We start from the raw sequence: 494,464 nt of genomic DNA on the forward strand, positions 1-494,464 counted from the left end.
GGAACCGCCACAAGCAAATGAATTGCCAGACATGTACGATCTAAAGACCTAGGCTACCCATTTGGACAAAGGAAATGTCTATTCCTGGAGAACGAGTATGGGCATGTGAAACAACTGTGTCAAAGATAAAAGTCGATGGGTCATGGTAGAAGAAACTTTCCTGGGCATAGCGGCAAGGGGCAGCCTAACGTGAAAACTGCAGTCAGGTCACAATGTCTTATGGAATTTGTTCGGGAGACACCCTGTCAGCTGATGAGCATACAACAGCTGAACCAAAGAGAGTAAGTCATGGCAGAAAAGAGCAAGGACAGAACACTTTAGGGAGAGTCCTTTGTGCTTGGAACCTGTGAGAACACTTGTGCACATTCTGCTCCAATGGTGTCTTGGAGGATTCGAGATGCCTCACTAACCACTCATTTTAAGATTGTAGCGAATCTGATGTCCAAAACTGCACCTTGGTGTACACACTGCAGCTCATGATGTCATGCAGGTCTTTCCATCCTGATAATCCGAGATTATCACAGCCACCAATGCAAGGAATGTAAATGACATCAGCTACCTAACTCTCACCTCTCCCTCCTGGAACTTGACAATCCCCTGCTGTTTGTAACCATTATCCGACTGCAGACCAGAGCTTTTAATTCCAAACATATGTGTAGTTCGCAAGCAAAGAGATCTGGAAGCTGTAGCTCTACAACAACCAATAAATATTTCTCCGAATGAATTTTTCACTCTGCTGCGGGGTTTACATTGATTTGAAACTTCTGGCAGATTCAAATTGTATGTTGTACTGGAAACCAAATTAAGAACATTTATGGCTACCAGGAAAATGCTCTACTGAATTTTTTACCCAGAAAACTTACGACCCACCCTCACAGCCCTACTTTGGTTTAGAAAGTAGGAGAGAGGTACTGGCAGAAGTTAAGCTGTAACCACAGATTGCAAGCTGTGTCTGAATAGCTCGCTCAGAGCAGTCCAAGAAAGGTAAAGGTGGAAGTTTTGGTAAGTCATTCAATGTAAAAATTTTGTCTTCTTGTTAATACTCATTTGCAACATTTTAATACAGGTACTTACCAATGTTAATGTTTCATTGCCTAAGACCCCACTTTTTGGGATTGCATGCGCATGGGCCATCATGCAGGATGGAGAATCGCTGCATAAATGTGGGGAGGAAAAAACTTCTAGTTCTCTCATGAAGTGCCACCTTTGTCTGGATTTGTCCACAGGGCTGGAACTGGCCCTGGCTAAAAGGAATGCCATCAATGTAGCCAAATATAGGTCACAACTTGTATAAATATTGTATATAGTGGGAATATTTATGTCCATCTATGTAGTATTTTGTATCCTCTTATTTTAAGAGCCCAGCCAATTCCACACAGTCTCTAAATCACGGTGTAATTTGGCATTTTTCACACCAATAAATCATTGAAATATGTGACAAAAGCAATACATGAAGGGAAAAAAATCATAGAATCAACTGGGGATTGAATATGAGATCTTTTGACTCATTCTGGCGCTTACCCAATGAGTCACAGAGCTACAGCAAGCAACATGAAAGGACAGAACATCAAAATTAAATAAACATGTAAGTTCTCTCTCTATCTCATAATGGAAGAGACAACAGACAACAAAAGACCACCTACTTAAAACACTGATTATTAGGTTTATTTTATTTCAGTTTCATTAGAAGATTATGAGGAAAGATTCTTGCTGTCCACAACTCCTCACTGTATCCACAAATTTATTTTCACAGCTGCCAAACATATATAATTTGTCTAGCTTTTTTTTTTTAAAGAAACTTTCAACATTATCTTATAAACAAATTTTCTCTTATTTTCACACATAATAAACAAATCATCTGCATCATACACACAAAAATCTTTAATAACAAACTGTTACACATTTTCTATCAGTGTCACTGAGTATAAGAACTGACCTAATAATCTGGAGTACACATTGAAAAATAACCTTCAAGGCATTAAGGATTATAGCAGAGAGCTACAAGATAGTATGATTTATACAGTTGTAATGTTTCTTACAAAGACTGTAACTGGCTCTCCAGCTGCCGCCAAATGTGTGGAATGTTGCAACTATCACAACAAATCTTAACACTTTAGTTTTTAATACCATGCCACAGCTATCATAAAAATTTTAATGGGAAATCAGAAACCAGCAACACAAAAATAGGGCGTACAGGTAGCAGTACAGTCTCCAAGGGGCATTCTGGTTCACCTCAGATGCACTACATATACATCACGCCTATGCCACATAAAAATCAGTCACGTACATACATTTGTTACTTCTCTCAAAACTTTCATCACTCACACACTGAAATCACTCAACATACATTTCTGTGCGTGCAAATATTGTTTTGTAAGAGCCCTTCATAAAAAGTAAGAGGCCTACACTTATAAGTTACATCACCATTTGTCACATTCACTTTTTCAGTACACGCAACAATTTGTTGCTTTTTAAGCTGTTCTCAGCAATCATCGCAGTTCATTAAAAAATTGAAAGTATTTGTTCATCAGTCTACACTTTCCCAGTCACTTCAAGACAGGTGACAATTTATGTCGATTAGCCGTCTTCTTTTGGAGGAGTGAACCACCCTGTGAAAAGTAAAACCAACAATTAGAACAGCAAATTAAGATGTAATCTGAATTAATGTGTATGCAAGATAAATACAATGAAAGGACAGATAGATGATTCTGTATGCTTCTGCCTGGTAAGAATACTTTGAAAGAATTGATGATGATATGAGAACCCTCACATATTGCAACTCCAGATTAAGCAAAGATAAGAACTGATTGGGTTCTAAAACTTTCAATTTTTATGGCTGAAAATGTTTGGATAAGAACATCAAAAAATTTCACAATTAAAACACCTTGGCCTTGTATTTAAGATTTCTAATGCAAGTGTGACAAGGACACACTCCAGAATTTTACTAGCCCACTACAACGTGCTGCAGGGGATGCACAGAACACGAACTAAATCTGTTTTATGGCAGCAGTAACATTTTTGTACAAGAGAAAGTACATAGATAATTAAGACATTTTAGGGAAGGTGACAATGTGGAAAGAAACTGGCACCAGTTACAATCAAACCAATATTAATTTATTTAATACATTTATAAATAATATGTTCTTACATATAGTGTATCATCGTAATAGTGCTGTTGTATAAAAATTAGTGCAAACAATACAAATACTGTATGCTAGCAGAAACATCAAGTCTAATATACAACACAAAGTGTCACTGTTACCGACGCTACAATTCTAACAGTCTTTGCAAATAAGTGTCGACAGTCAACTACTTGTTATAAAAAATTTGGCAAAGTGCCCTCTTGGTATATTAGACTGTGGTGATCTTTCCTTTAGGGGGCTTTGGAAAGGTTCAAAGTCATGAAATGTTCAACTTTCAATTTTTTTGCATTTTAAAAATGTAAGACTTTCCCCTTTCAGTTGATATATAATTTATTCACTTCAGAGAACTACAACTATTTTTAAAATATTTATAAAATATGTTCTGTGTGGGCGTGACTTACTGTGGCACTGTTAAACTGTTGACAAATGTCGTACTCATGAATCTACATGCTCATCATGTACCTTTTAGTGATGTGAGAGAAAATAAGTGTTACAGAATAAGTGTTGTGGCTAACCCGGGTTAGTTCGATATACATCACTCACTCGATTGTCGCATGTTTCATGTTTATTTACTCTTTTGTAATCCTGAAAATATTTGTAGTGAATTCTGTTCATTGAAGGATAATCGTGGGCAAATAAAAGTGACTAGAAATCCTCTGAAGGCTTTTAAGGAAGGAGAAATGCTGGAAAGCCAAAGGTAGGTGTTATTACCGTAAACAGTAAAGACAATAACCAAGTGTGTGAACCTAACCTTGCTAGTATACCTGCCCCTGATATGAAACTGAGGAAGGAAGTACTTTGCAGAGGAAGCTTGGTTAAGTTAGTGAAAGTACGAATGTTTTACAGGCAAATCGGATGTGAATGAAACATTTGCTGTGTCAGTTCTCAATGGAATTTTTGCAAACTGTGTAAGATATATTTAATGTAGTGCAGTCAATCCGAACACACTGTAAAAGAATCACGTAGGACTCGTCAGTGAAATGGAACTGAACTGTGGTAAGTGTTCATGCATAACCACCTTTTGAAACAGTGTTGCTGTTACTCCAAATGAAGAAACTGGAAGCAAAATCTATGAACACAACATTAGATTTGTTTATACCTTGTACACAATTGGTAAGGGTGCTACTTCAGGTGCAGTTTTCCATGACATCATGAATCTTCCAAATCCCCCAACCAAATCCACAAAGTATAATAGATTTATAGGGTCTAAAGTAGAACATAACTGTATAGAATCTATGAAAAAAGCTGTGGAAGAGGCAGTAATAAAACACAGTGGTTAACAGAGACTTGAGTAAAGCTTTAACTGTACCTAAACTGTTGAAAAAATGTGTTCATGGAAAACTCAAAATCCCAATGAAAGTGTAAATAGTGTTGTATGGTCAAGAATCCCCAAGACACTGTTTGTTGGAATAGAAACACTTCACTTTGGTGTGTATGATGCTGTTACTACTTTCAATGATGGCAATGTTGTAAGATGCAAAGTATTTCGAAATATGGGAATGAAGATAGGTTTCAACATTGCACAAATGATTCTTGCTTTAGACAAGGAATATCTTTGGGCTGTTGACAGGGCTCTAAATAGTCTAGAAATATGAGACGTGTTCAAAATGAAACCAAACTTTTGAAACAGTGTGACAACCAGCAGAGAGAGCATGCTGCGGCTACTGAGCACGCCTAGTGGCAGATCTAGAAAACAAACTGCCATTTGCTTCATGTCGCTCGAACAATCAGCAAGTGAACCACAGCCACTGAAGTAAGCACGTGTACAACCTGCTCCTTGGATTAGTGCAATGAAGGAGCTTTAAGAACAATGTGTGTGTGTGTGTGTGTGTGTGTGTGTGAGAGAGAGAGATTCTGCTACAAACTTGGAAAAACTTTCATAGAGACATTTCACATGCTTAGCCAAGCATATGGGGAGGACTGTGAGTCACATGCAGTGCTCCAGAGTGTTTTAAACATTTTCAACAGGGCAGAATGCCAGTCTGTAATGATTACAAGTATAGTTGTCCTTCCACATCAACAGATGATGGCCACGAGGACAGCGTTCATGCTGCGATTTACAGAAATCATCGTTTAACTGTTTGGGAAGTTGCTGAGGAGGTGGGCATCAGCGTAGGATCATGCCATCAAATTTTGAGCAAAAAACTTCAGATGCATCGCATCAGTGCAATATTTGTACCATGTTTGGCGACCGAAGATCAGAAAAAGGCCCATGTTGAAATGTGCGAGGAATTGTTTGCCGCCGTGAATGACAATGAAAACTTTCTTAAGAAGAACGTAACAGGCAAAGAGACATGGGTGTACAGCTATGATGCTGAAAGGAAGATGTAGTCATCACAGTGGGTAGACAAAGGGTCACCTCGTCCAAAAACACCATGCATGAGTCAGTCAAAGATCAAGGTGGCTAAACAAGGACATCTATCAGGGAATTCTAGTGCACATGAGGGCTGCTGAGCACAACAAGAGGCCTGAATTGTGGGAAAACCATGTTGGATGTTGCATCATGACAATGTACCAGCTCACACGTAACTCCCTGTCTGCACCTATCTAGCAAAATACCATTTTCCCATTGTGCCCCATCCACTGTATCCTCCGGACCTAGCCCCAGCAGACTTTTTCCTTAACTGAAAATTTTGCTTCCAAACCATAGAGGAGATAAAGGACAATGCGATGAGAAAACTGCGCACCATCCCACAAAATGTGTTCCAAGAGGCGTTCAAAAACTGGAAAAAATGATGGCAACAGTGTATTGCCAGTAGAGGGGACTAGTCTGAAGGGGAGAGCTCTTAAAATGTTGTACGATAAGCAATAAAGCTGAAGTTCGGTTTCTTTTTGAACACACCTTCAAGAAGCCAGAGTAAACAGGAGTTGGAGGAGTACTTTACCGAAGATGAAGATAATCCATCTTATGGACCTGGAAGGCACTAAAAAGGCAATCCAAACTTTTTTGCTTGACTCCCATAAGTTTTATTTTTCATACAAATTACATGTTTTCTCAGGATCTACCAACCCAATTTGCTTCAAATTTTCATGAAATGTTACGCAGTCCCTTCTGCGTATCTTGACACAGCTGTTTTTCAAAAAAAACCTGCATATTATTGAATTCATAAACAAAAAATGGTGCAAAAAGTAGTGAATTTTTGTTACAATATAAACAATTACTCTCTAACAATTTAATTCACATATTTAAGAATACCTGTCTTAAGTTATAGCCAATACTCCAATAGCTCAAATACTTTCCGAGAAAACATGTAATTTATAAGCGTGATTTTAACATTGGATAGACAGAGCTTTCTGGAGCCCCTTACTCTTATTGTATTACAGAAGACATGGGATGGTCAACTGCCGAACACTTTCTACTGTGCTGTAGATATGTACTAGCGTGTATCACTATGTATGCTACGTAAAGAACAAATTGTATGGCAGAGCATATAATTTGAATTCTACAGTCCCTAAAATCAACTGGCATTTTGGAATGAGAATCTCTTAAGTATTTTCCAAATCACACAAAGTCCTACACTGGCATTTATTTAAAAATGATCTTTCAAGAATCTTTCTAAGCTGCTCATTTCCATGTAAGGTCCCCTAATGAACAATTTAAATACTTCAACAACCTTGCATGAGTTACATTAGAAAATATGTGAAGAAACTGTCTTCACATATTTGAGTTGCTTGCATATGTGGTAGATTTCACATGTACCCTCTTATTTGGTATTGATGCCATACAGTATATTTCTTGATCTCGTGTAAGCAAATACGAGAGTAACCAAGTTTATAAACAAAAATGCTGTTCATACCTGTTTTGCAGCAAACTCTTGTTCATTAATAAGCATCACTCAACAGGGGTAATGCTGCCAACTGTCCAATTCCTAATTCGCTGTACCTTATGACATAACATGTCTCTCATTTGCACACAATTTCGCATGCTGCACTCCTATTGTAGTCTTCTGCTTTGACTTTCATTTTCACGTGATTTATTCAAACATGCCTTATGGGACAACAAGGCTTATTTTGTCATACATCTCTACAATGTAAATTTGTGGCAAGATCTGATGGGATCAAACTGCTTAGGTCATCGGTCCCTAACCTTACATACTATTTAATCTAACTTACACTGTGAACAACACACACGCACGAGGGAGGATTCGAACCTCCGACAGGGAGAGCTGTGCAGACCGTGACACGAGGCCTCTGACCGCGCGGTCTCTCTACAATGCCTCAGAGTTCTACATAGCTAAGATCTGTCACACTCAGAAATTACACAGTAGCAGAAGCTCGATGAAGATTTCAAATGAATGATTTCATTATACAAAATTAATGTGTGTTGCAATTAGCTTAGTGATATATCAAAACTTAACATTTCAGATGTATGATCCTACACAGGTTTCATAATATTCATAAATGACACCTTTTTTTGTAAAGAAAAATTTCTCGGCTTAGTTTAAATAATTGTTTAGGCTAAGCCCATCACACAGGAATGAAATATGTTATTTATATCTGGTTTAAATTATTACATCATAGCAAGGCAATTAAATAATCCAAACATAATCCCAAATAATACAATATGGCATTCATGATGGTATAACCTAAATTGTACATTATTCTAACTACTACTATCATTTTTACACCATTGTCATATTTTCTGCTATGTTAGTGAGTGCTTTGGGTCTCCATCTCCTGTGAGCCATTGCTTACTTCTTAATTTCAGTGTTTCAGAAGACAACTGCGCAAAAACTACGAGACATATCTCAATGGATACAGCACCTGTCCAAGTTTTTAACTCACAAAATAAGTGGTTAATATGGGCACCAATTGTGATAGGGCACACCTCAATCTATTTATTGAGTTGCCCATTTGCAGGTAGTAATTACAACAACTCCCCCCCCCCCTCTTACATTTTTCAGTGGGCTGGCCCAAGAAAGGGTACAATGCATGAAAGTGTAAAATACAAAAAAGCATACGAAGTACAATAAGCAAAAATGAATAAATTAATCTTACAGTCATTCTCTTTATGTTGTTCAAATCACGCAATTTAAAAAAATTGGAATAATTAATTGTTTTTGTTTCTTTCTAACGGCACTTAGCTTTACTCTTTTGTGAAACCACATTAAAAAGATAGACATGTTCCAATGTGAAACTTATTACATAGTTTGACGCGACAATATGAAGATTAGGATTTCCCTACAATTTCTGCCCCCTAGTGCAACAATTCCAAAGAATGTATTACAAATCTAAACTTGGAGAGATGCTGTATCCACTGATATCTCATTTTCCACATGTCTTGACATTTGACAATATTATGTAAAGGATAGATTGCTTCACACCATATAGAGAGTGAGTGTGTGTGTGTGTGTGTGTGTGTGTGTGTGTGTGTGTGTGTGTGTGTGTGTGTGTGTGTGGCCTAATTTTGAAGAAGAGCTTTTTGGCAAACAGCTATCTATCTTGAGTCTTTTATATTGTGCCTACCTGTGACTCAACATCTCCGCTATATTCTTTCCATAGCATTATCTTATAGTCCTTGCTCAGTCTTCTTCTGACACCCTGGAGATACTCATGAATAGCCTTGTATTTCCAATCCAGTTTCTTTTTATTACATTCAGTTATTGTCTTCCTCTTCCACTCTCCTTGACACCACCTCATTTTTCACTCTATCCATCAACTTATTTTTCCTTCTTCCATCTTGTCCACAACACTAATGCCTCCAGCCTTGCTCTACTTTTCTTTCTTATTGTCCATTTTTCTCAAACCTTTGTCCATATTGCTACAGAAAGGACACCTTTTCTGACTAATGCCCTCTTTCACCGCTGCTATCCCGGTATTATCTGTGGTTTCTTTGCTGCTCTTCCAGTTACTTTAATCTTGCTTCTTAATTTTTCAAGCTTCTGTACATGTTCTCATATTTCCTTGTTCTGCATATTACTTCAGTTTTCTCTGCATTGATTTTAATTCTGTAAGTATTTCCTTTAGCTTAAACTAGCTGCAGTGCCCGGCGTCGCCCGAGATGTTTAATATGTGCCACACAACGTGATTGGGACTGTGGCTTGTTGATGCTCATGGTGATTGCAGACCACATGGGAAACTGCAACCACTGTAAATCAAAGGGCATATTTGAATCACTGGGTGTCAACAGAATGCGACGAATGAATCTGTCTTCACCTGCGACATTCACAAAAATCACGTTTTAGGCTTCCTGCTTACTTCTGCAAATACCACACCAACTTTAAACCAAAACTTTAGTAATAACAATTACATCATAAATTATGCAACCAATTAGTAAGTAATTGTTTGCAATCATGTTTCTGTCAAATTCTTGAACTATCGCTTGTCCTGCAATCTAGTGACATCTGATGGTACTACCTCAATACAAACAGTCACTGTAATTTTTGCTAACAGCAATTACAGTCAGTTTACCGCAATATATCTTTTTTGTTAGGCATTTAATTTTTCATTAATTTTCTTTGTTGTTTCATCTGAATGTAGAAATTTGAAGTAAATCAGCCAAGAGCTTTGAAGTAAATCGCTCAAGTACTTTTAGAGTTTTTTTGGTAACAACCTTTCCCCTTTATATATGTTTCAAGTCAGATTACAAAAACTTATGTAAATAGTGATCTTCCTCTTGTCTGAAGGGAACATGTGCCGAATTTCATCAAGTCAAGACTGGGTTAAACTGTAGATGTGTATGAATTACAAACATACAGATACTCTTCCTTACATAGAAAGATGGTATCCACTATATTCTGCAATTCTTTTTCATCTGTTACTATGAGAACCATGTTGTCTGCAACCCTCAAATACCATATTATTCTTCTTATTTTTATCTTCTTGTCATTTAGTGGGCAGTTACGTAGCAGCCAATTAAACAATGTCTCAATGCAAAGGGCATCATTTGTTAGTCCAGAATGTAGAGTGATCACTAAAATGGCTTAGAGTGCGTATTTCTGTTAAGGCTTGTAGTGATGTGTTCCCCAATGGAAATCACCCCAACATAAAGAGTGAAGAACAGAATGCTCCCAATATCTTTGTTATTCTAGTCATGCCAACTGAGCAGTATAACACTAAGAAGTGCATGCCACTAAGTATCATTTACCACAAACTTGTTAAACATGTTGCATTCACAATTCAACTATATGAAGTAAAAGTTATCACGATAGTGCTCTTATAACTGCACAGTGTATCCATACGCCTCTCCCCCTCACCCATCCTTCCTTCTCTCTCCCTACCCATTACCAATTACTTTCCCTGGAGGCATGTTATGATACTGAAAACAGCAATAAAATAATCTACAAGAATGCAAAGCATTATACTGTCCTTTGATATTCAGAGGATAATCACGCCAAGTACTGAAAAGGAATAACTGTTAGTGCCTGAAACTGAGAACAGTCAAACACATTGCCAGTAATATCAGTTCTGAAAACATATAATGGATCGTTAATGTACCTAAGCACAACAGTTGAGTCCTATATTCATAACACAACAAAGTGACTGATATAACAAACTTACCTGGGAATCCTAAGACTGAATCAAAATGGTGGCTTGTAGCAAGAAGGAAGATTAAGGGTTTAACATCCCATCGATGACTAGGTCATTTAAAGAGACCACGAGCTTTGATTGAAGGATGGTAAAAGAATAGGTCATGTTCTTTTGAAGGGAATCCTCCCACTATTTGCCTTAAATGATTTTCGGGAAAGAAGGGAAATACTGTACAAAAGAATGAACGAGTTTAGCACTGCACTGGGATTCAGCACAATCTCTGACTAGACAAGGATGGATGTAAGAATCATTCTGGTATTCACGTGAAGTGATACACACAACAACAGATAATGTAAATACATATGTCTGGATCCTTCCGATACAAATCTCATTAACGAATGCCAGATAGATTCGTGGAAGAATCCTTAGAAAATGAAGTCCATTCACAAAGGAGGTAGCATACAAAAACACCCATTCAACCAAAACTTTACTGCTTGTCTTGTGGCGGCAATAAGAGACTGGACTAAGTATTAATTGCTAAGCCCTGAGTAATCTTCTATTTGCTTCGGGGATTGATTACTACCTAAGACTTTACGGAAAAGGCTATAAGACAGAAGGCCATACATGATACCCACAAGGGTAAGTATGGGAGTTACCAATCATTAGTATACAGTTCTTTGTTTCAGCAGATACGTACCGTATTTAACTAATTATAAGACGTGAATTTTTCCCCACATTCGTCATTCGAAAAATACGGGGTTATCTTATATTTACAGACTAAGCAATTGCTGCCGAGGTCAACGTTCTTACATTGTTTAATAGATTAATATAGGGGGTTGTCTTACATTCACAGATGGGTGAGTGGTGAGGTTTCATACTACTTTATTTTGAACAATCCTGAAGGTAGAGCTTAGCAAACAATGCTTGCATTCAAATAGGCTCCAGCCTTCCAGATATGCCGAAGCCCCTTGCTCAAGCAATCGTATATTTGACTCGTAGTGCTAGTGCAAGGGATAACTAAGGAACTATGGACTAGTCACAACAACAATCTACTGCTCTGCCTAAAAATTGACAACTTCGAGGTTTTCAATAAAAGTTTCATATATATGGATAACACACACACACACACACACACACACACACACACACACACACACACACACACTTATTTTGCTTTTTAAATAAAGGTACCATTCAAAGGTGAAAATCTTGTCCTTCAAAAAAGCCTTCTGAAAATGCAAGTAGATCCAGATGTTCGCAACAGATGAGAGTACCATTCAGTCACAGGAGGGAGGAATCATACTGATACGCAGCAGATACATGACTCATTTCTTAGCTACACATGACGTAAAAAAGGTCTTGTATGTGTGAAACCCTGGCATGATGGCCCTAACCATATCAGCTTAAATAAATAAATAAAGCATTTGTACAATCCTCTCTAACTGTATCCATCAATGCTCAACATTGTCAGTGCTAGTGAAAAAGTTGTCAGGTGGACTGCTCAGATAATCTGAAATCTGTTATTGCTGTTGCTAAGCAAAAGTATCTACTACATCATCATCATCATCATCATCATCATCATCATGAACAGTTTCCAGCCCCAGGATGGGTACACTTGAAACATATGCCTCACCTTCTGGTCCTGTTATCCTCACTGCCTTTCTTAATATTCCTATTTACAATCATATTCAGTGATGCTGCAACAGCCTCGTGATTAGTGACTCCCCATGCTAAATGGAGTTGAAAAGTTCAGGCTTGTTGGTGACCAGGGACAGCCAACATGTTATTTTCACCAAACAGTTCTCTGATTAGTTGTTAAAGGTAATTTAAATATCCATCCTATACTATAACAGGTCTATTCAAGTTTCCACTTCTCTGAGCAGATGTTTATAAAAACTTCTGAAGACCATGTTTGATCCACTTTTAATACTCATCTTCACCCAAATTATTTCGTGTTCACAATCTGTACTAACATCACAACAGATTAACATACCTTTTTTTACAGCTATATACATACCTCCACCACCAGCATTCAAACTAGCTTTGCAATGAAATTTCCAATTCTGATTTGATGTGCACTCATATTTAACAGAGGTGAAAAAAGGCTTTGATTTGTATTTAATTTACAAAAAAATTATTCTACCATAATGATTCCATTCATCATCATTTTTATCATCACTAGCAGGAAACCTATTAATGTTGTCACCATCTTCCAACACAGCATTGTCCTCAGTTCCATCCAGTGAATTTGTGATATCCTTCCCTCCCCATCCCCACCCGTCTTAGGAGGATAGAGTCCCATGCACATATTACCCACTCACAAATCTGGGACAAATCCGGCCACTTGATTTTTCCACTCGGTACGAACTTGCAGTTTTCAGTGGCCATCCATTTCGTGTATCACTGTTTACGTGCAGCTTTGAATGACTAATGTATATGTTGCAGGAAAGATGTTAGCCCTCTAGGGATAATGACTAAGTCAGTTTCCTCTTTTTGTAACTTGTCTCATGCTTTCTCAGTTTTATGTCCGTGGAAGCTGTCAAGGACCAACATGTTACATAAATTCAGCAATTCATGAATGTTTCCAAACATGCATCACCCTATCAACCACATGGTCATTGCCCATCCACCCTTTCAGATTCGTTCTCACAAGCATGTCTTCCAGTGATATTTTCGGAATAGATTTCCTTTTAATTATCACATAAGATGGTAGCTTTCGTCCATCGCCAGTTACACACAATATCACTGTACACCTCTGCTTCTCACTGTAGCCAGTTCATATCATGATGCTGGATTCCCCTTTCCTGTTTACAATGTTGTCAAGTGGCATCTGAGACTGGCATTTGACCATGTTACCAATTTGCGATAATATATAATAATCCAGAATGAGATTTTCACTCTGCAGCGGAGTGTGCGCTGATATGAAACTTCCTGGCAGATTAAAACTGTGTGCCCGACCGAGACTCGAACTCGGGACCTTTGCCTTTCGCGGGCAAGTGCTCTACCAGGTTCGCAGGAGAACTTCTGTAAAGTTTGGAAGGTAGGAGACGAGATACTGGCAGAAGTAAAGCTGTGAGGACCGGGCGTGAGTCGTGCTTCGGTAGCTCAGTTGGTAGAGCACTTGCCCGCGAAAGGCAAAGGTCCCGAGTTCGAGTCTCGGTCAGGCACACAGTTTCAATCTGCCAGGAAGTTTAATATATAATAATGTTCAAAGAGAAAATTTATCACATAATTATGAAAATTCAATACTTTTCCCTGTAATCACCTGGAAGCCGTTGAGTGATGATAGTTTGCCTTCTGAAGCCTAACATATTTTGATTGAAAATATCTTGTGCGCCTCGATAACTGAGTGGTCAGCCCGACAGAACACCATGCAAAGGGCCTGGGTTCGATTCCCGGGTGGGTCGGAGATTTTCTCCACTTAGGGACTGAGTGTTGTGTTGTGTTCATCATCATTTAATCCTCATCGACACGCAAGTCGCCGAAGTGGCATCAACTAAAAAGACTTGCACCAGGCAACTGGTCTACCCGACGGGAGGCCCTAGCCACAAGACATTTCAATGAAAAAATTTGATAGCCAGCCCAGCTAGCTTTGAAACCAGTGATGCCTAGTTCTTTGGGTAAAGCTAATGCTCCGAGTTGCGTACTTCAATGATCACCGCACATCCATATTGTCGCTTCTTATCTACATAGTCTCTCAGCCATTTCCGGAGGTCCAGGTGCTTCACTTTTTGGCCACGAAATGCTCTGCGATTACCATTCCTTTCTTGAATGCAGTTTTTTTTGCCAGTCACAAATATAACCCTCGCTCATATCATATACTTTCTTGCTGCTGCACTGTTTCCAATGTTCTCTGCTTCTTCAATAACTTTAAGTGTTTCTTTAGCTGTGCACAAGCAATAATGAGAACACGTAGCCACAATTAACAAGTTCACATATGGTTAATAAGTCACTTCTATCATGCTACTCAAGCTGCAACAGCACTAGAGTATAACAGGATCTACTGTGTGAAGCAGAACAGTACTAACCTTATTACAATCATTCCGCACACACCAGTGTTTTGTCCTTAAATTCGGGAAAAAACACGTGCAGATTATTTGTGTATATATAACAACATTATATTAACATTTTCTTTCTCCAGCGTTCCACAAAGAATGTGACTGTCTCTACTTAATGGGAAGTGTGTTCTTCCAATCTGAAGTCAGAACGTATCTTATTGGTCCAGTGGAGTGATTTCTCTATCCCTAAGAAGCTCCATCACCACCTGTTTGAGCTCCCAATTCTCAAAACCCGTTTCTAAGGGGTAGTGGGACAACCTTGCAGTCAGTAGCTTCTTTCACCTTCCATCTGGAGAGTGATGACCCTGTCACCGTTCAGCATTCTCCATCAGGTCAGTGTCAACCGGCTGGGATTTGCAAACTGAAAGGTACTGTGACACATGGGATACTCAGCAGGCTCCAGAGATGCTAAAGCATTTGTCTCAGGTGTCCCACTGTCACCACATCCCAGGCCAGCAGCCTAGAGCCTGATGACCATGCCTAATGCACCTTCCAGCTGTTTATGACAGTGGTCAATTACTTCTCCACCTGTAAACAACGGATGCAGTTCCCATTCATCCATACCACAAGAAATACAACACTAACCCAAGGAATTTCTGGGTGCAACTTATGTTCCGCTGCTACATTACTTCTGGTGTTTACTACGCTCCCTAGTCAGCTCACACAACCCAAAATTATGTAAAAACTCAGAATAAGTTAGTACACACTAGCCAACACAAAAATACACAATCACTTCTTCACTATAAGATGTGGGACAAAAACTAAATTAAATCCTGCGTATGCATTTGGGGATTACTAACAACAATATAATGCTTATTTTTAAACTCTTGTTTCCTGCAGATTGTTTGTTTCAAATTAGGTGATGAAACTAATGCATCATCAAATGCAAAATGCTTCTTATGTACATCTTAAATGCAAAAAGCAAACAAGGATAACTGATCATCTTAAATGGGGCAGTATACTGTAGTATGTGCTGCTGTATTGCACCCTAAAGCAAAAGCAACTGTTTAAAAACTAAACAACACTGTCTTTGCTGTGATTATAGAAAACTAGAAAATTAAATTCATGTATGTTATTTTTCAAAGAACAGTACTGGAAGAATAATAAATCCATTACTGAAGTTTTGTTGTTATTTGTGTTGGATATTTTCAATGCGTTAGGTACAGTACGTTACATTTGTAAAATATTTCAAAGAGAAACATACAAGAAAGTGCAAGCTTTTGTGTAATTTATGTATAGAATATTGTTTTTCATTTTGCTACTGCTGATTAATTTTTGTAATACAGTAACTGGAGCAAAGTTGGATCCTTCATGAATATTATCCTATACAGCACTTAACATTAAGTTTTAACATGCTCAACATTTTACATCATTCATTATCCACAACAGTGTTGACATTATTGAACAATTTACATTGTTACTAATTTTCTCTTCACTTATTAAAAGGTTTTACATTCTGCTGTTATTTTATAGCTGTACATCCCGTATAAACTTAAGAAAAATTCCTCTTCAGTCCCTCAACAAGTACTGTATTTCTGCTACTTTTCGAAGTGTTAACTCCATGGCAGCGATACAAAATTTTTATCAAAAAAACCCAGTTTGTACCACTATTGCCCATAGCAACCGTTAACAGCCAGTTCCTTCACTGTTATAACTGGTTTCAACTATACACACACTGTGGTAACCATCTCTTTCCACCATGAGCCTACACACACAGTTCATTACAACCAGCAGTAATGGGGAGTCTTTCCACTGAGTATCATCAATTACTGCAAATTGAGCCATTCTAAGAACAGCTGCTGTTCCCTGAACATGGAAGATAAACAAGTCAAGTGCTTCCTTCAGCATGCTGTCAGTCCTGCAGTCCAACAGAATAATACCAAATAGCATTGAATGTCCAAGTATTTCCCACAATATAGCACAGTACTACTTTTACCACAACCAGCATGTTTAGCAGCTGTCACAAACTGAAAATATATATATAAATGACAACCACGTAACAGTCTAGTAACAGTTTCTGGGAGTACAAAACACTGAATAGTGTACCCAAGATCCAAATGAACTAGTGGCCAATAGATTACAGAGCTCCAGAGACTATAACCGACCAGTCTTTTAATCATATATGTGCCACATGTTTTACTACCAATTTCTCCACAATAAATATTATTTACATGCATTCTGATGTTATTCGATTTTATTTCAAATAATGGAAACTCCAGACAGGAATATCAACAATGTAGGAAAAAACAGATTACAGAAGACATGTCAAGTTGCAGATGGGCACAACTATAAGACACTTACATAAAGATTTCGGTCCAGCCTTTATCAGTAAAACACACACACACACACACACACACACACACACACACACACACACACACACACACGACGATGCATTCCGGCTTGAGATGCTGGAGTTGTACGTCAGGTGTGCCTGCTTTTGTGTGAATGGTGGAGTACCTAATTAGTAACTACTCTCAAAACAAGAAGAGGATAAAGTACCTCTAATTACTGGCTTAAAATATCACATGCAAAATAACAGATGAGAGAGGTTATGTAAATACAATAAAGTGAATTACAACAGCAGGGAATATAATAAATCTGATTTTATATGACATATGCAAATTCTAAGACAAATACTTGTCTCCCACAAGGCATTTTGCTACAAATTGCACTATCCAAATGTAACTCACTGACTGAACCAAATTCTCTACTCTCACTTATTTTTGGCATAAATGCTTACACTTTGTTTATTATACAGGGTTATTTTAATGATGGACCAATTTTCAAAAATTCAAATGTATTCAAGTACCAAATCCAAAATGAACAAGCTTCATACCAATGAAAAGAGGAAGTTTTGAAGCTTTTGCAGGCAGGTGGGGATGGTTTCAGGAGTGGCTAGTAGAGATCGTGCGGCAATAAGGCCATCATTCCATTTCATTGTCAGTTGTGAATGAGATTGCGACTGTAGAGCACAAGGTTTTCTGCATTCTTGAGTTCATGAAAAGTGAGTCACAAACTGCAGTGCGGCGGGTATTTTGTACCAAATCTGATATTCAACCACCAACTCGCAAAAGCATTAGCCATTGGTTTAAGCAATTCAAACAAACTGGGAGGCCGTGCAAAGGAAAAAGGACAACTGTGTGTGTCAGAGGATGATGTCCAACAGATTCAAGAAAGTTTTGTGCGCAGTCCCAGTATGTCGACCAGCAAAGCCAGTCGATAACTTGGAATACTCCAACCAACTGTATGGAATGTTCCGAGACGGCATTTGCTGTACAACACCTACCGATTACAACTCCTACAGACTCTCAACCCCAATGACAAAGTGAAGTGTCAGGCATTTTGTAGTTACGTGCTAGCAAAGGGAGGATGACACATTTCTACAGTGTGCAATTTCTTGCAATGAAGAGACGTTTTGTCTTAGTGGAAATGTCAACAGACGCAATCTTCGCATATGAGGTTTGGAAAAATCCACATTCACCACTGCAACACGAATGAGACTCACTGGAGATCAACGTGTTCTGTGCCGTATCCGGAACAAAGATTTACTCTGCGAAAAAAAGTGTAATGGGAATCACATACCTGGACATGTTGGAACAATGGCTGTTCCCTCATGTTATGGAAGAGTCCTGGGACTTCATTTTCTAACAGAATGGAGCTCCACCCCATTGGCACCATGATGTACGAGGTTTTCTGAATGACTCCCTCCCTCAGTGCTGGGTCGGTCGCAGGGGACTTGAGGACTTAGCTCTGCACTTCTAGGCACCGAGATCTCCTGATCTAACACTCTGTGACTATTTCTTATGGGGTTATGTGAAGGAAGCTGTTTATGTCCCACCTCTATCAACCACTATGAAAGATATGCAGAACCAGTTTACTGCTGCTGTCCACTCAGTAACAGCAGATACACTTCCGCATGCGTGGGGTGAGTCTGGCTACCGCAATGATGTTTGCTGTGCGGCCAACAGTGGCCACACTGAACATTTATAACATTTAACACATTTCCAATTATTAAATAATTATTAAATTGATATCAAACATTATGAAAAAACCTTGTAACTTTCTCTTTTCATTGGTATAAAGTTTGTTCATTTTGGATTTGTACTTGAACAAATATGAAGTTCTGAAAATAGGTCCATCATTTAGATTAACCCTGTATATGATATGTGATACTTCTATGGACCTGTGATGTTAAGATTTTGAAGTTGGTGTGCATGAGCACGAGACTCTAGCTCAAAAGCAAACTTGGGAAGTTTCCAGTTTGGTTATGTGACTGTCGATGACTCAATGCCTCTACTATTCGGTGAGTTGTTATCTGTAAACCTAAATAATTTAGTTTTGTGAATGGTACAATTTTCATTATCTAACGCAAAGCATAAGTACATCACTTACGAGGTCATTCTCAAAAACAAAACAGATACTTACCATTTTTTTCATGGATCTGAACTAAGGATTTGAAGGACTGCTGTGCTCTTGCGAGACTATATTGGCTCTGGAAGAAAAAAAAAAAAAAAACAAGCTGAAGAAATAATTACAGTATAGTAAATGCTTGCAGATCATAACATGTTCCAAAACAAAACACAGCACAGTTTCTTCTTATTGCAGGTAACACATCAGATATGAACACAGAACATGATGGACGGGTCATATTCCAGCACAACTGACTAATCAAACAGTTTTTCTCTAACACTGCTGGCTATTAACTTATAATACTTAAGTACATATCATGCACAAACGACTCACAGGTGTTAGAAGCCTGACACAGAACACAAGGTCTAAAGCATGTTGTACGATATAAATAAAAACCAAGATACTATCCTGGTTCTAAGAGGAAAAGTAGACATTAAGTTATCTGTAGCTGTTGATAATGTTACACTAGTATTCCATTTGAAAACATTAACAAAATTATAATGATTTGATTCCTGATTCAAGTTCACAAAACATGCTGTCCGACACCAATACACATATATGATCTCGCATTTTAATGGCACTGACAATATGTTATACTGTCCACCTGTTATATCAAAACTAGGCTTGTGTAAAACTGGTGATTCTGACTATGTGCATTGTTGTGTTTCATTTCTCAAGTGCTTTTTTATTGTAAACGACTAATGTGTTACTGCGTTGTTGTAGGAGCAAATATTACTAAATATCAAAAGAAGCATACTTTCAAATGCCTCAATAAATGTGCCATGATTTTGGCACAGTGTGACTTACAATGTAGCACCAGAACAGTACATGTACCACATACACACTTTTGGTGCTACATTGAGTGGCCTCCAATCATGCACATGTATCTATTTACTACATGCACTGCTGTGTGTCCTCATAAGTGCTTTCATGCAATTAGTCACATATTTTGTCATTATTTGTGTCACTCCTTGCAAAACACCAAGCAATGTAGTGCAGTGGTAATGCATTGGACTAATCTTCGATAGGGAAGCATATCTTGAGTTATCCCTTTGTCAAGATGCACTACTGTACAGAAGTAATCAAGAACACGTATCAATCTTATCCTGGATGTTACGGTAACACACAATGACTATAAAGACAAATGTGATGGAAAATTCAAAGCCAGTGTTTTCTTCTGAAATACAAGGAAATATTCAGCAAGTACAATTTAGAATATTTTAATGTGAAGAAAGATTAAGAGTTTTAAATGTTCTACATTTAGCTTACTGACAAGAGCAAATGAAGCTGCCGTAACAACCATTTACAAACAGACGAGATCTAGTCCAAAGAAAGTGAAATGAAGGCTAAAAGCCAGCACAGAGCAATCCATGTAGCTGAAAATTTTTTATTTACAAACTGTACTCAACACTCCAAAAGGACTTTTTTGATAATATTCTACCTCAGAAATTAGGGCTGCTCTTATTACTTGTCGAACTGGATCACTAGTAAAGGACAATCATCTGAAATCTCCACATGCATCTTCAACTTTGTAGTGGTGTTACAAGGACTCGCACAACTGAGGATGATACAATATGGATGTGTGGTCAGCATGCTCTGTGTGTTTCAATGTTTCTGCCCAAGACCTGTCCAAACTTAAATCTATCGACCCTGTACTGTTAATGGAACAAATGGTCACAGCATCTACACCAGCAACAACTGTGGGAGTTTGTCATGAAATGTGTCATACTAACCAAGTCAGCAACTTTATTGTCAGTTGTGGCATAGTCTTGTTCAAAAGCGTCCCATCAGCATTTAATGGTGTGACATTTGACTATGGTAGTGAATCTGTTTAGGTGTGTGATGGTGAACTACTTTCAGTATAGGGGCAGTATTTTGAACAACGTGAGGGGTAGACAGGGACGACAAGCTTTACTCAGGGGTGGCGATCCTCTCTCAAAGAGGAGACCTTGCAGCAACCCATATTTAAATGTAATGTATTTACCGAAAGATGACCATGATTATAAGATGAGCCCCTTTTTTTCCTTCAAGAGGCTTCCTGAGAAAAATTTATTTTTAACATACTCTAAATAATCAAAATTACAAAATTACTTCTGACATGAAGTAACTACCCAAAAAGTTAACATTATACCTACTCTAAATTTATACTATTTATTGATTGTCTACATACTGATAATACAAGAAATAAAATAAATGAAATAGTTTATATTAATTTGCAGAGTTTCTTTGTACATTTTTTGCTTACTAACCCTGTCATCTGTGGTATCACTATTTTTAATAATCATCATCCTAAAAGCACAGCTGTGAAATTTATATCTTTGTTGTCATAAATACTTATCTGTTTCTTCTGAATATGTTGCGATTTCTGAGGCTGTGGTTACCAGGGGACCTGAGAACACAGCTGTTTTTATCTGAATGCATATCTGATTTTGCTCTCGCATTGACAGCACAGAACAAGCAGCTGACACACCCCCTTTTGTTCCCATCACGTCCTGGTGAGCATCGACAACACTGCAGCACGAAACACAGATGCGCGCTACTGGCCCCTATCTAGATATTTACCATTTCCTGCAGAAATGGATACTGTTGTTGAGTATTTGTCCAATTTTAAAGTCAAGTCAATTCCAACTACAAATGAATTCAGGCAAAATTCAGTTTAAACGAGGCAGGTATTCCTAAAAATAGGAAGTGTGCAGTACAGGTTGCCATTGTTGGCAATATGACAATTTGCTGCCCGCTTCCTATACCCCTCCCCACACTCTGCTAGTTCTCTGCCAAGCTGGTATCACAGCTCCGACACTTACATAATACTGTGATTGAGAAACTATGAAACACAGACTGAAATATCTTCTAGTGCGAAAGTCATATACAACAACGGCAATTAATACATAAATAAAAGGTCGCCATCACAATTCAGTCCAATTCTCGAACCTCACTCATCCTGCCACCTACTGATGTCTGATGGTACTATTTCTGTGACGGGTCTTGCCGCTGTAATTTATTCTTGTGACACAATTACAGCTTAATATGATTTACTTCTGGATTAATTTTTTTTCTTCTTGTTCCATCTGAATGTCACCATCATGTTTGAAAGCTGATAAGCTAACAATGTTTTTACCCAGTATTCTAATACACGAACAATGACTGAATTTCTCATTTGCAACCCTCTTAGTAAATCATTACGGTCTCTCATAATCAAATAAAATATTGATATGGGTTCAGAATAATGTAATGTTTTCTGAAGGACAACATTTCCAGTTTTGAATGTTACCTTTACTTAAAAAGTAGTATTAATGTTTGTAATTTTATCTCGTCTTATAATTGGGGAAATACAGTACTTATTTTTTCCACCAAGTTGACAACTTTTGCCATATGGTCCCTTTGTTTCCAATCACCTCAAATCCATGCTACATATCAGTTGTAGAATGTAGTAGAGAAGGATAGTTGGTTGGTTGGTTGATTGGATGATTTGTGGAAGGAGACCAAACAGCGAGGTCATCGGTCCCATAGGATTGGGGAAGGAAATCGGCCATGCCCTTTCAAAGGAACCATACCAGCCAGCCTTTGCCTGAAAAGATTTAGGGAAATCGCAAAAAACCAAAATCAGGCTGGCTGGACGCGGATTTGAACGGTTGTCGTCCTGAACGTGAGTCCAATGTGCTAACCACTGCGCCACCTCGCTTGATAGAGAAGGATGAACAAACACCATGTCTTTGAGATGAATGGTTCAGATGGTCCACTAAAGTCATGGAATAGTTAGTAATCAAGGCATGTGACATCACATCATCCACGAATGTGGACGCCTTTTGCTCTGCATAGAAGGCAATCATTATGTGTCACCTGTATGAAACTGACACCAGAGTACAATGTGGGGTAGGGGTTCTGGAGCACTGCTCACAGTACTTTTTTTTTTTTAATTTACCTCTATAATTTAAGTCACTGCACCATTACTAATCCAACCAATACATTCTATGACCACAGAAAGCAAAATACTCCATCTTTACCAAGAATATCAGTTCGACACATGCACTGTGATATGCAAACGAGTTGGCAGTGAAATATTATGGCTGGAAGTAAATTTTGTTTCCATGTAATCTGTGGACCACTTTCATCTATTCATAACTGATGTAATGTAACAAGATGTGACTTTCTCCTGCTGGCAGATAGTGATGCCTGTTGGCCACATTTAGTTGAGGACAGTAAGGATTTCCTTTTATGCTCTGGCCTCCACCTTTAGCCACATATCTATATCATCTAACACACAAGGGATGGGAATGCCAGGTCAAGACACTAGTAGTTAAGTCTTCATATTTAACCCTAGAGCAGGTGCATCTGTTTCCATAACACGAGCACGCACATGGCACACTTTCTATACATGTAAAGAACAGGCGTCTTTATGCTGCCTAGGTAAACATGTATGAGCAAAATCACAGTTTAATCTTAGTTTAATTACACAGTGATAATTTAAACTTACGTACCATGAAATAAAGAATTGTTTTATTAAACAATAATGGAATTAACTTTCATTACAGTGTTCTGTTGCCACTGACAGGTGTTACCATGACAGTAACGACTCACTCGAAGCATTAAAAAGCACGGTATCTCAGCCAACCGCTTATTCGATTACCAATTATCTCCCACAAATGCCTCTCATCATGGGATTGTGCAGCTAGCTCTGCTGCCCACTTGGACGTATGATAACTCAATTTATCACCATGTTAGCTGAAGCAATGATGAAGGAATAGGTATAAGCTCGCAACAACAATGGAACCACACAAAACCACTTTATTTGCAGTTGGTGCACTTTATACACAGGCGCGCCCGCTCAAAGGTTAATAAAACAGAATAGCATACGTAGCGATACCTTGGTGCTATCTCCCTATGGGACGAACCAAACAATTCATGTGACCACAAACTGCCACTGTTTTGTATATAGGATCTGGACCAGCTCACAATTATTTGGCGAGTCGCATTCTGCTAGCTAATCAACATACATAAATGCTTATTCAGAATAGTGAAACATGTAACATACCTACAAAATATGTCTGAAAGATATTTCACATTAATTTGTAGCACAGTCTTATATGACCTAAACTAATATACTTTTCACAAAATTGCTATGTATCATAGTTCAGAATTTTACTGTTTTGGTTTGTTTCATGGTACAGCAGGTTTAAAAACGCACAGTATTATCCTTGCCATTCACTTTTTGCTTGTTTATGCCGTCTGAAATGTGCATAACAAATTTATTCGTTTTTTGACAATAGTCATAGGCTGTTTACAAAGGTTGGATTTAACTTTGCTGCAAACAAGAAATAAATGTATTATAAAGTGTGTTGGACAGTTGGACACAAAATATGATTGTTTTGGTGTGGCACTAATAGCTTTATCAAATCCTAATGTTTCACTACTAAATAAGAATGCATAAAATGTTTTCAATTTGTTCTTAAATCATAGCTAATTGCTGCAACAGCAAAAATTATGCTACAGTTTATGTCTTATCTGCATTATTCTGAACCAAAAGAGAACCCTGATACTACCTCTACATACACTCCAGTCATATCACATCATAATAAACCTGTTTTTACATTATCTTGTGTATCAGCTTCTGTTAATACTATTCTGAATTTACTGAAGTAATTATTGAAGATTCAACCTTTAAGTTGGCAGCAGACAAAAAGGCTGAAGTTTTGGAAAATCACATGGAAAACAATGCATCCTTTTATGTTCATGAAACTTTATATTATCTTTATAAAAACAAAGATGCTGTGACTTACCAAACAAGAAAGCGCTGGTACATAGACACAATAAAAGACGCACAAACACACACACAAATTTCAAGCTTTCACAACTCAATGTTGCTTCAATAACCTGAATTAGTGCAACAAAATGCTATTAGCTGAAAAACTGACCAGGCTCTAATTTGTCTTACTACTAAAAATTATCACTTTCCTAGATAATGACACACTCAAAAGATATAACTTGGTGCAGCTTTTTTCAGTTGACATGATTTTCTTTGGCAGAATTGTGATGCCAGCACTGTTTGTTCTTTGCTATTTGTTTGTGTTACAAAGGAAGTTTAAAGGTCCAATGACTGTTTGCAGAAACAGGGACAGTCTTGAGGTTTACCGTCAAAAGCTTTTAAAAACTAATGGATCTTACAGAAGCTAATGATGAGAATTCTCAACACAACAATGGAAACTCCAGGACGTGATGTAACAATATTTGAAAAGGATGGTTGCTACTCACCATGTAGCAGAAACCCTGAGTAGCAGATATGCTCAATAAAAAGACTGTCAGAAAGTGAGCTTTGTGCCAACAAGGCCTATCTCCAATGAAGACCTTGTTGGCCAAAAGCTCACTTTCTGACAGTCTCTTCACTGTGCCAATCTGCAACTCAGCACCTCTGATAGATGGTGAGTAGCAGGAATTCTTCATACTTTTATACAGTAACATAATCAACAGGTACTGCAAATTCCCTATAGAATGGTACTACATCACTACACAAAAAGAAATCAAAGATTTAGTTGATGATGAAAGAGCAAAAAATTACAATGCTCAACAGGAGATCAGTATGGGATTCATTGTTTTGTACACCAAGAAGCACTTTGTGCCAAATTTGCAGGCATGGAGCACAAGATGAAATTAGTAGTACAAATAGTAAATTTTTGTAAGTCACTTGCATTTGATGGAATTGAATGAATAGTATGGAGACAATATACGAGGGCCGTTCAGAAAGTAACCTCCGGTTGATTTAAAAAAATACACCAAATTAAATAAAAATATTTTAATATATACATCTTACAACTACATCTTTGCACTATTTTTCTACATAGTCTCCATAGCGATTGAGGCACTTATCGTATCTCTTCACAAGCTTTGAAATTCCTTCTGCATAAAAATCACCCGCTTGTGCCTGGAGCCAGCCTGTGACCGCATCTTTGAGCTCTTCGTCGTCATCAAACCGCTGTGACCCGAGCCATTTCTTCAAATGCATGAAGAGGTGATAATCACTTGGCGCCAGGTCTGGGCTGTAAGGTGGATGGTTGATAACGTCCCACTTGAAGGACTCAAGAAGGGCCGTTGTTCTGCGAGCAGAGTGAGGACGGGCGTTATCGTGCAAAAAAACGATACCGGAAGTCAGCATACCACGGCGTTTGTTCTGTATAGCCCGTCGTAACTGTTTTATTGTTTCACAGTACACGTCTTGATTAATGGTCGTACCACGTTCCATGAATTCAACCAACAACACCCCTTTGGCATCCCAAAACACCGTTGCCATCAGTTTTCTGGCAGAAAAATCTTGCGAGGCTTTTCTTGGTTTGGTAGGCGAATTTGAATGTGCCCACATCTTTGATTGTTCTTTTGTCTCAGGGTTCACGTACTTAATCCAGGTTTCGTCACCGGTCACGATTCTGTTTAACAATGGTTTTCCTTCGTCCTCATAACGTGACAGAAAGTCTAATGCAGAGGCCATTCTTTGAGTTTTGTGGTGGTCGGTAAGAATTTTGGGCACCCATCGTGCACAGAACTTACGGTAACCCAATCTTGCTGTCACTATCTCGTACAAGAGAGTCTTAGAAATCTGTGGAAAACCAGTAGACAACTCCGACATTGAGAAACGTCGATTTTCACGAACTTTTGCATCAACTGTCTGAACGAGTTCGTCAGTCACCAATGATGGTCTACCACTCCTCTCTTCATCATGAACGTTTTCTCGTCCACTTTTAAATAAACGTACCCATTCACGGACAACTCCTTCACTCATAACTCTTGGTCTGTACACGGCACAAAGCTCACGATGAATAGCTGCTGCAGAATATCCTTTGGCTGTAAAAAACCTTATGACAGCACGCAATTCACATTTGGCGGGGTTTTCTATTGCAGCACACATTTCAAACTGCCACAAAAACTAAACTAGCGCAGGTACGACGTTCACTCGACCACGGCTTGATGCCGACTGACCTGTTGAGTGCGTGAACGCACAGATGGCGTCGCTACTCCCCTCACAACCCGCACTGTGACCAATCGGAGGTTACTTTCTGAACCGCCCTCGTATATTACTGTGAAGCACGCTGGTTAAGTAAAAGGACATGACTGGAATGATTTTTCAAATTAACGCCCACTACTGATGAAATTTCTGAAGGAAATAGGAAAGCAGGAATGAAAATTATATCGATGGAACAGACTGTAGCCCCCACATTTTAAGTGGACTTCACTGTACACTGCCAACAGTAAGACACTGCAAAATGAGGAACATTTATGATTTAGCCATGGTGCATTTGAAAAGAATGTTGCATTGTGGAAGAGAGACCTTGGGGTGGGGGATCCACTTGTCTAAGCTCATTGGCGTTAAAGGAAACACGAGTTTTGAAGAATTCACTGTGGTGCTGAAAGAATTACAAAAATAGTTTTCTAAACTTATGAGGACACTGATTCTTACAGCTGTTTTTGAGCTGTTTTTGAGGCCATTTGCCATTCCAGTTGAGGTGCCCAATGCACATTTATATGAATCTGATCAATCTGCAATGTAATTCCAATTTGAAAGACAAATTCTTTTCTGTTAAAACTGTCAGGAGTTCCACATTGTCTTCCTAGGGAAGTGAGACCAAATCAACATAAAGGGACTGCAAACGTGGTACATTTCGAGAAATGTGTGTGTGCTAAAGGCTTTTTTCGACTGTGAAACTAAATACGTCACAATTAAGTGGCAACCTGTGTGACAGAAATCTGCAAATTGTCCAATGCCAACAATTTGTATCATATATAAATTTTTATATGTCTTCAGCACAACAAAAATAAGTGAATAATAACGAAAATCAAGGTGTGTTCAAAAAGAAACTGAATTTTTGCTGTATCACCTTTATTGCTTATTACTGAACATTTTAAGCGTTGTCTCTCTCAACACAATCCTCTACTGGCAATACACCATTCTCACAGTTTCTTTCCACTTTCAGAAAGCCTCTTGGAATGTATTTTTGGGGATGGCACACAGGTCTCTTGGCACATTGTACTGAATCTCTTCTATAGTTTGGGAACAATGTCCTTTCAACATGGTTTTAAGTTTAGGTAACAGGAAAAAGTCTGCTCGGGCCACGTCTGCGGAATATGGTGGATAGGGCACAATGGGAATGTGATGTTTTGATAGACAGCTGCAGACACAGAGTGGTAAATGAGATGGCACACTGTCTTTATGCAACATCCAAGTCCAGTTTTCTCACAATTCATGACTATGTTGATATCCACTTTATCAGCAACTTCTCAAACAGTTCAACGAAAATTTCCATGAACCGCAGTACGAACTCTCTCAACATGGTCATTGCCTGTTGATCTGGAAGGAAGTTCAGGCTTGGAATCATCACTGACAGACACTCTGCCCTAATGAAAATGCTTAAATAACTATCACTGTGTGCTAGTCATATAGTTCTCTTGGTATGCTTGGCTACGCAATTGTAATGTCTGTGAAAGTTTTGCCATGTTTGCAGCAAAACTTCACGCACAGTATACTGAAAGCTATATCAAATTGTCACTTTGGCACTGATTCGACATGCAGCTTGTGCACATGCTCACTTCATTCATTTGGATGAAGCTCGCTTAATAATGGTCAGAGCAAAATGCAGTAAGTTGCAGTTTGTCTAACTGTCCACTACGTGCACTCACTCAGTAGCTGCAGTGCACTCCCTTTGATGGTTGGCACGCCATTTTCTAAGTTTGGTTTCTTTTTGAACACAATACTTTTCTTTTGTTTGTGATCTGTTGAGAAACATGAAACCAAGTCACCTGGTATCCAATGTTCCTTGCATGACTACATTGCCATGTGGAGCATTGCGTTCCCCCCCCCCCCCCCCCCCTCTCTCATCCCACCCCCCCCTTCCAGCTCAGAGAGCACGGAGTGTTAATGGGGCCATGTGCATTCTTGGCCATAAAAAGTGTACGGCCTGCAGAGAAAAGAAGGCAGCAAAATAATTGAAGGTACACGAGGAGGAAACAGGTGGCTCTCCTTCGGACAAATGAATGTTAATATATTTAATAATCATGAAAATTAGGGCATGGTGTCAGAGGGAGGGCAAGAAAGAATGGAGGGAATGGAAATGTAACTTTGGGACAGATGAATGGGTTCCAAAATGATAGAAGAGGAAAGGGTAAAGTGAAGGTAAGAAAGTGAATGGGACAAAGAAAGGTGTAGGCCAGATGGATCAGGAGAATAGTGGTGTGCTGGAAAATGTTTAAACCAGAAAATTACAGAGCAGATGAAAGTGGGGAATCAAAATAATACACTTACTGCAACAGACATCTGAGGCATTGATGTTATGATGTGCAGCACATCCAGCAACCACAGATCAAGTTCGTAGGAAAGTAGGTACTCATACCTAGTCCTGTTTGGGTGTACGACTATCGTCCATCCCTATCACCCACCCCTCTTCCATTTAAGCCATCAAGGCTCTTGGACCACTCCATCACAATCTATCTGACCTCCACAGAATTTCTTCGGTCAACAATAAAACACACTACACAACACCAAGACCTCCAACATTGGTCTCAGCCTATATTCTGGGCACCTGAGCTCTGAAGTAATGTTTCTGTTCTCTCCAAAAGCCTCACATAGAGCTGTAAGCCCAGGTTTAATCACACTGGACTTGGGGAGCAAGATTTCACTGGACCGGCAATTGCATTAACCATAGCACAAAACTGTTAGACATAGGTTGAGATGGTGACTGGCTCATAGCGAGAAAATTATCCATGATTGGCAGCGTCTCCAATGGGGCACTCTTCCAACTGGTGCCCCCTTCCCAGAGGGGGACTCACATGCCTTAGGTAATTGTTTGCACCTCATGTCACACCTTCCAGACTCCTGACAGAGGGACCAATTGGCTGATTGGGAAGGTAACAGCTCAGGTTATCACCCCTTCCTGGGCCTGGCCTGTACCAGGGGACACGTGCGAACCCCACCTTTCGACTTGGGGCTGGGAATTACATGCTACTCTTTGTTAATCCATTAGGGACTGTGGGACAATGGCTGACATGTATTTCTTGATGCAATAATTTACCAACAGCCATATGTATTGTAGAAATTTATTTTATGAACTTCTTATATGCTACCAGTTTCGGTGTTACATTGATGCCATCTTCATGCCCCACACATCATAGTCATAAAATCGCTATACACGGAAGGAGCCGTATAACTGGATCCGTGAATCAACTCGCTATGCAACTGCTCTTGGTGGCCAGACGACACAAACTGTGTCGTCTGCGTTATATGACTCCTTCCATGTACAGCGATTTTATGACTATGACGTGTGGGGCTTGAAGATGGCACCAATGCTATGCTGAAACTGGTAGCATATAAGAGGTTCATAAAATAAATTTCTACAATACATACGACTGTTGGTAAATGATTGCATCAAGAAATATGTGTTACTTAGTCACCCGCTTGACACGTGGGCCAGCCTTTGGGAGTGCGCAGGGAGGAAGAAGAAAGAAAGAGGAACCTCAAAATGCAGAACTGGAGGAAGTATAGGAGATGGGGGGAGTGGGGGGGGCGGGGGGGGGGGGGGGGGGGAGGAGCAGTGGAGGGACTGTTCTTATGTCACGCTATTAAGACTTCAGAATACGTTTCAAAAAATATCCCAGGCATATTCCTCAGGGAATGGGAAAAGGTGCTGCAAAGGCTGGGGCTATGTGGTAGCCAAGCAAGAACTCACCAAAGAGTGGCGAGCCCTTGGGGGACCCTCAAAGTTGTAAATCTTATCAATCCTTTGAATGGTAAAAGTTTTACACACTAGCGTATAACTTCCCAGCACTTTAGAAAGAGAAAGCCAGCAAAAAGCAACATGTTTTGGAACGATCTTTGATGCATAGCAACAAGCACACTGCATATTTTCATACTATGAAAGTATAAATATGAATTCCACCAAGTGCTGCATGGCAGCTTCCAAAACAATGAAATCGAGATTGCTCTGTGTGATGCACTTATGTCAGTCAGTCAATCATGTCTCACGTCACATGATATTGACAACCAGTGACAGCATATACTAAGAGCAGAGGACACATGATATAGTCAGCCAATAGCAACACCACTGTTAAGTAGCGCAAACAAATAGGAAAAGTTAGTGGTTTAAATTAGTACGCATTCAGTATAGCTACAATAAAAGCTAAGTTTCCACACACAATGCTGGTTGTCAAAAATTTTTTGATGTGGTTACGCAAGATCCAAAGAGCACAGCTTAAATTGCAGCAGATGAATTACAAGCAAGACTATAAATTTCACTTCTGTGCACCAATCATTGTGTGTGTTACCTGGCCGAACACGTTTTGTCGAGCACTTTGACTTTTCTACAGAAAAGCCAATTACATGTGAAATTGTCCAAGAACTTGCCTCACACTTTTTTTAGGATAATTATACTTTTTGCCATTGTTATTGCATAATTTGTAATCTATGAAAGAACTAAAGTAAATATGAGAAAGTAATCTTGAAGCGTGATCTTTTTTTAGTGTGTGTTACCCTTTAAAGCGTTATCAAACAAAAATGTGACCATAAAATTTTTAATAATGGCATAAATGGTTGGTCTTCTGGGCCCAAAATTTTTCTAAGTGGTTGGTTCTCAAAGTATTAAGTATTGAATGAGAGTAAAATGTTCTGAGATTTAAGAAATTCAACGCACATTCTCAAACTTAATGTAATTCATCTTGCTTTGAAAGTAATGCTTCTCAAAGCACCATTCACAATATTTTCCTGTGACCTATCAGAAATGTAAACAGTTGTGATGCCGTGATGACAGCTTATTTTTATGAAGTATTGCCTAGTCTTTGTCCTCGAACCTTTGAGACATTTGCCATTGGCAGACATTTGTGTGGGCGATGTGATTTGTTGCTGGAAATGGCACATTTTCTTTGCAACTAAAGTTTCATTCTGGCGTTACGGTCTCATTTATGTTTTACTGATGCAGTATTATTAAAGCTAAAGTAAAATTCTTTGTTAGAGTATCAGTTCTTACCAGACAATACAAAATTTAACTGAAAACTAAAACAATGAAAAATTTCCGTAATTCTAAAAAATTTCTGGGTTTTTCCTGGATTTCACTTTGTCGTGGAGTGTACATCCTGACTATGCCATAGCGAGAGTTAAAATGGAAATTCGGAAGCAATGATCACTTGTTTTTCAGCACATAAAACAAACACTTGTTCACAAAGGAAGTGTGTTCCTATTTCTATTACCACACTACAGGATGACTACTCAAACAGAAGGTATGCAGGCAACACAACGCACACTGTCATAACCGTAAAACTACTACGGATATTTCAAGAACACATCCGATATTCTATATTATCAAGAAACCGTTCCTTATCGACTAAAAATGCTAACAGATGTTAAATCTAATAAAATTAACACTGATAAGAAACGTTCCCATAAACAATTTACTGTCTTTATCCAGACAAATACAGCAAAACACAGGAACATCTCATTATGCTAGAAATTTAGTGATATTTAATTTGTTCTACAATATAAACTCTGATTCTGAAAAACTGAAAAATGTCACACCACAAACCCATTTTTGCCTAATATCATCTGCAGAAAATCCTTAATACCAGCAGAATTATTAGTAGGAATTCCATATACAGTACCTGGTTACAGACCTTGGCGGCTCCAAATTGGATGCGGGCTTTTCCTTTGACTAGCGTTGCAGCGATCTGCATGATTACAGCCTCCACAGTATATGCAGAACTCCAACCTTGTTTTGTCAGTAACTCCATGCAAATGGCACCTCCCACCAAGACATACCCTCCAGAAATAACTGGGTGCACCACACGAACAAATGGTGGTTCAAAAGGATACGCCTCCTAAAAAATGGCAAATTATGAATTGGGTAATATATCAAAATGAACACTCATTCTAGAAAAAATATTATGAGAAAATTATTGGTTTTTACTTACCTTCTGGAGGTAAAATATCAGTACTGCAAACAGGCACATATACATGACAATGTCCAAACTTTTGGAACTGATAGTTCCTTCCTCAAAGAGGAGAGTGGGAGAGGGAGGGCGGAGGTTAAAAATGAAGGATAGGTCATTCAAACACCAGGATGAGAGGGACCCACTTGTTGTGAGGATGAGTGGATACAAAGAGCTGCGTGACCAGCCATTTCTTTTTAACTTTCTCCAACCTATTCCACTTTCTGACAGACCTATTAGTTCTGAAAGCTAAGATAATGTCACAGTTTTGTGTCTCACTACAGACAGTACAGTACGGATATTTTGCCTCACGAAGGAAAGCACAGGCCAGCGGTTTTGGCTCAATTCTATAGCGAACTGAGTAATTAGTTTGTTTGCAAAGAAGCATGCCTGTGTTTATGAATAGCATCAGGAACATACACAGTTCCAAAATACACACTGGTATTTAGGCATGTGTTCAACTTTAAGAACCCGTCATTGAAATTACCTATTGAAGTTCTCAAAAGATTTATCACAAAGACTATAAGAAAATACTGTGGAAATACTAAGGAATAGATATAGTAACACTTGATATATCAAACACAAGAAACAGTATTTACAAACCTTGAAAGTCATATTGAGTAGAATGCTGTCTTTCCCTTCTTTTTCTTTCAAGAGAACCAGATCATTATGCAGTGGTGAATCAGGATCAACACTCATCAGTCTAATATTCCACTCATAAAGGCTATCATTGACGAGTTCAATGCTGTACATCCCTGTGTAACAAATAAAAATTATGTATGTAGACAATATCATGTCATCTAGCCAATGGAGAAACAGTAAAGTAAAGTTACATCTCGATCATTTTTATTCACCAAATCTTACCTACAATAAATATGAATTATCAAAGCATCACAGATACACACAATTTTAACAAAGAATAGTTGGCCGTGATGAAATGATAGGAATGTGAAAGAGTTAATGCAAAAGTTTCAGGAGCCCACTTTCGCTTTTTGAGGAGAAAGTGAGAAAGATGAATGAGGAGTACACGGACACAATTTAACTTATCCAAAAGCTAAAAATACTACTGAATGTCTTAAAAATTATAGAATTGTCATTCGCAGAAGAAAACTAGCTAGTCACAACTGTGGTGAAAGAAGACAGAATGAAATGATTCCTTACAGTGGTAACTTCATGTAAACCGGTGAAGATTATTTTCTTATCGAGGGCTTTGTACCTGCTGTAGCACACTGAAAGCAATTTATACAAAAATGTTGAAGGAAAATTCTTGCAGAATGTAAGTATTTTTGGATTAAAGGAGGCCACTCACCAAAAAGCGGAACTGTTGAGTTGTTGATAGGCACACAGAAAATAAAGAAAACTTGCTAGCTTTCAGAGGTATCCTTTGATGAGCTAGAACAATATAACCCCCCCCCCCTCTCCACCAAATACACACATGCAAACATCTGCAACCTTACATGGTGTTTGTACCAACAGTGTCAACACTTTTGTTTTACATCAGGTGGACTGGTTGTGGTGGGGGTTGTGTTGGGTGAGATGGATAGAGGCAGAGGGTGGCATGAGGCAGGGAGATCAGTCCCTTATTCCTCATACGGGTCTACATAATAGTACATCAGAGATGGCCTACCGCACAAAACCCATGGGAAGGAAACCCCAAGGTCCAACAAAGGCTAGATAAGGAACAAAAACGAACAAAGGGACACATAGGAAGAGAGGCAGGAGAGTGCCCCATCTACAGAGGAAGCAGAAGTGCCTGAAGGCAGAGTGCATTGAGGGAACATACATCCCCCAGACCCCACAATTTACCAGAGGTACACCACACAGGAATTGCTTAGAAGGACTACCAACACGGACAGGGCAAGAGAAGCACAGACACACAAAAGATGAACAAGTCTAACAGACCATGCAAAAGGGGAGAGGATAAGTAAAAGAGCAGGTAGACTTAAGGCTGGGGTGGACCACCAAGCCCTGACAGCCGCAGCACAGTCTGGGCAAAGGAGGCAACAGAGTTTCTTTCAACTCCTCAATGGACCAATAAGGTTAAGTGGCCCTCCCTTAAAGAGAATGGTAAAAGCCCACTTCATGAATAAAACGCAAAACTAAGTAAGCCACTGAGGTATCATCTACTAACACCAGGGGTAGCGAGTCATGGAGATTTAAATAGTCCCGTCGCAGGGGAGCTAGGTAGGGACAGTTCAGCAATATGTGGAAAATCATCAAACGGGAACCACAATGGCAGTGGCATGGGTCCTCACGACAGAGGAAATCAGCATGAGTCAGCCAAGTATGGCCAACGCAGAGCCAGCAAAGAACAGTAGAGTCCTTGCGAGATACCTGTACAGATTCATAGCCTGCAGTGGAAAAACTACAGGTATCTGGCAGGAGAGCAATTCAGTATGTCCGACATAAGTATAAGCAAAGCCTTCGTGACCAGCAACACTGAACCTTCAGTACAGACAATGTCTGGACCCTGTATGTGCCAAGGATGGAGAAAAATTGGTGGCGAAATGCCTTGGGATGAACACAGTCTTTCAGACCTTGTGATAGGTCAAGACAAAGCTGCGCCAAGAGTCACATCGTGGAGGGATACATGAGTGGGCTCAGAGGAGAGGTGGTAGAGGAAAAACTGGAGGAGGGACCGGATGCAGATTGCGATCTTAATCCCTGACCTGGCTAGCTGTTGCAGGAGATGGATTTTCATATTTGGAAAGAGGAGACTTTAGTTAAGATGCTTAGGGGAGCTGCTAATCTTTGTAGTATGATAGACAAGCTGCAATGGATGAACTCCAGCCTCCATGAGTCCTATTCACAGAGGTAGTTCGAAAGGCTCCTGTTGCAAATTGAACCCTGCAGTGGTGTATCGGATTCAGTATCCGCAGTGCTGAGGGCGATGCCATACCATACACGAGACTCCCATAATCAAGACGACATTGTATCGGGGCTTTGTAAAGCTGCACAAGAGTAGTGCGACCTGCACCCCATCTATTGTTACTCAGTGAGGTGCATTAAGGTGCAGCCAGCACCTCTGCTGAAGATGGGGACTCCATGTCAACTGAGCACCAAATACCAGTCCTAAAAAGCGGTAAGTCTTCACCACATTAAGTAGTTGGTTGTCTAGGTCGTGAACAGTACGACATTGATTTGGCACTGAAAACCGAAGGCCACGGCTGAGGACCCATGACTGCACCTTTCATAAGGTGCCTTGCAGTTGACGTTCAGTGACACCCACACAAGAGGAGTAATAGTAGAGGCAGGAGTCGTCAGCATACAAGGAGGGTGATACAAGGACCCCACCGCTTCTGTTAAACCACTGATGGCTGCTGGAAAGAGAGGGACACTCAATACAGAGCCCCGCGGGACCGCCATTATCTTGTATGTGGGGAGAACTGAGGGAGGCACCAACTTTAAGGGGAGTTGGAATGCCCTATCTCGCCAATGTTAAATTTGCTAACTTTGTGTACCTTTTTCTTTGGAACTATTATCTTCAGAACTTTGAAATTCTGGCAGAGGTTTTCAGCATATATTGTGAGCCCACTGAACTAGAACCAATGTTTTCTTTTTGTTGGTATAGTATTTATGAATTTTTTACCATTAAGCCATTTTTTATTGGAAAAAGTATAACATAAACTTCCCTAGTTCAGAGAATAAGCCAGTTCTTGTCATGATTCTAGTTCAGTGGCCTCTTTGAACTGTTTTGCAGCATTTCTGAAAATTTGAATGTTGTTGGTTGAGTGGTTTATGAGATAAAGGTACATGTAACACTAAAAATGTCAAATGCCAGAAAATGCGATTAAAGTAATTTATTATGAAAATTCACAAATACCTTTTATTCTATTATCAAAAGTGTCCAGCAGAGTAATCAGGGTCATCTTCTAGTTCTTCTTCTTCACCTAGAAGCTTTCTTCTCCTTGCTGCCCTTGCTTTTTTTGTATTAAATTCAGCTGCATACTGAGCCTTCCTTACTCGCACGCTGTCCAGAAGCTGAAGACCTCTGATGGTGTTGATACCAGGAGCAATGCCGAGCCTTGCCATGACCTTTAGCCTACCCATATGACCATCATTGAATGAAATAACAGCATCACTGACTCCCCATTTCAATGTTTTTATCCCAACAAATACATTCTTAGGTACACGAGTCCAAATGAGGTTGTTGAACGACTCGTTTTGATTCTGGGTACAACCATGAAGACATTTTCGCAGAAGATCAGGATGCCCCAAGTCTCTATATATTGGTTTAATTACTTCCATAACAGCCAATGGAATATAATTTTTATGGTGATAAGGATCCCCAGTAGCTTGAGATTTTCTATAATTGCACCATGACTGAGGACCATCTGGACAAGCAAAATGTTGAGGATTATCATCAGTTGATGATCGATGTAAATATGTGGCCCATACAGCTTGTCTCATTTCCTGCAAATTATTTGCATTATTTCTTATTGCCATACCATAGTATTGTTGTAATTCATTTATAATTTTATCTGACAGGCGACCTCTAATGGTTTTACCATCTGACAAAATTTTGTCCTTCAGATTCTGTTTCAGTTTCCTTAGACGAGTGCCCATTCGTTTCTGAACATGACCGACACATTCTAGTTTAGTTATTGTCTTATTGACATATGGCATGGATTCTGTAACACTTTTGTATGCCTTGGAGTCCCCATCTCCAAGGAATTTTGTGTAAAATACTCCCCGTTCTTTTTCTGATCTGCTAAACATTTTCACAGCAGCGGCAGCCTCCATGCCTCCACTCGTACCTTCATAATTCTTGCTACATATGTGAGCTGCTTCTATCTTACCAGATGCACAATGGTAACAATGTTTAGTGAGCACTTCATAGTCCAAAACTTTACCGCTGTCCACACTAGTAACAGTAGCAACAGCATTTTTGGATGTGTGACCCCTTTTCTGCCAGGTTCCATCAAAAGCAACAGGGATATCTGGGTTTCCTTCATTTATATATTTTGCTTCACTGGCAGCAGCTTTCATTGATAAATCTGCTACAGACTGAACAGCATCTCCTATCACTTCAGTGTAATTGTCAATTTTAGCAGGTGGAGGTGGAAGATTCATTATGGCACAAAATGTTTGAGCAGCAGTATGTCCTTTACCAATTGCTCTCATTGCATACATTAGCCTGATATTACTCTCAAACAAATTGCTACTGCATGTTTTAGAGCTCCAAAAACAGGTCTCATTTTCACAACTGGCACAAACTATAGCAATTTTGCAGGAAAGTCCTATAGATTTTGTTATGTTCATATCAAAAGAACCTCCACAAAGATTACAACACAAACATTTCTTCATAAACTCAGTAAAAACAGGAAAGTCGACTAAAACATATTGTTCATTAGAAGCTTCATCTGTAATTTCACTTGCACAGTTTGATAACTTCTTTTTTGATGCACTGGTGGGCGTGTCTCCTTCACACATCTCAGCTGTACAAACGTCAGAACTTTCACCAGCATCAACAGGTGCTGAAGCAGAATCACTTGAACAAACGTTATTTGTAAATCTATTACCGCGAAACTTTCGCTTTTTAAATAATGATGCACTCCTAGGCATCGTAGAAACTACGCACTCACCACTGAAAGTCAAAACAAGACAGATAACAAACTCCAAATGAGCGACAAACTAAACTCGAGGCTCAAAACAAACACTCACAGATCAAAAACTGAACAATAAACACAGCTAGTCGTAAAAACAATGGTACCTATGGAAGGATCAAAGATTCTACAACTGAAGAGTGAAATCCACAGCCTTCTATATGTAATGTTTTCGGAAATGCGAAGATTTAAATGTGTACAAATCACAAGATGGGTAACTTTGCTGGGCGCACATGTAATTTTGAAAAATTAAATAAAAATACTTCCAATTGGAATTTCTTAACAAATTTTGCACCATTTTAAGCAGAAAATTTCAAATTAAGTTATAAGGTTAAAAACTGAAAATGTGAATTTTTTCCATTTTCCGGCATTCCAACTCCCCTTAATCTGAAAAATACGATGAGAGAATAAGTTCTGGATAAAAATCAGGAACAGACTCTGGAGACCTTACTCGTGTACGATAGGGAGGATGTGGTATCGCCATGTGATGTCACACTATGCCTTAGGCAAGTCGAAGAAGACTGCTACACAGTGTTGATGTCAGGCAAAAGCTGTTAAAATGACAGACTTCACATAAAACAGTTTATCAGTAGTGGAACAGCCTGTTCAAGCAACTTACAGAGAACATTGGTGAGACTAATTGGATGGTAACTGTCCATCTCTAGAGGGTGCTTACCTGGTATCTGTACTGGGATGATGGTGCTTTCTCACCACAGAGATTGCTTGACTATTAGGTTGTGGATGTCGTCTGGCCCTAGGGCTGAATCACGGTAGTGGGTGAGGACACGGATTAATTCCCACCCTCTGAATGCAGAATTATAACGCTCCAGGTGGTGTGTAGTGAAAGATAATTGCTTTCGCTACACCAGCTGATTTAGGACACGAAAAACAGGTTGATAATTCTAAGACAGAGGCTCGAGCATAATGCAGAGCAAAATGTTTGGCGGTGGTGCCATTCAAGGTAATACTAGATACACCTGCAGGTGTCTGGTATTCATAGACACATCCAATCTTCACCCAAACCTACGAAGGAGAGGTACGTGGTCCAATGGTAGAAACTTAATGTTTCCAGCATTCTTGCTCCCTTCATTTTATGAGGTGGTGGACCTGGGCACGGAGCCGCTTAGAGGCAATGAGGTGCTCCATCGATGGTTGCCGTTTATGGCACTGGAGAGCTTATCTACGATTTCTAATGGCCTCTGCAATTTCTGAAGACCACCAAGGTACTATCTTCTGCTGTGGCAGTCCGAGGAACAGGGGATCACTAAATCAGCTGCCTAAATAATGGCTGTAGTTGTATTCTGGAATGCCTCATCACTAAGTGTGGCAGGATGCCAAGGGCAACAGCAGAGGCTAAGGCACTCCCGTCAACACTCTTGGGAGCCCATCTGGACATGCATCCAGGGGATTGACGCTGAGGGAGAGAATGAAGATCAAAAAGTGGTGACTACCAGACAGTTCATCATGGATGGATGGGGCAGCATAAGGGCTGCAATTGGAAAGATCAATAGTCAAGGAAGTTCTGTGTGCCACACTGAAGTATGTGTGACACCAGTACTCAAGAAGCAAAGGTCAAGTTGTGTGATTAAGTTTTCGAGGTATTACGGCATCCAGTGATCACTGTTCTACCCCACAAAGGATTACGGGCATTGGGATCATCCAAGATTAAGAAAGGTGGATAGAGCTGAGAAATCAATACAAACAACACGTTCTGAGACTCTTCAGTATTGGGAGAGAAGTAAGCAATGCAGATGGTAATATCCTGAAATGCCCTTACCCGTACAGACACAACATCCACAGGTGTATTAAAGAGGCATCGAGTTCACAATGTAGTATGTCCAGAATGTGCAAATTCTGCCCAACACCCTGTTGTAGTTAGCAAGATTCTTTTAATATTCCCATTATCCACAAAGCGGCAGGGTGCGTGTTGCTGGAAACCAAGTCTCCTGAAGAGCAATGCAGAAGGCTGGGGAGTGCTTAAGAAATGCCACAGTTCAGCCAGGAGGCGGCAGAAAGCCACTACAATTCCACTGGAGAACAATGTTGTCAGTGTACTGTGAGGCCATAAAGGGACCAAAGAGGCAGGTTGTGCCCTATGGGCACCTGCTGCCACTGGTTGATGGGTCATGGCATCAAAGCACACAGGTTCTGGGTTTCATTGTGTGATGTGACCTGATGCCTCAGGGACCACCAGAATCTCCATCTTGGCCACAAGAGTGGAACAGATGGTTTCTGGTGGTGAGGGGTGGGACAGGGCTCTCCTTCTAGGAGAACTACTACTTATCATTCTTTTCCTTCAAGGATTCGGATGAGTGCAAGAGCTTACCTGAATCACTTTCAGGTAATAATGATGACCGTGAAGCTCTGCTACCAGCAGCCTGTGGCTCTTTCGGCCACTGGCTGGTTTCCGGTTGTAGATCAACAGAAACCTTGGAAGGAAGTTTTCTGGGGGGACACCTTAATGGCAAAAGAAGCAGGAGGAAGGTGATTTGTCTCTGGCTGGGAGGTGGATAACAATGTCCCGGTGGGTGGGAAGCCGACGACCCCAAAGTAGGTGTGGGGGGAAGCAGCAACAGGACAGCCCATCACTATCAGGGGGGTAAGCATGGTCGAGTGATCCTGAGGGGCCCAGTATAGAAGTTGTACTGGGTCATAGCCATACCACATGACACTGTGATACATGCTGCATGCAACTGCTCGTGCTTCTTCTTGGCCTCATGATAAGTTAGTTTGTCCTCAACCTTATATTCTCGTATTTTATTCTCTATCTGGAAAAGAGTGCAATCTGGCGAGCTGCAAGAATGGTACTTTCCACAGGTGACAATCTCAATTTTGAAAGCTTAAAGCACGACATGGGCCAGGGAGGACAAACAGTTTCATATCACATCAGTATATCGTCACCTAGACTTTTTCAGGCAATGACTAGCCCTTTAAGGCCAATAAGTAAGCACCGGGAGCAACCCTATTGTCCTCTGGCCCCCTTATGTGCACGAAGGACAAAGTGTACACCCGATTGCTCCAAGTTGGTGTGCAGCTCATCATCAGATTGAGCAGGTCTGTGGAAACCAATGCCCTGAACCACATTTCGACTACTTCGAGGAATGACAGTCACTGGAATGGCACCCAATTGTTACAAGTGAGCAGTGCCTGAGACTGGGCAGGGGATACTGTTTTGATCAAAATTGACCCACTATTCATTTTAGAGGTGATGCCACGACCCCAAACTTGTCTTCTATGTTCTCCACAAAGAATAAGGTCTTTGTGGCCAAGAAGGAATCACCATCAGTCCTTATGCAAATCAAGTATTGGTGGAGGAGGGGGGGGGGGGGATTATTTCTCTGGTTGCCACTTAACCTTGCAGTCCTCCTGTGGCGTAGCAAGGGCACAGTCATTTTAGGGTCATATCTCTTTGCATTAAGTGAGGACCTACCTTCCTTAGAGACAGCTGGGGCCGTATGGCCACCAGTGGCAGATAACTTCATCCTCTTCATTTGCAGCTAATCTGCCATGGTGCCATCCACCCCAAATGGGGGTTCTCCCCAAAGACGCCACCTAGCAACAGCCACCTGGACAGTAATCCGTAGGTGCCCTGGCATATATTGCTTGGTATACAGCGAGAGTTCTCAGCTCTGGAAACAACAGTGTGGTCCCATGTGGTCAGGGGATTACCATTGTGCAGGTACTTTATGACCCCTGCACCCGCAGGCACACATAATGGAATGGCTACCTTGCTGGGTTTTGGGTGTACTACATTACTAAAGGGAAGGGTACAAAAATGGAAAGACAGAAAGGTGGAGCATACACCACATTGGGTAAGCTTCCCTGCACAATCCACACTTCTGGAGGACTTGGAAAATTGGTGGCAAGTCATACCTAACAATGAGGACAATGTATTTATGTAATGAAAGGTTGAAGAAAGTGCCAGAAATGGAAACATGCATCCCAAATCATGGACCAGGTCCAAGCAGAGTTTGCACCATAAAAACCATCCGATGGAGAGGCAGTGGGGAAAGAGATAGTGGAAGTATAAGCTTGCAGCAAGGGAAGGTAGTAATGTTGCAAAGGCTAGTGGCTCTTGGTAGCCAAGCAGTTACAAGACAGTTGTGAGCCACCTGGGTGGACACCTTGGAAAGAGGCAGTCAATTTGCCAGCTAGGAATGTGGAAGTGAGAGGTGGCAGGTATATAGGTTAGGCTTGTAATGCACAACTTTTGGGACTGGCGGAGAGCAGCACACGCTGAAGTTGATGTGAATTGGGAGGGGCATGACAAGACGAAGGAAGGAAGGAGAAACCATTGAGTGGAAGGTGTGGGGACAGAGGGTTACTTGAGATTGCAGCCAAAACAATTATAGGAGTGGAGGATGAGTTGTAGGGAGATCTCCTATCTGCGTAGTTCAGAGAAGCTAACGGTGCAGGGAAGAAGGACCCAGATGGCCCGGCTGTGAAGCAGCCACTGTTTTTGAACATGCTGTGCTCTGCTGCACATAGTGCCACCAGCTGATCAACTTTGTTTTTGGCACCAGTTCGGCAGTGGCCATTCATACTTGTGGACAGCTGATTGGTTGTCATACCGACAAAAAAAGCTGTGCAGTGTTTGCAGCAGAGTTGGTATATGACATAGCTGCTTTCAGAGGTGGGCTGGCCTCTAATGATGTAGAATAAGCCTATGACAGGACTGGAATTGGTGGTGTTGGGTGGGCGGATCTGGTAAGATCTTGCACCTCGGTCGGCGAAATGGCTATGGCTGGTTGGTTTAAAAGAGGGGGAAAGGGACCAAACTACGAGGTCATCAGTCTCTTGTTCCTAATAAAACAACGCCCCAAGTGTGAGAATAAAATAGACGAGACATATAACACAAAACAGAAAGAAAGGAAAGACCACAAGAACGAAGGAGAGGCAACGAACACTAAAAGGAACAAAAGAGGACAAGAGAACAACAGAGATGCAAGAAACAGTTAGAAGAGAGTAAAACAAGAAAGCAGATTACAGTGGCTGGCCGACCATGAATATAAAAATGAAAAGCCAGCCATCATGCAACACATTAAAACCTTCACCCTAAAAGCACTAGGGTGGAGCACACAGAAGGACAAAGGACAGGTGCTAAAACTCAGATTGAATGATAAAACCCACCCTCACGGATGAAACATAGAACCAAATCAGCCTATGAGGTGTTGTCTGCTAAAATCAATGATAAGTCCGGCAACCGATGATGAAGTCATAGGGCAGCAAAGGAGGACATAGCAGAAGAATATGGACCACTGTCAACTGGGCACCGCACCGACACTGAGGTGGGTCTTCACGGCGCAGGAGGTAGCCTCGGGTCGCCCATGCATGGCCAATGCGGAGCCTGCAGAGAACCACAGAGTCCCTGCGAGACACCCTAATCGAGGACTCCCACACATTTGTGGCCCCCTTAATGGCTCGCAGTTTGTTGTGCATACTGAGATTTTGCCACTCTGTCTTCCAAAGCTGAAAAACCTTGTGGCGTAATAACAAATGCAGGTCAGTTGCAGGGATGCCCATCTCCAGAAGTGGTTTCCGTGTAGCCTGTTTGGTCAGCCTGTCAGCAAGTTCATTTCCTGGGATTCCGATGTGACCATGGGTCCAGACAAACACCACTGAATGACTGGACGGTTCCAGGACATGGACGGACTCCTGGGTGGACGCTACCAAAGGAAGATGAGGGTAGCACTGATCGACAGTTTTCAGGCTGCTCAAGGAGTCAGTACATAAAAGAAAAGACTCCCCAGGGCATGAACGGAGATACTGAAGTGCACGAGAAATGGCCATCAGCTCTGCAGTGAATACACTGCAGCCATCGGGTAAAGAATGCTGTTCGATATGGCCACCATGAATGTAGGCAAAGCCAACTCGACCATCAGCCATAGAGCCGTCGGTGTAAACCACTTCAGAGCCTCGGAACACGTCAATAATCGAGAGGAAGTGACAGCTGAGAGCCGCAGGGTTAATTGAGACCTTAGGGCTACATGTAAGGCCCAGACGAAGCTACAGCCGAGGCGTACACCATGGAGGCTACATGAACGTACTGCAAGTAGAGGTGATAAGGGGAAGGACTCCAGTTCAGAGAGAAGGGACTGCATGTGAACCGCAATAGTTAGCCCCGACCTGGGCGGCCGATGAGGGAGATGGGCTGCCGCAGGCGGGAAAAGGAGACGGTAATTCGGATGCTCAGGAGAACTACAAATGTGTGCTGCGTAACTGGCGAGCAATTGCGCACGTCTGATCTGCAATGGAGGGGCACCAGCCTCCACCAGTACGCTGGTCACCGGACTCGTCCTAAAAGCTCCTGCTGCTAGTTGAATCCCACAGTGGTGCACAGGGTTGAGTAAATGCAACTCTGAAGGCACTGCCAAACCATGAACCACACTCACATAGTCAATTTGGGACTGGACAAGGGCTCTGTAGAGTCACAGCAGCATAGAGCGATCTGCACACCAATTGGTGTTGCTGAGGCAATGGAGGGCATTGAGATACTGCCAACACTTCTGCTTAAGCTGACCAAGATGGGGAGCCAAGTCAATCGAGCATTGAAAACCAGTCCTAGGAATCGATGTGTCTCCACTCAGTGAGTGGATCATCATTAAGGTAAAGAGCTGGATCCGGATGAACAGTACGACACTGACAGAAGTGCACAACACACGACTTCGCGGCTGAAAACTGGAAGCCGTGGGCTACAGCCCATGACAGCACCTTGTGGATGGCTCCCTGTAGGTGCCTCTCAGCAACACCAGTACTGAAGCAGCAGTACGAAATACAGAAATCATCTGCATACAGGGAAGGTGAGATGGATGGCCCGACAGCTGCTGCTAGACCGTTAATGACTACTAAAAATAGAGAAACACTTATTACAAAGCCATGCAGGACTCCATTCTCCTGGATATCGATGGAACTATGGGAGGCACCAACTTGGACACAGAAAGTACAGAGCAACAGGAAGTTTTGGATAAAAATCAGGAGTGGGCCCCGGAGACCCCACTCACACAATGTGGCAAAGATATGATGTCGCCAAGTCGTGTCTTATGCTTTATGTAAGTCATAAAAGATGGCAACCAGGAGTTGCTGTCTGGAAAAGGTTGTTCGGATGGCAGACTCAATGGACACAAGATTATCAGCGCTAGAGGGACCCTGGCGGAAGCCGCCCTGACGAGCGAGCCAGCAGGCCACGTGACTCCAGGACCCAACCCAACCGCCGACATATCATATGTTCCAGCAGCTTACGAAGAACATTGGTGAGGCTCATGTGCCCATAGCTTTCCACATCAAGTGGGTTTTTACCGAGTTTGCGCACCAGAATGATAGTGCTGTCCCGCCATTGCGATGGAAGGATGCCATTGCACCAGGTCCGGTTGAAGATGACGAGGAGACGTCGCTTGTGGTCAGATGAGATATGTTTAATCATCTGCCTGTGGATCCGATGAGGCCCAGGAGCTGTGTCAGGGCAATATTCAAGGGCACTGAGGAGCTCCCACTCTGAAAATGGGGCGTTATAGGATTCACTGCAGCGTTTAGTGGATGAGAAGACGTTCCCTTCCAGCCGCAGTTTTTAGAGTGTGCGAAAGGCTGGGGGTTAATTCTTCGACACAGAGGCTCAAGAAAAGTGCTCGGCAATCGCGTTTCCATCGGTAGATAACATGCCATTTATGGTAACACCGGGGACTTCACTGGCTCAGTCTCCATGACAGAGGATGAGCGTGAAGCCCTACAACCAGCTGCTTTTGGGCTCTTCAGCCACTGGCGGGTGCCATCTTTCCCACTAGCAGAAACCTGGGATGGGAGTGACCTAAGGGACCCCTTCCTAGTGAGCGAAGCCGAAGAAGACTTACACTTCTCCAGCTTAGAAGTGGGGACGGGCGTCACCAATGGTTGGGGGAGAGGGGGGGGGGTTGCTCCCGAAGTAGGTGTTGCAGGAGCAACAGGGAGGGAAACGCCCCTTGCCATCAAGGGAACAGGTGTAGTTTTCCCATCTCTGAGAGATGGCTTGGATTGGCGGAGCTGATGGTGTCAGAACTGTTGTAGCAGCGGCGTAAGATGATGTCATACGCACAGGATGCAGGCGTTCAAATTTTCTCTTAGCCTCAGTGTAGGTCAGTCAGTCCAGGGCCTTGTACTCCATGATTTTTCCTTTCTTTCTGGAGAATCCTGCATTCTGACGAGCAATGCCATTGGTGCTCTCTGCAGTTGACACAGATGGGAGGCGGGGCACATTGAGTATTGGGATGTGATGGGCATCCGCGATCTCAACATGTGATGCTGGAAGTACAGCAGGAAGACATATGGCTGAACTTCCAGCACTTAAAGCACCACATCGGGGGAGGGATATAGGGCTTTACATCACAGCGGTAGACAATCCCCTTGACCTTCTCGGGCAATGTATCACCCTCGAAGGCCAAGATAAAGGCACCGGTGGCAACATAATTATCCTCGGACCCCGGTGGACACGCCAGACAAAATGTACACCTCACTGCTCTAAATTGGCGCGCAGCTCATCGTCGGACTGCAAAACAAGGTCCCTGTGAAATATGATACCCTGGACCATATTTAAGCTCTTATGGGGTGTGATGGTTAAAGAAACATCCCCCAGCTTGTCACAAGCGAGTAATTCCTGTGACTGGGCAGAGGATGCTGTTTTGACCAAAACTGACCCTGATCTCATTTTGGACAAGCCCTCCACCTCCTCAAACTTGTCCTCTACATGCTCAACAAAAAACTAAGGCTTCATCGTCATGAAAGATTCCCCATTAGCTCACGAACATACAAGGTACTGGGGCGAATAAGATCCCCTGCCATGACTGACATTCCTCCCATGGTGTGGCAAGGGAAGGGCACGATTTGGGGTCATACTTCTGTGCCTTGAATTGAGCTCATGAACGCTTACAGACTGCTGGTGTTTCACCACCAGCAAGAGATGATGGACTATGCTTAATGGCGTGTCATCCACCCTAATGCCACCCACTTCGGCCAGGGGGCCTCCCCACATGCGCCACCCAGCCGCAGCAAAGGGCAACTGGCAGGATGGCCATTACTGGGAGTCCTGATGCCCCAGGCAGATGGGCATCTACCCCTTGGCATACGTTGGGAGTTAACAGCGCAGGCATCAGCAGAGCGATCCCTGTGTGGTCAGGTGGCTACAACCAACAGGGTACATGGCGGCCCCAACACAGCGGACTGGCTATTGTGGTGGATGTCAGATGCAAAGAAGTCCATGGTCATCACCACACAGAAATCAACACTTCATAGTGCACAGTGGAAAACAAACCCAGAAAGGTGTCCTCGCACACGAGAAGGAGAATGGGCGGGACTGCATGCGACGATGAGAAGGTGGGCTAAAGATGTCAATGCACAATGGACACAATACACCATGTACGGCACCCTTCCCCAATTGGCTCGTTCTTCAGGAAAATTTTGAAAAATGGAAGTCAAACATTACAGGGAACCATCACATAAAGGCCGAAATGTGTGAAACTCGTTTTAGTTGCCTCTTACGACAGGCAGAAATACCTTGGGCCTATTCTAACCCCCGAACCCGCAGGGGGCGAAATGGTTATGATCCGTGTGGCAAAGGGGTGGGAGTGGGATCATCATAGAGATGGACTAGGATGTTGTATACGTTGGGTGAGTAATGGAACACCACTTTAGGAGGTGTGGGAAGGATCTTAGGTAGGACATGGGGGTGGGGGGGGGGGGGGTGCGCTCCTTTGTAGCTGATTCTTGTGGTTTGTGGAAGTGTTAAGGGTGTGTCAGGATATGGCACAGGAAATCCATTTGTTGGCTATGTTTGTGGAAGGGAGTATCACCTGTCTGTGAAGACCTTCATGAGACAAGTAAGTTCTGTGTGTGTGTGTGTGTGTGTGTGTGTGTGTGTGTGTGTGTGTGTGTGTGTGACTGTAGCTTGTAGAAGGATAATTCCAAAAGCCAGCAAATTTTCTTCCTTACGTGAGTGCCTATTGGCAACTCTATGTTTCTGCTTTTCGGTGGGTGGTTAGATAAAAATGTGTGACATTGGGATCAAATGGTACTGCTCAAAATAAGTTTGCCGCCATCTCCATGTCTGTAAACATGTGTGTGCTTATTAGATTCCATCCATCATAGCACCCCAAAACACGACTGATCCACACTTCCCCAATGAACTCGTGGAACTATGTGTCTGATATATGCATTGAAACCTAGCCCCATGCACTCTGCAAATATGATTATTACGTGTCAGACAATGCAGTCGTCAGTGATTGATCCACATTCCACTTCAGTTGCTTCCTTGTCCACCTTATTGGAACACTGCAGAGCTTGGGTATTTGTACTGTTGCTCATGGTGGAAGCCTAAATGAAACACCAATTATGTGAAGATAAGTGTACAGTCCGGCTTGACACAGCCCTCCTAGTTAACCTAAAAATGCCTCTCCTAAACTGCACTGAGATTGGCAGATTAATCTCCGTTATGTAGCTATCTGCACAATGCTATTTCCTGTGGTAAATTTTTTTTTATAAATATATTTCTGATGACAGAACAACCAGGTTATGTTATCTCATTGCACCTAGTGTGTACAAATTGTATAAATGGGGCAATGGACAGACAATAAGAATGGGAGAATAGACTTCTTCCCCCTCTGGATACTAACAGTGGTTCTCCCCTTCTCCCAAAGATACTACTGCCATCCACTGGTGTCAAAAGTGGTGCTCTAACCATTTCAAAGTGCAATGCTCAACACAGGAAAAACATTAACGACATGAAAGAATTCATATTCCCAACACTCCATTTTTAATCAAATACTGCTAAACTTGAAACGCTGAAGGTTCATTTCCAAGCATTAGGTACTGTGTCAACTGATGCATATACAGGTCGCAGTGCACACTGTTGTGGCAGCCAGAATGGCAGAAAAGATGTATGCTGTTTCAAATTTTATCAAGTACTTAAGTGAAACAAAAAAACTAGTTGGAAACTGTAATCTTTCACATCCATAAATTTCACGCTTATTAAAATATTCCCACTTATTGTGCTGTGGTCATTTGAATTTCCAATAAGACATTCATCCAACCATAGTGTAATAGCCTGGAGTATTTTAATAAGTGTGAAAAGAAATAAAATCTACTACTGCTTACTCACTTATTTCTCCTAGCTTTGCCTGGCTATCTTAAATACCAATTGCCACCTCATTATTTTGTTCACTTCCAAACTGCTCTGGTGAAATCAACATGACACCCCTGACCCCCTCTCCCCCCAAATCACAAATACCATTAAAGACATAGTTTACTTTTATAACAACAAAAAATCAATTATTGGCAAAGTAATTTAATAGTATGGGAAAAAAATTACTCACCAAGCAGTGGCAGAACATACACATAAAAGACAGTCGTAACTGGCAAGCTCTCTGAGCCAGTGGCTTCTCCTTCAGGCAGAAAGGTTGAAGGAAAAAGACTGGAGAGGTATAGGAAAAGGGGTAGATTCTGGGAAGTCACACAGAATCACAGGTTAGGGGAGACTTATCGCACTGGATGAGAAGGAAAGACTCATTGTTGGGGACTGTATCACACGAGATTTGAAAACCTGAGAGCTTCAAAGGTGGAGGACATGGTAATATGCAGACAGAGATTACTCTTTTCCCTTTAACCCTCCTGCCTGAAGGAGGGGCCACGAATTTGAGATCTTGCCAATTACAACCGTCTTTTAAACGTGTGTTCTGCCACTGCCTAGTGAGTAGATTTATTATCTATCCAATTAGTTTACTTTTAGAGTTTTCATTACCATCCTTGCTTCAATAGTACCAAAACTGTCTTCTAATGTGACATTTTAGACCATAGTTCCTACACTGTTCTTTATCTCTATCTCTGATTAAAATTGGCAAATCCATTTGAATTCAAATCCCTTGGAATCTTTATTAGCAGATGACTACAGTTAAAATACGCAACATAATTCATTAAACTTCAGGAAAAACATTTGAACTTGCTCTATGTACGAGCAGTCAAAGCCCACAGCATATGAAACAAAATTATTTTGCAATAACATCTTAACATAGAAGTCCACAAGTAAAAACTTACAAACATTCATTTGCTAAAACACTCCCCAGTGAAGATTGAAACCTGTGGCATAAAACAAAAATTGACTACCTTTCTTAAAGCTGTCTGAGCGATACACATCTCTGAGTTCCTTCATTAGCCTGTCTGTTGCCTGAACAGATCCTGAAACAGAACCCCGAAGGTAATCTTGCCGCTGGTTCTGTCTAAGTCTCTCAAGTGTTGCCAGATGTTCTGTGTCCATCTCTTCCACCTTTACAAAAATAAGAAAATTATTGCCCATACAGAAGGAAAGTGGCATATAGCTTACAATTAAGAACAATATAAACGAAACTTTATATTATTCTGTCCAAATACAGTAGAATACAAGTACAAGCTGTTCATACAATAAAAACTCTTTCTTTCATTGTAGCTGCAACTCTCTTAAATTTTACACTGTCGCGCTGTTCCTGTAACACCTCTTTTCTCATTGCACATAACAGTTTGTTTGATCTATTTTTCAATACTGCAACTGCAATATTTATCCATTTCTGCCTAAGAGGAAAAGCACTTCACACTACTGTAGTAGCAAGAAATCAAAATTTCAGTTCTCCAAAACTAACATAACTATTATGGCTAACATTACTTAATGTTCTGTATTTCACAAACTATGCACAAGACACTAAGACTGTACATTTTTCTAAGCATGGCTTAGAAATGATGAGCAGCAGCAGGCTGACCATATATTTAATTTAAAAAATGGACATTAAACTGACCTTAAGTAGTCATAACAAAATTAGGTGAAAATACTGTTTCCATTAACTCTTCTCTTACATTACTGCAAATAGTCTTTCTCAAACGAAAACCTATCTGCCAATGTGCTTCTCACCTCACTGCTAATCAAGAAAGACACTCCTCCTACAGGTACAAATTGAAGAGTTGTACATATAATATCCATTTCTTTCATACCCGCTTTTCAAGACAGATGGCCTCTCTTTGGACACAACGTTAAAATGTGTTCAATTTTCTTTTATCATTTGCATCATTAGAAAATATTACACAAATTGGAGTCAGTTGCAGGAAAGCCAATTAACATATCTATGCATTTCCACCATCACTAAAGACACCCATTGTAACTACAAAAGTCAGAAGAATATGTTATGATTTGGCAACAGATAAATACTAAAATTTTTCATTTTATTGTTTAGAAACAAATGTAGCAAATTAGTCACTACTATTCTTGAACCATTTAAAGGTGAATGTACAAAAAATTTTGCTTCATACCATGTTAAAAAAGCTGTGGAAAGTGGAGATGTCATGTCAGCAGCAGATACTGAACCACCCACATCATGGAAAATATTTGCACCACAGTTAAAACTGACGAATGTTTCTAGGTCTCTGTGACTTCAACTGAAATTCAGCTGAAACTTAAATCGCGCAACGCAGGACTTGGTTTATACAGACACACAAAATTAAAAACGTGATGTACCAACTTCTATTGTGCTGTGTTAATGTTTTACTGCCAATTCCACATTACTTGAAGAAGCAGCCAGAAGGCAAAGGAAGTGTGCAGAGTTGTTGCATGATCCATCGATTCCCAGGCTTGAAATGTACACACACTACTGAGGTAAAACAAACTTTAATGACCCACTGTATGGTTCACTTCCAAAACATGAGCCATTTTACTTAGTTCCCACCCCCACACCTCAATGCTACTGCAGAAATACTGAGCATGTCACCAAAATCTGAACAAATTCAAAAGCTTCTTTAACATAATTTTATTGAAAAAAATACGACATATTACAAAAGAATCAGTTTACAGGATATACAGTACAATCATTCATGTAGCACGCTTTGTCTTGATTAATGGCCTCCAATACTAGTCTGAATCACATACACGCATGACATAATGTATCAGAGCATCAGCAAATGCTGCTTTAATGGCAGGGTTTGTTAGAGCCACACTGGAATGTCAAGATTCATTGGAGGTTCTTTCGACTATGCTCCACACACACACAGCAATCAAGAAGATTTAAATCTAGGCAGTTGGAAAGGCAAAAATATCTTAGACAAAAAACATAAACTGTCTGGGATCCAGTTTTTTTTTTTTTTTTTTTGTCAAATGGCTTGTATGAACTGGGGTACCATCTTTCTAGAAAACAGAGTTCCAGATGCCACTGTTTCCATTAACAGCTTCACAACACTGAAAACAACGTTTGCATATACTGTGTTATGACCGTTTACTGGTTTTAAAATAAATGTGGGGTATGGCATGACCCTCGGACCCAACACTTGGCACATGTAAGATCTTGGGAATTTAGTTCTGCCAACATAGACATACTCTGTATTGCGTGCAAGCGAACTGTCATTTCTACCATAAAAATACTATTCAGAAGATATTCTTATTAACTCTGCAAAACCATTTTTCAATGACGATAAAGAAAGTGGCAGTCAGTAGCAGGCACACACTGCTCTAGTAGTCTCAGACTACCTCTAATGTGTTTGATTTATATTGAAGATACAACTTGTCAATTCCACACATTGTTGATTTGCTTACACCTACAATCTTTGCTCATAAATGGCTTGGATTCTATGAAATCAGCATTTCAGCTCTTTCAATGACTTCAGAGGCCCTCATGATGCATTCTTTCAAGTGAGGAACCCCTGCCAGTACACACTAATTGTTCACGCCATCATAAACTGTGGATTATGGGTATTTAAAAAAGTGAATTACATCTCCTGCTGAGCGTCCACTGCAAAATCCTCCTACAATCACATCTATGCACTTCATTTCAACATCTTGGCCATTCTGAGATTATGACTCTTTACTAAAAACAATTGGCAATGTAGAGCACCACATCGTGGCAGCAGAATAATGGGTCAGAAATTTAAATTTGCTAAATTTTGATCACAAACTCTGTACATAAATCTGCTAGAGAAAGAAGCAGCCAAACCTGTAGCCATTACATCCTGGAGACTTTGCACTATCTTCTGATGAACTATTCTGCTAATAAAATAACTGAAATAATAAGATACAGATTACACTATCACTGTCCCTTATAAAACGTACTTTCTCCTACTTTTTTGCTTACAATATTATAATGCTAAATTATTACTTCTGTATTTCCAATCAATATTTCTTAACCAGATTTTTATGAGTTTACCTTAACTTGATGATATGTCAATAAGGGCATGGTAAAAATAACATCTCAGCAGCCAGTTTATCATTTACAGTACGTAAGTATTTGCATTTAATTTCAATGTACACTTAATCATATTCTCCAGCCCTTTGCTTAAAATGTTTCAGCCCTCACCTTACCAACTTTTTCATCTAAACTGGAGAGGCACCTTTTCCATGTTCTTAGCAGCTCTATAGAAGTAAATATATGTTGATTAGAAGTCAAAAATAAAGTGTTCAAAATAAAACTGAAAAGTTAAATTTTGTAAATGGGGCATAACCATTTTCTACTGTTTTTATTTTTAAATAAGCAATGATGTGAGCTGCAAAAAATTAAATTCAAAACACACACACACACACACACACACACACACACACACACACACACACACACACACACACACACAAATCATTGCTGATAACAGTTACTGTTTGAAACATGGTACGGTGGGACACTCCACTTGCTGTAATCCCAATCCTACAGTAAATACTTTATTTCTTTTCTTCTTTTTTTTCTTTACATACGTAATACATATACCATGCATCTGTGAAATCTAGAACATTTATCCAAACTGTTGATTCCAGAACTTTATTATTAAATGCACAGTTTACCAGCTGCTGGTAATAATATAAATTGTTTAACGAGACAAATTTTAATAAAATATTCAAAGTTTACTGATCAGTAAAACCACACGCACTTCAAAATTCAACCCAGCCAATAATTTTGTGTTTCAGGACTGACATACCATTTTTTAATTCCCATCTTTCTAAAGAACATCTCACCTTTTCTGAAGAAAGTGTATTTTGAAAGTTATCTTTAATCAAGACTGTCATTACAATTTCAGATTTTTTTAATCTCAAAATATGATTATTTCAAAACTCCTTTGTCACAGTCATGCAATCCTAACTTTAGTGTTTCCAAAATGTACCATTTTCCTAGAACAGTGTGTTGTTTTATGAAATATTTCAACTGAAAAATGTGAGTTGCTACAAAATTCACCAGGTGTCAGCCAATACTTAGGTGATACAAAATGACCAGCATTTGTATAAACTGAAGAACATTCAGCCAACTGTTAATCAAAATAACATCTACGACTAATGTGTAACTATATTCTATACTTTTCCTGTCTGTTGCATACCTATCTAAAATATAATAGCTTTCTTTGTAATTCGACATCTGATAACTGTTCTATGCATGTCTTTAAGTAGGCATTGAGCACAAAGTCAATTGGTACTTAGCAGTCATTAAGTTCTGATACTATGGCAGTATCAATTATATCAATATCGGTCAGCACCAAGCATTCACAATGTCAAGTTGCACGGCAAAGTCTTGTGTGTAAATGACGCATTACTGCCACACGTATGAGAGCTTACTGCTCTGATGTACAAAACTTATGAAGAGTAATAGGATGTGGATTACCACTGTGACTGTCAATGTTAATAAATATAATCCACCCCCACTATGCTGTATGTGACTACGGATTATGAAGTGATTTTTAAAACAATCGACAAATGAAAACATTGAAAAGAAGGATTACTGAGGAACACAATTGGCACGTAAGCAAGCTTACAAGCTGTTAAATCAACTTCAAACCCTTCCCACTGCACACTGCATTTGTCGAATACAGCATACACTTCAAACACTAACAGTAAATTTGCAAGATTTGATTTACCTTGCTTTTAGCAACACTTTCTCCTTCATCCATGTCAAGATGCAGATCATCACCATCATCATCGTCTTCATCTTCATCTTCATCATCCATTTCCCTGTCATCATCATGTCGATCAGGAAGACGATAGGAGCCCTGGGGACCAGGCAATTTCAGCAGTGCAATATCTGGTGGTTCAGGTACACAGTGCAACCTGCATAGTTCTCTCAATAAAATGCTGACTTGATTCAGAACCTGCAATGATTAAACATTTAGTAGTACATGTTGTATTCAAATACTTTAATATGCAAAATTAGTCATGAAACTAGAAGTTAGTTTTACATACAACTTAAGAAACATCTGATCTTGTGAGCAGATATTTTCAAAACAAAAATATAAAGAATAATGTAACACTGAATTTTTAACAATGTTAATCCTACCTGTTTGGTACAATGTTTGTAATACATGCATTTCTTGACATACAAAAATGATGCTATGACTGTGAATAACATTTCAGTTATAATCTCATAGTAAATGACCTTAATAATGCCAAGGATAAGACACAGAGAAGGAGACACCTTTTAATTGAATTCACTAGAGACAGGAAATAATGACGAATAATTTAAAACTAATTATGGTCAGATGTTGCATTAACAGATTAACAGTTAACTAAAATCTGACAAACAGGTAATCTTGTATGTATAGAGAAGAAAAAAAAAATTGTCTCCACGTGATGATAAAAGAACATTAAACGTAATTATGCAGACACACAACTACGGTTTTTGTTGCATTTGAAGAGAGTAACTGATCAGTGCCAACACTGAACAACCAACACATTTTTCATTTGACCACAACTTCTTACAAAAAAACAAACAAGACAAATTATTTCTAGTTCAATGGACTGGCAAATCAAAAAACTCACTTCACCAGGAAAAAATTGCACGATGGGTCCCATATCATAGTTCACTCAGCACATTATAAAGAAACTAATAAGCAAGCCTACATCAGCGATCTGGAAATGAGTGTAAAAAGTTGGTCCTTTTATAAAAAAAAATCCTATAGCAAAATGAAAGCTAGAATAGCAGCATGAACAGATCTTAGGCAGACTGGCCAATGGCACTACTATTTGATGATGATGACAATAGCTAGAGTACTAACACAGGTCCAATGGCTGTTTGCACAAAAACAGACAGTCTCGCAATCCAGTGTCTCAAAATGAAAATGACCGAAAAGAGGGATGAGAATTCTCAATTCGCATAAGTGACATGTACTGCTACAAAATTGACATTATAGTACCTTGGAGAAAAAATTTAAACTTTTAGATGACAATGAAACAACAAAAAATTAAATCTGTTGACAAACAGGATTCTTTGTTCCATATGTCAAGAAGCACTTCGTGCTAATTTTGCAGGCATGGAGCACTTGAACAAATTGATGGCATGAATAGTAAAATTGAATAGTAAAATTTCTGAAGTCACACCTATTGTTCAATTTTCAGTTGCAACAGTTCACAATAGAACTAATTGAAGATTATGGGGACTTCATCTATTACCACGAAGTACATTTCTTAAGTCAAGGGACATGCCTGGAACAATTTTTTGCTTTAAATGTCACTACTGTTGAATTTATGAAGGAAAAATGAGTGCGCAAATGTAAATCAGAACATCTGGAATGGATTGTAGCTTTCACATTTTTAGTGGACTTGACTGCTCATCAGTGTGGGATCCGTACCAGGTCGGGTTGACGGAGGAGATAGAGAAGATCCAAAGAAGAGCGGCGCGTTTCGTCACTGGGTTATTTGGTAACCGTGATAGCGTTACGGAGATGTTTAGCGAACTCAAGTGGCAGACTCTGCAAGAGAGGCGCTCTGCATCGCGGTGTAGCTTGCTCGCCAGGTTTCGAGAGGGTGCGTTTCTGGATGAGGTATCGAATATATTGCTTCCCCCTACTTATACTTCCCGAGGAGATCACGAATGTAAAATTAGAGAGATTAGAGCGCGCACGGAGGCTTTCAGACAGTCGTTCTTCCCGCGAACCATACGCGACTGGAACAGGAAAGGGAGGTAATGACAGTGGCACGTAAAGTGCCCTCCGCCACACACCGTTGGGTGGCTTGCGGAGTATCAATGTAGATGTAGATGTAGATGTAGACTGCACACTGCCCACAGTAGACACTGCAAGGTAACTTCCTTCTGATTTAAAGGGAATGCATTTAAAAAGAAAATTGTAGAAGGGACAAATTATGACAAAAGTTCCCTAAGCTCACTGCTGTTAAAGCAAGCACAAGGTTTGAAGAATTCACTGTGGCCCTGCAAGAGTTACAACAATACTTTTATAAAGGTTTTGAGGACAATGTCAATCTTACATGTGTTTTCGAGCTATTTTCGAGACCATTTGCTGTTTCAGTTGAAAGTGTCCCTGTCCATGTGCAGATTGACTGGCCTGCAAGGTAATTCCAGTTTTAATCACAAATCTTTTTGCATTAAAACTGTCCAGGATGTCTACATTACTTTTCTCCGGTAGATTTTCCAAGTCTCCATAATGAGGTTGCAAAATATTTCAACAGACATTTGTGTGAAAGACCTCCTTTTTGATAATGAAAGTAATTAAGCCACAATTACGTGGCAACTTGATTTCAAAACTCTGTGAAACAGTCTGTATCTGCCCACAGTTTGTAGCAGACAAAAATTATGACATGTCTTCAGTGCACCAAAAATAATAAATACTGAAAACTTGTTATGTTTGTGATCTATGTTGTTGACAAACATGAAATATAAAACCAAGTCATATGCAGTGTACTCTTATTGCCGTTTAAATGCATTTGTTTTCCCCTCTTCCCCCTCCTCACACTCAGAGCTTGGTGTGACAGTGATGGTGAGACCGAGTGCTTTGGGACTCATACCCGGACATGCCCAATGAGCCGAAATCTTTGCCACCTCTGGTCCAGAGCATCGCACATGACTATCATGGATTTTTTTGAACTTTTTTATGAACATTTCTAAAGTTTCACAATCACTAATTCAATACTTCTGAAGCTATAACCTTTTGTTTGACCACATAGTGCAACTATCAACAGTGCATCCATGAGCTTTTGGCGTCTTTGAGACATAATATCTCCAACAATATGTTCTTGAAAGAAACAAAACTATGCCATCTTGTACAATTGTTTGTTCTCTCTTAGGCAAAACAATGATAAAAAAGATTTCCTGAGCAATTTTCATACAGATAATCTGAAACAAAGCAGGCCAAAAAACCGGAGGCTTGAAATAAATGAAGTTCTGCTTTTTATGTCTATGGAGGTAATTGCAAAAAAAGAACCTTCTGCAAACACTTTGAAACTGTTTTCATTACAAAGTCCATGTTCTAAACCCCCTAAAAACATCATTTAGTTTTGTAATGTGGGCATACACGTTCCTAAGCAATGATGACAAGGTGTAGTTGCATTGAAAACGTGCTCATGTTCTGCTGGAACTCAAATTAATCTGACATTTTTTGTTATTTTCTACAGCTGTATGTTGTTCACTGAGGGAGGAAATATCAGGTCTTGATGACTAGTAAAAAAAAAAAGGGGGGGGGGGGGGGGCGGGGGACGTCTTTGATCACAGGTCATCCTGACGTATTTCGGTCTGTGTTTCTGCTAAAACTACAAAACCAAAATGGTTACAAATTTCACAATTTAATTGTGAACTACCAAGGTATCAGAGGTCATGGCAGTAAAATTGTTGCATAACAACTGCAGCACACAACGTACAGACTTCAGATTTTACACCATTGTAACATTGTGCACATTTTGTTGAAGTTCATAGAAGTCTGCCTGACATGTTTTGGATTCATGTTATACAGAATTATTGTTAGTCTTTGTATTGTGTAATGATCCTGATGTGATAGTGTGATCCCCTTCAAAATACAACATACTGTAGTTTAACACGTGTTATTCGTGAGAATGATCTATGTTCAAATGAGGAGGCTCACACTTGGGAAAGATGGTTGTCCATCTTATAAACATTTTAAACACTGCACGCCTCAATCTGTAATCTTTCCCGATGGTGCATATGCAGTGACAACACGAAAGGGGCAAGGCACGATGTGATGAGCGCGGTAGCACATGCTGGATGTGGAGACTTATGCCTCAGAGACACCCCTTGAAAGTGTCATGGGCACCTGAGAGAAAATAGCCATTCTACAATGTAAATGCTCAAGGCAAATGACAATTAGAAATCTTAGATCTAAAGTTGAATTTGATGTGGGCAGACCAATGTATCTGAATTTCAGAGTTACTGATATTTGGATCTGTCTTCACAATTTATGCCCATAGTAGAAACAACACAGAAGACTAACACTGAAGATGCGTTCAGTAATTAGTAGCTGAAAGCAGTGAGACACACACTTACAGCATCACCCTGCTTGGAGACGAAGTCAAGAAGAATAAGTTTGCGAATAGCAGTGGTATTCAGTAGCCAAACCACATGAACACACACACACACACACACACACACACACACACAAAATAACAACATGGAAAAATTTGCGGCCGGTTTGGTGAGGAAGAGTAACTACAGGATAGCAGCAGGCAGACCAGATGACTTGCAGTTCAACTTGACACACCGACTACAGTGGCGCGCGTTTTCACAGCATATCGCACCAGTGGCTCACCGCCAGTGTAGCATTCACCTATCAGTTTCTCAACATGACACACCAGCTTCATCTATGCAGTCAATGGTAGTGTCCCCAGTTCGTTGCTCTACACATCAAGTGAGCTGTGATTCTGTCAGTTTTGCACTTTTCTTAAAAAAATTCTATTGTTTTGAGTCCGAGAACTTACAGGATTAGTCAATGATGTCTGCAATGAAGAAACTCAGTGAACATGTAGTTTAACTAATTAGATGGGGTTTTAATTAGTAGTGTATGCCTGTGATGACTCTAAACCTGGCAGCCGAGGCACCAGAATGGTTTAATCCATTTGTGGTACAGAACAGTGAAAGCTATGCAGGAAAACAACAAGGAATTAGAAGACATGTTATAGAACTCACAGGAAGCCCTTAAAGCCAAACTCAAAGTTACCATTCAAACTCAAGCAGATGTTACTCTTTAGAAGCTAGAAGAAAGTAGCAATCAAAAGTACAAGGCTACCACTACCAAGTTAATGGCAATTAAATCACAGAAAGGAGAGTTTAAAGAGTTAATATCCATAGTTAACATACAAGGACATAAAATTAGTGCCAGGGAGGAAGAATTGAATAATTTGCTTTGCAAGGAAGAATTGAATAATTTGCTTTGCAAAGTACAAAGGACATTCACAGAGTGAGGAATGAAGTACAAAATAAGTTCATAATAATGTACAAACCTTAGTCGACCAAATCTCAGGTACACAGGAGCTGGTCAAAATGTTACAGAATAGGGAAATTTATCGAATGAAATTTTGGGGCTCCTAACAATCTTGACTAGTTCGAAAGAGAGATTACAGGAGTCTGTACAAAAGAAACAACAGGATACACTTGAATCTACTAGTACTAAAACCAATTCTGTCGGCGATACTATAGATCACAGGAAATAAATACAGAAAATTGTGAGACGCCTCAGAAAATGCAAAAATTGAATTTAGAACTAATGAGACTAATAATAATGTTGGTGTGAGTGATGAGTTTTTGATGATATTCAAATAGGAAATGGAATAAAGTTTAGTTTCCAAAGTTGAAACCTGATCAAAAGGTGCATCAATACTTTTTAAGGGTAATGTAGAGTAAGATAAGAAGTAAGTTAATTAAGTCAGCACACACCAGACTATGTAAGTTTAACAATATGGCAGATGTATCCATATTTAACGCAGATGACTTAGTTTCAGTGAAGAAGGTCTGTCCCAGTTCTAACTTAAAGGCCAAGATGAATTAGTTCTTCCACCATATTGTGGACCATTTAAGGTGGTAGAAATACCACACCCTAAGGCACTGTTCCTGGTTGATCCAGATAGATACCAGGAAAAGGGACTATACAATGCTGACACGGTTAAGAAATATACCCCAGTGAGAATTTGCATACTTTGCAAATTCAGCAGAATAATGTCTGTCTGAAGTTCAAGTAAATAGCTTTGGTATTTCTTCTTTAGTTTCTCCAAAGACATTCCTCTTACACTATTTTATAATCTGTACCTCTCACTTTTCTAGCTCATTTAATACCTAAATCGTATCCTAGTTTACGAAAGCAGAAATATAGCACTCAAAAGTTGTGATGTGGATAACTGGAATTTTTTTAAAAGTATTGATAACACACAGTTTTTTCTTATAGAAAAAAGATACATATTTATCCTTTTATGCATACCTGGGATTTTACATTTTCTGTGAGGAACAATACAAAATGGTTGGGTTTCTATTGGTTTTTTATGGGCAGTTGATAGAGCGGACAATGGATAGACTGACTTCTGACGATGAGGAGTTACTAATTATTATTATTTCTTCTTCTTCTTCTTCTTCTTCTTCTTCTTCTTCCGCGTGCTGTTGTTCTCTCTCTCCACACTTACGAGCGATTTGCCACGATCAATTTTTGGGATCTGCAACTGTGAAGCTGCGAGTCAGTTCAGCAGGAAATGCCGAACACCTCCCTCCGGCATCACAGCAAAGAACTTTAGCAGAAGTGGGAATTCCAAGGGGATCAGCAAGATTTTTTAAAACATCAATCATGTGAAACCCAACTCACACTTTTCTCATGACATACTGAAAGCTTTGGATCAAGGCAAGTGTTTCTTGATTTCTGAAAAGCATCCGACTCATTACCACACCTACGCTTATTGTCAAAAGTACACTTATATGGGGTATCACCTGAACTTTGTGACTGTGATATGAAATGGAAAGAGCCGTGAGGATTGTGTTAGGGAAGGCATATGGTCGACTTTGGTTTGTAGGGAGAATTCTAGGAAAATGTGTTTAATCTGTAAAGGGAACTGCATATAGGGCACTGGTGCTACTGCTAGGGTGTTTGGGATCCCTACCAGTTTGGATTAAAGGAAGACATTGAAGCAGTTCAGAGGTAGCCTGCAAGATCTGTTACTGGTAGGTTCAATCAACATGCAAGTATAACAGTGATTCTTTGGGAACTCAAATGGGAATCCCTGTAGGGAAGGTGATACTCTTTCCCAGGAGTAGTATTGAAAAAATTTAGAGATCCAGCATTTGAAGTTGACTGCAGAACGATTTTGCTGCCACATGCCTCTATTTGCTAATGGAAAAGGAAATGACCAGTAGTGGTACAGGATACCCTCCACCACATGCCATATGCTGGGCCTTGCGGAATATGTATTCTGATGTATATGAAATGTTGACTGCCACAAAATATTTTGCAGAGTTGCTTATGCAGTTTGAAATGGAAAAAATACCATAGCTTTTGTATCCACTGCTATTTTCATGTGTAGTGCATTAGCAATCTGGGACGCAGTTGCCTGGTATCTAACTTATATAAGAGATTGTAATCAAAATGCCCATATATAGATTAATTATTCTCACAGTCTTTATGTATGTGATGTAGCCTTATCTCTCTGTGAGAGGCATTGTTATATGTATAATGCTAATTTTAGACATCTCAACTCGTTACTTTCTTCCCTTTGTTGTGCTACTTCACTACTGTTTTGTCCTAAACTGAACATTTGGTCAGTAAACAAACATGTATGTGTAAAAATAGTGGTACAGTGTTTATTTTTGTGTTACATCAAGCATTTATAGTGCTGCAAATGAAAGTGAACATATACCAAAAAGGTCAGTCCCAAAGACAAACTTGGATGCAGACATTTCTGGGTGTAAGCAGGAAGAAAATGTGACCACTGAAATTTTAATCCTGCATAGGTGGATCGAAAATACCTACAGTAATTATATAGCAACTATAGACACCATTCCCAGACGAGTTAAGAAGACATTGTACGAAGTTTTTAACCCAGTGCATGTTTTACAGACACTTGAGCACTTCATGTTGTTGGATGGACTTAGGATGCTTGTTGATCTCTGTATTGAGGAGCTTATCATGGATTCAGAAGGAAATTGGGAAAAAAAACTAAAGAACTACTTCTACCACATATCCACTTTCTCTGTTACATTCAGGCAATGACGGCTTCTGCTACTGCAATGTGATACTTTGTAATACAGCATCCTAAGATTTTACTTAAAGTTTGCTGATGACATTGTAGTTGTTAGAGATAGCAAAAGACCTGGAAAAGCAACTGAATGGAATGGATAACATCTTGAGAAGAAGTTACAAGATATAAAATCAACAAAAATGAAATATGAGTAATTGAAAGTTGTCAAATTAAATCAGGCAATGCTGAGGAAATTAGATTAGGATATAAAACCCTAATAACTGTAAGAGTTTTGGTATGTAGGCAGCAAAATATGCAATTAGGACAGAATTTGAGTGGATATGACATGTAAGACTGACAATAGCAAGCGAAGGATTTCTGAGTAAGAGAAATTTGCGTACATTGAACGTAAATTTAAGTGTTAAGAAACACTTTCTGATGGTACTGGTGAACCCCAATTCTGTTAAGAATCGAATTCCCAGCTATAAAACAGCTTCATACTTCTGATTACTTAACAAATGAGTTAATATGTTAAGTGTTTAATGTTAAGCAAGCAATTGAGACAAAGCTTAGGAAAGGCTGGAAATTACATGTAAAGCTTTGGCAAGTCACTAACTGCCACCCTCATTTATAAATGAATGTAATGCGGGTATTTGTGTGCTGCGAGTTCCATTGCTTAAACATATACACATTTTCTAGCTGTAATAATTGTCTACTGTCTTAAACATTTGACATAAGGTTGTATCTCTTAATGAGTAGTTTATGACAACATTTTAAATTTTTTTATTTGATTGGATTTGATTTTTTATTGGTCCAGTTTTATCATACAGCACAAATTGTACAACTGATATTGGACAGGTCAAAGATAAGTTACAATAATACATAGTATTAGCAAAATAGTAGGCAAATTAAGAATAGATACCTATTACAATTAATTTTATTATGTATTCAGAAATTCTCTGACAGAATAGAAACAGTGCATTATTAGAAATGCACTTAGTTAAGCTTTAAATATTGGATGAGTAGCATTTTTTATTTCCTCTGGTATCTTATTGATTAGTATTACACAAATGTTAATTATGCTCGTCTGATAGGTGGTGGTTCTGTGATATTTTTTATGTGTATTTGATTTCCTTCTGGTACTGTAGTTGTGTACATTTTTATTCTGTAGCAGTTTGTTTTCAGGAGGTAGTCCCTAGTGAACAAGATAGTTTCATAAATGAATAAACTTGGAACATTTAGAACACCAAGCTCAGAAAAATTTGATTTACAGTACTCCATCTTTTTAAGACCACAAATTACTCTTAGAGCTCTTTTTTGCTTTCTAAAAACTTTTACAATGTGAGTTGAGTATCCCCAGAAAATGATCCCATATCGGACTAGTGAATGGAGCTGTGCATAGTACGCCTGCAGTACTATTGTTTTGCTTGTTTTAGCCTTTAAAATTCTTAGGCCACAGCAAACAGATGATAGTTTTCTAGACAAGTTATTTATGTGTGTGTCCCACATATATGCCCAGATATTTAATCGACAAGCAGGACATTACTAATGCTGTATCCGAACATTATGGGTCCATTTTTCATAGTAATCCACATTAACTTGCATTTTTCTACACTTGTAGAAAGCTGATATTCATCACACCACATAGAAATGTTGTCTGAGTCATCTTGTATCCTTCTGAAGTCATTCAACTTCAACACCTTTCTGTACACTACACATCATCAGCAAACAACCACACACTACATCTCACCTTGTCCATCAGATTATTTATGTATATAGAAAATAATATTGGCCCTAACACACTTCCCTGGGGCACTCCTGATGACATTCCTGTCTCTGATGAACACTCACCATGGAAGAGAACGGTGGATTCTATTATTTAAGATGTCTTCGAGCCACTCATATCTGGGAACCTATTCCATAGGCTTGTACCTTCATTAACACGCTGCAGCGGGCCAGGAATCTAGAAATACGGAATCTGCCCGTTTCCCTTCATCCATAGCTCGCGGTATATCATGAGAGAAAGGGCAAGCTGAATTTCACACGAGTGATGCTTTCTAAACCCATGCTGATTCGTAGTTATAAGCCGTAGGAAATTACACTCAGAATATATTCAAGAATTCTGCAGCAAGCCAATGTTTAAGGATATTGGTCTGTAATTTTGCAAGTCCATTCTTTTACCCTTCTTAGATACAGGAATTACCTTCATTTTTTTCCAGTCACTTGGGACTTTGCGTTGGGCGAGAGATTCCCAATACATGCAAGCTAAGTAACAGGCCAACGGCATAGCGTACTCTTTGTAAAATAGAATGTAATTCCACCTGGATACGGAAACCTTTTTCCAACCATCTCATTTTTTCATCAACTCTGGGGATGTTTGTTACTATGTCATCCGCACGGGACACTGTGCTTTTTTTTCTAATATATATATATAATTCTTCTGTGTGAATGATTTCTAAAATGCATAATTAAAAACTTTGACTTTTGTTTTGCTATCTTTTTATGCTGCACCAGACTGGGCAACTTGTGATGGGATGGAAGACTTAGCCCAACTTAGCGATATTACACAGGACCAACATTTTCTCAGATTCTCAGCTAGGCCTTTTGCTAAGATCTACCTGCAAAGCATATAACTACCACAGTTATATGCTTTGCAGGTAGATCTTTTCAGAGATACACATTCTCTTTTGAACAGAGTTTAACAGCCTCTGCTTCCTCAACATTTTCCACATTTCGTTTTTAAACCACTGTGGGTCTTTTCTGTCCTCAAATCACTTACTAGGCACACACTTCTCCATCTACAATCTACAATATTTCCTCGTTCTTCTATCTGGACTGTTTATCGTACACATTTTGTTTCTGTACACAGTTACATGGCACTCAAATACCTTCAGGAAGGACTTCCAACATTTAAATTTATATTAAATGTTAAAGCCATTGTCACTCACTTTGCTGCCTAAAAAGCAAAACTTATCTACTACTTTTAGTGTTGCATTTCCCAATATAATATCCAAAGCATCACTTGATTTAATTGGACTACATACCGCTATTCTTGTTTTACTTTAGTAGATTCTTCCAAATTCTTTGCCGTCTGCCAGAATTACCCTCATTCTCAACATGTGTGGGTCCCGCTGATCCTGGGGGCATGAGTGAGCTGTTGCTTTTTAACTATTCCTCCCAACCTATATACCTCTGCTCTCCCTAAGGAAGGAACTAATACTTCTAAAAGGTAGGACACAGCCATAAATTTTGTGTGCGGGTATAGTGAAAGTGCAAACATTTTGTTTCCTTAGGTAAGTAATGGCCAATAATTCTGCCCCATAAGTTATTACTACTGAAAAGGGTATGCAAATGTTAAGTATAAAAGTCTCATTGAAAGGGATTTTACATTCCAACTTTCAATCATTAGATTTTGACTCAACAGTATTGTATACGATCGTTTTCAGAGATGAGTGTGTGTCATGTGGCACTTTTTGGAAAAAGATCTCTTCTATTCAACTGGCAGGCAAGAGGAAGTAAGGAAATAATGAGCTGTAAAAACACAGGGCTGTCTACATCAATACCAAAGTTAAAAAGAGGAAGATTGAAACAGCCAATATGTCTCGTATCTATTCTGTTTGAGATACTTTAAGAGAACAGCAGTGTAGAGTAGATTTTACTGAAGGTTCAGAATTAACTGTGATCTATCTTATTGAAGCTTCACTTTGCTGAGCTGGGCATCTTTCCAGGTTCAAGAATACATCCACGTGCAAGGTGAGCAGTGGACGTTATTTATTGCTTGAAAATATTTAAGTCTGTGATGAATTTGAATTATGATTACAAGAAGAGAATGGAATGTTATATTTGTAATTTCCTTTTCACAGTGTATATCAAAGCACCATCTGAAGCTAAATCACCATATTTGGATATGAATAATCTTTCAAAATTTTAGAAATGTCAGGTTGTCGGTCATAATATCTTTAAAATTAATACAAAAATAATATCAAGTTTAAGGTAATAAAGTCATTGCTTTATCAGTTACTTTTGAGTGGCACACCTTCGCTTTTTTTCTACTGAGCTCAAGTTACAACTATTTCTGCAGTTGAATGAAATTGGGGTGGGGGTGGGGTGGGGTATAACAAAGGAAAAAGCAAATTTGAAACATAGAAGATACCCTAGTGCACATGTTCATATTCTACTGCTCCCCATAGGACACTAAAATGCTATAATTGAATTAAAGAATACCCTGAGACAAGTTTAAACTCCACGAAACAGTATTTTCACAGAGGTTATCCAAGACAATGTCTTATAATTTGCATTAGCACAGCAAGATTACAATATTTACTCAACATATCAGTATTTTAAAATGCAATGCTTTGTACTGTCTTCAGGTAATAGCAACTCAACTTCAGGTTCTAAGCTATGTTACAAATTTCATTTAACGTAATTCATTTTAATCTGACACACAATACTTTGGTCGTTTCCAACACATTGCAAAGACAAGCTAGAAAATTAATTTCATCAAAGATTTGAAGCAAATAATAAGTACAATTCTGCAAAACAGCAGCAAATTACTAGAATTTGTGTGTATGACAAACAGCTCTATTTACGTAGTCCACAGAAGCAGTTTATGATAGGCCTGGTTATCTCTTTCTACTGGTGTATGTTTGGAGTTTTTCTACATGCCTGTGTGTTTTATTTAATTATGGGATCTAAAACATATTGTGTGTGAATGAAAGGCTCAATAGGAATCTTCCTTTCACTTCCTCTTGTTTGCCACAAGAAAGAACCTCTGGCAGCAGGAAATGAATTTTTTGCATGAAGAGTCTGATGTTACCTGTTAGTTAAAAAATTTCTTTCCATACTTCACAGTTTTATTATGGAAAAAGATTCCCTTACAGAAAATTTATATATGGATTATTTTTAAAATTGTCAGGGTGTGTTACCGTGTGAGCAATGACATTAATAAATCCACTAGTCCACTGCCAGAAACGGACATGAATATAGCAGAATTAAAAGCTTCCTTTTGACTTGGGCATGTTCCATAGTGAATAAATATCGCATGTCCAGTGTCAAAAGTTGGAATTGCATGCCTTGCTCCCATAAACTTCAGTTATAAAATATCAGGAAAGTAAATCAAAGAAAACCACAAATTCTTTAGTCCAACAGAAGACAGGAATGGCTAAGTGAAAAAAGAATAATCAAGGAACATGCCAGATTAAAAAATGTTGAAGGAATATTGGCAAAATTAAATAAAATAGGCAGAGACTGCAAAATATGAGGACAGAGTCAGATTAGATTCTGTTTTCATTCCATAGATCCAAAAATGAGACAACTCTTCTGGGTGTGGAATATGTCAGAAATTATAACATAAAACATCTGAATATAATACTCACTACTCTGATAATTTGTCAGGAGATAGTCAAAATAGGTGAATAGATTTCGGTAAACTGGAACTGCTAATATATACAAAATTAATACTCTCTCAGAATGAGTCATAGTTTAATAAATTTATCATACACAAAATACCTAATCTTGATTGTTATGAAGAAGTGCTGTCCAAACTAAAATGTAACAGACATTTTTACTTAAGCTGGTCTAATTGTCCCTGTTTAGATATTCATCTACACAGTAGGAGGAGTTGCCTATCAAAAAGTCTTTCAAACTCTGAACTAGGTTTTATCTGAAATGAAGTTTTTAATGGTTGCTGGCAAGGTCTTTATGTAGATTGTTCTTATTCCTAGTACTGACACCATGTACTGAGTTATTGGATGGAAATAAAGATATATTACTTGCAACAAATTTCATTAAGGAATAAATATACTGCAAAGCAGTGGTTAGAAACGAGGTTCCTTGGGCAGGTTTCTACATTCTTTCTTGAACTGTGAAAGATTGGAATTATGGTAGTCAGGACAGGTGGAGTAGGCAGGTAAACTAAATACAAATCTGTGATTGTTACTCCTACTTTCGTCATAATATTTCGTTTCACTCATTAATTTCCATCACCCCAGCTACTCAAGTGGCAATGCAGCTTACATACTGGTTAAAATAATTTAGCTCCACTCTGCACTTTGACATCATACATTTTCAGCTGTAGTGTCGGAGTACACTTTCTCACAGCAAAAGCTTCTCTTATTAATAGGAAGATGTCTTAGTATTTGTGGAATGATAATGTCAATTAATTACTGTGTCACTGTTCTAACTGACCAGTTTTCAGCTTACAAAATCATAATGAAATGAAAGAATGATAAGTCTTAGTTTGATATGTTTTAAATAAAAAGACAAATATAATAAAACATTCAAACTCAGTTATAAAACTTTCACTTAAAAGCATATTTACTTTTTATTTTGCATGCAGAGGTAAAAAGACTTTGGCATAACTATATACGTTAGTAACTTAACTTACCGTCAACCAATACCTTGTTATAGTAACAAATGATATTGCTGAACTGCTTTATATTCGTTTGAAAAGTGATGTACTACAGCATTATTCATGAACTCAACTGACCTTAATGATTAAACAATTTCAACTTCCAATGGTGCAAAATGCATACATTTTTGTCTCCTTGTTATATCAATCCTCACCTTCACTACATACACTGCAAAGTGAGAGGTGAATCTCACATCACTCCTACACAGAACTTGTCCACAGAACACTTTACACAGTGAGAAGCTAACTTATATCAGCTTCACAGAAGCTATGTTGACGTATTCTCCTTTTCTTCTCCCCTTGCACTGTAGTTTCATTAAAAAAACATCCATGTTGTCCTGCATGTTTTCTGATGTCATCTGGCAAGTCGCCATCTTTGGCCTTTCTTATATCTTGAGATCCCGCACAGATGTTTCTTGGTCCATATACCACTCATTTGTACAGCCTCGTATCCTCTACACCTCCATTTTCATTTCTGCAACAATTTTATCATCTACTTCTATCTCACCTCTGAAGCACGAGTGTGTCTCCCTCTCACTTCTAGCAATTCCAAATAGGCATCTCTCCATCCTTCGCCTATGTCTCTTTACCCAACACTATAAACTGATTTTCAACTTTCCTTTCCTGACACTTAGGGATCTTAGTTAAGAAACTTCTACTGAGTTAATCAAAAGCACTCCACAAAATTTATATGCTGCTGTTTACTTCTTTTGCTGTCCAGTCATTGTCTTACAGCCATAAATAGGAAAATTCAACTACTGGTTCCACGATTTCATTTCTGATCAGTACTTTTTTTTAACACTAGTTTAGCCTATTAACTTTCAGACCAACTTAAAAATTTATTCCATTTAGTTCCCCATTCGCTCTTTAATTTGATCTGCACAAGAGATAAAATGACTTCAACAAGACAAAGATGGTTATGTTATCCTTTCCATTTTTTAAAAAAGTTTATAATCTGATAACTTCCTTTAGTACTGCTCAGAATAATTTTGATGGCTTTACAATCTCTTGCCCAACAACCCAATTTTGATGTTTGTAATCCTTCATCAGTGACATTCTAGTGTTTCCATTAGACTTCATTAGGGTATCTTTGGTACATTCTAAATCTGCAATAATCTGACATCCTAGCCGATTCTGTTTCTTTTTAGTTCTGCATCCATTTTTAATCTTACATTTCACGATTCCACAATCCCTTGCTACTCAAAAGAACCATTATACCCTATTCAATTTCTTTATTATCTGACAAAATCTATTCTCATATTTAGTTCCTTCTTTTGTTTCCTCTGGACGACTGTGTTGCAGATGTATGACCTAATCATTTCTGGTACCATACACAAAGCTACCTACTGAAAAAAAAAAATTTTTAGCACATGTAGCTCTTTGAAGATATGATCTACCACATTCTCAAAATGTGAGGCTCTTGACACGTAAATATTAATGATTTCTTGGGGTATCAGTAGCTGTCGACTTTTATTCCATTTGTTGTGAGTCGTCATGGTAGATGGCGGCCATAAGCGACAAATTCTGCACGCACTATGGAGAGATAATTTGCAGAATACAAGCTTTCATCCAGGACAAAGTACTAGCGTGTGCATATCGCCACTGTCAGTTGGAACCACCAACAATTCAACTGCCATCCTTGTCTCAACCTTAGTGAACTGCCATCCTTCATGGATCGGACTATATGGATTTGTAATTATGCCATATGAACATACCTCACAAACCAACCAAGAGCTGCTTTTAACAATATGGAACTCTGAGTTGGTCCTTAAGGCACACTCAGATGATATAATTTGTAGCACACAGGCTTTGTAGGGCAGCAATCTTGGTTTGAATTCAGTTTAAGCACACAATTTCAATATTTCACATACCACAATCACTCAGAAGATTTGCCACTGCACAAGAGAACTGTGGTAGATGATATGACCAACAAAGTTCATAACAGCTCTGAACATCTGTTTTAAGGTCTGTTTCATATAATATCACTGTCCTATGTCATGAATTGATTACCACAAGCAATTGTAGAAACCACTTACCACCAGTAAACTAGTTTTAAATCTGTGCTCTTGTTCTTTATGTGGTCTGCCTATTTTACATAACAAAACTGTCAGAAACTAGCATCAAAAGAGCACAAAGACTGATAAAGATACTAAAAATACCTTATGTAAAGTGAAACAGTGCTGTGCTTTAACAAATTACACAACTACATCCAGATACTCCAGCACCCATTTTGTGTGTGTGAGTAAAATGACAAACCAATAATGTCACTTTGTTCAATGTTCAACCGCACAACTGAGAATCATTTTGTTATTCTGGTACATGTACAGCGTGTTAACTGTTAAGTCGACCAATAAGCTCCCTAATCCTGACTCTGAAGAAGTATGTAGGCTCTAGTGGGTAATCATTTGTTTTTTGCTGCGACCACCTGTCTGGCAATACTGTGAGAGGTTGCCTTAGTCTTCTACTGTGTTACTTGTACTTCAATTACTACATGCTGTTTCCTTTCCTTGTGGTAAGAGTATGTAATAACTGCATTTAAGATCTTTGTTAAACATGTCAACACATACGACAATTTCACTTCCTACACACAGAATATTTTTGCAAATTTGAGTGTGTAACCTCTGCTTTCATGAAACAAGGCAGAAGCTGAGAGAGAGACAGGCAGCCTGTGATTCTCTTCCTGTTCCTCACTCTATTGTGGTCTATGTGAGGACCAGACCTATATCTTCCAGTACCCGCAATTCCCAGTGGCAGTTGGCCAACTTACAATTAACACACTGTATAGCTATGTACATCCACACTTGTTACCTGCATGTTTATATCACCTTTGACCCTGTAAGGAGCATACACTTCTTACCACTTTGTACATAACCAAGCTATTGCTACATTATTTAGTTATGAGACTATGTAGGAAGTCATATGTAACTGATAAATGTTGTATTTCGTACAGTAAGTATGATGAAATTCCTAATACTTCTTAAGTGCACCTGCAATACGTTCCCTCCATAAAACATATCAAAAACTGATTCAATAAAATCTGGTTACAGTATTTCCCTACAATTCATTTACTAGCATTTTTTTTAAAAAAATGCTGTCATAGAAATGATCAACTAATTTATCAGAACCATGTATCCTGAGAAATTATTTACAAATAAACCTAAAAAGGACCTAGCAAGTACAGGGTGGCCAATTCTAAATTAGCAAAAAATGTTTCTGTACAGAAGATATGTGTTATCCTAATTAATGTTTACAGTATTTTTGCTAATCACATTGTTCTGTCAGAAAATGATGAAAAATTTGAGTTTTTTTAAGGGACAAATTGCAGAAAATTGTACCCAACATATGTGATATTTTCGATAAATTACAGACGTTGCTTTCGAAAAAAAGCCACGCGTTTCAATCACTTAGTTGTTGAATTACAAACCTTTTTTCCTGCAACTATCAGCAGTAAACTTCAAATACGTTTTTCTTAATCTTGTACACAATGTGAAGTGGCAATATAGTCACTCTTATAATATGCGCAGACACGAAAGCAACACGCTGTAGAAGTCAAGAATTAAAACTGATTTTCCAAATATTAAAACTAGTAGATACAAGACACTTGAAAACAAACATCTGCTTATCAAAAACTACGTTTATCTACAGATTAGTTAGGTTATCTTTAACATACGAGCACTACGGTTGTATCCGATCATGCTGGTTAATATTTTGTTGTAAAAATATTTACGATTTTCTTAGTCTAATAATTTGTGCCCGAAATGGAAGGACATCTTTGTATCCACGTACGTGATTATCCATTCCCGAGGTGTTGCTCAGTATTTGAACTGCATTAGTCACACTCGTTTCTTCGGACTCGGCAAACCACACTGGTGGGGTAGAAGGATAAGTTTCCTGTAAAGACAATGTTTCGTTACATGCGCGTATAACCTTAATATTGAAAACACCGTCTTCAGCTATCGGGGCACTTGACATAATGGACCGTCTTCGTTAATGTCAAAAAGTTTCAAACAACACAATTTTCCGCATTATAGAGCAAATGCCTTCAAAACAACGGTGAATACACAACGCACGATATCACTTACGGTTATGTTTGCGTGTATGTCGTACTTCTTTCCATTCTTTCCGACGAATCGACAATTCAGTTCGTCCACACTAGCTGACACTATCTGAAACCTCTCATGATTCTTTGGGAAAACGGCTTCTAAAGTCTTTATTTCTTGTTTCAGAGTTATCAGACAAGCCATTTGTACACAGCCTGCATAAATAAATCAGCAACACTATTGATTTCGACTTTGAAAACACAAAATTACTACCCTTCCATTCACCACTAGCCCAGAAAATGGCGACCTTTATCGAGTTCGGAGTTCCTCGGCTGTTTCCGCTTTCGTGATTCCCACATTCGGGCAGCTGTAAAGAACAACAGCTGTGATACGGGCTGCCACTGAGAGAAGGAAATGCAGCTGCCAAAAGTATACAGATCGAAACGTCACGGAGTTTGCATTAAATTAATAGATATTCACGGGCTTAAATATGGATTTTACATAATAATGTCATTAACAGGAAAAAATAATATAGAATTTACGAATATGATTTTATTTGGTAGCATGGCAACGGATACTGTGTATCTTGTCCAGTACTGATGACACACCAGTAAACTGAATTGGTGTGTGCGAAAAGTATTGGTTTCCTTGGTGTATGACGTGAAATAAGTAACTGTAAGTTTCATGGCAACATGTGTTGAAAACTTTATGGGGATTGTAGTTGATATATACTAGTATTTACAATTTGCTTAAGCACATCTGCAAATATAATACCTTGCGTACCTACAATGCTCCCAGATATTGGTACGAAAAATACCCAATGTTCTCCTCTGATTTTACGCCGAAATTCATATTACTGTTTTCTCGAAAATCAGTTCTAAAATTGTTTTCATTATCGTATTATCTCGTAATTTGACATATCACTGGTAACTGGACAACATCGTAATTTCTTGTACACTATTCCGTTGAGTAGTTCTTAACAATAGTACGACACACAGCGCTTAATCTACAGTGCATTCGAATCGTCCAGTTCGCAGATGTCACACTATTCGCAGATTAAAGAGCGAGATGAATATTTCTTTTGGTGTTCTGTTGTACGTACATGATTTTTTTTTATTGCGCTTTATAATTTTTTTTAAATTTACTTTGTAGCTTTACTAATCCCCTCTATGGTTCGTATATGACGAATATCCCATTAGTTGCATGAATCGTCTAAAATTATTTACTTTGTTCGTAATACCTGACAGATATTTTTTGAGACTTGCTCGAAGGATACAGTATCTCTCTAACATTTGTGACTTCAAGAGTAAGTTTCAGGTTTGCTGTCCAGTTTTAGTTAATAACTATTTTGTTCCAAGTCATTCCGTTTTGGAATGGCAACAGTCGCAAAACAATACACTGAAAGAAAAGAAATGAACTGCTATCGAGGAACTTTGAAATATATGGTGAAAGATATTTAAACACTGAACTGAGGGGGACCGAAGAACTTTTTCGTGATAGATGATAGGCGGGATAAAAACTTTGTTTTCCGATCTCGTCAAATTAATTACAGTGCACTGATTCGATTTCCCGCCAAAATTTACTCTTGTAGTCACAAACGGTGTACTGAAAATCTGTTTATTGTTTTAAGCGAAAATCGTGTTACCATTTTGTTTTGGATATAACGTCAAATTTTCGACAAATGGTTCAATATCGTCCATATAGTTTTATTTATTTTGCCATTTGAAATCGAGATAGCTGCATATATTCTTCATTATTTAGTGTATAGGAACTGAAATGCTGGATTGTTTGTTAAATTCGTCGTCGACGATCTCGATGCGATAATTCTGAATCCGATCTCCATATTTTCGTCAGCTACCATCGATGTCACACACACACACACACACACACACACACACACACACACACACACACACACACACACACCATCACCTTCATCATTGGTTCAGCTCTTATTTTAACAACAGACAGAAAACGTCATTTCACAGTGTTGAGAATGTTTATGATGTGGGGTCTGAGAGGGGCACGGTGAAATGGGGGTGCCCCAGGGGTGGATGTTGGGGCCACTCCTGCTCCTTATTTTTATAAATGATATGCCCTCTAGTATTAAAGGTAACTCTAAAATATTTCTTTCTGCTGATGGCATTAGCTTGTTAGTAAAGGGTATTGTGTGCAAATTGGCTCTGTTTCAAATAGTGAAGTTCATGACATAAGTTCATGGCTTGTAGGAAATAAACGAATGCTAAATCACAGTAAGACTCAGTTTTTACAGTTTATAACACACAATTCATAAGAACCCAACATTTTAATTTCACAGAATGGGTATATGATTAGTGAAACCTAAAAGTGCAAATTTATAGGTGTTCAGATAGATAGTGAACTGTCGTGGAAAGCCCATGTTCAAGATCTTGTTGAAAGACTTAATGCTGACTTTTTACTATTCGAGCGGTATCTGAAGTAAGTGATAGTTCGACCCAAAAAGTAGTCTATTTTGCTTATTTTCATTCGCTTATGATGTGTGGTATTACATTTTGGGGCAACTCTTTCCATTCTCAAAGGATATTTTTGGCTCAAAAATGGGCAGTTTAGACAATGAGTGGTGTAGATTCGTGAACCTCTTGTCCATACCTGTTCCTGAGGCTGGGTAGTCTGACATTGACCTCTCAATGTACATACTCTTTACTATCGTTTCTTTTTAACAATATCAGCTTATTCCCAAGAATTAGCAGCTTTCACTGAGTTAGTAGTAAGCAGAAATCCAATCTGCATTTGGATTGCACTTCCTTGACTCTTGTGCAGAAAGGTGTGCAGTACATTGCTGCATCCATTTTCAATAAGCTACCACAAGAATTAAAATTTTTTGCAGTAATCCACATGCTTTCAAATCGAAACTGAAGAGTTTCCTCATGGATCACTTCTCCTATTCAGTTGAGGGTTTTCTTGAAAAATTAAACTGATTCTTGTGTTTTATTGTTGATTTCGTTTACATAAACTTATGGCTTGTCTTTTTTGGGTTCATAAACATTTTATTTTATTTGTTATTACTTTTATGTTGTAATTTCATATACTGACACGTTGCATGACCTTGTAGATCTGCTCCTCAATTTGGTCCTACAGAACTAGACTTGTAAAAAAATAAATAAATCAATAAAATCATCATAGTCGTCGTCGTCATCGACGTTAATAAATTCATCCAGTGAAAGCCGATTCACATCTCGTCACATCACTTCAAAACATGCTAGAACGAGTTTTAAATGGCAGCCCTCAAACAGGCCGTCCATGGTATGGAACATTGTGTCATGTCATCGTCAAGATTTCTTGTGGAATAAGTGTTGATGGTGACATTCGTGGATCAACTGTGTCGTCATCTGCTAACTTTGAAAGTTAATCTATTTTCACCACTGTCAATCACGTGATAGTAGTGTATTATGTCTTTTGTTTCTTCTTAACTCTTATTTTATTGCTTTAATTTGTTTTTATGAAAAACTGCAAATGTTCCATAACGACTTGAATAATTTTTTTCTATTTAATGTTCTTCCAGGAGTGAGACCACATATCTGAAAGTGAAAAACGATTGGGAGCTTATGATAACAGTACAAAGATGACTCCTATATTGTGTGTAAATAAGAACATAAATCGATAAAGTACTTTTCATTAAACAACTTTACATTATATGAAAAACTTAGCTCTATTGAAGGAGAAAAATACAGTTCTTCATGACATTACCTGCTATATAGAGGGAAAAAGATCATACTGCGTAAGGTAAACAGTCTATGCATTCTCTTACAAATACTATTTGATGTGTTTGTATGTATGCATTTTCGCTAGCAAGTGAATGTCGATGATTTAAAATGTCGTTTCACTTTTCAGCAATTTACTATACAAATTCATCAACACATTCATTATGGATTTTGCTTTGACGATTAACGAACTTAAGCATTGTTACTTCCTCAATACCTATACTATATTCCGATTTTTAATATCACGGATTATCACGATTTTGTGCTGGGCTAATAACGTGGTGTGACGCCCAGTACGAATTCACCCTGACATTGACATGACGTGATGTGATGTCCCTTTGCATTTATGAGTAGTGTGAATCGCGCTTGATACTGCAGCATGACGTATTCAACAGCATCAAGTGCAGACTAAATGAAGAAATGTTCCCAAAACATTTCATTAAATTTCGGCTCATGTCCAGTGTCCAAGCTATTCTTCAGACGCTACACAATCAAGTAATATGGAGAATCCAGCATGGTGGAAACAAATTTTGATGCTCTTTAGCGTCACCTAATTCAATGCATATTGTAACATACATAATATGGCTTATACAATAATGAAGACATCTTCTTTTGCTTAGATTCCAAATAAATGATTTTAGATTCACTTCTTTCAATACTGAAATTTCGAGTTTTGTATAATACATGAATCATGTGATTGTACAGCACTTATAGAATTCAGAATCAAAATGTAAGTCTTAAAGATTTTAAGGTAATAGCGCTCTCAGTATATACCATATGATCATCAACATAACGCTTTTCCTGTAAACACCGCCCATTCAGCTTGAGAATCCAATAGGCGAACAAGCAGCCACCAGCCTCGCTTTACTGCTTGCCATATATTTTTGATTGGTGATGTTCTTAGATTTTTAAAACATTTTTCCAATGTTAAATGAAGACCAATTCGTACTTGATGGAATGTAAAAAATTACCACATTGTATTTCAAATAGCAGCATCCACACAGGCTGTTAACAGAATGGGACATCGATGTTCAGGTTTCTCAAAAAGAAACTGTTAAATCTGGATGAGAGATCGTGTCGTAATTTGCTAATATCAGAAGTAAACCTATTTTTGCTGTGCTCAATCACGTTGTGGTAGTGGATTTTGTATTTTGTTCTTTTAGTCTTTATCTTGTTAACTCCTTTGTCTCTCTGAAAAACTTCAAAGATTCTATGAGGATTTGTGTATTTTCTTTCTATTAATATTCTTCTTCAAAAGAGGTCAAATATCTGAAAACAAAAAATGATTTAGGTTCTACAATACATGGATGAAGAAAACGCCTTCACTGTGCATAAGAAGCATAAACTGATGAAACAATTCTACACAAATACCTTTTTCACCAGTGAAAAAAAAGCTCTAATTGAGAAAACTCGTTTGTTTGTGATGGTTTTTATACATTAGATTAGCAAAAACCACAATGGACCAGTAAAAATATACTATGTATTCCCTTCTGAACACTGGTTCAGGTGTTTGTATTTATTGTTTCTAGCAAATAAATGTAGATTTTTGTGCAACAGTTTTCGTACTGTTACACTTCTGTGCAGCTTGCCATACAAAATTAGTCAAAACCGTCCATTATCAGGGTTACTATGACCCTTAATTAACTTTAATGTTACTAATTCCCTAGTTTTGATACTATAGTCTTACTTCATGAGTCACAAATAGTATCTCGTCACCTGATTTTCACAAATTGCTTCAGATCTAAATCAAGTGATGTTGTGTCTTCGTTCTGTCTACTGTGGACACATCACCATTTGACAGTGATGTCACTATCAATTCCATTCTGTTCTGTTGATGTCCAGTGAATCCATCAAATGGTGCAGCCTACCAATACCGCAATTCATTTTTTAGAGACGTTTCCATTGAACACAATTTCCCTTAAATAATAAGTTTCATTAGGAAAGCAGTGGTAAAATAGTGAGATATAGTTTGGCTCTTACAGAGAAGACGTCAGTAACTAGCCACTTTTCACAATCGCTATTGATTTATATAAATAAAGTGGTTACCGGTTTCAAACCGAAAAGTTCATCTTTATATGACTAGTTCACATTAATATATATTTTACATTAATTTTCACTTTTTGTTTTCCTAAATGATGAAGTTTCCTTGGGGTGCTGGTGCCGTCGAGAAAATCGCACCAATACGCTCCAGTGTGGGGTTTTTTCAACGATACCACCACCCCAAGGAAATTTCATCATTTGGGAAAACAAAACGTGAAAGCTAATACAAATTGTATCTTAACATGAACTAGCCAACTGGAAATGCACCTTTTAGTTCGAAAGAGGTGACGGCGCTATTTAAATAAATAAATAACGTTGTAAAAAGTGTCTAGTTACTGATGTCTTCTCTGTAGAAGTCAACCTATATTTTGAACATAGCTACGGGCTCAAAATGTCAATTTTCGACAAAATAAAAATATGTGATTGTTGTACAGCATTTCTAGACAGATGTTTATGGAATCTATGGTGTTTGGTTTAGATGAAGGCATTCTATCAGAGATAATTATTAACATGGAGCCACACACATACATTAACCGTTTGACTGCTGGAGACACACCATCTGCTTGGTGTGTTGCAGCAATATGGCTTCCTGCGCTAAGTGCTCCTTCAACCACCACCCGGGGGGGGGGGGGGGGAGGGGGGCGTAGTGGCCCACGCTGCCTCACTGCCAGTGTACTGGATATTTCTGGAGTAACTACGACTGCAGGCGAAGTACTGTGTCCTCTCATGGCTGACACAGAATAAATGCTCTAACTACATAGTTTCTCTGCAGATGTAATACTGAAGAATCAAGCTGAATCGTTAAAACAATTTTAGTCACTAAGAATTATATCTTGCTTGTAGCTTTTTTACACGATTTTTGTAGATTATGTCGAAAATGACGTGATTTGTTAGATTTACCTCAATAGTTTACTGTTCTTTCTTGCATACCTGTTTATAACATCAGCATTTCTCTATGGGTTCCTCACTGTACTAACTCAAGAACGAATAAAATGAGCCATAGATTACAGATAACTATATGTTGTTTTTGTAGTTCAAAACGCCATTACGTAGTTTACAGAAGTAAGCAACAAACAGATCATCATTCATATCGCACTACAACACTGGAATTTACTGTGAGCAATGTCAGATTCCTTACCTGCAATGGGTACACTGTGTAAAGTGTTCCATTCAGGCACACATGCAGCTGTCCTTTGCAGATCATGATCAGTGCTGTTATAATCTGGAAGCGTTGGAAATGACTGACTGTCCACCACAGATATTTTTTCGTGTGCTGTGCTTTCAATTTTTGCACATAAGCACTCAACAGATTTTCCAAAAATTGAAAGCTGTGAAATTTCTGTCTTTTTGTTAGCGCATTAAACTCAGTTATACAGTCCTGAACCGTAAATTCAGGAGTTCCTTCTACACTTTGTGAATATATCTTCCATCCTTCTTATTGATCCGGTCTTTAGATCGGCACTGGCAAAGTTAAAAAATATTTTTATTTTGTTTTTTCCTTTTTTATATCTTTTTCTTTTTCGAAATTTCTTTCTGATAGCATTATTGTAATCATTGTGTGCTGTGATTAGTAATTCTTTCTTGTGTGGTAATTTTCAAAAAGGGTATGACAAACGCACCTATGCTTTAATGTACTTTTCTTGGAATGCTCACTTTTTATAATGTTTGGAAAATGCCTTCCCACAAACCTTAGAGGATTATCATCAGAGCACCTTCCTCTACCAGCTTTTCTGCACTCTGATACATACGTTTCCATAAGTTTTCTTACCAGCAACAGATGAAACTCTGCTATCGACATTTTATGACCTGCTAATGATATGTGTAGGACATGAGCGTTTAAAACACACAGATGGAGAATGTGAAAAAAGAACTTTGTATACCACTATATTATTTTTTGTATACATCTGACAGAGCAAAGAAGCATATCAGAACAGTCAACTGCTCCCATATTCAAGTTATAATCTACAATGCTTTGTGGTTCCTTAGTTTTTTTTCTCTCAGTATTCCTGTCAGTCTTTCCCATGTCGACAATTTATGTGGTGTTACATCCACGCTTCCCTTTTGTATTAGTGCACATAAATAGACTATTTACTCCTTAGAATTTTTTCTGAAGTGTCAGCTTGTTGCATCTGTTCTTACAGACAGTACCATATGTGTTTGTCCCATGACTGTGAAGCCAGAAAAATAAGTCTGGGCTTGAGTACCAATTATTGAGGTAGGAGGTACGTCCATGTTATAAATAGAGCTACATTATTACAGCCACTACGTCACCACTTTTCCCCAAATTGTGGAACTCAGTTTCTATTGATGTCCCTGTATAGATAATAAAATCTAAGACATAGCCAATTTTGCAATTACATAACACAAATGTTTTTATTCCAAATCTACTGCATTCGTGTCAGTTAGACTGTCAGCGAGAGGGCACCGCTAGTTCCTGCTACTAATAAGGCGAGTACACCGTTCGCTTGTTATATACACTCCTGGAAATGGAAAAAAGAACACATTGACACCGGTGTGTCAGACCCACCATACTTGCTCCGGACACTGCGAGAGGGCTGTACAAGCTATGATCACACGCACGGCACAGCGGACACACCAGGAACTGCGGTGTTGGCCGTCGAATGGCGCTAGCTGCGCAGCATTTGTGCACCGCCGCCGTCAGTGTCAGCCAGTTTGCCGTGGCATACGGAGCTCCATCGCAGTCTTTAACACTGGTAGCATGCCGCGACAGTGTGGACGTGAATCGTATGTGCAGTTGACGGACTTTGAGCGAGGGCGTATAGTGGGCATGCGGGAGGCCGGATGGATGTACCGCTGAATTGCTCAACACGTGGGGCGTGAGGTCTCCACAGTACATCGATGTTGTCGCCAGTAGTCGGCGGAAGGTGCACGTGCCCGTCGACCTGGGACCGGACCGCAGCGACGCACGGATGCACGCCAAGACCGTAGGATCCTACGCAGTGCCGTAGGGGACCGCACCGCCACTTCCCAGCAAATTAGGGACACTGTTGCTCCTGGGGTATCGGCGAGGACCATTCGCAACCATCTCCATGAAGCTGGGCTACGGTCCCACACACCGTTAGGCCGTCTTCCGCTCACGCCCCAACATCGTGCAGCCCGCCTCCAGTGGTGTCGCGACAGGCGTGAATGAAGGGACGAATGGAGATGTGTCGTCTTCAGCGATGAGAGTCGCTTCTGCCTTGGTGCCAATGATGGTCGTATGCGTGTTTGGCGCCGTGCAGGTGAGCTCCACAATCAGGACTGCATACGACTGAGGCACACAGGGCCAACACCCGGCATCATGGTGTGGGGAGCGATCTCCTACACTGGCCGTACACCACTGGTGATCGTCGAGGGGACACTGAATAGTGCACGGTACATCCAAACCGTCATCGAACCCATCGTTCTACCATTCCTAGACCGGCAAGGGAACTTGCTGTTCCAACAGGACAATGCACGTCCGCATGTATCCCGTGCCACCCAACGTGCTCTAGAAGGTGTAAGTCAACTACCCTGGCCAGCAAGAGCTCCGGATCTGTCCCCCATTGAGCATGTTTGGGACTGGATGAAGCGTCGTCTCACGCGGTCTGCACGTCCAGCACGAACGCTGGTCCAACTGAGGCGCCAGGTGGAAATGGCATGGCAAGCCGTTCCACAGGACTACATCCAGCATCTCTACGATCGTCTCCAAGGGAGAATAGCAGCCTGCATTGCTGCGAAAGGTGGATATACACTGTACTAGTGCCGACATTGTGCATGCTCTGTTGCCTGTGTCTATGTGCCTGTGGTTCTGTCAGTGTGATCATGTGATGTATCTGACCCCAGGAATGTGTCAATAAAGTTTCCCCTTCCTGGGACAATGAATTCACGGTGTTCTTATTTCAATTTCCAGGAGTGTATTTTTACGAACTTCATACACGAGCGACTTATTTTCAGGTATCTGTGTAGTTGCTAATTTTATTTAGTTTCTTGCATGTTAAAGGGCTTACTAGGCACAACCTTTTATTTCAATTACAGTGTAGTGTACAGTACCGTTGTATCGACCCTTGTATCGTACAGGCTTTTGTTTGTTTGGTTAGAACAGTTCAGTGTTGGTTAGACCATCAGTGAGAGAGCACTTCGATTTACCGCTGCTAATAAGGCGAGTACACTGTTCGTTTGTTGCACATTTTTACGAGCTTCAAACAGGAGCGACTGCAGTAATGGATAGGAACTGAGATTCTTGTGTACAGAAGAGAGCTGAGTTGGCTACCCTTCCTCACAGCTCCAGGCTGCATTGGCTTCCGTCACACAGCTTGAGGCTGCTGCCAAGGGGTGTCACTGTGGGGGATCAAACGTGGTGTGCGAGGGATGTTCAGCACATCCCACATGTCCTCCAATTGGTCCACTACTGCGACCGCCCCATTTACTGCCTGCACTGAGGTTGACCCTTCACCTGTGATCAAGTGGGAGATCATTCCAAAGACTGGCAGGCAGCGAAAAACTTTCTGAGGGGCCGATCGTAGAGCCTCCCCAGTTCGTTTTATGAACAGGTTTCTTGCGTTGTCTGTGGCTGACGATGTCTCTGAGCCAGACGCAGTCATCCACCCTGTTCGAGAGGTAGCTTCTCGGCCCACAAGGTCTGGGCATTCACAGAGGTGGGTTTGCTGGTAGTTGGGGGCTCCAACATTAGGTGTGTATGGGGCCCCTTAGGAACATGACTGCCAAGGAGGGGAAGCAAGCCAGTGTGCACTCTGTGTACATTCCTGGGGGAGTCATTACGGATATGGAAAGGGTGCTTCCGGATGCCATGAAGAGTACAGGGTGCAGCTAATTGCAGGTGGTGGCTCATGTCAGTACCAATGATGTGTGTTGCTTTGGATCAGAGCAGATTCTGTCTGGTTTCGGGCACCTACCAGAAATGATAAAGACTGCCAATCTTGCTTCTGCGATTAAGGCGGAGCTCAACATCTGCAGCATCGTCGATAGAACTGACTGTGGTCCTTTGGTGCAGAGCTGAGTAGAGAGTCTGAATCACAGGCTCAGGCGATTCTGTGAACATGTAGGCTGCAGATTCCTTGACTTGCGCCATTGGATGGTGGGTTTCCGGGTTCCGCTTAATAGGTCAGGAGTCCACTACACACGGGAGGTGGCTACATGGGTAGGGCTGTGTGGAAGGGACTGGGCGGTTTTTTAGGTTAGAGGGTCACAAGGAACCAAAGAAGGGGCGTCTGTCAGAAAATGGGCAGGTAAAACACAATAAGGTAGTTGTAGAAACGATTGGTATTGTAGTTGTAAATTGTTGTAGCTGTGTTGGGAAAGAACCAGAGCTCCAAGCCCTAATAGGAAGCACTGAAGCTCAAATAGTTGTAGGTACAGAGAGCTGGCTGAAGCTGGAAATAAGTTCAGCCGAAATAACAGGGTTCAGAAAGGATGGATTAAATACAGTTGGTAGTGGAGTATTTATTGCTGCCAGAGGTAACTGCCTTCTAGCGAAGTTGAAGTAGATAGTTCGTGTGAAATAGTATGGGTAGAGCTTATACCTGACAATCGGACTTAACTATTAATTGAATCGTTTTACCTGACCCCACTCAGAATGTATAGTTGCTGAACAGTTCAAAGAAAACTTGAGTCTCATTTCAAATAAGTAGCCCGCTCATACAATTATGATTGGTGGTGACTTCAATCTATCCTCGATATGCTGGATAAATTATACGTTTATAGCCGGAGGCAGGCATAAAACGTCGTCCGAAATTGTACTGAATGCTTTCTCAGAAAATTATTTTGAACAATTAGTTCATGAGCCCACTCAAAGCGTAAATGGTTGCGAAAGCATACTTGACCTTTTAGCAACAAATAATCCTGGACAAATAGTGAGTATTGTGATGAATACAGGGATTAGCGACCACAAGGCAGTTGCTGATAGGCTGAATACCGCAACACCTACAACCATCAAAAAGAAATGCAAAGTATATCTATTTAAAAAAAGCTGATAAAAATGTTCTTAATGCCTTTCTAAGAGACAGTCTTCACTTCTTCCGATCTGATCATTTAAATGTAGAAAAGTTGTGGAATGTTTACAAAGAGACAGTATAGACAGCAATTGAGAGATATATACCACATAAATTAATAAGTGATGGTACTTATCCTCCATGGTACACAAAACGGGTCAGATCGTTGTTGCAGAAACAACGAAAAAAGCATGCCAAATTTAAAAGAACGTAAAATCCCCAAGGTTGGCAAAGTTTTACAGAAGTTCGAAATATAGCGTGTACTTCAATGCGAGATGCTTTTAATAATTTCCACAACAAAATTCTGTCTCGAAATCTGGCAGAAACCCCAAAGAGATTCTGGTCATACATAAAGCACACCAGTGTGAAGACGCAGTCAATACCTTCACTGCACGATAACAACGATGAAGTCACTGATGATGGTGCCACTAAAGCAGAGTTATTAAACACGGTTTTTCGAAACTCCTTCACCAAAGAAGACGAAGTAAATATTCCTGAATTCCAATCAAGAACAACTGCCAAGATGGGAAACATAGAAGTAGATATCCTTGGTGTAACAAAGCAGCTTAAATCACTTGATAAAGGCAAGGCCTCCAGTCCAGATTGTATACCAGTCAGGTTCCTCTCAGAGTGTGCTGATACAATAGCTCCATATTTAGCTATTATATACAACTACTCGCTCACAGAAAGATCCATACCTAATTGCTCAAGTCACACCAATACCCAAAAAGGGAAGTAGGAGTAATCTTCTGAATTACAGGCCTATATCACTAACGTCGATTTGCAGTAGGGATCTGGAGCATATACTGTATTCGGACATTATGAAGTACCACAAAGAAAACGATTTATTGACACATAGCACTGATTCAGAAAATATTGTTCTAGTGAAACACAACTAGTTCTTTATATTCGTAAAGTAATAAGTGCTATCGACAAGGGATGTCAAATTGATTCCATATTTTTATATTTCCAGAAGGCTTTGGACACCTTTCCTCACAAGCGTCTTCTAACCAAACTGCATGCCTACAGAGTATCGCCTCAGTTGTGCGACTGGATTCGTGATTTCCTGTCAGAAAGGTCACAGTTCATAGTAATAGACGGAAAGTCATCGAGTAAAACAGAAGTAATATCCGGCGTTCCCCAAGGAAGTGTTACAGGCCCTCTATTGTTCCTGATCTATATTAACGACATAGGAGACAATCTAAGTAGCCATCTTAGATTGTTTGCAGATGATGCTCTCGTTTATCGTCTTGTAAAGTCATCAGATGATCAAAACGACTTGCAAAATGATTTAAATAAGATAACTGTATGGTGCGAAAAGTGACAATTGACCCTGAATAAAGAAAAATGTGAAGTTATTCACATGAATACCAAAAGAAATCAGCTAAATTTCGATTACGCGATAAATCACACAAATCTGAAGGCTGTAAATTCAGCTAAAATACTTAGGGATTACAATTACAAATAACCTTAATTTGAACGATCACATAGATAATATTGTGGGGAGAGCAAACCATAGACTCCGATTCATTGGTGGAACACTTAGAAGGTGCAACAGGTCTATTAAAGAGACTGCATACACCACACTTGTCCACCCTGTTCTGAAGTATTGCTGTGTGGTGTGGGATCCGCATCAGGTGGGACTGACGGATGACATCAAAAAAGTACAAAGAAGGGCAACTCGCTTTGTATTATCGCGAAATAGGGAAGATAGTGTCACAGACATGATATGTGAATTGGAGTGGCAATCATTAAAACAAATGCGTTTTTCTTTGATGGGATCTTCTCATGAAATTTCAGTCACCAGTTTTCTCCTCTGATTGCGAAAACATTCGGTTGGCACCCACGTACATAGGGAGTAATGATCATCACGATAAAATAAGGGAAATCAGGGCTCACAGAAAAAAAGAGCTCGTTTCTCCCGTGTGCCGTTCGAGAGTGGAACAGTAGAGAGACAGCTTGAAGGTGGTTCATTGAACTCTCTGCCAGGCACTTCATTGCGAATAGCAGAAAAATCGCGTAGATGTAGATGTATATGGATGGAATGAATTGGCTAAAAGATATGTGTCCTTTGAATAATAACAAACTTTCATCAGTGCAGATTTTCTGATGTGGATTAAATTCACAATGGAAAGGTGTAAGAACCTTATCAGCAATGCTGCTAATTTTCAATAATCTGTCTCCTCCAGTATTGACAGAAGTTTCACTGAAATCTAACATTCTCATAAGTAACAAAAAGTGGTCTCTTAACATCAGTTCACTAAAAACTGGAGTATTTAGAAGAATATCTTTGGTCCAGTATTCGCTAATTTTCGTTTTTTCACGCAAGGAATCAGAAGACAAACAGCTATAAAATAATGTTATTCTTCAAATCCAGTATCTTTCCACTTTGATATTCAAGAACGCGCTGATTCGGGATTATTTCCCTTGGTGAATAAATAAAACAGATGCGTTTGGTCAACTATATATTTCATCAGTTCTTCTGTAAAGAATAACATGAAAACTGACAGAATACTTGGCTCATTCCCTATTTGACACACATGTCCCAATAGAATGTCATGAAATGCGTGACTAAGTGGCTGAAAATCATTTTCTTTCCAGTCAAATTTATTGCTAAAACGTGATTTCTTCGTAGGCACTTCACTATCACTTTCTGACCCTTCAGATTCAGAGCAACTAACATCTCTTGTTGAAACACCAGACTTCACTGACAACGCTGCTGATGTGGACGACTTTTGACTACAGCTTCCCGACTCTCTGTAAGAGCTATAACTTTTGTCAAAATCAAATAGTTCATCCTCACTGTTGATCCTCGTAAGTCTCCATGATTTGTTCCTCAGTGCACCCACAACATCTTGCCATTTTATTTGTAAAATATAGGACGCGAAGAACGCTGGAGTAAATTCCAATGAACAGTGAAATCTGGTGCAAACCCTAGGCTCACAACAGACATAGAATCGGATGACAAGCTAGCGGCCAGAACTACGATAGGCTACTGAGACTTGGGGCGGGAAGTACGCTGTACGAGTTATCTCGTCATCAGCACTCAGGTAGTGGTGTGTCTATCCTCGTCATCAGTGCCCAGGGGTCAGCAAACAGGTGCAAATTAACTTTCAACAGCATTCAGGGGAAAACCGGCTGCCACGACTATACTCGTCATTAGCACCTGGGAACAGCAGGCAGCATGAGGAGTAAACTTGTCAACAGCAGTCAAAGGTTTAATAGACTGGCAGTACTGCACACGCCCCCAGGGGCTCAGCATTCATTTGCTGAGCACAGGCTTGGCGACCCCGGGGTGCTGAGCTGGGGAATGGTCAGCGCCGCCAGTCTCCTGTCACCGTAACCCCCGGACATGCTTCAGCGACCACCTTATGGCGCGGCGGTGGAATGTTGTGTGCTGCGGGGAATGGTAATCTTGGCTTGACCGCCTGGATTGCGAGGAAGGTAAACCTCTATAAAAACCCCTCAATCTTATGGTGTGCTGCGCGCCTATAAGATGCATGGCTGGCTGTTGGGGTGGAACAGTCGCAAGCGGGCAACCTCTGGGGCACCTGCCGCACCCCAGTTGTATAAGGCTTACTCAGGCACGTGGGGCTTTGTCTGAGTGGACCTTTAGTTCCCTAGCTGCTCGTGGGACCTCAATGGACCCTTCGACCTCTACATTTCCCCCTACCAGTGGATTGGGTGGGCCACTGGTAGGAAAACACACCCCATCGAAAAAGCGACTTCGTGCTGCGAGTCCTCCAGCGCCTGGTGTTACTAGAGATTTATCAGACTGTCATAACAGAGCACATGCTGATAACCAGAATGTGTTTTTGATTGTCAAACGGAAGGAGGGTAGCTTTGAGAGGGTTTCTCCCTTTTACATCCACAAGGGTCTTGAGGGAATTGCAGGAACACTGAAATCTGTGAAGCGACTGCGCAATGGGACTCTGTTAGTTGAAACTTCTAGTTCCCATCAAGTCACTTCTCTTCGGAAAGCAACCTGTCTTGGAGAGTACACTATCGAGACCGAGCTCCACTCCACTCTGAACTATAGTAAGGGTGTTGTGACATGTAGGGACTTGGTGGATATCCCCAAGGACGAGTTGAAATCTGAGTGGGCTGACGAAGGTATTGTTGACGTGCAACATATTATGAACCGAGTTGATGGGGACCTAGTCAAATCCGACTCGTTTATTCTCACGTTCAATTGCCCGAGACTCCCAGAGCATGTTAAAGTGGGTTTCTTATGTTTGCCAGTACGGCCATATTTCCCCAACCCAGTGCGCTGTTTTAAATGTCAGCGCTTTGGGCATACTACATTGGGATGCAATGGGATAGCCACTTGTGGTAAATGTGGGCAGCCTGCCCATGAAGGAGCCGATTGTTCACCGCCTGTGAAGTGCGTGAATTGCTCTGGGAGTCACCCTGTCTGGAGTCGGGTCTGCCCCATCAATCTTGAGGAACGGAAGATACAGGAGATCAAAACATCTAAGCGCATCACCTATGGTCAGGTCAAGAAGCTCTTTAAGGCCATGCAGCCTCCTGTGTTTAAAACATCTTTCACTTCCGCTCTGCAGAAACCAGTACAGTTGGCCACTGTTGCTACACAAATGGAGGTTGCTAGTGTCAGCACTAATACCTGTGTTTTCCAGTGCACTTGTGCTGCTGCGGTTGTTTTGCAACCTGCAGCTCTCCCCACAACATCGGACAAGGCTGTGGTTGCTGACATTGGGGTACTTCCTGCCCCTCCCCATAAGGCGCCTTCTGCCCAGGCGAGTAAAGCTCCAACTGTTGACAAGGTTCTGCATTCTAAGCCCCCCAAGACAAAGACGCCGAAGGTGAAGGTTTTGCCACCTGAGGAGACTAGTCAGGGTCAGTCCGATGACGATGCCATCGTACTGTCTGACATCTCCCTTGGGTCGCCATCGGAGCTGATGGACATTGATGTCGACCGGGGGCGATATTCTCGCCCCAGGAATTAATCTCCGGCCAGTACAGGCTCTCCTCCAAATGACAGCGGCAGGGTGAAAGTTCAGCCACCCTGGTCACTGGCTCCCATATTACAGTGGAACCTGAATGGGTTCAGGACGCATGTGACCGAATTACAACTCCTTGTACAATAGCGCCCCTTGTGCTTATGTCTTCAAGAGACACACTTTCAGGCCACTGATGCTCCTTCTTTACGGGGCTATACCGTGTATCGAAAAGATGATCTGATGGGGGAAAGGGCAAAGGGTGGTGTTGTGGTTTTTGTCCGTGACATGCACCACTCATCTGAGCTCCCTCTCGTTACGGACTTGCAAGCAGTTGCAGTTGACCTTCTTGTGGGGCAGAGGTTCACAATGTGTTCCGTTTACTTACCGCCTCAGGATGAAATAGACTCTCACAGACCTTATTAGCCAACTCCCCCTCCCATTTCTCCTTCTGGGAGACTTCAATGCTCATAATGTCTTATGGGGCTCTACGACTACTTGCCCCAGGGGTCGCGTTCTGGAAAGCCTCATGATGTCCGAAGAACTGTGCATCCTCAACTCAGGTGCTCCCACTCATTTCTGTACTGCTTCTGGGTCGTCATCAGCTATTGACCTTTCCTTTTGCTCTCCAGCACTCGCAGATTCTGCTCTGTGGGAGGTTGCCGCTGACCTCCATTCTAGTGACCACTTCCCCCTTTGGATTCGCCTCCTGGATGAGGTTGTGGCATTACCAGTGCCGCCCAGGTGACACCTCTGCAGAGCTAACTGGACACTTTTCAGCCAGCTGGCTGTTTTGGAACATCGTGCCATCGTCCACGAATGGGTCGACCATGCTACAGCCGTGATCTCCCATGCTGCTGAATTGTCGATCCCACGGTCCTCAGGTCATCCCAAGAGGCGTCCTGTCCCTTGGTGGACCACTGAGTGCCGCTCAGCCATCCGAGCCCACCGTGCAGCTCTGCGCCGCTTCAAGTGCCGTCCCTCAGCTGACAATCTTGCGGCCTTTCAGGTGGCAAGGGCCAAGGCGCGGCGAGTGATTAAAGAGAGCAAATGACGGTCATGACGACGGTTCTTGAACTCCATCTCCCGCTCCACTAGTTCTACGAAAGTATGGGAAACCATCAGGAGGATTTCCGGGAAACGCAGCCAACTACCTGTCACGGCATTGCTGCATCAGGGATGTCTCCTCATGGCACCAAGAGACGTTGCCCAGACACTGGCCATGCATTTTGCGGAATCTACTCCCACTATTAACTGTGATCCAGATTTCTGCCACTACAGCACTGCCATCGAGAGGGGTCACTTGGACTTCCAGTCTCCAAATTCTAAACCCTGCAACTGCCCCTTCACAATGTGGGAACTGGATTCAGCCCTGTCTGTGGCTCATGATACTGCGCCCGGTCATGATCAAATCCTATACAGCATGCTGCAGCACTTGTTGCTGCCATCCAAGGAAGTTCTCCTGAGTTGTTTTAATATGATAGGGTCATCCGGCACGTTCCCTGACTCATGGAGGGAGGCGATTTTGATTCCCCTCCTCAAACCAGGGAAGGACCGAATCCATCCCAGTAGTTATTGGAGTATTGCTTTGATGAGCTATGTCGGCAAGACATTGGAACACATGGTCAACCGTCGCCTGGTTTGGCTGCTCGAGACCAGGCAGCTCCTTAGCCACTCTCAGTGTGGCTTTCTGAGACGTCGTTCAACTATAGACAACTTGACCCTGCTTGAGGTGGCCATCCAGCAGGCCTTCCTACGTAACCAGCATTGTCTAGGTGTATTCTTTGACATTAATAAGGCGTATGACACTACTTGGCGCCGCCTTATCCTCAATCAACTCCATGAGTGGGGCTTTCGTGGCCATCTCCCCATCTTCATTCGGTCCTTTCTTCCCCGCCGCCTCTTTCGATATAGGGTTGCTATCTGATTTGTACGTGCAGGAGAATGGTGTTCCTCAGGGAAGCGTTTTAAGTGTCACCCTCTTTGCCGTCGCCATTAACAGTATCACGTCCACTATCCGGAGTCCTGCCCAGTGCTCCTTGTTTGTGGACGATTTTGCTGTTTTCTGTTCTTCCTCCAGCCTTGTCACTGCTAGTCGGCTGCTGCAGCTTACGATAAAGCGATTAGAGGCATGGACTGTGAAGACGGGTTTTACCTTTTCTGCAGATAAATGTGTGTGTGTTCATTTTAATCGTTCTCGACGTTCTTTTACCTCCCCTGAATTGCGTCTGAGGGACACCATTCTTCCTTTTAGAGACACTGTGAGGTTCCTGGGCCTCACTTTTGATTCCAAGTTGTCGTGGTTGCTGCACCTTAAAGACCTCAAGGTGCGGGCCCTGAAGGCACTGAATATTTTGAAGTGTCTGAGCCATCGGTCCTGGGGAGCAGATCGGGCGTGTCTGCTGCAGTTTTATAGGGCTTTCGTCTGGTCGCGTCTTGACTATGGATGCACCGTGTATGGGTCAGCGAGGCCTTCGTATCTGAAGATTCTTGACGCAGTACACCATGAGGGTATCAGGCTGGCCACTGGTGCCTTCCGTACCAGTCCCATCCCTAGCCTGTGTGCTGAGGCAGGAGAACCGCCACTCGCCATCCGGCGGAAACTCCTCATGGTGCGATGGGTGTGTCAATTCCTTGCCTGTCCTACCTCCCCTGCGTACCCTACCGTTGCCCGACTGCCTATGGAACGTCTCTTTTCCAGTCGTCCCAGGACAACGAGACCATTTGGGATTCATGCCAAGCATTTGCTTGAATCCCTTGGTGTGGAGCGTGTGGCTCCCCAACTCCAGGTTTTTACCCACTCGCCTCCCTGGTTGCTCCAGAGGCCCAGCGTCCTTTTAGACTTGTCAGAGTACCGGAGGAGCTGCACTCCTGCGTTTGTTTTTACCTCCTTATTTTACGATATTTTAAACCAGCATCCCGACCATGTACCAGTATTTACAGATGGCTCTAAACAGGGGGACTCTGTTGGTTGTGCTGTTGTTTTCCCTGATCGAGTCGTCAAGTTACGGCTTCCTGCGGCGTTTACCATCTTTGATGCTGAATTGTTTGCGATCTTGCGGGCATTGGAGCAGATGAGATGTGTTCCCAGTCTTAAGTTCCTCATCTGTTCTGACTCCCTGAGTGCCCTTCAGACCATGCAACACTTGTACCCAGCGGATACGGTCGTCCAGAACATCCACGATGCCCTACTCCACCTGCAATGGCAGGGGAAGGAGGTTTCTTTCTGCTGGGTGCCGGGGCACGTGGGTATTAGGAGAAACGAACTGGCGGATGTGGCTGCCAAAGATGCATGTTCCCTCCCTCACGTTGTTGAATGTGCCGTCCCCCTCCATGCTGTTACCTCCCTTTTGCGTTTTCGTGTTATGCGTCAATGGGAAGAGGAGTGCCTGGCAGTCAGTGAACATAAGCTGCGTCTGGTCAAGGCCACCACATGGGCATGGCGTACGTCCTACCAACATGTAGGTGGGATGAGGTTCTCCTCACTCACCTCCTCATCGGGCACAGTCACTTAACACATGGTTTTTTACTCCGGCGGGAGGACCCCCCCAATCTGCAGTGCTTGTGGCGTCCAGATTAATGTCCGCCACATTTTACTTGACTGTCCTTTATTCTCTGACCAGAGGGCGGTGGTTTCCTTGCCACCGGATTTGTCCTCTATTTTGCAAGACGACGCAACGAGTGTGGTTAAGGTCTTACGGTTTTGTGTCCTGTCCAATTTGTTGTCTCGGATTTTAGGGAGAGGATTTTAATGTGCTGCTGGGTGACTGGCTCTTCCAGGTTTTAGTTAAGAGGCCCGCCAGTCACGATTACCTACTTGTTTCACTTCTATTTCTCTTCTCTTTTCCTTGTGTTTCCATTCCTTTTTTAGAGAGTTTCTTCTCCTCTTGTTTTGCCTCTGTATGTGAGGATTTGGAACTACGTCAGGTCAGTGTCCTTTACCCGTTCTCCTTGTTTGCTGTCCGTCTTCGTCCCTTCACTGCATGTGTTCTTATTTATATGCGTTTGGGCGCTGATGACCACGCTGTTAAGCGCCCGAAAACCTCAAACCACACACACGCACACAATACTGCACACAGAATCATTGGCGTTATTGAAGCCAGCACTTTAGTATAGCAATATGGCGGCGAGAGTAAAGGACGTGTAAAAATCTGTTTATTTACTGATGAAACAATTGTAGGAAATGGGGATAAACTGATATTACTAAATTACCTTTAGAGTATTAACAAAATGGCTATTACATGCGTTGTGTTTGGTTGTAATTTCGCATAGAGGAGATGGAAGATACAGGGAAAGGAACATGTCACAATGCAAGAATAACTAGAAACATCTTACGTATTTTTGCTATATGTAATCCTAAATAATTACATGAGAGTTTGTCTTATCTGAAATACTGGCAATGATTAAACAGTTTATGTACATTTTTGGGGGTTACATAAATCTAGTATTAAGAACCATAGCTTAATGACATGCTTTTAATCAGTTTTGATCAACTTTGGATTGTCTTTGGATAGTATGCTCCTTATGATAGTGCTCCTATAAGTAGAACATGCTATTTGTCATTGAGAAAAAGTGTCTTTATTCACTGGGTGTGCTTATGGAACCTACCATCTGCTTTAAACACATGCAACTTGAAGTTCTCAAACACGATTCTACAATTTATGATTCAGCTAATACACAAATATTTGCTCAAATCTAGAACTTTGTTAGACCACCTCATAAAGGCTACAATGCCATTAGGTTTCAGAAAATCTTGATAGTACAATATACAACCTTGCTGACACAGCCTTCTAACCTCACCAAATATCAGGCTTCAGTGTAAGATGCTTCTTTGCCAGTCTAGTATGTATGTCTGTGGATGGAGCCAGTAGATGGAGCCCTCAGCCATAGATACTAGATATGGAGCTCAGAACATGTTCTAAAATTCTATACTACATGGCTGTTAATGATACTGGACGTGGGTTTGTAGACAGGGGCGCCTGCAAGCTTTCATCTCAGTAGGAGCAAAATATTTTCCCCATACATGAGATTTAGATATTTTGAGGACATTATCATGTGCTCCTCGTTTTCTCCTATATGTCTGTACAGTGCCATTTTAGTATCTGGTCAGTGTTATACATATAAACAAACTAACAGTATAATTATAGTAAAACCTGTTTTTACATTAAGAGATCTGTTATTTTCGTGCCATTTAAGTTACTTTCTGATTGTACCCTCATACACCCTGTTTTCTCACTTAAATGTTTTTCTGAAATTAAAAATTTCGTATGTATAACATTTCCACATTTTACACTTTTGAATCACTACCAGAAGTTTCACAATAGGTTTTCAAATCAATTTATGTGGAAACCACCTAATGCTGCCAGTCACACACAACCTTTAGTATAATTCGATATTTTGGATCCTAACATTCCACTGTTCATCTTGTATCTGCACAAACTTTCATTGTCTGTGTCAGTACTCATGTATCATGATATTTGTTTTTATTTCAAACATTCTGATTGCTGCAAAGAACTCGTACTATGTTGTCAACTTTAAACTTAATTTGTGCTTTATAGAACCTTTCGGCCACAGTATCATCGTTCAAAAATCAATCATTCCCTAATCCCTTTATATATGTAGAGGAGAAAAATACATTCTTGAGAATTTTTGGATGTTTCAAACGTATATTTTCGAGAAGTTTCAGAAGATGTAAGTGTTATGTGTAAACTGTTTGGAAGGTAAATCGGCGTTTGTGATTTACAGCTACTGTATTTAACTAACATATTGTGTGTCATTAGTTTTCCTTTTCCTTATATTGTCTCCATTTAACTTAAATTAGCTGACAAACCTGGGATTCCCAGAGTATATATTTTGCCAATTTTCTATTAGAAATTAAAACAAAATGTGACCTGTTTTTGCTGTTATGTATGGAAATAATATCATTTCCATGTATTCTTGGAAACAACTATGAAATAATGAAAGAGTTACACCAAGAAATATGCATAATGTACAAATGTATGAGCACAGTATCAAAATTAAAAAACATGATCCCGGACAGTTCTGTACATTGGGAGCATGTGCTTTCTACAACACGATGTTGTAAATGTCTGTGTAGCAATGCTGATCCATATCTCTACAGACGGCTATCATTTCTGCCTATAGCAATTTGAGCTTCACAGATGAATGGCCTGCTGCACAAAGGTTGATTAAAAAGCTAGATAACCAAGGGTTTTGTTACCACAGTTGAAGCTTAATCACAATTAACTTTCCTCTGTGCTGCAACGACGTTAATCGCTGTTAGAAAAACACTATCAGCTAACTGGGAATTTGATCCCGCTCAAGTCTTTGTATTTCACAGGAAAGCGCCCATTATACATGCAGAGTTAATGATGAGCGCTGCCTGTGGTACATGCGCTTTTCAGTCTGCTTTTCAGTTTTAAATGGGTATTGTTACCGCGATTTGGTGACCAAGAAAAGGAGGCCTAATTTCTCAATATTTGAAACTGATATGTTTTTAGAGCTGTTGGGCTATTATGTGAAAATTTTAGAGTGCAAAGAAGTGGATGGGTGTTGTGTTAAGACGATTCTGGAATTATCAATGGCTTGAACAGTGAATAATGCTGTACACCGTCTAACATATATACTTGTAGAACTTACTCGTTAACTCATCTCATTTTGGGTTTTAAGCTGACTATAGTTAAAATAAAGTGTTTAACGTCAGTTTGCATATGCATAGTAGCCATATTCACTTGTTGCATTGACTACCATCACAGTGAAGAAACTTACTTCATCGCATAGATTTCAAGATTCGTCTTGTAATGGCTTTTGAATTGAAGAGGAGATATTTTTCAAAGCTGCTCATCAACACTGAAAAAAATATTTACCAACAAGATACAGACATGAGGCAATCCATAAAAATAAGAGATAGGGATACATATTCTTCCCCAAGTTTCACAATAATGAAAACTTCCAGTGTGTAACTTGTGTTTACTTTCTGGCATAGATTGACTTTTATGTTAAGATTACTTGCCGCTAGGGTAGTATTCCAGACATTGGCCTTTGCAATAAAAATTACAGCAGATACATTATTTATATTAACAACATCGACCACTGCATATAATACTTGTATTAACTCAAGAAAAAAGACCAAGAATCTTTTATGAAACAAAAGGTGGAGAAAGTTTTTGGAAAGAGATCGTCACAAACCTGCTACCTTTCTCATCCAACCTCACAACACCATCAATTACTCTTCGACTTTGGCAGCCAGTTACATCTACATGTTAGTTCACACTGTGTACAGACCGAATCTACAAATGTCATTATTCGCCATTTAACTATGACAAATGGTATCATAACTACACTGAGCTGACAAAAGTCATGGGATAGTGATAAGTGCATGTACACATGGCGGTAGTATCGTGTACACTAGGTACAATAGGGCAGTTCATTGGCAGAGCTGTCATTTGTACTCAGATGATTCATATGAAAATGTTTTCGACTGTATTATGGGTGCATGGTGACGGTTAACAACTTTGAATGCGGAATGGTAGTTGGAGCTAGATGCATGGGATATTCCATTTCGTAAATAGTTAGGGAATTCAATATTCTGCGATCCACAGTGTCAAGAGTGTGCCATGAATACTAAATTTCAGGCTTTACCTCTTACTATTGACAATACATTGGTTGATGGCCTTCTCTTAAGAACGAGAGCAGTGTCGTTTATGTAGAGTTGTGAGTGCTAAAGACAACCCACACAGCATGAAATAACTGCAGAAATGAACGTTGGCTGATGGTAGGTTTCGAGTGCGGTGCAGATCCCAGTATGCCAACAAGGTACTGTGCAACCTGGTGGAGGCTCAAGAATGGCACGGGCTGTAGTTTACATGGAACGTATTGGGTCGGCTGGTCCAGCTGAACCAATCATTTACCATCTGCAGCCATTCATCAACATCCTGTTCCCAAACAATGATGGAATTTTTATAGATGATAATGTCCCATGCCACTGAGCCACAGTTGTTTGCGATTGATTTGAAGGATATCCTGGACAATTCGAAAGAATGATTTGGTTATTGTCACTAATCGAGAAGCCAGTTCGAGCGCAAAATCCAGAGTCGGCAACACTTTCGCGATTATGGATGGTTACAAAGGCAGCATGTCTCAATATTTCTGCAGGGAAATTCCAACGACTTGTTGAGTCCATGTGACGATGAGCTGCAGCACTACGCTGGGCAAAAGAGGGTCAGAACAATATTATGAGGTATCCCTTGACTTTTCTCATTATAACTGGAACGTTGGTATATGCTCTAAATGTCATTTGAAATCTGCCTGTGAGCGAGACAAGGTTATTTCGATAAGTAGGAAATTCCAACCTCTCGTTGATTTGACCTAATAACCACCATAGTGTTTCTTTTGAACGATGAAATCTGTCTTCAAGTGTTCTGTCAACATACACTTCAGAACGATTTCTACTTTTCATAAGTACACCAACACGGTTGTGGCGACGATTACATGCTCAAGATATAACATTTCTCATGTTCTGTGCCATCTAAAGCATCCAAACTTGCTGATATCTTAATACATGTGTTACTTTATTCTAACCATGATAAGTGGAAGATAAAGGAGCCTGAGACCTCTGTTAACTTTATCTATGATCATCTCCCTTGTTCAACTTCAACTGCTGTTAGTACAGTCGAATTTCGCATTGATCAATGTGAAATGCCGACTTAACGACGTTTAACTTTTAATCGAAGTTGGTGCAATCAGCCCAAAACCTGTAAAAAGCGCTGCCAGATATCATGGATTACCTTAAACTGACTCGACTGTAAGAGTGTCTTAGTAGTAAAGAATAAATTTATTAAAACTTCATGCACAATTGGCCAGTTTTCCACGCATCTTAGTGTTTATGACGTCATATCTCCTGGTCTGTGTCATAAAACGGTATCTTTGTGTAGTGGTGAATTCAGCGGCATCTGCGGATATTGTCAGCGAAATATATTGCATGGAGTTAGTAGAAAAAAGTGACAAATTTAAACATCGTGTACAATGTGGCAACGTTTCATGCCTCACAGTTTCTATGACGTTATACCTCTCGAACTTGATAGGTGAGTGGTTCTCAAGCCACAGCGATTATAGACTGACAGTAAGGGATGTGTGTATGAAGTTTGGTTGGAATTGGTCCAGTGGTTTGGAAAGAGTGTGGGACACGCATGCACACAAGCGCGCGCGCACACACACACACACACACACACACACATACACACACACACAATCACACACACTCATTTTTAATAGGTATGGATTAACGCCATTGTCGAATTTTTTACTGAACATAAACTGAAAAAGGTTTCAAGGAAACTATATTTTACACCAAGTTTTTCAGTTGCATTAGATATCTCGTTTTGGCTTCAAGGAAGGAAGGTTTGGGTTTAACATTCCATTGATAACAAGGTCATTAGAAACTTCCTGGCAGTCAAAATTGTGTGCCCGACCGAGACTCGAACTCGGGACCTTTGCCTTCCGCGGGCATGAGCTCTACCAACTGAGCTTCCAAAGCACGACTCATGCCTGCTCCTTATAGCTTTACTTCTGCCAGTATCTCGTCTGCTACCTTCCAAACTTTACAAAAGCAAAGGTCCCGAGTTCGAGTCTCAGTCGGGCACACAGTTTTAATCTGCCAGGAAGTTTAATATCAGCACACACTCTGCTGCAGAGTGAAAATCTCATTCTGGAAACATCCCACAGGCTGTGGCTAAGCCATGTCTCCGCAGTACCTTTCTTTTAGGAGTGCTAGTTCTGCAAGGTTCGCAGGAGAGCTTCTGTAAAGTTTGGAAGATAGGAGACGAGATACTGGCAGAAGTAAAGCTGTGAGGACCGGGCGTGAGTCTTGCTTCGGTAGCTCAGATGGTAGAGCACTTGCTCGCGAAAGGCAAAGGTCCCGAGTTCTAGTCTCGGTCGGGCACACAGTTTTAATCTGCCAGGAAGTTTCATGTAAGTGCACACTCCGCTGCAGAGTGAAAATCTCATTCAAGGTCATTAGAGATGGAGCACAAGCTCAGGATTTGGAAGGAAATTGGCTGTTTCTGAATCCAGGCATTTGGCTTATGTGAATTAGGGAAATCACAGAAAAATTAAATCTGGATGGAGTTTTCCACTGTCATCCTTCCAAATATAAGTGCAGTGTGCTAACCACTGTGCAAACTTGGTTGAAGTTAAGATAGCAGCGATAGCGAAGGCACCTCTGTTGTTGTCTTCTCTTGTGGATACTGTTTCTTCTGCAGGGACTACACAGTCTACTGCTACTTGTCCACCTGACTGTGAGCTGCATGTCAATGACAGATCTACGTATCCTCTGCAGTGGATACAGGGACAAGGGAGAACTCAGAACATTACTAACCAACAAATTCGAGGTGCTGTCTTCCAATGAAACTGAAACTGAGTCAGTGAGAATCACTTCACATGATGGGGAACATGCTGAGTCTCTTCTCAAGGGGAAGAAAACACAAAAGAGCAGGGTCTATTAATCGTTGGCAGTTCAATATTATGTTGAACAACGCTACCCCTAGGCAGCTACGGACGGCTAGGGACAGGAAGGAACACCATGTGCACTCAGTTTGCAAACCAGGAGGTCTCGTTAAATATGGTGAAGTGGCTATCCTGGCAGCCGCTGAAAGAACATGGTGTAGCCACTTGTGGAGTGTGGTGCCTTTTGGGACAAATGATGCCTGTTGTCTGGATCTGAGGTAATACTCGGATGAGGGGAGAAAGTTGGGAATACTAGACTTGCTCTCAGGGTTTCAGTGCAGTCCTCTATCAACAGTATTGTCCCTGGAACAAATTGTGGTCCCCTGGTTCAGAGATAAGTGGATGGCTTTGAAGTGGGGCTGGATGCTGACTTTATGTAAAAGAAACTATAAGTGCAGGATATATTAGATTATTCACTAGTAGCTGCAGTACCTGGTTTTGTGAGGTCAGAGTGTATTGCATGGTTGATTGCATGAGGACCATTCTCTCTGTCAGATACATACAGACATAAATTCCATTAAATGTGTGATGAATACAGCATATACTAAATTAATTAATCAATTATGTGATAAAATGTCATTATTAAAGTAAAACAGGCTATCAAAAGTTACTTAATTTCATAAGAAATTTAACTTTTATAGTGCATAAATATTTATATTTTCATTTTTTCGCAACACTTGCTTATACATCGTGTATGAAAAGCTGTAGGTTTGTTAGTTTGTGGTGTGGTGTGAGGGTTGTTGCAGTTTCTTTCACGTGGATGAGTGTTCGACTTGGGAATTTTGGAAATAAACAAGGCTCATTGGTTGTGTAGGATTTGCTGTAGAGATAGAAGATAGTGGAACAGGGGGAGAAGATTGCTGCCTTTCAGACAGAACTAGGTAAGGCAAAACGAGGTCTCGAAAGATTAACAACAGGTTATAGAAGGAGTGACAACAGGTTATAGAAGGAGTAAGACTTCTCCCAGGCAGTTTTGTTGTCAATGTGGAGAACAGGTTTGATCTGTTATCACAGTAAGAAACTGATGAGCTCAAGTAGATTTAAGAGCAGACAAACTTTGAAAAAGTGTTTGAGAAATCAAAAAAAGTTGTGAAGAAGAAGAAAGTTTCATTGTTATGTAGCTCACATGGTAGAGATGTTGGCCAGCTGTTACAGGATGAACTAGGGTCAGGTTAACAGTTCACAAGCTTTTTTAAACCGAGTGCTACACTGGGTCAGGTGACAGAGGATGTAGGTTCTCTTTGCAAAGACTTCAAACGGGAAGACATCATGGTAATAGTGGATGGGGCAAGCAACAGCTAATTATTTAATTGACATATTGGTGTTGGGCTTGTATCTGATCTGAGTGCCATGATCGGCCTCATTTAAACTCTTCTGTTAGGAGATTTAATTTAGAGGTGGAACGACTGGTTGGATTAGATATGGGGTCTCATATTGGTGTAATTCCTGTTGACTAAACCAGTACGTGGGACTATACTAGGCATGACGTTCATCTCAACAGAAAAGGAAAGGGAAAACTATCTGGGCTAATAACAAATAACTTAAGGGGACACTGTCACAAATTGTACATTACAAGTTGTCACAAGTGACAGAACAGCGTCTTTTAGGGTTGAGAGGGAAGAAACGAAGCATGTCTATAAACAGGCTAAAAATGATATTCACATTGATAAAACAGGCAGCCAGAAAGCAAATTTTAATGCGCACAATTCATGCAAACAGCCCCTGATTGAAACTGGAGATATTCAAAGACTTACAGAAAAATTAGGCTCATCCAGTTGTAATTCAGCAAGTGCACAAAATCAGTTATCCTTATTGCACCAGAATATCCAGGGATTAAGGGGTAAGCTTAATATGTTGCATATCTGTGTTAAAGAACTAGAGTTCAGCAGATCAGTCGATATTATCTGCCTCTCTGAACATCATGTGACCACTGACATACATATGTTAAATGTTGCAGGATTCAAGGTAGCTTTTTGCTTCTGTAGAAGAAATATGTAGAAAGGAGGAGATGCCACATTTGTGAGTAACTGTTTTAGTTTCAGGAATACTGAAATTAATAAATTTTGCTCAAAGCAGTACTTACAAGGGAACCTCCCCATCGCACCCCCCTCAGATTTAGTTATAAGTTGGCACAGTGGATAGGCCTCGAAAAACTGAACACAGATCAATTGAGAAAACAGGAATAAGTTTTGTGGAACTCTGAAAAAATAAGCAAATTATACAAACTGAGTAGTTCATGGGAAGATATGCAATATCAAAGACATTAGGAACGCAGGAGCGCTATGGTCTCGTGGTAACGTGAGCAGCTGCAGAACGAAAGGTCCTTGGCTCAAATTTTCCATCGAGTGAAAATTTTAATTTTTTATATTCAGTTTATGTGACAAACTCTTATGTTTTCATCACTTTTTTGGAAGTGATTATCACATCCACAAGAAAACCTAAATCGGGCAAGGTAAAAGAATCTTTTTACCCATTCGCCAAGTGTACAAGTTAGGCGGGTCGACAACATATTCCTGTCGTGTGACGCACATGCCGTCACCAGTGTCGTATAGACTATATCAGACATGTTTTCCTGTGGAGGAATCGGTTGACCTATGACCTTGCGATCAAATGTTTTCGGTTCCCATTGGAGAGGCACGTCCTTTCGTCTACTAATCGCACGGTTTTGCGATGCGGTCGCAAAACACAGACACTAAACTTATTACAGTGAACAGAGACGTCAATGAACGAACGGACAAATAATAACTAAGCAAAAATAAAGAAAGTAAAATTTTCACTCGAGGGAAGACTTAAACCAAGGACCTCTCGTTCTGCAGCTGCTCACGCTACCACTGGACCACGCCGCTCCTGAGCTCACACTGTCATGATGTTGCCTATGTGGTCCATGGACTACTCAGTTTGTATATTTTGCTTATTTTTTCACAGTTCCACACAACTTCTTCCTGTTTCCTCAGTTGATCTGTGTTCAGTTTATCAAGGCCTATCCACTGTGCCAACTTATAACTAAATCTGGGGGGGGGGGGGGGGTGCGATGGGGAGGTTCCCTTGTTAGAAGCTTGTACAACAGAAGTAGTATTTCACAATAAGTCGTTTATAATAGTAAGCATATACATAGCACCTGTAGGAAACTTTAACCTCTTCATAACAAATGTGGAAGCTTCATTGTTCTGTCTCTCAGAAACAAAAACAAAGAAATAGTGGTTGCTGGTGATTTCAATATGATTATATTGGAAGGCTTTCTGAGTGAGCAATTATTGCTGTCAGTTACACTGTCATTCAATATGATTCCTGCTGTGTACTTTGCAACTAGGGCATGTAAATGCTCTAGACTGCTATGATAACATCTTTGTAGACAAATCTAGGGAAGAAAGTCAAGTCACAAAACCAATAACAAATGGCCTGTCATGACATGCAGCATCTTGAGTTAAGGGATAAAAAAATCTATTAAATAAGAGTACAGAAGGGCAATAAATCAGTCAAACATTGCGAATTTTACGATATTGCTCAACGACCTGCACTGGATAGAAGTTAACAATACTTCTGACTCAAATGGAAAATACAAAGCATTCATTAATAAAGTTACTTCCTCTTTTGGAAATTGTTTTCCTCTAAAGGTAACTCAAATTAAAGAGAAGTCTGAAAATAAACCAAGGATTACACAAGGAATAAAGATATCACATGTGAAAAAAAAGGAGACAGTATCTACTATCCATGAAAAGCTCTGGTGTTAGCACTGTAATGCATTGCAAAGAATACTGTAAAATACTGAAGCAAGCAATCCAGAAATCTAAGCAGCTTTTTTATCATGCTACAAAACAAAAACTATACGAGATATTTGGGCCAAGAAGGAAGAGCAACAGATAGCTCTAAAAATAGATGAGACATTAATAAGTGCTTGTAGTGTTGCAAACCTCTTAAACAAGTGCTTTGTTTCTGTTACTGATAGCTTAGGTTTATCAGGGTCAGTAAACAGTGCAATGGAATATCTGACATCAGTTTTTACAAATAACTTCAGTAAAATGGAAATGACACTCATGTCTGCCAATGAAGTAGCAGTCACCATAAAATCCTTAAAATCAAAATAATTCTAGTTGTTATGATTACATATCAATGAAGTTAATCAAAGAGTGCTCATGCAAGTTGAGTTCTATCTTAAGTTATTTGTGCAATCTTAACAGGGGAACATTTCCCAACTGGCTAAAATATGCTGAAGTGAAGCCTCTTTATAAGAATGAGGATAAAGAGATACTATCAAACTATCGACTAACTTCACTTTTCCTGTTTTTTTTAACTATTTTAAAAAATTGTGTTCAAGCATCTTGTTGGGCATCTGACTGCAAATAATATATTGCCCAAGTCGTGGTTTGGGTTCCTTAAGGGTACTGATGTAGAAAAAGCAGTTTACATGTACAGTGAGAATTGACATAATTTATTATATAACAAATTAGTGGTTACTGACATTTTCTCTGACCTGTCAAAAGTCTTTTACTGTATGAATCACAGCATTCTCTTAAGTATTTAGAATATAGTGATGCTACTGGCAGCGCTCTGAAGTGGTTCAGGTCTTACCTAACTAACAGGAAACAAAGGGTGTTATTGTGAAATATCTGTGGAGTAAGCAATCAGTCTTCATCTAACTGGGAATAAATAATGTGTGGTGTTCCTCAAGCTTCCATCCTGGGGCCATTGCTTTTTCTTGTGTACATTAATGACCTCTCTCCTGTTACATTGCCAGATGCTAAGTCTGTTTTGCTTGCAGACGACACAAACATTGCAATTAATAACAAGTCAAGCACAGATTTAAAAATGGATGCTAATCAGATTTTCGCCAATATTAATAAATGGTTTAAAGCTAAGTAACTGTCATTAAACTTTGAAAAGACTCACTATATGCAGTGCAGAATCTGTAAGAGTTTTCCTTCCAGCATGTGTATAACATATGAAGACATGCAGATAGAAGAAGCTGACAGTGTTGTATTTCTGAAATTACAACTTGATAATAAATTCAGTAGGGAAAGGCATACCACAGAATTGCTGAAGCGCCTAAACAAATCTGTATATGCAGTGAGAATGATGTCAGATGTAGGAAATATAAGTATATAAAATTTGCTTACTTTGCTTACTTTCCTTCTATTATGTCATATGGGATCATATTCTGGGGTAAGTTATCAAACCGAGTAAAAGGTTTTCAGGTGCAAAAGCATGTTATGACTCATCTGTGGTGTAAATTCAAGAACATCATGCAGAACACTGTTCAGGGAGCTTGGTATCATAAACACTGCTTCTCAGTATATTTATTCCTTAATAAAATTTGTTACAAGTAGTATGTCTCTATTTCCAACCAATAACTCAATACATAGTATCAATACCATCAATAAGAACCATCTACATAAAGACCTGAAACCACTTGCATTGGTCCAAAAATGGGTCCGATATTCAGGAACACACATTTTCAATAAATTGCCAGCAACCATTAAAAACTTGGTTCCAGATAAAGCACAATTTAAACAGAGTTTGATAGGCAACTCCTTCTACTCTATAAATGAATGTCTTAACTGGGACTATTAGACAGCTTAAGTAAAAATGTTCGTTAGATTTCAGTTTTTACAGGACTTGGTCACAAAAGTCAAGATTAAGTATTTTGTGTATGCTAAATTTGTTAATAGTGAGTAACTATATTCTTTCAGTTTTTACAGCACTTGGTCACAACAATCAAGATGAGATATTTTGTGGATGATAAATTTATTAATAGTGAATCACTATGTTTCATTCTGAAAATGTATTAATTCTACAAATATTAGCACTTCCAGTTTACTGTAATGTATTCACATATCTTGACAACCTGCTGACAAATGATCAGGGTAGTGAGTATTATATTCAAATGTTCTATATTTTTTATGTTATACTTTCGGACTTGTTCCATACCCACAATGATCATCTCATTTTTGGGTCTATGGTATGAAAACTGAATCTAATCTAATCTTTATAACAACAAAAATAATCAATTATTGATAATATAATATAAACGGATAGATAAAAAGTCACTTACCAAGTGGCAGCATGGGAACACACCCACACAAAAGGATTTAACTTTCACAAGTTTTCAAAGTCAGTGGCTCCTTCTTCTGGCAGAAGAGTTGAAGGGGCAGGAAGGGGCGTGACAGAAAATGACTGGAGAGATTTAGGTAAAAGGGTACAGTTCAGAAAAGTCAACAAGACCCCTGGGTCATTGGACAGTTACCAGACGGGATGAGAAGGGAAGGAAACTGGTCTTTGTAGTTTTATTGTTGGGAAATGAAAGAACGACTTGTGAGGTGATCCAACTCATGAGCACAAGACGTACAATTGGCCAAGTGAAAAACATGATTCTTTCAAATTTGGCCCTGTGCTTTCTTGATGGTCATGCTGTAAGCCAAATTAACTGGAAACTGCGTTCACCGTAACGTGAAGAGCAATCTTGATGATATTAGAGGTATTCATTCACGGCACAAATACCATCTGACCTTTTTCTTTGTCAGTCTTTATACTGATTTTTGATGATGGTATTCTGCTGTTGTTTGATGCAGTGTCTTGTATGATTTCACAGTTTTGGCGAATTCAGATTCCTTAGTAAAAGACTGGTGAACCAACTTTCAGTTTGAGGCAGCGTAGCGGCTTTTCTGGAATATTCAATGAGTTTAAAAAATCAGTAGCAAAATTTAAAGTTTCAATCTCATCAGTTATGGTATTGATCAACATTTGAATTTTCTCTGCCCCATAATCATCTTTTGGACAGTTTCGTTTTTCATCACTGCAGTAACTCGCTCATGTAACCATTCTGAACTTTTGATGATCTCTGGATATATTTCACTTATGAGTTGTTCAGGTATTCCAATGATATTATACAATTCATTTCTCAGTATGATCTGGTTAGAATTCTTGTCTATTGGATAGCCTTCTCCTACTTGTAAAAGGTTTTTGGCAAATTCTTACACTCTTTCATCTCCTGAGATTCACATTCTCGTATTTGTCTTTAACTTGACCATTTTTATGTGCTACCATATGAACGACTTTTTAAAGCAGGCATTTATTTCATCCACTGGCAGCGATTTCGGAATGACAGGTAGCATTTGACGTAAATCATCCGACGATAGTAGTAAGGTACTTCCCCTTAAACTCTTCATGTACCTTAAGTCCTGTACTATTGTATTCATTGATTCCAAAGACTTGCTGTGGGCCATTGTGCTTTTGTGCCAAATGATGATCTTGCACTGTTTGCATATTTGTCTGTGTGCAAATGACTTTGTTATGTCACATACTGGAAGTTCATGTTCAGCTATGTTTGAAGGTAATTTAAATGCATAATGTGCTACTCGTCCGCCAGCCATAGGTGTAGCTGCTGTTCATAAACACAGCGTGTGGGAAAACGATTTTCGCTACCTACACTCACCCACGTCAGTCCACCACTACCAGACTCCCTTACTAATAGCAAGGGGCCAAGAGTTATATACCACCACAACTGTGAGTGGGTGGCAGCACGTGGTCATTGAGAGTAGTCTGTCTTTATGTCGACACACTGGCCTTCTGTATACTTCCTAAGGGGAAAAAACACCATGAAGGCATTATCCAAATAGGACGGAAATCGGTAGATGTGCTGTACATGTACAGACAGACAAATGATTACAGTTCAGGAAAATTGGATGATTCGTTCAAGGGAAAGAGCTTCCCAAATTGAACAAGTCAGTGACGCTTTGGTCCACCCCTGTCTCCTACACAAGCAGTTATTCAGCTTGGCATTGATTCATAGAGCTTTTGAATGTCCTCCTGAGGGATGTTGTGACAAATTGTGTCCATCTGGTGCATTAAATAGTCAGAGTCCCAAGCTGGTTGGAAGACCCTGCCCATAATGCTTCAAACGTTCTCAGTTGAGGAAAGATCCGGTGACTGTGCCGACCAAGGTAGGGTTTGGCAAGCATGAAGACAAGCAGTAGAATCTCCGTCATGTGTGGGTGGGCATTACCTTGCTGAAATGTGAGCCCAGGATGTCTTGCCATGAAGGACAACAAAACGGGGTGTAGAATATCGTCGATGTACCACCGTGCTGTAAAGGTACTGCGGAAGACAATCAAAGGGGTCCTGTTATGAAAAGAAATGGCAGGGCCATATGGAGAGCGACAGTCACGTTGGTAACCTACTGCTGTCTGGAGTCTCCAGACACATCTTCAGTTTGGAATCTCATTGATTGGAGTAGAATTGTCTTCAGTGATTAACCTCGCTTCGAACTGATTTAGAATGGCCAGAGAAGATGTGTCTGGAAGTCCCCTGGACAGCAGTGGGATACCAGCCTGACTATCGCCAACCTAATGGCCTGACAAACACGAGTGCATTTCACTTGGTAGCAGGATCCCTTTGGTTGTCATCTACGGCTTCCTTACAGCATAGCAGTACATCGACGATATTGTACGCCCCATTTTGCTGCCCTTCATAGTAAGGCATCCTAGGCTTACAATTCAGCAAGATAATGCCTGTCTTGTCTGCCAATACATGGTGAGGGAAAAAAATACCATGAAGGCATTATCCAAATACGAGTAGGAAGGAAATCTGCAGATGTGGTGTACATGTACAGACAAACAAATGATTACAGTTCAGAAAAATTGAACGACTTAGTAACGCATTGGTCCACCTCTATCCATTATACAAGCAGTTATTCGGCTTGGCATTGATTGACACAGCTGTTGGATGTTCTCCTGAGGGATATCATGCCAAATTCTGCCCATTTGGTGCATTAAATCGTCAGAATCCCGAGCTGGTTGGAAGACCCTGCCCATAATGCTCCAAATGTCCTCAATTGGTGACAGATCCGGCGACCATGCTGGCCAAGGTAGGATTTGACAAGCATGAAGACAAGCAGTAGAAACTCTCACCATGTGCGTGAAGGCTTTAAATTGCTGAAATGTGAGCCCAGGTGGTTTGCCATGAAGGACAACAAAATGGGGTGTGAATATTGTCAACATACCACTGTGCTGTAGGGGTGGTGTGGATGACAATCAGAGAGGTCCTGCTATGAAATGAAATGCAATGCACGCCTGATTGTCATGTGATATGACAGGCGATAGTCAGGTTAATATCCCACTGTTGTCCAGGGCATCTCCAGACACGTTTCTCTGGACATTGGAGCTCAGTTTGACGCGAGGTTCATCACTGAAGACAGTTCTACTCCAACCAATAAGATTACAGACTGAAGATGTGTCTGGAGACACCAGACGGCAGCAGGATACCACCTTGACTGTCACTCGCCATACAGCCTGACAGCGAGGAATGACGGCGTGGGGTGCCATTTCTTTTCATAGCAGGGCCCCTTTAATTGTCATCCACACCACCCTTACAGCACAGTGGTTCGTTGATGATATCCTATCCTCCGTTTTGTTGTCCTTCAAGGCAAGCCATCCTGGGCTCACATTTCGGCGAGGTACTGCCCACCCGTACATGGTGCAAGTTTTTACTGCTTTTCTTCTTTCTTACCAAACCCTACACTGCCCAACATGGTCTTTGGGTCTGACCCCAATTGAGAACATTTGGAGCATTATGGGCTCGGTCTTCCAACCAGCTTGGGATTCTGACGAACTGATGCGCCATTTGGACAGAATTTGACACGATATCTCTCAGGAGGATATCCAACAGCTCTGTGAATCAATGACAAGCTGAATAACTGCTTGCGTAAGGGACAGCAGTGGACCATTGTGTTATGGGCTTGTTCAATTTGTGAAGCTCTTTCACTTCAATAAATCATCCAATTTTTCTGAACTATAATTATTTGTCTGTCTGTATAAAATGTATATCGTACCTACCGATTTCGGTTCCATTCAGATGATTCCTTCGAGGTGCATCTTTTTTTTTTTTTTTTTTTTTTTTTGTCTTAGGGTTCTGATTCATGATAAGACTTCAAGAAAAACTAGTGGGATGGAATGAAAGATATTGCTTGAAAAAAGTTCTGCCAGGAACTAAACGGTATGGTGGACAAAAGTAATTGCTTTGATCATATTCTACTATTGAAAGGTTACTTAAGTGTGGGCGAAATAAGTTACACCTGCTTGGTAATGAGTAAGCAATCGTGAATCTGTTGTCCACTCAGCAGTTACAGAAAAATGCCTAGTTGAGGGAATGAAGATAAGAGAACCCCGCACTTCCATAAGTTCTGTGAATGTTGACAGATTTAGCTTTGGTCTAGTGTCCTATTTAGCTACATGATGCTTGTCAAATCGAATGACTAAAATCGTGAAGAGAAGACAGCATCAGCACCCAGCTCCTTTCCAAGACTTAAAGTATGCTCTCACTTTGGATCGGCCACCAGAATTGAAGTCTGCCATCATCAGAGTCTTGAAGCCTGCTCCTTTCAGAGCCACGAGAATATACTCCTGCTCCACTTTGAGCCTGAATCTCTCTGCTTCACTTCCGAGCTCTCCCTGACGTCTTTGTATGGAAATGTGCCCAGTCAGACCTGTGCAACAATCATTCCACCAACCAGACGAGACGATCTCAGCTTTATGTTTGCCTTCCACAGGCATTTTTAGGACTGGCCAGTCGGATTTTACCACATATAGGGGAAAAGTTTGTTGTTTACCTAACTAAATAGCATCAGTGTTTCATGGCAATAACTTATTTAGCAAACTTCAGAATCTGCTCACACTGAAGCTCCATTCCATACCGTTTTCATGGCTGAGCATGTCGCAGACTGGATGGCGCCAGAAGGACTTATGGAAATATAGTTCAGGAAGAATAGTAACGACCAGAACAACACCTTAGTCCCCCTTCACTCGTGAGTGCCTAACAAATGATAAAATCCCTCCCAAGTTATTATTGCTTTGGCATTGGCCTGTCACGCTGCTAAACTGTGCCAACATCCCTTCGATTTGTAAGTGATTGCACCACAGAGAGACTAACGAATAGGACTGTTTCATTGGGACATCTATCTTGCATCTCTGTTACGTAGATGGGACCCTCAGGCTGCAGCAAGGCAGTCGTTTTCTAGAAGGTGGTGGTCCTCCACCCAGTTGTGAACAAACGATGAAGAAACTCCTGACTGTCTTGTCTAGTGTGAAACCCATTGCACATTGTCGAATGTGTCAATATTATTTGCATTACAGTTCATTAAACTGCTTAAGCATTGGCTCACAAACTCAGTGAGATGGTGTGAGGTACTGCTAATCCATATCTTACAACTGTTTGTGTTATCTATGATGACCGTTCTCATTCCTTCTCTCTCCAGCCGGTGGCATGAAGCAGAATATGAAAGCAGTCGATCATTTTAACTGACAGAGTCCAACTGACAGACTACTTTCAGCATGAAACAGAGACTGCTAAGGTTCTGTGACAAGCTAAGCTGTAGCCGGCGTGGCCGAGCGGTTCTAGGCGCTTCAGTCCGGAACCGCGCGACCGCAACGGTCGCAGGTTCGAATCCTGCCTCGGGCATGGATGTGTGTGATGTCCTTAGGTTAGTTAGCTTTAAGTCGTTCTAAGTTCTAGGGGACTGATGACCTCTCATAGTGCTCAGAGCCATTTGAACCAAGCTAAGCTGTGACTTCCTAGACTCGCACCATGGGATTGAGAATTGTAGGTTCCCCGTAAATCGGTGATGTGTGACTACACATCAGACACTGCTGTCCAGGTACCTGATTGTGTGTGGAATGCTCACAAGGGTTTGTTGGACTACACGACTCTCCATCCAGCTCAGGTAATGACAGCTGTGCGAAATCCAAAGAAGTGTTCCCCTCAGGGGAGAATATTAAACTCCTAGTGGTTAACTGCTGAAGCATTTGTGACAAAGTACCAGAGTTTGAAGCGCCTCTGAAAAGCAGTCAAGCTCGCGTAGTGCTAGATACAAAAAGCTGGTTGAAATGTGAAGTTCAAAGCAGGAAAATTTTGGGGAAAGTTTAAGTGTATATCAAAATGATAGGCTAAGAGGAAATGAAGGTGGAATATATGTCACAGCATACAAGAAACTCAAGGAAAGTGAAGCCATAAGCAGAATGTTTGAGCGAGACTCATGATCAGGAATGGACATTAAACTGTACTTGCCTTCTATCGACCATCAGACTCGCCTTTTGATGTACGTAAAAACTTTACAGGGATGTACCATGGAATGATCACATAGGTTCATTCGTAGGTAAGGCTATACTACTAGAATGGAATCGGTTTGCAAAGGAGACTGCGTGCAAAACAGTCGTGCAACCCATCCTCGAATGTAGCTCATGTGTGTGAGACCCACACCTAATATGACTAACAGGGAATATTGAACAGATATAAAGAAGGGCAGCATGAACGATCACAGGTTTGTTTGACACATGGGACAGTGTCACGAAGATGCTGACAGAAATAAACTGTCAGGTGTTTGAAGATAGACGCTAACTATCATGTGGTACCTATTGAGAACGTCTCAAGAACTAACGTTTAAGCAATGATGCTAGGAATACGTTACTACTCCCTAAATGTCGCATTCACAGAGATTACAAAGACAAGATTAGTCTAATTACAGCATTCACAGAGGCATTTAAATAGGAATCCTTCCCATACTCCATAGGTGAATGGAACAGGAAACAGTCCTAAAAACTGGTGCTATGGGAAGTACCCTCTGCCTTTCATTTCACAGTGGTTGGCAGAGTGAAGATATAAATGTAGTTGTAGAATGCATGACGTGGAACTACACATTTTTTAGAGTTTACTATTTTTTTAATTGTGTTTTTAAAGCCCATTTTAATTTTGTCTGTCATAACACTTATTGAAGAACTGGACTTCTATGGCATAAAAGGAAAAATTTCTGGCACTATAAAAAAAAAAAAAACATGTAACAACACGTTGAAATAAAACATAAATCCGGAAGTACACAGAAAAATGTCTACTCTGATTTTCTGGGGGTAAAATATGGAGTAAAATCTTCCTGGCAGATTAAAAGTGTGTGCTGGACCGAGATTCAAACTCAGGACCTTTGCCTTTCGCGGGCAAGTGCTCTACCATTTTTTTAAAATTTTTTTGTTCGTGACTGTTCGTTGTATTTAGTCGTAGCGGACGTCACGTGATATCCGTTGAAGTTCGTTGCTGATCGCTTCACTAGTTTTTTTATTATTATTATTATTTTTTTTAATTACAGAGATTATCTCAGCTGCCCAAGCACAACTCACGACCCATCCTCATAGTTCCACTTCCGCCAGTACCTCGTCTCCTACCTTCCAAACTTCACAGAAGCTCTCCTGCAAACATTGCAATACTAGCACATCTGGAAGAATATATATTGTGGAGACATGGCTTAGCCACAGCCTGGGGAATGTTTCCAGAATGAAATTTTCACTCTGCAGCAGATTCACTTCCTGGCAGATTAGCTCAGATAGCAGAACAGTTGCCCACGAAAGGCAAAGGTGCCGAGCTCGAGTCTCGATCCAGCACACAGTTTTAATCTGCCGAGGAGTTTTATATCAGCTCACACTCCGTTACGGAGTGAAAATTTCAGTCTGGAAACATCCCCCAGGCTGTGTCTAAGCTATGACTCTGCAGTACCCTTTCTTCCAGTAGTGCTAGTCTTGCAAGATTCGCAGGAGAGCTTCTGTGAAGTCTGAGAGGTAAGAGATGAGGTACTGGCGGAAGTGGAGCTGTGAAGATGGGTTGTGAATCGTGCTTGAGTAGCTCGGATGGTAGAACACTTGCCCATGAAAGGCAAAGGTCCCGATTTAGAGTCTTGGTCTAGCACACAGTTTCAATCTGCCAGGAAGTTTCATATCAGGACATACTCCACTGCAGAGTGAAATGTTCCTTCTGGAAATTATGGAGTAGCTCAGGGTTTGGTATTGGGACCTCTGCTCTTTATCTTGTATATAAGTGATATGCTCACTGTATTAAATGAAAAAGTGATTATGTATGTCAGTGACACAACTTTATTAGTATGTAGTGGCTCAGTGGAGGATTTGGGAAGTAGAACCAGTGAGAATCTAAAAAAGGCAGAATGGTATTTTATAGAAAATAATCTATTTATTAACAGGAAGAAAACTATGTGTACAAAATTTGAAACAAACAGAAGTAACAGCTAAGAGGAATTTATTCTGAGCATTGAGGAAGCAGATGTAGAGGAAGTGGGTAGCAACTGGTTTATGGGAATAGAGGTTCTTAATGAGAAGAATGTGCTATACAGTAGATAGAGAAACCCTGCTAAAAGTGTACTATAGACTTATCTTCCCCACACATACTGTACTGTATACCAAGAGCAGCAGATGTACAAATTCAGAGAATCTTACAACTTCAAAAGGAAGCCACCAAATGCATAGCTAAACTAACACCATGGGGATCCTGCATACACAAATTCAAGGAATTTAAAATATTGACAGTGTCAAGTTTGTACACGTGTGAGACAATACTTCTCTTAATGGCAAATTGCGAAGAACCTCAAAACAGAGATTTATATGACCACAACACAAGAACCAGAAATAACTACCATATCTGCAGCAAAAGACTGTAAATGACACGCAGGGACCCTACAAATGCAGAGCTTCAGCAGTTGGTACTGCTAAGGACAACATAGCTGGTGAGGTAGTTAGCTGATTCCCACTTGATGACTTCAGGAATCTCCTCACGAAGTTAGCTCAGTGGTTAGCACATAGGGCTCGTATCCAGAAGGACATGAATTAAAATTCATGTCCAGGCATCTAGATTTAGGTTTTCTGTGATTTCTGTAAATCACTCCAGGCGAATTCTGGGATGATTCTTCTAAAGGCAGCACATTTCCTTCCCTATCCTCTAAACATTCTGAGCTTGTTCATCATCTCTAATTACCTTCATGTAGAGTGAACATAAAGCCCTAATCTTACCACCTTCCGCAAGAGGTCGAATCGAATTTAATGGAAAGAAACTGCTGCATGCAGGATTGGTGCCAGATGCTCCAGAGGTGATTGCAGCAAATGCTTCAAACGTTGGCGTTTATTATAGTGGTTCACATAGTAGCCAACTGATCAGTAGAGATGTGGCCAGTGATACCTGCATCTGAATCGTTTAGAGTCTTCACAAATTCCAGATGACCAGATGTTGGAATGTCATGGAAATAGTCAATAAAATTCTTCTGGTTTTTTTCCCCTTTATTGTAATTTTAACACCTTTACAAAAAAGGTAGGCCGACAGTGGCCTATCTATGCCACTCTTCAGCCACAGAAAAACATACATAATACAAGAAGACACATAAACAAACATCCATAGAGGATAAAAACAGGAGAAGACATATTAAAATACATGAAGGCATTCACAGATGCGCTGTTTGTATAAAAACGTTCAGCGCGGTACACAACGGAGACACAGAGTTTCACATGTGAACGGGAGAGCACTGAAGTGAGAGACACTGAGTAACAGATGGGAAGACAAACACTTTATCACAGTGGCGACGATCTCCGACCTACCAAAAACTTACTGTGCACACAAAAAATCCGGGGGCCTGCCAGAGGGAAGAGGTGAGGGGAAGAGGGAAGGGGGATGATGCCAGTGGGAGAGAAGAAGGGAGGGGGAGGGGAGAGGGTAGGCAGGTGTGTGGAAGCTTGGGGAGGGGGAGGGGAGGGAGGGAGGATGTGGGAGGAAGGGAGGAGGGATAGAAGGGAAAGAGGGTGCCCTGGAGGAAAATCACAGGAGGAGGAAGGGGAGAATCAAAGCTGGTAGGAGGGGTAGATGTAGGGGATGGGGGCATCATCTGGGAGGGGCAGTTGACGGAAGCCACCTTGCGCAAGGATATGGAGTGTGGTAAGATGGAGAGCGGGTGGGATACAGGTATACAGGTGCAGCAGCGGACAGGGGTGGGAAGGGATGGGAGAGACAAGCGGGTGTGGGGGGTCAATTTCATGGCAGGTGTAAAGAATCCGTATCCATTCAAGGAAGAGGAGGAGGTGTGGGAAAGGAATTAAGTCATAGAGGACCCATGTGGGGGAAGGGAGGTGAATGTGATAGGCAAGGTGGAGTGCATGGTGTTCCAGGATTTGAAGAGACTTGTAGAAGGTTCGAGAGGTGGAGACCCAGGTGGGATGGGCATAACAGAGGATAGGGCCGATGAGGGATTTATAGGTGTGGAGGATTGTAGATGGGTCCAGACCCCATGTGCGGCCAGAAAGGAATTGGGAGCGTGCCTTGGCTTGGATTGTCCGGAGATGGGGAGTCCAGGAGAGGTGGCGGTCAAAGGTGATGCCAAGGTACTTGAGGGTGGGGATAAGGGTAAGAGGACGGCCATAGATGGTGAGATAAAAATTAAGCAGGCGGAAGGAAGGGGTAGTTTTGCCTACAATGATCGCCTGAGTTTTGGAAGGATTGGCCTTGAGCGGCCACTGGTTACACAAAGTGGTGAACTTGTCAAGATGGGATTGAAGAAGGTGCTGGGAGCGTTGCAGGGTGGGGGCGAGGGCAAGGAAGGTGGTGTCATCGGAAAATTGGAGAAGGTTTATGGGGGGTGGGGGGTGAAGGCATTTTTCTGGGTTTGAGGCCGCATTATTATCTGTAAAATTCCGACGTTTTGGCGACTGTTGCAAGGCGCCTTTCTCAGGGTGTATTGCTTACTGTTGAATGAGCACTAGTTTGGATACTTGTATACTATGGAGGAATGCTGTCATTGGATGTGAGGGTGAGGAGGAAGGGTATTAGGAGTTCATTTTATTGGTCTTTGCATTGCATGTTGTCATTGGCGGAAAAGGGCATTTTCCATTGGAGTTTCCTTTACTATTTACGATTGGTGGAAATCGGCGAATAGGAGACTGAGCGGCGACTACAGCGTAGAATTGTTTACTAACTGCGTAGTTTCGACTAGGCCACATCAGCGCTCTGTGTACCCTTCACCGCTGTGGCCTAGCGCGCGCCTGTTGCTCTGCGAGAGCTGTCCTTCCTCAAAGCTGTCACAGCTGGCAACCAGGACGCTGGAAGTTGGTACCCGTTTTCTCTATTCATATTGTCGGGTCGCTTGGCTATTTCTATAGCCTCTCTAATCTTCCTCCTCAAACTAAACGGCTGTTTCGCCAGTATGCGGACCTCTCGAAATTCGATCTTCATCCTGCACTGTTCCTGATGTTCTGCCATTTCTGATTTGTTGTTTTTGTGGCGGCGTTCGTAGCGACAAACAATTCGCTGTAGAAACGGCTTACGAAGTCACCGCCACACTTTTAATAACGGGCCGACCGGTCCGCTGGAACAGTGAACAGAAAGATGAAAACCCAAACACTGATTAAATAAAAGTCAGTACTTATCTTTATTAACGAAGATACAGAAACAGTCGTGAACTCCGTGTCTACAGAAATCTGTCTAGTTCGAGTCGGAGCGGCTAGGTCAGCGTCGGCTGACGACAAACAACAACTCTGCTGCGATGAACACACAACTGACTAGCAAGTACACAATTCGGTGGCGCGTATACAACTGAGCGGCGAATACAGAACTGTCTTAGCGCTCGCGACTCCAGCGCTTAAGAACCCAGAAGCCAGCGGTGGCGCGCGCAGACTTGCGGCGATTTCCTGTCTCGCTGGCGCTGCTTATGCGGACGGCGTCCGGACTTTGATGCTGCCAACCTTTTGGCAGCGGGCTCGGGTGGCATTACTGGCTAGGATATAACACTCCTCCCCCCCGAATCGCCGCACCGTCGTTGAATAATGACGTGGCGAGCGTCGACGGCGGGGGAGGGGTCTGGCCGCAGGCGTAGCGGACGAGACCGGGGCGGAGACTGTTGTCGGTGGCAGTCCCCGGTCCGCACCCCAGCATTGGCTGCGCGGGGCCTCGGGAAACACCGACTGAAAACCGAGGTCAGGGTGCACGCCTGTGACCACGGGCGCAGCTTCTGGTACTGGACGCGATGGGGCGTCGGGACCCACGAAGAGAGGCAGCGTCTCCTGACGCTGCGTCGACGGCTGCTGAGTGGGCGCCGGACAAGGCGCTGCGGTGTCAGACTCCTTGGGGGTGCCCAAGGAAAGCGGCTGCAGGACAGGCTGCACAGCCACCGCCTGGGAAGGCGGCCCGGCTGAGGGGTCGATGTCCATCAGCTCCGAAGGCGGTGGCGACTGAAGAGGGACCGCAGGCGCTGGAGCGACCACCTGGGGCGCTCCCGGATGAAGCTGCGCGGGAGGTATCAACGGGACGGGCTGTCGGCGTGGTAGCGGCGACGGCTGCTGCTGCTGCCCTGAGGGCGGCAGCGAAGTCGGAAGGCGCAGCTGGAACCCGCCGCGGACCAAATCTGTAGACAAAGAACGAGCGGCAGAATCCGGGCGGCCAGCGCGGCGCAACTGGTTCTGATGCCTCCTGTGCACCCCAGTAGCACCTTGAACAGTATAAAAACCGCGACCCTGGACACTTATCACGGTACCACGTTCCCAACGACGGCGACCGTGATAAACTCTGAAAAAAACGGCGTCGTTGCGCTGAAAACGCGTGCGATGCTCAGAAGCGGCGGGTCGATCCGGGGGGGTGCAACAACCGTAGTAGGGTGCGATGACGACGGCCGTGGAGAAGCTCCGCAGGCGAAGGGCCGTCGCGTGGCGTGGTCCGGTACGACGACAGGAACGTGATGAGGGCCTGCTGACGAGAGTGCGTAGCACGAAGGCGGTCCATATGATCCTTGAATGTGCGTACAAAACGTTCCGCTGCACTATTCGATTGAGGGTGGAACGGCGGAGTAAGAACATGGCGAATGCCATCGGCAGAACAAAAACTTTCAAATTCAGCAGAGGTAAATTGTGGACCATTGTCAGACACTAAAACTTCTGGAAGACCCTCAATACAAAAAATTGAAGTCAACGCCTGTATAGTTTGTGCAGACGTTGTAGACTGCATGGGCACAACAAACGGAAAATTACTAAATGCATCTATCACGATGAGCCAACGAGAATTCCAATATGGACCAGCGAAATCAATATGTACTCGCTGCCAGGGACCGGCAGGGCGTGCCCACTCAAAATAGCGTTGAGGCGGAGCAGCTTGGTGTTCGGCACACGTCGAACAATCTGTAGACATCTGCGTAATCTGCTTATCGATGCCGATCCATGTACAATGACGGCGGGCAAGCTGCTTGATGGGGACCACTCCCCAATGACCTTGATGCAACAAGTCGAGGACCTTGGATTGAAGCACTTGGGGAACCACTACACGAAGCTGGTCATTCTCGGTGCGTAACAGCAAAACTCCGTGCGAAACAGACAACAGATGACGTTGCGGATAATAGCGACGAACCACAGGATCCGATATGTCCTTTGCCTTGGACAGCCAACCACATTGAACAAAACGTAATAGTAAACTCAAATGAGGATCCGTAGCTGTCTCACGTGCCACCTGACGATAATCAATCGGAAAATCCCGGAGGGATTGATGCTCATCGGCGTCAATCTGATGGCAAGAGTCGTCAGAGGAATTGAAGACATCATCCGCAGCAATCGGCAATCTAGAAAGCGCGTCAGCGTTTGCATGCTGAGCTGTAGGTCGATACAGTATCTCATACTGGTATTGTGATAACAAAAGAGCCCAACGTTGTAGTCTCTGAGCTGTCCACTGAGGAACTGGTTTAGACGGATGAAACAGTGACGTCAGGGGCTTGTGATCTGTTACTAAATAGAATGGTCTACCATAGAGGTAGTGATGGAATTTTGTGACACCGAACACAATAGCCAACGCTTCCTTGTCCAATTGGCTATAATTACACTGAGCTTTGTTTAGCAATTTAGATGCAAACGCAATAGGACGTTCGGTGTTACCAACTCGGTGAGACAACACAGCACCCAAGCCGAAAGAAGAGGCATCACAAGCTAACACCAGAGGCTTGTTAGGGTCGTAAGGGACCAGACAACGATCATTCAATAAAGCCTCTTTAAGCTGCTGAAAGGCTGATTGGCAATCAGCTGACCACACAAACGGAACATTCTTACGACAGAGACGATGCAACGGTGCAGCAATCTGTGATGCATTAGGTATAAACCTAATATAATATGTCAATTTGCCAAGAACTGCTTGCAATTCCTGCAGATTGCGAGGGGCGGGCAAATCACGAATAGCTGCTAAATGTGACTGGGAGGGATGAATGCCTTGAGCATTAATAACATGTCCCAGATACTCCAACTCCTTAAGGAAAAATGAACATTTATCGATGTTGCAACGTAGGCCTGCCTGAGACAACACTGTAAACAAACACTCCAAATTACGGAAATGTTCAGCAGGCGTCCGATCGGACACAACAATATCGTCTAAATAGTTGCAACACGATGGCACATTAGCCAGAAGTTGTGACAAAAAACGCTGAAAAACAGCTGGAGCTGACGCACAACCAAAAGGCAAACGCAGAAAACGGAACAACCCCAACGACGTGTTTATGACAAAATACTGTTGTGATTGCTCGTCGAGGGGCAATTGCAAATATGCTTCACGGAGATCAATTTTGGAAAAGAAACGAGCTTCCCCTAACTTATCCATCAGCTCGTCCGGTCTAGGCAAAGGAAAAGAATCAATGACAGTCTGAGGATTAACTGTCGACTTAAAATCAGCACACAAACGTAACTTGCCAGACGGTTTCTTTATAATAACTAAGGGAGAAGCCCACTGGCTCGCTGAAACGGATTGAATAACACCGTTGTTTTGCCAACGACGAAGTTCATCTGCTACAGGTGCCCGGAGGGCGTGAGGCACTGGACGAGCACGAAAAAATCGAGGCTGAGCATTATCTTTTAACGTAATATGAGCGGCAAAGTTCGCAGCACAACCTAGTTCGTCTTTAAATATGTCACTGTATCGTTTACACAAATCGGTTATGCTGTCTTGCGGAACAACAACAGAATTAATTTGCAACACATTGTCTTGGATAGACAGGCCAAACAAGTCAAAACAGTCTAATCCGAAAATGTTTACACTGTCTGTAGCGCGGAGCACTGTGAATGAAACTGTTTTTGTATTGCCACGGAATGTGGCTGGCACGCTACATACACCTAACACAGGAATTTGTTCTCCACTATAAGTAGCCAAAGAATGTTTTGCCGCTGAAAGTTTAGGGCGGCCGATAGCCGCATACGTAGCACTATTTATGAGAGTCACAGACGCACCAGTGTCTAATTGAAAATTGAAGGTCTTATTCTGGATGCGTAGCTTCACAAATAGTTTATTACACTGTCTCTGGATCGGTGCAGTGGAGGCGGAAGACACAAAATCAGCGCGTTTAGCGCGTGTTCGCTGCTTACGACAACTCGTGGGTTGGGCGGGTGGAACAACAACTCCCGCGTCACTTGCAGTCTGTACATTACTTTTTACAGCGTTTGAATTACGCCTGGGTCGCATAGCAGAGGGCTGGGTGGGTGGCTTATTGCGAACAAGTTTATTACCCACACGAACCGTGGAAGAGTCTTTAAACGCGACCTTCTGGGCGGGCTGGCTTTGAAGAACATGAATATCCATGGGCTGGGTAGCACTAGAATTGTTCTTGCGTTTACGCAAACAAACAGTCTGGATGTGTCCTTTCCTTTGACAAAAGTGACAAACCGCGTTTCTTAACGGGCAACGTTCACGAGGATGAGCAAGAACACACTTAGGGCAAGACTTAACTCTATCATTTTGCACACGCGGCTGACGAATGTGTTTAACATGACGCGGCCGGCTAGTGTTTACAGTCTGACTCTGCCGGTGGGGCCGCGGGCGTGACATGACTTGCTTAGCACAGGCAATTTGAGAAATACATGGCTGATCTAACTCACACTCAGCATAGTCAAAAAGTATCTTGGGCTTCAATGATGTTCATCACAGTCTCTAATGACGGGTCAGGCAACTTTAAGATAGCAGCACGAATACGAGAATCTGCAATGTTTTGAGTAATAGCGTCTCGTAACATGACATCACTGTAGGAAGCTCCACACACACAATTAAATCGGCACTGACGGGTGAGGCCCCGTAAATCTGTTAACCACTGTTTATTAGATTGATGTGGCAGTTTCTTTAATCTGAAGAACTTGAATCTGGCTGCTGCCACATGAACTCGCGACTCGTAATACTCAGCAAGCTTGTTAACAACAACGTCATAGTCTAAAGCTTCTGGCTTGGATTCCGGGAACAACTTACAAAGTAGTCGATAGACTTCCACGCCTGCTGTGGAAATTAAATAAAGCTGCCGCCCAGTACCTGTGATTTTGTAGACTGTCATGTGCGCCTGCAACTGCGCGAAATATTCTCGCCATTCTTCTCGTGATGCATCAAAAGCACGGAAAGGTGGTGCTGCCTGTGCTTGTTCCTTTTGTGTTGGAGGATTAGCCGCTTGTTTGGCGATTGCTTCCACCAGACTTTGTATTTGCTGACTCCGTAACAAGATCAACTGTTGTAATTCGGCAGACATAGTGAACACAAATTAAACCAGCCCCCAAAATTTTATCGCTATAATTAGTATAACCAGAAACAAGTTGAACCAGCGCTGCACACGAGTTCGGAAGTCCTCGTCGCCAGTTTTGTGGCGGCGTTCGTAGCGACAAACAGTTCGCTGTAGAAATGGCTTACGAAGTCACCGCCACACTTTTAATAGCGGGCCGACCGGTCCGCTGGAACAGTGAACAGAAAGATGAAAACCCAAACACTGATTAAATAAAAGTCAGTACTTATCTTTATTAACGAAGATACAGAAACAGTCGTGAACTCCGTGTCTACAGAAATCTGTCTAGTTCGAGTCGGAGCGGCTAGGTCAGCGTCGGCTGACGACAAACAACAACTCTGCTGCGATGAACACACAACTGACTAGCAAGTACACAATTCGGTGGCGCGTATACAACTGAGCGGCGAATACAGAACTGTCTTAGCGCTCGCGACTCCAGCGCTTAAGAACCCAGAAGCCAGCGGTGGCGCGCGCAGACTTGCGGCGATTTCCTGTCTCGCTGGCGCTGCTTATGCGGACGGCGTCCGGACTTTGATGCTGCCAACCTTTTGGCAGCGGGCTCGGGTGGCATTACTGGCTAGGATATAACGGTTGTATTGTTTGAGGCGGATATATCTCTCGTGTTCAGTTAACCTTGTACTTATTGGATGCCCAGTCTCACCTACATACATCTGTTCACATTCGCACCCGATTTCATAAACTCCGGTGCCATGAAACTTGTCAATTGTATCTTTCGTCGAGCCCAGAATGTCTTTTATTTTGTTGTTGCTATGGAAAATCGGCTTAATGCCTGCCCAACGGAGAATTTTGCCTAGACATTCAGTAACCCCTTGTACACATGGTAGCTCGACCGTGCTCTGTGCTTCGTTCTGCATTTCCCTGTTGCTCTCCTCCTTCGGCGCCATCGTTTTGTGTGTCATCCTCATGTCATAGCCATCAGCTCGAAAATTGGACCTAAGGCTCTGACGTTTAGCTTGCAGGTTGTGCTCATCACTGATTCTGTAGGCTCTCTTAGCTAAAGTTTGCAGGGCCGAATTCTTTTGCGTAGGATGGTGGTGGGAGGATGCATGCAGGTAACTGTCCATGTTGGTGGGCTTCATAAACTCTGTGCCCAAGCTTCCCCTCTAGGTTATGGTAAACTTCCGCATCAAGAAAAGGTAATACCCTGTTCTTTTCTATCTCCATGGTGAAGTGAATTTTGCTGTGCTGCTGGTTGAGATGTTCGTGAAAGTTCTGAAGCTCTTCTTCTCCGTGTGGCCAGATAACAAAGGTGTCATCAACATATCGTAGCCAGCATTCTGGGCGTAATGGTGCGGACTGGAGTGCTGTTTCTTCTGATGCTTGCATAAAAATGTCTGCTACGGCCGGCGAATGAGGGGAACCGATAGCTACACCGTCCGTCTGCTCATAAAAATCCCCTTTCCACCTGAAATATGTGGTCATCAAACAGTGACGCACTAGCTCGCAGATATGAGGTGCCATGTGTTCCTGTAAGATGATCATGGTGTCCGTCACGGGTACATTTGTGAACAAAGACTGGTGTATGTAAATGAGACTGGAAGTCCAACAAGCACAAGGTTAACTGAACACGAGAGATATATCCGCCTCAAGCATTACAACAAATCAGCGGTGGCAGAACATCAGGAACTGTGCAGGATGAAGATCAAATTTCGGGAGGCCCGCATACTGGCAAAACAGCCGTTTAGTTTGAGGAGGAAGATTAGAGAGAATATAGAAATAGGCAAGCGACCCGACAATATGGACAGAGAAGACGGGTACCGACTTCCAGTGTCTTGGGTGCCAGCTGTGACAACTTTCAGGAAGGACAGCTCTCGCAGAGCAACAGGTGCACGGTAGGCCACAGCGGTGGAGGGTGCACAGAGTGTGACGCGGTCTAGTCAATACTATGCAGTTAGTAAACAACGCTACGCTGTAGTCGTCGCTCAGTCTCCAATTCGCCGATTTCCACCAATGGCAAGCAGTAAAGGAAACTCCAATGGAAAACGCCCATTTCCCCCAATGACAACACGCAATGCAAAGACCAATAAAATGAACTCCTAATACCCTTCCTCCTCACCCTCACATCCAATGACAGCACTCCTCCATAGTTTACAAGTATGCAAACTAGTGCTCATTCAGCAGTTAGCAATACACCTTGAGGAAGGCGCCTTGCAACAATCGCCGAAACGTCAGAATTTTACAGATGATAATGTGGCCTCAGACCCAGAAGAATGTTATTGATGGTGACAACGGGCCGCGGAAGCCTACGTTTGCAGTCATGGAAATACTCGGACCATAGTTTCTCTAGTATAATGTTCCATTTAGTTGCTGGAATTCTCCTTTGAACGGTTCCTCGTCCTTCAAGCTTTCTACTGTTTTCAGCAGTGGTGGATTTCCCTCTCTATTCAGCAGCAGTGTCATTTAATGCAACCGTGACTGAAATTTCGACCCTGCTACTGCGTTTCGCCAAAAGATTTGTTGAAAGGCAGTCAGCATCGTTATTGTTGTATCTGTTTTTGTATACCATTGTGACATTGCATTCTTGAAGTCTCAGTGCTCATCTCAACAGTCAACCTGATTGATCCTTCAGGCAAGACAGCCAGCATAGGGAATGGTGGTCCATCACGGTGGTGAACTGTTTACTGATTAAATATGGCCAGAGCACGTTGATGGCCAAAGCAAATGCAAGGCACTCTTTTTAATTGTAGGAAGCATAAGCTATCACCTTTTCTGGATCTTCCTGAATTTGTACTAGAACAGTCCCTATTCGAACACTGCCTATGTCAGTGTGAAGCTCCTAATTAGCTGGTGGATGATCCCCAGGGTTGATATGATATTTTATCATGGGCTGCTTGGCCCGTGTGTTCTCCACTCTGAATGTGAAAATTTCTAAAAATTGATGCACAATGGCTATGACTCATGGATGTTGTTCCTCAGTGGGGCTAGATGCTATTGGCAGTTCGTTCATAGCTTCCTTCACTGCATTGTCTGTAGTGGTAACGGAGGATGATTCTTGTTGATAACACTAAGCTGGCATTCTTGGATTGGTTGGTTGTCCCTATGCACGTACCTTTAATCTACATCTATATACATACTCCACAAGCCATCGTACGGTGTATGGTGGAGGCTAACTTGTACCACTACTAGTTATCTCCATTCCTGTTCCACTCACAAATAGAGCTAGGAGAAAAGGACTGTCTATATGTCATCTTATGAGCTCTAATTTCTCTTATCTTCATGGTCTTTACACGAAATATATGTTGGCTGGCAGCAGAGTCATTCAGCACTCAGTTTCAAATGCTGGTTCTCTATATTTTCTCAGTAGTGTTCAAGAGTTCGTATTCCCTGCAGGAATTCAAAATTGAGTTTCGTGATACCTATGTGTTGATCAAAACTACCAGTTACAAACCTAGCTAAGTGTCTCTGAATTGCTTCGATATCATCCTTTAATCTGACCTTGTTGGGAGCACAAACACTCGAGCAGTACTCGAGAATGAGTTGGGTTGGGTTGTTTGGGGGAGGAGACCAGACAGCGAGATCATCAGTCTCATCGGATTAGGGAAGGATGGGGAAGGAAGTCAGCCATGCCCTTTCAAAGGAACTGTCCCGGCATTTGCCTGGAGCGATTTAGGGAAATCACGGAAAACCTAAATCAGGATGGCCAGATGCAGGATTGAACCGTCATCCTCCCAAATGCGAATCCAGTGTCCTAGCCACTGCGCCACCTCGCTCGGTACTCGAGAATGGGTGGCACAAGTGGTCTATACACAATCTCCTTTACAAATGACTCAAACTTTCGTAAAATTCTCCTAATAAGCCGAAGTCGACCATTCACCTTTGCTACTACTGTCCTTATGTGTTCATTCCATTTCGTATCACTCTGCAACGTTACACCTAATTATTTAATCAATGTGACTGTCAAACAGTACACCACTAATGCTTTATTCGAACATTGTGGGAGTAGATATGCGGTGTGATCAAAAAGTAATGGAAATTTTTGTTTTTCTTCAAGAATCTTTATTTATTCACCAACGCCAACTTTGTTCCATCAGAATAATCACCCTCAGATATAATACATTTGTGCCAGCGCTTCATCCACTCTTGGTAGCTTTTCCACTTTTCGCTATAGCATTCAGCTCCTTCAGCGATTCTGTTTTATCTCATTGATGCTGGTAAAGCGACGTCCTTTCTTGGTTCTCTTCAGCCTCAGGAGAGACAGAAGTTGCAGAGACTGTGTCTGGCAAATACGGTGGCTGAGGCAACATAACGGCTCTGGTTTTTTTTCCAAAAACTTACGAACAAGCACTGAGATGTGAGCGGGAGCACGATCGTGATAAAGTTTCCATGAGTAGTTTTGCCACAATTCTGGTCGTTTTCTGTGGATTTTTTCATGCAAACGGCGTATAACCTGCAGGTGCACATTCCTTATTGATCGTACGATTGTAAGGTTCAAATGGCTCTGAGCACTATGCGACTTAACTTCTGAGGTCATCAGTCGCCTAGAACTTAGAACTAATTAAACCTAACTAACCTAAGGACATCACACACATCCATGCCCAAGGCAGGATTCGAACCTGCGACCATAGCGGTTGCTCGGTTGCAGACTGCAGCGCCCAGAACCGCACGGCCACTTCGGCCGGCGAACGATCGTAAGGCAGCATGAAGCACCATCCCATTGCAATCGAAGAAAACAGAGTGAAGAACACATGTATGACCTTTTCGAATTTTCTTGGCTCTTTACGAGGTTCCCATTGAAACGACAGAGCCTTGGTTTCGATGTCATATCCATATATCCAGTGTGCATATATATATATATATATATATATATATATATATATATATATATATATATATATATAATATTATTATTATTACTAATCGAATCAACCACAATACTATCAAATTCGATTTTTATAAATTATGAAGTGAATTAATTGTCTTTCAGTCTTAATTTACAAATCTTGTAAATTGTAAGTCATTAGTAGTGTGAACTTATGCCGAGTACTTACGAGTACTCGACGTATTTTTATTTTGGGAAAAGATGAATCAAAGAATCTCCTTTAAGTTTTGCTTGAACAATGGAATAAAGTGCAGCACGCATTCGAAGTGTTGACTGTGGCTTTTGGAAAATCCACTACAAGTAAGAAAGTCGTTTACGAGTGGTATACAAGTTTCAAAGAGGACCAAGAAGACGTCGAAGACGATGAACGCACTGGACGTACTAGCACACCAGTTACGGAAGACAATGTGGAAGAAGTAAAGACGATGGTCCTGAAAAATTGTCGAATCGCTATCAGAGAGATTACTTATGACGGTGGTGTATTCTTTGGCATATGCCAAGCATTTTTTCTAATGTTTCGGGCACGAAATGTGTAACAGCACAATTCGTTACGAAAATGTTGAATTTCTCTAATCTTTGCGACAGTAAACAATAAACTAAATAAGCAAAACAGCTGAAAATATATCAGGAACATGTGTACCAACAAGATAAAAAAAATTGAAAACTGGATGTATAAAGACTGCAAAATTTTAAAAAATCCCGTTACTTTTCGATCACACCTCGTATATAACGAGAGAATGAGCACAAAATGTATCACTGATGACATCATCGATGGCGTCCTTAATGATTCATGGGATTTCCCCAATCCTCCCCCCCATTTCACCGCCTGACAAATGTCAATTACCCTGTCTAAAATGACAGGAAAGTCAAAATTTGGCAGAAAATTCAAATTTTTGATGAGGGTTTCCCCTTCTCCTTTGTAAGTAGGGCTATTATCCTAAGTATAAATTGGCAGGAAATTCGAAAATCCAAGCTGGCGATCGAATACGGCGACCGGGGCATACGAGCGCAGCTCAATGACGGTAGAATCCGAGACGAAGGATCTGAGATGGCGATCCAACATGGTGACCAGGGCACACATTACTAGGTCTATGATGTCATAGGTGACATACTTTAGGTCAGAAGGGGAGTAACTTGCCTATAGAAACCTATAGGGCTTTCTAAGTGTGTAATTCCATACTGTGTATCCCAAGTTAAGCAACCTTCTGACACCACCATTTACATGGGCAAGACATATGTGCGTTATTTCGATTCAATATTGCAGGCCCACATTTCCCTCCAAATTCACTTGTGCTATGCTCAGACTGAATGATTGTCACTATCTCGTTTAGTATGAATAGGATAGGAGTAATTGAGTCTTTATTTAACCAAGCTCCAGTGGTATGGAAAAGGCCACCCCCACACCACTCCTGGCAACCCAATCGTCCATGGTCCTTGCCAGATGTCTACACACCACTCCAGGGCTAACCTCCTTTCTATAGTGGCCAAGTTCTTTATTGCCAGACCATTTGAGAAGTCCACAGTAGCACACTAAAGTAATCTATTACCAACACATACATTCTGTTTGGAAATTGAAAAATCAAGAAATGCACATTTGTCGTCCTGCTGGCAGACACTTGTGCAGTGGCTCAAAGGCCGAAAAAATAGGTTCAGATACAATGATTATAAATTTACGACAAAAAGTTGTCTGTAATGGATAGCAGCTACTTTACCAGCAGTCAAACACACCGAGCTGTAAAAAATAAACGAACTTATACATACCAGGCTTGCAGCAACAACATTTGAGAATGCCACACACTAATGCTCATTTACAATTCAAATCATAGCCTTCAAAAACGTGGTAAATATACTGACAGAAAAAAAGTAGCCCATCACCAAAAAATAATTAATGTAGAGTAATGAAATTTCAGGAATACATTTGTCTAAGTACAGTATTTAAGTGATTAACAATCCTACATAATAGGTTAATGTAACATTGAGATAATCTATTGGAAATGCGATATGCTGGTACATTAATAACTAGTGTAACCACCAGAATGTTGAATGCAAACATGCTTGCATAGTGTTGTACAGGTGCCAGATGTCAGTTTATGGGATAGAGTTCCATGGCTGTTACACTTGTTTGATCAATACAGAGACACCGTTTGTGGATGATGCTGGAGTTGTCATCTGATGGTGTCCCATATGTGCTCACTTGGAGACATGTCTGGCGATCAAACAAGCCAAGGCAATATGTCAATAATCTGCGGAGTATGTTGGGCTACAAAGTGGTATGTGGGCGAGTATTATCCTGTTGGAAAACACTCCCTGGAATGCTGTTGGTGTATAGCAGCACAACAGTTCAAATCCTGAGAATGGCTTACAGATTTGCCATCAATGTGTGTGTAACAACAATGAGAGTGCTCCTGTTGTCATACGAAATCATGCCCCTGACCATAACTGCACGTGTAGGTCCATTGTGTCCTGCATGCAGACAGGTTAGCTGTAGGCCCTCAACTGACCTTCTCCTAACCAACACATGGATATCACTGGCATCAAGACAGAACAAGCGCTCTTCAGAGAACATAACAGACCTCCGCTGTGCCCTCCAATGTGCTCTCACTTGATACCACTGAAGCTTGGTTTGGGCTCAGTGGAATGCATGCTACAGGGTGTCTGACCTGGTGCTGTATTTGAAGTAACTGATTTGCCTTAAAGATATGGCTAACATCAACTCGCCACTAGCGTCACTCTTATGTGACTGGCGTGAAATTGGAACAGACATCAGTTTTCAGATGTGGAAACACGCCTACCGACTTTGCTTATATTGCAGAACTTCTTCTTGGTGTTTCCATTTTTTTCCGTCAATGTACTTATGGCGGGAAAGTACGATATTTTCTACGAGAGTGGTGGTCAATATCATACTTGACCACATTTCAAGACGAAAAACTGAACTACAATCACCAGGGAAATCCCTAGCCATCTAGTGGGCGCAGGAGCCTCAAAAAACAGCCATTTAACGGGAATTATTTGTGATCGGCGCTAGCCGGCAGCATATCGTTGCGTATATTTCTTGCGCTGACACCAGGCAGTGAGTAGTTGCTGCAAGCCTCTGCCAGCCGCAGCCGGCTGCCGTTAGGAGTCGCCGTTAAGCTGCCGTTAGCTGGTTCCATTTTTGGAATATTTCCGTGACCGTATCCGATCAACCGCGGGTGATAATTCAGCCTATCGAACCTTCACATCAACTTTGCGTTGAGACAGCGAAGATTGTGCCGAAATAAATGAGATTTGTACCTAAAGATGTGTGCAGTTCCTCTCGTCTAGTGTTATACTTGCTGCAAAGAATATTGTGTTGGCAACACTGAATCTTGCGTTGTAGTCAGCGAATGTATTACAAAATAATCAAATTCCACGTCAAATCCGCCCCCCTCCCCTTTTAGTTGGACACACACGCTGAAGAATCAGATGTAATTACCGACTCAGCAAATGACACGTGATAGTAACCATGTAACTGCATTTCACGTTTAAGGGTTCCCACCTCACCAAGTTTTCCACGGTGTGGAGATATCATAAGTCTCCACAGGATTTGTAAATGGAGACAGCTGACATACATACAGAAAATCATTGACATGTTAAGGTGATACATTTCTGCTACAGACCCAAAACCTCAAAAACTAAGAAAATGAGAGTTCCACATACATTTTTGTTTTGAAAAATACTGGTGCTGATGATATAACAGCTTGTTAATGCATCCAAGAAATCTAAGTCTTCCATCTGTTTCTCCTTTATGTAGCCAAAAAACTACACAACTCTAAATTTGATGATAGTAATCGTAACAATTTAACATGTTTCACGCAGTTTTCACAAGTGTAGCAGTACTACATCTCTCAAGTGCATGATTTTTATATATTTAGCTGTTGATACACCTTTCAGTTCCCTGGAAGTCTCGGCATTTTACATCTGACTTTAAACAGCATGCCGCATTAATTCATTAACAGAACACGAGATCACCACACACAGTCTGTCTCACATACATGCGCACACACAATAGCTGTCAAGCAAATGACTGGATATAAATTGAATGTGGAAATGGGAAGAAAGGAAAGGAAAGGGAAGGGTTCACTGCTGTCAGCTGCATTGGGACATGATGTGTAATTGGCGGTGATGAGTGAAAATGTGTGCCAGACTGGGATTCAAACTAGGACTTCCTGCTTACTAGGCTGGTGCGGTAACATTACGCGGAATGAAAATGTGTGTCAGACCGGGATTTGAACCAGGACTTCCTACTTACTAGGCAGGTGTGGTAACCACTGTGCCATCCAGGACACAGTGTTATCGCAACTGCACGGACTATCTCAGATAGCCTCATGGCCGATCCACACTCCTATCGAGCGCCACCTATCTGCAGCCCCTGTCCATTTCTTCCATATTCGCTCTTCCGAGATTTCCACAGGAGGTTGGATGTATTTGTGCATTTGCACTGAAAAAGGTGGATTCATCGCCCAGATAGGCCTATCAAATTATATGAATGTGTGGTGTCTGTTCTTTCGGACGTCCAAAAGAACAGACATCACACATTCATTCAAATGGTCAGAGCAATAGAGCTGAGAGAAACTCACCAGACCTGTAAATGTTCTACATTGTATGTAGGACATCCCGTACATGTAGCAGTTTTCTTTTGGTGCTGTCTTCTGGGTGCAAACATGCTGATGATGATTTAAGACCATTGAACAGTTCTTAGATACATATGTTAAAGTAAAATCAATAGAGCAATACTGCACTGACATATCTACCACCTTCTGGATCTTGTGGACGAAGAGAGTGAGTCGAGTTCCACACAATCAGTTGAAAAAGAACAGAAGAGAATAGAACAGAACACCAGATCACCACAATCTCTCTCTAACACACACACAATCAATAGAGTAGTACTGCATTGGTCTGTAAATTTCAGTCATCCCGCCTGTGTAGGAAAACATGCTATAATAGCTCATACTGATGTGTGAGTCATTGTAGCTCATTTTGTATAGTACTAGCAATTGTAGTGGTAGTATATAAAATAGATTCAACCAGTAGGTCACATGATGAATTCAGATTGCAATACGTTCCCAGCTAGCTGTAGGATTCTCAGCCAACTTCACTATAACAATGCACACGCTGTTGATAGATTTATTATTTTTAACTAACACTAATTTTTACTGTAAGTATGCCTTTGTGTGATGGAAATTAGAGATGAATATAGAGACATTAAACTCCAATCATACTTCCTATAAATGGAATGTGATGTAACATATGGGCTAGCACCGCATTTTTAAATGATTACTCAGACAAATTGTGTTTACAATGTACACCAGATATCTATCCACCAATCACTTGTAGCATCCAGGCTTATTAGCCATCAAGAACATATTGGAGAGACACACAAAACTGTTTCCAGACAAGTTCCATAATTCACACACAATTGTTTCCAGACTTTGAGTTTCCACTATATCCATCACTGTCACCACTAACATTGCATAGTGCAGCAATAAACGTGGTGTTACTCTCTGCATGTTAAACGTGTTTTTATAGGATTGTCTTTGGACTGAGAGTTCAGTGTAGTGTTAATTTATGAAAAATCATGATTTCCTGACATGAACATACTGCTGTCAGGTTATGATTGATATCAATCATATCCGAATTCACCATAAATAACTGCAATGTTCACCTTTCAGTTTTGATAGTGTCACTGCATTACAGTGTGTAGATATCAAACCAGCATGCAGATTCACTTCCTGATGCATCTCCCAAGATGTTGGAGTGGATATCAGGTACATTTGAGCAGTAGCACAAATTAAGTCAGCATGCAGACAAGCACTCTGATGCAGATCCTGACACTTTGGAGTGGTAATCAGCTCAGCATGGAGAACTGCTTCCAGACTTTGAAATTACACTATATCCATTGCCTCCATCAGAAAGTCAGCAAGCACACAATGTCTTTGATGCAGCACGTGATAATTGGAGCAGGTCATGGAATTGTTTCCAGACTTTGAGTTCCCACTATGTCCAACACTTGCACCACTTGTAAAGCCTCATCTAAGTCATTACAGAGTACTGTTGTGCAACACTACATATCAATTGAGTGTCAAAGGGTCAAAGCATGTTAATGTTATTTTTAGCACCTGACACAGACACCAAAGTTGTAGTGGAAATCGAGAATGTGTGGTTGAGCACAAAGATGCAGTTCGGTGACATGAAATGTGATCAACTGTGCATTAAGCTGAAATACATTGTGGACTGCATGACAACCGATTACAAACCTTTCCCGTGAGACATTGACATATTTGTCACCAACAATACATACATTGTCAACATGGCTGGGAATTGTACAATAAAGTCAACATCTCTAACCCCCACACAATGAGTATATTTAAAGCATCAAAGTGTCAGAACCTGTGTGGCCTGTGAGATACATTACGCATCACCATAGAGAGACTCAGTTGATGGCAAAGGTATGTTAAACCGCTCTTCAATGATATTGTCAAGTATCTATTGAAATATGAATTCGAGGTGAGGATGATGAGTTAAATGTGTGCATAGGTGTGTGTTCATGTACTGTACCTACGTCTGGTTGTACTGCCCCTATAAACAAGTACCTTTCAAGTGGAGTTTACAGATGGCATTCCCTAAGACTATCAGTGCTCCAATTGGATTGTGTGAAATATATGATGAATCTAGAGCATCCAAAAACAGTTATTTGGAAAGTATTGCAAAGTGATTAATAGGGCTGATGTAGAAAAAAGAGAATAATGATGTTTTTTTAATGATTATGATTTATCTCCCACAGTTCACAAAGTACAAAATACATTGAATGTATTTGTAGTGGCAAATGTGGGCTACGATAAGCAGTAAATTTGACTGCAATGAAAATTTGTGCCAGTTTGGAACTTGAAACAGGATTTCCCGCTTATTGCATGTGGTTGTCTTACTATTAGGCTATGCGAGCACACTTCACGACCCAACCTGAACTTCCATACATTGCCAACCATGTGTCTACAGCCTGTACTTGTACATCTATTTTGTATATTTCCTTACAGGGGAAACATATTACATGAAAGTCGCTTGCTTGGCATTGGCAGATAAATACAATATTGCAATGCCTGAATTGTTCAGGAGTACGATACAATGTCCGAAGGAAGAGGCACTGCAGTGACTACAGCCATTATAAAATACAGGAAACATATTCTTGGCTGTGAATATGGACAACCATCAGCTGTATAGGCGAATGATGACAGTGAAAATTTGTGGCGGAGAGCATCTCAATCCAGGATTTCCTACTCATTGTGAGCAGTTGCCTTACCATTAAGCAATCCAAGCACAGTTCATGGCCCAACGCAAACTTCCATATGTCATCAAATGTTGTGTTTACAGCCTGCTCTCATACATCCACGATGTATATCCTCAGATGGGGAGACATTTTGATTGAAAGTCTCTTGCCTAGTTTTGGAAGATAAATACGATATTCAGAAGTATGATGCAGTGACTACAGCCATTATGAAATACATGAAATGTATGGACAATTATTGTTTGTGTAATAGAATGACAACAGTGAAAATTTATGCTGGACCAGGAGTCGAACCCAGATTTCCCAATTACCATTAGGCTATCGAGCGTGCTTCATGGCCTGACCCAAATGCGCATATGTTGTTAACCATGTGTCTACTACCTGCACTCATACATCCATTATGCCTGAAGGATGACTGCGTCATACTTCTGAACAACACAGGCAATGCAATATTGTATTTACCCACTGACATTGAGCAGGCAACTTTCAATTAAAATGTCTCCCCTGTTCAGGAATATACATAATGGATGCATGAATGCAGGCTGTAAACACATGGTTGATGATATATGGAACTTTAAGGCCATGGAGCATGCTCGGATAGCCTGCATGTTTGAAGGAACATTGCATCGTACTTCTGAACAATACAGGCACTGCAATGTTGTAAGTACAACATGAATATTAGCAATGTATAAAAGACATATAAAAATATTATACAATAATAAATAATATTTTTACAAGTGGTTATGTGTTTTATTCCATCATACATAGACTTACCAATTTGAGTGTTGGAGAGAGAACCTTAGTAGTTCATACATTTACATTGTCATAGAGACTTTACATTTCAATTGGTGCTGTATCAAATAAAGTTAGCACATTTATGGCCTCCACAGTCACATACTGTTTATATGACAATAGACTTGATGCTTTAGGGCTAGCAACCATTACAGATTCGTGATTGTTTATGACATATAGTATCTATAAAACAGCTTTTTAAAGAAATTTACTCCTTTCGTCCAGTACGCATGACAAAATTTTGGATAGGTCTTCAGTGTGTCTATGGAAGCAACCATGATCACAGGACTTCTTTTGCCATGGCTCAAAACATGCAGCACAGTAGGCAAAATTTCAAGCAGTTAATTTGTAAACTGCCTCACATTCTCCTTCCACAAACTGCACTTTCTTCTTCTTCTTATTATTATTAGATAAAGCAAAATGTGTATTTACAGTTAATATACTCTAATATTCAAGATGACAACACTTTCTATGATAGAAACCATCCAGCTTAATTTCTGTACCACAACACCTGAAACCATGATCAGGTACAGCGCTGTACTCTACTGTGCAGATATTGTGCTGTATTAGCATGGCTGAAATTGTATCCAAGTACAGTGTTATACTATACTATTGGGGTAATGTGCTGTACTACCATGTCCAAAATTGCATCTGGGTACAGTGCTACACTCAATGGTGTAATCACTTAGTCAAACCATTCCCTTGATTTATATTTTTGTTATTAATTATTTATATTCAGCTACATCATCATGGTCATCACTTCATCTTATCAGAGCATCAGTATGTTCCTAACCCAACCTTAACCTAACATCACCATAAATCTAATACATTGCAGTATACATCATAGGTATCATCTCAGTATCCTCTGTATATATCATCATCATCATCATCATAGTATCACATAAAGTTCAACTTACATCATCACAACATCAGAGATCTTCACTTTAGTGCCGTAACCATCATCTTCATAGCACCCAAATTGAATAATGCTTTACAGATAATTTACATACCTCACTCATGACAACACCATATATTTGCAAAAAAAGGCAATACGCAGAATATGTAATCTAAGACGTAACGAATCATGCAGACAACATTTCAAAACAAATGGCATTATGACACTGTCCTCTGCTTACATTTATAATATTGTCTCATTTGTCAAGTCATACCTGTTAAACAATGACTGCACACTAAAATTCAATGGACATATTCATAACTATGCAACAAGGCAGCAATCTGACCTACATATGATTCAGTCCAGAACTACCTGCTACCAAAAAAGTGTTTTAAATGTTGGGATACAAGTGTATGATAATTTGCCCAATGAACTCAAAGCAACAAAGAACCCAAGAGCCTTCACACATAAGTTAAAAAAATATCTCTTGGGCCATTGCTTTTATGCAGTTGATCATTTTTTTGAAAGGGATTAAAAATGTAAACAATATGATAAATGTCAATTAGGTCTGAAAATTATATACTGTGCATGCCTATGAAATATACTGGATTATTATATACTGTGCATGTTTATGAAATACACTGGACTACTTTACTATCACATTTGTATTGGCTGTTTGTATTTTACCATACAACATTTGTATTTACTGTTTTGTTAAAGATAGCAAACTTCCTCATTGCAAAATAATGTAAAATCAATTTATTAAAAATTACTTGCAAATATGTTCTCTTGACCTGTCCAATATCGTATGTACAACCTTACAGTTCTATGATTTGTATTAACTGTTTTGTTTAAGATAGATAACTTCCTTGCTACAAAATAATGTAAAAGTCAGTTTGTAAAAATTACTTGTAAATAGCTCTCTTGACCTGTCCCATATCATATGTACAACTGTACAATATTATGATTGCCTGGATCAATAAAAATGCAATACAATACAATACAATACAATATTTTTACTCAAGATGTACATTACCTTGCAATACTCGAACATCACACAATATTCCCTTGGATCCGATATTTCTGATAAACTTTTTCCCCACAGCATGGCTAAACTGATAGAAATGTACTGCAAAAGTTAACCTTATATTTTTGTTTCACATCATCATTTTTTCCACACACAGTAGAATTAGTTACTGGCTATATTGACATTGATAGTTAAGTTTATCTTCAGTCTGACTCAATATATCAATAATTTATAGATATTTTCCTTCTGTAGAGTTTTGGCTAGCAATTATACACCATAATAGAAACTTGGTGATAATTAGATAAGTTTATGAGTCTATGATGCTTGGACAATGCATAAAGATTTTTCTAGTAACTTTGTACGTTAATTCTGTTGCAGTGAACCTGATTACATTTTCCGGCAGAAAGGTGAACAGTAACTTCATATCATATTATATACCTCAGCCTTCATGGCATTTCTCAATTTCTGATATTTGTACCACAAGGCTATTTACAATTTGTACAGAAACCAGATGGCAGTTATAAGATTCGAGGGGCATGAAAGGGAAGCAGTGGTTGGAAAGGGAGTGAGACAGGTTTGTAGCCTCTCCCTGATGTTATTCAATCTGTATATTGAGCAAGCAGTAAAGGAAACAAAAGAAAAATTCAGAGTAGGTATTAAAATCCAGGGAGAAGAAATAAAAACTTTGAGGTTTGCCGATGACATTGTAATTCTGTCAGAGACGTCCTTTGCAGTTGAACGGAATGGACAGTGTCTTGAAAGGAGGATATAATATGAACATCAACAAAAGTAAAACGAGGATAATGGAATGTAGTCGAATTAAGTCGGGTGATGCTGAGGGTATTAGATTAGGAAACGAGACACTTAAAGTAGTAAAGGGGTTTTGCTATTTGGGGAGCAAAATAACTGATGATGGTCGAAGTAGAGAGGATAGCCAGCCGGAATGGCTGAGCGGTTCAGGGCGCTTCAGTCTGGAACCGCGCGACCGCTACGGTCGCAGGTTCGAATCCTGCCTCGGGCATGGATGTGTGTGATGTCCTTAGGTTAGTTGGTTTAAGTAGTTCTAAGTTCTAGGGGACTGATGACCTCCGCTGTTAAGTCCCATAGTGCTCAGAGCCATAAGAGAGGATATAAAATGTAGACTGGCAATGGCAAGGAAAGCGTTTCTGAAGAAGAGAAATTTGTTAACATCGAGTATAGATTTAAGTGTCCGGGAGTCGTTTCTGAAAGTATTTGTATGGAGCGTAGCCATGTATGGAAGTGAAACATGGACAATAAATAGTTTGGACAAGAAGAGAATAGAAGCTTTCGAAATGTGGTGCTACAGAAGAATGTTGAAGATTAGGTGGGTAGATCATGTAACTAATGAGAAGGTATTGAATAGGATTGGGGAGAAGAGAAGTTTGTGGCACAACTTGACTAGAAGAAGGGATCGGTTGGTAGGACATGTCCTGAGGCATCAAGGGATCACAAATTTAGCATTGGAGGGCAGTGTGGAGGGTAAAATTCGTAGAGGGAGACCAAGAGATGCATACACTAAGTAGATTCAGAAGGATGTAGGCTGCAGTAGGTACTGGGAGATGAAGGAGCTTGCACAGAATAGATCAGCATGGAGAACTGCATCAAACCAGTCTCAGGACTGAAGACCACAACAATAACCACAATATAATTTGTAGTACCACTGCAAGATCAACGTATTAACCTGTGACATTCATTAACTTACTACATAACTATTTACACAACATTTGATAATAGTATGACAGAAGAAGATATTATGTAAAAGATAAATAAATGAGTCAGGGAAAACATGCAGTATAGAAATCAAAAACATTGAAATAGTGCTACAGGAGTGGTGGGAACCTGTGTTTGTTAATCTCATTTCACATCAACTTCATGTGAACCCCTGTAGGTACTACAATGGTTCTATTTCAGAGTCCTGATTTTCATTTGTTTTAAATTTTATCACTGATTCATTAGTTATTTTTTACACATTTCCTGTAAAAGAAAGATTGCTAATGTAAGAGTGGAAGTAATTGCATACTAGTTTTCAAAGAGTAATAATGGTAATTAATTGTTGAGTTTATATTTTCTAATTTGGAATTAACCTGATCACTATTGATTTTCATTTCACTTCATAAAATGTCACTGTTTGTTTTCACTTCTTCTAATCTAGAATTAGCCTTGGTCACTGTTTGTTTTCAGTTCCCCATTTTAGCCAAAAGTATTCTGAGTGTGTCCTCCTACTCTGGTATTTTGTCCATTTGTGAATCGTCTTAAGTTTTCACTATCCTCAGGTTGACTTGTGTCTAACACCCTGCCCCCACCCCCACTTGTCTCATTTTGTCAATTATTGTCATGATGAATGATGTAATTTTATAGTATTTGAAGCCAAGAGACATAAACTTAATCTTGTACTTATTGTTAATCTTGCTGGGCCACTCTTTTTAAAAGTCATATGTCCTTTTAATTATCATTTGTTGGCTTATTATTCTTAAAGATAATTCACATATTTCACATCTGAATTTAGTAATTTAATCATCCTTTTTGCTACAGTACTTAGTACACATGCAATGGTTTTATCCTGAAAATCATAAACAAAATTAATAGGTTGTTCAAAACAAAGGACCCCAGATGAGCCCCAAGATCTAAAGTCACCCTGACCTGTAGTATAATTAAAATATTGTTGAATATCATAATAATAAAAGAACAATCACAATTTTGGCTGTGCACACAAAATACAGAATTGATGTCGAGTGTGCCTCTGATGTTCTCGGCAACAATCTATGATGGTGCGCACTGTCTTCCCACACTCACAGGGAATCTGGTATATGCCGGCCTTCTGCAAACTGAGATTGTCTTTGACACTTCCCAATAATGCTCGTGTTTTATTGGGTGTGCAAAAGACAGTTCCTACTTGGTGTTTCCTCAATATTAATCCTATTTTCCCCAATAGTGCGTCAGTATACGGTATATAGGTGGTGGCTATCTCTTCCTCCATGACGTCGTCCATCTCCACAGGCTGTACTGTAGAGGTGGGGTGGAGAGCGCATCTGATCTGCCATTCCGAGTACCCGTTATCCGAAATACAGTTTTGATGGGGCAGACTCTCTGCATCCGAGATGGTGCATGCCCTCTGCACCAGTGTCTTTAGTACCCCATTCCTCTGCGAAGGGTGGTGGCAGCTATTTGCATGCAAATACAGGTCGGTGTGCATTTTCTTCCTGTATACCCCATGGCCCAGGGTGCCATCTGCTCTTCTTTTGACCATGACATCCAGGAATGGTAAACTTCCTTCTGCTTCAGTCTCCATAGCGAATTTGATGTTCGGATGTATGGAGCTTAGGTGTGTATGGAAGTCTAGGAGCTTGTCCCTTCCATGGAGCCATATCATGAATGTGTCATCAACATAACATAGAAAACAAGTAGGTTTCCATTTGGATGACACCAAAGCTTCCTCCTCAAAATACTCCATATAGAAATTCGCGACCACAGGCAAAAGTGGGCTCCCCATTGTGACTCCTTCTGTTTGCTCGTAGTATTCTCATTTTAAACAGAAAACACGTGGAGGTCAGAACATGCCTGAAAAGGTTGGTCATCTTCTCATCAAATTTCTGTGCAATGAACTCAACTGACTCTCAAAGCGGCACCCTGGTGAATAACGAGACAACGTCAACACTCACCAGGATATCTGAGTCTTTCAGCTTGAAGTTCTCGAGACGTTTTACGAAATCCATAGAATTCCGAACATGATGAGGGCATTTACCCACGTAAGGGCTTAGTAGTTCTGCCAGGTATTTGGCCAGCAGATATATAGGTTCACCCACATATGTGTACATGATGGCACGCAATGCACACATCACCAAACCAATCACTTCTCAACATACAGAAATAGATAAAAGACAAACAAACTCTGTATACATTATTATTAAAGAAATACAGACCAATTGCTTCTAAATAAAACATAAATGAACTTAGATAACATTATCATTATAACCAAAATTACAGAGAATAGGGAAATACATCCTTAATAGACGACAGCCACAAGACAAAATGGTAACAAGAAGAAAACTTCACTTTTTACATTATTTTAAAACAGAAGGTGAAAAAAAGTCAAACATAGATACGTTTAGTATGACAGTATAAGTTTGGTTAGAAACTCAAAATGATCAGATCACTGACATCATGAACACAGTAATTTGCTATAGACACATGTTAAGAGATCAAGAAATAACTTCCATGGTACTTGAGGATGCTGCAGAGAGTAAAAAGTGTGGGAAAAATTGATATCAGTTACATCCAACAAATTATCAAGAATGTTGGGTGCAAGAGCCATCCTGAGGTGAAGAGTTTGGCTCAGGAGAGAAATTAGTGGTTGACTGCATCAAATTAGTCTGAAGATGAGAAAAATGGTATGATATATGACTGGATTTTTTTTTTTGTTTTTTTGAAAGGTCTTTTAATAAGGTTCTATGATGGTATGATTAACAGACTGAAGTTTGCTATCAGCAGTAAATGTGTGAAGACTTTAACAACTGCTGGAGCAAAATGTTATTATTGAAAGAACTACCACAAAATTCAAAAGGAATTCTAGTTGCGCATAATGACCGCGTAAGCTACACCTCCTGCAAATCATTTGTTGATTGTCCCTGTCTTTATGGTTAACTCTTTTAATAAGTTCCAAGAATAGTAAGATTTACAGTATACTTTTAACATATCTTCTTTTCTTGAACTTGGCTCCAGTTCTTCATGTTTAGAGGATGATTCTTGAAGCTGAAATTTTTGACATTATTGGTTCTCATGGTTCCAATTGACATAATAAGTCTTAAGTAAACCTGCACTGTATTTTTTTGTTTTCACAAATATTTTATTCTTTCTCATTTTTCTGTATCACACTGTCCTTTGAATTTTCACATGAACAAAGCTGAAAAATACATTGTTCTTTCCAAAAATAAAAACATGTGGTACTAACAACATTCCAATGGGTTTACAAATTCTCCTGACAAATGAATTTCTATTAATTTATATTATTATTTTATAAATGAACCCAGAAATAAACATAATAAATGGTACTAAATTGCATAATTAAAAATAGAAATTTTAAGTGTCCCAGATATTTCGTAATGTCAAATGTTTCTAAAAGAAAATAATTTAAACTGTATATTCAGAGCTGGTACACATCAATTGTAACAAAGAAAATAAAGTAAGTTCTTTTTACGGATTTTAGCCTGAAATATAATACACCGTGTACAAAATCATATGCAATTCTTTTAGAAAAACAGTTGATATAATTTTAACTTATTCAAAACTCAAAGATATTTCTGGTATCGGCTACTTCTGTTGAGGAAAAATAATGCTAGAGGAGAGTGTCCCTTTACAATATCCCCCTCACAAAATTTGGAAACAATGTGTTTACAATATTTTCTGATAGACTATAAGGTTTGCCAAATGGCGCACAAAATGTTGCCGAAAGACAGAAAACACATAAATAGAAATATCTGATACATTACATATCACAGATAACAAGAAAAAATATCTGCTATACATGTCACATAAACCAGAGTATTTAAATAAGTTGACTCATGAAAGGAGAAAATAATGGAAAAATATTAGGGGCAAAGCTTACGATATGGGGACTGACCCATGAATCCAAACCGCACCAGGTACCCACCAGCAAAATGAATAAAGTTCATAATCATATATCAATAAGTTCAATCATATGTAAAGAATACTTAAAGGAATCACCTAGCCTCAATCAATAGTTGCACACTCCCCTTGAGTACACGAGTACACACACACACACACACACACACACACACACACACACACACACACGTGATGACCAACGGTACCCAAAACAGTTAAGCATGAGTTTGCCCACAACTCAAGTTTCAATCGAATACAGTATTGCAGTATTCAGGGTAAATACAGGTTACCAGAGTCATAAATAGCTTTGAGCGGATGACATAATCAAGTAGTTTGAGAGCCAAAATCAGTGTATGAAATCAGACATGTGTACATCTTGTTATACTGTTTACACTCGTAAATGTCTTCCATGATATTTGCTAATTGTTCCTACAAACTAACCTATGTACATAGCAGCCCAAAATATTCATTTACAATTGATAAAAAAAAATGTACTGATTTAAATTTGCACACTGTATTGGGAAGTTAATCCCCCTACTTGAAAATACATACTTCTAAGTGGATTAACACTGTTTTTTCTAAGCAAATAGTTCCATGAATTCTTTATACAGGATAATTCATTGGCTAAAAATTTACAGATCTCAGTCCCAGCACTGACGTAGTTGACAGATGCTTCAGTACATTACCCAGTGCCTATGATCTCTTGCTAGTCAACTGGACCAGCAGGGTACAGCCATACAGCAGTGTGGGGAGTGAATCCACTCACATCTCTCAGTTTCCTCCCTAGATTTCTCATCACATGGTCCAACGGATAGATAACTTCCTGTCTAGCATTCACATCAAATTCTGAAACATTGTTTAGTGTACTAAATATGCTGTTCCATACCTTCCTCACATCACATGGCATATGCTCTCCCCATTTATATTGCAAAATCAAGTATATAGGACTTATGTCAGATAGGATTAAAAAGTGTTCACATATGAAATTTTAAAAAACAGAGCTAAATACAATGAAAAAATGAAATAGTAAGGTGATAAAGCACAAATCTATTACAAAACATACTTATATAGTTGTATGAATCTCCAAACATAGTGTGTCATAGATTTAAACTCAATCAATGTATAAGACAGAACTTTAGAAATCACATCATCTTACATACTACATTCCTGAGAAACCAAACACAATTATATAGTCATATGAACTTGCAAACATACTATAGCATAGATTTAAACTCAGTCAATGGATAAGACAGAACTTTAGGAATCGCGCGATCTTACACACTACATTCCTGACAAACAAAACATATTTATATAGTCATATGAATCTGCCAACATAGTGTACAATTTTTTTCCAGACTAGGGATCATTATACATCCATGTTCAAAGGGCTTGTCCTCTATACTAAAAGTTAAAAGTACCTGAGATTTTACCAATTTGATTTGCCTACCTGTAGCTCCTCTTATCTTTACACCTACAATGGGTCTTTCCACAAAATTCTTACTGTTCTTAATCTATCAATCAAACAGTTACTTCTGACTGATCAATCTTAATTTTAATGTAAGGACACACAAAATCTGAATGATCTTCTCTGTTGTTAGACACTTCATGTGAAAGATCACTTTCAATTTCATCAAATGCTACAGGCACACTGTCTTCACAGAGTTTTATCAACTTTGCTGGTATCATAGCACTACTTTTGTTACTCATGTTTTCAGATAAAGATTGGACACAATGAATGGATTCCATGGCACAACTAACATCACTTGTTACAGGAGGAACACAAAACACATTATTGTCAAAATTGCACTTCCTGCTTAGATATTCTTTCACTTCATTCCATCAATATGGATACAAATTTTGACTAACCACAGTTAACTTATTCCAGAATGCACATTCATCTGTGTTATTATGAATCTGCTCCCAAACAAAATTCCAAAACTTTTCACCTTTATGCTCTAAGCTCACAGATAACTCACCTTTACTGTTTGGATCATTATTCTGCATGACATCAATGGAAAACTGTTTTGACTGGACTGGTATTCCATGACTCTCACTTACACCATTGCATACATCACTTACCTTACCTGTATTGTCAACATGATTCACAAATAACTCTGAAACTTCATTATTCTTAAACTCCACAAAAATCTGATACTCATCTTCCTCCTCCTCCTCCTCCTCCTCCTCTTCATCATCATCATCATCATATTCCTCCAAAATTACCTCACCAACAACATTACTAACAACATAAGTCTCATCTCCATCAAAGTCACTTATCTCAACAGCATTCGTTTGCAGTAAGCTATCAGCCTCAAACTTACAAACCTCAGTTACTTCACAGCTCTCATTCATATCTACCTCAAAAAATCTAGTTCAGATACAATACAGTCATCACCTCATTTACATACACCAATAACACTGTTTTCTGACCAAGAGAAGAAATCATTAGTGCATGTTGTTGTTGTTGTTGTTGTTGTTGTTGTTGTGGTCTTCAGCCCTGAGACTGGTTTGATGCAGCTCTCCATGCTACCCTATCCTGTGCAAGTTTCTTCATCTCCCAGTACCTACTGCAACCTACATCCTTCTGAATCTGCATAGTGTATTCATCTCTTGGTCTCCCTCTACGATTTGTACCCTCCACACTACCCTCCAATGCTAAATTTGTGATCCCTTGATGCCTCAGAACATGTCCTACCAACCGGTCCCTTCTTCTAGTCAAGTTGTGCCACAAACTCCTCTTCTCCCCAATTCTATTCAATACCTCCTCATTAGTTATGGGGCCCATCTAATCCTCAGCATTCTTCTGTAGCACCACAGTTCAAAAGCTTCTATTCTCTTCTTGTCCAAACTATTTATCGTCCATGTTTCACTTCCATACATGGCTACACTCCATACGAATACTTTCAGAAACGACTTCCTGAGACTTATATCTATACTCGATGTTAACAAATTTCTCTTATTCAGAAACACTTTCCTTGCCATTGCCAGTCTACATTTTACATCCTCTCTACTTCGACCATCATCAGTTATTTTGCTCCCCAGATAGCAAAACTACTTTACTACTTTAAGTGTCTCATCCCCCTCAGCATTACCCGAGTTAATTCAACTACATTCCATTATCCTCGTTTTCCTTTTGTTGATGTTCATCTTATATCCTCCTTTCAAGACACTTTACATTCCGTTCAACTGCTCTTCCAAGTCCTTTGCTGCCTCTGACAGAATTACAATGTCATCGGCGAACCTTAAAGTTTTATTTCTTCTCCATGGATTTTAATACCTACTCCAAATTTTTCTTTTGTTTCCTTTACTGCTTGCTCAATATACAGATTGAATAACATTGGGGAGAGACTACAACCCTATCTCACTCCCTTCCCAACCACTGCTTCCCTTTCATGTCCCTCGACTCTTATATCTGCCATCTGCTTTCTGTACAAATTGTAAATAGCCTTTCGCTCCCTGTATTTTACCCTTGCCACCTTTAGAATTTGGAAGAGAGTATTCCAGTCAACATTGTCAAAAGCTTTCTCTAAGTCTACAAATGCTTAATCTTTCTTCTAAGATAAGTCGTAAGATCAGTATTGCCTCACGTGTTCCAACACTTCTACGGAATCCAAACTGATCTTCCCCGAGGTTGGCTTCTGCCAGTTTCTCCATTCGTCTGTAAAGAATTTGTGTTAGTATTTTGCTGCTGTGACTTATTAAACTGATAGTTCAGTAATTTTCACATCTGTCAACACCTGCTTTCTTTGGGATTGGAATTATTAAATTCTTCTTGAAGTCTGAGGGTATTTTGCCTGTCTCATACATCTTGCTCACCAGATGGTAGAGTTTTGTCAGGACTGGCTCTCCCAAGGCTGTCAGTAGTTCTAATGGAATGTTGTCTACTCCCGGGGCCTTGTTTCGACTTAGGTCTTTCAGTGTTCTGTCAAACTCTTCACAAAGTATCATATCTCCCATTTCATCTTCATCTACCTCCTCTTCCATTTCCATAATATTGTCCTCAAGTACATTGCCCTTGTATAGACCCTCTATATACTCCTTCCATCTTTCTGCTTTCCCTTCTTTGGTTAGAACTGGGTTTCCATCTGAGCTCTTGATATTCATACAAGTGGTTCTCTTTTCTCGAAAGGTCTCTTTAATTTGCCTGTAGGCAGTATCTATCTTACCCCTAGTGGTATAAGCCTCTACATCCTTACATTTGTCCTCTAGCCATCCCTGCTTAGCCATTTTGCACTTCCTGTCGATCTCATTTTTGAGACGTTTGTATTCCTTTTTCCCTGCTTCATTTACTGCATTTTTATATTTTCTCCTTTCATCAATTAAATTCAATATTTCTTCTGTTACCCAAGGAGCTCTATTAACCCTTGTCTTTTTACCTACTTGATCTTCTGCTTCCTTCACTACTTCATCTCTCAGAGCTACCCATTCTTCTTCTACTGTATTTCATTTCCCCATTCCTGTCAATTGTTCCCTTATGCTCTCCCTGAAATTCTGTACTACCTCTGGTTTAGTCAGTTTATCCAGGTCCCATCTCCTTAAATTCTCACCTTTTTGCACAATTATCCCACAATTAACACTATGGAAAAAAGAAAAGTGTAGCACACTTAAGAATGTCCTATGATGCTACATTTGTATCTGCACAGGGTGTGATAATGTCACGGTACTATCACTATCAGCACAGACGTAACTGTGCTAGACAATGATGGCTCAACTCTAAAGCTTGGGATCTGAACCCTGGAAGAGGGAACAAAAGTGCACACCATCTGTGGGGGAGCAGAGAGTCCGAACAGTGGGTAACAGATGAACAGAGAGATAAACACTACACATGATCAGTATTAGTGACTGAACAATTACACATGCAGAACAGAGCCTGGCCTGAGACAAAGGCCAGGTGCAGGCACCTGAAATCAGCATAAGAACTGACAGGCATGGTCTATAGTCATTGATAGACAAATACCTGGGCAGTAGTTATACCCATACAATCCTTCATGCATGTTGTCCATGACAGCATGTGGCACTACTCTGCTAAGAGACCCATGCCAGCTCATCTGTCTCCATATCAATGCCTGTTGGTGGGGATACTACGCAGTTAATACAATATCTGTGAGTCACGAATGTAATCAGTCAACTTATGCAAATTCCTGCACCTAACAATTAGTGGAATGAAAGCATAGGGTCAGATGTAATTCTGCATGCTTTCGTGGCTGTTGTCACTGTAGTTAAAATCTTCTGGGTTATTAGGCCACATCATATTTCTATTAAAAAGATTTACATTTCGACCCCTATGCTGGGATCTTCCTTAGGATCTTCTGGTGTCCACTACTGCTGTGACGCAGCCTAACAACCCAGAAGATTTTAACTACAGTTAACTACATAGGGCCAGATGGTAAAACAATGGCAGACTTTAGTTCATTGGTAGAAATAGCAAAATGCGAGCCATCTACAAAGGCTATTGCTTACAAAACACCTACCTATTGTAGAGTATTGCTCAAGTGTGTAGGACCTGTATGAGATAGGACTAGCTGGCAATATTGAACATATACAAAGAAAGGCAGCACAGATTCACCATGCCTTCAGGTGGAAGATACAGACTCAGCAAGTAGAATACAATGAGGAGGATAAGACAATGGTGTACCTGCCATACTCTGACAAAGTATCGAATAAATTTGGCAGAATCCTGACTTGATGTAACATAAAATACATTATCCTTCTACTCCCAAAAATGCACGCCCTGTTAGGGACAGTGAAAGATGACTTGGGCCTTCACAAACTGGGTGATTATCCCATCCCATGTAATTGTGGTAAGGCACACATTGGGCAGACTGTGAGAACAATTTAAGAAAGATGTTAGGTAGACAGAAGACACAATGAACTTAATCATCAACAAAATCTGCAGTTGCAGAACATTACATAATTCATTGAATTATGAAGAAACAGAAGTGTTGACAGACCTTGTCACTTTGGGACTGTGTTCTGAAGGAGGCTATTGAAATTCGAGTGGCTGGCAGGCTGGTCAACAGAGACAGTGGCTACACGTTAAGCAAAACTTGGGACCCGGGTCTCAGCCAACTAAAACCACACTGTTGACTAAGAGCCAGTTCCATGCCAAACAGCAGTTACAGAAGCACTGAGAGACCAGAGTTCACACCCAGCCTTCGGACATCCCATCCCCCCACCACTCCATCTGATGTGTTGTGAGACGGGGTAGTGAGGGAAGTGTTGGGGAGATAACACAGTATCATGGAGGCAGAGCTCGACAACAGTACACCATAGAATGAAATAATAGAAGTTCTTGTTGCACTAAAAAGTGGTTTTTTACCTGTCTTCCTTCATTGCGTGGTATAACAGTCAGCTCAAAAACAAGATAAGGAGAATCACTCACAAAGGAATGAAACCTGCACTCTAAAATTGAGTGTCTTGTTTTACACTTTACCATTACTTTATGACAGAGAAGATGGTATTCTTCACATGAGAATTTGAATCTTATTTAAATTGAGTTTGTGTCTCTTACATTCACACTTAAAAAAACACAATGTCTAATAAATGCATGATGACTGGGTTTGGGAACTGTTGGAACCTCAGGGCAGCAACATAAAGAAACAGCATGACTCCCATATACTGCACACACTATCAGAGCTATAGTTTGCAGATCTGTGTTCACTGTCATAGAAATTTTGTTAATGGTGATTGCACACTATAATTTTATGTTGTGTAAATTACAACCTTCGTTGTAATAGTTTGTTGCTATTTTTGCTTTTAAATCAGTTGCATGATGCATGGACTTCTCAAATTTGTAGGATAATGATTTTAAAATATATTTCTTTGAATTCAGTGTTTTGGTTTTGGAAGTTGTACTAAGGTGGTACACAAAGTACAAATGTATGCAAATTATTATTATTATATCTAGTTGGATGTCCACATCAAAACTGGTATCAGTAACCATGACATTGTTGTGGCAACAATGATTACCAAAGGACAAAGGATGACTGAAATTTTGGTCATATGTAAAGGGTGTTAGTGGCCCCAAAAAATTAGTGTCCGGTCTCTAGTGAATGAGGCAGGTACTGAAACTGAGGGTAGGAAAGCAGAAGCTGAAATGCTTAACTCCATTTTCAAATGTTCTCTTACAAAGGAAAACCTAGGAGAATCATTGTACCACTGAAAGGATGAATGGAATATGTATTAGTCTCAGTGGCATTGAGAAACAACTGAAGTCATTAAAATTGTACAAAACTCCAGGCTCTGATGGGATCCCTGTCAGATTCTATACTGAATTTCTGGCTGAGTTAGCTCTTCTTGTAACTACAATCTATCACAGATCCCTCCTTCTCCTTGGAGAAAGGCACAGATGACACCCATCTACAAGAAGGGTAGTAGAAATCATCCACACAACTAGCATATTAAATCCTTGACAATGAGTCTTGGAACATATCATGAGCTCAGACATAATGAAGTATCTTGAACAGAATGACCTCCTCAGTTCAAACCAGCATGGATTTCAAAAACATCAGTCATATGAAACCCAACTCACACTTTTCTTACATGATATACTGAAAGCTTTGGATCAAGGCAATCAGGTAGACATAGTGTTTCTTGATTTCCAAAAAGCACTTGACTCTGTACCACACCTATGCTTATTGTCAAAAGCGAAATTTGTGACTGGATTGAGAACTTTTAGGTAGGAAGGAGACAGCATGTTATCTTGGATTGAGAGTCATCATCAGATGTAGAAATAACTTCAGATGTGCGACAGGCAGTGGCGGATACATATGTGGGGCACACGGGGCACACGCCCCTCCCCCTTGCGGGGCCGTCTCCATTGCCACCCACACTGCCCCTGCCAGTCAGCCCGCACACTATTCATTCATTTCTTTTAACAGTTAACTTGATTGAATTGAGTTATTGAGTAGTTATACTTTCCTATGTATCATGCACATCCATGTCAGCGTATTTTATGCTTCTGTGTGGCACATAGATAGCTAACACATACCTACGAGAAAGTTGTGGCCATTCTAGTGATCTCAATATGTTATTCTGTCTGCCATTTGTTTGAGAAAAGTTGGGAATATTCTACTATTTTCTTGTACAGGGAACCTTCAATATGTAGCATTATAAATATGGACTATTCACTGAATAGGAAGCTAGTTTACATTCAAAAGCAGAAATATTAAGACTGAAGAATGAATAAGGAGAAAGTTGTCTGTTTGTCCTAGATCTGACTATCCTACTTTGCACACACTGTACAAAATATTTGCTTGTCTACCTGTGTCTATTGCTACAGTAGAAAGAAGTTTTTCAACATTGCAGCATACAAAGACATGGCTGAGGTTGACAATGAAGGAGGATCAACTTAATGGCTTAGCTCTGTTGAACACTCACCCTGACATTGATTGTCCTATTGATGTTGTAATTAACCAACTTGCCAGGAATAATAGGTGCATAGAATTCATCATTTAAGATAGAGAACCACAATTGTAACTTTTTTTATATCTTAAGATGGGATTGTTTTGTATATGTGTATAATCAGTTTAAATAAAACTTCCTTAAACTTGATTATTTTTTATCACAGTAAAAGTAAAGGTAGCGCAAGATATCTTTAGTGCCCCCTCCTTGAGGTTTTTCTGTATCTGCCACTGGCCATGGGGAAGTGTGTTGGGACCCTTGCTGTTCATTTTGTACATTAATGATCTTGCAGATAATATTAATAGTAAAATCAGGCTTTTTGCAGTGGTGCAGTAATCTGTAAGAGAAGATGCATAAATGTTCAGTCAGATCATGATAAGATTTCAACATGGTGCAGAGATTGCAACTTGCTCTAAATGTTAAGGAATGTAAAATTTTGCACTTCACAAAATAAAACATTGTAGTATCCTATGATGATAATATCAATGAGTCACTGTTGGAATTGGCCAGCTCATACAAATACCTGGGCATAACACTTTATAGGGATATGATCGCAAAGGTTCAGTCATGGGTAAAGCAGATGGTAGACTTAAGTTTATTGGTAGATTGCTGGGTAAATTCAATCAGTCTACAAAAGAGATTGCTTACAAATCACTTATGTGACTGGCTCTAGAATATTGCTCAAGTGTGTGGGAGTCATACCAGAAAGGACTAACAGGGGATATTGAACATATACAGAGAAGGGCAGCACAAATGGTCACAGATTTGTTTAATCCATGAGAGAGTGTCAGTGTCACAGTGATAATGAAGCAACCAAACTGGCAGACTCTTGAAGCCAGATGTAAACTATCCCAAGAAAATCTATTAACAATGTTTCAAGAACTGGCATTAAATGGTTACTCTATGGATATACTACATTCCCCTATGTATTGCTCACATAGGGATCATTAGGATAAGATTGGAATAATTGTTGCTCACACAGAAGCATTCAAACAACCACTCTTCCTGCACTCCATATGTGAATGTACAATGGGACGTACCCACTGTCATGCATGTCACGGTGATTTGCAGAGTATAGAATAGATGTAGATTAAAACATTTCATACATTTTATTGGTATATTGCTATTATTATTAAAATCATGGGCATATGTGATGTTTTAAAAGAGTGGGTGTGGAGAGAGGGAAGTGTGTGTGTGTGTGTGTGTGTGTTCGTAAACATTCCTGCTGGTGCCCAGTTTCTCTTTATTTTGGTCACAGTCTAATGGTCTATGTGAACCTGTGAAGCACCATGTTTGCACTTGTTTTCTTACAGAGTCGTATGTTGGTGGAAGTCAAGCACCTGTTGCACACCTACCAGCTGTATGTGAGTTATCACTACAGTAGGTTATCATCTTGTACAGTTTCCAGCTCCTGGCCAGGTCTGTTTGGGACATAGGCTTCTCCGATGTGTTCTATCTTCCCTTCATCTCTCCATCTTCAACTAGTTCTTGTCTTCTCCGCCCTTTTTCATGCAGTTCCTTACTCCTTTCAGCCACCTGTCTCTTTGCCTTTTCTTGGTCTTTCTTCTTTCCTTTAGCTCATATATCTCTCTAGATATCACTCCTCTTCTCCTCTGCTCACTTAACATATCATCTAAGCTTTGACTTCTCTGTCCTGTCCTGTAATGGTTCTCCCTCCACTAATTTCCTGATCCTCTCATTCCTTATCCTGTCCATCTTTATCACTTCAACACTATTTCTCAAGAATTCCATACCATTAGCTTGTATTTTGCTTCTCTGTCTTACTTTCATTACTCAAGCCCTCAAGGCATATGCCAGAACTGAAACGTAGTATGCCTGATATATAATGTTTTTGTAGTTTTAGTGACATTCTTATTCCATATCAGTCTGATAATATACTCCTGGGATGCATCTGGTTGTTTCCCCAGCAAATCAGTAGTAGATAATCCCTCTGCTTTCAAGAATGAAAGAAGCCTCAGAAAGATTTAGTAAATACTAAGCATTATTGAAAAATATCACTTAACTGTATTGATAAAAATATTGCACACAACAAATTAAATGTATCATTCTAATAAGTAAATAACAAATTGTATAAACTTTATAAAAAATTCAAATAAAACAAAATCTTTGTCTGATTGTTTATGGCAGCTACCTTAAATTAGTTATAGTATGACGTACAAAAAAGAAAAGATTTTATTTGCTCATCATAATTTATTAGTAGTGCACAAATAACTAATCAGGAATGAAAGATGAAGGCCTGTAACTACAAGTTGAAAAAATATTGCTTTCCAGCAATTGTGCTTTTAGTACAATTTCTATTGATTATGACATTACAATCAAGAGAATTACCTTGGGCAATGCAGCTGATGACCACTGACGGAGCACGTTTTTCTTTACCTGAGATGAAGACAGTAAAGCTTACTTTGGGCAAAACAATAAAAAAACTCCTGTAATATTATTAATTAGCTGCAGGAGGCTTGGTCTTGTACTCTCTTTTATTTATGAACCAGTTTGTACCAACTGAAAATTGTGAGCAGCAGAAATATTGGCAAGTAAAATACATATCACAAAAAGTGCAGACAACAGTTTCTATTACAAGGGGATCAAATTTTATAAAAACTTCTAACAAATTTAAAAAGTTTGAGTGGAAGCTGCTTTGAAATTGCATTCAAGCAGTTCTTATTGACAAATGATGTTTTTATAGTATTAAAGAATTCCTTTCAGAGGAATATGATACTTTCATTTGTACATATAGTACTTGCATCTATCAGTAATCAAGCTATATAATTTTTATCTTTATTGTTTGTAAGTTATGAGAGGAAGTGTAAAATACATACACAGTCAAAAACAAATTCTTGTATTTGTCTACAGAGAGTCAATAAATAAATGTTCCAAGTACCTTTATTGCTTGCGTCCTCCAGCACTGTGTCTTGCACCAGTCAGTCAGCAGATATTAGAAGCCTTTGATCACATAACATATTTGCTCCAGCACCCGCTCAGTGACCTGTAAGAGCCTACAATACCAAGCAAGATATTCACTGTTGGACATGGGCAAGCTGTATAGGCACCTGTTGTGTGAAGCAAGTGTACTGTTGCCACATAAACCATCTTATTGTTAGACATCTGTTCAGTATCATCTTTTCTTTATGAAGCTACTTGGACAAAATGACGCAGTGAAAGTGTGCATTTACTGCCATGGGCAGAAGGAAAGGCTTTTTCTCACAAACAGAAGATGAGAACACAAGGGGTAACATAACTCTTGTATCTTGCCTGGTTCATTCTTAAACTATTTTTCTTACCCCTTTACTTTTTCCCCCCATCTCTATGCCTATGGTCTTGGCATGGGTCTACCTCACACCTACAAGGTACACCTGTGGTGCAGACACAATTATATCTAATACTGATGATATGTTGGTAATGGTATCTGTGTATTACACATGGAAACTTGAAGTAAGTGCAAACTATATCCTCCTACTCACACTGTAATGGTACAGGAGTGACTATTTAACAATAGATGGAAATAAAAATACATTTGTGTTGTCTAAAGACATATTTTCCCTAAACCAGAATCTAGTACATAAGCTATAAAACAATCTAAATACTCAGAGTCCTGTTTGCAGGTATTTAGGAGTTTTTGTTGACAATAGAAGATATTTTTGACACACATAGATACAGTTTGCCCAAAACACTTAAAATCAAGCATAAAATTGCTTTCATCAGCACTGAAGTCTACAACTTACACCTGGAGGTTGTGAGATTCTACTGCTACACAGTGCTGATTTCTGTTATGGAATCTGCAGCAATAGCTTGGATGTACCACTCTGTATAGTACAGTGTAGAACCATCTTAAGCTGCATGTGGTGAGAAATTCTTCCCAGGTCAATAAGAGATCAAATGTAATGAGATATCTCAAACAAAATGATGATCTACCAACTGGCATGAATTCCAAAACTATCAGTCATGTGAAACCCAACTTTGGTCGCATGACATCCTGAAAGCCATGGATCAAGGTGATTAAGTAGATGCAGTATTTCTGAAATGCATTTGACTCAGTAGTGTAGCTACACTTATTATTGAAAGTACAGGTGTGAGGTAACAAGCAAAATTTGTGACTTTATTGAGGATTTCTTGGTTGGGATGATGCAGTGTGTTATCTTTAATGGAGAGACACTGACAGATGTAGAATTACTTTCAGGTGTGCCCCAGGGAATTGTGTTGCTGCCCTTGTTGTATATTAGTGAATTGCAGACATTGTTAATAGATAAAAAATCTACCTATCAAGTGGCAGCAGTAGAACACATATACAAGGTTTTAAGGTTGCTAGCTTTCAGAGCCATGGCTCCTTCATTTCACGGAAACATTGAAGGGGAAGGAAGAGAGGTGAAGGAAAAGGACTGGTGAGGTGTATGAAACTGGGTAGAGTTTGGAAAAGTTGCCCAGAACTGCTGGTCAGGAGAGACTTACTGGACAGGATGAGAAGATTTCTCATCCCATCCAGTAAGTCTCCCCTGACCTGGGGTTCTGGGAAACTTTACCCCTTTTCTCAAAATTCGCCAGTCCATTTCCTTTACCCCTCTTCCTTCTGCTTCAGCCCTTCAGCCAGAAGAAGCAGCCACTAGCTCTGAAAGCTTGCAAATCTTAATACTTCTTATATTGAGTTCTGTTGGTGCCACTTGGTGAGTAGACTTTTTATCTGTCCAATTACGTTCTATTTTCAAAAACTGATCATTTTTGTTAATTGTAACTTTAGATATTTTGCATGTGATGCAGTTATATACAACAAAGTACTTTAATAAGATTTCAGAGTGGTGCAAAGCTTGATAACTTGCTTTAAATGTTCAGAAATGTAAAAGTGTGCACTTCACAAAATGAAAAAATATAGTATCCTATGACTACAGTGTTAACAAATCATAATTTGAATTGTTCCTGGCTGTAACAATTTGTAGGGATGTGAAATGAGACAATCAAAGATGCTTAGTTGTATGTAAAGCAGGTGGCAAATTTCTGTTCACTAATAGAATACTAGGGAAATGCAGTCAGTCTATGAAGGAGATTCGTTACAAATCACTTGTGTGACTTGTGCTAGAATGTTGCTCAAGTGTGTGGGACTTACACCAAAAAGGATTAACTGTTGTGTCTGACTTCTTGAACACGGACATGGCTATTAATAAGACATTTAATTAAAATACCAAGTAAGTAATATTTTATTAATCACTACAAACTTATCTTTGTTGCCAGACTCAGCTGTAGCTATGAAACTGCACTTGTGGACTTCTGGTTCAGAACACACTAAATGAGCCATGATTACTGAGTGGTATTTCTTCTAACACTGTGTATGTGAATTGCACAGCAATGAGCCTGAATAACTGGTTCAATGAGAAATATCACAGGCCATGGACCTCAAAATGCTTCACAGAGTATGGATGTAGATCTAGGTGTACTACACCAGTACAGACTCTCCACACCATTCTTACAATATATGTCACTGACGTCACAGAAGGATATCAAATTGTAAGATATTGGTCATAGCAAGGTAAGATAAAGTATGAGAGATAATTATTAGCAAGTTATGGCCTCAAAACTGGGGTCTTTATGAGATGTAGTAGGATTTGGAAAGTGGAAATACCAGGGGCTATATTCACAGTCTCCTTCCAAACATGAGAAAGAGACTAAAAATGAATCACATCTACCATAGCAGAGATATGGTTCATTTTATAACAATACATAGGCTGTATCTCATTTGCAAGGAGCAGAAAGTAGATCATTAGCCTTGTCTGAATATCAGGCTCTCTTGAGCATCTGGTTTCCAGATACACGCTCCAAGAGGAATCTAGAACACATGACTCTCTTCAGGGTGAGACACAGTTTTTAGAAAGCTATTTCAAATTTAAAAAAAGAAAAAAACGAACTATGGAACTGATGAGGGTGGTGAAAAATGTGTTTTGGGTAGTTTATGTAATTCAAAATATTTATTGAACATTCAGTATTTTCTATACAATTGGCCTCATCAAAAAATACAGTGGAGTCAAGAATCAGTTTAATAGTATAGTAACCAACATGCATAGACACAGAAAATAAAATACTTACACAACAATTCAAGGAACTTTTGTATCAGTTATGAAAAATACATCTTACAATGATTAATTTCTAAGAATACTTTCTGTGGCTTGAATTCATTGCACCTTATTTGTACTCTCTTGTGTTTATTTGATGGTACTGAATGAACTGTGAGTGGCAACTTGTTAAAAATTTTTATTACTTGCTTGTGGTTATAATGGATGAGGAATTCTTGAAGCAGAAAAATGAACCAGATAGCTGTTCCTAGTAGCATGTACAGTTACATCATATTTCATGGCAAATTTTTCCATATTTTCTGTTTTGGTGCCTCTGCCTTTTAACTTGGCATCTGCGACATGTGGCCAAGGAAATGGAAAGTGGTCATTGCAGTCTGATGCAAGAAGCTATAGGAAGCCAAGCTTATGTAATGGAAAGTTCAGTTCTGGCACAAGAGCAGGGCTAATTACCACACATCAAGCATCAAAGCAGCTGCTAGGGCTGGAATATTGGTGACACAGCAAAGTGCAGGGGTCACACTGTTACAGTGATGATCTGGGTTACCTCGTGTCCAGATGTGGCTCTGTATTGTTCCTTTGGCGTGTGTGAGAAAGAATGGTGTACTATAACAATAGGGATGAAACGAGCAACCATAAGTATTGTGTATTCTAGCTATGCAGCACCTGTCACTATCTGCAATCAGCTCTGAGATGTACTCCACACCAGTGATCAACCTCAGGGTCACCCAACTTACTGCTATTAGATGCCATCTGCAGTAACTGCAGTACCACAGGCTACACCTAGCCCTGATTGTGCTGGGAACTGAGTTGGTGCCTTCCAGTGCTGGCTGACTTCTACCAACTTCAGGGTACTTATCTGGGGGTCCGAGGTTTACATCTACGTCTTACTCCCTGCTGAGCCACCACCTGCCCTGTGCACACACACTTTGCTGCTACAGGCTTGCATTGGCAGGTCACTGTTGCTGTGTCTTATGCTGGGATCCTTGGATCACCTTAACATAGATGAGTGCTTCTTGCACTGAAATATGCATCTGCATCAACAGTGGTACCAACTTACTATGAAGTGAGCTGTCACCACTTGCTGGCCTCCTGCCTGGGACTGATAAGTCATTACATTCACCATGGTGCTGACATCATAGCTTCATCACCATTACCATCTGCCTGGTATGGCAACTCTGTGCACTGGCCACATGCCTACATGCACATCACTGACAACGGTCAGCCTGCATCCCCACACACTGCCTGTAGCAAGAAAGCATTTTGACTGATATACTGAAAGCAGTGAATAAATATTTTTTTCATAATGTGGGGCCACAGTCATAATATATTTCTTTAAAGTCAGTACCGCCATTAGACTGTTGTTTATTTACAGTGTTACATTTACACTTAAACAATCATGATTTCGCCTTCAAGGTGCCATTATCAAAAGTTTTAAGTGCTATAAATTGCCTAAGGTGGCATACTGTCATATTAGAATACACTATTAGACACATTGTCTAAGAGTCGATATTTCTGGCAGAGCCTACTGCTTTGTTTCATTACTGAGTACACCATCTTGAATTACTGTTTTTCACTGCTTCTATGACTTTTAGACGGTTGTCTACCTGGATCTAGAACCTGCTGCCCTGCCAACCTTCCTGCCTTGTCATCATGACCTGCAACAAGATAAACATACATTGTAGCCATCCTGACCCCATTGCACTGTATACATTAAAGAATCAAATATACATATGAACTAGGTGCTACCACTCCAGTGAGACGTTTGAAGAGTTTCTCGCAGGATTGTCTGGTTGCTAATTCTAATATACTTTTAATTGGATTCTGCTGCCATCTGGAAATAAACTTCAGTGCTGGGTAATTTACCCTTATTATTGCTGTGCACTGTAGATAAGAATGATAAAAGCAACTGAGTGGTGCAGCAGTTCCTTGATAGACATTCATGATGATTTTTCTTTGTGTTAGTGAAGATCTCTTCAGTTCCCTTTCTGTCTGTCCATGTAACCTTTATGGCCCTTTTCCAGTTCCATTCTTCCAAGACCTGGAGTCATTTTCTCTCTTGCTACCATATTATGAAAGTTTCAACATTCTGTTTCCTGATGCTTAAACTAATATTACTTTGAATCACTTACTGGTGTGGAGGGCATTAAAATCACAAAATAATTTCTTTACCTGAAACTATGTTTTTCTTTTTTCCAGGGAGAAGAACTTCAATCCATAATGTCTTTTGAGATAGCCTACAGTAGCTCAAAAGTAAACCATTGTGCAAGAATTGCAGTAAGTATTGATAAACCTGATCCAAAGTCCAATTGAAGATTTTTTTAACATCTGTAACCATGTACATTCCATTTTAAACATTAATTATTGCAGCTGTGTCTCATTAGTCTACGAGGGCTATCCACGAAGTACATTACGTTTTGGAATTAAAAATAAATAAAGTATTGGAATTTTTTTTATTATATACAGATGAAAGCCACACTTAAATACTACTTTTATACATAGTTGCCATTTAAATTAAGGCACTTATCGTAGCGATGGATGAGCTTGGAAATTCCTTCATCATAAAATTCGGCCGCCTACGCCTTCAACCATGTAATGACTGTCTTTTGGGACAGAAAAGGTGTGATTTTTGTGGATTTCCTGGAAAGAGGCACTACAATAAACTCTCAAAGGTATTGCCAAACTCTGCACAACCTCAGAAGAGCAATACAAAACAAGCACAGGGGAAAGTTGGGCTCAAAGATCTTGCTGATTCACGACAACGCCTGGGCCCACATGGCAAATGCCACTCGTGAAGTTCTTGAATCTTTTATGTGGGTGTTGTTTCCTCATCCGCCGTACAGTCCTGACCTGGCACTGAGTGACTTCCACTTACTCCCAGCAATGAAGAAGTGGTTGGCTATGCAGCATTTTGATGATGACGCACAGCTTCAAGAAGAGGTAACAATGTGGTTGAAGGTGCGGGCGGCCGAATTTTACGATGAAGGAATTTCCAAGCTCGTCCATCGCTACGATAAGTGCCTTAATTTAAATGGCAACTATGTAGAAAAGTAGTATTTAAGTGTGGCTTTCATCTGTATATAATAAAAAAATTCCAATACTTTATTTATTTATAATTCCAAAACGAAATGTACTTTGTGGATAGCCCTCGTATTCTGCTACAAGTGCCTTCAGCTTTTGGATTATATAACTACCAGTACAAGTTGGAAGCTCTGCTAAGGCAGTCAGTGTTTTGTGCATTTCATTAATTACACATCATACAGACTGTTTGAAAATTATATCAAAAAGTTTAAAGTGTTGTGCTAGGTACAAGAAACAATATATTTAAAACAGAAACTTATAGAAGCCTCAGCCAGTGACACCACAAAGTGATGAAAATGTAGGAACCAGCATCCGCCAACACACCATCCAAGCTGCACTTACTGTGGTCTTCACCACTGGACACTTCAGCTTTGAGGAATATGACAGTTTTCTTTTATGTAAAGAAAATTAGACAAAAAATAGAAGGAAAGATTGATTATCTACTATGATGAAAAAAAGACGTGTAACAAGTGGAAATTTAGGAAGTGTTTTATTTACATATCTTGGGCATTGCCCAAAATGCCAGACACCTTTGTACCATAGACTGATATATATGGCTAAAAATACCTTATATGGGGGAAATGCTTTACAAGATATGTGAATAATCAGTGTATATTAAGTCCAGTTTCATAAATCACAATCTTAAAATATCCCCAGAGAAAGTTGGGCAGCAGATTTCATTCAAGTGGTTGACGTGATAGTAGACTTTGAGTTCCTATATTTTCTTGGTTATTCTCTGTCTCTTTTCCACCAGAAATATTTGTAAGAATTTATCCCAAGAAAGGAGTAATACAACTACCTTATTTCCAGCTATGTAGGAAGCCACATTTCTTCACTTATCGTTTCTGGGATCTCTCTGTTTTTCTCTCTCTCTCTCTAATTTTGTGAACAACACTAATATACGTATTTTCTTGTCAATATGATGAGCTACCTTTCTTCACTATTGGTCCAGCTTTCACTTCAACACAAGTAGTACATATATGTGAACGACAGTTACGCATGCCTTTATGTTAACTGGCTTGCTTATCACAAGACTTTTAGCATCCTGGAAGGAATTTTCACAGGTACATTTAAGTATGATGTCTCAAAAAATGATGTTTCTTAATTAGCAAAATTGATTCAGGCATTCATTTTGGAGTTTACTATTTTTAAATTTTTGTTAGTTTGGTACAATCTCTTGCCTGCTATGAGGGCTATCCACAAAGTACATTATGTTTTGGAATTAAAAATAAATAAAGTATTGGCAATTTTTTTATTATATACAGATGAAAGCCACACTTAAATACTACTTTTCTACATAGTTGCCATTTAAATTAAGGCACTTATCGTAGCGATGGATGAGCTTGGAAATTCCTTCATCGTAAAATTCGGCCGCCTGCACCTTCAACCACATGGTTACCTCTTCTTGAAGCTGTGCGTCATCATCAAAACGCTGCATAGCCAACCACTTCTTCATTGCTGGGAGTAAGTGGAAGTCGCTCAGTGCCAGGTCAGGACTGTACGGCAGATGAGGAAACAACAATACCTTTGAGAGTTTATTGTAGTGCCTCTTTCCAGGAAATCCAAAAAAAATCACACCTTTTCTGTCCCAAAAGACAGTCGCCATCACCTTCCTTGCCGACATTGTCTGCATGCATTTCTTGGGTTTTTGGGGGGAATTTGTGTGCCCCCACTGCATTGACTGCAATTTTGTCTCACAGTTCATGCTAAACCCATGTTTTGTCACCAGTAACGATGTGATCGAGTAATGAGTCGCCATCTCTCTCGTAAGCATCCAAAAACGTTAATGCTGCAGCCATTCGCTGATTTTTGTGAATCTCTGTCAAGATTTTTGTTATCCATCTTGCACAAAACTTGTGGTAACCAAGGTTTTTGGTAATGATTTCGTGCAACAAACTTCGTGAAATTTGTGGAAAACTCATAGAGAGTTCCATTACTGTGAAATTACGGTTTTCACGAACCACGGCATCAACTTTTTCGACAAGTTCGGCAGTCACTATGCTGGGTCTTCCACTTCGCTCTTTGTCGTGAACGTTAGTTTGGCCATTTTTAAATTTTATGACCCATTGACGCACTCCACCTTCAGAGATTATGTTGTCCCCATACACTTCACAAAGCTGCCGATAGATTTCTATCAGTGTACAGTTTTTTGCAGTCAGAAACCTTATTACAGCACGCACTTCACACTTCATGGCATTTTCAATTAATGCTGACATTTCAAGCTGTCACAGTAACTCAACAGAGTACAGCACGAACCTCTCACTAGCACGGCAGGATGCCGACTGAGCGGCGGAATGCCATAACACCAAGATGGCCGTGCTAGCCCCGCCCCTAACGGACACAAACGAAAACATAATGTACTTTGTGGATAGCCCTTGTATTAATAGTTGCAATTTATAGACATGTATTTATCATTTAAAATATAGTACATTTCATTTGGTTGCATTGTTACACCCATATTCTGTTCTGAATGAATGTATGATAGTTTATTAATTACATCAGTTTTTAACTTAATTTGGAAGGAGCTACTTGAGTCATTAAGCTTCTAGGACATTTTTTATTCATTAATTTGTTCACACTTTGTGTTCAGCACATTTCATCGTGGTGGAGAATACTCAAGGATGTAAAATGGACACAGAATTCCTCCTTTAGGTTAGACAGCAATTTTAAGATCAATTAACAGAGAAATTCAACTCTAATAACTAGATTAAGAATTCATATATCTAAAAACAAAGATGATGTGACTTACCAAACAAAAGTGCTGGCATGTTGATAGACACACAAACAAACACAAACATACACACGAAATTCAAGCTTTCGCAACCAACGGTTGCTTCATCAGAAAAGAGGGAAGGAGAGGGAAAGACGAAAGGATGTGGGTTTTAAGGGAGAGCGTAAGGAGTCATTCCAGTCCCGGGAGTGGAAAGACTTACCTTAGGGGGAAAAAAGGACAGGTATACACTCGCACACACACACGCATATCCATCCGCACATACACAGACACAAGCAGACGTACTTTCTTGTCAATATGATGAGCTACCTTTCTTCACTATTAGTCCAGCTCTCATATCAACACAAGTAGTACATATATGTGAACGACAGTTACGCATGCCTTTATGTTAACTGGCTTGATTATCACAATATTTTTAGTATCCTGGAAGGAATTTTCACAAGTATATTTATGTATGATGTCTCAAAAAATGGTGTTTCTTAATTAGCAAAATTGACTCAGGCATTCATTTTGGAGTTTACTATTTTTAAATTTTCGTTAGTTTGCTACAATCTCTTGCCTGCTATGAACAGTTGCAATATATAGACATGTATTCTTCATTTAAAATATAGTACATTTCATTTGGTTGCATTGTTACACCCCTATTCTGCTTGTGCTCTGTGTATGTGTGGATGGATATGTGTGTGAGTGCGAGTGTATACCTGTCCTTTTTTCCCTCTAAGGTAAGTCTTTCCGCTCCCGGGATTGGAATGACTCCTTACCCTCTCCCTTAAAACCCACATCCTTTCGTCTTTCCCTCTCCTTCCATCTTTCCTGATGAAGCAACCGTTGGTTGCGAAAGCTTGAATTTTGTGTGTATGTTTGTGTGTCTATCAACATGCCAGCACTTTCGTTTGGTAAGTCACATCATCTTTGTTTTTAGATATATTTTTCCCACATGGAATGTTTCCCTCTATTATATTCATAGATTAAGAATTCTTTTGATAGGAAGTATGCAGCAAGTTATCTTGGATGGAAAGTCATTAACAGTTGTTGTAGTTACATGGGGTTTGCCCCATAAATGTGTGTTGGGATTCTTGCTGTTCATGTTGAATGTTGGCTACTTTTCCCAGATGATAGAGTTATCTACAGTAAAGTGCTTTCTGAAAGAAGCCACACAGATATTCAGTCAGATCTTGATAGTGTTTCAAAGTGGTGCAAAGGCTGTGAAGTTACTTTAAAAGTTCACAAATGTGAAACTCTAAACTTCACAAAATGAAGAATTGTAGTAATCTATGATTATAATATCAATGAGGCACAGCTGAAGTCACTCAAGTCATACAAATACCCAAGTGTAACACTTTGCTGGGATATGAGATGGAATGACCACATAGACTGAGTCAGAGGTAAAGCAAGTAGTAGGTATCAGTTTATTGGGGGTATACTAGCAAAATGCAATCAGTCTACAAACAAGACTGCATACAAATCACTTGTATGACCCATACAAGATATTGATAAAATGTGTCAGACTTGTGTCACATAGGACTGACAGGGGATATTGAATGTATACAGAGAAGGGCAGTATGAATGACATACATTTGTTTGACTTGTGGCAAAGTGTCGCAGGAATGCTAAATAAACTGAACTGGCAGACTCATGAAGGTAATGTAAATTATCCTGAGAAAGCTGACTTACAAAGTGTCAAGAATGGCTTTAAATAATGACTCTAGGAAAGTACTACAACCTTACATATAGAGATTGTACAGACAAGATTAGATTAACTACAGTATGCATGGAGGAATTTAAACAATTCATTCTTCCCATGCTGTATGTGAGTGGAATGGGAAAAAGCCCTATAACTGATAAAATACAAAGTAGCCTCTGCCATGCATTTCACAGTGGTTTGCAGAGTATAGCTCTAGATGAAGATTTTATGAACTATATCTGTAGGTTACGTCAATAATGAAGCACCATAAAGGGTATGTGGCTTATTTTATTTATCGAAGACACTTTCCTCCTCTGTTAACACACTGACTATAATATCACTGAAGCATATTTTGAATTAGTCAACTCATACAAATACCTAGGTGTAATAATTTGTGTACATACAAAATGCAATGATCATGTGGCAGCCACACCACACAAATGCGTGAAGGACAAAACAGTGGCACAACTGACACAAGCAAATGGAGCTCAACATTTGTGCAGCTCATGTATGTAGCTTTCCCATGCATTGCACATCAGCCTGCATGGGACAAAGTGGGCGGACAGTGAGAGTTGGTCACGAGATGTGACACACGCCTCTGATCTTTCTCACTATGGACCACATGGGTTGAGTTAATGTGACTCCTCACAAACATGTACACGAAGTCTTGCACATTTGCTCATATCATGACATCCATACATTTGTTTTGCAGTGCTTTCCCTCCATGCCACAAAAGTGATGACTTTCCATGAGTCATGCCCAAAACGGAACTTTCAGAGACGTTGCCTTTATCTCGCGTGGTCCATGCACTCACATCACAGCTCATCACCAGTGTGTGTACACTCCAGGATCAGTGATCAAGCCATACTGCCAGTCCAACATGCCTATATGGAGGGACATTAAGGATAAACAGTGTTTGTACCATCTTACAATGCATGGAAAAATAAATATGTATCACCAACAAAAGTGATTCTCATCATTTCTTGTCACCAAACCTCTTGCTTGAGCATAATGCATGGGTGCAGCAGTAAAGCCAGTTCACAGCAAGTTTATGACTGTAAGTGATGATAATGCATGGAAGCCATGCAGCTGCAAACAGCCCAGGAAAATTTTGGTGCGCAAAGCCCTGCCACACCAAAATCTCTTACAATTGTTGGAGTGCCTGCAAGCACTGGACAGGTGCTGGTCAGACTACCTTCCTTACAGCTCTGTGACCCTGTATTGTTGTTCAGTCTATTGGAGGTGGTCTTTGTGAGCAACCATAGAATCTGTGACCTTGTAAAATTTGGGCACATAGTGAGCCAGCTCGACCAAAACTACATGGCTGAAGTCCAGGATAAAATCACTGCCCTGCTGACACAGTTATTATACAAATGCCCCAAGGAAAGCTGATCCATGGAGCTCATCATCTGATGAACAATGTGTGCACCAACTGCTGTGGCAAGAGGAATGCTGTGACTGGAGGCCTTCACATTTCCCGCACCATTTGTGGAGCCTCATGCAGTCTGACACAGTGCCAGACTTGCTGTTATGCACTGTCTGGGTGGGCAGCCTCCCAGTTCAGGTGCAGGCAGTGAAAGCAACACAGACAGAAATGCTGCTGGACATTGTTATAAACTTGGCCAGCTGGGTGCATGATGCATTGATGACGGCACCTAGCACCATGGCCATGGCAGCTTATGAAACCATTCCCCCACCTCTGTAGTGGCATGTGCTTCCTATGTAGCCACCACCTCAGATGCTGACCTGCACCAGTTAGTGCACAACTTGGCCGCATAGGTGTGGCAACTCTCACCACACAAGTTGACCAGTTGGTGCATTCACAGGCAGAGGGCAGCAGGCACCACAGTGGCAGCTGATCCACCCACTGCCAAACTGGCTCATGCAGCCTGCAACCCAGCGCCAGACATTTTAATGGTACTCCATGGACAGCAGAACAGATGGTGAATAACTTCTGCTGGTACCATATGTGCTTTGGCAATGATACGATGAAGTGTCATTCTCCCTGCACACACCCAAATGCCAACTGCAACTGGTCCTAGGCACACCTGGCTGTAATTCAGTATCACAAAGTTTCTTCATAGCAGAACAGGTGGGTGCCATGAAGTATCTTGTTGACATGGGTTTGGACCTTTTAATATTCCCCTGTTCTGTGTTAGAAGACTGCAGGCAGGCTCTCACAGTGGTAAACAATTCAGCCACTGAAACTTAGGGCACACACAACCCCAATTTAGACTTAGGACCATGCAGCACATTCTCATGGACATTTACTGTGGCCAATGTTAGTGAGCTGATCCTGCGTGCGGACTTTCTCGGGGACTACAGGCTGCTAGCCAACATCACAAATGGCCAGTGTACTGAGGTGACAACAAATTTAAAGATAGCAGGACAGTACCAGCAGGCAGCATTATACAGATATGGCTGCCAAGAAAGGGGAGGAAGCCATTGTGCACTCCATGTACATATCCGGTGGAGTAATTCCAGATGTGGAAGAGGTCCTCCTGGATGCACGAAGAGCACTGGGTGCAGTCAACTGCAGGTGGTGGCTCACGTCAGTACCTATGATGTGTGTCACTTTGGATCAGAAGAGATTCTCTCTGGTTTTGAGTGGCTAACAGAAATGGTAAAGGCTGCCTGTCTTGCTTGTGAGATGAAAGCAGAGCTGACCATTTGCAGCATAGTTGACAGGACTGATTGCGGACCTCTGGTACAGAACCAAGTGGAGGGTCTGAATCAGAGGCTCAGATGGTTCTGTGACCATGCAGGCTGCAGATTCCTTGACTTGTGCTAAAGGGTGGTTAGGTTTCGGGTTCCGCTGAATAGGTCAGGAGTCTGCTGTATGCAGGAGGTGGCTACATGGGTAGCAGGGGCTATGCGATATGGACTGGTCGGCTTTTTAAGTTAGAGGGTCTCGGGAAAGCATGAAAAGTACTTCAGTCACAAAGGGTGCAGGCCAAACATGGGAGGAATGTAGATACAGGAACCATTGGTATAACAGTTGTAAATTGTCGTAGCTGTCTTGGAAAAATACCAGAGCTCCAATCACTAATAGAAAGCACTGATGCTCAAATCGTTACAGGCACTGAAAGCTGGCTGAAACTGGAGATGAATTCAGCCAAAATTCTTGCGAAGAACCTAACGGTGTTCCGAAAAGACAGGCTAAACATGGTTGGCATGTTTGTTTCAGTTAGATGTAGTTTATCTTGTCGCAAAATTGAAGTAGATAGTTCCTGTGAGTTAGTATAGGCAGAAGGCATTCTTGGCAACTGGAATAAATTAATAATATTATGAGAAGGAAAGTTGCTGCTCACCATATAGCAGAGATGCTGAGTCACAGATAGGCAAAACAATAAAACTTTCACTCTTAAAGCTTTCAGCCAAAGGCCTTTGTCATCAATAAACACACATATGCAAACACACACACACACTCATTCAAATGCAACTCACACACATTTCCACTGGCAGTGTGGTTTCAATTGCCTGAGACTGTATCGTGTGTGTGAGTTCATGAGCCCACACGTATAGTACACAGTTGCAAAAACACGCTTGACCTCTTAGCAACAAACAATCCTGAGTTAATAATGAGCATCAAAATGGATACAGGGATTAGTGAACACAGAGTTATAGCCAGACTGAATATTGTAACCCCCAAATCCTCCAAAAATAAGCAAAAAATATACCTATTCAAAAATGCAGATAAAAATTCACTTGACACCTTCCTGAGAGACAATCTTCACTCCTTCCAAATTAATAATATAAGTGTAGACCAGATGTGGCTTGAATTCAAAGAAATAGTATCAGCAGCAATTGAGAGATTTATACCAAATAAATTAACAAACAACAGAGCTGATCCTCCTTGGTACACAGAATGGGTGAGAACACTGTTGCAGAAACAACGAAACAAACATGCCAAATTTAAACAGCACAAAATCCCCAAGATTGGCTGTCTCTTACAGAAACTTGAAATTTAGCATGGACTTCAATGTGAGATACTTATAATAGTTTCCATGGTGAAACTTTGTCTCGAAACCTGGCAGAAAATCCAAAGAGATTCTGGTTGTATGTGAAGTATGCTAGTGGCAAGACACAATCAGTGCCTTCTCTGTGTGATAGCAATGGAGATACTATCGAAGACTGTGCTGCCAAAACAGAGTTACTGAACATAGCCTTCTAAAATGCTTCCACAAAAGAAGCTGAAGTAAATATTCCAGAATTTGAATCAAGAACAGCTGTCAACATGAGTAACATAGAAGTAAATAACCTCAGAGTAGTGTAGTGACTAAAATCACTTAATAAAAGTGAGTCTTCTGGTCCAGCCTGTATACCAGTTAGATTCCTTTCAGAGTATGCTGATGCACAAGCTACATACTTAACAATCATTCGCTCAACGAAAGATCCATATCCAAAGACGGGAAAGTTGCACAGGTCTCACCAATATTCAAGAAAGGTAGTAGGAGTAATCCATTAAATTACATGCCCATATAATTAATGTTGATATGCAGCAAGATTTTAGAACATATATTGTGTTTGAACATTATGAGTTACCTCAAAGAAAGCGGTTGAATTGTGAACTGTGTTTTATTCATCTCATGATGTACTTTTGTAATCCATTTGGTTTGCATACAGGAGACATGTAAAAAATTTATAATACAGCTACAATGATTTTTACATTAACAAGTAATAGCACTACAATAAATAATAACACTATAAGGATATTTCTTGTATCCAGCTCAAATTTCCAGCTTGTCCTGCATGAATTCACCCACTCAGTAATAACACTTCAGTGTCAGAACCTCATGTAGCTTTCTTTAAGAGAACCTAAATTCATCTGCATCAACTTGTTGCCTTTTAATTTGTTACAATTTTTCATTCCCATGTATTGAGGTCCCTGGGCATACAGTCTGAGGTAGTGGGTGGAGAGCATAAAATTTTCTGTGTGGTATCATGTGAATGGACAAAATGGTTTCCCTCAAATAATTCATGTCTGATGTACAAAAACGTGATAATCTCATGTCTGTATAAGGATGGCAGAGTTAATATTTTAAGTTTTCTAAATAATGGTTGACATGTTTCTTTGTGTTTTGCAGTGCACATATTTCGAATGATTTTTTTTTCTGTATTTTTAGTATCCACACTATGTTTGTTGAGTTACCCCAAGAAACAATACCACACCTTATAATGTATTCAAAGTAGCTTGTATATGCTACTTTTCATGTGTCCATGTCAGTTGCAGTTGATAATATTTGCACTGCAAATGCAAAGCTGCTCAGATTGTTTGCTAGGTATTCAATGTGTGCCTGCCAGCTCAAATTTTTATCTACATTTAAACCTAAGAATTTGACTGAATCAACTTCTTCTATATCTTGATTGTGTACAATCTTAATCTGCTCACATTTTGACTGTTTGGTTTAGAACTGCATCATGTGAGTCTTAGATATGTTTAGATTCAACCCATTTAGCTGACGTCAAGTTTCTAAGGTACTGAGAGTTCCGATCACAGATTTATTTAATGGTAAGTCATAAATATAGAAGAGAAATAGGACTGGGCCTAATATGGAGCCTTGTGGAACACCCTGAGCTTTTTTTTCCAGTCAGAAAAATAATATGCACCATTTGAAGAGATGCTAACTATTTGCTTTCTGTTTGATAAGTAGGATTGAAGCCAGTCTAGTGCACTGCTGCTAATACCATACTTTTCAAGTTTGTAAGCAAGCAATGCATGGTTTACAGAATCAAACCCCTTTGTGAGGTTGCAGAAAATTCCTGCCACCCTATTTCTCTTGTCTAATGATGTGCTTATTTTCTCAATGAAACTGTTTACTGCATCTATGGTGTTTTTCCCCTGCTGAAAACCAAATTGGTTGTTTAGAATAACAAATATTTTGCAATGAAGTTTCAGATTTGTACAACAGAAAGTTATTGACACATAGTCAACGCAGATTTAGAAAACATCATTCTTGTGAAACACACTAGCTCTTTACTCGCATGAAGTGTTGAGAGCTATTGACAAGAGATTTCAGATTTATTCCATATTTCTGGGTTTCTGGAAGGCTTTTGACAGTGTACCACAAAAGTGGCTTGTAGTGAAATTGCATGCTTATGGAATATCATGTCAGTTATGTGATTGGATTAGTGATTTCTTGTCAGAGAGGTCACAGTTTGGAGTAATTGATGAAAAGTCATCAAGTAAAACAGAAGTGATTTTTGTGTTTCTCCAAGGTAGTGTTATAGGCCCTTTGCTGTTCCTTCTCTGTATAAACGATTTGAGAGACAATCTGAGCAGCCATCTCAGGTTGTTTGCAGATGATGCTGAGGTTTATCAACTAATAAAGTCATCAGAAGATAAAAACAAATTGCAGAACAATTTAGAAAAGATATCTGTGTAGTGCAAAAATTGGCAATTGACCCTAAATAAGGAAAAGTGTGAAGTCATTCACAGGAGTGCTAAAAGGAATCCTTAAACTTCAGTTACACAATAAATCAGTCAAATCTAAAGGCCATAAATTCAACTAAATACCTAGGAATTACAATTACGAACAACTGAATTTGGAAGGAGCACATGGAAATTGTTGTGGGGAAGGCCAACCAAAGACTGTGTTTTATTGGCAAGGCACTTAGAAAATGTAACATATCAACTAAAGAGACTGCCTACACTATGCTTGTCCATCCTCTTTTAGAATACTGCTACACAGTGTGGGATCCTTACCAGATAGGATTGATGGAGTACATCGAAAAAGTTCAAAGAAGGGCAGCACGTTTTATACTATTGTGAAATAGGGGAGAGAGTGTCACTGAGATGATACAGGATTTGGGGTGAACATCACTAAAGATATTTTGTTGACACTGACCTATATAGGGAGAAATGATTACCATGATAAACTAAGGGAAATCAGAGCTTGAACAGAAAGATATAGGTGTTCATTCCTTTCTCACACTATACGAGATTGGGACAATAGAGAATTGTGAAGGTCATTTGATGAACCATCTGACAGGCACCTGCTTGGCTGACGCACTGTAGAACTTTAAATATTCAATGATGTATCACATAACAACCATGCCCACATTGACATGCACCCAATACACTTGTGGCAGCAAAGGCAGAGTTTGAGGCCATTCTGTGGTAAGGCATCATTTGACCACAAAGCAGCCCATGGACATCAGTGTTACATTTAGTCCCAAAAAAAAAAGACAATTTGTAACAGCCATGTTGGGACTATTCCACCTTCATTTCATGAATGATGCAGGACTGATAACCTGTCCCACACCTTCAAGACTTTAGTCACACCTTAGTGGGCTGTATAGTATTTAGCAAGATTGATTGAGCAATGGTACACACCCAAATTACCATTGTGCCTAAAGACATTGAGAAATCAGATATCGTAATGCCCTTTGTGGTTTTTGAAACACTATCTGTGACGTTCGGCCTTCAGAATGCTGCCCATACCTGGGAGCAGTTCCTGGATGGCATCTTGTTATGATTGCTGATGATCTAGTCCACTGCAGGTCACTTGAGCTCTACCACCGCCACCCAACGTCTGTCTTTCAGTGCCTTAGTGAATCGTTATCAGTCCAGTGATGCGTGCATTTGCTGTGATGGAATTCGAGTTCCTTGGCCTTTTAATTATTCCCACAGGATCAATGCCACTACTTTAGAATGTAAAAGCAATTCTGAAGATGCCGAATCCACAGAAGCACAAAGAATTATGCCGTTACATGGGCATGTTAAGGCTCTGTTGCTGCTATCTGCCCAATGCTGCCGCCATGCAAGAACCCATGACTAAGGCACTACATAGTTCCCACTCAAAAGAAAACACTCCTGTGAACTGTTTGGATGTACTGAAGCAGAGCTTCATTGACTCAAAATGGAAACTCGTGGAAGCAATGCTGCTGGCGCACCCAGTACATGACGCGTACTTAGCTGTAGTGTTGGATGCCAGCCAGACTTCCATCGGCTCGGCCTTGCAACAGTACATCGGCAGGAGCTGGCAGCTTCTTGATTTTCTTTCTGAGAAGCTATCTGAGTCCCAACATGCTTGGAGCACCTATGACTGAGAGTTGCTTGTGGTATATACAGTAGTGACATATTTCCGCCCATTGGTAGAAGCCTGACAATTTGTCATTTTCACTGACCACAAACCGATTACTCACATGCTTCAGAACAATCACTCTAAATGATCAACGTGCAAACTCTAGCCATTAGAGTACATATTGCAGTTTACTGCTGAGATCCACCATATTTTGGGGATGGACAATATACACTGAAGAGCCAAAGAAACTGGTACAGCAGGGCTGTCCATAAATCGGTAAGTGTACAAGGAGGTGAAGATCTCTCATTCCAGATGTGCTCAATAATGTTCATGTCTGGGGAGTTTGGAGGACAGCGGAAGTATTGAAACTCAGAAGAGTGCTCCTGGAGCCACTGTGTAGCAATTCTGGACATTTGGGGTGTCACATTGTCCTGCTGGAATTGCCCAAGTCTGTCGTAATGCACAATGGAGATGAGTGGGCGCAGGTGATCAGACAGGGTGCTTACATACATGTCACCTGTCTGAGGTGTATCTAGATGTATCAGGGGTCCCGTATCACTCCAACTGCACGTGCCCAACACCATTACAGAGCCTCCACCAGCTTGAACAGTCCACTGCTGATGTGCAGGGTCCATGGATTCATGAGGTTGTCTCCATACCCACGTCCATCTGCTCAATAGAATTTGAAGCATGACTCATCTACCCATAATATGTTTCCTGTCATCAACAGTCCAATGTCAGTGTTGATACACCCAGGAAAGGCATAAAGCTTTGTGTCATGCAGTCATCAAGGCCACATGAGTGGGCCTTCAGCTCTGAAAGTCCATATTGATGATTTTCCATTGAACGGTTTGCATGCTGACACTTGTTGATGGCTCAGCATTGAAATCTGCAGCAATCTGCCCATAACATGTTTCCAGTCATCAACAGTCCAATGTCAGTGTTGATACACCCAGGAAAGGCATAAAGCTTTGTGTCATGCAGTCATCAAGGCCACATGAGTGGGCCTTCAGCTCTGAAAGTCCATATTGATGATTTTCCATTGAACGGTTTGCATGCTGACACTTGTTGATGGCTCAGCATTGAAATCTGCAGCAATTTGCAGAAAGATTGCACTTCTGTCACATTGAATGATTGTCTTCAGTGGTTGTTGGCCATATTCTTGCAGGATCCTTCTCCAGCTGCAGCGAAGTCAAAGAGCTGATGTTTTACCAGATTCCTGATATTCACAGTACACTCATGAAATGATTGTAGGGGAAAATCCCCACTTGATTGCTACCTCGGAAGTGCTGTTTCCCATTGCTTATATACTGGCTGTAACATCACATTCAGACTCACTCAATTCTTGATAATCTGCCATTGAAGCAGCAGTAATCATTCTAGCAACTGCACCAGGTACTTGTCTTATATACCATAGGTGTTGCCAACTGCAGCACTGTATTCCACCTGTCTGTGTATTTATTTATTTATTCTCCATAGACAAATACAAGGATTTGTTTTGGACAGTTTACATATTGATCATTTCCCCTCACAATATTGTGAGAAACAATTATATACAATATGCCTGCATATAAAAATTATGTTGCCTTTTTTTTCATACATGTAAATACTATTTATACAAATGAATGTATTCTGCTCCTCTGAGAGGAATTCCTCAATACTATAAAAACACTTATTGCTGAGGAACTTCTTCAAGGCAATTTCAAAGCAGCTTCCACTTAAGCTTTATAATTTTTTGTGAAGTTTGTTATAAAATTTGATCCCCATGTAATAGGGGCTCTTGTCTGCACTTTTTGTATTATTTCTTTCCAGGTGATAATCATTGTCCCCACTAGTATTGTACATGTGCATTTCTCTATTTAGATGATTGTAGTGCTAGTATTTTAGCACCAGCTGAACAATTTTATAAATATATAGTGATGGGAGTGTTAGTAGTTTCACAATTTTGAAAATTGCTTCTATCTAAGCTTACACATGATCCTAACTGCCTTTTTTTTTAAGAATGAATACCCTATTTACACGCTTGGCAATAGAACATCCCCATACTTCAGTTCCATATGTGAGGTATGGATACACTAAAGCATTGTAGGTTATACTCATTTGCTCATATTTAAGAAATTGTGACAGTGTCCGCATTGCATAAATTGATTTGCTTAGTTTTTGGCATAAGAAATCGACATGATGCTCCCAAGAGGGATGCTGGTCTAACATTACACCAAGGAAGGAAGTTTTATCTTTCAATTTTATTTCTGAACCATTATTGACACAGCACTTCATTGCATTTCATCTTGTTTGTGGTGTACTTGAAATTCCATTATATTTGTTTTATTGACGTTTAAACTTAAGTGATTGTTTTAGAAGTAATTCTTCAATCCAAATAAGACACCAGAACAATTTTGAGCCAAATCATTCTCAGTGGTTCACCAGTTAACAATGGTTGTGTCATCTGCATAGTAAAGTTGCTTGCTGTTGTATTCTGTGGGCAGATCATTAACATATAGCATTAACAATGAAGGACCCAGAACTGACCTTTGGGGTGCACCATGCTTTACTATAGCTGTACTGGAGCTGTACTTCTTAATAACATTGCCCACTTTGTGTGTGACTTGTGTGACCTGATATCTGTCTTATAGGTATGCCTGTATGAGACTTTTGGATATTCCTCTGATACCATAAGTTTCCAGTTTCTCAAGTAGCAGTTCATGAGATACTGTGCCAAATGCACGTGATAAATCTAGGAACAAACATGCCACCCTTTCTTTTTCATCTAATTTCATAAGTACTGTATGTACTACATCACATATGGGGGATAACATTGAATAGCCTTTCCTAAAACCATGTTGGGTTTCTCGTAGCACTTTTTCTTTGACAAGAATGTTTTCTGACTGTAGTGAAATTATCTTTTCTAATACTTTGCTTAGGATTGGAATTAAGCTAATTGGTCAGTAGGTTTTGACTTTGTCGATACTACCTTTTTTGTGAAATGCCTTGACTATTGTATATTTTAATTCAGATGGAAACATGCCTTTATTCAAACTTTCATTGAAGAGGTGGACCAGAACATATCTCTGTATTTGAATACACATGTCTTTACCAGTTACTTTGGTGCTTCACTGTAGTTGCCAATTGTTTGTTCCTAGTGTGTATTATTATCTCACCCTCTGTGAACTTTGAGGACGTTGCCCAAGTACAGGGGACTGATGAAGAACTGCACAGCTTCTGTGATGACACCTGCAGCAACTTGCAACTGGAGCTGGTGCCTGCCCCTGGCTCTACATGGAAGATTGGGTGTGACATTTCAGCCAGAATGTAACAACCATTTCAGTGCAGCACCTTTGACCATGTCCACATGCTGTCACAACCCAGTACAAACACCATATCAATGGTCGTGGCTGCGTATTTCGTCTGGCTCGGGCTTTGAAAGGATTGTCGTGAGTGGGCACACACTTGCATGGCATGTCAGCATGCCAAAGTCAGGAGGCATACCCGTGGGCACCTACCGAGCGAGGTGGCGCAGTGGTTAGCACACTGGACTCGCATTTGGGAGGACGACGGTTCAATCCAGTCTCCAGCCTGTAGTGTAACGACGTAAGTTTTTGTTTATAACCAATTTTTGTTTGAAATATGACCATGTGCAGACTTCGTCACCTACGTCAGTTACAACCCACTTCAAAATGATTTATATTCTTTTTAAATTGTCATAGAATGGTTCTTGAACGAAACTGTAAAACATCAGTTGAGTCGTATGCAAAGAATTACATCACTTGGACCAATTGGTTTTCATAAACTTTTTCGATTTAAATTTCGTTTGTTTCTCCTCAGAAATTATATTGACACACGTTATCTTGATCTAATCGATATCAGAATCACACATTAAATAAACTTTTGAGATTCAAAGTTTCGATGAATGCTGTCAGAATCAATAATCTTGTCGAATATATTATTAATCCGTTCACATAATTCTTCATAAATAAATCCTCAGAACACGTGTTTCAACTTTAGTAGCATACACTATTTTATTAGCTTCCTACACATACAGATGTGAACTTGACCGTTGAGAGACAGTGACTGACTTTTCAATAAGATTAAGCTCTATATGACGTCATTGTTGTACAAAAAGAGTTCAAAAATTCATTTTTAATTTTTTAGAAGCACGACGCAACAACTCGGTTCCAGGATCTTCTGTTGCTCCTTGGCTGTCGACCCGTGACGTATAGCGGCCAGCAATTTCCTCTGGCTGACATTGGTGGATCGGTGACGCTTAATTTCGTCCCACTACAGGCCATCCTGTTTTAGGTTTCCCGTGATTTCCCTAAATCGCTTCAGGCAAATGCCGGGATGGTTCCTTTGAAAGGGCACGGCCGATTTCCTTCCCTATCCTTCCCTCACCCGAGCTTGCGCTCCGTCTCTAATGACCTCGTTGTCGACGGGACGTTAAACACTAATCTCCTCCTCCTCCTCCGTGGGCACCTTCCCTGACATGACACACCAATTTGGGCATGTCCATGTGGTCCTTATCAGCCGGCTCCCTCTCTCTCAAGGCAAGCGATATATCCTAACTATGGAGGGCTGCTTCACTCACTCACCAGAGGCAATGCCCGTTGTGGACCCCACTGCCACTGATTTGTGGATGGACTACGTGGAATAGTGATGCAGTCCCAAGGTAATGGCTGCCATAGAGAACAGAAGGAATGCCCCTTGTTCAGGAATTCATGCTCATAATGGTTGTGATATTTGAAATCTCCCAATGAGACAGTGCAGTGTTCATTGGCCACTGCATCTCTCCACCTTAGGGGAAACCAAAAGGCCAAGGTTTTGCTGGCTGAGAAGTGACAATGTAGTTGCCATTGCTCTGAAGTGGTGCCACTGTCAGAAAAAAATGGAACCAGCCATTGTGAACATTTTCTTCTGGCTATAGCACACAGACAGCTCACGATTCATGGAGCACTGCTTGGCAACAAGACATTCTATGAATTTCAACCAAGCAAAGATACTGACACAGACTTCTAACTTGGGGGTTTCCATAATTAGTGGAACTATCTTAATTGAAAGTATACTAAACCTTATAATCATCTTAGTAAAGTCTAAGATCCTGCCACGACCTACTAAAAAAAATATATATATATATATAACTGAGAATTGATGATTGTGTTGTTGTCATTGTTGTTGTCTTCTGTCTGAAGACTGCTTTGATGCAGATCTCCACACTAGTCTATATATGCAAGCCTCTTCATCTCCATATATCTACACAGTCTAAATCCATTTGAACAAGCTTAATATATTTAAGGCTTGATCTTCCTCTACAATTTTTATTGTCCACACTTTCTTTCATATCCAAATTGATGCTTCCTTAGTGTCTCAGGATGTGTCCTTTTGAATGATCATTTTTTAAGGTTCCATACCTCAAACAGTAAAAAATGGAATCCTTATAAGATCACTTGGTTGTCAGTCTGTCTGTCTCACTGTTAAGGCCCATTTCTTCTCATGAATTGGTAGAGATGTCAAATTGAGATTTATGTCACATACTAACATGTGCTGTCCCTTAGCAAAGTGGAAAATTTAAGCTTCTAAGTCAATCAATGTGGCCATTAATACCAGATATTTTCATATTTGCAAACTGACTCCTGAAAACTTATATGGTACTTCGCACTGACCAAAAATCATAAAATTTGGCAAGAAGTGAGGTATCACAGCACAAGTGAAGGAAAAATCCAAAAACTGTTAATTTATAATTATATCACATAATTATTTTCCACAGTGACATCCATCTGTTCAGATTCCACCAATCCTCACCAACATAATCATGCAAAACCAGATCAGACAGGTATAACCTCCTTGCAATACCTTCTGACTATCCATAAAATTCTTCTGCTATGCAATCCCAAATTCCTGAATCCCACAACATACATTGAGACTCTGGCCCTCCAGGAAAAGAGCAACATGCACAATTCCACATCAAAAAACTCTCCAACCTACTCACTTCCTATTCTATTGGACTACCATTGTTCACCACCTCTGCAGGAATCTCTAAACCTCCCCCACATCCCCTCATAGCTGACAAACCCTGTCTCAGAGATCTACTGCACTTTCCCCACCCTCCAAAACTCCCTCTCACCACTACACAGAACCTAAACAGTCCTGAAACACAGTCATGAACCTTTCCTCAAAAAGCCTTAGCCCGCAGAATTATCAGTCCTTTCCAAAGGCCTCACCTTTTGCCAAATCCCCAAATTCTATCATGCAGTACTTGTTAATGACCTTCTCTCCACCTTATGGACTCTGCAGTGAAAACACTTTTCTGCCACCAACCCTACCAATCAGACTCCACCAAAGACCAATGTTGAACCCTGCTTGACTCAGTTCACTTCTTCACCCAACTGTGATCCACCCAGTGGCGGATACAGATAAACCTCAAGGAGGGGGCACTAAAGATATCTTGAGCTACCTTTACTTTTACCATGATAAAAAATAATCAAGTCATATGCAAAGTTTGAGGAAGTTTTATTTAGACTGGTTATACACATATAGAAGACAATGCCATCTTATGATATAAAAAAATTACAATTGTGGTTTGTTTCCTTAAGTCATGAATTCTGTGCACCTATTCTTCCTGGCAAATTGGTCAATTACATCATCAATAGGACAATCAACGTCAGGGTGAGTATTCAACAGAGCTAAGCCATTAAGTTGATCCTCCTTCATTGTCAACCACAGCCATGTCTTTGTTTGCCGCAATGTTGATAAAACTTCTTTCTACTGTAGCAATAGATGCAGGTAGACAAGCAAATATTTTGTACAGTGTGTGCAAAGTAGGATAGTCAGATCTAGGACAAACAGACAATGCATGCACAACAGAATCACTATCATTAAGGGCATTTCTGCTTGTTTGCTTGTATTGGAGAATCTCTCCAATTAAAATACGATGATGCAGATGCGCGTGCTACATATGCAAGTACAACTACTCGATAACTGGATTCAGTCAAGTCGACTGATGAAAGAAACGAATGAATAGCATGTGGGCTGACCGGTGGTGGTGACTTGGATGAAATGCATTTGGCACTGCAAGGGGGGGGGGGGGGGGGGGAGGGCTGGATCCACCCCCACTGCCCCCAAATCACCAAATCACCCCCTGTTAACTTTTGAGAATTTCTTAACCTTGAATCTTGCCTCATCATCATTCCCAAAATCCCTCAACATGCAAACTAACCGTACATCTGCAGAAATATCTGCAATCCACCATCTAAAAACTGATCCTAACATTATAATCATACCTGCTGACAAAGGCTCCACCACTGTTGTTTTGAACATAATGGTTACTTCACAGAAGGACTCTACCAGTTGTTAGATTCATCAGGCACAAACCTTGCCATAATGATCCCGTTCTAGAAATCCAGCAAGATCTCCAGTCTCTCCTCAGATCCTAGGCCCATCCCAGAACCTCTCCCCAGAGTCCGTCTCTCTCCTCACCCCTGCCATTCCCCACACTCCTACTTTCTACACGCTTCATAAAGTCCATAAACCCAACCACACAATACACCCCATTGTGGTTGGTTACTGTGCCTTCAGTGAGAGAATCTCTGCTCTCGTAGATCAGCACCTTCAGCCCATTACCCACAACCTACCCACCTGCATAAAGATATCAACCATTTTCTCCACCAACTCTCCACAGTTCCTGTCCCTTTAGCACATGGTGCCCTGCTCATGACTATTGATACCACTTGCCTTTACTCTTAACATCCCTAACACCCATAGCCTTACCACTATTGAACATTACCTTTTCCAATGCCCAATATATTCCAAACCAATCATCTCCTTCCTAATTGCCATGACCAACTGTATTATCACCCACAATTACTTATCCTTTGAAGGCAAACCTGGGTACAGCCTTGGGCATCCATATGGCACCACCATATGACATCCTATTCATGGGCCATCTAGAGAAATCCTTCCTAAACGCCCAGAATCCCAAACCCATCACTTAGTTCGGATTCACTGATGTCATCTTTGTGATCTGGATTGAGGATGAGGACACCCTATCCAAATTTCTCCAGAACCACAACACCTTCTCCCCCACTCACTTCACCTGGTCCTATTCAACCCATTAAGGCACCTTCATCAATGTTAACCTCCACCTCACAGATGGGCATATCAGTACCTCTGTCCATATCAAATGTACCAGCCACCAGAATTACCTCCATTTTGACAGCTGCCACCCATTCCATACCAAGAAGTGCTTCCATACAGCCTAGCCACCTATGGCCACCACCCTCAAAATACACCTAGATTCTCACTGAGGCCATTACAGATCATAATTACCCTCCCATTAGAGTTGCCATAATCCAAGGACGAAAATCAAGGACAAAATTTGGTGTTTATAAAGATGTGGTTGAAACATGGACCAATATGTTGTGCACGTGACCATTGGTTTGCATTTCAGTTGAATCTTCATTATTACTTTACAGTGGTAATTATGAAGATGTGGTTGAAACCTGGAATCACACAATGTCCTTTTACGTTTCTGCAGGTCAACCAAATCTTCATAATTAGCATGATTCAAACAGTAATTCTGTCAGCAAAGAAGTTGTAATTAATGAGGAAAATTAATCCAAGCATTAATGGTGTCTATAAAGGAGTGGTCAATTATGAAGAGAATTAATTGCAATTGACATTAAATAACTTTTTAATTAAAGCACTGAACACAACTTATTAACATGTACACAATCATGCTGCTATAATTGATATATATCTTTCACTTTATGCTTTAAACCAGTCATATTTCTCTGAGTCCTGGACAGAAGAAAGAAACTCGCTCCGATTCTGAATCAGTCTATGAAAATCTGTGCAATTTGTGTTCTTCATGTTATATTGGATTTGGATCATTGCATTGACTGATGTTAAATCTTTCTTCTGTCCATTGTGCATTCACTAGGGAAAACACTCTCTCAACATTGGCATTATGCCCTGGAATGGAGAAATAGTACTGCACAATAGCAAACAGTTCTGAATACTGCTCTTTAGAAATGCATCAATATATTCTTCTCGAAAATGTACTTTTCATTTCGACATTTTAAATTTCAAATTCTGTGCAATATCAACACCAGAAATACACTTCACACAGCTGAATGTTAACTTTACATGACCAAAGAATATCAGATACCAACAGCAGAGACATTGTAAACCAACAGCGGAAAACTGAAACAATCTAAAAGAATCGATTGTAGCACTGCTTCCACAGTCTGTTCTGAAAATAGCCGAGCGATTCTGAAGTGACATGGAATATCAGCACAAGCTTCAACTGCTATCGTCAAGTTTGCAGGAATTATGAAACACATGATCAGTGACCAGTGGCAAAACTTGCGTAAATTTTTTTTTTTACTTACTAGCCACTTTTTTTGCAGACATTTTCCTCTTTGTCTAAGACACCCATCTTCGAGCATAATATTGCGGACTGTCCGCAAAATCCGCGATGTATGGCAACCCTACCTCCCATCCTTGTACAAAAACAGATATCCTGTGCCTTATCTTTCCAGTACCCAACACCTCCCAAAGCTCCACTGTCCAACAACAGAGGGGCATTCCTCTCATGACTCAGTACCATCCAGGGCTGGAGCAACTGAATTATATTTGCTGCCAGGTTTTTGACTACCTCTCATTGTGCCCTGAAATGAGAAATGTCTACTGTCCTTCCCACTCCTCCCGCAGTGGTATTCTTCCACCCACCAAACTTACACAATATCCTTGTCCACCCCTACACAACCCCTGCTCCCAGCCCCTTGCCTCATGGCTAATATTCTTTTAATAGACATAGATGAAAGACCTGTCCCATAGATCCTCCTACCACCACCTACTCCAGTCCTGTCACAAACATCACCTATCCCATCAAAGGCAGGGCTACCTACAAAACCAGTCATGTGATCTACAAGCTAAGCTGCAACCACTGTGCTGCATTCTACATGGGCATGACAACCAACAGGCTGTCTGTCCACATGAATAGCCACCGACAAACTGTGGCCAAGAAACAACAGGTTCCTTGTTACTGGGCATGCCACCCAACACGATGTCCTTCATTTCAGTGACTACTTCACAGCCTGTGCTGTCTGGATCCTTCCCATCAACACCAACTTTTCTCAATTTCACAGGTGGGAACTCTCCCTGTAATATGTGTCCTACATTCCTGTAACCCTCCTGGCGGCAAGCTTTCATTATTCATTGACCTTACTCATCTAGCCCCTTCCCTGTTCCCATTCCAGCACTACAACACTTTCATCCCACCAATGCACTAATTCTTTTTTACTACTCTCCTTTTCTGCAACTCCCAGCCCCCCTCTCTCCCCTGCACCCCATCTAATCTCCCAACTGCACCTAGCTGCCCCACTCTCCATCTCGTCCCTGCATGCTCCCAGCAGCACTTTACCATTCCCGACCGCCACCCTGCTATTCCTCCCCCTCCCCATCCCAGCTTCCTCCTTATCCCCACCCAGTTACCTCTCCAATAATGTGCTGCTGCTCACAGTCAGACTCAAGCTGCTGGAGTCTGTGGTCATGTATGTGTGTGTGTGTGTGTGTGTGTGTGTGTGTGTGTGTGTTTTTGTCTACCTTTGACAAAGGCCTTGTTGGCTGAAAGATAACTTTGTGACAGTATTTTTGTTGTACCTCTCTGCAACTCAGCATCTCCACTGTATGGTGACTAGCAACTACCTTTTTCATTATATTTTTAAATTCTTTTTTTGTCTTTGTTGTCTGTTAGTCTGTCTGTCGATCTGTTAAGACCCTTTCGCCTCAGAAATGAATAGAGTTATCAAATTGAAATTCATGTCATATACTAGAGTTTTGGACATGTCCAATAGAACAGATACCATCTTCATATAAATAAGGCTTACTGGCCAATGACGTTCTTCGGTGCAGATGCACTCACAGTGCCTGAACTCTTATGGGAATCGGTAGATTGACTGCTGCGAGTAATGAGTATAGTAGGCAGGGGCACTACAAATGTAGTGTGTGGGTAGTAAGTTGGGAATGTGGTCTCACGGGGAGTGTGTCAAAGATGTCCCTGCAGTCGCACTATCCTCTGTGTCCTCGATGGCTCATTCGGATAGAGCATCTGCCATCTAAGCAGGAGATCCTGGGTCTGAGTCCTGTTCGGGGCACATATTTTCAACTGTCCTCGTTGAGATCTATCAATGCCTGTAAGCAGCTAGTGGTCTTGATTTCATTGTAATTACATTCTTTGAGAGCTTCAAGATCACCAATGGTATCTGTTCTTTCGGACATCAATGGTATCTGTTCTTTTGGACATGTCCGAAAGAACAGATACCATCTTCATATGGATTAGATCTTGGTCCAAGGGATCACAGGATCAGATTTTGGTAAAAAAGGATTTTTCAGCCTTCATTTTAACCCAGTCTTCACATTTCAACAATGCTAGGAGTTGCTAGAAGCAACACATCATTTGGAATCCACGCTAAACTGTAAGGCACTTTTCCCCAGTTGAATAGCTGTGGTAGGTTAGGGATACACAAGTTGCTAAGTGGCATCAAATAAAAAGACTTGCACCAGGCCATGGAACCACACAAAATTATTATCCTTATCTACATACACAATTAAGTTGGTATGGAAACCTCAGGGCATTCAGTTTTGATAAATCATGTTGCACCAGAAATTTCTTTTTCACCCAATTCATTTCAATGCTTCCCCATTAGTTATTTGATATACTCCTTTCAGAATCACCTAGTCTCCTCCTGACTCAGTTGTTTATTATCCATATTTTATTTCTGTACAAAACTACAATCCAGACAAATACCTTCGAATAGTTCTTCCTGATATATATATATATATATATATATATATATGCTTGTGTCTGTATATGTGTGGATGGATATGTGTGTGTGTGTGTGTGAGTGTATACCCCTCCTTTTTTCCCCCTAAGGTAAGTCTTTCCACTCCCGGGATTGGAATGACTCCTTACCCTCTCCCTTAAAACCCACATCCTTTCGTCTTTCCCTCTCCTTCCCTCTTTCCTGATGAGGCAACAGTTTGTTGCGAAAGCTTGAATTTCGTGTGTATGTTTGTGTTTGTTTGTGTGTCTATCGACCTGCCAGCACTTTCGTTCGGTAAGTCACATCATCTGTGTTTTTAGATATATTTTTCCCACGTGGAATGTTTCCCTCTACCAATGTTTATTTTTGAGAATGTTTTCCTGTTATTGTCAGTCTGCTGTTTGTACCCCCTCTACTTGTGCCATTATCAATTACTTTGCTGCTCAAATAGGAAAACTCATATACTACTTCTGGTGTCTTGTTTCATAACATAATTCCCTCAACACCACCTGTTTACAACCCATTGCCATTGTTTTCTTTTTGTTGACATTAATCTTAAAATTTATTTGCTATCCATTCCATTCACATGATCTACTTTTTTTTATCACATCTGACATAATACCAATGTTGTCCTCAAACTTCAAAAGCTTTAGTTTTTTCTCCCTGAACTTCAGTTCCAAATTTCTCCTTGGTTTCCATTACTGCTTGCATGATATACAGACTGAATACAATTTCTGATAAGCTATAGCCTTGTGTTGCTCCTTTCTCAATCACTGCTTCCATTTCATGTCCTTCGGCTTTTATAACTGTAATGTGGTTTTTGTTCAAGTCATAGTTAATCTTTTGCTCTCAGTATTTTATTCCTGATATCTCCAGAATTTTAAAGAGTGTAGTCCAACTGATACTGTCAAAAGGCTTCTCAATCTAAAAATGCTATAAATGTAGGTTTGCATTTATTCAGCCTATCCCTAAGATAAGTCGTAGGGTCAATATTTCCTCCTGTGTTCCTGTGTTTTTCTGAAACCCAAAATGATCTTCTACAATGTCAGTTTCTACCATTGCTTCCATTCTTCTGTTAATAATTTGTTCTAGTATTTTGCAGCTATGACTTATTAAACTGATAGTTTGGTAATATTCACACATAGCAGCACCTGCATTCGTTGCAATCATTCCAAATCCAAAGAACATCAGTACTGAGGTACGAGGATATTTCACCAGTCTCATATTATCTTGCACACCAAGGGGAATAGTTTTGTCATTACTGGCTCCCCCAAGGATCCCAATAATTCAGAGGGAATTTTGTCTGTTGCAGGAGTCTTATTTTGACTTACGTCTTTCAGTGCTATTCCCTCTCACCTTTCTATAATATTGCCTATAAGTTCCTTCTGCTTGTATAATCCTTCTATATATTCCTTCCATCTTTTAGCCTACCCAGTTTTGCTTAGTACTAAATTGTCAACTGAGCTCTTAATATTCATGCAACTGCTATTCTTTTCATCAAAAGATTCTTATAGATGATGATTACACTTCCTATGTTCATTCATGCTTTTACAATCTTGCAGTCCTCCCCCAACCATGCTTATGTAGACTATTGGGCTCTCTGTCAATCCCATTTCTTAAATGTCTGAATTCCAGTTCACATGCTTCATGTGTTGCATTTTTACATTTTCTACTTATGTCAGGTAAATTCAATATCTCCTGTGTTGCCCAAGGATTTCTACTAGGTCTTCTCTCTTTGTCTATTTAATCTTCTATTGGCTTCAGTATTTTATATCTCAAATCTATCCATTTATATCTTATTGTATCATCTTTCCCTGTTTCAGTCATACATTGCTCCAAAAGCCATTGCACTGTGCATGGTGGAGAGTACTTCATACCAATATTATCTATTATCTTTCTTACTCTGTTCACATATTGAATGAGGGGGAAAAAGGAGTCCCTATATGTCTCTGTACCTGCCATAATCTCTCTTACCTTATTCTCATGACCTCTAAGTGAGATATACATTTGTGGCAGTGTAATGGTCACACAGTCAGTTTTGAATACACATTAGTTAAGCCTATCCACAGGCTTCTGTGAGAATTACATCATCTTTTTTTCAAGGATTCCCATTTATGCTCTTGGAGCATTTGTGTGTTACATTTTTGTATGATCTATTTCAGCCATCGGCAACCTTTGGTGACCCACAGGCCTGATTTACATACTTACTTAAGCTTGTGGGTTTGTGATGTAAACACTTATGATGTAACATACCTATATAAATGGTGCCCCTTTTCCAACATGCCACATCAGCAGATTATGCCTCAAAACACCCATTTTTAGAGCACATTTATTTTATGCCCACCCCATCTTCAGATATTTACATTTAATTACATGTCATGAACATTATTTCTTTACTTAGGATGTTTTACGAAAGCTGTCTTATATACTCCTGCTGCAAAGTTCTGCAATGCCATTAGTAAAGATACAATGCTCATGACACATAAATAAATGTAAACACCTGGAATGTGATGCCAGGCATCTGAAAATGTTAGAATGGAATAGAAAGTGCCTATACAGGCAACTGGTTACAACTAATTTGCTATAAATTACCTCCAGTTTGAACAGCTGCAGTGTTCTATTGTCTACAATGGATATGAAATATTTATTAATGTTAACATGAAAATATCTGAAAATATGTCTTGGGCGGGGCACAATGCAGCACTTTGCTCTCTCTTTCTCTCTCTCTCAGATTTCTTCCATGGGCTGGACTAAAACCGATCACGGGCTGGATATGGCCCGCAGGCTGCCGCTTGGCCACCTGCAACCTATATCAACCTATTATGATCCCAGCAGCAAATTTCTGAATTTGTCCAGTGTCTGTCTTCAGGCTTACATTATAAGGACTACAAAGACTGTATCAGTGTTTCAGAATTGGTCATACTAGAGATTTGTATGTGATCTCCTTTACAGGTGAATCCACCACACTTTCACAGAACCCTTTCAATGAATCAAAGTCTTCCATTCATCTTCCATAATTCTGATTTTTTGTAATCATTCCATTTAATATTCCTTGTTAATGTCATCCTTAAATACTTCTGTAATGTCAGACAATGGAAACTGCAGGTTGGAATATCAACTGTACAAAGAAAAGGGTGGACTACTACTCATTGTACAGATGACCATTGAGTTCCAGACAGGCACAACAAAAAGACTATTACACATTATAGCTTTCAGCCAAAGTCTTCTTCAGCAAAGAACACACACACATTTACACAAGCAAGCATACCTCATACACCCATGGCCACTGCAACCAGCAGTTCTGACTGGAATGTGGCAGTCACTTGAACTGCGTGGAGGAGAGGGGAGGAGGGAGAGGAGGCGAGAATTTTTTTACATAGGGATTCCAGTATATCATTTGTGACAGAAAATATAGATTCAGATGTGGTCATACCTTTTTAGATATCAAACTATCACTGACAGTGTTGACATTTTTGAGGTATCTCATGCCCGGTCTCACAGCTTTACTTCTGCCAGTATCTCGTCTCCTACCTTCCAAAGGCTAAGGTCCCGAGTTTGAGTCTCCGTCGGGTACACAGTTTTAATCTGACAGGAAGTTTCATATCAGCGCACAGTCCGCTGCAGAGTGGAAATCTCATTCTGGAAACATCCCCCAGGCTGTGGCTAAGCCATATCTCCGCAGTATCCTTTCTTTCAGGAGTGCTAGTTCTGCAAGGTTCGCAGGAGAGCTTCTGTAAAGTTTGGAAGGTAGGAGACGAGATACTGGCAGAAGTAAAGCTGTGAGACCGGGCATGAGTCATGCTTTGGTAGCTCAGATGGTAGAGCACTTGCCCGCGAAAGGCAAAGGTCCCGAGTTCGAGTCTCGGTCGGGCACACAGTTTTAATCTGCCAGGAAGTTTCATTTAAGAATTTGTCTTTGTGTTTTCTAAACAGGGGTTGAGAGTGAACTCTTGGTCCAGCCCCACATATTTCTCTTATGACCTATTTTTCCTTCAATATGTTGGGTACATGTGTCGAGTGCACACATTGCAGCAGTGTGAGACTGGAACATTCCAAACTATGTCAGTCTTAAATATTCTGAAGTAACTGAAATTCTCAGTTTCCACATTATGTATGTTACCCTTCATAATATTTTGAAGATATGAATAATGTTTTTCTCCCCTGGCCATCTTGGAATCAATATGGAATCCTAAAAGTTTACTTTCTATGTTATTAAGTAGTCTGAAAAGAAGATGATGAATCTTTCAGGGTTACACAGAAGTCTGTTAGAGGAGAAACCTTTCAATGGAGCATATAGTGATTTGTTGCAATATTGATGCGTTTTGGCTAGTTCAATTACTGTTGTGTCATGTGCACAGCAGACCATAGATTGGGGAATGTGATGTTGCAAATCATTGATAGCAATAATGAAAAGAAAAGGTCAAGGAACTGATCTCTGTGGTGTCCCTGTCTCAACAATTTTCATCAGTGAAAGTCTGTTTCTCATTGAGACATATTGCTTGCTGTTATTTAAGTATGAAGCAACTACTTTGATTGCTGTATTATGTACCCCATATAATTTAAGTTTCTGAAGCAATATTTCATAAAGAATACAATCAAAGGCTTTACTTAAGTCACATAAAATAAGTGAGACCATATTCTTAATTTAAAAACAGTGATTATCTGGTATACAATGTTAAGAGCTGCTGATGTGGCATTTTCCCCCAAATTGGCTGTCTGTAAGGAGGTTATTTTCTTCAAAATAATCAAGTGGTTGATTATATATAAGAATTTCAAATATATTAGAAATTATAGAAGCTTCTGAGATAGATCAGTAATTCTGAGGGAGGTTTTTGTTTCCTTTTCTAAAAACTGGAATAACTTTTGATATTTTTAATGATTCAGGGAAAATTCCAAACTGAAGTCATTTGTTAAAAATATATGCTAAATGTTCACAGATCAAATGAACAGCTTTCTTGGAAATGTAACTGAGCAGCCAGTAATTACTCATAGTTTTAAAGCTGGAGAACTTTTTTACTGCTATTATGATCAGTTAATGTGATTACTGATGTGACATTTTCCCCCAAATTGGCTGTCTGTAAGGAGGTTATTGTCTTCAAAATAATTAAGTAGTTGATTATATATAAGAATTTTAAATATCTTGGATATTATAGAAACTACTGAGATAGATCAGTAATTCTGAGGGAGTTTTTTGTCTCCTTTTCTAAAAATCGGAATAACTTTTGAAATTTTTAATGATTCAGGGATTATTCCAAACTGAAGTCATTTCTTAAAAATATATGATAAATGTTCACAGATCAAATGAATAGCTTTCTTGAAAATGTAGCTGAGCAGCCAGTAATTATTCATAGTTTTAAAGCTGGAGAACTTTTTTACTGCTATTACGATCAGTTAATGAGATAATTTTCTATTGAAAAGACTGGTTACTGGCAGTGGTATGTCAAATAGTTCACTTGCAGACATGTCAGCAAAGTTGATTCTGTTTCCAGTTTCTTTCACTAAAGACACAAAGAACTTATTTGATTGGTCTGGTTCAAGTGACACTTCTAGTATGTGGGTAAGAGAGTTTCTTGTCTGACAATCTGTCATGCCACTTTTCACTTGTTTGGAGCAGTTTCTGTAACCATTTAAAGCTTACCTTTTTTGCTTGAGGGAGCTTAGTTTTATATAAAAAAAAATATATTTCAGATATTTTCTGTAATCCACATCTGCTTGTAAAGTGTGTATCTTACAGTTATTTTTCTGTGCACTTCACAATGGCAACATTTGTTCCCTAATGCTTTCAAGTTACCCAGTATACCAGTTTGACAACTTTGCTTTATGCTTACCTTTGAAATTACTCTTTCTTAGAGATGAACAAATGTATCACACATCAATATATTTGCAAAAGAATCTATCAGACATAGTTTCAACATTACTTTGTCTAATGTGTGGTTCATACAAACAAAATCCCATTTTATATAATGTAGTGTATCAGCAGACAAATTTACAAACTCATCTTTCTGACCTCTCAACCGAGTCACTACATTTTCTTCTTGTGTGGTTTTATTAGTGAGACATGACCTTTGTTATAGAGTGTGAGGAGTAATGGTTCATGGTCATAGAAACATCCCTCCCAATGCCTAATGGTAAAAATCTCATCAGAGAAGTTAACAATAACATTATTTCACCAGACTTCTTTATCAGTAGGACTCTTGTTTGTACAGAATAAATTTAATGACTTTAAGATATTGAGAAAAGATGTTGATTCTGCTTGTCAGAATTCGATATTTCAATATCGAAGTTAGTGCAGTTGGTACAGTTTTCTTTTTTCTTTAGTACTTTTTTCACAACACATTCAAAATTTTTGAAGAATAATAGCATATGGAATGGATCTCGACTTACTCTGCTACAAGAAGATAAAAATTTATTGTGACCATTCATGTTGTCAGTTGCATTTTCTGACTGCTTGCTGCTGCTGTTGCAGATGATAATTTTTCTTTGTCTCTTCTGGGTCTGATGTTCATTCTCTGAATACTTTCTGGTGTTGCTATTGCTGATTTTTATGTGGAGCTTTTGGATCTTATGTTGCGTACTGCTGTTATTGATGATGATGATTTTGTAAGACTCACTTGTTCATTGGTTGGCAAATCTTATATACTGTACTTCCTTGATTGTTGGCTCTCTGTCAGGAGGTATCCTCTTGATGGTGTTGACATTAATTGATTGTTGCCATTTGTAATACTTGGTTCAATATACATTGCCTTTGTTTTCATCAGTGTTTTATCTCACTTCTTTTTCTTGTTATTCAGTAAATAATCAGCAACTGGTTACACACTGTTCTGCATGTGCCTGTAGTTTTTAGTTTCCCTACAGCAGTGATAATTTTCTTTGCCATTAACTGTTTCCTAGGTAGTTAAGACATAGTCCATGTCTCATGTGATACCTTTATCCCAAGCAGATTATACCTACAATTTGTACATTCTTAAAATTCCTGCACTCATTTATGATTTGCAAGTTTGTTCTGCAGATACCAGTGTTAACACATGACCAGCCACTAAATCCAAGTGTTGCAGGATGTTTACAATTATTACATTTGTGTGTGCTATGTTTTCAATACAGTAGCAGTAACTGCTGTCTGTGATTGGTTTCTGCATAATTAACTGGAACCCACTATTAACAAAATAAAATCATTCAAAACTAAACTGTTGACTTCTGAAGATTTTTGTCATCTTCAGTATTTCAGCTGACATGTTGCCTGGCTTAATAAAGCTAAATACCTTTACATTAAAGTTGATTTTGGTGATACCATGTCTGTGATTGTCACTCAGAATTGTTGCTGTCCCTTCTTCTCACATTTTGTCTGTATTTTTTGCTGCACATTTCATTGCCACTTTACTGTTTTGTTCTTTCCATACAGATCTTTTTGTTATGTTAGTGTAGTTTTTGGCCCTTTTTTCTCCTTATACATGTCCAAATGTCAAACTTATTTCTCACTGGCACCACATAATGCACTTAAGTCCTTATGTTCTTGGATTTAAGTGAAACATCGCTTTGGTTTAAAATCTTGCTCTGTCGACATCAACAATTGTTTGAGTTCAATGATGTATCTGTTATCTTCATTTGAATCCATTTGTAGTGATTCTAGGTTGTCACTCTTAAAATTCACACTATTATTTTTCAGTTCAATGTGTTTGTCAGTCAGCATTGTGATGCTCTCAGCTATGCAGTCTTTCTTCACAAGTCTTTGGCCTATATGAGCATCACATTTTGTACATACCCATATTTTCTGTTTCCTCTTAGCATTCACACAACTATAACGATGTCTCACTTTGCATCTAAAATGCACAAAATCCTTCACAAAATGTGTTTCTTGCTTTCTTTTTAAAAAAATCATGTCTAGGTCAGGTTGGTGTACACTCAAACTCACTGATGCAGTTTTCTTCTTTTGCTGTACTTATTTCAGTCACTTTTGATATTATATAAGACAAGATACACATATTATCATAGTAATTTGCAGCTGAGACCCCCTTCCATTATGCTAACTGTTAAATTTGCAGAGTTCTTGACTTGCTATGTATTCTTGTGTTGTCATTCTTCACTGTTCATGTTATCTGTGAAGACAAAGTCAGACTAATGGCAATGCACACAGTGGAATCTAAGCAATCATTCTTACCTCACTCCATACGCAAATGGAACATGAAGAAACACAAATATGTCATGCAATGGGAAGCACTCTTGTTATGCCGAGTGCAGATATGGGTGTTTATGAAGATAATGCTTCAGCTGGTTAAGGCCAGTAATTTTGATTCTAGCATCAGCATGTTGTTCTTGTATATGTAATTGTTTTGTATGAGTCTTCAAAATATTAAGACAATTGTTTGCCATACAGACATGTTCAGATATCATTTACACTGTGTCTGATAAAGTGGGTTTTGGTTTCTCATTAGTATTCTTCAGCCATTTTGTAGATTTTGTTTAACCCTTCAGAGTCGTTTTGAGAAAAAACAAAAATTGCTGATCCTTGAGGAACTCCTTTCTGAGTTTGGCTTAATTCTTGTGGTGAACTTCGTTTTCTGACACTTTGGTTTCTGTTATGAATATAATATGTGCAGAAGGAGCCAGAGGGATGCAGAGAAGAAAGGTCATGGAATTTTAAGTCCTTCATGGAATCTGCAGAGTAGGCCTATGTTGTGTGCATAAAAAAATCAGTGTTCATATGATTTATAAATGCAAATGCATGAAATTTTAAAAATACATTTGTTTTATAGGAAGAGAAAAAGACCTTACAAAGAAAAAGAAACATATTGCATCTGATTCATCAACATCTTAAGGATGAAGGGTAAGAATTTATTTATGTCTGTTTTGTTTCTAGCTCTCTTTCTATCTTTCTTCTGCATGTACCGACAGACATTCTGCTCTTCATAATGTCTCATATTCTGAATTCTCTGTGTATCTCAGTCACTTACTTGAACTCATTTCTGACCAGCTTATACATTGTAGGTACAATATCTACTATACAGCTTCCTAATTTAATATGATTTTCATTTGTAATTTATATGTTCACACATTTGTCTCTTAATGATATACTAATAAATAATATACAGAAAGTTCTGATCTAGAATTATGAATTATTTAGGAATAAAGGAGACAATTCACTGAAAGGCAAAAGTGATGTGTTGTCGATAGGTACACAAACAAAAGATACAGGGCTTTGCTAGCTTTTGGAATGTCTTCCTTTTTCAAGCTTATAGGAAAAACATGCACATAAACACACATACACACACACACACACACACACACACACACACACACACACATGCACACACACAAACACACACACACACACACACACACACACACACACACACACACACACACACACACTCACATGCATGATCCTGTCTCCCTACATTGTGCTCAGCCAGCTGCCAGCTCTTTCCTGGCCCACGGTGAGCATACTGGGGTGAGGTGGGGATGCGGGGTGGAAAGGCGTGAAGGATGGAGAGAATTGGGAGGCAGGGAGGGGGTTGGGGTGAGTGTCTAGTGGCTCATGGGAGAGTGGGGAGCCATCTGTTGGCCAGCTAGAGATGCAGGTAGAGCGAGCAGATGGCAGACAGTTGAGTGCACAGTTTTACAGACGAGGGCATGAGATAGCAGCACACAATTAGCTGACATGGAGGCAGGGAGATACGGAATCAGGGGATGGTGCACACACAAACAAACAAACTCACACACACACACTCTCTCTCTCTCTCTCTCTCTCTCTCTCTCTCTCTCTCTCCCTCTCTCTCTCTCTCTATTGTGGGGGGTACCTGCACTTTGACAGTTTACGCGCCTTCCACATCAAAAATTCCCTCCCACACAGCCTGGCCACTCATGGTAAACACATCTGCAGTGATGAGACATTCCTTGCCCAGAATTATGAAGGCCTCACAAAGGTCTTCTCAGACAGGCAATACTCTTCAGACCTAATTCGCAAACAGATCTCCCATGCCATATCCCCACACACACCTGATCCTCACATACAACCCAAGAACCATCGACAAAGAAGCGCCCCCCCCCCCCCCTTTTTCACACAGTACCACCCAGGACTGGAATGACTGAACCACATCCTTCATCAGCACTTTGATTATCTATCGTCATGCCCTGACATGAGGGATATCCTTCCCTAAATACTTCCATCCACTCGCAAAGTTGTGTTCCACCATCTACCCAACCTCCACAACATCCTAGTCCAGCCCTCTACCACTCCCATCCCCAATTGCCTGCCACAGGGATCATACCTTTTTGGAAGACCCAGATGTAAGACCTACCCAATCTACCCACCCAGCACCTCCAATTCTGGTCCTGTCACAGGTTTATCCTATCCCATCAGGAGCCACCTGTGAAAGCAGCCATTTTATGTAACCGTCTTCTGCAAGCACTGCTCAGCATTTTACATTGATATGACAACCAACCATCTGTCAACTAGAATGAGTGGCCACTACCAAACTGTTGCCAGTAACAAAGTGGACCTCCCAGTGGCACAACATGTAGCGAAGCACAACATGCGCTCTTCTACCTGCACCCCTAGCTAAGCCACAGATGGCTCCCCACTCATGCCCAAGCCACTAGACATTTCCCCCCAACCCCCTCCCTGCTCCTGTCTGCCTCCATCCCTCACCTCATCCCACACCCTCACCTCACCCTAGTACACTCACCATGGGCCAGGAAATAGCTGGCCATCGACTGAGCACAATGTAGGGAGTCAGGTGTGTGTGTGTGTGTGTTTTTCTGTGCACATTTTTCTACAACCTTGAAAAATGAGGTTCATTCTGCAAACTAGAAAAGCTCTGTACCTTTTGTCTGTGTACCTACTGACAATGCAGCGCTTCTGCCTTTGGATGAGTCCTGTCTTTTATTCCTAAATAATTTGATACACTAATAAATCTTGATATGTTGACTGTTGGGGCACATCAGTCAGTGTGGCTGTTTAAAATAGATTTTAGAAAAACTTCACTCTCTGCAGATCTCAATGTTTTCCTTTTTCTCTTTGTTTGTGTTGCTTTTTCTTCATATTTTGTGAAAGGCAGATTTCTTAAAACCATGTTTGTGTGAAAATATGGAAAAATGACAAGAGTTCAAGTCTCAGAAAGATGAGTGTCAGTGTTGTCTTAACCATTTTCCTATTCCCATTATGACAGTCTGACATGTCCAGTAGACAAAGACATTACATTATCCACTGATAGACAGTATGGGTCATGCCCCACCCTTCTTCCTCCTTATGTGGCTCTGAGATGACTGGAACAGCACCAAGCTGGAAAAATTGAAAATTGTGATATAGACTAGACAGATGGACAGCACACATAAAGTGGGAAATCAGTTTTAAAGAGAAAGACCAGAAAGAAGACAGAGATTATGACAAAGTGGAGGAAGAGTAAAGAAGAAGTAGAAAAAGAAGAAAAGAAAGATTGGTTGTCACGTTAATTCTTTATGACAGTATTCCATTTTGAAATTCACATTGAAGCAATGTGGTATTATACAATACTGTTTCATGAGACAATATTTTTATGCTCATTTTCTAATGCCTATAAACTTTGAAAATGTAAACCAGGAAACAATCAATACTTACATGTTTACAGTACAGTACCTACCATAATAATAATTTGGTCATTTTCTGTCGTTCATTCATTTATTCATCAGGTTCCATTAATCCCATCAAGAAGCAGAAAAACTTAACAGATGTGGAAGTCAACGTATACTTTAACAAAAGAGAAGCAAGAATTTAATCTGTACTCTATATTAACAATAAATGCTTACCATATTGCTTAATATTAGTAGTGGTTCCAACAGCAAAATGTAACCTAGTACATTCAGAGGAAAACTCAACACAGTCAAAGGCTTTGTAAATGTTGCAGAGTATACCAACAGAATAATTTTTCGTGTTTCAACACGTCAGGAACACAACTATTTACATTACCTAACTGCAACTGACTGACCAGCTGTGCTTAGTAGTGACTGATTTCTTAACAGAGACTAACCAAGAATGATTGATCAACAATGACGGAATGTCTAACTACTATTCACTAGCTGAGACTTACTGGGGAAGAATCTTCTATGTAGTAAAAGTGGAGAATGCAGGCAACAATTAGGACCGTAATCTTAATTATACAGTTCAGGACGACATCAGACACATTGTGATGCACTGTCTCTCACTCAGTCAAAGCATACGTGGCATAGTTTGCATCTGCGTGCTTCTGGTAAGAACGACTTTCTCTATATTCCCTTCTCTATATTCCCTTTCCTTTTTTTTTTTTCAATAAACTCATCTGAAAGACATTAATGCAGAATAAATGTAGTTACAGTTAAAACCATTATTAGCACAACAAAATACTTTGTCAACCTCATGGATATCAAAGAAAATGCATTTAGCATTTTTGATTAAAACATCAGAAATCTCTTTTATAAAAAGGATGAACCTCTCATACCCACACAGGAGAAGCAAAAGATAGGCAAAATGTTACCAGACCTGTGTATGTAAAAACATGACACAGAAATCATTGGAATTGAACATATTCATGCTTATGGATGCAAACTAATATTGTATTAATCTCAAACCAGTAAGAAGAAAAATGGAGTTCTGTCCCATGACCTTCAACTTGGTCAATATTGTCTTCAACAGTCCTCTGAATTCTGTGCTACAATAGTGGGCCAGGAAACACACAAGTTTGTTGTACTGACTGTTTTCAATCCACCAGCAGGAAGTACTTTTAACATTCACAAAGCAGTTGGAGATGGTTTTAATAATGCATATGTAGTAACCGGAGCTTTCAATGTTTATTTTTTGCAAGTTCAGGAAATCCCAGAGTTGTAGGTACTCAGCTTTTGATTATTTTGCCCAATAAATTTCCATATCAGGATATAAGGACATAGTGCAACAGCCATTTACGATTAAATTTTAGACCAAATACCTTGCAGAACTTTAGTTTTAAAGCCAATAGTCAATGGTTTATTTGACCACGATGGTCAAATGTTAACAATAAAATTTACTGATGAGCTGTATCAGAGAATTATAAGCAATGACTCAGTCACAGTGGTCAGAGAAAAATTAGGGTAGAGCTCTGAGGAGAAATTTATAAAGCAGGTAGTGGAGGAAAAAAATAAAACTCTACCTTAAACAATTTTTTGCAGAGGTGATCTACACTCAGCTCAAAACTAAGAGAGACTTGTCCCTGTTCATTCAACAAATTGGGATATGTTACGGAATGCTCCTCAGAACAGTGCAAGCTATCTTTAAGTAAGCAGTCCAATTAAAGTCCAGTTTGTGAAATGTCAGAGTCCAGCCAGCTACTAACAGAGTCCAAAAGGTAAACACTTCTAATCAAAGTCCACAGTGAGCAACAAACCAATACACTGACCATCATGCATGTCCGCTGTGTCACTGCTGATGAGAATGGCAGAGATGAAGTTGATTTTGATGCTGCTGCAGAAGGCTGTGGGTGGATGACATAGTATTAATTATGGACACATAATGGGCTCCAATTTTGTTCCACTTTAGTTAATATAAAACTGGCCATGAGTAGCTCTGGAACAGCTTAGATGCAGGATTCTGATAGGTGTAGTTTCATCAGAGGGTGCTCCAGGTGACAACAGCTGTCTAGATAGTCATGCCACAGTGACTGAGAGTAATGTTTGTGCCAGGTACTTGGTTTCCATAGTGATGTTGGGCAGTGCCATTACATTTCCTCTGCCTCCCTGCAGTGGCCACCTGGGTAGAAGAAGCAGGCAGTGCACAGTCCAACAGATAAGTTACTGGGATGGCCATCAATTGGTGTCCATAGATATTGTTGCAGACGATCAGGGCAGGATGAGGTTTCAATGGAAGGTGGACAATTCGTCTTGAGACCAGTTGCTCTAATAGGGGTGGAGAAGTATGCAGCTGCTTGCTAGGATGGCAGACATGAAGTTGAGTTTGATGGTGCCACTAAAGGCCATGGCTGGCAGCCATGGTATACATTATGGGTCTGTGGAGGGTTCCATTTTTGTACCATTTTAGTTAGTACAAAAGAGGAGATAAGGGAACCATTTATAATTACCGACCATTTTAATTTCTTCCAATCTCTTAAAAAATGTTTTAGGAAGTGGCCTATGACACAATATTGACTCATTTAACTGAGCAGAACTTGTGAGCTGCCTTTGAGAATAATAATAGTAATAATAATAATAATAATAATAATAACATCCCAGAGCAAACAAACGAAGAACACCACGCATCAATTAAACAATCAGAGGAAAATGAAATCTTAAGACAGCCACGAGAACAAGCACAAATAGAACATGAAGTGACACACATGTTAGATATAGAAGAAAAATTTTAGCTGACATATATAGAATACAAAGACACAAATACAGACATTAGACCATTCTTGCATAGACCACCAAATAACCCACAAGTCGAAACAACAATAACAACTATCAACACAATCATACACAAAAAAATAAATGAAAATACAACTATGGAAGAGTTACAACTACTGGTTTATATAGGAGCACTCACTGCACTAAATATACACTCTAGGCAGAGATCAGAAAAAACCAACACACAGAAGAAACCCATAAAACCAGTATGGCAACACAGGCTGCAGATCAGAATAGAAAAACTGAGGAAAGACATCGGACAGCTAACACAATTTATAAGAAATGAAATATCAGCCAAAAAACGAAAAAGGTTAGGTAAAATCTCACGACAAGAAGCGATAGAGCAGTTAGATGAAAAGAAGCAGAAATTACAACCATTGGCCAAACGACTTAGAAGATACAAAAAAAGTGAAAATAGAAGGAAACAAAACCAAACATTCAACACAAACCAAAAGAAATTTTATCAGACAATAGATAACACACACATTAAAATAGACAATCCACCAAACATAACAGGCATGGAACACTTCTGGAGCAACATATGGTCAAACCCAGTACAACATAACAGGCATTCATGGTGGATACAAGCAGAAACAGACACATACAAGATGATATCACAATTGCCTGAAGTGATAATTTTGCAACATGAAGTCACCTAATTCTACGCACAATTGGAAAGCCCCTGGAAAAGATAAAATAGCAAATTTCTGGCTAAAGAAGTTCACCTCAACACATTCACATCTAACTAAATTATTTAACAGTTACATTGCAGACCCATACACATTCCCTGATACTCTTACACATGGAATAACTTATCTGAAACCTAAAGATCAAGCAGACACAGCAAACCCGGCAAAATATCGCCCCATAACATGCCTACCAACAATATACAAAATATTAACTTCAGTCATTACACAGAAATTAATGATACATACAACACAGAACAAAATTATAAATGAAGAACAAAAAGGCTGTTGCAAAGTAGCACGAGGATGTAAAGAGCAACTGATAATAGATGCAGAGGTGACATATCAAGCTAAAACTAAACAAAGATCGCTACACTACGCATGCATTGATTACCAAAAAGCATTTGATAGTGTACCCCACTCATGGTTACTACAAATATTGGAAATATACAAAGTAGATCCTAAATTGATACAGTTCCTAAACATAGTAATGAAAAATTGGAGAACCACACTTAATATCCAAACAAACTCAAATAATATCACATCACAGCCAATACAGATTAAGTGTGGAATATACCAAGGGGACTCATTAAGTCCTTTCTGGTTCTGCCTTGCTCTGAACCCACTATCCAGCATGCTAAATAATACAAATTATGGATATAATATTACTGGAACATACCAACACAAAATCACACATTTGCTATACATGGATGATCTAAAACTTCTGGCAGCAACAAATCAACAACTCAACCAATTACTAAAGATAACAGAAGTATTCAGCAATGATATAAATATGGCTTTTGGAACAGACAAATGTAAGAAAAATAGCATAGTCAAGGGAAAACACGCTAAACAAGAAGATTACACATTAGATAACCACAGCGACCGCATAGAAGCGATGGAAAAAACAGATGCCTATAAATATCTAGGATACAGACAAAAAATAGGAATAGATAATACAAATATTAAAGAAGAACTAAAAGAAAAATACAAAGACTAACAAAAATACTGAAAACAGAATTGACAGCAAGAAACAAGACAAAAGCTATAAATACCTGTGCTATACCAGTATTGACCTACTCATTTGGAGTAGTGAAACGGAGTAACACAGACCTAGAAGCACTCAATACACTTACACGATCACAATGCCACAAATATAGAATACATCACATACATTCAGCAACAGAAAGATTCACATTAAGCAGAAAGGAAGGAGGAAGGGGATTTATCGACATAAAAAACCTACATTATGGACAGGTAGACAATTTAAGAAAATTCTTCCTAGAACGAGCAGAAACTAACAAAACACACAAAGCAATCACTCATATAAATACATCGGCTACACCATTGCAATTTCATAACCACTTCTACAACCATTTAGATCACATAACATCAACAGATATGAAGAAAGTAAATTGGAAAAAGAAAACATTACAAGGCAAGCACCCGTATCATCTAACACAGCCACACATCGATCAAGACGCATCCAACACATGGCTAAGAAAAGGCAATATATTAAGTGAGACAGAAGGATTCATGATTGCAATACAGGATCAAACAATAAACACCAGATATTACAGCAAGCATATTATTAAAGATCCCAATACCACAACAGATAAATGCAGACTTTGCAAACAGCAAATAGAAACAGTAGATCACATCACAAGCGGATGTACAATACTAGCAAATACAGAATATCCCAGAAGACATGACAATGCAGCAAAAATAATACATCAACAACTTGTCATACAACATAAACTAATAAAACAACACATTCCCACATATAAGTATGCACCACAAAATGTACTGGAGAATGATGAATACAAATTATACTGGAACAGAACCATTATAACAGATAAAACAACACCACATAACAAACCTGACATCATACTTACCAATAAAAAGAAGAAATTAACACAACTAATCGAAATATCCATACCCAATACAACAAATATACAGAAGAAAACAGGAGAAAAAATTGAAAAATACATCCAACTGGCTGAGGAAGTCAAAGACATGTGGCATCAGGATAAAGTTGACATCATACCAATTATACTATCAACTACAGGAGTCATACCACACAATATCCACCAGTACATCAAAGCAATACAACTACATCCAAACGTATATATACAACTACAGAAATCTGTAATTATTGATACATGTTCAATTACCCGAAAGTTCCTAAATGCAATGTAACATATACCATACAGTTAAAAGGAAGTCACGCTTGATCAATGTCCGCGTCACTTTCCATTTTTAACCAGACCTAATGTCTGAGACAGGAAAGAGAAATAATAATAATAATAGTAAACACATCAGTACTTAGTAAAGTGCTTTAGCATAGCACCCATAAAATTACAGTCCAGAGGAGTATAGTACTTGAAAAGCATTTGTCTGAAAATTTGAAAAACTGTACCATGAAAGTAATTTAAGAAATATAATAGTAACAAACTTCCACAACTTTGACAACAGCATGATTTACACAGTATGAAATTATCAGTATTTCATATGCTGATGTGATTGTGAACACAGGTGTGAAGACTACGGATATTTGAGGGTGTGATTGTGGGGGAATGCTGTTTGTTTCAGTCCTCTCTTCCTATGTTTAAAAAGCCAGTCTATCTGTTATTTCTGTCTTCGTGGAGGTCTAGAGGAAACGACACTGAATGGTAAACAAAATGCTATGGGATCCAGGTTTGATCCCAGCCATTGCTTAAATTATGAATAAATGTCATCAGTGGTGGTGATTGAAATCTTCTCGTACAAAGTCACCCTCATTCTGCCAAGAGTCATGTCAAAGAGGGCAGATGGGTGTACAGTTGTTTGGGATATCATCTTGACCTTGAGGTGGGGAACTGCCCCTAAAAGGTGTAAGAATCAGCAGTGATCAATGGCAACAAAAGCCACTGCATTAGAAATGCATAATGTAGATGCACATGTTATGTAGCATGTGTGTGTCATGATGATCTTTTCATTGACAAAAGATGACAGACTATGTTTTTGCTTCAGTCACAGAGAGGGGACTGCCAAGGAGGAGGTGACAATGAGAAAAATATTGAATAATGATCAAAATGGCAGTATCCTAAAAATCAAAATGCGTGATGTCAAAAGTCTCTATGTGAAGTTAGAAAACAGAAAAGGGAGCTGCAAAGCCTCAGTCTACATATACCAGACTGGCCAGATAAATACAGGATAACATCAACAGCAGCAGAAAATGGTGTAATAGGAATAAGATTCATCATATCTGGGAAGAAAGGATAGAGAGCAAGTTACTGTGATAACATTATTCTCATCAGAATTGACAGCAAGAACAATAGTTCTGGTAAACATAGCAACTTCACATGCAGAAAGCGAAGAGGAAGAGAAAAGATAAGAGGATATTAACATGAAATTCAGTACATAAAGGGAGATGAAAATCTAATAATCATGGGTGAAAGGAATGCTGTATTAGGGGAAGGAATGGAAGATATAGGTATGGGTGAGTATTGGCTCAGTAGCAGGAATGAGAGAGGAGAAAGACTAATTGAGTTCACCATTATGTTACCTTGAAATAAAATTCATGATCAACAAAGTAAGTGTGGGGACACAAGCCCTATGGACTTCCATCCTCAAGAATATCGCTGTAAAAACAGTATCTCTGGACCTTGGGCAGTGTGTTCTGAGATGCCAAGTGTTTAAGTTGTATCTGTTTGTATAATGTGTACAAATAAATATTTTGTACGAGAATTGGTAATGTCGATAGTCATTACACATCCTGGACATCATTTTCATTACTCAAATTCTACATTGGTGACCCCGAGTTTTTTGACTACTGTGCAGTGACAGTTTCATGTGACACTTTGCTCCACCTCCTCCTGACATGAGACTCCATCACCTTGCTGACATGGATCCTGCACACACTGATGGTCAGCCAGCTACAGTCAATGATAGCATGTGTTTATCTAACAACTTTTCATTACAAGATAGAAATTGCAATACTTTTGTGTTTAATCCCCCACAACAATGCAACCATTGTCACATGAGTGCACACATAAGAACTAAGCTACTGAACTTCCATCAACTACAGTGCCTTTAACAAACACTGAAAATAGTTCTACAAGTGCTTATGTGGACACTAAACCTGTCAGACTACATAACGAAGGGACAACAACAATCGTCGGTAATGAACAATGGCGCTACGACCACAAGATGGATATCAGAATTACAACCTGACTGCTACACCAACTGGATTGACAACAAAGGGCATCAAGTTCAAGCCAGACATCACCGCCATGCCTACAGTGAACCACATACCATCTCCCACAAATTACCGAGAACTATGTAAATTTCTCAGCGTTGTCAATTTCTGCCAATAACACCTACCCCATGCAGCTGAAACTCTGCTTCTCATCACAGTAGCTCTATGGGGGAAAAATACATTGGGGAAGAGGACGCTAACATGGACAGCTGAGATGCAAACTGCATTCAACAACATTAAAGCTCAGCTAGCCCACACCATCATACTGGTAATACTTTCACTGGATGCTCATCTTATCATTACATCAGAGGTGAGCAACTGAGCGATAGGCACTGTATTACAGCAGAAAGTGCCAGGGATGACACAGTCTCTCTGGTTTTTCTCAAGGAAACTGACAGACTCTCAAAGGAAGTGGTTGACTTTTGACCATGAACTACTGGCCATGTATGAAGTGGTGCGCTACTTCCACAATGATATTGAAGGGAGACCACATACTATCTATACAGACCATCAACCATTAGCTGACGCAGTAAAGAATCCATCTGCCAATGCCACACCATTCGGGTCTAAGCACTTGGACCCCATCTCACAGTTCACAACAGACATTCGCCACATGCATGGAGCACACAATATGGTTGCAGACTACCTGAGCTGCCTAGTGGTTGTGACCATGCAACTGGATTTTGATAACATAATGGATGCTCAGGCAACAGGCATGGACCTGGAACAATTTGTGTCAGGTGGTGACATGAGATTACAACTGTGACAATGCCCAGCACCTGGAACCAACAAACTAGTCAAGGGGAACCAATGACCTTTTGTCCCTGCCAAATATCGCCAAGCAATATTTGACTTGCTCCATAATGTAGCTCACCCCAGAGTGCACCCACAATGAAACTATTTTTGGAGCATTATATGTTCCCGAATATGAAGAGGGATTGTGCACCTGGACACAAGTATGCACGCCTTGCCAGAGGATGAAGACAGGATGACACAACCAGCCAATGTTAGAAAGCTTCCCTGTCCCAAAGTACTATTTTTGCTTTGCACATGTAGATTTAGTGGAGCTACTACGTGAATGTAACGATTTTGTTATATCCTATCGGTCATTAACTGACAAATCCGTGGGTGGGGGCCGCCCCACACAGGGGAGTATCAGCTGAGACAGTGGCAAGATCATTCATCGACCTATGGATAGCAAGATTTGGCTGCCCTGAGTCACTAACAACTGATCAGGGCAGACAGTTCAAATCGAACCTGTTTATGGAACTGTGCCATCCCTGCAGCCACCGATTCCGTACCACAGCCTACCATCCATAGTCAAATGGCCTCTGAAAACAGCACTGGTGCACCATGATAATGAATGGTCAGAGGCCCTACTGTGTGTGCTGCTGGGTATCAGAACGGCCCACAAAGAGGACATCAATGCCTCACTAGCGGAGATCCTCTACGGCAAAGCAATTAGCCTCCCAGAGGAATTTGTCACACAGACAGTGGACGAAGACAACAATGAGCTCCCAGACCTTACACTATGGGTAGAGTAGAGTAGAGTTTTATTGGTCCTGGTAATCATATAGTACACAAGTAGTACATTCTGATGTAGGACAAGTCAATGTATAACAAAATATAATATTAAATTTGCATTAATGTCATTATTTATACATTGAATGATCGCTGAGCTACAATATGCAGAGCAAATATTGTACAAAAATAAAGAGTAGATATTTTAAAGCAGAAAGAGCATGTACTGTACTGGCAGATTAATATTTGTATTACAGTAACATTTACTTGGTAAATCATTAAAGTTCTAGAACATTTATATGATACATCACTAAGGCAAAGACACAAATCATTAGTGAACTTTCTGAAGGAACTTGTGGAGGCTATAGAAGCAATGACGAGTCAAATATGCTTTAGCAGTTGACCTGAAATTTGCCAGGTCATTTACTGATTTAATTTGTGGGGGAAGTTTATTATAAATAACTTTGCCATAATACAGGGTTCCTTTTTTATTCAGGATGATGTTGGTGGGCTCTAGATAAGTCTCCTTTTTGCCTGGTGTTATAGGAGTGGCTATTTTCATTTTTCTGGAAGAGAGTGGGATTTAACATTGAATATTTTTTCACATACATGGTTATCTCATAAACATATATACATGGAAGTGGGAGGATTTCTAGCTTTTTAAAGAGTGGTCTACCAGTTTTGTTCCATTTTACACCTTCCATTATTCTTATAATTCTTTTTTGTAGCCTAAAGAACTTTTGGCTAAGAGAAGAGTTACCCCAGAAAATAATTCCATATTTCAGTTGTGAGTATATATAGGCATAATACACAGTTTTCAGAGAATCTTTGTTGCAGCATCCCTCTAATATTCTCATTAAGTAGCACGTAGTGCTTAGTTCCTTACAGACTTTTTCAATATGTCTCTCCCATTTAAGATTACCTTGGAGCCATACTCTTAAGAACTTAATTTGTCTACATTCTGAAGATCTTTGTCAGATATCTGAATCTGAACAGTTTGCTCACCTGTTTTCACATTATAGAAATTTAGTGCCACTGTCTTACTTGCATTTATTACTGATTTGTTGTGACTGAACCAGTTTTCAATATTGTTCAGTGTCTCTGTTGTAGATTTCTGCAGCATTTCCATTTCTTTCCCACTCACTAGCACACTTGCATTATCAGCAAACTAGATGACTTTCCCGCAGAAGTTGTTTATGTCATTTGCATATAACAGAAATAGAAGAGGTCTCAGAACTGAACCTTGTGACACTCCATATTTAATGGTTCCATAGTTTGAATAGTGTTGAATGAGTTTGATGAAATTTTAATGTTGCACTTCAACCACTTGTTTTCGACCGCTTAGATATGACTTTATCCAGTTCCTCTAATCCCCATGTTGTCAAGCTTAGACAATAGTTTTGTGTGATCTATGATATCAAAAGCCTTAGAGAGATCTAGACATATTCCTATGACATTTTTGCCACTATCCAGTTTCTGAAGTACTTCACTTGATAGTTCAAAAATTGCTGTATTAGTTGATTGGCCTTTCCTGAAACCATATTGTGCTGTGGATAGTATTTTGTGCTCTTCCAGAAAATTTATTACTCTTCTTTGAAAAAATTTTTCTATGATTTTTGAGAATACAGATAGCAGAGCAATGGGCCTGTAGTTAGCCAATTCATCATTTTTACCTTTTTTGAATAGTGGTTTGAGCTTATCTGTTTTTAGGCATGATGGGAAAATTCCAGTTTGAAAGGAACTATTATAAAGGTGAGCTAATGGTTCACTAATGAGATCACATTTTTTATAAGGCTGTCTGGGATGCCATCTATTCCAGTGGAATGATTCACTTTGAAAGTTCTGATAACTGACAGGACTTCTTTCTGGGATTATATTGCAAGGTTTGATTTCAGCAATTAATTGCTCACTTACATTGCTAAAATAAGTATTGAACACATTTGCTGTCTCTTTAGGATCATTAATTTCTTTGCCATTACAATTCAATTTAATATTGGAATTTTGAGGAGAAACATTGTCAGTTTGCTGTTTCACTATACTCCACACAGCTTTCATTTTGTTATTGGCATTATTTATATAGCAGTCACTTGCCATTACTTTAGCTTCTTTGATCAATTTTTTAAGTATCATTTTATAATTTTTGAAATATGCAAGGAATTCATTGAATACTATGGAAGACTTGGAGATCTCGTATAATCTTCATTTTTCAGCACATGACTTTTTATACCTGTTGTCAACCAGCAATTTTTTCTGTTAAGCCTACTACACATGATTTTCTGATTTTTAGCTGGAAATGACATGTTAAAATAATGTGTAAATACATCCATAAATATGTTGAACTTCTCGTCTGTGTTTTTGTATCTGTACATTTGAGTCCATATTTCCTTCTTTAGTGAATTCCTAAAGTATTCAATGTTTTGATGGCTGAAGGTTCTTCCTGTTTTTATTGTTTCTGTTTGTTTAATTAAGTATGGCATTGAAGATATTTCAAGAAGCTGTGCTTAGTGGTCACTGAAGCCCGTGTTGAAGTTTCTAGCTGCATATTCATGGCTATCCCTGTTTATCAGTATCATATCAATAGTGGTGCTGGATACACTTGTACCTCTGGTAGGGGACTTTGATCATCTCTATCTTTTGAAATGTTGTTAAAGTCAATGTTAAAGTCTCCACATATTGTAACTGTTTTGTTTAGGTACCTGATACTGTCAAGACTACCTTCAAGTTGCTTAAAGAATATTTTTATGTTTGAGTTTGGACTTCTGTACAGGCAAATGATGATCATTTTTATTGAGGTTAGTTCTACAGCAGAGATTTCAAAATTTCCTTCTTTTCCTAGATTTTCGAGAGATTTTAAGCAGCAACAGCTGATACTGTCTTTCACAAATATACATGTGTAGATATTTTTCTACAAAAACAAGATGTCGTAACATAACCCTGTATACTTGTGATTGCTAACATCTCATCAGTTAGTCAATGTTCACTAAAACACATTACAGATACTTCTTTTAATTGATCTGACAGTAAACCTCTAGCTCATTAATTTTGTTTTGCAAAGATTGCACATTTTGATGGACAATTATAAACTCGGGGTTTCTGCTTGGCATATCTGATTCATCACTTACCTTTATTTGTCGTTGCCTTCCTTTTGTTTTAATCTGAAGAACACTTCTGGGATGAACTATGGATGTGCTGTCTCCATCTGTGGCCAGTAAAAATCCTCACTTTTTGATGGTGGTTGTCTTGCTCTAGCAGGTTGTGTCGCCTCGCTGTTGTTGGAAGGATGTACAGGAAGCTGATAGATTGTTCTATTCCTCAGAAGTCTTTCTTTAATTATTTCACTAACATGATCACAAATAAACCTTTTCACTCCATGGTTCAAATGCATTCCATGCTTCGTGTGCAGATTTCGATGCAGCTTGCTTATATCCAGTACATCGCACTTAGCATATTGAGAACACAGCTTCCTTATTTTAATGTTTGTTTTCTGAATTTCTTTGTTTACATACAAACTATAAATTAGATTGTGCCTATGATGCAGTGTGGCAGCTATTATGTTTCTGCATTTGTTAACTTGTAGAAAATTCTGCAGCATTTTCAAGCAAACCTCTGCTTCATTTTTGCCACATCGTTTGAACCCATTATACAGATGATGAAGGCATTTTCCTGCATTAATTTTGTCTGAGAGTAGTGTTTTTAACATTTTTACATCCTGCTACTGGTTTTGCTACGCTAGTCACTGCTATGTCCCGATTTTTCTCATGGAGCATGCTGGATAGATTTCTGCCACGACTGTCTGTTAGTAACAGTACATTACACTTTTTCTGTGATGATCTATGTTTGTTATTTACATTTCTTGCAAAAACTCTATTCATTTTCGGTTCACTGATTTTTACAAGTTCACGATCATTTGGAGAGTCACTTGTTTGCAAAACATGATATTTGTTTTTATTGGAAAATGTGACAGTTTCAGCAGAGTTTGTTGTTCTTTTTGCAGTTGGAAAACTATCTTTATATGACACTTTTATCCACATGGATGATTTATTACTTTTGACTTGCATCACTTCACTTGGTGTTGGCTTCGATCGTAGATTCCGATTTTCTTTCTTGAGTGAATCAATATCGCATCTTAAAGCACTGACTATGAATTGTAGGCTTGCAATTTGTTCTTTTATCACTGTTATTTCAGTGTTACAGTTCTTACAAACTCCTTTTTTAACTGCATAACTATAACCAGTTCTCAAGTTAGAATCACACACTTCTACTCTCGTGGCCATCAGAGAAAGGATTCGCTTCATCACGAGTCCGACCCCTATCACACCACACAACACCCACTGTAATTGTGCACAAAAACCTTCAGACTTGCACTCACATAATGCTACACACAGATGCCATCACTGCACCCAGTGTACTGTGGACCATATAAAGTACTAAGACAGAGACCCAACACATTCGAAATCAGGCTAGCTGTTAAACCGACTACTATGTCCAGCAATAGACTGAAGCCAGCATGGACTTTGGCGGGGACACCGGGGTATAATACCGCCCCTTTGACCTCATGCCATGACACAACCCCCTTTCCTGTCACAGTCGATGTCAAGCACTACCTTCCAGAAGATATCACAGTGTCTCTACATGACATGACAATTGTGGTATCTGCCACATAGACAGCCAACAGGTAGCAACATCACAGTCTTATGATCATTGGACCACTCCACAATGATACCACAGTCACTCGATACAGCTGCACTGTTATCTATGCTATCCAGGGATGGCATCCTACATGTGTCAGCCCCAGACCACAACATGGAAAACTGGACACAGGATCAGCTTATACCCCCACCATAGGATCACGTACAAACACTGGTGGATGACCTAAAGATGGCACCTCCAGTACCACCTACTCAGTCAGTACCGACATCACAAACAGGCAGACTGCTGCACCGACCAAGATGTCTAGAGGATAGAGGAGTACGAGCTAGACAGCATCTTCAGAGATGACCTGTACCACACCACAACACATCTTCAGCACACCATGTCTTTGGGCAGGGTGGGGGGGGCCCTATGGGGACACAAGCCCTATGGACTTCCCTCCTCAACAATATCACTGCGAAAACAGTATCTCTGGACCTTGGGCAGTGTGTTCTGAGACATCAAGTGTTTAAGTTGTATCTGTCTGTGTAATGTGTACAAATAAATATTGTGTATGAGAATCAGTAACATTGACAATCATTACACATCTTGAACATCATGTTCGTTACACAAATCCTATATAAGAATGACGTAAAAAGCAGACTAGCAACATTGACCTCAATTATACTTTGATTGGTATAATAAAGTTGATACATGGTACTCATTGGAATTAAGGAAAACATGGAAGGAGGGACTCATCAATATAACTTTCTTCTCACACAACCTGTTTGTTTAACAATATATAAACTGTGTTTCACAGATAATTGATGCATTTAGCCTTAAAATTTTCTTTAACATAATAAGCAAATTTGAAAAATACTTGTGACCTTAAACCTTAAGTTGAATAAGCTTTCAATCTTTGCAAAAGAAATTAAGTGCTGTATTGCAAAACAGCAGACAATATGACAATGATTACAAGATAGCCAGACCTGCAGCCCACTCATTATCAGGTGAAACAGCGGTGTTTACTACCACACTGGACACAGTCTATCTTATTAAATGCCCTTCTGCAACAATGGAAACTATATAAGCACCATTGATGACAAGTGTGATTCAACTACTCAAAGCAGATGACTTAACTTTTAATTTGAAAGCTGTATGTTGAATGTTTCGGGGTTAAGATGTGCACCTGTGCTTAAAGCTTAAATGGATTAGCAAAAAATATTACTTCAAAGTAACCAATCTCATAATTTCAATCAGCAACCCAGGTGTGACTGGATCCCAACCCATCCCTTCTGACAATTTGATTTTGACTAAAGCCCTGGTCACAGTTGGCTATTAACATTTTCAAAGTTAAACTGATTGTCAGACTGCTCTGAAGGAACATCTTAAAACATTACTTGTGAACACTTATTACAAGAGAATTCACTAGGTGGAGCCAGAAGATCCAGCTAAAATACACCAACAATGATCTGGTCCTTCAAACACAGAAACAAACAGCTTAGTACAACAGGTTGTTCAGATTATAACTAATAACTGAGAAATGTAATTACAATCAAAGAATTGATCTGGTTAACAGCTAAATCTAACCACGAGGTTCCACTTTTGTTTAACGGGAACCTGTGCCTTAGTACAACTGTTCCGTCTGTATTTATGACCAAGAGCTGATTAATTAGAATATTAATGATTGGGTGCAAACCAGAAAGGAAAGGCAACATAATAGTGGGACAAATTTTCAAATGACAACTAGTGTCTTAGTACAATACTACTGCCTATATTTACAACCAAAGAGCCAACCGAGTAAAATTCTGAGGCTCGGGTACAAACCAGGAAATAATAAGGAGGGTAGGTTGACAAATAAACAAATTACCACAAGGATTACAGAATGTTACTTCCCTCTATCAGCAAGCAGTTATGTGGATCCATGGTACGTTGCAGTGATTACTGAGTGGTGCTGATGAAAGCCAGGTAGAACAGGGCAGCCAGGCCATGAGCAGTCATCTGACACGAATGTTGCTAACCAACTGATGGGATGTTGGCCCACTGCTTGTAGTGAACGCTGACCCTGGTGAAGTACTCCAGTATCCTCACTCTATGCAGGCTCTTCTTGAGCAGCTCGTGGCTTCAGCTGCTCAGACCTCATGACCACCTATTGTCGCGTCGCTGCCGCCAATCCCCTAAGTATGTGCCCCCGTCTCGGGCCAGCAAACCCTGTATATATATCGGCAAGCAAAGACCTTCTAAGGGCACAACTCAGAGATACCAACTCTTCCTCATAGATATTGGCATGGGGCCGCAAGAGGGATAGTCAATACTAGACCTGAGCCAGTGGTGCCAGACAGACCAGACTAATAACTCAATGGAGCCACAGCTCAAAAGTGAATAAGAGTTGAGCAGTGGTAGAAGCAATGTTGTTTTTCATGTATGCCTGTGCACACAAAGTGGATGCTGCAGCAATAGCTGAGCATTTCTGTTATGGGCATACTTACACACTGCCTGTTAATGTGCAGTATTGGGTTTGATTAGCAGGGTGGTAATAATCTTATCGCTTTCTTGCACACTTTTGCATCTAGTTTAGGACACTCTATCACATAAAAAATAGAAAAACAATGAAAATAGCAAAAAGAAATCAACAGTTACTTTACTGGCTACTTTACTGGCCACAAGCTGCTTCTTCAACTGACCTAGGGAGCAGACAATATGACAATGGTGAGCATTAGAGAAGACACAACCAAGTTCATTCTCTGTGTAGTTTTTGCAGTGGTAGCTACCCTGTCAATTACTTTGTTATTCTGATCCACGAATAGATGAGGAATTTTCTTAGAATGTATGTTTGCAAACAGCAATGTCTGCAAATGAATTGTGGCTATGAGATATGTGGAAAGGAAGAGAACTGAAGTGTTTGAGATGTGATGCTTCAGAAGGACTCTAAAAATTAGGTTAACTGATAAAATGAGAGAAGAGGAGGCTATCCAAGGAATTAGTGTGGAGAAGAACATGTGGGAAACATTGACAAGAAGGAAAAGAGAGAGGACGATGGAGCATCAGTTAAGACATCAAGAAATAACTTCCATGGGTGTTAAGGGAGCTGTAGAGGGTGAAAACTATAGTGGAGAGATTGGAATACATTCATCAAATAACTGAGATGTTGGGTTCAAGTGCTACTCTGAGATTAAGACGAATTCACGGTGATCCACATTAAGCTAGTCAGGAGGCTGGTGATAAAAATGTTTAGGTTGCTTCCCTTCCTGTCTTCCTTCACTTCCTGTGGTTTGTTGGCTCTGTCTATGGACTTACAAATCATGCTAAATTTTTTGTTGATATCTGGCACAATCACACTGGGAATGTGTGCCTTTATTTGGTTAAAATATTGCTGGTCATGTTGTAATCCCACACAAATAGGCAAGCCCTCTCACAAGCAACTGAAAACTATGCTGTGTTTAATGTGCCTTGTGGTTTATATAATTCCTTGTCATTTTAAAGACACTTACTTTTCATGCTACTTTACTGTCTGATAGCTGTGTACGTGGGAAACTCATATATGTAAAAATATAAACACTTCTATTGCACTTAGTCTTACCTTTATATTAGAATACAGAGGTGCAACAGTCACTAAACCAACTTCAGAATGGTTGTGGTTGTGGATGGAGGAGGGGGGGGGGGGGGGCAGAAGGGAGGACATCATATATACCTGGTTCCAGAATTAGTACTGAGCCACATTTGTTCTTAGCCTGTAGAAATGATATTCTGATGATTTTGTAGAGTAGTTCAGAACATGTAATGTTTATTAACAACACAAGCATAGTGCTCAAGGTTCTGAACACAATCTTATCAGAGACATATCAGATGTAGCTAAACATTATACTGAAGACAAAACACTGACTGTTCTAAGTCTGTACACCTTTCACACCATTATGCACACTAGGATCATTCAGGATGAACAAGATACCAAATCAAATGTCTACTGTTCAGAAACAGGAACGAGAACTCTTTGAATATCTGCTGGACTAGACTAAAAAAATACAAAAAACTTTGTGTGTGGCAAATCTTTTATTAAAAATTACTATGTGGGATGAGCCAGTTGAAAATTAATAACTTCGGAAAGTCAGTAAAATCCTGGCTGAAAGAAGAAGCTTTCTATATTGCTGATGAATTTGCAAATAGTACTGTAACTGTGCAGTTATGTATTGACCTATACATACTGTATTTACATAGGTACAACATATTGTGTGTGTGTGTGTGTGTGTGTGTGTGTGTGTGTGTGTGACTGAACGATGTCTTATTCAGGTTGAAAGGTGTCTATGGGCTAGCAATTAAATTTAAACAAATTACAAATGTTCCACAGCTGACAAGTTAAGTCTTAATCTCATAAAGGCTCAGATTATGTGATTTCATGCAAGCACAAGTGACCTGCTAGTACCAGAAGCAGATATTAATAATTGTACACTAAGTGAAACACTGTGTTCAAAATTCCTTGGGGTTCTGTTGAATAACAAGTTAAAATGGATTCATCACATAGATAAATGAATTAAGAAGCTCAATGTGGTATGTTTTGCCCTTAGAAGCACCTGTCATTGTGTTAACATAGAGGAAAGTGTTGGCTTGTTTTGCTCATTTTCATTCCTTATTGTCCTATGGAATTAAATACTGAAGCAGAACAACTAAAGTAAATAAATTATTTCCTCAACAGGAGAGAGCAGTCATAATATAGTGTAATGTAGATAACCATACATCTCACAGGAACCTTTTTAAATGTCATGAAAATCTTGCACTCAGTTTCTCTTCTATTTATTCCTCAATACTTTTTGTTACTTGAATGGAACCAATTTCAGCTGAATTTTGATCTACACAATTGTAATACAAGACACAAAAATAAATTTCATGCAGACTTCGTCTCCTTCTCTTGGGTTAAGAAGTGGAGTTATGAACCTGGGTACAAAGATATTCAAAAGTTCCAGTACAACATAAACCATGTAAACGGAAATCCCTAACAGTTCAATAGAACACAGAAAATGCACATCATTAGCTAATCTTTCTACAAATTATCTGATCAGTTCTGGATTCAAGAACAGGAAAGCTTGTTGGTATTTTATCAACACTAATGAGCTTCCTGATAGAAATAACCAACTCTTTATTTGTGCACAACAACCAAAAAATAACACATGTCGAACAAATACAACCTTAGACCCAAAACAAGATTCAAAGCTCACTAAATCTGAAGATAGAGCACTCCTCATTCTATCGTCATTGGCAGTCTATGGTTGCCACAGAGCCCACTCTCCCCACTCCACTCTTGTGAGTGCAGAGCCCTAGGGAGAGGAAGTGGATGTTGTCAAATACAGCGGTGTTGAGGTCTGCTCAACAGGTGTTGGCTGATCATGCAAGGTAGCATGACCATCTATGCCATGACTAGTCCTAATGGAAGGCATGGGTGGACTGTTTTTTGTGGAGTCAGGTAGGTCCATGCATGTTGGACTACAGAAGGTATAGTCAGCCATCCAGTAAGGTGGATGGACTGGTTGCCCTGCATGTGTGAACTGTACTGGCATGGGAGGTGTCGGAGGAGTGGCGAAGAGGAAGACATGTATCTTGAGTATCCCATTGCTGTCGAGTGTTGCATCCATATCATCTGAAACGGGGATTGTCCAATGGGTGGTTATATGTGAAGTGAGTGTAGCCTCAGGCGGAGTGCCCTCACACAAAGGATGGAGAATGATCGATCTTGGAGCAGTAAGGAAATCTCATCATGTAGGCACCCAGAAATGTTGATGGAAAAGTGAATCTCATTGATGGTAGTCATAGGTGGTGCTGTAGGAGAAGGGGGGGGGGGAATATTGTTCTTAGGGAGAAGCACTACGGCGCACTGGAGGAACAGCAGGGGACAGTACTTACGATGATGTAATGTCACACACAATGTGTTTTTGAACCTGAGGCAGCAGATTGTCACATACAGAGTCTGAATGAGTGTCCACCACTGTTGTTATGAATCGCACTGACTATCTGCCAGGAGACCTCCACCATTTATCTGATTCCTCAACCTGTAGACTCTGCCAAAGTAATCCCATCCCAGAAGTCCAACAGAACTTCCAGTCCTTGCTTAAAGCATGAGGTCCTTTTCAGAACCTCTCCTCTGAATCCTTCACTCCTCACGTCTATGACACCCCACACACCCACCCTCTATATGCTCCCCAAAATCCACAAACCTAACAATCCTGGATGCTCCATTGTGGCTGGTTATTGTGCCCCCACTGAAAGAATTTCAGCTTTCATTGACCAATACCTTCAACCAGTTGCCCATAATATAGCCTCCCACATCAAGGATACCAACCACTTCCTTTGTCAACTCTCCACCATCCCCACCACTTTACCTCCTGAATCCCTCCTAGTCACTCCTGAATCCCTCCTAGTCACTGTTGATGCCACCTCCCTATGTACCAACATCCCTCATGCCCAAGGGCTTACTACTGTGAAGACGACCTTTCCTGTCATGCTCTAGACTCCAAAACCACTACCTCATTCCTCATACACCTTACTATACTTATCCTAACCCACAACTACATCTCCTTTGAAGGGAAGGTACACAAACAAATCCATTGCACAGCCATGAGAATCTGCATGCCAACCTGTGTATGGGTCATCTAAATGAGACCTTCCTTGCCTCGTAAAATGCCAAACCCCTAGTCTGGTTCAGGTTCATTAATGATATCTTCATGATCTGACCACCTGGGGATGGCATATCTACGGTGACAAGAACTCGCTTGCTCAGTATACTGCAGGTCTTACCAAGGCCTTCACAGACAGGCACCATGACCAGGATCTAGTCCAAAAACAGATCTCCCATGCTATTTCCCCTCTAACCCCCAGTCCTCCCACCACTACCAAGAACCAGCCACAAAGGAGTGCTCCCTTCATCACCCAGTACCACCCTGAACTGGAAAAACTAAACCACATCCTTCACCAGGGCTTTGATTATCTATCATCATGCCCTGAAATAAGGGACATCCTACCCAAGATCCTTCCTGTCCCCCTAAAGTGGTGTTTTGTCACCCACCCAACCTCCATAGCATCCTAGTCCATCCCTATGCCGCTCCTAATCCATCTCTTGCCACAACCATCATACCCCTGTAAAAGACCAAGGTGCAAGACCCACCCAGTCCAACAACCCAGCACTTCCTATTCCAGTCCTGTCACCAGTTTATCCTACCCCATCAGGGGTTGGGCCAGCTATGAATGCAGCCATATCATTTACCAGCTCTGCTGAATCACTGCACAGCTTTTCATATTGGTATAACAACCTACCAACACATTCTCCACTCCCATAATTATCATGTCCTCAACCTATAGTAATATACTGCACCCTCCATCCAACAGTTTCCCATCCCCCCCCCCCCCCCGCTCACCCCATCCTATCATCTCCTCCCTATTCTTACCTCTCACCCTCTTTGTTTGCCACTCTCTGCCAATATTTCCCTGCTCCTCTCCTTTTCACTCGTTTTTTTTTCTCCAGTTCCCTGCCCCATGACCTCCTAATGCTGCACCTGACAGTGCACACTCTGGCAGACAGCTTTCCTGTCTCCCCCCCTCCCCCCCCACCCACCCACCTACTGCCCCACCTACTCCCCCCCCCCCCCCCCCCCACTCACCCACTCACCCAGCACTACTATTCCTTCTCCACCCCCTGCAGATTGTTGCTTCCATCCCACGTGATGGTTGCATTCTGGCCCGAGCTTCCAGTTGTGTGCATGAGGTGTGCTTGCTTGTGAGTATGAATGGTGTGTGTTTCTCTGTTTCTCTTTTGCTGATGAAGACTGTGGCTGAAACCTTTGTGAAAGTGTCTTTTACTTGTGCCTGTCTGCTACTTAATGTGTCTTCTTTACAATAAGTAGCAATCTATCCTTCCCACATTGTTGTTGTTAGGAAATAAGTAAGAAAGATTAGGGATTAATGCCCAACTGATGGCACAAGCTGAGCACAGTCATCTCAGATTGGAAAAGGATGAGAAAAGAAATCAACAATGCCCTTTTCAAAGGAGCCATACCAGAATTTGGCTTAAGTAATGTAGTAAAAACTAAATTTAGGTGGTAAGAAACGGATGTGAACTTCCTCCTTCTGAATGTGACTCCTGGATGGAAAGAATTCCTCCAGCAGACCCATAAAGAGGCTGGAGTAGAAAGGTACTCCATGAATTAATGTGGTAGTTCTGTGGATATGTTTGTAGCTATTGTTCTTCAAATTATGAACATTTGTGAGTGGCCCAAAGGGTTAGGAAGGAAGTATCAGTGTCAAGAAGACATGGGGAAAGGTAGAGCCAATGACAGAAAGTTCATGGGCATTGGGGATGTTAGCATACAGCAGTGTAACAAACACAGTGGCATGCTTATGGGACAGGAATTGTGGTAAGGAGATGGAGGAAGTGATTAACTTCTTAGGTGTAGATAAGATTGATTAAAGATGTTGGTAAATTAAGGCCATGGGAATGCTGTAAGGAGCCATGAAGGGGCAACAAGCAGCAAGATCACTAGAGTTGGTTTGTGGAGTTTTCAGAGTAGGTAAAAGGTAGGGGTATGAGGTGAACTTATCTGTTCATTCCATGTTCGTGATACTTGACACACTAAGAAGGGCTTTAGGGAAGGAAGTGCAGCTAGGTTGGAGGAGTGAAATTCTTGGAAAATTACAGGTCTGACTAGATGAAAAGGGTGATTGAAATGTGCATGATATGCAGGTATGATGGGGGCGGGGGAGGGGGGAGATGAGGGTCGTAATTTCTAAGAAGAAATGAAGAATGGACAAATGAGATCCAGGTGTTAAAAGATAGACAGCAACATAGATCATTAACAATGGGTATAGGGATGAATTATTTAAATCTAAAGTTTGGAAAACCTTTTTTGTAACTTAGAAAATTCATAGTAAATGCTATCAACCAAACAATATATTCATTAAATATGTAATTATAAATAAACAGCAGCCAAATAGAATAACTGGGGATAAAGCTGTTTTCTTTCCAAGTGGTAACCACTAATTATGTAAGGTGTTGATTTGCAATCATTTAATGTACAAATTAATTGTGGCAAGTCTTCAGTAATAGTGTAACTCTAATATCTGTTGTAATGTCGCAGTATTGCCCAGTTGCCTCTTCAGACATGTACTTCATCTTCTTTTATTCTCAGGTAAATGTTTGATGTCATATTCACTGTAATTTTTTGTTTCATTCTTCAGTCCATTATTACCCAATTTAAAATACCATTTAATTTTATATACTGCATTAATATTTTATGACCTTTTCCTTTAGTTCTGTTTTTGTCATTGATTATGTGTTTTTAAGACTTCAGTGTTCTGCTCAAAGTCTGTCCAAAGAAGCATGTTTGACTGGTGAATATGAAGTCTGTGACAACATAGACCTTCCAACTATAGTTATGGAGTATGAAACATACTACTATCTAAGATTCCAAAAGTATCCTAAAATATGCAAGAAGGCAGTAGAAAATATAGAATCAACAAATTTCTCAGTTCCAAAATCAAAAAATAACTTTCAAAAGAAGAAAACAGTACAAGCCAACAGTTCATCGTCAACTCTGAATAATGAAAGTAATTCCTTTGAGCAAAAAGAGGGTGGAAAAAATGACTGTAAGCCAGATAAGTCAGTTGATGCTGAACAGTTATCTAAGGATTTGCAGTCAGAGATAAAGGTAATACCACTGCTAGTGGCAGACAACAGTAAGACAGAAGAGAATAACTCCATCAGGAGTACATTATTGCAACCTCCACCACATTTCAGTGGTGAATACAAAGATCTGGCAGAAATTATTATACAGGTATGTATGAAATAATCAAGGCTTCAGAGCTGTCTAAATCTCAGTGCACTATAATAACAAATTCTTAATTATTTAGGCTATATGGATGATGAACTTGAATGTTCACTGGGATGATGTAAAGGGATTAAATAAAGCCAAAAGTCTGCTTAAAGAAGCTGTTGTCTACCCAGTCAAATACCCAGAGCTGTTCTCAGGAATTCTGTCACCATGGAAGGGTTTATTACTGTATGGACCACCAGGAACAGGTACACAATGTAAAACTAAAGTTTTCTGTAATATTTATTATATTTATTGTAATTTTTAGTCTGAGAAAGTACCCTGGTGATGCATTCAAGAACCTAATATTTCAGGGAAAACTTTGCTTGCCAAAGCTGTTGCAGCACAATGCAAAACAACATTCTTCAATATATCAGCCTGCTCACTTGTTAGTAAGTGGAGAGGAGACTCAGAAAAACTTGTGAGGGTAAGTATATCCACTCAATAAGTGTTTCTCTGAATTTCTTAAGTTCTTTTACTCACAGATAAGGTAAGCCAGGGCCTCAGTTGCCAAGAGGAAAGAGGCCTGTAAGAGACCTTGACAAGTGCTTGTATTTTCAGTACAACTGGTCCAAAAAAATGAATGTAATTTGAAAATATGGAGAACAATGTATCAGCACTGTCACTAGTGTAGAATTCAGTCCATTATTTAGTTCAGCTGGGGGGCAAATTTAATCTCGTTGTACCCGCACTCCTCCTTGCAAAAAGGTGGTAATTTAAGAAGATGGGACCTGGATAAACAGACTAAACCAGAGGTTGTACAGAGTTTCAGGGAGAGCATAAGGGAACAGTTGACAAGAATGGAGGAAAGAAATACAGTAGAAGAAGAATGGGTGGATTTGAGGGATGAAGTAGTGAAGGCAGCAGAGGATCAAGTAGGTAAAAAGACTAGGTCTAGTAGAAATACTTGGGTGACAGAAGAAATATTGAATTTAATTGATGAAAGGAGAAAACATAAAAATGCAGTAAATGAAGCAAGCAAAAAGGAATACAAACATCTCAAAAATGAGATCGACAGGAAGTGCAAAATGGCTAAGCAAGCATGGCTAGAGGACAAATGTAAGGATGTATCTCACTAGGGGTAAGATAGATACTACCTACAGGAAAATTAAAGAGACCTTTGGAGAAAAGAGAACTACTTGTATGAATATCAAGAGCTCAGATGAAAACCCAGTTCTAAGCAAAGAAGGGAAAGCAGAAAGGTGGAAGGAGTATATAGAGGGTCTATACAAGGGCAAGGTACTTGAGGGCAATATTATGGAAATGGAAGGGGATGTAGATGAAGATGAAATGGGAGATATGATACTGCGTGAAGAATTTAACAGAGTACTGAAAGACCTAAGTCGAAACAAGGCCCCGGGAGTAGACAACATTCCATTAGAGCTACTGACAGCCTTGGGAGAGCCAGTCCTGACAAAACTCTACCATCTGGTGAGCATAATGTATGAGACAGGCGAAATACCCTCAGACTTCAAGAAGAATATAATAATTCCAATCCCAAAGAAAGCAGGTGTTGACAGATGTGAATATTACCAAACTATCAGTTTAATAAGTCACGGCTGCAAAATACTAATGCAAATTCTTTACAGACGAATGGAAAAACTGGTAGAAGCCAACCTCGGGGAAGATCAGTTTGGTGTCTGTAGAAATATTGGAACACATGAGGCAATACTGACCCTACGACTTATCTTAGCAGCTAGATTAAGAAAAGGCAAACCTACATTTCTAGCATTTGTAGACTTAGAGAAAGCTTTTGACAATGTTGACTGGAATACTCTCTTTCAAATTCTGAAGGTGGCAGGGGTAAAATACAGGGAGCAAAAGGCTATTTACAATTTGTACACAAACCAGATGTCAGCTATAAGGGTCAAGGGAAGTGGTTGGGAAGGGAGTGAGACAGGGTTGTAGCCTCTCCCCAGTGCTATTCAATTTGTATATGGAGCAAGCAATAAAGGAAACAAAAGAAGCCATCCTGATTTCTGGTCACAGGTCCTACCATGTATCATTCAGTCATCTAACAGAGATGACCTGACCTCTTCCCTTGCTGATATCCTCTATGATGAATCTTTAGTTATACTTGCTGAGTTCATCAAGGATACAGAGCCCCTACCACAGGACAAGCTCCCTCCACTAGTTGGTTGGTTGGTTGGTTTTGGGGAAGGAGACCAGACAGCGTGGTCATCGGTCTCATCGGATTAGGGAAGGATGGGGAAGGAAGTCGGCCGTGCCCTTTCAGAGGAACCATCCCGGCATTTGCCTGGAGTGATTTAGGGAAATCACGGAAAACCTAAATCAGGATGGCCGGACGCGGGATTGAACCGTCGTCCTCCCGAATGCGAGTCCAGTGTCTAACCACTGCGCCATCTCGCTCGGTATCCTCCACTAGTTGAGCTTGTTTGCTCACATATCACAAATATAATTATACCTGCACTGCATCCTCACACCATATAGTGAGAGTTCATATACAGTGATCAGGCACACTGTAAGTTTCTTATGCTTCACAGTGACACCATTCATGTGTCTCCCAACCACCGTACTCTGGGCTGCATGGGGTACTTAGCCTTGCAGATAACACAGTGGACACTCTTCTCAAGTGGAAATGTCAGAAAGTTTCCTTAAACAGAGTCAAACCTTCTCGGACACTAGACGAGGAGCCTCTATGACCACAGATGCAGATGCAGTATTGACGGATGATACCATCTATTCCCCCCCCCCCCTCCCCGCCCCCAAAAAAAATTGTAACCCCTGACACTAGTGCCTTGTTGATGCAGCCTACCAGAAGAAGTAGTTAGGATATGTGGACATTCTGTGCTTCCATTACCACCTGTCTTCCCCTCTTAGTGCTCTGGTCTTCTCCATGAACATACCTGACTTCTGCATCAAGGATCTGTTTCTTCAATTTCATGATGGAGTGATCTTTATGTTTGTCACTTCTCCTTGTTCTCCCAACAACTCATCCACCGCTTACATCACCCTTCTGTGCTCATTCCAGCTACTGAGTGATGGTGATTAGGGCGACATCACGGCGACCATTGATGGATGTGGTAGTCTCACCATTACTGTGCTGCTACTTGCACATGCACATGACCAGGTGTGTGTGCCAGAGATCCCTCCTTACCATGCAGGGCAACACCTGCAGGCACCTGCCTGATTACAAGACTATTTGGTCTCTAACATTTGCATCTCCAACCTTCCCCAGTCATCAAGAATGATCCAGTCATGCCTCTCTTGGGGACCTCTCATCACAAGGCTGGTCATTCAGTATTTCTGACTGTCCCTTCTGATACCACCTAACCACTGCTCCACCCTACGGGATCTAGCACTGGTACTGTCCGTGCATCCTTCCCCACACTCCACACTGCTGGGAGGGTGGAGGGCGGGGGGAGGGGGGGGGGGGGGGGGGAGCTCTTTGGTGACTATTGATGGTTCACGAACCAACCAACCACCTACTATGATGAATGCTAAGATCTTTGGACTTCAGTCTGTGCTTACACTGTTGTGCTTGTGCTCTTATGTATATGTTTTATTAATACAATAAAGTTATGTTATTTCTCATAGTTGAGTTACTTTTCTTACCTCTGATGAATACAGGGAATAAATACCCAAAATCATTACAATATCAGCATTAGTGAAGGGACACAAGGCATACAATAAATTATGCATCAGGACAAGCATCTTTTGGAATTTTTTTCCAAATAATATACTACATTGTCCCAATGTTTGCATTGAAGAGTGATATTAGAGTAGGCCTCAAAGGCAAATCAGAAGTTATATCAGAAGGAACTTAAGAAGCTGAAGCTAGTATGTTTCATCACAAGTGCTACCATACACTCATTTATGGAAATACCAGTAATACTTTAATATTGTTCTATGACAATTAGATCATCTTACACTAACATCAGTGCAGCTGAAAGAACTAGATGCAGCCAGAAATGAGCCTTATTTTTACAACTATCTGCTGCATGAAAGAGCTGGGAAAATGATGAAGCTATGAAGCTGTTGTGCATTAGTCTTTTTCTCATATGGGTGCACAGACACTGTAAATTTCTTAAAAGAATTCTTTCCCTAAAAGAATAGCCTATGCAGGAAAATGACTTATTTTAATAAATGTTTGACACTAGTTGAAAGAAATTCCATCTGTCTTGGTAGTGGTGAGGTATGCAAATTGAAACCACAGTAGGCATCCTTTCTGTTCTTGCAATAATCAAGATTTGCTGCTTCAGTAAGTAAAATCTATACTGGTTGTTTAAAAGTTGGCACAAATGTGGAAATTTACTTCTTTATGTATCTGTGTATACTATCCCTTTCATAGGAATGTATGTTAAATAAATGTGTACTGTTGTTGAACTGTGAGCCCCCTTGTTAAAACAAATACATTTCCATCAGAACTCACCTTTTAGACACAGTTTAATGTGCTGAGCATTCATTAAAAATTAAAATTCATTCATGGAACACATTGTGCTTTGCACAATGAACAGAATGTAAGGAAGTGATTGCTGACAGAAAGGTTTATTCCCAATAAGAAGTAACCTTGTATACACATAGATATTTACATACTACAAGCCACCTGAAGGCATGTGGTAGAGGGTATTCTGGTACTGGTCCCAGTATCTTTCACTCTTTTCCTTCTCCATTCATGAGTGGCATGTGAGAAGAATTAATGCTGGTAAACCTCTGAATGAGCTCCAGCTTCTCTGATTTTCTCATTGAGGTCATTTTATAAGATATATGCAGGATGAAGTAATATGTTGCCCGCCCGGTTGGCCATGCGGTCTAACGCACGGCTTTTCAGGCGGGAAGGAGCACTGGTCCCTGGCACAAATCTGCCCAGTGAATTTGTGTTGAGGTCTGGTGAACCGGCCAGTCTGTGGATAGTTTTTAGGCAGTTTTCCATCTGCCTCAGCGAATGTGGCCTGGTTCCTCTCATTCCCCCTCAGTGACACTACGTTGGCAATTGCTGCGCAAACAATTTCTCCACATATGTGCACACCACCATTACACTATCACACAAACATAGGGGTTACACTCGTCTGGTGTGAGACGTTCCCTGGGGGGGTCCACCAGGGCCCAAACCACACAATAACCCTGGGTTTGGTGTGGGGCGGCGGAGGGGTGAAGCGGACTGTGGTACTCGTCGTGGGGTTGTGGACCACTGCGGCTGCTGCGGGGACGGAGCCTCTCCGTCGTTTCTAGGTCACCGGTTAACATACAATACAATACAATACAAGTAATATGTTGCTTATCTCTTCCTGGGATCTGCTGTCTTGAAATTTCAATAATAAACCTCTCTGTGATGCATAATGCCTCTTTTGAATTTGTTGAACATCTTTGTAGTGCTGTTGCACTGATTAATAAATGACCTCATGATGTAACATGCTGGTGTTCATTGGGTCTCCTCTATTTCTCTATCAATTTCCCAGACAGATGAGCGATGTCCAAGTGCTTTATAAGTCACTTCTTTCATGGATGAATGATATTTCTTAAGGTTCTCCCAATTAATCTCCAGCTGACATCTACTTTGCCTGCAATTTGTTTTTGTAGTCATTCTATTGTAGGTCACTCTGTATGGTTACTCCCAGGTACTTCACATTAGTTATTGATTCCAGGATTTATCTCCAATAGTATAAACAAACAGTAGTGCATTTCTTTGCCAATAAATGTTTAACACATTGCATTTACTTATGTTCCTGGTCAAATGCCAGCACCTACAGCAATTATCAATCCTCTGCAGGTCTTTCTCCAATTCATTACAGTCTTCTGGTCTGGTAATCTTCCTGTAGATAACTGCATCATCTGATAAAAGCCTCTTAGCATTATGAAGTTTTTGATGTTATTCCCTAGATCATTTGTGCAAGGTGATTCCTATTAAAAATCTCTGAAGTGATGTAGATGACACTGAGACAAGTAATTTAATATAATGCATATGAGGTCACAAATGTCAGGAAATACCCTAAAGTGGATGACAGATGTTCAAAATGTGATGTCACTAGGTGACATACCTTACTGCACATGCAGCAGTTGAGCCTATCAATCTGTCACACCTGCTCATCCCAACCAATGTCAAGTGTTCACATCAGCTCGGGCTGTTTTGTGGAGCTTTAGTGCGTGGAGTTCAGGGTTTGAGTCTTGCATCTGGCAGGCAGTGTTTTTTCATTGTGTTAGACAACTATGTGTTTATACTGACATATGATTTATTATTTTTTATTTACCAATCTCACAATCCCTGCTGGTTTATTGCAATGTACCGTACAACAAAAACCTACCATATCATATCACAAGTACATGAGTATAAGCTTCCAAATTCTGTCATTACCAGTAAATTACCTACATTTTTTTACACAAAATAAGAAAAGCCTCTACTAATTGCAGTGAGGACAATAATTTTGTGACTTCTATGTTTACAACAGATCACATTTACAAAATGTGTTCAAAATTGGCACAATTTGCTCAGATGCAATTATTGCACTCTCAATCATCCCCTGATGTCTAAGCCCAACTGCTGCATATGCAGTAATGTACAGCATCTGGTGACATCAAATATTCAACTTTTCTTGTCCATTTTTGGGGTATTTCCTGACATTTGTGACTCCATGCATTTTATATTATATTACTTGTCTCAGCGTCATCTGTGTTACTTGGGTTTTTTTAATGTTAATAAGTATCATCCAGTATTTATTTTAAACTGCAATGGCCCTATTGCAAATCCTTTGGGTACTCCTGAAATTACATTTATGTCAGTCAGTTTTGTTACATTAAGAGCAACAAATTGAGTTCTATCCACAAGGAAGTCCAGGATCCAATCATGAGTCTGGTCCAGTATCTGGTCCAGTACTCAGTAACCTTGTATTTTGTTCACTAAACAACAGTATCAAATGCCTTCCTGAAATCAATTAACATGGTTTCAACCTGCATACCATTGTCTATTGTGCTCTGGATCTCATGGGTGGGCAGAGCAAGAAGAGTTTTGCAAGATCTCCATTTGTGATATTCATATTGAGTTTTATGGAGGAAAATTTGGTTCTCCAAAAAAAGTCATAATACATGAGCATAAAACATGTTTCATAATTCTACAAAAGATTGACATCAATGATATAATCCTTTAAATATGTGCATCTGTCCTGTGACCCTTCTTGACTTGCACATTTTTCCAGGTAGCAGGTGCCATTCATTGCTCCAGTGATCTATAATAAACTACTGCTATTATGAGAAACATTTCTGTTGTATAATCTCACAGGTGCCTCATCCACTCCAGATGCCTTTCCACCATTGAATGATTTTAGTTGATTTTCTATTCTGCAGTCAAATACCTCAGTATCTGCCACTTTAGCATTCATACAATGACTGAAAGCAGGAACCATATTACACTCTTCTGACATGAAACAATTTCAGAAGATTAAACTCAGTACTTTGACCCCCTTTCTGTAGTCTTCCATTCTGGTGCTAGAACAGTCACTGAGTGACTGAACATGTGATGTCAGTATACTTCTTGATTTTATATAGGATAAAGCTCCTTAGGATTTTTTTATCAGATTGATTGTCAAAATTTTACTTACAGATTTATGAATACCTCAAATTGATCTCCACACACTCATCTTGAATTCATTCAGCTATTGTTTGTCAACTATGTTTCAACTTCACTTAAATCTGTGATGAAGCTCTCTTTGCTTTCATAGAGCTTTCTAACACAGCTATTGAAGCACACTGGATCTTTCCCATCCCTCAAAAACTTACTTTCCACATATTGGTCTAAGGCATATTGAACACTACTTTTGAATTTTAACCATTTAGGCTCCACATCTTCAGCATCAGATTTGAATATTTGATGTTGGCTAGTCAGACACACTGCAATTTGTATTGCTTACTCTTATAGACTTTCCTGAAACCATTACATGATGAATAAAGCAAAGTAGTTTGTTTTGCATCATTTGATTGTTAATTACATCTAAACATGAATGTGAAAGTAAATTAGATCATGAATAAATTGGCAGAATATTAGGTCTGAACAAAAGTACAAAATGAATGAGGAAAAGTGTACAATGTGTAATAGTATCGATGTATATTGCGAGTATTTGTGTTTTTTGTGCTACATCATCAGAAAAGTAACAGAAAAGAACACTGAAGCCAGAAGAAGGTATGAAGAAAACTTCACACATGGAGCGTCCACATTGTCATACAATGAATCAAGTGAAATAATACATTCAGACCCCTGCATCTGTGAGAAATGTGAAGCAAAAGGTGTGTGCGCGATATGTAAAACTGTGTTCCATTATAAATGTGTAAATACATATACAAAATGTAAGATATGGTTCTGCTCAAAATGTCTTCCAGATGATTTAGTTCACAAACTTAACAGAAAGACTGTTCAAACAAAACAAGGTTTTAAAACATGACTGTAACAAAGGCACACAACAGAATGCAAGTAAATTGTATGATAAATTTCACTCAGGTACAGGAACTTGTATGAACACTAAAACAAGTTATAGCATGTGTAAAAACTATGAGCAAGGTGGCAAAAATGGCATCATATGCATTATATGCAAAAGAGAGCTCAATTTATGGTACGAGAAACTCAGTCCGTCACATAAAACAACCAAAAGCACAATATCGGAGTGGAAAGGTGACACCGGTAACACCAGAGAGTTACTAAATTCACCAATTCCTTTGAAAAACCAATATGATGTACAAAGTACAGTAAGTGATGACCTCTGCATCAGAAAATGCTACTGCAATCATTCAGATACCTAAACTAGCCATTTCTGCACCCCTGAAGACTCGCAAACTATGACAACATGTACCAATGTCACAGCAAAAAATTCGTGATTGCATGATTAAACTTTATATTCTAGCCGATAGCCATGGATGCGGAATTGCCTCTCGTGTTAATGAGACAGCAGCTGTGAAAGTCACGAGCTTTGTCAAGCCAGGAGCGCCCCTCTCAGAAATAATGAATACTATCCATTATAAAGAAATTATGGAGTTATCTTCAGGTGACGTTATAGCTATGTTTGGTGGCTCGAATGATATATTGCCACATTGGTCTTGTGTAATAAAGGAGATAAGAGCTGCCAATGACCTTCTTTCTGATATATGCAAGCAATTCAAAAACGCTGATGTTGTTGATATTAATGCCCAGCCAGCGACATTGGGTGCAGGTTTCACTCATCACATGGCCTTCACTTGAACAGTCTAGGGAAGGAAATTGTGACCCAGAAATTACTGGAAAAAATCAAGAGGCACCTGCAAATATCTGCAACACAAACAGCAGTACAGCAGCATCAGTAAAATCGCCAAAGCCAGTTGTAGCAAGTGCAACACAAATGACAGCAACAAGCGGTACCACCCCCACCACCACCAGCACCACCACCACCAATGACAACATCAACAAAAACAATGACACAACAACAACAACAGAAGAAACATCAATAACAACTAAACCTACATCAATAGCAGAAGAACCATCAGTAGCTGAGGAAAAACCATCATCAGTTACAGCAGCAGCCCCACCTCCAGCAGAAACAGTGTCAGTAGAAAAAGCAAACACAGTCTCTGTACAAGAAACCATGTCATCGACAGCAGCAGCCACTGAACTTCCAACAACAGTAGCAGTTGATCAACACAGTCTGAGGAGGAGCCAAAGGCTAGGTACAGCTGCATCACTTAGTGATGATTTTTTATGGCACCAAATGAAGAAAAGGAAGAGATCGTGACAAATCATTCTGAAAAATTGCAGATAAGTGTAAAAAATCAGCAACAGAGCAGCACTTCACCAGGTATTGACAAAATAACAAATACTTGCAAACCTTTCAAGATAATGAGTCAAAACATTCAGTGTCTCAAGAATAAAGTGTTAGAATTAGAAGTTGCCAGAAACAACTTTGGAGACACCTCTTGTATTTGTCTATCAGAACAATTGTGCAGTGTCAGTGTATTAAGTCTTATAAATATAAGCAGTTTTGAATTAGCATCTCATTATTGCCACAGTTTTTGTAAAAATGATGGAGAATGCATATACACTAGGGCTGGGCTGTGTATAAAGTTAGATCTGAAGCATACCATCTAAATATTGAGAAACATTTTGAATCATGTGCCATAGACCTAAAATCTGAGGAAAAGCACAAAAAACTAAGTGTCGTATCAATATACAGGTCACCACCAGGTGACAAAAACATATTTTTTTTAAATTTGGAAACAGTTCTAAACATTTTGTATAACAATGAAGTGAACTTATTACTATGTGGGGATTTTAACATCAACCTCTTAATTGAAAATGAAGAAAAAAAGACAGCTTTTGAGTATCCTAAACAGCTTTCACATGAAAGCACTCTTCAAGGACCCCACTAGAATAACAGCGTCATATTCTTCCCCATTAGATGATATCTTTACAAATATCGAAAAGGATGTTACTGAGGCACAAAACGTAAACTTAGGTCTTTCACAACACACTAGTAACACACATAAATTCTTCTGTACCTGAGGTGGTTAAATACAAGTGGGAATATACAAGGCCCTTCTACCCAGAAGAGGTAAATATTTTTATTCAATCATTGGGAAAAGAAACCTGGAAAGATGTATACTCAAAATCATCAACTGATGAATCATTCAATGTGTTTTATAATATTTTCATGTCCATATTTGAGATGTGTTTTCCAAAAAACTGACAAGAATTAATGTTATGCCAAGGAACAGCAGCCAGTGATGAATCATTCAATGCATTTTATAATACTTTCATGTCCATATTTGAAACGTTTTTCCAAAAAAACTGACAAGAATTAATGTTATGTCAAGGAACAGCAGCCAGTGGATAACACCCACTATCAGAATATCCAGTCAAAAGCTAAAACTTTTCAGTCAACTGAGAAAAGACAACCAAGATGAGAACTCTGCAGAATATGTTAAAACATATAAGAAAATTTATAAGAAAAGATTAAAAATTTCAAAAATAAAACCATTGTATAAAAATGGTAATATAAATGAAGTATGAAACTATAGACCAATAGCTTTGTTATCTGTATTTTCAAAAATAATAGAGATTGTCATCAAAAATACAATGATAAATTACATCAAAAAATTCAATCTCTCATCTGTAAACCAAGCAATACACAATGACAAAGTAATAATAGGGACAGCAAACAAATCGAAAGCAATATGGAATATAGTAAAAAAGGAAACAAACAAAAGTGTTAAAAAGCAAGATGACATTGTATTAAAAGATAATCGTGGTGTGTTACTCAGAAATGGTACTCTAGCAAATTACATAAATTACTATTTCATAAACACTCCAGTCAATCTGAGTAAAAATTATGCCGGTAATATTAGCAACACAGATCAAAGAGGGCAAAGTGGTAAATCAGTATTGCTATGTCCCACAAATAAATTAGGAGTTCTTAGGATAATAAAACAATGAAGAATAAAATGTCCTCTGGAATTGATGAGTTACCAGGTTCAGTCATAACTGTTGTGCTCTTCATATCATTAACAGAAGGGGCGTTCCCACAAAGATTAAAAATTTCAAAAATAAACTATTGTATAAAAAGGGTAATATATATGAAGTGGGAAACTATAGACCTATAGCTTTGTTATCTGTATTTTCAAAAATAATAGAGATTAATTACAAATTACATCAAAAAATTCAATCTCTCATCTGTAAACCAACATGGTTTTTGCAAAGGCATGAGTACAGAAACAGCCATTACCCAATTCATCGAAAACATTGTAATGGGACTTGACAGAAATAACAGTACAGTAGGAATAAACTTGGACTTATCGAAGGCATCCGATACTGTTGATCATGATATCTTGCTAGACAAACTAGATGCTATAGGTATACAAGGAGTTGCATTAAAATGGTTTCAGTCATATCTCCACAATAGAAAACAGGTAGTAGAAATTACCTCAGCAAACAATAAAAACCAAAGCATTGTGTACAGATTGGACCTGCAGACTGTACCAATCGGAGTACCTCAGGGCAGCGTTCTAGGACATCTCTTATTTCTTATATATATTACTGCTATCAAGATCCCAATCAGTGGTAAGCACATAACTTTGTTTGCTGATGACACAAATATTGTTGTAACAGGCATAAATAGCGTATTGTCCACATCTGCAACCAGAGTTTTGGAATAAATATGGAACTGATTTGAACTGAACAGGCTAACATTAAATATTTCAAAAAGTAATTATATACATTACAGGAAAATAAAATCTCATCATGAGATGAACCTCAAAATTCGAAACAAACAAATTGAAATGGCAGCTACCACAATTCTTAGGTGTGCAAATTGATGAAAATTAGACCGGAAAGCCCACATTCTCTACCTCACTAACATGTTAAGCTCTGCTTGCTATGCATTATGCATAATTAGTACTGTATGTAGGAGAGAGTGTAGCAGAACTGTCTACTTTGCTTACATCCATTCTGCTATCACCTATGGACTCAAGATTCAAGATTCAAGATTCAAGATTCAAGATTCTTTATTAGCCATTGATCATGCAAGATGAAATAGGCTTCGTCAGTACATAAAATAATATTAATATTCCAGACACTATATATAAGGCATAGATATAATTAGCATATGAGTAACTTACAAATAACCTAAACCTTAAGCAGGTGACTACAATGGTTAATACATATTCTTGTTTCAGATACATACAAAGGTACCAAAAATGAGTTACATTGTAGTAGCAAACACAGTAGTTACGTAACACATCATAACACTGGCAAATAAAGTAGTTACCTAACACAGTTGAAATACAAAGGTATTAGATATGAAATATTTTGTAACAGTATATATAGTAGTTAATTAAGTTAATTATGCAATTACAGGTTTATCTCTGTGCTACTCAGATCATAATATTCTTGCATAGAATAAAATGGATTGTCAGATAACCAATTGTACAAATTTTGTTTAAGAATTTTTGTGGGCATGTCCTGAGCAGATTGCGGTAGTTTGTTGAATATTTTTAAGGTATTCACTTTGTGTGAGTTACTACTTTTTGTTAGTCTGTGTCTTGGTATATCATAATCTGCCTTCCTTCTAGTGTTGTAGTTATGAATTTCTTCCCTGACAACACCTTCCATACCATTGTTTTTAATGTGTAACACACAGATATAAATATACAAGTTTACAATGGTCAACAGTCTTAGCCTTATAAAGAGAGGACGACAGTGCTCCGTGGGACCGACTTTACACATTATGCGCAGCATTCTTTTCTGCATCAACAAAATTTTGTTACTGTGAGAGCTGTGCCCCCATATGAGAAGGCCATGTGTAATATGTGACTGGAAGAGTCCACAGTACATTGTTCTCAGAAAGTTCATGCTAATCATGTCCCTAAGTTTCCAAAGGAGATAGGAGACTCTTGAAAGCTTTTTGCAAACCTGATTTACGTGTTCTTCCCAATTAAGTTTGGAATCAATATGCATTCCTAATAGTTTTACAGTTTTGTTTTCTATGGTTTTGGGTAACCCTAAGAGAAGCTGTTGTGTTTTCTCTGAGTTACACAGTAATTTATTGGATGTGAACCAATGGATGGCTGATTTGAGTGATTCCTGTGTGTTATTGTCCAAAGCTGAGATGTTCTGATGTGAGGTGAGGAGGGTTGTGTCATCTGCATAGCATATGGTAGTACTATTTATGTGATGAGGTAGGTCATTGATGGCTATGATGAAGAAGAAGGGTCCCAGAACCGAGCCCTGTGGTACACCAGTACTAACTGCTGCTACAGGGGAGTAATTATTTTTAACTGAGACAAACTGTCTTCTATTATGAAGATATGACTCTATTACTGCTAATGCTGGGTTACATACACCATAAAATTCTAGTTTTGCAACCAGGGTGCCAAAGGGAATGCAGTCAAAAGCTTTGCTCAGATCACACAAGACAAGTGACACCATATTCCGGTCTTCAAAGGCTGTTAATGTCTGGTCAACAATTTCCAGGATGGCCGCAGTGGTATTTCTGCCCTGTCGGAATCCGAACTGACTATTGCTCAAAAGGTTGTGTGTCTCAAAATAGCTACTTAATTGAGTGTACATAAGTGACTCAAATACTTTAGAAAATATTGGCACAATTGAGATTGGGCGATAACTTTTAGGAAGATGTTTGTCACCCTTTTTAAACACTGGAATAACTTTGGAAATTTTGAGGGAGTCGGGAAACACTCCTGACTGTAAACATTTATTAAATATGAATGCCAATGCCAATGCCAATGCCAATGCGATCGAGTCTACAGTTTTTTTTACTATGTAATTGGAGAGCCAATTACATAGTAAAAAAAACTGTAGACTCGATCGCTAAACCATTGGCATTCATATTTAATAAATGTTTACAGTCAGGAGGCTGTAAGGCAAACATGAAAACCATCTTCACTTTACAAAAATGAGCTGTTAGAATAATTTCAAACAGTACAAGGCTAACACCTTCCAAACAGTTATTTCAACACCTAAATAGTCTAACTTTACCATGCCTCTATATAAAAAAGTGTTGTTAGTAAAAAATGCACATTGATAATTATAAAACCAACTCAGATCTTCATTCCTACAATACAAGAATGTGCAATGACGCCCACATAAAAACAGTAAACAAGGCTTTAACACAAAAACAAACCAACATACAGGGTACTGTTTTCTGCAACAAACTTCCAACTCAGCTAAAAGAAAGAAAAACTTTGTCTACATTCAAGGAAGCAATATTTAAACTCTTAATGACCAAGTGCTATTATAGTATAAATGAATGTCTGCAGTAACCTTGTAGCAAGTAACTACATTCATTTATTATCTGTTAATAGTATCATAAATCAAATGCTTGCCACAGCCTCAATGTTAATTTTTCTGAACAGAAGTGTTAAATCAATTATTTGCTTGTAATGTATTTAATGTGAAAGCCCCCAAACAAAAATTTTAAATCAATTATTTACTTGTAATGTATTTTATGTGAAATTGAATTGTTAAATTCTTACACAATGGTTGCACCATATTCTACAGACGTGACAGCATTACCTTGCTGCCACTTTTGTGAGATAGAATTCATGTGAAGTATTCTAACGATAAAGTGTGTTGGTAGGTACTGTTTGACCTGGCTCGCCACTATGCGCCATCCACAATATTTCTCGATGAAATCGATGCTCTTGCTTCTCATCGTGATGGGTTACTGGAACATGAAGCATCTCGTAGACTGAAAGCTGAGCTACTTATTCAGATGGATGGAATTTCCTCATCTCATGACAGTGTCTTTCTATTGGCTACATCTAATCTCCCATGGTAATATTACACAAGAGACTTAAATGTAACATGTACTTATGGAGTCTGTCTGGTAATGTATAGAGAACCTTTCTTTACTAAAATAAAAATAATATCTTAAATAATGTTTTAATAAAAACAATTGATCTCTGTAGAAATGAAGCATTGAGCTCTTGACAGTCATATGTACGGTGTGTTGCCTTATGGCACTGAAAATTTTTCTTTGCAATGACTGGCTGAGGGAAAAAACTGATATGATCATTTACATAATTTAGGAATCTCTCTCTCTCTCTCTCTCTCTCTCTCTCTCTCTCTCTCTCTCTCACACACACACACACACACACACACACACAGGCAGCAGTAGTGTGGGATAGGAATGCAAAAGAGAGGGGCAGGAGGTGCATGAGACAGAACTGTGACACATTGGCACTATTTATTGAGAGAAGTTATTGGGTTAAACAAAAAAGAGAAAATCCTGAAAATAAACTAAATCTGATTCCTCCTCTTGGAATGTCCTTCTGTTACAAATAGCAAGATAGAAATCTTACTGGCGACAGCCACAATAAGATCATTTCGGGTATATGTGACCTCCTGTGAATACAATTTCAGTCCACTGCCGTTATTGGAGAGGTAACATTTGATAATAGGAATGCATATACAGACAAAAGCTCAAAAAATAAGGCATCACTTCAAAAATTGGCCTTTAAAGACTCAAAAGCTTTAGACACACAAATATTCAACTTCTTGCTTACAATACAAGAGAAGGGAAGGTGCCACTCACCATATAGTGGAGATGCTGAGTCGCAATAGGCACAATAAAAAGATTCACACAATCATAGCTTTCAGCCATTAATGCCTTTGTCAGCAGTAGACACACATACACACTATACACACTCGCACACACACACTCACACAAGTGCAACTTGCACACATGTCTGCAGTCTCAGACAGCTGAAACTACACTGCGAGCAGCAGCACCAGTGTGATGGGAGTGGTGACTGGGTGGGGGTAAGGAGGAAGCTGGGGTGGGGAGGGGGAGGGATAGTATGGTGGGAGTGGTGGACAGAGAAGAGCTGAAGTTTGGACGCTGGGCAGGAGAGAAGGGGGGCAGGGGGTAAGTAGCGGAAAGGGGAGAAATAAAAATAAAAAGAAATTAAAAGACTGGGTGTGGCAGTGAATTATGGCTGTGCACTGCAAGAATGGGAACAGGGAGGGGCCTGGATGGGTGAGGACAGTGACTAACGAAGGTTGAGGCCAGGAGGGTTACAGGAATGTAGGATGTATTGCAGGGAAAGTTCCCACCTGCGCAATTTAGAAAAGCTGGTGTTGGTGGGAGGGATCCATATGGCACAGGCTGTGAAGCAGTCATTGAGATGTTTGGCAGTGTGATCAGCTACAGGGTGGTCCACTTGTATTTTGGCCACAGTTTCTCGGTGGCTATTCATGCGGACAGACAGCTTGTTGGTTGTCATGCCTACATAGAATGCAGCACAGTGGTTGCAGCTGAGCTTGTAAATCACATGACTGGTTTCACAGGTAGCCCTGCCTTTGATGGGATAGGTGATGTTAGTGATTTGAGCCATGAGGTAAGGGATTGGGAGCAGGGGTTGTGTAAGGATGGATGAGTATATTGTGTAGGTTCGATTGACGGTGGAATACCATGGTAGGAGGAATGGGAAGGATAGTGGGTAGGACATTTCTCACTTCAGGGCACTACAGGAGGTAATCGAAACCCTGGCGGAGAATGTAATTCATTTGCTCCAGTCCTGGATGGTTTTGAGTTACGTGCAGAATGCTCCTCTGTGGCCAGACTGTGGGACTTTGGGAAGTGGTGGGAGACTGGAAAGATAAGGCTCAGGAGATTTGTTTTTGCACAAGGATGGGAGGATAATTACGGTCAGTGAAGGCTTCAGTGAGACCATCGGTATATTTAGAGAGGGACTGCTCGTCACTGCAGATGCAATGACCACGGGTGGCTAGGCTGTACGGAAGGGACTTCTTGGTATGAAACAGGTGGCAGCTGTTGAAGTGGAGGTATTGCTGGTGGTTAGTAGGTTTGATATGGACGGAGGTACTGATGTAGCCATCTCTGAGGTGGAGGTCAACATCTAGGAAGGTGGCTTGTTGGGTTGAGTAGGACCAGGTGAAGCAAATGGGGGAGAAGTTGTTGAGGTTCTGGAGGAATGTGAATAAGGTATCCTCATCTTCAATCCAGATAGCAAAGATGTCATCAATGAATCTGAACCAGGTGAGGGGTTTAGGATTCTGGGTTTTTAGGAAGGATTCCTCCAGATGGCCCATGAATAGGTTAGCATAGGATGGTGCCATGTGGGTGCCCATAGCCGTACCATGGATTTGTTTGTAATGACTTCAAAGGAGAAGTAATTGTGGGTGAGGATATAGCTGGTCATGAAGACTAGGATGGAGGTTGTTGGTTTGGAATCCATAGGGCATCTGGAAAGGTAGTGTTCGATATCAGTAAGGCCATGGGCTTTAGGAATGTTAGTGTGCAGGGAGGTGGCATTAATAGTTATGACCAGGGCACCATGTGGTAAAGGGAAAGGAAATGAGGAGAGTCGGTCAGTTAAATGGTTGGTATCTTTTATATAGGAGAATAGGTTCCAGGTAATAGGTTGAAGGAGTTGGTCTATGAGAACAGAGATTCTCTCAGTGGGGGCACAGTAACCGGCCACAATGGGGTGTCCTGGGTGGTTAGGTTTATGGACTTTGGGAAGCATGTAGAAGGTGGGAGTGTGGGGAGTGCTAGGGGTAAGTAGAGAGATGGACTCTGGGGGAGAGGTTCTGGGATGGGCCTAAGGATTTGAGTAGTGACTGGAAATCCTGCTGGATTGCTGGAATGGGATCACTGTGGCATGGTTTGTAGGTGGAAGTATCTGACAGCTGACGGAGTCCTTCTGCCACATAATCCTTGCGGTTCAAAACTATGGTGATAGAGCTCTTGTCTGCAGGTAGGATTATAAGATCGGGAACAGTTTTTAAATGGTGGACTGTGGTTCTTTCTGCAAATGTAAGGTTAGTGTGCATGTTGGGGGATATGCAGAATGATGGTGAGGCAAGATTCCAGGATAAGAAATTCTGGAAAGTTAACAGGGGGTAGTTTGGAGGCAGTGGGAGTGGATTACGGTTGGATGGAGGAGTGAACTGAGTTAGACAAGGTTCAATATTGGTCTTTGGTTGAGTCTGATTGATCAGGTTGGTGGCGAAAAAGTGTTTCCACTGTAGGGACTGGGAGAAGGAGAGAAGGTCTTTAACTAGTCCGGCATGGTTGAATTTGGGATTGGGGCAAAAGGTGAGGCCTTTGGAAAGGACTGATATTTCTGTGGGACTAAGGCTTCTGGAGGAAAGGTTCATGACTGTGTTGCAGGTCTCTTTAGGTTTTGAGATCTGTGTGGTGGTGGGAGGGAGTTTTGGAGGGTGGGGTAAGTGTAGTAAGTCTGTGAGACAGGGTTGTCAGCTATGAGGGGGCGTGGGGGAGGTTTGGAGGTTGTTGTAGAAGTGGTGGACAGTGGTACTCCAAGGCGGGAGTAGAAAGTGAGCAGGATGGAGTAGTTTTTGACGTGGCGTTGTGCATGTTGCTCAAGTTACTGCAGGGCGAGTGTTTCAATGTGTGTTATGGGTTCCAGAAATTTGAGATTAGATAGCAGGAGAATTTTGCGGATGGAGAGAAGGTACTGCAAGGAGGATGGGGCTTGGTTGATATGGTTTTGCAAGACTATGTTGGTGAGGGCTAAGGATAGGTGGAATCTGAACAGATGGAGGTCATTGTGGAAGGAGGGGTGGCAACCAGAGATGGGTAATTTGATGGTAAGGCCATTAGGGGGGATTTCATGAGCCAAGCAACAATGCAGGAACAGTATGTGGGACTGGGATCTGGATAGGGATAAGTAAACTTTTCTGTAATGATGCAGATAGAAGGAACAAGGATCCATGGTGGTGCAGAAATGTGAAAAAATATGTAAGAAAGTAGAATTACGTCCGAAAAATTATGCAAAAATACACCCAAATACGTGTGAAAAGTACAAAATGGATGCACAGGGGGAAAACAAGAGATGAATTCTGAGGAAGACACTGATAGTGGAAGGCGAAAACTCAACAAAATTGGCGAGAAGTCACAAAGGTCAAAGTAGAGAATAATTAATCATTAATAAATATATGTATACTACTGTGGGTAGCAGGTTTGAGAGTGGACAAGTGTAGAGAAGGGGTGTGGTACATGTGACTGGATGAGGTGGATTTAGTGGGTGCGAACAGGGATAGAACAGAGAAAGAGTGGCGGGTGGGAAGGGGTTCATAGTTAGAGATGTAAGATCGTGTGGCACCAGAAAAGTGCGGGAAATAACACGCAAAAATATGAGAACTGGCACAGGGAGCGTAATCAGTTTGAAGGTATATGCTTAATTATATTGGTGGGAGTAATGTGGGACATAAGATGCTGCCCCAACAATCAACATGGTCTTGAGGCAGTCTGTTGCGCAAGGCTGAGTCCGTTGATACATTGTGGCTCATAAGTAGAGTGTGGAGTGTGGTTCGTAAGGCAACAAGAGAAACACAGGAAAGAAAAGAAAGAAAGCTGGACATTGTGTACAGTGATGCAAAAGAAAGTAGTTAGAAAGGAAAACAGCACAATGTCAGGATCGAAGAAAAGCCGTCAGGCAAAAATCAAACAATGGAAAATCGAGGATGGAATATAACAATACGAGAGAAGGAAAGTTCCCACTCACCATACAGCAGAGATGTTGAGCCGCGATAGGCACAATAAAAAGATTCACATAATCATAGCTTTTGGCCACTAAGGCCTTTGTCAGCAGCACACACACATACACACTCGCACACACACACTCACACAAATGTAACTTGCACACATGTCTGCAGTCTCAGACAGCTGAAACTACACTGTGAGCAACAGCACCAGTGCATGATGGGAGTGGCGACTGGGTAAGGAGGAGGCTGGGGCGGGGAGGGGGAGGGATAGTATGGTGGGAGTGGCGGACAGTAAAATGTTGCAGTTTGGACGTTGGGCAGGAGAGAAGGGGGGGAGGGGGTAAGTAGCAGAAAGGATAGAAATGAAAATAAAAATAAATTAAAAGACTAGGTGTGGTGGTGAAATGACAGCTGTGTTGTGCTGCAATGGGAACAGGGAGAGGGCTGGATAGGTATAAAAAATGGAAATGTCGTGTGGCTAGGGCCTCCCGTCGGGTAGACCGTTTGCCTGGTGCAGGTCTTTCGATTTGACGCCACTTCGGCGACCTGCGTGTCGATGGGGATGAAATGATGATGATTAGGACAACACAACACCCAGTCCCTGAGTGGAGAAAATTTCCGACCCAGCCAGGAATCGAACCCGGGCCCTTAGGATTGACAGTTTGTCACGCTGACCACTCAGCTACCGGGGCGGACCACTGGATAGGTGAGGACAGCGACTAATGAAGGTTGAGACCAGGAGGGTTATAGGAACATAGGATGTATTTCAGGGAAAGTTCCAACCTGCACAATTCAGAAAAGATGGTGATGGTGGGAAAGATCCATATGGCACAGGCTGTGAATCAGTCATTGAGATGAGGGGTATCATGTTTGGCAGTGTTTTCATCTACAGAGTGGTCCACTTGTTTATTGGCGACAGTTTGTCGATGATAGTTCATGTGGACAGACAGCTTGTTAGTTGTCATGCCTACATAGAATGCAGCACAGTGGTTGCAGCTGAGCTTGTAAATCACATGACTGGTTTCACAGGTAGCCCTGCCTTTGATGGGATAGGTGACATTAGTGACCGGACTGGAGTAGGTGGTAGGAGGATGTATGGGACAGGTCTTGCATCTAGGTCTATAACAGGGGTATGAGCCATGAGGTAAGGGATTGGGAGCAGGGGTTGTGTAAACATGGATGAGTATATTGTGTAGGTTCGGTGGATGGTGGAATACCACGGTAGGAGCGGTGGGAAGGATAGTGGCAAGGACATTTCTCATTTCAGGGCATGACGAGAGTTAATCGAAACCCTGGTGGAGAATGTAATTCAGTTGCTCCAGTCTTGGATGGTACTTAGTTTTGAGGGGAATGCTCCTCTGTGGCCGGACTGTGGGAATTTGGGAGGTGGTGGGAATTAACTAAGAAACTCTCGGACCTTGCACTTCTCTCAGTTGCCACTAGGTTGATATAGTTAGTAAGTGCTGACATCTGGCACCAGAACAATGAACTACCTCCACACTGAGCAAGGAAATGGCTTCCGTGATACACTAAATGACATTCAGGTGGTCAGCAGATGCTCACGTGTATGGGATACGGGCGCCATCGGCAATGCCCAGCTGATTGTACCCATATGGTGATGGGTACCATGATCAAAGTGCTAACCAAAGTGGCACACAAACAGTTTACAAATCGCCACTTTAGAACTGCTTCCACCTTGGCCTGAAAGCTTTGTTTCCACATCATGGCAATAACTATACTGTTTCCTGCAACCCTTCCACACACTTTATGAACTCTCCACTACTAGTGCTGCCAGGTCTGTGAGTGGTTATTGCATGTTGATGTTGAACACTGGTGGGAGTCACATCAATGTGACTAGATTGTATAGTAATTTATGAGGAAAATTTTACTGGAGTGTTTTATTTTCATCTTAAAGCCTATTTAAAGTCTTTAAAATTTTCATTGCTTTATATGGATGCATTCTTTGTGAGATGTCCAATTCCAGTCTGTATGTGTACAGAATTATTACTTTTCCAGTCTACAGTCATACAGTGAAACGTTGAAGAAAGTGGTATGGGCCTGTGTATTCAAATACAGAGATATGTAAACAGGCAGAATATGGCATTGAGATCAGCAGTGCTTACATAAGGCAACAAGTGTCTGGCACAGTTGTTAGATCATTTATTGCTGCTACAATGGCAGGTTATCAAGATGTAAGTGAGTTTGATCATGGTGTTATAGGTGGCACAAGAGCAATGGGACACAGCATATCCGAGGTAGCGATGAAGTGGGGATTTTCCCATATGACCATTTCATGAGTGTATCATGAATATCAGGAATCTAATATCGAACCTTCGACATAGCTGCAGCCAAAAAAAGGTTCCTGCAAACATGGGACCATCAACTGAAGAGAATAATTCAACATGACAGAAGCACAAGTCTTCTGCAAAGTGCTGCAGATTTCAATGCTGGGCCATCAACAAGCATCAGCATGTGAACCATTCAATGAAACATCATCAATATGGGCTTTTGAAGCTGAAGGCCCACTCGTGTACCCTTGACACACTACACGACACAAAGCTTCACACCTTGCCTGGGCCCGTCAATGCTGACATTGGACTGTTGATGACTAGAAACATATTGCCTGGTCAGATGAGTCTCATTTCAAATTGTATTAAGTGGATGGTTGTGTATGGCTATGGAGACAACCTCATGAATCCGTGGACTCTACATGTAAGCAGGGGTCTGTTCAAGCTGGTGGAGGCTCTGTAATGGTGTGGGGTGTGTGCAGTTGGAATGATATGGGACCCCTGTTACATCTAGATATGCCTCTGACAGGTGACATGTACGTAAGCAGCCTGTCTGATCAGCTGCATCCATTCATGTCTATTGTGCATTCCAATGGACTTGGGCACTTCCAGCAGAACAGTGCAACACCACATATATCCAGAATTGCTACAGTGGCTCCAAGAACACTCTTCTAAGTTTAAATACTTCCACTGGCCACCAAACTCCCAGACATGAACATTATTGAGCATATCTGGGATGCCTTGTATTGTGTTTTTCAGAAGAGATCTCCACACCCTCATACTCTTACAGATTTATGGACAGCCCTGCAGGATTAATGGTATCAGTTCTCACCAGCACTACTTCAGACATTAGTCGAGCCCATGCCACGTCATGTTGTGGCACTTCTGCTTGCTTGCGGGATCCATACATGATTTTGGGCAGGAGCACCAGTTTATTTGGCTCTTCCGTGTATGATATTGGCTTGGACCACAGCTTTGATTTGAATAGGCGTGGTCCTATTGAAAATAGCATATTTTTGCCTGCATATCACTTGAGATGTTTCTCACCCAACCCATTACAAAAGGATTTAGAATATAGCATGAAATTTTTTGCCAACTTCACTGTCTTGTCTAGAGTCCAGTGTCAAGTTATGTACTCTAGTGCAAAAGTGTTCAACAAACTCCCATCTAACCTGTAGCAAGAAATTAAGAATCATCTACACTTCAACAGAAACGTGAAAACATACACTAGCCACTCCTACAAAAAATTGCCAGATTTTTCTAAATTCTAAAATTGAAAATTTCTTTTACCTACATGGCAAGTAACTGTGCTCATTGTAAAACTGTATGAAAAATAGTAGAGTGCTGTAAACAGGTCTCTGCTGCTACAAATGCTGGCTAATATGTTGTTTGAAAAATATCTCTGACATTATCCAGAAAAGTGTTTTTGGCAACATTTTTGGAAAAGAGAAATTTGCTGACACTGAATATAAATTTAAATGTTAGGAAGCCTGTACTGAAGGTACATTTCTGGATCATAGCCTTGCACAGGAGTATAATATGGACGATAGACAATTCAGACAAGAAGAGAAGCTTTTGAAATGCTGCGTTACAGAAGAATACTGAATATGACATGGCAAAACCAAATAACTAAAGAGAAACTGAATGAAATTGTTAAGAAGAGAAATTTATGTCACAATTTGACTAAAAGAAGGAATTGGTTAATAGGACACTTTCGAAAGCATAAAAGGATCATCAATTTGGGAATCAGAGAAAGTGTAAGGTGTAAAAGTTGTAGAGGGAGACCTATGCATGAATATAGTGAGCAGGTTCAAGTGGATGTAGGATGTAATTGTTATTCAGAGATAAAGAAGTTTGCACAGGATAGGCTAGTGTGGAGAGCTACATCAAACTGATCTTTGGACTGAAGACCACCACCTTTATCATAATGACAACGACACTGTTAAATGAGAATGATTTCTTTTTCTCACAGTTATTTGTCAAGCTCTTACAAATATATCAATGAAGAGATCTTTAGGTCTATTTCTTTATCTTTTTAGACTTTTTGCAATTAAATATCCAAAACTGTATTTTCCTTCATTTGCTGTTGAGACTGTCACTGAACCATTAAACTCAGAAACTCACATATATCTTCAAACTGAATGAGAGTCTCTTCACTTGAATTTTTTTTAAAATGTTGTAATGGCCATGTCAGTATATCAAATTTTTGCTCATGCATTGTTTTGCATTTATAATTGCAGGGCACTGGATGCAGCAATACTGCGACGGTTGCCGAAGAGGATACTTGTGGATCTACCAGATACAGAGGCCCGAAAAGCCATGTTTCAGCACTATTTGCCTCCAACAATTCTCAACAAGCCACTTCTTCAGAGTGATCTTAATTATTCTAAACTTGCTGAAGTATGTACTAGTTGTGTTATAATTCTCTCTTTCTCTTTCTTTCTCAAACAAGAATGGATAATGTACTACTCTATATTCATTAATAATACATCCTTGCTCTGCATTATCATCATAGTCTGTGTTCTTCTAAGATTAATTTCATTACAGCATTTTGAAATGAAAAAAGAAAGAAATGCAAGTAAAAAGTGTTGCTAATGTCTTTGGATATGAGAAAAATCATATTAACCGTCTATTGATGACAAATTTTAGTAACTGTGCACAAAAAAAAGTCCAAAATTTTATCTGACTGATAGGATACAGTAGTCAGATAATTAAATCATCATCAGCAGTAATTATTTGATATCCAAAGCAGCTTGACTTTTCCCTGAATCATGATCTTCAGTTATACACAGCCATGTTTCTCCTGGATGTTTTCTAAAGTTGTATACTCACTTACCCTCATGTTACGATCTATTTTCTTCCTATCTCTTGGAATCCAGTAAAAAACTTCCTTGGCCTATCTACCATTTATTTTCCCAACTACAAGCACTTCTCACCTGCATTTCATTTTCATTACAGCCATAATTACATCTTCATTGTACCTCAATCTATTTGTCTGTTTCTCTGTCTGTGCCATTAATTCCCAGCATACATATCTCCATTGCTCACCAAGCAACCCTCAATTTTTTAATAGTTTTCACATTGAAAGGTCACCCCTACTAGCAAAATACAAGCACCACAAGATAACATATACTGATGATATTAATATTGTCATCAGACACACAACACCAACTGTTCTCCATTTTCAACACCTGGTAAGATCCAATAACTTTTACTTTGTGAATGACAGGACCCAACTAAATGTATGACTGGATAACACAATCTCCAGTTGGATGAGAAATGTATATGAGTGATAAATCCAATGTTATCTGACCACCACAGCCTATGATTGATGGTCAGCTGTGAAAATTATCTTGTGCAGCAACCCATTCACATTGAGACGCTCAGACTGTTATAACCAGACATTACACAGCTAAGATGAAAATTGTCAGAACTTGAGTGTGATAGAGTATATACTTGTGACAACAAGACAGATTTTTAACTTATTTACTAATATACTAATAAACTTAGATCAAAGCTGTTCCTCACAAGTAACTAAAAAGTTGAAAATAGATAGTGCACCAAACAAAAAAAAGAAGGCTGAACAACTCTTTCACACATGGGCTGCATAACCTGAGAAACACTGTCATTGCCCTTCATCAAATGGCTAAAACTGTTAACCTAGAACCAAAGCAGAGGTACAAAGAAGCCAAGAAGAAGTACAGGACTGAAATTCAGACAGCAAAGCAAAGAGCCAATGATGCTTTCATTGAAAATTCTAGCAATAAGTGTAAAGCTGCCTGGAATGGAATAACTACAGAGGCAGGAAAACACAAAAACAGACAAGAAACTGCTATATTGCCAGAAATATTAAATGAATACTTTGTTAATAGCAGTAAGTGTGAATGTTCTACTATATCCACATCAGTTGATGCAACTTCTGGAAGTACTTTCCATAACATACCTGATCTAAATAATTATCTTTTAGATGGAAACAGGTTACCTACCAAACTGTATACAAAGTGATCATAAACCTATATAGTTCTTACAGTGAAGATCTCTGTGGCATCTCAAACACCATAATGAAACAAACAATTGGCATTATTGTTGCCATCCTTACCTTTCTGACTAATAATACTTTTAAGACTGTAAAATTTCCTGACATCCTGAAGGCTATTATTGTTATTCCAATTTATAAGAAATGACATAAAACAGACCTGAAAGCTACTATCCAATAGCCCTCATACCATAATATCCAACCTAATAGGATGTTTATTAAATTAGAACTATGCAGCTATTTTGAGGAGCACAATCTGTTTTCCTCTTCACACTTTGGTTTCAGACCAAGTTTGTCTACAATAAATGCAGTAAACAAACTTATTACTGATATTCTTGATGGTTTTAAGAAAAATTCCTTTACTTACTACTAGATCTGAGCAAATCATTTGACACTGTGTCACACAAAATACTTATAAATAAGCTCAAGTGCTGTGGTATCAAGAATAATGAATTGACACTAATAAGATCATACTTGACTAGCAAAACTTGAATTGTTATAGTAAATAACTTCAATCAAATGTCCTACTAGTTGTTACAGGTGCCCCACAAGGCTCAGTACCTAGATCCTTCCTTTTTTACCTGTACATGAATGACTTGCCTACTTTCTTGCCCCATAATATATACTGATGACACTACACTGATTACTGTGGATAACAACCTGGAGGAGATGAGGAAAGAAATAAAAGCAATGCCTTAATAGTCTGCCACATGAGTCCAAAATAACAAACTTATCCTAAACAATAGCAAGCCTGAAACTATGTATTTCTTCCTGCGCAAGCTTAATGAAAAACTGCATGATTCTGACTCTGTTAGACTTCTCAGAATTCACCTTGAACCAGACTGACTTATAACAGCCACACTGAACAGTTATGTACCAAATTATTTGGAGTAGTCTTTGTGTTAACCAAATTAAAAAATCAGTTAGCAAACAACTACTACTATCTTCATTCTGTGCCTTCTTTCAGTTGTGTCTGCAATATACAATAAAACTATAGGCATCTCTCGTGGTGCTCAAGCAGTGGCCTTGTGGCAGAAGAAAGCTATGAGAGCATTGACAGCAGGAATTACAAGCCGAGAATCTTGTTGAAATGACTTTGAAGAATTAAATATCTTGACTGTACCCTCATTTTATATTACAACATGTCTTCTCTCCTCAAAAAAATATCCTCAAAGTGTACACAAAAACTTCAGATTTATGTAACACAGAGTGTGAAGCTGACCGTGGGGTAGGAACACATGAGACACTACTGACCCTATGAATTATTCTATGACCTTTGGGAAGATCAGTTTTGATTCCGGAGAAATGTAGGAATGCGTGAGGCAATACTGACCTATGACATATCTTAGAAGGTAGGGTAAGGAAAGCCAAACATACATTTATAGACTAAGGGAAATCTCTTGTAAATGTTGACTACAATACTTTCTTTGAAAGGCAACCTACATTTATAGCATTTGTAGAAAGGTTTTGAAAGTGTTGACTGGAATACTTTCTTTGAAATGCTGAAGGTAGCAGGGGTAAAATATAGGGAGCAAAAGGCTATTTACAACTTGTACAGAAACAAGACAGCAGTTATAAGAGTTGAGGGATATGAAAGGGAAGCATGGTTAGAAGGGAGTGAGACAGGGTTGTAGCCTATCCCAAATGTTATTCAGTTTGTACACTGCACAAGCGGTAAACAAAGCCAAACAAAAATTTTGAGTAGAAATTAAAATTCAGGGAGGAGAAATAAAAACTTTGAGGTTTGCCAATGACATTGTAATTCTGTCAGAGATAGAAAGGACTTGGAGTGCTCCTCCAAATCCCTTGCCATCTCTGAACAGAATGGCAGTATGTGGAAAGGATGATGTAAGATGAACATCAGTGAAAGCAAGACAAGAGTAATGGAATGTATGTCCATCCTTTTGACAGGAGCTCTTTGAGACATTGGCCATTTGCTACTGTGAGAAAATGAAATACCTACAGCTGTTCTTATGATTTTATTTATTTTGTTGCAACTAGTTTTGGTGCATCAATGTGCCATCTTCAGACTGTAGTTGATGCAGAATGGGTTGACACAATCCCTATACATATCACACAAGTGTCCAGAATAACTGGTTATGTAAATTATCTGAAAAATTTGGTGTCAGCATTCTAACCATCAACTGTTGGCTGTTGAGTGCTGACATCAAAGTTTTCAGGTAGTTTGCGTAACCAGTTATGCTGGCCACTGATGTGAAATACGTGTCAACCCCGTCCACATCAAGTACAGCCTGTAGATGGCACACTGAAGTGCCAAAACTGGTACAAACAAAATAAACAGAGTCGTAAGTATGGCTGTAGGTGTTTCTTTTTCTCATAATGAAATGTAGTCTAATTAAATCAGGTGATGCTGAGAGAATTATACTAGGAAACAAGACAGTTAATGTAGTAGAAGAGTTTTGTTATTAGTGAAGCAAAATAACTGATAATGACCAAAGCAGAGAGGATATAAAATGTAGACTGGCAATGGTATTTCTGAAGAAGAGAAATTTGTTAATATTGAATATAGATTTAAGTGTCTCGAACTCTTTTCAGAAAGTATTTGTACAGAGTGTAGCCATGTATGGAAGTGAAATATGGGCAATAAACAGTTTAGACAAGAAGAGAATAGAAGCTTTTGATATGTGGTGCTACAGAAAAATGCTGAAAATCAGATGGGTAGACCACATAATGGGGAGAAAAGAAATTTGTGGCACATCCTGACTAGAAGAAAGAATCAGTTGCTAGGACACATCATTCTGAGACCCCAAGGAATCACTAATTTTATATTTTAGGGAAGTATGAAGGGTAAATATCACAGAGGGAAACCAAGAGGTAAATACATAACGTTAGCGACAGCCTCGGACGGTGCACAAGTCCCGCCCAATTACCCCCCTCCACACCAATGCATATCCTAAGCTCCGCCCATGGTCAGCCACATGTTCCACCATCAAAGTTGTTCATATCACAGATATGCCAGTCATAACAAGGGAGAAAATCAGTAGTTAGTACAAAATACAGTTTTTCCGGTACCATTGTGAAAAGAATTAGAAATATTTTCATTAATATGCAAGATGAAAAATCATCAATAAGAAAGAAAAATAGAAATGGTATCCACACTGTCTTTTTTATTTCATGAGCTTTCATCTGCACTACATGAAAAAATCTGACATTTGTTAACTGCAGTGAGCGCAAATTTCCGTCACCTCGCGTAGTGTACGAAATTCTGTTGGGAAATATTAATTGGTAGTATCGCCAAGGATGCTGTCCATTATCTCGATTGTCTAAAGTCAATGTTGTGCATAAACAAGGCAAAGTTGATGTCTTGGTTTGTTTCTGATTACCTCATTAAGACTAAAGAATATAAGAGTGGGATAATGTAGAAATGCGTAATGCAAGCAGTCAGATATTTATACAGTGACATTCTTCATTAATATTTGCCTATGTAATGGGTGAATTTTTACTTGTGAACTCTTATGACTGCTTTCTTATAGCAGACATGAGATTACTTTGAGTTCTTCTTCAATGTTTGAGAGCTTTAGAGCTGGCTATTGTTAAACATATATACATAATTTCATCAGTGTCATTCCAACACATCTTATCATAGTGTAATACCTGTTAGATATCAGTTTTGATAGCAGTTGGTCACAACAGTCAAGATTAGGTACCTTGTGTATGATAACTTTATTGAGAGTGCTTATCTATGTTTCATTTTGACAGTATTACACAAACTGCTAAGTAGTACAACACTGCTAGTATGTACAACCGCGGTAAAAACAAAAAAAAAGGAGGAACAAAAACACGACAGTGACGAGGACTACCAAAGATCATATTGATGTGCTCTTGGTTGGTGTGGTGGGGGTTAGGTGGGGGGGGGGGGGGGGTAGATGTGGAGAGGGGTAAATGGGCGGGGCTTGTGCAAATGTCCAAGGCTGTCGCTAACATTTCCTGAGGTAAATGTGTAATAAGCAGATTCAGAAGGTGTTAGTTCCAGTAATTATTGAGAAATGTAAAGACTTGCAAAGGATAGAGTAGACTGAAGACCACAACAACAACAACAGAGTTTATACAGTGTTACTTACTGGTTCCAAGTGCACCACATCAATTTGCAGCTATAAAGTAAATTTCTAGCAATAAGATGGCAAACTATTAAAAATGGTGTAGAATGTGAAATGCAAAATTGTGTGTTTCAGCATATGTTGGCTACTGATAAATAAATAAAAAAATAAATCATACTGCCATATGTCAAAAATGCTAATAAACACTTCCATTTTCAGACAATAAGAGGCTTAGTTTCTAAAAGGCCTATTTAGTTTATCATAAGAACTTCAGGCCATTATTATGTTTCTGTTTATTCCTTTTTCTGTTCATTCAATTATCCTAAATAAAAAAAGGAAACCACCTTTATGAATTCACTGTCAAATTGCGCTACTTTCTTTCCTAGTTATTAAATGCACATAATTTTAGTTTTGTTATACTTGATCTTCGGCCTGCTTTCAAACTTTCTCTCTTGTTTTCAATTTTTTGTTGAAATTTACCTGCACTAGGGGCAAATGGTACAAAGTTATTAGCAAAATGAAAGTGGTATAAAAATGTTATAACAGCACATATTTCTCAATTATTTTGCCACTGTAAGCATCTGAAAACATTCTTAAGGGCTGCCAAGCCTAGTTTTGCTGGCACAGAAACTTCTTGTGTAATTACTGTTTCAGTTTTGAATTTCTTACTATCCTAATTAAGTCTAATTGAAGGTGCATCATATATGTTGCTGAACAAAATACTATTTGGTAAATAAATGGCTAGTTTCTGGAGGACTGTAAATAAATATTTTGTTGAAATTGAGTCAAAGTGTGTTTCAAAATATATTAATTCCAGGCAAAGTGGTCATTCATACTCACTACTCTGTTCTATGATTTTGAACCTAGGGTTGGCACATTGCCAACAACGTATCTAACCTCTATGCCATGGTAGACAACAAACAAGTGACAGCCCTTCTCCCTCCTGGGGAATAGTGAGTGACTTTTATAGGTGCTGTTTCAAAGGATCTTGGCACTAGATCCTGGAAATTTCTTTGGTATGGTAATGCTAAAAAAAGTCACATTCCAGCTATGTGGTCACTGTGATGAGAGGGTCTTCACGTCCTTTACATGGAATCTCTCCATTGTCAGTTTGTCACTCATGACTATAATAAGTTTTCATATAGAAGACTTGTATAAGAAGTAAAGACAGTGTATCAGTGACTTCTAGTAACTCACTTTTCCATTGTGGTTTTGGACTCACAACCACAGAGCTGAAAAAATTACATCGAGCCTGTAGTGTCTAACTTGATTGAGTTGTTTGTGAATGTCTAGAAGATCAGTCTTGTATCCCAGCTTCTCTAATCAGTGGCAATACACATGGACAGTATATCTCTCAATGTGTCCCTCTGAGGTCAGTTTCTGTGTTTTGTCCATTGGTATCATTCTGTGAGTGATCCTGTAATGTTCAATGGCTTTTGACACCAGTGTTGTCTGAAACATTTTTCCAGGATCAAAAACATTAAATGTGCTGCTCTGTACTTCAAAACTGTGCATTTCACAAGGACTTTGTTTTGTATCTGCAGCTTCAGAATTCTATACAGTAGTTTTACAGTGTATTGAGAGAGGTAGTCTGTGCCCATGAATCCTATTTATCAATTTTGGTAATCACTCCTGGAGTCACAGCTAAACAACTGGTTCAAATGGGGCTACTAAATTAAAGGGACTGGCAAATAGGGACGAGATTAATTCAAATTTCTTCTACTCACTTCCCTACCATATTCTTCCCTCATTATCAGTATGGGTAATAAGATTCTTCCTTCTTATAGAGCAGAATATTATACAATGTTTTGTCATTTTAATTACCTTTCAGCATTCTCAACTGCAAAATTTCTATTGTTCTATAAGGAGGGCCCATAACCAGTTGTGTGATATTTGTGGAATCAGCCAAGAACAGTGACAAGTACCAGGCCGAATATAAGAAAATTCATTATTAGAATTTATCAAATTCTAATTTTAATATCACACATTGTGTAGTTTATTATTCACTTACACTGCTACAGTCATAAAGATTCCATGGACAGAGAGAATAACCAATGAAGAAAATTTCAACAATGTAGGAGAGGAAAGATCAGTATGGAGCACTATCAAGGAACAAAGGGACCAAAGGGTTGGACATCTTTGCAGAGATTGTTCCTTTATTACGAAATTAACAAGAGGAAAGATGCCTGGGAAGAATACACGAGAAGCCCAAGACTTCAGTACATCAGGCAGATAAATCAATGTCTGAAATTATCAACATATTCAAAAGTGAACAGACATGCAAATCATTGGGAAAAATGAAGAATGAGAATTGGTGCTGACAAGTCCATGGATTGAGAATAAAAGAAGAAAACCATTAAATGGTGTGTTTTACATTTAAATTCAGTGTAATAGATTACTAAATAAATCACTTCCCTGAGAAATATACTCCAAGAATGGCACCACAATGCACAGAATTGATGCCACATGATTCCATTGATGGCATTTTAGATAGTCTGTTGTATTAACACAGATGTTAACAGTGAAACCTGCTTTTATTTTATTTTTTAAATAGTCCCGGATGACCATGTGATGAAATGTTGTGAAAATTATTGTGAATGTTTGATTACAAATGAGCTGGGATAATGAACAAACATTTTCATATTATTGCATTACTGTTCCCCTTTATACAATGTTCATTGTATCCACAGGAATTCTCCTTTGACGGCTTCTTACCTCTCTCAGGGCATTATGGTTTTTATAACTGCTGTATTCTACCTTTCTCAGCAGTGACATTTGTTAATGCAGTGATAATGAGGATATCATCCATGCTAGGATATTCCTCCAAGAGATTATCAGAATGCAGTTGGTGTCATGTTTGCATTGGGTTTTGTATCTTGCTCTGATGTCATGATACTGAAATGTCAGTGTCTGTCTTGACATTTGTTCAGACAGATCCTTATCAGCCAATATGAAAAATGATGATCCATCACAACAGTGAATTGTCTATAAATTAATGCAATCAGCAGGCCTTACTTACTGATTATTCAAATAATACAAGATACTCTTTCTTCACTGTAGAGTTATTCATCTCAGATTTTGAGAGTATATTGCAGAATTAAATTACCTCTTTTTCAGTGCAGTCCTGGATTTGCAATAAAACTGCTTCTGTTCTCTAATTCCAGTTACATCTCAGCATTATCATTGCTCTTTTCCACAGCTAAGGAGTACATGAATGCCTCTTTTAAGACACCAAGCTAATTCTTACTCATAGTTCCAAGAAATTTGGCATTTTTCTGATGCAGTTACAGTAGTGTTCCTTGCTACTGAAATTATTTGTAATGTACCTGTGGGAGAAGCACATTTTCAGAAAACGGCGGTATTCATTAAAATAATAGGGAAGTTCCTTCATGCTGTAAACTAAGCCCATGATCACCAAAAGCTAAAGGAAAGTATTTTGATAAATAATGTGCTCATGTTCTGTATATATGCAAGGTCGTCAAATGCAGAAATTTTCCTCTCTCTAAAAATAAATGCAAACTTACTATGACAGAAGATGAAGAAAAACAGTGTAATTTTTAGAGACCTAAACAATTACATGGGGAAAGAATAAAAAACAAGGCAAAATTTTGGAATATTGTTGTTACAGTACAAATGGAGGCAATTATATATGCACCTACAAGACTGATTTCTAAAAGTCAGAAAGTCACTAATGACATGATCAACAGTATTAATAAATTTTTAAATGGGGCACAGGTAATTCAAATAGAAATACCCAGTAGTCATGGACAGCCAGTAAGCCATTTCATAAATAATGACCTAACATAGGAACTGAAGCAAACCACTAAAGGAGTCAGGATCATCAACAAGCAAAACATCAACTTCTTAAAAATGACTTTAAGTAGGGAACTTTGAACTGCAGTATTAAGAGGAGGAGCTAGAGATTTTCTTCATATTCTCACATATTGCTTCCATAGAGACTGTGAAGACAAAATTAGACTAATCCACAGAGGCATTTGACCAGTCATTCTTCTTTGGCTTCATACATGATTCAAGTGGGAAGAAACCCAAACATGTGGTATAATATTAAGTCCACTCTGGCATGCACTTCACAGTGCTTTGCTTAGTATGTGTGTCAATGTATATTTTTATAAACATCACAACACCATGGCTCATGGAAAAGGGCCTCATTATAAATCCAAAAAGGACTACATATCATGAAACAAAAAAGTATGAGCATCTAGACATGAAGGTAGTTGAAACATCATGGAATTCTTTTAGATAAGCTAAATCATTATGGTTTGAGAGGGACAGTGCACAAATGGTTTAATTCATACTTAACTGAAAGAATGCAGAAAGTTGAAATAAGTGGTTCATGTAATGTTAAAACAACAGCTGATTCCTCAAACTGGGGGGGGGGGGGGGGGGCTATGAAGTACGAGGTCCCATCTTAGGTCCTTTACTGTTCTTGATATACATTAATGACTTACCATTCCACATGATGAAGATGCAAAGTTAGTTCTTTTTGCTGATGATACAAGTATAGTAATAGCATCCAAAAACCAAGAAATAAGTGATGTAATTGTAAATGATGTTTTTCACAAAATTATTAAGTGGTTCTCAGCAAAGTGACTCTCTTTAAATTTTGATAAAACACAGTATATACAGTTCCGTACAGTAAATGGCACAACTCCAGTAATAAATATAGACTTTGAACAGAAGTCTGTAGCTAAGGCAGAATTTTCAAAATTTTTAGGTGTGTCCATTGATGAGAGGTTAAACTTGAAGCAACACATTGATGGTCTGCTGAAATGTCTGAGTTCAGCTACGTATGCTATTAGGGTTATTGCAAATTTTGGTGATAAGAATCTCAGTAAATTAGCTTACTATGCCTACTTTCATTCACTGCTTTCGTATGGCATTATATTCTAGGGTAATTCATCGTTGAGTAGTAAAGTATTCATTGCTCAAAAATGTGTAATCAGAATAATTGCTGGAGCCCACCCACAGTCATCCTGCAGTCATCTTTTTAAGGATCTAGGGATCCTCACAGTAACCTCACAGTATATATATTCACTTATGAAATTTGTTGTTAATAATCCAACCCAGTTCAAAAGTAATAGCAATGTGCATAGCTATAACACCAGGAGAAAGGATGATCTTCACTATGCAGGGTTAAATCTGACTTTGGCACAGAAAGGGGTAAATTATGCTGCCACAAAAGTCTTTGGTCACCTACCAAACAGCATCAAAAGCCTGACAGATAGCCAACTAACATTTAAAAATCAATTAAAAGAATTTCTAGATGACAACTCCTTCTACTCATTGGCTGAATTTTTAGATATAAATTAAGGGAAAAAAAAACAACTTAAACATTAGTGTCATGCAATATTTTGTGTGATGTAATATCTTGTACAGACATCTTTTATTAACCTGTCACGTTCCACATCATTACAAAGTGTCTTATTCATGATCTATGGAACAAGTATTAATCTAATCTAAAGGAAGTAGAATCTAGCCCTAAGTATTATTGTGGATAATGATCTGAAATGAAAACAGCATAGTAACACAGTTTACTGAATCACTAAGCTCAGTTACATTTATTATGGAGCAGTTCTCATAATATGTTAGTAAACACCTGCTGAGAACAGTATAGCACTGACTGAGGTGGAAGCAGTGTCAAAGTGGAAGTATTGTTGCTTACTGCCACCCCTTCCATATCCAAGTCTCCCTTCTCTACAGATAAGGCAGATGTGGCAATTGTATCTGCTCCAAATCCTCAACACCTGTGCCAACAACTTGACATAGGCCTTCCTCTCATGCATCCATCCTACAGATCTTGTCCTCGAATAAATCTCTTGGGCAGTCTCCTCCCCTCACCCTCTGATAAATAGAGCTTTCACTTCAAAAAAGTATGTGGAGCACCTTCCTAATTATTTTGTGCGACTCAGGCATTGAATGCCTCCATATATCAATCCACTCTCAAGTCCTGCCCCATATTGAGATCTGTCCCTGATATATAGTTCCATAGCAACTACTGTCTCTGTTTATTGCCTTCCTAAAATCTGTAACTACCTTGCCAAACCGTAAGGCATTCCCTGACCATTATCTCTAACCAAAAGTTCCTATCCTTACAGCCATTCCTGCTGTAACACTTATTTCATGTTTCATCCACTGCCACTAACTCCAGCTGGATCATAGGTAAATCTTACATTATCATAAATAGAGCACCATATGAAACCATGTAAATTGTTTACTGACTAACATATTCACTGCATGTCTTTTTATACACATTGTCAGACAAGAAACTGAAGCACCCTGCAGGAGAGGAGGAAACAAAATGAAACTTCATAGGTAGAGATGGTATGTGATGTTATTCCAGTGATTACAAACTCGAGTCAAATTTAAAAAGAACTTTTCAGTAACAGCCCAGTTATCAGTGGTTTTGCACCCCCTCTGGTCTGGACAAAAGCACTGATTCAGTTGGGAAGGATGCCGTAAAGCCATTGTATCCTCTCCTGAAGCAAGCTGGCCCACAACTGTTGTTACTGGTCCTTGATATCCTAATACTGGCACTGAGACAGAACTGATGTCCCAAGTTGGTTCCACGCATTTCCTATTGCGGACAGACCTGTTGATCTTGCTGCCCATGGGAGTCATGCAGACACTTCATAGAGACATGTGCCATGTTTAGAAATGCATTGTCCTGTTGAAAAATGGCATCATGATACTGCTGCATGAGAGGCAACACATGATGGTGCAGGACATCTGTGACATGCTGTTGTGCCATCAGAGTTCTCTCAGTCATTACCAACCATGACCTAAAGTCAAACTTGAAGGCTCCCACACCATGATGCCAGGAGTAGCACCACTATGCCACTCCAAAACATTGTAATAATGGGACGCCTCCATAGTCTCTGCCATACTCACTGACGATGGTCATCTGGGGTATTGCAGAACCTTGATTCAGTGCTGAACACTCTGTGATGCCATTCATTGGCAGTTTGTGCTGCCCAGTCATGGCATAACTCCAAATGCAGTCGTTTGTATTGTGGTGTTAACAGCAGGCTTCACATGGGACAATAATTTCCTAGTCTGGCTGCTGCTAGTCTCTGACCAATGGTGCAGGATGATGCAGAATGTTATATGGAATTAATTACTTTTGCTTGGATGGCAGGTGCATGTGTGAAGGGTCTATGACATGCTTGGTGCACAATACAGCAATCCTCACTTTTGGTTTTCAGAAGTGGTCGACTGGTACATTGACAATGAGAGTGCCTGCCCCCATGTTCCCATGCAGTTCAACTTCAGGCCACTATCACATCCAAATGCCACCAGATCTGGATATTGCATGAGTTGTGCAGCTGGCAAACTGGTGATACAAAATAAGGCCGCTTTCAAAATCTGTCAGGTACCAATAACACTGCCTCACACAAGTAAGCCGCGTCTCCCTGTCATTCACAATGATCACACAACGTCTGACACTGTTCACAAGCCTTATATACCATACCATACCTGGTAACAGCACTAAACAAAACCACACCAATGCAGTATGTTGGGTGTTCTTCATGTCACAGAGAATTGCATTTTTAATTGATTACAAATTAGCAGATAGCATGTGCATGTACAAAGTTAAATTGACACCTGATCACGTTTTGTGTGCGCTTCACTTTTTTGTCAGGTGTTGTAGGGATGACAACTACTCATGATCATTCTGAACAGTTTCCAGCCTCAGGCTGGGTCTGTTTGGAACATAAAACTTGCCATCTATTCCTGTTTTCTTACCATCTTCCTGTGTTCCTCTTGCAACCCAGTCCTCCCCACCTATCACCCATCTATCACTAACCTTTTCTCCTGGTCACTTCCTTTGCATCTCTGTTCCAGGTATCTTCTTGGGAATCCTCTTGTTTTCCATTCTGTTCCTCTCTGTACTAACTGCAGCATTATATTCTGTGATAGTTTCCAATGCCTATAAGAACTTGTCATCCTTTGAACAACATAGTTGATTATTAAGACCTTAGCCACATCCAGCAGAAATTCATATTTTGTCACTTAATTACTAGTGTTCTATTTGTAAAGGACATACGAATTCAGAGGAAACACATTTACCAAATGGAAAAAAGAAACAAACAAACAAAAAATGTTAATGGCCATCTTCTCATTCTTCAAACAACATTGTAATTTATTTCATAACTGATCACAAGTGAGTGATCCACCTTTGTATGGTGGTGAAACATTATAACACTGACCTTTTCTGAGAACATGTATCTTCATCAATCTTTCCATCATTATGCATAATAGAGATGAGTAAAAGTTGCAATTTGGCTCGAACATATGACAACATTGTTACATGTTTTGTAAAACTGAACAGCTTGAATCTACACATGTTTGTTTATTAGACAAATATTGTTGTGGAAAATCTGGTTTGTTCTTTCATAATTTTCCAACTAATGCCAACCATTTCTCCAATACAATTTCTGCAAGAAGCAGACATGTGCACCAGTTGACAGTAGTTACATTTCTGCCAGCACTTACTGAGAAACACTAAAGTTACCCTATTTCTGAGTACTCATTTGATTTGTTGAAAGGACAACCTGGCTCTGTGATTACACACGTTTCAATGTTCATAAGATAAAATGTTCTGGAATCTACCACAGGAAAAACCTTTATACCATGTTTGTTTGGTCTTTTTGCATATACTGTAGGAAGTAACATCACCATTGAAATGGAATTAGTTGATTTATGCAATTGCAGTCTTTCTCGGCATATTCCACTAATGAATTCTTCTCGGGTTATCAGCCGAGTGGTGACGTCGTCTTGTCACAACGTTACAACGTATTTCATGCCCATCATCTTCTGGCGAAGTCTGACACTTCGCCAGAAGATGATGGGTATGAAACTCATTGAAACGTTGTGACAAGATGATGCCACCACTTGGCTGATAACCTGAGAAGAATTCATCAACAGAATTAGTTGATTCTCATTTGTCACATATTCTCCATGAGTATACAACTTCAGATGGTTATCTTACAATGGTGTGATAAGTTCACCCACACCAGTTAACTTAGCAGTCTTTTTCCTCTCATCTCTACGGTTTTCATCATCAAAGAGAATACAGTGAAGTCAAAAGAGGAATCTTCTAATGCAATAGTAACTGCAAATACATCTGACCCATCTACATAATTTCTGTGCAGGGACCCAGAAAGGCATTCATCTTCACATGGTCTGTACATTGTGCATCACAAGATCTGTAAAACTTTCCATGAATGTTCATCATTCACTTATTAGTGTACATAACAATGTCATTCACCAATATATGAGGGTAAATCAAAGACAAATGGGACTTTTGTGCATGAGCATCTATGGTTGGTAGAACTGAGACTGCACTTCCAGTATACTTTGGGGAGGGGGAGGGGGTGCATTAGGAGTGTGGAGCGCCAGCCATTCCACACTCCCAATTAATTCATCAAGATTACTCATGATGTTGAAGCAACAGGGGCAACCCTCCATTGCGTATGCATAGTTATGAAATTTGTTGTTCATCAAGGAGTTCAAGCAATGGAAATTTTTTGGAGACTTCTTGCACAGTTCAGGATCCAAACATGACCAAGGAATCATATGTCTGCCTGGCCTAAAGATTTCAAGATAGGATGAGAACAAGTTGAACATCAGAAACATGATCACTGTCCTAAGACCGGCATTAAGGGTGAAACATTTGTGCAGTTCGAGACATTCTCAAAGACAATTGACATGAGTGTAACTGAAATTGCAGAATAAATCATGGAAGCTGTCAAACAATCATCAAGAAGACCTGAACTTCCATAAAGTATGTGCCAATGGGTCCTTTGCCATTTGCCCACAAATGAGAAATTGAGATACTTGGAGATCTGTCAGAGGTGTACAGCAAGATTTGTCAAAGGAGATGACACATTTTTTAGCCAATTTGTCACCTGTGATAAAATGTGGGTCCATTACCACACTCTTGATTGAAAACAGGCCAGTGTTGAGAGGTGGAGGAAACAGGAAACAGCCCCAGTGAAAGCCAAGACTCATCTGTCAGCTGGCAAGGATCTTTTAGTCATTTTCTTCAACTGGTGAGGCATTTTGCTAATTGATTTTTTTGTATGAGCAATTCACAATCAAAACTGCTTACTACTGTAGACTTTTGATGAGGTTAGAATTGCATGTTGGTGCAGAAGATGAAACCAACTGATTTGAGAGGTCATCCTCCACCACAACAATTCCAGGCTCCGTACTGCAGCTCCTGGACTCTCAAAACTTTAGGAAATGGATTAGACTGAACTTGATCATCCTCCCTCCCTGCCTGGACCTATCACCCTGATATGTTTCAGCAGCTTCAAGAAGCTCTAGGAGCAGCAATTTGAAGCTGAGGGTGTAGAGGGGTTCTTGTGCAATTGGCTTCTGATGCAACCAGCATTTTACAATTCTGGGATAAAATGAAAACCTTCCTCCTCACTGGGAAATACGAATTTCTAAAGCAGAAAACTATGTAGAAAAATCAGTTATATTTGCCTTTGATTTTTCAATTAATAACTTTTGAAAATAAAACCCCATTTATATTTAATTTCCCCTCATATCAACAAAATGAAGAGAAAAGATTTAGATTGGAGTCTTTGATGGTGTAGCCAGGGCTAAAGCACTTTCCTTATAAGAAATGATGTTATGGTTATTGGGTCTTTGCCTAAGACTAACTAGTTACATCGGTCATTTAGTGTGTCTATTTTACTCATATCTTTGGTAACAAAATGAATTCAAAGATTTGTCCCTTGACAAGATGCACATAAACAGAATCAATATCATGTGGTGTCTTATTTCAGTATTGTCAACTTCTTAAATTTACTCAGACAGAGACTGATCATCAACAGTTCATAGTAGCTCTGACATAATTTCATCCTCTGTGGGAAACTTGGAATTCTCTGAAAGGACATGAAAACCCATGTTAAGACCTTCTATATAGCACAATGAACACTTCCTAAAACATGTAACTAGGCAGAAAAGCAATAATGATGAATTTTCTGATGAGTTGACACATACGAAAGACAATGATGATGATAGCAAGTAAATATTTGCTTCAGATGACTTTAGTAACATAGTGAACAATACAGGTGGTCACATTGGGTTATTTCATTGAAATACAGAGTGATGCAGGTAGTCATATCAGATCAGAGCATGTAGTACAAGGTAACAATGACGGAGATGAATGTTTCCGATAGAGCGCAAGAGACAGCCGCACAGGACAGGAATTTATATGAGGCTCACTACCTTCATTCCTCAACATGCCAAGAATTGGAAAAATAATAAAAAACTCTTGGAATGATACTGACCTAAGATGAGCAATTAAGGGTTAATACTTTTATGCATGTTTTACTCTCTCTCTCTCTCTCTCTCTCTCTCTCTCTCTCTCTCTCTCTCTCTGTGTGTGTGTGTGTGTGTGTGTGTGTGTGTGTGTGTGTATCAAGTTAGAGAAGTTTTGCGTCACGGGCATTTATAGTTTTTCTAAACAAAGGTAGCAAACGATAGATTAGGGGTGAGGTGGAGAGATGGTAGGGCAGCTATGTGGTTTCAGGAGGTTAGATGGCAGGGGAGAGGTGGGGGGGGGGGGGGGGGCAGTCAAAAAAGAGAGAAGTAAAAATACTGGGTGAAATAGTGGAACTAGGGCAGCGGATGGGTGAGGGCAATGACAAACGAAGGTTGAGGCCAAGAAACAAGTAGACCACCCTGTTGCTGAGCATGCTGCCCAACACAACACTCTTCATTTCAATGGCTGCTTCACAGCATGTGCCATGTGGATCCTGCCGACAAACACCAGCTTTTCTGAATTAAGCAGGTGGGAACTTTCCCTGCAATATATCCTTCGTTCCCATAACCCTCCTGCCTTTTTCAATCCTGCTCCACCTTTCCTCTACTCCTCCTGCAGTCTCTTCATTGTTGAACTTTCTGCTTACTGTTACTTGGTATTTTTTTACTTCATGAGGGATTTTCAGTCTGTCAGTATTCCATTTCATCATCTCTCCTGTTATGTTGCCATTTGTTAGTGACAATCCCTCTCGAGACTGATTTTATCACAAAGTGGTCTGAGTCACAGTTTGGTCCTCTGCAACTCCATACATACATAACTGACATGGAGTGGCATGCAATCACTAAAATATGTCCTCTGCAACTCCATACATACATAACTGACATGGAGTGGCATGCAATCACTAAAATATTATCACTCTGATTGACTACTACATTTATTGCAGATTTTCAAGTACCCAGATGAACCTTTTTGTGTGGGAAGCAGGTACTTTTAATTTTCACATTATTCCTTGCTACGAATTGGCATAGTAAGTCTCCCGTCTCATTGTTTTCTTCATGTAGTGAATATTTTCCAGAAACTTCATATGGACGTCCATTCCTCCCTATTTTTGCATTAAAATGTCTTATTACTAGCATCAACTCATATTTAGGTACTGTGCAGTCTCCACAGAACTGTTCTTTAATTATATGATCTTTTTCCTCTGTTGGTGCATGTGCATTCACTACTGACATATTTCTAAATTTACCTCTTAGTCAATAGTCATCATCCTCACTCATCCAACCCCTTCCCTGCTCCCATTCAGCACTACACAGCCCTCATTCCACCATTGCACCCAGTCTTTTTACTTCTCTCCCTCTCCTACAACCCCCTCCCCCCCTCCGTCACCTCACCAATACCCTCCGTCTAACCTCCAAACAGCACATAGCTGCCCTACCCTCTCTCCATCTCTGCCCTGTGTGCTCCCCAGCAGCACTTCACTGTCACCCACACCTACCTACTATCTCTCCCTGCCCCAGCCTCCTCCTTATCCCCACCCAGTTGCTACTCTCATCATGCACTGGTGCTGTTGCTTGCAGTGTGGCTTCAGTTTCCAGAGACTACAGTCATGTGTGTGTGTGTGTGGGGGGGGGCTGTCGTCTATTTTTGGCGAAGGCCTTGCTGGCCGAAAGCTTATTTGTGACAGTGATTTTGTTGTGCCTATCTGCTACTCAGCATCTCCACTATATGGTGAATAGCAACTTTCATTTTTGCAATATTGTTGCATTCCATCCTGGATTTCCCATTGTCTGAAATGGTAGATTAATAATAGTTGATTCCTAATAATTCTTATATGTGTTCATGACTGTTCATTCATTTCATTAATTTATAACATAACTCATGCTATATCTCTGCACGTTCTTCTATAAGAAAAGTATCTCAACTTTATAGATACAAAAAAAAAAACAATAAATTGTCTGTTTTGTGATAAGACTATCTTCACATTATAGAGACAAAAGAAACAATAAATGGTTTGTTTAATCATGATACGGTAATGTGTGCTAATAATTGGAAGATTGTCACAAAACATAATAATTAACAATGACTTAACCAAAACATATAGTGAAAAGGAAGGAACGACAGTAGCTGGAGATTTTTTTTAAGAGACACTGATGATGAGGCACGTAGCTCAATCTTATTGGCTGTGTGGTCTGCAAGCCAGAAGCTAAAGAAAGAGAAAAGAACCCCAGTCTTAAGTAAGCTCACCAAATATGAAGTTCATCTTACTCTTAATAAAATGTGGCACCGCCATTTGCTTCAATATCAGCTGTATTTCACTAAGGCATGAACTGAACAAGATGAGGGATGAATTCAGTTTCCTTCCAATTTTTTCATGTATAGCATTACTGCTTGGAATTTGAGAAAATTTAATTATTTAAAACTGCTAAATAGTAATGTTCACTTTGAAATCTCATTGAGTAGTCTCACCAAAAATTAATAATTAAATAAAAGGTTCCTCCAGCAGGTACAGAACACGATATGTTTACACCGAAAATTTAGAGTGAAACTAATAAGACTGTAAATGTCAATAAAGTTATAGCAGTAGAATTTAGCACTAAACTTTTAGATATTTATATCTGCTTTACAGCTGATATTGTAAGAAATTGGAGCAATCTTACGTAATTTGTAATTAAAGAGAAATCATTGAAAGTTCAAGAGTTGCAATGAATTCTTTTATTACTGAGTAGGTGTTGTGTAGCAATGAATAATTGTCATTACAAACTGACAACATCTTGACACTTCGAAAACACTCTGTGCAGTGACAGTGCTGTTGCACATCTATTTATACTTTTAATAACAATCGATAGTACTGTTTAAGATGCAAATTTACGAAATTACAATAGAAAATTAATACACAGAGATAAACTGTGGACAGCGTAACTTTGCTACATTATTTCCTGATGAGTCTGTCTAGGTAGTTTCTGAAATAAACAAATTACAAGTGTGAACAAGATAATATACAGAAATTAACAATGTGAATAACATTTGGTTAATTTATAACCAAAATATAAGTTGTGTCTTTTTCTAATATAAATTGGAATTACAAATTAAATATGCCTTAATTTAATAGAAACCATATGTTCAATATGATTGCTAGGGCTAAAAATCAGTATATATTTACATTTGTAATGAAGGATCACATAATTTCTCTTTAATTACAAATGATGTTGCAAGTATTGTACATTGCTGGCCTATTATACTGCAAACTTTGGTGAAATTATGAAAACAAGAGAATGTGACTATGAGGTAAATATAAAGTCTAGTGAACACTGGTAGTCATTAAAGAATTTAGGTAATTAGTGGTTTCAGTGTTAACAAAAATATTCCTCCCAATTACTGGTTCAAATGGCTCTGAGCACTATGGGACTTAACATCTGAGATCATCGTTGTTGTTGCTGTGGTCTTCAGTCCTGAGACTTAGAACTACTTAAACCTAACTCACCTAAGGACATCACACACATCCATACCTGAGGCAGGATTCGAACCTGTGACCATAGCGGTCGCTCGGTTCCAGACTGAAGTGCCTAGAACCGCTCGGCCACACTGGCTGGCCCCAATTACTGGGTCTGGATATTAAGTATATTTGAATCTACGTAGTCATGAGGTAATTAGTATCCAGTTGCAATATTTGAATGTTTGACAATATTTTATATGCGTATATGGAGCTTAAATGGCGCTTTGGGGGGCATTCTGTAACACATTGAATCTCAGTTTTACAATTACACTGTCTAATTTTGCGTAGTTGTTCCTCAATGAAATTACTTACAATTTCTCCTAGGTGTTTTATGGCTATCTTTGTTTCTTATGATCTATCACCAGTGTTGTAATCAAACTATTATAATTATAACATACCTACATCAGAGCCTATTTTAGCTTACACCATCCCTTGCATGCAGTTCTCTTGGATGACTTACTCAGATCTACAATCAACATAGCTCCACATATTATTTGCATATTGGAAAAACATGGTTTGACCATGTAACAAGTCAACTCTTCCATTATTCACTTTTGGTGTCTCTGAGCACTGTAAATAGGCCACTTCAGTTGCAATGATTTCTTACTTGCAGCCTTATTGTCAAAGTTGATAATATCATGTTGCACACTTACCTACAATTTTTTTCATTAAAACATAGGTTGGAGAGGACCTAAATTAACATCCCACAGCATAGTCCCTGGGAGAGAATTATTCCTTTAGGCACATTCTAGCTCACTCACTTCTTGCAAAAGATGGAAGGAAGGTAGACAGAGGTATAAAATCCTGCAAGCATTTTAGAGAGTGCACTAGGTTGTATTGCAAAAAGATATGAAGGGATACTGTTCATGTGTTTTGAAAAGAAATTATTTCACAATTTTTCTTAATCAGTGTAGGTAAACTGTGGAAAAGCTAAATATGAGTGGGAAGATGGGCATTTAAATGCTTCTCCTCCTGAATGTGTAGACTTCCTTCGACACCTGCATCTACCAATAAACTGCATACATTGGCACATGTCTACAAAATTATAAAGTATTCCATTTCCTACACTAGATTACCTTTTATCACCTGTTTTTGCAACACCACACATCAGCCTTATGATTTTTTGGCATACATGGCAAATGAGCCTGGTACTATATTGATATCTTTCTGTGAACACACTACATATTAATCTCAACTTCTGCAACAGTTGCGTCCCTATCTGCTATGCTCTGTAACATCTACAGCACCTGGTATTACAAGGTATGTTCAGGAAGTAAGTGTACTGTGACCATAATGGATTGTGGTTTTTGTTTTTTTGAAGGTTGGCAGCACTGATGGTAGAAGCGGATTCCCTGACCAAAGTGAGCATTGCAGGAACACAGTAGCATATAAACTCATGTTGCAGTGTCCAGTTGTGTAAAAGATATCAGTAAAAAATCCCGTCAAATGCAAGCCACATGCTGTGATCCACTTCATACTAGCAGAAGGAATAATACCTACAAACAGTTTTTTGTGAAACAAAATGGTCGGAGGTGGTGTTATGAATAGAGTGAATGTATTTGAGCGATGTAGGGGGTTTAGTGGAGACAGAACAAATTTCCATGACAAACAGAGGAGTGGAAGACCTTTGATTCTGACTGATAAGTTGGTCCACAATAAGGAAATTGTTCATGACAACCACAGGTTGACAGTGGATGAAATTTCTGTGATGTTTCTACTACTCTTCAGAACTCTCTTACACAAGAAACAGAAAAGCTGGGATGTCAGACTCTGTGCACAAGATGGGTCCCAAAACAGCTGACAGAGCAACACAAGAAAAATCAGATCAGTAGTGCCCATGAGTTTTTTGAGTGACTCAAATTGGAAGATGAGGGTTTTTTGAGTTCTGTTGTGACTGTAGATGAAATGTGGGTGGCTCATTACATGCCTGAGACAGAAAATCAGTCTTCACAGTGGTGTCACATCAGTTCTCCATCTACCAAAAAATTTGAACCACAATTTCAGGCAAAATACTCTTCGCCTCATTTTTTTGGGACTGAAGTGGCATAATTTTGGTTTAATTTCAGTCTCAGGAGGAGACCATCAATTCACAATTTTTTAAAAAAAAAAAAAAAAAAAAAAAAAACAACAACAACGACGTTCAAATCAAGAGGAGGGTCATGCCGACGAGACGAGTGTGCTTGTTGCACAATGCCTATTCTCTCACAGCCTTAACCAGCAAGGCACTCTTTAACTCATTTGGTTGGGATCTTTTGAACCACATCCCATATTACCCTGATTTAGTGCCTTCAGATTATCACGTTTTCACCTTCCTAAAGGCACACACATTAATGGAATTGAATTTTCAACTGATGAGCAGGTACACAAAAAGTTTCTAAATAGGGGGAAGGAGCTGGCTGGAGAGTTCTTCGAGGAGGGCATAAAAGATCTTGTGCCACCACACATGTTGAACAAGATGGCGAGCGTGTGAAAAAATAGTCAACAAATGTATCAACACTATCCTTTATACTTTTTTTTCAAATACACTTTTTCTAAACAAGTATATAAAATCAGTGCACTTACTTTCTGAACATGCCTCACATTAACTTTGACACACAAGGTTACAACCTTCTGGTAAGTGAAATTACATTTATACAGTATGCCAGCACTGCTCCATGAAACAAGCATTCATTGCTGACTGTCCATAACACAAAATGTGATCAATGTCACTTCCTGAGCTAGGACCATCAAAAAGCATTTTCTGGGTACTGGGCTACGAACAAAGGGAGTCATTTTCCAGGCTTCCTCCCACACCTCAAAATGCAGCCCAGCTCTCACAGGGTAGCCAAACATACAATTGGAGACTGAATAACACAGAGGTATGTTTCATGATGAGGTAAGATACTTCCTTGGTCTCACTTTAGATGAGAAAGTACTGGATTATGTTACTCGACATGCTCTCCAATTTGTTCATCATCAATTCCCCCTGACCAGCATGATCACCAGACTTGACACCAGTGATAACCTCATTGTTGAGTACCCCTAGCTCTCATAGAATATGTTGGGATTGTCAACATTATTTGCAACATCACCTGACCAATCACAATAAGTGGGTGTATGAGAAGTACTCAAAGTTTTAACTATCCCCTCAAAAAATGTAAGTTGCGACCGTCAAACCATCTCTTCATATTCACCCTTTTATGTAACACATTTTTCCCAACGACAGATCATTTGGCAGAGATCCTGGTAGTAGAAGTCTGCATTTTGGCTGTTCAAGAAACATCCCTCCTGGAGAATACTAGTCATCATTCTGGAAATGCCTGCCTTGCAACGGTTTCTTGATCTGAGGCAGAGGAGAAGTCACGGGATGCCTTATCAGGAGAATGCATGGGATTAGCCAACATCTGATAGCCAGAAGAAACAGCACGTGTGACTGTGCAGAATAAGCCAGAACATCGTCATTGAGCAAAAATACCCCCTCAAAAAGCTCTCTGTGACACTGTCTTGGCAATCTCCCATTTGGTTAGGAGATTTTGGTATCAAGCTCCTGAGACGGTTTGCACCTTAGATCATAAATTTTTAGCACCATGCCACAGCAACCCAAAGACACACTTATCATCAGCTTGCTCAATGACAGTTGCCTCTATCAGCAATGATAAATCCAAATGTTTCCACTGATTAGTTCACTCCTTTGTCTCGGGATTAGAGTAATTCATATGATACTCATCTGTGGTGGAGGAGGAGGAGGAGGAGGATATTAGTGTTTAACGTCCCGTCGACAACGAGGTCATTAGAGATGGAGCGCAAGCTCGTGTTAGGGAAGGATGGGGAAGGAAATCGGCCGTGCCCTTTCAAAGGAACCATCCCGGCATTTGCCTGAAGCGATTTAGTGAAATCATGGAAAACCTAAATCAGCATGGCCGGAGACGGGATTGAACCGTCGTCCTCCCGAATGCGAGTCCAGTGTGCTAACCACTGCGCCACCTCACTCGGTACTCATTTGTGGTGATTAGGTGGGTGAAGAAGTCATCTCCCTTGATTTGACATGATCTTGATTTGGCAGGATTTTTGAACAGGTGTGAGCAGTCACAGAACCGGGCTGGTAGTGAACTTTGCTGTGCTCAAAATATAGTGCAAGATGTTGAAAACTGGTGTATGGTTGATTTTCATTTTTTGCACTATCATCTTGACTCCCAGTTCTTCACACAGAGACGGTGTCCGACTTTTTTCTTCCATAATTCAGATGTGCTTGACCACATTAGAAATATCTGCACCACCTAATGACTGGTCCACTAACTCAGCAGTCTTAGCATCCTTAGGCAGAAAATCAACAGCTGCAATATACTCCACTTTATCAATGGATTACACCTCCTCTAGGGACATGCTACAGTACTGCCACATGGGATTTCAATATTTAGTTGGACTGCAGAAATGAACCTGGAAACAAACAAACTATTTTTTTTTCCATGTGATAGTTATAACTTTATGAGCAGTCCTCTTAGTGTGGGCATCTGCCACATTTCTGATCATGTCATTATGGCTTTCTAGAAGTGTAAAGCATACATATTCACATCCATGAATGCTGTCTCTTTTTTGGATTTATGGCATGTGGTATGTGGCAGAGAGAGAGAGAGAGAGAGAGAGAGAGAGAGAGAGAGAGAGAGAGAGAGAGAGGATCAGTTTCCGCATTTGCAGTATATTAGATATCATTTAATGTAAAATTTGTTAATAAAGAAGTTATTGTTGCTGTCTTAACAAACAATTTATACATGATGCAGGTCACAGATGGGTATTCTGGTTCTGACATCAAATTAGTCAGTCAGGAAACACTGATGAATGCAATCAGGCCACTGTTCTCTGTCTTGGAAGAATGCGAGTCTGGTAAGTGCTAAAAACCATTTCACTTCATATGTATAAATTTGACATTTGCAATCATTCGCCACAGAATTGTGTGTTGATTTTGTGATTTTTTTTAGTTGCTTTCTTGCATTATGTGCTCTACTTCTCCTTCACATATTTCAGTGCAATGGAATATTAAGTTTGAAAACAAGTGTGTACTGAATGTACCTCCCTTACTAATTTAAAGCCATGTACCAAACTGCACCTTGAACCTAAACTATTCCTTTTTTGTGGCAGTGCTCTATCCACTGAGTCAACAGAATATTTGATGTAGCTGAACCTGAAGCTTCAATCTGAAATTACTTTTTGTTTGCTATGTGGTGTCAATGCACAAAGTTCCATGCTCCTTGACAATAGCAAATGGTGTGGCTGTGTGCTACTGTCTATCCTGAACATCATGCTACAGCATTCAAGTCTGGCCAACTCTGGACTGCCCATGACAATGATTGTAACCCAAAAAATATGTATTTAATAGGTTAAACACTTTACTTCGGAATGGCTACACAACTGAAATGCCATAGTGAGGAAAATAAAAATTAAATGGAAATGAGTAACAGGTTATGAAGCAAACATTTCATACAAGAATGTTCACACATCTGTTGCAACTAATTTACATTTTTTTCACGTTTTTATGTATTTCGCTGAATCAGTGTCTTGGAGAGAGAAAATTTTGTAGAATGATTTTTTAGTTGGGTTGTTTCCTGAGCGAGAGTTTCACTCTGTCATGAGTGAGTCCTTTGACATGCAAAGGCAAAGTAATCCCATCAATGTAACACTTCTCACAGTTATCCATTCTTTTCTGTAAAATTACTCAGCTTTAGCATTGGAGTAATGATTTGCCACTCTCTGTTTCAGTCTGCCATATGCTGTTCCTACAAAATTCCTCACCATGACAGATAGTCTCTTATTCCAAGTCATGCTCCAGCCAACTTGCTTGACTGAAACCTTTCCATAACACACTATTTGGTCTATATTTAAAAGCAGGGAAGTCATTATTCATAACAGAATTCATCTCTCATATCTCTGATTCACTCTTTTTTCATACTAGGAATATCTGCATTTTATATATATAATAAGTGTCTCTGTTTATTAAAATTGTACATAGAAAAAATAACTCAATAAGCTGCTATCTGTCTAACACAGATGCAGAGAGGAATTCTCCTTGCCAAAAATACTTAAAATAAAAAGAGTGGAGATTGGAAAGCAATACTTTTTTTCATTTAATCAGAGTGAACTGGGGAAAGGTGGTTGAAGCATAGAATGATAAAAGCAAGACAAAACCCACCATTTGGATACTCCAACTGAGAGCAGCTTTCTTGTGTTTTGTGATGATGAAGTGTGCTTTACCCATATACTTATATATAGATTAAGACCCACTTGGGCCTTTGGTCATGGAATGCTGAAGTGGGGGGAAAAAAAGAAATTACCCCTGCCCAGAAGATTAGCAATACAGAATGTCTATGTCCTTCTTGAAGGGTGGCAAACTCAAATATTTAAAGACTGAAATGGCCAATATGGGTTTGGATCTTCTTGGAATAGCCGGAGCGAGATGGCCTGATAATAGTGACTTTTGATGTGAGATTTACAAGATAGTTGACACAAGCACTATAGAGAACCAAGCAGGGCAAGGAGGCTGATGTGTAGTGCAATTTACAGAGTTGGGACAAAGAGTAAAGATATGCATTAAATACAGTGAAAGGACAATATTAGTCATATTGGATACAATACCAAAGAGTGTGATGACACATATGACTTGATACATCAACTTAAGACAATGAGGAGATGGAAAACGGCCATGTGAGATAAATGAAACCATTAAAGGTATCAAGCATGATTTAAATCCTAAAGTTATGAAAATTGTTATTGAAGACTGCAGAATGGATAGCTACAACCTCAGAGAAAGGAATGGATTTGAAGAATGATAGAACAGGTTGTGTGCCAGCAATAAAACTTGACATTCATATGATTTCAACATTAACCCCCCCCCCCTCATGTAGAGGGTACACTTGGAAGGTTCTAAAGGAAATACAGCTCAACCACACAAATTACATTGTAGCAAATAAGCAAAAACAGAAAACACCTGGAAAAAATGATATTGATTTCCTCACTAAAGTAGTCATTATAATTGGTGATAAGTAAACAAGTGCCATTTTAAGTCCAAAAAAGTGCTAAACTGGTCAAGTGATTGGAATCTATGCACAATTAAAGAACTAGTAGTATGTCAGATGAAAAATGTTGTTACATACTCCCAATAGTGGATCACAAAAGATGTAGTGTTTAGTCACAAAAGAATTGATTCCCGTTATTGTTGAAGTTATAGGAAAGCAATTTCTCTTGCTACACATTGATTCAATGACAAATGAGTTGATCCATAAGACTGAGCTCAAACAGGAACTGAAAGTCACAATGACAGGGACACGTATTCAAGCTTCTAGATAGTTAGGGAATTTAGGCTGCAGAAATCAACAATGGCAAAGGAGAAATGTTGGGAACTGGTTGTAGAATTAGATCTTTTGGCTACCTAGAAACAGCTTACAAGTCAGTAAAATTATTTTTGTTAAACAAGAAGAAATAGTTTGTGGCTGATATGGACTAGAGATGGAACGAGTAATTGTACGAAACAATACAGTGCCATCATCCGATATGTTCTGTTACACAAAAATGCTATAAACTTGTGTGTTTAGTTCAAATAAAAGTATACTACCAGAAGATTTTAAAAAGTCCATAACACCACCTGTGAACAAATAACATGAAAGTGGAAATGTGAGCAGCATTACATCATATGCAGTGGAGGATCTTGAAAGTTACGAGGTATGTGAGAAAAGTAATGATACTTACTTTTTATCTACTAAAGTTTTTATTTTTTTCAAACAACAGTATTGTTTTATTCAGAGTAGTTCACTTCGGCAGCTACACATTGGCGGAGTCATTGTTCCCATTCTTGGTAGCAGCACTCAAAGGCTTCAACTGATAGGGCTTTTAACATTCAGTCACATTCTTCTGAATGTTCTCAAGAGTTCCAAACTGGTGTACTTTTAAGACTTCTTCAATTTTGGGAAAAAAGGAGTCACAAGGACTCAGATCAGGTGAATGGGAGGACTGAAGAACAGCAATCCCTTTTGGGGTCAAGAATTCCCTGATCGAAGTTGCTGTGTAACATGGGGTGTTATGATGCTGCATTCACTTGTTTGTAGCGTCTGGTCTCACTGAATTCTCCCTTTTCCTAAACATTTCAAGGACATTTTTGTTAAACACTTGGTTGACAGTTTGCCTTGGAAATACAAATTCTTTATGCATGATGCCCTACTGTCAAAAGTGCAAACCAACATCACATTTTAAAGTTGAAGGTCTCCCTGAGCGAGGTTCATTTTTAATCTGCCACACCCAGCTTCACAATGGTTGAGTGAAACAATGCATGTAGTGCAATTGCTGACTTCATCGATGATGTTATTAGATCTTTTGATCTCTATAACTTCTTTAATTATTCTACCCCCCCTCCCCCCCCCCCCCCAAACCTGTAGACGTCATGTTGTCAGAGGTGTGACTGGATGTAAGTTTATGTCAAATTTCCATAACACATTCAGCAACCCCCAGTTTCTCTGGATAGCATAGTCACAGTCACCTCTCATGTTCAGTTCCACATAACTCTGTCCTACTCCCACAGTAATTTCTAAATGCCAGGTATTCTGAGACATATATCTTTCACAAGCCTTTTGAGTATGCATACAAGTATTTTAGCCAGAGGCCTGAAGACTTTAGCTGCTACCTGTAGACACATAATGTATATTATTATATTAATAATAAAGCTGATCTTCACTGTCACAATTACAGAATGGTAGACCTGCAAGCTTTTTTCCTCTCCTGTTAAGCGGAGTTCAAAACCTTGTTGAAACTGCTTCTGCAATTTATTTGTTGTTGTGGCTGCTGCTGTCTGGCAACAACGGAATACTTTGTAAGTGATTCAGTTCTACTGGCAAGTTTTTGGCATCTAAGATGGCTTCTGCTCAACAGTAAAGCTCCTTAGAACAGTGCACTTTTAGGCTACCTGGTGGTGGTGGTGGTTGAACGCATACAGATAACAGTCTGTAAACGTTGGTTTTTCTATATAGTGCAAGACACCCATTTAGTTTTCAGTAGATGAAGAGAACAAGCAATGGAAAGACACCACATTTTTTTTCAATCTCTGTTGTGAATCTGATGTGGTCATAGATGCTTTGAAGTGTTCCAAGAATTCTTCCAGTTTTTAACATGCATATTCTAAAAAGAAAGTTGTGTAATTTGTAGAGGCACTTGCTCCCACCCTTGTCAGATTAGGGGCGGGTTCTTTAGATTTTGAAAGGATTTGACTCATTTCACAGCAAATTGGATTAGCAGTGATTGTCAATATGATGGTGAGAGGCATCAGTGCTGCTGCTACCTAACCACTTCAGAAGGAACTGTCATGAAACATTCTTTTTTACAAAATAATGAGTTTTATGTGGCAACCAAACCACAAGGAGTCCAAGGAAACAGATGATGAAAACTGCCATGAAAAAAGTTGGATCCTTTCAAGATCGGTGCTCAGCATCAGCAATAAAGATGGCAGTTTGTAGCCAAGCACAACATGGAACTCTGCCATCATGAGGGTAAAGCTTGTGCTGGACAAAAACACTGCCATACATGGCTGTGAACTGACCACATCACAGTTGGGACCACAGCTATGTGGCAGATAGTTACCAAGTTACCACTTGACAATGGCTGAGGACGACACAACTGAAAGCTCATAGATGCATAACCACTTGACACAGTAGAATGCCCTAGATGAGAGACTATGTTGATGACGATGACTTCGAGGACAAGAAGAAGTGACATCAGCAACAAGAATTTGATCCATGGGGCCCACTTTTGCCCTAGCACACAAATAAATTGCCAAAGCTGCTAATCACTTGGGGAATACAGCCAGAACTGGCTGGGTATGAGCATGATAACATGGGCACTGTAAGCTGGGACCTGGTGAAATAAACAGTCATCTAACACTGAACGATTACAATAGTCAACAATATTGTGTTTTCAATGTTGAAAGTAATGGGTGATTGAGTTTATGTGTGCCTTTTTCGAGTCTTTTGCACAGAGCTTTTCTATCACCCATAGTTTATGAGTAATCACATAAATAACATTTCTGGTAATTATCAATCTGAGTAAAATTAAAACATTAGCTATAATACACCTCACCAACCTAAAATGTGTGTGTAGCAAATTTTTGACTGCTTTGCATGAGGAATTTCTTTCTAGTGTCCAAAAATAGCCTGCCAACATATTTTGAGCCCATTTTCCCCTAGTAGAATTTTTCCATTTCAGTGGTGTCCTGGTGGAAACACTCTCCATGTTCATCACTAACAGTGTCAAGGGTTTCAGGGAAGAAATCAAGCTAGGAGTTCAACATGTATTTTCAACAACGTATTACGTCGCATGTCCTTGCACTTCTCAATCAGCTCACTGTGTAGTTCTCTATAATGTCGAGACCCTTCCTAGAAAGTTTATGACTTTCTGAAAGAGAACCATGCAACCGAGTCTTGCATATTTAACAGGCTTTTGGACTGTGAAACTTTCATAAATTCCCTAATTTGAGGCCCAAAAAATATTCCCTCTTTTAGTTTTGCTTCATTGGTCTTCAAGAATTTGGTTTGTACAAAGAAAAATGTATTCATCTCATAATCCATTGATTTTACACAGTTCATAATCAAACCAAATTTGATGTGTAATGGAGGCAACACAATTTTGTCAGCCCTATTAAGTGGTTGATGAACATTTGCCTGTTCTGGATTGAATGATTATTTGGGCAACTTTTCTTAATACAATGGCTGCTTCTCTCTATCCCACATGCACAAGAAGCTGCAAAATTTTGTATAGAATGTCTGTTGTTGTTGTGGTCTTCAGTCCTGAGACTGGTTTGATGCAGCTCTCCATGCTACTCTATCCTGTGCAAGCTTCTTCATCTCCCAGTACCTACTGCAGCCTACATCCTTCTGAATCTGCTTAGTGTATTCATCTCTCGGTCTCCCTCCTACGATTTTTACCCTCCATGCTGCCCTCCAATACTAAATTGGTGATTCCCCGATGTCTCAGAACATGTCCTACCAACCGATCCCTTCTTCTAGTCAAACTGTGCCACAAGCTCCTCTTCTCCCCAATTCTATTTAATACCTCCTCATTAGTTATGTGATCTACCCATCTAATCTTCAGCATTCTTCTGTAGCACCACATTTCGAAAGCTTCTATTCTCTTCTTGTCTAAACTATTTGTCGTCCACGTTTCACTTCCATACATAGCTACATTCCATACAAGTACTTTCAGAAATGACTTCCTGACATTTAAATCTATACTCGATGTTAACAAATTTTTCTTCTTCAGAAATGCTTTCCTTGCCATTGCCAGTCTACATTTTAAATCCTCTCTACTTCGACCGTCATCAGTTATTTTGCTCCCCAAATAGCAAAACTCCTTTACTACTTTAACTGCTATCTGGTTTCTGTACAAATTGTAAATAGCCTTTCGCTCCCTGTATTTTACCCCTGCCACCTTCAGAATTTGAGAGAGAGTATTCCAATCAACATTGTCAAAAGCTTTCTCCAAGTCTACAAATGCTAGAAACGTAGGTTTGCCTTTCCTTAATCTAGCTTCTAAGATAAGTCGTAGGGTCAGTATTGCCTCACGTGTTCCTACATTTCTACGGAATCCAAACTGATCTTCCCCGAGGTCAGATTCTATCAGTTTTTCCATTCGTCGTCAAAGAATTTGCATTAGTATTTTGCAGCTGTGACTTATTAAACCTATAGATCGGTAATTTTCACATCTGTCAACACCTGCTTTCTTAGGGATTGGAATTATTATATTCTTCTTGAAGTCTAAGGGTATTTCACCTGTCTCATACATCTTCCTCACCAGATGGTAGAGTATTGTCAGGATTGGCTCTCCCAAGGCCGTCAGTAGTTCTAATGGAATGTTGTCTACTCCCGGGGCCTTGTTTCGACTCAGGTCTTTCAGTGCTCTCTCAAACTCTTCACGCAGTATCATATCTCCCATTTCATCTTCATCTACATCCTCTTCCATTTCCATAATATTGTCCTCAAGTACATCGCCCTTGTATAGACCCTCTATATACTCCTTCCATCTTTCTGCTTTCCCTTCTTTGCTTAGAATTGGTATTCCATCAAAGCTCTTGATATTCATACAAGTGGTTCTCCTTTCTCCAAAGGCCTCTCTAATTTTCCTGTAGGCAGTATGTATCTTACCTAGTGAGATAAGCCTCCACATCCTTACATTTGTCCTCTAGCCATCCCTGCTTAGCCATTTTGCACTGCCTGTCGATCTCATTTTTGAGACGTTTGTATTCCTTTTTGCCTGTTTCATTTACTGCATTTTTATATTTTCTCCTTCCATCAATTAAATTCAATATTTCTTCTGTTACCCAAGGGTTTCTACTAGCCCTTGTATTTTTACCTACTTGTTCCTCTGCTGCCTTCACTATTTCATCCCTCAGAGCTACCCATTCTTCTACTGTATTTCTTTCCCCCATTCCTGTCAATTGTTCCCTTATGCTCTCCCTGAAACTCTGTACAACCTCTGGTTCTTTCAGTTTATCCAGGTCCCATCTCCTTAAATTCCCACCTCTTTGCAGTTTCTTCAGTTTTAATCTACAGTTCATAACCAATAGATTGTGGTCAGAGTCCACATCTGCCCCTGGAAATGTCTTACAATTTAAAACCTGGTTCCTAAATCTCTGTCTTACCATTATATAATCTATCTGTTACCTTTTAGTATCTCCAGGGTTGTTCCATATATACAACCCTCTTTCATGATTCTTCAACCAAGTGTTAGCTATGATTAAGTTATGCTCTGTGCAAAACTCTACCAGGCGGCTTCCTCCTTCATTTCTTAGCCCCAATCCATATTCACCTACTGTGTTTCCTTCTCTCCCTTTTCCTACTCTTGAATTCCAATCACCTATGACTATTAAATTTTCGTCTCCCTCCACTACCTGAATAATTTCTTTTATCTCATCATACATTTCATCAATTTCTTCGTCATCTGCAGAGCTAGTTGGCATATAAACTTGAACTACTGTAGTAGGTGTGGGTTTCATGTCTATCTTGGCCACAATAATGAGTTCACTATGCTGTTTGTAGTAACGTACCCGTACTCCTATTTTTTTTATTCATTATTAAACCTACTCCTGCATTACCCCTATTTGATTTTGTATTTATAGCCTGTATTCACCTGACCAAAAGTCTTGTTCCTCCTGCCACCGAACTTCACTAATTCCTCTACCTGACTGATTAAGGGATCTGACATTCTACAATCTGATCCGTAGAACGCCAGTTTTCTTTCTCCAGATAACGACGTCCTCTGGAGTAGTCCCCGCCCAGAGATCCGAATGGGGAACTATTTTACCTCCGGAATATTTTACCCAAGAGGACGCTATCATCATTTAATCATAAAGTAAAGCTGCATGCCCTCGGGAAAAATTACGGCTGTAATTTCCCCTTGCTTTCAGCCATTCACAGTACCAGAACAGCAAGGCCATTTTGGTTAGTGTTACAAGGCCAGATCAGTCAATCATCCAGACTGTTGCCCCTGCAACTACTGTTAAGGCTGCTGCCCCTCTTCAGGAACAGCACGTTTGTCTGGCCTCTCAACAGATACCCCTCCATTGTGGTTGCACCTACGGTACGGCTATCTGTATCGTTGAGGCACGCAAGCCTCCCCACCAATGGCAAGGTCCATGGTTCATGGGGGGAGGATAGAATGTCTATCACTTTAAAATCTGCACATATCTGCTATGAATAGTCACCACATTCGATACTGGATAGGAAGATATGTTTATGTAACTGTTTTTATACTAACTGTGTCCGCTATAGGATTGAATGGAAACTGATTTCTATTATGTATCAAAGCCCCTTTCAAGGTAGTTTTTGAGGTGTCAATGAACAAATGCCAGTCTTAAGGTTCATATTCAATACCCAGTGACTCCATCACAGAATTAACATAATTACAGAAATGTAGGTCCTTCTGTTTAGAAAATGAGTGCTCTAGTTCCTCTTGGCGAGGAAAAAAAACAACAACTACAACAACTTTGGTGTCATGCTGCAGGAGGTGCCATCCTTTCCATCTCAAAACAAGTAACTCTGCTTTACTTTTAGGTAGCCCAAGATCACGAACTAAGTCATTTAGACCTTCCTGTTTTAGAAAGTGAGCTTAATTTGTTTTAACTCACTCCTCAAAATCTGGATCACTATTATTGTAATTCATTTATGTCATCAACACTTTCAAAATCTAAAGTCACATTTTTGTAGTTTGGTACGGGGAGGTGTGGTCCTCAATGCACTGGTTGAATTGCTGCTTCTAAGGACATATCTAACAGTATGTTTTGACTTTGAACTTATTCCAGATATATCCGTCGAACAGAAGAAGCAGTCTATTACATGATTCTTAGGTTCCAACCATATCATAGGCATTGCAAAAGGCACATGACATGACCATTTTAACTAGCCAGTTAATAATGTTACATGTTTGGTTAACAGATTTCTGGAGCTCAAAACTTATTCACGTATATTTTATTGTTAGAATAAAACTCTAAGCTCAGATAATTTAAGGAATCAAATTCACCTCTGTGTGTTCAAACTGAATTCACTATAAGCATAACAAAAATTGTTTTTATTGTTAACACATTTGCGAGACCTGTTTCTCGTCCTGAAACACAGTCCTTCAGAAAACACACTATTAGCTGTCACTACTCATAAGTCAGTCAACAACTGACTACAGCAAATAAGTCAACTGTTGACCCAATTTAAATAATTATATTCTTTTGATCACTGTGTTCAGCATCATATCCTAACAAACACGACAACTTTTTTTAATATGACAGAAAACTGGGTGATGGAACATTTCTGTCTATTTTTGCATTTGGCAAATGCACCATTTTGCTTGGTAACAAACTGTGAAGATAAGGATGGTAAGCTACGGCACTAATGTGGAAATTCTGCATGATGAAGGGAAGAAAACCAACTTTCAAAAAGCTAGAAAAAACTTTGTAAAGTAAAAAAAGTGTGAATATTTTAAACAAATAGCTCAAATATATTCTTTATAGGTTCTGTAGAAATTTTGCTATAAATCTCAACACAGCTTGTACTGGAGTGATATCCTATACTTCAGCGATCTATTAAAGGTGCACATGAATATCAGTGATGTGGACACTGACAACAACTAGTAACCTCAGTACACTGCCAACTCAGACCACGGGTCTGTTGAGAGGCTGGTCCACATGGACTTCCCTTAAGCATGTTATGGAACCCATGACAACATAATGCTGCGTTGGCTCGTGGGAAAAGATGCTTTATAGAAAGAAACAGGTATATGGATTCTATGAAACTGATGGGGCACAAAGAGGACCAATTATAATCCAAGGCACAAACTGTTTAGTCTGACGTTTCCTTGTCTAGCAGTTGTGAAAATTCTCATGTACTTAGCCTGAGGATGAGAACTTGCTACTCGAAACATTCATTTCACATGCAATTTATTACTTTTTATACGAGATGGGGCCAGATTCAATTTTCTGTTAATTACTTTGTTTTTTGCTTATCACTCCTGATTCATAGTTTGGACTGGCTTTGCCTTCCTCCAACTATCTGTTCAATCTAATAGAGAGTAAGGCTGTCTTGGTCTTAAAGGCTGTAGCTACTGAACTGACCTACATCATCAGTTATTAGTGGAATCTACAGTTTAATGTGAATTCAGCTACAAAGCAACTCAGTATTTTCACATATACGAATCATTGCAGAACGTGGCAAATGCAGTACATGACAGAAAAAGTAATTGGGCCAATATGAGGACTGAATCCTGGGATTTATAAATTTAGTCAGGGAGCAATCCTAATATTTTTCCTCTAACAGCAAATAGGAAAGAAATGAAAAGGAACATTCAGATTTCTAAATAAGATTCGCCATTGTTTGTGTGTGCCAGCCAAGCTCCAATGTTGTCTGGTTCAGAAGTTACTACAATATGCAAGGTCTTGCTCATGCTGTATATTTCATGTATTCCAACTGGACCACTAGTAAAATACGATGGATATGATAATCTGTGAGAGATAATGTGATCTGTCAATAAATCTGCAAGTTTTGTCCAGTACTTTATATTACAATAAGTATCAAGCTGTTAGTCACAATGAATGGCTCAACAACACTTTCAGGTATGTGACAGTTTAATGCATTTCATAGGAAACAACAGTGCAGCTAGGTATCTGGAAAGTTTTACTGAAGAGGTCAATGGCTGCAGAAGCTTACACTCGCACAAAATGAGTGGTTTCATCCAGGTTTTGGTCTCCTAACAGCATTGCTCATTAACACCTGGTGGTGTTCTATCGTATTAGTACTAATAATGATTTTGTCCATACAGACTTATTTACCACAAATCCAAAACGTAAGTAATCTTCTGTGATTATAAACAAATAATTATGTTTCTTCATTCTCTATTTTGCAGGTACAAATTTATGTAAGCTGAAGGCCAAAGTTATTTCAACAGATGATGTTATGCATGCTTTGACAAAAACAAGACCTTCAGCATCTCACCTTGTTTCCAAGTATCAGAAGTGGCAGGAAGATTTTGGATCTGCGTAGTTAAAACAAAGCTAGTGCCAAGGAAAGAAAAAATAAAGTCATGACCATAAAATGGAAACAGAAGAAACTTTTTATATTTATATATAAATTACCAGTATTTTATTATCACATTCCAGTTTAAAGTGAGAAATGATAAACAGTTCTTTTACAATATCACAGTGTCATACAAAAATGGAAAGATGTAATCTCTGAAGGAAGTCATGTTACAAATTGAGGTTCTTTACAATTAATGTAAAAAAGTATATGTATCTCTTCAGATGAATTCTGGCAGAACATTGCAAAAGATTGTTCAAAACAGTAATTTCTGTATGTCCATGGCTCCTTATGGTATAAAAATATAAGTCCCTTAGTTTCATTTCTTCCTTGAATGCATCCGAAGGTGGCTTAGCTTATGTCTACCCTTCTTAGCGTCTCTCAGGCCTTGATAGTATCCTGAAAAATATGAACAATAATTTAAAAAACAGACACCCAATGACAAATGCTTGTGCAACACACTTGCAGGTTTGCATAGCAGCATTTGTGTTGTTTGCTTTTCTTATGATTGCACTTGGTTAGCAGATCACTTTAGCACCCATGTTTTTGCTGCCACCCCAGCTTCAGCTGCAATTCAATACAAAGGAGGACACAGATGAAAGCTATCAATATTATCAGTTGGAATTTATACTAAAATGAAGGTAGATGCCTCTGTGTATGCACATATTAGTGAATATTCTGCAAAACAATACCAAAAGTTTAATAAAAGTGAGTTGTGCAAAAAAATTTGTACTCTTCTACATTATTTCATATTTTCACATTATAGAAAATTCAGCATGCAGGAAAGTGAAACCTGAATCTATCTCAAGTCCCGGGGTGTTATTTCTGTATCCCACAAAACTAACACAGTAACAGTGCACCAAATAAAAATCCTTACTTTCCTGCACATCTGAGTTGGTGTAAGAAGATTAACGACAGTTCCAGCGAGGTGCAGCTTTGTGCACCTACCTCAACCAGTCACATGATTTTGTAAGTATCTCTATGGCAACACCTCAGTGTTGACACAGCTATATGGATGGCTTTTGTTTCATCATTAGTGGCATGCAGCTGAAAGTTGGCAATGGCACTGCTAACTGTCAGGTATGATCTTACACTGATCATCGTAAGTTGTTTTTTGATTATGAAAAAGTAATTAAATTCCTCACTTTTTTGCAATCTAGGAACAATTTAGTCTGTGTATACAACATATTAGTACTCACCTAACAACTGTTTGGTCTTTAAGGTTGTTTACAAATGTGTAACTATCAAGAAAGGCTGAGCATTTTGGATTCTACAGCAAGTATTTCGTGTTATATGAAAGCACAGAAAACTTAAGGATCATTGCCAGTGTTCTTGAATTATTCATGACAGGAAGGCAGCTCAATCAGGTCACTCAGAGACGGACATCTATTCTCTATGCACATCTTTTAGATGTAGAGAAGTAGTTATCCAAAAGTTATGATAAAAGCTGTGCCACATTCACACTATTTACATAGTAGAAATGTATGTTGTCACCTTCCAAACTATACAATGTCTTCGTTATAGCCTAACAAACATATACAGGAAACTACCAGATAGATTGCATATTTATTTAACAGAAATGGAGTGATAAAATTAATTCTGTGGTTCACAATTAATGTCCATGTGTTACCATGACATCACAGACTATCATTACATCTTTGTCACTGAATGATGTAATAGGGTGCCTTGCATTACAAAAACACCCTAAATTTAGCACACAACTTAAACAGTATAATATGCATTTGTCAAAAGTAGCACATGATGTACGATTCTTGCACATTTATGTAATTATTAACAGTTTTTAAAATTTTCATTAAGTATTTCACACAGAACATAAGTTGTCATAACCAGATTTCACAAAAGGAACAAGGAATAACTAACTGAAATGAATGTATGGTGGGTAACTTTTGTCATGGGTCACTACACTCACATAAAATTGTTAGAAGACATAATTCATACTCAAAAAGCAATTCTGACAACTCAGTTTTCCCGTGTGATAAATAACTTATCGACACACATCAAAGACAATAATTCCCTGTATGAACTTTTTGCACCCACAGAATCTATTCTGTTTTGGCAGTGGAAAAAAAATCCAGGAACAAGTCATCACTGCCAGTACCATGGAAACATTCAGTACTGCCTGAGGCACGCTGATTGTGATGGCCCAAATGCGAGGCATACAAGACAGGTATCCAGATTAGGCAATGATAACTTTGTAATAAACATGGCATCTGCAGCAGTCACAGGATTAAGACCTACAAACTAGTCAGCACAAATCACCATTAGGTAAACTGTAAGCAAACCAAATAATTTAAAAATTGATTAAAAACAGTCTCTACCACAATAAAACACTTATTATTATGCTTATCCATTACGGATATTTTAGAACCGTGACTGTATATTAATGTAAATAAATTATACACAACTGCAACCAGTCACTTTTTCATTAATAATGCTTTATTACATTAACCGGTTTTCGAACCCTTTCAGGTTCATCTTCAGATGATTTCGGCAGAATCCGGGAAGTTACATCATTACTGGTAGTAGCATAATGCTGGGTGCTGGTTCTATGGCAGAGAGATGGGTCACTTCAATGTATCGCCATGACTATACTTTATCTTTCGATATCGATGTAAATTTAGTTTTTACTTACTGCGACAGTATAGGCGGCTTTTTTCGTATCTGTCTACCTCCATTTTGATGTCCAGAACACTTTCACACGAACTATATTAGTTCACACTTTAACAGTGACACTTTACCAGCATCCAGCATGCGCTTTACAACTGTTGCTTATAACAAAGATCTTGACAGAGAGATATGGCATAAGCCTACTTTGTACAGAGATGTAATTTGTTGTTCTTTACATGTGTTAAAGTCGATATAAGGGCAAGTTTTTCCATTAGAATGTTGATAACATGAGAGCACTAGAGAAAATAATAATAAACTAATACAAGAATAAATTTCAGGTGATCTGTTATGTTATTTCTATTTGTATGTTACAGGCAATTTTTTTTTTTTGTACATGACTCCCTAGGAAACACTAATACAGAGTTATTGGTTCTGCAGTGAGGTGAGGTTGTCTGTATGACTAGGACCTGTATATTTAAATTAATAACAAATCTTCAGATGAAATGTTGGCTTATTTCTGTTGTTACGTTAACGTGATCTGGAGTATTATCAAGGGCAGATTTTGTTTATTTTAACTAAAGGTATATGTATAAGAGTTAAAGTGTTTGTAATGGATTAAAGCTGTTTGAATGGCTGCACATTTAATATTTTAAAAATCATGAACAAAAGATTCTTTAACTGTTGACTTATTTTTATTCTAACATTAGGGTGATCTGGGATATTGGTAAAGGCAGCTTATGTTTGTTCCAGCTAGAATTAATATGTATAGAGTACTGATTTATGTTAGCAATGTAGGGCTTTAACATTTAGAGATATGGTACATGTCTTATTGTGTGGTAGTATATTACATTGACACCATTGTGGTTAGGATGTAAGGTGAAGGGGGTGAGTCATTGGGAGGGGGGGGGGGGGGTTTGGGGAGCCGGTGTAGGATTTATTGGGTGGTTACTTGTTTTGAACTAGTAGATCTTCAAAGTTCTGAAGGAAGAATTTGTTTCTTAGTTCAGTTTGATCATTGAGTAGGTTGTCAGGTGCTGTATTTGTGTAGACAAATATTTCAATTTCTTCAAGAAGGTCAAGTATTGTGCCTTTGTTGGCAAAGTGTAGTATTCGGAGATTCTGTTCTATGTTGTTTGCAGAATGATTGTGTTGGGCAAGATGTGAGGCAAAGCTGGACTTGTTCAGGTTGTTAAGACGGAGTGCATCCATGTGTTCTTTAAATCTTGTTGTGAAGCTTCTACCAGTTTGTCCAATGTAGAAGCTTGGACATGAGTTGCAAGTGAGCTTGTATACACCTGACTTTTGATATTTTTGTATAGTGGTTTTGGTGCTGTGTATGATTTTATTTTGTACTTTGTTGTTGATGAAGAAACTTATTTTTATGTTGTATGTCTTGAAGAGGTTGGCAATTTGGTGAGAAATCTTCCCTAGGAAAGGCAGGCTAACAAATGTGGTTTTCTTGTTTGTGGGTGGTTGTTCAGCAGTTGGTTGATTTAGTTTTGCTGTATGGATCAGTTTATCTATTATTGCAGGGTTGTACCCATTGGTGGAGGCAATTGATTTAATAATTTCTGTTTCTTTTTGTCTTTCATTTGTGTCCATTGGGATTTTCAGCATGCGATTAACCATTGTTCTGAAGAATGCTTTTTTATGTTGGTCTGGATGGCAAGAGGATTTGTGTATGGTAACATTGGTGGTTGTTGGCTTTCTGAAAATTTGGAATTTATGCTTCTGATTTTTATTTGAGATTGTTAGATCAAGATAGTTAATACCTTCTGGTGTTTCATGTTCTACTGTGAATTGGATTTTATTGTGTATTTTATTAAGTTCTTTGGCTAGATTATCTATTTCTTCTGTTGCTCCATTGAACAGAATGAGTGTGTCATCAACATAGCGTTTGTAATAAAGCAGCTTATCTTTTAGTTGTGTTTGGGACCTGAAAAAGTTATTTTCAAGGTTATTGATGTATATGTCTGCTAGCAGGCCTGCAAGACTACTACCCATTGCCAGTCCATCTTCCTGAATGTAAAACTTGTTGTTGAACAGGAAGTAGTTGTGTGACAATAAGAGTTCTAGGATCTCTATGAGTTCATAGATTTCTGCTCTCCCCATTGTCCCATGTTTCAGTAAGTTATTTCTTATTAAACTAATTGTTTCCTTGACGGGTATGTTTGTATATAGGTTTACTATGTCAAGAGATGCAAATTTAGCTGTGACTGGAATGAGGATATCTTTTATACTATTGATGAGCTCATAACTGTTTTTAATGGAGTAGTTATTTTCAAATACATATGCCTTGCGGATAATATCATTAAGTTTTTTGGTGATTATATAGCTTGGGCTATTGATAGAGTTCACAATGGGACGTATCGGACATTCTGGTTTGTGGATCTTAGGCTGTGATCTCAGTTTTGGTGCTGAAGGGTTCATCACTATACAGTGCTTTGCTTCTAATGGTGTCAACAAGAATTAGCAGTTTTTAAGTAACTTTTTAATTTTATCATTTGTTATTAATTTAAATATACAGGTCCTAGTCATACAGACAACCTCACCTCACTGCAGAACCAATAACTCTGTATTAGTGTTTCCTAGGGAGTCATGTAAAAAAAAAAAAAAAAAAAAAAAAAAAAAAAAAAAAAAAAAAAAAAAAAAAAAAAAAAAAAATTGCCTGTAACATACAAATAGAAATAACATAACAGATCACCTGAAATTTATTCTTGTATTAGTTTATTATTATTTTCTCTAGTGCTCTCATGTTATCAACATTCTAATGGAAAAACTTGCCCTTATATCGACTTTAACACATGTAAAGAACAACAAATTACATCTCTGTACAAAGTAGGCTTATGCCATATCTCTCTGTCAAGATCTTTGTTATAAGCAACAGTTGTAAAGCGCATGCTGGATGCTGGTAAAGTGTCACTGTTAAAGTGTGAACTAATATAGTTCGTGTGAAAGTGTTCTGGACATCAAAATGGAGGTAGACAGATACGAAAAAAGCCGCCTATACTGTCGCAGTAAGTAAAAACTAAATTTACATCGATATCGAAAGATAAAGTATAGTCATGGCGATACATTGAAGTGACCCATCTCTCTGCCATAGAACCAGCACCCAGCATTATGCTACTACCAGTAATGATGTAACTTCCCGGATTCTGCCGAAATCATCTGAAGATGAACCTGAAAGGGTTCGAAAACCGGTTAATGTAATAAAGCATTATTAATGAAAAAGTGACTGGTTGCAGTTGTGTATAATTTATTTACATTAATATACAGTCACGGTTCTAAAATATCCGTAATGGATAAGCATAATCTGTTGATACCACGCCAGGTAATTAGAACAATGCGCGAATTTCGGCAATGTAAACTTAAACTAACGAAAACAATCCTTGCAATAAGATTTAACAAAAAATGTCTCTCAGAAAACGTGACTCCAAATTATATCAGAATAAAAGTAATGAGTCAAAGTATGTCAGCCAAGATAGCAAAAGCACGATGTGAAATTATTTGGTTAAAAACTGAAATCAGGTCTCTTTACAAAAAGAAAGATCTGCTCAATTCAAAGCTGTATAGTATGCACTTAGAACTTAGCCATAAACTTGTTGCTCATGTCTTCATGGTCTTCCTAGATTATGTCAATATATATGTAAACAAAGAACGTATTATCATCTCACATAGACATGAGAAAAAGATAAATACTCTAATTTCAAAGAATGCAGTGAGTTCCCCCAGTATCTCTTCTGAAATGGAACATAAGTTTTTTGATAAAGTGATAAATACTACAGAAATATGCTTCAGTAGTAATGAATTAAAGCTGTTAAACAAAGGCCTTAAGCACAACATTGCCCCCTCACTAAATAAAAGCAACATTAAAGACCTCATAGTTAACACAAAAATTGCATGTACAGCAGCTAAACTAAAACACAATGAACAAAATGCTGTAGCTCATAAGGCAAACAACATCATTATGAGAAACATTCACCAGAACAAAATGTACAATAAGTTGAATACTGAACATAAGATATTATGTGACATAAATAAGAAACTTTCAGTTGAAAATGCCCTCATTGTCAGAGCAGACAAAGGTAACACAGCTGTTGTCATGTATGAATCAGACTATATTAGCAAAACTTGTGAATTCTTCAGAAAGAATAATATAAAGGAAATAGCACATGACCCTACTCCCAAATTCCATGATAAAATTAAAAAGTTACTTAAAAACTGCAAATTCTTGTTGACACCATTAGAAGCAAAGCACTGTATAGTGATGAACCCTTCAGCACCAAAACTGAGATCACAGCCTAAGATCCACAAACCAGAATGTCCGATACGTCCCATTGTGAACTCTATCAATAGCCCAAGCTATATAATCACCAAAAAACTTAATGATATTATCCGCAAGGCATATGTATTTGAAAATAACTACTCCATTAAAAACAGTTATGAGCTCATCAATAGTATAAAAGATATCCTCATTCCAGTCACAGCTAAATTTGCATCTCTTGACATAGTAAACCTATATACAAACATACCCGTCAAGGAAACAATTAGTTTAATAAGAAATAACTTACTGAAACATGGGACAATGGGGAGAGCAGAAATCTATGAACTCATAGAGATCCTAGAACTCTTATTGTCACACAACTACTTCCTGTTCAACAACAAGTTTTACATTCAGGAAGATGGACTGGCAATGGGTAGTAGTCTTGCAGGCCTGCTAGCAGACATATACATCAATAACCTTGAAAATAACTTTTTCAGGTCCCAAACACAACTAAAAGATAAGCTGCTTTATTACAAACGCTATGTTGATGACACACTCATTCTGTTCAATGGAGCAACAGAAGAAATAGATAATCTAGCCAAAGAACTTAATAAAATACACAATAAAATCCAATTCACAGTAGAACATGAAACACCAGAAGGTATTAACTATCTTGATCTAACAATCTCAAATAAAAATCAGAAGCATAAATTCCAAATTTTCAGAAAGCCAACAACCACCAATGTTACCATACACAAATCCTCTTGCCATCCAGACCAACATAAAAAAGCATTCTTCAGAACAATGGTTAATCGCATGCTGAAAATCCCAATGGACACAAATGAAAGACAAAAAGAAACAGAAATTATTAAATCAATTGCCTCCACCAATGGGTACAACCCTGCAATAATAGATAAACTGATCCATACAGCAAAACTAAATCAACCAACTGCTGAACAACCACCCACAAACAAGAAAACCACATTTGTTAGCCTGCCTTTCCTAGGGAAGATTTCTCACCAAATTGCCAACCTCTTCAAGACATACAACATAAAAATAAGTTTCTTCATCAACAACAAAGTACAAAATAAAATCATACACAGCACCAAAACCACTATACAAAAATATCAAAAGTCAGGTGTATACAAGCTCACTTGCAACTCATGTCCAAGCTTCTACATTGGACAAACTGGTAGAAGCTTCACAACAAGATTTAAAGAACACATGGATGCACTCCGTCTTAACAACCTGAACAAGTCCAGCTTTGCCTCACATCTTGCCCAACACAATCATTCTGCAAACAACATAGAACAGAATCTCCGAATACTACACTTTGCCAACAAAGGCACAATACTTGACCTTCTTGAAGAAATTGAAATATTTGTCTACACAAATACAGCACCTGACAACCTACTCAATGATCAAACTGAACTAAGAAACAAATTCTTCCTTCAGAACTTTGAAGATCTACTAGTTCAAAACAAGTAACCACCCAATAAATCCTACACCGGCTCCCCAAACCCCCCCCCCCCTCCCAATGACTCACCCCCTTCACCTTACATCCTAACCACAATGGTGTCAATGTAATATACTACCACACAATAAGACATGTACCATATCTCTAAATGTTAAAGCCCTACATTGCTAACATAAATCAGTACTCTATACATATTAATTCTAGCTGGAACAAACATAAGCTGCCTTTACCAATATCCCAGATCACCCTAATGTTAGAATAAAAATAAGTCAACAGTTAAAGAATCTTTTGTTCATGATTTTTAAAATATTAAATGTGCAGCCATTCAAACAGCTTTAATCCATTACAAACACTTTAACTCTTATACATATACCTTTAGTTAAAATAAACAAAATCTGCCCTTGATAATACTCCAGATCACGTTAACGTAACAACAGAAATAAGCCAACATTTCATCTGAAGATTTGTTATTAATTTAAATATACAGGTCCTAGTCATACAGACAACCTCACCTCACTGCAGAACCAATAACTCTGTATTAGTGTTTCCTAGGGAGTCATGTAAAAAAAAAAAAAAAAAAAAAAAAAAAAAAAAAAAAAAAAAAAAAAAAAAAAAAAAAAAAAAAAAAAAAAATTGCCTGTAACATACAAATAGAAATAACATAACAGATCACCTGAAATTTATTCTTGTATTAGTTTATTATTATTTTCTCTAGTGCTCTCATGTTATCAACATTCTAATGGAAAAACTTGCCCTTATATCGACTTTAACACATGTAAAGAACAACAAATTACATCTCTGTACAAAGTAGGCTTATGCCATATCTCTCTGTCAAGATCTTTGTTATAAGCAACAGTTGTAAAGCGCATGCTGGATGCTGGTAAAGTGTCACTGTTAAAGTGTGAACTAATATAGTTCGTGTGAAAGTGTTCTGGACATCAAAATGGAGGTAGACAGATACGAAAAAAGCCGCCTATACTGTCGCAGTAAGTAAAAACTAAATTTACATCGATATCGAAAGATAAAGTATAGTCATGGCGATACATTGAAGTGACCCATCTCTCTGCCATAGAACCAGCACCCAGCATTATGCTACTACCAGTAATGATGTAACTTCCCGGATTCTGCCGAAATCATCTGAAGATGAACCTGAAAGGGTTCGAAAACCGGTTAATGTAATAAAGCATTATTAATGAAAAAGTGACTGGTTGCAGTTGTGTATAATTTATTTACAAAAACACTTATAGCTGTCAAGAGTATTTTTAATGCATTTTAATGTACTTGTAGCCAGACCACTTTCTCCATACGAAATGTTCTCACAAATTACTGAAACCAAATAATATCATTACTTTGTTTTTATTCTCAGCCGGATATATAGCTCCTCTTTAATGTTTCTATGACCACACTAATCACTATGTGCTGTCAGGGTTTTGTTGTTAAACAAGCTATTATGGAACGATTCTTAAGCGCACCCTGAAATTATAACAGTTTTTTATTTCAAGAGCAAGAACAATGTAGCGGTTATCCCGAGTGAAGTTGCACACTAGAAGTGAATGTTCTTGACCATCTATTCTAAGATTCTAACGTCTAGATGTCTCCAGTAGGAACATATTCAATTCCATTATCTTTTTATTTTGATGTTAAGTTTTGATACTTTCTGCTTATCCTCAGCAAAATGCTTTGAGGAAGGGAAATTAAGTGTCATACTTATACACCTATCTGCCTATACACAGGGAGACAGTGTATCATGATACATCTGTAATTGTGGTACATTAAGACACATTGCATCAAAAGAACACTACTTATGAAGTTAAGATAAAGTAGTTAAGAAATCTTTCCTTGTAATGCTTAACTGACGATATATTTATACTTTTTACTATTACCTGTATGAAAACCACTCATATACCAGGACAACAGCATTGCAGATAGGGCTTCAGAATCTTCTTCTGGGAATTGTGATGTTATATGCGGAGGCGGAGGTGGTGGTATTGGCACACTCATTGGGTTCTGCAAAATATGTGGAATTCTATAGCTCCTATTTCTAAATGCATACATCACTTTTGATATGGAATCATACATTACAAGTACAATACAAGGGTGATTCAAATGAAAATCCAAGTTAAATAAAATTTTGAAAAATTGTGCGATGAGTTGGTAGACGGCAGCAATGCTTCTTGAGGTTCAGAAAGTGACAGACAGGTGGCGGAGTGATTCTACAATGCAGGACAAGGCAGCAGCATCCATAAGGTAGCTACCCCACTGTCATCATACACCACAACTGAGCAGCAATTTCTGTTGCATTTTTTGTGTAGTGAAAATGTCACATCAATTCATCGCAGAATGAGAGTGCAGTACGGTGCTTCATGCTTGTCATTGGAGCAAGTGTGCAAATGGAGTAGAAAGTTTAAAAGTAATAACTTCTGTGGAGGATGTTCCAAGATTAGGGCATGCTCACCGCATAGTGATGGACGAGAACATTGCATTAGCAGAGGAGCTTGCAAAAGAGAACATATGCATAAGTATGAAGGAAATAGCCATTCAAGTTTGAAGGTTAGTACTGGTTCAGAACAGAACATTGTTCACAATGTACTGCACCTCAATGCATTATCATCAAGATGGATGCCACATAAGCTGACTGCCAAACTGAAAGATCATCATCTTGATGCCAGTGAAGAACTTTTCGATCATTTCCTCAAAGATGATGCAAAAAATTGTTACTAGCAATAAGACTTGGGTCCACTATCACCAACCAGAAATGAAAAAATCAAGCAAGGAATGGTGCCAAGCCTCATTGTCAAAAAATCTGCATTCAACTGTATGCTGGAAAAAGTCATGGTCATTCTATTCTGGGATGCAAATGGAGTAATTGGTGAGCATTACGTGGATAGAGCAGTAACAATAACCAGTACTTCATATTCAGACATGCTGAAAAAACAACTTCACCCTGCAATCAGCAGTAAATGACAAAGGCTACCCACTTCAGGAGTCTTGCTTGCTACAGCATGACAATGCCCGATCGCAAACAGTCCATAAGATAGTAAAGATACTCAGGAAAATAAATTTGAATGTACAATACAGCCACCTCATTCACCAGACTTGTTCAGTGCACTTGCAAAGAATCAATGGGAGACACATTTCAGAAGTGACAAACAGGTGATGCTGGTTGGTTTGGAGTGAAAGGGACGAAACTGTGAGGTCATCAGTCTCTTCATTCATTAAGTAGAAAACCAGTAATAGTCCTCAAGGGAAGGAGGCAAAAGGCGAACTGGAAAGCCTACATGTAACTAACATAATAAAAACGGAGATAAAAGCCCATAAAAAAGGAAGCACAAATAGGTAAAAAAATCGGTGAAGATAAGGCATTATAACCAAGAAATGAAAGTTACTAAAAAGGTGGAAAGGGTAGAGGCCAGGCTGGGCCACTCACCATGTGCCACCAAAGTATCCCCCCCCCCCCTCCCCCCCCCCCTCCTTTCCCAGGAGGGAGGTGGGGGCGGGGGGGGGGCAGAGACGGACGTGGCGGGGTGGAAAGGGGTGCCCCACCAGCCCCTCAGGTGGTCAATGAAGCCCAAAAACCCCTACCTTACAGGAATGAATAGGAAACACCTTCAGCGGCAAAATTCAAGACCAGGTCAGCTGAGTTGGCATCCTCTGCTAGTACCAGAGAGAGAGTGTCAGGAAGATTGAGACGCCACCGCAAAGCGCCCAAATTAGGGTACTCTACGAGTAAGTGGGCCACATCAGGTGAGCTCTATACTGGCAGTGAGGGGGATCCTTACGTCTGAGAATGTATATTTGTTTTGTTTTGCTTTGCTTTGCTCTGCTTCACAAAAACAACTGGGGTCATACACACCCAAGTCCCAATGGAGATAACAGAAGACACCTAAAATCAGGCATGTGGAAAAAAGAGCTAAAAAAGACACCATACACAAACAGAAGTCCAAAACTAAAAATTAAATGGCCTTCGCCATATTGTTTTGGTGGATAAAAAGTAAAGTGCGGTCGACAGCCAGCACATCACTTGCTAAAACAGCTGATAACAGACAGCAAACCCAAGTGGCAACATAAACGGTTAAAAAAGGGGCATTCCACCAGGAAGTGGAGGTTAGTTAAAACTTTGGCACAATGTGCACTAAGTGGTGGGGTAGTGCCATTTAGCAAAGGACGATGGCTAAAAAGGCAGTGCCCAATACGCAGCCTAGTTAAAATGACCTCCCACTGGTGGGAGGGCCAAGAGGGGGTTGTCCAAGCTGCTGGGAGAGGCTCAATAAGCCAGAGCTTATTCCCGTGAAGGGAGGACCACTGAAGATGCGAAAGGGACACCACACAGACAGCAACACACAGATCATCAGGGGGAATTCAGGCACTCATGGGCTGAGGCACAACGACTGCAGCCTGAGCAGCAGCCTCATTTCCTGGCAGACTGACATGACCAGGAACCCACAGAAACATCACACTGGCTCCACCAAGAGTGAGCAAGTGACCGTTTTCCTGGGCCCACTGCACTAAGGGATGGACGGTGTACACAAAAGTGAGTCTGAGCAGAGGACACAATGGAAAAGGCTGTCGCCAGATGTTCTCCGTGGCCTGATACAGAGTGAAGAGCTCAGCTGTAAATACTGAGCAGTGCGCCGGAAGCCGATAACTAAAGAGACAGGTGCCAATGAAGAAGGTAGATCCGTCCCCCACAGACAGTACGAGAGCCATCAGTGTGTTAAAAGGTACTACACGAAGTTCCAAGCGAAGGTTGTGAAACTGTAGGCAACAGACCAAGGCTGGAGAAGTGTTCTTAGGAAGCGAATGAAGGCTGAGGTTAACATGGACGCTTCACAAAGCCAAGGTGGTGAAGGATTCAAACCCACCGTGACAGTTGCAGGTAGTGTGAAGTAAAGCCGCCACAGCAAGTGCCGAAAGCAGACTCCATGAGGTAACAGAGAAGAGGGATGAGCCCCATACTGATGATCACAGGAATCATGAAAGAAGGAGGCACAGGATGTGAGGCCATGTGTGGCAGACAAACTGTATGCATACCTGCTGAGGAGAAAGTCACAGTGGTAGGACAGTGGTAGTTCAACAGCTTCAGCACACAGACACTCAACCGGGCTAGTGTAAAAGGCGCCCGTGGCCAAACGGATACCATGACGGTAGATAGTGTTGGGACTGCGTAAGAAGGATGGATGTGCAGATGCATAAACAAAGCACCCATAGTCGAGTTTCAAATGGACAAGGGTGGTTCGATCAGCACCCCAGGAAAGACACGTAGGACATCGAGAAACTGTGTACAATGGGCTGTCAGGTAAGACACATGGGAGGACTGCGTCACCAGAAATTCATATGGATGGTTTCGTCAGTGAAAAAGAGAAAGCCATTGTCGATGCTCCAGGAGCAAAAACAATCAAGACATCGCTGGAGACGCTGCTCAGTGAGACAGGTCCATGCAGAACTGCAATAGATGGCAAAATCAACAACAAAAAGGGAACTGGAGACGTCCGGCAGGAGACAGGCTATTATACGGTTAATGGTGATAGTAAAGACGACATCGTTTTCCTGGATAAAGGTGTCCAACATTGCACGCGCACGCGCACCCCTTGGAAACTCCGTCATTTAAAAATGCCTGAAGGAAAGAGGGCAGGCGACCACAGAATCCCCATGTGTAAAGAGTACAGAGGATACCAGTTCTCCAGCAGGTGTCTTAGGCCTTCTCTGGATCAAAAAACACGGTTACAGACTGGGATTTCTGCAGTAAACCATTCATGACATGGATGCACAAAGTAACGAGATGGTCAACTGCAGAATGCCATGCTCAAAATCCACACTGTGCATTCATCAGTAAATTGCGAGACTCGAGCCACCATACCAGCCGGGCATGAATTGTACGTTACATCACCTTGCAAATGCAGCTGTAAGAGAGATGGGATGGTAGCTAAAAGGAAGGTTTTTGTCCTTACTGAGCTTAGGTATGGGTATGACGATGGTTTCACGACAGCGTCCAGAAAATGTGCCCTCTGCCCAGATGTGGTTGTACGCGTTAAGCAGGAAGTGCTTGCCCACAAGAGAAACATCTGAATGTGGATGGCGTCTGGCCCTAGGGCAGAGGATCCGGATGAATGGAGAGCATGATCTTGGTCCCTCATAGTAAAGGTGGCATTTTAGCACTCACGATTCAGAGAAGAGAAGGGTATCGCCCGAGCCATCTCTGCTCGTTTCTTATGGAAGAAGGCAGGGTGATAGTGGGAAGATCGAAATTTCTGCAAAATGGCGGCCCAAGGTGTGGGACATACCAATAGGGTTCACAACATCGTCTGCTACTGTCAGGCTGGAAATTGGGAAATGGCTCATGGTCCCAGAGAGCCGTCTGAGGTTGGTGCACATGACAGAGGACGGGGTGGAACTGTTAAAAGAACTAGTGAACCGTATGAGCAGCATGACACCCCCAAGAGATGGAATGCCGACCTCATGGGGAATATCAAAAGAATTGATAAGAAATTTGAAAGCTCAAAGTGGTCGTGAGGGCACAATTTCGTTTCCTGAAGGCAGAGTACAAGGGGACTCTGTGATGCTAAAAGCAGCCGTAAATCCTCTTTGTGGGACCAAAGGCCACAAATGTTCCAATGGAGGAGAGTCATGAGGAAGACACGTGGGCTGTCATCTCGGTGGTGGCAGAGTGACAGCCTGTGAAGAGTTGCTACTACAGGGCACAGAAGCAGGAGGATCCTGCTCCATGAGGTCCACAGAAGCATCAGCTTGCTCATGTGGTCGGTCTTTGGAGACCAACACTGTAAAACAGTTGGTGGTGCGTACCGGCGACATGGAGGCCAGTCGGGCTTAGGTATCATTTGGCGACACCGTAGGAGAGGATCTTCAAATTGGTGAAGGGGAAGACCATTTGCCTTTGGTGGACTTATTTGATCCTTTCTGATTAGAGGAAGACTCGGGTGTTGTTTGGCTGGAGGGATGGAGGAAGTTGGGTTGGTTTGTGGGATTAAAAGGACCAGACTGCTACGGTCATCGGCCCCTTGTTCCAAAAACTAAGAACACCCACAGAGAATAAAAACGATTAACAGAATAGATCACAGACGAGACAGAACAAGAGAAACTGAGACAAAGACAAGACAAAACGAACTAAACTCACACAGAGTGTGACGGTGGTTGGCCGACCATAGAATTAAAAAAGGAAAAGCCAACCACTTAGAAACACATTAAAAAATCAGTTTAAAATCGTAGGCCAACGGCCAGAATCAACACAAAACAATAAAATAAAACAGAAACACTCAGATTAAATGATAAAAAACCCCTGCCCGAATAAAATGTAAAACTAAGTCAGCCATAGCAGAGTCATCTGTCAAAAGGACAGGGAGCGAGTCAGGCAGTGCGAATGACTGCCTGAGCACAGCTAAAAGTGGACAGTCCAATAAAATGTGGACCACTGTCAAAACGGAGTCGCAGCGACAAAGGTGGGCCCTCACGTCGCAATAGGTGGCCGTGCGCCATCCATGTGTGCCCAATGCGCAGCTGGCATAGGACAACAGACTCCTTGCGAGAGACCTGCAAGGAGGAGCGCCACACACTGGTAGGCTCCTTGATGGCCCGAAGTTTGTTCCGTGAAGGCAGGACGCGCCATTCAGTGTCCCAAAGGTCTAGAATTTTGCTGCATAGGAACGCTCACAAATCTGTCTCTGGGACACCAATGTCCAGAGATGGTGTACTGGTGGCCTCTTTCACCAGGCGGTCAACATTCTCATTGCCGGGTATCCCAACATGGCCTGGAGTCCACACGAAGACCACAGAGCAGCCGCAACAGGCAAGAGTATGCAGGGACTCCTGGATATCCATCACCAGACGGGAACGAGGAAAACACTGGTCGAGAGCTCGTAAACCGCTCAGGGAATCGCTACAGATAACGAAGGACTCACCTGAGCAGGAGCGGAGATACTCTAGGGCACTAAAGATGGCGACCAGCTCAGCACTGTAAACGCTGCAGCGAGCCGGCAAGGAACGTTGTTCGGAATGGTCCCCTAGAGTTAGCGCATAACCGATATGACCAGCAACCATCGAACCGTCAGTGTAAACAATGCCAGAGCCCTGATACGTTGCGAGGATGGAAAGAAAGCGGCGGCGGAAAGCCTCCGGAGGGACTGAGTCCTTCGGGCCCTGTGCCAATTCCAGCTGAAGGCGAGGGCGAGGCACACACCACGGGGGTGTATGCAGAGGTGCCCGGAAAGGAGGCGGAAGAGGTAAAGCCCCAAGCCCGGAGAGAAGCTCTCGGATGCTGACTGCGATCATATAACCAGCCCTGGGCCTGCGTTCTGAAAGATGGACATGCAACTGTGGGAATAGTAGCCGACAGCTAGGATGCCCGTGCAAGCTGAAAACATGGGCAGCATAAGAAGCCAGCAAACGTTGGCGGCGTGATCGCAGTGGAGGGACACCCGCCTCCACAAGTATGCTGTCCACTGGGCTGGTCCGGAAAGCACCAGTGGCAAGGCGTATCCCACTATGGATGATTGGGTCCAGCACCCGCAACACAGATGGGGATGCTGAGCCATAAGCCAGGCTCTCATAATCCAGACGAGACTGGATTAACGCCTGGTAGAGCCGTAACAGGGTAGATCGGTCGGTGCACCAGCGGGTGTGGCTCAAGCATCTCAGAGCATTTAGATGCCGCCAACACGCCTGTTTAAGCTGCCGAATGTGAGGCAACCAAGTCAGCCGGGCATCAAAAACTACACCCAAAAACCTGTGGGTCTCCACCACAGCAAGACGTTCGTCAGCAAGATAAAGCCGCGGCTCAGGATGGACTGTTCGGCGCCGGCAGAAATGCATAACGCAGGTCTTGGTTGCCAAAAACTGAAAACCATGTCCCACAGTCGCACGTCCATCTTCCAGAACGCAGGCCCAGGGCTGGTTATACGATCGCGGTACGCGTCCGACAGCTTCTCTCCGGGCTTGTGGCTTTACCAGCCCAAGACTGCACCTTGCGGATAGCGCCCTGTAGCTGACGTTCAACAGCTGCAATGCCAGTAGAGCTGTAGTAAAGGCAGAAGTCGTCAGCATACAGGGAAGCGGAGACAGATTTCCCACCGCCGCAGCGAGCCCATTAATGGCTATTAAAAACAGACAGACACTTAAAACAGAACCCTGTGGCACACCGCTCTCCTGGACGTGGGAGGAACTATATGAGGCCGCGACTTGCATGCGGAAGGTATGATACGACAGAAAATTGTGGATAAAAATCGGCAGAGGACCCCGAAGACCCCATCCATGAAGCGTAGAAAGGATGTGATGACGCCATGTCATATCATACGCCTTCCGCATGTCGAAAAAGACAGCGACCAGGTGCTGACGGCGGGCAAAGGCAGTACGGATGGCCGACTCCAGGCTCACCAGATTGTCGGTGGCGGAGCGGCCTCTACGGAACCCACCCCGAGACGGAGTCAGAAGGCCCCGAGACTCCAGTACCCAATTCAAGCGCCGGCTCACCATCCGTTCGAGAAGCTTGCAAAGAACGTTGGTGAGGCTAATGGGGCGGTAGCTGTCCACCTCCAAAGGGCTCTTGCCTGGTTTCAAAACGGGGATGACAATGCTTTCCCGCCATTGCGACGGAAACTCACCCTCGACCCAGAGATGGTTGTAAAGGTCGAGAAGGCGTCGCTTGCAGTCCACTGAAAGGCGTTTCAGCATCTGACAGTGGATGCGATCTGGCCCAGGAGCGGTATCAGGGCAAGTGGCAAGGGCACTGTGAAATTCCCACTCACTGAATGGAGCATTGTAGGATTCAGAATGGTGGGTGCGAAAAGAAAGGCTCCGACGTTCCAGCCGCTCTTTAATGGAGCGGAAGGCCAGTGGGTAATTGGAAGAAGCGGAACTAAGAGCAAAATGCTCTGCCAAGCTGTTGGCAATTTCGTCGGAGTCTGTACAAACTGCTCCATTCAGTGAGAGTGCAGGGACGCTGACAGGGGTCCGATAGCCATAGAGGTGTCTGATCTTGGCCCAGACCTGTGATGGAGAGACATGGCGGCCAATGGTGGACACATACCGCTCCCAGCACTCCTGCTTGCTTTGGCGGATAAGGCGGCGGGCCCGCGCACGCAGCCGTTTGAAGGTGATGAGGTGTTCAGTGCAGGGATGTCGCTTGTGACGGTGGAGCGCCCGCCGGCAATCTTTAATCGCTGCAGCGATCTCAGGCGACCACCAAGGCACAGTCCGCCGCCGAGGGGACCTAGAGGAACGGGGAATGGCAGATTCGGCGGCAGTAACGATGCCGGTGGTGACCGATTGAACCACCGCATCAATGTCATCAGTAGAGAGAGGCTCAATAGCGGCAGTGGAGGAGAACAAGTCCCAGTCAGCCTTATTCATAGCCCATCTGCTAGGGCGCCCAGAAGAGTGACGCTGTGGTAGTGACAGAAAGATCGGAAAGTGGTCACTACCACACAGGTCGTCATGCTCACTCCATTGGACAGACGGTAAGAGGCTAGGGCTACAGATTGAAAGGTCAATGGCGGAGTATGTGCCATGCGCCACACTGAAGTGTGTGAAGGCACCATCATTTAAAATCGAGAGATCGGGCTGCGACAATAAATGCTCAACGTGGCGCTTCGACCTGTTGCCACTGAACCACCCCACAGAGGGTTATGGGCGTTGAAGTCGCCCAGTAGCAAGAAATGTGGCGGCAATTGGGCTATCAGTGCAGCCAGGACATGCTGCGAGACATCACCATCCGGTGGAAGGTAAAGACTGCAGGCGGTAACAGCCTGTGGCGTCCACACCCGAACAGCGACAGCCTCTAAAGGTGTTTTAGAGAGGGACAGACTCGCTGTGCAGAGTGTGAAGGACAGAGGCAGACGCCACCAGACACCCTTTCATAAGCTGCCCGGTTCTGATAATAACCCCGATAGCCACGGAGGGTGGGGGTTCGCATTGCTGGAAACCAAGTTTCCTGAAGAGCAATGCAGAAGAAAGGGTGAAGGCTGATAAGTTGTTGGAGCTCAGCTAGATGGTGGAAAAAACCGCTGCAGTTCCATTGGAGGATGGTATTGTCCATGTCTGAGAAAGGTGCGACGGGACTTGGAAGGCAGATTACGCCGCTGGGTCACCTGATGCCTCCAATTCAGCACCGGTGCTAGCGCTATCCATGGCGTCTGAGGGACCGGCGAGATCGAGGTCCTCAGCGGACGCCAGAATCTCCACCTTGTCCTCAGACGCAGAGCTTGTAGGAAGCGGTGGGATGGGTGCCACCGCAATGTCGTTAGCCTTGGGGACTTTCTTCTTCTTCTTCTTCTTCTTCTTTTTCTCTCGCTGTGCCTTCGGTGGTTCAGGCTGGGAGGGCTTCACTGGGTCAGTCTCAGGGCAGACGACGACCGTGAGGCCCTACGACCAAGGACCGGTGGTTGTTTGAGCCACTTGCAGCTGTCTGCTTTTGTACCGGTCGGAACTTGCGAAGGGAGGTCCCCAAGGGACCCCTTCCTGGCGAGAGGAGCCGAAGAAGACTTACACTTCTCTGACTGGGAAGGGGGAACTGATGTACCCGATGGTTTGGGGGGGGGGGGGGGGGGGGGGGGTGTTGCCCCTGAAGTAGATGGAGCAGGAGCAACAGGGAGTTTAGTGCCCCCAACCATCAAGGGGGCAGGTGTGGGCCTTCGACTCTGAGAGCTGACTGGAGCTGATCGAACTGTAGCAGGAGTGACAGTTGCGGCATAAGAAGATGTCATATGCACTGGATGAAGCCGATCATATTTCCGCTTCGCCTCAGTTACGTCAGTCGGTCGAGGGTCTTGATTTCCATAATTTTCCACTCCTCCTGCAGAATCAGACAGTCCGGCGGGCAAGGCGGATGGTGCTCACCACAGTTCACACAGATTGGAGGCGGGGCACAGGGACGATCAGGATGGGACGGTCGACCACAATCGCGACATATGAGGTCGGAAGCACAGTGTGAAGACATATGGCCGAACTTCCAACACTTGAAGTACCGCATCGGGGGAGGGATATATGGCTTGACATCACAACGGTACACCATCACCTTGACCTTCTCAGGTAACGTGTCACCCTTGAAGGCCAGGATGAAGGCACCGGTGGCAACTTGATGATCCCTCGGACCCCGGTGGACGCGCCGGACGAAATGGACACCTCGTCGCTCCAAGTTGGCGCGCAGCTCGTCATTGGACTGTAAAAGGAGAGCCCTGTGGAAGATAATGCCGTGGACCATATTCAGACTTTTATGGGGCGTGATAGTTACGGAGACATCTCCCAGCTTATTACAAGCGAGCAAGGCCCGCGACTGGGCGGAGGATGCCGTTTTTATCAACACCGATCCGGACTGCATCTTGGACAAGCCCTCCACCTCCCCAAACTTGTCCTCTAAATGCTCTACAAAGAATTGAGGCTTCACAGATATAAAGGATTCCCCATCAGCTCTGGTACAGACAAGATACCTGGGCGAATACGTCTCACATTCATTCAATGCCTTTCGTTCCTCCCATGGTGTGGCGAGGGAGGGGAACGATTTGGGGTCATAAACGTTACCTTTAAAATAGGCCCTCGAACGCTTAGAGACTGCTGGTGGCTGGCCACCAGCAAGAGAAGATGTGCCACGCTTCATTGCGTGTCATCCACCCTGATGCCACCTACTCCGACCAAGGGCCCTCCCCACGGGCGCCACCCAGCCACAGCAAAAGCCACCTGGCAGGATGGCCATTGCCGGGAGTCCCGATGCCCCAGGGAGATGGGCATCTACTCCTTGGCATACGTGGGGAGTTAACGGCGCAGGCATCAGTAGAGCGATCCCTGTGTTGTCAGGGGGCAACAACCAACAGGGTACATGTCGGCCCCACCACAACGGACTGGCTACCGTGCTGGATGTTAGGTGACATGTGGTCCATGGTCGCCGTCAGTGCAGAAAATGGACCTGCACATTGCTTGGCAGAAAGTGCACGCAGGAGCGTATCCATGCCCAAGCGATGGAGAGCGGGCAGGACTGCAATGCAACGACGAATAAGATGGCGAAAGTTCTCAACGCAAGATGGACACAATGCACCAAGTAAGGCGCCCTTCCCCAATTGGCTCGCTCTTCGGAAAAATTTTGAGATATGGAGGTCAAACCCGACAGGGGACCATCACATAAGACCGAAACGTTTGAGACTCCTTTTAGTCGCCTCTTACGACAGGCAGGAATACTGCGGGCCTATTCTAACCCCCGAACCCGCAGGGGGAGATGGAGGAAGTCTTCACAGAAGTACTGCTCCTGTCCTTTCCAGCCTACTGGTTTTGTAGCTGGTGGCTTCACCCCTTGAGGCGAGAGTTTGACGACTTGTTGCACAGTTGGACGGGGTGATGGTGATGCTATCTTGACACTGGGCAATTTCACAACCTCAGAGCTGAATTGGAGATCGTATGTCTGTGTGGTCATGTCCTTCATGGAGCGAAGGGGTAACAAGAACAGAACTATAAGCGCAAGACAGGAGAATGCCGGGTTTGCGACTAGCCAGTAACATGTGGGCGACTGAGTAAGGTACTTTTTCCTTCACCCAGATCTCTCGGACAGCCCACTCATCAAGATACACGAGACAATCCTGAGAGGTGGCGGCATGGCTGTCATTGCAGCTGACAGTGGGGTGGAGGAGGCGGACAATTGCCCTCGCGCGCATCCCTACCAAGGTTACCCATTTGGCTGGTTCATTACACAATGGATGCCAATGACACCCTGATCAGAAAGGCAAGACTGGATTTTGGCCTCGGTTAGAAAGCCTAGCAGCCTGGTGTAAATTATACCAAGGGAAGAATTCAAAGTTCTATAGGCCTCGGCACGAACAGGGTAGCCGTGAAGAAGAGAGGCAGCAAGGAGTAGTTGTGCTTGAGAACCAGATGAAGTCTCCAAAAGCAAAGTGCTATTCTGTAAATGACAGCAGGATTTCATGGGCCACGAATTGCATCAACACCTTTCTGAAAAATCAATGGATTTATTGTGGCGAAGGACTAACTGTCTTCAGTACATGAGGAACTATGGTGCAGCGGGAAGGGTCTATGAATCAATAGCCTCATTATGTTTACATTTCATAGATGTTGAGTGGGAAAATGATTTGGTCATTGTGAGGAAATCTCCCATGATCGCCAGCATCTCCGATGGCTCCTTCCAACTGGGGGGTCCCTTCATAAGGGAGTGCACTGGCCTTAGGTGATTATTCATACCTCTGGTCACACCACCTGAACACCTGACAGAGAGACCAATCAGCAATTTGGGAAGGTTGCAGTTCAGGCAATCATGCCTCCCTGGGCCTGGCCTGTAACAGGGGTACGTGCGAACCCTACCTGTCAACCCAGGGCTGGGAATTACGTGTTACCCAGTCACCTGTTACGCTTCAGACGCATGCGCCAGCCTTCAGGAGCGCACAGGGAGGAAGAAGAAAAAGAGGAACCTCAAATGCCAAAGCGTAGAAATGAGAGAAGGGAAACAAAGGAAGGAAAAGGGGACAAAAAAAACAAAGGTGAGACTGTTTTTACGTCAGCAACAGACAATGCAGAACATTCCCAATAACACCGAACACATGTTCCCCAAGGGATACACATGCTTCACGGAAGGGGAAAAAATGCTGGCTAGGGCCCCATGATAGCCAAGCACTAACCCACCAAAGAGTGGTGAGCCACCGGGGGGAAGAAGGGGGGGGGGGGTTGAGGATGTGGTCATTGGCCAGCCAAGGGTGGCCAATGCACCATCTGTAAAGGACGGCAGATTCCCTGCGAGAAGCATGCAAGGAAGACTGCCACATGATCATGGTCTCTTAAATGGTCCTCTGTTTGGGGAGATCAAGGCAGACTAATCTGGGGACGGGGTGGGAAGGATCCCAAGAAAGAGGGGAAGGCTTGGTTGGCTGCCATTGTATGCTAAAAAGCCGCACCAATATTGCCTTGTGATGGATGACAGAAGAGGTGAACCCATCCCAGACAGCATTACAGAGAACCCAACTGGACGGGCGTTCGGGGGAGCAGTGCTGAGGGAGGGACAGGAAGATCGAGAAGTGGTCACTACCACATGTCATCATGGACCCTCCAGTGGATAGATCGTAGAAGACCAGAACTGCAAAAGAAAATATCAATGGCTGAATAAGTTCTATGTGCTACAATGAAGTGTGCGGGGGCATCTGAGTTCAAGAGGTAAATATCGAACTGCATCAGTAATGTTTCAATGTCTTTACCACGGCCAGTGATCAATGTCCCACCCCACAAAAGGTTATGGGCATTGAAGTCACCCAAGGCTAGGAAAGATGGGGGAGCTGGGAGATTAATGGAGACAGTACATCACAGGACACCGCATCATCAGAAGGGAGATAACATTACAGATGGTAAAAACCTGATGTCCCCATACCCTAACAGCCACAGTCTCCAATGACGCATCAAGAGGCACGAGGTCACTGTATATGATATCAAACTCTGTTTGATATCATCTCATAGTCAGTACAATTATTAAAATTACCTCGGTAGCCACAAAGGGCAGGGGTCCCAGTTGCTGGAGACTGTTTCCTGGATGGCAATACAGAATGCACTGTACATGCTGAAAGGCTGTCCTAGCTCAGCCAGGTGGTGGAATAACCCATCATAATTCCACTGGAGGATCAGACTGACAGGAAAGGGGGGGGGGGAGCAGGTATGACGCAGGCTCATATGGTGTTGCCAGTTGAGATTTGAGATGTCAGGGAACCACTGCACGTGGGTGATCTGGTACCTCAGGGGCCACGGGGATCTCCACCTTGGGCACAGAAGGAGTACATGCACAGTCTGGTGACATGGGGGACCCCAGACTTTCCTTTGTCTTGGGAGGACTTTTTTTTATCCTTTTCCTCCTCCTCCCTGTACAAGGACTGAGAATGTTTCCCTGAATGGGTATCAGGGACATAGTAAGGACAAGAAGTCCAACAGCCCGCAGTCTGGGGGTTCCTTCAACCACTGGCTGCTGTGACTGTGGACCAGCAGGAACTATGGAAGGAAGAGTTCCGAGGGACCTCTTCCCACTGAAGCCGGAGGATGCTGAGGCACCTCCAGCTGGAGGATGGAGAACAGTGTCCCTGGCCAATGCTTCCGAAGTGGGTGCGGTGGAAGCATCAGAAGGGGCTCCAATCACCTGGAGAGGGGGGGAAGGGAGGGGGGGGGGGTTGCAGGTATTTGTGGGTGGCTCTCAGGGCTCACTGTAAGAGGTGCAACAGAGGGAAGCACCATTGACAGAAGGCAATGACGTTGCAGCTGTACTGTAAGATTTTATCATTTGTATGGGATTGGGAAGCGCATAGTTTTCTCCTTGCCTCTTTATATGTAAGCTTACTCAAGGGATTATAATCTTGGATTTTCATTTCACTCTTAAAAATGGAGCTATCTGGTGAACAGCGAGAATGGAGCTTGCCACAGTTTACACTGATGTGGAGAGGAGCACAAGGAACATTCACGTGTAGAGGATGTTCACAATCCCTCCAGACAAGAGTGGCAGTGCAATGGGAAGACTTATGTCAGAACTTCAGATGCCTGCAGCACTTCATAGGAGGAGGAACGTAGGGTTTCAAATCACACCTGTGAACCACAACCTTGACCTTCTCAGGCAATGTATCACTGTCAAAGGCTGTGGTAGCAATTTGTTTTCATTTGGTTCTCTATGGATATGATGGATGAAGTGCACACCCCATTGCTCGAAGTTGGCCCAAAGATCATCAACAGATTGCAAAAGGAGATCACAGTGAAAGGTGACACCTTGGAGCATACTGAGATTCTTTGGGGAAATGACAGTCATGGGAATTTCACCCAACTTTTCACAATAGAGCAGCACTTTTGACTGGGCAGGATATAACTGTCTTCATCTTAGATATGGCTGTAACTTCACTGTATCTGCCCTTAACGTGTTCAACAAAAAATAAAGGCTTTGTGGCCAAAAAGGTGTCACTGTTGGTCCTGGCACAGACCAAGTATGCGGGGGGGGGGGGGGGGGGGGGGGGGGGGATTTTGCTCCTTGTTGTCTAGTCCTGTGTTGCTCCCATGGTGTGGCCAGGGAGAGGGACACATTGGAATTGTACTTAGTGGCATCATACGAGGTCATTCCAAGTGAAGAGATTGCTGGGTCTGTGCGACCACCATCAGGAGAAAGTTTAAGTTGCTTCATGAGTGAACTATCTGCCATGATGTCACCCTCTGTACAGGGGCTCTCCCCATGGATGCCACCCAGCCACAGCAATGGTTACCTGGACAGCAAGCCGTTGCCGGAAGTCCCTGTGCCCCAGTCATGATGGGCACATACTCCATGGTGTACATGGAGAGTATGTAGTGCAGGTACCAACAGTGTGATCCCCGCATGGTCAGGGAGCCACCACCGTGCAGGTGCTTGATGACGACAGCCCCCCTCCCACCACTCCCACCAACAGGTTGGCTACTGTGCTAGATTTTGGAATACAACAGGAAGCAAGGGTGCCAGCATGGAAATGTGCAGAGGTGGAGCATACACCACAGTGAGCAACCTTCCCTGCACAACAGTTTTCTGTAAAATTGGGAAAAGATAGTGCCGATAGTGGAACAAGAAAACAAAACTAAAACAAGTCCAGGCAGGGTCTGCACCAAAAGGACCATCCAACAAAGTCAGAGGAGGTAAGAGGAAGTTTAAGTGTAGGTTTGCAGCATAGAAATAGGAGCAGAGCTACAAAAGCTGGGCCGCTGAGGTAACCTATTACATACTCACCACAGAATGGTAGGCCCCTTGGGGGATGAAGGAGTGAAAAATGCAGTTCCTGACTGGCTACACAGATGACCAAAAGAATTATTTCATCATGGTATGTATGCACTTACAAAGCAGTGGAATATGTCCATTTAATGTCAGGGAGACTGTCTAAAAGGACATATAAATTTCTGGTTTAATGTTACTATTGAAAATATTATAGCACTTACAGTATTCAATTGAATCACTTTCATCCTTAAGGCCAAAGTGGAAGTGTTCCATTGTGTTTCCACATTAACAACTTGTTTAATGAGAGCAAAATGTTTTATTTACCACAAAGTAAGTAGTGTATTTGTACATAAAACTTAAGATAACATGTAAAATATACGTTTAGAAGAAAACCTGAAAGACATTAGCATATATATCTAAAAACAAAGATGATGTGACTTACCAAACGAAAGTGCTGGCAGGTCGATAGACACACAAACAAACACAAACATACACACAAAATTCAAGCTTTCGCAACCAACAGTTGCTTCATCAGGAAAGAGGGAAGGAGAGGGAAAGACGAAAGGATGTGGGTTTTAAGTGAGAGGGTAAGGAGTCATTCCAATCCCGGGAGCGGAAAGACTTACCTTAGGGGGGAAAAAAGGACAGGTACACACTCGCACACGCACACATATCCACCGCACATATACAGACACAAGCAGACATTTGTAAAGGCAAAGAGTTTGGACAGAGATGTCAGTTGAGGCGGAAGTACAGAGGCAAAGATGATGTTGAATGACAGGTGAGGTATGAGCGGCGGCAACTTCAAATTAGCGGAGGTTGAGGCCTGGTGGGTAACTGGAAAAGAGGATATACTGAAGGGCAAGTTCCCATCTCCGGAGTTCTCACAGGTTGGTGTTAGTGGGAAGCATCCAGATAACCCGTCGGTGTAACACTGTGCCAAGATGTGCTGGCCGTGCACCAAGGCATGTTTAGCCACAGGGTGATCCTCATTACCAACAAACACTGTCTGCCTGTGTCCATTCATGCAAATGGACAGTTTGTTGCTGGTCATTCCCACAGCGTAGGCAGGTCAGTTGGTAAATCACGTGGGTGCTTTCACACGTGGCTCTGCCTTTGATCGTGTACACCTTCCAGGTTACAGGACTGGAGTAGGTGGTGGTGGGAGGGTGCATGGGACTGGTTTTACACCGGGGGCAGTTACAAGGGTAGGAGCCAGCGGGTAGGGAAGGTGGTTTGGGGATTTCATAGGGATGAACCAAGAGGTTACGAAGGTTAGGTGGACGGCAGAAAGATACTCTTGGTGGAGTGGGGAGGAGGATTTCATGAAGGATGGATCTCATTTCAGGGCAGGATTTGAGGAAGTTGTATCCCTGCTGGAGAGTTTTTTTTATATATATATATATATATATATATATATATATATATATATATATATAAAAAGTAGTGACATCGTACATATCTTTGATACCTTAGGTCAACATTATGAGCTGTTCAAAGCAGTAGTAAGCTCAGCTAGCAAAAAAAAGGGAAATTAGTATTAGTGTATCTCACAAGTCAACAGTTTTGGGGAAGGAGTAGTGAGAACTGAGGCTTCAGAGATGAGAGAGAATACATACATATGGACCATTTTTAACAAATCAGGAATGAACAATAAGGGTTGCAGAACTTTCGACAAACTTCCAAAATTACAAGAGACATTCAACAATTAAAGAGGCAAATTCATGTAAAAAAATATTTTTACAAAATGAGACTTACTACTTCCCAACATAATCCCCACCAATATTAATACACTTTTCCCACCAATGAACGAGTTACCTTAAACCTGATGTACAAAGTCTTTATACGTCTATCCTTGCAATAAATATCCTTGTAATAAATGGTTACTAGGACTTCAGCTGTTCAATATGAAATGAAAATTTAAACACTTGCATCTCTCTCTTTTGCCTTTAATTTATTTACACAACTAATTTTGGTGTTCCACTACACAATCTTGACCAACATAAATTAGCAGGAATCCAATTTCGTGTGCACACATAACAGGAGCCAATAATAAGCAACGTCCATAGATCTCTACAGGACACTATCCCTTCGTTCATCAACCAATGATGGTGAAGACAACAGTCTGGTTTGAATGTTGTCATGAGAGTTTTTGGTTGATGACAAGGGCACTGGCTTACAAAAAAAATATTTGGGGGGGGGGGGGGCATACTGCGGGTCTTCCCATGAAATTTTCGAAATTTTAGATGAAAAATAGTGAGTTTTAAAGTTTAAGCACTTTAGAGTCATATGATCAACATTAGAACGAAAACTGGACTCTCAATAACTCGACAAGCCTGACATTTTTTGGCTTTGAAAAAAGAAAAAACAAACACGTGCAGTATTTTCGTAAAAAGCAAATTTAATTTACAGCAGTAATCATGCTTATAGACTATACAGAGGTGTGAGTATATAGCTCTGAAAAGACTGAAATTATATTTAAATAAATCCTAAACTATCATTAAAAGAATAAAACATAAAATATTGCTGTCGCACAGTAATAGCATGTTAATAGGTGAACAGTAATAGCACTTTAATAGGTGAAATAGCAAATTTAACCTTACTTTGAATAAGGCTCAGGGTTCATTAAATAAAAACAATATCTTCTCAAGGGTAATGCTTTAATACAGTTAATAAAGTTAATACAGTATGCTTAATACTTTCAGTCAAAAAGTATGTAAATAGCAGGTTATAACTGGGCCTTACACTCTAAAAATATTTAAGTATTTGGAAATAACTTTTATAGTAATATGGTAATACAATACTAAGCTAGTACTAATATTTCGAAACTGAAAATTTAACATTATGTATGTATGTATTTAATTCACCATTTTATAAAGATTTTTAATATTACTCTAAATGCCATTATTAGGGCTACAGTGTCTGTAGAAAGGTGCAAATGTCAACCGTCTGACTGGATTACTGAGTATGAAGTAGTTTATGACTGGTTGGATATCCAATTCATCCAAAACATCTCTGTGGGCATTAAGAACAGCGAAGTTGTTCAATTGCTTCTGTCCCATTGTTGATCAGAGATATGATTCAGACGTCTAAGGGCACTAAATGACCATTCTGCTGTTGCTGTCGTGATTGGAACCACTTGGAGAAGCCTAATGCACTTCACTACTTCACATAACTGCAGGCTCATGCATAATGTACTTTCTTAAATCATGCGTGTTTTTTAAATCAGTTGTTTTTTATTAGTGATATCGGCTTACATATTCAAGTGTACGCGCAGTGTCTCATTGTCTAGGACATTTTTGAAAAACTCTTTGATTTTCCAAATTTTTTCACCTCTGTTTACTAAAAGCAAGCACTCTTGTTAAACTGCAATGACCTGTGTGAGTCCAGTTGAAGCAAACAGCTCAGTAATGCAAAATTGCACAATTTCACAAACTTCAATTTAAATATCTTTGTAGTATTCCTTTCGGGTTTTGAAAGTGTGTGGTGAGCTGGCTTCATTGTTTTTATTCTACTTTGGTATACTTCGGTTCCGAGAAAGTGAAGGATCATCAATTTGTGAAGGTGGTTCTTTTAAACACAATTCCCAAAAGTGTTCAAAACTATCATGCCTTCAAATCAATATACAAATTAAGTCCTCATATTTTTTCCAGATCAGCAACACTTACATGAGGGCATTGAATTTTTTCATTCACATCCTCTACTGGGTTCATTGCATGGCAATAAAGACATAAAAAGAAGTCTTAAATTGGAACACCGACTCAACGTAGCCTGCACATTTGAACCTGCCTCTGTTTTGTCCTCTGCAGAAAACGTTTCAGAAAACTCTAGTAGTTCATCAAAGTTTTTCAATATTCTCAAGATACTAGAAGCTCGCATAGTCCATCGAGTTGGGCAAAGGGTTCATAGACAACCTGGTCGTTGGCACTCTCACAGCGTTTGCTTCTGAAAAGTCCCATCTTTTTGTTGGATTCCCTTATGGTGTTTATTGAGCCCTGGACTAAAGCCATAATATCCCTCATAGACATAAGATGGCAGAGACTGTCTACAACTGCCAGGTCTAAACCGTGAGTAGCGCAGTGCACATAACTTGCTTTTGGTTGTATATCCAAAATAAACTTTTATAGTCCTTTCGAGCTACCTCTCATATTCGAGGCACCATCGTGGCACCGTCTGCTTAAGTAATCCATTGACAAATCAAGATGGGGAAAAACTTCTTTTAAAATACTAAACAGAGTTTGTGATTCAGTGTTGGGGATCTCGTATAAGCCAATAAAGTCTTTGTTGATGATTTGGGAATCATCAACAGTACTAATACAAAATGATACTTGTTCGTGAATCTAAGAATCACTTGTTTCGTCAATCATAATAGAAAAATGTTCAGTCTTCTTGACTGAAGCCAATACCTTTCTCAACACAGACTTTCCTAGTAGATCAATGATCTCATTTTGAATATTGTGGGACATCCCCTCATACCCAGAACACCCTAACCAATCTTTGAAATCAGGTATGTCATTCTTCTGGACTTCCAACAACTGAAAAAAAAAAAAAACTGAGTTTACATCTTCGTGCCATCTAATTGCTAGTCCTTGTCAGCATAGAAATAGCACGGTAGTATAAATTGTCTCAAGAGCTAAATGGCTGTTCTTCATATCACTAACTGTTCATTCAATTGGGAGGCCACGCTTCGGTTAGCGACACAATTTAGTTTCAGAACACCTTCTTTATGGGTAAACTTATTTTCATGAAGATGGAATTTTTCCAAAGCCTTTTTCCAGTTAGAAAATCTTATGGAAGTAAATGCATCATCTTTTTTGGAAGAAAATTGTAATAGATTTTTAGCATGTGCCTCTGAAGGTATTGCAAAAAACTTCTTTGGTAGATGTTTCATATTCTAGCCATGAATATTTGATCCACCAAGACTTCTGAAATGATCTTCCCTTACCAGATTGTCCAGGTTTTGGCTGTGAATGATTCTTGCCTGAAGACAATGAAGCAATTTACGACAATAATTGTTGGAGGTTGACTTGCAGTATCATCAACTTCCAAGCGCGCTTTTTTGGTAACAAATTTATCCATTGCAAACTTAATTCACAATACACTAAGAGACTAAAGTAAACGAATAAAATAGTCATATAAAATAGACACTGAAGTCGGAACACTAAACACGTCTGCAGTATGCACTGAACAAAACCTTCCACACTCAATGACTGCGACAGCAGGGTGGGCTTTATATAGCGAAGCTTTCCAGGTGCTTCTGCTCCAGTTCATTTGATGTCGCTGCAGCCGCAGTGCTGGCCCGCCGGCGCCGGACTTTACCCAAAGGTTCGAGCAACGGGACAAATTTTAAGTGTGCTCGCAGCACCGTAACACTATCATGATTCACTTTTTTTCAGTTAACCTGCTTACTACCATAATAATTATTTGTTTTAACTAATTACTGAATGTATTTTGAAAGGTAACTATGGTCACACAAGGAAGATAAATAATTTTCTTAAATTATTGGGGGGGGGGGGGGGGGGGCAGTTGATAAATACAGGGATAGTGTCATTTAAAGAAGAGATCTGTGGACAACAGTTATTTAACAATGGCTCCTCCTATGACTGCACACTAGATTCCTCCAAATTTATATTTGTCAAGGGGCCTGAAGATGGTGTGATGGAACTGCAAAATAGGGTGCGTAAATAAATTAAATGCAAATAAGATAGCAGCAGGTGTTTTAATTTTCACTTCATTGATGCAAAGAAGTCTCATGTTGTTGGAGCCACATTGCCACAAATTCTTTGACCACCTTATTGTTGCTGAACTTTTTTCTGTATAATGCCTCCTCGAGTGAATCAAACAAATGAAGACCCAAGGGAGCCAAAGCTTAGGGAGAACTAGGTGGTATCTCCTAACCTGTTTTTTCAATGGCCTCTTGGGTCAGATGTGCAATAAGAGGGCAAGCATAGTTGTGTCGCATAATTAGGCCTTTAAAAACTGATGGTTTTCTCTTATTGCTAGCTTTAATTTACTCATCAGCATGTCAGTAGTAGACACTGTTTATTGTACACTGACCTTCCAACACAAAAGGCAACACTTTGGGCATCCCCAAGATATAGTCAGCACAACTTTTCTCACTGAGGTTGGCATCCCATATGCTTTACGGACATGTTAGCTCTATGGTCATCAAATGTTTCTGCTCAATAGCGAATACTGGCATTGTGGGGTGGCACCTCAGACCACATACGTACTAATCTTATTATTAATTATTGATAATGTACATAAGTTAGTATGAGATTAGCTCTCAACAGGCTAGCTATAGTAAGGACATGTGGTAAGTTGCCACTGGTCACTATGTACTGATTGTTAAACCTCGACACTATTCCGAACACTTCATGTCATCTGTTCTCAGGTTCAGATTGCTGCCACCCTCAGCTGTCCCAAAGTTATGACATTGTAATTGTCTGACAGAGTTACTGTGTTGTCTATGTGAATGGTTGGTTGATAAATAACACTAATTTTACTTAAATTTAGATGCATTATGCAATATGAGACATGATCATAGATATTTAGCAAATGTTTTTAGTGCCATTTCTCTTCTTCTCATTGCATTGTATTCCAACAGCCTTAATTCAATTTCATATCTACCACATTTGAAGACGACCATCTCTGTAAATCAAATTCATGTATTTGTGTCACTTCCATGTCAAAATTTTGCTGCAGCAGCAGATCGGAATGAATCGCACATGAATATTAGATGTAGGTACTGGAATACAAACTCTTAATCTTGCTCTCATTCTCTAATTAAGCAGTGGCAGCAATAATTAGCCCCCCCCCCCCTTCCCCCTAAGGTAAGCAGCCAACATTACTTAGCTCATGTGTAATTCAGCAATGTCAATTGCCGTTTGAAACAAAACTTAAAATAGTACTGTCTCTAAGTTTGTTTGTTACTGGCAAATGACCACACTTAAGATCTTAATGTTGGTTGATACTTTTGGAATTAAAGAAAGGAGTTAACACCAAATGGCTGGCCAGAGTATTGCTAGTCAACCTTTTTTTCCGTTCTGCCTATTTATAAAAGTTTTGATGGTTCACTAAATTTTCATAATTCTGCAAAACAATTTTTATTCATCAGCTGTTCTCAGCTCATATTGGTGATGCCAACCTAAAGTCATGGACGTACAAAATTCCTTCTACAATCTGTTTAATTTCCACCTTGTTCTGCCTCTAATTATTGAATGTTGCTCATAATTTTTGCTCTGTAGTGGATTGTGCACCAATTTAAAAATTCCCAGCATATTAAAACCCTTTCCTGGACTGGGACTCAAACCTGGGAGCTTCGTCTTTTGCAGGAAAGTGCTCTGTTGCAAAGTATACAAGAGGACTTAATAACACTGAAGAGAAGGTATTGGCAAAAGTCAAGCAGTGAGGGCAGGTTGTGAATTGTGCTTTGATAGCTCTGAAGTGCCCGTGAAATGTAAAGGTCCCATGTTCAAGTCTCAGCCTGTTACACAGTTTTAATCTGTCAGGAAGTTTCTTCATGAACTTTAAATAAATGCAAAAGAAACAATTCTCAATATAAGAGATACTGTGATACTTTGCATAACATGAAAATTCAATCTAGTTAACTGAAATTATGAGGTGTAATTACTGGTTATCTTCAGGAAGCAAAATGTGTAGTTCTGCCAACAGACAAATATAAAATTTTTGTTCACCTTCATCCTGGGGCCAGAGTGACCTGCTCTGCCCTTTTTCACATATTCTAATGTACAACCTCAGATGAAAAGTATCCATACACCTATTAGCGGATATCAATGTATTATAATGAACTGTGTTGAGAACACTTTCAGTGGGGTGTCAATGGCTGTGGAGGAAGGATGGCCCATTCTTCCTTACAAGGCAAAACCAGAAAAGATAGTGGTGTTGGATGGTGGGGTATGGAGCAAATTTGACATTGTAAAATCCTAGAGGCATACCATTTGGTTCCAGTAAGGATTCTAGGCAGACCAGTTCATTTCAAGAACGTTACTGGCCACAAACCACTGCTTCATGGCACAGTGCATTGCCATGCTGATATGATCATTGACTGAACTATTACTCTACTGTACACACTCACAATATTGCAAAACGTTTTCATATCCTCTTAGCTGTAGGACCACAATCTAGTGACTAAACACCCTCACACCACCCCACCTTTACCTTACTTCACTGCTGGCACTACACGTAATGGCAATGCCATTCTCCAGGCATTTGCCAAACCCTAATCCTATCAGATTTCCATGGGGTAAAGTGTGATTCATCATTCCAAATCACTTTTTCCCAGTCATGCGCCCTCCACTGGCATCACTTAGCACTGACTACAGAAATATATGGCTCATGAGGAGCTATTCAGCATTGAACCCCATTCATTTAACTCTCTACATACAATTATTGTGCTAGCCGGATTTCTGGTAGCACTTTCGAACTGAAGAGAAATTCTTTCCACTCATTTAAGGCAATTTTTTTTTTACAACCACCCCCCGCAGTGTTTATTGGTCCCTGTCAGTCAGTACGTAAGACCTGCTTGGTCTCCGTTTAGTTATGGTTGTCCTACACGCTTCCACTTCACCATCACATTACCCACAGTCAATTTGAGCAGTTTTAGTGGGGTTGGGATGTCCCTGATGGATTTGTTACTCACGTGACCCTCAATGATTAGTCCACGTTTGAAGGACCAAGTCAGACCCGTAGAACATGGAGAGAAAAAAAAGGTTAAAAATGACTACACGTCAATCCCAACTGATAGAAGGAAAGACACCTAAAAAAAAGGGACTAGGAGAAAGGACCATAAAATATGCCATAGAGAAACAGAAGTCCTGAATTAAAGATTAAATGTTCAACATATTGCTACAATAGATAAAAAGTAAAATGCGGCTGATAGGTCGCGCATCATATGCTAAAATAGCGGACAATTCAGATGGCAAACACAAACGAGAACATAAGCACTTAGAAAAAGGACATTCCAACAGCAAATGGCAGACAGTCAAAAGTTGGGCACAATGTGCACAAAATGATGGGGGAGCACTACTTAAATGGTGATGGCTGAAAAGACAGTGCCTATACACAACCTAGTTAAAATGATCTCATGACGAGAGGGGCCGAGAGGGCCGAGAGGAGGGCGTCCAAGATGCTGGGAGAGGCTTAATAGCCTGGAGATAGTTCCCATGAAGGGAGGACCATTGGTGATGCCAAAGTGACACCACCTGGTGACAGACGGCAACAAAGAGACCATCAGAGGGACTGTATCAACTAGTGGGCTGAAGTATGAGGCCTGCAGCCTTGGGAGCAGCATCAGGGGCCTCATTTCCTGTCAGACTGACATGACCAGGAACCCACATAAGCATCACAGTGGCTTGATCAAGAGTGAGTAAATGACAGCTTTCCTGGACTTGTTGCACTAGGAGATGGATGGCGCACAGCCCACAGAGGCTTTGAAGGGCACTGAGAGATCTGAGCAGATGACGCAATTGAAAAGCTTGTGCCGCCGGATGTACCGCATGACCTGATACAAGCGAAGAGCTCTGCTGTAAATTCTGAGCAGTGTTCCAGAAGTAGATACCAAAAAACGTTAGTGCCAATGATGAAGGCACACCCAACACCAAGGCCAGTCCAAGAGCCATCAGTGTACACAAAGGTACTGTTGTGAAGTTCCATGCAAAAATCATGAAATTGATGGTGATAGAGCAAAGCAGGAGTAGTGTCCTTAGGAAGTGAATGAAGGCCAAGGTCAACATGTGCAATCAAGCGAGTCATCAAAGGAGGTGGCATAGGATGGGCAGCCACGCAAGACAGCATGCACATTTGCCGAGTAGAAAGTCACGGCGGTAGGACAGCAGTAGTTCGGCAGCTTCTGCAAACAGACTCTCAACTGGGCTAGTGTAAAAGGTATCAGCGGCCACTCTGATGCCACGCTGGTGGATAGTATTGAGATGGCAAAAGAGGGACAGGTGTGCTGATGCATAAACGAAGCACCCGTAGTCTAGTTTCAAATGGACAAGAGACCGGCACAAACAGTGGAGGGTGGTTTGATCTGCACCCCAGGAACTACGATTGATGACATGTAAGAAACTGAGGGGTCGCAGACAGCGGGCTGCCAGACAAGACGTGTGGGAGCACCATGAAAGTTTCCTGTCGAGCACGAGACCCAGTAATTTCATAGTTTCAATAAACGAAAGAGCAACAGGCCCAAGATGTAGAGACGGTGAAAGAAACCAATTGCACTGCCAGAAATTAATACAAATGGTTTTGTCAGTGGAAAAACAAAAGCCATTGTTTATGCTCCATGAGTAAAGACAATCAAGACAATGCTGTAGACACCACTCAGTGAGACAGATCCATGGAGAACTGCAGTAGATGGCAAAATCATCAACACAAAGAGAGCCGAAATGCCCGGCAGGTGACAGGCTATTATAGGGTTAATGGTGACAGCAAAGAGAACGATGTTCAAGACGGAACCCTTAGACACACCATTTTCATGGATAAAGGTGACCAACTAGGCAGAACCCACACATACCTCGAAAACTCTGTCTTTTAAAAATTCCTGAAAGAAACAGGGCAGGCAGCCATGGAAGCCACACATGTAGAGTGTATGGAGGATACCTGTCTTCCACCAAGTGTCTCAGGTTTTCCCCAACTTAAAAAACACAGCCACACACTGGGATTTCTGCAGAAAACAATTCATGACATGAGTGGATAAAGCGACAAGATGGTCAACTGCAGAGAAGTGTGCTCAAAAGTCACACTGTGCAATGGTTAGTAAATCGCAAGGCTCTAGCCACCATACCAGCCGTGCATGAATCATACGTTCCATTACCTTGCAAACACAGCTGGTGAGATTTGGGCCGGCAGCTAGAAGGGAGGTGTTTTTTCTTACCAGGGTTAGGTACAGGAATTGCAGTGGGTTCACAGCAATGTCTGGGAAATGTGCCTTCTGCCCAGATGTGGTTGTATGGATGAAGTAAAACGGCTTGCCCACCAAAGCAACGTGCTGCAACATCTGAATGTTAACAATGTCTAGTCCTGGGGTGAAGAATCAGGATGAAGTGAGAGCATGATCTAGCTCCCTCATAGTAAAAGCAGCATTGTAGTACACACGATTCTGAGAAAGGTATCGCCCGAGCTGCCTCTGTTCGTTTTCGATGGAGGAAGGCAGGGTGACAGTGGGAGCAGCTCAAAATGTCTGCAAAATGGTGACCCAAGGTGTTGGAGGTAGCACCAGGGTCCATGATGACATCGTCTGCTACTGTCAGGCCGGAAATTGGGGAATGGATCTTGATCCGAGAAAACTGTTTGAGATTGGCCCACATGATGGAAGAGGGGGTGGAATTGTTAACAGAACTAGTGAATGAAATCCAGCTAGCTTTTTTGCTATCCTGAACAACACAATGACACTGTGCACACAACTGTTTATAATGAATGCAGTTTGTCATCATAAGGTGATGGTTAAAAATGCGGAGAGCACGTCTCCATGCGCAAATTATGTTGCGGAACACCTCAGTCCACCAAGCTACCGGAGCACTGCATGGTAAAGATAAAGGGGGAGGAATGGTATGTCCTGCAGTGGTAAGGATAACATTTGTAAGATATTCCACCTGGTCTTCACAACTGGGAAAATGATGTTTGTCTAAGGTCACCAGGGAGGAGTAACGCCTCCAGTCAGCCTTAGTAAGCTACCATTTGGGTGTCCAAGGAGGTGGGGTAGGAGTCAGCAAACAGATAGCCTATCGGAATGGTCACTTGTGTATATGTCAGTGAGATCGGACCATTCAAGATTATAGGCAAGCTGGGCAGTGCAGAAGGATAGGAATATGGAGTCAAGGGGGTGCTCGTGTGTTAAGGCAGAAAGGTTAAGTTGATTGAGGTCAGCCAAGAGGGCATCCTTTGCACCTTTTCTGGGAGAACCCCAATGGAGATGGTGCAAATTAGTCACCAAACAGCAGAAAGGGGTGAGATAGCTGCCCATTAAGCTGGAGGAAGTCTGCCCTGGTGATATCGAATGACATAGGGATGTAAATAATACAAATGGAGAAGGTCAAGTGAGGAAGGAAAAGGCGAACTGCAACAGTTTGAAGGTGGGTAGTCAGATTTGTTGACTATGAACATCACCACATATGAGCAGCATGACTCCCCCAAGAGATGGAATGCCGACCTTGGGGGGGGAGATCAAAACGGATCAGGAAGAAATGAGAGCACTCAAAACGATGATGATGCAATTTTGTTTCCTGAAGGCAGAGAACAATTGCATGCTTTATTCTAAGAGCGTGCTATAAATCCTCTTTATTGGATTAAAGATCGCAAATGTTCCATTGGAGGAGACTCGTGACGAGGAAAACTGAAGGGGTGTCACCTCAGTGGCTGCTGAGTTCCAGCCTTCGAAGAATCGCTGCTACCGGGCACAGAGGCAGGAAGATCCTACTCTACGAGGTCTATAGAAGCATCAGAATTCTCCTTCTGTCAGCCTGCGGAGTCCAGGGCAGAAAAACGGTTGATGGTGCGCACAAGCAACATGGAGGATGGCTGGGTGAGGGTATCAATTTGGCGACACCATCGAAGGGGATCTCCGAATTGGCGAAGGAGAAGATCGTTTGCCTCTGTTTAATTTCTTGAATATTTGTAGTTGGCAGATGACGATTCAGATGTTTGTTGGCTGGAGGGATGTAGAAAGTCTTCACAGGAGTATTTCTTCTGTCCTTTCCAGCCTCCCAGTTGTGTAGCGGGTGACTTGGCCCCATGATGCAAAAGTCTGGTGGCTTTTTGCACAGCTGGAGAAGGAGACGGGGATGTTACAATGACACTGGGGAATTTCACAACTGCGGTGCCAAATCTGAGGTTGTGTGTCTGTGTGGCCATGTCCTTCATGGAACAAGATGTAGCAAGAACAGTACTGCAAGTGGCAGATAGGTAAACGCAGCATTTGTGACTAGCCAATAATTTGTGAGTGACAGGGTAACATACTTTTTGCTTCACCCGGATCTCCTGGACAGCCTGCTCATCGAGATACATAAGACAATCACAAAAGGAGGCAGCGTGGCTGAAATTGCAGTTGATACGGCAGGGAGGAGGAGACTGACAATTGCCCTTACAAGCACCCCTAACATGGGTTACACATTTGGCCAAGTGTCCACAGGGTGGTTGTAATGATGACACTAGTAGCAGCACATAGGGTTTGGAATGTACGGTCGGACTGTGATAACTTCATAGCCTGCTATGACCTTTGACAGAAGCACCATTCTATCAAACTTGAGAGAAAGAGCGTGTGTGGGCACTAAGGATGTGTCTACCTTTTTTAACACCCGATATACTGCAATGACACCCTGATCAGAAAGGTACATTTCTGATTTCTGTCTCTGTCAGACCATCAAACAGACTAGTTGTAAATAAAACCAAGCGAACAATTCAGTGTTTGATGTGCCTTGACACCAACAGGATAGCCATGGAGGAGCGAAGCTGCAAGCAGTTGTGCTTGAGAATCAGTAGTAGTCTCCAAAAGCAAAGTGCCATTGCATAAACCACAGCAGGATTTCGCAGTGTCAGCAGTTACATCAACAAGGGATGTATTGTGGCAAAAGACCATCTTCAGTACATGGAACCATGAAGAACTTGGGTGCAGCTGGGAGGGTCTTTGAATCTTTAGCCACCACCTGTTTATGTTTGGCAGGCACTGACTGGGAAAAAGACTATTCGCTCATTGCAAGAAAATCCCCAAGATTGCCAGCGTCTCTGATGATTTGCTCCTTCCAACTGGGGATACCGGTCAGAAGAGGTTGCACCCACATTAGGTGATTGGTCACTCCTCCCGAACACCTGACAGAGGGACCAGTTGACAATTTGGGAAGGTAGCAGCTCAGGCAATCACCCCTCACTGGGCCTGGGCTGTACCAGGGGGTACGTGCGAACCCTACCTGTCAACCCAGGGCTGGGAATTGTGTGATACCCAGTCACCTGCTATACGTCAGATGCGTGGACTGGCCTTCGGGAGTGCACATGGAAAAAGAAGAAAAAGAGGAACCTCAGATGCCAAAGCAGACAAAGGATAGGAGAAGGGGAAAAAAAGAAAAAAGAAAACAGCAAAGAGACATTTCTGACTGAATATGCAGAACACATTTCCAAAACATCCATGACATATTTCACAATGAAGGGGAAAAAAGAAACCTAGAGGATAGACATGTAGCATGGAAGGGAAAAAAATGCTGCAAAGGCTGGGACCCGTGGTAGCCAAGCACAAACCCACCAGAGATCAGCAAGCCCCCTGGGAGGGGGCTGTTTCTGCTTCTCAACAATACAATACTCCCAGCCTTCTTTCATACTAGCAGGTCTGTCTCAACACACAGCAACATTACACAGCAGTATCTAGATCAGATAGAGTATCCCTTTCTTCTCTGCAACGAAGGAACTATTACTTCAGAAAGCTCAATTGTGTGTTGTTTCAATGTAAGTCTTATCGGCAGGACTACATATTTCATCTCCTGAAGGCAAGAACAACCTAGAAATTCTCTCACATAATTTGTTGCTATATTTTTCATTGGAAGTAGCTAACAGCAGTACCTGAGGATGCAGAAATGGTCCTTGCCTGCTGTTGTAAAATTCAGACTGTCCAATCCAGGAGGCCCCATTTGATGACGCATCTTCAAATGAATCAATATGATGTTCTCCATCTTCTTCACTTCCAATAATATTATCCGACTGAAAATGTTGGTTATTAAATTATATTTGATTTTTATGCAGTGCTTTACTAAATGAACAAATACATTCTTTTGAGCATGTTACTCAGCAAGATTAGTATTTTATATTAATAAAAACTGAAATATCACCTCTACATTTTCCAGTGCTTGCTGTATTTGGTACTGCCTTGCAATGGAACCTTGTGATGGCTGTAAAGCTGCCACTGAAACTACTTCTTCATTATCGTAGCCTAAGAAATTACATTTGAGAAGCATAATTAATTCACTGAAAGAACAGAGTAATGCTGGAAAAAATTAAAAGCTATATTTCCCGGGAAGGTGGGTCACACACAGTAAAGTTATATTATTTGCAAGCCTGTACACAACAAACTTAAAAAAACTACAGAACAGGACTGTGTGAATGGGAGGAAGGATGCGGGAGGACACTACTGAAAATAAATCCTCGAAGTTACAATTAAACTTGACAATTTTCATTAACAGGCCAGAATCACTCAATAGTGACTTATGTTAACTCTTATGTGATTTTCTCGTAGCAGCAGGGCATTTCGTATTTTTAGAAATACACAATACTAAAAACTAAGCTGGAATCATGATAGTAAATCACTCTTCAACTGCATCTGATTTTTTGCTATAATAGATTTCTAAGATATTAAAAACCCAGTATGAACTTCATTTACACAAAACTTCAAAACGCTATCGATACTTGGCAACCTTCCATCAGATATTGCTACATCTTTTAACACCCACCTTCGGCAGCTGTATTTCCTGCTGAACAAGAAAGCCCTTGTTCTAAAAGTCAAGAACAGTCATCTTTCACCACACACATTGCTCATATACAACCTGTACAGCATTCATACTCATCACTTGCAACAAATTTCTTTCAACAAGTATGGACTTTCCTCCATATCTACTGACTACAATTCCCAACTCATTTCTGGTGCTTTATCTAATGTAATGCACTTCAAACATTCCTGCAATATAGCAGTTACTCTTATTATTAATACAAAACATTTCCCAATAAGAATGCAAAATGTTTATATTTACCTATGTACTTCACAACACATTTTCCTTTCTTCTGGTCTACAGATTGTATAATGGCTTCGTATTCACACCCATCCTCCGAGAAAATTGCTCTACAGGGTGCTCCAACTTCCCACTGCGAAAATTAATTTTCAGTACTGATAGTAGCAACAAGCAATCACACAGTGTAACTAACTAACAAAGTAGGATATGATCAGCAGACTCCCTATTGATCTTGGCCTACAGTCAGAATGCAACTATTGATCTAATCAAAACATTTAGATAAGAAATACAACAATGAGTTAAGTTATCTGGCATAAAATCTTTGGACACAGGATGTGAATGTGGCTGACACAATGAATTGTATTAGAATGCTAACTGGAATTTTTAACAAACCTAATATATAAAATTTTATTTTTGATGGAGATACTCTTCAGTGGCGCACAAGAAGCTGCCCAACAAAGTTATCTTATTCACTCATACTCCCCAACAATATCAACATCACTTTAATGTGATCAGGCATTTTGCTGAATGGACGTGTATCCAAGTATATGACTACTTTCTAAACTAATGTCAAGCACTTCAACTCTTTCCGGAGGGTTTTTTTTTTTTTTTTTTTTTTGTCCTGGTGCTATATTCCTGGTTTTCAGTATTTTTTGAGAAAGAGAGAGAGTGTAATTTTTAATACTTAAGGTAAAAAGGTTAGAATTATTATGCGGACCCTCTATAAAAAATGTGTCAAAACAGGCCAAAGGAAAATATCTTTGCCAGAAGATGGTGAGTACAACACTCTTTGAAATGTCGTGGCATTTGAGCATTGTCACCTAGAGAGATCTTCAATAATAATAAATTACCTAATATGTATCAACATTTCTTAAAATGTTATTGTTGTTGTCACTGTCTTCAGTCCAAAGACTGGTTTGATGCAGCTCTCCATGCTACTCTGTCCTGTGTAAGCCTCTTCATCTTTGAGAAACTACTGCAACCTACAGCCTTATGAATCTGCTTAGTGTATTCATCTCTCTCTACAATTTTTACCCTCCACACTTCCCTCCCATCCCTTGATGCCTCAGAGCGTGTCCTACCAACAGATCCCTTCTTCTAGCCAAGTTGTGCCACAAATTCCTCTTCTCCCCAATTCTATTCAATTCCTCCTCATTAGTTATATGATCCACTCATCTAATCTTCAGCATTCTTCTTAGACCACGTTTTCAAAGCTTCTATTCTCTTATTGTCTAAACTGTTTATCATCAATATTTCACATCCATACATGGCTAAATTCCATACAAATACTTCCAGAAAAGACTTCCTGACACTTAGGTCTATACTCAATGTTAACAAATTTCTCATCTTCTGAAATGCTTTCCTTGCTATCGCTAGTCTACATTTTATATCCTCACTACTTTGACCATCCTAAGTTATTTTGCTGCCCAAATAGCAAAACTCATCTAGTACTATAAGTGTCGTTTCCTAATCTAATTCCCACAGCATCGCCTGATTTAAATTGACTACATTCCATTATCCTTGTTTTGCTTTTGTTGATATTAATCTTATAGCCTCCTTTCAAGACACTGTCCATTCCATTCCATTCAACTGTTCTTCAGAGTCCATTGCCGTCTACGATGGAATTACAATGCCATCAGCAAACCTCAAGGTTTTTGTTTCTTCTCCCTGGATTTTAATTCCTACTAAAAAATTTTCTTTGGTTTTCTTTACTGCTTGTTTATTGTACAGATTGAATAACATTGGGGACAGGCTACAAGCCTGTCTCACTTCCTTCTCAACCATTACTTCCCTTCCATACCCCTTGACTCATTAACTGCCTTCTGGTTGCTGTAAAAATTATAAATAGCCTTTCATTCGCTCTATTTTACCCCTGCCACCTTCACAAATTAAAAGAGTATTCCAGTCAACCCTGTCAAAAGCTTTTTTTAAATCTACAAATACTATAAATGTAGGTTTGCCTAGCTTTTAAGGTAAGTCATAGGGTCAGTACTTCCTCACATGTTTCTATACTTCTATGGAATCCAAACTCTTCTTTCACACACAAAACACACCCACACACCATGAACAAAAACTTAGTGCCACAGTAGGTTGGAAGAGAAAAAATATCAATGTTAAGATTTATTTACTTTAATATGTCCCTCTTAAATCAAACTGTGTTATATAAAATACTTTCCACCAAGGGAAACAGAACAAGGGAATGAAGCATTACTCACAAGGTCCTACCTTAACACACATTACTCTAAATTTGTTCCAGTTAAGGCTTTGCAAACATGTCTCCAAGCTGATTTTCAGAACACACACACATTGCAGATTGATACTGTCTTTTTGTTAGAGTTGATGCACAAAATAGTAATGTTCTCTCATATGCTCAGAACATTTGTGGAATTCTGGATTTTTCACCAAATTTTGTGTTCCTTTTTCCTACTATCTCCAACATCAGTCACTTAAGCCATACACATTATCTCCTTTACTGGCAACAACAAACTCCACTTCAGTGAGGGATGCGAGACTGATTTCTGCAGCTGACACTCATGAAACAGGAGAGCCGCTTTTCATTGAGACACACTGTTGATCAATGACACAAAACTGTAAGATGACAGTCTTGTTTTAATGTTGTCTGTGATGTCAGCATCAGCATAGGGACACAGTTTATCAGCAGGTGAAATGCAGAAAAGATCCAGGTCAGAGGTACCACAAACATATCATAAAATACATATTCCAGCATTCCAGTCATAAGTGGGTTTAGCCATCAATGAAGTGATCAACTTTTGGAACAGTGTAAATGAGATTTGGACAAGAAGAACAGGTCACACATCCACAACGTTCACTATAACTTGGGGAGTTTTCAATGCTTTCTAGTCGGCCATGTTATAACAATGTAGAATCTTCTGTGTACACTCACTGTGGAATAAACAAGCCACACTCATTATATCTGCATATCTAAAAATGAACCCAAAGAGTCCACTGTTATTTTTAATTCTGACAACAAATCTAAAACCAAATTCACTGCACTTTAAGCTGACACTGCAAAAAGACCACCATCGACATAAATAGCAATTTTTCTGTTTTGCTCCATCGAATGTAAATGCAGGAATCTGCTGTTGAACGAATGGTTGACTCAAAGTTATTACTCCAGCAATGAGATTATGCTGAAGCCCATATAATGATTTCTTGAGGCAACAAAAACAACCTCATTTGATTTTAAAATACTCTAATTGAGTCATTTTTCTGTGTCCGAGTTTCCAAACAAATTAACTTCTAACATCGAATTGATAAGTTTCAAACTTTTTCAGCTACAATTGCTGTTAAGGTATAAACAATTGCAGTAAAAGTTTCATCATGAAGTCCTGCATACCATAAACACCCAAGTGAACATGATACTGGCCAATCAACCCATCAGGTTTATATTTTACATGAAGCACCCATTAATTATCGTTAATATGTTTACCCTTTGGCAGTTCTAACAAGTCCTATGCATTGTTTTCTTCAAAGGCCTTCATTTGCTCTTTCGCTGAATTAAGCCATTTATCAGAATCGTGACTTATCATAGCTTCACTGAAGTTTGTTGGTGCTAGTTCTTCATAGACTGATTGTACCAGGCAAACTAACGCATTTATTGTTTCTTGAAGCTACTGGTGTTATATTTTATGAACTGGATAACAACTTTGTAATTCATCTGAACATTCTTGGTTACTGCTCACAATTTGATCAACAGTAGACTTAACTTTCTGTCTGATTAAGAATTACTAATCACTTTCCTCCATTCCTTCAGGTATGAAATTAAATTCCAGTACCATCAAGTTTATAGTTGTATATAACTTCTCTGGCTGAAAAATCATCACACAATTTCACTGCATGGTGTTTTTGTGGGATCCACACTTGGTAACCTTTTTGTCATTCACATAACAACAACAAAATGGTGAGGTGTGTCATCAAATTTTGAGTGAAAGTACTTTGGCAAATAAACATAGCATTTTCACCCAAGATGTGTAACTAGCTAAAACTATCTAAAGCTTTGTCAGTACACAACTTGAAAGGTGCGTTGACTCAAACACTTGACTTAACAGTACAAGTGAATAGAGAAATGGCTGAGTCAGATGCATGAGCCCAAAATGATTTAGGTAACACACTAGATGATAATATGGAGTGAGTTAATTTTACTATGTTTCAATTTACTTGTCCAGCAACATTATTTTGCTCAGGCATATCCGGATAAGATGAAACTCAATATCCTGGATTCATAGCACTGCAGTTACTTTGTTACAATTACACTATCTTCCACCATCAGATCAGCTGCACTACGCTCCTTCAAAAAATGTCTTCAAATTGACACCAACTTCAGATTTTTTTCTAATCAAGTATAACCCAGCACAACATAAATAATCATCTTTGAAATTCACATAGTAATGAAAACTGTTTACAGAGTCAGCAGAGATTGGTCCTTTATCATCATCATTAATCAATTCACTGACAGTTTGTGGATGATCTCTGAGAACTGAATGGTTTGTGGGGGTGTGCTGACTGGTAATACCTTTGTTACAGTAAGTCTCATTATATTCCCATTATGCAGCTTTATGAACAGAGAAACGTTAGCGTCTGGCATCAGGGACATACCAAAAATTATGTAGTAAAGCAGGTATCCACCTGCAGTTACGCGTACTTAGTATAAATAGTGCCAATCCTACACACAAGGTAATTTCATTGCCATCCATCTGTACACACTGTGTAGGGAAATGCAATTTATTTGGTGAAATGTGGTGGTGTGCCAGATTCATAAATCCAATTTAGCAGTGACAAAAATCAGTGTGAACCACCAAGCCAGTGACAAAACATGCATTTGGTTCACTGTTCACTTTTTTACTGGAACTACAACTATTGCCACTAGATGTCACCTTTCCTCCTCCTGTGCCCACGCATTAAAGGCATTTTGTAATAACATGCCCACCTTTGTTGCAATATAGATATGAGCCAATCTCCTCTTTGACTTCTGCCACACTGTTGAGAATTACTCCCGTTTTCCCTGGTGCTCATCGAATTTTCATTTTGTTTAGAAAATGCCAGCTGCCTGAGACTTTCAACATTTAGCTAGTGAATACTCAAATGAAGACAAACACGCAATACGAAGCTTTGTCGTCTCTCAGGAACACAATACCAGGTCGAACTATAAAACTGATATTCAGGAAATATTCCAAAAATATGATGAAGCAGCAAAAGAGAAAGTTGCATTTGGATCCTTTCCGCAGTTCACTACCCAAGCCATCAAAAATGTTTGAAAGGAACAACACACATTTTGTTACAGATGTTAGAAAACTACCCTTCCTTAAAATCCTGAAAAATGTATAAACAACTCACTATTACTGAATTATATAGTGTAAAGAAAATGAAATATATAAAAAATATATTGTACCACATTCTAAGATGCTACTGCAGTCTTTAACATAGATCTTTTAACACAGGAAAATCTTACTAACTTTTTTGTCTGAACAAGATTACTCAGTCCTTTTTCTGTCTTCATCCTGGATGGCAACATATTGTAACTGTCACTCATATAAACTAGTCTTTGAATAGTTACCGAGTTAACCTGCATAAAAGTGTCATTTGCTAGAAACAAACCGAATATCCGTTTTATATGCCATAAATTCCCCGTCTAGTTCTGTAGGAGCAAATTGAGGAACAAACCTCCAAGGTCATGGAACATGCCAGTACATGAAATCACGACACAAAAGTAATAAACAATAAAAAATAAAATGTTTATGAACCCAGAAAAAGTCAAGCCTTAATTTTAAGTAAACGCAATCAACAAAATAACACAAGAAACAACTTGATTTTTCAAGGAACTCCTCAATGGAATAGAAGGAGTGACCCCATGAGGAAACTCCTCAGTTTCGATTTGAAAGCACATGGATTGCTGCCAAGATTTTTGAATTCTTGTGGTAGCTTATTGAAAATGGATGCAGCAGTATACTGCACATCTTTCTCCATAAGAGTTAAGAAAGTGCGATGCAAATGCTGATTGGGTTTCTGTTGAGTATTAACTTAGTGAAATGTGCTTGTCAGGATGTGGCTGAAGTGGAAGTGGGGTCTAAAAAAAGGACAAGTGTTAATTTTTCAACTCCGGTTGGCAAACTGCCTCCCGTTTCTTGAGAAAACATTTACTGATTGACCTAGCTGGGGTACATTATGTGAGTTTAGCGGCCCTAAGGCGCAAACAGATTGAGCCGGGGCTCAAAAAGTACACGGAGGTAACCGACCAATGCGTCTAATCTCGTCGGGGGCCTGTCAGTAAGAGAGACCAATCCACACGCATCGTCCGTGCAGCTCGGCGCAGTGGGCGCTCACACGTGATCTCCTGGACCTTTTTGATTGGCTGCTGAAGGAGCTCTGCCTAGGCAAGCGACGCTTCCCTAAGCGTCACCCCGTCAGCAGAAAGGTTGTTTGTTCGTCGAGCATGTGAACAAGCCGTGGGATAGTGGCATATACTGGAAAAATCTGATGTGTCGCCAACCCAGGGCCCGTGCATGGCTTTGTGAAGATCCATTGCCACCCACAGCTCATGCATTAAAAAAAAATATTTCCCTTTTCTTTTATTGAAAATAAAGGAATCCCGCACTCAATCTGTCAGCACCTGTACAGAAAGTTGTTAATTCTTGGGAATAAGCTGATATTGTTGACAAGAAACGACAGTAAAGAATATGTACACTATGTGACCAAAAGTACCCGGACACCCCCTAAAACATACATTTTTCGTATTAGGTGGATTGTGCTGCCACCTACTGCCAGGTACTCCATATCAGTGACCTCAGTAGTTAGACATCGTGAGAGAACAATATGGGGCACTTCACGGAACTCAGACTTCAAACATGGTCAGGTTATTGGGTGTCACTTGTGTCTTATGTCTGTATGTGAGATTTCCACACTCCTAAACATCCCTCGTTCCACTGTTTCTGATGTGACAGTGAAGTGGAAACGTGAAGGGACATGTACAGCACAAAAGCATACAGGCCCACCTCACCTGTTGACAGAGACCGCCAACAGCTGAAGAGGGTTGTAATGTGTAATAGGCAGACATCTATCCAAATCATCACACAGGAATTCCAAACTGCATTAGGATCCACTACAATTACCATGACAGTTAGGCAGAGGTAATAAAACTGATTTCACGGTCGAGCAGATGCTCATAAGCCACACATCACGCCAGTAAATGCTGAACAATGCCTCACTTGATGTAAGGAGTGTAAACATTGGGACGATTGAACAGTGGAAAAACTGTTGTGTGGAGTGACGAATCACAGTACACAATGTGGCGATTCGATGGCAGACTGTGGGTATGACAAATGCCGGTGAATGTCATCCCACTGTTGAAGAGCGATTTGGGGATGGTGAGTGCATCTTTCAACATGATCGAGCACCTGTTCATAATGCATGGCCTGTAGCGGAGTGGTTACATGAAAATAACATCCCTGTAATGGACTGGCCTGCTCAGGGTCCTGATCTGAATCCTATAGAACACCTTTGGGATATTTTCGAAAGCCAACTTAGTGCCAGACCTCACCGACTGACATTAATACCTTTCCTCAGTAATAAGCCAAGTAGACTAATTTTCGTGTCAAATGCTCACTCACTTCAGATATCATTCAAATAATAAAAATGGCAGCATTAAGTCTTTGAACAAGATCCTGAACGTGGGCTTTCCACGACAGTTTACTGTCTATCTGAACACCGAGAAATGTGAACTGTTCAGTTTCACTAATCATATGTCCATTCTGTGAATTAAAATGTTTTTGTTGAATTGTGTGTTAGAAACTGTAAAAACCGAGTCTTACTGTGATTTAGCATTAGTTATTTTTTACAAGCCACAAACTTATGTCATGAACTGCACTATTTGAAACTGAGCCAATGTCGCACATGACATACTTTACTACCAGGTTAGTGTAATCATCAAACAGAAATATTTTAGAATTGCACATAATACTACAGGGTATATCATTTATATAAAGAAGGAACCGGATGGCCTCAGCACTGATCACTTGCCGCCCCCCCCCCCCCCCCATCCACCACACCAATCCACCAATTGACCAAACCCCCCTCAAATCCCACATCACAGCCATTCTCAGCACTGTGAATAATGACCTTTTGATGCCTGTTGTTAAAGTAAGAAGTTAGCCAATTGTTAGCTGCTCCCCATATTCTGCGAGAGTCCAACTTCTGTAGCAAAATTTCCTGAACAACACAATTAAATGCCTTAGTTAACTTTAACAATATGCCTAGTGTTCAAACCCTTTTGTTTAATCCATCCAGTACCTCTCAGAGAAAAGAGAATATAGCATTTTCAGTTGTTAAACTGACTTCTAAAGTCAAACAGTACATCTGAGAGCAAATTATGTGATATAAAATGATCAATTATCCTCACATACACAGCCTTTTCAATAACTTTAGCAAGCACTGGTGGCACAGAAACAGGTCTAAAATTGTCTATATTATCCCTTTCTTCTTATTCATAAAGCAGCTTTACTACAGAGTACTTTAATCGTTCAGGAAACTGACCATTCTCAAAGGAAAAATTACAAATATGGCTACGTACAGGGCTAACATGTGGAGCACAGTACTTTAATATTCTGCTTGACACTCCATCATATCCATGGAAGTCCTTAGCCTTCAGTGATTTAATTATTGACCCCCATCTCCCCCTTGTCAGTATCACAGAGAAGTATTTCAGACATCTATCCTTGAAAGGCATTTGCCAAGAGAGATATGATTCCCTGTAGAAACTAAATTTTTATTTAGATCACCAGCAATGCTCAGAAAATGATTGTTAAATATTGTACGTACACATGACTTATCAGTAACAGAAATATTTTTAAAACTAACTGAATATATTGTCGACCTTGGGCATCTAACCACACACTTCCTTCACAACTGACCGTATGGTTTTAATTTTATCCTGTGAATTAGCTATTCTATTTGCATGCATACCACATACTCTTTGCCTTCCCAATAACTTTTTTAAGCACCTTACCATACTGTTTCTGATGGGCTATTGTAGCTTGATTGTGACTACTTCTAACATTTTGATATAATTCCCACATTGTTCTACATGATATCCTTATCCCACCAGCCAGCCACCCAGGCTGCCTTTTACTGCTAGTAACCAATTTAGAACATTCTAACACAAAGCAACTCTCAAACAGCATGAGAAATGTGTTAAGGAAAGCGTTATATTTGTCATCTATGTTGTCGGCACTACAAACATCCTGCCACTCTTGTTCCTTAATGAAGTTTAAAAACATCTTCAACTTTTATAGTCCTGTCTTCCTCAGTTGCATGTAATATTACGGTATATTAATAATTTTTACTTATGGGCCGTCTGACAGCAACTGAATAAAACAATTTTAGTGCCATACGCGTTTCGCCTTTATTTTCTGCAAGGCATCATCAGTGGCAGGTTGTGTGGACAATTTCCTACATATTACGCTCATGTTGCATTTTGGTGTTGTTCTTCTTCTTATGAACGCCAATTTGCGGTTTTTTTCCCCATTCCAAAACACTATGCACTGAACGCTTGTTTTAAAGCAATGTTTAAAAAAAGTTTAAAAAACTCTATTGCCATTGGATTAGCTTTCCTACATAGTTTGCGATTATACATGACATTTGTTTGAGTACAAAAGTCTTAGTGTTAAAATTTGTGCATCATGGTCTGAAAGGCAACTCACCCTTTTACTAACAATGCCCATTTAGTAATGAAGAATGAATAAAAATATTTTCTATTGTTTTGCCACTGTTCCCCTGCACCCTAGTTGGAAAAAACACAATCTGCGTGAGACCATATGAGTTTAGGATATCTACCAACATCCTTTTCCTCGCACAATCAAACAAAATTAATACTGAATTCACCACATGTAACTAATTTTTTGTACTTCCTATGAGGTGAACCAAGTATCCTCTCTATCTTGAGCAGAAATGCTCTGAAGTCAGAGTTGAGGGACCTATAAACAATAATAATTAGAAGTTTAATTTCAATAAATTCAACTGCCTCTGTACAACATTCAAATATCTGTTCACTGCAGTGCCATGATACATCTATGGACACAAACGGAATACGTCTCTCTCTCCCCCCCCCCCCCCCCCCAATACACGACCATGCCCCCCACTCCACAAGGAACTCCTTGAAAAATATCCAGCCAATCTGTAACCTGGTAAAGGAATCCTCTGAATTGTCAAATTATTTAAGTGGTGCTCCAAAATACCAATAATGTCCAAGTCAACATCTATAAGCAGTTCAGTAACTTTATTTCTAATACCTCTTATATTTTGATGAAATATGCTAATTCCTTCTCTACTTGGAAACCTGTGTCCTCAAATATGAAAAGTACAAACCAAAATTAGTGTAGTGGTGGTGGGTTGGGGATTAAGAGGCTGAACTGTGGGGTTATCGGTACTGCTATCATGTGATACTTTATCTGGAGTAAGTAACATCTGTCAGGAATTTTATTGGATTAACTGAGGCACTGAAAGCAATATTGATGACAGTGCTGAGAAATAATATCAGGAGAAGTAAAAGTATACAGGTTGGGCCAGTATACAGGGTGTTACAAAAAGGTACGGCCAAACTTTCAGGAAACATTCCTCACACACAAATAAAGAAAAGATGTTATGTGGACATGTGTCCGGAAACGCTTAATTTCCATGTTAGAGCTCATTTTAGTTTCGTCCACCTACGCTCAATGGAACACGTTATGATTTCATACAGGATACTCTACCTGAGCTGCTAGAACATGTGCCTTTACAAGTACGACACAACATGTGGTTCATGCACAATGGAGCTCCTGCACATTTCAGTCGAAGTGTTCGTACGCTTCTCAACAACAGATTCGGTGACCAATGGATTGGTAGAGGTGGACCAATTCCATGGCCTCCACGCTCTTGGTTGGTTGGTTTGTGGGATTAAAGGGACCAGACTGCTACGGTCATCGGTCCCTTTTTCCAAGTACTAAAAACACCCACAGAGAATAAAAACGATTAACAGAATAGAGCACAGACGACACAGAACAAGAGAAACTGAGACAAAGACCAGGCAAAACGAACTAAACTCACACAGAGTGTGACGGTGGTTGGCCGACCATAGAAATAAAAAAAGGAAAAGCCAACCACTTAAAACACATGACAAAAATCAGTTTAAAACCGGAGGCCAGAGGCCGGAATCAACACAAAACAATAAAATAAAACAGAAACACTCAGATTAAAGAATAAAAACCCCCCTGCCCTAATAAAACATAAAACTAAGGCAGCCATAACAGGGTCATCAGATAAAATGGCAGGGAGCGTATCAGGCAGCGCAAATGTCTGCCTGACCACAGCTAAAAGGGGGCAGGCCAACAAAATGTGGGCCACTGTCAAAGCCGCCCCGCAGCGACATACAAGAGGGTCCTCCCGGTGCAGTAAGTAACTGTGTGTCAGCCGGGAGTGGCCAATGTGGAGCCGACAAAGGACGACCGAGTCCCTGCGGTTGGCTCGCATGGATGACCGCCACACAGTCGTCATCTCCTTAATGGCACGGAGTTCATTGGGCGTGATCCGATCGCGCCATTCAGCGTCCCAAAGCGCCAAAACATTGCGGCGGAGGACTGCCCGCAAATCAGCCTCTGGGAGGTCAACATCCAGAGACGGTTGTCTCGTGGCCTCTTTCGCCAGGCGGTCAACATGTTCATTGCCCGGGATACCGACATGACCAGGGGTCCACACAAAGACCACAGAGCGGCCGCAACACACAAGAGTATGCAGGGACTCATGGATAGCCATCACCAGACGAGAACGAGGAAAACACTGGTCGAGAGCTCATAAACCGCTCAGGGAATCGCTACAGATAACGAAGGACTCACCTGAGCAGGAGCGGAGATACTCTAGTGCTCGAAATATGGCGACCAGCTCAGCAGTGTAAACGCTGCAGCCAGCCGCCAAGGACCGTTGTTCAGAATGGTCCCCTAGAGTTAGTGCATACCCGACACGACCAGCAACCATCGAACCGTCGGTGTAAACAATTCCAGAGCCCGGATACGTGGCCAGGATGGAATAAAAGCAGCGGCGGAAAGTCTCTGGGGGGACCGAGTCCTCCGAGCCCTGTGCCAAGTCGAGCCGAAGGCAAGGGCGAGGAACACACCACGGGGGTGTACGCAGGGGTGCCCGGAAAGGAGGTGGAACAGGGAAAAACCCAAGCTCGCAGAGAAGCTCCTTGACGCGTACGGCGATCGGACAACCCGACCGGGGCCGACAGTCTGGCAGACGGACGACTCACTGCGGGAACAGGACATGGTAATTTGGATGCCCGGGCAAGCTAAAAACATGGGCAGCTTAAGCAGCCAGTAATTGTTGGCGTCGTAACTGCAGTGAAGGGACACCTGCCTCAACAAGGATGCTGTCCACAGGGCTGGTGCGGAAGGCACCAGTGGCAAGTCGGATCCCGCTGTGTAGTATTGGGTCCAGCACCCGCAACGCAGAGGGGGATGCTGAACCATAAGCCAGGCTCCCATAATCCAGGCGGGACTGGATTAACGCCTGGTAGAGCCACAACAGGGTAGATCGGTCGGCGCCCCAGCAGGTGTGGCTCAAGCATCTCAGAGCGTTGAGATGCCGCCAACACGCCTGTTTAAGCTGCCAGATATGAGGCAGCCAAGTCAACCGGGCATCGAAAACCACCCCCAAAAACCTGTGTGATTCCACCACTGAAAGAAGTTCGCCGTCAAGAGAAAGCTGCGGCTCCGGGTGGACAGTGCGCCGCTGGCAGAAATGCATAACGCAGGTCTTGGCTGCCGAAAACTGGAACCCATGAGCTACAGCCCAAGACTGCGCCTTGTGGATAGCACCCTTTAGCTGACGTTCAACAACTGCAATGCCAGGAGAGCTGTAATAAAGGCAGAAGTCGTCAGCATACAGGGAAGCAGAGACAGAATTTCCCACGGCCACAGCTCAGCGAGCCCGTTAATGGCTATAAAACAGGCAGACACTTAAAACAGAACCCTGTGGCACACCGTTCTCCTGGACGTGGGTGGAACTATATGAGGCTGCGACTTGCACGCGGAAGGTACGATACGACAGAAAATTTCTGATAAAGATCGGCAGAGGGCCCCGAAGACCCCATCCATGAAGCGTAGAAAGGATGAGATGACGCCATGCCGTATCGTACGGCTTCCGCATGTCGAAAAAGACAACAACCAGGTGCTGACAGCGGGCAAAGGCAATACGGATGGCCGACTCCAGGCTCACCAGATTGTTGGCGGCGGAGCGGCCTTTACGGAACCCACCCTGAGACGGAGCCAGAAGGCCCCGCCTCCACGCTCTCCTGACCTCAACCCTCTTGACTTTCATTTATGGGGGCATTTGAAAGCTCTTGTCTACGCAACCCCAGTACCAAATGTAGAGACTCTTCGTGCTCTTATTGTGGACGGCTATGATACAATGCGCCATTCTCCAGGGCTGCATCAGCACATCAGGAATACCATGTGACAGAGGGTGGATGCATGTATCCTCGCTAACGGAGGACATTTTGAACATTTCCTGTAACAAAGTGTTTGAAGTCACGCTGGTACGTTCTGTTGCTGTGTGTTTCCATTCCATGATTAATGTGATTTGAAGAGAAGTAATAAAATGAGCTATAAAATGGAAAGTAAGCGTTTCCGGACACATGTCCACATAACATATTTTCTTCCTTTGTGTGTGAGGAATGTTTCCTGAAAGTTTGGCCGTACCTTTTTGTAACACCCTGTATAGGTTATAGCAAATGAGGGGTCTCCAGGGCTCACCTATGGTGAGAGAAACTCCACCCACAGCTGATACCTCGACAATCCGATTATGAGCAAACACAGTTATGAGACAAAGAACGCCTTCCGCCTTCACTACTACAAAAGTAGTAGTAAACATGAGAAGCGCAGGAGCATAAGGGATATCAGGTGGTGAGACAATCATAAAATGAGGTGAGAAAAATAATCATGTCAACAGGTGAAGAAGACCAGGTGAATTGCCCCCAGAGCCCTGGATGCAATGTGTCATCCGGGAATTCTTCACCCTATAATGCAGGTCTACAAATTTGCAGCCAAGACTGTCACAGAACTGACAGATCCTTTCTTAGAGCACTATACACTGTGTCACTTTCCCTGAATTGGATGGTTGGTTTGGGAAGTGAGGGCTCAAGCAGCAAGGGGGCACTGGGAGAGGACCAGATAGCGAGGTCCTTAATCCCACGATCCAAGTTGGCAGAAACTAAGGGAGAAACACCACCAATAGCACAGCCCACTCAATGGGCAAGGAAAGCAGCAAACATAGGCATAAGGAATGTCAGGGCAACAAAAAGCAAAAACATGAGGGTGGGTGGGTGTGTGAGGGGAGGGGGGGGGGGGGAGAAGCGAGAGAGCAGGGGGTGCCCCAGAGACACTACGCACAACTATGCACCAGCACCGCCACCAACCCATCCTGATCCCACACCATGTTGGTTGCGACATAGCAGGGACAACACCAGGGAAAACAAAATGCACAGAAAACCAGACAAAACGTAGGGAAAAGGGGGGCAGGTGGCAGTGAGGAACCAGGCTGGCATGGAGACAAAGCCAAATGCCTCTCAAACCAACACCAATGCTAACCAAGGGACTAATTCCAAAGGAAATTCCAGTACTTAAATCTCTTAGGACACACCACTTTAATGAAGAAAACTGAGGACAGACATAACCATATGAGAGTCACCTTCCAACAACTGCAGGAAGGAGATTAGGGCGACCAGGGACAGACCAGCAAAATATTGATCTCATAAGGGGGACTCTGCAACTACAAAGTGGAATGGCTCATTCTGGATAGAAAAACCGTGGGTCAACCAAATATGGCCAATATGGAGATAGCAGAGGATGGCAGATTTCCACCATGAGAGGGGGGAAGGAAGAATTTCATGTAGATGGAGTCATCTTAACTGCAGAAAGTTTATTAGACAAGGGGTGACCCCCAAGAGTCGGCCTATGAACAAACAGGAATTTCAAGTGAGGCAGCAAATCTGCTCCCCAAGGGGTCATGGAGAATGTGAGGGGTAGATGGAGGCCCTCCCTCCCTCCAGCCATATGATCAGCAAGCTCATTATCTGGGATACTTACATGGCTGGGAACCCAAAGGCAACAAACCAAAGAAGCAGCACAGTCATGATCAGCAAGAAGGTCGTGGATGGCAGAGACCAAAAAGTGGGACGAAAAGCACCACGTGATAGCCTGAACGCCACTCAATGTCCATACATATAAAACACGGCCGGTTCGACTAAGTAAAGGGTCCACTAAATGGCCATCAGTTCCGCAGCAAACACTCCACATGTGGCAGGCAAGAGATCATGTTCCATGACAACAGAATCCCATGTGATCAGCAGATTTTGAGCCATCACTGTACAAAACAACAGAATCTGAAACTCCTGCAAAAGCGGGTGGAACGATTTACAGAGTAACATTGGAGTGATGGGAGGCTTTTGGATCCCAGGAGAGATCCGCCTTAATCCAGCGCTTAGGAAATAACCAAGGGAGAGGGAGGCGTTTAGACAAGAATGTGGGAACAGGACAGAGAGAGAAGATGAAAACTGTGATGAAGCCAAGCGAGGTGGAGTGCAACCACTTAACCAACCTGACAATGGGCAATGCCCCTGAGCCAGAAAAAGAGTAGAATAGGAGTGGTGAGCAGATGTCAATGGCATAGGAAACCAATGGCCGGGACAGCAAAGCCAAAAGGGGGGAAGTCAGGTGAGAATCCCAATGTCGACCTGAAGACTATCGACAGGGATAGTGCAAATGGCACTGGTGGCCAAATGGATTGGACTAAGTCAAAGGCGAGCAGTGTAGCAGGAACAGCTGAGCCATAAACTTGACAACCATAGTCCAGACAAAATAGAACTAAGGCCTAATAAAGGCAGAGAAGATTCAAACCATCGGCACCCCAAGAGGTGTGAGCAAGGAAGTGAAGGACATCGAATTTACAGAAGACCATCTTCAGAAGTTGAAATGGGTCACCTAAGTAAACTTGTTATCTAAAAGATGGCTCTAGAAACACAACAGGGGGACCACCATCAGGCATTAGGTGTCGAGGCAGAGCTCCGAATTGGAACTGACCATAGTATGATGAAAAAATGTACAACCTGTGATTGAAATGTAGAGAACTGAAAACTGTGTGAGTGCATTCATCCAGAAGCACGCTGTATGGCACACTGGACTGTTGCGCCATGCAGGCAACCAAGTGCAAACTAGCGCAGATACAGAAATCATTCACATACAGAACAGGGATGACCACTGGTCTGATGAAGGCCACAAGCAAGAGGACACTTAATACAGAATGCTGGATCTGCAGGGAACTGAAAATAGTGCCAACCCCAAATATGAACAACTGGTGGGACAAACTGGTGAATGAAAACCAGGAGAGGGTCCTGAAGACCTCACTAATGGAGTGATGTGATGGACCCATACCATGTCATAGGCCTTATGAAGATCGAAGGTGGCAACACTGATAAGAGGCCTGCTGAACTGATCAGACAAATATCTTTCCTTCCAAAAGCTGCAGTGGTAAGAGGACACAACAAAGCCAACTAACCACCACCAGCTTAAATAACTTGCAGAGGACGTTGGCCAGACTGATTAGACAGTCACTATCGAGGGATCTGGATCCTTACCGGGCTGAAGGCCAAGAACCACTATACTATCTCTCCACTGAGAAATGGAAACACCTCGGAACCAGGAACAGTTAAACACTTAGAGGAGATATTGTCACTGTAGAGGACTGAAGTATTGGGACAACTGGTTATGGATGGAATCAGGGCCTTTGACTGAATCATAGGAAGATGAGAGGGCCAGGAGAAGTTCCATTCAATAAATATTTTATCGTAGGATTCCACCTGATGAAGGGTAACACATAAGTGAGAAGCTTCAGCCCACTGTTTTTGGGGGAGGAAGGTGGCCAGATAAGTGGCCAACATCCATGACTTTGCAAAAATGGGTCACAACGTGTTCCACGATAGCCAGCAAATCTCTACAAAAGCCATTCAAGAGGCCATGGCCCGGGAGGAAGATAGCCGTTGCCAACCTTTGACAGTGCAGAGCATAGCCCACACCCATGACAAAGGGACAGAAGAATCTAGCGAGGAGACAAAGTATTCCCAACACACACGCTTTCTCTGTTTGATTTTGACGCCCTCTCACCAGGATCTGTTACTTCCTGGCGAGAGGGCATCTAAAGGTAATAAGAGTGGCAGAGTAAGGGTGCTGCTTAAGACATTGTGAAGCTTTATGACAATCACAAATGGCAATGGCAAGGGCCATGCTGCACCATGGGACCGGCTGGCATTGATTGGGGCTCAACTAGTGGGGGGTAGCAATGCCAGAGGGAAGAATAATTGTACTCGACACATCACAGATGTCTTCAGCAATACAACCTGACATATAGGAAGTAAACATGACAAAGGACATATACAGAGACCAGTGCAGCACAGATCTGGACAGCAACCACATCCAAGAGCATCAGTAAAATGAGATTCATGTAGAACAAGCAGCAGACTAAAAGGAAATTAGGGATTGCAACTTCGGAGAGTGATGGTAGTATATGTTACAATTCCACTGGATAAGCACGGAACAGAGTTCTAAACGGGAGGTGAATGAGCCGAAGCTGGTCATGCTGCCGGCTCACCATCCATCACCAGCAAGGATGGGGCAACATCCATACCCAAGGTCTCAACGTCACACTCAGTGTGCGAGGGGAGAGTCAGCACATCTGGAGGCACTGGAGGGGCCTTGTCATGGGTTGATTTCTTCTTCCATGTTGAGGGGAGCACGGCCCAGAGAGAGAGAGAGAGAGAGAGAGAGAGAGAGAGAGAGAGGACTGCAATACAGAGGAGGAAAATACGTAACAGAGGCACAGGTAGATGTCACAGATACAGGGTGAATACAGTAATATTGCTGATGGGCCTCAGTGCGAGACAAATGATAAAGGGACTTTTACTCCTGTATCTTCTTTTCCTTCTTATAAACCAGGCAATCATAGGAGGATGGAGAGTGATGATCATGACAACTGATGCAAATGTGCAATGGAACACAGGAGCTCCCCTCATGGAGTGGGTCCTACATTCGCCACAGAGGGTCCACTGTGCAAAAACACACACACACACACACACACACACACACACACACACACAAAAAAAAAAAAAAAATCTTCTGTGGGAGGGTATCCTCCTTTGAATGCCATAATAATGGTGCCAGTATCAATTTAACTCTCCTTACAGCCTTTCTGAACAGAGTGGGCAGCAGAAATAGTTTCGATCAACAGCAAACCTGAGCGATTTACTCAGAGAATCCACTTCACCTTAACTTGTCTTTGATAGTTTCTATGAAAAATAATGGCTTGGTGGTGGTGAAACTGCCCCAGCTGTACTGGTACACAGCAGGTAGAGGGGAACAGTTTTCATCCTAAGTCGGCATGCCTGGCCCTCCTCCCAGGGGGTAGCCAGGGAACGGAAGGCCACAGTGTCATAAGAAGAAGCATTCAGGGATTCATTCCTAACTGAAGAGACAGCCGTACAAGAATAGCCAGTCTTTTGGAGTTTATGCATTTCATACGCTAAGTATTCAGCGTCATACCACACACTCCAATCAGGGGCCCTCCCCATTGGTACCACCATCCACAGCAAGGACTGTCCGCATGACTGCCATTGCCAGGAGTTCCACTGCTCCAGAATGACAAGCAACAACTTTAGACAAACACAGGGAGGTAGTATCTCAGACATTAGAAATGTAATCCCTATGTCATCAGGGAGTTCAACCAAAAGGATATGTAACGTCTCCAACCACAGGACAGCCTATGTAGCATGACAAGGACAACTGCGTCGAGTAAAAGATGGAGGAGGCAGTAAGTCCACACACTCAAGATGCTAAGTAAGGCATTCTTTCCCAGTTGGCTCACACTTTGAAGACAAAATTTAGAAGGAGAGGTCAGACCCGAAACGGGAACCAAACATGATGCCGAAAAAGAAATTTTTTTTTTTTTTTTTGGGGGGGGGGGGGGGGAAGAAACAGGCAGGAAAACAAAAAAACCTAGAACAAGTAAAAGAAACCAGAAGGATAGTCAGGCCTACAAGCAAGGACACAGACAGGAAGGAGGGAGCAAAGGGGAAGGGGGTGAGGACAGAGAGCAAGGCGCATGGGGAAGGGAATGCAGTCCAGTTAGGAAGGAAGGGCTGCAACAGCTCATGGCTGTATGCCACACACAAACTCAACAGAGAACTGTGAGCCCCTTGAGGGGGGGAGGGGGGGGGCAAATTGGGAAGTAAGGTGACAGAAAAAAGAAGCTAATCAGACCCAAAAGTGATTAAAAACAGGACAGTAGGATGACCAGGGGTGGTGAGCGAGGTAAGGTCCAGGGGGCTCAGACCCAGCTAGTTGTGAGTATTGCCCCACTATCATCCAGCCTCGAAAGCAGTTTAAAATTTTATATATGAGAATACAAGCCACTTCTATGGAGAAAACTGCGAACAGCTCAGCCGCCCTTGATCCACCCACTAACAGAGGGAAATAACCTTGAAGACATTGCTTAGCATGAAGAGCCAGAATGAGGCTGCATTCCACCATGATGTGAGCTACTATCAGCAAGTTTCTGCATACACAATATAGGGTGGTTAGATATATAAAATAATATTGTGGATTAATCTGGTATGATTGATGTGGAAGTGGAAAAAAACTGATTCCTTCTGGGAGGAATGGAAGCAGCTGTGTCATGCAACAGTAGTCTCCTTGCGATAGTGGAGAGTTTGAGGAGGCAGTAGCCCCACAGATGATGCTCCAGCTTCTAACGAAAACAGGTCCCTTATTTCCACCTGCAAATCTGCACATAGGATTGTCAAAGTGAATGTTCAGTGAGTAATCACTTGTCTGGCCAAACAGTCAGCCAGTTAATTCCCTGGGATACCTAAATGACTTGTAACCCAGATAAAAACAACTGAGCAGACAGTATATCTAAGGTCAGAAAAAATATCATGAATAGCAGATGTCACAGGGTGAAAGGTGTAATATCTATCAATTGCTTGGAAACTGCTTACTGACTGACTATTAACTGAAACACATTCAATGGCGGTCTGTCTAATAAAATGTACGACTGTTAATGACTATTAGCTCAGCCACAAAAAGACTACACATTTGGGCAGCAAAGTTTTGTACCTGACCAGTATGAGGTGTAAATGGATATGCTGTCCTATCCATAGTATTACAGTCTTCAATGTAAATTATGGTAGCACCGTGATACTTTTGAAAAACTGAGAAGAACCGACACAAAAGTCACCAGAGAAATTAAGACCTGGAATGAGACTGGTCCTAAGTCATGGTTTTGGGTACTGATTAAGGAGTACTGTGCTGGAAAATATGAAATGCACATTCTAAGGAGGTTAGGTAGAGGTAGTGGCAAAGGGATTCAGGTGCATTCCAATTAGTAATCCCACCTGAGGGTGAGTGTCATGGCAGCAGTCACTATTGTACACACAAAAAAACATGACAAATTGTACAACTGAAAATTGTTGGATGGTGATAGCATAAGTGAGTAAGAGTTGTATCGCCTGAACTGAAGAGGGAAACCCTTTTCAGCAGGGAGACTCAACGGAACTGGTCTGGAAGGCACCAGTGCCCAGTCTTTCTCCATGATGATGGACTGGGATCAACAATTTTAAAGCAGAATATGCCACTGAGCCATAAACCTGGCAACCATAATCCAATCAGGGTGAGAAGAATCCAGTAAAGTCATCAATACACAGTAAAATCACTATCCTATTGATGGAAATGAGGAATTGTGTAACACTCAGCATGGAGTCCTGCAGGATGGTGTTCTTATGGACCTATGGGGAGCTGCGTGATGAACCAATTCTAACCTGAAACAACTGACAGGATGCAAGTGATAAATAAATAAATAAATAAATAGGGAGACTAAAGCTTCAGTTATGGAAAGTAATTAAAAATCCAGTCGGATTGCCTTTTCCAAACTAATCAGAGTCAGTTATGGATCATCCTACCCAGAAACCACACTGATACGAGAAGAAACGTTCCACGATTCAAGAACCCAGCATAATTGTCAGACTACCATTCTTTCACACAATTTGCAGAATACATTGGTGAGGTTAATGAGTTGGCAGCTGTCGGGGGACACTTTGTTTTCCTTGGTTTAAAGACTAGCCTGATATTAACTTGCCATTGTGAAGGAAAACGCCTTTGCACTTGGAGCTGTATCATGTGATGAGTTAAGAGCCTGAAACAGTTCCCAGCCAGTGAAAGGTTCATTATATAATTTTGTGTGACGTGACAGGAAAGATGAAAAGATGTTTTTGAATGTTCATTTGTGCGTTCAAAAGGTAGCCAGGTAAGAAGACGCCAATACCCTGACAACAGGGGCCACAAGGTGTTCAGCAAGAATCAATGCAACAGTACAAATACCACCATGAAGGAAGAGATCTTTGGCAGCACAGAAGACTGCCGAGCTAGGTCCACACATGGGATAAAAAGGTATATGTTCCTCAGGGAACAAATAGTTCTTTCAACATCCCTTCTTACTGCATTTAATTAGAAAGTAGACTAAGCATGAAGCTCCTTGAAAGTGAGGGGGGTGGTCCATACGGGATGTTGCAGGACCCTTTGATGATCCTGAAAAGCTGTTGCAGTGTCTCATCCACCACAGTGGGCAGCAGAGGGTGGGGGCAGGGAGGGGCAGGCTGTGAAAAAGAGAGTAGCAGTTTCAGCAATGGAGACATATCACTGGAGATGTTTCACCAGTGGAGCTGGACTAGCATCACTGAAAAAACTGGTTCAGAGTTGGAAGAAATGGGGGTGTCTGACTTCTCTGGAGTCACAGGAGTAGCCTTTGCCCATGATTTCTTCTTCTTCACATTTTTTGACAGTACAGATTTTTGCCAGGGCTTATCTGCTGTTGGTGCAAAAATGGAAGAAGAGGGGGCAGCCTCTGGAACCACACTCCATTATTACTTCAGCTACTCACTGGCATCAGGCCTCTGATCTGTGGATTTATGGGGTAAGTTCCCAGGAGGGAGTCCTGTCTTTAGCAGGTGTCACAGGAGGAAACTGCTTCTCCAGTTGGGCGCAGGGCGATGTTCTCGAAGATGGTGCCTCCAAGGACAAGTTTACTGGGGCGGCAATCAGACGTCAACATCAGGGATGGAAATACCCTAGGTACTGCTGACAACCTTGTCACGTCACGGACAAAGGTTAATATCAATAAGTCTGACTGCAAACCATCATTTTTTCCAAGCTTCAAAGTATACGAGAAACTCCGACTTTCAGTTCCTGGATTTTGCTTTCGTTGAATAGATTAGCACACTTCAGGGATCAGAGAGGGCAGTAGTTCCTGCAGCTGACACACAATAAGAAACACACATGGTGAATTGGACAGCTGCAGTCTCCACAAATCATGTTGCAAGTACACGGGGAAGACGGATGCCTGAAGGGCTGGCATTGAAAACATCACATTATGGGTGGGTGGATGTCTTCAAATCGCAGCAGTAAAAAGATTTTGACCTTTTCTGGGCAGGGATCCCCCTCAAAAGCAAGGATGCCCTGACATATACCTTGCTGTGTAGTAGGTCTTGACACAATGTACGAAATGGGTCCCTTTTGTTTGTGTGTGAGTGAGTGTGTGTGTGTGTTCTCCCTATATCTGCAATGTTAAGTCCCAGTGAAAAATTAATCCCTGTACAATGTGGAGGTTCTTATGGGGTGTGACGATAACAGGAACTTTACCAAGTTGCTGACAAGAATGAAACGCCCAAGACTGGGTAGAATTTGCTATCTTAAGATCGAAACATGGAACCACTTCACAATTTGCTAAGGGAAGAGAGTTCATCTAAAGTACCCTCATCTCTTTGGGTGCAAATCAGGAACTGAGGGGACTAACTGTCTGCAAGTCACTTTGTTTTCTTTTCCACCCAGAATGTAGTCAATGAAGTAAATTTGCTAGGGTTGTAATGATTGGCACTAAATTGCAATCAGTGTGTGTGTGTGTGTGTGTGTGTGTGTGTGTGTGTGTGTGTGTGTGTGTGTGTGTGTTTTTGAGGTTTATGGGCACTAAACAGCGTGGTCATCAGCGTCCAAACGCATACAAACAGGAACACATGCAGTGAAGGGACTAAGACAGACCGCGAACAAGGAGAAAGGCTAAAAGACACAGACCTGACGCAGTTCCAAATCCTCACATAGAGAGGCAAAACAAGATGAGAAGAAACGCACTAAAAAAAGGAAGGGAAACACAAGGAAAGGAGAACAGAAACCGAAGGGAAACAAGGAGGTATTCGTGACTGGCAGACCTCTTACCTAAAACCTGGGTGAGCCAGTCACCCAGCAGCACATTAAAACCCTCTCCCGAAAATCCGAGGCAACAGATTGGACAGGACACAAAACCGTAAGACCTTAACCACAGTCGTTGCGTCGTCTTGCAAAATAGAAGGCAAATCCGGTGGCAAAGAAACCACCACCCTCTGGTCAGAGAATAAAAGACAGTCACGTAAAATGTGACGGACAGTAATCTGGACGCCACAAGCACTGCAGATAGGGGGGTCCTCCCACCGGAGTAAAAAACCATGTGTTAAAGGACTGTGCCCGATGCGGAGGCGGGTGAGGAGAACCTCACCCCACCCGCATGACTGGTAGGACGTACGCCATGGCCACGTGGTGGCCTTGACCAGACGCAGCTTATTGTCACCGACTGCCAGCCACTCCTCTTCCCATTGACGCATAACACGAAAACCCAAAAGGGAGGTAACAGCATGGAGGGGGACAGCACATTCAACAATGTGAGGGAGGGAACATGCATCTTTGGCAGCCACATCCGCCAGTTCGTTTCCCCTAATACCCACGTGCCCCGGCACCCAGCAGAAAGAAATCTCCTTCCCCTGCCATTGCAGGTGGAGTAGGGCATCATGGATGTTCTGGATGACCGTATCCGCTGGGTGCAAGTGTTGCATGATCTGAAGGGCACTCAGGGAGTCATAACAGATGAGGAACTTAAGACTGGGAACACATCTCATCTGCTCCAATGCCCGCAAGATCGCAAACAATTCGGCATCAAAGACGGTAAACGCCGCAGGAAGCCTTAACTTGACGACTCGATCAGGGAAAACAACAGCACATCCAACAGAGTCCCCCGGTTTAGAGCCATCCGCAAATACTGGTACATGGTCAGGATCCTGAAGTAAAATAGCGGAAAATAAGTAGGTAAAAACAAACGCAGGAGTGTAGCTTCTCCGATACTCCGACAAGTCTAAAAGGACGCTGGGCCTCTGGAGCAACCAGGGAGGCAGGCGGGTAAAACATTGTCGTTGGGGGGCCACACGCTCCACACCAAGGGACTCAAGCAAATGCTTGGCACGAATCCCAAATGGTCTCGTTGCCCTGGGACGACTGGAAAAGAGACGTTCCATTGGTGGTCGGGCAACAGTAGGGTATGCAGGGGAGGTAGGACAGGCAAGGAATTGACACACTCGTCGCACCATGAGGAGTTTCCGCCGGATGGCGAGCGGCTGTTCTCCTGCCTCAGCACACAGGCTGGGTATGGGACTGGTACGGAAGGCACCAGTGGCCAGCCTGATACCCCCATGGTGTACTGCGTCAAGGATCTTCAGATACGAAGGCCTTGCTGACCCATACACGGTGCAACCATAGTCAAGACGCGATCGGACGAAAGCCCTATAAAACTGCAGCAGACCCGCCTGATCTGCTCCCCAGGACCGATGGCTCAGACACTTCAAAATATTCAGTGCCTTCAGGGCCCATACCTTGAGGTGTTTGAGATGAGGCAACCACGACAACTTGGAATCAAAAGTGAGGCCCAGTAACCTCACAGTGTCTCTAAAAGGAAGAACGGTGTCCCTCAGATGCAATTCAGGGGAGGTAAAAAGACGTCGAGAACGATATAAATGAACACACACACGTTTGTCTGCAGAAAAGGTAAAACCCGTCTTCGCAGTCCATGCCTCTAAGCACTTTATCGTAAGCTGCAACTGCCGACTAGCAGTGACAAGACTGAAGGAAGAACAGAAAACAGCAAAATCGTCCACAAACAAGGAGCACTGGGCAGGACTCCGGATAGCGGACGTGATACTGTTAATGGCGACGGCAAAGAGGGTGACACTTAAAACGCTTCCCTGAGGAACACCATTCTCCTGCACGTACAAATCAGATAGCACATTACCAACCCGATATCGAAAGGGGCGGTGGGAAAGAAAGGACCGAATGAAGATGAGGAGACAGCCACGAAAGCCCCACCCATGGAGTTGATTGAGGATAAGGCGGCGCCAAGTAGTGTCATACGCCTTATTAATGTCAAAGAATACACCAAGACAATGCTGATTACGTAGGAAGGCCTACTGGATGGCCACCTCAAGCAGGGTCAAGTTGTCAATAGTGGAACGACATCCCCGAAAGCCACACTGAGAGGGGCTAAGGAGCTGCGTGGTCTCTAGCAGCCAAACCAGGCGACGGTTGACCATGCGTTCCAACGTCTTCCCGACACAGCTCGTCAAAGCAATACTTCGATAACTACTGGGATGTGTTCGGTCCTTCCCCGGTTTGAGGAGGGGAATCAAAATCGCCTCCCTCCACGAGTCAGGGTACATGCCGGACAACCATATCATATTAAAACAATTCAGGAGAACTTCCTTGGATGGCAGCAACAAGTGCTGCAGCATGCTGTACCAGATTTGATCATGGCCAGGCGCAGTATCATGAGCCACAGACAGCGCCGAATCCAGTTCCCACATTGTGAAGGGGCAGTTGTAGGGTTCAGAATTTGGAGACCGGAAGTCCAAGTGACCCCTCTCGATAGCAGTGTAGTAGCGGCAGAAATCTGTATCACAGTTAATAGTAGCGGTAGATTCCGCAAAATGCATGGCCAGTGTCTGGGCAATGTCTCTCGGCGCCGTGAGGAGACATCCTTGATGCAGCAATGCCGTGACAGGTAGTTGGCTGAGTTTCCCGGAAATCCTGCTGATGTCTTCCCATACTTTCGTAGAACTAGTGGAACGGGAGACGAGTTCAAGAACGATTGCCATTACAGTCGCTTGCTCTCTTTAACCACTCGCTGCGCTTTGGCCCTTGCCACCCGAAAGGCAGCTAGATTGTCAGCTGAGGGACGGCACTTGAAGTGGCGCAGAGCTGCACAGCGGGCTCGGATGGCTGAGCGGCACTCAGTGGTCCACCAAGGGACAGGACGCCTCTTGGGATGACCGGATGACCGAGGGATTGACAATTCAGCAGCATGGGAGATCACGGCTGTAACATGGTCTACCCATTCGTGGACGCTGGCACGGTGTTCGAAAACAGCCAGTTGGCTGAAAAGTGTCCAGTCAGCTCTGCAGAGGTGCCACCGGGGCGGCACTGGTAATGCCACAGCCTCATCCAGGAGGCAAATCCAAAGGGGGAAGTGGTCACTAGAATGGAGGTCAGCAGCAACCTCCCACAGAGCAGAATCCGCGAGTGCTGGAGAGCAAAACGAAAGGTCAATAGCCGATGACGACCCGGAAGCAGTACAGAAATGAGTGGGAGCATCAGAGTTGAGGATGCACAGTTCTTCAGACATCATGAGGCTTTCCAGAATGCGACCCTTGGGGCAAGTAGTCAGAGAGTCCAAGACATTATGAGCATTGAAGTCCCCCAGAAGAAGAAATGGGTGGGGGAGTTGGCTAATAAGGTCTGTGAGAGCTGAACTTTCACCCTGCCTCTGTGCTTTGGAGGAGAGCCCGTACTGGCCGGAGGTTTATTCCTGGGGCAAGAATATCGCCCCTGGTCGATTTCAATGTCCATCAGTTCCGATGACGACCCACGGGAGATGTCAGACAGTACGATGGCCTCGTCAGCGGACCGACCCTGACTAGTCTCCTAAGGTGGCAAAACCTTCACCTTCGGCGTCTTTGTCTTGGGGGGCTTTGAATGCAGAGACTTGTCAACAGCTGGAGCTGTACTCGCCTGGGCAGAAGGCGCCATATGGGGAGAGGCAGGAAGTACCCCAATGTCAGCAACCACGGCCTTGTCCGACGTTGTGGGGAGAGCTGCAGGTTGCAAAACAACCGCAGCAGCAAAAGTGCACTGGCAAACGCAGGTATTAGTGCTAACACTAGCAACCTCCGTTTGCGTAGCAGCAGTGGCCATTTGTACCGGTTTTTTCAGAGCAGAAGCGAAAGAAGTTGTAAACACAGGAGGTTGCATGGCCTTCAAGAGCTTCTTGGCCTCACCATAGGGGATGCGCTTAGATGTTTTAATCTCCCGTATCTTCCGTTCTTCGAGATAGATGGGGCAGACCCGGCTCCAGACAGGGTGACTCCCAGGGCAATTCACGCACTTCACAGGCGATGAACAATCGGCTCCTTCATGGGCAGGCTGACCACATTTACCACAAGTGGCTATCCCATTGCACCCTAACGTAGTATGCCCAAAGCACTGACATTTAAAACAGCGCATTGGGTTAGGGAAATATGGCCGTACTGGCAAACGTAAGAACCCCGCTTTAACATGCTCTGGGAGTCTCGGGCAACTGAACGTGAGAATAAACGAGTCGGATTTGACGAGGTCCCTATCGACTCGTTTCATAATATGCTGCACGTCAACAATACCTTCGTCAGCCCACTCAGATTTTAACTCGTCTGTGGGGATATCCACCAAGTCCCTACATGTCACAACACCCTTACTATAATTCAAAGTGGAGTGGAGCTCAGTCACGATAGCGTACTCTCCGAGACAGGTAGCTTTCTGAAGAGAAGCGACTTGACGGGAACTAGAAGTCTCAATTAACAGAGTCCCATTGCGCAGTCGCTTCACAGATTTCAGTGTTCCTGCAATTCCCTCAAGACCCTTGTGGATGTAAAAGGGAGAAACCCTCTCAAAGCTACCCTCCTTCCATTTAATAATCAAAAACACATTCTGATTATCAGCATGTGCTCCGTTACGACAGTCTGATAAACCTCTAGCAACACCAGGCACTGGAGGACTAGTAGCACGAAGTCACTTTTTCGATGGGGTGTGTTTTCCTACCAGTGGCCCACCCAATCCACTGGTAGGGGGAAATGTAGAGGTCGAAGGGTTCATTGCGGTCCCACGAGCAGCTACGGAACTAAAGGTCCGCTCAGACAGAGCCCTGCGTGCCTGAGCAAGCCTTATACAACTGGGGTGCAGCAGGTGCCCCAGAGGTTGCCCACTTGAGACTGTTCCACCCCAACAGCCATGCATCTTATAAGTGTGGAGCACACCGTAAGGTTAAGGGGTTTTTATAAGGTTGACCTTCCTCGCAATTCAGGCGATCAAGCCAAGATTACCATTCCCCGCAGCACACAACATTCCACCGCCGCGCCATACGGTGGTCGCTAAAGCATGTCCGGGGGTTACGGTGACAGGAGACTGGCGGCGCTGACCAGTCCCCAGCTCAGGACCCCGGGGTCGCCAAGCCCGTACTCAGCAAATGAATGCGGAGCCCCTGGGGGCGCAATCAGTCTGGTAAGACTGCAAGGGTCTTGAGGGCACCAGCCACTAATGCTGGTTGTTTCATAATGCCAAACATTCAACATTCGCCTCCTACACCAAACTAGGGCTCTCCCCATGGGATCCCCCCACGTAGAGCAAAGGCCATCTGTCATGATAGCCCACACCTCGACTCCTGGTACACCCAAACAGATGGGCACCTACTACTCAGGATGCATATGGAGGTGACTGCTCGTTTATCAACAATACAACCCCTGCTTGGTCAGGAAGCTGCCACTGTATAGGTAAATCTCAACGCACGTCCCCCCCCCCCCCCCCCCTGCCCTCCCAACCATAGACTGGCTACAGTGCTGGGTAGTGGGTAACATTCATCTTGGTCATGAAACTGACTTATTAATGAAAAAATTACAATGTGAATTGGTTTGCAATCTTAAGTATTACTAAAAAACTAGCATCCCAGACTAAATCCACTGAAGATGCCTTAATGTAAAAGTCAAAATGCATACTGCAATAAGAAAAATGTGTCAATTTATAAAATGAATATTTATATAGTTCCTGCTGAAAATATCTACAACAGTAAACTTGTTACAAATATTTTGTTTACAAAACCCTCACCATATTTCCCCTCATCTGTGTGGCAACTTTTTACACTTCCACACCATGTCCACATCAGGTCTGTTAATGCCACAGCCACTGAAACTGATGATGTGAGTGGAGAATCATGATATAAACAGGTTTTCCAGAAAGAAATTCAAGATACTGAGTGACATTGTCACAGTCATGAACAATGTAAATTACTGGAAAGAAATACTTCAGCAATTACACATGAATTAAAATAATGTTCATAAATTATTGTAGCTTGCATCAAGAATGCTGAATGAAAATGTTTTGGGGTAACAACTGTGGTGTCAGACGCAATAACAGTTTTATTTATTACACAAAATGCATTTTGAAGTTTGCAGTTCTAGCATCCGATATGTGTAGGTAGGCTTACATACCTATTAACAGTTCAAGTTGCAGAAATAATTTTGAACAATATTCTATTGAGTAACATATTGGAAAAAAAAACAACATAATGTAAGTTGTGTCACTGAGCACAATGCACACATTCTGTGAAGACTTTTGAAAACAAGTTTATCCACAAATGTGTTTTGTGAACATAAATACTGCAGAGTACAGTGCACACATTATGCCATTTCCCGTAAATGTCATTTAACAAATTCTCAAATAAAATTTACTCATCTTACATGGAGAAAAAATAATAATACATAATATATGCTCAAATGGTAAATTGTACACCATTATTTCATTTTGAGTATGTCTAAATATTTTAGAACAACATGAAAGAATAACAACTGTTATTCACCATCTATATATGTTAAATACCATAAAATGGGGTGATTTCAGACACAGGGACGATTTCAGGCAGTATGGTTTATTTGCTCTTTCCTCCTGCACAGGAACGAATTGCTAATTTTCACTTCCCTGCACCAATTATTTTAAGTGCGAGACTGTATTTCTTTTGTTCTGTGATATTTTGGGTCAAATGTTTACTTCAGTAAATATCTGGTGAACAGTCTCGTCGTTGAAAATTGACAGTATCATCAAGAGGAAACTATATTGTTGCAACCAGTGGAAAATATTGTAACAGCAGTTGTCAAGATCAATAGCCTATGGCATTGACAACTGCTATACAACTAGTTTGTAAAGTTTTTCATGGAAAGGTATTTTATAACAATGGTTTTTACAAAATTGTGTACTGTGTGGGGTGATTTCGGACAATGCCCAGAATTATAAGTTCTCGACATGCATGAATGGTGCTAAAGTACAAAGTAATTATGACATGGAACTTTTAGATAAAGCTGCTGTTGATATTTAGTGTGGCAAATTATCACATAGAACAGCATATGATTTGTATGGTATATGTAGACTAGCCATACAAAATAAAGAAGGGGAAATACATCCAAAACAAAGTAAAGGACACCCAGCACTAAATGATGATGGAGGAGGAGGAAAAATTTCGAAGCAAGATATTCTGAGGGCTGCACATTGAGGATTTCCTCTCACTAAACTGGATATTAGAAAATTTCTTATTTTTTAGGCAGATTTATCAAAGTAGCCTTTCACTAAATGTCTAACAATTTACCAGGAGAAGAATTAGTGCATTTATTCCTCAAGCGGCATTCAGATGATCTCTCCATTCACACAAACACAAACATTAAAAGAGCTCGCGCAGAATTGAACAAAGCAACAGTTAAAATTTATTTCTTCAGTATGAAGCCAGTGCTGGAACATCTCACACCTTGCACCACGATCAACTATGATGAACCCAACAAGTCAGATAATCCAGGTAAACAGTACTTAATTACAAAATGAGTAAGGATGTTGAGAAACTGATGGATTCAGGGAAATAGTGTTTCGATCATGATGGCAGCAAGTGCCAACAGCAAACTGCTTCCTCCACATGTCCTTCATAAATCTGAACATTTGTGGGTGGCCCACAGGGACCCTGTTTCAATAGGAGTAACAGCAGATGGTTTAAGCTATTGATATTTTAAGACTACTCCTTTACAATCGCTTTGCCCTATTTGAAGAAGCAAAATGGGCCAACAGCGATGATTGAGGATGACTTAGCCAGTTGTGTGTCTTAACACATTACTGAAGAATGAGACTGAAACAGAATTTCATTCTTTCTCCTTAACCTTAATAGCATCCACTTCCCCCAACCACTGAATGTAAGCTGTTTCACATTAATGAAAGAAGTATGGCGAGGTGTATTAACTGCATAGAAGTACACTTGCAGAACCATTTCCAAGGGTGCTTTTGCCTCTCTTATGAAGCAGACTAAGATTTCAGCAAACTTTTTATCCTGATTTCAGCAGACTTTTTATCCTCCAAAGAAGCATGATAGTCCCTGTTGCCACAAACTAGTCATTGCTCCTGGGAAATCAACTACAGGTCGCGACTTCCAGGAAAACGAAAACAGTGGGGAAATGAGTTACAGTGCTTCTAGCAGTAAGGAAAATGAATACAACCTATCAGACAATGAAGTTTTGCTGCTGAAGAAGATTTTTTTTTTTTTTGTTGTGGGCTATAAATACACATCTGAAAACACAACGTATATGAGGCAGTTGGGGAGGGGGGGGTGACAAATGTTGGTTCGAGGGCAACAGAAACTGTGTATGTTTCCCAATGTCTCTGATGAAGAGACAATAAAAAGAAAAAGGAACAAGTTTTATGAGTACTTCCTATGCCAATTAAGAAGAAAGGGACGTTTATTTTCAGAGAACAAGTGCTTTAGACTGCCAGGCCATCGGACTCTTATGGCCTATGTCCAAAGTGTTTGCAGCTTAATTTTGAGTGTTGAGAAAGAAAACCAATTCTGATCTTTTAGTAGAATGTCTTGTTTTATTTCTGTTAATATTTTGAGTTGGAACTTTAAGACTTTGCAGTTTAACTTGTTGGAAAATAAGAATTGACCTTTAATATACAAAATTCATTATCTCAATCCTTATGACTTATTTGCAATGATGGACATCCTTAAAGGGTGTTATAAGTTACTAAAAATCAAGTAGGAAGAATGTAGAATTTTTTTTAAAGAAGGGTCAATTTACGGCCTAATTCCCCCACATACTTCATAACTTTGGAGAGAGATTTAAAAAAATGAATGTGTCCGAAATCACACCAATCCAATGGGTGATTATTATCCATTTAAGAGGCTAAACAACGGGGTCATTAGTCCCTCCTTATCATGAGAGAAACATGTCAGATGGTAAGAAGCTAAAACAATCGGGACTAGACTGCTCAAATTATATAAGCACATCAAAAAGTTTAAAAGGGCACGACAGTAGTTGCACCACAGTAGGTGAAAGAAAAGAGAAAAACCAGGCAGCATCTTTTACAAGAGGGGCTAAAAGCACAACAAGGTGAGAAGGGAAGAAAGGAATCTGTGGTTACTTGATGGGTACCCATCACAGGAGGAAGCTCTTGCCCCCCCCCCCCCCCCCCACAACTGTTCCTAACGTTGGACGTGGAAGACTATTACAGGTTACAGTAAAATCTGCTCTCCCTCAGGTGCGCAACACTTTGGCAGTGGCTGTCACATCATCTGCAGGCACTTGAGGTAGTGAGGTAGGCAAGCTGAGAGCATGCCACAGATTGGCCAGCAGGGTGCACTCAACACGAACATGTGCTGTAGTCTGGAACTACCGGAGCTGCAGTGAGGAGGATCCTCCCGATGCAGAAGGAACTCATGGGTGTGTGTCATGTGGTCAATGCATAGTCGGCACAACACAATAGCATCTTTCCAAGAGGCCTAGAAAGATGTACGCCATACTTAAGTGGATCCTTTAATCACTCTCAACTTCTTTTGGGTCATAGTAGCCTGCCATTCCAATACCCAGAGTCTCAAAATTTTGCATCAGAGTTGTAATCTTAAGTCTGGGCCCGGTATCCCAACATCAAGTTGATCTGTAGTAGCTTCTTTAGCTGGATGGTTGGCAAGTTCATTTCCTGGAACACCTATGTGGCTCGGTGTCCAGAGCTTTGAGGTCAGCCAATAGGTCCTGGATGTTTGCAACCAAAAGATTTTTGGGATAGCACAAGATTATGCCTTTTAAGCAACTCATGAGATCACTACAGATCAGAAAGAATGTAGTGGCCTGGAATCCGATGTACTGCAAAGCCCGAGAGATGGCGACTAACTATGCAGTGTACACACTGCAGGCACTCGGCAGAGAATGCTGCTAGTGTTCATTTGCATGTGCAAAAAGCACAACTGCCCCTGTCATTTACTTTTGATCCACCTTTGTAGATGCATACCGAATTAGAATAATCATGGATGATTGAAAGAAACAGGTGTCCAAGAAGGTAGGGTCAGCATCCTTCTTGGCGCCACAAGAGAGATCCATTCGGTATCACAGAACATGGTACAACCCACACGGGATGTCGAGAGGGAGCTCTAGGAATGAACACAGACTAATGAAGGCCGTTGTGTGTCCTTCAGTAGACTATTGAGTAGGATGCCAACTGGTTTTCCCGGTTTTGGGTGAAGCAAGAACAGTTTGAACTGCTGGTTGCAGAACAGGGTTGAGTGACATAGGTGAGTCGGCATCTGACAGACTGACTGTGCACCTCGTGAGAAGCTGCTGTCATATAACACACAGCCAGGGGGACACTGGCTTCCTCCAGGAGGCTGTCAACAGCACTCTTATGGAAGGCCTACGTTGCCAACTGCATGCCAGTATGGTGAACAGTGTCCATCAGGACCAGTATGGATGGTGCTGCTGACCAATTGTCCAAGTAGGATAAAATCAGAGCTTCGTACAACCTCAGAAAAGCTGTGCAGTATGCACCCCATGAGGTGTGATTAAGAAAACAAAGCATTCAGCTTCTTCATGCAAGTTGCCTTGAGCCGGTGGACATATGACAGCCAAGTTGTCAAAATACTTAAGAATTTGGAAAGTCCCAACAACTTCAAGTAACTAGTCACCAAGATAAATTTCCGGGTGTAGGTGCACAGTCCAGCGTCAAACAAAATGGGTAACTCATGTTTCTGCAGGGGAAACGTGATAGCCATAGTTCACGCCCAAGTCATAGACACTCCAGACAGCACTTCGAAGTTGGTGCTCGGTGGTGCACAGTGATGCAGAGGCATAGTACAGGCAGAGATCATTCACACACTAACAGAGACTGGGGCCCACTGCATTTACGATACCATTGATGGTGAAAGCAAACAGCGTTAAACTTAGAACAGATCCCCAACATACTCCAGTTTCCTGTGCATGGTGGTTGCTGAGAGTTGAACCTATCCACACCAAAAAGCAATTTTAGACAGGAAATTCTGGATAAAAATGGATAAACTGCCCCAGAAAACTCACTCAGGCAGTGTACGTACGACGTGATGTCGCCAGGTGGTATCATGTGCCTTCTGCAGATCAAAGAACATAGCAATCAGATGTTGGTGATGCACACAAAAGGATTGTGCGCTGCAGATTCTGTGGTGGCCCAAAAGCCGCTTTGCAATCTTGATATATGGCCTCTGGCTTCAAGGCACCAACAAAGATGGCAGTTGACGATTCATCTGAATAGCTTACACAGCCCATTCATTAGAGAGATTGGCCAGTAGTTAGTTAAGTGGGTTCTTTCCTGGTTTCAGGACAGGAATAATATCTTCCAAGCACAGAGACAAATACTCCCTCCCACCAAATGCAATTAAAAAGCTAGAGACTATAATTCGAGCTGTGGGCACCAAGGAGTTTGACCAGTTGGTTGTGGATTTTGTTGGGTCCAGAGGCTGCCAAAGCACTGCGAAACTCCCATTCACTAAATGGGACACTGTACAATAGAGAGCCATGCGCATGGGAAGATAGCAGGTTGCATTCAATACGGTGTTTCCCAATCAGGGAATGAGGACAGTAATTACTGCTACAAGTGGACAGTATCAGTGCTGATGATACCATTGACAAGGATGCCAGGAACTGCCATGGATGGTGGATGGCCACAAATGCGGCAAAGTTGAGTCCATACTTGGGACAATGGGGTGTGGGATTGCATACCTGAGACAGAGTGATGGCACTTGTGTTGTTTAAGCACCCTGCAGCATTCCCCGATAGCTGTGGCTACACCTCCACACCACCATTGCACCAGCAGTTGTCAGGATGAGCCAAAGGAGTAGGGTATCATTGATGCTGCAGCATCTACATCTACATCTGCATCCATACTCCACAAGCCACCAGACGGTGTGTGGCAGAGGGTACCCTGAGTACCTCTATCGGTTCTCCCTTCTATTCCAGTCTCGTATTGTTTGTGGAAAGAAGGATTGTCGGTATGCTTCTGTGTGGGCTCTAATGTCTGATTTTATCCACATGGTCTCTTCGCGAGATATACGTAGGAGAGAACAACATACTGCTTGACTCTTTGAAGAAGGTATGTTCTCAAAACTTCAACAAAAGCCCATACCGAGCTACTGAGCGTCTCTCCTGCAGAGTCTTTCACTGGAGTTTATCTACCATCCCCGTAACGCTTTCGCGATTACTAAATGATCCTGTAACGAAGTGCACTGCTCTCCGTTGGATCTTCTCTATCTCTTCTATAAACCCTATCTGGTACGGATCCCACACTGCTGAGCAGTATTCAAGCAGTGGGCGAACAAGCGTACTGTAACCTACTTCCTTTGTTTTCGGATTGCATTTCCTTAGGATTCTTCCAATGAATCTCAGTCTGGCATCTACTTTACCGACAATGTGTACTCCCAGATAATTTATGGAATTAACTGCTTCCAGTTGCTGACCTGCTATTTTGTAGCTAAATGATAAGGGAACTATCTTTCTATGTATTCGCAGCACATTACACTTGTCTACATTGAGATTCAATTGCCATTCCCTGCACCATGCGTCAATTCGCTGCAGATCCTCCTGCATTTCAGTACAATTTTCCATTGTTACAACCTCTCGATACACCACAGCATCATCTACAAAAAGCCTCAAGTGAACTTCCGATGTCATCCACAAGGTCATTTATGTATACTGTGAATAGCAATGGTCCTATGACACTCCCCTGCGACTCACCTGAAATCATTCTTACTTCGGAAGACTTCTCTCCATTGAGAATGACATGCTGCGGTCTGTGATCTAAGAGCTCTTCAATCCAATCACACAATTGGTCTGATAGTCCATATACTCTTACTCTGTTCATTAAACGACTGTGGGGAACTGTATTGAACGCCTTGCGGAAGTCAAGAAACACGGCATCTACCTGTGAGCAATGGTACCAATTTGTTGATACCCATCACACGACTAGTTGCAAAAGTGGCTGCAGAAGAGGAAGCCTGTCCATCAGCTTTCTGAAGTGACCAGTACGAAGTACGTTCTGTATGTCTGAGGGGGGAGGGAGAGAATGACATGAAAATGGTCACTATCAAAAAGATCACCATGGACACTCCACTGAATCAGGGGTAAGATAATGAGGCTACAAACCATGATATCAATACCTGAAAATGGTCCATGGACCACACTGAAATGGGTTGCAGCTCCAATGTTGAGTGGGCAGACGTCCAATTCTGAAAGGAGGTGTTCTAGCACTCTGCCTCTGAGACAATGTCACTGCTCCCACAGAGAATTATAGGCATTGAAGTTCCCAAATAAGAGTGGGGCAGAGAACTGTGCCACTAACTCTAACAACTTGTGATACTGGAACGGTCGGTCTGGGGGTAGATAAACATTACTTTTTGTTTTGGTCATCAGTCTACTGACTGGTTTGATGTGGCCCGCCACGAATTCCTTTCCTGTGCTAACCTCTTCATCTCAGAGTAGCACTTGCAACCTACGTCCTCAATTATTTGCTGGACGTATTCCAATCTCTGTCTTCCTCTACAGTTTTTGCCCTCTACAGCTCCCTCTAGTACCATAGAAGTCATTCCCTCATGTCTTAGCAGATGTCCTATCATCCTGTCCCTTCTCTTTATCAGTGTTTTCCACATATTCCTTTCCTCTCCGATTCTGCGTAGAACCTCCTCATTCCTTACCTTATCAGTCCACCTAATTTTCAGCATTCGTCTGTAGCACCACATCTCAAATGCTTCGATTCTCTTCTGTTCCGGTTTTCCCACAGTCCATGTTTCACTACCATACAATGCTGTACTCCAGACGTACATACTCAGACATTTCTTCCTCAAATTAAGGCTGGTATTTGATATTAGTAGACTTCTCTTGGCCAGAAATGCCTTTTTTGCCATAGCGAGTCTGCTTTTGATGTCCTCCTTGCTCCGTCCGTCATTGGTTATTTTACTGCCTAGGTAGCAGAATTCCTTGACTTCGTGACTATCAATCCTGATGTTAAGTTTCTCGCTGTTCTCATTTCTAATACTTCTCATTACCTTCGTCTTTCTCCGATTTACTCTCAAACCATACTGTGTACTCATTAGACTGTTCATTCCGTTCGGCAGATCATTTAATTCTTCTTCACATTCACTCAGGATAGCAATGTCATCAGCGAATCGTATCACTGATATCCTTTCACCTTGTATTTTAATTCCACTCCTGAACCTTTCTTTTATTTCCATCATTGCTTCCTCGATGAACAGATTGAAGAGTAGGGGCGAAAGGCTACAGCCTTGTCTTACACCCTTCTTAATACGAGCACTTCGTTCTTGATCGTCCACTCTTATTATTCCCTCTTGGTTGTTGTACATATCGTATATGACCCGTCTCTCCCTATAGCTTACCCCTACTTTTTTCAGAATCTCTAACAGCTTGCACCATTTTATATTGTCGAACGCTTTTTCCAGGTCGACAAATGCTATGAAAGTATCTTGATTTTTCTTTAGCCTTGCTTCCATTATTAGCCATAACGTCAGAATTGCCTCTCTCGTCCCTTTACTTTTCCTAAAGCCAAACTGATCGTCACCTAGCGCATTCTCAATTTTCTTTTCCATTCTTCTGTATATTATTCTTGTAAGCAGCTACGATGCACGAGCTGTTAAGCTGATTGTGCGATAATTCTCGCACTTGTCAGCTCTTGCCGTCTTCGGAATTGTGTGGATGATGTTTTTCCGAAAGTCGGATGGTATGTCACCAGACTCATATATTCTACACACCAACGTGAATAGTCGTTTTGTTGCCACTTCCCCCATTACTTATTGTCATCCAAAATGTCAGGTAGACATTAATGGCCACAGCTTCTAGTGCAGGGGTAGGGGGCATCAGCTCACTGAAAATATCAGAGCGTATGAAGGTACGGACCCCACCAGATGCTCTCTCGACATTAACAGAACTGGTACAGTAGGGTTGGTAGTTTTTCAGAGTAGGGAGGTGTTTTGCCGAAACCATGTTTTCCGAAGCACTATACAAATTACTGAATAAGTAGCCATTAAACGGCTGAGTTCAGTGAAATGGAAATAGTAGCCATTACAGTTCCATTTAAGGAGCATTAGAGTCAGGTACGGGTAAGCTACTACGAACAGCATAGTGAACGCATTATTGTAGCCAAGATAGACACAAAACCCACACCTACTACAGTAGTACAAGTTTATATGCCAACTAGCTCTGCAGATGACGAAGAAATTGAAGAAATGTATGATGAGATAAAAGAAATTATTCAGGTAGTGAAGGGAGACGAAAATTTAATAGTCATGGGTGACTGGAATTCGAGAGTAGGAAAAGGGAGAGAAGGAAACATAGTAGGTGAATATGGATTGGGGCTAAGAAATGAAAGAGGAAGCCGCCTGGTAGAATTTTGCACAGAGCATAACTTAATTATAGCTAACACTTGGTTTAAGAATCATGATAGAAGGTTGTATACATGGAAGAATCCTGGAGATACTAAATGGTATCAGATGGATTATATAATGATAAGACAGATTTAGGAATCAGGTTTTAAATTTTAAGACATTTCAAGGGGCAGATGTGGACTCTGGCCACAATCTATTGGTTATGACCTGTAGATTAAAACTGAAGAAACTGCAAAAAGGTGGGAATTTAAGGAGATGGGACCTGGATAAACTGACTAAACCTGAGGTTGTACACAGTTTCAGGGAGAGCATAAGGGAACAATTGACAGGAATGGGGAAAGAAACACAGTAGAAGACGAATGGGTAGCTCTGAGGGATGAAGTAGTGAAGACAGCAGAGGATCAAGTAGGTAAAAAGATGAGGGCTAGTAGAAATCCTTGGGTACCAGAAGAAATATTGCATTTAATTGATGAAAGGAGAAAATATAAAAATGCAGTAAATGAAGCAGGCAAAAAGGAATACAAACGTCTCAAAAATAAGATCGACAGGAAGTGCAAAATGGCTAAGCAGGCATGGCTAGAGGACAAATGTAAGGATGTGGAGGCTTATCTCACTAGGGGTAAGATAGATACAGCCTACAGGAAAATTAAAGAGACCTTTGGAGAAAGGAGAACCACTTGTATGAATATCAAGAGCTCAGATGGAAACCCAGTTCTAACCAAAGAAGGGAAAGCAGAAAGATGGAAGGAGTATATAGAGGGTCTATACAAGGGCAATGTACTTGAGGACAATATTATGGAAATGGAAAAGGATGTAGATGAAGATGAAATGGGAGATATGATACTGCGTGAAGAGTTTGACAGAGCACTGCAAGACCTGAGTCGAAACAAGGCCCTGGGAGTAGACAACATTCCATTAGAACTACTGACGGCCTTGTGAGAGCCAGTCCTGACAAAACTCTACCATCTGGCGAGCAATATGTATGAGACAGGCGAAATACCCTAAGACTTCAAGAAGAATATAATAATTCCAATCCCAAAGAAAGCAATTGTTGACAGATGTGAAAATTACCGAACAATCAGTTTAATAAGCCACAGCTGCAAAATACTAACACGAATTCTTTGCAGACGAATGGAAAAACTAGTAGAAGCCAACCTCGGGGAAGATCAGTTTGGATTCTGTAGAAATACTGGATCACGTGAGGCAATACTGACCTTACGACTTACCTTAGAAGAAAGATTAAGGAAAGGCAAACCTACGTTTCTAGCATTTGTAGACTTAGAGAAAGCTTTTGACAGTGTTGACTGGAATACTCTCTTTCAAATTCTAAAGGTGGCAGGGGTAAAATATAGGGAGCAAAAGGCTATTTACAATTTGTACAGAAACCAGATGGCAGTTACAAGAGTCGAGGGACATGAAAGGGAAGCAGTGGTTGGGAAGGGAGTAAGACAGGGTTGTAGCCTCTCCCCGATGTTATTCAATCTGTATATTGAGCAAGCAGTAAAGGAAACAAAAGAAAAATTCGGAGTAGGTGTTAAATTCCATGGAGAAGAAATAAAAACTTTGAGGTTCGCCGATGACATTTTAATTCTGTCAGAGACAGCAAAGGACCTGGTAGAGCAGTTGAACGGAATGGACAGTGGCTTGAAAGGAGGAACATCAACAAAAGCAAAATGAGGATAGTGGAATGTAGTCGAATTAAGTCAGGTGATGCTGAGGGAATTAGATTAGGAAACGAGACAAAGCAGTAAAGTAGTTTTGCTATTTGGGCAACAAAATAACTGATGATCGTCGAAGTAGAGAGGATATAAAATGTAGACTGGCAAAGGCAAGGAAGGCGTTTCTGAAGAAGAGAAATTTGTTAACATCGAGTATAGATTTAAGTGTCAGGAAGTCGTTTCTGAAAGTATTTGTATGGAGTGTAGCCATCTATGAAAGTGAAACATGGACAATAAATAATTTGGACAAGAAGAGAATAGAAGCTTTCGAAATGTGGTGCTACAAAAGAATGTTGAAGATTAGGTGGGTAGATCATGTAACTAACGAGGAGGTATTGAACAGGATTGAGGAGAAGAGAAGTTTGTGGCACAACTTGACTAGAAGAAGGGATCGGCTGGTAGGACATGTCCTGAGGCATCAAGGGATCACAAATTTAGCATTGGAGGGCAGCGTGGAGGGTAAAAATCGTAGAGGGAGACCAAGAGATGAATACACTAAGCAGATTCAGAAGGATGTAGGTTGTAGTAGGTACTGGGAGATGAAGGAGCTTGCACAGGATAGATTAGTATGGAGAGCTGCATCAAACCAGTCTCAGGACTAAAGACCACCACCACCACCACCACCACCACCACCACCACAACAACAACAACAACAACAAAGTCAGGTCTGAGAAAGTGGAGGATGGAATAGATGCCTGAAATGCCTGTAATTGGTTGGCATGTGATGTTTTGATCAACAAGATCCACTTATCATTTCTATTGGTGCAACCTCCCAATCTTCAATATTTCCAATGGAAAATAATGGCTTCATTCAAGCGAAAGAGCCACTGTCATTGAGGGAATAAAGCAAGAACTCTGCAAACTGTCCACTTCCATTTCTCCTTACCTGGCTCTTTTTCAAGAGGCATGGTAAATGACTGAAATGCAGTAGGATTGTAAACCTTTGCATTAAAATCACTGTTGCTAACTGATGAGAGGGCAGATGTCGGCACGGCCACCATTAAGTTTGATCCATTTCAATGCAGATCATCCGCCCCGGTGCCACCCACTCTGATCGGAGGCTCTCCCCGTGAACGCCACCTCACCAAAGCTAAGGCCACCTGCCACAGGAGCCATTGCCCAGAGTGCCAGTACCCCAAAGTGAGCAGGTCCTTGTCTGTCACAGGGAGGTCACAGCTCAGGCATTGGCAGTGCGATCTTCGGGTTGTCAGGTGGTAAATGACAACCCCGCCACGACAGACTGGCAACCGTGCTGGATTTTGGCTGCAGCAGTAGATCCACTTCATTGGTAGGTGCAAAAGATAACAGTGCACAGTGGAGAGGTAATGCATTACAGTAATGTGTGTTCCACAAATAGCCTCCACTTCGGTACAATTTGGAAAGTGGAGGTCAAACTCAAAAAGGAGACCAGAACTTAAAAGTCAAAAATGTGAGGGAAAATATGTTAAAAAGAAAAAGCAAAAAGAGCAAAAACTCTTGAGAAGTCCAAAAACAGTCACAAGATCACAGTAAAATAAAAGCTTTTCCCAATTAAAAACTCTCCGATTCGTCGCCTCTTACGACAGGCAAGGAAGGGCCGCAGGACTATTCTAGCTCCAGACACCAGAAAGGGGTTGGGCAATTTGGGAACGATATTTGTCTCAGGCAAATACAGGTACACACTTATTCCTGTTTTAGGACATATTATTCATTGTACATATACCCTAGTACTACTGATTATACATATACCCTACCATTTCTGTAATAAAGAATGCAATCTAACCTACCCTATGCAAGTTGTTGTGAAAATAACCTTAAAACCATCTGATATCACCCCATTTGATGGTACATTGACTTTATATGCATATGAGATCCTTCTAACAACTGTCTGAAAGAGATGCACTCCTATAACAACATAACAAGTATTTCCAATTTATTTTATTATGAATCTATGTGCAATCATACTTTGCAACAATGATGAACAATAATTAAATATACTTAATAACAAAGACATATATGGCACAGTGTGCCATTAATGAAATTCTCTAATACAATTAATGATCTTCCTTCTATATGCATGTTACCAAAATTGACATACAGGGTGTCCAGAATTAAAATTTCCAGTTTCAAAACTCTGTAGAAAGAGAACCACTGCTCAGAACATCAAATTTCAACAGAATATTACTGATACTGGGGAAACTTCATGGAACAAAAAAATTTAATGAAAATTTTACTATTAGAGAGCACTGTAATTACCTTAACGTAAATGAGATCAGCTACAAATGACAAATGAATCGCAAAATGACAGCAGTTGTTTAAGTCGCACATTACACCATCCGCACTGTTCCACAAGCATGACAGCACAAGCTCAGCATTCAACAGATCTGGCACCATTACATATGACCATTCTACACAGCAACATCGTACCACATCAGATGGGAAAAATCAGTTTCTAATTGTCCTGAGACCAAAAAGATCACACTGCCAATGCCTGAGCTGTGACCTCCCTGTGACAGACAAGGACCTGCTCACTTTGGGTACTGGCACTCTGGGCAATGGCTCCTGTGGCAGGTGGCCTTAGCTTTGGTGATGTGGCGTTCAAGGGGAGAGCCTCCGATCAGAGTGGGTGGCACCGGGGCGGATGATCTGCATTGAAATGGGTCAAACTTAATGGTGGCCGTGTCGACATCTGCCCTCTCATCAGTTAGCAACAGTGATTTTAATGCAAAGGTTTACAATCCTACTGCATTTCACTACCTTGGCCTCGTGAAGCAGCCCATGTTAACCTTGGCCTTCATTTGCTTCCTAAGGAAGCCCATCCTCAGTCGATCACCTTCAGTTTCATGACCTTCGCATGGACTCTTAGTGATAGTGCCTTTGTATACAGTGATGGCTCTGACTAACTGTGGGATAAGGTGTGCCTTCGTCACTGGCACCCGTGTCTTTCGATATCGGTTTCTGGCACACTCCTCGGTATTTACAGCCGAGCTTTTCGCCATGTATCATACCACGGAGTACATCTGGCGATACAGCCTTCCCAATTGTGTCCTCTGGTCAGACTCACTCAGTGCCCTCCAAAGTCTTGGGGCGCTGTACACTGCTCATCCCTTAGTGCAGTGGGTCCAGGAAAACTGTCACTTGCTCGCTCTTGGTGGAGCCAATGTCATGTTTCTGTGGTTCCCTGGTCATGTTGGTGTGCCAGGAAACAAGGCTGCTGACACTGCTGCCAAGGCTGCATTCCTCGTACCTCAGCCCGTGAGTACCTATATTCCCTCTGATGATCTCTACAATGCTGTCTGTCAGGAGGTGGGATCGCCAATGGTCCTCCCTTTATGGGAATAAGCTTTGGCTTATTAAGCCTCTCCTGGCACCTTGGATGACCTCTCGGCCCTCTCGCCAGGAGGCGATTATTTTAACTCGGCTGTGTATTAGGCACTGCTTTTTTAGCCATTGTCATTGTTCAGTGGCGCTGCCCCACCACTTTGTACACATTGCACCCAAATTTTAACAGTCCAGCACTTCCTACTGGAATGTACTTTTTTTTTTTACGTTTCAGCTTGGGTTTGCCATCTGATTTATCAGTCGTTTTAGCAAGTGGGTGTGAATCCTTCACACCCACTGGGAAAGTTGCAGGTAGCGTGAAGTTAAGCCGCCGCAGCAAGTGGCGAAAACGGACTCCAGGAGGTAACACAGAAGAGGGACGAGCCCCATATTGATGATCAAAGGAATCATCAAAGAAGGAGCCATAGGAGGGGTGGCCATGCATGGCAGACAAATGGCATGCATACCTGCTGAGGAGAAAGTCACGGCGGTAGGACAGTGGTAATTCAGCAGCTTCAGCATACAGACTCTCAACCAGGTTGGTGTATAAGGCGCCCGCAACCAAATGGATGCCATGATGATGGATAGTGTTGAGACAGCGTAAAAGGGATGGACATGCAGATGCATAAACAAAGCACCCATAGTCTAATTTTGAATGGACAAGGGACAGGTACAAATGGAGGAGGGTGGTTCAATCAGCACCCCAAGAAGATATGCGTGTGGATGTTCGATTGCCCATATTCTGCAATTCTGTGTATTTAAATGTAGGAATTCCAGAGTGAACTTTTGTCCTGCTGATAGGGCAGCAGGAACCAACACCTGAACATGGGTGATTTTGTATGGATAGCAATGCAGGATGTTTCACACGACTTTATGCAACATGCTTGCAGGCATGTTCAATATTTGGTCAATTCCCCATGCACCACATGTTGCAGACTATCTCTTCGCCCCTCCTGCAATGCCATGGCCACATCTTCGACAGGTGTCTGATCAACTGCTTTCCTCCCTCTGCCAAATTTCATTTCAACAGAAGCTGTCTTTTCAAATTTTGTAATTATTTTCTCCAGGCCTTTAGCAGACAACCGATCAATTCATTTTTTCATACTTTTGAGCATCCAGAACATCTGCTTGGCTACTGGTGCACACTCACTGTTCTTGTAACAAGCTTTGCCAACAGCTCACAATCCTTATGGAGAGTCGTGTTGGGTGGATGTGTCTGACATAAACTGAGGAACAGTTGCATTTGCACATCTGTTGGTGTGCACATTCTGATACTTATAGCACCATCTATTGGTCAAATTTTCATTAAAATTTTGTTGTTCCATGACATAGGCCCCTGTTTCAATACTATTCTGTTCAAAGTTGACACATTAATTATGGACACCTTGTATATACAAGCTGCTTAACAACTGCTCAAAAGTAACATGATCCTATAATAATGAAAAAATTTCCAATTTATTTTATGACAGTTATATGGAGTCATAATTACAACATAGGAGCAACAACACATATAGTGTAATATACATTAATGAATAATCTGTAAATTAAGTTACAGTCCTCTTAGTACAGCTTGGGATCTGAGTAGTTGTTAAATTGATTAGTGATCCTAATGCATTCAATGCATTATGCTTCTGTTTTACACTCTTGGAAATTGTCTTAGTCCAAAATAGTACAATCCCACGTCAAATAAAGAAAATGTCTGCTGAAGGCATCACAAAATCATTTACAAAAATTCATCATAGCTGCAGAGTTTGTAGCAATTAAGATGGCGGCTTTTGTCTGCAACATACCTTAATATTTGTTGTACATGCCGAAGACTGTAATTCTGTCAGAGACAGCACGGGACTTGGAGGAGCAGTTGAACAGAATGGACATTGCCTTGAAAGGACTATGTAAGATGAACCTCAAAAACGGCAAAACAATAGTAACTGAACGTAATCAAGTGAAATCACATGATGTTGAGGGAATTAGAGTACGAAACAAGACACTTAAAGTAGTAGATGAGTTTTGACCTTCATAATGCAAAATAACTGATAACAGCAGAAGTAGAGAGTATATAAAGTGTAGACTGGCAATAGCATGAAAAAGTATCTCCCACAAAGAGAAATCTGTTGACACAGAATATATATGTAAGTGTTCGGCAACAGATTTCTCTTTGTGGGAGATACTTTTTCATGCTATTGCCAGTCTACACTTTATATACTCTCTACTTCTGCTGTTATCAGTTATTTTGCATTATGAAGGTCAAAACTCATCTACTACTTTAAGTGTCTTGTTTCGTACTCTTAATTCCCTCAATATCATGTGATTTCACTTGATTACGTTGCATGGAGTGTAGCCATGTATGGAAGAGAAACATGGATGGTAAACAGTTTAGATGAGAAGAGAATAGAAGCTTTTCAAATGTGGTGTTATAGATAAATGCTGAGGTTCAGACGGGCATATCTGGTAATTAATGAGGAGGAACTGATGTTATGCTTTCATGGGGACATGTAATTTATTTCCATTTCTCTCTTATAGACAGAACATGTGAAAAAAAGCTAGCTGCAACTGGGTTCAGAGCTAATGTTTAATGTAGGTCCCTTATAAATAGCTGTCTCAGTCAGTTCAAAAGTCAGGAGTATGTATTCTTCGGCCGACCTTGCTTCAAGTTATCAATGTGAAAACTGCTCACAAAATATTTTATTATTCCGCATAAGAGCGCACAAAAATTTGTACACAACGGCCTAGGGTTTTTTCCCAAGAAAACATTGCCACAGATATTAGGTTTCTAAGTTGCCAAAAACTCAGAGGTGCACTGTTGGAAGCTGCACTATGGGGGCAAGCAAAGGATAATATCCAGAATGATATTTTTACTCTGCAGTGGAGTGTGCACCGGAACAAGCTTCAAACCTGGAAACTTTGCCTTTCACGGGCAAGTTCTTTACCAACTGAGCTACCCAAGCACAACAAGCTTTACTTCCAACAGTGCCTCATCTCCTACCTTCCCAACATCAAAGAAGTTCTACTGTGAAACTTGCCCAACGACCACTGCTGGAAGACATGGCTCAGTCACAGCCAGGAAGTTTCAAATTAGTGCACAGCTGCAGAGTGAAAGTATCATTCTCGAAACATTCCCCAGGCTCTGGTACGCCATATCTCCACAATACACTTACTTTCTGGAGTGCTAGTCCCACAAGTTTTGCAGTAGAATTCCTGTGACATCTGAAAGGTAGGAGACAAGGTACCAGCAGAAGTAAAGCTGTGAGGATTGATCATGATTCATGCTTTGGTATCTCAGTTGGCAGAGCACTTGCCCGTGAAAGGCAAAGATACCAAGTTCGAGTCTCAGTCCAGCACACAGTTTTGATCTACCAGAAAGTTTCAAATGACCATCTCTCTGCAAGTATTAAACTGGAGAAAGTAAAACTTTGCCAATATTCATTCTGAACATATATGAATGTTCACACAAAATTTCAGCAAAATCTGTGCTGGTCATGTGGGACTTTTCTCGAAATTAGACCACTTAGCATGGAATAGAATACTATAGAACACAAGGCAGTTCAAAAATGACTTAAAATGAGTACAAATCGAACAATGGTAAGTCCAGGATGGAATATAACAATATTATGAGAAGGAAAGTTGCTACTCACCATGTAGCGGAGATGCTGAGTCTCAGGCAGGCAGAAAAAAAAGAGTTTCACACTTAAAGCTTTCAGCCAATGGCCTTTGTCAACAACTGACTGCAACTGGTTGCAGTTTATTGGCCGAAAGCTGTAAGTGTGAAACTCTTTGTTGTGCCTATCTGCGACTCAGCAACTCCACTATATGGTGAGTAGCAGCTTTCCTTCTCATAATATTGTTAAAATGAGTACAAATATCTGGCTCTTTAAGAACAGTAAGTCATCATATGATGGGAGGGAGTGAGCTTGCCAAAGTAAACGCCAATCTCTTCGAGAATAGTTTTTGAAAGGGATTAGTCAATGTAGACGACAAAACATACCTGTCAAAGGTTTTATGTTTGAAGAAAATACTCAATCATTCACTACTAGTCTGGACACTGAAGGCTTCTTCACCAGTGAGCAGCGGCTAACTAACTTTAAAAATGACAGAACTGCTTCGAAAAGATTTCTGGAGTAAGTGCAGCCTTTGAAGACACAGTCTGTATGGCTTGGAAAAATGAACTAGCAAGCCTGGTGGCACATTAAAATCCATGAAAAGTGTTCTATACTGATGAAACAGGGCTGTTTTTTCTTTAAGCACACTGATCAAATACATTTATAAACAGAAGAGTCATGAGGAGAATCACAGAAAAGAAAAAGTAATGCTGTTGCTTACAGTGAACATGGTAAAGTACCAGAACTAGAACCCATCTAGAGCAAAAGCTGCTAAGACTTGATGTTACAAGGGTATCTAATGGTTTCCTGTGTCTTATTACTCTAACACAAAGGCGTGGATGCCAACAGAATTATTCAATACATAGCTGTTTGAGCCAGGTCAAAGAAATGGAAAAATAAAAATTATTTTCTGGACAACTGCACAGTTCACAATAATTCACCACCTCTAGATAAAATGAGACCTCATTTTTCCCCCGTGAACACCACCATTTTGAAAGTACAACCACTTGAATAGGGATTTTTGAAACTTTATACTGTAAAACAATTGAGACTTAACTGCAGTGATGATTGAGGACCAGCATGGCAGTTTTAACTGATAAAGCTTGGGAAAAGTTACACTGGTGATGATTCTGAACTGTTTTAAGGAATGTGGGATTCATCAAAAAGCCACAGACTCAACAGCAATGACAGGAAAGCAGAGAAATATATACTGATTTTCACAATATGTGGGGGCCCTCTTTCTGTCTGTCTGAGGAGAAAAAAATAAATTGATTTTGCACATCTGGGCGATCAGGTGATGATCATGATGGGGGGGAGGGGAGGCAGAGGGGGAGGGGGGAGAGGGAGGGCTGCTCATACATAACTCAAAGGGGGCAAAGTTGTCACTGGAAACATTGTGCAAATCCATCCTTAGAGTGGAAGTTGCCAATTTATTTTCGGCCTGGTCACAAGGGGTGGGGGAGGGGGGGGGGGGCAGGGGGGAGAGGCACTTGAGCAAGCATGGTGGAGGTCACTGACAAAGAAAGATACCTCTGATTTATCTGTAAAATAAAATTGAAGTTTCAGAAATTTGTGTGTCTCTTTCACTTGGAAAGTTGATGTAAATACGAATTAATAGTGTCGGTGACAAATCAAATTTCTTCCAACTGCAGTTCTAGTTGTTACTTCCTGCTTCCCTTTGTAAGAACTACAAATGTTATTTAAATTAAAGCATTACTTTCTACTACTGTCTTAGAGGATAGTCTAGATAAGAACTATTCTCAATTGCACTTTGATCAGCCCAACTTTTGTAAAACTCTAAACTATTAGAACTTTTTCTGGTCTCCCCCAAATTCTGAATTCATGGAAGCTGACTGTGTATAAAAATTATAGAAAACATCAAAAGGAAAGACACTACTCACCACACAGCAGAGATGTTGAGTCACAGATAGGCACAACAAAAAGACAGACGCATTCGTACATAACAAAAAGACAGTCACATGTAAAGCTTTCGGCCAGTAAACCCTTTGTCAAAAATAGACACACACCCACACATCTGTATTCTCAGGCAACTGGGCCACACTGCAAGCAGGAGCACCAGTGCATGATGGGAGTGGCAACTGAGTGGAGGTATAGAGGAGGCTGAGGTGGGACGGTAGGGTAGGGGTGGCCGACAGTGAAGTGCTGCATGCTAGACGGAGGGCAGGCAATAGGTGGGGAAGGGGGAAGGAGTAACGAAGAAGGAGGGAAGTAAAAAGACTGGATGCAATGGTGGAGTGAGGGCTGTTTAGTGCTGGAGTGGGAACAGGGAAGGGGCCGCATGGGTGAGGAAAATGATCAACGAAGGTTGAAGCCAGGAGGGTTACGGGAATGTAGGATATATTGCAGGAAGAGTTCCCACCAATGCAATTCAGAAAAGCTGGTGTTGGTGGGAAGGATTCATATGGCACAGGTGGCGAAGCAGTCATTGAAATCAAGGATGTCATATTCGGCAGCGTGCTCAGCTATATGGTTTGTCGGTCGCCATTCATGCGGGCAGACAGTTGTTGGTTGTCATTCCCACATAGAATGCAGCACAGTGGTTGCAGTCTAGCTTGTAGGGCATGACAACCAACAAGCTATCTGTCCGCATGAATGGCGGCAGACAAACTGTGGCCAAGAAACAAGTGGACTACCCTGTTGCTGAGCACGCTGACAAACACAACATCCTTCATTTCAATGACAGCTTCACAGTTGTGCTATATGGATCCCTCTCACCAACACCAGCTTTTCTGAATTGCACAGGTGGGAACTCTCCCTCCAATACCTCCTATGTTCCCGTAACCTTCCTGGCCTCAACTTTCGTTAGTCATTGTCCTCACTCATCCCAGCCCCTTTCCTGTTCCCATTCCAAGACCACACAGTCCTCATTCCACCATCACACCCAGTCTTTCTACTTCTCTCCTTTTCCGCTCTCCCCCCCCCCCCCCCCCCTCTCCCTACCTCTTGCCTGCCTCCCGTCTAACCTGCAGCACTTCACTGTCCACCACCCCTACCCCACTATCCCTCCCCCCTCCCCACCCCAACCTCCTCATCACCTCCACCCAGTTGCCACTCCCATCATGCACTGGTGCTGCTGCTCCCAGTGTGGCTCAGTTGCCTAAGACTACTGTGTGTGTGTGTGTGTGTGTGTGTGTGTGTGTGTGTGTGTGTGTGTGTGTGTGTGTGTGTTTGACAAAGGCCTTACTGGCAGAAAGCTTTATTTGTGACAGTCATTTTGTTGCAACTATCTGCGACTTAGCATTTCCGCTACATGGTGAGTAGCAACTTTCCTTTTCATAATAATGTTACATTCCATCCTGGATTTTCCACTGATAGAAAATATCAACATCGTCACGTAACATAATACCAACTGCACCTTTCTTTTGTTGCCTTTCTTTGACTTTTTGCTTGCCACAGTTTGCCCAACACCACTTTCAAGTTGTTCTGGTAAATCTAAGCCATTTTCAAGAGGTTGTTCTCCACGTGCAATCATACGAGCAGCTATTCTGTATTTTGCTGCAAGTGAAGCTTCTTCAAATGCGTCAACCAGTGCTTGATCATCCCACGAGTTATTATCTGTTGCTGAACTGCTTTCTTCGGTGTCACTTCCCTGCAACAAAGTATGAGAAATAATTAGCATTACCATTACTTGTCCTACCAAAGTTGTAATATGACCTTTAGTTACAAGCATTTTTAGAACACAATGATATGTAAATGTCACACAAAAATTTATTTTATTGGAAAAGCCATCTCATCCACTATACAAATGTCCCAGGAGGAATAGTCAAATATTCAGTGGTATGGGAGGAATGATAATTCTAATCAAAGAAGTCTAGTAAACACAGGCTCTAAAATTTATACCTTAAGAACCAAGAGTACTTTTTCCATCGTTTTTACCTCGAAACCTGTCTTCTACTAAAGAAGTGCTCATAGCTTTTAAGGTATCCATTCTAGAGTCCATGTTTACTATAGTTTTTGCTTCGGATGATCGTTCCTGTCATTCCTAAATATTTACCATTCCTCCTGAGACGCTGTACAGTACCCCAGAGGTGTGCTAGTCCAACTATCTTTGTGACAAGACAGAAGGACAAATGAAGCAGTGGGAGGGGAACAGCGTGCAAAAAGAAGAACAAAGAGAACACTAAAACTAATATGGCCAGAAACTGATACAAAGAGAGGGAACTGTGAAATAACATGATTAATGTTTATAAATTGAAGTTAGGTTTGACTGACAAGTTATATGACAAACAATATTTGTATCCACCATATTACGACAGAAGGTCAAAAAGTAAAGCGACTTGCAATTTCTTCCATAGGGTTTGGTAATACTGCTAGTATCCAGGGCTGGGGTATTGTCATCTGCAACAATTCTATACAATATGTCACTCACTTCTGTGTTAGTCATTATATTGTAGCAGACTGTGAAACACGGCAGCTCCATTGTCGATCTACACCGAGGAGGAAATGAAGACAGTTACCTGCTTTATGTTTGCGGGAGATGTTAATCCTGCAGAAATTATTTGTCGAATGCAACCAGAGTATGGGGAAAGCTGTTTATCATGAAGCAAAATCTACAAATGGATAGAGCACTCCAAACAGGGAAGAACTTTTCTATGTAATGAGGAAAAACATCGTGCAGGCCACTGACAACAACATAGGACAATGTAAAAGTCTCAAAAGGTATGGTGATTGAAAACAGGTGAATCACAATGGAAGAAATCGCTAATACTTTACATGCAAGTCATGGTTTAGCATATTCCGTCTTTCATGACAGGCTAAATTTTCAGAAAATGTGTGCGAACTGGGTACCAAAAGAATCATCAGTGCAGTACAAGCTGCAAACGAAGATGTGATAGCCGTTTATTTCACACCAAGAGGGGAAACTGAACAGCGAGAACTACCAAGATGTGTTGAGAACTAAACTAACCTACAATCAGATCCAAATTGATGTGTCGCTCACATCAACATAGGGAAAAGACTGATCAAAGTTTAAAAAAGTTTAGTGACAATAAAACAAACATCTGCTGCCACAATAGCAAAATCACAATTACAACATTTCACAGATATGGAGGCTTGACACTATGGTGATTCTAGAGTTTGACAAAGTAACACAATTAGGATCTTCACAGACAAATACGCTTGTATGGAAAATGTTCTAAGTGTGATGAAGCTGTCCTGAAAAAACATAAGCATATAAACAGAAAAGTCTATCCCAGATACAGTCCGACTGCACAAGGGAAACTACGACAAATGCTGAATGCAATGGCATCGGTCCCTATGATGGACTTCGAGAGCATCTCAAGACGATGGGGTGAGTAGCATCTGCCCGGAGGCTAGGAGAGGCTCTCTAAGCTGGAAGAACTGACCTGTGCCACTATGGTGCCTACCTTCATAGCGGCCAGCAGTGGAAAACTTGCAGTTTATTTTCTGGCCACATGTGTGGCGGACAAGAATAGGTTCCTTGAAACTGGATGCCTCTACTAGCACTGGCCCCACCACCGTTACAGCAACAGGGTGAGTTTGTGATACTGAGGTGCGCTGAGGCTATGTATGCTGGACGTGAGCCCCATTGTGCCTGCAGGGTTGTCAGTCACTTTCGTGAAGATCTCCAGAAGAGCACAAATGTCACAGAAAACTGAAGAAGTGTCATTCTGCAGCAAGGTACCTCTTGGCCACATTCTGCAAACAGACGGCCAAAACAATAAACGAGTTGGGATTCAAATTGCTGGAACACCCGCCGTACATTCCACACCTGGCTCCAAGAATTTCCACATGTTTGGACCACTGAAGGAACCACTCAGTGGAAGATGATTTGCAACCAATGCAGAAGTCCTTGATGCAGCTCCAAATTGGTTACAGGTGCAAACAAAAAACTTTTTCCAATGGAATCAGGAACATTGTGAAACATTAGACAAAATGCATTTAAATGCAGGGAGGTTACGTAGAAAAATAGTGTGTTTCAATTTTCTATCATTATAGTAAATATTCCTTTTTACTAAGGTCCCTTCACGTTTTGACCTCCTCTCATACGTAACAGTACAAGCAGCTAACGACATAACTGGAGAGAACTTATCTACAATGTGGTGATGCATCTAAGAAATTCAACAATAAAACAGCAGTAACAACAGACACGAGAGATGTCTTGACACATCTGCAACTGAGAAAATCTTTTTCGGGGAGGGGGGCACTATATATTTAGAATCAGGGCAGTAAACAATATGGTTTTTCTTGTTCTTGCTGAAAATGAAGTATGTTCACTGAACTGAACAATGGAGCTTTTTTGCCACAGCAACTGTGGTCCATGGACATATACACGGACATATACAGGGTGGTCCATTGATCGTGACCAGGCCAAATATCTCACGAAATAAGCATCAAACGAAAAAACTACAAAGAACAAAACTTGTCTAGCTTGAAGGGGGAAACCAGATGGCGCTATGGTTGGCCCGCTAGATGGTGCTGCCATAGGTCAAATGGATATCAACTGTGTTTTTTTTAAATACGATCCCCCATTTTTTATTACATATACGTGTAGTACATAAAGAAATATGAATGTTTTAGTTGGACCACTTGTTTCGTTTTGTGATAGATGGCGCTGTAATAGTCACAAACATATGGATCACAATTTTAGACGAACAGTTGGTAACAGGTAGGTTTTTTAAATTAAAATACAGAAGGTAGGTACGTTTGAACATTTTATTTCGGTTGTTCCAATGTCATACATGTACCTTTGTGAACTTATTTCTGAAAACGCGTGCTGTTACAGCGTGATTACCTGTAAATACCACATTAATGCAATAAATACTCAAAATGATGTCCGTCAACCTCAATGCATTTGGCAACATAGCGACATTCCTCTCAACAGCGAGTAGTTCGCCTTCCGTAATGTTCGCACATGTATTAACAATGCGCCGACGCATGTTGTCAGGCGTTGTCGGTGGATCACAATAGCAAATATCCTTCAACTTTCCCCACAGAAAGAAATCCGGGTACATCAGATCCGGTGAACGTGCAGGCCATGGTATGGTGCTTCAACAACCAATCCACCTGTCATGAAATACGCTATTCAATACCACTTCAACCGCACGTGAGCTATGTGCCAGACATCCATCATGTTGGAAGTACATCACCATTCTGTCATGCAGTGAAACATCTTGTAGTAACATTGGTAGAACATTACGTAGGGAATCAGCATACATTGCACCATTTTAGACTGCCATCGATAAAATGGTTGCCAATTATCCTTCCTCTCTCAATGTCGCACCATACATTAACCTGCCAAGATCGTTGATGTTTCAATTGTCGCAGCCTTCGTGGATTTTCTGTTGGCCAATAGTGCATATTGTGCCAGTTTATGTTATGGCTGTCGGTGAATGACACTTCGTCACTAAACAAAACGTGTGCAAAATATCTGTTATTTCCCCGTAATTTCTCTTGTGCCCAGTGGCAGAACTGTACACCGACGTTCAAAGTCGTCACCACGCAATTCCTGGTGCATAGAAATATGGTACAGATGCAACTGATGTTGATATAGGATTCTCAATGACGTTTTTGAGTTTCCTGATTCTCGCGCAATTTGTCTGCTACTGATGTGCGGATTAGCCGCGACAGCAGCTACAACACCTACTTGGGCATCATCATTTGCTGCAGGTCATGGTTGACGTTTCACATGTGGCTGAACACTTCCTGTTTTGTTTAATAACTTAACTATCTGGCGAATGGTCCGGACACTTGGATGATGTCCAGGATACCGAGCAGCATACATAGCAAACGCCCGTTGGGCATTCTGATCACAATAGCCATACATCAACACAATATCAACCTTTTTCGCAATTGGTAAACAGTCCATTTTAACACAGGTAATGTATCAGGAAGAGAATACCATCCACACTGGCGGAATGTTACGTGATACCAAGTACTTATACGTTTGTGACTATTACAATGCCATCTATCACAAAGCGAAAAAAGTGGTCCAACTAAAATATTCATATGTCTTTACGTACTACATGAATATGCAATAAAAAATGAGAGTTCCTCTTTAAAAAAACACAGTTGATATCCGTTTCACCTATAGCAGTGCCATCTAGCGGGCCAACTACAGTGCCATCTGGTTTCCCCCTTCAAGCTAGACGAGTTTTGTTCTTTAAAATTTTTTTGTTTGATGCTTATTTTGAGAGATATTTGGCCCGGTCACTATCAATGAACCATCCTGTATTAGCAACATTTATTTATTTTTATATTAATTTAATTATTTATTTATTCACTCATTTGGGCCACCTGCGGACCATAATGCTTGTGTTTTGCTATGCTTTTGTCTACTAATTCTGGTGTCCTTGATGAAGTTTAATGGCTGTTTTTGTTAATACATTGAGCTTTTATGTTAGCACAGTAGTCCTTTATTTTCTTGCGCAGCTATTCTAGCATTTCTCAGAAAATTTCATTGTTGCAACATGGTTAACATCTATTAGGGATGTTACGAAGGGTCTGGTTTCAGTAGCTAACTGTTATTCAACCCCGTTCATAACAAGTCTTGCTTAATATGAAGTTCTGCAAGGTATTTATTAGCTTGATCCAACTCCTTTACCCTTGGCGGCTACTTTGATCTCTTAGGACAGCCTATGGAGCGTAGTGCGTACGTGGCCATAGGAAGCTAGTTATCTTCTTTGATGTCATCAGTGAGGTTTTCTTGAAGTTGGGAGAGGACGGTACAAACTTACTTGCAAACTTTACCACTTGGAAGGATCCTTGGCCCACTATCTTTTGCACAATATTCTCTTCTTGCAATTCGAGGGTCTTTGTTGGGGTCTTCCACATTAGGAATAAGCACTCTGCTGTATAGCTACTGTGTTATACTGTCTTCAATATTCATCAACAGATGCTTTGAGATGTACATTTTTTTCTGGAAGCATAGTATGCCTTATCTAATTTGACTGTCCTTTGTTTGAGAGCTCTCACTTCACTGAAATCATATGATCTGCATTCTCCAAGACACTTTATGGTTTTGGTTCTTTATGTACTTGGCAGCACTGGCTGACCGTTTTAGGGGCATCTTCAATATTGGTAATGATTTCTGTCTTTCTGGTATTGATCGGAGATCTGGTCCATTTCCTGATGATTTTTCCAGGACACAGTTAAACAATATACATGTAATACACCTCCTTGCCTCAGAACCAATGTCAAAATTTAGGAGGAAGACATAGGCCAGCCCTCCAAGTGTAGCACAACCCCCACAGGTCTAACAATTGCCACGAGTTGAGCTCATTCCAAGGCACTCTTCCATCACCAGGGTGCTAGGAACTGGTGTGTGTGTGTGTGTGTGTGTGTGTGTGTGTGTGTGTAGGGGGGGGGAGGGGGGGGGGGGAGGTGTCATGATAGTCACATGTGTGTTATGAAGAAAGTGACAAATCTGGATATGACTAACCAAGATCTGTCATCTGGTCATCATAAAGCTGCAAAGCTATAGTAAAATCATAGAATTGTAATACGTATATAGCTGGTCACTGACAATTGTATTGCACAACTAACTTTAAATACATGAAAATGTGTGTGTTGAGGACACGAGAGACATGCCACTCAACATTTAAGATATTCCTCACACTCTTGACAAAATGGGCAATAAATTGTTTATCTGAGTGGACAATCTTACAGTTATCTGAGCCTGCAGAAAACATATATTGGGCAAGTTAGTAAACTGCATAAAAGGCAACTTGTCGATATATAAAAATAGAGAATATCATCATACATGAGTATTTACCCAAGTGTTTGCACATGCTCTGTTTCAAAAAAATTAAATAATCCCAACATAAAATGTTACTTAATGAAATGAGCATTGGTTGAGTAAAAGTAAACAAAAAAATTTTATCCACAAACATGCAGTTTGCAAACCAGTTACACAGAATCTGCGTGAATGCCAGCCACCCTGAGAATATATCAAAGTAACTCTTAACACTTCAAAGAGTTATCAAATAAGCCTGTTTTGTTACTTAATTTCATGTGGCCACCCAGTGTTTTTTTTATTAATTACTATTAAAAATAGTCTTGATCACGATTTATTTAACAAGGTGACCAGTTTCGACCACTACTGTGGTCATCTTCAGACCATTGAGTAGGAACCCCTTTCTGTTGGAGAATCACAACAGAAAGGGGTTCCTACTCAATGGTCTGAAGATGACCACAGTAGTGGTCGAAACCGGTCACCTTGTTAAATAAATCGTGACCAAGACTGTTTTTAATAGTAATTATTTACAAGACATTGATCACTGCTGTTCCCCTAATGCATTCAAAAGTAATTCAATTTTTTTTTATTGTGGTACTGTATCTTGCTCAACAGAAACTGTATGTAATGATATTTACGTAGTCATTATAATAGAAGGAAACATTCCACGTGGGAAAAATTATATATAAAAACAAAGATGAGGTGACTTACCGAACGAAAGCGCTGGCAGGTCGATAGACAAACAAACACAAACATACACACAAAATTCAAGCTTTCGCAACAAACTGTTGCCTCATCAGGAAAGAGGGAAGGAGAGGGGAAGACGAAAGGAAGTGGGTTTTAAGGGAGAGGGTAAGGAGTCATTCCAATCCCGGGAGCGGAAAGACTTACCTTAGGGGGAAAAAAAGGACAGGTATACATTCGCACACACGCACATATCCATCCACACATACAGACAAGCAGACATATTTAAAGACAAAGAGTTTGGGCAGAGATGTCAGTCGAGGCAGAAGTGTAGAGGCAAAGAAGTTGTTGAAAGACAGGTGAGGTATGAGTGGCGGCAACTTGAAATTAGCGGAGATTGAGGCCTGGCGGATGACGAGAAGAGAGGATATACTGAAGGGCAAGTTCCCATCTCCGGAGTTCGGATAGGTTGGTGTTGGTGGGAAGTATCCAGATAACCCGGACAGTGTAACACTGTGCCAAGATGTGTTGGCTGTGCACCAAGGCATGTTTAGCCACAGGGTGATCCTCATTACCAACAAACACTGTCTGCCTGTGTCCATTCATGCGAATGGACAGTTTATTGCTGGTCATTCCCACATAGAATGCATCACAGTGTAGGCAGGTCAGTTGGTAAATCACGTGGGTGCTTTCACACGTGGCTCTGCCTTTGATCGTGTACACCTTCCAGGTTACAGGACTGGAGTAGGTGGTGGTGGGAGGGTGCATGGGACAGGTTTTGCATCAGGGGCGGTTACAAGGATAGGAGCCAGAGGGTAGGGAAGGTGGTTTGGGGATTTCATAGGGATGAACTAACAGGTTACGAAGGTTAGGTGGACGGCGGAAAGACACTCTTGGCGGAGTGGGGAGGATTTCATGAAGGATGGATCTCATTTCAGGGCAGGATTTGAGGAAGTCGTATCCCTGCTGGAGAGCCACATTCAGAGTCTGGTCCAGTCCCGGAAAGTACCCTGTCACAAGTGGGGCACTTTTGTGGTTCTTCTGTGGGGGATTCTGGGTTTGAGGGGACGAGAAAGTGGCTCTGGTTATTTGCTTCTGTACCAGGTCGGGAGGGTAGTTGCGGGATGTGAAAGCTGTTTTCAGGTTGTTGGTGTAATGATTCAGGGATTCCGGACTGGAGCAAATTCGTTTGCCACGAAGACCTAGGCTGTAGGGAAGGGACCGTTTGATGTGGAATGGGTGGCAGCTGTCATAATGGAGGTACTGTTGCTTGTTGGTGGATTTGATGTGGACGGATGTGTGAAGTTGGCCATTGGACAGGTGGAGGTCAGTGTCAAGGAAAGTGGCATGGGATTTGGAGTAGGACCAGGTGAATCTGATGGAACCAAAGGAGTTGAGGTTGGAGAGGAAATTCTGGAGTTGTTCTTCACTGTGAGTCCAGATCATGAAGATGTCATCAATAAATCTGTACCAAACTTTGGGTTGGCAGACTTGGGTAACCAAGAAGGCTTCCTCTAAGCGACCCATGAATAGGTTGGCATACGAGGGGGCCATCCTGGTACCCATGGCTGTTCCCTTTAATTGTTGGTATGTCTGGCCTTCAAAAGTGAAGAAGTTGTGGGTCAGGATGAAGCTGGCTAAGGTAATGAGGAAAGAGGTTTTAGGTAGGGTGGCAGGTGATCGGCGTGAAAGGAAATGCTCCATCGCAGCGAGGCCCTGGACGTGCGGAATATTTGTGTATAAGGACGTGGCATCAATGGTTACAAGGATGGTTTCCGGGGGTAACAGATTGGGTAAGGATTCCAGGCGTTCAAGGAAGTGGTTGGTGTCTTTGATGAAGGATGGGAGACTGCATGTAATGGGTTGAAGGTGTTGATCTACGTAGGCAGAGATACGTTCTGTGGGGGCTTGGTAACCAGCTACAATGGGGCGGCCGGGATGATTGGGTTTGTGGATTTTAGGAAGAAGGTAGAAGGTAGGGGTGCGGGGTGTCTGTGGGGTTAGGAGGTTGATGGAGTCAGGTGAAAGGTTTTGCAGGGGGCCTAAGGTTCTGAGGATTCCTTGAAGCTCCGCCTGGACATCGGGAATGGGGTTACCTTGGCAAACTTTGTATGTGGTGTTGTCTGAAAGCTGACGCAGTCCCTCAGCCACATACTCCCGACGATCAAGTACCACGCTCGTGGAACCCTTGTCCGCCGGAAGAATGACGATGGATCGGTCAGCCTTCAGATCACGGATAGCCTGGGCTTCAGCAGTGGTGATGTTGGGTGTAGGATTAAGGTTTTTTAAGAAGGATTGAGATGCAAGGCTGGAAGTCAGAAATTCCTGGGCGGTTTGGAGAGGGTGATTTTGAGGAAGAGGAGGTGGGTCCCGCTGTGACGGAGGACGGAACTGTTCCAGGCAGGGTTCAATTTGGATGGTGTCTTGAGGAGTCTGATCATTAGGAGTAGGATTAGGATCATTTTTCTTCGTGGCAAAGTGATTCTTCCAGCAGAGAGTACGAGTGTAGGACAGTAAATCTTTGACGAGGGCTGTTTGGTTGAATCTGGGAGTGGGGCTGAAGGTGAGGCCTTTGGATAGGACAGAGGTTTCGGATTGGGAGAGAGGTTTGGAGGAAAGGTTAACTACTGAATTAGGGTGTTGTGGTTCCAGATTGTGTTGATCGGAATTTTGAGGTTTTGGAGGGAGTGGAGCTGGAAGTGGGAGATTGAGTAGATGGGAGAGACTGGGTTTGTGTGCAATGAGAGGAGGTTGAGGTTTGCTGGAAAGGTTGTGAAGGGTGAGTGAGTTGCCTTTCCGGAGGTGGGAAACCAGGAGGTTGGATAGTTTTTTGAGGTGGAGGGTGGCATGCTGTTCTAATTTACGGTTGGCCTGTAGGAGGATGCTCTGAACAGCTGGTGTGGATGTGGGAGAGGAAAGATTAAGGACTCTTATTAAGGATAGGAGTTGGGAGATGGGAACTTGCCCTTCAGTATATCCTCTCTTCTCGTCATCCGCCAGGCCTCAATCTCCGCTAATTTCAAGTTGCCGCCACTCATACCTCACCTGTCTTTCAACAACTTCTTTGCCTCTACACTTCTGCCTCGACTGACATCTCTGCCCAAACTCTTTGTCTTTAAATATGTCTGCTTGTGTCTGTATGTGTGGATGGATATGTGCGTGTGTGCGAGTGTATACCTGTCCTTTTTTCCCCCTAAGGTAAGTCTTTCCGCTCCCGGGATTGGAATGACTCCTTACCCTCTCCCTTAAAACCCACTTCCTTTCGTCTTCTCCTCTCCTTCCCTCTTTCCTGATGAGGCAACAGTTTGTTGCGAAAGCTTGAATTTCGTGTGTATGTTTGTGTTTGTTTGTTTGTGTGTCTATCGACCTGCCAGCGCTTTCGTTCGGTAAGTCACCTCTGTATCCTGCAACAGGGATAGATGCCTAGTAATTCAGATGACCTGCTGTGCTGATGAAACTCTTATTCATAATACTACTGATATCAAAAATATGTTTTTACAACTGATAGTGAATAAAGACTGTCATTGTTTGTGAATTTATTTAGTCACAAGTTTCAGCATATGTATAGCCTGTCTCCATAATGGAAGTAGTTCCTTCATTCAATGACTAACTTCTTCAATTTAAACTGAGAGATGTAATATATTCTTATGGAGAAATTTCAGACAAAATTAATAAAGTAACTATGTTCATTTTCTCACTGACTCTTGTCTTTGTCCATCTACTCTCATTGTGAGTGATACTTGCACTGATCTAGGTGTTACTCAAGAAACTTTAGTTTTACAAGCTTATCAATGCATAGGAAATCACGGAATGTGACCAAATATTCCAAAAAATTAAAAATACACCTGTCCCACTGTCATACGAAATATAGGTCAGATAACCAAACAAGGTGATAATTGTCATGTAGTTGGCAAATAAAACGCAGCTGGTTACAATATATTGTACCAGAGGCAGTAGTACTTTCAGTCATTGGTTGATTATATCATCAGAGGAGGAAGCTGTGTGGCAATGGACAATTATGTACTCTTAAGCTGATAAGTATCATCACTTTTCACTAAGCAAAAGGTCTGCCATGGTCAGGATGTTGTTAGCTACTTACAACCATTATTTTGCTCTCTAGCACATGATCCTGCTACTTGACAGTGAAATAGACTAGACGACTCTCCATTCAATCCTTATAACAGCTGTGGAGTACCCAATGCAAGATACAAATAAATGCCTCCTGCACACGACAGTATTAAATGTCAAAGAATTTGCAACAAAGTGCACAGGGTTTGAAGCACTCCTAGAAAGTACTAAAGCTAATGTAACACTAGGCTCAGAAAGCTCACTAAAACTTGAAGCTGACAGCAGTGAGATCTTTGAGGAAAATTTAAGCATAGCAGGATAGGGAAATGGAAGTAGTGTGAAGCTGCATGTGGGATTGTCTGGGCACAACACAGTATCAAGGGTGGCCAAAAAATTATAATAAGACCCTTCTATTGATCACCAGATTCTCCTCCTGATATAACCAAAAAGTTTGGGGAAAACCTCAGTTCCCTTGCACATAACCTCCCTAATGATACTGTAATCTTTGGAGAAGAGACTTTAATCATCCAACAAACAATTGGGAAAACTACAGTTCTGTTAGTGGTAAGCATGATAAGATATCCTGTGAAACATTACTAGATGCTTTCTCTGAAAATCACCTAGAACTGACAGTTCACAACCCCACTCAAGATGGAAGTATATTAGATCTAATGGCAACAAACAGAACTGACATCCTTGAAGTCCACCTCAAAAGGGATATCACTGACCATGAGGCAGTTACTGTGACAATACTAAAACACAAAAGGTAACTATTGAAACTTTTAGCTCCAAACTGGATAATATACAGGAACTACTGCTCAAGTTTAAAACAATACTTGACCACGTACTGGATAGATATGTACCCAGCAGGGCAGTTCCTAACGGGTGGATCCTCCATGGTTTACAGTCACTGTAAAGAAAGGTCTAAAGAAAGAGTACTGCATAAGAGGTATACATACAATAAAGCATAGGCTCACAGAGAGAGGTATGTTGAATGAAATGCATTTGGCAGCAATGCATGAAGCCTTCAATGACTGCCGTAGCAGAATACTAATGTCAAATTATCTTCCACAAATTATGGTCATATGTAAAGGCTGTTAATGGCACCAAAGTTAGCATCCAGTCATTCACGGACAATACGAACTGAAGTTAAGAGTAGCAAAGCAAATATTTCTTTACAAAGAAAAGCCCAGGACTATTGCCCCTACTTAATTCTCGTACCCTTGAAAAGATCAGTGAAATAGATATTAGTGTCAGAGGCATTGAGAAACAGCTGAAATCGTTAAAACTGAACAAAGCCCCAGGACCCCATGGATTCCCTATTAGGTTGTACACCCAATTTGCAGTTGAGTTAGCTGATCTGTTAACTACAATCTATTTTAGATCTCTCTAACAAGAAACTGTGCCCTGTAGTTTGAAGAAAGTACAAGTCATATCTGTCTACAAGCAGGCTAGCAGAAGTGACCCAAAAAACTGTCAAATATCCTTGACATCCATTTGTTGTAGAATCCTATGACATATTCTGAGCTCAAATATAATGGGGTACCATTAACAGAATGCCACCCAGCATGGATTCTGAAAACAGCTCACATGAAACACAACTCACACTCTTCTCACACAACATCCTGAAACCCATAGATCAAGGCACTCGGGTTGACGCAGTAATTCTCAATTTCCAAAAGGCATTTGACTTGCACAAAATATGTGACTGGACTGAGTAACTTCAGATTTACCCCATGGAAGTGCGTTGGATCCTTTGCTATTCATGACGTATATTAATAATCCTGCGTCAATGTTAATAGTAACCTCAGACTTTTTGCAGATGACACTGTCACTTGTTGTGAAGTACAGTTTGAATGAAGCTATACAAATATTCAGTCAGACCATGCCAATATTTCGAAGTGGTATGCTGACTGGCAGCTTTCTTTCAATGGTAAAAAATGTAAAATTTTGTTCTTCACAAAACAAAACAAAAAACAGTGTCCTATGAATACAATATTAGTGAGTCACAGTTGAAAAAAACTTCAGTGTAGCACTTAGTAGGGACAAGAGGTGCAATGATCACATTCTCAGTCAGGGGTAAGGCAGATGGTAGACTTTTGTTGACTGGCAGAATACTAGGGAAATGCAATCAGTCTACAAAGCAGATTGCTTAAAAATAATTTGTGTGATCCATCCTAGAATATTGCTCAAGCATATGGGACCCATATCAAATAGGACTATCAGCGGATATTGAACACATACAGAGAACGGCACACAAACGGTCACAGGTTTGTTTGACCCACAGGAGAGTGTCACTGAGATATAGAAAGAATTGAAATGGTGAACTCTATACAGACAGAAACTATTCTGAGAAAGTCTGCTAACGAAATTTCAGGAAATAGCTTTAAATGATGACTGTACGAATATACGAGGGATTATCTGCGTATTACTGGACACAGTTCGTGCGTTTTTGTCAAGGTCTACAGCAGATTTCTGTAGCGTGTGTCGATAGTCGTTTGTTTGCTTGTTTTGAAAACTAGTGACAGCTTGTTGGCGTTAGTCAGCCAGTCAGTGCAGCAGTAGTAGCCAACCGAGACAAATGCATCAACAGTAACCGCTTTTGTGACACTTACGAGTTCCTAACCAGGATCGAATTTTATTATATCATCTGTGTGCTTTAATCGTTTAGTTTCTTGAGTTTATGCATGTAAATTTAATATCTAATAGCCACAGTTCTTGCATTCTTGTCTGCATCAGAAAGTAAACCGATTTTGTGACATATTACAAGTTCCTAATCGGGGGCAAATTACTTAGTTTCACCCGAGTGCTTCGGTAGTTAGGTTTTTGAATATTTGCATATTAGTAGACACAGTTTGTGCATTTTTGTCAGAGTCTACAGTAGAGATGTGCAGCACATGCCAATAGTCCGTTTATCTGAATAGTTTAGTTTTACATGGTCTTTAGTATGGACAGGGACTGCGATTGTTGTGTGCGGATGCGAGCCAAGTTGGTGACACTTCGTCCTCAGCTTCAGGCTGTGATGGCTTCGGTTACACAGCTTGAGGCTGCAGTGGATGGACGCAACTGTTGTGGGCTGGCCGTGGGGGTCCAACGGACATTCAGCACGTCAGAGTCCTCCGATCAGTCCTCACCTGTGGCCAACCCAGTTACTGCTCGCACTGAGGCTGACCCCTCACCTGTAGTCGAGGGGGAGGTCACCCCGGGACGAAGCAAGCAGCAAAAGACTTCCCAGGTGGCCGCACGTAAAGCCTCCCTGGTTTGCCTGACAAGCAAGTTCCAGGTGCTGTCTTTGGCCGACACTATCGCTGAGTCAGATGACATCGCCTATCCTGTTTCAGAGGAAACCACTCAGCCTGCAAGATCCAGGCAATCCCACAGGGTGGGATTATTGGTAGTTGGGAGCTCCAACATTAGGTGCGTTATGGGGCCCCTTAGTGACTTGGCTGAACATAAGGGTAAGAAAACCAATGTGCACTCCATGTGCATACTGCGTGGAGTCATTCCAGATGTGGAAAGGGTCCTCCCAAATGCCATTAAGGGCACAGGGTGCAGCCAACTGTAGGTGGTTGCTCACATCAGTACCAATGATGTGTGTCACTTTGAATCAGAAGAGATTCTCTCTGGTTTCAAGCAGCTAACAGAAGTGGTAAAGGCTGCCAGTCTTGCTTACAAGATGAAAGCAGAGCTGACTATTTGCAGCATAGTCGACGGGATAGATTGCAGACCTCTGGTACAGAGCCAAGTGGAGGGTCTGAACCAGGGGCTCCGACGGTTCTGCGACTGTGTAGGCTGCAGATTCCTCGACTTGCACCAAACGGTGGTTGGGTTTTGGGTTCCGCTGAATAGGTGAGGTGTCCACTATACGCAGGAGGCGGCTACACGGGTAGCAGGGGCTGTGTGGCGTGGACTGTGCGATTTTTTAGGTTAGAGGGTCTCAGGAAAACACAAGAAAGGCTTCAGTCACAAAGGGTGCAGGCTGAACACAGGAAGAACGTTGATACAGGAACCATTGGTATAACAGTTGTAAACTGTCGTAGCTGTGTTGGAAAAGTACCAGAGCTCCAAGTGCTAATAGAAAGCACTGATGCTCAAATCATTAGGCACTCAAAGCTGGCTGAAGCAGATATAAGCTTAGCCGAAATTTTTGCGAAGAACCTAATGGTGTTCTGAAAGGATAGGTTAAACACGGTTGGCGGTGGCGTGTTTGTTGCTGTCAGAAGCAGTTTAACTTGTCACGAAATTGAAGCAGATACTTCCTGCGAGTTAGAATGGGAAGAGGTCATTTTTGGCAACCGGAATAAAATAATAATTGGATCCTTTTACCTACCTCCCAATTCAGACGATACAGTTGCTGAAAGGTTCAAAGGAAACTTGAGTTTGATTTCAAACACGTACCCGACTCATACAATAATAGTTGGTGGCGACTTTAATTTACCCTCGATACGTTGGTGAAAATACATATTTAATTCCGGAGGTACGCATAAAATATCATCCGAAATTGTGCTAAACGCATTCTCTGAAAATTATTTCGAGCAGTTAGTTCACGAGCCCACGCGAATAGTAAACGGTTGTGAAAACACACTTTACCTCTTAGCAACAAATAATCCTGAGTTAATAACGAGCATCAAAACCGATTCAGGGATTAGTGAACACAGGGTTGTCGTGGCGAGACTGAATACTGTAATCCCCAAATCCTCGATAAATAAACGAAAAATATGCCTATTCAAAAAGCAGATAAAAATCTGCTTGACGCCTTTCTGAGAGACAATCTCCACTCATTCCAAATTAATAATATATGTAGACCAAATGTGGCTTAAATTCAAAGTAGTAGTATCGGCAGAAATTGAGAGATTTATATCAAATTAACAAACGACGGAGCTGATCCTCCTTGGTACACAAAACGGATTAGAACACTGTTGCAGAAAAACGAAACAAACATGAAAAATTTAAAAAGACGCAAAATCCCCAAGACTGGCAATCTTTTACAGAAGCTCGAAATTTAGCGCGGACTTCAATGCGAGAGGCCTATAACAGTTTCCATAACGAAACTTTGTCTTGAAACCTGGCAGAAAATACAGAGAGATTCTGGTCATATGTGAAGTATATTACCGGCAAGAAACAATCAATGCCTTCTCTGCGCAATACCAATGGAAATACTATCAACGACAGTGCTGCCAAAGCAGTGTTCCTAAACACAGCCTCCCGAAAATCCTTCACCAAAGAAGACGACGTAAATATTCCAGAATTTGAATCGAGAACAGCTGCCAACATGAGTAATGTAGAAGTAAATATCCTCGGATTATTGAAGCAACTTAAAGCAGTAACAGCAAGTCTTCTGGTTAGACTGTATACCAATTAGGTTCCTTTCGGAGTATGCTGCTGCATTAGCTCCATACTTATATACAACCGTTCACTCGACGAAAGATCCGTACCCAGTCAGGTGCACAGGTCACACCAATATTCAAGAAAGGTAGTAGGAGTAATCCACTAAATTACAGGCCCATATCATTAACGTCGATATGCAGCAGGATTTTGGAACATATTTTGAGTTTGAATATTATGAATTATCTCTAAGAAAACTGCCTACTGACACACAGTCAACATGGGTTTAGAAAACATCGTTCCTGTGAAACACAACCAGCTCTTTATTCACATGAAGTGTTGAGTGCCATTGACAAGGGATTTGAGATGTATTCTGGATTTCCGAGTGACACTGTACCATAAAAGCGGCTCGTAATGAAATTGCGTGCTTATGGAATATCGTCTCAGTTATGCGACTGGATGTGTGATTTCCTGTCAGACAGGTCACAATTCGTAGTAATTGACGGAAAGTCATGGAGTACAACAGAAGTGATTTCTGACATTCCCCAAGGTAGTGGTATAGGTCCTTTGCCGTTTCTTATCTATATAAACAATTTGGGAGACAATCTGAGCAGCCGTCTTCAGTTGTCTGCAGATGACGCTGCCGTTTATCAACTAATAAAGTCATCAGAAGATCAAAACAAACTGCAAAATGATTTAGAAAAGATATCTGAATGGTGCGAAAAGTGTGAGTTCATCCACATGAGTGCTAAAAGGAACTAACTTCGGTTACACGATAAATCAGTCTAACCTACAAGCCGTGAATTCAACTAAATACATAGGTACTACAATTATTAACAACTTAAATTGGAAGGAACACACAGAAAATGTTGTGGGCAAGGCGAACCAAGGACTGCGATTTATTGGCAGGACACTTAGAAAATGTAACAGACCTGCTAAGGAGACTGCCTACACTACGCTTTTCCGTCCTCTCTTAGAATACTGCTGCGCAGTGTGGGATTCTTACCTGATAGGACTGACGGAGTACATCGAAAAAGTTCAAAGAATGGTAGCACGTTTTGTATTATCGCGAAATATGGGAGAGTGTGTCACAGGAATGATGCAGGATTTGGGCTGGAAATCATTAAAAGAAAGGTGTTTTTTGTTGCGGCGGAATCTTCTCATGAAATTCCAATCACCAACTTTCTCCTCCGAATGCGAAAATATTTTGTTGACACTGACCTACATAGGGAGCAATGATCACCATGTTAAAATATGGGAAATCAGAGCTCGTACGGAAAGATACAGGTGTTCATTCTTTCCGCGCACTGTACGAGATTGGAATAATAGATAATTGTGAAGGTGATTCGATGAACCCTCTGCCAGGCACTTTAATATGATTTGCAGAGTATCCATGTAGATGTAGATTCAGTAAGTAATGCAATATTTTTTCTGAAAGCAGGCTGATTTTATTTTCTATTCCAATATACCTCATTATTTCCCACTCTTTACAACAAAATCCTATTTTCAACTGCAATGCAAATGCCTTATGCCATTTAATGGGAAGGAGCTGTATGCCCACATGATACCATTCTACTGGTCAATGCTGGAGCCAGTCAGTGCTGGAGCCAATGCCTTGCTGCATCAATAACCTCTTCATCATCACCCACATACTGCTTCCCACAGTTTGGGTCAAACAGATGGAAATCTGAAGGTGCGACATCCGAGATGTAGCCTAGGTTGGATAAGGAAGAACAATCCCACGAAGTTTTGTGAGGTCCTCTTGGGTCTGTAGACTTTTGTGAGGCCTTGGGTTGTCATGGAGGAGAAGGTCATTTGCATTTTTGGGCAACGAACACAAAGTCATTTCAGCAATTTCGTGAGAGTACCACAGTACACGTCAGAGTTTATTGTTGCATCATGAAGGAGGACATCAGAGTAACCCCTTCAGAGTCCCAATGCCTCTATCGGCCTTGTGACATGCAAGCAATTCCAGATGTCATTGCTCTTTATCGTCTTCTGTTAGGCAGCAAAGAACCCAGCAGACACACAATTTTGAGCACCCCAACTGGTAGATGAGTATGTCACCACTACCATCAGAGACGTCCAGCTGTGCACTCACCCAATATTTTGGGAAGAATTCTGGATATCACACGAAATCTTAACACACAAACCAAATTCGCCTCATAGCTAAAATAGAGGAAAGTTTCTGTGGGAGACCCAGTTCAGCCATCAGGTCATCAAATATTAAATAAAATATATTAAACTGACAGCTGTGACCACAACTGTGATATACTGGGGACTCCTCATGACATCAGAGAAAGCCATGTGTCAAGGAGCAAAGTCCCACTCTAATCCGTGTAAGGATTGCCACTTCACTTTGTCATGACCAGAAGGAGGTAAGCCATGGTCGCACTGAAGGTTTTACAGAACATAGCTTCTTATTCCTCACTTTCAGCCACTGAGCCTCCCACCAACACATGGTGGTCTTGCTCAAAAATGAGGTTACAGCCTACAGGAAGAGTGAACAGGAGGTGGAAGGAAGCAAGCCTCTTTGGCAGCCCCATCAGTGAGTCCATTTACACATATCACTATGTGCCCTGCAACCCATAAGAAAATCATGACAGGTCAGTCTTCTAAAAAGGAGGAGAGTGTCCTGCACTTCTTGCCCTATCCAATCTGCCAAGTACATCTGAACCAATAGCAAGAATAGCACTTTTGGGACCTGAACAGATGAGGAATTTCTTGCCACAGCATTGTCTCATCTGCTCCACTCCCTCAGATTTGGAAACAGTTCCATGTAATGCACAGAAAATTGTTCTGTGAGCCCCTTCCTGTGTGCTATGTTGGAGAACATGACAGAGCAGCTAATAAAATCCCCCTGCTTAGACCCATCTGTGTAAACAGTAATAAAATCTGGGTGGCGATGTAAACTCCCATTAAATTTAATTTTAAAAATGTAGCCTTGGTACAATTCTTCCTGTAAGCAAGCACTCCTAAAAGAAATTTGGAGCATAGCCAAAGGGATCACCTACTCCACACCTCCCTTTAGACCTTAATACTACCCACCTGCCCATGGACAGTGAATGAACAGCCATTCCAGTGGGAGCTGTGCAATAGAGCTGGATGCTAGCAATTTAGGAACACACAAAGCATTGTATGACTGTCAGACAGTGGCGGCTCACCAACAGCCTCTGCACACAGGCTAGCAACTGGACTTTTACAATAAACCCCTGTTGAAAGCCCAATACCCTAGTGGTGAACCATATCCAGCATTTTGTGGTACGAAGGCCTTGCTAATCAATAAACCTGACACCCATAATCAAGTTGATGTTGCAAAAAGGCCTTACTAAGTTGTAGCAGACGTACCCTGTTGGTTCCCCAAGGTCTATGATAGACATTTAAGGATGTTTAAAACCTTGAGACATCTTGATTTCAGTTCTTTAAGGTGTGGCAGCCATGTCTCCAAAAAATTATTTGAAACATGTGGTGTTTGACCATTCCTCCAACCAACTGATGGTCAAATCTAATTTGAAGGGTTGGAGAATGCACAGAAGAAGTGGGAATCATCTACAAACACAGTATGTAATGCCACAATGTGGACATGGTAAACGCCATTACCTTTAAAACACTTCCATGAGGGACACCGTTCTCCAGCTCAAATTGGTCAGACAGGACATTCCCAACCCCGAATCTAAAATACCTGTCCAAGAGGAAGGACTGTACGAAGATGCGTAGATGACCATGGAACTCCCACTGAAAGAGCTGTAACAAAATATTATGCCTCCAGGTAATATCACAGGCCTTTTCCCAAATCAAACAAGACACCAATAAGGTGTTGCTTGCAGAAGAAAGCTAGTTGAAATGGTAATTCGAGCAGGGTCATGTCTAGTGTGGAGGGATACCACCTGAAACCGCATTGGGAGTGACATAGTATGGACATGGTCTGGAGAACCCACACTAGGTGCTGGTTGACCATATACTCCAGTTTATTTCTTATGTGGCTCGTCAGGCTAGTGCTACAATTACTACCAAGGGCAGTCCGATCCTACCTTGGTTTTAAAATTGGGATTTAAACTGATTCTTTTCACAAACTGGGAAAGTCTCCTGTCATCCAAATTTCACTGGAGAGCTGAAGGAGCACCTCTTGACGACAGGTCCAACTGTTTCAACATACTGTATGTTATCAGGCCATGACCAGGCATAGTATCACGAGCTACTGACAGTTCAGAATCCAAATCCCACAGAAAGAAAGGCTGGTTGTATTTCTACAGGCTGGTGGAACAGAAATAAAAGACAGCCTTCTCCTGATATCACCGGGAAGCCATAATGGAATTTTACAACTAAACCACTAAACCACTGTGCAATATGCACTTCATTGTGGGGGAGCACCACTTAACAAATGGTGATGGCTAAAAAGATAGTGCCCAATACACAACCTATCGAGGACAGGGGCAAGAGGTGGTCATTCAAGCTGTTGGGAGAGGCTTAATAATCTGAAGCTCACTCCCACAAAAGGAAGACCAGTGGAGATGCCAAAGTGACACCACCTGCTGACATACAGCGACAGATCGTCTGAGGAAATGTATGAACTAGCGGGCTGAGGTATGAGGACTGCAACCTTGAAGGCAGTGTCAGAGGCCTCATTTCCTGTCAGACTGATGTGACCAGGAACCCACATAAACAACACATTGGCTCCATTAAGGGTAAGCAAGTGACCACTTTCCTGCTCCCTTTTGCACTAAGGGATGGATGGTGTACAGCACACAGAGACTTTGAAGGGCACTAAGAGAGTCTGAGCAGATGACACAATTGAAAATCCTGTGTCACACTATGTATTTCATGGCTTCATACATGGCAAAGAGCTCTGCTGTAAATACTGAGCAGTGTTCCAGAAGCCAATAGCAAAAACCATTTTTGTCAATGACAAAAGCACACTCGACACGCTGGTCAGCATGAGAGCCATCAGTGTACACAGAGGCACTATTGCAAAGCTCCATGCAAAGGTTGGGAAACGGAAGGTGATAGAGCGAGGCTGGAGTGATGTCCTTAGAAAGCAAATGAAAGCCACGATGAACAGCCACCATATGAAGCCACGGTGGTGAAGGGTTCCCAAATGTTACAGGTAATGTGAGGGTAAGCTTCTGGAGCAACAGCCGAACGCGAACTCCACGAGTTAACAGAGAAGAGGGACATGCCCCACACTGGCGATCAAAGGAGTCATTGAAGAAGGTGGCATAGGATGGATGGTCATGCATGGCAGACAATCAGCATGCATAACTACTGAGGAGAAAGTCATGGCGGTAGGACAGCAGTAGTTTGGCACATTCTGCATACAGACTCTCAACCGGGTTAGTGTAAAAGGCCCCAGTGGCCAAATGGATGCCATAATCATGGATAGCATTTAGAAAGCATAAGAGGGACAAATGTGCAGATGCAGAAACAAAGCACTTTCAGTCTAGTATTGAACGGACAAGGAACCAGTAGAAACAGAGGAGGGTGGTTCGATCTGCTCCCCAGGAAGTACCACTGAAGACATGTAGGACACTGAGGGACTGCATACAGCGGGCTGCCACATAAGACTCTTCAGAGAACTAAGAAAGTTTCCTATTGAGCAGGAGCCACAGGAATTTCATAGTTTCAATGAACAGAAGAGCAACAGAACGAAGATGTAAAGACAGTGGAAGAAACCAATTGCACCGCCATAAATTCATACAAGTGGTTCTGTCAGTGGAAAAACGAACGCCAATCCTCCATGAGTAACAACGAGCAAGACATTGCTGAAGAGCCGCTAAGTTATACAAGTCTTTGGAGAACTGCACTAGATGGCAAAATCGTCAACGAAATGGGGGCCAGAGATACCCAGCAGGAGACAGGCCATTATAGGGTTAATGGCGATAGCAAAGGGGATGGCGCTCAGGATGGAACTCTGAGGCACACTGTTTTCCTGGATAAAGGTGTCTGACAAGGCAGAACCCACACATACCATGAAAACTCTGTCTTTTAAAAACTCTTGAAGAAAACAAGGCAGTAGGTGTCGTAGGCTTTCTCCACATTGGAAAACACGATCACAGTCTGGGATTTCTGCAAAAAACCATTCACGATATGCGTGGAAAAAGTGACGAGATTATCAACTACAGAACAGCGTGTTTGAAATCCACACTGTGCAGTGGTAAGTAAATTGGGAGACTCAACCCACCATACCAACTCAGCATGAATCATGTATTCCATTACCTTACAAATACAGCTGGTGAGAGAAATGGGACGGTAGCTTGGAGAAAGCTGTTTGTCCTTACCGGGCTTAGAAATGGGTATGACAGTAGTTCATGGCAGCGTATGGGAAAGATGCACTCTGCCCCGATGCAGTTGTAGTTATGAAGCAGAAAGTGATTGCCTGCAAGAGAGGGGTTCCGCAGTTCTGAATGTTAACATAGTCTGGCCCTGGGGCTGAGGATGGGGATGACGTGAAAGCGTGATTTAGCTCCCTCAATGGTGGGACTGCAGCACTCGCAATTATGAGAAGGATATTGCCTGAGCTACCTCCACTCGTTTCCGATAGAGGAAAGTAGGGTGCTAGTGGGAGGAGCTCGAAATCTCTGCAAAATGGCGACCCAAGGTGTTTGAGATAGCAATCGGGTCTACAATGGCATCATCTGCTACTGCCAGGCTGGAAATTGGGAAATGGATCTTGGTACCAAATAGCCATCGGAGTTGGCCCCACACGACGGAAGAGGGGGTGGAACTGTTAACAGAATTAATGGATAAAATCCAGCTAGCTTTTTTGCTATCCCGAAGAACATGACACTGTGCACACAACTGTTTATAATGAATGTCGTTTGTCATTGTAGGCTGACAGTTAAAAATGTGGAGAGCACGTGTCCACGTGCAAATTGCGTCGTGGCATGCCTCTGTCCACCAAGGGACTGGAACATGACATGGTAAGAAGGAAGTGCAAGAAATTGTACATTCTGCGGTAGTAAGGTTAATGTTCCTAAGATATTCTACATGGTCATCACACCTGGGGAAATAATGTTCGCTGAAGGTCACCAGAGAGGAGTAAAGCCTCCAGTCGGCCTTGATAAGCTGCTATTTAGACGTGCACGGAGCTGGCATAGGAGTCAGCAAATGGATAGCAAACAGGATATTGTCGCCTGAGTACATGTCAGAGATTAGATCACTCAAGATGATGGGCAAGCTGGAGAATGCAGAAGGATAGGTCCAAATGGGAATAGGTGTGCGAGGAGTCTGAAAGGAACGCAAGTGCTCCTGTGTTAATGCCGAGAAGGTCAGCCAAGAGGGCACCCTCTGACAGATTTTGGGATAACCCTAAAGGCCATGGTGCAAATTAAAGTCACTAAGTAGCAGAAAGGGGTGAGGTAGCCACACAATAAGCTGGACGAAGTCTGCCCTGATGACATAGAATGCGGGAGGGATGTAAACGGTACAAAGGGAAAAGGTCAAATGAGGTAGTCGGGTAGATGGGTTGACTATGAATGTTATCCCGTATGAGCAGCATGACTCCCCCATGAGATGGAATGCCGTTATCGGGGGAAGATCAAAACGGACTGGGAAGAAATGCGAGAGCTCAAATCGGTTGCGGCGATGCACTTTTGCTTCCTGAAGGCAGAGAACAAGTGAACGCAGCAACTCTGAGAGCAGCCAGAAATCCTCTGTTGGATTGAAGACCACAAATGTTCCATTGGAGGAGAGCCATGATGATGAAAAAAATGAAGGGGTGTCACCTCGGCAGCTGCCGAGTGCCTGCCTTCAAAGACTAGCTACTAGAGGATACAGAGGCAGGAGAATCCTGCTCCATTAGGTCTACAGAAATGTCAGAAGTCTGTCAGCCTGCAGCATCTAGAACAGAAAAACGGTTGGTGGTGTGCCCTGGAGACACGGAGGTCAGCTGGGTGAGGGTATCATGTAGTGACACCGTCAAAGAAAATCTTCAAGTCAGCGAAGGAGAAGACCATTTGCCATTGTTTGACTTCTTAGAACCTTTCTGGTTGGCAGAGGATGTTAGTTGGCCGGAGGGATGTAGGAAGTCTTCAGGGTAGTATTCCTTCCATTGTTTCCAGCCTGCCAGTGGTATAGCTGGAGACTTTGCCCTGAGGGGCGAAAGTTTGGTAGTGTGTTGCGCAGCTGGCGGACAAGACAGGGACGCTATCACAACGCAGGGAGATTTCACAACTGCGGCACTAAATTTGAGGTCGCATGTCTGCATGGTCATGTTCTTCGTGGAGCGAGATGTAGCAAGAACAGTACTGTAGGTGCTAGATGGTAGATACCAGGGTTTCCGACCATCCAACACCTTGCGAGTGATTGGGTGAGGCCCCGTTTTCCTTCACCAGGATCTCCTGGACAGCCCGCTCATCAAGATACATGGGACAATCGTGGGAGGAGATGGCATGGCCACCATTGCAGTTGATGCAGTGGGGAGGAGGAGGCAGACAAATCATGAGCATCACTACCACAGGTTACACATTTGGCTGGGTGTCTACTGGACTCTTGAGTGTGGTTGTAATGACGCCAATGGTAGCAGCGCATTGGGCTTGGAACATACAGTCTGACCGTGATAACTTCATAACCTGCTTTGATCTTTTATAGATAAATCACTATCGAAAGTGAGAGAGTGCATATGGGCACAAAGGAGGCATCTTTTTTTATCACCCAATGGACTGCAATGACACCAGAGAGATATGTCTGGACTTCTGCCTCACTCAGACCATCGAGCAGCCTAGTGTAAATAACACCACAGGAAGAATTCAGCGTTCGATGGGCCTCTACACAAACAGAATAGCCATGGAGGAACAAAGCTGCAAGCAATTCTTGTGCTTGAGAATCAGAAGCAGTCTGCAAAAGCGAAGTGTCATTGCATAAATGAGAGCAGGATTTCACAGGGACAGCAATTGCATCAACACCTTTCTGAATAATAAACAGATTTATTGTAGCAAAAAAACTGACCACCTTCAGCACGTGAAACCATAAGGAACTGTGTTGCAGCTGGGAGGGTCTTTGAATTATTAGCCTCATTCCATTTGGTTTTCATAGCAGCTGACTACAAAGCTGATTGGAACACCTGACAGAGGTACCAATCAGTAATTTGGGAAGGCAGCAGCTCAGGCAATCAACCCACCCTGGGCCTGACCTGTACCAGGGGGTACATGCAAACCCTACCTATCAACTCAGGACTGGGAATTATGCGTATGCGTTACCCAATCACCAGTTATGCATAGACGCGTGGCCTGGCCTTCAGGAGTACACAGGAAGGAAGAAGAAACAGAGGAACCTCAAACGCCAAAGTGGAGGAAGGATAGGACAAGGGGAACGAAGAAAAATAGAAACAAAAAACAGTGAAGAGAGACTACTTCTGATGTCAGATACTGAATATGCAGAACACATTTCCAAAACATCCAAGACATATTTCCCAAGGGAGGGGGAAAAAGAAAATGAGGATAGACATGCAGCACTGAAGGGAAAAGATGCTCTGAAGGCTGGAGCCCTGTGGGAGCCAAGTATAAACCCATCAAAGAGCAGTGCGCCCCCAGCAGTATTGAGGGAGCGAGCACAACGAGCTGCCAAGTAAGAGACATGAGAAGAACAGAATTTCCTATGAAACTTGAGTACCAAGAGTTTCATTGGGTCAACGAATGGAAGAAGGAATGTGCCGAGACATAGGGATGGGGGAAGAAACACACTGCGTCAAAGAAGTTCATACAGACAGTCTTGTCGGGGGAAAAGTGGAAGCTACTGTTGATGCTCCACGAGTGATTGTTTTGTTTTATTTTGTTTTAGGGCGCAAAAATAAGTGGGGTCATACGCGCCCAACTCAGAACTATAGAACACCACAGTGGTGCACTAGGTCGAGTATACGCAACGCTGAGGGTGCCACCGAACCATAAACCACACTCTCATAATCAGTGCAGGATTGAACAAGGGCTGTGTAGAGCTGCAGCAGCGTAGAGCAATCTGCACCCCACTTGGTGTTGCTCAGGTAGCAGATGGTATTGAGGTGCTGCCTGCACTTTCGCTTAAGCTGATGAAGGTGAGAAAGCAGAGTCAATCGGGTGTCGAAAACCAGGCCTAAGAATCGATATGTCTCCACTACAGTGAGTGGATCACCATTAAGGTAAAGTTCTGGTTCTGGATGAACGGTACAACGCCGACAGAAGCGCATAACACACGACTCTGTGGCCGAAAACTGGAAACCGTGGCTACAACCCATGACTGCATCTTGTGGATGGCTCCCTGTAGGCGATGCTCAGCAACACCAGCACTGGCGGAGCGGTATGAAATGCAGAAGTCGTTGCATACATAGAAGGTGAGACAGACGGCCCTTCAGCTGCTGCTAGACCATTAATGGCCACTAAAAATAGATACACACTCAATACAGAGCCCTGCGGGACCCCATTCTCCTGGACATGGGGGAAACTATGGGAGGCACCAACTTCGACACGTAAAGTATGAAGCGACACGAAATTCTGGATAAAAATCGGGAGTGAGCCTCTGAGGCCCCACTCGTACAATGTGGCAAGAACATGATGTCGCCAGGTCATGGCATATGCTTTTCATAAATCAAAAAAGACGGCAACCAAGTGTTGGTGTCTGGAAAAGGCTGTTCGGATGGCAGACTCTAGGGACACAAGATCATCAGTGGTAGAGCGACACTCGCAGAAGCCCACCTGACGTGGAGCCAGTAGGCCACGCGACTCTAGGACCCAACCCAACCTCTGACACACCATACGTTCTAGCAGCTTACAAAGAACGTTGGTGAGACTGATGGACCAATAGCTATCCCCATCACGTGGGTTTTTACCAGGTTTGAGCAACGGAATGATGGAGCTCTCTCCCCACTGCGATGGGGAAAACGCCATCGCACCAGATCCAGTTGAAGATGACGAGGAGATGTCGCTTGTAGTCAGGTGAGCGATTTTTAATCATCTGACTGTGGATCCAATCTGCTCAACCATCACACTGATGTTACCGTGTGGGGGAGATTCCACAGTGACAGTAAATGTGAAAGTTTCCCTGTCCGCCTTGTTTAAAGCCCATCTGGGCAGGCGTCCGTGGGCTTGACACCGGGGCAGTGACAGGAAGATGGGGAATTGGTCACTACCACACAGGTTGTCATGTGCTCTCCAGTGGATAGATGGGAGAAGTCCTGAGCTCCAAATTAATAAATCAATGGCCGAGTAACTACCATGAGCCACAATGAAATTGTGGCGGCCACAGTATTTAAGAGGCAGAGGTCGAACTGAGACAGTGAAGTTTCAAAATCTCTGCCTCGGCCAGTAAGCACAGTGCCACCCCACAAGGGGTTATGGGCATTAAAACCTCCCAAAAGAAGGAAAGGTTTAGAGTGCCGATCAATTAGTGCAGCTAACACATTCAGGGATAATGCACCATTTGGAGGAAGATTTACATTGCACACAGTTATTTCCTGTATCATCCTTATTCTGACAGTCACAGCTTCAAGAGGGGTTTGAAGGGCCACAGGTTCACTACAGACTGAATTTAGGACATAAACGAAACCCCCACCTGACACTATTACAGTCGCTAGGTACCTGTAGTATCTCATATCAGAAGAGGACAGGGGTCTGCATTGACGGGAACCAGGTTTCCTGGAGGGCAATGCAGAAAGCAGGTGTAAAGCTTAACAGTTGCCGTAGGTCAGCTGGCGGTGGAAAAAACCGCCACAATTCCACTGGAGGATGACGTCATCGTGATACTGGGAAGACACGGAACATTCAATAAGGCAGTTTACGCCTCAGGGTCACCTGCTGCCACCGACTTTTTGCCTGAGCAGTCAGTATCCATTGTGTCTGAGGATCCAGCAAGATCTAGGTCCTCAGCAGACCCCAGAATCTCCACCTCATCCGCAGATGCAGAGCTTTTAAGTAGCGGTGGTGTGGGTGCCACCACAATTCCCTTGGTCTTGGCGACCTTCTTTTTGGATTTTTTTCACTGCTCCTTGGGTTTCCCTGGCTAGGAGGACTTCACTGATTCAGTCTCTGGGACTGAGGATGTGTGTGAAGCCCCACGACCAGCTGCTTTTGGCTCTTCATCCACTGGCAGGTGTCATCTTTCCCACCAGCAGAAACCTGGGAAGGACCCCAAGGGATCCCTTCCTAGTGAGAGGAGCCGAAGACGACTTACGCTTCTCCCGCTCAGAAGTGGGGACTGATATACCCGAGGGTTTTGCGGTGGGGGGTGGGTGGTCTTCACTGCAAGTGGCCCTGGGGCATTAGGAAATGTGATAGAAAAGCATCAGATGAAACAGGTACAACTGATTGCGATTGTGGTCCCTATGGCAGTTGCAGAAGACCATGATTTTGCTGCTCTCATAAGACAGGTTATACGAGAAAAAGACAGCATTTGTTGGCAGTCAGAACTGTCAGACCAATTAAACAAGAGATAGCAGACATGAATGTCGACCACATACGTCTGTATGTAACAAAGAATTTTGAAAAGCACATTTATCTTTGGCACAAGTCCCTAACACAAGTCCAACATACCACAAAAAATGAACTCTGCCAACTCCTACTTACTTTGCCACCGCCATCTAACAAGAACTCAGCATCCATAACACACGTACAACCAACTCCTCCACCAAGTAACATGCCCTACAAAAGAATAGATGCTTGGATGACAACACACCAGTATTTTCATTGTGGGCACCCTGGACATCTTGTGCACTATTGCAGAGAAAGACAGTGAGTGTTCAACAACTATTATGCCACAGCAACAATCCTTTTCATGTGTCAACTGCAGATTATTATAGCTGACCTGCGAGCCAAAGCTCATCACTGCAGCCTGGATGAAGTCTCTCCTCAACATGGTGTAGCCATTCCCTGTCGCCATACAGAGGTAGACACACTTGCCTAGTTCAGGAAAATTAAGCAAGGCAACCCCCTATCAGAGGTGAGACCAAAAGATGAAAATCCTCTATGGACAAAAGTTACCAAGCCGACAGGAAATCTCATCGACAGCCAATTAGTCTGGCCACTAGTTGACTTGAGCTTCCTGTTCTGTAATGTCGGATACTTGTTGTCATTGGCTAAAGAAGATTATGTTCCTCGATACTACAGCAAGTGCGCTGAAGGTCACAAACGGAAATCTGTCCACCCAAGAGGAACATGAACTTTGAATTTGTAATTTTAACAGAATGTAGTCACGATATTCTAGGATGGGACTTCTTGCAGGCATCACAAGCATTCAGACTGGAAGACCAGAGCTCCAGAGTGACAGAGCTATCCCAAAAAGTACGCTTTAAGATTGCTCTGGGTGTGTTTGCTATTAATGTTATCCTGACACCTACAAGACTTGTTCCAGTCGTCAATCGAGATGCACAGTTAAACTGTAAACCTTTAGTGAGTTTCGAAAGGTTACTGAGGCTCACAAAAGATCTACATGCCAGTGACGACACTAATCATTGTGGGTGGCTGAGAAGAACTTACACTGCAAGATGGCATCACTAAATGTACAGAGAAACCTTGGTCCCCTCCAGTGGCCTTTGCAAAAAAGGACAGCATATGACATTTTTCCGTTCACTACCGATGACTGAATAAAATCATTAAGAAAGATGTCAATCCATTTCCACACACTAATTACATCCGACTGCTTGAAAGGAGCTATTTCTCAACAATGAATATGCAAACAGGTTACTAGCAAATAACAACTGGCACAAAACTGCCTTCCTAACACCTGCAGCATCTACGAGTTCAAAATAACACCCTTTGGACTATGAAATGCTTCAGCCACCTTTGAACAGATGACAGACAACCTGCTTCAACATCTTAAAAGGGTATCATGTCTTTGCTATCTGGATGACACTGCCATTCTTTCAAAGACATATGGATAACATATATGCCAACTGACAACCACGTTTAAGTTGTTCGGCCTGCAAGTCTCTCCCTGAATCCGCAAGTGCCTCTTTATTGTCCAAGAAATAAAGATCTTTGTGCGCATAGTGAATGGCAATGGGACCTATGCCACTCCATAGAAAATAAGAGCAGTTACAGATTTCCTGACTCCTTGGCTCATTTATGACGTGAGATGTTTTCTTGAAATGTGCTCACAGCACTGGTGATTCATTCAGAACTTCTGTACAAAGGCATGTCCCACGCAAGAATTACTGCAGGGAGACAAGAAATTTTCTGGAAACGAGGTTCAAGAAAGATCGTTCCCTGTCCTTAAGGACTCTCTATCACCATCTCCAGTTCTAGCATTGTATGAAGAGATTGCGAAAAAAGAACTTTACACCGATGTTAGCGTTATGGGATAGAAGCACTTCTCAAACAAATTCAGGATGTTTCTCAAGAGCTGAGAGCTTATACTTTCAGAGTACTTTTGGTAGTCCAAGATGAATTACTCTACAACCAAGGAAGAGTACATTACCACTGTCTGTGCCATCAGATTCCAGCTGTACTTATTTGGCAAGCCATTCACAGGCATTATGGACCATCATTCTCTGTTCTGTCTGATTAGCTTGGAGGATCTGTTGGGTCTACTGGCAAAGTGGGCACTGAAGCTTCAGGTGTTTGACATCACAGTGGTATACAGAAGTGAACACAAACATGAGGACACTATGTGTCTTAAGAAATCCTCTGAAAGAATAAAGCTGAAAACCACAAAAGTGCTGAAGGAGGAACTGACTAAAAGAGAATTCCAATTAATAAATGGAGCATTGTGTAAGAGGAACTAAGGTACAACAGGGCAGAAATGGCTGCTTATCTATGGCATGCTATCCTGGAGTATTTCAAAGATGCTCCAACATCTGGTTATCTGGGAGCCTCGTGAAGACAATCCAATCAGATGCAGGTATCACTAGCCATGTGTCTGCGAATAAATTAGAAACTACATGAGCCACTGTAAAGAATGCCAATTAGTCAAGCACATGACAGATACCCCTGGGCCATCAGTTATGAATCCCACCTGCCTCAGGGTCATTCCAGAATACTGGAATGATCATAAAAATCAACAAATGAGAACAGATGGAAAATAGTCTGCACTGACTACCTCACCTGCTATGCTGTCAAAGCTGTGCCAACGGTGGAAGCTCCAGAAATTGCCAAGTTCCTTGTAGAAGATACCATTTTGAAGCACAGATCACCTCGTGTTATGCTCTCCAATAGCAGAAAACCTTTTCAGTCAAGACTAGCATCAAAGGTACTTTCACACTGCAATATAACCCTCAGGATAACAAGTGCCTACCATCCACAAATGAATGACCTCACAGACTGCTTTAATAAGACGCTGGCAAATATATTCTTTATGCATGTAGATGTCAAACAGAGATTGGGATACAATACTGCCCGCTGTGTCATCCATTTACAACACAGGGAAATGAAACAGTAAATGCGTCGCACCGTTGTTCTTATTCCACAGTACCAAGCCCAAAACAATGGATACACTGTTTCCACTTAAACTGTAAAATACTCAGAATGGCGAAGTACATGAAACACCTGATCACAAGGAACAAAGAAGCAAGGCAGCTGGCTCACATATGGACACTGAGTGCCAAGGAGAAAGCCTGAGAACATTATAATGTCAAGCTCTAGCCAGTGACAAAGTTTGGGAATCTTGGTATTAATTTTTAGGACAGTGTGGAAAGTGGGACTATTAGAATATTACTAAAGCACTACTTTGGACCGTATTGTATCCTTTGGCACTTGTCGAAAGTCACATATGAAGTCGAAGATTATGACCCTTCATGAATAAGATGCGAGTGCTGAAACACTGTTCACATTCTCCATATTAAGCCCTACAACAGTCCAGAGGTGCAAATTAATGATGGGAGGTTCAAGAAAACTGAAGACCTACTTACCAATTGCTATGTTTCAATGGGAGGGACTACTTTTGACGCTCATCAAAGGGAAGAAGATGGAATAACACAACCAGAAGACAAGGATCTGCCAGCGATGCCATACAGAGAACCATTGTCAGTATCTATATCCAGGGTGCTGTAATCAGCTCCAATGAGAACTTCTGAAACAGCAGGTCACTATGTCACCAAGAGAGGAAGCAACACTACATACTGTGGCACATTCAGTGTAGTAGTAATGCTGGCTGGCATGCTGCCAGTTCAAACATAACCACCAGGAATTATTTGTTATTTAGTTTTTATTTCTGGAAGGTTCCTGAAATATGTTACATTTGTATGAATACCAGCATTCTGGCACATCTTATCTTTGTATAAATAGGAGCATTCTCTAGCCAGGAGATCAGTTATGTTCTGGCTATACATTTGTGTCAGTAATAAATGTGCTGTACTTCACTCGCGACCCTGCTTTCAGGTTTTGACAATATCGAGCAGAACCTCAAACCTTGGTAGTTGTTGAAGTAAACACCAGCTTTGAAAGCCTACTTGTAGTCTACAGAAAATCACTCAAAAACTGGGATTGCTAGTATCAGTTGAGAAAACTGATTACTTCAGTGAAAACCCAAAGTATCAATAAAGCCTCCATAAATACCAGAAAATTAACATGTGGCTGCAATACAGGGAGAAAATGTCTTGTGCAATCTAAGGGGAAAAAAATTGGATAAACACATAAAACAAATAATAGTGTCTACAAATTGTAAGAAATGGTTGCCAAGAGATACCAACAAATCCAACATTATAAAACCATAATTACACCTATAAAATGAAAGAACTTATCAGTTCCTTGAAACTGAAAGAATGATCACCAGAACTTGCGTAAATAAACAATATAGGTCACAGGAATTGTCTAATAAGAGACTAACCCAATCATCAGCAGAAAGGAGATATATTTGTTTCTTTCACACCCGTCGGCTTTGACCTGTGACTTAAGGCTGTTGTGGTGTGTGACGAGAGAATGGCACGGAGTTTAGTTTGTGAGAATGACATATTTGTAGATGTCGTTTTGATGTAATCGGTGGTGCTCTCTGGTGGCGTGTTTGTGTGTTTAGTGTTAGGTGATGTTTCTGGTTTAGTTTGTGTGTGTGGCATGTTTATAAGTGGCGTATTCTTGTGGTCGGTGGGTTCTCTCTGGTGGTGTGTTTATGGATAGTGTGTTACGTGGCGTATGGGGTTCACTGGCGTGGTAGCATTGCACGTGTGTGGTATCAGTGGCGATTGTGCTTTCAGCGGAATATTTTTCAGTGAGCTAACAATTTTGGTTTTGTTATGTCGATGTTATTGTAGCTTTTTTTTTCTGTTCATCGTGTGTGAATTTTGGTAAATTGCTTTGTTTATGTCTTTGGTAGGCATGGATATGGCTGACAAGGTTGTCGGCGATGATGGGGGACAGTGCGTCGTCTCTAATAAAATTTCTTCAGCTATTCGGTCAGTTGGCTGAGGTCGTGAAGTGTTCAATGTTTCGTGAAGAAATGAGGCTTGCTAAAGTTCCGGCACCTGAGCAGGGACGGCTATATGTGGAGTTGTCATAAGGATAACAGGTCAAGGGAAGTGTTCGATACCAGTGGATTTCGTGTGTAGTGGAATTTGGAAAGGTTGTGGGGTCTTGTTACTTTAGTGTTTTTGCTGTTTGGTGTAGTGGCATGTGTTTATATTTAGTTTGTCCCCACCCAAAAACCCCCAATTTCCCACACTTCTCCCATTACTTTCATTAGGTTTTTTTTGGAAGGTGTGTGTGTTGGTTTTTCAATGTATTTTCATGTTTGTTGTCATGTCTACATAATGACATCATAGGTGACTTTGGGGGGTCATAGTGGATGGTTGTTTCTGCCATATTTTTGACATCAAAACAGACGGGTGGAATCGGACGCTTCCACATTTCCAAATAGTGTTTAAGGGCAGGTAGTAAGGGGGTGTCAGAAAGAAGGTAGGAACAATAGGTATGAGAAACTCCCCAAATTCTCTTATCAGTTGAGCTCAAGCTAGCAAATGCAGAGAACAAAGAAGATTAACTCTCTTCTTAAAACTTGCATATTTTCTCCAGAAATGACACACTGGAAGGCTATAATGGTCTCAAACAAACTGAGGAAACCCTTAGCCAAACAAAGGTACTGGCTACACTTTTATACAAAAAAAAGCAGCCTTTGCAGAGAAAGCAAATGTGGACAGACTCAAATGGCCCAATGGAACCCATAAAAGCAAGTATCTATGTGACATTTAATATGCTCTACCAAGTTAAATACATATGTAACGATGTATCAAACACCTCCATATATGAATTGATTTCCAATTTTTTTCACAGAGATTTTAGGCTAAACATTGTAAATCCATCAATAAATGATATAAAAGCAGAACATGTAACTTGCAAAGCTGGCAACTTACTTTTAAAAGAAAGGAAATAGTATTAGTTAAAAGTATATTAGTGTGTGTATTGCAGAACGAGTTTTTAAGAGATTTCTATAGGATATCCTAGAATTAACACCTGGTATAACTCATGTATCATAGTTTCATGTTCTTTAAATATTGCTGTTAAGGCTAGTTTCCCCAAATGAATGATTCTACAATTCATTTGTGAGCAGATGTAAATATACAAGTGTCTTCATTTTTAAATCACAAATCACTGTAATCATGCATTCTGAAAGCTAAATGAATTAAGATGCTTCGTTAAGGGTGTGGTAAAAGTTTCCAGTGTTGACTGATCCATCTGTAGTCCAACAAACCACACACTACACATTTTCTTTAAATATAATTCTTTGAATGTGTTGTGGATATAGTTTCTCCTTCTGTGCTAACCATTGAATTTTGTATTTAAAGTTTTGTCAAAATTAAATTACAGTCCATTCACACCTCTCTCTCTCTCCTTGTTTCCTAAATATGCAGATGCGAGTAATGCCTACCCAACTTTTACCCCCACCACACACACACACACACACACACACACACACACACACACACACACACGACAATAATGGAAATTGTTGTGAAGAATGTAAGCTGTCAAGGAGGAACTTTTCCCAATTTGTTTTCACATTTTACTTCTAGGAGAGCTGTCAGTTACTAGAACTGTGATATCAAATTATTAGAGGGAAATCAGACTGTGTGCAATGTTAATGGACTTAAACAGATCTGTACAGAAATATCACTACAGAACTTTTAAATTTACACTTCTTCTCATTACTTCATTATGTCCACAACATGAATAGCGTTATAAGAAACAACACTGCTTCAATACAGAGCTACAGGCCAGAAGAATGTGATACCATTACCATTCATTCAACAATCACCTCCAGCTGTAGATCACCTCCATAATTTTCCATAGATGACAGTCCTGATGCTTCTTTGTACATCTGTGACATTTCTTGATTATGTCGTATTTGAGACTGTGTGGCTGGAATTTTCTATACTGATAAAATATACTGTCTTTTTTGGTATAATACGTATTTCAATGCATGAATGTAGTTCAATGCGTGGCTTTTTAACATTACAATCTAACGAGCTAGCAATCCGATAACACATACGGAAGCTATGCTATTAGTATTTCCTATTTTTCCCCTATAAAAAAATCTTATTCTTTTCTGCGACACGAATAAGAAACAAAAATATTTTCCTACGTTCTGTCATTGGTGTACAAATCAAAATCTGCCAACTTCGGCGACCCTTGTAAACGGCAAGAGTTATGTCCTTTCTTTCAAATAAAACTATTAACAATATTTCATCTGCCAGTCGACTTTGATGACAAGAAGTCAGAAGGATTTTAAAATACACTACAAGAAATCCTTTACGCCTCGTTAACTGTGTGAAAGTGATTGACGACTCACCATTTTAGAATCTTTTCTTAAGAAAAGAACAGTGCCTGTAGCCATTGCACGGCAGTCTCAAAACGTCAAATTACGCTATTTACGTTCGACTTACTAGCTTTGTTTACGACATAAACAACAGTTTCACAAGGCAAGACGTAACGTCAAGGACTACGCGCTGTAAACAGTGTTGCCAACTCTAAAAAAAACCCGAGTCGCTAGATTCAATATCAAAAGTCGCTAGAAAGTCGCTAAAACTGATTTTACTAGTGGTGCATTGAAAATTTCGTGCTGTGAATAGTGCAATAAGCCAGTGGGGGGAGGGGGGGGGTAATAAAATATTAATAAAAATTGTCTCATACGTAATTGCTATATTGTCTTAATTAAATGACGCATCGCTTGCAACAACATACATATAAAATACGATAACGTTTAATTAAACATGTTATCATTATTGACGCAACACATAAATTGTTGTTTCAATCACCGTAGTCAAATATACTAGAAATATACAACTATATTTGTAACAAAAGAAAGCAAGAACTCAAATTAGGTTACAAAATATACACATACCGGTACGTGAGCTATTCATCGTCGCCACTCAGAAGATCGAATAACTCTTCTGTTTCATGCTCTGACAGAACTTTAGTTGATGTAGAGGACTGAACGTCGCTCAGAAGACGATGTTGCAGTTCTACTGGTTTTGTCGCAAAAGAGTTACTTCCAATAATCAAATGAAGCACAATCTTTATTTTGTTTCTTCAGCTGGTCTCTCAATATGATCAAAACATTAATTGTCTTTAACGAAAGACTGTTACGTTGTTTAGTTTTTATAATGTTCATAGAACTAAAAATTCTTTCCACTTCTGCATTTGAATGTGGTAGGCATAGAACAGTCATTTCTAGCTGTGAAATCAAAGAAAAAGGGTTCTCCCCTGCGGCATTTCTATACTGCAAAACCTCACTCCAAAATCGAACAGCGTTAGTAGTGTTATTCCACCTAATGAAGTTGATATTATGCCATTCTTGCAGCATACCGTCTATGAAATCGCCACTAAAACCCAATTATTTGGTTACATCCGCTACAGCATTATTTTTATTCACTTTTAGTGTTTCTTCAACATTCAGCATTGACTTTTTTTCAGGAACGTAACGTTACTTGGCAGTCTTACGAATGAGTAATAAGAAGAAACCTGTAATGTTCGGTTTTAGCATTGCTAGTGACCTGCTTGATACAGTCAAGTCGTTTAAATATCTAGGTCTAACGTTGGAAAGCGATATAAGGTGGAATGAGCATGTGAGAACTGTGGTCGGGAAGGACTTCAGTTTATTGGGATAATTTTAGGAAAGAGTGGTTCATGTGTAAAGGAGACCGCATATAGGACGCTGGGGCGACCTATTCTTGAGAACTGCTATAGTGTTTGGGATCCATACAAGGTCAGACTGAAGGAAGACATCAAAGCAGTTCAGAGGAGGGCTGTTAGATTTGTTACTGGTAGGTTCTAATAACACTTAAGTGTTATGGAGTTGCTTTGGGAAGTCAAATGGAAATCCTTGGAAGGAAGGTGACTTTCTTTTCGAGAAACACGATTGGGAAAATTTAGAGAACTGGCGCTCGAAGCTGAGTACCGAACGAATTTACTGCCGCCAACATACATCGTGTGTAAGGACCATGAAGATAAGATACGAGACATTAGGGCTCATATGGAGGCATACAGATAGTCGTTTTTCCCTCGCTCTATTTGCGAGTGGAACAGGAGCCGAAGTGACAACTAGAGGGGCAGGGTACCCTCCGCCAGGCACTGTATGGTGGCTTGTGGAGTATCTATGTAGATGTAGATGTACTTGTGAAAGGAGTAAGAAAATACCAAAAGCATGTTCTCTTTCAATCACTGCTTTATAGAGAGCCTCCACAAAGACATATAGGATTAAAAAGGAAACTTTTTCAATTATTTTTTAGAAAACACTGAATTGGGAAACTGGCAATACCTATCAACATTATCATTGTCCTCTTTTGTGAATGGAGAACTTGGAGAATTTACAGTTGAAAAGGATATGAGAACAATGTACACCAGTGGTTTTATAGCACAATTAGAGATATTTTTAAATATATTGTATGGAACACCATCCAACACACACAAATAATTGGTCTTGACTGACCTAGAGTAAATTCAATAATGTAGCGGTCAAAATCACAGCAGTATTAAAAAAACCTCAAGATTCAGTGTCAAAAATCTGCAACTGAAACCTCTTATTTTAGAATGGTTATTGCAAACCAAATATACACAGACAATGTAAGTACAGTAACAAAAATGCTTCATGATGTGCAAGCTCATTATAAAAAGCTTGAAACATAATTTAAAGGCATTAGTGAAGTGTGATGCAACTGTGCTGATAGTACAGCGAATTTGATAGTGATAGTATGAAAACTGATATTAACACAGTATCCAATGAATGGAGGAGCAAACTAACTGCTTCCTCATGTGAGCTTATTATGGATCACAGTCTAAATTTCAAAAGCTTCAGAAGTTCAGACCAGTTCAAGGCATACTCCAATTATTTTCACAAAACGATTTTGAAATGTTTTTCCTGAAATCTGTCCAGAGCACTGATATATGTGTGAGGCATTTAACCCTCGAATGGGAGCGCCGGTTCTCATAACACGAGTGGGTGCATGGCGCACTTTGCTCACATACGAAGAATAGCTGTCTTTATGTTAGCAAAGTAAATGGGCGCTGATGCCCTCGACGTTGAGCGACCTTAAGCCCCAACACGCACAGCAAAGTAAACACAGTAAATTACAGTTTAATCTTAGTTTAATTAAACTACAATAAAATAAATTAACATTATATGGGCTAAATCACTGTGTAATTTAACAGTAATAAAACAAACTTTTAATTGGATCAAGCTATTGCCACACACAAGTGTTAGCTTGCAGTAATAATAATATTAAAAAGGATCACAGAACATTAGGATGTGATATTCCTTTTAGTATTATTAACGTGTTCTGCCAAGCACCAACTGAAAATTAGTTAATGAAGTCTATAATCCTTATCATGATAGTTATCAGCCAATCAGTGACAGATGAACTCAGGACAGATCGCTGGATTGAGGAACAAATGATTAATGCATACCTATAAAACCTTCACAGTCAAACTAATTGAAGTTTTGTATGGGTCATTAAAATGGTTCAAATGGCTCTAAGCACAATGTGACTTAACATCTGAGGTCACCAGTCCCATAGATGTAGAACTACTTAAACCTAACTAACCTAAGGGAATCACACACATCTAAGCCCGAGGCAGGTTTCGAACCTGCGACCGTAGCAGCGGCGCGGTTCCGGACTGAAGCGCCTAGAACCGCTATGCCACAGTGGCTGGCGAATCTTTTGAAAACAATTTCTATTTTTCATATGATATTAACTCGAACGTGAGCCTGAATATCTCACGTTATGTAGACATATTCAAAATATTTGTGATGGAATTTCGTTTGTTTCTAGGATGTAATTTTCCCCTGGCAGTTTTTATGCAGAGATTTATCGGAAAATCATAAAGTGCAGCTGTTTTGGAGATCTTACGCGCTTGAACATGAGAAGCAGATCCAATTTTCGACTTTCCATTGGACTGAGGTACCTAATATGAAGGGACAAACAACAGATAAGAGTGTGTCCTGTCGTCATTGTTCAAGTATATGTATCATTTGCCTTTAGAAACTTGTGAAATACAGTACACATTCGTCAAGAGGCACAAAGCAGTAAGATACTACTCAAGGTGTAAAAGTATTAGTTGCTATTTAAGTTCAGATTTGATCACCCGCAACATGTTTCTTCTTTCCCAAGAGAAGTATCCTGAACTAAATATCAACACAAATACGTCAGGAGAGATTTTAAATTAAAATTTGTTGTGTCATGTTCAGATATGTGTTCATGTTGCAACAAACTCTTTATTTAGATAGGTATTGCAGATCTTGCCAAAAGAATTAAAAAGCTAAAATGTAAAACGTAATTTTCCATGAAAGGGCTGAAGCAGCATACAAAACACTTGCTGCTGATGCCGGAGAAAGCAAAACAGTAGGTAATAATGTACCTGTGCATCTCGATTTTCGACAGGTAGGCCTGCTCTTCTGTCCACAGTTGAATCATTCTCCTGTATTCTATCAATGGCAGCACTCCTGGTACACCGTAATATTACATAATGCTAGTAGAAGCACTGCTATCATGATTTTGGGCATAAAAGCGCTGTCAGGAGAGGGGTAGCAAACACAAGTTCATGTATTCTGAAGCATGTTCTCACAAATTTCATTCCACTCACTGATGGTGAGTTTCTAAATGTGATAATCTGTCCTGACTGTTGCATTGGGCACAATAACGACGGGTGGATGATTTCCCTTTTCCAAAATCTCATTGTCTATAAATATTTCACTGCTGTAGGCCAGAAATTCCTCATAAAAGGACATAGTTCCTACCTTGTGATAAGGGTTTGGCTTTATGGAGAGGAACAGAAGATGGTCTCACATATAGCACCCACACAAATGGATCCTAATCATTACCAACGCCAAAGACAACGGATTCCTTGCCTGCAAGATGGAACCACAGGACTTCAGGGATGTTAGTGCACTATATCATAGTACCTAATTCAAAAGATCTGAGTATGTTCATTTCCGAATTTCATATGACGATCCTGCTTCACTGAGGAGAAGAAAAAATTGTAACATTTCGCAACTGTGGGTTTCTCAGAGCTTCAAAAGGAAGCTGAGAGGCACTGGGAAAAGAAATCTGCCACCAGATAACTTTCCAATTTTCTCTATCTTCTGTGATAAACTTTTACAAATAAAAACCACCAAGAAGAAAGCCTTGCCTTATATGTGTCAGTACGTCCCAGCTGAACAACAGAATTTCTGTTAGCAACTACCAGACAAACATGGATTTGCATGTTTGTCTTATTAAGGATTGAAAATGTGTGTAATGAAAGTACAAGTTTCGCGTAATTGTCCAGGAATAGTGCAAACTTGTTTTTTAATAACCATAATTTATTTTGACATGCGTTTTTCAAAATAAAGATGCTATTTATGCTGCAAGTAACACAGAAAAAACAATGAGTTTCACCAGTACAACGCCGCAACTGCACAGATATAAAATTGTTCAGCTACGAAAGTTGAAATACTGCCATTTTTCAAAGACAACGTAATAAATTTTGTAATTATTGTCACTAAAATATCCAGAATGGTGTTTTAACTCATATGCTCTGTCTGCACCAATAAAACCCAAATACATTAGCATAAAGTTTTTTTTTTGTTCTTCTGCAAAATTTTTTATTTCATTAGGTGCAACTCTGTTTGGGTGAATAATTCTATTACTGCACATTATCAAAATCACTGTTTGTGGTGTGGTATTAATGTTGATGGGTTTCTTGGCAGAGGTAATCGTGTATGTGCACTATCAAATAAACTTTATCTACAGTTAAGTGAAATTACACAGATTCCATCTTTTCCTGTGAGTAGTGTATATGTTGTCAGTGCTGTGGCAAAACAGAATCAAATTGATTAAGAATGATATATTATTGAAGTCTTCAATCAACGACAAAGAATACAAGCAAAGTTTCCGGGTAACTCAGACAGACAGTATCCATTGGGTGTATTTTGGGGCTACCTGGATCACAGCAAATAGATGTAAATCGAGTTTTTCTGCAGACAAGTTATATACTTAGAATGGTGATGAGGGAATGGGAGTTGCATTTAGAGAACATGTCAGTAAGGAAGAGATGAGCACCAAGTGCATGAATTGATGATGTATTAAAGTGGGTGAAGAGGGACTGTGGCTAAGATAAATGTTATTTTGTATTATTATTATTGGTTCTTTATTTGTTTTTTTTACCTTTTTCCATACATCATCTTCCATGTACACATTTACATAAATACACACTGAGAATATCAAACTTCATCAAGGTGCTGAACAATGTATATAATAACAATGAGAGTGTAGATTTAAGTTTTATGTTAGTAATAAAAATTGGACACACTACACTCTTATATTCATTCATTGAAGTTTCCTTCTTTTCTATGTTTTTATACAGGTCCTTTTCTTGTTGTGAACAACTTTTTCAAGGTATTTTACTACTAGGTGATAAGTGGCAACTGCCCCTGTTTCCAAAAGGGTGCTACTGGACGCAAGGAGAGGTACACTTTTCTGTAGCAGATTCTTCATTAGTTCCTCTTGCTGTATCCTTCATAGAGGACAAGAAAATTTTGTTTTCTGGAACCAAGATTTCCACAGAATCTTGTCTTGAACTGCTGCATGGTAAATGCCCCCTTAATTGGCTTGGTAAGTTCCTGTCTTTATCGAAAGAAAATTAGTTTTGGGTTTAAGAATTTTATGAAGTTCTGTACATGGTAATTTTATATTTAAATGAATCACTGTTGCTATTGGCTTTTTGCATGTACATCCACTTTTTCATTGCACATGACTCCACAGTGTACTTTTACCTGTGTCATCTCTACGAGTTTTCCTTTTCTGTTACAATGAATGCATTGTTTTATTTTATTTATAGCATGATTATAGATAGATACTCTACAGTTACTTATTGTCATCAACTTTATAACAGATACACAATCAGCAACTATCAAAATTTCATTTGGAGTAGTGTGCATAGTGAACTTCAATGCTTCAAAGATAGTATTACATTAGAGAAAAAGGAGGCACTCTAAACGTAAAAAGACTGAAAATGTTCTTTGTCAAATTCATAAGAGAATTCAAGAGATGTCTGATTTCTCATGAGGTACGTGAGAAGAGTTACATGAAGTACACTCCTAAGGTTTTTCTAAATCGCCAGAATTGATTGGCTCTAAGCGTGAATTGAAGGTAAAAGAGTACAAGGCATTACACAGCGAAAGCATCCACATCTACACGATCACTCTGCAATTCACAAGAGCCACTTTCAAGCTGTTTCTCTACCATTCCATTCTCAAACAGTGTGCAAGAAGAACGAACAATTGACCCTTTCCATGCGAGCTTTGCTGTTATTTTATTATGATGATTACCTCACCCTATGTAGACAGGCGTCAAAAACATATTTTGCATTTGGAGGAGAAATTTGGTGATTGAAATTTCTCCAAGAAGATCCTGCTGCAACGATAAATTCCTTTGTTTTAATAATTGCCACCCCAATTCATGTATCATGCCCATCTCATACTCTCCTCGTTTTGCGATAATGCAAAACGAGCTGCCCTTCTTTGAACTTTTTCAGTGTCCTCGATCAATACTATCTGATACAGATCCTAAAACACACAGCAGTACTGCATAAGAAAATGAACCAGTGTAGTGCAGGCAGTCTACTCAGTAGACTAGTTGCATTTTCTATGTGTTCTGGCAATAACGCGCAGTCTTCGTTTGCTTTCCCCACAAAATTATAATTGTGATCATTTCAAGTTAAGTTATTCATAATTGTAATTCCTAAGCACTAAGTCGAAATCATGGCCTCTAGATTCGTGTGATTTATGGTGTAACTGAAATTTAGCGGATTTATTTTAGTACTCATATGGATGACTTCACATGACACAAGTGTAGACCTTGAAATTAAAGCAATGGTGCCACAAAATATAATTGAAAGGTCAGATAGTCACAACTGTAATCCAGTTCTCTGACCAAAAGAGCATTACCTTTTCTAATGAGCTGTCATCTTACACACAACCATCTTACGGACTGGACAATAACGTTACAAGGCTTCGATTTTGAATAAGGTATCTGCTCAAACAGATTAACTTTGTAACTGATGCATTGTTGCGTGTTTCTAGAGATGTAGTGTTGCTGAACATAGCCTATCCTATGCAGAAAGATATAATGATAAATTTTACCACAGGAAGAAAGTTCGCCCATCAATTGTTACAGAATATTAAACCTTTACATGATGCAGACGACGATCTACAAACGGTGAAGGATTGACATGATTTTCTAAATGAGACCAAAGCTAGAAGTTATTATCTGAAAGAACAGTGAATTTTATTTCCAAAATGCAACATTAATTTAGTATTCGACAGTGAATTGGATTCCCTGTCCAGCATGCATCACTGATATGGAGGAAAGGTCAGAGACACTTACGTTTCTTAACACAGCCACAGTTACATGTCACTGAGGTTGCCACCACTGTACCCATTTCACATTCCACTGACATGAGTATACCTGTAAACACTATGCCCCGCATTAGTCTAGCTCTTGTCTAAAGCCTTCTTACATGTCATTGGTAGTAGAGTGATTGATTTTACCTGTGTTTATGTTTTTCAATTTGGATTGCTCACTGGACTGTCTGTACATGCTTCAACGACTTACTTTTGCAGTGCTCTGAACTTAACTCCTTGCTAGGCGTTCACTTTGTGAATTCCATTGTCATCCATCACAGGAAGTGCCTGTTTGTTCCTCTAGCCTCTACAACACCACCAGGGATAGTTATGTTAAACTGTGTTCTACCTAAGGCGATTAGGATATGAAAGTGGCGACGAGAACTTTCTCATCATGCACCTATTCGCTACGGGATATTGTGGCAGCAGCAGTTGCAGCTGAAACAATATAACTGTGGCAACAGCAAGAAAAGCAACGTAAATTCCAACAGCAACAATAAAAACAACAAGAGCAACAACAAGAATTTCCGTTACGACTACTGCAAAGCCAACAGCATTCTGCATCTACAGAGTCATTGCCTTTTCCTCAACCACTCACTTGCTTCAATGAGGCAAACGAGAGCTGGGAGGCCTATTTTTTTAATTTTTTTTTCATCGCAAGGCAAATCAAATAACTGACCCTGAATGTCAGAGTCGACACTTACTGCCTTCCATTAACAAGTTATACGAAGTGGTGCAGAAAAATGCACTCTATCAGACCCTAGTAGTTTGAACTTGTCTGATGTTTGTGGTTTTCTGACTGGCTATTACAGTCACAACTTACCTATAATTGCAGCTAGGCTCAGATTTCATCAGTGTGTTAAGCAATGCAAGCAGGCTTATGCAGGAGGGGCTGCTGACTTGCAAGATTTAGTGCACAAGTGTAATTTTTCCTGTAAACTGTGGTGCATCGCCTATAGAATCTTTAATCTGTGCTATTATTAGACGTCTAGCTCCTGGTAAGGAAATCGGCGTGAAGGCTTTAGAGTCAACAATCCAGAACAATGCATTTAAAATTTGCCAAAGCTCAGGAATCAGCACAAACTGTGTTTCATGATACTTTTATGTCAACATTTTGCATCTACATCTTATAGCGACAACTTGATCTCATAGTATCTGTTCGAACTGATGATCACCCAGCTGGATCCAAGTCTTGAAATGGAGCATTAAATGTTTATACCTCTACACCTACATACATACCCCGCAAGCCACCATACCGATCATGGCAGAGTGTGTTACATACCGTTCCTAGCCATTCCCTTTCTGTTCCACTCGAAAATAGAGAAGGGGAAAAGGATTGCCTAATATGCCTCCGTATGAGGCCTAATTTCTCATACCTTATCTTCAAGGTACTTTCGCAAAATGTATGTTGCAGTTAGCTTCAGATGCTGGTTCTCTAAATTTTCTCATTAGTGTTCCTCGAGAGATTTCCATTTGAATTCAAGAAGCATTTCCGTAATACTTGCGTGTTGATCGAATCTAACAATAATTCAGCACGCCCCTGAATTGCTTCGATGTCTTCCTTTAATCCGACCTGTTGGGGGTGCTAACACTCGAGCAGTACTTACGGATGGGTTGCACTAGCGTCCTATATGCCGTCTGCTTTATAGATGAGCTACACTTTCCTAAAATACCCCCAATAAGATTAGGTCGAACATTCACCTTCCCGACTACTAACCCGATATGCTCATTTTATTTCATGTCACTTTGTTTCGTCAAGCCTAGATATTTAATCGCTGCGACGAGTACTGATTTTCCTACTCACCTGCACTAGCTTACATTTTTCTACATGCAGAACAAGCTGCCACTCACCACTTCAACTAGAAATTCTGTCTAAGTCAGCTTGTATTGTCTTACAGTCACAAAAGGCCGACAACTTCCCATACACCACAACATCATCAGCAAACAGCCTTCGATTGCTGTTCACACTGTCCGCCAGATCATTTATGTGCTGTATATAGAGAATAACAGAGGTCCTGCCACACTACCCTGGGGCACTTACTTAAAAAGTCTCCAAACCACTCACATTATCAGGAACCTAATCCATATGCATCGTCATCAGATTGGAGTGGCGCACCATTTCAAGTGCTTTCCGGAAATCTAGGAATACAGAATGTGGCAGTTGCCCTCCATCCATGGTTTGTAGGATATCATGTGAGAAAACGACAAGCTGTTTCGCACGAGCGATGCCTTCGAAATCCGTGTTGATATGTGGACAAAAGCTTTAATATCTCAAGGAGATTTATTACATTCGACGTCGGAATGTGTTCAAGAATTCTGCAGAAAACCGTCCGTAATTATGCGGTCTGTAATTATGCGGGTCCTTTATTTTACCTTTCTTGTGTGCAGGAATTACTTGTGCTTTCTTCCAGTCGCTTGGCTCTTTTCCCATAGGACAGAGATTCGCGATAAATGCAGGCTAGGTAAGATGGCAATGCTGCAGAGTACACTCTAGAAAACGGAACTGGTATTTCATTTGGAATTGACGACTTATTTGTTTTCAACTCTTCCAACTGGTTCTCTACGCCAGGAATACCTACTTCTATGTCCTCCTTGCAGGAATCTGTGCGACAGTCATACAACAGTTCATTTGTACGATCCTCCTGCGTGAATGATTTCTTAAACGACAAATTTAAGATATCGGTTTCCCTTTTGCTGTCTTCTACTGCCACACCAGTCTGTTCTACGAGGAACTGACCCGTGTGGTGCTTTTACATATAGCCAGAATTTTTAGGGGTCCTCGGCGAGATCCTTCGCTCAGATAAGACGGTTGTTGTATGGTTCGCACATTGATCTTCTTATGGTCGCACTAATTTCTACTAATTTTTGTCTGTCAACATTTGCGCGTCCTTTTTTGAACCGAGAGTGCAAAAATTTCTTTTCCCTCATCATTTTCCGAATATCATTATTAAACCACGGAGGCTCTCTTCCATCCTTGAATCACTGACTTAGCACATAGATCTCCAGAGAACGATTAATAATCAGTTGAAACTTTGCCCATGATTTCGCTTCGTCCGCCGTATTGGAACTAAATATGTCCATTCATCGTCTAAGTGGGATGCTAACAACTGTTTATCAGCTTCTTCTAGCATAAATACTCTCACAGCCTTCTTGATGGATTTATTAACTTCAGTATACATTGTCACTATGATGACAGCATGATTGCTAATCCCTGTCACTATACTAAAACTGTCGATAAGGTCGGGCGCGTTTGTAGCTAATACTAAAACTAACTAAATTCCGCCCGAACAGGCCTTGGAAGATCCAACGGTACCGACCGACCGCCGTGTCATCCTCAACCACAGGCGTCACTGGACGCGGATATGGAGGAGCATGTGGTCAGCACACCGTTCTCTCAGCCGTATGTCACTTTACGAGACTTGAGCCGCCACATTCTCAATGAAGTAGCTCCTGTTTGCCTCACAAGTGCTGAGTGCACCCCACTTGCCAACAGCACTCGGCAGACCGGATTGGTCACCCATCCAAGTGCTATCCCAGCCCGACAGCGCTTAACTTTGGTGATTTGACGGGAACCAGTGTTAACACTGCAGCAAAACCGTTGGCTCGTGTTTGTATCCACAAGGTCTAAAATACCTCCATTGCGTGTGGGCTGTCGAGCTAGTTGTTCAAGACAGTGCAGAAAACGTGTTCAAAAGTACTTCATTAGACTGTATGGTTGTACCACCTGCAGTGAACATGTAGATGGCCCAATCTATACTGAATAGGTTAGAGTCGCCTCCAAGTAATACTGTGTGATTCGGGGATTTTAGTACTACTGATCGTAAAATTTTCTTGAACGATCCTACAACTGTTACTGTCGGGTTGGAAGAAAAAACACCTGTCAGCAAAGAGGTGGGTTCTTAGATGACTTCTGGAAGAGGCCGAGTTGATACTATAATATTATATCGTAACATCCCTTTATTATAACTAGAACATAATGAAGTACTTAACTCTGATCCATTGCCACAGGAGTGTCATGTATATTTGTTACTGTCATTGAACAGCAACATATCGCTTGATACAGTAAAAGATAATAGTTTCCTCTTTCACAGTACAAGTATCTATACACTTGTAGGTCTTCTTGTAATTTTATTACAGATCTGAAGCTGGTAACTTAGGTTTACCAAAACTGGTTATCTTCAATAAAGTTTTTTACAGCATTCTCGGCTAAGAAGCTCTTCTTCTAAGTATTCACTACAGACCATCCCTTCATATGAGTGAACTAATCGTAAATTAATAATTATTGTTGGATGTACATGTCTGTTGTTTGACCCACCAGGTTAGCCGGACTTGGGTAGGTGCGCCGGCCACGGATCAAATCCGCCGGATTAACGACGAGGGCCAGTGTGCCGAACAGCCTGGATGTAGTTTTTAAGCGGTTTTCCACATCCCTCTAGGTGAATACCGGGCTGGTCCTCACCTCCCGCCTCAGTTACACGATTCACAGACATTTGACACACATCCGCACTTTTCCATGATTTACACTAGACACAGACAGATGGGGTACTCTGATTCTGTCCTGGGGGGTACGGGGTGGCGGCAGGAAGGGCATCCGGCCACCCCTTCCAATCAACATGCTAAATCAATATCTCTTTTTCTTCTATTGCAGAAGGAGTACTGGAAACTTCCAGAGGTGAGCTCATAACACCGACTCTGGACCCTTCATCGATACAGCCACCGACCCCTGCTTCACGTCGGTCTCGCGGAAGCAGCGTAGTACTATCAATGTCTACGTCACGTCGTGCGGTGCCGTCAGACTACCACCTCAGCCTAGCAGTAGCAGGGCAGAGCCATCAGCGCCTGTGTCACCTCGTCCGAGGCCGTTAGTCTACCGGCCCCAGCCTATAGGTTGCAGAACGATGCTCTCGACGTCTGCGTCACCTCATCAGAGGTCACAAGGCTAATGCCCCAGCCTAACGGTAGCAGTGTCATACCATTAACGTCATCATCGTCACCCCACCCTGTATGTAGGAGCCCCAGAGCCCATCTGATCCACCAACACTAGGTAAAACAACACAGCCACGTTAGAGTACTCTGTGGTTGCTGCTGCTTTCTAGGGTAAGAACTTACCGTGCCACACATAATATCAATGCTGGATTTCGAGATCCGGCTACCTTCCTTCATGCCTGTCAAACAGTGGTGGAAAGTGGAAAGGGAGCTCCCTGAAATCACCAATGCCCAATGGTATCCCACCAACATATGCAAAGCAGTTCTCTACTGTGAGCTGTTGCACTTCCCTAAAGAAGGCAGAAACGATGTTGCAGAGAAAAGCATCGTCAAACTTTTGAGGAAGAATGGCACGATATTGCGGGAATGTCAACTACACAGTGGTGTGGAACATTTGCTGACAGCAGTGGTCCTGAAATATTTTTCCAATACGAATAGAAGAGACTGTGGTGAGGCACTCAGCTGGGTACTTTATTTCGATGTATACTCACATATTTTTATTCAGTTAATTGGGAGGTCCAGTTTCATCCCTCTTCCAGATGATATTGCTGCTAATCAATGATGCTTTAATGTCCTGAATCTAGATGAGAAGGATGAATACTGCTTCACATGGTCACTTCTGGCTTGTGATAGAAATTACCTGAAAAATGCAGATCTTATAGATACGTAAAACACACATAACATATGCAGACATTATGACTTTGAAGGCATCTCATTCCCTGTCACAGCTCCAAACCTGCTAAAAGTTCGAGAGGCAGAACCTTAATTACTAGCTTCATGTTTACGGTATGTTTGTAGATGGGAAGAAAAGCAATCCAGAAGATGTGAAGCATAAAGTAGTTTGACCTCTGTACTTTTCCATTGTAGCCTTTCGGTATTCTAAACACGTACATCTATTGCTATTCCCAGAAGTCAAGAAGCAACACTGCATCTGGATCAAAAACATGTCCCGCCTGCTTTCCGCCTAAATGTCGAAAAAGATTGAGGCAAGGCACTTATGCCAAAGATGTCTCAACTCTTTTACAAAATCTGAGTACTTAGAAAGACATCTGCTTTATTGCTCAAGCCAGGAACTAGTCCGTGTGAAAATGCCCACGAAGGAGAAAAACATTTTAAAGTTTAAGAACGCTCGCTACCAGGAATGAGTCCCTTTGTTGCGTATGCCGATTCTGAACACTTACTAGTTCCTCTGGCGCACTGTGAAGTTGATCCCAATGCCCCTCACATCACTTTCACGGAACGACACATACTGTATGCAGCAGCATTTCGGGTTGTATGCTAATATTATTCCAGTCCCAAAATATTTGACTCATATGTCAGGTGATAATCCTGTGAGATGGTTGCTCTCTGAGCTCGAAAAACATGCTTGGGATATTAATGGCCTTTAAGCATAAACTTCATGGTTACCGAATCACAGGAAAATGATGCTTTATACAACCAGGCAGTTAAATGTCATTTGTGACCTGTCTTTGGATAGAAAAGCGGGAACTTCTCATAGGGACCAATGTCATCTAAGAATAAAGTTCCACAAAGCAGCTCACAAAGCATGCAGTTTGAAGTACAACTCTCTCAATACATACCCGACTTCTGTCATAATTTGTGGGGGGTGATGCTCACTTTCTTGTTGAGCGTTTGAGTGCTTTCTGGTTGGAGAATGATAAGGTCGGTATCATACCTGACAATGTAGAAAAGCGCATTTCATTTACTAAGCAAATGACGCCAAGAATATCGCTCCGCTTCCTAGATTCGCTAAGGTTTATACAGGCACCCCTTCAACTTGCGGAGGTGGTGCGACATGAGGACAGGCTAATCACTTGGGCTGAATTTCCCAACGATGCAAAGTTTCAGCTTGTTAAAAAGAAGGGCGTCTCTCCATATGAATTTGATGGAGAGACTCAGCAAAACTAATATGCTCAATATGACCACACTCGCCAGCAAACTCACAGACACTGCGATAACAGACGAGAAACATAGGTATGTGGCAATTGTTTGCCAGAAGTTCAGCATCACTAATTTATGAGGGGTTCGCTAAATTGTACATGGAGACAGATGTGCCCATGCTCACAGATTTTTCTGAGAAATTCTGGAGTTTATCCCTGGGCACATGCAATCTGGATCCTGCCATCTATTACATCATGCTGGGACTTTCGTGGAAAGCAATATTAAAAAAGACATGTGCCAAACTGGAACTGTTGACCAATGTTGATATGTTTCTTTTTTCGAAATTGAGATTCGTAAGGCACTTTGTCAGTATGTCCATAGGTATGCCAAGGTGAATAACCCTCAATTGAGTGAGCAAGAGTACAGGATCTGACGATCTGAGGCCATGCAACAAACTCTGCCATTTGGTGGATTCCGATGGCTGTCCTAAGCTGAAATCGCCGAATTGAAGGGTAAGATCCTCAGTGTGGCTGCTGACGCTGCTAGGGGATACATTCTGGAGGCAGCCCTGGAATTTTTCTGTGATTTGCGTGACAAGCATAGCACTGGGCACGCCTGTTCCCACGAAATGGCTCCGTCCGCAAGCTGATGACAACACTGGGAAATAAGCAGCGACACATTCTACGCTATACAAACCTCCAGCAGCGACTGAGGTTGGTGATGCGACTTCTTAGATCCACCCACGACATCTCCTCCAAGTGGCGTTCCTGCTTGAAGGAGTATATTGATTTAAAAACTGAACAGAGGGCTCAAACGATGTGTGATTTGTAAAGATTTTTACAAATTAATGAATAATTTTTTCGCTAAGCCATGGAGAATGTCCGATATGCATTTAGCTTACAGTTGGGATGGGTATTATGGTGCAAGAGATTACCTTACTAGGACAGATTTTCGTGGGCCACAATCTTCATGGAAGGACTAGTGGCTATGGAGATGGCTAAGGTTTCATTGGAGTTCACAAAGCCTGTCTATACCAGTCTGAGTGGTCTGGATTTCTCCAAACTTCACAAGTACCGATTCCATTACAAGTTGGTAAAATCAAACTTCACTGGTGTCAAGTTTCTCCTACTGGGTGGAAGACTCGAAAGGCCTAGATTTGCAGCTGATAATCCTTACGGTATAACACCTTAGAACAAGAAGGTTATTGGCCTGATGAAAGACAAGGTGAATAGCTTGCAGATTGTGGAGTTTATAGGTCTCAGACCGATGATCTGTACATACCATTTAGATCCAGATGCCACCCTGAGACCAGGTAACGATGTGCATTGTGCAGCCTCACAGGCGCTCAAAATCAAAAACTATAAGGAGTATCTGTTTTCTGATGACAAATCTCTTCATATGGTGCAACAAGTAGTCTTTCAGTCATAAGGCTTGAAGTATATACCGCACTGCAACTGAAAGTAGGTCTGTCACATCTTGACGACAAATGCTTCACTTGTGCAGATGGAAACTGAGCTCTTCAAGCACTATTTGCTAAAGTGTGTAAGTGTATGTGTGTGTGTGTGTGTGTGTGTGTGTGTGTGTGTGTGTGTGAGTGTGTGTGTGTGTGAGCTGTATATAATTATGAGTGCCATGTACACATCTGCACACTGTGCGTGCTTGTAAAAGAATTTTATATATTATGGGTGTTTGTGCATATTTGTGTGGTTCTTCACCTGCTGCTGCTAGTCTCTATATGCTGTAAATATTACAAATACATAAAATTAACTTAATATTATGTACTTCTGCTGCTGTCAATATTGTACAGTTTTTGAGTTGGTCTTATTTAAATAAAATCATTCTGTATTTATGCAATCTCTTTTTAAAAATGTTTTGTTAGTGCTTTAATGTATTTTGTATAATGCTGTAAAGTATTGTATAATCAGTAGTTCTTATTATAGCCTCCACTGATTTTATAGTTACAGGCTCAACACTTACACACTTTGATACAAAGGGAGCACAGGTGTTGATTCAATGCTCCACCTGATCAATATTTACACTACTATTGTGCAGATACTCAATATATTCATAATATGCCCCCCTTGTATACAGAGACACCAACAACACAATCTGTCAGTGGCAGGTCAAAATTCACAATATGAGTTTCTCAGTTCAACAACTCTTGGATGTTTTAGATTTATTTTCATGTCCCATGAGGTTAATTTTAGCATTGATTCACTATACATATCTACTATAGACACTTTACAACCAAACATGTGAATGTCAGTAGGGGTGTGGGATGTGTCAATTCCTTTCTGTATATTCCGCCACACTACATGGATAGTCCCACTCATACCATGAGTACTGCACTACAGCACCAGCATGTTGTGCATTTTCTACCTCTATAACTACTTCAAAATCATTTTTAGGTGCCAAACATACATTTGCACATTTAGAACCACTGACAGTTGCATTGTATGTGTTAGTGAATAACAACACTCTTGTGGACCTTGGTTGCTGTGGTTTTGGTTTGATAAAGTCAGATGACACCATGCCCAAAAAGTTGGGAAGACACCCAGTGGATTATGACTGTGGAATCATCTGAGTGTCCTCATTCATCACTGGATTAGGCGTTCACTGCAGCTGCTCTGCTCATGCTATGGTTTAGTCTAACAACGCTGGACATCCTGTGGGTGGCAGCTGCTGCTGTGTGTCTATAACAATTATAGCAGCAAAAAAGCTAAGTATAATGAAGCATACATACTTAATAATAATATTATTATTAATTAGAGATGGATTGCCATAATACATATAGATATCTTTTTCTTTAGCCCAGCTGATCGCTGTGTCTGCTACTGGGAGCTCTCCATTCTGGACAGTAAATGGTCATACGCATGCAATTGCATTATTTTAAAAAATGATCAAGTGTGTGGAGCCGAGCTTGTATTCTTCTGGCTGCATTGTGGGGGCGCTTGAGGCAAAGGATGCTTCATGCACATTGCACAAGCGTAAGGGGAAAGGGGGGGGGGGGAGGGATGGAAGGGCCCTTCCCTCACTTCCTTCACCATTGCAAGAGTTCTTGAGGTAAGAAAAGGTGTTCGACAGAAATTACGACTGCTCAAATTAGGACAGTTGAAACAGGATCGTCTCTCTTAGAAACGTTTAACCTAGTAACCAAAGGTCGTCTAGGGTCCAACGATTTGGCATAAGCCCATAGGAGGTGCTGCAGGTGACGAAGTGTTGTTAGCAGGGGCACTCATATCAGTTGTCTGTTGTCATAACCCATTATATTTTGATGTACTGTCTAACTCATGCGTTCGTCGTACGCACTACATCGATTTCTAGGGTTATTCCATGCAGTGGCGCTTGTCTGTTAACACTGATAACTGTATCGAAACGCAGCTGCTCACGGTCGATAAGTGAAGGCCGTCTGCCACTGTGTTGTCCGTGATGAGAGGTAATTTCTGAAATGTGGTATTGTCGCCTCACTCTTTACACTGTGGATCGCAGAATATTGAATTCTCTAACGTTTTCTGAAATGGAATGTCCCATGCATCTAGCTCCAACTATCATTCTGGGTTCAAAGTCAGTAAATTCCGGTTGTGTGGCCATGATCAAGTTAAACTCCCTTGCACATGGATCACCCGAGTACAAATGACATGCATTGTTCTTTTATACCCTGTGTACACGACACTACCGCCTTCTGTACGTATGCTTATCACTATCCCATGACTTTTGTCACCTCGGTGTATTTTAGAGCAGTTGAACATAGTCCTTCAAAGAAATGGGCAAAACCTGCTCACTCATATATTTGATGGTGCAAAAGTCATGAACGGCAAAAAAAATAGTACTTCAAGAAAAAATAAAAGCAGCTTATAGTAATGCACATTGCATTCACATCGACATACCTTAATAACGAGAACTGAAGCCCATATTACACGAAACACAAGAATATATTTCTCTTCTGACCAGTCCCACATTCTTCTCGAGATCACCACAACATGTGTCAAATCACAAAAGGTTTATGGATATCAGCTTTCCACATCCATCACCTACAACGTGGAACTACAACATACAGACCATAAACAGAGTTCATGGGAGTTTGCAGCCTTTAAAAAGTGCCTTACTGATATTCACGCAATTTTAAATGCGAATCAAAGCAATGCAGAAGCCACAAGAATTTTAAAATATCGGAATAATGTTAATTCTAAGTTTTGTTAGAGATTTTTCGTCAGATTATGCCTCTTATTGAAATAATTTTCAACCAGATGAGTCTTGAGTAATTAATATGTTTAAAATCAATAAATACATAACAAATTTCAAAAATTGTTACTTCAGGATTAAGAAATACTAAGTACCGAATCCTTGAAAGACACTCATACTTGAAGCTAAGGAAGTTTGTGATTATATAATGAACAGATTTTCTGCCATTAAATACTTTGTGTCACTGAAGCATAGCTCACTATTGACAAGGAAAGCTTTAAATTGAATTAAAAGTATTCACGAACGTAGAAGATTAACTGAGTTGCTGAAATTTATCTTGGGAGATAATCTAGATGATATCCATTGTCAAATTACAAAACTGATAAAAATCCTTATAACTGTTCCCAAGACTACATTTTACCGCTGAGATAAGTATTTCATTTATAATTCTTGCATCCAAAACAATTTGCACCTTCCCATATAGCTTGGGCATGATTATAATGGGGTATTGGAAGTAATTCCGCTAGGTTCAATTATTCACTAATCTAACGTTTTTCTGATTTCCTTACTCACAGTGATTCTCTTCACCCAAGCCACAAGATGTGTGAGTAGTTGAAATGCTTGATGTAGTTGATGTCAAGCATGCATTGCAAACCTCATGTAATGGCTAGCCTCTCCATAAAAATATGTTTATACTTTGTCATAGTACTCTGTAGATCGGCACAGTATGCCTCTCACAAGCAATTAGGTTTCATAATTTTGCTTTGAACACCAGGATGAATGTTTACTTTAGCCATTTCATTAGTAACTGGCTGTTGCGATGGCCCTCTCTCAGTGCCTGTCATCATCAGTTACTCTTGATGGCAGAATTTGTCATGCCCTGATGGAGAATCTTGTGGGCTGCAAATAAATTCCCTGTTTCAAAATCTATTCTTTTTTGCAGATAAACTGTTGCAAGAATTAAAACTACAAGGAAATTCTTGACATTCGGAAATGGATGTTCCAAGTAGTTTCTTCCAACCTCTAATTCTAATCTGATTTGTAGTTTTGTGGCCATTGTGTTTGCTCCAAACGTGCTTAAAATTTTTGTTACACACGCTGGGAATCTGGGGACTTGATTGTCAGCCAACGCCTTGCTGAACAGTTGAGATGAAATCAGGTTCAGCTCCACTCCTGAGTCTACGATTGTAAAACCAGTAACATCAAATACTCTCACCAGTATTGCAGCTTTTCTTGCCCTCTGTTCTTTCACATCTTGTTGCTCAGGGTTTAATGTTTATCCTGTCAACTCCCTATCATTGTAGCGGAGTGAGCTGATATTGTGTTTGCTGTTCACTCCTGTTTCCAGGCCTAAGGTCTTTACTTGCCCTCTTCTAGTTTCCCTTATGCTCTTTTACCACTGTAGTCGCAGATTATACACAGGTACACCGTTTTCTTGTTGGAGTTGGTATTCTCGATTATCATTGTGAAAATCTTCGTCTACTACATTATTCTTGTTTGTTCCGGAATCACTTTGGAGTCTATTTTAGCTCCTTCTATATTGTCACTCTCATATTCGGAAACCTTTCCTATTCTACACGTTATTGTTTTTGTTGTTGCTGTTCTTGTTATTGTGCTGGTAATAGAATGTTGGGAGCTAATTATTTCCGTGCAGCACTGCGTATTTTCGCATTTCTATTTGAGTGTTGAGAATTCGCATGTGTGTATGCATGCTTCTGCAGAGTTGCATGATAAGCATCTTCCAAAAGACCCATACTGTCTAGAACGGACAAAAATGTCTTTATCTGGCACTGTTAATAACTGATTTCTTATTTCAATGGGAAGCTTGGCTTTTGATGTGGGATGGGTGTTAACTAATTTTACTTCAATGAAACTTCCTGGCAGATTAAAACTGTGTGCCCGACCGAGACTCGAACTCGGGACCTTTGCCTTTCGCGGGCAAGTGATCTACCATCTGAGCTACCGAAGCACGACTCCCGCCCGGTACTCACAGCTTTACTTCTGCCAGTATCCGTCTCCTACCTTCCAAACTTTACAGAAGCTCTCCTACGAACCTTGCAGAACTAGCACTCCTGAAAGAAAGGATACTGCGGAGACATGGCTTAGCCACAGCCTGGGGGATGTTTCCAGAATGAGATATTCACTCTGCAGGGAGTGTGCGGTGATATGAAACTTCCTGGCAGATTAAAACTGTGTGCCCGACCGAGACTCGAACTCGGGACCTTTGCCTTTCGCGGGCAAGTGCTCTAGCATCTGAGCTACCGAAGCACGACGCACGCTGCAGAGTGAAAATCTCATTCTGGAATTTTACTTCATCTTGCAAATATTTTGAATTACACAAATGCTTTTCGAAATACCTTCTGCGTCTACTTGTTTTAATGTCATTTGTATCCGGATTGGATACCTCTTTCCTAAGTTTTCCTGAACACCCCTACTCCAGCATTTATGTCAAGAGACTCTTTCAACCTCTTGATATTGGTCATACGTTTCTATTCCCTCTGCCACTCATAGTATAGTGTTGCCTTGCCACGAAATCTTCTACGTCTCTGACCAAATTTGAGGCAGAACTCATCAAATGATCGAACGAAAACCACAGTGTGGCTTTTCTATTGGCCAGAACAAAGATGTTATCTATATCTTATCACATTATCTTCTAGCATGCATGCTGCTAAACTGTGCTCTGCCCCTCTATTGAGCTGTCAGTATCGGTGTTGTTGCAGTACAATATTCAGACCTGTTGCTTGTTGATACGATGAGGCACTGGGAATCTGACATTAGTTGAAACGACGCTATTTCTGCATCTAATCTAAACCTAGTGGCTGTGTAACAGTGAGCAATCTTCTTCTCGTTTACATACTTACTTCTGAAGTTCTTGAATCTCTCTGTGAACACTTTTTGTATCGAGAATGATTTTCGACATGGATTCTTGAACAATCTCTACTTCTCCTGAAATTTTAGTGAGTTCCCCTTACTCACTGGTACTACACAGTGTGTCCCAGTTCCATTAGAACTTTGGCTATGAAAAATAAAAGTCAAGGATTACTTCACAAATTCATTGACTATAAATAGTCTTCCTCTGAATCAATACAAAGCCAAAATCGTTTTAAAAGTGTTTTGGAACAGACGCTATAGTCCTCTTTTAGAATTCCATTTATTACGTCATCACAGCTTCCTTGGACGTCCTCAGCTGTATCGTAACTGTGTCCTTTATTGCCAGCTTTAATTCTAGGAGCAACCAGAAACTGGCTGGGGCCAAATGCGGCAAATACGGTGGGTGACCCAGGACTGTGATCCATTTGCAGGTCAAAAACTCGCAAATAATCTTCACTTTGTGGGCTGCGTCACTCTCGTGGAGAAGCGACCGCGAAACTGCCTCTCGGTATTTGGGTCGAATTCTATGAATTCTCGCCCACAAGCGATGGAGGACTCAAATAACTTGATCGGAATAATCTGAAAACTGTAATTTTGTAATTGTAACACAGGAAAAAAAATGTTTGTCGTTTCTTATCTTTGTCTGTTCGACCGTCTTTTACGACCCTTTTTCTTAGGAATGGGTAGACGTATCAAACTAACAATTACGCACATACTAAGATCTACGGTCCCTTGGTCGTGCAAGAGACTGAAACTTCTAACATTAAATCAGCGCAATCAAAATCCACAAAAATTTATGTCACATATTTTGATACTCGCAAACACACTCATCAAAACTTATAGAATACTTCCCACTGGACAAGCGTCATGAAAATTGTCAAGAAGCAATGTTTTACAGTACAACAAAAGAAAAAATTCCAAAAACTATAAATTTTTAATTATATCACACAAAAAAATTTTCCATTTGTTATCTGACCATCTGTCTGTCTGTCCACCTGTTAACACCAGTTTTTCTTAGGAACGCTCCTACATATCAAGTTGACACTTATGTCACATACTAAAATCTATGGTCCTTTGCCGATGTAAGAGATTGAAGTTTCTAAGTCTATCCAGTCAAAAGATACAGCCATTTATTTCACATGTTTTGACACTCGCAAATTCACTTATTAAAACGTGTAGGGTACTTCCAGGTGACTTAGAAAGTTTCACAGAACATTTAAAGGAAAAAATTCGGAAATTGTTAATCTGTAATTGTATCACACGAATAAAATATTTCTAATGTCTTTTGTTATCTGATATCAATCTTGAAATTAAAACAATCAATAGTTTGGCATTCAGGTTCACTACTTTGCATTGGTAAAAGTCAAACATCAGGGAAGGAATGTCTTTATTGCTCATACGACGCGTATCGAAATTTATTCATCAGATATTCATCAGCGATTACTGCACGTGAATATGACTTTCAAGTTGCATGTGAAACAACTGTCTGTCAATGTTTGTTTCACACACAATTTGAAATGCCTTAACTACGGGCAGTAATCATTTCTGGACATCTGATGTTGGATAAAATCCGAAACGCGTCATGTGAGCAATAAATTCATTTCCTGCCTGATGTTTGACTTTTCCCTCTCCGACTCAGTGGGCCTCAAAAGGGAACTATTGATATTATAATTATGGTCGCCTGCCTCCTGCCTGACTTTATGTCACACTTATATTTTTTCATTGGTTTGGCCTACTAAGGACCACTGAAATACCTTATGCATTCTGTGTTCTTTCTTTTCTCCTTTCTTTCTTTCCAGTAATTTTCCATTCTTTCCCTACGTTTCTCTTCTTACTTCTCTCCAAGCTGCTGTTGTCTTTTTCTTTGTTTTCTCCTGGAAACTGTTGAAACCTTTCAGTTATCCTCTGAACCTTTCTCTTTTTCCTATTTCTTCCTCCATCATTTCCATTTTCCTCAAGTCTGCTTTAACTTCTTTTATCCATGTCATTGATGTCAAAGAAATTGAAAATTCTTTTTGTTATCCTCTTTTCATTTGGGCTTTTTAGGTGTCTATAGAATGCAACTCTTCTCTTCCTCGTCATATCTGATATTCGCTCTATTTTTTCATAAATTTCTTTATCACTTCTTAATTTCCATTTTTCATTCTCATATTTTGGTACCAATATTTTCGTTATTATTTTCCTTTTCTTCTTTTCTATTTCACCTGATAGTATGGCTGCGTTTAACAAAAGGCACTCTGATGGATAAGGCATCCTGGTTTACTGACAGGGCCAATGTTTTGCATTTATGGAGATGGATTTCTTATTATAAAGGTTGTTTTTAGATGAAAAGTCACTTCCATTTCCATTGCCATTGCTAGGTTAGCTTCTTTGCCTAAAGCATTTCGTTATATTATTTCACCTAGATATTTAAATTTTGTAGTCTTTTTTATCCTACTATAATCAGTTTCAAATAATTTGGTGCCTGCTTCACATCTGTCATGTTTTCTGTTTTTTCAGAAGATACACATAGGTCTGTTTCTGAAACTGTCTCTTGTAGGAGATTTATCTGCATTGTTGCATCTACTACAGATTCAGCGAGAATGGCAAGACCATCTGCAAAAGCCAGACAATCAAAACTCAGATTATCCCCTTTTCTCCCAAATGTGATTGTTCTAACTCCTTCTTCTTCTGTTCTTTCCTCCATTCACTGGTTACCTTTTATGGCAGACTATTGAACAGATGTGGGGACAGTCTATCTCCCTCCCTTACACCAGTTTTGATCCCAGAAACCTTGGAATTTTCAGCTAAAAATTTAATTTTTCATTTTGTGTTTGTTAGCCTTTTATAATTGACACTGATTTTTTATCAGCTCCAAACTATTTTAGGGTGTTTAATGTTTTCCTGTCAACTGTATCATATGCTTTATGGAAGTCTACAAATGCTATATAAATGCTTTGAGATATCATTCTTTTATTCCTGATTATGAATTTCATATTTCAGATCTGTTCAACATAGCATCACCCTTTTCTAAACCCTCGTTGCTACTCTCCTAACTGCTGATCCAGCTGGCTTTCAGCCTGTTTTGTAATGCTTTTCAAAGAATTTTGGAACTCAGTGGAAGGAGGAATATTTCTCTACAGTTATTGGGGTCAGTTTTATCTGATTTTTTGTGGATTGGGTAAATTAATGTTGTTTCTCAATCTTATGGTATATCTTCTGTTTCTCAGATGTTTTGAAATTCTCCCTGTAACTTCTTGACTGTTCCTGTATCTGCAGTTTTCCACATTTCAGCAGTTACTGAATCTTCCCCACGGCCTTGTCATACTTCAGATCTTTAATGATATTTTGGATTTCATTCAGGCTGGGTGGTTCTGAGTCTGTGTTTGTGTATCCTGAATTTTGTTCTGGAAAGTTTGCTCTTGATTTCTTACAATTTAACAACTTACTGAAATAGCTTGCTAATATTTCACAGTTTTCTTTGTTGTTTAGGGCTAATTTTTTATCTTCATTATTGAAGCATTAGGTAGGTGGTTGGTATGTTTGGAGGCTTTGTCTAAAAGTTTTATAGAGGTTCCTAGGATTGCCCTTTTGGAAGTCTTCTTCAATTAGCGATAGCTGGTTTCTTTCAAATTTCCTTTTGACTGCTCTTATTGATTTGGTGTTTGAGACATTCGCTGTTTGAAGCTGATGATTTCTGCCAAGCTTTTTCAGGCTGTTCATTCCATCATCTGTGCTTTTTGTGTCTTTTGAATGGTACTATTTCAAGGGCTGTTTTGACTAATTTTGTTTTAATCTCATCCCAGACTTCTGAGTCACCATTTAGCTGTTTTCGAAATTCCTGTTTCTTCACTTTCAAGGTTTCTGTATCTATTTTATGAATCCTATGTCCTTGTCTTGGAATCGTTCTTTGTGGAATACATTTCATTTTTATTATGGTTTGATAGCGATCTGTTTCAATATTTGCACACTTTCTAACTTTTAAAATCATGATTTCTTTTTGATTGTTAAAAAGTATAGCTTCATGGTCAATATGAAATTCTCGTTGGTTTGTATCAGGCGATTTCCAAGTTCTATGTTTCCTTGGCAGTTTCTTAAAATTTGCGGATAATAATTTGAGGTTGAAGCCTCCTCATAGTGCCATTAGTCTGGGGCCGAAACCTTGCCAGTATCAGTGCTGATAACAGGCAAAACTGGTCGAGATTGCGGATAGCGGAGTGGATGAAGTATGTAAGTTTGTACGAAACCCTCAGTGGGTGAGTCCCACTGGCCAGTTTTATTATAATCTGTATGGATTTAACACTTTCACATAATCACATCACATACTAGTCGACCACTTTGGTCAGCTTATTATGAATTTTTATTGTGATATTTCAGGAGGTCACGCTGGACCAGATAGTATAATTATGTACAACAATCATATTGTGATGCATTTTCCTTGATCACCACTGTACTTGTTTACTGTAATATAATAGCGTTTTTCTGGCAACAGCCACTGGAGGCCAAGTGCAACAATATCATGGTCGCGTAATACCAAAACATAACAGAAAACAAAACTCAGTTTAAAGGTAACTAAATGCTCTAGAACACATTCACACTCAAATCTTCAGAGTGGAAATCTGTGAGATGTTGTCAATTGAGTAAATTCTTAGATTATACTTGCGTACACTCTTTTTGAGGAATAATGCATATTTCTCATAACAATTGTTGTTTTGTTGTAGTTTGTGGTGTTGTGTAGTAATACCCAGCCAAAAATCCTCTTCAAGTCTACCCGTTTTTGAGAATATGAAAAAATATTGTGTGTCCTTTTACCCAATTGAGATCATTTTTCTTCCTTTCTGGGTAAGGGCCTTCATTTGGATATAGGAGGCTCGATGGTGTTATCATGCTGGGCAACGTCCTTTGGGTACTTGCCAATTTTTTCTGATGGGCAGTCACGCCCTTTTTGCATTACCACAAACAGATGTTCTTCGGTGCCAATGAAATTGCAGGTGGTGCACGGTGGAGAATGTGACAGATGAATAAATTGTGGTCTTGAGTTTGTTGGGAATTTTCTGTTGATAATGTAGTATCAGTCTGCCCTTATGTTAGTGAGTAATAGCGGGTCATGGATTCTTCCAGATTTTATGCCATTAAATTCTTTATACTTTTGTTTTCTGAAATTCCTACTTTCGTTTTACATTACGTTCTGGTACACGTCTTGCACTTTGGTCATATTTTTTCGGGAGTTCCCCATCTTAATACAACTATATTCTTTGAGGAAATGTTTCAGATAGTATAATTCATTCTGGATACACTTGATATCTACTTGGAGGTCGAGGGCGGCTAGAGCTATTTTATGTAATAGCGATGTGTCTATGTTACTATTTGACTTATTCCATTTTTATACATTTTTCATATGTACAGTGGTTGCGCTTAATTGTACATATCTCTAAGGTTTGAGGTGAAACATACGCTCTGGGTATTTGTGTGTGCATACATAACCTTTTTGCTAATTCTTGTAGAGAATTACGACTGTCGTTCTAAAAGTTCTCATGGTCCAGCTATTCTGTGCCACAGCTGTGTGCGAACTTGATTTTGTCAGACTTCTTCTTCCTGCAGGGTGTTGATGAAAGAAAATTCTTAACTACACAGCACTGCTACAATAAAGAATTGACTCCTTTCTTCAATGATTCTTCTATATTTCAAGCATTCAAATCCAACAAATGACAAATCTGTTTTACAATGATATTCTGAGTAATGACAATCACATAAGCGTTTCAGACGTCTACAACCAGAATAAGAAATTTCAAAGTCAACCTTAATTTGTTCTGGCCCTTGACATCGCCAGCTACTCCCTTCCTCTGAGGCGTTCACTGCACCTTCCACAGGTAGGCCCTACCGCCAAAGCACCACTAGTCATCCACAGCCAATGACCTTTTTCGTATCTCGTTGTGGGTTTTGGCCACCACACGTCCATGTATTGTACACACCATATCCACATACAGGCACGAGATTGCGAACAGTTGATGTTTCTCCACTCATTTTGTCTACATCAAGTTAACATAGAGCACGACCTCCTTTGGCTTCTGTAAGAAACCATAGTGGAACATGCTCTTCTAATGAACAACACATTACACTATAGATTTCAACTGCCATTGTCTGTAGTGAATATCAGCTTTTCGTATTTCACTTTAAATATATGTTCATGGCTAAGAAAGTGACCGAGAATCGATGAAATTGTTTCGCCACATATTTCTGCAGTGGCACAACTTGTTCCACATAGTTTATCTTGTAGGCTATGTAGATGTTCACCAACCCACCGTCCACATTTGTTCAAGAATCCTTATGTTTTGTTGATGTATACTGGATCGTATACTAGATCGTGAGCAGAAGATCCTCTTCTGTGTAAGATACATCGCATAGTTGACAGGCCAGTAATTGTACTGTTGTGTGTTCTCTGGGAAGTGCCATTTCAGGAGGTAACTCCTGGATATTCCAACTCCAGATCGAAGGCTGTTGCGTGACCCCTACATGATCCAATTCTGTTCATTGCCAAGTGGGAGGGTTTCTGAAGGGGGAAGCTTGGTCCAGTTATTCTCAAGTCTAGTAATGCACAATTGTTTTCTTGCAGTAGCTGCTATTGTTTGCAGAACTTAAGTGGCCTTGATGAAATTTCTTCTGGAAGTCAACCTTTGGACTGCTGGATTGTACCCATATAACGGATTGTTTTCCTGATAAGCCTGATTAGTTCGCTCTGCACTGACATCTACTTCACAATGGCTATCTCGTGGCAGTATGCCTGCGAGCTGGTAGAGTTCTACAAGTGGTGTAAGTTTCAAGTATCCTGCACTCTTCTGGCGAAAGCCGTGGTTCTTTGTATCGTTTCACCTTCATTCTCCACCATTTACTATCAAAAGTGAGGTGCTAGCCTAGTCTGCTAGCATCCTCCTGTAAGGTCGAGATTAGTCATAGTTTTCACCCCACCAAACCTTTCTAACAATTCATCCATGAGTTCTGGACATTCACTTACTTCTACAAGAATTCTATTTAATTTCAACATGTCCAGTGCCAGTTCAGCACCATCATCAGATGTCACACACAGCCGCCCTGGGTTGGCCATGCACTGGACTGACAGAATCTAGCTACACACACTGCTATCTACTCAGCAAAAAAATATTTATACATTACTTGCAGCTTCATATGCCATCTACATCGTGAAGTGTCCATCATTTTATTAATGGTCTCAGTTATTGTGACATTTCATGCACAAGCAATATACTGCATGAAATTCGAAAATATTGCAACGAAAAACATGGGTCACAATGAATTTGCATTTAGTGCATATTAGAATATATGTTTCTGTGTATGAAATGTAGCTAAAATTTTGAATTTTTCTTTAAATTTGGGATGTGATTAATATCGGCCTCCAGCCTCGAGCAAATGGATTTTATATAGCGTGTTTACCTCAGATCATACGCAATGAGAATAAAATATTCATAATATCCCCCATATCTCGTAAATCGTTCGAGACATCGGAAAGAGTTTTTGGCAAATGATAGCACGCAGAAAGGAGAGTGTTTTGTCATATGGTTGACATACAGAACTTTAAATATGGCTAAATAACAGAAGCTATAGTTTTTTTTTTTTTTCAAACCAGTTCTGTAATTCTTCAAGAGTCATTGACAGCCAGTGAAAAGAGAATTTTCTAGTATGAAAAACATTACATTACTTCTCTTGTGTTAGTACAGTGACGTTTTCCATCAGCTATTGACCTCTCAGGTCACCAGTTACTTGTTTAGTAAGACATTCTGTTTCAGAATTATGTCGCAATAGCTAATGCAATGGGTTTGTGCAAATTATACTATGTTTTGGCAGAATAAGAAAAATTAAATCTATTAACAAGAGAAATGTAGCCGTTACTCATAACTGACGAGTCTTCTTCACATGAGAACAGGTTAACATTTCAGACAAAAATAAACAGCCAATTCTGTTGCAGGTTTGTTGGAATCCCGTAACACTGCGTATTTTTAATAGTGAACAGCTGGAACTGAAAGTTACCAAACTCTGAATCTGTGAACACACTGACGACTTGCAGAACCTTGCTAGCTACTCGTCAAAGTCAGTATCACTGGTGAATTAAGAGATTTTACTGGTAAGAAGATTGACTCCCTCGCTCTGTACTGGGGTCGCAATCAGAAGATGGTATGCTACAGTATCACTCAGAAGTATTTTCTAGAGTTAATAAATTCGGAAAACAAATTCTTTAGGAGAAAAATTAAATGAAGGGAGCTAATTACCGAATCTTTATAATGTGCACTTCATTTCCTTGCACATATAATCAATTATAATCCTTGCATGCATAACAAAACAGAAATGAACATATTACTTAGTCTCAAAGTATTTTGTTAAAACTAGACACAAGAAAAACAACAATGCAGTTTTGACTCATGATGTTTTTGGGTTAACACGTGGTTGCACAGCCCTTTGCGTGTCTTATTGCAGCACACCTGGATAACGCAGAATCTACAAGTTTGGCCAATCGCGCCTGAGGGATCTTCTTCGATTGCCCACACAATTCTTTTCAGACAGTCTCCTTGTTACTGTAGTCTTGTTGGTGAAAGCGTCTATCGAGTCTGAATTTTGGCTCCGCCATTCGAGTGCCTTTACTTTTTGCTGCTTCAGGACTCTCTTCACAGTATAGGTTGACTCTTGCATAGAGGATTACAGCAACCAGCCACTTTTTACAGTGCTATTTATTTATTTAAACAGCGCCGTTACCGGTTTCGAACCGACAGGTTCTTCTTCAGACGGCTAGTTGACGTTTTACATTAGCCAGAATTGTGCTTCTGTTTGTTGTCATTGCGAATTAGGAGGCATATTCCGTCTTCTGTGAGGTATCATATGGTCTGTTAATATTTCACCGTACTTCAAGCTAACCATTACCTTACGAATTTAGACGAGAGGGCCTACACCATTTCATGAGAAAGAGCCCCACACCTTGGAACTTCCATCTCCATACTACATGGCGGGTACTTGGTACTTCGTGTCACTCCTATTGCTTTTCCGCAGTCGAACGTACTGTATCCCGTCTGAGAAGAAGAGATTAAACTTGCTTTAACAGATCCATAGAATTTTTGACCAGTCTTCAGTGGTCCATGATATGTACTTCATAGCAAACTGTAGTCTGGCCTTACTATTTTTCCGATTTATCGTAGGTTTTCAAGAAGGTCGCTGCCATTCAGATCTTTTGCTGCTAAGCGACGTTCCACTGTCGAAACATGGACCTTCACCCCGTGTTTTAACTGTAGATCATCACATACTGTACAAGTGATTTTTTGGGATCAGCCATCGATTGCCTTCAGATGATCTTATTTTCTTTTTGGGTGTTTTTTCGAAGATGACCACTTCGCACATTGTTCTCTAAACTCCCAATTTTTTTTCTGAAGACAAGTCCGGACATTCACGAGCTGTTGTGAGATGCCAGACACCTTTGCAACGAACTGAGTTTAACTCTGACTCAGTGCTGCTATGACAGCTTATGTGAAATGTTTTGAATATTCTTTAGTTTTAGGCATTTCTGTGATTAAATAAAATATTAGAATTAAATTTGCTTCATGTGGTTAGGATTGTTGCAGTCTACCCATTCTGTAAAATACTTAGTTACTCCTTGGAAACAATGTTTACTGCTAAAATCCATGCTTGCCTGCACTCAGCAATCGTTACATGCATCTGCGGTAAGGTTAAGCAGCCTTATATCTGAATAACTGGTTTGTTTTGATTCCACATATGGATAAAGTTAGTTACTTTCATGTTCGATGAACAGGCTCACCAACCCATTCGCTCAACTGCAAAACACTTCTGATTGATATTCTATTTGGTGTAATTTTTCATCTGCCAAAGATAAATGAATTTCAATATAAACTATACGTTATTATGAATACGACAGGTTATGGGATACCGCCAAAATTGCAAGAGAATTGGCGATTTATTTTTGTCTAAGATGTTAACCTATTCACGTTTGAAGAGCATTATTAGTGGTGAGTAACGACTACATCTCTCAGGGTGACAGGTTCAATTTCCCTTCATTTGCCAAAGCGCAATACAATTTGCACAAACTCATCTTTCAGTAGCTATTGCAAGGTCAATAGCTTATAGGAAACCACACTGTGTTGACTTACGGTAACATAAGAGAATAAATTTCGTGTTTTTTATACTAGCAAATTGTCTTTTCGGGCAACGGCCATGCCGCAGTGGATACACCGGTTCCCGTGAGATCACCGAAGTTAAGCGCTGTCGGACTTGGCCGGCACTTGGATGGGTGACCATCCAGCCGCCATGCGCTGTCGTCATTTTTCGGGGTGCACTCAGCCTCGTGATGCCAATTGAGGAGCTACTCGACCGCATAGTAGCGGCTCCGGTCAAAGAAAGCCATCATAACGACTGGGAGAGCGGTGTGCTGACCACATGCCCCTCCTATCCGCATCCTCACCTGAGGATGACACGGCGGTCGGATGGTCCCGGTGGGCCACTTGTGGCCTAAAGACGGAGTGTGCTGTGTGTGTGCAAACTGTCTTTTCACTAGCTGTCAATAACTTAAAAATTACAGTACTGGTACGAAAACTAAAATAAAAACAATAACTTCTGCTATATTGCACTAGATAAGAAAGTTCTGTATCTTAACCATACGACAAAATACTCTCCTCTTTGCATGCTGTCACTTGCAAAAACTCGTTTCGATATTTCGAACGGTTTACGAGCTGTGAGGGATGTTATGAATATTTAATTCACGCGCGCGTGTGATCTGAATTGAACACCCTACATAAAATCCATTTTCCCGGAGCTTGAGCCAGATATTGACCCCCTCTACGTGTAAAGTAAAATTTAAAATTTTAGCTACATTTCATACACAGCAACATATTTTGTAATATACACCAAAAGCAAATTCGGTGATAACCACATTTTTCGCTGCATTTCATGCAGTATGTTGCTTGTACATGAAATGTCACGGTAACTGTAACGATTAATGAAATGACGGGCAGTTCACTATGGAGATGACATGAAGCTACAAGTGAGACAGAAATCTTTTATTTTTATTATTTATTTATTTATTTATTTATGTTACTAAATAGATTCTGTAAATCGTTTGAGAAATTTGCAGGATGTGCGCCTAGATTCTGTCAGCGCAGTGCATTGCCAACTCTGGCCTGCCTTGCTTGAATTCACATGAGTGCATTGAGCTTTCTCTTTGGGTGATGGTGGCGAGCTGCACTGATCTGTTCTCATGTACAACCACTGTTGGGCTGATGCGATGGTTAATGGCAATCTAGTACTTCTCCTACTATGTCATGTATGATTAAGGATATCTGGTATAGTTTGGCTTTGCCTGAAACTCATTGGTAACTCCATTTATCTCCCCAGGTTTAAATGAAAACAGAGCTCTGTGTTTGTGCAGAAGAGTTAAATGTTTCCAGTTGCCTCCCAGAATTTCGTATATCTCAGCCACCTTAGCTTTTATGGCTTCATTCAGTTTAATAACAAGTGATTTCTCAGGCAGCAGATTGCTTGCCAGTTGGTCAGAGCTATATTTCAGGTGTTTCTGCTCCTGTCGACCCAGTACAGTGCGTAAAAATAACAATTGAGGTCACGTAAGGGTACACCTACGAGGGTTGGAACTTTAATAGTGGTAACTATTTATTTACAGATCGTACAAAATAGATACGTGTTTCAAAGTTTTACTGAACTCCGAAGTTGTCACCAGCACTGTGCATAACCCGTTGCCCGCTTTTTGGAAGTCGCAGGATACTCTTAGCAGTGCCAGTTGTATTGACAGTGCGAGCGCAGCGGCCTATTGCCCGACGAATTTGTAGCAGTTCTGAAGCGAATGCCGTGAAGTGTTTCCTTCAGTTTAGAAATCGAGTTGAACTTATGAGGGCTTAAGTCAGGGGAGTGCAGTAGGTGGTATAGCACTTAGCAGCCCCATCAGTCAAACAAATCAGTAACAGCTTGCACTGTACGTGCTTGAGCATTGTCTTGCAAAATGATGGTCAGGCCCTGCAGAAAGTGTCATCACTTCTGTCTCTAAGCTGGTTGTAGGTTGTGTTCCAAAAATGAACAGCATAGAGACAGAAGTGATGACACTTTCTCCAGGACCTGACCATCGTTTTGCGGGACAATGCTCAAGCACTTACGGTGCAAGCTGTTACTGATTTGTTTGACTGATGGGGCTGCTAAGTACTATACCACCTACTGTACTCCCCTGACTTAAGCCCTCGTAAGTTCAACTCGATTTCTAAACTGAAGGAAACACTTCACGGCATTCGCTTCAGAACTGCCACAAATGCGTTGGGTAATTGACCGCGCCGATCGGACTGTCAATACAACTGGCACTGCTAAGAGTATTCTACGACTTGCACATCGCTGGCAACGGGTTATACACAGTGCTGGTGACTACTGGTCAGTAAAACTTTGCAACACGCATCTGTAAATAAATAGTTGCCACTATTAAAGTTCCAACCCTCGTATTTTGTTAGGTTCGGGCACTAATTCGCACTCTCCCTTTAATAAGTATAACTGCACTTGTTTGTAGACCATCCAGTCCCATTCTAGGATGATTGGATTATTTAAACAATGTACTATCAACATGCGTTGTTCACACATGGGTTTCTCTGACTGAAGTTAAGTCCACTCTTGCGACTTGACAGACGCACTTTTCTTTCCTGTGACGTTCAGGATCCCAGCTCCTTGTAGTGGTCATAGAAGAATCAGCCCTTCCTTCTGTATATCTTCTATAATTCTGTCTGCAGTAACCGATAATTGACTACTTGAGCTTACCGTTGTAAATAATCGTTTTTGCCGAATTAGTACTTTTACGAACATTTTATAGTTCGTCTTTTGTTCCAGCTCCTCTTTCCTTCTAAAAGTGTCTCTCTGCTCTCAGTCTCACATCACAGGATTCTTCAATTCCCAGCCTCTCTGATCGGACCTCGTCAAAGTAGCCTAGTAGTTTCCACACGCACGCAACTGTGCTTTAACGCATCTGTGGCGTCGATTAACATGCGCTTTCCTGCCGTCTTTCTGTCTCTCGTGCATTCTCCCCATTCTTACATCCCTTTATTCATTGTGTCAACCGTGCCTAGAATGGCTGTTCACATTATTTTCATGGCACTGCCTCTGGCCATTTTCCACTTATACTGCGAAGTTCACAAGATGCAGTTAACCATCCTTGGCTTTACAACTGCTCTGGCGTAGTGGTTAGCCTTTCCTTAACCTCCTCTGGCAACTCGAGGATAATTAGAGTTTTCAAATCTTCAGATTTAAATGGGTCGTTGAGAAATGGATTCAGTATCCCATAATTAAGAAACAGGTATTGCAAACTCCAGTCGACGTTGCTGGCGAGCGCCTGCCTTTGCAGTATGTCGAGAATGATTCCATTCTGTTTGGAAATTGAATAAAAGTTTACCAAAAACTTTCCCTTGAACTCTTCCAGCGAGTGGCATAAATCTGCCGTCTTCTGATCTTATGAGAGGACGTTTCCTTGTCATTTACTGACTACATACCTAATTTCTTTCCTCTCAGAACGTCGGTTCACTAACAATCTTTCAATCTGCCTGACGAAACCCGCCTAGTGCCTTTGTATCTGGTGACAACGTGCTTGCGGTGTGCATAGGGATAGAAATCTTTTTGAACCGTTTGCGTTTTCAAACCCACTGCTACGTGGCGACACTAATTACTTGGGCAGACTGTGGTTCACTGGTGTAACGTCAACCACTATTGGTCCTGTCTGCTCTGGCAGTCTTGTCATTGTTGATGTTGATAATTCTTCCGGGTTATATGGCCGTGGTCCATGGAATTCTCCTATTCCTAACGTTTCGTCCAACACTACGTTGGACATCTTCAGAGGTATGGCTGGTCCTCCTGAGTCCTGCCGACTGACAAGTCAGGCGTCAGAGAGCGGCCTAAATACCGAGGAAAGTGGGCGTGGTCTGGCTTGCACATAGTAGCAGAGAGAAAACTAGTCAAAGATGTTACATTTTATCGATAGTAGTCCGTCATAGATAAAGCTATGTGCAAGCTAGACCACGCCCACTTTCCTCGGTATTTAGGCCGCTCTCCGACGCCCGACTCGTGATCTCCGGCGGTACACCGTAAGGTTACCGCCCTTCGATAGTGCCATTTTCGCGCTAATCGAAGTGCTAGGGGTTCCAGGTGCCAGCCAGCCAGCCAGCCAGCCAGCAGCAGCAGCAGCAGCAGCAGCAGCAGTTCCCGGTCCCAGCCTGCAGCAGTGGTCCCGCAGCCAGCCAGCCTGCCAGCCAGCCAGCCAGCCAGCCAGCCCTCCGGTGGCAGCAGCAGTCCAGCCAGCAGCAGTCCAGCCAGCAGCAGCAGCAGCAGCAGCAGCAGCCGCCGCCCCGGCCCCGTCCGCGGCAGCAGCGTCCCTGCCTCTCGCCGTCGCCGTCGCCGTCGCCGTCGCCGTCGCCGTCGCCTCCCAGTGTGTGTCCTGTCCTTTTAGTGCTGTGTTTTTTCTTTCTTCTTCTTGTCATCATGTCCGCCCCCACCACCACCGTCACTACTACCACCACCGCCATCGTGTATACGTCCCCTTCCGCCGCCTCCACCACTATCACTTGGTGTGCCCAGTCCCACCCCCCTCCTTCCATCCCTCCCCTCCTCTCTATCCCTTCGCCCTCGCTCTTTGTCGCCCCCTCTCCCGCATCTTCCTCTCGTTCTGATCCTTTCCCCCCACTCCCCCAGCCTGTCACTGCAGCTCCGGCTCGGGTGGTGGCTCGTCGGGCCACTGCCCACGCCCAGCTCTCCCCGTCGCCATCGCCATCGCCATCACCGCCGCCACCGCCACCGCCACCACCGTCATCATCGTCACCATCACCGTCACAGTCACTATCTCCGGCGCCGACTGCTGCGTCCGTGCCGGGACCTGTCCCTTCCCACCACCTCCCCATCGTTCCCGTCCCTCATGTCACCACCCGCCCATCTGCTGCTGTCAAACGCCCTAGTGGCGCCTCCACTTCCTCTGCTCCTAAAAAGGCTCCACCCCGCCCCCCATCCCCACCCCAAAATGCCATGGACGTCTCCCCACCAGGCCCCGCTCCCTCCTCCTCCTCCTCCCCACCCGGTCTCTACAAATATCTCCTGTCCCGTCCCGATCCTTCCTTCCTCGAGGCCCGGAATCTCTCCCTCCTCCTCCGCCAACATTTCCCTGGCGCCCCCATCTCTCTCCTTACTCCCAGACGGGATTCTGTTCTTATCTCCTCCCCCAGCCCAACCCTCCATACTGACATCCTCTCCCGCCTCCCCATCACCCGTTTTGGTCCTCACGCCTCCCTCACCCCTGCTCCCTCCCCATCTCCTACCCGCCAACCCCAACCCCCGCGTCGCCCGCCGACCCTCACCGCCGTGATCACTCGGCTTAGCCCGTCGATCACGGAGGAGGAGGTGCTGGCGGAGCTGAAGGCCCATCCCACCCTGGAGGTGCGGGCAGTCCGCCGCATTTTCAACGCGACCGGCCCCACCCGCCTTATGCGGGTTTTCTCTGAGGACTCCCCCTCCATTGACCGTCTCCTGAAGGAGGGTGCCCTCCTCTTCAATCAGCGGTACAAGGTCGACCCCTCCCGTTCCCCCCCTCAATCCCTGCGCTGCCAGAGATGTCTGCACTACAATGCACATCCAACAGCAGAGTGCCGCGAGGCCCCCACCTGCCCGCATTGTCGGCAAGCGCACTTCCTCCGGCAGTGCCCCAACCTCCAATCCCCTCCCTCCTGTAATACCTGCAGCCTCCCCCACCCCACCTACTCCCAAAAGTGTAAAGCCCGACCCCCTCCCACCACTCCTGAACTCACCGTACCTGTCCGTCCCCTGGACGCCCCCACCCCTCCTGGCAATTCCCTTCGTCCCCCCCCCCACTGCTGAGGACATCATCAGGTTCCTCACCATTGTCCTCCAAAACGTTCATCCCTTTCAGCGCCCCCACACCTTACAACAGATCTCCCTCGCCGCCCGTTCCATATTTCACCTTAAAATGTACGCCACCTTTTCCAATAACCAGGCCCATTTCACCTTCTCCCGCCTTGACACCCTCGTATAAGTCCTTATCATGGCGCGACAGCATCGTATCCTTTTCAACAATATCCGCTCCCTTCCCGCCAACAAGAACCTCTTCCTGCACACCCTTGCTACCCACCATGTGGATGCCTTCCTCCTCAATGAAACCTTCCTCCAACCCCACCACTCCATCCACACCTCCCCCTATCTCCTCCACCGCTCCGATAATCCCCTCCCAGTTGCGCGTGGCGGAGTTGCCATTGGCCACCACTGCCAGATCCCCGTTCGGCTCCAGCCTCTCCTTCCCGACCCCACTGAACACCTGATCCTTAGTCTCTTCTTCCCCGGCCTTACCATTACCTGTGCCACCATCTATGTCCGCCCCAACGCCCCTCTTCCTTTCGACTTCCTCTCCCACATCGACCGTACCTTCTCCTCCTATGTGATCGCCGCCGACCTCAACATCCATAGTCGCTCCGCTGCCCAGTTACGGCGGTGGCATCGGTTCCTCTCCTCCCTTCAAGGCGACCTCATCCCCATCCCCCAGCACACTCGTCCCGAATCCAACTCCACTCCCGATGTTATCCTCTCCTCCCCCAACCTCCTTGGTCGCATTACGGTGGATGTCCTGGAGCCTATTGGTAGCGACCATCTCCCTGTCCTCCTCACCGTTTCAGACGGCCGTCGCCCCCGCCCCGACCCTCGTCATGACCCTCCCCCTAAGTACATCCATGACTATTCCCATGCCAACTGGAATGCCTACCGGGATACCCTCTCCACTCAGGTCGATAGCCACCCTCTCGCCTACCGCCGTCCCGATGATGTCACCCATGCCGCCTCCTTTCTCCAGCAGACCTTGTCTGAGGCCGTGGAGGCCCACGTCCCTACTGTTGCCATCCACCCCCACCGTCCTACCTTACCACCACAGGCCGTCCTCCTCCTCCGTGAATCCCGTCGTCTCTACCGTGCCTTCCTCTGCACGCGTGACCCGGACACCCTACGACGCCACCGGCAACTACAGCGACACATTCGAAATTTGCTCGCGGCCAAGAAACGCCGGGACTGGCGACAGACATGCACCCGTTTAAATGCTACCCTCCCTATAAACTCGTCCAAGTTCTGGACCGCCTTCCGTCGCCTTACCGGAACTAAACCCTCCCCCTACTATCCTCTTCTCCACGATGATCACCCCTTCCCTGACGCCCTTAGTAAGGCCAATCACTTTGCCTCCTACCTGTCCGATGTGTTTTCCATCCCTGATGATCCCCAGTTCGATTACTCCCTCTTCCCAGATATCCGCGATCGAATTGACACCTCTGTCCCTCCCCTCGCTCCCGGTTTCCAGTACTTGGACAACATTCCACACACGGACCTTAATGCCCCCATCACCACACAGGATCTCATCAATACACTCCGCACCAAACGCAACACCGCTCCTGGTCACGATCGTGTCACCTACCGTCACCTTCGTGAAGCTCCTGTCTCTTTTCTCTCCACCCTGGCCAGGCTCTACAATGTAGTCCTGTCCACCGGTTACTACCCCGACCTGTGGAAAACCTCCCGTCTCCTCATGTTCCTCAAACCTGGCAAACCGCCGTCCGCCGTCTCCTCCTACCGTCCCATCAGCCTTACCTCGGTCTTCAGCAAGGTCCTGGAATCTATCCTCACCCGCCGCATCCACCAGCATCTCCGCCAGCACCGCCTCCTCCCCGTTACCCAGTGTGGCTTTCAGCCGTCCTTCTCTTCCGACGATCTTCTCCTTCACCTCACTCATCTCCTTTCCGAACAGCTCAATTCCCGTCGCTCCGCAATCTTCCTCTCTCTTGACCTCGAACGCGCATATGACCGCGTATGGCATTCCGGTCTCCTCTTCAAGCTCCAAACCTTCGCCCTTCCCATTAACTACGTTCGTCTGATCGGTTCCTTTCTCTCCCGCCGTCCTTCCCATGTCACCATCCATAACACCGATTCCTACACCTTTTTCCCCTCCGCCGGTGTGCCCCAAGGCTCCGTCCTCTCCCCCCTTCTGTACTTGTTGTACACGGCGGACATGCCGCCGCCGTCACCCCCCGTCCACCTTCTCCAGTTTGCCGATGACACCGCCTTCCTTGCCCTTGCCCCCACCCTGCGACGCTCCCAACACCTTCTCCAATCCCATCTTGACCGGTTCACCGCTTGGTGCAACCAGTGGTTGCTCAAGGTCAATCCTTCCAAAACCCAGGCGATCATTGTAGGCAAAACCACTCCCTCCTTCCGCCTCCTTGATTTCTATCTCACCGTTTATGGCCGTCCCATCGCTCTCACCCCCACCCTTAAGTACCTTGGCGTCACCCTCGACCGTCGCCTCTCCTGGACTCCCCATCTCCAGACAATCCAAGCCAAGGCACGTTCCCGACTCCGTCTCCTCAAGCTCCTTTCCGGCCGAACGTGGGGTCTGGACCCCTTCACCATCCTCCACACCTATAAGTCCCTCATCCGCCCTATCCTCTGTTACGCCCATCCAGCCTGGATCTCCGCCCCCCCTTCCTTTTGTAAATCCCTCCAAATCCTTGAACGCCATGCTCTCCGCCTTGCCTATCGCATCCGTCTCCCTTCCCCCACGCGGATCCTGTATGACCTTATCCCCTTCCCCCACCTCTTCCTCTTCCTCGAAAGGATACGAATCCTATACACCTCCCGTAAACTCGATCCTCCTCACCCGCTCGTCTCCCCGATCCTCTCCCACCCCCGCCCGCTGCCGCGCCTGTACTCCCATGTCCCACCCGGTCTCCATCTCTCCACCCTCCTTACCCTCTCCCAAGGTGGCTTCTGCCAGCTCCCCCTCCCTGATGATGCCCTCCTCCCCTCCATCTACCCCTCCTACCAACTTTGATCCTCCCGCCCTCCTCCTGTGCTTGCTCCTCAGGGCACCCTCCCTCCCTTCTCTCCCTTTTCCCTCCCTCCTCCTTTTCTCGTCCCTCGTCCCCCGGGCCCCCCCTCCCCTGTCCCTATCCTACTGTCCCCGTCTCCTAAGCCATGGCATCCTCTTTTCCTCCCCTCTCCCCCTCCTCATCCCTGTTGCCCTCTTGGCAGGTCCCCGGACTCGCACACGCTCAGTGGACATTCGCGCGCCGGAGATCACCGCCATCAGTGTATCGTGTGTGCCGTCATGTTTAGTGTTCAGTTTCGCCGTCACGCTCCATTGTTCACCAGTGACATCGTCTTCTTCAGTGTTTGTGCGTCGGGTCTCCAGTTCATAGTGTGGATTGTCCTCAAGTGTGAACGGCTTCTTGTGCTTTTATATTCTTGTGTCTCCTGTTTTTTCCCGCCGTTTTTCTATGTAATGTCTCTTCTTTGTTTTATCTCCATGTACTCTCTTCGGCTGAAGAGCGGCGTATTGTGCTGCTGCCAGCCTACCTGGTTGTTCAGGTTTCAAAATTACAATAAAGAAAAAAAAAAAAAAAAAAAAAAGCCCGACTCGTCAGTCGGCAGGACTCAGCAGGACCAGCCATACCTGTGAAGATTTCCGACGTAGTATTGGACGAAACGTTAGGAATAGAAGAATTCCATGGACCACGGCCATATAACCTGGAAGAATTATCAACAACAGTACCATCCCGTCGTGAAAGCCTTCATTTATGATTAGTCTTGTCATTCCTTACCGCTCCTTCAAGTTTCTGAATTTTATTTTTCGTAACTTGTATTGCACACTTCCTACGGGCGGTTTAGAGCAAAGAATTAGTTACAGTGACTTCCTTTAGTAAGCCTGCAGAATTCAGGTCTCTGTCCGCTAAATTTTCTTTAGTGGCAGCTGCAAACGACTCCATATTTGTATAAGTTAAACATGTAACCCAGCTTGTTCCTGTTCAACCACTGTTATGCGCTCGCTAACTTCCAACGCCACCTGCCAGAACGCAACAGACTGTTTTCACGCTTCCTTTCCACATCTTCCTATCGCCGAAACACAGTACGTTCTCTCTCCCATTGCCTCCTCTCACATACGGTTTATCTTTTAGCCAATTCCTCTAACAGTCTTGGGTCCTTAAACTGTATCATTCGTTATCCCTACAAATAAATCTTAAAGCGCTAGCGTTTCGCTAGATGGGTCAGTCTCCATGTTATTACTAACATTCCCTTCCAAGTGCGCTCTTACACAGAGCGAATGATCTTTCCCTACAATCAATGCTATCCTGGTCATGCCGATTCCCCATGGAATCACTCATATTGTTCTCCATGGTATAGGAGCTTTAAATTTTAACTAACCACAGGACTTCTAAAAACAAGGAACAAAATCGTTAACGTGTCCTAATTTCAAAAGCATTCCCCTCTAAAAAAGAGCGGCAAAACATTCGTTTGCAAATATTCTTTTACTACCTTCACGTTCTGTCCCATCTAAAAGACACACAAAAAATGTTAGAAACAATTCTCTTCCCTAGGATTTTGGCACGTATTCACTTCAACAAACGCACAAAAAATTTTACCATACATACACCAGAGGTTACCCCTCCAAAATAAACAAACAGCAATTGCCTCCAAAAGCTTAAACATCTACATCAATCTCAAACAGAAGACTGACATGTAACTCATATCTTAACCCGTTCGTCTTCCCAATTAAAGTGTGTCACTTCCTCAATAAAAATACACTTTACTCTTGATTTGACGCTGCTGGTGCGATATCACCCACTACAGGATGTTGAGTTCCATTTCTAACTGGCTCTTTTCTGATTAATATTGAACAGATGCCGCAGTGATCACCATGTATGATGAAATACAAAATATCAGTGTTGATGGTATACCGGCACTACTTTCGGCCTGGAAAGCCATGCAAGTGCATTCGGAAATTCTGCTTTATAAGGCTCTACTTTCGTACTCTTCTTCTCCAGAGAGGCTCGCAACATTGGTTGTGTTTGCGTCGGGAGCCTGCACCTACCACCGCCGTAACAGATAGACGCTGTTAAAATTGCGAGACGCAGCATTCAGTTTGTTGTCTATGTGTTGTCAAATAACTGTTGACGATCGTTGATTGTTGTGCTTTGCAACTGGAAACGCCCCTCTTGCTTCTACGTACGGATTTTCACTGGTTTGTTGGTATTCATGTCAGATGTCTACAACACCCAATATACTCGTAAATGCGTGAGATGAGTAATTGTGTCAAGACTTATATACACCGTAATGTGTTGTGTATTTTCGAATATTTGCAAGTACAGTGCCAAATTCGTACTTATAGTTGTAAAAACAATTTGTGCCATTTAGAAACTTTTGACAACAGTATCTTCGTTCAAAAACAATCGTGCTACAACTCCATGAGCATCTACAACAATACTCTGCAAACCACTGTTAAGTGCTTGCCAGAGGGTACTTCCACTGTACTAGTCATCAGGGCTTTTTCCTGTTGCATTCACATAAGGAGAGTGAGAAGAATGATTGGTTAAAAGCCTCTGCGCGCACAGTAATTCGTATTCCCAAGACGGACAATACGTAGGAGGTTGTTGTACATTCCTACATTAACCACTTAAAGTAGTTTCTAAACCTTTCACAGGATAGTTTACGGCTATTATAAAACGTCTGCCAGTTCAGTTCTTCCAGAATCTCCGTGGAGCTCTTTCATGCATCAAACCAACCTATGACTACTTGTGTTATCCTTCGTTGCATATGTTCAGTATACCCTGTTAGTTCTGTTTGGTATGGGTACAATACGCTTGATCAATATCCAAGAGGGGTTGCACTCTAAAAATTATTACATACAGGTACTTGTATGAGCTGAGCAATTCCAACTGCGACTTGTTGATATTGTAGTCCAAGGGTACCCCTTTAATCGTTTTTTTACAGAACAAGATTTTATGTTTCTGAACGTTTAAAGCAAGATGCCAATCTTTGCATCGTATTGAAGTCTATCAAGATCTGACTAAATAGTTGCGCAGCTGTTTTAAAACAGTGCTGGATTTGTCGAGAATTGCCTCATCTGCAAAAGTCTGAGATTACTATTATCTTAATATGCAACGAAAACAGCAAGGGCCGTAACACATTTCCCTGGGGCGCTCCTAAAGTTACTTTACTACTAGTACATCTGTCGATGACTTTGCATCCAAGATAACATGCTGTGTCCTCCCCACCAGGAAATCCTCCATCTAGACACGAATCTCATCTGATACCGCACGTCATTTTACTTTCGATAATAAGTGTATGTGTGGTGCTGAGTCAAATGAATTTTCCCACTCAAGAAACATTTACCTGACTGCACTGATCCTTGTCTTTCAGGATTCGTGCGAGAAAACCGTGAGATGCGTTTCACGTTATTGATGTTTTCGGAATCCACGCTGGTTGAAATGGCGGAGGGTGTTCTCTTAGAGGTACCCCATGATATTTTAGCTCAGAATTGAGCAAGATTCTACAACAAAAGGATGTCAAGAATACTGGACCGTACTTTTATGGATCAGTCCTGCTGTCTCTCTTGTAGAGGGTTGTGATCGGCCCTTTCTTCCAATCACTGGACACAGCTTTTAGTTCGAGGGCTCGTCGGTATATCCTGATTAAAAGAAGGGCTAACTCATCTGCACATTCGATATACACACATCAAAAGAAAGTTTTGCATATCACCCCAGTTCCCAGCACCCCTGAAGATAGACGTTGACTGTGGATATTGTATGACAGACACGGTCCCTTTGACTGTTCAGAGATGTCACTAAACCCACCCAAAGATGCAAACAACCAAGCGTGAGCAGCGCCTATTAGACGGCGTCCGATTGCCGATCAGTTCACGAGGAAGGAGGTACACGGTTCGTGTTGTCTGTAGTTCAACCATTCCTAGACGGTCAATACAGCGGTTCGATCGCGTCCACATTGCTGCTTTGTGCCAGAAGGCCTCTCAACAAGAGAAGTGTCCAGGCATCTCGGACTGAATCAAAGTCATGTTGTTCGGACATGGACGAGATACAGAGAGCCAGGAACTGCCGATGACATGCCTCGCTCAGGCCGCCCATGGGCTACTACAGCAGTGGATGACCGCTACCTACGGATTATGGCTCGGAGGAACCCAACAACATGCCGAATGGACCGCTCAGGACTGGCATCACGTTCTCTTCACCGATGAGTGTCGCATATGCCTTCAACCAGACAATCGTCGGAGACGTGTTTGGAGGCAACCCGGTCAGGCTGAACGCCTTAGACACACTGTCCAGCGAGTGCAGCAAGATGGGGCTTTCCTGCTGTTTTGGGATGGCATCATGTGGTGCCGACGTACGCCGCTGGTGGTCATGGAAGGCGCCGTAACGGCTGTACTGTACGTGAATGCCATCCTCCGACCGATAGTGCAACGATATAGGCAGCATATCGGCGAGGCATTCGTCTTTATGGACGAAAATTCGCGCACCTATCGTGCACATCTTGTAAATGACTTCCTTCAGGATAGCAACATCGCTCGACTAGAGTGACCAGCATGTTCTCTAGACATGAACCTTATCGAACATGCCTGGTATAGATTGAAAAGGCATGTTTATGGACAAGTGACCCATCAACCATTCTGAGGGATCTACGCCGAATCGCCGTTGAGGAGTGGGACAATCTTGGCCAACAGTGCCTTGATGAACTTGTGGATAGTATGTCACGACCAATACAGGCATTCATCAATGCAAGAGGACGTGCTACTGGGTATTAGAGATACCAGTGTGTGTACAGTAATCTGGACCACCACCTCTGAAGGTCTCGTTGTATGGTGGTACAACATGCAATGTGTGCTTTCATGAACAACAATAAAAAGGGCGGAAATGATGTTTATGGTGATCTCTATTCCAATTTTCTGTACAGTTTCCGGAACTCCCGGAACCGAGGCGATACAAAACTTTTTTGATGTGTTTATAAACTGCTAGGAATTCCATCAAATCTTGGAGCTTTGTTCAGTTTTGACGATTTCCACTGTTTTTCAACGCCACTGACAGTAATGTCTATTTCACTCACCTTTGCAGTAATGTGAGAATTAAACTAGGAAATACTCCTGGATTTGTCTTTGAAAATAAACATTTGAAAACTTGAGAACGGAGTTTAGTATTTCTGCTTTTCCTCTGCTACCCACAATTTCAGCTCCTGTTTTGTACATACATGTCTGGCCACTAACATGCAAGCCCCTAACAGCCTTCATATATAGCCAGAAATTCTTTTGATTTTATGGGACATCTTACAATAGTATCCTGCTTCAGTAATCGATAGATTCACACATTGCCCTCCTGACAACTTTTGTATCTGCACAGTGCGCGACAACGAAGTGAAACCGCCACTGTCGGTACAAATGTACAGGGTTATTACAAATGATTGAAGCGATTTCACAGCTCTACAATAACTTTATTATTTGAGATATTTTCACAATGCTTTGCACACACATACCAAAACTCAGAAAGCTTTTTTAGGCATTCACAAATGTTCGATATGTGCCCCTTTAGTGCTTCGGCAGACATCAAGCCGATAATCAAGTTCCTCCCACACTCGGCGCAGCATGTCCCCATCAATGAGTTCGAAAGTCTCGTTGATGCAAGCTCGCAGTTCTGGCACGTTTCTTGGTAGAGGAGGTTTAAACACTGAATCTTTCACATAACCCCACAGAAAGAAATTGCATGGGGTTAAGTTGGGAGAGCGCGGAGGCCATGACATGAATTCAAAAAATGGTTCAAATGGCTCTGAGCACTATGGGACTCAACTGCTGTGGTCATAAGTCCCCTAGAACTTAGAACTACTTAAACCTAACTAACCTAAGGACATCACACACATCCATGCCCGAGGCAGGATTCGAACCTGCGACCGTAGCGGTCGTGCGGTTCCAGACTGTAGCGCCTTTAACCGCTCGGCCACTCCGGCCGGCATGACATGAATTGCTGATCATGATCTCCACCACGACCAATCCATCGGTTTTCCAATCTCCTGTTTAAGAAATGCCGAACATCATGATGGAAGTGCAGTGGAGCACCATCCTGTGGTACGTTTAGCTCCCTGCTTGCTTTATTCATCGACTTCCGCGGGCTACGCGTGAAACTTGCCCGCACGCGTTCAACCGTTTCTTCGCTCACTGCAGGCCGACCCGTTGATTTCCCCTTACAGAGGCATCCAGAAGCTTTAAACTGCGCATACCATCGCCGAATGGAGTTGAGCAGTTGGTGGATCATTGTTGAACTTCGTCCTGAAGTGTCGTTGCACTGTTATGACTGACTGATGTGGGTGCATTTCAAGCACGACATACGCTTTCTCGGCTCCTGTCGCCATTTTGTCTCACTGCGCTCTCGAGCGCTCTGGCGGCAGAAACCTGAAGTGCGGCTTCAGCCGAACAAAACTTTATGAGTTTTTCTACATATCTGTAGCGTGTCGTGACCATATGTCAATGAATGGAGCTACAGTGAATTTATGAAATCGCTTCAATCATTTGTAATAGCCCTGTAGATATACCAGCTGACGGTGGTTCGACTACATGCCAGGGCTCTGTACCCCAGAAGAGGGAACGAAACTTGATGTGCGAGTCAAACTACAGGAAGGCAGAGTGTCTGAATACCTCGCAAGGAGAAAAACACAAATGCAACCAGTGCAATCGCCTGAACAACTGAGCACGCACAAACAGAGTACGGTGTGAGGCAACGCCTGCAGTAGTCGAAGTCACTGTCAGATCTGCCGGGTCCCGCCGATCGCCGCCGCCCTGCCTATACAATGCTTCATGTGAGTCACAGCTTGCTCTGCTGCGACACCCACACCAGCTCTTGTGCGTCCCTATCGCTGTCCACTGGTGGGGTTAATAAAAGAAGCCCACTTATGACCGAAAATCGCCAGGTTTGTGCCGCAACCTCCAGGGCATGAGATTCCGCTGCAGTGGATCTACCCCTAAAGCAGGCAATGATGACAGTTGACTCCTCTGAAGTGCCTGAAGATTGTGGAGGTTCGAGTAATAGCTGGTTCACCTGCACTGGTGGGTGCAAGGACACCTACCTGGGCGAATGGTGAAAGGAGGACACCAGTTCCAATTGCAAGTGCTCTACAGTGGGAGTCACAGGCGAGATCATCACTGACGCTCTTTCCACAGGTGCAAGTAGAACAGTGGAGTGTATGGTGGAGGTGGCAGTGTGTACATGCACTGCCACAATTGGGAGCCTCCTATCAGACAAACGCCGTGACTGACCCCGCCACCTCATTGCCACGGTGATGGTGGCATTGTGGGTCCAACAGATCGTTGAAACAACTAATTGAAATAACGAGTCAACTGTTCCTGAACGACAGCCACCACAGACAAATGCCGAACTTTGTGCCCCACCAATATAACCAACAGCTAGACTTTCTTCTGATCGAAAGATTGGGCCCAAATGGAGGCCCTGTGAGGAAAGCTTTGCAAGCTGTGTCAGCCTTGGACATGTGACTCGGGATGCAACAAATACAAAAGGCCCTGTGACTGTCGCCCATGCAAATATTTCACTGTACTGCACCCAATATCTAGTGTCACCTGGTATGTGGTAAGAAAATTATACAATGCACCGTCAGGAAGTGAGGCAGACATAGCCTTCTTTGTGCTTTGAACGTTTACACGGAGCACTCTTCTCGGCATTACATGCCCGTTGAATGGCTCTGAGAACTATGGGACTTAACTTCTGAGGTCATCAGTCCCCTAGAACTTAGAACTAATTAAACCCAACTAACCTAAGGACAACACACACCTCCATACCCGAGGCAGGTTTCGAAGCTGCGACCGTAGCGGTCGCGCGGTTCCAGACTGCAGCGCGTAGAACCACTCGGCCACTCCTGCCGGCCATGCCTGTTGAAATGAGGCCGTAGTTATACTGCTATAAATCTTCAAACTTTCACAACAAAAACGTTGTCAGATATGAGGGTCTGGGAGGCGGCCTCAGTAGCAAAAATGACAGACTGTGCACGAATAGTAGCTATCAAATCGTGAAAGACAGTTTGGCAACATACGGGAAATTGTACAATGCATCTACTACCAACAACGGCATGCTACCTAAAAAGGGGCTCGCAAAGTCTATGTGCACCTTGACCAAGTCTGCTCTGTGTCTGATGAACGGCAACACTAAGGCGAGAGAGTAGCCTGGATCTGTACACAGGCGGCACTGCCCACACAAGATGTTCAAAATGGTGATCAGTCGCCGGAAACAGACGTGAAACCATGCCAAATCTTTATACAAGACACATCCCAGTGCGATGCATGCAGCAGCTGGAGTATGAGAAGACGCAACACTGGAGGGACGACCACTCGACAGCACTGCTGCTCATGACAAGCATGAGGACCCCAAGGACAATGTTGAGGTGGTCACAGAAGGAGAAAAGAACTTACAATGCACTGACTCCAGTCCCAAAGGAGTGTACTAGGGCCACCCTGTTGGAACTGTTAAAGAGTTTCTCTAAAAAGAGGAGTCAGCTGCCCTGGTGGCTGTGATCTCCCATGCCATCAAAGGAAAATTGAGCAATGTCTTCAGCAAGGCATTTTCCAGTGCGGAAACAAGACCTTCTTGTTGCGCAAACTGTGGATCTGACCTTGTTGGCAACTGCATTAGTGTATCCACACTAGTATGCTTGGTGATATCATACCAGTAATTATTGAGAAAGAGTGCTCACCTCTGCAGTAGGTGAGTAGTCCTATTCAGGAGCTTGGAACAGGGGCTGAATAAGGAAACCATCAACTTGTGGTCACTGATGAGTAGCAACTTTGCTCCATACAAGAAGCCTGAAACTTTTTAATGCCAGAAATGATGGCATGTGCCCCCTTTTCTACCTGTGAATAATTACGTTGCGTTGCTGAAAGCGTCTCCGAGGTGTAAGCGATGGGATGCTTGGTGCCCTCTGGGTTTCGATGCAACAGGACTACATTATGCCATCCTGGGATGTCAGTGGCCAGGATAAACGGTTTTCCCACCATAAAAGAAGTCAAACACGGAGATGAGTACAAACACTGCTTGGGAAACTGAAAAGTCCATCGACAATCTGTAGAGCACACGAATTAAACGCACTTTTGGTGAAGCCAGTTGAGAGCATGGCAGATGTGGATGGTCTAGGGGATGAACTCAGAATAATAATAAGAAATCTTGCTGAAAAAGGACTAGATCTCTTTCAGGTTCTTGGGTACTGGCATTTGATGACGACCTTGACATGCTCATTCATTGGGATAGAGCTAGTTTGCTAAGCGCATGACCTAAGAAATACAGTTTTGGAAGAAAAAACTATATTTTTTTCCGATTTTCAGCGAGGACTGCTCTCTGGCGGACGTTGGAAAACGATCTGCAGATTTCGTACATGCTCGTCTCACTTGGAGCCTATGATCCCAGAGTCATCAAGATAGATGATGCAACAGGGAATGTCCTGAATCAATTGCTCCAAATATTATTGATAATTTCCTAGGACAAACGAAATTCGAAAGGACAAGAAATTCTTCTGGTAAAACCCAAAGAGGGTGCTGACCACCAAGAAACTCCGAGAAATTGCATTGAGCAAGTCGATACATGAAAAGTACTGGTCGCCTGACAACTTCCTCAATAACTTCTCTGGCCGCAGAACTGGGTACGTGTATGTGACACATTGCACATTTAACATTTCTTTGCTTAAGATCGCTGTAAATGCTCGTGCCACTGTCTAGCTTTTGCATCACCATCAAATGGTTGGCCCACGGACTTGATGAAATAGGAGAAACAACGCCGATCTGCTTCCAACACTGCAACTCAGCCTTGACCTTATCGTTCATAGCAAAGGGGTGGTGGGATAAAAATTAGGTATTGCTGACGACTTGAGGGACATGGGCTCTTCGAAATTTTCTGTCTGAACCAAGATATTCTCGAATAGCTGGTCTTACGATCGTTGTAAAGACTCCAAACGTTGAAAGAGGACTGATTGAGACACCAAATTTATTTTGTCCAGTATCTGGAAGCCAAAAACCGAAAAGGCATATATCCCGAAAATATTTTGCGCCATTAACAATGTAAGTTGCAGTTCCACATTCTTATAATGTACTGCATGGAGAAATTTTCTTCAAAGGATTGCTCTGTTTGCTATAAGACACAACTTGACACAGGGGCCATTGCAGCACAGGGCAGCCCAAGAGCCTGAATGTGTCTAAGTTAACGAAGCTGACTGTTGCTCCAATAACTATTTGAAAGTCATTCGATCGTCCATCCATGACTACCGTTAGCAGAATACGCTGGACCGATGATTGGTGTGCGGGAGGGGGGGGCAGCCCTTGATCCCAATGAAGACACTGAGGCATCTGACGACCATACTGTGGTTCGCCGACTGTCGCAAACTTATGGCACATGGTCTGCTTTCTAGCATACCCCCTACCCCCCCCCCTCCCCCCCCCCCCCCACAATGCGTCTTCATATGGGCAGTCCTGTCAAATATGTACTACATGACAGTCGGGGCAGGACCGCCAACTTGACGATTGAGCAGAAACAGATACATAAGGAGAGCAATGCTGATAATACGAAAAATGTCTGGAACAGGCGCATTGATTATTTGACTTCCTTGTGATCGCCGAGCTCATTGAGGGAAAAGGCGGGAACACTGTGACGTCACTGCATTCTAATCATCAAAGGCATCATCATGCGGCAACCCATCAGAACAGTCGGCGAGCCCCATAGGGTACCAGGGGCTGTTTACAGTACATATCTACCTTCGGCACCAACCAATGTAAGAAGTAGACCCTTTGCAGTCGCAGTAAGTTCATGTAATTTAGCAAGCTGGGCAACTTCGGCTAAGCAGGGCCAATGCCCTAGTTTAGACCTCAGAGCAGGTGCTAACTGGACAGTCACGTCCCTAATTAGTGAGTCACATATGAATAGCACACTGGTAATGCTGAATCTGACACTTGCACGAGAGACTTTGCAGTTTAGCGGTCCACACCACACGCAAATACCAGGTGTGCTTCTGGCGCTGATTATACTGCAATGGTACCACCATCAAACGGATTTGATGGCCAGAGTACTGTTAAGATTTTCACAAAGTTAATTTTCTTGGGTTCGATAGATGGCTTCCAATTTTGGACGATTTTGTACTATCCCACACTGCTGGACAATAAAAATGAGACCTCATCATCTAGATAGTTGATACACTTTCCTTGGCAGTGCAGCAAGAACCGTCGCAACTAATTCTACCACCTTTTCACGCGCTCGCCGAAGCCAGCAAATGGTATCAGGGGAGCCAGGGGAGAAGGCTTCCACACAGGCACTTGTAGTGCAGCATGGAAGTGGAGCAAATTCGCAGTCTGCTTGAGCAGCTGCTGCATAGGCTCCCGCTGCAGCTTCTGTTGCTGCTCCTGGAGACACAACTGTCCCTGCCAGTATTGGAAAAATGCTAACCCCCATGGTAGCCACAAATTAACACTACGAAAAATAAAATGAACACACATAAGAACCTTGTATCTGTACGAGACTTGACAATGGCGTGAAACCGTTGCCGTCAGAGCGAGCTAGTTGCTGCTTACTCGACTACAGACCTGGGAGCTGAATCTTGGAAGAGGGCACGAAGCTCGATGTGTGAGTCAGTCTGCAGGGTAACGTACTGTCGGAACACCGCATCGAGATGAGTGTGGAGAAAAAAACAATCGTGGCCAGTGCGAGCGACTGAACAACAATTCATGCAGAAACAGAGCACAGCGCGAGGTGAAGAAAAAGGTTTGCAGTTGTTGGAATCAGCTTAAGAACCGATGGACCCCACCTATCGGCGCTGGAAAGTTAACACCTGAGTCAGCCCATACAAAGCTTCGCGAATGCCGTCCATGACAGCTTGCCATACCACATCAGCTCATCTCCATCAATATCGATGTCCACTGGCAGGAATACTAAAACAGCCAAATGCATTTCATTCAGCATATCTGCCGGCCGATGTGACCGAGCGGTTCTAGGCGTTTCAGTCTGGAACTGCCTGACCGCTACAGTCGCAGGTTCGAACGCTGCCTCGGGCATGGATGTGTGTGATGTCCTTGGGTTGGTTAGGTTTAAGTAGTTCTGTTCTAGGAGACTGATGACCTCAGATGATAAGTCCCATAGTGCTCAGAGCCATTTGGACCATTTGATCAGCATATCTCTACAGCCTCTGTTTCTCTAGATGTTTATTTACAGTGACTGTACACCATGGAGGGTCTGTCCTACCATGAACTATCCTACTGGCTTCGTATCTATCAAGATCACGATCAATTACTTTTCTAAACTTGAACCATAGTTCCTATACATGTTCCTGTACTGAGCTAAAGTTTCAAACTCCTCACTTGGATACGACACTACTGTTTCTTCATCTAGTTTGCTGAACGTATAAATATTTGTACTTGTTTTAGGTATACATTCAAGTTTGGTAAACATTATTGCTACAACAGCGACCAAAACGATTTACAAAATGATTTAGATAAGATATCTGTATGGTGTGAAAAGTGGCAATAGAGCCTGAATAAAGAAAGGTGTGATGTTATAAGAAATCCGCTAAATTTCGATTTCGCGATAAGTCACAAATCTTAAGGCTGTAAATTCAATTAAATACTTAGGAATTACAATTACAAATAACCTAAATTGAAACCATCACGTAGATAATGTTGTGGGTAGAGCAAACCAAAGACTGTGATTCACTGGCAGAACACTTAGAAGGTGCAATAGCTCTACTAAAGAGACTGCTTACACCACGCTTGTCCGCCCTATCCTGGAGTATTGCTGTGCGGAGTGGGAACCGCATCAAATGGGACTGACTGATGACATCGAAAAAGTTCAAAGAAGGGCAGCTCGTTTTGTATTATCGCGAAATAGGGGAGATAGTGACACAGACATGATACGTGAATTGTTGTGGTAATCATTAAAACAAAGGCATTTTTCGGTGCGGTGGGATCCTCTCATGAAATTTAAGTCTCCAGTTTTCTCCTCCGATTGCGAAAACATTCTGTTGGCACCCACCTACATAGGAAGAAATGACCATCACGACAAAATGAGAGAAATCAGGGCTCGCACAAAAAGTTTAAGTGCTCGTTTTTTCCGCACGCTGTTCGAGAGTGGAACGGTAGAGAGACAGCTTGAGGTGGTTCATTGCACCCTCTGCCAGGCACTTTATTGTGAATAGGAGTGTTATCACGTAGATTTAGATGTTGATGTAGCCTAATGGTCTCTGATACCAGCTTCAATGAGGCCTCCCTCAAAGAGGTCAGGTCTATTTATTGCCATTCAACTCAATATATTTCCATTATGAGTGAGGTTCCAAACCATTTGTTTTAGGCAGTTTTAGAGAAGGGTTTTAGTAAAACATTGCAGAAGATATTTTCACGACCATCACAGTTCATTCTTGGGGGATAAAAGTCTCCTCTGATGATTATGATATTTTTGGGGAAATTACATACAAGCGAATGGAGATTTTCTCTAAAGTTTGGAGTTGCATCTGTGATCAAAAGGACCATCCAGTTATAAGATTATGCCTACCCTTGATACTGATTATGAGCCTTGCCCAAAATATGTCGCAAGCAGCATCAGCAACTATCTAAGTGCGTTTGAGTTTCTTACCTACTTTCACTCATACACAACCTCCATTTCCCATTAGTGTACTCTTAAACCTTTAGGTATAATCTTCAGTTTTCCCCCAAATTTTTACTGCAATCAGTTTCTGGTTTTTAGCAGCCTTCTGTATCTAGCATGTTGTGGGCTCAACTGCTTTTTAGCAATGCTTCAAACTCTGGCACTTTGTTGCTAATGCATTGGCAGCTAACCATTAGGAGTTTAATACTCTCACCCACGGGTGGGATTTTTTTGGATCTTACACCGATACTTCTGGCACTACTACAGATATCGTTACCAGGACTGGCTGGAGAGTCACCTTGTCAAAAAAAAAAAAAGAAAAAAAAAAACCTTTTTGTGTGCCCTATGCACAGTTAGGTACCTGGATAGCTGACTCGGATATGTAGTGCACACCTAACCCTTTTAGAGACCGCTACTGTTTTCAGCCATATGACGACTATCCACCTATCTCGCTACAGAATCTCCAAAGTCCCTTCCACTGGACATAGAACCAGGCAGTCACAAACACTGAAGTAGTTAAAACCAAGCTCCAAGGCCCAATGGTAGCCCTATGCGACGCTATGCCGAATATGTAGCTGAATTATTCCTTCTTTTAATTATAATATATCATAGGTCCTCAAACAAAAAACTGTGCCCAGTGGTTGGAAGAACGCACATGCCATATGTGTCTACAAGAAATATAGCAAAAGTGATCCACAAAGCCACCGTCCAGTATTCTTGACGTCCATTTGTTATATAATCTCAACACTTACTCTGATCTCAAATGTAAGGAAGTATCTCGAACAGAATGACTTTGTCAACCAGCATGGATTCCAAATACTTCGACCATGTGAAACCTAACTCGCGCTTTTCTTGCACGACAAACTGGAAGCCACAGATCAAGGCAGTTGGTAGATGCAGTTGTGATTCCATTGTGGGGATGGGAAGGTGGGGTTAATAAACGCAGTTAACGCACACTCCATTACTAACAATGGACATACAACAGAAATTCGTGTGCATAGTACAATTGTTTATAGCAAACAGAGCAAGCTAGAGCATCAAAGATATTCCTCCCTGTGGGAGGACAAAACTTATATCGCTGCTGAAGACTCTTAATTATGTAATATTTTACGCCATCGATGGTGATGTCTCCACAGAGCAGCGTAGAAATGTTCAAATGTGTGTGAAATCTTATAGGACTTCACTGCTAAGGTCATCAGTCCCTAAGATTACACACTACTTAACCTAAATTATCCTAAGGACAAACACACTCACCCATGCCCGAGGAAGGACTCGAACCTCCGCCGGGACCACAGAGCAGCCTCCCTCCCATTCCCCCCTCACAGTGCAGAGCTCTGGTGGAAAGAGGTCAACAAGGATTGCAGCTGCTGACACGTCCCTCACACAGCTGTGTATGGCCAGGTGCGCCATGGTCGGCTGCAAAGCAGGCGACCGGACTGTTTCGTGGTGAAGAATGGCAATGATGGTGCCTTCTGCTATTCCTTAGCACAGGTGATAATTGTGGTATTGTACAGAGATTGAGTTGCTACACCAAAGCTGGCAATGTGAATGGATACTACAGACATTAGCGAGGGCTCACTGCAATCTGCAGTTGTATATGAGAGGCGCTCCTGAAAATAACGCCTACCTCTCAGCAACAGCAGCGCCCTCGCGCTGAAATCAATACAGTGTCGACCCGCCAACCCTCGCCCCAGTTGGAGAACACAGCTACAGCAGTCGTCGTCATCGTCTAGAACCAACAAGTAGTTAACGTTTCAGATGAACTTGTAGTGTCGTTAATGCTGAACACTGTACCTCAAGAGAGCAGTTTCTCGCTTAGTGCATCAAGTAATACTTTGCTAGTCCACGACAGTTGTAAATTATCAAGAAATCCTGTGGCAAAAAAATTTGTCAAAGTTAAATACACTTAAGCGCCAAAGAAACTGGTATAGGCAGAATAAGGCGCTGAGGTCGGCAACGCCTATATAAGACAAGTGTTTGGCGCAATTGTTAGATCGATTACTGCTGCTGCAATGGCAGGTTAACAAAAGGCGTGTTGTTATAGTTGGTGCACGAGCCATGAGACACAGCATCTCCGAGGTGGCGATGAAGTGGGGCTTTTCCTGTACGACCGTTTCACGAGTGTACTGTGAATATCAAGAATCCGGTTAAACATCAAATCTCTGACGTCGCTGCGGCAGAAAAATGATCCTGCAAGAACGGGACCAATGGCGACTGAAGAGAATCGTTCAACACGACAGAAATGCAATCCTTCAGCAAAATGCTGCACGTTTCAGTGCTGGGCCATCAACAAGTGTCAGCGTGGAAACCATTCAACGAAACATCTTCAATATGGGCTTTTGGAGCTGAAGGTCTACTCGTGTACCCTTGATGACTGCACGACCCAAAGCTTCATGCCTCGCCTGTGACCGTCAACACTGATATTGGACTGTTGATGACTGGACACATGTTGCCTGGTCGGACAAGTCTCGTTTCAAATTGTATCAAGCAGATGGACGTCTACGGGTATGGAGACAACCTCATGAACTTGTGGACCCTGTATGCGAGCAGGGGAATGTTCAAGCTAGTGGAGGCTCTGTAATGGTGTGGGATGTGTGCAGTTGAAGTCACATGGGACCCTTGATATGTCTATATACGGCTCTGACAGGTGACACATATATAAACATACTGTCTGATGACCTGCATCCATTCATGTCCATTGTCCATTCCGACGAACTTGGGCAATTCCATCAGGACAATGCGACACCTACACATCCAGAATTACTACAGAGCTGCTCCAGGAACACTCTCGTGAGTTTAAACACTGCCACTGGCCACCAAACTTCCCAGACATTAAGATTACTGAGCATATCTGGGATGCCTTGCATTGTGCTGTTCAGAAGAGATCTCCACCCTCTCGTACTCTTACGATATGGATAGCCCTGTAGGATTTATGGTGTCAGCTCCCTCCAGCATTACTTCAGACATCAGTCAAGTCCATGCCACGTCCGCAGCTTGTGGTCTAGTAGCTAGCCTTGCTGCCCCTGGATCACAGGGACCTGGGTTGGATTCCCAGCTGGGTTGGGGATTTTTCTCTGCCTGGGGACTGGGTATTTGTCCTCATCATTTCATCATCATCATTAGTGATAGTGGCTAATTGGACTGCGTAAAAAATAGGAGTGTGAAAAAATTGGGACTGTGTACGAGCACTGATGACTGCACAGTTGAGCGCCCCACAACCCAAACATTGAGTCCATGCCAAGTCGTGTTGGGGCACTTCTGCGTGCTCACGGGGGCCCTGTACGATATTAGGCAGGTGTACCAGTTTATTTCGCTCTTCAGTATAAATCTCTTATTCGTTTATGTAATAAAGTGAGCTAATATTTTATGTATTCTAATATGATGAGCCCTCTGCCAGAACGATCAAAGAACCCACAGTTGTGGCTGGACGGAAGTAGTTTCGCCAGGTCACAACAGCAATGGCTAAAGTATGGTGGAGGTCGTCGAGTACAGACATAGTGGGTCGGCATCGAAGTTCTCGGTTTGTGGTGACAGAATCGTCAGTTGTGGTGTTGACGAAAGAGGTGATGCGGTTCAAAATGGTTCAAATGGCTCTGAGCACTATGCGACTGAACTTCTGAGGTCATCACTCGCCTAGAACTTAGAACTAATTAAACCTAACTAACCTAAGGACATCACACACATCCATGCCCGAGGCAGGATTCGAACCTGCGACCGTAGCGGTCACGCGGTGCCAGACTGAAGCGCCTTTAACCGCACGGTCACACCGGCCGGCGGTGATGCGGTGTTGTGCTTCTCTTCATGCATGCTTGTTGGAGGCAGCTGTTTCCTAGGACCTGTGATAGTTGGGAAACCGTCAGCTAATAACCATCATCTTATTGCCTCTCGTTCAACACCACTGGGTAGCTTGTGGCAACGAATGAACTGTCTGGACATAAAACTGTTCTCAATCTGTTGTTCCTTATGCTGCCCTTCAACAACAGCAAAATCGTTCACCAATTTTACATTTAAGTCATTTGACTGGAATTGTTCCAAATCAAGGCTTACCTTGAAATCGTTGTTAGTGTTCTGAAAGTTTGAAACAACGCCATGCCCACTGCAATGTGAGTGTTGTTTTCCATCTTAGTAGCCCTTGCGTCGTTTGAGATATATCTTCTGGTAAACCTTCCGGGATGCAAGCTCTGGACGAAACGTTAGGAGCTGAAGAGTCTCATGGACCACGACCTTACTTCCCGGAAGGTTTACCAGAAGATATGTCATCCGGCCGTGAAAGCTTTCATATTATGATCATTTGAGATAGTTGTATCTCCCTAAACCCAGGAGGGTTTGAGGAGATGCATGGAGACAGTGGATGGCGTCCTGTTTAGTAATATGCTGAACGTACTGTATTGCTGTTTCAGCAACCATCATGGTCCAGAATACGCTGGCTGCAGCTGGTCTCATTCTATCGTCCCATAATACAACGTACTCCCAGTCTGCTAGAGCACTGTGCACAGCAGACTTGCATGGAGGAGCCAGGAATGGTGTGCTGCTTTCGTTTCTAACCGGTTGCAGTACCTTGTAGAAGAACCGCTGATCCTATTTTTGCGCGTTTATGAGGTCGTCATAGTTTATGTCAACCGATAGTGCATTTACTCAAGATAGGTAAATCCTACCATGGCATTGTCTGTGCCCTGGAGAGACTGAATGCCAGTAGTAAATTGTGTGGCATAATGAAGGTGGAGGAAACAGTATTTTTACCGAATTTCGTGCGGAATCTGCTAGCGGTCGGTGTAAATTGTTAGTTAGGTAAATCCTACCATGGCATTGTCTGTGCCCTGGAGAGACTGAATGCCAGTAGTAAATTGTGTGGCATAATGAAGGTGGAGGAAACAGTATTTTTACCGAATTTCGTGCGGAATCTGCTAGCGGTCGGTGTAAATTGTTAGTGGTCTACCCTCACTGTCGACCTTGAAGTGTCACACTGTCTCGCACATGTCCAGCAGATCTCGAACATATATCAACCACTTACATTTAGACTCCGTTACTTTCTGTGAGAAGAAACGTAATGGTTGTTACTCACGAACTACTGTCTGCTGAAGAGGTCGCCAATTGCAGTTTCATATATGTCAGAAGCAATTGTCAAGGGAGCTACCACCACCAGATGGGCTAACATTATAACATGTAGGAAGCTGAGCTTAATTCTGTCGAAAGTCTGTTGCGTTTTGGAAGTCAAAGTGAGAGCCTGTTTGCCATGTGTGTTTTTGCCAGCCAACATATGTCAACAGTAACACTTATGGCGTGTGACCTCCATAGAAATTAATTATGCTGTGAAATCGCCACAACTCCGATAGTTCCTGAGGCGTGGGAGCTGACAGATGAGTCTACCCAAAATGTTCAAGTGTCTGAGAAATAAGTCTAAGATTTGTCTTGTGCTCTTGTGAATGGGGCAAGAAAACTTTAGTACTGTCTACCTATAAGAAACAGAATAGAGATTCGAGAGGAATTTTGTCGATAAAGTGTTGCCATGTTTGGGCTGCAGTTCTCAAACCATAAGGCGTGAACAAGGTTTTGTAAAACCCAAATGGTTTTATTATTGCAGTTTTGGGTATGTCCTTGGTGGCCATGACAGTTTGCAGGTTAGTTTTTTTGCAGTCTTAAATGCTGAATACAGAAGCACCTGCTAAGGTATGAGTAGTCTTGGATGTTCGGTATTGAGTAACGGTCAGGTACAGTGCGGAAATTCAGGGTCCAATAATCATTTTTGGAACACAACCCACGACCAGCTTCGAGACAGAAGTGATGACACTTTCTGCAGGACCTGACCATCATTTTCCAGGACAGTGCTCAAGCATGTACAGTGCAAGCTGTTACTGATTTGTTTGACTGATGGGGCTGCTAAGTGCTATACCACCTACTGCACTGCCCTGACGTAAGCCCTCGTAAGTTCAACTCGATTTCTAAACTGAAAGATACACTTCACGGCGTTTGCTTCAGAACTGCTACAAATTCGTTGGGCAATAGGACGTGCCACTCGAACTGTCAATACAATTGGCACTGCTAAGAGTATCCTCCGACTTCCACATCGCTGGCAACGGGTTATACAGAATGCTGGTGACGACTTTGAAGGTCAGTAAAACTTTGAAACACGTATCTATCTTGTATGAGCTGTAAATAAATAGTTGCAGCTATTAAAGTTACAACCCTCATATAATCTGCATCTTTCTTAGGTACTAAATGTATGGGCAAAATCCATGGGCGTCTGACGACCTTTCTACGCCTGTATTCAGTAATTCATCAATAGCAGTTTTGGTGGCTCATAGCCCTAAAAGAAAAGAAGGAACATTGGGGTTTAACATCCTGTCGGCAACAAGGTCATTAGAGGTGAGCACATGCTCTGATTATTTCAAAGGTGGATCAGGAAATCGGCTATGTCATTTCAAGGGAACCATCCTGGCATTTGTCTGGAGCAGTTGAGGGAAGTCATGCAATAACTAAATCTGCTTGAATGTAAGTCCACTATGTTAACCACTGTGCACCTTGCTTAGTCTGTTTGGCTCCATTTGCTATTCTTTGTGGTAAACTGACAGACCTAGCATGGTGTTAGATTTGTGCACTATTTATGCATCACACACATCACATGGGGAGCACAGCTGTATAAGTAGCAGATGCATGCACACTTTTACATAACTTTTCCATACTGCCCAGTATCTGTGGTGTGCAGTATACCCCGACTGCCCATGCGTACCATCTGCCAAGACTGCTGTCGGTGCTGTCTTATCCATACTGTGTTTCTGCAGACAGAGGTGCTGTTCCTGCTGCGTGCCATCCAGTTCCCTTCCTAACGAAAGTACTCGAATCGTCAATTCTAAATTCTCTCTGTGTAGTCTGTACTTCTCCTTTTTACTTCCTCATAACTCTTTGTCATTCTTTATAATTCAGATTCTAAAGCCTGATGGTCATTAAGTAGTTGTAGGCAAATGTCATACATAGAGTTTGAAGGGGCTATACTGGAACAGTTCCCTCTGAAGGTGTGTGTGAATGTGCTGGTGGACTGACAGTGATAGCCGAGTACAGACTCTCCATTGCTGGTTTGCCCAAGAATACTTCATGTTAGGTCAGAGGAGATGTGAAATCGATGGAGAAAATCCGTGACCAGATATTATTTCATGAAAGTCTGCGACCACATACTGTCATGGAAATTCCATGTGCAACACGAGGTCCACAAAGTGTGTGATGGTTCCAAATAGACTAAAGTGAGAGTTGTTTCTGGTGTACAATTGGAAGAAAGGTGTTGTAAGTTCTGTTTGTGTTGTTCTCCGAAAATAGTGCTCACTTCAGAGCTAAAGTTGATAGGGAAATATCGGTTTGTTGTGTTATCTAATGCATACAGTCTACTGCTGCCACCTGTTAGCAGGGCAAAAATAGTTTGGTCCACATACTTGAGCCGTAGGTGACTTTGTCGAGTGTAGCGATCCAGAACACCTATTGTTGATGACATCTTGCATTTGGATGATTGCATGGTGAGGAGCAGTTGCATGTCTGGCCTCATAGTAGGCATGAAACCAACAAAGTCAAGGCTGCACTCTCTCGCTGCTGTGAGGTATGTTATTATAAGCTGAGGGGGGGGGGGGGGAGTAGTAGGTGTAGTGTCGGTAGCTGGGCCGACACCGTGAAGTTGATGGCTGAAAATGAAGGCTAGACTAACGCTGTAGCCGATAGTGCACGCAAGGCTAAAGCAGACGGGCGTGAAGTCTGGAACATGAGAACTTATAAATGAATAAGAAGAAAAGTATGTAGATGCTTAGTACTTATCTTTTATTGAGGCCTTGGAATACATCTCTCTTGAATACTTGTAAGCTATAGGCACAGATACAACTGGCGCCTTGCTAGTTCGTTGCCATTAACTTAGCTGATGGCTATTCTGTCTCTCGGCTAATGAGAGAGAAAGGCTTCATACATCTGGTCGGTAACTAGGTTCTCGTACAACTGGGCGATAGCTAGGTTCGCGTACAACTGGGCGGTAGCTAGGTTCTCGTACAACTGGGGCGAGTGCTCTCTCGTATCACGAGACCTGCCTTGGTGGTGGCGCTAGGTCTGCGATCACAGTGGCGACACGCGGGTCCGACATGTACTACATGGACCGCGGCCGATTTAAGCTACCACCTAGCAAGTGTGGTGTCTGGCGGTGACACCACAGTAGGTGGCACTTGCAGGCAGTTTCGCTGGCTCTCTTTGCTTTGTTTTATGCTCGCATAACAACTAATATATGAGATAAAATATGTTGCTACGAAGAGAGCCCTCAAAATACTTTTTAGGGATGCTGTGCTGTGACTTCCTTTGGGTCATTAATTTTCAACAAAACAAAATATATTGTGTTCTTATTATTCTGGATCTGGCTTTCTATTAAAGGAACATTGTTTCGTTACTGTAACTCGCCATAAAGTTCAACATACCTTCCTTACTTTACAGTTATTGAAAATGTTACTGAAAATTATTTCGTTATCAATACTAATGTTGCAGTACGCAGTGATTGTTCAACATCAAAATTTTGCAGTGGATTTTTGTTAACAGTAAAACACCAATCAGTACCACGACTAATACGAGAACATGAGGCTATTATCAGAGAAAAAGATGTTTTTACTATAATGTTTGCCAGACCAGAACTACGCACAGCAAGATTTCTTTTATGTTATGAAGGTAAATTATATTTTGGCACTGTTAATAATATATTATCAGCAGCCCGCGTCCACCTGTAAAACAAATCATAAAATCTGCTGCTCTGCTCTGCAATTCCGAAAGCTGAAAGGAATAATTTTAGTTTACTATTACCTGTCTGCTTCTTTGCGGTATGATTGGTTTCATTTCATGCAGTTTGAATGCGCCGCGGCAACGGCTCGTTCGTTCGTAGCGCAGGTCTGCACCACGAATAATATTTAAATAACTGAAAATGTCTTAAAAGGATGGGATAAAATACCAGGCAAGCTTATTACAAATCATAATGCAAGTTTTCAGTAAGTTACTCTATTCAAATCATTTAAACAGATTAAATTACTACACACCTTTACAATGAGTACGTAATGGCCTGCGTCTCTCAATCTTGACAAAAGAATGCTACGCAAGCGTACAATATAACGTCACAGGCTCTTCCTACTCACGTAAATCCAAGAAGACGAGAGAGAAATTAATGTTCGGTCACTACTATTTATACTTGTTGTCACATATTCTCATCTTTGCTTGATATTTAATAAGTATCGTTTGTGGCGGTTTCAGTACTCGCTGACACAGATATTATCTTTAAAAAAAATCAGTACATAATTCTATACAAGAACAAAACATGACACATAATGCTTTCACTTTCACACAATCGTTGTCCACGCAATTACAATCATCCAGTTCAATTACTTTTCTCCTTTTTTTACCACATATGATATGTGTTTTGCTAAGAGACGTTACAATGCCCTCTGGGAACAATTGACTAACGTTAAGAATGTTCGGCAATATGCTGCTACTAACGTCCGTTTCGTCATTGTTTCTCACCTTATTTGGAATATTCACTATTCACTTGTTTGTTCTTTTGCACTATAGTTTTATTTACACTCTTTATGGTTTTCTCATACTTTGCGAGGTGACCGTAAACCTAGTCCCAGGGTCATTACAGTTTTCTGGCTCCCTCATTCGGGCTTAGTGTGGTCAGGAAACCTGGGAAAACTGCGCCGGAACCATGGTCATCTCGCCTGGTTTGTAGTAAAACGCAGTCTGATTGTTCATCAAAAAAGGTTGGCATTTATCAAATGTTCACAGATAGCAAAGGTTATTTATGACAAAATGTTAAACTTTTAGTCCCCTTGTTGAAAATGTACCTTCTACACTCTTTGACATCCGTGGTAGTTTGTGCTCCGTGTCACAATTAACAGCGTAGTTAGTAATGTTCGGTTGAATGTCGACAATGTACGGAGCTGGCGGCGCGTTTCAATTGTTGCGTAGCGTCGTCTGGAACGCGGCGTGCCAACGACTGCTGGGGTCGACGACCTGCTCGCCGTAACAGCGAGGGCGTGTTGGGGTGGCGCCCGCGCAGTCGCGAACTACGCCGAACCATTCATCAATGTCGGCGTGTTGCAGTTGTTTCCTGCGACCGGCTGGCGGGCGGCACGACACCCGTCTCTGCTTCTCCGCATGGCTCCCCGTCACAACGCGTTAAACAAATATTCCACAACGGTGTACTGTCTTTAAGGATACAGATTATTAGCTGTGGAAGAAAATGCAACTTGGTTAAAAGCGTTTGTTGTTCAGTAAGCCGTCGTTTCGCTGGTCTGGACAGGATGTTTCGGCGTGGTAACGGGTTTCTTGTGGCTTAACAACTGAATCGCATTGTGACACTGGTATTTAGGGTTCGTCACACGCACGTTGAACTACACACTTTGTTCTCACGGTTGATACGCTGCCAGAGCGTCTCTCCACTCGCGAAAATGTTTCGGTTCACGCTAACTAAATGTTTCCGTTGAGCGATGTTTGTTTGAATCGACTCCGAACGGATCACTAACTACCGTTTTTACACATAGCAAATTTATTGTTCGTTGAACACTGCACTATGACAGTTAGTCACTCAACACTTGACTTATTCCGACGTATATACTGGTGCAGATACAACAGTCATTTTCTGTCCCTGCTACACACAATATTCCGTCCTTTCCTAGATTGTTTATGCACACAGTTTATTTTTAATACATATCAACTGTTCTTAGCATAATCACTCTCATCTATACTGAGTCCATTGTGTTTACCATATCATTACACACTTTTAGTATTGTTATTATGCATATATGGCTTTTTTTGTAATTATTTAAAGGTGTGTGATTTTTGGTACATAGTTTTCTTTTCCTTTGTCGGTGTAGCTTGCCAGGCTATCACCCAACTAACAAACAGATTTTACCATGTGCATGACAGTTGAACTTGGGCATATTGCTCAATAAATACTTCGTTTAGTATTAGTATTTTTTTTTTATGATCTGTCCTACAGGACTATAGTGTAGTTTCCGCGTAGATTGACTTGATTCGCGCACCGCGTAATTAGTATTCAAGGACGTGTACCAAGCACACGGGCTTCAATTGAAGCATCAATACATTCAGAGTGTAGGTTACAGTGTCGTTCTCAGATCACTATTGGCAGTAACATTACATCACATAATTGTTTCGTACTACAAAGTCATTTTTTGTCCAATAGAGACTCTCTCTCAGGGTTCCTTAATTCTAACACAATTACACCTGTTACATTACTATATGATATCTCATCATTAATTGTACTTACTTACTACAAATGAAAAATGATTCAAGAAATTATTCATTACTTTGTCAACAAAAAGATTATTCATTGCTTGATGAGCATATAGTATTTTAATGACACTAATTGTCTGTAAACCAAATCGATTTGCATGCTGTTTCCCAGTTTGTTGATTCTACTTTCATGCTATGCTTTCTTATTTATGTCTTACCTTCTCAAAATTTTAAATACACACAGTTTTTTTCTTAAACCTAATATACTTATACTCTAAAACACAATTGAAATCTTCCTACTGCTACTATTTACATCTGACAGGTCATTGAATAAATAATTTCACTATCCCATTCTAACATCTTTCGAGTCTCTTTAGCCACTACTTCCCTCCTCGACCAAGGGATGGAGTAAGATGCACGACAGTACGTTTTGTGGGGCATCACCTCTGTGTGATAGTGGTACTCCTTGATTATTCCTGGTCGGTCGGTAAACACCATGGTATATTCCGATAGCAGCTGCGTTAACTGTTGCTTTTGTATGTTGCTTAAACTTTCAGATCCCTGTACTTTGGTTTGAAATGCATCGACATTTGTTTCAAAATTTCTATCTTCCATACTAGGATAATAAAGATCTGTCACATGTGAATAATCATCTAGGTGTAATACCCAGGGGTTCCTACATTTGATATTAATTCGGTTGCAACATGTCACAAGTATCTACTTCGATTTCATCATAGACAACTCAAGCCTCCTACCTTTATTAACTATGCTTAGTTTTCCCGAGGAGAGGTCGATCACTGCGTCCGTCTCACGGAGAAAATCTACTCCCAGAATGCAGGCCACCTTTAATCCTTTAACAATGAGGAACGAGCTCACTATGGCTTCGCCCTCCTTACAAATCTCCACCTGCACTTGGTGCTTAACTAATTGGCTCTGTGCACTTATAGCTCCAGACACCTTGCAGTTATTAACAGGGAAAGTCGTTATGCTACGTTCCTTCCCCAGCGCTTTAAACAATTCTGTACTCATTACACTCACTGAGGCACCTGTGTCGATGATTATATTCACTGCAACATCATTGATTTTCGCTTCTATTATGGCTTGCACATTTTCGTTGCTATCTTTATTACATTCATGGGGTTCGGTCAGTAGATCTTTATCCATACTGATACCGTCGTTGTATCGCAGCATATGTATTCCAGGCATATTATTGTCATTCGTGTTGCTCTCACTCCACCCCTCGGCCAGCGACGGAGAGCATATCGTGGCCGATTCTAGTTTGTTGGATGGCTTGCTTGCGAGGTACTTGGACGGCTATTGTCCGCGACCTCTACTATGTGTACGTTTTGATTTGTAGGCCGCCACGACTGGGCAATATGCGCGTTTTGCAGTGGTGGTCTGTTGTTATCGTACCGGTCATTACCTTCTCGTTCTGGGCTTGGTCGCTGATTCTGATTCCAATTGCGATTACTGCCGCTGTAATTGCTATGCCACTGACCTCGCGCATGTTTCCAGCGGTTGGTCCCGGGCGGTCCGGAATCGTACCGGTCGTCAAATTCAAATGGTTCAAATGGCTCTGAGCACTATGGGACTTAACATCTATGGTCATCAGTCCCCTAGACCTTAGAACTACTTAAACCTAACTAACCTAAGAACATCACACACATCCATGCCCGAGGCAGGATTCGAACCTGCGACCGTAGCGGTCACGCGGTTCCAGACTGAAGCGCCTAGAACCGCACGGCCACCAGTCGTCAAATCGACACTTTTTACTATGGGACGGCTGCTCATACCCGTTCTGACTTCCACATTTATTACCATTTTGCGAGTGCTCTTGCCACCTGTTACAGCCCCCACCATTTCCATGGTTGTGGTTTGGTGCACTATTATTTCTGTCATGTTTACTCCCTGATCCATTGTTCCGTGAGAGATCACACGCTGCTTTTGCGTCTTCCTGGATTAAGTCTATTGAATCTAGAACAGGCAGGAAATGTTCCATGTCGTTCTCTGGTACGTGTATTAGTTTCTCTTTAATATGAATGGGTAAATGTGATTTTAGGAGTCTTATTATGTCTCTTGGTGAGATAGGCTCATCCCAGTAGCACGTCTTGTTTATATACTTCTCGAAATACCGTCTCAGATTCCCAAGACGGGGTGAGTACGGCTGCTAATATTCAATACGTAATGTCAGGGTGATGCAGCGTTGTGGGCTACGGAAGTAGCAGACAGCTGCATTTTTGTCGAAATACTGGTCGCCTTGTATACAAGAGCGGCTAAGAAAAGAAGTTTGAAACTGCCTATTTTTTATCAAACTTTCTTCAACCAATATTTTTGGACTATACTGGTTTGCTCCTGGGACATAGGCTGTGTGCTCCGAACAGAACCTACAGCTCTTCGCATTGTCGCCTAAAGATTCACCATTGTTGCGTCGCGTATAAGTTTGTGCGTTGCCAAAAACATTGGCTGTTGGTGACATAGTTTCATGTTCAAGATGTTTGCTGCTCTGTGCTAAACCCTTTTCCAAGTCGGATATCCGTTTGGTGATATTCACTTGCCGCTGCGGAATATCCTCATTGAGTATTTGTTTGATGGTTTGCACGTCGTTCTGTACTTGACTATTTACTGCCGTACTGAACGATTCGGAGTCTCTGTCTGCCATGGCTGCTTGTACCTTAGAATCAATATTTTGGCGATCTCGCTCTCATGAATTGAATTCGGTTTCAGTTTTAGTCGCTTGTTCGTTCCACTTCTGCTCTACAAGCTGTGTGGAATCTATTTCTAGCTTTTATAATCGGTTTGCCAAGACACCTATCTCGTCTATAATGTTAGTATTTGCTACTTGCAGGTTGTTGACCTGTACAGTCAACTCCTGCACGGCCTTAGGTGTCGACTCATAATTCTGTTTCATACAGGCAATCTCTTTTTTCATAATTTCTAACGATTGCACAAGTTGCTGGTCACGTTCAGCATGTCGGCGATCCCGCTCAGCTTGCTGGCGACCCCGCTCGGCCTGCTGGGCAAGAAACTTTTCCTCAAGCTGGCGATCTCGCTCAGCTTGCTGGGCAAGGAAATTTTCTGTTAGCTGGCGATCTCGCTCAGCTTGCTGTGCGAGAAAGCTCTCAATTTTTTCGTCCTTTTCAGCTTGTTGTTGCGCAAATTTTGACTGGTAGTCCAGCAGGCGCTCTAATATTGCCTGAAGTGAATACCCACCAGGCAGATTACCACTCTCTGGTTCCTGCTTTTCTGGGGGTGGTCCAATTTCTTTATCTACATCTCCTTGAGCACTGGTGGGCGGTGGCACCACTTCCTGTGCCTCTGCCCCCACATTTTCACATGGTAAATCCTCAAAGAGAGGACGTGTACTGCTTAATGCACCCGTTTCTACATTTCCTGCACTAACTAATGGCTGTCCCTCAGTATCCATATTGCTCGGACGTTGACTGCGCAATTTAACCATATTCATAAATTACCTACTCGAACACAGGATCTCTCAGTTTTGCCACTTGCACACAAAATATGGTAATTTATCTACAATACACTGCAGACTAAAAATTACTATCTACACTCAATTTTGCCCTGTCACAAATACTAATGCCAAACTACGCACACCACTAGCGATATGAGATCACTTCACTGGAGTTAAGCTTCTACGAACTGGACAACTACACTGTAGTCTTACCTTTAGTTTACCTGATTTCGGGGTTCGGCTGCCCCTGGATTATGTAGCCATTACAATTTCTCAGTACTATCAGGATCTTTTCCTCTGACTCGCTTGCAGTGGTGCTTTTTTTCATGAAAGAATTTTTGTACATTAATCATGAGACACATACAGACATTTATCACTAAATACATATATGTATATAACAATAGACAATGAAAGAAAACACATAGAACAGTCATTATTTTCGTGGCCACTGCAAATTAGGGCCCCACGCTTTTGGTCGACAGTTTCGCTCGCTCTCTTTGCTTTGTTTTATGCTCACGTAACAACTAATATATGAGATAAAATATGTTGCTACGAAAATAGCCCCGAAATACTTTTTAGGGATGCTGCACTGTGACTTCCTTTGGATCATTACATTTCAACAAAACAAAATATATTATTTTCTTATTATTCTAGATCTGGCTTTCTATTAAAGGAACATTTTTTCGTTACTGTAACTCGCCATAAAGTTCAACATATCTTCCTTACTTTACAGTTATTGAAGAGGTTATTGAAAATTACTTCGTTATCAATACTGATGTTGCAGTACGCGGTGATTGTTCAACATCAAAATTTTGCAGTGGATTTTTGTTAACAGTAAAACACCAATAAGTACCACGACTAACACTAGAACATGAGACTATTATCATAGAAAAAGATGTTTTTACTATAATGCTTGCCAGACCAGAACTACGCACAGCAAGATTTCTTTTATGTTATGAAGGTAAATTATCTTTTTGCACTGTTAATAATATATTATCAGCAGCCCGCGTCCACCTGTAAAACAAATCATAAAATCTGCTACTCTGCTCTGCAATTCCGAAAGCTGAAAGGAATAATTTTAGTTTACTATTACCTGTCCGCTTCTTTGCGGTATGATTGGTTTCATTTCATGCAGTTTGAATGCGCCGCGGCAACGGCTCGTTCGTTCATAGCGCAGGTCTGCACCACGAATAATATTTAAATAACTGAAAATGTCTTAAAAGGATGGGATAAAATACCAGGCAAGCTTATTACAAATCATAATGCAAGTTTTCACTAAGTAACTCTATTCAAAACATTTAAACAGATTAAATTATTACACACCTTTACAGTGCGTACGTAATGGCTTACGTCTCTCAACCTTGACAAAAGAACGCTACGCATGCGTACAATATAACGTCACAGGCTCTTCCTACTCACGTAACACCAAGAAGACGACAGAGAAATTAATGTTCGGTCACTACTATTTATACTTGTTGTCACATATGCCCATCTTCGTTTGATATTTAATAAGTATCGTTTGTGGCGGTTTCAGTACTCGCCAGCACAGATATTATCTTTAAAAAAATCGGGCATAATTCTATACAAGAACAAAACATGACACATAATGCTTTCTCTTTATTACATAAAGTTCACACAATCGTTGTCCACACAATTACAATCATCCAGTTAAATTATTCTTTTCTCCTTTTTTTTACCACATATAATATGTGTTTTGCTAAGAGACGTTACAGCAGCCAGAGGTCACCGCGCTTGTCTCACTTGAAATCACTCTCGTGAGTGTACACAATTGCTTGGGTCTTGAGGACTCCTTGTGGTCATGGGTGTCGCACCAAGGATGTTCTAGCGATTGTCATTGGCATCCATGGCATCTGAGTACTGTCGTCAGTGTGGGATGGCAAAAGGTCTGTCAGACAGGAATAACTTGCCTTTCTTCATTTAATTTTCATGTGAAATCATCTCTTGCTGTATCTGAGGCAGTAATTTGATTAACCAGAGCATCTGGAGCGTACTGTCTTGTGTGAGACTCAGGTTTATCATACTATCCTCGTGAATTACTTGTTACACCTATTACTATGGTGTCTTGGCAAATCGGCAGAGCAGTACTGCCTTGACCATGTTGAAATTTCCTTTGGACGGAGGTGCTTATATGATACCACTAAAGACATGAGATGATCCCCTATGTTGCTTAGTAGGACCACGAACTGGAAAGTTCCATAACAGTATAACATGAACTCAATGATCGTGAATTATGTAACTGGGTGTTCCAGTTGAATGGTCAGTAGTTTAGGGCAGAAACTCGGTCATGGCTCAAATGGTTCAAATGGCTCTGAGCACTATGGGACTCAACATCTGAGGTCATCAGTCCCCTAGAACTTAGAACTACTTAAACATAACTAACCTAAGGACATCACACACATCCATGCCCGAGGCAGGATTCGAACGTGCGACTGTAGCAGTCACGCGGTTCCGGACTGAAGTGCCTAGATCCGCACGGCCACCGCGGCCGGCAACTCGGTCATATATGTGCTCCGTAGAAGCCCTAATGTTGATGTGCCGGAATGTGTACTCTGAGGGCAACAGTGAGTGAGATCCCTTGGACCATGCATGGCATAGAGGCAAACTGAGAGTCTTCTTGCATGACCCAGCTGGTTGGGCGCTGCATGGAGTTACACACAGATTAGGATGGCTCGCTCCCAGCGTAGATGGGCAGTCAGATCAAACAAGACGTTGTCGTGTAGACACGAATTAGTTGGCAATATATTGTATACTAGGTGTGAGGACAGAGTGGCCTCAAAAAATGACTCTGAGCACTATGGGACTTAACATCTATGGTCATCAGTCCCCTAGAACTTAGAACTACTTAAACCTAACTAACCTAAGGACATCACACAACACCCAGCCATCACGAGGCAGAGAAAATCACTGACCCCGCCGGGAATCAAACCCGGGAACCCGGGCGTGGGAAGCAAGAACGCTACCGCATGACCACGAGATGCGGGCAGAGTGGCCTCATAACCAAAATCACTGAGGAGGTTGAAAGGCATTACAGTTGCCCATGCACACGTTTACCACCGTTGTTGTCAATAGTAAAACATGGCAGAATGACACTTATTTGTTTCACACAATTCACAGGCTGATCCAGGTGGAAGAAAACGTTATGGAGTCACTTTGAATGTCACGAGTTTGTCCATATTGTTCGAAAAGGTGGCGAATATGGAATGGCTCCATTCTTGGAGCGAACACAGTCTCACAAAGGACACTTGTTACTGATTCCAGTGGGAGAATTCTAGCAGAATGAAGCAGAATCCTAGTAAATGCATGTAACACACGTTTTATTACCGCTAATGGATGTACCTACTACAAAAACACATGCACACAGTACAATTATTCATAGCAAACTGAGCAGGCTAGAGCGTCATAGATATTCCTCTATGCAGGAGGACCAAACTCATGTCACTGCTAAAGTCTTACTTGTGTAGTATTTTACATCAATGGTGAGGACCCCACACAGGGTCTTTAGATTTCCAAAAAGCATTTCACTCACAAGGAAAAATTCACAGGTGTAAATAAATGATCTTGAAGAAATTTGGTGGGTATGTAGAGGGGTCAAAATAATTCAATATGTATTTTTTTTCGTTTTTGCACAATTTTACTTTTAAGGGGTACAAAAAGGTAATTTGGCATATTACATTTAGAGGGAAATCTTCGAAACATATGAAAAGTGTGTTTCATACAAAAGTTTAAATATAATTAAAGTTCTTGGCAACTGTTTAACGAACTTCTGTATAACCTGAAAGTTTGGAAAATACCCCTCTACCATTAATTAATTCTGAAAAATGAAAAATTTTGTTGCAACATAAATTAAAGATCCTTTCACGCCACATCAAACCATGTGTAATAAAGCTAGTTTCTAAAATACTATTTTTTGAAAAATAAGCTGTACATGATATGCTCTCATAGTTTTTTCAACATACCTAATGAAAATAACCAAGTGTTCACTATTATTCTAATTATTTGTTGTACTTGTTCTTGTTTTACGTTTTGAATTGCTATTTTATGTTTAAATTCTGATACAAAATCATTACAATAATGATTATCTGTAAAGGAATGCTTAAAACATAACTTTCTTTACACAATGCACTTGGCATGAAGGAAATTTCTTCACATAATGTGCCCAGAGGACAACACAATATAAAACAGAATTCAGTAGAATTCTCAAATTGTGACAGTTGATCCTCTAAATATCCTGATTTGTACCACGCATATTTCAGTACTGTGGAAAAACTGATTATGTATCTGTGACTGCAGCTTGATTATATTGTTTCTCAAGTGAAGACTGACATCATAATCATTCACCAGAATGGGATCTGATAGTTTTCTCATAAATTTCTTCCAACATCAAAAGTTATATACCTCCATCAGTTGAACCTGTCCCAATGAGCCTTTTGGGATCACCAGGGTAACAAGTTCCTTCTCCTCAAGTATGACACTCAGCACATATTTTTTTTCAGTGATGACCCTCTCCTTTTCACAGTGTTAAAAAAATGGGTAATGTGGACCAAGAACTCCGGAGTCTCTTTTTGTAGCCCCAAATTTTCTTGTGATGGCATCAAAAGCTGGTAATCTAACATCTGCCTGTGTCAAAAGATACTTGATAGATGTTTTCTTCTCCAGCGCAGGAGAAAAATCTATATAACTGTTAAATTCCTGAGGTGATCAGTGTGAAAGAACTGTTTGGAGTGTCATACTGGAGAACAAGGAACTAGTTCACCCAAAGATCCAAAAAGGCTCGATCTTTGTCAGAAGATTTTCAAATCCAGTTCTGCTGAACGATTATGATGTTAGTCTCCAATTGAGAAACTATATAACCAATATCTAGTCACAACCATATAATCAGTTCTCTTCGCCAGGGTCTTCCAATGACCTAAAATATGCCTGGTACAATTCATAATATTTAGAGAATCGCCCATCAGAATTTGAGGATCTTACTTAAATTTGTTTTATATCATGTTGTCATATGCATGTATTGTGCGAAGAAATTTCTTTCATGTCATGTGCAAGGTGTAAAAGGAAGTTATGTTTGAAGCATTTCTTTACAGATAACAATCGTTTTAATGACTTTCTTTACAATCATTATTGTAATGATAATATTGTAATATGCACTTACTTATTATTTTTAATCAACAAAATACACTTACATGAAATGATAAACTAGAAAAACAAAATAACATGAATTTAAAATGTAAAATAACAATTTAAAGCATAAATCAAGAATAAGTAAAACAAATAATTAGAATAATAATGAACAGTTAGTTATTTTAATTAGGTATGTTGAAAATACTCTGACAGCACATTGCATACAGTTTATTTCCCTAAAATGTCATTCCAGAAACCAGATTTCTTGCCCAAGGATGTATGTGGTATGAAAGCTTCTTTAATTTATGTTGTAAGAAATGTTCCCATTTATCAAAATTAATTAAAGGAATTGGTGTATTTTGCAAAATTTCAAAGTATTACAGAAGCTGATTACAGAATGTAAACACATTTCAACTTTTATATGAAACACATCTTTATGTATTGTAGCGGCATACCATTTAGGATGGGGCAGTTAGTTTTGTGAAATATTCTGAGCACAAGTGACAGCCAGGTGTGGGCCGGATTGTAGTGAGTTATGCATACCAACACTTGCGAAGTAGAATAGAGGGCACAGGGCCGCCAAATTGCTGAAAGAGTATACGTAGCAGTTTTGCATGTCACAGATCACAGGCAGAAGGGGCGCACTGGCCATTATCAGTACGTGACATGAAGTGGTGCATATGGCAAAACAGAGGCCATAGCCGCATATAATTAGGTGCGGGTTTCTAACAAGATTCATTCAAGTATGGCAGCTCTCCTGGATGGCTCGGTGTGTCACACCACGAGCAACACATAGCAGCATTTGGGGTGCCAGCGTTCCAGTCCACAGTTCACTACTGCTGGCAGTCATCCTGGCTTCCAACACACACCGGAAGCATCCCGAGGCGAGGACCACAGATTCTGACGCTGGATCGTGGGCGCTTGTCGTCGCCATGATTTTAGCCACGCCGGCGAGAAGCAGGCAGCTGGCCGCTTACGGCTCACACTGAATGGTGCTGAGTCGGCAGGTATGCAGTCTGCTGAGTCAACTGTTGGCATCCTGACGACGACACAACTCTGCTGCCGTACAAAGCTGACACACAGCAGGGCATGCATAGGTCGCTGAGGCAGCCATTCCGCACCAAGCTGTTTTGCGGACAGCAAAGTGGTGTCCTCAGCTTTGCAGGACCTGGTGACGCAGACCAAGAGGAACGGGGGCACTGTAACTGGAAACCATAAATCACTTGGAAAGGTTGGACAAATCTTAATATGGTGCCTTCTCCCTCTTCCCACTACATTTGGTGTTGCTATTACATTCGGTGGCAGAAGTTGCCACTACATTTGGCGTCAGAATGGTGGATGTCGTCTGTTCAGCACGACATTTGAGTCCACCACCTGCAGTGCATATACAAGATGTGGTGAGTTTTGACCAGTTTTCTTTTGAGTATTTGATATTTCCTTACCTTTGTTTGTTTTTGAGTTGGCTCATGGCAGGCCATTTTAGATGTTTTGGATAGGCATATTATTTTTTTGTCAGAATAAGTGTTAGTGTATTTGGGGCAGTAAGATTTATTTTTTTCATGGCATTTTATTACTTTTATATTGATTTGAGTATGATGTTACCGAGTATGGTGATACTGAGGTGTAGGGAGTCGGGTTATTCTTGTACTTAAATGTTTTGTTTCAGGACTAACTGGGAACGAAAGCAACACAATGGCAGAGTCAGAGATGCAAGGTGTGTCAGAACCAGAAGCAGTACGCATTTTGTTGGAAAATCGTAGCACAATTGGCAGCAGACAATACGCAGTTGAGAAATGAATTAACATCTAGAAGTGAACAGCAAACTGCATCTGACCAGTCGTTGTTGCCTAGGGTGCAGGAGATTGATCCAGCTGCTACAGATTTGATTATTCCGTTTTCTGGCAAGGCATCTGAGGATGTGCGTCCGTTTGTAGAGGACTTGGAGACTTCAGCGTTGATGAATGGTTGGTCTGATGAGCAGTTGTTACATATAGCCAAGATTAGATTAACGGGTGAAGCAAAAGCATATGTAAGATGTTCTGAGGCCTTAAGGAAGACAGGAGAGCTAAAGCAGTTAAAGGAAGGGCTTTTACAAAGGTACAAAAAACAGAATAGGGCTCGGTACTTTAGAGAGAGGTTAAGTATAATGTCAAAGAGACAGGGGGAAATGATGGAGAAATTTGCGGACATGATAAGGGAGATTAATGAGTATATTTACGAGTTGGGTTAGAGCGATGAAGTGAATAGTGTTCTGTTGCAGGAGGCTGAGCAAAAGGCACTTGATGTATTTTTGAGAGGGTTACCAGCGCATATGTCACGGAAAGTGCGTGAAGGGACTCCGAATGATTTGTATTTGGCCATTCAGCTGGCAATTCAGTGTGGGAAATAGACGCAGCAACAGGGGTACGCGAGAGGCAAACAGTATTTGCAGCGGGTATAAAATATTGTAACTGTGGTTGTATGGGACATGTGCAGAGGCAATGTACCCAGTCACCAAGGAATAGAGGAAGGGGTGGAAATCAGCAGCGTGGAGGATGGAGAAATGGAAATAGAAGAGGTGGACAAGTGTTGAATGACTAAGGGGGCACAAGACCCACCTAAGGGAGCTCCTGTTTAATTTCAATGCTATGAATACGTATGCAGAGGTGGAATGTTGAATGGTAGGATCCATAGGAACTAAAAGTTTAAGATTTTGTTGGACACAGGGCTGCAAGTGTCAGTGGCTACTGGGAATATAATGGGATGAAGCAAGCTAGACTCACCCCATTATAGGCTGGGGGATAAGGAGGTCACTCCTTTGGGGTCGGTGACAGTTGACTTTCGAATAGGGAAAGTCCTATTTGATGCATGCATGGAGGTAGTACCACGGGTAAGCGAGGGCTATGACATGATCCTAGGAGTATATCTTGCATCAATATCATGCCAAAATTGCACTTGGACAACGAACTGTGGAACTTGGTGGAATGTTATTTCAGCTAGGGGAAACTGTTGTCAATGCAGAGCTGTCACGAGGGATTTTCAACGTGATGAACAAACCAATTGACTCGCGTACATTAGCATTAAGGCTTAATTCGCATGAGTGTGTGTCTAGTGGCTCTGGAAAGTCTCTTTAGGTAAATGTGGAGTCAAATCTATCTGTGGGTACAGTATGTGTTATTGAACCATTGGAGGATAATGAAGTTTTGGGTCCATTGGGTTGTTTTGTGAAATGTAGTGCTGTACGCGTAGAAAAGGGGAATGACGGGCGAGTAGCTCCCATGAACGTGGATAATTTTAGCGCTGTAGACGCTAATTTGAGGAAAGGAGTTTTAGTAGCAAATTTTGATGTGCCAGATGATGAAGACTGGTGTTAGAGAGGTAGGCAAAGCGATCAACCACTAACTGCCAATAGAACTGCATTGTGTGACAAAATTAAGCATTTGAAAGAAGGAGAAAGAGAGCATATGGAAGAACTATTGTGGGAATTTAAGGCTTTGTTTTTTCCACAAGGGCTGTTACTAGCAACTCCATTAAAAATGGTTCAAACGGCTCTGAGCACTATGGGACTTAACATCTGAGGTCACCAGTCCCCTAGACTTAGAACTACTTAAACCTAACTAACCCAAGGACACCACACACATCCATTCCCGAGGTAGGATTCGAACCTGCGACCGTAGCAGCAGCGCGGTTCCAAACTGAAGCGCCTAGAACCCCTCGGCCGCAGCGGCCGGCTGCAACTTCATTAGTTCAACATAGGATACCAACTGGGAATGAAGCACCTGTTTACCGTAAACCATACAGAATACCGAGGTATTTGCAGCCGATTGTGGAGGATTTCATTGATCAGCAGCTTGCGGACGCTATTGTAGAGCATAATAATAGTTGCTGGGGAATGGGCATTGTCGTTGTGCCTAAAAAATCTATGGATGGAACTAAGAAATACAGGTTCTGTTGTGAATACCGATACCTCAATAATAAGACAGTAACGGATGCATACCCCATTCCAAACATATCGGGGACTTTGGATCACTTAGGACAGTGCCAGTACTTTTCTACGATGGATTTGACAAGTGGTTATCATCAGTTGGAGGTGGCTCCAGACGATCGTCCAAAAACTGCTTTCTCTACTCCTGGAGACAATTATCAGTACATTAGAATGCCATTCGGTTTGAAAACGCTCTGGAAATGATCAGAGGTTGCTAGACAGTGTCTTGAGGTGTTTGAAACCACAGCAGTATCTGATCTATTTGGATGACATTATAGTATTTTCAAGTAGTATGGAGCAACATAGACAGCGGTTAAGGGAAGTCTTTATGAGGTTAAGAGCAGCTCGTTTGACTTTGAGACTGGAGAAGTGTCATTTTGCATTAGAAGAAGTAAAATATTTTGGTCATATTATCAGTAAGGACGGAGTGCGAACAGATCCGAGGTTGGTAGAGGCTGTAAGGGATTTTTGGGAACCGAAAACAGTTAAGGAAATGCAGTCATTCATCAGAATTTGCAATTTCTATCGAAAGTTCGTGAAGGGGTTTGCAGATTTAGCACAGCCATTGGCGCAATTGTTATGGAAGGGTGTGAAATTTGAGTGGACATAAAAGTGTCAGAAAGCATTTGACAAACTGAAAGAAGTGTTAACATCAAGTGCGGTTCTTGTGTTTCCAGATTTTGAAAAGGAGTTTATACTAGCATGCGATGCATCAAAGCAAGCATTAGGGTGTGTTCTTAGTCAGGAAATTGATGGGAAAGAACATCTTGTAGCCTGTGCGTCTAGGCAGTTGATGCAGCAGAGATGAATTACTCAACAACAGAGAGGGAGATGCTTAGTGTAATCTATGGAATCACATATTTTAAATGTTATTTATATGGGAGAAGATTTCGGGTAGTGACAGATCATGCTGCGTTGAAGTGGTTGTTGGGGTTGAAGGATCCGCCATCTAGGCTCACTAGATGGTCTGTGAGGCTCAGTGAATTCGTCTACGAGGTGGTGCACAAGCCTGGGAAGAAGCACAGTAATGTGGATACACTAAATGAAATGTGGCAAAAGTTGAAGTTATAGGTTATGACCTAGCAGTATCGCAAGAATTACAGGACACGGACAACGATTGTAAATTGTATCGAACACAGCCACAATTTAATATGTACAACGGTCTTCTGTGCTGGGAAACGAAGTTAGGGCCAAGGGTAGTAGTGCCAGAGAAGTTGAGGGATGAGGTTTTAAAGGAAGCATATGATCACATGTTATCTAGTCATGGAGGGTGTAGAGTGACGAATAGGGGAGTGGTGGAGAGATATTAGTGGAGAGGTAGGAAAGGAGACGTGGATCAGCATGTCAAGAATTGTATACCATGTGCCCAGAGTGCAGATTTGAGTCAGAAACAGATACAGCTACAACGATTACCTGAAGAAACATGTCCATCTTCTATGTTGGGGATTGATGTCTTATGACCTTTTGGCGAACACCATCGGGGAACAGATTCGTTCTCACAATGATAGACTATTTTTCGAGGTATGTGGAGATGGTGGCTATGCCAAATCAACAGGCACCAACGGTCGTGCAAGTGTTAGTAAACAACTGGATTTTGAAGTTTGGTGTGCTGGAGACAATAATTACTGACCAGGGGACCAACTTCATGTCGGATTTAATGAAGGAACTGCGTAAATGGTTGAACGTAAGGAAGTTGAGGACTAGAGCATTGCATCCACAGGCGAATGGAAGGACAGAATGGGTACACAGGACAATCGGGAAGATGCTAAGTTTTTATCTGGATTCTCACCACCATCAGTGAGACGAGTATTTGAAGCATATTGTATGCACATACAATGCAAAAGTCCATACAAATACCGGTTTGTCTTCATATGAGGTAGTGTATGGGCGAAAACTGCCATCACCGTTTGATTTAGTGAAGCTACAGAAAGGAAGGACTGGTGAATCTGTACGTCAGTTCGCAAGAACAATTTGGGATGTTTGGAAACGGGTACAAAAGGCAAATACAAAGGCTTTGGAAAGGAAGGAAGACGCAGTAAAGCGGACAGGAAGTTTACTGCAGTATAGCATGGGGCAATGGGTAATGCTGTCCAGCCCCTATACGCAAAAAGGTATCAAGGGCCATACCAAGTTGTTGAAACCACATCCCCCATTAATAATAAGCTTCAGCTGCCAAATAGAACAACGATAGTACACACTGGGCGGTTAAGGCCATTTGAGGGTTGTCTGGATGTGATTCCAGGCGTGTCACAGGAAGGAAAGAGGAAGAATGAGAGAGTGAAGAGAGGTGCTAAGCACAGAGGAAACCAGGAAGATAGAGTACAACATGAAGTACCGTATGCTGTGTGATCCAGGAAGTAGTAGAATATTTGTAGTTTTTTGTTTTCTTGTTATGTATTATCGGTTTTGCGTAGATAAATTTGGCATTGTATTTTCGTATATGTGTTTTCGGGTATTTTGAGCCTGCTGGGGCAGCAGCCTTTTTGAAGAGGGAGGAATGGTGATGGTGATCCCTGTCCTCAGGTCACTGAAAATGGAAGTGTAGCGTCTGATGTATGTGGAATGTTGTTAGAGGAGAAATCAAACGCATTTCTAGAGAAATAAATGCGTCGGAGTAAATTTTGAGGCAAAGCCGTAATAAATATGTGTTGAACGATGTCGGAGTCTTACGATTTCCTGTTTAAATTTTTTGTTATCGACAGTGCTGGGTCAGGAAAGTCGTGTTTATTGTGCCAGTTCATATAATGTAGTATAAGGACGAAAGCAGTCACACAATCGGTGTTGAGTTTGAATCAAAAATAATAAATGTTGGAGGAAAATCTGTGAAGCTACAAATATGGGACACGTGCACGGTTCAGTTATTTATAGCCAGAGGGAAAGGAGTAGACTGCCCAAGGGACATCGTGGAACCAAAATTGAGCTTGCAATGGATCGGGATGCATTGGATCTTCTCCATCTACGAGAATTTGGTAGTAGTAGCAAGTTGTTTTGAGCGGGGAGTATTTGCAGAAGCGAGACATATAGAGCTCGAGGGGAGCGGAATTTTAATCAGTGGAACTAAGTGTAACATAATAGGTCCAACCTTCCACCTGCCAACGTCAATTTGAGGAGTCACGCAATTGAATGTTACACAGTCACAGCTGTACTGGCCAGAAGCAACTTTAGAATTTTTTCCAAGGCAGAATCTGACCTTGTTAAATCAAACTCTGGAGCCAGGTCTGTTGAGATCCGTAAACCAGTTCATTTTAGAGCAAGAGGGGCGCATATCAGCCGAACAGCTTGTGCAACATGTAGCTCACTATAGGGAAAGGCAACGGCAAACAACGATCATTTTGAGCACCTCTGAGCCAAGTGTCATCGCCGCCTTAACTTTGTTATGTGTTGTTTTCTTTCTGATCAGACAGAGAGCTAATTACAAGAGGGAACCAAGAGTAGTCAAAGTCCCAGCGGGTTGGATACCAAGGGCATGAGATGAGTAGGTAAGGGATTGATCGAGCAGTGGTCACCCAGTAAGGAATTTTTACGTTTTGTTTCATTTCATGGTTTTAAGGGCCACTAGACCACATTTAAGTTTTCTGATAGTAAGGTAAATACGCCATAGGTGCTGACTCAAACAAGTTAAGACCTAGTTAAGGGTCGACCCGGGGACCGGGTCTTTCCAAAGAAGGAAATAATGTAGCAGCACCACCGTTTAGGATGGAGAAAGTTAATTTTGTGCAATATTCTGAGCACACGTTACAGCTAGGTGCGGGCCGGATTCCAGTGAGTTACGTGTACCAACAGTTGCAAAGTAGAATAGAGGGAACAGGGCCGTCAAATTGCTGAAAGAGTATACGCAGCAGTTTTGCATGTTGCAAATCACAGGCAGAAGGGGTCCACTGGCAACCTAGCGTGTTATGAGTACGTGACGTGAAACGGCGTGTATGGCAAAACAGAGGCGCACAGCCATGTATAATAGGTGCGGGTTTCTAACGAGATTCATTCAAGTGTGGCAGCTCTCCTGGATGGTGGGGTATGTCACACCACCAGCTACACGCAGCAGCAGATGGGGCGCCAGCGTTCCAGTCCTCGGTGGGTCGCTGGTTTGACCCTCTGAGGCCAATGCGGGGTCCGTAGCCAGCCAGCGGCGGGCCACTCCATAGCTCGCTACCGCTGGCAGTCATCCTGGCTTCCAACACATGCCGGAGGCATCTCAAGGCAAGGGTCACAGATTCGGACGCCAGATTGCCGGCGCTTGTTGTCACCGTGATCTTAGCCATGCCAGCGAGGAGTACGCAGCTGGCCACCTGCGGCTCACACCGAGCAACACTGAGTCGGCAGGGACGCAAACCACTGAGATGACTGCCGGCATCCTGATGACGCCGCAACTCCACTGCTGTACAAGGTCGACACACAGTACAATGTGCACAGGTCGCTGAGGCAGCCATTCCGCACTAAGCCGTTTCACAGATGGTGAAGTGGTGTCCTCAGCATTGTGACACAGACCAAGTGGAATGGGGGCACTGTAACTGGAAACAATAACTCACGTGGAAATCTCGGATGAGTCTTAATATGGTGCCTTCTACCTCTTCCTGTTATATTTAGTGTTGCAATTACTTTCGGTGGCAGAAGTTGCCACTACAATATTATGGTTTTGAAGATATTCCCTTTAAACCTAATATGCCA

At 41.3% G+C, this 494,464-nt stretch overlaps 3 protein-coding genes and 2 pseudogenes across 6 annotated transcripts; 2 read left to right on the forward strand and 3 right to left on the reverse strand.

Moving 5' to 3' along the window:
* Positions 1-1,859: 1,859 nt before the first annotated feature.
* LOC124804752 (ubiquitin-conjugating enzyme E2 Q2) lies at positions 1,860-74,322 on the reverse strand. 3 transcript variants are annotated; one of them, XR_007017370.1, is made up of 9 exons: positions 74,021-74,322; positions 73,725-73,829; positions 55,498-55,728; positions 50,761-50,920; positions 33,638-33,789; positions 32,708-32,923; positions 23,949-24,065; positions 19,100-19,166; positions 1,860-2,609 (listed from the first exon to the last, which is right to left on the reverse strand). XR_007017370.1 is itself a non-coding variant. In XM_047265058.1 (8 exons), the coding sequence occupies exons 1-8, from the start codon at positions 74,180-74,182 to the stop codon at positions 2,578-2,580; spliced, it is 1,113 nt and encodes a 370-aa protein (XP_047121014.1). In that variant the 5' UTR covers positions 74,183-74,321; the 3' UTR covers positions 1,860-2,577. The 3 variants fall into 3 exon arrangements, 2 of the variants coding, with proteins under 2 accessions (XP_047121014.1, XP_047121013.1); XM_047265058.1 differs by lacking the exon at positions 23,949-24,065 and having other exon boundaries at positions 32,720-32,923; positions 74,021-74,321; XM_047265057.1 differs by lacking the exon at positions 23,949-24,065 and having other exon boundaries at positions 74,021-74,320.
* Positions 74,323-99,638: 25,316 nt separating this feature from the next.
* Positions 99,639-283,556, forward strand: LOC124804807 (katanin p60 ATPase-containing subunit A-like 2). The gene is made up of 12 exons (XM_047265144.1): positions 99,639-99,789; positions 138,793-138,821; positions 160,731-160,808; positions 194,621-194,691; positions 220,442-220,492; positions 220,648-221,137; positions 221,214-221,382; positions 221,488-221,600; positions 236,236-236,432; positions 245,662-245,821; positions 271,065-271,167; positions 282,700-283,556. The coding sequence occupies exons 1-12, from the start codon at positions 99,687-99,689 to the stop codon at positions 282,834-282,836; spliced, it is 1,701 nt and encodes a 566-aa protein (XP_047121100.1). The 5' UTR covers positions 99,639-99,686; the 3' UTR covers positions 282,837-283,556.
* LOC124804808 (survival motor neuron protein) lies at positions 282,930-411,615 on the reverse strand. 2 transcript variants are annotated; one of them, XM_047265146.1, is made up of 7 exons: positions 410,917-411,362; positions 375,379-375,612; positions 324,677-324,788; positions 323,762-323,862; positions 323,496-323,633; positions 293,122-293,245; positions 282,930-283,268 (listed from the first exon to the last, which is right to left on the reverse strand). In XM_047265146.1, exons 1-7 carry the CDS (start codon positions 410,917-410,919, stop codon positions 283,189-283,191), a joined length of 792 nt encoding a protein of 263 aa, XP_047121102.1. In that variant the 5' UTR covers positions 410,920-411,362; the 3' UTR covers positions 282,930-283,188. The 2 variants fall into 2 exon arrangements, with proteins under 2 accessions (XP_047121102.1, XP_047121101.1); XM_047265145.1 differs by lacking the exon at positions 410,917-411,362 and adding an exon at positions 411,469-411,615 and having other exon boundaries at positions 282,931-283,268.
* Positions 411,616-423,040: 11,425 nt separating this feature from the next.
* Positions 423,041-423,159, reverse strand: LOC124709324 (annotated as a pseudogene).
* A 20,510-nt stretch (positions 423,160-443,669) lies between these two features.
* On the forward strand, positions 443,670-443,786 carry LOC124709462 (annotated as a pseudogene).
* Positions 443,787-494,464: the final 50,678 nt, after the last annotated feature.

The sequence above is a fragment of the Schistocerca piceifrons genome, chromosome 7 (genome assembly GCF_021461385.2).
Source record: "Schistocerca piceifrons isolate TAMUIC-IGC-003096 chromosome 7, iqSchPice1.1, whole genome shotgun sequence".
Taxonomy (NCBI): Eukaryota; Metazoa; Arthropoda; class Insecta; order Orthoptera; family Acrididae; genus Schistocerca; species Schistocerca piceifrons.

Bases quoted from the DNA above. Each gene is read 5' to 3' on its own strand.
- LOC124804807 (XM_047265144.1), top strand. From the start codon at position 99,687: ATGGAGTTAGTAGAAAAAAGTGACAAATTTAAACATCGTGTACAATGT. The intron at 160,809-194,620 runs GTAAGTATTGAT...TTTGTTTTATAG, and splicing joins ACCATTGTGCAAGAATTGCA to GAAGAGAAAAAGACCTTACA. The intron at 245,822-271,064 runs GTATGTACTAGT...TACATGATGCAG, and splicing joins ATTATTCTAAACTTGCTGAA to GTCACAGATGGGTATTCTGG.
- LOC124804808 (XM_047265145.1), bottom strand. From the start codon at position 411,513: ATGGCTACAGGCACTGTTCTTTTCTTAAGAAAAGATTCTAAAATG. The intron at 324,789-375,378 runs GTGCAGTTGGTA...TAATTTTCGCAG, and splicing joins AGAAAGGCAACAAAAGAAAG to TGGGAAGTTGGAGCACCCTG. The intron at 283,269-293,121 runs GTAATAGTAAAA...CATATTTTTCAG, and splicing joins TATGAGTGGTTTTCATACAG to GATACTATCAAGGCCTGAGA.
- LOC124804752 (XM_047265057.1), bottom strand. From the start codon at position 74,182: ATGGCTTGTCTGATAACTCTGAAACAAGAAATAAAGACTTTAGAAGCC. The intron at 50,921-55,497 runs GTAAATCAAATC...ATTTTTGTAAAG, and splicing joins AAAGTGTTGCTAAAAGCAAG to GTGGAAGAGATGGACACAGA. The intron at 19,167-32,707 runs GTACTGTATATG...TTTTTCTTCCAG, and splicing joins CCGCCAAGGTCTGTAACCAG to AGCCAATATAGTCTCGCAAG.